The sequence below is a fragment of the Corapipo altera genome, unplaced genomic scaffold (assembly GCF_003945725.1).
Source record: "Corapipo altera isolate COAL_440 unplaced genomic scaffold, ASM394572v1 2b, whole genome shotgun sequence".
Taxonomy (NCBI): Eukaryota; Metazoa; Chordata; class Aves; order Passeriformes; family Pipridae; genus Corapipo; species Corapipo altera.
In genome coordinates this window covers 15,349,816-15,887,132 of record NW_020884874.1, presented here as the reverse complement: position 1 = coordinate 15,887,132, position 537,317 = coordinate 15,349,816, and the positions used below count along the sequence as shown (strand labels likewise).

Sequence of the window (537,317 nt, the reverse complement as noted above, 5' to 3'; positions counted from 1 at the left end):
CGGCCCGGCCCCGCCCGCTCTGACGCAGCTGCTCGGCTGCGCCCCTCGTGGAGCCGTGAGCGGGGCGTGTGTGCGCGCACGACACCGCCCGGCACCCGCACCGGCACCCGCACCGGCACCGCGAGGTGCTGACCCGCGCCCCACGCCGTTCTCTCCGCCGTGTCCCGGTACGTGGGGCCGCGCCACATCCCCTTTTCTTTTGCAGGAGCAGCATTTACCATCGCTCCCCCGAAATCGTCCTCTGCTCGAAGGCGCGGGGTGGGGGGAAGGGGTTTCAAAGCGCCTTTATGCTCTTAGGGTAGTGTCCTCAGAGCAAATTGTGAGGGTCCGATTAAAAATCATCCCCGAAGAAAAATCGTAGTGAGCATCAGGGGTGCTCACTAAAACCAAGGTGACATTCACAGAAATAATTAAAACTGTGTATCCACGTAGGTCCCGACTGGTATCTGGTCGTTCAGGTACTCACAATTAAGGAGATTAGAGGAATGTATGCATGTATTGGTCTAAAAGTTGGCCAGTATGTCAGTGCCTCTTCTTGATGATAGTATATTACAGGCCTTGACATCATCAGTTACATTATCCTGTAGAGCAGATGTCATGGAACTGTCCCTGCAGCAACTGAGTAACTTAACAGGGATTGTGCAGTTTCCATCCCGAACTTTGTCTAGAGTGTTAATCAGAAGTTAATCAGTTGCTCTGCTTGGGTTGGGCTAACCAGGGTGAGAGGAGGACGAGGAGGTCTGCAAGTGGAGAGATGACAGCTGGGGACATCAGGGCTGTCTGTGTGTCGTTCCCTCAACCCCAGTGAGCTCATGAGCTCAGACTCATTCAGGGAGCAGCTCCATGCATTTTCCTGGCTCCGTGTTTGAGCTCAGCAGCCCAGCTTCTCAGCTGCAGTGACTCAGAGTGTGGGGTGTTGAAGACACTGTATGGCGCCAGCCCAGCTTTGGTGGCCCTGTGTGGCACTGAAGTGTGTGTGCAGTCTGGGAAGGAGCTGAGCCTCCAGGAAAGCCAGAGAGAGAACCTGACCTGTCCTTCTGAAGGCTCTCAATGGAGGCATCCCAGACTCTGTGTGGCAACTGCCAATATGTGCTGGCTTGGGAGCTCTTCGTCTTGAAAATGCTGTATTTCTTCCAGACCCAATCAGACCTGAAAATCAGTGGAAGTGAATTTGTGCAATGCCAGGCTGTAGCTACCCTCCAGAAAAATAACATAGAGGAATTATTTCTTTTAAACAATATGTTTAACTTTTCTTATATGACCCTCTAGAGTTTATGATCCCAAAGTGTAAAACTTTGGGATCCCAAAGTGTAAAACAGAAGTGTAAAACTTCTGATGAATGAATAAACATCAGAATTTCCTACAACCCTACCATGCAAGAATGTGGAGCTTAAAGAAAAAACTAGAAAAACAGCATCCTTGCAAAAGCAAGAATGTTGCTCAGCTGTTAGTTCAGAAATGTGTGTGCTAAAGCACAGCAGGGGAGAAATGGTCCTGGGGAATTCATGAAGGCGATGGTAATTGTACTTGGCTGAGAGGAAGCATTAAACTAACAGGAGTTATAGAATTGCCTGTGCCCTACCAGCCTATGGACTAAGGATAGATAGTTCAGTGGCCTGTGCCCAGCCTTGTGTTCTGCTGGTCCCAGCTGTGAAGAGTGATCAGATATGCCAGCCCAGTGCCCCCAGTGCCCCCCATTCTGCCTTGCTTCTGGCTGGGATGGTGGGACCAGCCCTGGCTGGTGAGGTCTTGCCACCCCCAAGGGGACCCTGCCACTTTTTGACAATTGTATGCTCTGCAACAAGTCTTTGCCATATGCTATATATATTCTCTCAGGCATATTGAAAAAGTATGAAATTATGTAGTAGTAGACAGAAAAAAATATAGGGCTGAGGTCAACCCACTAGTATGTACTGATGGCCTTTCCCACTGTGCCTTTACACAGATTCATATTTGAATGACCTTAAGGGAGAATTTTCTCAAAAAGGCTACCCTAGCCCCCCAGAAGTCCCCAACAATCTGACAAAATAGGATTCTGTGTTGCATGGCACTTGCTTATTCCCCAAGAGAGCGGTAAGTGAGGGATGCTGGTTCTGTTGCTCAGTGCACTGCTGGTAGGTGCCTGGGTGCATGAAGCAGGAGGCCGTACAGGGATGAACCTGTGGTTCCCAAGGAGGTTGCTCAGTTGCTGACTGACAGCCTGCATGATGTGTCTTAGTCTGGCTGTTGCCCAGGTTTTGAGAAACCATGAGTCAGGTTTGCATCCAGATTGACTGTGTTGCTAAAACTTTCCTGTTTTAAAATGTGATTTTAGAACCACACATTTTACACTCTCCGTAGAGCATGTCTTAGACCTTAAATAAAGCCTTATGGAAGATATTAAAAAGATAGCAGCATTACTGGATTTGCGTAAAATAACAGATTAAAATAAATTATCCTACAGAGATAAACCTCGTTATCGCCAAACTATTTGGTTTACAAGAACTTCACTGTGTTTGAGCACAGTTGTGTAGAACTGAGTTTAGTTGCTTGAAAAATTGCTTTTCTGTCTGTGATGTACCACCAAGTCAAACTCCACAAAGATTCACACATTTGAATTCTGCAAATGAAGTATGAAGAAGCAGCTGGCAGGGCACTAACTATCTGTGAGAGATCCCCAGTTTTGGAAAGCTCTATCCACTGTCGTCCACCAGAACCTGAATTTGCTTACCTCCAGGAATGCAGCAAAGTCCATATTTTTTTTCTTCTTTGTTAAAACTATTGGAGAGTTTGTTTGAATAGGTATGTTTATGGGTGGTCCTTTTACTCATGTCTGATTTTTTCACAGCTGAGATCCAGGGCAGGCACTTGTATTTTCAAGCAATCAATATAATTGACTGCCACAGTTCTGGTAATACCTGAATTTAGGGTTGATTTTTTTCTTCTTTTTAATTATTCACACTGAACAAAGAAGTTGTGGTGACTATTGCATTAATGAATTAAATTTATCCAAATTTGTAAAATTTTCCTAAGTATTTTCTGAGAATTTCCATCCTTCCTTGTTTACCCTCAGTTCCTTCTTTCCTCCCTTCCTTTCTTTCCTTTAATCAAAGAGCACAAGCTTACATAAAACTTTAGGAAAAGAAAGTACTAGGCTATGCAACATACAGCCAAACTACAGAATTCATTATTACACACAATTGCTGAAGCAGTTCTATAATGAATTTAAAACCTGATTAGATACTTTCAGCAATACCCAGAGCTACAGCAGACTGTGCTGTCTGTATCATATATATATATATATCCATCTGTGTCGTGTATATACACATATATAAAAGGAAGACTCAATTTCCCAAGGCTGTAGTACTTGAGATTTCATGAAAATTACTTTTACTAAAAATAATTAATATTATTAGGATGAGTAATTAACATTCATTCTTCTGGGTTTATGCTGATGGCCTCTGAGGAAATTTGAAGACCTATTTTCCTATGTATAGCAGTAAGTAATTGGCAGCATGGTACTGGGTCATTGGGTGTAGAACTTATTCTTGGGGGGGGATTCTTTTTTACCTTGCTATTAAGTGTTTTTTCAACATATTTAAAATTTTCATTTTATGTCTGGCCAACCATTGCAAATATATTTTAAGTATTTTATAGAATGTCCTTAAACAAATGTTTATATTTATTTTAAAAATGAAATAAAAACTGATATTCTCATGTTTGCCCCTCAACACCTGTCGTACTCTGTACACTCCACATTTAATATATTGTCTTACATTCTCCAGAATATGTCTCATGTATACTACTTACTCTCTAGACATGGTCCTGCTTTCAAAAGTTGTAAATTGGTTTTACTGGCTTGACAGTTTTCACCAAAAAGTGCCTGTAACCTTCTGTGACAAAAGCTTGTGGTAATGGTACAGAAGTCATGGCAACAGTTTTCTTTGGCTGCTCAGCAGGAACAGAAGTCTTAGATCTTCTGCTTCATCTGCAGTTCTGAATTTATGTGGGATGCATGGATACAACTTATTTGGTGGTTGTATAACTCACCTAGAAAAATCCTTCTAGCATCTGAATTGTGGTCTACCAAAGACGGTAACCTTGGTGGTACTTGGTTTTAATAGTTATGGAGTATGATTCTGCAGCTGGAAGGAAGATACAGTTATCTCCTTGGGCTTCTGTCCATCCTGTGAGGTGAAAGAATTACGTATGTTCTGCAGAGAGTGTAGGTTAGAAAAGGCATGCGCTACAATAATTTCTTATGAACATCCAAATTAAATCAGGAAGAATGACCGTGTGCCTAGTTTAATTGTTGCAGTATTTATTTTGAAAAGAAGCCTGTGCCATTATTTTTATCTAGCACTATGGAAACAACCTTCAAAACATAATTGTGTATCTTACACACTGCCTAAACAGATCAAATCTTTTGCACCATTTATGCGCTTACTGTCAGCATCTGGGCTAAGGAGAGAAAATGCTTTTCTAGAATTTTTGGATCTTTCCAAACAAATCTTATCAATGTCTCAAGTTATAGTTTGAAGCACACCGATAACCTTCATGCATCCTTCTTAATTACTTCTCTTGTTTTGGAATGATATATCCTACATACTTCTTCAAAATCCTCCTTTACACCTACAATACTGACTTTTTTCTTGTTTCTCTGCCTACGTTGCTAATTTTTTAGTATCTTTTTTTTCCTATTACATCTTTTCTTACTAAAAGTGCCATAAAACTCTGTGTTTAGCCTACAGGTTTGTAGACACTCATGACCATTTTTGTATTCCCAATCTTGCTGAATCCAGTTTCTCACTGAGCACTAGACCGACCAGCAATTTAAGCTAGTGGAAATTACTTCCTCCTCCAAGTCTTTTATTCTTCCTAGGCTTTCTTACCATATTATTGTCCCTCATGTCACGTGGGTTCATAACCCAGGAATCACTTTCGTCTTCAGCAAATGTAAAGAACCACTTGAGTGAAGAAGGAAATTTAAGCATAAAACTTTTCATAGAGCAGCAGTATGTATTTTTAAGTTCTTGAAGTTAAAACTGAGAGACTGAGCTGAGAATCTCATGACTATGGATTGCTTCCCCAGGTGAGCTTAGTCACTCTAAGTTCCAGAACTCTACCCGAATCAAGCTACACTCCATGTATCCCACAATCACTGATTTTCTTCTTAACAACAGACAACCCCCAAATAATTTATCAGCATTAATCTGGAATTAAATCCCTCAATGCACAGCCTGGGTGTGATGCAGTCATTTTGGGGAAGCTGAAGTTATTTACTACAACAGCAGCAGTACAGGCAAGAGACTGTTCCAAACTACATCAGCATTTTTAGACTCTCAATAAGGAAGAATCCTGCATTACTGCATTATTTTTATTAATATTCCTTTGAATTTATTTTTATGATATTAGTTGGCCACAGAATTACCTGACAACAACACAGTGAGAATAAATTCTGCTGAAGGGCAAATATATTTTATAGCTATTATTGCTTTAATTAACTATGCACAATGACACACAAACAGAATGTTTTGTAAGATAAAGATTTAGCAGCTATGTTTTAAAAAATATTGTGAGTCATTCTCTGATGTGCAAATTGCTATCTTTTTCTTCTTAGCTTCAGGCCTGAAAAGCAGTTGAACATTTGTTAAAACAATTGTCTACCCTTATCACTGGATTATCAAATTATGCTTTTATAATTTTGTAGTAGAGGGGTTTTTTACAATGTTAATAATTTAAAAAGATTTCAGAAAATAACCAAATTAAGTAATTAACTTGATCAGACAGTGGGAATACATAGAGATATTCAAATTAGCTATTTTTTTTATTATGATGCTTTACTTCTTACAGCCAAATTTGAGAATGTTTTTGAAGACTTCCTTAAGTTTGTCTCCATAATTCAACAAAACCAGTTGTTATCAGCAGAGACTCCCATTGCATGTTTTGTGACTCTGTGGAGACTTATCACTTCTGCAGGGAGCTGGTGTAACAAGTGGAGCTGCTTTCACCAGCTGAGCAAGCATGGGCAGTATGGTATTGAGGCAAGGGCACTGGAGTGGAGACCTGGGAATCCTCTTGCTAATCTCAACTCTGTGACTGACCAGTTGTGCGACCTTGGATGAGATACTCCTATATCTGTTTCCTCTTTTACTATTTGCCCACCTCAATTATTTAGACTGTAAGTCGTGTGTGACAAGAAGTGCTTGCAGCTGTGGCACTGTGTGGCCCAGTGAATCTCTCGGTCTTGGCTGATACTTGAAGTCCTGCCATATCACTGACAAAACACAGTCATTTCCACATACAGAGTGCCATGTGAAATTAACTCATTAATAGCACATTTTATAGTTAAAAGTAAGATTACATATGTTCAGATACTTCTCCCTATTTTTACTTCGTTTGACTGGGGAACACCACATTCACAAGAATTTTTCTGCTGGGCTCTAGTCATTACTGAATAGCCCTGTATGTGCTATCAGGGTTTTACTTTCATGAGCTAACACCAGGAACTTAACCCACCTTCAACCTCATGCTCTCTGTGTAAGAAGGCAGGAATCTAAGCATTTTCCCTTGCTCAGATCATGTGTCTGGATTTCCAGTGGGATTTTACCTAGTCTACCAAAACAAATATTTAGTAGGACATGCATGACAATTATACCAAGGAAAGAAAAGCCAGAATAAAACCTAATTCACTAGCAAGAGTGAAATGCTGTAATTCTCTTCCACAATATTTTTTTATTAGTGCCACAAGAAATAATGTTTACTTACACCCAGTAAGTCCTTCTACAGAGTAAGATGATGCCGGTTTCTTACCATCACAGGTCAAAATACAGGTTCATTTTGTGGCTTTGACCCTAATTTGCAAGCCCCTGTGTTTACCAGCCTGTAAATCTAGCTTCACTGTAGAGGTGCCATGCTCAGAAAAATCTTCTCAGTTGGATGGAAAAAACCAGAAGCCGAATTATGATTCTGCAAAATTAAAGTAGTGATATATTGATTATTCTATGCATTGAATTGATTATTCTATAGATAGCTTGACTGCAGTGGGGATTGAGAAGCATCAAAAATGGAAACAGGCAAGACAGCAAATTGCCTTAACAAAACTTAATGCTCTACTTGCTGCTATACACATCCAATATGTGACATAACATGGTGTCAGGTGCCACGACTTTTCTGGAGGGCTGCTAAGATACAGCAATTAACAGACATTCAGTTATGATTTCCTGAATGATTTCCTTGAAAGGTAATTTCAATGTTTTTGCTATGGACTGATTGCGTGGAGCATTCTTTGCTCCCCCATACTTAAGCTAAAGGCTGATTCTTAAAGGCTTGATTGCATACGTTGAAATAATGTTTTTGGGAAATGGCATGTATTTTGCCTTAGGAATTCCTGTATACAGCTGAAAACAGCCATCCTCTTGTACATATACCATCTACATGACATCAGGTGCCTTTTTGCATGTAGTACTCAGCAACCTTGACAAACTGTTCCTAAAAGTCTTCTGTCTAACATGTCTTGTTTTAAAATAGGCCCAAATAATACTGTTAAAAAGTGTAGGCCAGCTAGAGCAATCTACAGACTGCAAAATAAAGCTGTTTTGAAACAGAAGTTCAGCTAGGAAACTTGATAAATATGGGTAAAAAATTGTTTGCACTCTCCCTCCAAAAGTTGTTTTTTAGTAACTGTTTTAGAAGCAACATTAGTACATCTTGCCCTAACAATGAGTTTAGCTGCTTGGTTTGCAGATTAAGTCCTGGATGGAAATGTTAAAATAATCCCTAGAGTAATGAAAGGGCATCAGTAAACTTCTTATCCTAGGGAAGCATAACTGGGGGAAAAAATGTAACATTTGAAGATATTGTCTGGACAGAAAACAAAATTCTTGTGCTGTTAGAGTGGAATCTGAGACTGCTGGCAAGCCAAAGCTGCAGTGAAAGCCCTGCAGTTTGCCTTGTGGTTGTGGTATGCTTATCAGCAACATAAAAAAAAAAAATCTCCGAAATGCCAAGCTCTTACAGGAGCCTTCCCAAGAAATGACTCACATGGCTGTCTGCTGAGAAACCAACTGTTGTGATGGGTTCTTACTACATGAATTTGATGCAGCTGCAAAGCAGCAAGATAAAAAGCATTGGTTTAACTTTTAACCTCAGATAAATTTGAATTAAATTAATGGAAAAAATTCTCACCATCATGTTCTTTAATGCCAGTCAAAGTTTCATAACTTCATAACTTTTAACATAAACAGTGGCAGATTTTTTAAAGAAATAGTAAATATAAATGCAATAATGTTCTTTATATTAAGTAGGTCAAGAGGTATCTGGCTACTTGTGATTGCTTGACTTACTGTGACCTCATCTGCTACTTGGAGTGATTTGATCTACTTATAAGAGAGATTTAAAAAATAAAGAGAGCAATTGTGTAATTGCAATCAGTTTTGTCTTTAAGTTTTTGCCACCTATAAATTTTTTTGTTTGTGAAAAAGTCTAATGCTAGAAGACTACTGCAATTCATGTGTAAAACAGCTGTAGGCTTGCTTTGTGCTGAGGAAGTGCGTTTATTGAGTACTTCTTATTTTCCAGTGAAAACATGTATCTGTGGTTCCTTTGAGACACAACTATAAGGTAAATGGAAATTTTTGTTAAGCTAATAATTGATCTGAACACAGCACTAACAGCATGATTTTAAATCAGTGAAATTAAATTGATGCAATTCAATTTAGTGAAGGCCAGTCTTTTTCCTATTTAGAAACTGGTATAACCTGGGCCAATGCCAATGAAAAAATATCCAAAACAAGATGTGTTTATTTAAATTAATCAGTTAGCAGTGTATGTTAACACAATGTGCCTCTAGATAGTATCTTCCCAGCTTCCTTAGTCATGTCAACAGGACAAGAAATTGGTCTAAAATATCTAAAATTGTCTAAGCATGCTTATATTTAAAAATCGGTAAAATGTTTATCTTAGTGCTGCATGATATTATTGCTTAAAACACATTACATTGCAACAGAAGTAGTTGAAAAACTGGTAGTTGAATTCGAGAAGTAACCATCAATAAGGAAGGATCATGAGATGGGGCTGCTTCTGATAGAGTGCAGTGGGGATTCATGTGAGTCTTGGCATTGCTCAAAATTTCAGGAGCAGGGTGTAAATGTATAGTGACTAAAAGCAATAAGGACAGGGCAGTTTTACAAAGGAGTTTAACTTGAGTATGTGAGTCTTGTTTCAATAGTATGTCTTAATATAATAAAAAATAAGCTAGTATGCTTCAACACACACGTCTGGTATGTAACAGATTTTGTAGTGTCTAAAGTCTTCAAGAACAGATGCTTTTCTAGAAATTATCTTTCCATCAAAGGTGCTTTAAGTGCACTCTGTATACATTGAATAAGTAGAAAATGAGACTAAAATCTATTAGAAAAGTCCCTTCTGGTGTTGGTTTTTATGAATCCATTTGTAAACAACAAAACTTCTGCGTATTGACCAGAGCTGATAAAAACAGTTGTTTGCTGTCATCTCAATGCTTAGGCTTAGTGCTGCTATGAAAATCTGGGCTTTTTCTGTGTCACTGTGTTAAGCATGAATTAGGGTCCCAGCTCTGCTGGAGCACTGGAACTCAACAGAATTCTTAATGGGAAGAATCACAGCAATTCCTGCAAAAAGACCATTAAGGAAGCTTTTTCTGGGTTAACAGCTTTGCTTGCAGTGGAATTTTTTTTTCCCTGGGAGTAACACTAGTGTATTTCCTAGTGTGGATATAGATATGTTGGATGTTTTTTTCACATGAGCAGTCTTTTTCCTATTTAGAAAGCTTAAGCTTTTGAACTGGTAAAACTGCGTCCATATGAATGGGGTTACAGCACTTAAAGGATTCCAGCACACCTGTTGCCTTGCTTTCGTTTAGGCAAGGTCTGCCCTTCTCAGGCTGCTGAAAATGGATGTCTTGAACTTTCAGTTCAAAAACTGAAAAGATTCCCTAGGCACACAGTCATACCATTTTTACTCTACTTGGTTGTATGGTATAATGTGAAATGATACTAAAGCTAGAGTAACTAGTCTAATCTGAGTTATTATTCATAATTTAATATGTGAAGTAGAGAAAACACAGCTAAGAATATACAAATAAACTTGTCATGATTTAAAATGTCTGTTTTACCATGTCTCTTTCTTTGGGGTGAAGATATGCAAAGAAACATTTGAAAGCTTGGTTAGAAAAATTTTTGCTTTCACATTTGTGGATGTTAACAAAATTTCAGGTTGTGAGTTTGTTCTAGAAACATTTAAAAATCTTTATTCCTGCATTAAGTACCAATGAGAAATTGAAAGTTAAGAATGGTAAAGCTTAATTTTTTTCCACATATTTTTATTATTAATATATAAAGTATGTGTGACAGAAAAGGATTACAGATAAATAGCACCACTTCCTCTGTAATCTTTATCCTTTTCCTGACTAAGTGCTATCTGCTAATACAAATCCCCAAGATCCTGACCTCTCTTTTTTGCTTTCCTTCCCTGCAGGCATGGTGGAGGAAATGATTCCTGTCACGTAGCCAAAGGGGGCATATTTACATAGCTCCACATGATGTGACAAGGAAATCCTGTTACAGAGAATTCAGGAGAGAAACAAGTGGTTTGCCTGTTCTGCCTCTTTTTTTGTTTTTTTGGAAGTCCTGCCTCCACTCCTCTACGGGTCTGCTTCCTAAATAGCCACTTCTGTGACTTTGTCAGTACAGATCTCTTTGTTTCTCAGTTTTCTTTCTCTGTTTTTGAACATGCATGTTTCCAGGATGTAATGCTGCTTCTTGATATCTTGCTATATATCAAATGATTGTGCTGTTACCCGCTATGGATTTTTGCTTTCAGGTTTTGCTTGTTGTACTTGTATTTTTATTGTTCCTCCACTGATCATCTTTAAGCTCTGCACCAAAGTAAGGAACCACTGTAAGTGCTTTAATTCTGGTCTCTGCTGGGCTAGGGGGAAGAAACCTTAACTACAGACAGGAGGGCACTGCAGTTCTAAATCCTAAAGCATTCAAATAGCTTTAGCTCTGTCCTAGAGGAAACCAAACATTAAGGGGTTTTGTTTTAATATGCATTTGGTACATGTGGAGTTCAATACCTAACATTTTCTAGATTATACTATAAACAATATATGAAAACTCAGTATGAGAGCTTTCCTTCTACTAGGCTGAATTTAACAAGACTGAATTCCCTTCCCTTTGAGATCTGTAATCAAAATAATCAGTGAAATGCATCAGTTGACTAGAAAAAAAAAATTAATTAATTGCAAAGAAGCAGTTCTATTAAATGCATGTGCATGTGATACTAAAAGGTAAAGCAGTTGTTAAGAGAGCACAGCAGATGAGTGTCATTCTGCCATTTCAAACCAGGAACATGCTCCTTCAAGGGCTAACTGTGCCTTCAGCTGGCAGTCAAGTCGTGTGTGTGTGGAGCTGGATATAATCAGAGACCACAAGATTAAGATTAAAAGCACTTTTCCATTGTAGCATTAGTTTTGATCCACAGCGCTGTACATTAAAAGCTTTAAGCTTCAGGAACATTTGAGTCTAGATCCTGCTTCATGCCTTGGAACCATTGGTACTTTTATACAACAGACCATAGACTATTTTAAAAAATACCTGATTTCAGAGAAGAGTTTATCTAGAAAGAAAGATTTTTTGTTTTATTCCATAATTCTGCATTCATCTTTTGGCCTGTATCTCCCATTTGAACAGTCTTACAGAAGGACATAGAGGGGAGTTAGCAGGCCTTCAGTGATTAAATAAAATTTACCAAGAGCAAATGATGGTGCTATGTTCTGCCTTTTGCCAGCCTCAGGATATGGAGAGTCAGATCCAAGTTCCTAGTCTGGTATCTCCATCATGGCAGTAATTTAGGAACACAAAGAACTAATGATCAAAACCTTTTCATATCAGTCGAAGAGATTGTGCAATCATTGCTTAATTTTTTAGTGATTTTCTTCTTTTCAGTAATACTGGAATTTGTCCAATGCCAAAAACATGTTTAACATGCTTAGAGATATTTGAACTGAAAACCTGACATCTTGTGTTTAAGGTAAGAACTATAAGATAAGCCTACCTAATTATGGAAAAAGGGCTAGCTACTCTGGAAGAGTTTAGGAATATAGTTAGGTCATGTAGGAAGAAAATTAGAGAGACGAAGGCACAACTTGAACTTAATCTCGCCACTTCTGTGAAGGTTAACAAAATGTCCTTCTACAGATACATCAGTAGCAAAAGGAGGGGCAAGGAAAACCTCCATTCTTTATTGGATATGGGCGGGAATATAGTTATCAAAGATGAGGAAAAGGCTGAGGTATTTAACACCTTCTTTACCTCAGTTTTCAACAGTAAGACAGGTTGTCCTGAGGACAGCTGGCTTCTGGAGCTTGTAGAAAGAGAATCTGAATAGCCCTGTAATCCAGGAGGAAACAGTTAGTGACCTGCTGAGCCACTTGGATCCCCACAAGTCTGCGGGACCAGATGGGATCCACCCAAGGGTGATGAGGGAGCTGGCGGAAGAGCTTGCCAAGCCGCTCTCGATCATTTAGCAACAGTCCTGGCTCACTGGAGAGGTCCCAGATGATTGGAAGTTGGCAAATGTCAGGCCAATCCACAAAAAGGACCGGAAGGAGGATGCGGGACACTACAGGCCCGTCAGTGTGGCCTCAGTGCCTGGCAAGGTTATGGAGCAGATCATCCTAAGTGCAATCCCACAGCACCTACAGGATGGACAAGGGATCAGACCCAGCCAGGATGGGTTTAGGAAGGGCAGGTTCTGTCTGACCAACCTGATGTCCTTTTATGATCAGGTGACCCCCCTGGTGGATGAGGGGAGGGCTGTGGATGTGGTCTACCTGGACTTCAGCAAAGCCTTTGACACCATCTCCCACAGCATACTCCTGAAAAAGCTTGCAGACTATGGCTTGAACAGGAGTACTCTGTGCTGGGTTAGGAACTGCTTGGAGGGCCGGGCCCAGAGAGTGGTGGTGAGCAGTGCTGCATCCAGTTGGCAGCCAGTCACTAGTGGTGTGTCCCAGGGATCAGTGTTGGGCCCAGTTCTATTTAATATCTTTATTGATGATTTAGATGAGAGGATGGAGTCCACCATCAGCAAATTTGCGGATGACAATAAGTTGGGGGGGAGTGTTGATCAGCTAGAAAGCAGGAGGGCTCTGCAGAGGGTCCTGGACAGGCTGGAGAGTTGGGTTGATTCCAACAGGATGAGGTTGAACAAGGCCAAGTGACAGGTCCTGCACTTTGGCCACAACAATCCCCTGAAACACTACAGGCTGGGCACAGAGTGGGTGGAGAGCAGCCAGGCAGAAAGGGACCTGGGAGTTTGGATTGATAGGAAGCTGAACATGAGCCAGCAGTGTGCCCAGGTGGCCAAGAAGGCCAATGGCATCCTGGCCTGGATCAGGAACAGTGTGGCCAGCAGGACCAGGGAAGTGATTCTTACCCTGTACTCAGAGCTGGTGAGGCCACACCTCGAGTACTGTGTCCAGTTCTGGACCCCTCAGTTCAGGAAGGATATGGAGGTGCTGGAGCAGGCCCAGAGAAGAGAAACGAGGCTGGTGAAGGGATTTGAGCACAAGTCCTATGAGGAGAGGCTGAGGGAGCTGGGGTTGTTTAGCCTGGAGAAGAGGAGGCTCAGAGACCTCATCACTCTCTACAACTCCCTGAAAGGAGGTTGTAGCCAGGTGGGAGCTGGTCTCTTTTCCCAGGCACCTATCAGGTAAGACAAGAGAGCATGGTCTTAAGCTGTGCCAGGGGAGGTTTAGGTTAGATATTAGGAAGAAATTCTTTACAGAGAGGGTAATCAGGCATTGAAATGGGCTGCCCAGGGAAGTGGTGGATTCTCTGTCCCTGGAGGTTTTTAAGATGAGACTGGATGTGGCACTTAGTGCCATGGTCTGATAACCACTGTGGTAGTGGGTCAAGAGTTGGACTTGATGATCTTGGAGGTCTCTTCCAACCCAGCTGATTCTATGATTCTATGGTTCTATGATTCTATACTAGGATGATACTGTTGAGCAACAACCAAGACAGACTTCCACAGTATAGAAGCACACAACTCTTGTAATAGAAAACTGTAGAATATAATAAGTGTTTCATGAGAAAAAGCATTTTTTTCCCTTATAAATAATAAAACTATTATGCTTTTCAGATTAGGAAGAGCAAAAGTATAAAGATTTTTCACTCCAAAGTGCAGCTCTTTCCCTCTCTTTTCTTCAAAGTATAATGTAAAAAAAAGGTAGAAGTGGAGTACAAGGACAAAGGCAAGAAATATTAAATGTGTAAACATTCTTTAGCTTTTCCCCATGTTATCAGAAAAAAAACCTCCAAAACACTCAATAAACTAAAATTCCTGTTACAAATTTTTATTAACACATCTCTATATCTCTGAAAGTGAGGGAACCTTAGAAATGCAAAGACAATTAGAAAAGAGATGAGAAACAGCTAGAATTTTTAAGGGGAAAAAAATCCAGTATAATTATGGAATATCAAGTTGTCAAAGATTATAAGATCAGTGTTTTCCCCTCTTGCAGTTTACTTTCAACAAGTATGTAAAGTGGCATAGGTTTTCTTGTATAGATTTGCTCAATTAAGATATAAAAAATACAATTTCAGCATGTTTGACTGCTACCTTATGAGGCCATCAATTTTTAAGAGGGTTTTATGAAGTGTTGATCTGGGCAAACATAGTTATTAGATGATTTCTATCTAGTTTTAAGAAGAAAACTACAAATAAAGTAATAAAAATGAGCAATAATAAAAACCCTTCAGGATTTTGTGTGTGCAAGGTGAAGATTTAGGTTTGAATTTGACTGACAGGAGGAGAGAAAACTGTAGATTTTTAAAATTAATCATTGTCCCTTGTTCATCATAAAGTTTAATTTTCAAGTAGTTTAGCAATAAGAAAAACCCTTAAGGATTTTGTATGCAAGGTGAAGATTTAGATCTGGATTTGACTGACAGGAAGAGAGGGAACTGTAGATATCTATCATGAATCATTGTCCCTCAGAAGTTTTTCTCAGGACTTGTCTGTGCTTCCACATGACAAGTGCTCACTTAGCATTAGCCATTCCCATCAAAGCCCAAGGACCAGAGAACTGTGGTGTCCCTTTTTGATTTCCCAGGGGACCACAACTGGTATCACTCTTAAAACTATACCAAGCCCTGGACCAACCAGAGCTGACCAGAGCTGAACATGGCTGTTAACACCTCCCTTGGTTTTATGGGCAGGGCAAGCGTGGGATGTCTGGGACTCTGAGCGTGAGTTCTCTCCTCAAGAAGCCAGTCAGGAGACAAATGCTGTGCACTATTTCTGGCAAGAGACTGTTGTGGTTTAACCTCAGCTGGCAACTAAACTCTACATAGCCACTCACTCACTCCCTGTTCTTGTTATTCAGTTCCCAAAATAAATTTGTTCTTTTCTCCCACAGAGGCTGAGGTGAAGAAGATGTCCCCGATACTGCAGAGAGGAACTTCCCTGCAGGCTCTGTGCCCCAAGGCAGTGCAGAAGTCACACCAGCTGCTTTTGACAAAAGAGTTGCTGAGCAACTCTACAATAGCCTGAAACAGGTAATTTCACAGGGAAATAGAGCAAGCCTTAGGCTTAGCACTGTTCCCAGGTTTGGCCCCCTGAAGAAACCTTCTTCAGCTGCAGAGACAGTGTGATCCTCTGCTCCAACCCACACAACCAGACCCTGGGAAGTGTGGGTGAGATCTGCCCTGGCATCCAATCCCCTTCAACTGCCTCCAGCAGCATCACAGGGTCCCCTAGGAAAACCAGCAACTGTTATCCCTCCTTAAGGACCTCCTCAACCCAGCTTGTCTTCTATTCTGGTGCAGGAGGAGCTTTAGACCCTCAGCTACACAAAATGTTTAGAGGGATACCAAGGCAAGAGTTCTCCTCTCTGTTTCAGCAGTGTGTATAGAATCAAAATAGAAAAACTAAGTAAGTTTGCTGATGACACTAAATTGGGAGGACCTGTCAACTCTCTCGAGGGCAGGGAGGCCCTGCAGAGAGACCTGGACAAATTAGAGGACTGGGCAATCACCAACCATATGAACTTCAACAAGGGCAAGCGATGGATTCTTCACCTGGGACAGGAAAATCCTGTTTGTGTGTATAGACCGGGGAACAAGAAGCTGGAGAGCAGCATTATGGAAAGGGTCTTGGGAGTCCTGATCGACGGCAAGTTAAATGAGTCAGCAGTGCCCTGTTAGCCAGAAGGGACAACCGTGTCCTGGGGGGCATCAGGCAAAGCATCGCCAGCCGATCGAGGGAGGGAATTGTCCAGCTCTGCTCTGCACTGGTGTGGCCTCACCTTGAATATTGTGTGTAGTTTGCAACACAAAAAAGACATTAAGCTACTAGCATTCAAAGGAAGGCCACAAGCATGATGAAGGGTCTGGAGGGGAAACCTTTCAGGGGGCTGAGATCACTTGGTTTGTTCAGCCTGGAGAAGAGGAGACCTAGCAGAAACCCTATTACAGGCTTCAACAACCCCATGAGGGGAAGCAAAGGTACAGGCACTGATTTCTTCACTCTCGTGACCAGTGACGAGACCTGAGGCAATGGCTTGCAGCTGAGTCAGCAGAGGTTTAGGTTGGATATCAGGAAAAAGTTTTTCACCTAAAGGGTGGCTGAGCACTGGAACAGGCTCCCCAGGGAAGTGGTCACAGCACCAAACCTGTCTGAGTTCAAGAAGCATTTGGACAATGCTTTCAGGCAGATGATGTGATTCTTGGAGTGTCCTGTGCAGGGCCAGGAGTTGGATTTGATGATACCCATGGGTGCCTTCCTAGTCAGCATATTCTATGATTCTATGATTCTACTGAGCCACAACCTGCTCCTCTGCAACCTGTATATTCTCTCTATATCTTCTATATATCCTTGCTCTCCAGAAGAGGACTCCCTTCTCCCAGGAATGCCAGTGTAATGGTTGTGCTCAGAAGAAGAGGACTTTACTATGACTAGGATTCAAACCAAAGGCCAGTGGAGGAAGAGGAGGGTAGTAAGGATGAGGACAGAGAATTTCATAGTAGGTGGCACTTACCACTGCTTGCAGTAGTGTTGGGCAGTGTGGTATTTTCCATCCAGATAAAAAACGAGGATATTAGGCTTGTCCCTATGTAAGTATTCATGTATCTAGGCTATGAGCAGGGCTGGTGTCTGTTTACAGTGACCAACTGGCCTAGAATAAACTCCAATGACTTTCATTTTCTTTCGGACTGGGGGTGGGAAGGAAAGGAAAACAAGGAGCCTGGGAACAAAATTAGAGTCAGATACACACTTGTGGGATGCCAGCCAGTGAGGTACGATGTTATTGTCTGGAACTTTTCCAGCTCTGCTGAAACTGGCTGCCAGGGAGTTTTTGTCAGCTGACAATCAGTTTTTTACTGATTGTCACCAGTAACAGAGAAGAGCTCAGGATGGAGAATAAAAGGGAGATGCCGTACATGTGAGGCATGAAGGCGGAGGAAAGTCCAACCATTGCAACCCAGGCAGGTCTCTGCTGGGGTGGTGTGGGAAAGGCACCTTTTGACTCTGACCTTAGCCCATCCCTGGTGAGGAGAGTGTGTTGGCTTAGCCTGGTAAGCAGGACATCTCTGCAGAGCCGTTCTGCAGCTGCATGTAGGGATGAGCTCCGGCAGGGAACCGGAACTCTGCTGTCACTCAGAGCGTACGAAGAGGGTCAGCAGCTCAGCATGTGTGTGAGCAGTTTCAGTGCTGGCGTGTAGACCCAGGCTGGCCAGGCTGTGCTGCTTTGTGGATCCTTCAGCAGACTTGGGCTTCTGTGACTCCTTAAGCCTAGAGGGTGTACAGACCACTTCAGAAGGTGGAGGTCTAGGTGCCCCATGATGGTTTTTTCCTGCAATAATCAAGGTGGAATGCTCTTTCTCTGACTCTGGTTAGATGTAGTCAGAAGTTGCAGAAGTTATTCTTGAAAGCGCTGGGAGAGTTAGCCTAGGAAATCATAGACTTTGTCATCTCTCCTTACTCCCATGATTCCGTACCTGCTTGTAGACTCTTTGTTATCTTTTCCTTTGACCACCATATATATTCTCGTTTAACAGCAGACCAAATATCTAAAATACAATAACTATGTAGCTACCATAGAAGGGAAAAGATAAAAACCTTTTTTGGGAGTAGGAAACAGAATTGGAAGAAACAGTCATTCCTTGAAGTCAAGGAGACTTTACTAATGTAATTCAGATCCATTCAGAGATCTGTTCTGTTCAACATATTCATAGACAAACCTATTTCAGACAATGTCAAAGAAAGATTGACAGTGTTTTAGGTAGTAAGACTAATTGTGGGTTGCAGGAAGAATTCACAAGACTGAATGGGCTGGCAGCAAAAAGGCAGATGAAATTCAGCGTATGTGTGTTTAACTTCTCAACCACATGAGGTAGATGCTAAAAGGGGAGCTGGAAAAAGTTGATAGAGGATGTACTAAATGCATAGAAGCTATATCTAGTCCTGGAAGTCTCCAAACTGGAAATAATTGATGTCTGGAAGAGCATTAGAAGTATGCATTGCATATACTTGTCTGGTTCTTACTCTTCCCTGAGCAATCTTTTATGGATACTTTTGGCAGGAGCACAATGGGCTAGATGGACTCTTACAGAGCATGCGTTATACAAAATAAACTGTGAGCAGGAGTAGCACAGTGCTTACTGTTCCTTTCTTCCTGCCTTCTGACTATCCTCCTCTCCTTAATGCAAGAATTGTGTAAAAATGCTGGGGGTTAAACAGATCTTAAAAATTTTCAGCAGCTGCTACTTGGAGGAAGAAGGTGATTCCAAAAAGAAACTTTTAATTTCCCATGATGCTCTCTTAGCAACCATTGGGTGCAGACACAGGCAAGGGACAGGGTTACCATCACTGAAAGAAAAAAGATGACCAAGACAGAGAACGAATTGTTCCCTGTTGGTGGGATGATTCAAGGTTTTATTTTATACAAATGGAAACACTGATGTAATTGTGATAGTCTAAGGATATAGATGCAGCAATTTTTGAAGAAGAAATAATAGCTTTTGTTAGGCTGACTGACACATCAGCAAAAGCCATTGGGCAGTGCTGGTGCACAGGCACTGTGGCCGTGGGCACACAACCCTTCCCCTGGGCTTGGACAGATGCCTCTGTTTGGGACACACAGGCCTTTCTTTACGCTAAATCAGGAGCTTTTCTTTGAGATGGGAAGACGGCCTTCTGTGCTTGCTTGTTTTCTATAGCACTACCAGCTGGTCTAATAAAGGAGCTCATGCCTCACTTAATTTGCTGGTGTCTGTTAGGGTTCTCACAGATGAGGTGCCAGTAGATTGTGTGCAAGGGATTTCAGCACCATTTTTTGCTACTGCTAGACTATTTAAATTTTTCTGCAAACATCTTCTGTGCACAGTTTACATTGGGGCTTTATGACAGGGACTGAATTAAGATAAAGAGTAGAGAACCCAAGACGAGAAACTGCCAACAAAAAGTGTTGGTATATTCAGTCATAGATTATGAAGGCTTCCTTTCAGAGAGAGACCTGGCCAGCTTGGGCTCAGGGCAGCTAGCATGTAACTTTAGGAGCCTCCTGGGATGAGCAGTCTGCATTGCTGGCTGTCTTGGGAGGTGGGGAGATGGTATGAAAGGTGGTCAAGAGCCAAACCTTTCCTGTCTTCTGTTGTTTGAAGTTTGCTCTTTCAAGTGGTATAAGTGTAGCCAGCATGGTGCCACATTTGCAAAACCACTTTGCAAACTAAGGAATGCAGATAGGGAGGAATTAAGGGACTTATGTACCCTTATGTAGAAAGACAAGTCACAGCTTATGATAGCACCAAAGTCCTCAGTTATGTCCAAGACCAAATTCTGATAAAAGATTTGTATCCTTGACTGTATTGTGATCTGCTTGATTGTCTCAATCATGCTCTATGATCACTTTCCCTCATTGAAACTGCAGCAAAACAGAGCTGTACTCATATTCATTATGCTGTCAGAGGTGGCAGCTTTGGCTGCTGCTTTTCTGTTTCCTACTGAATGCTTTGATGTGGATCAGTAATATCTTGAGTGAGCTATTTAATAAGTCACCTACTGTGTAAGAACTGGTATAGTTCCTCCTCCCACTGTATTTTTTAATGAAAATAACCATGGCATCTGCTTTAGTCAAGCCTTCAGGGACACAGTTTTTCTTCTCTCATAATAGGGCTTGGGAAGAAAATAAGAGCCAAAATTTACATAGGTTACCTAAAAAATATGTAGGGAATTTTTCAACTCAAACAAGGTTTGATTTAGCCCTGACCAGGCTTTTCATTTCATCTAACATTGGTCACCTAAAAGGGAGGCATCTGGTCTGGTCCAGACCTTCTTTCAAGTAATAGAGAAAGTACCTTACACTGGGAAGGCAAGTCATACCCTCTCATCTAAGTTCATGTTTAAGGATGGGGTAGGAGGAACCCAATTTTCTTCACTTCTGTGGGTCTCTACAGCAGGTCCAGGGTTACCTTTCTATGCACAGAATTTTACTGATACTAAATATCCATTATTCATACAGTCTCACAATTATGCATTGTGAGTTGTAAGTGTGCAGAGACTGAAAACTATAATGGTCAGCTAAAAAGCAACCATGAGTCATGACTATTTTCTAAGAAATAAGGCAAAAAATTCACTCTGAGGTAGAAAAAAAAATCTAAAACACTTCCATGAATTAGTTATTGGCCAAATGCTTCAATCTAAATCACCAGTTTCTCATTACCATATAAGATAAAGGAATAAAACATTCAAAAAACCAATTCCATGGGGTCAATTTTCTATGGAAAAAGACATTTCTGTCCTTTCTGATTTAAAGGATAGAGTGTCTGTTTTTCCAAGCACACCAGAAATAATAGCAAAAGAGATACATAATATATGGTTTAACTCTGATAATGCATCAGAGACACCTGAAATGCGAAGCCACAGCTGCATTAGAATGTCTAAGTTGGGCAATGCAGAAGACACGGGCTCCCAAAGCTCAGCTTAAGAAAACAAACCATGTCTGAACTAGATGAAGTGCCCTACATGTGGGAAACAAAACATGAGCACATCAGTTTTGGACAATAGCTCAGATTATTTGTAAAGACAGGATAAGTACTCCTGGTAAATGTTGCTGGGAGATTTGTTTTATACTCGAGGAAACCTTTATAGTGGATTCCCATTTTTAAATCTACTGAAACCATCTTTTTGGTTCAGTATTTAGAATATCTTTCAGAAAGTTATCTCATGGTGTAATGTTTGAGCCACTGTAATCAGATAGGGGATGATTTTACAAAAATGATAACTTCTGGGGGATGCAATTATTACTGTTACACTATTTGCAAATAAATTTTTAAAAAGTGTGAAGAGAATTAACCTGTATTAGACCTTGTGCACACCATAAAGTGCCAAGAACAGACATAATAGGGCAGAAAATTTACTTTTCTTTTTTATCTCTAAACTCCATGCCTCTACTGAACAAATGTAAAATTATCCTGATTGCTCTCCAATTCCCATCTTTCAAGCTGACCTATCTCAGCAGTTCCAGGAGCCTGTTTTCCACGTGACTTTGCCTTCTGCATGCACTAACACTTATGCCACGCTGATCTCATAATCCTAGAAGGTGTTTATGTCACACAAAGAAGTAAAGAATCTCTGTAAGACATATTTCTGCAGCTGGAACATACAGGTAAGATTAAGAGCATTCACTGATGTTGAGCACTAGAGGACTACCTATAATACAAAACTATTTAGAAACGTTTTAAAAAATGGCTGACATTAAAGTTCAAGCTATTTTCTCATTATTCCTATCATCCTTTAACCATCGTCCTGTGTTCAGCTTTGCAAGGCTACTTTAGTGAAAACCAATCTGGTCCTACAGCCCCCTCTCCTGTGCATTTATCATCAGTACAAGAAATTCAGTAATTTGGTCAGCTCTATAACATCTGTTCCTTGCATACTTATGCAGGGACTTAAAAGTTTCCTACCAGGTTTGAACAGTTCATAGCTAGTAGTGAATTTATAGTCGTTGCACTTCAGTGTGTTAGGGGAGTACTATTAAAGAGAGCAGCTAAAAAGGAGACAGAAGCAGCTACATTTATTAAAAAACTTATGAAGATACAGATCAGCACCTGCTGGGTCATTCAGAAACACCTGAGCAGGCTAAGTATTTAATTTTCAAAGGAGTTTATGAGAACCTGTTTAAGCTTATTTGTCTGTTTACCAAACACCAGCCTTCACCCTGGGGCTTTTAAACACCTTTAAAAGTCTGCAGAATCTCTAGGCTCGGGTGGTAGCATTAAACTACTTGAGAGTAGGATTTCATTTCTCAGTATCACTCCAAGGTCAATCAGAACTTGCCTAGTAGAACTAGAGATTAAACCAGGGATTTAATCACGAAGCTATAATTTCTTAAGTAAAAGCTGAAGCTAATTTTATAATTGCATTTACTGTACTGATGGCTCTCCCTCTAAAGCTACCTCTGCCAGGCAGTCTGCCCTCTCTGTCACATATGGTCACTGTGGCTTCCTTCACCCAGGTAGCGCAATAGGCAGCATAACCATGGCAAACTCCTGGCCAACCAATAAACAGTGGAGCCTTTTGTTCCCTGGCTGAAGCTTCTTTTATGTGCAAAATTAATCCCAGTTTAACCATCATGGCTAGGCTTCGCAAACAAAGATTTGGGAAAGGCTCTATCCACATTTGTTACAAGCACACTGGTGGCTAATAAGGCCAATACGAGACAGCCATGTCCGATTGCAAAAGGCACAACAGAAAGACTCCTTAGGTGGTATATTCTGCAAGGCACGATTCTTTCTGCGTTGTCTTTTCTCCTGCGTGCGTTCTCAAAGGCATCAGCAGCGTTATAGATGGTGTGTCTCCAGACCTCCCGATTTGAGGCCAGAGTAGACCAGTTATGTTGATCAATATGGCCAAGGCTGAGATGTTGTTTCAGGGAGTCCTTGAATCTTCTCTTCGGGGCTCTTCTCTTGCGGCAGCCAGTGGCAAGTTCACCATAAAGCAAGATCTTAGGGAGGTGGTGGTCCTTCATCCTGGAGACGTGCCCTGCCCAACGCAGCTGTGATCTCAGCAACATGACCTCAATACTTGTGACTGCTGCTTGTCCCAGAACAGATGTGTTGGTCACATAATCTGACCAGTGTATGTTTAGGATTGTACGGAGACAGCGTTGATGGAAACCATGACGTGTTCTAAGAGTTGCAGGTGGTGGCAGTAGATGACCCATGATTAGGAACCATATAAAAAAGTAGACAGCACTATGGCTCTGTAAACACTGATCTTTGTACTTTTCTTCAAGTGTTTATTACGCCATACTCTTTTATGGAGTTTTCCAAAAGCACTATATGCCTTTGCTAACCTGTTGTCTCTCTCTCCGTCAATCTTACCATCCAAGGAGATGAGGCTGCCTAGGTAATTAAACTGCTGGACTGATTTGAGCTCTGTTTGGCCAATAGTGACATAGGGATGATGGAAGAATTCCTGAGGTGCAGGTTGATAGAGAACTTCTGTCTTCTTTAAGCTGACTTCCAGCCCAAAGAGCTCAGCAGTGTCTACAAAGCAGGATGTTAAACGCTGCAGAGCTGCTTCTGTGTGGGCAACAAGGGCGGCGTCATCAGCATAAAGCAGCTCCCGGACAAGATGGTTTAAGGTCTTAGTGTGGGCCTTCAGTAGCCTTAGGTTGAATAGGCTTCCATCAGTACGGTATCAAATGTAGATACTGTCCTGATCATTGAGGTCTGCCATGGCCCTTATCCCATTGTTTTTATGAGATGTGTGTGTGTGTCATATACATACATATACAAGAGAGCTGGTTCCATGTGCCTTCTCAGATCTGGAACTGTCTCAGCTTGCAAACAACTGTTAGATGTAACACTATATGCTGCTACTTTAGCACTACCTTAACTCTTATCTTGGTAGCATCAGCATTGCTTAGCACTGTTCAGTACAACTCAGCCCAAAATAAGACTCCAGCCAGACTGATAGACTTCTAACCTATTGTCATATGAACTCCTCATAACAAAGTTAAACCCAGGATTCCCACAGAAAATCTTGTTGATAGAAGGATCAAAAAAAGAGAGTGAGAGATGAAGTACCATTGGATGAGATGATGTATGGTTGGGAGAAGAAGGCATCAGAGGTTAGCATTTGCTGTTTCTGCAAGCCTGGCCCTAATTGTTTAGTGACAGCTAATGAGAAGAGAAAAGTACTGGGCACAGTGAGTGCCCAACAGTGCAACTGGACTGAAATGATCTGGTCATGACCACATAAATTCTGTGATATAAAGTGATACAGAATCCATTTCCCAACTTTAAAGCTGATGCAACTGGTGTAAGGTTCAGGTCCCTTTACCGTGAGACCACCCTGTCTCTTCCTATATCCACAACTTCATTCACTACACACTGTTCTGCAGAAGATACCATTACCCTTCACAACACTGTCCCTTATACTGAACTCTGAGGAAACAAAAGAGAATAAAAAATATGGAAAATAGAGGTGAAATAATGTCTTATTTTTTCTTACTTATCACAAAACCCTGGCATAAGGGCTGCAGAGAAACTGCAGAGACAATATAATACAGTTGTCATAGCCAAAAATGTAAAAAAGGTTTTCCATTCTGAGGACATGGCATATCAAATCTGGTAAGCAGAGAAAAGCCACAAGAAGATATAACTGCTGCAGGTGGAATGTTCAAATTATTTGGTTAAAAACAGTCTTTGCTGTGCTTGTGGGTTTATGATGGTCTTATAATTTGACCAACTTTGGAGGAATTTTTCACACAAATTATCAAAGATAGCACATTAAGATCTGTCTTCACTTGAACCCTTAGCATCATTATACTGTCTCAATAGTTATAAAGACATTTTTAATATCAATAAATATATTTTCACCTGAGAGGGTTTTTTATGTATAAAAAATGTTTTCACTGGGTGAAAAAAAAGAGAAATTTTCTTAATACTTCAATCAGCTGAAATAAGCTCTCTCTGATCAGAAGATTTGGGTACATCTAGCTACAACAATACTATCAACTCTGCTTACCTGGCTTCATAAGCCAACAAACTGTATCAACAGAGCTTCACCCATATATCCCCTGTTGGTAAGGAGAGTGCATTTTGTATCTACTTGTCAAGGAGACTGGCATGTCTTAAGTGCCCATCTTCTGCAGAATATCATAATTTGTTATGTATATCTATTCTAGTCTAAACCAAGATTATGTCTTAGACATCATGTTATACATTTTGCAATTCAAATAATCTTGCCTTTCTAAATTACCCTTGTGCAAAACACTGTCTATAGAACACAGTTGTTGAAAAAGAAGCCAATTTTGGAGAATAGTCACTGGGATGGGAAAAAAAGGCAACAGAAGCATTTATCTTCACCATTAGTGGTGGAAGCACTATTGCAGATTAAGAATTTCAACATTTGTCCTTAAGGAATTGGGGTTCTGACTGTACCACAGATTAAAATAGAAAGGCTCTGCTGCACACCTAAATATGGCTTTTCCTTGCAATATACAGTTTAAACTGTCATGGTTTAAACTGCGGCTGGCAACTAAACACTACACTGACTCTTGACAGCTGAGGCTTTGGTTGGAGTGTGTGAGGAAGACCTACCCCACTTGGCTTGGTCAGACATTTTTTGTGTCAGTGTGTCCATGGCCAAGACGAGGACCCACTTGGAGGAAACAAGGTTCTATTTGTATTCTTGAAGTTGTTAGTGCCTCCACATCTACCCACCTCATTATCTCCAGGGTATGGGTATATGATGCAGGTGCATTTCATACAAACTTTTGCTATATGGACCGCATACACTGGATTCCATCTGTCTCTTTCAATGCCTGGTTGTTATCCACTTTGCTATAGTTTGCCTCCAACTTAACTAATTCCCTCAGACACTGGATACCTCCCTCAATATTGGTCCATTGACTTTGGGAATCTACAAGATGGATACCTGTCCTTCACAGTTTACAGGCGTTGCCACCAAAGATTCTTGCCTTTTTTTTTGAATCCCCTTGTCAATGGCCTTATCCTTAGCAAGAGATCCCAGCTACTGGACTTTCTTACTCTCAAATTCCTGACTTATGGCCTCAGAGTAACAGCGTCAGAGTAACCAGCTGAGAATTAACTCACTTGGTTGATGGATAAAATCTTTTCGTGTATCTCGCAGCTCACTTAGGGATAGGGACTGGGTGTTTTTTGACTCAACCTGATTGAAGTTGTGTCAGGGGAGGTTTAGGTTGGATGTTAGAAAAAGGTTCTTCACCCTGAGGGTGGTTGAGCACTGGAACAGGCTCCCCAGGGAAGTGGTCACAGCACCAAGCCTGACAGAGTTCAAGAAGCATTGGATGATACTCTCAGGCAAATGGTGTGACTCTTGGGGATGGTCTTGTGCAGGGCCAGGAGTTGGACTCAATAGTCCTTGTGGGTCCCTTCCAACTTGGCATGTTCTTTGATTCTGTGATTTATGATTTCAATCTATTCCTCCTTCTCTTCTTCTGTGTGCACTGGTGCAGAACAGGCTACCTCTTCTGATTCTTTCTCCTACTCCCTCTTGGAAAAGCTTCTTCATCCCTTAATAAATGAGATGACTTCTACTTCCATTGTTTCTTTTCAGTTATAGGGGTGACTGATATAGTACCTGGTTTAGTCAAAATGCTTGTTTGTTTGTTTTCTCTTTCTTCTCCCTAGGAGTGTTGCATAATATCAAGCAGTGTTTGGCAGATCCTGGCCAGGGCTCAGCACAGTGTGGTAAGTTGAGCATTTATGGAATTAGACATCGTTTGTTTTTCAAAATTCTATCACTTCATCAGCATCCTATAGTGGTTTGGGAGTGAAATTCCAGACCATTGGAGGGGAAAAGTTCTCTATATACCTGCCCATATTCTCCCACATGCTTTGCAACCCATGATCATACTCTCATGGAACCTGAATCATGGTAAATTGCTCATTAATCTTAGACAAAACCAAAGCAATATTCCCAAGAAAGACCAATAGAAGTATTTTAACTACCCAAGGATGTTCAAGACGCTAACAATTTATTGTAATGAGGGACAAAACATCACAGAAGAAGGTAAAGAAGGTGCCACTTTATATTTCTTCCCCAAAGGCTTCTCAGAGGAAGAAGTATAATTGTTAATTGTCTCCATGAGATGGTGTCCAATGTACAGTAATGGCTTCAGTACAGGCCTCATATACCAGATTAAACTCAAGGTCAGTGTTTTAATAAAAAATATCCCAGGGAAAACATACTAATCACTACAGAGCACAGCAAACTGAAATAGCCAAGACCAATCTTTAACATGCAGCAAAAAAAAGCATGGCACAGATCTGATAAACTAATATTGAGAACATATGAATCAATATCATGAACTGCAACTGTTAATAGATATAAATCCTTCCTAATACACTCTGATCAATCTGCTATTATCTCGAACTCTTTGAGCCCTATGATGGGCACCAAAAAGGACAACTGGCAACTAAATACCACAAAGCCTTTCACTCACTCCCCTCCCCAGACTCTAGTAGATTAAGGTGAAGAGAGAAAATTCATGAGTTAAAAGGAGTCTAGTAATGGCATAATAATAATAATAATAACAATGAAAAACAAAATAACAGAGAAAAATAAAATCCAAGAAAGGCAAGTGTTGCAAACAAAAACAATTTCTTACCACCAACCATCCAGTGTCCAGCCAGTCCCCAAGAAGTGACCTCCCCAGCCAACATTCCCCAAGAACATGATGCCATATGGTCTGGTGTATCCATGTGGTCGGTTGGGGTCCGCTCTCCTGGTTGTATCTCCTCCCAGTCTCCCATACTCTCTCAGCCTTCTCACTGGTAGAGTGGGGTGAGAAGCAGAAGAGGCCTTGACTATGTGTAAGTATGGCTCAGCAATAACTAGAACATCCTGTGTTATTAACACTGTTCCAACACAAATCTAAACCATAGTCCCATAGTAGATACCATGAGGAAAATTAACTCCAGCCAGAACCAACACAACTCCTCTAAGTCTACCCATGATGTCATGATTTCCCTTCTTGTTTTCTGTAGCTGGAGTAGAGAAGTGCCATTCCGCTGAGGCTGCAGCATCACATGTGGCTGCAAAGAAGAGAATGTTGTGGTTTGAACGAAAGCGGTCTTGACCTGTGTCAAGCCTGAGTGTAGGACACCCTAGCGGTTACTTCAGTGTTAACATGTGTGGATCTATATGAAAGCTGCAAAGAGATATGTCAGTTTAAGGAAGGACCGAGGTAGAGGTCATAAAAAAGTTGTGATTTACTGCCTGTTGTTGGTAACTGGTTTTTCACTGCTGCTGCTGACCCATGAATTGCCCCAAACGCTGATGAAGACAAATCAAATGAAAAAGCTCATTTGATCCTAATAGCCAGTGCTGACAACCAGGAGTAAGCTGCTGTGGCTGGAAGCTCTTGCTGCAATGGGTTATCCGATAGTTCTGCTGCCCACAGCTGCAGCAAAGGTGTCCCCAAACTCAGTTTTGCTGGGTAGTTGTCCAGACTGTCAGCCAAGCCTCCCAGACAGGTGATCGTCCTGCTGCTTCCTCCCAAACCTCAGTCATCTTCTATACCATGCACCCTGAGAATTCCAACTGCAGCTTGAAAATGTTCTGGTTAGTATTTGGAATCAAAAATGTTTTGGAGAATGTGATTTAAATCAACAGTTTTAAAGCAAAAACCAGACATGAACTCCTGAGTTTTCCAGAATGGAGTTTTTTATTTTCCATCTCATCCATCAACATCTGGCCCAAGTTGTAGAGCGGAGGCATACCAGTGATAACAACCTAAATACTTCCCATTGAAGTTACTTTGGTTCTGATAAAATAAATAGGTCTTCACAAGAATCAGAAGACAAAGAGAGCACTGCTGGAGCTGAATAGTTGGGATAACCCTATGTTTTCCCTTCTTGGCTCCAGAGGCTGCTCACTGACTTCATACTGTGTAACATACAGTCATGAATAACAAGAATAGAGAGGGCTCAGAGGAGAGACAGGAACTCAGGGATTCCTCCGTAAACATCAATCCCTACTATATTTCTTCTTATTTTCCTTCCCCTCCTTCCCCAATGTTTTCTTCTTCTTTCCTGTGCTGTAACTGAAGACAAAATAGATAGGAGAAAAATTTCAGTTTTACCAAAGGCACGGGATTCTGGGCAGCTGGAGTTGTTCAGTTATTGCTTTTAAATATCACTGGTTGGGAGAAAAGCCGTTGTAAACCCAAAAGCTGTAGTATAATTTAAATGTTTCTGAACAATTTAACTAGTAATTCATGTATATAAAGAAATCGATATTTCTGTACATTACATAATGGATATAATGACATCCATTAGAAATCATCATATACAAAAAAGTGCATAGCAGTGAAATGTAGCATAAGGAACATCTTAAAGACTATTTTATTTGCCAAATAAGTACTGCAGGGTTTTTGTGGAGGGTAAAATGTTGGGACATCCTCCTAATATTTATGAGATTTGAGGGGGAGGGGGTAGATCAAATATGTATTTTTATCCTTCTAAGTTTTTATTTTCTCCTAAATCATTACTCTCTTCTTCTTAGTGCTCCTTATGATAGTCTACGTGACTCTACATATTATTTTATCTTATTTACGAATGCATTAAGTACCTTTCTAAGTTCAGTGCATTCTCTTCCCTCCAAGCTACTGAAACCCTTTTATTACTTTGTTCTTCTGAATCACTTACAATATTTTACCCTACTCTGATCATCATACAAAAGTAGCTATTATATGGAAACAGAGATATGAGGAATCATTTTCTCTTATTTTTCTGGAATGAAAGCCTCATTTACCAGACTAATTCTGCTTTGGAAAATGCTTATTTTGACCCTGGTCTGGAGATATATAATGTAGTGTGTAGCACATCACTATATCTCAGAGACAGAGTTCTCTTATGCATGGTCCCAGTGGAATGTCTAGCTCAATGGGACTCTCATACCTGCTGAGAGTCTCTAATGTGATTCAAAGGCAGAAGCAGAGTAAAAAGCTCAGAAAAGAAGTATCAGTTGTATTTTATCACTGCACACAATCAGATTGTGCAGGAATAAGTTAGCCATGAATAGATTACGGTTTTCAATTAATAGGAAGGGTCTAGCTATGTGAGAGAAAAGGTTCAGTTAAAGCATGTTTTGGCACCAACACAATCTGACCAGTTTTTTTTTTTTTATCACTTGGGTTATTGAAGGGCAAGGAGAGCTCATCTGCTGCTCTATTCCTGCTCTGAGGATGCTTAGTATCGGTATTGCAGAGTTTTAGCTGACTCTGTGCCCTTGCCTTGTTTCCTCTGCCTCCATGCTGGTTCTCTACATGGGTCTAGGTACTGCAGTGGGGAGGTTAAGCTGTTCTTCTGATCTTTCTTGGTCTCTCAGACTGCATTTCCAGTTCATTGTCTATCACTCTTTTTCTCTCACAGGAGACTTACACTGCTGTCTGAGATCATGCCCTGCACTGCCGCCTCTTGTCCCCCTGTGGTTACCTGAGAGGTCTAACTTATTTGTCATGCCTACGACACTCTGGAAGCAATAGTTTTGCTTCAGAAAGAAAATTTACTGCACAAAATCACAGACCTTAAAGCAACAGAGCCATGCACATTCACTCCTAGTTTACAACTTTGACTCACGAAAGTCTTGAGTCCCTGATGCTGCCTTATATAATGGCAAAACCACCTCTTTGGTCTGGAATTTATAATTTAAAATCCAAACCGGTTCTTCGATCTCTTCACTTAGACAAAACCTCCATTTACTAGCTGTCTATAGCCATCTGATGTCAATAATTACCTCCAGCAACAGTAAACTGGTGCTGCAACATGATGGAGACAGAACAGAAAAGCTGTGAATTCAATAGTTCCTAACATTGTTTTACAAATGTACACCAGAAATCCCACAGCCTTTATGTTTATCTTTCCAAAACTTTTTTTTTTCTTTCTTGTTAATAGGTAAATAAAACCTTTCAGATGGGAAACTTCAGCAATTTCGTGAAGGTATTCATTGTTTCTGATCAAAGCCAGGGCAGCAATCACATTGAGGTGTCAAGGAAAAAATTAGAGAGAGGTGTTGAACACGTGGTATTGTACTGAGTGGCTGGATGGTATTTGGACACATGACCTCAGGTTCAGCTCCCGATGAACGCATCTGAATTCCATGTCTACACATGAGCTTGGTGTCTAGACTTCCACTATTATCAGAGGCATTTAGGGTGTCATTGAACAGAACAAACACAGGTGTCTCATTTGGGGAAAAAAGTCAACCAAAAAACTCCATGGATGGTGTTGTCTAGTGCCTTGATTCAATTGTCTGAGCACAGGAATCTAACGTCACTTGAGATGTCCTCAGTGGTTTGGCAAATATGATACACCAGCTGCAGAAGCCAATGTCCTTCTGGAAGAACAACTGGAGGCTAGTGGGACACTTCTGGACGTATTAATTGACTCTGTGCACGAATATTTCAGCAAAAGTACTGAACCCTTGAATTCCACTGATAGCTAGCTCACATGCAGAGGTTTAAATAGGTTTCTTATTTTCTGGAACTGATTCATACCTGTAATATTGCTTTCCTGGCTATAGGAACACTTAGTGAGAATTGAAGTTCAGCTAAATGACTGCAGGTTTTTCCAGCATGGAGTGGGAAAAGCCTCCTACCGTCTTAAAGGAGTCCTGCAGAAGTACTGATCCCTCCATTCCCTATTGACTCCTATTGAGCATAAGGGAGAACTGCTATTAGGAATCGAGTGGATAATGAGCTATACAAAGGCATACGGTGAACACAAGGACAACTCCCGCCTCTTGCAGCTCCCGGGAGATCTTCAGAGTTTGGAAAGAGGAACAGGCACAAAGCCCAGTCTCAGCAGAAGTACCATGGAGGCTCTGCAGCTGGTTCCCCCCTCTTGTGCTGTCTGGCTGAAGGTCGTTGCATGCGTACATTTTGCAACAAATGCCTTCAGCTTGTACTCTCTCATCAGTAGATGGCAGTAGGCAGTTAGCAAGAACTACGTCTGTTTATGGCATTTTTGATCAGTAAGTAGACTGTTTCTGTATTCGGTACTATGTATTTGATGTGTCTTAAGATCACATTTTCACAGATTCTACCACTCCTTCAAAATTTTCTTAGCCATAAGGATGAATGATGTAACAAGAAGCTGGTAGATCTGTCAAAGAGCCTCAGTAATGGTAGGCATTAAGATTCTTTAATTAAGATTTTAAATATGGTCTGCAATGTCAGTTTTCTCTGTCAAAACTCTGACACAATCTTGATTTACCTGAATTTTGTTTATGACCATAATTTCAGATCAGGCTCCTTAGAACTATTCTGAGCTGAAAAGAGCACATTAGGCTATTGACAGGCTACACTTTGGACTCTAACAGTGTATATTGGAAAATACCTTATGAAGAATGAGATGTGAAAAGGAAAAGCTGATAATGGGGGAATCCCATGAATTACTGATTCCATGAATAATGTGAATCCATCTCATGTGATCAGGAGAGTGAGCAGACATGGTTTTTGAGAAGAGACAGGTATTACAATACCACCTGTAACTCTACAGCTTTTTTCCTCAGGTCAAAGAAGTTAATCCGTCTACAGCATGTCTCATTCCCTTTGCAACTGTGTGATTGTTAGAGAAAAGCAAGGAGAGAACTGATAAGGTACTTTTAGCTCTTGTAAAAAACATTTATGGACCAGGATTAAGATTTTTTGATGGGATCAAGATAAAGTATATAAAAACCCCCAAAGAAGCTAGAATAAGACAAGTTGGAGCAGATCCTTCTATTTGTGTCCAATACTCAAGGTACAGAGTGCTGTTTACACTGCTTTGCCTGGGCCTGTTAACAGATCCAGCTGGTGTCTCAGCAGAGTGCATATGCAGTACTCTGTTAACAATTCAAAGCTATTTTATCCACACGAGCCTGTTTTAGATATAAAAAAATATTAAGGAAAATTTGATTTCACTTTTCCCCCAAAAGTAGATTAACAGATAATACTAGGAGTGGCTGCTGGTGTCATGTTTTTTTGATGAGACTGTCCCATATGTTTTGCTCTCTAGAGCAGTCTGATTTGAGTGTTGGAGTCTGACTGCATGCCAGATCACAGACACAATATGCAAAAGAATGTAGAATCAAATAAGGAAGAGCTCAACGGAAGATATAAGTTTCACATTTCTTTATTTTGGCTAATATTTCAGTAAGGCAAGGCATTTTGGTCTGCCTAAATGCATGCAGTGTTGGGCTAAGAGATAACTCTTCCTTGTCCCAACTGCTGCTACCTAGAGTATGTAATAGGGACCATTCTTGCCTTATGTTTTGACACTGATGATGCTCTGGTGTTATCATGAATGAGGGACATCAGAAAGGCATCTGGGAGTGTTTGGTGGGTCTCGTTCCTCTCTTATTCTTATATAAAAGAGCTATGAGCAATAAGCAGCGTTAGTTTGGAAGAAATATACTTTGCCACAGTCATTAACTTCTTTTAAAAATAGAATCGTGACATTCATGAGTGAAGGAAAAGCTGTAGATGCTCTGTGTTTGGATTGCACTCCTGCTTTTAATTACGTGTAGCAAAAAATTGTAATCTCACAATTAATTCAAATGGAGTTGGAAAGGGAAATTTGTCATGCAGATTGAGAACTGACTGCAATGCCATAAGCAAAGGGTGATAGTAAATATAGATGTACTCCATTCGAACTCAAAGGCTTGTGGTGATTCTAGGGACTGATAAAATTTAATAACTGAATGAATAATCTAAAGTGGGGAGCAAAAGTTATAATCATCTCTTGGCTGAAACTTGGGACTGGAACAGGATCTCTAGGGTTAAAATATGAGGTTACTACACAGTCTGAACTGTAGATGGGGGCTGGAAAAGAACTTATGTGCTCTGCAAGTGAGAGTACCAGGGGAGTTTTTATCTTCCATGCAGCAATGGACTACATAGATAGTATACATACTATTGAGATTCATAGGTACTGGGAATAAATGGAAACACCCAGGACGGTGAAGGAAAAAATGCAAACAGTAATAACGACCTGACCCCAAATCTCAGAAAAATAAAGGAGAGGATCGTGGGTAACATGTGTTTGTTTACTTCTTTTTCTTCTTTGTAATATCCTTTGGTTGGATCAGGCTAGGAGAACAAGAAAATACAATTCAGAGTAAGACACTGAGGAAGTGGGTGGGTACAATTGAAAAAGCATCTTCACTGGGACAAAGGACTGTGGTAAGCACTACAGTTGAAAGAGAACCATGGGTGATGCAAAACTGATGATTTGAGGATCTCACAAGCTCAGGTTCTGTATATGGAAGTGCAGTTGTAAAACAAATAATTTCACAAAATAGCTGATTTTTCAATACACTAATTGTTAAAAAATGTTTGAAATGGGCATTTTATGATGTGACTGATTTTAGTGTTACAGTCACGTTGTTTGTCGTACTTCTATGGGCATCTTGTCACGCTGTGAAGAGTCAAATCATTACTGGGAAACATTTTACTGAAATAAATAAGCAAACTAAAACTTTGGAAATATAAAAAACCCTTTTGTAATATAATTTTTTTACCAGTCTTGATCACAATGTCTCCAGCTGTATCTGTCAGACACCACATAGTGTCTAGTGTCACAGGGGCCCAAGAAGTTGCTCTCTGAACACTGATGAAACCTGGTTTTAGTGTCTGTCTTCACTGCAGATGCCAATTTGAAGGGTGATATTAGCCACACCCTCCATTTCTTTTTAAGCCTAGCCAGGTGTCTATCTAGAAATGCCTCCCACCTTGCATAGAACTGTGATCTCTTCCTCCCTTGTCAGTTTATTTCAAAAAAATTCAGAAATTTTCACTTAAACACAGACTGCAGAATTGTGTAAACCTTTTTTTTTTCCTGAGGTAAGCAGGCTACAGATGGTCATAAACTGCAAAAATAAACTGTGTATATGTGTCAGGTCATTCTGCAGGCAGATAGGAGTTGAGGGAGACAATTTAGCAGAAGTACTGGCAGATCACAACTACATAGCCTTTGTTCGGTTTGTAGCGTAAACAGAGTCTGCTTATGAATGCCTGCAAAATGTGCTGAAAATTCAGAACTCATGCAGAGTCAAGAAGTATGACAGAGGTCTCTTTGGTCAGAGACCTGACTGATTGGTGTTACTTAACCTGAGCTGCAACACAACATAGCGGCTCTTTCCAGCTGATGTATGCCTAAACCCTTTAAACATGGTGTTCTCCAAAGGCTCTATAAACTGTAGAATAATATTGTATAAAATAGCAGGGGAGCCATTGCTTGGAAATGTTTGACAGGACAGAGTATTAGGAGATAATAGTTTCAAAGTATCTGAATGATGCATTTGTAAGTAGGCTCTTGGACTACTCCTGAAAGAACAAACTCTTCTTCCAGTTATTTTGCAACTTACAAATGCATATGCCAAAGCAAATGCGGCATTGCACTGTAAACCCAGCAGCCTAAGTTTGAACATGCCACTGAACTCATGCCCAAAATATCTTCTCTTTAGCCAAGAGAAAAGGGGAGACTGGGTGATTAAAGATGTGGTGAGGTAACACTGCACCTGAGGGAGACTGTAGCTGTTCCTTGCCAGTGCTGAGCTCCAGGTTGCTGCCACCAGTTCAGAGGTTATGGGAACTGCCTCTCCAAAGGCTGGTGGTATGGTGGCACCGAGCCAGCATGTCCCACATTCACCTGTGCTTGCCATGTAAATGGATGATTCAGAAGAGCCCAAGAAAGCCCTCTTCTCCTTCCACAATATCCCAGGTGGTTAAATAAATCTGATATCAAACTGATGAACAAGTCTTGAAACAGTGGCCTGCCTCCTAAATAGATTTACAAATAAGCACCGTTTCCTTTGCAAATCAAACTCCTTGACACTAAGCAAAGTAATTGTAGTGGGCCTTCTGGGAATTAAATGTATTTACTGCTGATGTTTTTAAAATAGTTGTTTACAGGGTGTCAGATAGTAAGACTGTGTATGATTTATAGCAAATGGCAACATGCCAGATTTTAAACTCTACTTGCTTGGTGGCTTGCCTGCTAGTTTGGTTGGATAGAAGGAGAATATTTAGCTTTCTGCTGTAAATATACTTTATGATTAGCACTCTTAAAACAGAAAATGGGAAATACAGCATAGCAACTTCTGTTAACATTTATATAAACTGCATTAATCAAATGCCTTCTGTATTGTATTCTCCTTGCTTTTATGTTACAAGTTGACCATTCTTTTCATCGTAGAAAACACTTTCTGTTACAACATTTACATTTTTTTTTAATGGTTATGGTTTGAATTCCACTTTGATGACCTTGATAGACATCTGGGACATTTTGAAATATGTACAACCAGTTACTTCATTATTTATTGAACTGTAACTGCCTAGAAATGAATGGAAGATTCTGCTGTACTTGCCATCGTACAGTTGACGTAGAACTTGATTAAACCTGCTAATGTGATGCATAATATATCTGGACAACTGCATTGAATTTTTTTTGTGTCCTTATAGAAACTGCTTATCCACAGAATGGCAGCTATTTTGAGCAGTTTAAACAGGAAAGGTAAAACTAATTTTTTGTAGGCCATTTTATCTTACCTATTGGAATGAAAGATGTCTTCTGCATGGGGCAAACATGACATATACTCTTTGTAGAACTACATAGTTACTTCCAAGAATAAAGTCTATCCTCATACCAGATCAGTGATGGTAGAGGTGGTCTAGGAAGGTATGGGAGAAGTTATTTGTCCCTGCTTCCTGATCAGTCACATCATCAAGGGACCAGGAAAGCAAGGGTGGAGAAGCTGATATAGGTATCCTAAGCCTTCCTACAGACAAAATCTTCTTTACTTATTACTTATTATACCAGGAGCTAGAAGAGGGACACTGCATCTCTGTCCTGTTCTGTTTCTTCATCTTGCCAACCTTTCAAAAGATTTGCATACTTGAATGGATTTTAGACATCACCAAGGTGAGAGAGGAATTGTACTCTTGATAGATGGGTCATCTACAATACTTTTGTTAATTAACTCTCTTTCTCCTGCAACATGCATACACATGCACAAACAGACAAACACACATTCACTCAATTTTTGCAGATATTTCCAAAATATTGTTGTGTACATGTTATTCTTAGTTTGCATCCTGCATTGAACTTCTTTATTCAGCCTTCTGAGATGAAAATACCTCCAGGAAATCAGAAATAGATTTAACTAAATTTTGCTTTTAAATTTCTACTACAAATCAAAGATGAGGTTTGTGCTTGTACAAGGATAATTTTTGACCTCGAGACAGACTTTTAGACCTCCAAAGCACACACCATTGTAACAAAATTAGAGTACATGGGCTATGCTTGAACTCAGAATAATGACAACATTTATCCAAATGCATTCAGAGGAATGTTTGGTATGTCATTCTATTTAAGTTACAATTAGTAGAAATTAATTTTTCTGCTTTTTTTCTTCCTAGTGAAAAAAAAGCATAAAGACAGCTTCAAAACTGGTACATAAACCACTAAGGGGAACACATCATTGACTAGTTTTTCTACTATTGTACTTATAAATCTTAGAGTAATGAAAATTATTTCTTTTTCATTAATTTAATTTATTTCCATGTTTTTTCTCTCCTTTCATCTCTCATCCCAATTATTATTTTCCTTTCATAATGGTCTTGTTAAGTACTTACAATCCAGCTGTAATCTGTTGCCACAGCATTTGCGCAGCTGAAAAGAAAACACTACTGAATTGTCGGGATGTTTTCAACTTCATTCAGGTTGACAACCTGGAAATCAGCTGTACAGACTGTATTAATGCCGCTACAGGGAAATCTGAGCTATTTTCCTACCATTAAATCATCTTAACAGCAAGCAGCATACTCCAGAGTCAAGCTGCTCAACTCACACTTTTATGTTTCCTAAATAAGTCGCTTTGAGAGAATTTGGAATTTGTTTCATATGTCTCTCTGGAATAAAAAAGCTGCTCCTTAATCACTGTTTGAACTGGTGGTAAAGTGTCAGTATAGCTGCAATAAGTTTACTGAGGATAACTGGTTTTGAGATTAAGTTTGAGCTGCTCTTCCGCTGAATTTAAGAACTGAAATTTGTAAGAGACCAAGAGTTTGACTTGTTGAAAGAAAACTGACTTCACCTAATGCTGGTTAAACTATATCTTCATTTCACTTAATTGTGGTCTTTTGGAAATCCCATGTGCACACAGGCAGGTCTTTTTTATTTTTTCATAATTCCATCAATTTAAAGCACATTGCCTCGTTATGGGAATATTTTGAAAGAGTACGGACACTAAAATTGGCACAAATGAAAGGCAATACAGTCAAGGAGAATTCTTTTCCTTAAAAATTGAAGAAGAATCTAATTAGTGATTCACAACTAGACCTTCAGGATTTAGACAAAAGTATTTTAGGATTTGGTAGAAGAAAATAAATGCCTTGATTCTAAGTTTGAACATGTCCATACAAAGCTTAAAGGTTAGCATGGAAGAAAGCAAAAAGGTGCTGCTGAGAGAAAAATCTAATCAGAGTTCAAGACAAAAGCAGAATTGAATCATGGGAAAGAGACCAATTGTTTCTCAGATACAGGCAAGGTGATGTTTTCTATAGGAAATAGAAAGGAAATAATCTGAAGGTGATGCAAAGGGACTTCATGGAGCAATTTTAGAGACAGAGACAAAGAGAGATACAAGTGGTTCTTGGGCATTGGATGAATTTAAATGGGAAAATATGTGTAGAAGGAACAAAGTGACATCTGCAGTAGTCAGATGATACATCTCTAAGAGAAAAATGAGAGCAGTTTTAGACAGGGCAGCACACAATGAGTGTGAACAAAGACAGGAAAAGAGCCAGGAGCTCCTGAGTCAAAAGAATCATTCATGATATATATGTGATGGAGAGCTGTGTAGCCAGAAACAGATGTATAAATGGGAAAAAAAAAATATTGAGGCAACATAAAGATATGCAAAGCAGTTGAAGGAAAGCATGTGGCCAGCACAATAACAGGAAGCATATAGCGTCTGCTAGAGCACGTTATTCAAAGGAAAGTGCCCCAAGCAGGGCTACTTGCAAAACAGTTGATGTTTTAAGACCAAATAAATTTGCTGGTGGCTACAGGCCTCACATTTTTTTGATCAAAAGTCCCAGATAAGAGACATATAAATGCGTATGTATGTAAACTTCCGACACATTGTGTATGTGTTGTGCCATGGCTGTGTGTGCACTGGTTGCCCATATTTGCAGTGCATGTGCAGATTAGTCAGACATCATGTGCCCAGCAGTTTTAGTGCACAACTTTGGTTGTGTTGGATTTGCTCTAAGGAAGAGATTAAGCTATGCTGTGTGTGGACAGTGACCATTTTTCTATGATTCCAGGACATCTGCTAGCCCAAACTCATCCTTTTCTGGAAGGTGGAAATAGAGGAGGAAAGCTGTGCCTGTGTTGTTGGATAAGGATATTGATGAAGTGTCTAAGAGCAAAGACTTCTGCACAGCGTAGGCAGAGAAAAATACTGTCCAGGCCCTTGCAGAGCAGGGGTGGAAAGTTTAGCAACAGTGCAGCCACTTTCACTTTTGCTACAGTGCAGTGTGAGAAAATGTACTTATGCCACATGGTTTTGTTACCTGAACTGCGCTGCCAGAATAGGTAGAACAGCTCAGAATGTCAAACTGAAGCCACAGCGTTCATACATTTTACATCAGCAAGGCTGATAATGTCATGAAGACATACTGGGGAAATGCAGGTTTAGATGTAAGCATTTGGACAAATCTTGATGCCTGTGTGATAGCTACGACAACAGAGCAAGTCCTAACAATATTTGTCTTAGCTTCAGGAAGCATGATAACAATTTTATAATCTATGAGAATGCTTGTGAACTTGTCTTCCAGCAGAAAAGATCAAGGAAGCTTTTCTTGGTGTGTTTAAAGAATACGTGATGCACCCCAGAATCCAAGGATTCAGGTACTTCTAAATGTAGTATGACAGGGGACAGTAGCAGCATATGATTGAGCATAACTGAAAAAGGGGGAAACCTCAGCAGTTGAGATTACCAACACTAGTGGAAGATAAGTGAGTATGGGCCTTCTGTAGCTGGAACCAAAACCAGGTATCAAAACTAAGGAGACTGTCTCTGCTGAGCCTGAGCTACCTTGCAACAACTAGTCTTCTCCCTTTTTCTGCTGGATTACGTGACCACACAGGACTTTATCCGTGGGGCAAATGTCTCACTTGTCTTTTCTTCCTCTCTACAGCGCAGCTACAGTCTACCTGGCCTAGAGGATGTCTCTTTCAGGTCCTCTTCAGCAATTACAGTCTGCTTTAGGCCACCGTATCAGATTGGACAATCTGGCAGAAGAAGGAATTGAAGTACCCTCACTTGTCTGTCTAGAAGACAACTCTTCCAGGGTATAACTTCTCCTATGTTCACATAGTATCTGCACAAGTCCAGAAAGAGTACAGTGAAATATTAGATGGAATAGGAATTCTTGCTGTTGACAATCTAGTATATAGGGACACTCAAGAAACACCTAATGGCACTACTCATAAGATGGAGTGCCATCTAAAACTGAATCACAGCAAAATAAAAGTAGGTGCTCTGTGAGTTACTTCAGTCAGACATTAGAAAAAAATACCCTTGGACCTGTTCAAACAAAGTGAAAACAATAAAGCATTTTTAAATCTCCAACTTCTTGGTGGAAAAATGAGAATACATAATAAATGAGATGGTTGACCTATTAATAGATTAATACAGATCATCGTTATCAAGCCCAAATAAAAAGCACATCTTATTGGGAAAATCTGATGGAAACTTTGAGAACATAGGGACTGTAAAATTTTTAAACCACAAAAAATGGCAACAACAAAGTCGCTGTATGTGTTCCAGGGTATGTTCCTAGACATTCAGGTCACAACACTGAAAAGGTAGATAAGCTGTAAATAGTGGACAAAGAAGTATTTTGCAGGAGACACTTTGGGAGTATAAGAATTGAAAGTGTAGAGCTATCACAGGAAAATTATACTCAAACAGGAAAGAATTTACCACTGTCACTGGATGTCAGTACATACTGTGCAGTATAGCTGAAATAGATAACAAACCTTAGGGGATATTCTTGACAAATCTTAAGCTTCTGCACCATCTCGAATTCACACATGATCATAAACCTACAAAGGCATGACTTCAAAGTGAAATACAAGCCCAGAAGAGAAATTCCTGTAGCAACGTGAGCTGGTGTCTGCAAAAAAAGGCAGAGAAATTCTGAAGTAGAGAGCATTAATATGATAAATTTTTTAAAAGAATTGGTCAGGATGACTTGCCCAAAACCAAGTTCTCCTATGCTATCAGGACCTCAAAAGTCTGAAAATACAAAGTTAACCTGGAAAATTAATGGAAAGAAAGCAGTGACACTGAAGAAAAGTCCTTCAAGGCATTTGCAAAGATTTATGGATCTGACAATGATATTATGGAAGTCTGAAGATCAAACATACTTCACCAGTGCCAAATGTGTGTGAAAGACAGGACATGGTTAGGACATGCTGATGATTTGTATCTTTTTTTTTTTCGTATGGCAATAAAATGTGTATACATCTGAAACATTTGAATACATTTATCTGCATTAGTCAATTAATAGATAACTCCCATTGTGGAAACTGCTAGAGACAGAAGTAGAGGCTCTTATACTAACAGATAATGTACTTTAGAGAGCCCAGGAGCAATGGATAACTGATCTAGAGGATATCCTTAACCTGATGCTAGATTACTATTACAAAAATATGTTTGAGGTAGCTCCAACAGACAGTGCACTGATGATCTCTGGACTGGGTGACACAAAAGTGATGTTTACAAGCTAAAGCAGCAATAATGACCTTACTTCACACAATGAACCACAGGGCATATTTTAAAAACTTCAAAGCAGTAGCTTTTCATTTACGTGTGGGCACACACAGACGAACCAACCACCAAGGGTAGAGCCAACCACCAGCACTGCTCACTGTCCCTGGAGCTGGCTGAAGCACACACAGCTGAACAAGCACATTCTGATTCTGTTCAAGGTGATCAAGAGTGCTACCTATTTGTTTGTTAAGCTGCTAAAACACACCTCTGGAGTCAAACATTTCATCTCTAAAGGCAGGAAGAAAGCGCAGAGCTGTAACCCCTGTGACAAGACTATGTTTTTCTTTCCAAAACCTGTCTCCATGGTGAAATAAAACAGATGAATGAACAGAGGGAAAAAAAGTAGAAATACCATTCATTATAAAAGTGCTAGTATACAAAATTCCCTCCTAAAGAGGATTATAAGGGCCAGTGCCATTCCAGTAAGAAAACTGAACACCATGGCCTGGGTGTTTGCGAGTCAAAAGAGGGGTTCCTCTCTGGGTGAAATCACAGATACTTAGGAGCTGTTTGTATCAGTATGACTATGGCAGGTGGTGACCACACAAGCCCTGTGATATTTGTCAGGGGCTTCCCATCAAGCCATCTACCTCTGGGAGAAAACAAGCAACACAGCTCACAGCCAACACACTCCTTGGCTGACCTAATGGCAGTGTATAAGAATGCGCAGAACAGACCTTGATACAGATGTGGGAGAAAATCCAAACTTAAAAGTCAGGGGACTTTTACAGCATCTGCTGAGGTCCCTCCCCTCCATGGCTTAACCATATTAATTCCTAGCATCCTAACCCTGATCCAGACTTTGTGGTTTCCTTGAGCTTCATCTTCCCTATGAAAACATGTATGCAGAGCTTTTGCTTAGAGACTCCGAAGGTGCATTTACTTATGAGACATTTACTCTACACAGCAAGCTTCCTAAATGCAATGTCCCATGCCTGGGCTTGTGTTCCCTGTGGAAGGAGTGAACTTTGCTGTCACATGAAGTCAAATGAAATTTGTGTCTGAGTAAACAATGAGAGAATTAACTCATGGTTTGATCTTGTAAAAACTGACCACAGTTTCTCTTTGTAGGAAATATACTCTCCCATGTCTCCACCTGATCTAAAACTCCTTCACTCTTTAGGGATCTTCCTCTATCATGCACACTTCTCCTTTCTAGTACTTTCCTTCCTTGTTTAGCTGTTGATGAACTTCTGATACTCTTCATAAGAAAGAAATAGAACAGCACCAACCACCTCCTCAGGGCATCTAGGAGAAATCAACCCACACAGGAGCTCAAGATCTAGCAACATGCTGTCATAAGGTCTTCCAAATCTCACAGGCAGCATTTAGGTACTGTCTATCCCATACTGGCTTAGATCTTGAATTGTTTCCCATCACCATTTGAACTTTCAAGGCATGTACTGAGCTGCATTCTGATTTAAGTCTTCTAGAAGAAGTGATTCTAGCACAGCGTTTTTCAATTTTTTATACTAAAACTTATGTAACAGAGAATTATATAGATGCTGAATTTGTAAGAAGGACCATGCTTGTCTTATACGAAAAGTTCTGTTTACTGGCTGACAAGGATACCTGCTGCTTCCCAGCAAGAAGACACATTTGCCTGAATCACAGAATGGCTGAGGTAGGAAGGCATCTCTGGAGACAGCCTACTCCAACCCATGACTGAGCAGGGATATTGAGCAGGTTGCCCAGGGCTGTTTCTCATTTGCTGTCTGGAATCCCTTTACATATCAGAGGTTGACATTGTGACAAACAGCATGTCATTGACAAGAAACTTCAGAGCCAGTATCATGATTTTAAATTAGGTACCAAAATTGCAAGTGATGGAATGAAAGAGTGATGCATTTCCAGTCCAAGGGATTCTTTGAGAGTAAGAAGATACAGCAGCAGATTTTTAACATCAGCTTATGATCTTATTTGGAAAGACAACACCCAAGAGAGGTGATCTGTCTAAGGAATTAGGCCCTAATTCTGATGAGTGTGAAACTGTCATGTTAGCTTTGCCACCTGAGCAAATCAGACAACACTGCACAAGACCGAGTCAGCACATGAAGCAATTTTTAGGTGTGCTGCCATTTAATTTCTTTCTACTCACTCTCAAAGCCAATAAATAATTCCCTGACTTTTTTTGCTATCTTTTCTAGAGTAAATATCTCCTCTTTAACTTTGAAGTTTTCTTCCATTTCAGAAGCTATTTTAGGCTGGCCTGATAAATATTAAACATTTTCCTTTCAGGTTGTAAAAGATCCCTGGAAGATACCGGTTGTATCTAGGGCACTTTTTTACTAAACAATAAGAACTGGTTACAAGGGCTACCAAGCTGATGGGTAGAAATATCAACCACACACAGGAAGCAAGCAGCAGGGCAAGGCAAAGACGGCCTGGAAGCTGAGCATTGTACTGACTCTGACACCTAATTACTGACTGATAGCATGACTCACTGGTGTGACTCAGACCTGTAACTCCATGTGGATGTGTAAAGACAGCAAATTCCTCAGTGACTGAGTGCCCCAGACTCCCAGGTTCTGCAGTAAGACTCCAACTCCCCACCTAATATGTGCTGCTGGAATTCATCCACAACAAGGTGAGGGCTGGCATCTGCAGATTTCATGTTTGTGGCAGAGTGACAGAATATAGTTGTATTACAGTAATATAAGACGTTATGTTTCTGTAACACTACTGTTTCAAGAGAAACGTTGTATGATACCTCTAAATAGTGTTTCTTGGTCATTGTCAATGTGTACCAAGCCTGAGTTGCTAATAACAGAAGATTTATAAGTCTTTATTAGTTTGAAACCCTGTTACACTTATTTCAGGCTAATCTGATCCTGGATCACTCGTCCCAGAAACCACTACATAGGAAGGATGGTGACACTGTCAGCTGTCACAGCCAAGGGAAACTGGAAGACCTTTTTTCTAAACCTGTCGTTGCGTGGTTTGGTAATTTGTTCCTATGCAACACTCTTGATTTCCATTCTATTTGGAGCAGTTAAGACCAAAGCTTGATACTAGTCTGGATGGAAGTTAAGGTGAAGTTCCAATGTTCAAGGTGAGAAACACAGAGAAAAGACTATGAGTTCTTAGCCCAGACAGCTATTAAATGACCTGGTACCTGATAGTAGATGACACCTGCTACTTGAAAAAATAAAATACTGTATATGCAGTAAAAAAATGTTGAAGGATTCTGAAGTAACTTATTTAAATTTTGATTCTACAAAAGTTGTCAAACCTTTTTTGTGTAAAAAAAAAAATACTTTTGTTGTAAAACCAGTTTATTAAATTCACTATCTTCCATTTTAACTGCCTATACCATACTATGTCTGCTGTACATACTACCACATACCTAGAAACCCTTCTTCTGACACCAGAATGCACATACCATGCACATGACATGCCCCTAGCCAAACCTGCACATAATCCAGACTTCCAAACAGATTTTTCCCTCTTTAACAAAAAGTGTCAGCAGCAAACCACACATGTACCGGTAGCATTTCTGCAGATAGCTGTGCACAAAAGCCAAAGCCTGACGGTTACCATGGGATTATCTCATTAAGCTTTTACTGAATATACTGCATTCTTCAACGTCTGTTAATCTTTGCTACTCTTCCCACTCTCCTCTAATTCTCTTGCTGTCTGTGTGAGAATGTGAATTGTATCAAATTCAAGCAAGGGTAAGGGAGCTGCTGTGCTCTGTCACCCAGGAGTATGGTTCCACAGTCATGTTTGGCTTGAAAAATCCCATCTCTCAAGCTCTCTCTAAATAGGCATTGCTATATGTGTATTTTGGAAAAAAGAAATCAGCTACTGCACCTGTTGTTATCTATGAATAATAATAAAAAGCTTTGAAGAAGGGTACTTAACCTCCCTTCCTGATGAGCATTGGACCAGGTTCTTGTTTTCCCTAAGCACCCTTTGTGTTCCTTTAGCCAGCGCAGGAGCCTTCAGATGAGTGTGTTTTACACTCACTCCTCTTATTACTTCAGTCCCATGAAGGCCTATTCACACTTCAAGAGAGGTATGAGGAGGTCCTGGGTAATGAAGACAGTTATTATTTCATGAGAAGCAGTCCCTTCTGGTTTACACACACATCCTGTGTGCACAAGCTTGAAGGAATGGTCTCTGGGGAAGACTTGGCTCTGTGGAAACATTAACTGTACCTTGGGTCTCAACAGAAAAATTTCTGTCCTTTTGGTTTCAAAAAAGAGCATGGCATATCCCACTATACCCAAAACCACAGGAAGGCTGGTGCCACATTTTAATGCACGCCCTGTTTTACTTAAGGGGATTTTTCCTCTTTAGCTCCTCAGATAAAGGAGCCTGAATGACAGATTTTTCCCCACTCTTGTCCAAATTTGCAGTATGCTCCAGATATGTCAAGAAGATCATCAGCTATTGCACTGCTCACCTGTTATGGATGTGCCTGTTTGGAGACAGCTGCTATCCTGGATCAGGCCACCTGCAGTGGCCCCAGGTGTTCCATGGGCTGCAGCACAAAGCTGCGGCTGTTGCAACCTGCAGTAGGTTTTTAGAGAGCTGGGAAGGGAATTAGGGTGATTTGCTGCTGGCACATTGATGTTAATGTGTTTACTCACTTTCTTCAGGATCTTATGAGAATTGCCAGTGAATTCAGATAACTGACAGGATCTTAGTTATAATTAGTAGCAGCTTCCATTCTGACACACTGGAAGGGCTAACAACATTTTTCTTAAGGCAGAGTTGTTATGCTCTCCTCCAGAGAGGTACTTAAAAAAAATACATTTTCTAGCAAAAAGCCTCTCTTACTTGTTTAGGACAGATGGGAGAGGAAGGGATTCTGAAGTGATGGAGTTTGAAGGTAAAAAATTATTGTACAAACTGTCACATAGCGTGGGCTGTTGCAGATCAGCTATTTTTGTTATTACTGACATGCATCCATATCAGGAACTCAAACAGTATCAGAGTAGATCTGGATGAAGTTTCTATTTCTCTCTTCATACAAGCTGTGAAAAATCGCAGAGAAATTAGCAGAGTGTAATACATGTGGAGAGCTGAATCTCAAGGGGTGAATCAAATGACTGAATTTATTTAGCCTGATGAGCGAAGTGTATCTTTTCACGGGGTCTGATGACAGGGCACTGATTTTCAAAAGTCGTTTTGTTCCATTTCAGAGGAATTTGAAAATGAAAATAAACATTAGTGGAGCTTTCAAAAAGGCCTAAGAAGCTAAATACCCAAGAAGAGATTAAGATCTGCTGACTTCAGTGAAACTGGGGGTCTGATTTGAGGTTAACACTCCTCACAGACACTACAGAAATAAGGTGCCCAAAGGAATGGCTCGGGCTGCTGAGTCCAGTCTTGACAACTGAAAATAGGCCCATAAAATCTGAAAAGGCCCAGTCTGAGGGGCCCTTCACCATCCATACTTCCCCAGAAAGTCCTCATTATACATGTCAGCAGGCCCGTCTAGAAATCTGTTGTTGTACATGCCTACAGGTCCTTTTAGGAATCTGCCTGGTTTTTCTCTCAAGATTCTGTTATGGGCAATACAAATGAAAAGTAAAGAGCAGAAAAGGAATAATTCAGGGGCAAAATTGAATGATGAACTTCCGTTTTATAAGCTTGGGACCCCTAAGAGTGCAAGAGACAGAAAAGATGGTAGGACAGGGAGATGATTGGGAGCAGTGACCTGTCAACCCAGTTAAACATAATTTATCAACCTGAGATAAACAGAGCTTCTGGCCATCATTTGTATGACTTCCAGGACTGAGAAGCTTTTTTTTTTTTTCAGTGTAAGTGGTCTATAAGTATGAGCTTTTAAGATTAATCCTGATGGTTAACACAACAGTACTCTGGTGTTGTAGAACACTTTAATGTCAATTTTTCCTGCTATTTCCTTTGGTTTTTCTAAATGTAATATGTACTTCTCAATGTAAAATGTTCCCCACTGATATGAGGAATTACAAAATAATAAATAAAGCAAGTAATTACATCAATAAGTACTAATAAAAGTAATGACACTAAATAATTATGCATATGACTCAAGGTGTCTTCACATCCAGAAAGGAGGCTTGAATATGTTCAAACAATGACTTATCCTTTTTCACCTAAAGTTTATTTTTTGGAAGTGTACCTGAGCTATAGCTTTCCTAATGCAAATGTTTTGGAGTGTTGTCCCTGCTTGCCAAAACTGTCTCTTCTAATTGAACTTACTCTTTAGTAAGTGCAAAGTGAAGCAAGGCAGGGCTTTGCCACCTCAAATATAAAAAAATGTAGCCAGACAGGAGTCTGACTGCTTCTCCTACAAGAAGGGCATGATCTGAGTCAAAATAGAGACTTGGGAAGTGATTTCTACAGATCCAGACTTTCTTTTCTTTCTGGTGCCAGAAGGATGTGACCTCACTGTGGGTACTGCTGGTGATGGATCCAGAGCAAGGTGTGGGGTTGTTGGTGGCTCTGGCAGGCACAGGGAGCAGGGATGTAGATGTTGCTGCCCTTCCTGGCTCCCCCTGCTTTAAGGACTTCTCTGCTCCATTTGTGCCTAGACCTGTCCCTGCTCAGGTGGCACAGCACCACTGACACACTGGATGCTTTGTCACTAGGGATGAAGAGACCCTATTTAATTTTAACTGGCACTCACCAGTGGTTCAGTTTAATAACTCCACACACCCATGAGAACTGAGACTGTCATGGGGCAGCAATCTCAAGTGTTCAGGTGTGAGAAGTACAAGCTCAAGGAGACAGTACTGAAGGAGCAATGCTAGTTTGTCATGTATTTCCTTTCACAGGGAAGAATATGAGGTTGTGTATGCTGCCAGAGTGGGAATCTCACTTGGACAGAGTTTTATTGGAACTAAATTTCAGGCTGTGAATTAATGAATAAGAAGTATTTTTGCAGAAGAGAAACTCCAGACTGAGTAATGCCTTTGGCAAAAGTATTGGATTTCCAGATGCTCTGGATACTATTAACCCGTCTTTTGAGGTTGTGCTTTATCTTTCTGTTTATGTGCAAAAATTTCCCTGGTGCTAAATTAGTTTGCTCAATGGAAATCTTATCAAGTCTGAAGAGCTCTGTGAAATTGTGTAAGAAGTTAGAAGGATGTGAAATGCTTACACTGAGAACTCTGGGTTACAACTGATATTTAACATTTATATATAAAGGGAAAAGAGGTCATGTAGCAGATTCCTACTATCACATTGGCCAAATAGCTATGCAAATGTCTTTTGATTTCTCCTTAATATTCATGTTTTGCAGAAAAACTCCTAGGATGCCAATCCCCTGGAGTGATATTCATTCACATGAAATGAAATACATAGAAGAGTGGGAATGATCGAAAGATTTTAGTGGCACACGTTTGGCAATGAGCAAGTCATGTGGGTCAACATAAATGAGTACAGATAAAATTTTATATCACCAGACTGTGCATTTCACAAATACTGAGCATGATAGGATAAAAAAAAAATCTCAATTTTTTGTCGAGTATTTAAAAATTATTGAGGATAATGGTTGTGATTTTTTGTTTTTCAAGTAAAGAAAATATTCAAGCATTTTAATTGCAAAATATGAGATCTTGAAATCTTATTGAAACAAACAGCAAAATTCCCACTGACTTTAACTGGAGCTGGGACTTCATCCAGATAGCCAACTACATGGGACTCAAAGAAGGGAAAAATAATAACCAATACATTTTAGAAACAGATGTTTTTTCCAAGAGGGTTTTTTTTCTATCTTAATACATAAAAGTCTTATTTTCACTCCAAAGATTAACTCTGAGACTCCCTCAGCCCAACAAACAAGATTTTTGCATCCTCTTGAGATGCTCAAAATATTTCCAGTGGTAAGAATCTGTAGCTTGAATAATAAGCAAATAACAGAATCAGAGAATGGTTGAAGGCTGGAAAGTGCATGTGGTGATCATTTAGTTCAACAACTACTTATTCCAGGTTGCCCAGGACCATGTCCAGTTGAGATTTGACTGTCTCCAAGGATGGAGAACCCATGACCTCTCTGGGCAACCTATGTCAGTGCTTGGTGGCTTTGACAGTAAGAACGTCTTTCCTGATATTCAGAGGGGACCTCTTGTGTTTCAGTGTGTGCCCATTGTCTCTGGTCCTGTCACTGGGTATCACTAAGAAGTATCTGTCTCCATCTGTCTGTTATAATCCAGACCAAGGGACTGAACTAAAAATGTTGTACCTAAGACAATAGCCCATATTATTTTAGGGTGTGTAATTTTTGTATTTCACAGAAAGAAGGGCATAGTGATTGTTGATAGAAAAATAAAGCTAATAACAAGAATTCTAGCAACTATTTTCAAGATTGGAAAAATATCTGAAGAAAACAAAACCAATAAACAGAAAAAAATGGATAGAGGTAAATAATGCTGGCTGTATCTTATATGGCTCTCTGAAATCATTGCCTGTGTGTTACCACCACCCAAAATGTGAACATGTACTGCCTTTCTTGATGCCAGATGATCTTTGCAGACACAAGAAGCAGCACAGCATCGTCATTCATGCAGTCCAGGGCCTGTTACTCCTTTCAGTCAGCCCAGGGTATGGGGTATACAGCTCAGCCCCTCATTCATGCTGACACAATTTTCTCTCACATTTTACCCTGGGTTCTGTCAGCCTCCCACTACTACCTTTGCATCACAAACTTGTTGTATGCAATCAGAATTGTACCATGATTTCATTCTGCTAACATCTTCATTAGTCTTTAAATGTTGTACTTTCATATTTTTGTATCCATCCCTCTGATGCCCTCCAGTTTAATAGGTAGGGTGGTGTTTTCTAAATTCACTGGGGAAGGCTGTCACATGATGCAGGCTGCCATGACTCTTGTCACTAGGACTGTGAACTTTATCTTTTACTTTTCATGACAAGTTGTTCCCACTCGCCTAAAAGTGAAGTAAGATTTTGGCCAGTGCTGAAGATGCCTGAAAATGACACCCACATTGCATATATGTATGCAATAACACATGATAATTTTTTTAATTTTTATTTAGAGGTTCAGTATTCCTGATAGTTTAAAACAAAAATATTTGTTCAAATGAGACTCAGCTCTATCAAATAATGGTTTCCTCTTGGTTTCAGTTCTTCAGCCTTCACAGACCTTTGTTGTGCTCAGTATCTGCTATTTTGTAATCCAATTTGATCTAATTTGACCATTTCTATGTATCGTCTTTGAAGTACATACTATGACAATATTAAAACAGAAAATCATAGAATCGTAGAATGGTTTGGGTTGGAAGAGACCTTAAAGATCTTCTAGTTCCAACCTCCCTGCCATGGGCAGGGACACCTTCCACTAGACTAGGGTGCTCAAAGCCCCATCCAACCTGAGCGTTAACACTTCCAAGAATGGGGCATCCATCACTTCTCTAGGCAACCTGTTCCAATCTCTCAGCACCCTCAAAGGAAATAATTTATTCTTAATATCTAATCTAAACCTGCCCTCTTTCAGTTTAAAGCCATTCCCTCTTGTCCTATCACTACATGCCCTTGTAAAAAAGTTATCTAAACTTATGGAAAAGATAGTGAAACTGCTGATCCTCTTGCACTGTTTTCCTGGATTTGAAATACAAAATGTAAGGACAAACCAAACATGGAACAGATATTCTATTTAGTATTAACAGCACCCAAAATATTTTTCATAGTAAGTTTGTGTCTAAAGTTTAAGCAGGTACTTGCATGTTATGCTAGACAAGACCTTACATCCTTGTCATGTTGAGCAGACATTGAAAGCAATGATTAAATGGAAAACATGTCTTTATACTAATTATAGATGGCTAGTATTTCTCAGGACCTGAGGGAAATAAACAGAAGTTCTCAGCTACTTGAAGTTTGGAGTGTACTGCTTTAAATCAGTAAATATGGACAATTTACATGCCTAACGTGCCATATCGGCATGAAAACATTTGTCAGAAATTGATGAATGAAACAAGAAGAAGGAAGAAAAATGATAGTACACAAACCCTCCAGAGAGCAAAATAAACAATGTAAGCATTTGGTAAATAAATCCCTGCAGAACTCTTAGAAATGACTCACTGATTAATTGAATCAATCCATCAACCTTTTGTGATTGCATCAATATACAGTCCCTTTGATGTTGTTCTTCTTCCAAAGCTACTGTTTTAAATGCTTTTAAGATGTAGGATATAATATAATACATAACTATGTGGAGCTACCATAAATTAATTGGATAATCTAGCGAGATATAATTGGCTGATTCTTTTACTCAAGTCTCATATGTACATGCTTAAACTAATCATATCACCTCATAACCATACTCCAAGTTCTCGTTTCCCTGCTCTTATTTTTCTGAAATTTTCTGGCACCCACTTTTTTTATTAATTAAAATTTAACAAATTTAACAGCAGAGTGAGACACTGAGATCATATATTTTCTTTTTTTTTTTTAAATTAAAATGTTGTCATTTGTTTACTTTATTTAACACATAAACTCTTTGCAGAAAGGACTGTCTTATTTACTGTGTTCATAGATTGCACCATGCTTGTACATCCAGTAAGTATCAGAAATTATAATTTTTGTATACTGAATGCCCATCTAAAAAATAAATACTTGAGACTTTGCATCTCTTGAGAGGAGGGATAGGAAAAACTATGTAAAAGAGGGGGAAACTGTAGGTGGCTTTGTATCCCCACCATAAAATATACTCACATAACAGATATGTTTGTGTGTAGATATGTGTGACAGAGTGAACTGAGCCAATGTTTACACAAAAGCACATAGATGCATGGATACTGAGAATCCCATGTAAATGAATTCAATTGCACATACGTACACGCTCTCCTAGGAACAAACATTCACCTGCGTGCACAGAAACCAACCATCCAAATGTTTGCAAGAAGGAAAAAACAACCCTGAGAGAAATTCAAAGAGATTGAAATGTGAATCTAATCCAGTCAACATGTTCACAAACACATTTTCTAAGAATTTTCTTCCGGTTCACCTGTGCCTTTTGTAGCTCTGGATATTTATGACTGTCTACGTGCTCAATGAACTATAGCTTCGGCAAATGTAATTGAACATGTGAAAATGATTCCTACTGGGACTCGCCGTACCTCATAGCTTCCGTAATGCTGCCGCCCTTTACCCTTCTGTTAAGTGTCTCCCTGCATCTGGGACCTTTGTGCTTCCTCATCTTGTCATTTTGCAGATATCCACAGTGATACTGTCCTCCATGACTATCATCATCATTATGTAAACAGTTGGAAACAATAGATGTTCCAAATAGAAGCATGTAATTTTGGGAGAATATTTGGGACTGTGTTCAGGAGGATGGGGAGAGTGATAATGGGACAAGAAGGTGGTGACAGGGAGAAATAAATTAAATACGTATGAAATAGCATTCTGTGTGGCAGAACTGGAGACTCTTGAAGAGCACATGCTGAATATGAACATGCTGCTTCATGTTTAGCTCCCCATAGCCTATTTCTCAGCAGGACAATGGCAAAGCTAGGAAAGTGATTAGGTATCAGGTGGCAGCAAAGACCCTTTTCCACTGGTGGATGCAAATATATGGCTTTTGTACAGAAGAATTAATTTTGAATCAGAGACAACCACAAACATTAGTTTTTTTAATTCTTAGGTTTCACAGTGATCCTACCTATCCAAAATAATAATCCCAAGGCATTTGGAAGTCCCAAGAGCTAAGTCTTATACTCAACAGAGAGCAGAAAAGACGGTGCTTTTATTGGACGCAAGACAAAAAATCTCTGAAGTGATCTTGGCAGAATTTGGAAGACCCTTGTGAAAGACATTATCTGTCTCAGTTGATTTCTGAGAGATAAAGGAAAAGTTCATTTTAAAAGACCCTTCTTTTGCACATATGGAGAGAGATGTGCAACAAATGTATATATGATGCTACTTAGAATTTCACATTTGGTACAATATCTTTCTTCTCAGCTATGCAAAGGTCACAACTCTAACTATCTGCAATTGCCTCTTTTGGTGAAGATCTGAACAGAGCAACTTGTCAGAACATGAGATCAAACAGAGCTAATTTTTCCAATCCATGTCTGGGAATGAAGCATATTAGTGACTACAGGAAAAAAGCTCTTTTACTAATTCATTCTGTGCTGCACCACTTCTATACATGAATGAGTAACTGCAGTCTAAAGGGCACTTGCTTTTATGCATGGTAATTACATTTAATATTGCACATAGTTTGGAGCAGACCAATTAGCATAACAACTGCCTACATCTTTCTCCAAGGAGAAGTGGACAGAGCACTGTTTGCAGTACTGCTATGCATTGGTCCTTCAATAAAACCTGGTTTACCTTTAGTGTCTGTCACCAGTCCACAAGTGCTGGGAAGCCAGATTCAGATTAGCTAGAAAAAAAAGTCCATCAATTTCACCTCAGCTACTCATCAGTAGACAGTCAGCAAGCAATACATACCCATAGACTATTCATGGGGCTTTCCATCTTTGTGGAAAAATCCTCATCTTCTGAGCATTTGCATTTAAAAATAGAACAGAGGACTGGCAATGAAAATATTACAGGCTGGAAGGGTCCATGGTGTATGGAGTTTTGCTCTGGCTACTATCAATGTTCTTAAACAGAAGGTAAGCGTGCAAGTGATCAAAACCTTCAGACACTGAGTTAATAGCCATTCCTATTTGGAGACATCCAGGAATCAATACATACTGTGCTAGACTTTGCCAAAATTCTGTGCAACAGTACAGTATTGCAAACTTAAATTAAGCAAATGGAGCACAAATCTTTTCTCCCTACTTGATTGAAAAGTATCACTTGCACTATAATGAAGGCCTAAAAAAATCCTAATGACATTAATTAATACACTCTCTTTCTAAGGACTTGTCTTAAGATAGTATGACCGACTATCTCAAAATGTATACTGTTCTGCTCCACCTTTATTAAATTACCTCAGGCATATATGTGTGAACTCTATAAACATTTCACAATATTTCTTCATTTCAGTGTAGGGGCAATAAATGGCATATAAAAGAATATTAATGCAGTGGAAATATCCATGTTACATAGCTCCTTCTTAAAAAGGATTATTTTTGTAATACTTAACACTGTTGGCCACTGTATACGTATCATAGGCTTAAAATTCCTGATGAGTGCACAAAACCAGCCCTGCTTCCTAAGTGAAGAGTCTGTTGCAGTCAACCTTGTAAAGGAAACCTTTTAGTGTCAGTGATAATGAAAATACCTGCTACATACGACAGTGTTAAAATGGTGTCATGACCTGGCAATTTCTATTCAGTGCTGTCACATCCATGCACTGCAGAGATCAGGATTGTCATCATGTAAATGTAATAGGATTATTTATCCTGCATTGTTGCTCAGCTGGTAACAGTAATTCTAAGTTTCCCGTAAGTTGTGAATAGCAGCAGGGGGCCATGAATAGCTTGGAAACCTATATTTTTTCCATTTATTTTTTTTAAAATGCAAATTACACTAGTAAGTCAAAAAAATCACTTTTGTTAAAAATACATTCAGAATTAACAAATGCCAAAAAGAAAAGAAAAGAAAAAAAACCACATTTGGATTGTATCTCTTGCCTTCTGAATATTTTAGTTTATAACAAAAGCCCAGCCTAGAAAAATAACATTCTTTACTGGATTTTGAGGAGGATACAGCTGTACAAATCAAAAGTGCCATCCAGATATTCTCACATTACTGTGCTCTAAACTGCTTCCAGAAGAGATCTGTCCACTAATCATTTAGTTGAGTAGTCAACAGTCCTAATTTTTTAAATGGTGGTGCTCTAACTGCAATTTAAGCAGGGTTATGAATACCAACTTCATATAGGTAAGTATGCGTATATATATATGTATACTGTGTGTAAGCGAGTGTGTGTATCTACTCTATATGTAATATATGAATACACATTTATATTGCAATCTGTAGTAGTTTAGATGTGCTTCCTATTTCCTAAGCATTTTACAAACATTAACAATTCAGACCTCACAAAAAGCCTGTGAGGCACATATTATTCCCGTATTATAGATGGGAAGACTAAGACACAGAGAAACTAAGGCCAAAATTTTCTAAATTAAAATCAGGCCTATAAACTACATGTAGACACTTCATTAAATTGTCTGACTTCTAAAATTGCTAACTAGCAGTAGCTGCTGTTCCATGGGAAATCACTGAGAGGTATGAAAAATTATCGTCTGAAAATTGGATTGCTGCTTAGGTGCCTAAACTGGTTTCTTTTCATGTTAAAAAGCGATTTTTATAGAAATATCATCTTGATTAACTGGTATACAGGGAAAGATAAAAGAACCTGTTATGACATTTTCATTCCATTTAAACCTCTATGTTATGTTTAATTCTATACATCTGCTATATTTAATACTACATAAAAGTAGAAACTTTTGAAATTTTTCAAGTTATGGGAAATTTCATCCTGGCACTTGGAAGTTGCATGGGGTTTCCAGGGGGTGAAAAGCAGCTCTATCCAGAATGAATTCAGAATTTCAGGTCCCCAAGTATGAAAATTTAAATTTGAGATCCAAATCAGCAGTGAATGCTTTATGGGATCAGGCCTAGGGTATGTGCCTGTTTCATGCAGGAAATTCCCAGCAGTATCTGAGACAGGAGCCCTTGGTCCACTGCATCAGAATCTTCCTGGGTGATGCAGCCCCCAACAATAATTATTCCTGCGTATTTTATATACATAGACATACACACACATTCACACACTTACATATATATATATATCTATCTATATAAATCTCACTGAATCAATGTAAGCATAGCTTCTGAACATGTCCCATATCTTGCTTTCACTGTCCCTCTGTCACTGTCCAGAGTTGCTGCTTGTGACACTGTACATCCATGCAGACACAGCAAAGGGCACTGGTTTGTACAGGAATGAGTGAGTGGTGTGAGCACACAGGCCTTTGGAGCAAGGCCTTGGCCAGCAAGGAAAAGGGAGTTGCTCAGGTGTACCTCAAGCTTTTCCAAGTGTTGGCCTTTCCTCTTGCCCTCAAAACCTACGTGGTCACCTCAGGTGTGGTAGGTGCGTGCGTTTGTCTATGCAAGGTCTGAGCAAAGAAACAATGACAATCCAAGTTTCTGAAAAACCTGAGCAAAGTATTGGGTTTTCCTAGTGAAAGCCACCTATGTTCTTGAAAATACAGATCAGCTGTAGAATAAAACATATGTTCCTAGGAGTTCAGAGTATTTCATATACACATTGACCTACTAGCAAAATTCCCAAAGGCATCTTGTTGCCAACTACGTAACAGCACAGGTTTTTTTTTTTCAGCCACAATAATACAGGAAGATAAAATACACATTCTAACACAGAACAGATCCCCCAAATATACCCCAAAAAGGTCTTCAATATTTCTTCAACTCAACTAGTGCCTCCTTGCCCTCTCCAACTGAAATCAAAAAATAAAATATGTGAATCCCTTATGGTGCAATTAGGAAAAAAAAAGCTCACTTACAGAGAATTTTTTGTTGAAATTAGATATAAAAGACTGAACGTAGCTAGTACATATTCAGTTGGCCTTTGTTGATAGAAATCTGCAGATGTCTCTGTAGTTAGTAAAAGACGTTTAGAGATAGCTATAAAAGCACCTATAGTGCGATAAACAAAACCAGTGGGATTAAAGAACTATTTCTGCTGCGTATTTCCAGTAGGTTCAATTATTAGTTTATGTTACCCCTTTCCTCACCCTGACCCCCCAAAGGTCTTATTTCTTTCTTTCTTTTTCTTTTTAATCATTATAAACTGTTTCTTGACCACTGTGGAGTCTCAAAAGTAAAGCACTTATCAGACAGCTGGCAGTTTTCTACTTGGTCGCTCTGGAGCCATAGAGCAACAGAGCCTTATTCCCTGACACCAAAACAAAGCAAAACCAAACAGAAGAAAACCACTGACTTAGAAATTGTTCAGAATTAACAGCAGCATGTTAACTTCAGAAAGCTTGCACGTAGTTTCTCTAATGTGCAATGCAGTTGGGTTAAGGCAAGTATGAACTGTACAGCCTTCAGGGCAAACAACACGCTGTCTATTGACTTCTGCTGCAAGGTCATCCTGGTATTTCAGTGTCGTGTTGACTAAGGAGACTCGATGCAGCCAGAAGTGTGAAGGAGTCTCCAGAAGCACCGAGTTCATGTCTTAATCCAGATGGGTCACACTGGCGGTGGCCGGGATAGGGAAGAGATAAAAGATGTCACCAATGCCTCTGCTCTGTCCCTCTGGTGCTGGGAGGCAGGAGGTCCAAGGTGGGGGTCTGGGGCATCTCCTTTAGTACCTGTTAGAAAGAGGGGCTGAAAGTCTCTTGTTTTCAGTCTCACTGTTCAATCAGCTTTTATATTTTTCTTTTAGCAGAAAAATTGGATTTTTTTCTCTTTGAAGAATCAGGAGGCCATTCTGAAACAGTTTCTTTGACAGTGGTCTTCCAGCCCACCTTGGGTAGTCCCCATGTTTACTTTGACCTAGAAGAAAGACAGAAAAAGAACAATACTTATAATCCACCATATACCTATCTGATCCCTGCCCTGCTGCTCTGGCGCCCCTTTGCAAGCAAGTGTAAGCAACAAACCAGTAACAGTTCAGCTACACATAGGATGAAGTGGACCGAAAGACAAAGTATTTGCTCAGGGAGCTGCTTGGCTCTCTCTGGAACACTGTCAGAGAAGTCAGCACAGGTTTTCTAAACAATCCTAGATAGGAGTTATATTTAATTATAATCTTAACTATATATCTACGGGTCAACTGGAAGATGACCTGACATATAATCCATCAGATATGTAGCTGTCTCTGTAAAAACAAGAAGTGACACAGTATGAGGACAGAAGGGCTGAACTGCAGGAGCGGGGGAAAGCCACCCTTGGCTCGCTCGCAAAGCAGGGTGCATGTGAAAGTGCCACAGCCCTGTACACCTTACAGTGTTGTCCCAAACCCATGTTTTGTGACTAAAGCTTTCAGTCTAAAATGGACAAGATGTTGTTTGTTCATAATCAAAGCTTAGCTGGTAGTTTATTTAAATGAAATGTTGTCCATGAAGTCTGAATCCCACAAACATGAGGACATCATTACCCAGTGGATTTCTGCTGCATGAACTTGCTGAGTGTCATGGTGGTTATATGTGAGCTGCCGGTCTTAGTGTCTTTTTTGTGTTTCATTTCTGCTTTAAGTGAATGGTAAAGTAGGTAGCACCTTCAGTATGTGCAATTATCTAGACAAATATCTATATGTGTGTGTGTGTGTGCGTGCGTGTGCATGTGAGTATATATATTGCAAATATTCTTAGACTTCACAATGGGAGGAAAGCAAGCTTTACTTTTGGGCTACACTACTTTTGAGCAATTTCTTCAGTGCATTAGGCATCAGCATCAGACACGCATGCTTTTATTTTTGGTTCACTTCTTCTTTTCTTCAGCAAATAAGTTTACTGTGAAGAACATAAAGATCTCTCTCCCCTCCCTCCTTCCTACTGTTTTTAGAACAGTGATCATGCAGTGCAGTCTTGATCCACAACTACAACGGTGTTTATTCATGTGCAGCAGAATCAGTGTCAGGGAGTGTTTAGTCACCTTCCTCGATCACCTCCCAAGAGCAGAATTTTCTCTTGTCAATTGATTTCCGCCATCTTATTGTGTTCTTCTCCCATGGTCTGGAAATGAACACTGGCATCTCCAGCACAGAATGCCAGGAAGCTGCTTTTGAGTACATCAGCTGTGGCCACACTGCAAGGAGGTACATGAGCATCGGTTCTGTCCCATTCTGTTCAAAAAGCGTATTCGTTTTGAAGGGACTGTCTAGGCTTCTTGGCTTGTACAGCATAGAGCACGCTGTTGGCACTTAAATAATAAAAAAACCCGATTTATAACAGGTAGATAAATGTCACGATAAGAATTCTCCCCCAAAACATCAATGTTTTATTTAAAACATAATTTTAAATTGAATATATTTTTCTCTTTAAAAAGTAAACTTATTTAAAATAAATATGAAATTGGAAGAGATGATAAGGAGAATTGTGATTGCAACTAAAAGCCTAAAATATAGAGAAAACACCCCAAAGTGAGCCCAAATCCAATATTTCTAGAGTACTCAAGGAAATAGTAGCCAGAGATAGTCACCTCAATTCACTATCTACAGAAAATGTTTCTTTTTCATAAATCAAGATTTTTTTCCTGTAAGTATCCTTTCATTCAAAGTAGTTTCACATAACTGATGAAATTCCACACAAATATACTGTGTGCATTTAAACTGAATTGGAATGTTCCTATAAATAGAGCTTGATTGATATCACAAATAAAAAGTAATAAATCTTTGGACAAAAAAGTCCTGACACAATAGAAATGTAAACATAAGAAGCCTGAATAAATCAATATAATTATTTGCACATGTGAGTTTGTGTAGGTTCAATAAAACCTCCAAATTAACAAAATGAAGTGCTAACTTCAGCACACAGGATGAAACTGGTTACAAAACTGTGTGTCTTAAGAGTTAGCAATTACTAAACCCAGCATTCCTTCAGGATAATAATTAAATCGTTCATGTATAAGACAGTTAAAATTGATTTGGATGCAAAACTGTCTAACTTGAATAGAAATAAAAGTTCGTGTTGATGGAATTCTGTCAGTGCAATCCTCTAAATCAATTCACATCAGCCAGCAGTACATGGATGATGACTGAGACCTACCACGCAATTCTGTATGTCTTTAAGATTTGTACTAGTTCTGTATATGAATTGATCTGGTAAATATATAAGGGCTTCTCTGTGCTGTATTACTGAACTACATTTTGAAATTTGTATGTTGACAGAATCTGTACATCATTAGAAGCTGATATTGTTTGGTGAGTTCTTCAAAGCTGAGGCCATATCTTCTTCCCTTTTGCAGCATGCCTAGCACACGTATTGGTACTACCACAGCACAGAAAACAAAAGAATTGATATTGTGGCTTTGGATATAGTTAGTAATCAGATGATTTAAAGGCAAGTGTCTCCTATTTCTCTCATAAATCCAGAGCTCCACATGAGTTGCACCCAGTGTGAGCCTGAATACTAAAGGATGCAGAGGTGGCAACAATCTCTCTTCGTAATATCTTGATCTTTTGCAGGAATTAGATGGGATGATGCTTAATATATCTTCTGCTGCTACAAGAAGATCAAACCTTGACTTGATTAGTTTGATGTTTGAATTTGTCCACACCTGATGGTCTGCCTATATTTACAGAGCAACTGCGGTGTAAATACATATGCATGCGTTCCTGGTGTGCCTCAGCTGTAGAAAACAGAGAGGTATTACTAAATGCTGTAAAAGCCTCTTAAGGACAGATTGTAGCAATCTGTCAAATACTATACAGTCAGAGGGAAACGTCAAATGTCATTGAGTGCGGCTGGGACATGGTAATACTTTTGTGGGTTGATTGGGCAAAATGTCAGCTCACATTCTGATTTCTGTCTCTCTGTGAAGATGGTAAAATCACCTATACTCCAGTGAGAATGCAGCAATAAGATAGAACATAGTTTGCATGGATTAATCATATATCTCTTCATTTCAGCTACAAGCTTAAAAATGTTGCCTTCTTTTTTTCCACAGGTCTAGCTTTCTTTCCAGTCAGTATGAAAATACACAGAAAATGCAATCTGTTCTTCTGGAAGAAACACTGAGAACATAAAGAGAATGGGATAATATCTCAGCTAGAGGGCTCCATATGTTGATGACAAGGTATGGTGTACTGAGAAAGAAATAGGATTAGAATTGTTCTAAGTACCTATGTGCTTCATATAATACTAGGAAGGAAATAACATTTTCTAAATGCGCAGCACTGTGCCAAAAGTGCAGGTGAAAAATGTTTACTTGAGCACAGACAGATGGGAAGCTGAAGTTAAGACAGCATTGGTGATATGCACTATTGTAATTTGAGATTATTAAAAAGTTGCTTGTAAAGATCCTGAAGGGCCCAATCCTGAACACTACTGCAGACTGATTGTACCATGATAAAGGAGTAAATGCCACTTCCATGCAAAAATATACTAATCAATTAACAGACTTGCTTCCACTACTCATAAAAAATGAAATTGCATTCAAGGGTGAATGGAAGTGTATGTTGCAACACCTATTGTTTGCTTGAATTTAGTTATTTTCCTCAAAAGAGATGTTCAGAAGAGAAACAAAAGAAAAAAAGTAAATGTTGCCCTTTTGTGAACTCTTCAGTGCTATGCTTTTAGTGTGTGGTTATTGATGGCAAATAAAAAATATTCCAAAAAGCTGCAGCAGTGAGGCAAGATTTATCTGGGCAGTCAGGACTGTTCTGAATTGCAGTTGGCATCAGTACAAGAAATATTTAGAGATGATTATTCCTGGAGTAGTCTGTAGTTGGGTATTAGCTCTAGTGTGAATATACCCCAGTTGTCTGTATGAGCGGAGATTTGATTACTCATTTAATTCCCAAATATATCAGGTTGCACTCTGGGATGGAGTTGTCACTCACTGGTTAGGTAAAATACTGTCTTCTATTCAAATTGATTCTAAAACTCCTATGTTGTTACATTTGTTTTGGGTTTTTTTAAATGTGGAAACTGGAAAGGAGGTACAGAAGTGCTTCGGTGAACAGATGCTCTGGTAAGACAAATGTTAAATGCATCCACTAAATTAGCAAGTTGCTGAACTTTTGATAAATCTTAATAAAACCCCACTTTTTTTTCCAACCAAGGTTTGTCATATCTGACTAGTTCTTTTTTTTACACTGAATTCTCATTGCTTCTGAGTGGAACCTGCTTGAATGAAAAAAGGGAAAAATCAGGTGAGAGCTGGGTGTTATTTGAATAACTGTGACACATGGTATCCTGCCCCAAGAAATCACTAAAATTCAACAGAAGAGCAATGTTGGTGCTTAAGTGTAGCTTGAATTCAGTTCATCAAAAAAGGCTTCTGCGCATTCTGAATTTTTAAGTCATGCCATCTTTCAGCTTAATGATCCTTTAACATCAGCCTGCCACTCTGCCGAATATCTTAGAAGTTAAGTACTTACATATACATGGGCTGTAGTTGTAAATGAGATGTCTTCTGTGGACCTTGATAGCCGTAAGAGTCAAATCCACCTATGAAGTCAACTGAAAGGGGGAAAATTGCTTGCATTAGCAACATCTTTTCAGAAGTGATAGGCCCTATCATTCAAGAATCACTCAGCACAAACATTATTTTTTATGAGTCCTCTAATAATCTCTTAAAATTAGATAAGCTAATTGTGAAGATGCAGAAAAAGCCTAAAAGAAGAAAGGCAAAGTCCCCTGTTTTTCCTTTTTAAACCCACAGAAAGACAATATAGGATTTATAACAGCCATCAGAAATAGCCACACATTTTTCAAGCAGACCACCTCACTGTAATACAAAAGAACATGCTATTCAGACACCACAAATACTGAAACCCATGATTTATTGGCATGAATACATTGCTTCTGACTGTGATTACTACTGTGTCTGGGTTCCTGTCATACCATTGATGTAGAGGAGAGAACACATTGATCAAACTCAGTCTGAGAGAGAGAAGTTTCTCTGATTCCTTGCTTTGACATTTGGATTGAAATGCATGAACAGAGAGTTGGAACAATTTATCTGAGCTTCAGAGATGAAACTTCTTAGATGCAAGGAAACCTATTTCTCTCAAGGCACTGAAGGTCTGAAAGAAGGTTGTAGAGTGGGAGTTATTTATAAATTCAAACCATTGCAAGTTCCTGATGGTCTTTGCATGCTTGTTTTAAACAATTTCCAGGGAAATTCAAGCTCACCTAAGCTTGAGACCCCTGTTTCTCTGCTATAATACTTTCTTTGCACAGGTAAAATGGTGCCCTTTTCTTCCTTTCTGTCCCAGGAGACCCAGCTATTGGCTTTTAGGGGTTCTTCGTGGGCAGTTCTCAATCCTGAAAAATTATCTCTTATGTCAGAGATGTGAATTTGACTTTACTTTGATAGAAAAGGGCCAAAGCTATGGAAATGCATTTTTCACATGTCTTGGACACTGCTACTGACAGACTGGATCTGTGTACACTAAAAGCAGAAAAAAAAGAAAAGGTTCTTTGATGGAGGACAGCTTCTTGTGGATCTAAAATGCAGTAACAACCACAAAAAAATCCAAAAATTACTACCCTTGGTTTGAGAACCTCCACAGTGTTGGAATACTTAAAACTTGCATTTATAAGGTTATTTTATACTAAGGTACCCCTCAATGTGTCTCACACTTAGCCAAACTTATCAAAGCATTCATATCCATCCTAGACATGGTACAAAAATATCAAATTCTTGTACACCTCTGTCCTCCATTTACTTTGCAAGCAAAGAGCTATCAAAACACTAGACTGGATGGGTACAGTACATTGCAACCACACACTTGTTCAGCCTGTCATCAAGTAATTCTTCAGTGGCAAGAACAGTCCCTGCAGAAATAATTCATCTGACTCTGTTCACTGTGGCAGCATTATGCATACTCGTATCCCAGAATGACATGTTACTAAATTAATTCCTGGTATCGCTAATGAAGGAGGTTCTATAGTCTCTCTGTGTTGCTTTTTCCTGTACCTAACTTCTAATATCTAATTTAAATGTAATTTCCTGAAAATTAACTACTTTTCTGCATTTTGGCCTTTTCTCCCTATAGATATGAAGAAGAATGAACTTTTCTTTTTCTTTTTTTTTCTCTTACAACTGCTTTTAAGCATTTTCAAAAGGTATTTCATGCTATCTCTTGTTTCCAGGTTTAAGCAAACCTAGTTCTTTCAAACATTTCTCACAGCTCATGTTTTCCAAGCCTTTAAATTTCAAAGCCTGAAGATCCTTCCTCAGTCTACTTAGGCTTTTCTTACAGTAGAGTGCACAAATCAGGACTAGCTGGGCAACTGCCTGTAGTTTCTATACACTACCTGGAATAACTCAGTTTTGGTTTGTTTAGTTTGTTTAGTTTGTTTCCTTTTTACCTTGTGCTTTTTTCTGCTGTGGTGTTGTTTGGTTTGGTTTTTTTCCCTAATTTCTTTTTTCAACAGCAACGTACAAACACTTAACAATCAGATCTTTATTTTTATGTTTTGATACGAACTGTAGGTCTAGCCAAGTAGTCCATGTTTTATTTGAAGATGATTCATTCTTCCCCACAGGAGTTCTTTTGCACTTATCTGTACTGAATTTCATCTTCTTGATTTCAAGCCATTTCTCAAGATCATTTTGACTTCTAATCCTATCTTCACTAGAACTCCAGTCTGTTTTAATCTGAAATTTTACAAATGTTCTCGCCTCTATCCTCCTTGTTGTTAACAAAAATAATGAAGAGAATTATTTCCTTACCTGAAGTCCCAGTGGGATCCAATCTGAAATGTCATCCCATCTGGTTTATAACTACATTTCAAATAGAGTTTTAAACAATTCTACATACAACCTATGATGGTTGCATCTGAGCAGTACTTCCCTGTCCTTCTTACAAATCTTCTATAGCATCAAAATCTTGCTAAAATCAAGATAAATGTCATTTGTTGCTTTCTGCTTATTCACTGTCTACAACCATCAGAATATCTATATCAAAATGTGATCATGTCTTTGGAAGTATACTAAGTTTATAGGCACAGAATGAAGAAAATTGTTAAGTGAAATGCTAGGCTGGGAGGAAAAAAACCCTCTATTCAAATACAAAGATTGTAGAAAAAAAATTGGACATATCTTTGCTGCATATGGTTTGTTGCTTGCTCGTCCCATTTTCTTTTTTTTTGGTCGCTCTTGATCCATGTGATCACAAGTCAGAAAATACCTGTGTTGGATTGAGTGTCTCACTGTTGTCAGCCCATGTCACTTTACAGAGGTTGCTTATATACATTAGTCCAGCTTTCTATTTCTTCTGTACTTTCCTAGACCCTTCAAGCAACTGGTAAACCATTATTAGTAGGCTGCAGGTATAGACACTCTGTTTTGCAGTTGTGGAGCAAAAGGTCTTGAGGGTGACTTTAGGGTTGTTTCCAGAAAGCTAAACCAATGTGTTAAGAAACAGATTTCTTTGAGCAAAATGAGTTTGTGTGGGCACAAGAGAAAAATGCATGCCAAATATCTCTTCATGCATTATGGTTTTGCCCTGTTGCAGAGTAATTGTTGCACGGAGTGTTAACAAGCCAGATTGTCAAGCGACAAAGAAGGTAAGCTCGTAGAGACATTTCTGTGTTCAACTCACTGTGAAAGTTCCCGTGTGTGTAACCAAATGATAGTGGGGCAGAGAGTACTACTGTGACCTCATTGTAGGTATACAATGGCTTTTTACAGACAACAACAAACTTTGCAAGGTAGGTAAAGGGAAGTAACAGAAAGTGAACTCCAACACAAAAGGATTTCATTAATTTCTTTGTAGCAAGCTTTCTTCATGGTGGCAAATCCTGTGGTGTCCAGAGTGTGCTAAAAGCTCCCTGTGGACTCTAAACTAGTTTCTTAAAGCATGCAGAAGGTTGCCCTTTCTGCAGGCATTTTATCCTGGCTGTGCCTGAAAGGTCACTAAAAGTGTCATAGAACTCATACATCCCTGGCAGCAGTAACATTAGATGAATAAAATAAGGCTCATTAGCTGAATCAGTACAGAGACTTCTATCCTTAACCTCATGCGTCAAACACATTTTTGACTAGTCTATTTTATATTCATCTTAAATGTCACTGTTATCACAAGTGGCTTTTAGGTCATGTTTTTCTTTAGTAAAAGCACATGTGAATATGCAAGCAAACAGGACCCTATTCCTTTTGTGGTGGGTTGACCCTAGATGAACATCAGTTGCCCACCAAAGCTTCTCTATCACTCTCCCCCTCTAGTGGACAAGGGAAGAGAAAATACAACAAAAGGCTCATGGGTCAAAATAAGGACAGGGAAAGATCACTCCAGCAGTTATCATCACAGGAAAAACAGACTCAAATTATTAACAAAGAAAAGCAGGATAACGAGAAATAGCACCAAATAACAAAATACCTTCCCTCACCTCTCCCTGATTCCCAGGCTTAACTTCACTCCTGATTCTCTGCCTCCTCCAACTGAGCAATACAAGGGAATGAGGAACAGGGGTTAGGGTCAGTTCATCGCATGTCATCTCTGCTGCTCTTTCCTCCTCACACTCTTTCACTACTCCAGGATAGGGTTCTTCCCATGGGAGACAGTCCTTCACCAACCTCTCTAATGTGAGCCCTTTACACAGGCTGCAGTTCTTCATGAACTGCCCCAATGGGTCCCTTCCATGCAGTGCAACCCTTCAGGAACAGGCTGCTCCAGTGTGGGTCCCCTGTGATCTCACAAGTCCTGCCAGCAAACCTGCTCTAACATGGGCTCCTCTCTCCACAGGTCCACAGGTCCTGCCGGGAACCTGCTCCAGTGTGGGCTTCCCAAGAGGTCACAGTCTCATTCAGGGTACACCTGCCTACTCTGGCTTGGGTTTCTCTATGGTCTGCAGGGGGAGAGCCTGTCTCACCATGTTCTTCACCATAGTCTGCAGGGGAATCTCTGTTCTGGTGCTTGGAGCAACTCTTCCTCCTCCTTCTTCACTGACCATTGGGTCTGCAGAGTCGCTCCTCTCTTATCCTCACTCCTCTCTCATAGCTGCAGTTGCACAGTAACTTTCCCCCTTCTTAAATCTGCTACCCCAGAGATGCTACCACTGTTGCTGATGGGCTCAGCCTTGGCCATCAGTGGGTCAACTAGGAGCCGTCTGGCATCAGCTTTGTCAGACGCAGGAGAAGTTTTAGCAGATCTTCACAGAAGCCACCCCTGCAGCCCATCCAAAACCTGGCCATGCAAAACCAATACACCTTTGAAATATTGGGTGCTGAGATGTTTATTTTCCTATCTGGACTTATAGGATAATAGCAGTACTATTTATCTGTAAAATGTATTATAAAAAATTCAGAGTATTTTCTTCTTTTGCTGATGCTAAGTAGCTTGTCAGACACATGACTGTTGTTAAAAGTGTAACACAGACAGAACATATGACTCAAAATAGGGACATATTTTCTATTAATATGCACCCACGGGGATGTGAAGTTTCAGCCTCAGCTCGTGGTCACCGTCCTCACTGTTTCTGGTGTATATATCAGGACAGGATGAGAGGCATAAATGGGTTTCTCATTTTTCATTTCTGGAAGTCTACGGTATATAGAGGGACCATTAAAATGGGATGCACAGAAAAGACCCCATTAGCATGAATGTGATATAGAAGAAGGTTTTTTTTAGAAAGTTTACAGTGAGAAAAATTAGAGCTGTTGAAATTAACAGATGGACAAAGAGGAAGAATTGAGTGTGGAATAAAAGCAATATCTTTCTGTAGAAAGCAAAAGGAAAGATACTTAAAAGAAACCAGATGACTAGACACTATTCTACTTACAGAAATTTTTCTCCCTAAGATATAAATACAGAAGCACAAAGATTCAGGTCCTCAGCTAATATATATGTTGATAACTTCAGTGACTTCTGTGAAGCAATGGTAATTTACATTAGTCTAGGATCTCACCCAAAGGATCCTTTCGGGCATACATGTATAGAAATGTGACTGACTATGACTTTCCTTGCATTTTAGTAGGCATGCATAAAGCAGCGCAGACTAGATATGAAAAAATGTAGAGTTTAGGAATGGGGAGGGGGATGAATGGCTTTATCTGCAAATAAAAGGAAAAGGAAAGGTTGGGAAACAACCAACTTGGCCCACCTGTGACCTGCAGTATGGATGATTTCTTGACTGCTTTAAAATCCTCTTCTAGCTTTGTTCCTTTGCTGTGGTTGTTTGTTTTGCTGATTATCTCATCCCTACCCTTGGTGCATGAGGGCCTACCTCTCACCATGGTGAATCTACTGTCAGCACTCAAAGTCTGCCTTCACTACCACATCAGTTTCCTGCCCGTGGCTCCTCCTTTAAAAGTGAAAATGTCTTTGATAGCAATTCTGTATTAAGGGTGACTTCGCTCACTGATTCCTCTCTTTTGCTTCACTTTGTCCATCTCCTCGATGAAGTAGTTTGTCTCCTCTGGCTCTATTAGTTCTAGCCCAGAGACCCCCACCATTTCCTCATCCACATCCCTCGTCCCATCTCCAATCATTTCTCTGCGCATCAACTCTTCCATTTTTTGTACTAACAAACTGATAAAGTAGTACTCTTTTCTTCAGGTTGCCAGCCTTTTTCACTTCTTTTACTATTAATTTCTCCTTCTCTCTTACTACAGTTACAAGAATTTTGTTCTGTAAAACAGACTTTTTCTCGTGATCCTTTTTTTTTTTACATTTCTTCCCTAATACAAACACATGTAAATTCCTTAAAAAAAAAAAAAAAATCAACTCCACCCTTATCCATGCTTGTCCTAGTTTTTCTTCCACACTCCACCCCAGATGATTTCAAGCAGTTTTTGGAGCTACTTTTCTCCACTTCTCTTAAAGTTTTACTCCCATCTTGTATTCTGTCCTTTGCACACAGCTGGAACTTCAGTCAGATCACCTCTTTCTGTTCAAATTTAGGTAAACACAGTCCTCTCTCTGGTCATCCAGACAACTTTCATGCATTTCTTTTTCCTGAACTGTTTGCCCTGCTGGCCTCCTCTGCCTCCTCGGCAGGTGCTCACCTTCCTCCTCTCATCATTCTTCTCCTTTCTTGCTGCTTCTCCCTCTAGCATGCTGCTGGAGTCCAATGAGCAGTAATCTCTGCCTTTTATTTTTCTCCACCTCCTGTAAACTGGGTAATTGCACTCACAAACACAAATTCTGCTGTCGTTGGCTCTCGGAGGTGTCACGGATTACCTGGCTTGTGCTCATTCTGCTCCTCCTATACAAACTTAAATCTCAGCTTGTGTCTGTGATATTTACCCATGGATAATTAACCTTCAGTTCCAGTTCTGCATGGCTAACGTCAGAACTCTCAGCTGCTCCTCCCTAACCTTCTCTGCTGCCCCTCATAGTGAACTTATGTCCTCAAGTCTGCCTATCACTAGAGGATATAAGTTTGATGTCAACTTTGGTGTGGGCTGTGCATGATTTAATTTTTGGAGATTATTTTTGCATATTGAAGAAGAAGATTCTTCTAACTGTTGACACAGCTACAACATTTAACCAGGGTTCCCAGTGTCAAACACCACAATTGTTCCCATTTTATTTTTCAACTCACCAAATATGGAGTTAAGCTGCAGGGATCACCTCTTTGCCTATGTTACTCTTCTCTGCATCCTTCTACTGATTTAACCTTCTATATTACATCAAGTATAAACTAAATATTTTTACATTTAAAGCATTTTGTAGATACTCAACATCAATCTCTCCTCCTTCCAGGTCTAAAAGCTAAATTCTGCCCCCATGCCACCAGCTTGACCTCCATACTTGTAGAATTTTCAAACAGTGTCTCTCCTTGTTAGAGTGTCTTCATAAACAATTCTCTCATTATTTTTCCTAAAACTGTTCTTTGCTCTGTTGGGAATAATTAGGTTGCCAACACCCTTATACTGTCTACTTCAGTGAGTAATATTTGCTCCTAGTTTCTTTGTGCCCAATTTCTGCCTGCGCCCTTCAGTTGCCCGTTGTCTAATACACAGATTGCAAGTTCCAAGAAACAGGACTGGCATTCATACGTGTACAATGCTTGACATTATGGTAGTCCTTAAATATATTCATGAATCTAAAGCACTAAAGTAATATAAAAAAAAAAAATTACAATTACCTATGCTAGAGATGATACCATTTAAAAAGAACTAATGACCAGGGAAGTGTATGTGCATGTTCACATGGATGCTTTTTACACATGCATGTCATGAATGGATGTATTTCCCACGTGGTATAGCAGAGAGAGAATATGTAGTGTACATGCACTACATCTGACATGTGAGGTCTTAAAGACTTGGCTCCCTGCACTCAGGCTTCGGAAGTGCTGCGATTAAGCTTCAACACCACAGCAAGGCACTCCACTGCAGGTGTAGCTGGGAGGAAGGAGAGATGTCAAACAAATTACAGCTAATAACACCACTGGAGGCACTGTTAGTGCAGAAGTCAGTATGTGAGGCAAGACAGAGCTGTGTACAAATACTAAAAACTAGTAGCTAAAAACTGGCCACATTGAGTGGAAAAAAAAAAATGGAGGGAAGTAAATTAGGTTTGGTTTTAATAAGTTTGGAAATGACATACAGGGACAAAATATAAAAGAACATATGGGGACACCCTTGTTCTTGCAGTTTTGCCAGTATCCTGCTACCCACCTCTCTGTTTGGTGAAGACATTTCCAAACGATTTAGTGCTGCTGCCTTTTTATGCTGTGAGCATGGCCTGGTGGCTGTTCCACAATATAGCACACAGGAGGAGGTTTGCTTGAATGCAGTCTCCATAAAGTTTGTTTACAATGATAATCAAACATTATTGGTCTTTGTGCTGAGTACACAGTGATTTAGGCTCTCAGAAGAGCATAAAGCCAAACATTGGGGCAGCATGGGGAAGGAGGCATATGCCAGAACATGGAGTTGTGCCCTTCCTGCTGTCACAGGAGGATTCAGAAACAGTGTAAGGACTTGGACACAAGGTCCAGTTCTTGCAGTGCAATGGAACAGCATTTTTGCCAAACAGCCAATAATGTAGGGCCTGTAAGTGCTCTTAGCTAATCAATTTGCAAGGTGAATAATAAACCCTCAGATTTTTAAACTGTCACATCATGGCATTTCTGAGTTTTACAATGGCCATAGAAGCAGCAAAGGGAAACCCCTACACAAATTTTGACGCAGTTTCTCAGCTCAGATTCTGCCCCACTGCCCCTATTTTCATGATGTTTACTTATGTAATAATCAAAATTATTCTGTAATTTTTTGCTTCACAAGGGCTTTTCCTCCAGCTTCTTCTCCTCTTATTGTGTTTCTTGTTGGATAAGACCCTGCATCATCTTATTCTGTCTCTGTTTCTGCTGATCCCCTCGGCTAATTCTTTGATCGGTCCTTCTGAGACAAGACATGAGACTGGGGAGGTATGCAGGTTTGTGAAACCTAATGAGCATGACCTGGTGTTACTGTCCTTATAGAGGTACCGACAGGGATCTCTGCTTGTTACTCCCAATAATTAGGACCAAGCAGGGATGCAGATACTGCATTCAAGGTGAGCCCAGCTCATGGTTGTACTCAGCAGAAAATAGTAAGATGAATGGTGCTGAGGTTCCAGAAATTAGACGAGTCAAAAATTAGAACGAGTCAAGTTCTCAGGTGGAGAAGGGGTCTGGTCGGAGGCATGATGTGCTCTGGAGCAATGACTTGGCAAGGCAGGGCTGCCCAGCAGCAGGAACCATGTTGAGGAGGTTGGAACCAAGGCTGCTCATGGCTTAGCAGAAATAAGATGAGATGAAAGTAGCCAGGAGTACCCAAGCAAGGGCTGGGAGGCATCACTGAGTCTGCAGTAGCTGAAGGCAGAAACAGGACCAGGGACAAGGCAAGCAGGAATAAGAACCAGAGGCCAGGAGGAAATGGCTGGAGCATAGCTGCAGCAATGAGAAATACAGGATTGAAATGGTCAGCACTGCATTTTATAGCTGAGAAATACAGCAAGCCACCTGTCAAGCCTGTACACCTGGAAACAGGGTTGCTGCTTGACCCCTGCAAGGCTTTGCAAGGCTTGTCCAAACTTGCAGTAGGGCTTGTCTGATGCTCAGTAAAGAGCTTTTAAAAGACCTCCACTCAGCTAAAAGAACAATATTACTCTGAGCAATATATTATTTTTCTAAATTGGACAGACCTGGACATTGCTGACAATAGCCATTTGCTTACAAATTTTCATGCTTGAGTGCTGAGTAAAAAAATATAGCCTTGCAATATAGCTTTTGAGTGATAATCATTCTGAAAATTAAAGAAAATGCGGGGTAGACTGAATTATTATAGAAGTTATCAGATGAGTCATTAGGAAAAATTGTTCTTAGCCAGATCACTGCTAAAGGCAAGCAATAAAGAGAAGAAAAAGGAAAAAAGGAGGAAAAAGAAAATGCCTTGGGCAGTGGCCTCCAAGTGTGACTGCCACACTCATAAATTAGAAAAAGAGTCATTAGTAGGTGCAACAAAGTGGAGAATTAAGGCCCAAATCTATGAAAGTTAGCAATCCAATACTAATGAAGACCTATCTAGATATTTGAAAGGAAAAGTAATAAGGAAAACTTTAACAGGAGCCATGCTGATAAAAATAATTCAGTACGAAGCTACATTCATGGCATGTAGGAAACTGCGAGGAGCTCGTGTTGACTGCCTCAGAGGGAAGAACACTAAGGCTGTGGGCAGGTATCCTTCTCAGGGCCACTGGAAATGCTAATGAGTCTGATCCACCCACAGCAGCTCATCACCACTCCCCTCTCAGACTCTGTTATTTGTCAGTCTGGAGTGAGCCCGGATGGCCAGGACCTGCCGTGCTCCATCCGCTAATTTGGGCTGAAACCCTAAGAACGCAGCCAGCTGCCCTCGGAGGGTGGGACACCAGGGTGGGGAAGGGGGCTTGCACCTCCACATGGCCACCTGCAGGTTGCTCCTCTGCCTGATTTCTGCGAGATCCAAGCTGCTCGCCCCTCCGGAGCTCTGACGGAGAGCAGCAGGAGACGCTCCCTGTTGAGGGGCCTGCCTTCAAAGCCTTCCCTCCACTTTCACTGCAAAGTAGCAGGAAATGACTGATGTCGAAATGGAGTCTGCCACCAGAATCAAAACAAAACACGCCTGAAACCATTTCCCATGCAATTTTCAACTTCTGAAGAGTTTTAGATTTTGCTATTTTTTCCTGATTTTGAATATGAACTTTATTTATTTTTCAATGTCAAAATATTTCCATGGCCAGGAAGATTCCCTGTTCTGCTACAGCAACAACCTGAACATCTCTTCAAATGATCTGTAGCTTCTATTTGTCAGAACCATGACTAGATATTACCTCATTTCTGCTACCAGCTTGACACAGCTGTGTGTGACATTGTTTCATGGTCTGAATGCCTTTGTGTTCCTCTCTTGAAGCTAATAATTCATGATAAGTAATATTTTCAAACTGGTTTGGTATTACATGTATCTTTCTTCAAAAAAAAAAAAGAGATGTTAATTGTTCATTCCCTTTTGACATGTGCAGATCTTTTCCAACATTTCTGAAATGTCATTCTTGAAAAGATCAAAATTTTGTAGTGAATAATTTAAAAAAATTTGTGTAAGGTAGGTATATCTCCCTGGCTGTTTCAATGCATTGATCTTATTAAGCAGTATCCCATTGTGATCGGTTGATGGAATGGAAATGTTACTTCCTTCAAGTTTACATTATATTATTTAGATAATTTTTAAACTTGAAGCTGTCAATCCCCACAGGAGGCAGTGATGGATACAAGGGGAGTGGCAGGGAAGACAAGTGAGGGAGAAGGGAAATTATCATAGATGAAGTCAGCAACACCACCATTTTCCCTTATATGATTTTATTTATATATTTGTCTCATACTACAGTCCTGTCTCCTAGGGATTCTTTGAACATCAACTTCATTAGTTACGAAGGCAGCAATCCATAACCAATTTTCTTTTCATGTCAAACTTGTTCATGTATAAACCCAGCCCTTTTGTCAGAAACATTTGCAATTAATCCCACAAACAAAGAAAATGCAAATTATACAGTCTACCCTAAGCAACCCTTCTGACTCAAGGCCCTGACCACCATCTATTACACACTAAAATGAATTGAAATTCCCACTTTGAGTCTAACCTAATTTTCTAGTGATAATAAGCATGGATTCCCAGAAGCATTCTATGCATCTAGATAGTAACATCCTAATTTCCTTTCCTGGTAAATGTTTTAAATAAGATTTTAGCACCAAAGGAAATTAACCTTTAAATTAATTGTAATTATAAAATGCCATCACTGATTTTGTCTTCAGACTAATTACTTGCTATTATTTAAACAAACTGCACCTCCTTGGAGCTTTTAAGTTTGTTTCACTCTGCAGTGCAGTGACAAATGATCACAGACCAGGCTCTGTAATGTCTGCCAAGCCCCGTGACACCTTGGACTGCTCAGGTCCATTTGCATCTCAAAAGCAGATGGTTTCACTTGTCATGTCTTCCCACCATAGGCTTTCTCCCCTGCACTTCAGCCTTGCACTCTGCAGTTCAGACATTTTCAACCTGTGCCTTGGTTAGCATGCCTTGGTGGGATGGGGAGCGTCTGTGCTCTGTGCTGAGGAGAATGAGATGCTCAACACCAGCCTTCTGCTCTGTGAGAGGCCCCCTCCAAGACTGGATATGACTGGAAATAATAACACAGGAACAATCTATTGATATCTGCAATAGATTATGTTGTACAGGCACCTCAGGGAATATTCTAAATGTTGCTGCTCTCCAAGGCAGCCCTCTTTAGCATGACAAGCATGAGGTAGTACCATGGGATTTCAAATACTTCTCTCTCTCCATGCTCCTATCAGCATCCTGACAGCCAAAGGCATCCCATTTTAATCCCTTTGGTTTACTTAGTTCAGGTAGCAGTCACCACACTAAATGAAACAAGTCATCGGAAAAGGCTTCTAATTTAGCCACAGGCTGTAAATTGGAGAGTTCAGCTGAACGAAAACAAGCTGTAGCTTCAACTTTTGTAGTGTGTTGATTGCATTCATTAATGGCCTATTCAACAATTTGGAGAACAACTTTGTTTTAAAGAGTGGCTTGTATTTGTTCCTACTATTATTTGCTGCTTTTCTGCCTCTGCGGGCTGCTTAGGTTGTCTCTAGCACTAACCAAACAAGTCAGACCAGTGATTCACCTTTTTGTGAGAGAGATGTCTACCCCAGATAGGGCAAATTATTCTTTGGAGTTTCATCCATGCCTCCATTGACTGTGGTGGAAATTCTGATTCTTATTTTAAGCTGCAGGCCTAATTACATGTGGCTATAGGAATATGAGATGGATGTCACCTGTAGCAGTATGGAAAAGCTGAAGATAGAATGACTGGTGTTTTACAGAGAAAGATTCAGGACACATTGCACAAATGGTAGGTGCAAAGCTAACTAAATATATAGCTGAGGTGTTGGATTGCCTTGTGAGGTTATTTTCTATAAAACCTTTTTTGATTCAACATAGGTGGACACTTTCAGGAAGAAAAGACTGCTATGGGAAACTAAACACAGCAAGATCTCTTCTGGCTAAGGAAGTTCATGAACTGCAAATTATTGTCAGGATTTTCTGGGAACCACAAACTTTCCATGTTTACCTATGCCTATATAGAAAATATATAGGGAAATAAGCATCAGATGTTCTTCATTACTGGATATCAAATATGTGGCTGGATAGACCTGGTACCTCCTGTCTTGAGTTGTGTTACACAAGTGTAACATAATGCTGCACTTGTAGGGCTGCAGCTCACACTACCACTAGTGTCAACTCTCAAATGGGTGGGGAAGAGACCTATCAGGCTGTCCAGGACAACTTCCAGAGATACATTCAAGTTCAGCCTTGACTGCAGAAAGATGCTTGCAGTCATCTTCAGCCATCTCTCCCAGCCCTAGTTTCAGCTTCTTTCCTATCTTTCTCCTGTAGTTGTATTGTCAGGATTTACAGCTGTATTCACCAGAAAATGTGATGGGAAAGAAAGAAGCAGAATTAATAATCAAATGTTTGCTACCAGTTTCTCTTTGTCTTTGTTTTAGAGATTTTTAAGCTGGGATGGAAGCTGAGGTATTAGTTCTCTGTAATGTTTCACTAAGCAGATTCTGAAAAGCATTTGGCACAGAAATAAAGTGATACCTGAGCATATTCTGCACTTCAATGGTGCCTTTCATCCCAGAAGCTCAAAGTTATGAAGCAACACGCCTATGAGTTTGTCCCTGTCATTATTTCCCATTTTAAATATGGGAAATGGAAGTATAGAGAGGTTAAATAGCCTGCTCAAAGGGGAAAGACTGACTGTAACAGAGATAAAAAGAAAATGTTTTTCTGCTTATACCCTATGTTTGACAAAATTTCACATCTCTCACACCTAATGTATTTAATATTGTCTTTTTAAAAAAGTCTCTGTCATCACCTTCACACTTCCCAGGTCAGGCCTAGGATCCCAGAGTGAATTATTGTTTGGCATCGAGTTTGTTGGCACATAACTGCACATAATACTGTATTGCTCACCATTAGATATTTCCTATTGGGGTATTACAGTCATCCTGAACATTTTCAGGAATTCAGGTGGGATCTTGAATTCAAGTTTTTACGAGGGAGGGAGGGAGGAGGAGTGAAATAATTTCACGGGTTATCTAGACCTTTACTTCTCTGCTAGACATCCCAAAAAGCTGGACTCAAGGGACTATGTAGCAAAAGTCTGCTTAATCCAGTTGCGATTTCTTTTGCTTTGCAATTTAACAGGCAACAATGCCAGAAGAAAAGAAGATAATGTATGTGCAAGTTGGATCCCTGCTAGCATGAGATAGTGCAAAGGTTGTACCTCCTGGTACTTGGGGAACAGTCAGAAGGGCCATATTTGTTCTCTGATTGCCTTGCCATTGTGTTATAGTCGGTAAATGCTATTTCTGCTACCTCTCTGGGTTGGCAAGGGAGCCTTCTGAATTAGGATTTCACTATAGAACACAGACTGAATTGGTGATATTCTCTTGGTTGGGGTACCTTTCCATTCAAAGCTGTCCCTCTAGTAGACAATCCAGTCCCCTTTCCCTCAACAGAACCTGCAAGGCAAGTGCAGAATTCCCACTTTAGTAACCTAGGTTTCTTTCTTAATTTCTTACAGACAAAAAGCCCTGGGAGAATGCTGTTTTATTGCTTACATTGCAGTGTTTTCCACCAAATGTCTGTATAGTTAATAAAGTTTTCAAAAATACCTTGGATTTTCTTTTAGTAAGGCAGTAGCAGCTTATAGCAGGGAGCTAAATTGCTAGTGAGGAAATGCACATTAAAGGAACATTTTGATGTTATTAAAAATAATGTGCAGCCTTTGAAAAATGCAGGTCTAATATGATTTTGGAAGACAAATGAGGAGCTCCAATAAGTTTACAGCCATTGAGTGCCTCCAAGTAATCATTGTTCCTGACATTTTTATGTTTCATTTTTAATTGCTGCAGCCAATAATGCTAATGAGGTAAGACTGGCCACAGCTTAGGCATACCAGTAACAATGGTGAAGGGGAAAATATGGAATTGGCAGCAGTCCTACTGGGCACCTGTCTTCCCTCATCTTTCCCAGATAAAGACCTGAGGTACTCCAAGCCTCAGAGTTCCTCCTCCCTACACAGCCACAGGGAAAATGATGCAGAAGGGACCTTTGGGAGTGACAAACCTTCTCTGAGAGAAGTAGCCATGGAAAATCCATGGCTTGTCTTCCCCTTGGAGATGAGTGCTGCTGTTCGACTCCGGTGGACCCAATGTTATACCACTTCCGGGACTGTACCAGGAGGGAAAGCAGTTTCATCTTTAGTCCTTGGTGCAGAATTAACCCAAAGCAGATAGTTCTTCTGAAAGATAGCACAGACTTGAGCTTTGATTTAGGGGACCTGAGGCTGGATTTATTTGGTGTGTGAGTAATTAAAACCTCTAGACTTGCTGTTTCAGCCCTAGTTCTGACCCTGGTTTGATCACTGTATTGTTCCATCCCTAATCCTTTGGTGAGGTTAGAGCAGGCTAATCTTAGTGAAATGTTTGCTTAGTTCTACCCTCGCTCATTTGTTCTCTCAATAAAATCTTCATAAAGAATGGAGAAATAATAATTCTTTCAGCTTGTTCCAATTACTTTGAGAGCAAAGCTAATTCAGTTGAACCAGCTTAAGAGCAACTTGACTCTGTTTCCAAGTTGAGGCTCTGTGCCAACAGAAGATGAGACACCTTCTATAGTCCAGAGCAGTGTCGATATCTTCCTCTGGTTAAAATCTGGAACGTGTCCATGTTTGACTCTTGCATGGCTTTTTCTCTAGTCTTATGCCTTGCTGCTTACACCTGCCAAGTTCAGTGTTTCTGTGTCTTTTGCTCCTCTTTTGGACTGCTGTTGTTCCCATGACCCATCACCAAAGCAGAAGAAATGGAATTGAGTGTATGGGCATTTACTCTGTCCATCGTGAGAAGCAAAAGGATTTTTCTATTGTCTCTGTCTCATCAGAAAGCACTTGTGGCTAAGCGACACTTCAGTATGATCCAATATGGTTATCCTTGAGGTTCTCTGTGGTTGGCAATGAGGCATCACATTTTTACACACATGAGTGGTCCTGAAAAACAGAGATGTAGTTTTCTCCTGTGATGTCTGTGAATATAGAGGTGGGTAAGAAGATGGCAGTGTCCCTCTGTTGTCCTTCACAAACCGCTTCAGTGCTGGGAAAGCATGGAATGGTGTGGCAGAGTTGCTTTCTGTTGACTGGTTGTTACCAGAGGATCTTTCGCAGCTGACACAGGACAGAGAGGGAACATCAGCTGCCAAACTGAATGGAAGCACAAGCCCAACCTAACCCCTTACCAGGTATGGATGCTAGGCAGGGGCTGATGGGTAACTGCTTTTTTCTCCTATGCTGGATATTCAGCACGTTTGGAGGAGGGAGTACGCTGTGGGCAAGGGGGCACCTTCATCCCTCTTGCTCCATAGCAACAGGCTATGAGGAACTGGAAAAGTGGAAGAAGAGACTATGGAAAGAGAAACACAGCTAGGGGATTTGAAGTAATCTCAGATCAAAGACTTGCCTATGCAGGAAGCTCAAGAAATGGCTCTGGGACATATTCCACTTATCCTGAAAGCTTTTCTCCTTAGCACTCCCTTGGTCTGCATGAGATGACCCCATTTGCGAATGTATGGAGAAAGTCACGCTTAGGCATCTTCCTCTGGAGTAAAAATACTGAATGACATGACATCCATAAGGGATAAAATCTTCTAAGAAGAGCATGATAGATGGATGTGTTGCCAAAAGGGATGGAAAGGAAGGGATAGAAAAGGAGAGAAAACGTATCTAAGGAAATAAAAGAATTTTAAATTAAACCTGAGTGGAGAGTGTTTGTATGGACTGCAGGCCCTGGTTGTCACAGCGAACACTTGTCTGAGCAGAGAGAGAACTAGAATAGTTTTTAGTCTCTGCTACATGATGCCTCTCAGTAGAAACTAAGGCTTTAATTTTATGATACCTTGAGGGGCCAAATCCAATCTAAGCATTATTATAGTGTTGGCACAACTCAGTCACGGAAGTTCCCTTTTTCTCTTTTTTTGCCAGCTAAGCTTCCAAGCCTTACCAGGGGGAAAGCTGCAGCGCCTGAGCTTGTGCTGGCTTCATTGCGCTGGCTGGGGGTTCACCCCGGTACCTCAGAGACATGCTCACAGGTGGGTAAGACGGCTCTTTGACTGGACAAGGAGACCTAGCTGAGGTTTACTAACAGAGTAATAAAAGCCTCAAAATAGTCAAGGTGATGGCAAAAAAAGGTTCAAAGAAGCATGACAATCTGTGGCTCTGGAACAACAGGGAGCTCCTGCCACAGTGAGAAGAAAACAATACCATATTGGCTGCAGCACTTTACTGCCAGGAATGCTGCTTTACCGACCATGGGAGAAACCTCTCAAGTGTGCTCTGACTTCTGCACTCGTTTGGTGAGCCAAGACTCAAGCCCCTTCCTTGATTTTTACTTATATCATGCCCTAAAGCATCACAGAAGAGTGGAAAAAAGATTTAAGCCCTTAGAAGAGAGGACAGGATAGTATTAAATGGGATTTCAATTTGGGTGGCAAGGAATAACTCTCCTCCAGCCCTGTGGATAGAGAATGCATTTAATGGGAAAGCAAGAGAAAACACATATGACTGAGTCCTTCCCTAAACAGACAAGTCTATTTGTGACAAACCCCTGCTCCACATATCTGTCCCAAATCGTTTTTACTCTTTATACATTCCTCTCCTCCACAGAAACACAAAAACAACTGAAATGAGCATAGTCAGAACGACCTCCAAAGTGTGGTGGTTTGATTTCAGCACTAAATCTCCCCTTGATGATTCACAGTGACACTGTATTGCCAATAGATTATAGGGTTGCAGCTATTTTCCACGCAGGAGAACACACAAAGGAAACCCCGCCAGCCCTTGCAGTGCTCTCAATCAAATAAAACCCCTTTAGCTTCCTGTTGCAGAGCTCTCTCTAGGATTCATGTATATTTTATCAAAGTTACACGCAGTTCTGATACTTGTTTCTAAAGTGCTTTAGTATGAATCCCAAGATGTACTGAAACGCTGCAGTGGCCCATTTAAAAAAAATCAAGGTTAGGGTAGAGAGAAAAAATGAAATGCCTTGACTCTATAGCATGCAATAAGAGCAAATTCTGCTCAACAGGCTTCTACTGATATAAATAAGCAGAAGAAACACAAACATATATCTCTATGAAATCATTTCACTCCTCTTAATTGTACCCTGAGAGCAGTAGGAACGAAGAGGAACTCCACTGTTTCACCTCTCATAAGTGAAGGTTCTGCAGTAATCTAAAGCTATTTTTTTGCCAGAAGTGTTTTTACGGGCCAACGCACATGTCAACACAGGAGACCTATAACCTCAGCAGTAAGCAATTACTCTGAAGATAGTTAATAACAATCTGAAGTAAGGAAAAAACCCCAAACTTATATTCACCGAATGGCATTGTTTTGTTCTTTTTTTTTCTTTTTCTTTTTTTTTTTTTTATGTCTTAAGCTAAACTGGGAGATAAAGAATTGCAATGATCTTTTCAGAAGGAAGGAGTATGTTTATTAAATTTTTAAGCAGCATTTCATGACTCCTTAGTCCTTCAGACATTTCCAAATTTTAGACCAAGAAAGATGGACAGAAACCATGTTCTGGCTACGGTGTAATAAGGCATTTAGGTTGAAGTCAGCAGAAGCCAGAATAGTGGAGGGGTGATTTAAATATAAAAAAAAAGTATTCATTTTGTATGCAATAAAGCTTTAGTACTTACAGCTGTCCTCTTCTTCAGTAATACACTTCACAACATAACAGGCATAGATGAAGCCTGCCAGCTGAAACAGAATGTAATAGCATTAGATGTCAGACAAATACGACAGAAAAACAAGAGACTTTAGAAAAGCAACAACAGAAACAGAAACAAAATTCAACAGACTGTCTTTGATGAGGTATAAACATAATTCTCTACAACAGTTTAGTAATTTTAATTGGAAATAATCAGGAGAATTTTGCATCTTCCTTGAATATCACATCCTTCAATAAAACTTCCAAAAACTGACCAAAATTTTTCCAATAACTAAGAAAATTCTTTTTAATTATTGAAAACTAGAAAAGCAAATGAGTGGTTGGATCAATGGGCTTTTAGCCACTGATAATGTAAAGATTTCTGTCAAAATCAGATTTGTTATCCAACAAAACCTGGCCCTCTAGTAGAACTTTTTTTAAAGTCAGAACCTTGCCAGCTAAACAAAGGACAAATTCAGTGCACTTGTAAACCAGCTTTATAGTGATATTTTATCACTTGAAATTATGGCTGTGGATTAATGGGACTTGTTCCTATATCTGCAATAGTCCCCAAGCCTCAAGACATATCTTCCGCTTTGGATAGGTCTGGATGTGTTTACATCAGCATCTCACACGGCAACTGCAAAATTTGTATCTTGTTCCTCTCAATCCTCTCTGAAGAGCATACCCAGAATTGAATTGTAAGCAGAAGCAATTGGATTTAAAGAAAATGAAAATCTCAAGCAGTTATTGAAGTGTCACCTGAAAAAAATAATACAAAAAGGAATAAATGGCCAAAATCATACATCCAACAGGCCAGGTATCATATGAGTCCTCTGCTAGTCCCTCGATCAAGTTCTATCATTACCAAGAAGTCACACCAGAAGTAACAGAACAAATACTGGAACAGCAACCCGAGCCATGTGTTCCATGCTTTACACAACTTCCTTAACATCTAGGTCTGGAGAGTTTTCTCTACTAAATAATAATAAATCATTTTTCACCCTTTAGCTCATTGCTGAAATTTTGCACAGTAAGACGTCAAAAGAATTCAAGTTGCTTGGTCTCTTTGTAGTGAAAAGTGAGCCATGCTGTCAAAATCTATTATTCTGCACAGGTCATCTCACAGAGATATTTTCATGAGCTGCAAGCCCATCTGTACACTTTGGGAATTAGTTCTTTATACAGATAATAAAAATGCTTAGATGCTCCAGCCAGGACAGAACTCTCTTTGTCAGTTTTCTATGTAGAAAGCTCCCCATACCCACAAATGCTAGCTTCTAACACACGTATGGGTGAGAGATGGCTAAAGGTTAAAAAAAAGGTCAGCCTCAAGGCTTTTCTGAAGAGATCAAGACTTGATTTGGAGATCACATTGAAGCCAGCACAGATATTGTCTGCTAACTGCTTAAGTTCCATTTGGGAGCCCAGAAGCTGCATTACAACAGAACTAAACCATTAATTTTGTCATTTATTATAAATCTGCCTTATAGTGCTGCTGGGAAGATTTTACACCTGGGAAGGATGAAATATTCACTACTGGACACAAAGAACTCACTGTACCAAGAACAGTGGCATTCAGCTAATATCAGCATTTCATGTCTGTTTCTTGGCTTCAAGACAGAGGGCTAATTTTCTCCACTGACTTATGCCCTGTATAACCCCACTGACTTCAATGACATTACATGAGGTTTAATTCAGCAACAAAGTAGGCCCAGAAAGGTTGTTCATAAATGATTCCATTCTTGGACGTGAACCCCGGCTTAATAGTTTCTCTGTTCTCTTTCTACAGACCATCAGATCCCAGATAGTTGAACAGTTGCATCTCTAGTAGGCTGCTATGGTAATCCTTTTCTTACAATACAGTTCAATACTTTACTATCTTTTAAACCACCACAAATTCACTTATTGTTAACTGAACTTCTCTTACAAAGCACAGCAAACAAACTCTATGACAAATGATGTTTACAGCTGATCTTCTAATTGTATTCAGTTACAGCCCTTAAATCTCTAGGGAACTCCTTGGATATACAAGCAAATCCTACAGCATTTCATCAGATGAGCTTTTTGATTAAACGTGTGCCTTACAACTCAGGTTGTTCTGATCTAAATACAAATGGAAGCTTTTTTCCCACGAGATAATCAGAGTCCATAAAATAAACCTCCCCTCCTTCCACATTTATCTAACCCTTTGCTTGGTACACATAATAATTTTGTTTTAATTTAGATCTCACATTAGGTTTTTCTTTTTTCTCTTTTTTTGTAATCAAGCAACTTCTCAGTTCTGATCCTGTGACAGTCATTCAGGATTTATCTTCTAATTGCATCAGCAGCAGTGGGCACAAATTCTGAGCTGAGGATAAGAACCAAAAGTGGCAGCTTTTACTTTGATGATGCTCAATGACCTGAGCCCATGGTGACTGCAGAGACCTCTGGGATAGAGATCAGGAACATGCTTTCTCCCCTGTGGACTAGGACTTCCCATAGGAAGGGTACCACTCATCTACAGACGTAGCAGACATTTCTTGGGGATCAGACACCTAAATTGTTAATGAATTCCTGCAAGGATGAAGGGCTCTCACAAAATTTACCACCTTTGTTATAGTGCAAGATGCACATCTTTGACCTTTTGTCTCTAAGAAAAGCACACTGCAATGTACCTATGTACAGCAGAAAAAAAAGTCCAAACAAAACTCTTCATTGAACATACTCCTCACCCTGGAGAAGAAGATGAGGGAAAGAACCAAATCAAATGCAAATGATAGAGCTCAGTCACATCACTTGATATATTCCTGGGAAACCTTCAAACAGCAGTGCTCAGTGCAGTATAAGAATTACACAGAGTCTTCCCGATTCAGTATTTCCAAAATATTTTTATTTTACATGAGAAAGAAGGAAATGAGTCTTCAGAGATAAAGAAGAGAAGAAGATGGACTGTTTCAGAAAATCACTTTAGAACTAGGAAATTTAACTTGCAAACTCTTGTTGCTTTGCATCCCTCCCTATTTATTTTTTTAATTAACCAAACTTTGTTTTTTATAAACCATGCAGTGATAAAAAGAAATAGGTGCAATGAACAGAAGATCAGTTCTGGATCCCAGACCCATCAAGATTATGTGTCTACATCTGTCCCATTCATATTTTAATGATGTATTATGGGCCTCTAGAGGAGAAGGAACCATTAACAACAACTCTGCTCATTTATACATGTAGTGATTAGTGAATGCATGTTTTCATGAGCCTAATTTTCTGCAGCTTGAAAAAATTTGCTCTCAACAACTGTCCCTGATATGTCCATATGAGAGTATAAATGAGTACTGCCCTTTGCCTGCACCGGCTCCCTGGGTGTACTTTGAGGCCACCCTGTTGACCCTAATTTTGCATACAATGATCTTAAACATTTGGGGTTTTTTTATTTGTTGTTTGGTTTTTTTCCCAATCTATAAATATTTTGATAAAAATATTAGGCAAAAGCCTAAAATAAAGAAGCAATAAAACCACACTACTGAAGCTTTGGTAATAAGATTAATTACAGAATAAAGTTAATGCATTTTGTTGCCTTATTATAGCCGTATAAGGCCAATAAAAAAGTAGACAGAATATTCCCCACCCAAGTCAGCAGTGTCCTGTTATGCTGTTAAAGACTTTTAGCAATCCTGAGTTTCTGTGAGTGTATTTCCAGACTTGCTGAAAATATCAAGTACTGTAATGGAACTTAATCAGAATTAGTATTGATCAAAATAGTGTCTTTTTTCTCACTTCTTTTATGGTGATGACTGTTTTTATACACTGCAAATAGCACTAGATTTGGGAAAAAAGCAATTATATAAAACAGCATAATTCCTGGTCAAGGCCCTCACATTTCCCTCCTCTAAAGCAATGTCTGTGTAGATAACTATTACAAGTTAACTTTACTGAGCTGGAAACCTGAAACAAAAGTGTGACAGGAAGGAGGAAACACAAACTAAAAGTGGGTAAGATCTGAGTGGGATAAGGTGATGAGGAGAAAACTTCAGATGAAGATTAATGAGTTAAGGTTTATGGAAATGGTACATAGTCTTGGCTTCATTGAATGAATATGTTTTATTCTATAACCTTACTTGGTCAGGAGAAATGGACCATAGACTTTCCTATGGGAAAATGTTACAGTATCTTCTGAAACAGCTGAGGCTTGTGTATTTACTTTTCATTATTAAGCTTTTTGTTTTAAGACCTAAGCAAAATATGGGTTAGTTCAAGCAATAATAATGCAGAAATACATGGAGATTAATTCTGGCCCTGGGAATGTTATATTGCAAAGGTTGGTGTTACATGTCTACCCATGTGCAAATTAATAATTTTTCTTGCAGTGGGATGCACACATAAAGCCTTTGTAATGCTCTGCATTTAAGGAACAGTGTTTCTTTAAAATGGATTTTTGAAGTCTGGAGATATACATATAGATATCTCCACATTATGAGCAACTCAAGAAACGGAGAATTACTATCTAGAAAGCTTCCAGTGTATTGATTCTCAGAAGAATAATACTCATTATTTAGCAGGAAAGGTGAGGCTGAGACCTTTCTATCAATATCTGTAAATTTAAGTTGGTGTCATGGGGGTTCTAAAGCTGCCCCCTACAAAAACCCTTTCAAGCATGATTTCACTGCCTGCAGTAGTGCCACATAAGTGAGTGAATATCATTGGTGGAGTTTAATATAAAACTTAAGCTACATTCCATGGAAACTACTCTGTTGAGGTACGCTTTTATTTGTGCTTACATTTAACGTTATGAGAACCCTGTCATTTCTGCAAGTTTAACTATCTTTCATCATAAAAGGAGCGTTGGAAAACTACTGGTATAAGGCCAGGTTCCTGATGGGGAATAGACTATGTGGCCTTGCTGTCCTTATTCTACAAAATTAAATATCTATATGCTGGCTAGAAGGAATTTTTCATTAGTGTGGTCAAGTAGCTTTATTTTGTGCAATAAAATAATTAATAAAAAAAGACAATGTTAAATTGACATGTCCACAACAGTATTTAGGGAGTAACTGTGAAATTTAAAAGCAAAGTCAACAAAAATGGAAATGTCTTAGGCTGTGTAGTTGTCAAATCATTTTTCTTTCCTTTCTTAAGTTGAAAAGTGCTCGAATGGTTTGGTGTTTCTTTTTAGCAGACACAAGAAAAACATGAATCATCAATACGGATGAGTCTGGACAAATTGGAAAAGAGGACTGTGATAAAAATTGCATTTATTTCACCGAGTGCCTCATAATCTTTTTTATTATCATCTGTCTAGAAGGTGCTTAGTATAAAATGCTTATTTCTCAGTGGACTGTTCAATTTCCTGGAGGTTTCCTTTTTGTATAAGCATTTGAAGATCACCATGAAGACCTGCTAGAATACTTTTGTTTGAAATCCTTCTAGGCTATTGAGTGCAGTTCTATCTTGTTCAGGACAGCTGTTCCCTTAGCATCTTCCCTGGCAAGCCTTTTCAACTGATGAAGAGACTACAGAGGCGCTGAAAATCACAGCACTGACTTGTCAGAAAAGAGTTGTGCAAACCTTTAACAACAGTAGAAAGCAAGAGATACTTACCTGTTTTGTAGCTGTATTACACTCAGCTTGACCCAAATTTCCAGAAAGTTTAAACTTTAGTGAGAGTTTTCTGCAATTTTGACCTAAAACTTTCTATGAATCTTCCCTCTTCCTAGGTATTTCAATGTGATTTATGCTTTTGATAACCACATGATATTTGGCACTTTTCCATGATTTTGTCTCAAGAGCTAAAGAGTAGGATGTCCCTTTTCCTGCCTCAGACATGAAAGATAACTTAAAAAGCCCCTAAAGGGGGCTACCAACTTACACAAGATGGAACTAGGGATTACTTATTGCTGACCTCTGTGTTAACTGCACTGCAGAGTATCTTGTAGATTCAGGCTTGGCACTGAACTTCACATTCCTGCTCCGACAGGCAAAATGCCCCAACCAGGACTCTACTGGATTCCCTCAGGAAACTGAGGTAAGCATGTCTCGTTGGGCAGAGGGGAGGCCACACTAGGCTGACTTCTGCAGATCCCCAGGTCACAGTTCAGAGCAAGGATAGGACTGGGAAGAAGGAGCAAATTCTCCACCAGCTGCATTCAGCAGATACTGGGTGCAGCTTAAATGCACATTGCTCAGTGCAGGCTGAATGCATTACTGCTGCCAAAAAAACATGTCAAAAAATGGAGAACTTTTAATTTTCTCTTTCTTCTTTTGTGGAATTGTCACTAATTTAATATTTTCTCACTTGATTAGGGTTAAGGAAGATGTTTGCTTACATATTTTTTGTTAATTCCATCCAATCCAAGTGTATGGGAAATCCTGAAGATGGAAAAGTCTATTGGTCTGTTTCCTCTCATGGTGTATCCCTGTAACCTAACTTGTCACTGTTAGAACAGAGTTCTGATGCATGGGCATCAACAGTGTATGGTGGCTGCTGTTCACATCAAAAGGATTTAGCCATTATAGCTGTGTAGATTGGGAAAAATAATTCCATTTATTTTTAACAAGGCAAACTGCCTCTTTCCATTTGGCAACACCAAAAAAACAAAACAAAGAATGAAGATAAAACAAACAAAAAAACTACAATGAAAGAGTTTAAAATACTCATCACCCCGTTTTTTCTGTTAATAGTAGGAACAGATTATTAAAATGTAAGTACACATGTGTCTGTATGTGGGCTTTGCTCTCAAGGGTTTATAGCACAGAAACTTCTATGAAAAAAAACTTTGGAACTTTTACTCCTCTTGTCTTCTGTGAAAGCTTTGGAATGGTTTAATCATCTAGCTTTGGTATCTTACTGCCTTTGGCAGCAGTAGCTTTTCTTATCATTATGTGTAACTGTGTGTCACCTTTTCCAGACAGCCACAGGATTAGGATAAGAAAAATTGGTTCTTTATGCTGCAGATCTAACAAAGCCACAGAATCCTTACAGCCCACCAAATGAATGCCTAGCATTTTAAACTGAACTGTGTTAGAAGAAACAGTTGATTATCAATGCTATGCACTCTTTTGAGGGTAGCAGGAAAAAAAAAGTGTATTTGAAATTTGTGCAGATTGTATAGGGGGAAATATTTTGATGGTACAAGAGAGCTCTGAATTCCTGATAAACAAACACATATGAGTACTTCTGTTCAGTGAAAATTCATCCCTCCATGTTGAAGCACCCATATGGCAAATAAACCTCGATGTTTTGAGTGTGAACACTGGGCCCTCTGATCTGGGAAACAGAAGCATTTAGAGGAGAGTAAGTAGAGGATGAGATGTTGTTGTGTCTGCCAGTTTCTCAGGACTGTGGCAAATCAGAAAAACTGTACAAAGTAAAAATTCAGAAAGGAAGCACAGGCAATTTGTTCTTCTCCATCATTATATGTTTGATTAAATTAGATCATTGCTGTCACATAAACAAGAGCCAGAAAATTTCATCAGAGGTAAGAGATTTTCCGGTAACAACTGACTCTTTCCCTGTGATGCTATTTGTTTTCCCTGTCATGAATTGCTGTTTATTTGAAGGCTCTGATGATGGTCACAGGGTCAGGAAACTTCATGGAACATGACAGCTTTGGCAGTGCACTGACTTCATGGTCATGGTCATGTTGTAACAACCTAATAATGTTCTGATCAAAATGTTCCTACAACAGCTGGTGATGGTGGTGCTGACAAGGCAGATGCATGTATGGTATGCAAAGTGCACAGCACAGCTGATGCAGCCCTTCAGCACCCTGAAGAGTCAAGCTCATTACTTTAACATGTAAAAAGAAAAACAAATAAGATATTAGTAGGAACAGCTCTAGATAGTAGGATCTAGATGAATAGGGCTTGAACTTATAAAACCTGAATTTTGATTGATTATCAAAATACAATAATAGTAATTCAGAAGCCCAGTGGGGATTGCAGATTCTTAACAGCAGAAGAACTGACAGATCTCTTTGGTAGTGCCATTAGCAGCAGAGCTACCAGGAATGTGTCTAAGTCAGGTGGAGGGTTTGCCTGTAGAATATGGGAAGGTGGGATACCTGACAGGACAGCCTCTGCCTCTGGCAATGCATGTAAGGAAGATGAGGAAGAATGAACTTATTTTAACCCAATAATTCCCTCAACCCTCACACTCTGGAGTAAGGAAATAGAGGTATCTCAGTGAAAATGCAAAGCAGCGTGCATAGGGTGCTCCACATCATTGCACCTCCCTAGGATCCATACGTCTAGCAAATGCATTGCTTAGCACAAACATTTTGCTCTAGGTGCACAATATAATAGCATCAAGTGTCAGGGGGGTTTCAAGGTCAATAAAACCTCTTCCTGTGGTATCTAATGTTTAAAGTAACTGAACTCAGCTAATGTTGCAATGCTATTTTTCCTCTCAGCATTAGCCTACTGCAGGCTTTTTCCACCTTTGTAATCTATAATAAAAGATATGTTTCAGGGCTACCTTTTCCGTTCAGCAAAATCAACTAAGCAGGCTTCAAAAAGCAAATGCCAAAGTGCTCTGTGGAAACCTTTCCTGCAAAAGGAGAACCACTGGAGAGTTTAAATGAATATCACACCATGCAGCCTAGGCTGGTATGAAGAGAGATTATGCTCCAGAGACTCCAAGCGGAAGGACAGTTTGAATTCCATGGCCAAAGGCACCTTTCCCCTTAAAGCCCTTCTCCTGAAGGGCAGGGGATCATTCCCTTTTTTATTCAGCATGAAAAATAGTGATCTCCTTGCTTTGAATGGAAATAGCTTGATGGCAGAGATCCCAGTCACTGCCTGGGGTGGTAGAATACATATGAATAAATTCTGCAATATATGTGACCAAAGAAAATAATTGAACCTTTTAGCTGAAGATTCCAGTAACATCATATCACATGAGGCATTTTGGGGGAATGACAAATTACAAAGAGAGAACATTCTCGGAAAGGCCATGTCCTCAGAGTCTGTGCCTCATTGCAGGGAGTTAAGTGGTTGAGTTATATATCTGACAGTTTATGAACCTTGTTAATATAATGCAGTACCTGGGAGTGTGCCAGCCACGGTGATCAAGGAAGTCTGAATTAGACCTCTGCCATCAACAGGCATCAGACGTCCATTTAAAAATAAATGTTTTGTCTGAACTGGGCATGTCTCTCCCTAAAGCAGGCATTAGCAGTTTGAAGCTCTGTGTAGCTCTCAGGAACACAGCACACATCTCTTCCCTCTGTCTCAGTAATAGCCTATTTAATATGTTGATGAAAAAGCTGCTTTGGTAGGAAGAACACAAGTGACTTTGACATGCTAGTCACCATGAAAAATGTGAGGTTTGTGTTTTCTTTAGCCCACATGTGGTGAAGGCTGCAGCTTTGTCACCTGTTCCAGGCTCAGGTCACTCGGGGTAACCCATCTAGTGGCAGATTGGGATGCCTTGGCCCCAGCAGGAAAGGTGAGGGAAAGCTTCTGCACTAGCAGTCTCCAGCCAGCTTCCGCACTGGCAATGGACTGTATGAAACGAGAGCAAAAGCCATAACCCTTTTCCTTCTGCTCTGACAACAACACATGCAGTAGCCACCATGCTGGTACAGCAGCTGTGTTCCTTCCTTGTCCCTGAAAATGGTCTGCCTTTCTTCTTGCCTCCAAAAACTCCCACTTCTGTGATGCAGAGCCACAGTGATCTCTAACATGAGTATCAAAACAGTGAAATCCAGCCAGGTTTTTTTTTTTTCCTTACAAAGTCTGTAACATTCAGATAATTGTGCCTGTTTCACCAGGACAATGTAAGGTTACAGTAATTATTATGACTTTTAGTTTGAGTTTTTGAATCAAAAGCATGAAAAGTGTTAAAACTGCATATTCTATTCTAAATACTTATTAATCCATTATATGAGATTACTCTGCAGAATACCAGCAATATATTAATGCTTTATTTTTAATATTGTTTATATTTAATTTATGTATTCCAACTGCTTATAGTGTCATTTCCTTTGCAATTCTCTGTCAAAAATACATATTTGGTAGATAGAAATTTAGTGTTATTAACTTGAATACATACACCAACTCTTTGAAAAATGAGACAATATTATATCCTACTGAGGGTCAGAGAAGAAATGATTCTTAGATGTTTGGTTCCCTGTACATCACCAGTTCATTGTCAGAATTGAGAAATATTTCATCTGGTTGTGTTGCCTTGGCAGAATAAAGGGTCGAAGGATAATTTAACTGGAGAGACATGAAAGAACACAACACTGTGCAATGAGGTCCAACTTGCACAGCCATCTCTGAAGACCTCTGAGCTGTGCAGCTGCATAGCAGCAATAAACATAGTATAAAGCTACGTTTAGTGAGGGTCTTTTTTCTCTGTTTTTTTTATATATACAGAGTAAGTGGAAAAAGATCTATTGATATCTTTAAAACTTAATGAAAGAGTTTTAAGGAAAGTGCGCATAGAGTTGAGTTAGACTTCTCAGGAGAAGGAATAAAAAACTTCTGTTGTCACAGGTCAGTTCTAATCATGTTTCCAATTCAAGAGCTTTAATCTGAAATATTTTCTATAATTTAGCCTATTTTCAAATATCCAGATACATGATGCTAGTCAGCAGCAAACAAAGTTGTACCTACTAGGAAGCATCAGGAGAATGTTCCAAAGGAAGATGAAAAACATTAATTGCAGTATAAGGCACAGGAGAACTACTTTGAGAAAACTAACACAGCACTTGAAGGAATGAAGTATGTAGTCAGAGGGGAAAGAAGAGTTAACACACAGATGGAAAAAGAGACCACGTGCTCAAGTGCACACAGGCATGCTGACTTGCCCTTCATTTTTCACTGTGCCCCAATGGTAGAGTGTATTATCTAATGCAAATAAGAGAAAACTGGGAATTACGAGATGTGTCCGTACTGTCTAGCAGCTGCCCATTTCAAGTCATGGAATCGTGGACACCTACTGACACACAAGAGACACTCAGGCTTGCCCCCATCTTTAGCTATGTAGTTTGCTAGTGCATGAAGACATGCGACTTCATCAAAACTCATGAGTTAGAAAGTTAGTTATTTAAAATGATTATGTGGTTATGAGGTTAATCGCTAGGGAATTACTACATTATTTAGATACTATATTTATTGTGAAACTGCCCTGCTTTACAGAGTAGACAAAACTAGATATCTTCATGTTTGCTCTCAGCATTCTCATCTTTCCATGTGACATTATTTGCGTTACACCTAGAGCATCACAGATCATGCCTTTTTGAACGATTTGTGAAGTTACCTAATAGAAAGTAAAAAACTTCAACCCAAACACTACCTTAATCATCTAAAATACAACATATTCAACAAATAAAATTATTAAACACCTTGGCATTACCAGGTAAATATGGAAATTACTCTCTGTTAGGAGAAATGACAGTTTACGATGTTATGTGGAAAACCCTTTCTTTGAGTTAGCGAATGGTCCTTACCAGCTACTTTGGACTTCTGCCTTCTACAGTGACAAGGTGCCAGAAATGATAATTGAAGCAAAAATATGTATGTACTGCTATGTTACAAATCACTGTGAAAAATGATTACTCCATGAGCCACATATTTGCAGAAAACTAGCAATCCATTTGACCAGATTCTGCTTTGTAACTCACCCAGAAATTTTAGCAAGTTATTCCACACCTATATTTGCACAAGATTGAAAAAAATGGGCAGAGTGGACAAATAACTTGCATAGAGTAAATCTGCCATAGAAACCCCATTTTTAAATTGACTGAGGGACTTAGGATCTCACTGAGGACCTTCAGGTGAAGTGTGTGAATGATTTTTAAAGTGGGATTTGAGAGCTTTTGACAAAATTTTATTCTTTATAAACATCATATTAGGCATGGTTTTTATCCTATTTGATAGCAGTAAATGAAAAGTGATAGTTGTATTTTGTCCACACAGACAAACTCAAGAAAATTTCAATGAAATCATAATATTTATTGATAAACCTAGCTAATCAGGTGAATAAACTCTGGAACCTTTCACTATGGAGGAAAACAATTGCTTTTCAATTATTCCATCCCTATTATCATTTATTAATTTGCTAAATGCTGTGCACATCACCAAGAGTGTTACTGAAATTCTGAAGATACACATTAATATATTGTTTGATCTAAGATTTAAAACAAACTACATTATATCTGTGAAGGTTCTTCTTGTTACAGATGAGCTACATTTCATAAACTCAGATTTATTTGATTTGTCACATTTAGTGCAGTAAAACACTAATACTATCTTTTGAATATTCAAGAAGATATTTGGGAAGTTCTTGGAAACTGAATAACAGTATTAGTGGGTAAGAAATCAAGAATCTGTAGGAACATAAGTTTGCAGCATGAACACAGAAATATACAGGTATAACACATTAGGTATGCAAGTCCAGTGGAAGGCTGGAGACATTGAGAATAAATTTAGAGTTATAAAAAATGAAGGAAAAACAGACTCTGACCCCCCCCCCCCTTCCCCAGTGTGTTATTCCAAAACAAAAAGAAACAGCAGCCAAAAATTCAGTGAACAGGAACTGGAATGGCAGCAGGCCTTATTAGAGATAAAAGATTTGCAAGGTTTGACATACGAATGTGCTACTCAAATAAAATAGATCCTTTGCTTGGATGTCTACAAACCAGAGTGTACACAGGTTCAATAAGAAGGTCTCTGTTTCCCAAAGAACTGAAGAATATCAGATACATTAATAATACTAAAGGAATGGGTTAAAACTGAGGTTGAAAATGCCAACAGATTTCATAAAAAAAATCATTAGGGCAGAAACTTCCCATTTCCAAAAGTGTTGCAAGTAGTATCTAAATTTGGTTAAGCAGCTCTAATCTGATGGTCTTGGTGCCTTTGCTTGAATGACTAGGGACCTGGTTGGGACAAGCAGAGCTTCTGGTTAGCATGTATTCCCAGATATTTTTTCTGTAGAAACCAAGGCATCAGGAAGGAGGAGATAAGTGTGCGCTTAGATCTGAGCTCAGTCTGGGCCTATGGCAGTGGATATCTTTCTTACAACCTTTGCAGTCTTTTGTTCACATTTTCAGAGGCCTGCTGTTCCTCTGCAAAGCAAACGGGGTTTGCAGAGGCAACTGGCTGCTTATGTGCCCAGAAAGTCTCTGTGCTCAAAAGTTTCTCATGAAAACTCTGCAAAATTGTCAGAGAAGGCTTAATTCCATAATAAGTTGTTAGACTTCATGCTTAATATGTGCCTAATTAGTAGGTGCTTGCCTCTGAATTTCACTGTGATCTTCAGCATGCAGCAACCTAGACTTGAAGGAAGACTTCATAGAAGTGGGCAGCAAACAGATGTGAAGCCATACTGGTATTCAGAGAGATGTTAATTGCATAATTCAAGAAGATATCTATTTTATCTGGAGGATGGCACATAGCACAAAAGCCTGCCTTGGGATTCTTTTGTTCCTCATTCATATTGTTTGGTCAAGCCATCTCACTAAACTTCAACACAAAATCTGGATAACGATCCATCTGATCTGAATCTGACATTCTCTGTTCTTTTGGAGACATCCTTCCAAATTCTTTTTAGCTTTCTTTTTAGGTCATTATATTTCTGTACCAAATATAAAGGTCCTGATAATGGCATATTTTTTTCACCTTTCTTATATTGATTTACTTGATCTTGAGCTCTTACTGAGCCCACTGAGTAATGCAGTTGTCTTCACTGTCCTTACTGCTGCCTCAGTCAAGCACAGACTTTCACTACTGATAACAATATTTTTTTCAGTCAATTTAGAGTCATCTTTTGCATTTTTCACATGCACCTTTTTGAGTTTTTTTCATTATTTATAGTTTCTTCACACTGATACTGGGTGTTTCATGGGGAGATTCTATATTCTAATATAATATCTTTTTTCTTCTGTATGTCAACTATTGTGTTTCCTGCTGTCAAGCAGCAAAAATTGTGGCCATATAGTTTCTATTAAATGTCTGCTGACTTCTTGTACTATTTCCATCAAGTCTGGTTTTCCCCTTGTCAACCCCTATAGCACACATGGAGAAATGTAAATGAGTATAGTTGCATACAAATATACAAGTAAAGATGGAAAGATGTCACAAGTATACTGTAATGTTGAATTAGCAGCAGCATTTGTAGATAACCTTAGCATAACATGTTGTTTGAATGTAACAACTGTGATATGCATACTAATTTTGAAATACTTTCCCATTAGACCATCTTTGCCATGAATTATTCACTTTTTCAAAATGAACAAAGTAATATCAAGGCAATCCCTGTACTTAGTGAGAGATTAATGGAATACGAATATAGTGATGGTTCGTCTAATAGCCAAATATTCTTACTAGTTGCTTCACTTTTTGTGACAGAGGGGAATGGTCATGATAGAAACGTCAGGCCTATTGTTTTGCCCTCAAGTTTTACTTGCTCAGCAGCTTCTGAAGCTTTCAGCTCACGAATCATCAGCGCACTTGGTGCAATTATAATTATCTTCCTTTTTTTCCCCATAAATGTGAGAAAAAATGCTAACTAGCTTTCCTGTGTATTCACTGGCAAGAGACAGGCACCTACAGAATGAACAAAACTTTGCACCTATTTCAGGCACTTAAATTATCTAAAATAGGTATGGATGAACTCTCTAGAAATGTCTGCTTTGTTTCATGTCTGGGAAAGAAACCCCAATGCTGTCTAGCTTCAGCTTTGAGATGACTGAAACCTGGTGATTTGAGTTAATCCTACTCTAAAAGAACAAAGTAGGAGGTTCAGAGCTTTTATATGCCTTAAACAATCTTAAAAACTGACTGAATTTAGAATACGTGGACTGGAGGACTGTATCAGGGGTTAATTATGCTGATACTTTTGGTCTGTGTTTGGCCCAGCCACCTGTAAAAGTTTTGTTCTTTCCCTGCCAAGTTATGAGAAAACAAGCACTGATAAAACGGGAACTTCGTCCTTGAAGAGAGTTCTTGTATAAACTATATTTAATTGCTGTTTTATGATTGGCTGATCATCCTCCAAGGTCGCTTGAAGGAGAAATTGAAAACTATGGGTATGAAGTAAACCCCTGGACTCTTTTGGAAAAGACCCCTTTGGGTGCAGTGCACAGGAGCGGGGAAAGCCATGCATGCACAGAAGAAATGCTACTTGCATAACGGGGGATTAGGACTAAGGGCCTCTGGCTGGGTGGTGCTGACCACCTGCCTCAACCTGCCTAGGTTGAGGTCACTCAGTTAATTGTATAAAACCAGATAGCTCTTTCTTGGAGAGAAGTAAGCTTTGCCTCAACGACAAAGTTGCCTTTTGGTAGGGACACCTGCCAATTTGTGAGTCTACTCTCTCTGGGAACGCAGCTCCTGTTATGGGTAATTATAGGCATTCTAGGATGGCAAGATAACTTTATATGCAACAGCTGGGTGAGTGGGAAGTCGTACTGAGGCCTTATTTCTCTCCTCCCTCCTCTCTTTTGGGTTTGTTCATTTTGTTGACCACCTCCTGGTAATAAATATTAGTTTGGTTGAGCTTTTAATGGTGTCATGGTTTCAGCTTTGGTATGCTCTGAACCCTCCCTAATATAAGGACTGGCTCTCCTTCAGAGAAATCTTGACATCTTGGTAGTGCAAGTACAAGCAAACAAAGTGTTTGAATGCAGAGAAGCAGGAAAGCCTGTCTCACGGATGGGGTGTCTGTGGAGTACCGACTCTGGACCTGTGGTTCATAGTGCATAATTAGTGCAATGTGGATTTCCAGTTTAACACAGCTGTCAAGAAATAAATTTAATGCCTTTAACTTGTCATAGAGTTGCAGTGTACGATGCAGGTTGAGCTCTGGGACCAGGAGCCCAAGGCAAGAGACCACAGAGTGGCTCCTGGTTGGTCAGTCAGGGGAGTTTCCTTATCATAAAGGCTAAACAGATTGTGTGCTCTGTGGTTATTTAAATGGAAACTCTGTCTAAACGAGAATGCTATATTTTTTCTATACTTAGCATTGGTACTATTCACGGTTGTTTTCAAAATATTCTTTTGTGTCCACCCTCCAGGACAGATTTTGAAAAAATGGAGAAGGTTCAGAGAAGAGCTGTGAGAGTGATTAGAGGACAAGGGAGAGGAGATTTAAGTAGATGAGCTAAGTAAAGGAGGTTAAATTTCATTATAAATCACAAAACCAGCCAGTAAAATATTCCTAAGGACAGGATGTACTTTTTCAAATCACTGTATTGTAAGCATCTGGACTGAAAGCTAGAAATTGAGACAAGTTAAAGGTAAATTTTATTAAGTATGGTAGTAACCTTTCTATTGTGGGACATTTTAAGATCAATATTAAATGTATTTTTACTTCAGACAGGAAATAATTCAGGGAATCTCTATACCCTGTGTTATGCAGGAGGTCAAATTAGGTAATTGAAGAGCTTTTTTTTGTCCTTGTGGTTTTCTACTATAATATGGTATATGCAATATTGGTATGTAATAATTTTAGTGTAGAAAAGTATTTATGAAAGAAATTAATTCTGAAAATGGGGAAAAATGAGCAGTTTGCTTTAATGGAAGAATAACATTGTTATTATTGTACTGATAGTTAAATATTTGCAATTAGTATCTAGCTTGCTCAGGTACAGCGGAGTACAACTACCCTCAACTGTATTATGATTTCTTTTACTATTTTCTTCTTGAGTAAATTAACTTCAATTTGCAGATTCAATAATAAGTAGTACAGTGCACATTACACCATTATTACTACACCTAATTCATTAGACATAATTTACATTGCTATTTATATAAGTAAATCTAAAGAATCCCAGGAAAGGGGTAACCAGCTTATTCCAGAGCTCAGCTTAATCTGTAATATGGAAAGATGGGGAAAAAAGGCACAACTCAGAAGCTTCAACCCTTGTGTCAGGAATTGCTTGTGATTTTTCAGAAAGGAAGAAAGTACTATCTTAAAACATACCTCCAAAACAAAAGGCAGAGACTTAGAGAAGACAAAGAGCACTTGGGAATAGGGCAAAGAGAAAACAATGAGGGAACATGTCACCTTGACTCTCTCTTTCACTTCTTCCTTTTTTTTTTTAATTTTTCATTTTTTATGGAGCATATTATTTTTGACTTGCCTATTCTACAGAGAGCTGTGGATTAATATGAAATGTGCAGAGGGACGAAATTTCAAAATAGACATAGTACTGCTGGCAGGAGGTTGCCTGAGGCAAACACAGCTCCCCTCTGCTGATCACCATATAACCACAGTGCCAGATATTTCCTCTTATGAAATGATCAGATGCAGAGACTTCAAGGCTACAAGTACACTGGGGTAGCATACTGCTGGTGGAGCCCTCCCTCGTCAGCAAGTAGCCTTCATGAAACATATTAAAAGAAGTGAACTGTAGAGTCAGCAATGACAGGAAGCCGCACAGTGGCATAAATCAAGTACTCTATGGAATAAGGCCACACTAATGATGCAGAGACATGGTAAAACTGGAAATATTTTGTCTTCATAAAGCAGAGTACATTCTTGAGACCTGGACAATTAATGATACAGGGGAAGATACTCTGGATGTGGCTCTTGTGAAATAGGAAAAGGCCAAGGGCCAGTCTCTGGCTTCAAGGCCAAATTGCATAGACTGGCTTTTACTATGCTGATTTGGTGCAGCTCCAGCTAAAGCACAGGGGCCCTGCACAGGCTGCACAGCACTTAACTGAGATGCCTGTAAGTCCATTGTGGTATAGACTTACAGCTCTGAGGCAATGTCATCTTCTCTGTTTTTTGGTTTGTTTTGGTTTTTTTCCCATTCAAAGTGTCTGAAACGATGAGGGCTGTGTCACAGCCCAGCAAGGAGCATTAATGTCTTCTAGGCTTTACATCCAGCTTTAATTTAGTAACTATTTAAGTAAATATTAAAGCACAGGGTCAAGGAAAGCTTAGTGTAGACACTAGCATAAAAACCAACTTTTCCTTCTGTGTCTGTTTTATGTTTCTGTCTTTACTATAACAAAACCATTCTGTGAGAACAGTTTTCTATGAGAAAAATGTAAAGAGATGTGACATAAGCATTTTATGGCAGTGAACGTGTATACTATCAGAAATCAAAACACACAAAATAATACTGCAGCTTCTTGAGCCATTTTTTGAGATTAAGATTAAATACAGTAAAACCTGCACAGCAGAAGCTTTTCTACATGTATCACCACTTGTCCAGCTCTTCACCAGAATTGATGAATCTGAACTGTCTTTCCCACATACACCTTAAAGCCAACAAAAATAAGTAATTCCAACGAATTTTTCTTTTTCCCCTCCACATAAGACAAGGAATATACAAGATTATAGCAAAGTGGCAGGTAACTTATTAACTCTGTTTTCAAGTGGAGAATGGGAGATAATGGTGAGATGGTTTATTGAGAGGTCACTGTATACTTATACTCTGAGCAGATTTTGAGGAACACAGGCTCCAATCCTGACTCACAGGCTGAATTTCTGTGCAATTTCAGGTGCAGATAAAATTTCTCTACAAGCAAAATTCGAAGTCCCTAGTACCTGGCTCCTGGCCTATATTTAATTAACCAGACTTGAAGGAAAGGAAAGTTTTCTTATGGAAAACTTGGAATATTTTAGAAATTTAGCAGTTGAACACATTATTTGACCAAGTTTTCCACCACACACACATACAGGAATTTGCAACAGCTCTTTCTCGTTCACATTTGAGCTTCATGTGCTCCCTATCATGTGCTTTTAGCAGTTAACATCCAGTTCTGCTGATAGCATCATATGGCTGAGGCCTCTGTCATTACACCAGATTTGCTCTCTGTACTCACTGTATGCTGTAATATTTCAGAAGGAATGAGAAACAAAAAAGCAAGCCACTTCTCTGACCTGTTAACCACTTCCTTTTACAGTCCCTATCCTTTCCACATTCTGATATTATTTCCTGATAAATCTTTTATCCCACAGGCATCTCTTCCTCATTTCTGCTTTTACTTTTAAAGGCTTTATATTAGGTCTATGCACTAAAAGGAAAGCATTTTAAAAACACTTGACTTATTTTTATAACACCTACACAGCAATCTGCTGTAACACCTAAATTTTTCTTTCACCTTGTTTCAAAGCATCACAAGTTTTTTTCTTGGCAGTAGTGCATATTTTGGTTTCTTCTGTATTTTGTACAAAGCTGTTCTTTGATAAGGTTCAGCTGGGGAAATTAATTTCTCTCAGGACCCAGTCAGGGTTTTACATCAATTAGGCTAATTGACAGAAGGTTTAACACATTTCTTAATTATGACTGCAAATATGTTCTCAGAAGAAACCCCAAAGCACAGGAGTTAAAATAAAGAATAATAATAAAAAAGACATCAACCTTTTCTGTAGTAAAATAATTTTGGAAACATTTTAGGGGTAAAACATCAGGAAGGAAGTTTCCTAATTGATGGCTATCTCACCATGGCTAAAAGTGCTTTCAGCCAGAAAATTTATACCACACCAAAATGATCACCCTATGCCTGACTGTGAAAATGTAAATAATCATGTAAATAATCACAGAGAAAGAGAGAGTACAGATGTACATAAAGGACATACGTGAAGACAAAAAATGCATAACTAGCCACCAAACCATGAAAAACCTCCAAAATGAAACAAAAATTCTTGAAAAATCCACTAAATTTTTTTCTGATTTTGTAACAAGACATCCGAAATAATTTGTGCTTGTTCACATTAGCTGTCTTGAACTTTTTTTAACTTAACTTTTTTTAACTCATTAAGCTGAACCTCTCAACTCAGGCATTCAGTTTAAGATATAGTTTACACTATAATTTGATATTGTGTGTTAAACTAATCTTTATCTTCTGTTTCAGATTCAAGTCTTTTATATTAATAAAAATGATAGGGTGCTTTTGAAACGTAAAGAACTGGCAGTTTCTTGATCTTTCAATTTCCATGTTTGTCATTCTGCCTCTGTTTCTCTGTGCTCTTGTGTGCTGTTACCTCTCTGGAAAGGTAACAGAAAAAGGCAATTCAATACTCTTCAGAATAACTCACAGTCATAAAATATTTTCAGAAGAGGAACTGCTGAGTGAGGTATTTAACCTTAGTCTTTGCTGCTGTTTCTGAACATCTGGCTACCCTACTTGAAAATATGCTAGCAGTGTTGGGGCTTTTTGAATGCTGTGATGCACAAACTCCAAACAAGCAGTTTAGTGCATGAGAGCCCTTAGGGAAGAAGTACTTAAAAGAGTACAGAGGAGTTATATACATAACTCCCTTGGACATATTTTCTGTGTAGTACATTCAAAACCAACACTCTATTACTTAACATTGCTTCACTGGAGTTGGAGTCATTGTCAAACTGCAGCAGTGCTTTAAAATAAATGGGCCATGCTGCAGTTTTTGCGTGTATGTGTGAATACCAAGGAAGAAGGTCATGACGTCTTTAAGTGCATACAGTACATCCTGAATCCAATTGCTAAAATCCATTTCCTTTTCTAGCCATACTAAAGCACCATCATCTCTTCTCTTTGGGATGCGACATGTGTCCGATGTCTGTACTCTTGAAAGCCTCCCTCAAAGGTGTCAAAGTAAGCACAACTTTCCTTTCAAGCCCCTAATTTTAAATACTGGGAAAGATGAAATTTTTCCCTTCATAAAATAACCCCAACACAGTAATAACTAATTTGTGCCAGAATATAACAATACAGTTATTGTCATAAATCTTCTAGATCTCAGGTGGGAGTAGACTAGCCATGAGGAGGGAAAGGACAGAAAGATATCACGGAGCCTTACTCCCTGTTTCCTGGTAGTGTTTTGGAGGTTATCAGAACTGGAGTTGGTGGTTGTGGCATACACCAAGAGACTGGGATCCTAGGCTTTTCATGACAGGCACTAGTTCATGTAGGATTTGCTGTAAATTCACTCAGTAGATTTGCAATTGTAGGGAGCTTCAGCCCCATTCTTAATATATGGGAGGGCTACTCACTCCCTGTGATAATGGGCAGACTGCTCTGTGTAGAACCTGTTGAGTGACAACATATTCCTTTGAAAGATGAGAACTTCTTTTCCCGTCTTTAGTTCCAGTCTAGATGCTTGTCTCATTTTCCCAACAATTCTAAATGTTTCCACTCCTTACTCCACATTGTCTTCAGCAGAAAGGCAATATATCTTTCTAGACCAGGTGTGTCAACTAGTGTGGTTTGACAACGAAAATATAGAGAGGTGTTAGTAGCAAATCTGTCCCATTTATGAAGGCCAATGATTTTCTTTATGATTTCTATAATGCAATTTAACAATGTGGGTCGAAGGGAAGTGTTGCAAAGTAGATTATGTTCCATTCAGTAGCCTTTCAGTGCTACTTCTCTCTCTTCAACTCAAGTTGCTGTTCAAAAAATGAGTACAGCAATGGTGTACAATCTGTCTTGCAGGTGACCTCTCTCCAAATCCTTCCCATGAATCCCCTCAGTTGTCTTGATCTCCCTTGGTCTGCTATCCCAGACCTCAGTCCCTTATTAATGGTGAATTAATGGGAGACAGCAGCCAAGCAGAGAAAGTCTCAGATTGATTATGCTCCATGTATCTTCACCTATTCACCGCCTAAATCCCAGTACTAACTGTCCTGAAGTTAACATGGTATGTCCGAAAATGGTGTGGAAGGGAAAGCTGACATCATTAGCCTGGAGAAAGCCCACAGTGAAGCAATAATAGGAACTCAGGAGCAGTCTAAGAAGGATGGAAACCACTGTATTAAACCCTATTCTGTCCTCTCTGATGGGGTGGTGTAAGATTTTTCCTCTGATAATCACATAAATTTCCTTCTCTTTCACATGGGTGTATATGTGCAGAATTACTTCCAGGATCACACCTCTCAGGTTTTTAATCCATTTTTAAAGAACACTGGGGATCATATGAAAGAAGGGAGGGAAGCACATCTGCTGACTCTTCCAACCTCGAGGCAGAGTCAGCTCTACCTATATTGTTCCTGACAGTTGTTTTGCTGGAGTGAAAAATGTCTTAGAAACCTCCCCTGGCACCAATTCTTTGATTAGCCTAGTTGATCCACACCAGTAACTCCCTACTTCTATGTTCAGCACAGAACTGAGCTGCTTCTGTACTTTCCTCACTGTAATTTTAACTTAAGATTTGCTGCCTTAGTAAAACTAGACAATGAGAAGTTTATTCCCATTTTCCTTCCAAGTGTTGAATTCTAAACCAAGAATTTTCTAAGCAGGTGGGAGAGGGAAGAGTCCTAGGTTCTGGCCCTTGATCTGAAAGCAACTGCTATGTCTAGTGCACTGTTTGGTTCTGGGTCTGGATCTGGGCTAACAATTTATGGTTCCAGCATGACTGTCATCAAGCCCATTGCAGCCTTCTTGCCTCTAGCTTTAGTAAGAATAGTGAAGTCAGAAACAAACAAATCACCATTTTCTCTTTGCAGGGTCAGTCTTCAGTCCTTATATTTGATCCTCAGCTGTGTGGCTCCTAAATTCCTGGGATGGGTACTGTGGGGTCAGTAGATCATCAGAGCCACATTTCACAGCCAGGCATCACCTGCTTCAAAATCAGAGCAACTGCAAAATCAGAGTCCAGGGGTCACAGACTAAATACAATTATCTAATGATCAATGACAAGCAAGACTGATATTTCTGAGCCAACCCAAAATATTAGATGTTAAAGGAAGTCTATTGGTGAAAGTTTGGGCAAATGTAGGCTTCAAGGGACTCACAGGGTGAGATGTCTTTGCACATCAGCAGAGCAAAGGTATCAAGTAGTTAATCATGCTGTCCAACAGTGGACATCTGACTGATGCTCTGAATACCTCTGAGCCTTCTCTACACTGTCCGTAAAGGATTTTACATTTCGTTTGACATAGTCTGAATCTCACTAATAAAAAGTGAATAGCCCTACTCTGCCACAGCTCTCTTTTAGATTATTAATCTCCTTGTAGACCTAAGTGCCAAAGCTGGTCCTATGGACACAGCAGTAACAGTGAAAGAAGCAATAACAGAAATTCATGTTTCTTTTTGTTGTCATTTGCTTGTTCACTGCGGAAGACGTATTTGTACTTCAAAATTGTTCCACAAAATGAATTGCATAATAAGTCATTGAGTCACTGATTGTTGTACTTTATTAGACTTGCTGATGCCAACTACACATCTACTCTATTAGGCAAAAAGAAAAGTGATTGTTTTAGAGGTTTTTTATAGACTTATTGAAATGCTTCATCTCTAATGTATACTGTCCCGTCCCCCAAGACAGCAAAGTATGTACAGCATTACCTTTACAGCAGTGCACTGTTCAGGATTTGAGCCTGGTACAGACAGAATATCAGTATTTGAATTTGTTTACTGATAAACAATATTCTGTAATATGTGGCTTGAGAAGATGCAGTTCTTCCTTTTATTTTGCTTTCCACCAGTGCTCAAGAACTGGTGTCAATTAAATCGTAGAGGAGTGAGTCTGTAGTCATCTTGATGCACTTCAGCAGTTGTAATTTGGTTAAGGCTCAAATGTTCTGGTTCTCAACATTTCTTGAATGCTTTGAAAATCTAGTTTGATTGTGAGAGATGATTTTCTTTACTGGGAAGTATACATAAAAGACTTCTTTTAGCCTGAAATGGTACTGGACCCAACTGAACTTTTCTATCTTTTGGATGCTTAATAGAAAATATTTCAACTTTGTGCTTTTAAACAGATCACATTTAAACAGAGACTGTTCTAGCATTAAAGGCACAGTACAAGACTGACTGTTGTCTGAATGCTTTTCCATCCCCATGGCTCTGTTCCTGTGTCACTTGTGCAAATATAGGAGAGTTCAGTGATGCTTCAGCTTTATACTGGGTTTATTATTCTGTTAACTGATTTCAGGCACTTTAGTGCTAAAATAATCTTATGATCTCCCATCAACAGATGGTATAGTTGTTCCAGTAGTACTAGAAAAAATGTTTGCTTTGTTGGGATAAGTGGTAATGCTCCAACAACATTTTCATTCTCATGCTTTATTTGCTGAAAAATACAGATTCTAACTGACTGAAACTACTGGACAATTCATGTGAGATCTATTGAATTTGTTTCAGCTTATTATTTTCTAAGGAAGTTTAATGTTATTTTTTAAAGACAGTATTTTGATTTCAACAATAAGGAGAATTATGAATGAAGCAAAATATTTTCCTTTCTTTCCTCTTGGCTTTGAAGGGAATCTGAAAAATCAAATGTTTATGCAATTCTGAATGAATGTTGTTACAGCAACATTGTTCTTCCTTAATTTATTTTCATATCAGAGGGGTATTTAAATCCTACTATTTTTGCAAAAAAAAAAAAAGTTTTTATCTGATTTCCACTTGTATATTTTTTCTTATTTTTTTTGCAAATAATCTTCTATTGTTTTTCATTACATCTGTAATTAGATAGTGGCTATGCATTTTTACTCTTTTCAGCTATACCTGATAAAAACATAAAAATGAAAATGTTAAACAGCTGAGGATGAACATACAAAGTAAGTTCAGAGGAAAGAAACTGAAAGTGAATAGAAAAATGTAGCAGATATTGATATCATCCTACAGTATTGTCTAAGATGATGAATTACATTTAAAGAGTGCTTAAGTACCATTGTGAACACAAAATTTTATGAAGGCAATCTGTGTCTTTCTGTCCTTGATATTTGGCACGTCTTCTGTTTTTCTCCACTATAAACCATCTATGGTTTAAGTGCTGATATGATTATATGATTTCTTTCGTTGATCAACAGCTGTTCACAATTTCTTAATGCAGATTTTCTCTCTGAACTTTTATTAAGAGTGGGTCTAGAGTGCCTTAGACCTTTTTGTTTAGAATGATAAAAATAGTAATTTATCAACATGATTCATATTCATTTATCTTTGAGACTGCACTATTCTAACACACTAAAAAAAGAGGAGTGAAATCTGACAGTGATTTTTCTGAGTGTTGTATTTGCAGGCTGTAATTGAAAAATTGTGGTAGACACCACAACTGAAAACCTATTAGAAAAAGTGACAGAAGGAATATTTTTAACTATGATAATCATACCATACTTAAAAGCACAAGAACTAGGATAAAACCAGTGATAGCAGTCAAACTTGCATGCAATTATTTTTCAGTTTCAGGTAAATTGCCTTATAAGTTAATGAAAATCAAATGCAAATTGCAAATAATAGAGGGACAATAAAGAGTATCTCACAAAGCTGTCCGATTTCTATGCTAAGCAATTTATTCATGTCAGAAAATACTTTCTTGGAAGAAAACAAATGAAAAATCTAAACTGTGATGTCATTAGGCCAGATGTTTGACCAGATAAATATTCTTCGTGCTTTTCAGTCATCACAAGAGATGACTCTATGCACACTCAAGATAAAACTCGAGTAGAAAAATCCTCCTACCTTTATGCTACTTACTCTGCTTCCTTTCTTCTGTTTTTTTTGACTTATGATAGAGGACAGCTAACTTGGGAATAAGTGCAATTGATGCACATCCTGATTCTACTTGATAGTCTAGAAACAGAAAAATACAGCTGTTCCAGGAGAATAGGATAGCTTGTTCAAAGATCAAAAGAACTACTTCCTCAACCTGAGTCCAGCTACAGAAGCAAAGAGAAACCCAAGCTATGGTGTATATGTGCTTTTAAAAATATTTTTTTACACCGGAAAATAAGATTTCAGTTTTACACTTAGTAAACTAAGAGCAAATGATTGAAAAAAAATATTTTTTGAAGATGAGGAGGAATTACAAGACCTCCAACTGAAGGATTTTAAAGAGTACTCAGATGATTTATTAGCTCATTGAGTTTGAGGATGAGAAATTCTTTGATATAGATAGAATTTTATTTCTTTTTTTACATAGTGGGTGAAATAAGAGCAACAATCTGTGCTTTATTATTAACTGGAAAGTAGATATAACTGTGTTTGTCTTTAATGTCACTGAAAGGTAGCATATTTACAGAACTCATTAGCCACCATTTGTTTTCCTGAAATAAGGGCAGGCATTTGCAACAGGGAAATATTACTTATCTGTGGTCCAAAAGACAGTCCTACTAAAATAGTGTAATTTTTCAAGACATAATTTCCCATGGTTAGAAAAGCATTTTTAATTCAGGAAGATAAAACACACAAATAGCAATTTCTCAAGGCTGCTTCTGCCAATGGCAGTAGTTTATCAGCACATCAGGAAAAGTCTCTGTAGCTTCTTCAAGGATTTAAATGTCCAGGTCCTGTGATTGGATATGCAGATACTAACAACCTCCACCAGACACTAGAAAATATGTCTCCATGCTTGGGCTGGACTAAGTTACCAAAAAATGAACGACTTTGACTTGAAACAAATGAATAGTAGATTACCACAAATTGCATAAGCTGATAATAAAATTTGTTTCCTCCCACCAGATATGTGCCTGGTATCCTTTGGACTCATATGGATTTCATTATGATTTTTCAGACTCTTTTTCTTTTCCTTCCTAATTTACAGAAAAGCATCAACTCACAAGGATGGCACTTGTTTTATGGTCTTGCAAGTGTCTTTCAGACTAGATGCAATCCAGGAAGAACCTCCTGTACTGCTGGATGTGACAAGCTGTAATTTTCCAGTCAACCCTATGGAGAATTAGCAAACAGTTGCAATACAAAAGAAAGGCAGAGAAAATCAGACCAGAATTTTTTTTCAAAAGCTGAATAAAACCTGAAAAACAATACCAGTACACAGTTTACTACTATGTCTCATTAAATTGGAAACACAGAAATATGACATATTAAAATACCTGTGGTAAAGTGAAAATTGGCATCACACCATTGTGAATTCAGATTTTAAAAGAACAAATCAAATTGGCTTATTTGGAACTTGTAATTTTATGTGTATCTCATCAGTGCATAAAAGAACTGTGAACACTGAGAATGCAAGTAGATACAACACAATTGGAAAATTGCATTCAGGGTTTATTATAGCACTCCCAGTATCCCCTCATGCACTTCCATTCTTGTAATTCAAATTATTTACCTATCATTTAAGACTCTCTATAATTCGTACTGTCATGTGTTGTAGCCTATTATGTTGCTATTATACCATAAGGATTTGATCAGTGCATGAGCTGCTTTAACTCAATTAAGTATACTTGACAAACTGTGTGATACTGTAAGTTTCACAGAATTATTTTTAACTGTGACAAGATGACACATCATTGTCTCTTGAGTGCTAACCTAGACTGGATGATACCAGCTGATAGCAGAAGCTATCTTGGATGACATGTGTACATAGCAGTAATTGAGAATGCATCATGATATTAAGCTCCAACAATTGCTTTACTGCTGTTGTAAATGTAATTTCCAACTTACAATAAAAAAATTTTCACAGCAGGGCTCCTACTCACATTTCTATGGACATTGAGACTCATTTTTCTAGCAGCCTGAGTATTCTGAAATATATGCAGTGTTGAAAGAGTCTGAGTTCCTTCTCAGTAGGTCTTACCCTACCAGTTTTAGATACGAGCTGAGATTTGTCTTACAATCCTGATAAGTGAATATTTACATTGCACTTAGGTGTTACCTATACAACTCAATGAACATAAATATGTGTTTGGGGTTTTCTTTTTGGAGATCAGTATGTAAGTATATTGTAACTCAAGAGTTCTGGCTCTTCAGGGTACAGGACCAGTTTTCTGGCTCTTTACCACACACTCATGCTTGCAGTCATGCTTATGGGCTTTGAGTGTGCAGGTGTTTACTTATTCAAAAAGCAAACCAGGTGGCATATTTTCTAACTAGGACTTGTAAATGGTATGTCCAAAAGAGCTTCTAGTCTCTTAGTATGGGGAGTCTTGTAAACAACAATACTCATTGAGGTGAATGCAAAAATCTTTATCATAACCTAAAAATATGCACCCGTTAACTCCTGGGTAGTAGCAGTGAGGGCAGCCAGAGCACAGTAGTAAGAGGAAGCTTGTAATGCAGATGATTTTAGTGTAAGCAAATCTAAGGGGAGATATGTGAAAACCTACATTTCTGATAACTCTCCATGGTATTTCAGTTACTGTGTTTTGATAAAGTTTACATTTTCAGATGTCTTTCCCAGTACCAGGCCTATATTTGTTATTGGGAGAGATGAATGGAAGGTTAAACATCTTTGCTTAATTTTAAAGAATGTCTAATTTTCTTCATGTATATTATCACATAAATACCATATTTTAATCTTGGGGTCTTTTTCCCTTCCTTCTTGCCTTTTCTACCTTTTCATTCTTCGGAAGAAAAAAGGATAAAAAAGAGATTTTTTTCCCTCCCAGCAGGCTGTGAAAAAGGCTGTAAAAAGTGGTTACCTCTGAAAAAAAAGTATATTGGGAATAAGTATAACATCTTTCAGTATTTCCAATTTATTTAATTATAAAACCTGTCTTTTCAACAGCAGGATAGCCTAGCAAAAGAGAGGCAGCATTTCAGTTACCATTCTTTCAGACTGTCATACAGTATAAGTCAAATTGACATCACAGCCTTAGCCCCAGAAGAACACTGAAAGGATAAGTGTAACACCAGAGAAAGGAGTATGTACTGAAATTTTTTGCATAACAATTTTAACTCCAGTGTTAATCAGACTTTCCTCCAATAATAGGATAAACTAGACTATTATTGTCATTGTAATTATACTACTAATAATGGTTGTATTTTGATAAGACTGTTAAATCTTTAATTGGTCTCAATAAACTCTTAGCTGCATATATCAAGCATGGAATTTGACAACTGCGTAATTTAAAATACACTATAACTGGGCTAAAAAAATTGGTTGTCTCACAGGTAGATAAATTCAGACAGAGCAGTATTTCTAGATTATAAACTAGGCTGCTCAGAGTATTTCCTGTGTATTTCTGGATGGTTTCTGTTGTGTGAGGTCGATGTACTTTTTCTCTAAAGTTCCTAATTTTCTTCTTACAGCTCCCTTAACACTGGACTGATAATAATTTTCTTATTATAAAGGAGAATAAAAAGAGATTCAGCTACATTAACTTAAACCTCATCAGTTGTTTTTTGTTCACCCCACTGAAAAGTCTTGTGAGGTTCAATACAAATAAGAAACATTTTGATGATGAAGGGAGAATCTTTGTCATCTTTGTCATCTTTCAGATCTTCAATGGATGCTGCAAGATAACAGGAGTCAACTCCTGCAACCACCTCAAAAGTGCCACAGAGAGGAATGAAAGACAGATTTTAAGGACATTGGGTGCAATATTCATTTTTTTCATATCTGATGCATGTATTGGGACTGCTGGAGCAGGGAAGAGTTGCTGTCAAACCCTACCAACCCAGCTATCCCTGTGCTCAGTTGCTGCTGCAGCCCTGAGAGTCGTTGATAGCTACATTAGTGGCCAGGATCTTCAGCATACTCTCAGGTGCGGCTGGGAACAGGCTGTCTCTAGACCACCTGGGAGTAACTTATCTACCTGGGATGACTGTACTCTCAACTGCATTTGATCAGTAATTTTTCTTCTCTGTCCGATGAACACTTTTTTTCCTAAGAAGAAATTCTGACACCAGAACAAGTTTGAAATATGCCTTTACAGGATTTACTGATATCAGTTCAAATTTGATGTTGATATCTGCTCCAACCACAGTCAAAGACACCAGCTAATTCCAAGAGGAATTGCAGAAGTAATGAATGGCCGGCAGTGACACTGATGAAAGTTTGGTTAGAGCTAGTTGTTATAAAGTCTGCTTTGTTTGGACCCATTTGCTAATCTCTCAGTGATGGTGTGAGCAAATGAATATAGGAACAACCTGACATATGCCACATGTCATTCTACCTAATAAAAATAAATACAGCTCTAATCTTTAATGTAGTAGTGTAATCTTCTTAGCTATGGGTCTTCCTCCACTTCCATCATAACCCATGTAAAGCTATGTGTGTCATTAGTCAGATGGCTGAAAAACCCATTTCCAACCCCACTGTAACACTTGTCTGTCTAAATTCCTGCCTTGACATGGCACAAAGTGAGTTTATCTAAACTAAAACAAAAGAGATGAAGTCTGTATAGCCGACTCTGATGGTGTGAGCCCATGGCTCAGTAAGCAGTATCAGCACAATGTGAAAGTCTGCCACAAAGAGGCTTATGCTATTTCAAAGTTACAAATGAAAAGAAATTGAGGTCAGATGCTGCAGTGAAGCAAATCAAGCCCCGTAACGTTTGTATTAATTGCCAAAAGCAGATAGTGCCTGGGAAGCAGAATATAGGGTGGAAATGCAAAAAATCTTCAAACTTAATTTTAGAAATGAGTCCAGGTTTGGGGAAGTTAGAATCTAGTAGGACTTACTTTTAAAATTATAAGTCTATCATGGAAAAAAATCAATCTGAGAAGTATATTTTAGATCTTTGTTAATTTTTCTTTGGCTTTTAGCCAAATATTAGTTGAAGCTCTAAATACTATTTCACTTACTTTTATATTCACATGGAAAGAAATGGTCTTTTTTAGAACAACAAATGCTCTCAGACTCTTCACTATATCTAATATACTCATTGTATATTCTATTTAGGATAAAAATACACATAAACATTTCAATTAAGAGTACAGTGATTTGGAACTATTCTAGGCTTTTATCAATCAAAAGAAATTTTGAAATGTGGTATATAGCATCACTGTGCAATGATGCTATAATAATTTTCTTTTCTGCTGAAGAAGTAGGAACAGAATTCCTGAGTTCACAACAATGCTGAGGTAGACAATGAACATAAACGCATAGACGGAGCAGTGAACCTCGACCAGCAATTGTTTATCAATACAATTCCAGTTGATACACCCCAGTATCAAATGTATATCAGAGACGTGAAAGAAGTTTGTGCTCTGAGAGGAAATCTTACAACTCTGAAGCTGATGAAAAGTTGAATGTTTTCTCACATAAATGGGGTGAATATTTGACTGCACATGTGTTAGGCAGCTGTTGTTGTTTTGTTAAATTGGCAATAGGAGGAAAGCGAAGAGGAATTGGCATGAAAAGATGTGGGTGATGCTAACAGCAAAGGAATAGAAGAAAGAAAGAGAAGCAAGAGCAGTGGAAAGAACTGTTGCTCATTTCACTGCCAGGCTTTGGCCTTTCATTTTCCCGTTTCTCTTTCCGGGTATCTAGGGCTCACTGCCTGTTGTCTCCAGTGAAACCATGCTGCCTACAGATCATTAGCTGGATGGCTTTAATGGCTACCCAGAAAAGCCACTAAGAAAGCAGTTCAGAGAGTTAATAGTAATTATATCAATGAAGTCATAACCTGTCATTTGTAATACATTCTGGTGCTATTAAAATTTATACATTTTATGTTCTAAAAATAATGTTTCTTTTTTTGAGTGGAAGGGCAAACAATTATGTTGCTAGCACTGCATCATTTGCTCAACATTTTTCCCCACAAGCCAACAAAGTAAGGAAAAAGCAGAGGTATAATATTAAAATGTAGGTATATGTCTGCCACACAAGCAAAGGTTTTTAAGAGAGATGTAGAATATATTGACAAAATCAGTTTTCTGCTGCTATAGCTTGTCATTTTCACAACCAGGTTTCAGATTTATTTTTTTTTTTTTAGTATAATGTCATGAGCATCTAAGTTTTTGTGGGCAAAGTTGTAGCCCTTGGGGTAGGAAAATAAAATGATACTAAGTATATTCTAATGGCATTCCATGAATTTTCAAGTCCTTATTTTCCAAGAAAATCCACATATTCTTTTCTCCTATTCCATGCACACACACATCCTCAGAAAGGTTTCATCTATACACATCATTTGCTTGCCATAGTTTTCAAATAACTTCTGACACAAATCCAGGAAAATCTGATAGAAGCTACAACTCAAACATATCAGGGTTTAAAACAAAGCAACTTTCTGATATAGTGACCCATTGTGATGTCAGTCCCACCTAATTTACTTGAGTTACTTCTTGGTAGCTTAAGAATAGCTTTGTTAGCCCAAGAGAGAGAGATGGAGGGGGAAGGGGGAGGTAGGGGGGGGAAGATTTTCTGGGTGACAGCACGCATAAACAGAGACACTTACTTGTCAAATGCTAGACCAGGTATGATGTCCCTGGTGAGTCCACAGCACACTAGGAAGAAGAAGCAGTTGCACTGATGTTTTCACAGAGCTACTGTTGGGATTTTCCTTTCCTGCCCCTTTCTGTGAAGGCATTTGACATCTGGTTCTAGTACTGTTCAATTAAACATCTCTTTTCCACCACAGATAAAATTTTTCATTTATTTGTCTTTTCTCATCCTTAACTAGAATTATACTTTATTCATCCTTCCACATAGTCTTATATTATTAATTTTATCAGAGATTGGAAAAATATAGTCTGGTATTTGTGAGGAGAAAAAGTTTAATCAGCACAGAACCTGGTTGAGAATGAGAGTTTCCCATTTGAAATGGGCTGGTTGGTTACCGACATAGTTTTTTGCATGCATTGAAAATGCATTTAAAACTATGCCATTTGATTAACTTGTGAAGTCTGAGAGTAGCTAAGAGATTCAATTATGGATTCAATTTATGCTACTAAATTGGTGTAATTTTTAAAAGTGATGAATGAAGTGCATTAAAAGAAAGGGATGATGCAGGTCTAAAAAGGAATTGGCAAGGCTTTTATTAATTAAAACTCAATGAACAAACGCATATCTTTTTTTGTGTGAATGGGTGTGCAGCTACAAATACAATGTGCCTCAAAAATCCAACTTGACATAATGTTTACATTACACTAGGGTTAATTTCCTACGGATCTGAAATCCATTGAAATAGAGGTTAATGATGACAGGAGGTATTAGAAACATATTCCAAATATTGCAACAAGCAATAACTGTACTAACCACGTTAGGGTGTAGTGTCTTTTCCTGGAAGAAAGAAAGTGGCTTAGAAACATATTGAACATCCATACAAGATACAGTGTCTAACAAGATATAATGTTGTCTGACCCTATTAATGACTCCTCTTGGTTGTGTCAGGAATAGCTCTGCAAGGTGCAATGATAAAGTTGCTTTCTAAGAATCCCCTAGCTGTAAATGAGAGGATGGGGCATGGAGTTGCAAGCACTGTACCCACAGATCACCACTCAGGGGCATCCATGACATCAGTAGTGATTCAATGGGGGCACAGCAGACCCTGCCACAACCCAGAAGCAGGAAGACAGGAGGATACTTAAAGTGCAGAGTCACTAATGGGCTCTGCAACAACTTTCACTTCTTGGGTTCAGGCCATGTTTAGATTCTTGCCTCCTTTGTTGGTGAGGTTTTAGTTATATTTCTCTTTTTTCAAGGATGGGAAGAACCTGCTCCAAGACAATTGTTTGAAATGACCACCAGTTCCAATGTAGACTTTCACACACCCCTTGTATATAGGACTTCAGTCTTTTTTCACGGATCCTTTCCTGCACTGAGAAAGAGACCAAACACATTGTCTTGCACACAAACCATGGTCCAAATCTATATCTGCATTTTCGGTAGATTTCTGTTTTAAGTAGAATGAGTATCTAAGAGCTGAGCAGCCTTCTGGAGTATCCATCTTTCTATCTTTTTCCAAAAACTACAAGGTTAACACCTTTGTGCAGCACACTAGATCAAGACCTGCATGTCAGCCCTTTTCATCCAACCTTTGTTATTTTTTTTTTCTGCAGAAGCCTATTCTCATCATTTGCTAAAAAGCTGGCACACTTTCCTGCACCTGAGGATGAGGAGTACCTGCTTGCACGGCTGCAAAGCACAGAGCTAACTACTCAGGGACAGCCCTTTTCTGGCAGATGCGATGTGCATCTTCTGCAAACACTCAATTATATTTTCAAGATGAGAGATTAGAATTTCAAAGGTTGTCACAAGTAGACCTCTAACTGTTTAAATTTCAAGTATTTTCAGAAAAAAATTTCCTTTTAGTTTTTAGTAAGAAACAAGAAAAAGTGGAATGTTTCAAGTTCCTTGTGGGTGAAAACTAAATGTTGGCTCAGGATGAGGAGGTATGATGTGATCTGTGTGGTGGGTCTTTTACATGGAAATTGAGGGAGGGGCACAAATTGACAAAGCAACACAAATGGTTCTTGTCAAAAGCAAGTAGAGACAGCTTCTGTTGCACAGGTCAAACATTACCCTAACCAAATAATTTACAATTCATAGTAAAACCTTTGACTAATAAGAACGTCACATAACAAACAGGACAGTTGGTAGCCTATGAAAGGAGGCTGCCTCTTGTCAAAAGACTCCTCGATTCACCCAGTTTAAAAGCAGGATCTTTCCCCATAGTCATTCAGGCATCCCTGCTTCCTGCTTCAGCGACTCCATCTCTTGGAAATAGCCTGTCAGGTTCCATCTGGTTTTTTAAGCAGCTGCCAGCCCCTTGAGAGAGGGTCTGCCATTCCCATCTCCTGTCTGATGCTGGAAAACCAAAGGGGAATAGCCTCTGCAATCTGCCAGAAATTGGTTTTTTGAAAGCAGAGACTCTGTTTCGGGGAGTTGCAATCTACCATACTTATAGGAAAATTATTTTTCTAAGTACAGCACTTTCTTTTGTTGACTGCTTATGTCCTCCATGTCTGCCTGTGCTCCTTCTCCTCACAGTGTAGCTTGTGGGACCTTAAACAGAAACAACTCATTAACAAGCAAAATCCAATACACAATATTTTTTATTGCAGCAGGTATTTTGAAAGGAAGGAAACAATGGCAAAGTAACTTCAGGAAATTCTTGCCACTGCAATGATAGTAAAACTTTGCATGAGCACTAAGCAGGCTATGGCTGGTATAATTAACAGCTCTTACATTTGTCAGTACTTCAAAAATGATTAAAAAGTGTCCTAGTTGATATGACAAGTTCAATAATCATCGGAAGCTTTTCTTCAAATTGATTTATCAGTCTTGATGTGCCTCCACTATTGCTTTACAAAGGACAATAATATTACATTGAGTATTATAAACGTAAATAAACTGACATCTTGTACCCCAATGGACTTAGTGTCTAAATAATAAAAGACAAACATGTACAGCAAAGACAGCATGGAGCAAAAGCTGAGAAGAAGTATTTACTATGAGAACAAGACAACAGGGAGTTTCAAACAGGATTTTGGAACAGAGAGTAGTTGCTAATTGGAGAGGAATTGCTAGAAAACAAGTAGAAATTGTATGACTAGGAAAAGGGTTAAGATAGGCATAGTCAGAATCCTTTACCTAAATTCAAATTTTTCCAAAGCTTTAAGGAAAAATATTAGGCTTTAGGGTGATTCAGCAAACATGGAAAAAGGTGCAAGAAAACCAGCACCATCTGGTAGGAAGAACAAGGAAGACAAGAGAAAGGCTATAGAAATGGAGTTTTAGAACTGCAAAAGTGGACTCTTGTGAAATGACAGTAAGAGGATGTACACTATAATTATCTTGACCTTTCCCAGTGAGCAGAGGAAAAAAGAGAAGTGGCCTAGTGTGCTGTTTGGAAAAGTTTCAGAGGTGAGAAGAAGGGGACTTACAAGTGATTAAAGGGCACATGATAGGTGGATTTTCTTGTGGCTTTTGGTTGTTTTGCTTATTTTTGTTTTGTTGTTCTTTCTCCCGGAAAATGAAACAATTCAATTCTTTCTTAAAGGATAGCCCATCCTAAAGCAAAAATTATTTCTCATGTCTCATAATTTAGACCAGAGTACAATATTAACCCAATAAATTCATAAGGGAACTGAGTTAATTTACGGCTTATGCTGAAACATTGTTCATTGACAGTGTCAGAGATAGGGGTTTGAAGGTGATTGACCACTGAGTTATTCTGATGCCTATGTAACGTCTATATAATAATGTCTTTGCTGATTTTCTAGAACTTATTATTCAGACAGCAGGGGCTGGGTCTGAAGCTGAATACGGACAAATGAGTCACACAAGTCATAAATCCTGACAATTTCTTTATGTTATATTAATATTCCACAACACATCAGCTAAAGAACTCTTCTATATAGATTGCAGTGAGTTCTGCTTCATTCGTTTCCTAAACACACACACACATATATGTGCACATATATTGTATAGGTGCATATCCTTGCTTCCTTCTTTCCTTCTACATTGGATCTTCTCTGCACTCTCTCTACAACAGGGGATCATTTTTGTAGGGATATTGCATACTAGGTCATAAGTAGGAATAGATGTCAGCTTCAGGAATCTTAGCTGACCTCAAAACACTTCCAAGTAGGGCTAAAAGTGCTCCCATGTCCTCCTTCGGTCTAAGCAGTAGAGATGCAAGTGAAACTTGCTATTAAATTTTAGAGCAAAAGTACTGAGGTACTGTTCTAAAACTACCTCAGCTTCTACCAGATATTCCTAAAGCTTAACATCTATCTGTACTTTAAATCTTGAGCACTCTTGCCCTATTGAAAATCTCCAGTGTCTCCATGGAAACTTGATAGGTCTCAGAGATGGAGGGATGATACTATTGCTGACAATAGTGTACACTGAAGTTGTCTGGGCAAAAGAGGTATTTCTTTGCCTATTATGAATGTCAATGCCTTTTGAAAGTCTCTGTTATATAAAACGATGTAAAATTTTGTCAGAAAGTATATTCCCAAGATAGGCAATGCCACTAAAAAAGCAAAACAAACTCTGAAACATTGGGATAATTTGTACTTAGTTATTCAAAGATATCAGCAAGCAGACACTATTTGTATGGAAAAGCAATTATTACAGGAAAAATGTGAGTCTGTAAATGCAGCACATATTGCTTTCCTATGCTTTTTATGTAATTGGTATCATTATGCTACCTAATGACACCAATTATTTAAAAATTAAGGACACAATAATGCATACTTCATAGTTATTATATTCAGACAGAATTTCTATCTGCAGCACTTCAGGGCTAGACATCCTTTAATAAATTCTACATGTGCCTTCAGTATTTTCTCTAGGGTTGTATTTTTTAATGCTTACTCTTTTAGTGGGGAATCTCAGGCATAAAAAATTAAAAAGGTCAATTTTATGATGAAACACATGAGCCTGGATATTCTAAGTGGCACCCTAGACTGCAGAAGCTAATTGCTTTTTGACAGAAGAACTCTCTTAAGTGCTCACACTGGAAACAGGTTTATGTGAAAAGCAGGATGCATCTCTACTCTGCTTCCAAGCCTGCTGGGATTTGTCGAGATGAGTGACGCTGTGAAAAATAGAAATCACCTGGAGCCTGTTAATATTATAATCAAGTGAAAGCACAATTACTGCTGTCTTAATCCATCTGTCTGTATGCATCCGCTCCACTTCCAATCACCTGCTTTAGTCACAGGTGTATTATTATCGAGATGTCATTGAAAAAATCCAACCTATGCATGTTCCAAATTGCTGTATGATCTTCCAAGGTAGTCTTTCTGTCTCTGTAGCTTTAGTGCAGTCATTTGTCAAGAAGGAGAGCAAACAAAGGCCCCATATTGCACGAAGTAAAGCCAAAGTGCCTTTTCTGTGTGGAGTCTGGCTGAACGATGCCCAAATTTACGTTGACAGGTTGCAATTTTGACAAGTGCCATTTATGTTAAATGGAGGTAAAAAAAAAAATCAAACAAATGTACTATATTCTGATAACTGATGTAAAACTCGGTACTTTTCAATATGTCATGTATGTTGATGGCTAAGGTAGCTTTAATAAACAAATATAAATTTATAGTATGCAATGACAGTTCTGCAAAGCAATCTGGCAGTATGATATGCTTAGTTTTTGATTTCACCCTGAATGATATTTGATAGTCTAAATGATTGAATTGAGTGACAAGAATTATACGTGATAAAATCGAATTACATCAACAACAGCATCTACAATCAAGCAATAACAACTGCAACAAACAACACCAGTAGCAACTTTAATTTAGAATAAGAAAATGCTAAATGAACTAATGGTATGCTTTCAAATTTTTGCAGGAAATCCAAAAGGAGGAATGTTAAATAGTTTAACAATTTAGACATTCACCATTTCCAGCTGATAGGTCTTTTTCACATGAAACTTAAGTCTCTCAGACATTCTTTGAACAAAAGTTGAATAAGAATTTCACTATTTGAGTCTTTGCATAGAAAAATACTGGATTCTAGCATTCATATTAAAAAAATCTTCATATGTAATCACAGAGATTCTTAGGACCCATTTTGAAAATTATCAGAAGAGTGGATTTTTGAAGGTAATTGTACATGGTGGAAAACAATTGTAGGTATTTGTACACCTCCCTAAGATATTAAAAAAAATAAAATAAAAAAAGAACTAGCTTTCCAGAAATGATGCTACATTCACCTCTGTGTTCATGTGCATAAATCAGGAGTTAATCTGTAATCTCACAGCAGTTTAGCACTGCTTGTACTTCTCCAGCTGGCAGTCTGTTTGGGACAGAAAAAACTTAACAGCCATTTCAGAAGAATGATACTTTTTAATTTCAGTGAAGCTTTATTTAAACACCTGAATTTAGAGGAAGAGTTATAAACTTCCTGAATGATCTATGCAGCTGCATATGCTGACTCCAAAATGCCACTGAACTCCTCTATGAGGCAGTTAATGGCCTAAATGCTTTTCATACCCTCTTCAAAATTCCCTCTGAGACTTGTTCAAAGCTTCATGCGCTGAGTCGAGCTCTCTAAGGAACTATGGATCAAATGGAGCCTGTTGCTCTTAAGAGTGTTAGAGCTGAGGAAGGCACCTTTGCAAAGTTCAGTCCAAAGTTCAGAGCTGTTCTCAGATCAAACTGCCCAGACCAAACACTGCTCAAGTGCAGGGTGCTTGCTCAGTCTGCTGATGGTAACTGTCATCTGTGGCTGTCCCTTGTCTGGAAATAGGTGGGATTAATTTTGTTATTCTGCAAGTTCATGAATTCTTGTTAGTATCTGAGTTGAGATGGATCACACCATACAAAGCAATTCCCAGTAGGTGCAGAAAAGAGTGATACCTTTGTATGACTTTGGAAACAAATCTGTTGGGGTCTTTAAGGGTTTTGGTTTGGTTTTGGTTTGGTTTGTTTTTTTTTTCTTTTGTTTTTGTTTCTTTTTTCTTTTTTTTTGTTTATTTTTTTGTTTACAGATAATTACACAACAATGAAACAAAACTCATTTCTTTTTCTTGTTCACCTTCTGCTAGACTGTTTTAATTAAAATGAATCAGAAATTTTAAGGAAGCCCAACAGCTACACAAAAGGAGCATTTCAGGATAGAGAATACAATGTACTGTGGTGGGACTTTGTTCATCCCCATATTTAAAAATCATAGGATTAAATAACTACTACTTATGGTAATTTTTAGGCTCATCATAGTGAGCCTCTCATGGCAGTACTATTTCCAAGATCAAAAAGAGATTGGAAATGCAGCACATATTGCTTACCTACCTTTTACATATAGTTTAATGCCACTAACTTCTTTCAGTCAGAGCTTCACAACCCATAAAGGTGTAAACATGCAGACGACATTTGGAAAAGATCTTAGAAAATGACAATTTGTTTAGTTCATGTAACTCACATTTCTGTAAAATTTGCTGAATCGTTATATTCTGATCATTGCAGCAAGAAGTAATAATCATGGCAAGAAAGAGATAACAGCCTGGGGAAAAATCCTTTTCTTACAATACACAGTGATTCCAGAACCATCCTTACAAAATGCAAAGCCGTTGAAACCTAAAATGTAGGTTCAGACAGAGTACAAAATAATGATTTATCAAGTTAATTCTTTTGAAGATGAGATCAATTCAAGCAGTTTGTAACAGAAAATGTTTGCAGGAGTCCACTGCAATCTTTGAAATGTATCTGGGTCATGTATTTTGTACCATTGCTATCCAGCCACAGCAAAATTTCTGCAGGCATCTCTAATGGAGAATCAGGAGGCTGCCATCTGAAAATGAGGCAAGCACCACCAACTGATACTAATGCCAAGCAACTATTTAGCAGTGCCAGCTCTTGGTAGACTCACAGAAAAACTACCTCCCTCCGCTTCTCCCTTTTGTACCTAAATTTTCAGGAAACTAAATCACTTCCTAAAAGCAGGGATGGAGAAAGCAGTCTATTACTCTCTGGCAGACCAGAAGGTATTGTCCATATTGACATTCTGTTTTGTGTAGGTAGGCTGCAGAAGCAATAAATCCTATTAACCTGTTCAAAGTCAAATGAAGACATTTAGAAAACAGAACTGCTATTACATGCAGTGTTGAAAGAAGAGCATATCAAAGAAAGGTTAAATGGATGCATCAACTATTAGATTATGCACAGTTACAACTGGAAAATCCCTCCAAACCTTTCTGTCACCCATTCTTGCCCTTCAGGATATTAATTATATCCCTCTCAGGCTAACTAGCTGACCATTCAAATATTATCTTCTGTTCTGTCAATGATAATTTTCAAGATAAAAAATCAATTTCAAGCTAACAGAACTACAATGGAAATGCTTATGTTTTACTACAGTTTTGCTAATGCATGCTTCCTCTGTCCAAAACATATGGCATTTTGTGTGTACAGACCATTCTGGAGATTTAATGCAATTATGTCATGATGTACTTATTGCTATGGATTCGGCAGCCTTTCTGCATCTCTACCTGTTTTGTTGAAGGGCAGCTGCTAGCTTCAAGCTGTTGCCTGCTTCCAGTGGCAGAAGTTGAATGAATAAGTGCTTTCCAGGGAAGACATGTTTTGAAGCACACATACTGACAATAAACCAGTTCACTAGGGAGGTATAACATTGACTGGATAAAAGTTGAATAATCATTCTATGATAATTTACTGAAACTGGGTGCAATTTGCTTTAAAATAGAAATTCCCTCTGCTGCCGATGTTGGACTTGGAGGCCTTTTACTGACAGAAGCGTGGCATTTGCTTTTATGAAGTAGCTGGTCTTTGGGGATTCATTAAACCTCATTATTTTTTCTTATGCATATGTGACTGAATACTTACTCACTGAATGAGAGGAATGGGAAGAATAGGGTTGTCTGAAGCAAGGCTCGACAGTCCTTCTCTTCCACCAACTCTCCCTTCTTGTCGTGACTGAATTCACTAGAATTGAATTACTAAGGAAAGCCTTGATAATCTCTTTTTAAAATGGTGAGTGCTTCAGATGAGACTGCCTAGCATTGCCTTGATTTCTGTGTCTGGTTTTCATTGTAAATCAGATGTGTGCAGTCAGTCCAGCTCCTCCTAGCTTCAGTGGAAGTGAGGAGGAGGACCTGAGAATCTAGTCCCTTTTCAGTAGCCACTTCCCAACAGAGCACTTACAGAAAATAAACTGCAGTTTATCTAAATGGAAGGCAGGGAACCGCATCCTAGTCCTAGATTTATTTTTTCTAATCTTTAGAAGAAGAGTATGTGGAAGTAGACGTGGTTAACTAATTAGGTGCAAAACAATAGGAGCAAAAATGTCAGAGATTCCTCTGCTGTGTTCTTGCTACAACCTCCTTGCTGGAAATGGCAGCTATTAATATTTTATTGACTTGAACCTCTGAGGCAGATTCCAGATGTCACTACTTGATCATTGTGAACATATAAGGAAAAATAAATTCTGTCGTGGCAATGTTGAATTTCCATCCATGGCAACAATCATTACCAGCAGACAAATGCTCCTGTAGCTTTGTAGATGCCTTTTTTCCTCAGGTTGTGAGTATGCACACATGACCAATATGTTTGCAGAAAACATGGACAGACGGAAATAAAATAAAGTAGAGGAAAAGTCACAACATTTCATTATGGAATTGTATACTTTAAGAAATAGCTATTTCCTTTATTGTGTTCAGACCAGAATGGAGGTTAAGTTGACAGAGCTTAAGAGACTGCTGCCTTCTGGGAAAAAATATCTGCTCTAATGGTTTTGAAAGTATGAATCACTTTATGCCAGTCAGTTCCAAGCAGTTGGGTGCTGAAAAACTGATGTCTTAATAGTGCTGCAGTTTAGGTAAATGGGGTTTCCCATCTTGAAAGCCCCCCAAACACATCAGAGGTGCATGTATGTGCTCTCTCCCTGTCCAACCAGTGCTGAAGATAATACCTGTTAGAGAAGTGGTGAGAATTGTCTGTCTACTGAGAATACGTGCAAAGAACAGATTACCTCTGATTTCAAGGGAAAGTAACTTTCTTCAGTTGGATGGAACAATGACTTTCTCACTAGTGAATATTAGCTGTCACTTAAACTCTCAGCTTCAGGTGGAAAATTCAGAAATTTATGATAAAAAGTTATCTCAGAATCCACATTCCTTAAAATTGCAACACTGCAGAAGTCAGAGAGCCAAGAATCCTTAGGACATGTCTACAGAGCATCTTTATTGCACACATTGTTTTGCATGCTATGTAAGCACTAAAAAATTAAGATTTTTCCTAGAAAAGATGAATTTTCCTCCCACAGTACTAGGTTACAGTTCATGTTTCTTTCCTGAACTCCAAGCTGTAGGTTCACAGCTGGACTCAAAAACTAGCTGGAGATCTAGTTAGTGTTCGTGTTCTTAAATCTCTAGGGAACCCAGATTCTAACTGTGCAATAGCCATGACATTGGGGATGCACAGTAGTGTATATAGACATAGTAGCAACTAAAATAACCCATAGACTGTCTTCTGGCCTAGAGGCCAAATGGTAAGGCACAGCTTGTGTTCACACAAATAAGCTCTTTTTATCTGTCATAACAAAATGAGCAGATCCATACTGGCTACCACAGATGCTCCCTGGTTGGTGCTGCCCCAACAGTGTCTGGGACAGTGCTAGCTGATCTGGGCTTAATGTATGACAGAGACTGTAGCAAAAGTTAAACATTATCGATAATCATGTCGCAGTTTTTAGGAGGTGTCCCATCCAAGTGTAAATGTACCATAAAAGTCTAGAGCACAAGCCGGCTAAGAAATCTGTCAGGAAACCAAGTACTATATTAAACATCACTTGCCTACACTTTAAATGAAGTTTATGACACCATTATGCTAAGACAAAACATTTTAGGCTGATGTTCCTTCACAAAATTCCCAGTCAGCTCTACTTCTGAGATTGCATGAGAAACTTCAGTTATCAAAAATATTACAAGCAGTTTTCTGACCCCATTATCTTGACATGCCTCAGACACTTATTCCAAGGGTCCTAGGGTACACAGTTGCCACAGAAAGTGAGGTATCTTTTTTTTTCTGGAAGGCAAAAAGTTTGTTATACTGTCTATGCTAGAAAATGGGGGGGAAAATGCAGAATTCATAACTCAATATTATTGTTTTCATTTTACATACTCTGAAGTGTGTTTATTTTACACACAAATCTAAATGCTTCCAAGATTTTTATTTTCCTTAGGCATAATTATTTTTTTTAGTGGAGTAGTTAGCTCTACCAAAAGCACTCAACTTGTATTACAGAATTTCAGGAATCTATCATTGACCAGTACCCTCAATGTAGGTTCAGTTACAGTTCCTGACATTGTTTGTCTTTCGCGAATTTAACAGACCATGGTATTGAGACGATTTTCAGAACCATGGTATTGTGACCAGAATAGTTATGACTACAGTGGTAAACCAGGTCATTCTATGGTTTCATAGATAAACCTATACTTTTATGTGCTTGATTTATCTTTTGCACAGAAAACTGTGCTAACAGCACACAAAAATGAAACATGAAATATACTACATAAAATATACAATGCAAGTTTCAACACAAATTTGAAAACCAGTAATATCCTGGCTTTTTCTGCACTTTTTTTTTGAAAATATGTTTATCTTAATATCGAATTGAGGAAGTTGGCTGTATGTTTTATCATTCCCTATCTTATATTCAGGAAAAAATTACTCTAACTCATGAACTGAGTCCCCTCATTTCGGAACTGGAGGTTCTTTTTGGGATATAATACAAAAAGGCAAAATAATAGCTGTCACTTTTGTATATGGCAGAACAAGGCAGACTGTAATAGCAGCAAGAATACTGTGCATGGTGACACTGAAGTATATCTGTGTCTAGATGGGCTTTTTTAAATTTCCAAGGACCAACACTCATGTTTATTGTGCCTTCAGAATTGGATCAGGAATGGGGTTGGTGAACCTGGCACTTGACCAATGAGTTTTCAGTATGAAGATGTATTGCTTTTTATCTATTCTGCTACATGTTGTAGCAGAATACTTATGATTACAGAAGTTTGTGATATTTATTGTTATTGCTATTCTTAGTATCATTCTTACATCTAAAGCAAGAGTAATTTGCTTTCCCTACCATGCAAATTCATTTATACAGAAAGCAAATCAAATGGACTAAGCTCTTTATCCAGAATCTCTTCAAAACATAAGAAACCTGTAGAGGTTCACCAAGACTAGGTAAATAGACCCCAGTCCAAGCCATCTAACCTGTGTATAGCTAGAATGTGTTCACATGCAGCTCTTCACATGCATGCCATGATAGTATCATAAATACAGGACTATACCAGTACCAGAAGAGAGGAATAATATAAATGCCAGCTGTGGAAGGAAGCAAGTCAGCAAGCCAGCACCACCAGTCAGCACAGCACCACTGGCATTACATAGCCCCAGGACAACCATGAGGCACTGAACCTGGGAAACTGTAATCTTATTGCTTTATCATAATACTATCTACCCTACAGGGTCAACCAGAAACAGAGTCCCCTGTGTGAAGGAATACATATGAGATGGTCAAAACGAATTCTCAGGAAACTTCCCTCAGGCCTCAAAGTAATGAATCTAATGTTCATCTCTTTGTTATCAAAATTCCAACCTCCCTCCAAAAAGTCACGTTCACTATTTGTCTTTGCTAGTGCAAGAAGGTCTGTGAGAGAGGCTTTTTCCCATCTCAGCTCATGCTGGTGCTGTTTTCTTTCATCGTATCAGGGAAATAACCCTTTCAGAGACAATTCCATGTGCATTGTCAGGTAAGACTGTTTAAACCCAAATTCTCTCTTCTGAATTAAAGCAAACTTTTTTTCAGACAATTATCATATACCTTAGCTTTATAGAAACACAGCTCATTAAGGAGGGAAGCTTTTAGGGAAATAAATGAGTACAATTCTACTGACAAAGCTCCCTGCTTTATAAAAAATGTTTATGCTTTGATGTGTGCAATTCAGTTTTTTACAAGAAGTAGTGAAGAAATGCAGGTAAAATTTGATAGAAGCAATTACAGATGAGATGTATAAGCACAAAAAAATCTCATAGCAATCCTTCAAAACACTAACGACATATGCTCTAGCATTATTGTCAAACAGAGAAACAGCAATATACTGTGCTCTGAGCCAATGTCAAAGATGTCTGAACCTGATGTTGCCTCTGCTAACACGGTATGACAGCGCTATTAAATTAACACTTTACAATGATTCATACCCTCTTCCCATTGTGCTGATTTTGCCCAATCCCACAGTGAAAAACTAGTCTTTTTAAAGTACCGATCTATATCATTAAGAATCAAGTTTCTTTCAGTCTGTGTGTTGCCCTAGAAAAGAACTTTGCCTTAATTAAATAATGTTATTTTTCTCCACTACTTCAAAGAGTCAAAACTTGATTAAAGCTCGTCTCCTTTCTCGCATATAAATATCCTCACCACTCTACAAGCACAGGAAGAGGTAGCTGATGTGCAAGGTATGTGTATGACATGCATGTGTGTAGAAGGGGTAGAGGCTGCTGTCAGAAGGGAGATGGGGAAACAAAATTAGCATGGGTAGATCTAAGTGAGGGCAAGATGTGCTTCCTGCACAACTGAAGACCTTTACGATGGCTAGAGGAGACCAGAAAATTAAGAACTCATAATAAGTTTACTGCTGTATTTGAGGGTCAGATGTTTTGCAAGAGCTTTGCTGAACTAGCAGCAAATATATCTGTTCTTTATCTTATTTTTTTTCCCCCAGCATAGTACGTTGTATGTATTTTGAGCACAGGAATGGAATATGCTGGTTTATTAGCAGAACCTGAAGGGTAATCAATAGGTGACTCTTCCTGAAAGATCAGTATTAACCACCTGAACTCAATGAAGACCTTTACTACAGTACAAGTTCTTAGATTGTTCCTTTGCAGCTGTGACAAAAGGACTTGACAATTCAGTTTTAGCATTTCAACTTGGACAAGCCAGGGCCAACTTGTGTTTTGTTTGCTTCCACTCATGGATGCTTTGGGACTCACAGAAACACTATTTTGCTGCTTGCCTCATTCCTAATGACATCATTAGTTAGGTAGCTTTATTTTTCATGCGTTCCTGTGACTCCCCCATCTTCCCTGCCTTTGCTCTTTTGCCTTTTCTCCTATCATGCAGTCTGTCCTGCTGATATACCTGTTGCACGATTCTTTTAGTCTTGCTCTATCATTTGCTGGTGTCTGTAGAGGAACTTCTAGCCTTTCTCTCTGCTCAGGTCTTATCAATATCTTCCCAAATAAAAATAAAAAAAATTAAAACCACAAAAAAAAAAGTACTTTCCCTTTTCAGAAGGCTTGTTTCCCTTTTCTGCCCTAAATGCAGAAGCTTTACAAGCCTTCTCTTTCTTTAACCTTTGCTGAACTGCTGATGACTTTCTGATTTCTCACTCTTTGAGTCTCAGCTTCAGAGGATCATCCTACCTCTCCTCCCATGCAATATCCTCTCCTTGCTCCTGACAATGCCTCAGTACAGACTGAGCCCACCTGGAAAGGTACTACTGAGATGATTTTCCACATCTTGCTTTATCCCTCCATTTCTACTTAGTTTCTTCCAGTGAAATTCAACTACTTCATTCTCTTCAAGGCTCTCTGTGGCTTGTCCCACCTGGCTTGTCCCCTCCTGTCAGTATGAGAGTGCACTGTTGTTGAGCTACCATCTTCTTTTCAGTTACTTCATAAATTTCAAACTTTTACACACTTTCATCTTTTGCTGCCTTTAAGGAGAATTTTCCACCATATAATACAAAGTTTACTCATTCCAAATTATAGCCCCTTTTTTTTTACTTTTCTATCATGCCTAAAAAAAACCTGAAAATGGTCAAACAGAATCACAGAATATGCCGAGTTGGAAGGGACCCACAAGAATCATCTCCAAGAGTCATACCATGTACCTGGTAGTATTGTCCAAATGCTTCTTGAACCCTGTCAGGCTTGGTGCTGTGACCACTTCCCTGGGGAGCCTGTTTTGGTGCCCAATCATCCTCTGGGTGAAGAACCTTTTTCTAATATCCAGCCTAAACATCCCTGACACAACTTCAGGCCATTCCCTTGGGTCCTGTCACTGCACCACAGAGAAGAGATCAGTGTCTGCCCTCACTCTTCCCTTCACAAGGAAGTTGTAAACTGCATGCAATGAGGTGTCCCCTCAGTCTCCTCTTCTCCAGGCTGAACAGACCAAGTGACCTCAGCCACTCTCTCATATGGCTTCCCCTCAAGGCCCTTCACCATCTTCGTTGCCCTCCTTTGAATGCTGTCTAATAGCTGAGTGTCTTGTATTGCAGAGAACAAAATTGCACACAGTAACAGGAGGTGCAATGAAATTGCAAACTAGTATTGTCCCTCCATCTTCCTATTTTTAACTCCTTTTTTGTCCATATGGGCTGGCTGGCTTGTTTTGTACTTCAAAGATTGGTTCTTTTCGACAGGTGCTGCCGGTTTGGTTTTTGTTTTTGTTTTTGGTTTTTTTTTTTTTTTTTTTTTTTTTTTTTTTTTTTTTTTTTTTTTTTAATCATACTTCTTCAGCAGCATTGAGAACCTTTAAGTGGTAGACTCTCAGAAGCATATTTGAGTATGGAGGTCTAAAGCACATATAGACAGTCCAGTAAATAAATTCTTATGAGAGTACACTCTTACTCACTATTCCTATCTCTTCACCAGGGCATGAGACTATTTAATGTCACCTGTGCTATGCTAACATTAAGGATTTTAAGAGTACCCTATTCTAACTACTATTAATCCTTGAGAGAAGCAGGGAACATTAATGTTATTCTGCTGTTCTAAGTGCTTAAATACATACACAGACCACCTTTCCATAATATTTGATTACCTACAATGTTTAATGGAATTATCCTGGTAACATCTTTCTGAAATATTTAAGAAACATTGTTTGTATTGTACAGACAATAATTAGCATGAATTAAGCACCCTGCCAAAGGTCATATGGTAAGTCTGCAGCAGAGCAGATTTTGATGCTGGTATCCTAACTTCATAGATGTATTATTGCATCTTAGTAACGCAGTTATGCTCCATGATGTTTAAATCAATTTGACAGCATCAGAGCTTGAAAAGTATTATGCATGATGCAGACTTTGCAGAGTCCCAAACATTATGCATTTACCGTAAATACTATGGATGGATAATTACATATTACAAATTTTAAAGCATGAAATAATAATTTTAATGACTGCATGAAGCATATACTCAAGTTTAAATACAGGAAGTAACAAAAAGGAATCAGGACTAATATACAGCACATAAAAGTCAGCGAACAGGATCACTATGAAAATGGTCAATATTTTTGTGTAACAGTTTACTTATGGTTTAATTTATTTGGTATGTAAATTACCATCAATAATGCAGATAAGTACATAAGAAATGCTTTTCCTGCACTTATTTTACTGGAATAATATTACACAGTTCATCTTTTCGAGGTCTATATAACTAAAGCCCAAATTGTCTAGGGTGAGGCCTTCACATTAGTCTTATTCCCATAACTCGGGCACTTAACTCTACTAAAATCAATAGATTTGTGAATGTGTAAGTGAGAAGTAAAAGACAAGCATACTAAATACTCTTAATCCTTTGTTGGCAAATAGATATAATTCTGTCACACTTATCTCCAAGGCTGATCTTTTATTTGCATATTTTCAGAGTTTTGATCTACAAATGGATTTTAATTTGTTGACTTTTGCAAGAACAGACTTGTGGGAGTGAGGGCAGGTCATGCATAATCAAAGAATAAAACCCAGGCAGAAGGAAAATATAGAGAATCTGAGCTCCATTTCTGTGTGAAATGCAATTGCAATTATTATAATTTCCTTGTACCACACAAAGGCCTTACTGTACTTGGTGTCATCGACATTTAGGGTTTTTTCGAGATATTCAAGAGATCTCTATCTATGCAAATGGTGTAGAGTCTTATGAACTGAACATGAAAAATTTAGGCATACTTTCCTCTCTGAAGCACTTGGGAAGAGGCACAAAGAGATGAAATGATTTTCCAAAAGACATTGTGGTAGACCTGGAAGCAGAACCCACTGATCTGAACCACAGCTCAGGGTCTGAACTGAAAAGATTTCCTCCTTCTGTTATAAAACAGGAGTTCAATAAAAAGTGCAAATGAAAAAAAATTGTACATGGGCTCTGTAGCTATAATTAGACATTGATGGGGGGGGGGCTTGTGAAACTATGAGATTATGACTCTTTTTCAGCTGTATGACTGAAAGGCTGGGATGCAAATACTTTTTATACACAGAGGCAATGACCATCTTAAGCCCTGACATTACACACCAAGGTTAGCAGGTGTGTATAACCTGCACTGTGTCCCTCCCAAGTGCTACCCTCTTCATGGTGAAGTGACAGCTGTACCTCCTATTGTTTAGGAATGGGTGGGAACTACCATTCAGCCTGTAAATACTATACAGAATGAAACTCAAAAAGTTACAAATCAAATCCCCATTAGTATCACTGACCTCATTCTTTACCTGGAAGAATTCTCTCCAGAGATCAGTAATTTAAGTATATCTATCCTTGATAACCCAGTAGGCCTGAAAATGAAATAGCTTCTCTAATGTAAGCAACAAGAATCAATAACCATTAAGCACATAAGTATGTTTTATTGTCTGAAGCATATGAGTATACAAGTCAAGCCATCACTAGACCAGTTCATTTTGGTAATTTGTAGGCACCATGGACAGGCAGAGTTGTGGTCCTTGTAGACCATATGGAATAGGCCAGGTGCACAAGATGTCGTAGCTCTGTAAATGAGACTTCCCTGGGAGAGAACAGCTAAGTGGAGAGTTTTGCCTGGTATTGTGAGCATAGGCTACATTAAGGGTTAGTTTTGTTCAATAAAACCATGGAATTAGCTGTGGCCAAAACGATGCCTTTTTTCTGCATGTATCAGCAAAGCATTAAATAACTGTTGCTGTCAAAGTGTGATGAAGCTAAGATCTCATCTTTGCAGATTCAGCTATGATTCACCAAGAATTGGAGAGGGCAGGAAATGAAGGAATTGTTCCGTAGAAATACAGAATCTCAGAATTTTTAGTGTTGGAAGGAACCTCTGGAGATCATCTAGTCCAACCCTCCTCCCAAGGAAGGGTCATCTAGAGCAGGTTACCCAGGATTGTGTCCAAGTGGGTTTTGAATTTCTCCAGAGAGGAAGAATCCATAATCTCCCAGTGCTCTACCAGCCTCAGTGTAAAGAAGTCCTTCTTCATGTTGAGGTGGAACTTATTCTGTTTTAGTTTATGGCCATTACTCCTCCTTTGGTGACTGGGCACCACTGAAAAGAGTCTGGCACTACCCTCTTGAGATATTTATGTGTGTTACTGAGATCCTCTCTCAGTTTTCTCTTCTCTAGACTAAACAGGCCCAGCTCCTTCAGTCTCTCCTCATAAGAGAGAAATTCCAGAGCACTAATCATCTTTGTGGCCCTCTGCTGGACCCTCTTCTGTACCACCTTGTCTTTCTTGAACTGTGGAGACCAGAACTGAATACAGTACTCCAGATGTAGCCTCATTAGGCCCAAGGAGAGGGGGAGGATCACCTCCCTGACCTGCTGACCACACTCTTCCCAATGCACCCCAGGATACCACTGGCCCTTCTGGATCTCTCCAGATGCTTTCCCAGAGCCCAGGGTTTCACAGAAAGCAGAGAAAATCCCGCCTTTAGCGGTTGTATTCAGTTCCATATATCTGTGTGCTGCAGGACACGCCCACAAAATATGTTTGTTTATTTTCCAGCACTGCAAGCCTGCAAAGTTGTACTTAAGAATGAAAGAGATTCCCCTTCCTTGCATTCACTCAGAATTCCTTTCTCTTTTTAAATTACTGGAAGATGGTAATACCCAGAGATAAAGTGATAGCAATGTGGCCTAGCCTGAAAAGAACCAAGTGAGAGGTATGGATATGAAGAACAGATTAAAAATTGACTTAACATGGTGTGTTGCACTGAGATTTTGGTGCTGATTCACTTCAGAGAGGCAACTACCACAATAACTGAGTAAAGAAGCAGTAGAAACATTTCAAAATAGATTTCCATAAATATGAAAAAAAAAAAATCTGACATAACTGAACAAGATGTAATGTGCTGACGTGGGAATGGCTACAAGACAGATATAAATGTGCATTATGTGGTCATTTTTTTACATATGTGATGCAAGAATTGATATATTGTTAGGCTCTACAGAGACTATAGTCTTCCACAAGCATCACCCAATGCAATAAGTGCTCTGTGTCATGGGACAAAGGAGTGATTGTGGCTGCTTTGCTGTCCTTATTATCACTGTGGGTTATTCTAGCCCTGCTTTGCATACACATAAATGCTAAATACTCAAACTGGCATAATTCTTTATTTATCAGAGCATTTTCTTCCACACATTATTTTGGAAATAATTTTTTCCTATTTTGAAGTTTTTCTAAACCATGAGCATTCTGCTGGTTGATGTATAGAGACCACCATTCTGTTACTTCAGTGTGAGCTAAACTAGCAATTTTTTCCAGTTATTTTTTTAACCTGAACAAAATACACTCCTCAGGTGAAGCTGGCAAAATATCTGTGCATCATCACATCTATCTCTCTACTATTCTAAGGCTGGTACTACAAAATGAATGCCACTACTATGCACACTGGGGACTCCCCTGACTTTTGTGATTATGTAACCTTCTGGTTGTCTTAATTGCTATTTTGTTTAAGCAGTAGGAGAAATGAAAAGTCTCCAAAATGTCACCCTTAAAAATCTAAAGTCTATGTTTACTTACTCAAAATTGGCAGCAGCATTTTTATGATGCACAGTCTCTTGCTGTTTGCTTCTGGGACACATTTCTCTGAGGTGAGAAGTTTTCTTGGAGACTATGAGGTTTTTGCACCTCATCAGGAGAGTATCTGTCTGGAATCCTTGAAATATTTCACAGCCCACCTTAAGACTTACTTTTTAGAAAGTACAAACCATGAAGGCTTTATAGTTTTTATCTTAGTTGTCATATTCTTTCCACTGTCCACTGCAATTATCACATCTACATGAAGCCTAACCTTCTGTAGTTGCATTACTTGTGAGCTTGCAGCCAAGCAGTACAAAATAAACTCAGTATAATGTTACCAAAGGCTGATATAAGTGGTCCTCAATGAAGCAGGATAACTTTGTAACTGTTTGTCTGTAGGTAGTAGAAAGCATCCTTAAAAACATGCTGCAGTGCCACCAGTCCATGAAAAAGCCAAGGTCAGCATTAGCATGATCATTGTCATGAACATACAGAAATACAAATAGAAACCAAGTATCCAATTCATAGGTTGAAAATTAGGTTTACAAGTAAAGTACGATTTTAAGGGTCCACAAAAAAAAATTGAAGGGAAAGATTAATTTTTTTCTACTAACTGGAGATAGGTCAGATCTAATGCTTGGGTTTGTTAAAGCTAATTTGCTGGAAAACAAGCAGTATCTGCTCTTCTTCCTTTTTGCTATATGTCACTGAGTAGTACCAGGTAATTCCTCTGTTTCTCATAACATTTCATATGATAGTGAATTTAGACTAGCATTTCTATTAGAAAAAGAACACCATGACCACAACTGGGAATGCAAAAGTGATGAAAACAGTAGTCAAGTACCAGATTTGGAAAACTGACCCACACAAGCAGCTCTTTACTTATGGTAATCATGTAAGTGATTAACACGATTAGATTAACACAAATGGAAATATAACGCAGATGTAGTTGGCTACAGCTAGCAAAATACCAATGGTTTGTTATTTTGAACCATTACGCTGACTTGAAAAGAATGAGTCTAGAAACGCATCTCTATTTAAACACAGAAACACTGAAAACCTTGTTGCATCAGGAACAGAATTGACCTTGAACTATATATTCCTTAAGTTTCTTGTTCATCATTCATTAAATTAAAAAAAAAAAGGCAGAAAAATTGTCCTAGTTATCTCCTTTTGATGACTTGAATGTAGGAAGACTCTACAGAGGAATCTGGACAGTCTGGATCGATGGGCTGAGGACAGTGGCATGAGGTTCAATAAGGCCAAGTGCTGGGTCCTGCACTTGGGTCACAACAACCCCAGACAGTGCTACAAGCAGAGTGGCTGGAGAGTAGCCAGGCAGAAAGGGACCTGGGGGTCCTGGTCAACAGCTGGCTGAACATAAGCCAGCAGTGTGTCCAAGTGGTCAAGAAGGCCAATGGCATCCTGGCTTGTGTCAGGGCAGAATCAAGCTTGCACCAGGGAAGGTTTAGATTGGATTTTAAAAAAAATGTCTTTGCCGAAAGGGTTGTCAAGCATTGGAACAGGCTGCCCAGGTTAATGGTTCAGTGACCTTTCCTGGAGGTATTTAAAAGATGTGTAGATATGGCACTAAGTATAGGGTTTACTGTTGAGCTTGGCAGTGCTGGGTTGAGGGTTGGACTTGATGATCTTAAAGGTCTTTTCAAATCAAAATGATTCCATGAAGCTATAATTCCATGAATTAAACTTCAGTGATAACAAATACTGGGGAATAGACAGATGGAAAAGCTGCTCACTTTTTTTGGATAACTGTGGACCACAGTATATATCGTTCCCTGAAAACAAGTGGCTTTCATCCCTTTGAAATTTTCTGCAGTGTAACAGTGGATTCTTATACTCCTAAGAAAGTTTTAAGATTTCTGGGTTTGATTTTCATTCATATGCAACATTTTTTTTGGAAAACTTTTCCCATTGTACTCCAATGTCTATGGATTAATATGGTTAAAGAGAAATTGATGAGATTTGAGTCCTGCAAACTGATCAGTGAATCTGTTTTTACTGTTGGATTTTCTTTTATATTCAATTTGGCTTTCACAACAATAGCTGTAACTTCTTGTTATGTCACAAGTTATATACAACAGTGTCATTTGAATGTAACCTGCTATCAGCAGCTTGTGGGACACTCAGTGGTCAAAACTGAGGCCAGGAAAGCAGAGTGTATCATGTCAGCAGTTCTTAGAAGAATAATAAATATGTATGTTGGAGGTTTTTACATGCAGGTATCTCAAACTAGATGAAAGAGAACAGAATTTCATAACTAAATTAAGACTTAGAGCAAGGGTTTGTGAATGAACGACACAATCCTCTGCTATTCTGGTAATGACAAGAAGAAATCCAGAAAAGATGGTGGAAGTGAAGTTATCTATAAACACTTACTGCAAGGAAGATCTGAAGAGAACTGTGAGCCACCTCTATGTACTGATATTCAAGAAAACACCCCGAGACAGTGATATAACGATGATCCTCTGGTGCCCAGTCTGGTGCTGGGGTTACTGAGGTCACGGTGCAGCCTGGCCCGTTCTCCATCCACCAAGAACGATGCATTGAGATATTAAAGGTCAGAATGAGGTCTGTTTCCTGTAAAAGAATAAGTGAAGAATTAATGCATGGGGATGGTACTCCAATCTCAAATGCCTCAGCAAGAGATTTCACAGCATGCATAAAGAAGCAAAGAGCAGTGATAAAACTGCACTGTCACATGAAAGTTAGTGGAGCTTGCCTGCTGCAAGCAGAAGTAGCTGTACCTTGGCAGGTAGAAATTCTCTGGAGCAGAAAAATAATCCTGCAAGCCAGGATCTCTTCCTAGACATTATGGTAGGCTATACTATAGCAGTAATTTCTGTTACATCACCCATTTTCTGGTAGATAACATAAGGATTGATGGATATGCACACCTACATAGCAACCCTCCTCTGCTCGGTTCCTAGAAATATGGCCTATGTTTTGTTGGTCTGATGTATACAAGAATCCTAAGGTACCAAAATTTAATAGACTTTGATATGCATGGAACATCTGCAAGGAGTTTTTGTCTAATGGACCTGTGGTAGCTCTACTGAAATATTGGAGAAGATGTGAAAAAGGATTCTGTACATTTTCTTACAGGTAAAACCTCTTTGTAATGCTTCTCTCAGATTTCTAATTTCCTAGGAGCATGTAAAGAAATAGTGAGAGTTGCCTTGTCAAAAGATTGCTTGACTTGTTAAAAAGCAGGGGCGGAGGCATGCAACCTTTAACTCCCATACAGCTAGCGTGATGGAGTAACTAGTCAGCCATGCTTTCCATTAAGATTGCATTTATAAATAGTTCATAAAGGATTAATAAATTATTAATATACATCATAAACAATACTACTAATATTACTTTCATAAATTATACGTGGTGGCACATTACTTGAGGGTGTTACACATAGTTATAACAAAACTAGGGACTCTGTGGATTCTGTAATAGCCTACAGTGTTTACCAACACTTTATGAATAATTTATAACTGTAACCTCATTGTAAAGTGTGACTATCTAGTCTGTGTGCACATGTGCTCAGTCATGCAAAAAAAAATTGCTTTTAAGTAATGTCTTTGCAGAGCCAAACTCTCCCCACACCTAACCTACATTTTTTTTCAGCCTATTGATATCATTAATAATTAAGATTCTCATAAAGATTTTAAAATGTAACTATTTAATTAAGTTTACTGTGCCAAAAGGAATAGAATGCATTTCTGTAGCAGATACACTATATCCACATTTCCCTCTCTTCAAAATAGTCCCACTTATTTTCCATTTTTACACTAACTCATAAAAAGGCAACTCCACCCAGAGAGGTTTTGGAAAATGTCGCATGTCACTTGATCTGTGACTACCCTAGACACTGAAATGGAGCTGAATGTTTTTTTCTCTAAGTTGCAGTTCTTCACCAAAAGTACAGAAATTTTGTACATTAAAAAAAAAATTGATTACTGCCCTGCATAAGCATGTACAGCTAGCAGATGGCAGAAAGGACCTTAAATATGCTCGTGATGAATAATTACCCTCCATTCTCACAACAGTCCAATCCAACAAATAATAAACTCTATGAGAAAATGTAAAACGCTCGTATGAATTTAGTCAGGCAATTAACTTCAAGCATTTGAAGGTAATCAAAGCAACAGTGAATGTATAAACTACACAAATTTTTCCCAAACGTATATATTTATGTATGGCTGTAAGTCTTCATCCCCAACAAACCTCTCCTTTCTCTGGAACCCTAGCTACCAAAGCTGTAGACACTGGAAATGTCTTCCATGTGTTTCTTGGAAATCGATACTTTTACCTTACACCCAAGCCCGAAAATTATTTTTTTTTTCTGGAGTCAGGGCCCCTCAAGTAGAACACTAGTCTTCTTACCTGGAGTAAGAAGTTAAATAATGGGTATCTTCGGAGTAACTTTTCTTAAAGTACCATATTTATTCCTAAATAACTAAAATTGGAATCCATCGTGTTATTGTCAAAAGAACTTTCAGCCATTCCAGTTACCATGGAAAATTCTTAACCTCTAGTCTCTTATCAGAGATGTAGCACAAATGAATAGAACTCATTATCTGTCTCTATTTTATCACTTGCAATACCTTCAGAAGAATCATGATAGACTAAAAATATTTTATGAAGTGCAGAGAAGGGATGAAAAATGTATTCCTTGAAAAAGAATGGGATAAACTGGCTTGCAGGAACTGAGTGTTATGCATCTGCCAGATGAAGAGGTAATGGATCAGGAGGAGCTAAACATAAAAATTCAAAACTGGGCTCTGTGGGTAGAAGATCATTGCTCTAGAGGCAATTATTTTTGCTTACAAAGGGTACAGTAATCCAAAACTTTACAAGTCAAAAGCACATGTAAATTTCCAAGTTACACAGGGAAATATAATCACATATTCAAATAATTACATTTGCAAATAAAACTTCACAAAATCTAGCTTTCTTCCATCCCTGAATTTATCCCCAGGTGATTTTCTGAAATAATTTGTAATATTTACAAAATTCCTTTACTCTCAAATCATCTTTTGACAGTTAAGTCGAATGTTGTGATCAGGACTAAATAATGTTGTTTAGTTCAAAAATAGTCTTTGAATGTTTATTAGTGGAAAAAATTACAGATATTTATCAGATCTATATTCTATTTCTTACTCTGAATAATCATAAAATGCTGTGTAGTTTCCCTTGGTCATAAAATAGACTTAATATCCGGCACAGAAACACTATATTCCTTAACTCTTTATAATAATAATAAAATAAATCCTACTGAATGCCCCAACTTCAAATCTTAAAGAATTTTGAATAATGCAGTTGAGAAGGCTTTCAAGGAACAGTTATCACACATTGAACCAGTTAACAAAAAAAGGTCAACATCAGAAAGCAAAACAATAAGCAGATATGAAATCTAGTTCCGGTAAGATTAGACATCATCCATGGCTCAGGTCCAACTTGGATGGATTAAGAATGATAATGAAATAAGATTTTGACAAGTCAAAGTTAGACAGTTAGTGTAAGTTAGATTCTGTAAATTCCTATCCCCCAAATATGTGGGACGAGAATAAATAGAGAAGGAGCCTATTAACTACAAAATCAGCTGCTGCACAGTTAAATCTTCTCAGGCATAAATTGTTATGCACTTTGAACTTGTCTATAACCTTCAAGCCATGTTTCCCTACATGTAACCATATTAGCAGAGCAGTTCCTGTTACTCAGTATTGAAGGTCACCTGGCTTACGAAAATGTTTCTCTTAGTGAGAAAACTCTTAAAGACTTGAATCCCCTTGTAGAACTGTGGAAGCCAACAAAGGGATGATGTATCTATTATTAACATCTCTTATACTGACAGCATTTAGAGCTATTTTTGGACAAACTCTGCTTGCTATTTACTTTGTTCCCTGTTTGAATACAGTTTTAGTGGACATAGACAAAGTCTACACCAGAGTCTGCAGATTTACTATACTCTCCAGTGTATTTGTCGTCTGTTTTCTTTCCAACATCTGTGGCTCAAACTTTGTTCAGAGTAATGCAGAAAAATGGTCTGATAAGCCTTGAAGCTATGAAGACTAACAAGAATTGTTGATACACATTGGGTAAACCAATATGTTGCTGTTCACAATCTGTATGTCAAGGAAGATTTCATTATCCTAAATTCAACAAACAGCTGCTTCCTTCGTGGGCACAGAAATACATCTGTATGGGCTTTATTGCCAATCACTGTTCTTCTTTTGTAAATTCTGCTGGTATTTGTAAAGCTTGTTAATGAAAATTGGTGCATTAAAGTAGATTTTGCTATTTATCAAAGAGGAAAAAGACAGAGAAAAATATTTAATAGGACATCTTTGCTGACATTCTGAAGATGTGCTGTTATTTGTAGTGGTCAGTACTGCCTGATAAGGCAAAGCCTGGACTTTGGAGGTCTTGGAGACACACATCTCAGAGATTAGGATCTGAGACATCTTCAAATTAAGTCTGTAATTTTATTTCAGTTGAGTTTGTAAAAAAATGTTGAACTCTGATGGTTTTGTGCCTGTGTTTAACACAGTAGATAACAACTTTTGCTGGGGTTAACTGCACAGTTCATAAAATTTTCTGGCTGAGGACAACTGAGGACAGAGCATGGCAGCAAAAAGCTTTGTAAGAGATTCTAGAAAAAGAATACAAGCTTCTCTGTAATAAGAAGCATCAGGAGTACAGCAGTGCTTAAAAGGAAAATACCTCTGTGTGCATTGTATTAGCATTAGTACATATTAGTAAGTATACTATGTCTATGCAGTAATTACACTATATTACTGTTTCAATGAGTTTTGCTGGTTGCACCTTAGAGAAGCTAATTCCAGACAGTGCTGTGAGAAAAAAGAGTTAGCAGTGGTTCAGAGTGATTCTCCTTAAAAGTCCAGGAGATCTCACAGACTCAGGAAGTTAAATTGTACTGACTTCAATGGTTGTGGCTTGCTGTGTCATGGGAAATATTTCTTCCATTTTTCTAATTGGAATTGCTAAAATCTCTGCAAACCTGCCAAGCTTTTATACAACTTTTGTCAAATACAACCATGTAACCACTTGTTTCATTTATCAAACTCAAACTACCAAGAACAGGCTGTTTGGAGACTGAATGATCACATAAGGTTTCAGTGATAAAAGATCTGAGTCTGAAAGCATTTGTAGTTCTGGATGCCGCAGATGCACAGAGGCCTCTACAGGCATTTTTTTCTTCTGTTATCTCACTTATTCCACTAAAACTATCTCCCACCAGGCAGTACCATTTTCTCATACAAGCAGACCTGTTCCTGTCTAAAGAAAAAATCTGTCCTCATTGAAGAGCCAAAACAGAGCTTATCAGCTGTGGGTTTTTTTCCTTTTTTCTTTTCTGTTGCAATTGAACTGATTTTTTAACCTCCCCAATTTTTGTATGTGTGTAATGCTTTCTCTTTCATTTGAATTTTTTTCAGTAACCTAGAATCACATACTTTAATTTCCTCTTGTAAAACAATTTTGTACCTATATAATTTAAAATTGGATACAGAATTTAATTTACATATACCATTAATCAGATAAGATTTAACCAAGTCTGAATCTACCCAACAGATTTACTTCTGAAGTTTGTCAATGAAAATGAGCAAAATTTGTCTCACTGATAGCCTTTTTCAGTATTCTGTTAAAAAAACTCCAAATGTATCTTAGGTGATTTCCAATTTACTAATGCACTTCCAAACAATTCAGTGAATTATAGACACCAGCATGAAGGAGATGATTCAGAAGTCCTGATTTTCTACTCTAAAAAGAAACTAGAGTGTTATGTTAATAAAATACTATAAAATAATTAGAATGAAATTATTAGAGCTGCAATTAATGTTATCTATTTATATCTCCATATTTTTCTAGTAATTATATATGTACACTGACAAACCTAACAATTTTAATCTTCTCTGTTTCTACTCATTAAAAAAGGATACCTGCTAAGCTTCAGAATATTATTTTAAGCAGTTCAGTGGCACCAACATTTTTTATTAACATCTTTCTTAAAATTTTTTTATCTATTAATTTCTTCAACTAAAATATAAAAAGAAAGTAGAAACTTTCAGTTTGTATTGCAAGGTTAACATGATTGTCACCACCCCATGAATATTACTCTCCTGTGAATGTTTGTCATATTTAAACTGAATATTTTTAGACTAAGAATGTTCTGGGCTAAGATCCACTGATTTTTTTCCTTGTGCCGAACAAGAGAATTAAGCCCTTCCTAGTAGCCTAATATCACTTATCATGGGGACTGAGAAGTTCAAGTCACATAGAAATTTTAATTTAGCTATGGTACATATTTAGTGAAGATCCTGAGAACTAGATATTTTGCAGTTTCTTGGAAAATTACTTTCTGGAGGATATAAGCCTGTGCAGTGAAAAAATACACTGAAACAGACAGCTGAGCAGAGGCATTCACATTGCAGAGTAGTAGCTAACTGTGGAATCCTGTTTATTTCTCACTGTGCAGTAATCAAGGATATCATTCTGGAATTGAGAAAATTTGTTTAAGGAAATTGAGTTAAATGTAATACCTTGCTTTGAAAAATTGCCATTCTCTGACAAAGACAGCTTGTCTCCAAGCCATGTTAATGTGGATGTACAGCAGAGAGTTTTCCAGTCTCAGGTGTTCTACATTGCACTAGTCTTAGGGTTACCAGATCTCACAAACCAACAACACCTAGCTTTTTTCACTGCAAGAGAGAAATCTATTCTAAATTTTGGATTAAACCTGAAAGTACAAAAATGCAATTTAAATATTTACTGTTGTAACTAGAAGATGATAATCCTACAGATATCTTAGAGAGTAAAGTTTCTGCTTTGAGGTGGAACTGATTTAGGGCATGGATCCAGAGCTGGAAACAGGGTGGTGACACATGGTTTCTATTACCACACCAAAACTGTGTTCCATGAAAAAAAATCTAGAAAAGTATTTTATGATCAAATTAAATTCAGTGTGGTTATGAATCTGTTTCTGAAGTGAAGGGAATATTCTGACTGGCTTCCAAACCCTGATTATTCATTTTGAGCTGAAAATGCTTGATTAAAGTGGTTTCACAATATACCAGTACCAGATTTTTATGACTGAGGCATAATGCTTTTAAAGATGTTTTAGTTCATTATTCTCTTGGGACTGTTTTTTCCCTTTCTTACCTTTAAACAGTAAAAGAGATGTGTCTCTCATCTTGGCTTACCCAGGCAAATACACAGATCAATAGTGCTTTGAATTTTCAGACACAAATATACATAACTTCTTAATTCTAAATAAAACCCTTCTAAGCGCAAGGACATCTTATATTTGGATAGTATCCAAAAGACTATGCAGAGCTTTTAGTCAGCTGGGAACATCATTGTGTAGGCTGCAACAGAAAGGTCTAGGTCTTGATTAAAATCACAGCTTGAAATTATTATCCTTAAAATTCTTCCCTTTTCTAGAATAAATGGTTTATCAAGTTACCAAATCACCTCAAGAATGCCTTGCTTGACCAACTCTGTCCAAGGAAAACTTTTAGCATGGTCCAGCATTTATTAAGGAAGGATGCAGAATTGTATGGTGTAGAACTTGAACATCAGAAAGTTTATAGAATATGTGCAGAAAGAAATTCCAGTTGATGCAGTTTGTTCAGTGTCCCTTGGTGTTGGTTATTTCTTAGTGCTAGGTGCTGTAAAACGAAATGCACGTGTACAATGATAAACTTATGTTTTCTGTTTTCTATGGTTTTTTGTGTTTATTTTGGTTTTTTTTTAGATCAAAATAATTACCTGCCACCTTCAGCCTATGAAGAAAATAGTAAGAAGACTTGAAAAGAGTTCTCAGACACAAAAATGGTAATGTCATCCCAGAAGCAGTGTTAGGAAACAGGAGATCATTGTAACGCAAAAGGGCTTCCTGAAATACCAGGCTGAGGAGAAATACATGTTGTGTACATTGTGCTCTATAGTCTAAACATTTCTAACCAGTAGTGATTTTATATGCATTAAGATCTCAGAATAATTAAAATGAAGTCTGGATAAGTTTGAAAATTACAAAAAGAAAAATGTGGAGTCATCTTATTCAGTTTGATTCAAATCTATCCCAAGGTGAATATTTTCAACAGGATTTACTTCTGTGGGTGGGTTGCAATAAGATAATGCATCAGTTTATAATGCTAATTCTCACAATCCACTTGCATTCTCAGTACGAAATAAAATATCCAGATTTAAATGTTTTGAATTCCTCTGAAATCAATAGGTCAATGGGTCCTCTGAAAGGACCCAGTTGAAATAGATAAATATTCCTGAGGGACTCCGAAAAGCTTGTTTTTGGACCTAGATAAGACGTTGAGCAGCACACCAGATACAGACTGATTATCAGAAGGAGAGGAGAACTGTGGGCCCTCTCCATGTAGACCTTGAGCCCTGTTTAAGAAATTGTGGGGAATAACGGTACTGCATCAACTACTTCAGACTCTTTCACTATAACTTATTCCACTATTGACCGGGCTGATATACATCATTATCTACAGCTTCAGATCTGAAGCGGTACAACATTTATGTACCTTGAAAATTTGGGCCAATGAAAGAAAAGTCAGATCAGTGAAGACACACAGATACATGCTCAGCACGATGTGCACAAAGCCTGCATGTAGCAGGGTCTACTGCAACACTGCTGAATATTTATGATTGCTGACCATTGGTTTGATGCATTTCACATCTAGATGTGACTTTTACCAAATTTAAGGAATTACACATCTGCAACCCATCAGGTGACACACCACAACCTGTGTCACAGTTTTCGATGCTCATGTGTGGCAAGACCTACTTCTGCCTGACCTATACTTACCCTACAGACTTTAAAAACCACCTTCAGTTCCTGCCTGAAAGATTCTATTTAATTTTTTAAATTAAAAAGACATCTGTCACAGGAACATGTTATATGACTCTGATAAACTTTAGTTCATAAAGTGTTCATTCATGTCCTTGCAGGTGATGATGGTTATTATTAGAATACCAAAGGCTATATCAGATTTGATAAATCAACCTCTTTTCACTTTACATGAAGTAATTAATTTAGCAGTAGGTGAAATTGCTCTCTCTTTTTCTGGTGTGATACCACATCACTCAGCATGGGCCACAGATTAGTTTTATTAAAACTAATTTGATTAACCACTACTGTCATCTAAGTATGGAAATAATAAGATCTGGTTTATCTTGAAAATTGGGTAAATTATGGGATACTTTGTGTGTTGGCAGCTTCCTGTATTTGAGAATTATTTTAATTACTTTTAAGAAACAAAGTACACAGTTTCTCCTGTTCCAGAGCCATAATTCTTTTTTTTCTTTTATATTGTGCCTCAGAAAGAATTTTGAATAATGAGACTACTACTCAGGAAATCCATTTTTAGCTAGTTTTAGTATTCAAAATGAAAAAAACCAAGAATATGAAACACACTGTAAAAAATGTATCTTGAAATTTTCATGGGAAAATGTTACAGTTTTTCCAAACTTGATTTAATAGGGTGCTTAGGTTGCATTTGAAATCTGGGAAAATGTTAGCAGTCCTACTACGCAGAGTAGGTGATATGGGTTAAATCCATGAACCAGAAATGAAAAATAAGTTATTCACAAACTTCTATTCTGACAAGTCTCATGGGAACTGACTAAAAAGAAACTTCATCATCTACATTAATAAACAAACTATAATCTCAAACAAGTTGACATTAGCAAACTTTTCAAGTGGGTGTCCTTTCCTCTTTTAAGCTGTTGCTACGATGTGACAATGCCCACCACTGTAGTAAACTGCAGCTTCCTAAGAACAATTCAAAGCCATTTAAAAAGATTCAGTGCATAACTTTGGGTAAATGCAAATGTATTACATGTATTAAATGTATTACAAAAGAAACTGTAGCCATCAAAACTAGTTAAGGTACTAATCCACAAATTAATAGCCTGTCCCTGTTTTTACATGTTTTCTCTGTGGGATGTAGTGCAGCTAAAGCATAATAGGACTATCTGCATATATAAGAATATGTGTATTCTTACATATAATGCAAGAACAATTAATTTAAGATGCTGAAATCAACTAAATAAAAAGATCTATTATTTTGCTAATCTTATACTTAGCACCAGTTTGTACAACATATATACCGGCATGTATAATATACATAAGTTATAGAAAAAATATGCAGATTCAGTGTGTGGAGTCAAAATTTTGATCTGATGGTTCTCTTAGGTGGTAACAAGTAATTTTCCAGGTATCACACTATTTCTTCGTTCCAGTTTTTGTTTCCCATGATGTAATACTCTTTTCCCTTACATACAAATATTTTCATCTGGTACTTTGTGGAAGATATAGTGGCTAACAGATAAACTATGTTATTTAATGATGAAAAAAATGCTACTTGTTATTGTATTTTCCAGGGCAGTCCTGTAGAAACTTTATTCTATTTTTAAGATAAATTAAAATTTATATAAAGAGAAATAATACAGACTTTATTAGAATTTAATCAGACTGTTTTTTACTTTGGGTATTAAATAAATTTATAAGAGATATTTTATAAAAGACAACATAGAAAATCCTGTTAGTTGAAGAGTAGGATCTGGAAGGTATTCTTAAAAATTAATTCCTAGATCACCTGTATTTTAATGACAGTCCATTGACAGCTCAGGTCAGCTATCAGCTCCACTGTTGTTGAAGACTTATGTTTGGATGCTTTGCTTCATCTCACTCAGACAGTGGTCTCTGGCTCTGTGCTCAGACAGGACCTCGGTAGTCTTTTCAATGAGAATGGAGCTCTCCCTGTGGCTGAGCACTGACTGGCAGGGAAGCAGCTCTGCAGGAAGGGACCTGGGGGTCCTGGTGGGTAACAACCTTCTGGTCTGTGTTAGAGGAAGTGTCACTGGCAGGCCAAGGAACGTGATCCTTTGTTTCTGCTCAGTGCTGGTGAGAGCACACCTGGAGGGCTGTGTCCAGTTCTGGGATTCCCAGTGGGAAAGAAACACACACAGGGTGCAACCAGTCCAGCAAAGGCTTTTAAGCTAATTACAGACTAGAGTGCAGGAGGTTCGAAGTGGAGGAAGTGGGGCCAGTTCAGCATTAATAACAAAAGGCTTTATAGGATGCTACTACTGCCCATAACTACCTAGAGGGAGGGCCTAGGGAAGGTAGAGCCAGGTACCCTTCAGAGGTGCACAGCAGAAGGACAGGAGACAACAAACATGAGTTGGGACATAGAAAACTATGATTATTTTTTAATATTTTTTTAGACCATGCAAACAGCCAAAGACTAGAAGAGTTGCCCAGAGATGAGGTAAAAATTTTATCCTTGGAGACATCAAATCTTGATCAAAAAAGCACCTGAACAATGTCATTTAATTGGCCCTCCTTTGAGAAAAGAGTTGTACAAGTTGACCTTTCAACCTAAATAATGTGATTCAAAGTGTCTTTTCCTGAAGACTTAAAAGGGTTGTTGCAGTTCTTCAAGAAACAAATAAAATCCCAGCCAACTAACCAGCTAACCAACCAACTGAACAAAAACCCCTAACTCCCAATTGCAGAATGGGTTTTCTTCTTGAAGCATGAATATCTGTGGGGTATCCCTCAAAATCCTACTGTAACATACTGGCAGAACGTGGCAGTAGTGAAAGCATGGTATCTGGGAATAAAAAAAAGAAAGCGCTCAAAAATCTAGGAAGTTTATTTCAAAATATTTTCTGTCTTTTGCATTCATTCTTTTTGAATCATCACTATACTTAGGTATTCATATTTTATTTGTAAGCATTTCCTACTGGTTAGCTAAAATTTACTTCAGAAAATCTCTTCAGTATCCAGTCCTGTATCCAAAGACCCTCCAATTTCCAGCCAGGATTAAGAAACACTAGGAGCAATGATCTTTAATGAGCATAGCTTGAAAGGAGTACCTAGAACAGAGCTCTATCTCTGTAGACCAAATCAATGATTGAAAACTTTATTTAAGAAACTGACGGGGAGTAGATTTACCATTCTACTGCAGTGTCTGTGTCAGTTTCTTAAATTGAGTTTTCAGGAGCTGATTTAGCTTGGGGAAATGGAGAAATCTGGTTGAAGTGTCTCTTGGGGCTGCTTATACTAAATTTTTTGTTTGTGTTTAGTGCTAATGCAGAACTAGACGAACTCCACTGTCAAGATGTTAGAAGATCGATGCTTTTATTACTTTGAATTGGAAAACTGGTATACACAACAGGGGGAAGAATGATACAAAAACCTCTTTGGTTTCCTGGTGCTTAAGAATATTGCAAAATGCTGTGAATTCAAAGAAGTGGAGTTCATTTTTTTGGTTAAGGAATACACATAGTATATCTGATTGATTAAATTTAGACTGGGGAAAATATTTTAAAGGAAATGCATATCTGCCCAATGGAAAAATATATAAACTTCAATAAATAATCAATTTTTTCAGTATCTATAGAATCACTTCACTATGAAATGCCAGCAATATATCACATGTGCTGTGTCTTTTTCTTTGGAGTAAAACTCTCATAAAATACTTATAAGAGTTTACACAAAGACACATAATTTTGGATCAACATCACTGATTTTTTTTTTTATTTCCTGAACAAAAGTATTGGAAGAATTAACACTTCCCTGAATTCGCAATCCCATAGTAGTTTTCTACAATGTGCATTAGTGCAATTTTGATTTCACTGGGAGTTGAATTTGCCCAGAGAAGGCAGCAGCAAAGGCCTATATGCTTCCAACCTAAAACAAATGCTTTAATTTAATCTGAAAGATGGATTTATAAAGCATTATTACATTTAAGGCATACATCTCTTAAAAAAAAAAAGGATCTATTATCAAAAATGTATGGTAGAGTTAAGACTGAAAACAAATATTGCATGGTTAAGTCCTCAAAGGTTAGGAAATGACAAGCTCCTTGGTTCTGCCCTAGTGCAGAACTACAGCACTACAATACAGTATTAATTACACACTTTTTTATCACCTGGGTTGAGTGCACAGCATCCTGAAAAACTTCCTCATTAAGCTGCCCCCATGTATTTTTCAGTCTTTTAACCTGTAGAGACTTACAGCTTAATCCAAGATAATTTAAGAATCTCTTTTTTTTTTTTTGACAAAAAATTGACTACTGACACTAGTTCCATTAAATTAATGGGACTCTCACAGCATGTGAGATGAGACGTTACACTGAGACAAGACATTCAGATAAACACTTTACAAGACATTAATATATCTTATATATATATGAACCTATTAATATATCTTTCCTTCTTGATGGTGATATTGGTATTTTTTTCATTCTGGGTATATCAGTTTTCCTTCTGATTTTGGCAAATATACTGTGATTCCCTAGCACACTGCAGAGAATGTCATAAGTTTAATGTTGTTGAAACCATTTTTGTTCTGACCTACCCATAAGATATTCTGCAAAAAGGAAAACCATATCCAGAGAGAAATTTCAGTAGTTCATGGTCATATTGGAAAGAAATATGAAGTGATGTTATGCTGTAGTTTGTTCTGGGTCCAATACTAATATATTTTAATTAATTACATGGGTGACTGAAAAGTGAAAAGGTTAGTTAATATATAATATTGAGAGATTGCAAGTACATTTGAGGAAAGGAGTAGCATTCAAAATCATCTTGATAAGCCTGACATTTGTCCATGAAAGTGCTATTAAGCAAGGATGAGTTGGAAAGCACAACATTTGTGTCAAAATAACTAAAACACAAACACAGTAAGGGCATACAAACACTGCACAAACCTGGACATTGCTCTCTTACAAGAAATTGGAAACTTATCACAGTTCACAAATTCTCTCTATTATTGGCAAGGCTTCAACTCAAAAGACTACAAGAAAACTTGCGGACTGACTGGAGAGGAGCCAGAGGGGAGCAGTTAGAATGAGCAGATGTCTGAAAACAAGACCTGTGAAGAAAGATAGAAGGAATTGGGGTTTCCTAGCTCAGAAGACTGAGAGCATAACTGGCTGCTGAAAAGAATTGAGGAACCTGTTTCCCTGCTTATAATGGAGATACATCCATCATTAGCCCAGGAACTAGACTACATTGCAAAGACATTGCAAAGAAGATACAAATTAGATCTCGGGTGAAAAAACTTTTGAAGCCAAGGGAGAGGAAAACACTGGAAAGAGCTGACTAGAGACTCTGTATGATCTATTGTTGCTGGCATTTAAGAACAAAATAGACAAAGTTCTATCAGCTTTCTTTTTTCATGTATTTAGGCTGGAGATGTGGACTAATTGACCTACTGAGTTCTTCAGCAATATGAATTTATGATTCTAATAACTGAAAACATGGTTCTGGGAATACATAATATTTATAAATATGCAACACCTATCACCAGTCATTCCGTTGAGATTTGATACATTTAATATAATAATTGGAAGTACCTAACACGTAAAGCATAAACATAACTAAATTTAAATATAAGGCTTTTCCCTGGAGTTTTCTAAGATATGAGCAGTTTCAATGCAAGAAAAGGGAACTTTGTTTATAGAAGGAATTTTAAGTGAATGGCTCTCTATAAAAGTTTTCTTCTTTCTTAGGTTCACAAATTTTGATAGGATAATTCCTACAGTATTGTACAGTCCGTGCTGTGGAACTCTAGAAACAGTGTATGGCATGTAAGGGCTGGAATGCACTTCCCAAGCTTTGGCTGTCTACTTCTGTGCTAGTTGCCTATATAGTCATTGGAGCTGAAAGGCCTTTTTGAGGGTATGAGTCATCTCGTTGGGTGTGGAAGTCTTCTTCAGTATGAGAGGAATCACACCTTGGAGTCCTTTGGCTTTAGAGCAGCTCTAGATGCTAATCCAAAGGTACATATCTGCATTCAATTCAACTCCATATACTTAAGAAATAAAATCAGAAGCATAGATACCCTGTAATACATAGAAATCAGATTGAAAAAATAATTATATATATGTGTAAAACCTGTCAGCCAACTGCATGTTTTCTGTAGATAGATGTGCTAGGAAGGCACTTCAAATAGAAATACCTGGTATTAGAGCAAATATTTGATAAGTTGGAAATTCCCTCATGCATAAAAAATTGTTTTAGTTAAATATATAATGTGGTATTTCCTTTGGAAAAATACTGAAGTTCTACTGGAAAATTGATTATTCACTTTGACACACATGCATGATTCCAAAACTTCTGGAGCATTTTGGAAACTTGGCATTAACCAGCTGTGAACTCATGCAGCATTAGAAATTTGAGGACTAAGAGACAAGGTTCCTGGGGGTCTGCGATGCTGGAAAACTGATTTCCGAGTTAATCAACTAAGTAGTTGATTCGTGGGTGCCTCCGACCTCCAGGAACTGTGGCAATGCTGTAGTCTGTTTCCAGCCTTCTGCCATCATTTTACCATGGATGTACTGCTCTGGATTAAAACTCCAAAACTTCCCCATTGGAACACCAGGTTCTCTGATAAACCTCTCCAAAACTGGAAAGAAGACAAGAGAGATAATGTACACATAGTAATATCAAAACTTTCTGCAGAATTCATGTTTGGCACCATAGAGTTGATTTAAATAGCAAAAAAAAATTAAAATTGCAGGCACTTTTACCTAATTCTGTAAAGAGGAATTGGTTTTCAAACTGAAACTACAGACTCAGTAGAAAGAGATAACATGGAAATTTAATACACCTGTTCTTTTGTTGTTGTTTGGGGGGGGGTGGTTTGTTTGTTTGTTGGTTTTGTTTGTGGGTTTTGTTTGCTTCTTGTTTTGTTGGGGTTTTTTTTGACAGCATTAACTTGAACAGAAATGGTAAATTGCCACAAAGAAAGAGAACTCATGTTCAGTTATCAAAAGTTTCAGATGCAGAAAAAAAAATGTGTACGATATTAATAGTAGCAGAAAAATAATACTATAAACAAGTATTTAAGCATTCAGAGAGATGAAAAAGACAAATTGCATTTGGGAAACAGTGAGACTTTGAAAAATAAAGTACATTAAGGTTGTTAAGATGTTTTTATTAAATGGACAGAATAGGGATAAAAAAGGTTCCAGATTTTCTTTTCCCCACCTATACCTGAAGCCAGTGGAACTTCCTGAAACAGTTTCTCTTAATGTTCACTCTAATCTTAAACTGATTTACTAGAATACAGCAACACAAATGAAAAATTTTGAAATCAGAAATAGCCTGTAGTAGCATGAAGCATATTTGGGTTCATGTACTATTCAGAAGATTAAAATATAACTTGATTTTGAATCTTTAAATTTAAATCTGCTTACAAACAAAATGGTCCTTGATATTTTCTGGATTTTGTGAAGGTGAGCTCACCTGTAATTAATTTAGTCTGTGGTTAGTGAGACAGGTAACCACGTGCATAAGTTCAGCTTTCTTTCTATGAACCTATTTTCCTTGTTTCAAATTTCGGGTGATGGTTTTCATATATGTTAAGTCCTGATATCATACTTACTATTATTCCACTTCTTACTTTCCATCATACCTGTTGTCACCTTTATTCTGAATAATTCCAGTCTCTGCTTAAGGTCCTTTGCTACTAGTTGTAACTAGAAGCCAATATTCATGTAACATACCTGTGGTTGTAATAAACCCAGTGGTTCTTGATTGCTGCACAGAGTTCATATGTTTTTAAAATATTGGCTATTTCTAGGTTCAAGTAGATATTAATCATTGGACTAACATACAATATGTTCCTCTGATAACAAGCAGATTAAAGTTCATGATTCCTGTTCTATGTGCAAGGGTCCTGTTCTGTTCAGTGGTGAAACCCTTTAAATCAGTTATTAGTGGCAGTGTTTGCTCAGTAGTTGTGAACACTTCACTGGATCTCTGGATACAATTCTGTGAAATGGAGTGTCTAGTATTACCACTGAATGATGAATTGAACAATCATACTTTATATTTTCTAGTAAAATTCAGTCCTTACTTTCTTAGAGGTATATTACTCCTCTGATTAATACAGAGCAATGCATATTCATTTGTCTTAAATAAAAACTGAACAATATTTTCTTTTATCACGAGCATATCTGAAACATATTCATTCATTGTATGAAGATTTTATAAAAAATGCACAGAAAAAGATGAACAGTCAGGAATCTGTAAAAAGTGTTACTGTATTATTGTTGGCAAACGATAGTCGAAGTTATCTTTAATTATCTGATGTTGGAGTTAGAAATCTATTTTGAATTAATCTATCAAGATAATGAACTGGTTTCCTTGGTTTAGTATGCATGAAGAGTACAAAGCTTATTGAAAATACTTATTAGCAAACTCCCCGATGTTAATGTGTCGCTCAAATCATCACAAGTGGATCACTAAAAATAAAACTATAATTTTATGGGAAATCTCTTTATAATAGGGTTTCAGATTTCGTTAATTCACTTTAGTAACATTTTAGTATACGAATACACATTGGCTGGCAAACTACAGGTCCAGTACAATAACTCTGCAATCTGACACATCACAAAATCACAGAATATTCTAAGTTGGGAGGGACTCACAAGGATCACCGAGTCCAGCTCTTAAGTTAATGGCCTGTAAGGGGATCAAACCCACAATCTTGGTATTATTAGCACCACGATCTAACCAACTGAGCTGTCACAACTCAAAGAAGAGAAAGGTTACAGATTATACTGATGTGTATGTTGTATATGCAATGTATACATTGAAAACAAAGAGTAGAAGGACCAATCACCTTATAAAAATACTAAAGACAAAACCAAAATAACATTAGTATACAAAGTATATAAAGTTTGCTTTGACACGTCTGATAAATTCAGAGCAGAATCTTTACCATTCAACCCTCCTTTCAACACCGTTAGCACCATACTGCATAAGCAATATTTTAGATATTGTAAATTCCTCTGTAATCAGGAAACTGTATATTAAAAAATAAGCAAATTCTAATTCTATTTTAACTGATCCAGACCCCAAACGTTCTTAGTTAGCCATACTGCAATTTGTCTAATGAATATTTAGTTTAATAATCTCTACTGGAATCCCATCTATCTTCTAGTCATTATGATAATTATGTTACAAACTGACGTGTGAGTTATTCCAGCATGGACTTTGTGTAAAAGCTCATAATAACTGAACCACCCGAAGTGGAAAATTTTTCCTTGCGACATTGAAATTCAGTGTGAATTTGCAGCTCAGATGTATATGCTTTGGTTAGCTTTAATATAGTTAATGATTAACAATATTAATAAAGAAGATGCACAAAATAATTCAGTCACTTTCTTAGAGGATCTGGATGGGCTTTGGGCAGTAAGATCCACATTGCATTGACTATATGGCTACCAGGATTGAACCTAAAAAAAAAAAATAAAGCTGTCATGTTTCTGACTATATAAAATGATATAAAATGCCGTCTCACATGTTCCTTGCAATTAAAAAGATATTTTAAGCCCATATTTTATTTTATATTTCCTTTGCTTCGGTATGTAGTATAATACTACCCTTTTCCTGGTAGAAAGGTTGGCTGAAACAACTTTACATATTTAATCCAATATGCTTGGCATGGAGGAAAAAAAAAGGCCTCATGTTTTGCCCTTTCTCTTTCATTGTTCTTCTTTTTTCAGAGCCATTCATTGATGCAGAAGTAGCAGATTTTGAATAGTATAAAATAGCTACATTACAAGACACTCAGAGAACAAAGAGGGGAAAAAAAAGAAACAGGTGAACATTAAGTTAACATGCTGGATCATAGATATACACAGGTGTGAGAGATGCCTTTGCAGAAAATAGTGAGATGTCAACATTATGTGAGAACCAGATTATAATGCTTATGTACAACAAGGTATGAATTGCAGTTGTGTAAGAAACCTAACTTTAGAGTTTCCAAGTATGCAGCACCTCAACTTCCAAGTATTTTTGCAATGGATACAGGTTGTGAATAATCTTAGGTGTTTACCATGTAAACCTCTGTAAACATTTGCTAGACTTTCTTTGTTGTTTACAACAACTACAGGGATAAAAGTGATGGTACAGATATTATTGCAGAAAAGTCCTTGCCCAGGCCAACCTTTTTTTTTTTTTTTTCCCATTTGTTTAAAAGTATGGATTCCAAACTTGCCTCCTCTGGTCCTTCAAGATCATAAAATGCATTGCTATTGTTGGTATTATTTTTAAACATTTTTTGATCCCTCTGGGAGATTGTTTCTAGTGCCCCTTTATGGGATTTAAACTAGAGTTTTCTGGCTTTGAGAAGCTCTGTACACTTATTTTTACCCTCTAGAAAATCCTCCAAGATTTTGAGGCAGTTTTTTCATTAACCACTAATAAATTTAACTTGAACATACACATGCTAAAAGGATTAGTTTGCAGTGTCTTGACCTAGCATACTTTGTCAGCTAAACCCCTAAACTTTATTTGTAAAGGCCATTAATGCCACATCAATATTCAGTTCAGAATTTCATTTAATAGTTCTTTCTTTGGGCACAATTCTATGAAACATGCAAAATCAATCTGAGATAATGTAACTCATAACAGTGGGAGAGAAGAATATTCCCTTATTATTGAGCAGTATCCAGAAAACCAGGAGGTAACTAGTAAATGAGACAAAATGAATTCTTTTATTTCTGCCCATCCTTTTGTATTTCACAAAGTGTGCACATTCTAGACAGGATGATACAGTGTAAGAGCTGGCATGGGTTACTATGGCTTCTTTATGCTCTCAGTCAGTACATTTGATCATTTTTTTTTCTTGATGTCATTGTGCTTCTTGAAGTTCTAATGCATTTTGTCCTTATGCTTTTCAGGGTTGCCTTTCAAGACGGAAGCTTAATAAAGAATTTTATTTTTACTTGCCTTAAAACTTTGAGGATTTTTTTTTTTCAGGGGAGCAGGAAGGGGGTGTTGTTTTTGAAGTTATGGTTTGTTGGATTTTGGTTTTTATTTTTTCCTGACAAATGAAAATTAAAAATATTTGTCTTCATGCACCTGAAAAACCTTAAAAAATATCTTAGAATTCAATCAATTTAATTCAACCAGTTATAACAAGTCTAATAAGAAAATAAACTGCAACTAAGGTAGGCATCAGAAACACCTTTTTCCTACTAGCTGAAGACCTCCTCACTTCGACAGTGTATTATAAGTTACCAACTTCTTGGGTGTGTCATCTAGTCAAAACCTATTCTGACACTATCAGACAGTTTAACAAAGACCAACTAATTACATTATTTAAACTTATCTGCCTCTTTTAAACAAAAAGATGTGAAGTACTTCACGACGATATAATAAACCTTGAAAGATGTTTGGATGATTGGCAGCTGAGACCCATGTGGTATAATCATGTCTGAAAAAGGACGGTTAAACAAAGCCAGTCAGTATCATGCAGCCTCTTTAAATTTGTAAAGGAAATAGGCAAGTCTAGAGTGCTCTGGTCACTTACCAGTCAACTACCAGCTTCTATCATCCAATGGTGGCAGTCAATTTCCTGGAGGGTTGGCTTGGTCACCGAGAGCATATTCAGCACATTCATATACAGATCATTACACGTATGTTTTTTGTGGCTTCCTTCAGTCTATTCCTAATCCCAGTTCTTGCCTTTTCCCTATGCTACCTCAATCACGACTACACGCCTTCCCCTAGATATATCTTGAAACACAGCTCTTCATAGGTCTGGTGTCCTGTTCTGTAACCTGGATGCCAGACTAGTATTTATACTTTTAGGCCTGCTCTGCACTTTTGCTTATCACCCTTGGGCAGTGCATTGAATTCCCTCCATTGGCTGGAGCTGTCTCTGCCTAGTCACTTCACTGGTGTGCTTACTGGTCCTCACTACCAAGCTGGGACCATCTGATGTCTGCACATATGACTAGACACTGTAAAAAAGTGAAGGAACTCACCCATACATATTTTCTACTAGAGTAACTAGTGAACTCCTCAAAATTGACAATTCATGTGATAGTTATTCAGCTATGATTTCCTATTAAATTATGCGTTTTTCTGATTAAAAAGTACTAATATTTCCTGTTTGTTTCCTGGGATTTATAGGTAATTTCACATTTGTGGTAACATCTAAATATTCTTTCAATCTTCCCTGAGATTCTATGGGATGTTTAATTAAATGATCAAGTGAACTTTTATTAGAGCATCTCAGAGAGTCTTTAGAGTATTTACATAAAAAATGAGACTTTTGTCAGCGGGTCACACTGGTGTTTTTGGGAAATTGCCCCATTTTTTTACAGACCTTCATCTGGTTATTCCTATGATAGATAACTAAGATAAATTTAAATGTTCTGCTTTAAGAAACGGCATCAGGTTTTGTTTTGTACAACATATTTATCTCATGTTGGGGATCAATCACATTTGGTAATAATTCACCAAATAATTTCCTTTTCAATATTTTTAAAGCTACCCTATCTGAAAATATGGTTTCTAGATGTCCTGTTGTATTGCTTCCACTCTCCATTGTATTCACAGGAAGAAACATTTTTTCTGTTGTTTGTTTGTACTTATTTAATGATGATGCAACAATATGAAAAAACTTCTAAAAGAGAAACCAGATTGTGAATTGAATGCCTCCTCCATTTTCCTAATTTTTGGTGAGAAGTCAGAAGACTGGTGACTGTAAAAAGCAAGCAACTTGAATTTCCTGTGGCCTGATTCTATATGCAAACTATGTAGTATTTTCATCTCTTTATTGACATTGCAGCTCTCTGATGTGTCTAGCATTTGAGACAGCAGAGAAATATTGGTATTTTCACATTTTACAGAATCACAAAATCACAGAATATGCTGAGCTGGGAGGGACCCCCAATGATCATCGAGTCCAACCCTTAGCCCTGCATAGGACCATTCCCAAGAGTTACACCATGTGCCTGAGAGTATCATCCAACAATTCTTGAACTCTGTCAGTCTTGGTACTGTGACCACTTCCCTGGGGAGTCTGTTCCAGTGCCCAACAACCCTCTCAATGAAGAAAAATGCATGTGATTCTGCAACTTCACCTATGTTAGGTAGTGTTGTTTTGTCTGAATAAATTAAGATGTACTTATGTTCACAGTCTCCTCTCTCTGTTGAATGATATTCTTTTCACAGTTTTCTTTGTGGGGAAGTGAGAATTGTGCAGGATTTCCATGGCATACAAAAGTCAATGTCCATTTTGATGGGCATTTAAATCCTTTTAAATACCTGTATCTAAGAAACTTTCACTGATTAAGTTTGTGACAAAGCATGAATCTGAATGAGCCTCCCAGATCCCAACCTGCTGATTTAAATATTTGATGAGTTTTACTCTCAAACTGGACTTCCTGGGAACAATCTCAGATTCTATAAATATATATGTTATCCTTTATTACTACCTTTAGATTTAAATAGGTCATCAAACCTATGCAGAAAATTGCACTCCTTGTTTATTGAAAAAGAATTAGTCTTTTCATTTTAAGGGAATAATAACTGAGATAATTCTAGATTTGCAGGTCATATCTTTTTGACTTTTTTTCCTTCTGTCAATACAACCATTGGAATGACATGGCCTTTGACAATCTACCTGCTTACTTATAAAATGTAAAAGCACATATTTCTAAAATAAAATCATATTATGCCCAGAGATGCCAGATACAATTACTAGTGACTTCTACTGAGATCTGAACACATGTAGCGAAAGGAAATATTTGATTTTAAGAAACACAGATTAAGGATATATTACAGAGCTGGTACTACCTGTATATTGTAACCTAGCTATGACTGACACTGATGAAATGGCCGGAGGCTTGTATTTCATTGATACTTTCAAGAAGGAGCTTCTGCTAGATAGTGTAGAAGTTAAATAAAAAAACTCATTTATAAATATAAGGAAAAATAATTTTCAAAGTCTTAGATCTGATAATTTAATAGACACAAATGTATTTAGAAGTCATTCAGGTGCATTTTAATGAATAGAAGCTTACATAAGTCTTCACTGTTGCTTATTTCTTCTATATTCACATGGGTTCTGCATTGTCCTAGTTTTGCTCTCACCATCACAGTTGACAGATCCTGTTTAGTTCCTAATTATTGTTTGTAATTCTATTTAGACAGTTTAATTATTTTGTTAATTGATTTAATAGCATTTTACTCCTTATATTTTCAAAGCACTTTGGAATTAATGAATAGCATGAGGTATACAGTGGCAGTAGTAAAATCATGAAACATGGAGAAATTGAGACAGGAAAGTGACTTGATTTTGCCAAATTAGGACTGGAATGTTATTTTTTCAAACTTTGTTTTTGAGCCATGCAATGGGTTGATCTTGGCTGGACACCAAGTGCCCACAAAGCTGCTCTATCTCTCCCCTTCCCAGACAGAAAAGGGGAGAGAGAACAAGATGAAAAATGACTTGTGTGTTGGGATAAGGAAGTTTACTAAAGCAACAAAAAGGAAAGCTTGTGTGCACAAACCGAAGCAAAAAATAACAAGGTTTATTGTCTGCTTCCCATCAGCAGTGATGTTCATCATGTCCCGGGAATCAGGGCTTCAGTGAGGCGTAATGGTTTCTCAGCATGGAAACCAAGCATACCCTCTTCCTACTCCTTTCCTTAGCTTTTATATCTGAGCTGATGTCATATGGTATAGAATATCCCTTTGGTCAGTTTGGGTCAGCTGGCCTACCTGTGTCCCCTCCCAGGATCTTGACCTTGACTAGGGAAGGAATGTTACAGTGCTGATGCTGTGCTCAGCAGTAGCCAAAACGCTGGTGTGTTATCAACACCCTTCTAGCTCCAAATGCAAAGCACAGCACTGTGAGGGCTGCTATAGGTAAATGAACTCAATCTCAGCCAGACCCAATACATACCACTACACCAAATTTTCTCATTCCCTTACTTTGCTTGATGAAGATGCAAGATTGGAATTTACTTTAGTTAACAGTAGTCTAGAAGTTCTTTTCAGAAGTCAAAGATAAGAAAATTTATCTATTTCATATATTAACAATATCTGCAAATGAAAAAGGAGCAGACCCAAAATGCATTTTAAGCAATTAGAAGCCTTTTTTTCACGAGTCTGATTGGATTGGGAGTTAAAGCCTTAATGCAATTTCGATCACCTTTTATGGTGCTGTAAGTGAAGTGCTTTTAGAAAAATACATTCTGCACAGGATGTTCTGACTTATTTTTAAATCCTTACCTCTGGGGATGTCAATGAATACATAACTATTTAATATTGAACATTTCGAGATTATTGTCACTAATGAGTAGATAGTCATAAAAGTAACTAAATTGTTCTTTCTGCTAATGACAGAGGAATTAACTTTGTTCCAAAGGGGAATATACTGTTTGAATTTATTCCACTATTTTTTAACAAAATATTTTTCAACAAAATATTTTTCTAGAGAAGAGCACTTCTGGAGAAAACCCCACAAAAACTCACACACAGCCTAATGTAGTATTTTTTACATGTTTTTGAGTTATCTCATTCAGAACCATGTTAGACAATAAAATTACATTTTAAGCTGTCAAATTATTTGAAAAATATGTTATCATTGCAAGTAAACATAATTTTTGTTACCTCATCCGTAAAATTTGCAGAAGGATGTTTCTTCAGTAGAACTTCATACGTAGTTCAGAAAAGGAAAAGTTTGTTAGATCAAGACTATGATTGGAAGTTGGCAAATGTCACGCCCATCCACAAAAAGCACCAGAAGGAGGACCTGGGAAACTATAGGCCCATCAGCCTGACCTCAGAGCCTGGCAAGGTTATGGAGCAGATCATCCTAAGGGCAATCACAACAGCTACAGGATGGACAAGGGATCAGACCCAGCCAGCACAGGTTTAGGAAGGGCAGGTCCTGCCTGACCAACCTGATCTCCTTTTATGATCAGGTGACCCGCCTGGTGGATGAGGGGAAGGCTGTGGATGTGGTCTACCTGGACTGCAGCAAAGCCTTTGACACCGTCTCCCACAGCATACTCCTGAGATAGCCGGCAGCCCAAGGCTTGGACAGGGGGTTAAGAACTAGCTGAAGAGCCAGGCCCAGAGAGTGGTGGTGAACGGTGCTGCATTTACTTGGCAGCCAGTCACTAGTGGTGTCCCCCAGGGATCAGTGTTGGGCCCAGTTCTGTTTAATATCTTTATTGATGATTTAGATGAGGGGATTGAGTCCACCATCAGCAAATTTGCAGATGACACTAGTTGGGGGTGAGTGTTGATCAGCTAGAAAGCAGCAGGGCTCTGCAGAGGGTCCTGGACAGGCTGGAGAGTTGGGTTGATTCCAACGGGAGGAGGTTGAACAAGGTCAAGTGCCGGGTCCTGCACTTTGGCCACAACAACCCCCTGAAGCGCTACAGGCTGGGCACAGAGTGGCTGGAGAGCAGCCAGGCAGAGAGGGACCTGGGAGGCTGCATTGACAGCAAGCTGAACATGAGCCAGCAGTGTGCCCAGGTGGCCAAGAAGGCCAGTGACATCCTAGCCTGTATCAGGAACAGTGTGGCCAGCAGGACCTGTGAAGCGATTCTTCTCCTGTACTCAGCGCTGGTGAGACCACACCTGGAGTACTGGGTCCAGTTCTGGGCCCCTCAGTTCAGGAAGGATATGGAGGTGCTGGAGCAGGTCCAGAGAAGAGCCAAGTGGGGGTTGGTCTCTTCTCCCAGGCAACCAGCAGTAGGACAAGAGGGCACAATCTTAAGCTGTGTGAGGGGAAGTTTAGGTTGGATATTAGGAAAAAATTTTTTGCAGATAGAGTAATTAGACACTGGAATGGGCTGCCCAGGGAGGTGGTGGATTCACCCTCCCTGGAGGTTTTTAAAATGAGACTGGATGTGGCACTTAGTGCCATGGTCTAGTAACCACGGTGGTGTTGGATCAAGGGTTGGACTTGATGATCTCAGAGGTCCCTTCCAACCCAGCTGATTCTATGATTCTATACTCCGTGTTGCTTATAAAATAACAGATACCTCAATTTATTGTATTATCAATCTGTGGCTGCAAATGTCAGGTTTCAGTCCACAGGGTTCTAGCCCCCAAATTCATCTTCCTCCAAGTAAACCACAACGCTGAATACTGCAAAGGGATAATTACTCAGCACTTATAAAAACTTCCTCCTCTGGTGATAGCATCACCACCATGAGCAATTCCTACTCCTTGTTCCTGGTGAGCAGTTTTGCTCCTCTGATAGAACTGAATACCAAATGAATTGTGTTTCTTCCTGGTTCTAACTAAGTGTATGAAAACGCTCTCTATGTAGGAAATGAGAATAATAATCAATGTTTTACCATTCCAGATCAAATAGCTATATTTACAAGGCTAATTTTAACAACCCTTTCAAGGTGTGAACTATTGAAGTAGCCTCCATGTAGCACAGAGTTTACTCAAATACACACCACCACAGCAGCCAAAAAATTATTTAGATAACACCAGTGGAAACTTCACACGAAGGGTTAAAAAGGACTTCTGGTTTTCTTCTCCTTTTTTTTTTTTTTTTTTAAATTGCCTTCTATTTTTAGATCATTCCTTACAAAGACATGGATTTTTTCTTGATAGAAATGCACCTCACAGTTCTTATTTAGGCATGCATAGATATCACAAGGCATCTGTTGCTAAGTCTTCATCTACTAAAAAATCTTCTGTATTTTTTTCAGCATTTTATGAATTTTGGTAACAAATACAAAGGACAAAAAAAATTAAATGAAACATAGCTTCTGACAACTTTCCTAGTTTTTCCAAGTTACAGAAGTATATTCATGAAATCTAAGACAAAAGCCCCAAGTTCATAAATCTGCATGTTTTAGTCTTGATATTTTACAGCATGGGTTCTACAATGGGCCAGAAATCTGGTCTTAGTCTGGTATATCTATCTGGTTTTTCTTTTGTTATAAAACCCCAGATTTATGGTTGAACTTTACCTTTTCTAAGATTTACAGAAAGTGTTGAGTACTTGTGTTGCCTGATCCAGGAAGCTGTTTCGACCCAGTCACAGTTTTCTTACTTTCATGCTACTAGTATGCGTGCTAGCATGCTGGTCCCAACTCAGTCCGTAACATCACAGTGGAGTCCAAACTTCTGCTGCATGTCAGCGAGGTGTGTCATCAGTTGTATATCACAAGTAAAGCATATATCTCACTGTTGCAAACTTTAGAAAAAGATGATAGTTTAGGGTATTTTTTAATATTTCTTTCCATTCTAATTTTCCTTACTGCCTACCAAAGAACATCTGGTATCCCTGGCTGTCCTGGTTCTGGCCAGGATAGGGTTAATTTTTGCAGTAGGTAGGAGGGGACATGGTTAGGATTCACAGGTTATTCTACAATTTGGCTACTTTATATGGTGGTGGAGGGAGTGGTTGGGTATTTTCAATCTGGTATTTTTGGGAGTTTCCGTGGTGAGCCATCACGTGTGAATTGTTCACCTTTTTCTTGTACACTCTGTCATTAGTATTGTTGCTGTTACAGTTCATAGTATTATTTCATTTCTGTTTCCAGTAAATTGTTCTCATCTCAACCCGTGATCTTTACCTTTTGTGCCTCCAGTTATCCTCTCCATCCCACTGAAGGCGGAGGGGGAGGAGAAGGGGGAGGAGGGAATGATCAAGCAGCGCATGGTTTGGAGTAGTTCAGCGAGAACACTAAATTGGGGAATACCATTCTTAAACCACAACACCTGCCTAAATAATAGAAATATTATTAGATATGGACTTATGCTCTTTGCCTCTATATCAAAAGAACTATAAAATCCATTATCTCTAGATCTCCAACTGTTTTGAGGACTGACTAAAGTTCTTTAAGAGCCAGATTTTAAAAGCTGTTTACAAGGGCTGTATGCAGCCAGGATGTAGATGAGAACAAAGGCTTTGCAGTTGATGGAAAGATGCATGAGATCAGGTGGAGCTAATGTAAAAATACCACTCTGTAGGCACTCCCAAGTGTCAACATATATTACAAAACAAGGTGCGTACATGCATTTGGAAGGTTCACAAAAAGACCGACATTTTAAAGACTTATAATTGCATTTTGGTCAATTAGGAGATTTTGATCTGTTGGAGCCAGAAGCCTTGTGCTGGAGTCACTCTGCTAATGAGAAATTCTCCCTTTCTCAGACCAAATCTAAGATAATAAAAAGGCAGATCATCTTTGTGAGACATGGGTTTAGCACTAGCATCAGGCAGAGATCAGATGCAGGTGCTCCAACTACTGTGATAATTTGGGGAATGTTGATGTGCTACTCCTAAGATTCGTGTTGTTTTTTCTGTAAGGTGACAGCATTAGCAAATTACTGACACAAAAGTGCACTTGTATGACAAACCTGCTGGAATGGGACGTTCTGCACAAACTTCACAGGCAGAACTAGCATGTGAGGTGCAATAAAATGCTTCATGGCGTATTTGCAGCTGGTCAGATGTAGCAATTATGTGACCCAGCGTTCCCTTAGTTAAAATTTTTTAGTTTCATTTTTCTCATGCTCATTTTTTTTCTCAATATGGTTGTACACATTCAGATAATAAAGTGTGTCTTTCCAGTTTATTTTACAAGAGGTACAAGATCTCAAACTCTCCTTCTGAACTGAGGGTTGTCTCTACACAATTTCCACCAGGTAAAACCAACCTTATTCTCATCCCTATGAGGTTGAACAGCATTTCAGCATAAGCTCACTGAGTACAAAGAAAAATTATTATGCTCATTAGTATATTTTTGGGATTATTCTTTAGAGAACCGAAATTTATTGTCCTTCTGTCATACCACTCCTTTAAAAAAATCACAGCAGTTACTGGTTTACATTATTAACATTTTTAACTGAATTTGTTAATTTATAATTTTCTTCTAACTATATAACTCATTCAACACCAATACTTTTTTAAGGAACAAAACTCTGCTATTATATCAAGCTTAATTATGGGAATAAAAGCAAAAACGATTGCAGTAATGAAATAATAAAACCCCCACATATCATCCTTTTGTGAAAAAGGAAGTTGCACTACTGCATAGCTTAAGAAGCATCTCTCCTTACTTATGAGAGATTTTCAGAGATTTAATAGTAGATATAGAATAAGGATGAAGTTAAGGTTGTGAATACTTCAGAAAATTTTCAAAAACCTATCAGTTGTTGCTTTCTACTAGGGAGAAAGCATGCACAATTGAGTTGAGGGGAAAAAAACTGTCCCCCAAGATTTGCAACTTGAAAATTTGTCACACAATATTGATTACTTCCAAGGAAATGCCTAGAGTTTAATCTTATCTTGCTTTTCAGATAATGTATTTGGAAAATAATTATTTTTAAATCTACTTCACAGGTTTTTCTGAGTTTGCCAAAACCTAACAAGGAATCCAAAAGGTCTGTGGGGGTTTTTTTAAATCTCAAAAAAGAATAGTATTCTCCAGATCTCAGATACCAGGAATCTATATGAAGTACATCAGTGTATGAATAAGATACAGTAATACAGAACCTTTGCCAAAATATGTGGCAGTTATTCATGGCCTCAGAACTGCCTAAAGACATGATGTCCCACAAAATTATAAGCTCCTGTTTTACTAACAATTTCAGCTTGTTAGTGTAAATTCAAAATTAATTAGGTCAATCCTTTAGCATACAATCTGCCAGTAAATTAATCTGAATGCAATGTTAACATTTCTTCATTATATGATAAAACCCCTTGAAATAATTAAATTATTATCCTAAAAATTTCCAGTATTAAAATTTCTTCTATGTTTTTACAAGGTCTTCCACAGTGAGGTGTTTTTCCATTCATGGGACTCCTTTTTTCTATCCAAAACCAAAACCAAAATGCACCATTTTATCACTTGATCTCGGAGTAATCAAGAAGTGACTCTATTAGGATGTTTTTAATGACACTAAAATTAATGGACTGGACACTGTCTTCTTGGCAATTAATTATAACATTTGCTCCATATTTCATTTGTATCTGTTCTCTGAGTATAATACAGTGATATTCTTTACCCCAGCTGACTTTGCCCCTTGAAGAAATTAAAAGAATGAACCACATAAATTTCAATGGCACTGTGTGCTCAGTTTAGTGAATAATACAGAATTTTCAGAAAGGTCTTAATAATCTCCTACACAGAATTGGTTTGAAACGCAGTAGGAATATATTCTAGACATGTGGTTTGGTATTGTTCTTTTATCGTTTTGGAAATGCTTGATACTGTAGAGTCTGTAATATGCAGAGATCTGCAAAGCCTAGATATCCATAAAGGCAATTCTCTGATGGAAAGGTTTTACTGAAAACCACTCTAATTTCTTAGAAAAGTAAAGGATTAGAGAATGCTGCAAAGGGAATTCAAAGAATTCACCATTATATGCAAATTCAGACATTCACTGTAAATGCAAATCTAAAAAGCACCATAAAACCAGCAAATCACCAGGCCCAGAGACTTGGTGAGACTGTCCTGGTATTTTGACAGCTTTTTCTTCTCTCTGTATCATGTTCTATAACATTAGGAAATCTGTCTGTGTCTTGCATTTCAGCACAAAAAGATGTTTTCATTTTCTAAAATCAGGAGCTTTGCTTTTATATGTTTCTGTGAAGTCCTCCATTTATAGGCTGATGCTTTCATCCAGCTTCATGAAGTTTTTAAGAATCATGATGTGTTTAAACCAAAAGAAAGCAAAGCCACTTGCCACTGATACCAGCCATGGAACTGAAACGTAACTGTGGGTGCTTTTATGACCACTTTGTTTTACATTGCTCTGTGCTCCATAACTGCTGTCACAAACTCAGTCTCCCTGCTGTAACTAAACAATTCTATTTCATTCAATATAGCAGCTTTATACTGATCTCATCATTGTAATCTCTGGCTGTTCTCCAGTAGTGACTGAAACAGCATGACGCATATCTGTGACAAAGCGGTTTGTTTCCTATTGTTTGGAGGGGGAAAGGGTGGGAGCAAAGTAAGTTTTTGATCTCTATTTGTGTATATAAATCACTTTAATGGTATACTATATGACATGTTGTGTATTTACTGGTCTTAGGATACCTGACTGAAGTTGTAAAACTGCTTTGACCTTGGCATTTACAATACGCTATATTGCTTTTTCCAAGGGAGAATATTTCTGCTTTGACACATTTTGAAATAGTCTGCAATCTTTTTCCTAGATTCCACTCTGAGCAATGATGACAACCCTGCTCCATTGATTAATCACAGTAGCTCTGCTAAAACTAGCCGTTAAGAATGTTTTGGACAAGCAGGATAAAACAGAAGGCTTTGCCCAGTTTTACAGTAGATCCAGAAACCTGCCTCCCTGCTCTGACTCATTGTCAGCAGTTCTGAAATTACAGGTAGATATTTTTTAAAGCACACTTGAATTTATACATGGTTATTGCTGATATTCTGCTTGTTTCCTTGAGAACAGTGGTTTTGCTAAAACTTGGGGAGTTTTTCAAGGCTTTAGACCAGTACATTTGCTACATTTGCTACATTTGTAGCAAATGTAGCAAATGTGGATAGCGCCTTCCCAAATCTTCGTTCGCGAAGCCTAGCCATGATGAAGAGCAGTACAGAACACATTCAGTATGTTACTGAGTTTTTGAGAAGAGTTTATTATACTTTAGAAAAATGTTATTAATATTGCCTCTGCCCACATACAGTATGCTTTTCAAAGAAGTTTAGAGACATTGTGGGAAATTACAGCGAGATTATGTGAACTTGTTTCAATAAGCAAAGACCCAGGACCCTTTTGCCTCTCAGAATATGTTTATTGCAATTTAGTAGAGAGGGAAACTTCAGAAATAGAGATGTCTATCAGATTCCACATCTCAGTCACAAGTCACTTCCTATCCTCTTCAACTATCTGTGCAAAGGTGGCCACAAATTCAGATGATATTCAGAAAACACAGTGTAGGTTGATTTCATGTCTCCTTTTTTTAGATAATGGGAATAATCACTTGCCATATTGGTAAGGTAGAAAAACTATTGAGAGAGGTTTTTTTTGAGTATTCAGTTGATATGAGGAATAGAGTGCCTCATTCTATCTTGGATGTGAAGTTGGCTACAAATTCGAAATAACTAAAATCAAGTATGTCTTTCCATGTACTGCTATACTTTGTCAAGTCCTCAAAATCAGGATCTTGAGGGATGTAAATTGTGAAGGTGAGCTCTTTGCCCTTCTTTCCCAGGGTCATAACTGTTCTTAAGTTGTGAACAAAATGGTTGTATAATTTTAGCTCAGTTTGCATGTTCGCTGTGCTCTCTCATTTTAGTTATCATGGTGTCCTGAGACAAAGTGTACAGCAATGCAGTTCTAGGCTTAAGTGTTTGGGGCTTTTGAAGGTGAGTTAGGCATCAGCCATGTTACTCAGAGAGGCTGAATCAAGATGCAAATGATCTTTGGCTTAGGCTTTTTGTTTCTCCTTTGGTTTTCCTAGAATCTTCTCCTGAGACGACAGGATCTAGCAGTGAAGAACGTTTTGGTCTCTTTTGTCCTATGACTTTGCAAGCCTTCACAAAACTATACCAATTTCTTTATGTTGCCAAGGTTGTTAGTATAACTACATAGTCTGTGGGAGGAAAAAACCCCCAAATATTCTATACCTAATTTTTGGTGTTGTTGATTTTGTTTGTTTGTTTGTTTGGGTTTTGTTGTTGTTGTTGTTGTTTTTCGGGTTTTTTTTTGGTCAGAGTAAAAAAAACATAGGGTCAGGGGCACTGGAGAAGGCCGCAGGGCAACAAAGAACCACCAGAAGTGAATAATGCCTATTGTCCTTATCTATCTGTGAAAAGAACCTTCAACAGCTTGGTACTCCCTGCTCCTAAAGGAGTACAGTGGGTGATCTGTCCAACATCCCAACCTGGAATCAACCCCACCTGTGGTCATATATGGATGGTACCAACTTCTTATGACAGTCAAATGTATAATAAGACTCTTTGCTAATATTTACTTAGGATAAATTTTATGGCTCACTTCTACGGTTAGAACTAAGTATTACTAGTATCATATAATCAACTGGGTTGGAAAAGACCTCCAAGATCATCAAGTCCAACCCTTGATCCAACACTGCCGTGGTTACTAGACCATGGCACTAAGTGCCACATCCAGTCTCATTTTAAAAACCTCCAGGGAGGGTGAATCCACCACCTCCCTGGGCAGCCCATTCCAATGTCTTATTACTCTATCTGCAAAAATTTTCTTCCTAATATCCAACCTAAACTTCCCCTGGCAGAGCTTAAGACCATACCCTCTTGTCTTACTGATAGCTACCTGGGAGAAGAGACCAACCCCCGCTGGGCTACAACCTCCTTTCAGGTAGTTGTAGAGAGTGATGAGGTCTCTTCTGAACCTTCTCTTCTCCAGGCTAAACAAGCCCAGCTCCCTCAACCTCTCCTCACAGGACTTGTGCTCAAGTCCCTTCACCAGCCTTTTTGCTCTTCTCTGGACCTGCTCCAGCACCTCAATATCCTTCCTGAACTGAGGGGCCCAGAACTGGACCCAGTACTCCAGGTGTGGTCTCACCAGTGCTTAGTACAGGGGAAGAATCACTTCCCTGGTCCTGCTGGCCACCATGTTCCTGATCCAGACCAGGATGCCATTGGCCTTCTTGGCCACCTGGGCACACTGCTTCCTAGCCATTTGATCTCCAAAAAGCACAGCATTCTCAGTTAAGATTTAACAGCTTTATTTCTTGAAAGGATCTTGAAAGGGTTCACTTTTTCTTACAATTCACTGTCAAAGTAGAGAGAAAATTTTCCTTAGGATGCTGAAGTGACAGTCTTGGATCATCCAGAAGAGAGTTTGTGTAATTTCTCAGGGGTTCTTGGTGATATATAAAAGCAATGTTTGCTGTCCACCTACAACATAGTAGTTGACAGAAGCTCCTATAAAATTGTGAAGAGAGTTTTGAAGGTATAGATCTATAGTTTATTATTTCTGGAAAAACTAGATTATTATGCAAATGGGAATTCTGTCTCACAACCTATTCTTGCCCCAGGCCAGATGGGAAGGATCTGCTGATCTTAATCCTCTCTGCTTCTGGGACATGTACTCTGTTCCTGGGAGGGCTCCAGTGGGCTCAGTGCAACTGCACACCGTGAGACCAGAGCAGGAGTAAGGTGCCTGGATCATACACAGGGGATCCATGACAAATCCTCACAGCACCAACTGCACAGGTGCACTAGGAAATTTTAAGACTGCTAATTTGGCCAAATCTGACTGTCAAATGGAGAAGAGATGTGTATCTCCAACACCAGTCTTCACTATTCTTTCCAAGATGCTGTTCTAAAGTATGAATGATGCAGAATGCATCAAAAACCTGAGAATTTGTTTTTAAAAATCTACCACCTACTCTCATTCTTTGAAGTATTTGAACCTCTGCTGAAATTTAACATCTATCTCCCTAAAAGAAAAAGAAAAAGAAAAGCCTGAAGCTGAGAGAAAGTATGGAAGATTTCAGCATGAAAAGTTGACAAGGCAAATTCATAAGCTACTGAAAACTAGAATTTCTTAGTGGAATGTACTAGGCAGCTTCAAATATAAATTTCTAACAATGTCCAGTACCAGAGAAAGTCACTTTCATTTACTTCTAGTAACTCATTAATGATACAGATTTTTTGTGAGAATTTCCTGCTGAGGTGGCAGTACAGAAAGACAACACTTTAATTACACAACCTGTGCTACAACTACAAAATACAATTTTTAATCAAATGTTGACAGTTTTGTAACAAAATACCACAGCACCATTGTTCTTGACAGGTGGTAACCAATGGGCAAAAATATTATTAGTTTCACACAGTTCCCTGTTTAACTATTTTTTACAGAAGTTGCTTTGACCTCGGCGCAGAAACATCAGTTAACTTAGCTTCTGATAGGAAATGTTAATTGGAGCATCTTTCAGAATTTGTCTGTTAGTAAGTTTGTAAAAAGGCTTCTATTATTTTTTATTTTCTGAAACTTTTGTTTAGGACGAAGGCTAGGAAGCTTGCTGTTAGATGTTTTGCAATGGAAAAGGAATGACTGCTTGACAGGTTTAAAAAGTCGAGTTTGACAGCGTAGTTAAAGCTGTTTGATAGTAATACTTAAATGTTCTGCTTTATTGGATGACAGGTTGAAGAACAGAAAGACTATAAAAATAAAACTATTTTAATATATACTCTTCTTTTTTTCCTACTTAATAATCCAAGGTCAAACATGCACCTTAATCACAAACACTCTGAACTTTTCTGCTGCATTGGCGAAAACAGAACAAATTTAGTGTTCTTTTCAATGCATTTGTCAGTCTACATACTGTAAGTGCACTACATATCTGTGTTAGCAAAGGCAAAGCTTTTCCTTGATTATCTAGGGAAATTGCCTTTGGACAAAAGCCATGCTTTTGAATGGAAATTTCAGACTTTGTAAAATAACGGAGCTCTGAATTTCAGTAATATCTCAAAGCTTTCTCTCACATTTCTGTTCATTAAAACATTTGGGGGCAATATAAAGTGATCTCAAATTCTACTTTTTTGTTTGATATTTCTACATATTCAATAAAATCGTAAAGCAGTTTTCCACCCTGTTTTGTCAATGTCTGATTCTTTATGCAAGTTTGGGATTTTTTATCATATGTTAATGGAGAGCTCAGTCTTAATCAGCCTGACAAATGGATCACAGTGCACAAATTTCTTTCAAAAAGGTTGTGTTGTTTAGGATGATGTGTGAACATTAAACTCTGTTTATTGACAATTGCATGCTATTCCTCAGGAAAGTTTTCATTCTTTAAAGCTCTTGCTGTAGACCTTCCATATCAATCAATAAATATGGCAGGTCTCTTAAATTGCAGCTGTAGAGTTCAAAAGAAGAGGTTTCTTTTCCGTATATTTTAGTGTCTTTCATATTGATATTAATTTTGGTATGATTATTATAACTATATATCTCAAATCTATTTTTTTGTTTGTTCTTCATTACCAATCACTAATTCACACTGAGGGGAAAAATTTACTATGAGGTTATATTTAGAAAAATAAATTTTCACCTCCACTTTTTCTCAGCTATATAGCCATGTTTTTACCAGTGATAATATTTCTGTCTTAGTGCTTATTCCTGTATATTGATTGCAACGCATAATTTACATATTTTTATTGTAAATAAAATGGTCATTTATTTGGTGATAAAGTTATCTTTAAAATTAACAGAGAAAAAAGGTTTTTTGAACTTGTAAAATAATTTAAACAACACAGTCTTTCAAATCCATTTCCTATGTTGCTTCTGAGGTTTGTTATAAAAATCTCTGAGATTTCTTTTTTTTTCTCCTTTAATTTTCCCAGCCACTTGGCATGAGGGGAGAAATATTCCCCTTAGCAGCTCCCATTATTCTTCATTTATGCTGCAACTAAAGTCCCAGCCCAGGAAGTAGCTGAACACATCCTTTTCTCCTATTGGGCTCAAAATATCCCCATGTCCTATCTTCAATGTAGGTCAAATTTTGTATGCATTTATATACTGAAAGATATATAACTTTTAGAATACATTTTATTACATAACTGCATGATTTTTTTGATACAATAAAATAATTAAAGCAAAATCTCTATGTAAGGAATAACTTTGTCTATACAGAAATAAAAACCAAAAACCAGTGTTAAGGATTTATTTTAGTGGTCTATGTACAGTGTCTGAAACTCCACCAGATTCAACTGAGTTCAACATAGTTTCAGAATAAACCCATTGAATTCCAGATATAAATATGGACTGCATCAATAAGTCTTCCCTTCAACTGGATTTATAATTAGCTTGTTAGTCCTCCTACAGCTTAAGAGAAATGACCTTTTCAGAGTCAAGGTATCCTTTCTCATGATAGTATCAGAGTTATGACAGTAAAAAATTATATTGCTTTGTTTATTGGACTTGCAGTCATTTACAGCTTCGCCTCTTAACTTGATAAGATTATTTTTAAAGTCGAATTACTAGAATTAGAGAGCATTTTTCTTCAAATATTATCACCCATGAGAGAAAGCACAGTGCATATCACATCTGCTATCCTAGGCAGACATTCACCCAGCTAGGTTTTTGTTTGTGAATGCATAAGTGTTTCACCTAAAGACCAAAAGGAACTATATCACTGGAGAAAAGAGGATTAGCTGCATCAGAAAAACAATACTAATTTGTTAGTGGTTTTGCTAACATATCAAACTTTTTAAGGAACTCTCTGGCAACTTTCTCCAACATCTTTAACTGCTGCAGATGGTCAGTGGTGACTCCCACAGAAACACAGAAGATCAAAACCTTAAATGAGGACCTGGCCTTTCTTAAACCTGAATTTTATTATTAAAAACTATCATGTTATAAAAATGTGTTCTGTTCAGAGGCTCAGATAAGTAAAGTACTTTGGACTCCACCTAATCTCAGCCTGACCTGTGCAAAATGACAAAAGTTAGGCATAAGCCTAAATCTCCCACAGAACTACTGTCAGAAGAATTATATTCTCCATTTTTTTTGACTTTTTTTTTCCCCAAACAGTGTGATATCAATGTTTCTGAAATTGCAGACAAAACCAAAAGCAATGACTAGGAGGATGAGGAGATACAGGCTGCAAAGGGACTCAACATTTTTCCTTGTACTTAGAGAATTTGTTGTTGGGGTATTCTCAAAGGGCTTACACATATCAGAAGACAATCCAGCTGAGATTCTGGCCTTTTAAATTTTTTTCTTTTTTTCTGATAAACTTAAGTGGTCAAACCCTGTTCAATACACTTGAAAAGAATCAGAGTTTTTAAAAATCCTCATTATAGGTTGTATCCAAAATACAGAAAAAGAAGATACAATTACTGTGCCTTGGTAAGAAAAAAAAAAAGAAGGCCAAAAGCCATTCAGAAAATTACTTACATAATGGAAAAGTATTTAATAAGAATTCTATCTACTGGTGCAAAAAAAATATTTCTCTTAGCTTCATAAGACCTGTTTAAATGGTGAACAACTCTTTTGTCAAGAAAGGAAATATTTTTCCTGTGGTTACACAAACAGAATAAACCAGAAAAAGAACATTATTTTATATAAATGATCAATCTCTTCATGGCCGTTGAGGTTCATTTTGTAACAGATTTCTGCAGGGCTACACCACTGAGTCTATGATGCATGTAATCGAATCAGAGAGCTTCAATACAATTCCAGACTGGGAGCATCTCTGTTTATTTCCAAGCTTACTTTTTCTAATATTGGGTCTAGATTTAATGGCCCTGGTAACTTTCAAAAGACCAGCAATCTGACCTTTTAAAATAGCTTTTACCTGTAGGTGGTAGCTAATATAGGTGGTATTTTACTTAAGGAAACTGAGGGAAACAACAAAGCTATATTATATATAAGAAGATTAACATATAAGCAGATTTCAGTATTCTTGCTGTAATATTTTCCCACAACTTCAAGTACAGGACAGTTTACACTCTTAAAGAAAACACCCTGAATTGCATTAAATTACCTTGAGCTATAATAAAAAAGCTCTTTCTGGATACCTCAGCAATGCTCTGTAGCTCCACAAATGAATATATAAAGACATAATAGGTTTCTTTAAGCAGAGAGTTCAGCTCCACTCCACTGCTTGTTCATATCCTTTCGCACATAGACACTTCAGTACTCACAGAAATTTTGCAGTGCATGTAGATGCTCACAACCACAAAAGACAAATTCCTCTATAAAGGGAAACCTTACCTTATTTTCTTCTATCTGCTGGCCAAAATCCCAACAGAAATTAATACTTTCTGGAAATTAACAATGCTTCTCTTTGTTCTAAAATAAACTCTTTTTAACCTTAACCTTGGAGTGATAGCACTGCAAATATTGAAACACAAGTGAATTGTGCAATCTATATGATAACGTAAAAAATAAAAGACACTTGTTCTGACCTGCCCGAATGCAAGGCAGAGTTCTAAGTATGTGGAAAAGAAATCACACAAACAGATTCTTGGAGAAGAACAGACAGAAAAATTTAGTGATCAATAGCGAGAACATCAGCCTGTATTGCTAATAATAGACTGTGTAGTCCTTCATCTGCAATTTTCACCCTCGACATTTCTCACCATTTGAATGATTTATAAAAGTTGCAAAACATCAGTAACAATTAAAAAAACCACAAAAAATTTCACAACGAAAAATGTCCACTTTTATACTCAGCTATTTTCCATTCTACACCTGCTTAAAAACAAATCTAAGTTTTCAAAACAAATTACAGAATTGATTGTACAATTTGCTTTTGCCTCTGGAAAGCAAGTGAGGAGAAGGAGTGTATAAAAATAGATTGAAAATCTTTGGGAATTTATTTTCAGATCCATATCTAAGCCAAATAATTTTCCTAGGGATAATTTGAGAGAACTCTGTTTGAAATTTAAAATTACCCATGAACCTTGGAAATTTACATCAGTTCATTTTTTTACTTGCACTTCCATCACAAATAATACAAATGTAATTTAGTCTTATTAGCACACTGCAATTAAGGGCAGAGCTCAACTTTTGCTACAGATCTTGCCAGATGATGTAGTCCATACAGCAGGACAGAGAGTAAGATAAAGGCTTACTTAATTTTTCTGATAATTGTCCAACAGGGTATGAGACACATGTGAGGAAAAATTCCAGAGCAATGAAGTAAGGCAGAGCTGGTGTCAAAGGCTGATGATAGATAAAAACACTACCTAGCATGTATATGTGTATATATTTGCATTGATATGGGGAGATAATCTACAAAACTGAGCAAAGAAATCACTACTTTTTATCTCCATTTTAAGACCATGTTCAAAAGAAATAAAATTTATGGACTTAAAATCTTTGTCTGGGCTCCCTAACACAGTCTGCCCAAGGATTTTCCCCCAAACTGGGAGAACAGGAGCAACTGGTAGGAAAAGTTTTGACTGTTAAGGGCCTGATTTATAACTCTTTTAAGGATGATCACTGATAATCCAATTTAAAGACTGTAAAAACATCCAGCTAACAAAACCCTGAACTTTTCTTGCTTGTCTTCAGCAGTAAAATACCAATCCCCTAGAAAGATCATGACTGTGAATAAGATGGATAAGATAGGATAGGATAGGATAGGATATAGGATAGGATAGGATAGGATAGACTGCTTCAGATAGAAGGGACATACTGTGATGATCTAGTCCTACTGCCTAACCAGTTTAGGGCTGACCAAAACTTACAGCATAATGTTAAAGGCATTGTCCAAATGTCTTAAACACTGACAGGCTTGGAGCATCAACCATCTCTCTAGGAAGCCTATTCAAGTGCTTAACCAACCCCTTGGTAAAGAAATGCTTCAGTAATGTCCAAGTTTAAATCTACCCTTGCACAGCTTTGAACTACTTTTGAAATACTCTTGCACCTACTTCAGTGAAAGGTTAGGCATCTGTCATCTTAAGGCACTCTATGACTAAAGATAACTTCATACTAGATAGGGATAATTCTACGTGCGGAGGTTAAGATTCATCTCACCTATCCGTGGCTAACTAATTAAACTTAGTCTAGTTTCTAGACGAAGATAGCTATTTAGACTCCTTTGTAAGGACTAAGAAGTGACTGCCACCTCCAGTGGATGAATCATCCCACCTACCCAAATGAGTCCTACCAAGATGAGTATCTGAAGCTGATTAGCTTTGCCTTAGACAATACACCACCAGACAGCTGCAGCTGGAGACTCCTACTCCAAGTAATGCCAGACTTTCTCAGCATTAGTTTGCAATAGATGAGATTACATGAATTTTAGGAAATATTTACCCATTTTGGAAAGCCCAAAGACAGATGTTACAAGGAAACAGGAGGTTTCTCTCCTTGCCACCCGTAGAAGCAGGCACATTTTGACATTCCCATGCCACAAGTGATCAGGCTCAGTTTGGGGATCCTACTGCCAATGTTGTGGCTGGCTCTTTTCTCTCTGCTGCCACATCTTCATCCTTCCGGAATGATCAGAAACCAGAAACAGTGAAAAGTTCTTTTAGGAGCAGCTTTTCCAGACTGTGAATAAAAGATGGTTGGGAAATGTTGCAATACCAGCCATCAAACAATCAAGAGAATTTCCTCAGTACATGCTGCTTAGTCACGAATTTCAATATATGCCTCGCCTTACTCTTCAGGTTGATAATGCCTTATTGTGTTGTTTAAACACAATTCAAGTATATTAAATTATTAGACCTTATTTGTCCCTAATAAAGTTTCATTTTATTGGTAGGAAACAGATGTTTTCACTTTATAGTTTTAAATATATTTAATTCGCTATGGACTAAAACTCACACAGTATTTATTATTCTTACACATTTCACAGTTACATTAAATCATATGTCTTTCCTTTTAAGTTTCTGAGTCTGCCCTGCTAATTCAGACAAAAAGAAAAGATTTTTCTTTAAATCTTACAAACACCTGGAATAAAGGGACGTGCTGAACCAGGTTACTTAACTATAGGTGTACAAGCAACATTGAAAGAGAACAGTGGCATTTTCTGAGAGCAAGTCTTTTGATTCCTAGAATTTGAAGCTTCCTTCAGATATTTCCTTCCTTCCCACAGCTTTCAGGCCTGTCATTCTATGGAAGAGACTGCTGTACAGGTTATTCTCTGTGAAAATGGGCTTTGTACGCTCTGGGTCAGAGCTTCTGTAGTCAGAAGGTATGCCCAGAAGCTTTTACTAAAAGAGCAAAAGGTACAACAGAAAAGAAGGTACTATACCAAATGAAAAATTGTATTGACTTTTTTCTTTCTTTTTTCACTTTTGCATTCTCTGAATGTTTATTATCTATCAGATTATAGACTGCGTTGGTGAGGGATTGTGTACTCCTCCTTGATATTTATTTATCTGTCTCTGACTAAGACTATCCTTATAAAATGCATAATGTTTTTGTGTTCAGTAACACCTACCACATCCCTGAATAAACAACACCTGTTTTGTGTGCAGATAGGTATACAGATGCCTGATGACAGAGAAATAAACCAGCTTTTTCCCCCAAAGTTGAGAGCTAGACAACTCCATCTTTCCCTTTCTTTGACAGCAGCAGACCTTGATGACTAAATACATCTTTCTATAATAACCAAGAAATGAACCATGCCGCAGGTTTCTTCAAGGAGATGAGTCATCACATTTTACATAAGGATTTGTCTTGGAGGTTAGCATGACCTCAGTTGAAGCTGAATTGATAGTATTGACCTTTCCTTCATTTTCTGAGTACTACAGACATTAACACTAATTTTGATAAGGTTCAGCCCGATGTGAGAGATTTAAAGCCCAAAATATCTGAACTAAAAAATTCTAATTCAATATCATAAGTCAAAGTTGTGAGCTGGATGAACAATTTCAGACAAGGCTTAGGCTACAGTAAAATCTGAACTGGTAGCAGTTTCTATATTTTGCTCTGTCAGGTATATGAAAGGAGGGGAAAAACAAGCTCCCAACCACAGCTATTAAGCTGAGAAAATAAAAGAACTTTAAAGAATACCATCCTGAAATCCGTGTCGAAAAACGGATGTGGAAAGCTTTTTCTTTTCATTTTATTACTAATCTCTTTGAAAATAAAAAGGCTATGAAAGGTATTCTGACTTATTTGTATGGTTAAAACTGACCCCCAAAGGCTTATCAAAAGCTGCACTGTGCCTCAGTCTTCCTAGCATAGGCCACAAGAAGAAGAAAACAAAATCAGAAAATCAAATATTGGATTAATTCTCTCTTTTGTTTAAACTCTGTTAAAAAAGATCCTTGGACCTTTTGATCCCATAAAAGCAAATATGAAAATGTAGACGTGTAACCTTATTATTACATAACTGGAATTATCTCACGAATTAAGTAACATATTTTGCATTGATAAAAATTTAGAAGATTAATTTGTAACTTCCTCTATGTTGGAGAGCTTTGGATGGTATTAACTGCTATAATAATGACTCTTCTTTTTTCAGCATGAGAACTGTTCAACTACTGCTAGTGGTTGAATTTCTCCTGACTGCTAGGGGAATTGGACCAGATCTATCAGCAAAAGAAAATTCTACAACAGAGAAGCCACAGCAATTAAGAACTCTTGGTTTGACAACAGGAAACTGCTAAGATATCAGAATATTCTTTAATAGTACATTAGGCTTGTATTAATCTATTTAAGGAAGAACATTTCTAAAAGACATCTTCTTACTGATCTCTTCAATATGCTGTCATTGGCTGGTTTTCCCTCAGAAAATTCCTGCATATTGAATGTGGGTAGAGCACCATAAACTCTAATAAATTCTTCCTCAGATGAACTGAATTGCATGCAGAAATCTAAGTCGGTCTGAGAGGAATAAAAGTACTACTACATGGTACTTCAGGGCTGTTCAAATTACTCTTCTGCTTTCTTGAAATCAGAAGTCTGCTATGTCCTTTTGATAGTCTGGAAGGAGTCAGTGGAAAAAAACCCAAAGCTTCTCAACATACTCTCCCTTTTAAATATGAGGATTTAAAAAAAATAAACAAATACTCTCTATGTGTGTGCAATAGCTAAGATTCATGTTGGTTACTATTGTAGGAGTTCATTCCAGTGCCTGGTGCAGCTCTGTGATCCTGGGATTCAGATAGCACGGGCGTGGTGGTGGAGATTTCCATTGCTCAGCACTAGGAAATCAGGCTGAAGAATACACTACTATAAACAGCAGAGGGATTTCCTAGGACAAACTTCTGAATCTTTGGACCACTTGATGTCAGATGCATAAAAGCTCTGTAAGAGCAGATGAGATGGATGAAGGCCAGAGCTTACCCACACAGCAGGTAAATACAACCAGAGTTGTCTTGTAAGGCACGCTGTATTACATCAGTTTTCCCCAGGTGTGGTAAAGCATTTACAGGATTGGTTCTGCAGTTGCTGAATCTGGCCACAAACTTGGCTTTGGAGCTGTTTAGCAGCAGAGTAGTTCAGTTCTCCATTTCTCAAGTCCATTGCATGCCAAAGTAAATGAGGCTTCTAATTCTACTTTTTTTTTTGCCAAAAGATACATGAGGTAACTGACAATTGCTATGATGTGCTTTGGCCTTTCATCAAGGAATGATTTTCATTTATTGGTCTGATTTTATAGTTCCCAACTTGTCATTTAAGTGAAATATCCATTCATACTATCACACTGCTAACAGAAGCATTCAGAGTCAGCACCATGTCTTGCTGTATTAGCACAATAAATCCAGTTCAGTGGGTCATTTCTGGGTTTGGGAATCTGAGTCTGAATTGATCTGCGTTGGTATTACTCAGTCTAATGCTTCATCTCCACTGAGATAACAAGAACAGGTCAGAGTCTTTCAAACCGAGCATTTACATTCTGCTCCCAGATTATTTTCTTTTTCTTCAGGAATAAGTCATTACACAGTAGCTTTGGTGTGGCTTGCCTTGCTTTCTGCTTTCTACTTGGTTTCTTTCTAATTGTGCCCTCAATGGCACAAATCCATGGTCAAGATTAAAAAAAAACACATAAAAATGCTCCTTTATTTCTACGACTTTTAGAAGTGATTCATCAGCTATGAGCACCATTATACCAACATACCTGGCACAACTAATTTTGGCAGAGAAACCTGTGCTTACAGGAATGTATCTGAATGTGAAACAAACAAATAAATAAGCAAAATGAACATACTGGTGTAAGAGCACTCTAGAGCAGGCTTTGGACATGTTAAAACACGTTAGGAGGAATTCTAATGACAGATGCACCAAAGCCAGTGAGAATTGCTAATTAGAACTTTTCAAAGGAGACAAAAGAATAGGCAAAATATTACATAAAAATCATAAACCAAATGTAAATTTAAAAATAAAATATGTGGAAAAAAAGGCCAAAAGAGTCGATCTTTTCTTTTGCTACATTATGTTAACTACGACTTGCAATTGTTGTAAATGTCATTTGCAGGCTTCCAGCTGTTCTGGAATGGGTTTGTTTTTAAAGCACTGACTGAATAGAATAATTGTTTTGTAATGTTGAACTGTATGGTGTGTTGGTTTCCTTTTTCTTTTTAATGTACTTAACTGAATAATCAAATAATGTTCATGCCTCAGATACCTACAACGTGATAAGAAATACTTTAAAATTTCATATTCACTTTAGTGATTTGTCTAAGCTGTATGTTTCCGTTACGCAGGATATATACTCCTGTGCCTCTGATCAAGTTAAACCACTCATGATTCAAGACTCATGTGGGGTTTAGCTATACTTCTAGTAAAAGAAAAAAATCACTCTTTATGTTTTTGTACAGTGTTGTTATCTACATCACAATCTCCAACTTCTGCAATAGACTTTTTTAATTAGTATAGCTCTTTCAAGCTGTAATTTTGGGTTTATGACCCTTTCTGTTGATGTCATCCATAAATTCCCCTTCTCCCTTTTATTGTTGTGTAAGCTGTGTGGCCTAAGGCTCTGCTTCTCATGTTATTTTATTCTCTGAAATAAATCTAATGTCTTCAGAGAAGTTACTTGTGATTTAAACCCACAGTAGAGGAAAGCCAAAGCTTCAGGTTACAGCAATACAATCAAACACAATTGAATTGCAGTGACTTAACAAGCTGCCTCCTCTCAGCTGAGCAGCTACAAGGGTCCAGGAGCATGTTTTTAGTCCAATTAATTATGAGAGAGTATAACTTAGCTTAAATGAATGAAGGTGAAGACAACAGAAGACATCAGAATAAATAACTTTTCTAGGTTATTTAGTGCTTGACCATAAGCTGTAGCTTTGGTCTGTAACCAAAAATGGTGAATTGCACTCTGGGAGCCAGACATTTACAGAATCTCTTGCTCTCACCCTGGTGCCATGCTACATTGCCACATTATAGACTCCCATTTTACAGCCAGTGAAGGAAAGGATTAACTTTTAAACTGTGATTTATATGACCTGTATTATTAGATGATTACGTTCAGATGAGATGAATTGTATCCTAGAACACATTAACTCTGTTAAATAGAATTCTGGTAACTGTCAAAGGAGAGAAAGCTGACTGATTTAAACAAAGAGTTATGCATTGTCACCTGTTGAATCCCACCTTAGTGTCATTTAAGCAGGTTTTATTTACTCAATGCAGTAAATGGGATTGAAGTAAGAAGTAGGTTTGCTTTGATCTCTTTTCTGGATGCTTAGGGTGGGATTTGTCAGACTTAGTTTTATACATCTGAAATGTAATAACGGACTAGCAAAGACAAGCTGAGTAAGATGTCTGGAATCCCTTTACAAACAAAGGAAACAGCCCCTTCTAGAAGTAAATAAATATTGTTCCATATTGACTTAAAATGGTAATCTGGATAATTGGGTCAGATGGTGACACTAGGGAAGATGAATGTCCCAGTATGCAGTAACTGAGAAGCAACACAGAATCACAAAATCTGCCAAGTTGGAAAGGACCACAAAGATGATCGAGTCCAACTCAGCCCTGTACGGGACCATTCTCAAGAGTCACACCATGTGCCTGAGAGTATCATCCCAACAATTCTTGAACTCTGTCAGGCTTGGTGTTGTGACCACTTCCCTGAGGAGCCTGTTCCAGTACCCAACCACCTCCAGGGTGAAGAACCTTTTTCTAATACCCAACCTAAACCTCCCCTGACACAACTTCAAGCCGTTCCCTCGAGTCCTGTCACTGATCACCACAGGGAAGAGATCACTGCCTGCTTCTCCTCTTCCCCTCATGAGGAAGTTGTAGACTGAACAAGGTGTCCCCTCAGTCTCCTCTTCTCCAGGCTGAACAGACCAAGTGAACTCTGCTGCTCCACTTTTGCTTTATTGGTCCTGTCCTATCTTTGCCTCTTTTTCTCTCATGCAGATTTTTCTCTCTCCACAGGTAGAATGGAAGACCATAACTTTTTCTCATTTAATGTAAAAATGAGAAAGTACGTGCAGTTAGAAAAGTTTTTCAGGTCAGGAAAATTATAGTTGTAGTGATCCAACATGGCATTGGGATGGCAATGAAAGATAGTGGGATGTTTGTGTGCATCCTCCCCCTACTCCCCCACAACCCCTTCTCCCTTTAGAACTTTTTGATGGGTGATGTGGTTTGTTCTAACATAAGAACACCAGGTGGATACTTCAAGAGGAACTGTCTGGATGCTCACATAGTGAATACATTCCAGAGATGGGGGAGCTGACATGTTTGTGATTGACTTTGGTGGGCACTGACCTTCAAGAAGGTAGAAAACACTATAAAGACTGGGCCCATTAAAGCTCAAATCAACAGCAGGGACCAAAACTGGATTATACTATAATCCGCTGTAGTAGATAATAGAGTTGATATTTAGATACTGCATTGGAAATATTTAGATACTGTAGTAACAATAAACCCAATCATAATCATCCACACAATCACTGAGACCTACTTGTGCCTGCCTGGGAACCTTCTCTTGACTATTCTGCTATAGGCCTATAACATCGACCTGGAATGTCCTGCTAAATCCAGTGAGCCACTTGCCCTGCTTAACAAATCTCCCTTCTACATCCATCTAGAACTTATAGGGGAAGTTGGATATTAGGAAGAAATTTTTTACAGAGAGAGTAATCAGACATTGGAATGGGCTGCCCAAGGAGATGGTGGATTCGCCATCCCTGGAGGTTTTTACAATGAGACTGGATGTGGCACTTAGTGCCATGGTCTAGTAACCACGGTGGTGTTGGATCAAGGGTTGGACCTGACAACCTTGGAGGTCTTTTCCAACCCAGTTGATTCTGTGATTCTAAGTAACAGCAAACTGGTAATAGACAAGGTCAACCAAATAACTGACTTTGCAAAGGAAAAAAGACATTGCAAGCAGCAAAAGTCCAAAATCAGTAGAAAAAAACAGTGCACAATCCTGCATCTTTTGCACAAGTAGTTTGCAAAGACTTTTACATTTAAAAAGCATTTTCTTTTAAATTAATGACAACTTTTTAAATTTAAGCTTTATAGACTCATTATATCAGTAAACAAGAACTGTGTGTTATGAAGAGGGAATTTGAATTGTAACTTCACTTTGTAGTTTTCTCCATCACAAATAGTTTTAGACACAGCAGTAAAACATACTAATTTAATCTTTTCTCCATCTCACTTCTCTGTATTTAGCAATCCAGAAAATTGCTTTTCTAGAGTAAGTAGCACAGCATAAAAATCTGAATTTCCATTCCCGGGTTTCATTGTGTGCTCAACTTCATGATGATATACAGACTATAGAAAAAAACCCTTAGCTAAAATACAATATGCAGTTCTGTTTACCTGCTAGAGAAGAAATTATATTCTAGGGTTTTGTCCTGTCTAATTTATTAGTTGAAAACATTTGAATAGACTCTAAGGAAAAACATGGGAAGCTCAGAGTGACAAAAACTATAATTGAAAATAAAACAATTTTTTTAAGTATTTGTTTTGTTTTAAACAGAGAGATAAAGTCATGTTATATTTGTGTGCATTTGCATTTTATATGTGTATTTGCATTTTATATATGCTTGTAAAGCACATAAGAAAAATGCAGCCTTCATGTTGATAGAGATTGATAGGATATTACTAGAACACTCGGGACATGAACAGTAGTAAAGTATTACCAGCAAACAACAGTCTAGTAGAAGTAGTTTTGAATTAAATAGCATGCAAATCTCTGAAGGAGACTATGAATATAGAAGGTAATCATTAAAGATGTGAAACTCTTTAGTGGAGAGGCTCATAGGAGAAGTTTCCTCATATATCTTCTAACTTTCTGCTTTTAAATGTTTATCTGTGGTAAATAAAGCTTTCTTTCTCCTTCATAAAATGTCACTGTTGCATTGTTGTCTTATTGGTAATAGTTAAGTATAAAAACACAGTGAAAGAGACCATAAACACTTGTGAAGAACTATGGCTCCCGCAGCATACCTGTGCATGCATGATTCCTTTTAGAAACATCATTTAGAGGTTTAAATTCTATATTTTCAATGACTTCTGCGTTTTAGGATACTTCTTTGAGATAATAGCCAATTCGTGCCTTGACTCAGGGACTTCACAGTTGCACATATCAACCTACTGCACTTTCAGGTAGTTCAGCTCAGACATGCATTTCTTTCTGCCTTGGTGTATATCACACTGGGTCATAGGCTTGAATTGCAATTGCTAGGGTTAGGCTAAGTCGAGGAGGTTTTTTGGGACTGCTGTGATTAAATGTGTTTCTTAAACAATTCTTTAGATGTGTGGGAATGCCTATTCCAGCAGATGTTATGGTGCTTTTCCACTCCAGGAACAGAGAAGAGATTATGTTAATACTATTTTTCTCTGCAGAAAGCTAGCAACTCTCTACCGGCCTACATTCGCAAAATTTTACTGTTCTCACTGTTCCTGTCACCATGTTAACAGGTGTAGGCAAAAATCCCCAAATAACTATTCCCTTTCTCTTCCTACATACTGGCTAGACAAAGAGAAAATTCTGCTTAGGGAAGACATAAGAAATTAATAACCTGCACAAAATATCTTACTTGATACACAGTCTACATTTGGATTTTCTTGGCTAGACTTTTCTTATCTTAAAGTAGTAGAGGAAAATAAATCTTATGAGTTCTGAATAATTGCAACTGTTTCGGTTCATTTATTCCAGTGTACAAGTCTTTCTTGTTGTGGTCAACTTCCAGTTATGTTGGCAGAAGCCAGCCATCTTGTCCAAGAGGTAAAGTGTTTCAAAGTGTGTAACGAAATCTGAAAAGTTATGGTGCACTTTCTGTGGTGCTGTGCTCCATAACCTTTCTGCTGAGTGATATGCAGTGGTGGATCTGCCAATTTATTCTTCTCAGCTTTCCTGCCTACTCACATAAATAATACATGTGAGGAGAGGAAGAAGGCTCCAGTCTCTCAAGAACTACACAGGAAAAGGTGTGCTTGTCTCAAAAAAGGATTTGGTAGTGCAGTGTTTGAAAAGTAATTACAGGCTTCTCAAAAGAAAAAATAAATAATAAAAAGGACCCTGACATTACTTTTGAAAAAGGACTCTGTGACTTAGAAAAACTCCTAAAGAGATAAAGCTAGAGGAAGGAGAAGCCAGGAATTCTGATTATTTTGCTGCTTTAATCCTGACAGCAGCTTTCCCATTTCATCCAAACTTTACTCTTCTATCTTCAGTAAAAGTACAAACGTAGAATATTTGAACACATTTCTCCTGGGTTAAGCTTTTCTCATAAAGGAGAAAAATGATGGTAAATGGAAACAAATATGTCCAAGAAATAATAAAGTTTAAACTCAAATCTTAATTTTCACAAAAAGAAGTATTCTAGATTGAAGTAGCAAGTAACAACACTAAACAGAGACAAAGATTACAGGTTGAGATATCTTACTGTAAGATGGACTCCCTCCCTTGTAGGTTTTGATTACTTATTTAAAACACACATACCCAAACACACAGACACAAAACTAGTACATTTAGACTGACTCTAAAAACTTCAAGGATAGTATATGTCAAGCCCATAAATCCAATTCACGTTTGGAAAATAGCTGACAGTGTTTAGAACTAAAATCACAATTCAAAACCTCACAGATCTCACAGAGGTTTAAAATTCAGATTTTTGCCCTGATCATGGAATGTGTTTGAAAGCCTTGAACAGACATTTATTATTTTACTGAGGAAAGACAATCTGCCTTGTAAAGATCAGAATTATCTAAAATTTATGATTTTTATGTACGTTAATTTCTAGTTGTAGCTCATCCCAGGTCTTCCCCCCCCCCTCCCCAAGAGTTTCCCTCCATTTTTTGGGGGGGGGGTTCCTGAATCCTACCACTCTTTTCGCTTTCAGATCTCATGTGCTTTTTATCTCCTATATAAAAAAAAGACACTCTGCTAGTGAATCTAACTGCTCATCAACCCTATTTCATGTCTTCTCTCTTAGTTTAAGTTGAAATCTTTTCCCAGAAATTGTCCAAAAGGTAGTTTTGAATTTCTTCTTGCCTACATTTACTGAACAGAGAAGAGATGAAAGAGGAAGTCATATAATCCTAGACACATAAAATAATACTACAAAGGCTTTGAGTTGTAACCATATGCTCTAGTCAGAGCTATGCCAAAGTATGTCCACCACTGATGCAATGCTTCATTTTTACCAGAATCTGCAGCAGAATTCCTCAAAATTTCTGTTAGGGAATGTAATCGTGATATTATTCACTGCATTGCATAAGGCACTACTCAAAGCAGTTTGTCCATCCCATTAACAACTTCACATTCAACAAGCACCTTCCAGCAACTGCACACTAAATATGCTCAATTTTTTTTCTCATGGTGCAAATGTTTCAAAATTGAGTCTCTTTGTAGAGATATATTTTAGACTGCTTAGGTTGGATATTAAAGTCTATGTTTGTTTTCTTGGGTAGATGTTACCCTTAGAGGTAACAGAAATGGGTCATTTGGAGTTTACCAATTTACTGAATTTGAATATATTAGCCCCTGAGTTTAAGGGGTACTTCATTAGAATATTCTCACTTTTCTCTAAAGTATTCAATTTAAAGAAAGGCTGGGAAATCCCTCAGATCCCAAGGTGTCAAACTGTACATACAAAGAATTTGTTACACAAAAAGTAAACCAGAGTTCAAAACCAAACAGGATGTTATTCTACAAATATTATTTAAACAAGTAAATCAAACCAGTAGACTGTATTAAGACTGCAATGAAGTAAAATTTTAGCCTTCTACCATGCAATTATATCAATATTCTATACAGTTAGTAATGTTGGCCCTCCCCCAAAATTTACATCTGACTAAGCAGCACTCAGTTGGAGGTTAAACAACTGAGCCTTCACCTTAAACTCCTCTTTTCCTTTTTGAAAAACAAGCTCCCTTCTTACAACATCCATGCTTGCACTCCACAAAATCCCTTAATAGCAACCAGCTGTTGAGTGGAGTTGGCCCTAAATTGTGCTGCTTGAACAGCGAGACCAAGCTCGGAATGAAGCTATGGACATAAATTGACCATGACAGCTAACTTGGCAGGTGAGAGCCTGGAGTTCCTATCCTGGGTTGCATACGAAATGTTAACATAGCTTTAGTAATCTTGAGAAGAGAAAGGCAAGGTTTTTAAATTTTGCAAGGGATATTTATTACTAGATGTTTCACATCTACATAAAACACATAGCTGCTAATTGTTTTCAGAAGCATAGATTTTAGTTGACTGTGATGGTTTCACTCTAGGCCTTCCTGGAGACCAGCTTGTAACCAGGAAGGAACTAGGAAGGTGATCACGGAAGTATTCCATGCTATTCCTTTACGTAACTGGGGGTATAAATAAAGCCAGCAGGAGGGACCTTGCTCTCTTCCTTTCCGGTGAGGTTTGAGAACGGTGGGTCCCTGTCTCGGTCTGGCTTATCTGGAGCTGAGGCCTACAGCGACTGCTGTTATCTGCCACGCGTGAGGAGAGAGTGCTGGGCTGTGTCTAGCCATCCTGCTTGTTCAGAGGGAAGTGGTGAGATTTTTGCTAATTTACCTTTAGTTGTCTGGTTGCTTAGATTGTGTAGACTTGTTTGGTCTTAGTCCCTTTTTGTCCTTTTCCCTTCTCCCTTCCTGTCTCCCTTTTGGGGAGCTATTTAGGATTTCTATTGTGGTGTATAGCATTCTCATTGTATATATCTGTCTCATATAAAATATATATATATATATATATTTTTGCTATAGCTTTGGCTGCTTGGGTCGTTTTTTTCCCTTCGCTCTCTGGGAAAGTGGGTCCTTGTTGTCGGGTTTCGGGGACTTGGCGAGGGGCCAGTTCGAAACTTGTACATTGACAAACATCTAATCACTGGCATGTCTGAATACTCCGAAGAAGTCTCCTAACTGTACCCTATGAGATGTTATTTTGTAAAGACATCCTTCTCCCGGAGTTGTAGGTACCCATGCTTCACCCAAAATACAGCAAAAGGAAGTAAAGAAATTCAAGCTCTTTCAAATCTGGACCTTGTAATGCACTAAATGATTGATAACAACCCAAGCAATGCTTTATCTATGGTCTGATATGCGGTTCTTACAGACAGGCTCAGAAAAGCAAAATAAGAGATTACAGAGGTTACTATGTCAACAGATATATTTTAATACTACTCTAGGTAGCTCTTATAAGATCAAGTATTTTTTGTTAAAGAACAGGATTCAATTTTAGTGCACTGAGAAATATATTTTTCTTTAAGGTGTGGTAATGCTGAGTATTATTATTGAAGAACCAAAATTGAATTTCAGTCCTGACTTTATATAACTTTTATTGACATTGGTTTCCTTTATTGCTTTGGCAGTATCCTTTCATATAATGTTGTCATTTTGAGCTTCACCCATAAGCAGTAGCATTACTGTCATCTAGCTGAATTCCTTAACAACTGTGCAAGTTCATAAGCAAACCCCAAACATACCTTAGATGGAGATTCCCTACTGTGATGACTATGTAGTTATGTTTTGAGCAAATTCATCAAAAGAGAGAATTTATTTTTTATTTAAATACTGAAGACATTAGGAAAATTATAAAGTCTTTTCAATCCTAGATAAAAGTCATATTAAGATGGAATGTTAGCACAGAAAAATCAAAATGTTTTGACTCAAGATTTTTTAGGTGGTCCTAGACTCTCAGCCCCAACATGGAACAAGCCAGATGTTGATGAACTACACCATGGACATGCACCTTGTTTTATGAGGGGTTTATGAGGCATGTCTTCAGGGCCAACTCCACAGGTGGTCTGGCACATGGGGCACCTTGGTCTCCCTATGGCTGGCAAGAGGTCTTCCTGTGCAAGGCGACACATCCATTGTCTGAGATGACTGAGGTTGGAAGGGACATCTGCTGCAAGGGGAGACAGTGGGAAGTCTGTAATAGCATGATCCGCTTTCACTGAAGGGACACACTCTGTCACCTTTCTCCTTTTCAAATTTCAGTGTTTCTGGATGAAAGATTTCATTTTTCTAAAAGCTAGGACAGGTTTTGCTCCTGTCCTCCTCTTCTTGTATGATTCCTAGGGACATGTATGTTTTTGCTCTTCATTTGAAGATAAGAATTTTTTTAAACTTATAAATCTTTTGTGAAATAAAATCACTATACCTTGCTCCTAAATATTTTACCTCAGCTGTAGTGGTTTATTTTATTCTAATACATAGTAATAATTCCTTTGAATATTTACATGAGAGAGTAGTTTATAGATATCTACAAAACTGTTATTCTTTAGGTAACTGTGTTGTGTTTTTTTTCTTTAATTTTAATTTTTTCAGGACTTTTTAGATCATTGGCTACCGAGAGATTCTCCTTCTCTCTCATCTTTGTAACTCATTTGATTGCTCTCAGCTGTAAGTAGACAGAGGAAAAAAAAAAATCTTAATTTTACTCTACTTGGAGGCCAAGGAGGTGGTGTTTCTTTGAGGGTAAGAAGTGCCCCAGTCACTTACTATCTCTGGAAAGCAGGTGCTGCTGAGCTGCTGCAAAGTTGCAGTCTGGATCCTACCAAAAATTCCTGTTAGCATCCACTCTTTGGACATGGAATTTTTAATTTTTTTTTTTTTTTTTTAATATAAGAATATGGACAACTCTACAAAGTGTTATGCACTTCATAAATATTTCAGAAGTTAACTATTTGGAGGTTATGGTAAACATGCAGGGATTTAAATGTTTTATTAATATAGATGTTAGCTTGCTTATTGCCATAGTGTTGTTTGTGTTGGAATTCAAGTATTTCTCTGTAGGGATCTTTCAAGAAGGAGGATGAGGATAGTTCAATAAAGTCACCTGACAGTGAATGCTCACAATTCATGCACAAGACAGGACACAACCACTGTTGAGACCAGAAGAGTACTTTGAAAAGAAGTCTCTAGAGTTGTTAAGACACACCCCTGACAAATTTTCTAGGAGTTTTTTAGGTGAAGAAGGTAGAAATCAGTCGCTGGAATTTTGGACACAAAATTCCTTTGGACCTTTGGAGGCACCTGTACTCAGGTGGCAGTACTGCAAGTGATACATCTCTGTCTTTCTAAAAAATTAAATATATATTTCCCTGTAAAAGTTTGCTGCACTGGCTGATTCAGGCGGCTGTGATAACTGTTTCTGGGGCTCTTAGCAGCAGAAGAGGAGAAACTCAGGAAATTGTTAAGACCAAACCAGTTACTGTAGCACATTGTACATATTAGGGAACAAGAGGCTGGAAAGAGGCCCTGTGGAAAGAGATCTTGGCTTGGGTGGATGGCAAGTGTAATATGAAACAGTAGTGTGCCTTGGCAACAAAAAGGGCCAGCCATTCCCTGTGGTGTGTCAGGCACAGCATCACCAGCTGATGGTCAAGGGAGATGATCGTCCCACTCTGCTCTGCACTGATGCGGCCTCACCTCAAGAGCTGTGTGCAGTTGTGGGTACAACAAAGCTATTACAGTGTGTCCAGGGGAGAGTTAGAAGATGGTGAAAGGACTTGAGGGTAAGATTTACAAGGAAAGACTGAGATCATTTGGTTTGTTCAGCTTGGAGAAGACTGAGCAGTGCCCTCTTTGCTTTTTCAAGCAGGATAGTGGAGGGGGAGGCGCTGATCTCCCTCTCTGGTGACCAATGACTAGGACACAAGGAAATGAATGCAATGAAGCTGCATCAGGAGTTCAGATTGGACATTAGGAAAAAGGTTCTTCACTGAGAGGGTGGTTGGTCACTGGAACAGGCTCTGCTGGGAAGTGGTCATGATATCAAACTGACAGAGTTCGAGGAGTGTCTGGACAATACTTGCAGACATATGGTTTAGTTTTAGGAAGCCCTGTGAAAGGAAGAGAGTTGGGCTCAATGATTCTTATTCATCCCTTACAAGTTATGATATTCTATAATTCTATGATTTTAGGTGAGTATCAGCAGGCTCCAGTCAGGGAACTCAGAGAAAGGAGGAAAGAGAGAAAGGGAGGTACACTTGTGCATCCCCCTGTGAAACTGCAGCCAAGGTGAAAAGACAAATTTCAACCTGGGCATTTGGCATGGATCTTGCTGAAAGTGTGTCAAACCTGAATGTGAGGTAATTAAAGATCCTATGCAATATTAGCTTACTTTGCTGAGGGAATAAAGTTACAAAATTTCACTGTGATAAAACTAGGGACTTAGCTTTATCAATAAATACCTAACTTTCCTTTAACTATGGTGTACCTGAGGTCACTGAAAATCAAATGTATTCTCTGCAAAGCCAGCAACATTATTTCTTTGTATGATAATGTGTACAGAAATTGATTTGCCTTAAGAGTGGCAGACTGATCAGCCATCTAACCTCAGAACAGATCTTTGAGTTTTTTCATTATTATTTAATACTTTAATATTTTAAAAAGATACATCATCTTGTCTGAAATGTCCTAAAAATGTTTTCAGTGGCTGTATTTACTCAGATAATCTATAGAACAACTTTTACTTCCCCTTGCAGTATGGTTGGCAGTATTATGTATGTAATTCCTCCAAGAGTACCACATAAAGTTGTTTCAAATAAAAATAAAACATAGTTTAAAAAGTAATTTTAATTATTTATCAATATAATTAAGCTGTATTAATGATCTTTATTATCCGTATTAAAAATTCACAAGATTTTAATCCCTTTCATCTTTATTAGATATGTCATAACTTGTTACATATTTTCATGAACTATTGATGAATATGAAATGCTTAAAAGCACTTTTCCCCTTTTAGTTATAATGACTATATGGGGAGTATATTAATATTTGAACAAGCAGTTATATTTGCTAGTTAGTATAATTTCTAGTACTTTTTCTTGGTATGCAGTACAAAGGCAACATTCTTAATACATAAAGCCTGCAACTACTGACAGATGAAAAAAAATCTTTTCTGTACTATGCAGCATAATTACCTATGCCTCCTTATCTCATGAAAGTAATAGTATTTTGACAACACAAATTGAACAGAAGGCATTGAACACATTGGTAAATATTATGATGAAACAGGTAGAAGCTTCAGTGTCAGAGACAAGTTCATGGGGAAGTTGACTTTTTGTATGAAAAAACTTAGTGATCTTCTCTCCTAAGTTACAGTATTTGCTCCTTTAACTTTTGGAGAGGTAATTACTTACTTGCAATAGAAAGATGACAGCATAAAAATAAAGTAGGATACATCCATACTTAAGAAAGACTAGTGGGAGAAGTCTGGAACACAGGCCAACCTGGGTAAAGTTTTTATTTTAGCTGGTATTATTTTATGGGATTTTTTTTACTTCTTTATCTCTTCTTATTTTATAACCTGTATTTTGAGAAAGTGTTTTTAGGTCATCTTCTAATACATTTGACATCGAGCGTACCAAGAACTTAAATAATTTATGCTCCCTTATGCTGATCAGGGCATAGAACTAGGAGGACTTACCTTCCTAAATTGTTTAACTACTTTGAGAAAACCTATCCTTTAACTGCCTAAATGAGAAGTGTGAATGTAGACTATTCTTAAGTGTTAACATTTCGACCTAGACACTTCAAAAAAAAAAAAAAGAAAATGTTTAGAAAGTGGAAGTAATTACAGCTCATTAGTACTAAGGCAATTTTGGTTTTAAGTTACAAGGACATTATAAAACTAAGAGAAAAGAATACAATAAAACTAGAACTGGAGCACTCAGACAACAATATTCTTTGCCTAGCTCAAATTTATTTTCACATCAGTTAACTGGTTTAGAGGTAGATCCTGAATTATTTCTTTGCCTCTAGATGTGTCACAAAATTCAGAAGCGATATCCTTACATTTGTTTCATTAAAATCTGCATTCATAATTTCTTCATTAAACACAGTAATGAAAAGCAGCAATGGAAAAGGTTTTGAAGTTATTTTTATAAAAACTTATACTTATTGGAATTTAAATAAATAATTTTAACAATGAATTAAGTCTCTTTGACCTGAAATATTCCATACTGGTGTAGGGAAAGGTAGGCAAAAATAAGGCATGAATAAATTGGAAAATTTTATCAGTGAGAAATTGGGAGTGTATTCTAAAGTTGTTTGGTATTGACCTTATACCTTAAAGCAGTTCTATAACTTGATTTAAAGACCATCATGCTTTGCTCAGTTAGTACTCTTCCAATATGGTTTAAAGCAGTCAGGAATAGCTGCTGGTTTTAACTCTAGAATTACTTAAATAATAAAAGAACAGTTTGAGCTATTTGTTTTGCTCTTAGAAAAATATCTCAGGGAAAAATTAATTAATGCCAAAAAAAACCCCCCAAAAAACAAAAAAAGGAACAAGAAAAAAATAGTTACTAGACAAAAGTTATGTTAGAAAGTGGACAGTAACATCATTCAGAAACTCAGGGAGGACAGACAGAAATGGAATCTATTCCTCCAGAGTAGCAATAGCTGTCTTAGTTTTTCCTCTTTCTTTCAGGTTCCTGCCTTACTATTCCAAATTCGGAGAATAGTCTCTTTCATTGCTTAGATGTGATTTCTCTGCTGATCCATTCCACTGTGCAATAAACAATGCAGAGATCTTGAGGAAAAATAGCAAATCATAATATAATTAAAGTTGGTGTTGTAAGCCATAGGCAAAAGGCTGCGCAGAAAACATTACTATTCAGATATTTTTGAAGAATAAGTAGAAATTCTTTAGAGGAAGGGTGCTGAGGCACTGACACAGGTTGCTCAGAGAAGCCGTGGATTCACCATCCCTGGCGGTATTCAGGATCAGCTGGATGGGGCTTTTAGCAACCTGAAAGGTGTCTCTGTATATGGCAGAGGGCTGGAACTAGATAACCTTTAAGGTCCCTTCCAAACTAAGCCATTCTATGATTCTATGATTATATGACTTATTTTGCCAATTGAAAGATTTCTCAGGCCAGAGAAAACCAATAACTAAATACACTCTTTAGTCCACTATTCCAAAACACAGTAAGTATTGTTCAAAGTAAAACTCATTCTTGGGAAAAATATGACAGATTATAACGTGCTCTTTGTGTTCACAAAGAAAAGATGCTGCTGCAAGTATTTTATTCAAAAAATGAAATAGAGTGGGTACAGCTCCCAGAAGACAGCATTTGGGAGAAGAAAATACTTAAAGCATCAAAATCAAAAGTACATCAAAAGGCAAACGGCAAGCTATTTGTCACGGCAGCCCATCAGTAACCTAATTGCATGACAGAGTCATCCAGAGGAAACCTGAAAGATGCTTACAGAAGTGCCTAATGAAAGTCTTTAGGGAGATGGATGCCACTTTTGGAAAAACAGACTTTATGGCTGGAAATTGGACTTGCTGTGATTGTTGTCCAGAGATAAGAGGCCTGAAAATGTGGTTGGGTGTTGAACGAACAGAATCCAATTTCTTCAGTAGCGGCAGCAATTTAATAATATGTTGACTGGGAGGACATGATGGTAATAAAAAGCCTCCCAGAGTCTTTTGGAGAAAGAATCATAAAAGGAATTTACTGAGTCATTTAATTTTTGAGAGTACCATCTAGAACTTTTTGCCTATTTTTATGAATACAACGAAAACAGTGCATGCAGTCTGTAAAGGGCTTTAGAACACTCTAACTTAAAGGCATAAATGCATTATTACCATGGAATTATATTTGTTCTATAAAATTATCTTGCCTTACACATTTGGTTATCTTCAAAATTGTTTTGGTTTTGTTTACATTACACATACAATTATTTTAAATGCTTTTCAATTAAATACAGTCAGTTACTTCATGGTCTCATCTTTATCATAAACATTTTTCCCAACATTTGAATTCTCAGAATTCTTGGCTGGATGATGAATCCGTGTTTGGAAGTTCTTAGTCATCATGGCTGGGTTTCGTGAACGAAGATTTAGGAAGGCTCTATCCACATTTGTTACAAGCACGCTGGTGGCTAATGAGGCCAACACAAGATAGACATATCTGATTGCAAAAGGCACAGCAGAAAGACTCCTTTGGTGGTATATTCTGCAGGACACGATTCTTTCTGCGTTGTCTTCTCTCCTTGAGAGTGATCCTGTGTGTGTTCTCAAAGGAAGCAGCAGCATTATAGATGGTGTGTCTCCAGGTCTCCCGTTTGGAGGCCAGAGTAGACCAGTTATGGTGATCAATATGGCCAAGGCTGAGATGTTGTTTCAGGGAGTCCTTGTATCTTTTCTTCGGGGCTCCTCTCATGCGGCAGCCGGTGGCAAGTTCACCATAAAGCAAGATCTTAGGGAGGCAGTGGTCCTTCATCCTGGAGATGTGCCCTGCCCAACGCAGCTGTGTTCTCAGCAACATGGCCTCAATACTTGTGACTGCTGCTTGTTTTAGAACAGATGTATTAGTCACATAATCTGACCAGTGGATGTTTAGGATTGTACAGAGACAGCATTGATGGAAGCGTTCTAGGAGACACAGTTGGTGGCAGTAGATGACCCATGATTCAGATTCGTATAAGAGAGGAAGTTCTTAGTATAGTTTTTTTAAACACAGTGAATACCGTAAGAAATTATATGTGAAGATGTGTCCCTGACTGTTCATTAGAGCACTGGAAAGGCATGGGAAGTCAATGTTAGAAAATTTCATTTGCACTGTAGTTTACTAATTACACCTTACAAAAAAAAAAAACAACTCACAAGGCATTGGATAGGCAGGGGTTTTTCTTCCTCTTTTTTATAGCACAGGAATTAAGGAAAACGTTATGATGAGGTAGATTCACTGGAATGAGTTAATGCAAAATCTGACTCCTTATGCAGCCTTCAAAGGCCTGAAAAAAACAGTTATATGTGGCTGTAAACTGAAATGAGAAAGGAGGATACCATGGGATCACTGACTATATTTGTACAGAAGAAGGCTAGTCTGCAAGCTGCACACATGTTAACCATCAACCCCCAAAGTGTACGTGACAAGATGTAGACAGTCGCTGCTAACTCCTAGAGGCTGTCTCTCATTGCATCACAATTTGTTTTTGCCTTTTGTGTAGGATCTCCCACTACAACTCTTTCAACTCTTTTGCATGGAGGGTAAAAGTATTGTCCTGAATCTGTGATCAGAAAAAGAGATGTGGATTCTTTCTACTCTTGTAAGAGGAACTTAAGCCTGTCACCAAGAATTTATCTGAAATCTAGTTCACCCAACTCATATGCAGCAGTATAAATTGTTTAAATTGGTTTCCACAGAGCCCACCGCATCCTGCTACAGTGTACTTTCTGACAGCAGGTTTAATTTGCTTGGAAATTGAAAGTACAATCCACGTCCTTTATGCGATCCAAAACATTGTGTATATTTAATGAGATAACATTTTATACTCTTACTGTGTAAACTGCACCCTTAAGGTTGACTGAAATATGATTTAAATGTAAATCTGTCCCCCTCAATTTTTATCTTTTAAAATAGCATTGACAGCTATTCAGCCCAGTACATTCCCTAGTAGAGAGGAGATAATTACATATAATTTTTGTGTGAAATTTCATAAGAAGTACCTCATTTTCTGAGCAGATACAGCAGCATATAAGAAACAACAGAAATTATTCCCTTTGTTCCAACAAAAGATAAAATCCTGATGTGAAATTTGATACAAAGACTTGAACAGTATTGGTTTTCATGTATCCTGATGTAAATTTTGAGTGCAAAACAATTGAAAAAAAAAACCAATCAATCCCAAAGTAATTTTGAGTGCACAAAGTGAGGCTTTGGCATGTGTTTGCTTAGCACTGGGTACAGTTTATGCTGAACTGTTGTTATTCAGAAAGTGGTCTTCATAGGAGCTTGGGTACCAGGTTTGTTTTCTTCCTGTGAAGCTTTTGTCTGATATTTAACCTTTCCAAAAGTCTCCCTTGGAGATTTGGGGAGACAAGCAATTACATTAAGGGAAACGAAATTTCCCCCAAATGTTACTTAGGATATCAGTAACAGTCTATACTTGGGACCTTAAGGTAGATTTGAATTCAGTGAGTGACTTTTGTTTACAGGCTGCCTGAGGAAGTGAATTTCATCCATTCTGAAACCAATAAATCAGCCCTGTCATGATTGAACCCCTGGAAATCTAACACCTGGAATTCAGAATCCTCTTTTTTTCCTGCTATGGTTCTACAGATTGGTCTTACTGGAGACAACACAAAATTTCTTCAGAAGTAGTGAACAATCTCCACAGTGTGAAACAAAACAGACATCTTACAGGTAGTCTTGAAAGCCCTTTGCTGCTTCAGATATGAATATTTGTGGTTTTGGCATTTCTCTTCCATTTAGATACTTCATATTATTTTAAAAAATTCCTTAGAAATAAATGACCATCCAAAAATAATCCTAATGGAAAAAATGTGAATCTTAACAGTAGTTTCAGTACTTCTGATCTTGTCAGCTTCTCTGAAAATTTTATTTTTGTAAAGTAAGCGACCAGAAGATATGTCTAGCTATAAAATAGTTTCTAATTAGTTTTGGGTGTGGAGGAGCATAAAATATCAATTACAGACTTCACTAATGATTGCACACTGTATATAAGTATGAGGAATACAGAAACAGATGCATTGATTATTTTGGAACAAGTTGAACTATTTAAGAGAAGAGACATGTATCAAAACACAGCAGTGGCATGGTCTTGTGATAAAATAAACAGAAATAGATAATGCTCTTCAAAGACTATTTTTAAAATGTCTTTCCTGTCAGTTGTAGGAGACAAACATAAAGAATATCATCTTTTTTCTCCTTCTGCTTGTGCCTTTTCAGCTCAATTCTTTCAATCTTGTAAAAGATGCTCAGTGTGCCTATAAGCCTTTCCAGAATATTTTGTCCTGAATATTGTGCCTCTAGGCTTCTTTTACCTACCTTTAGCAGCAATCAGCCAGGATTTCTGGGTGTCAGTATGTTTCTACTCTGTCTCAGTTTGATACAATCTGGAAGGGAAGAGACCTTGGACAGAAGTCTTCTCCACTGGATTCTATATCCCTGGTTTCTCCAAAACAGAGAGAGAGAGACCAAATATGCCTGGATGTAAGTGAAAAAATAACTCTTTACCAAGAAGAAATGCTAATAACAATTCTGGTAAAACTGGGTTAAACCAACTGACAAGGAGAAATTTCCCAAGCCCTGCCCACCAGACCAAATTAAGATGGCAGCCGGTCTCCCCCGCTTGGAAAAAACACACATGGACACAGGACAGAGACAAGATGGCTGCCCTTCCATGTGATTCACCTACCCCATGCCTGGAAAACCTGGTAAGAATTGTTGGAGAGTCAGTGCTGGTAGTAAATGGTAGTTAACTGGGATTTGATACTGGCAGATGTTTGTGTAGTGATGGAATGAGGCTGCGGTGCCAGTACAGGCAGTCGGAGCAGGGCTGCGGACTCCCTAGGTGACTGGAAGGACCTGCAAGACACCCATTGGATCCAGTGACAAGATTTGGTTGTTGCAATTTCAATGTTCGTTGGTCAAAGTGGTGATCACAGTCCAGATCCATCGACACGGTGGTGGAAGTCCCAGGTGGTGAGAGAAACCCCAAACTCAGAGTTATATACGCTCAGGTTCAGGTGGGAATGCCTCCAGGACCTTCCCTGGGATGGGTAGTTTTACAGTGGATGATGCAATACTGTGACTCATGGGATACCATTGAGCTGCAGCATCAATGTGGGTCATTCAGCCAAATGAGGCTGTGGGAGAGGAGTACATCCTTCCAGTACAGCTATGATACTATGACACATTATTCTTTTTTTTTCTGGAAGTACAAACAGTGTCTAAATTACAAGAGTAGTGACAAGGTTGATGAAGACCCAAGGGCTCCTTCCAATTTTGAGTTCAGATTCACAACTTCCAAATTACAAACCACTTTGTTTTTTGGTAGGATATTTGGACAAAATAATGAATGTTCCTTTCCCCATTCCACCTCTCCCACCCAAGTTTTTGAAAACGCATCCCTCCTCCAGGTTTAATTGGGTAGGATTCTGACCTAATCTAAAGAAAAATTTTCAGAGAAACTTAATCAAATATTAGCATTTGATCCTACCCTCTCATAACAGTTTGGCCAGAGCTCTAGTACTGTGACTACTCATCAGCAATTATCAAAACCCACAGGGCTATTTAAGTTGTTGGGTGTTTTAAGAAATGTATCTTGTAATTTATTTTTAATACCTCTTTAATACACAAACTTGTTCCTGTTTGATAAAAATGACTTAACTCTTCTCAAAAAGATTTTTAAATTTCCAAGTGTTACAGATGATTTGGACAGAAAACAAATGAGACCTCATGGGCCAGATTTTCCTTGTCTTTCTGAAAAATAACCAAACATCTTATTTTTCACTCTATTAAAAAATCCCTTAAAATATCTCACTGCATTATTTCTTAATGTATATGACAATTACATACAGAACAACATCTTCATTTTCCTACTGAAAGCAAGGATTACAGTACTACATTATATGATATCCAGATGTGTTTTGAATGTAAAAACATATTTTCCTGTTAAAAAGGCTGGGATTTATGGAGATAACTATCAATACAATTAATAGAATTACCTGCATAAATCCCTTTATTTAGACAGGACTCCACAATTTATAAAGATTTAATATAATTTTTTGACTCTGTATCTTATTTGTTATTTAAAGACCTTTTTAAAAAAAGTCTTTACTCATCTAGGAGAATTTAGTACATTTTGTTTGCCACATAAATCTTATCTATCTATTTACATAACTTTTGTAGCCTCCTCTCCTATTAATGCTATACCATCACAGGAACCATATTTGAGCAAAAAGTGGTATTAACAAGCTTGCTGTTGAGTGACTGCTAACACAGTAAATCTCACTCCAGTGAGAAAGCCCACATTTCATCTTGGGTACTGCTCAGGCCCCACTGCACGGCCAAAGTTCCTGGACGTCTGATTTTTTATCATAGCTGGAAACCATAAAAGGATTTTACCATAGCAGCTTAAAAAGGTACTACATAGATCAGGTCCTTTTGGTGTCATTGAAAGAGAGATGCACTGCTTTCTTCTGTCTGAGGTCATTGACTCACATCCTGCGGAAGCAAAAGGCAGGCAAGTAGGAGGTAGGCAGAGGGGAGGAGGGCATCCTGAGTCCTGTAATCTGGTTTTTTTGCACCTGCTCCTGCTACTTCTTTTAATCCAAGCAACAACTACAACAACAATTAAGGCTGCTGTCAATGCAACAGTAAGACACTAGGCACCTATCATCAGTAGAATGGATTTTCATCCCAGAATCATAGAATACCAAGTCAGAAGGGGACATCAGGGATCATCTGGTCCAACCTTTCTTGGTAGAAGCAAGGTCTAGGCAAGATGGCCCCACATCCTGTAGAGTTGAATTTTAAGAACGTCCAATGCTGGAGAATCTACCACTTCCCTGGGAAATTATTCCAATGGCTGATGGTTCTCATTGTGAAAAATTTTCCTCTTGTATCCAATCAGAATCTCCTCAGGGTAACTTGCACTCGTTACCTGCCATCTTTACCATCAAACACCTTGTAAAAGAGGAGTCTCCATCTTTATTTTAGCCACCTTTAAGTACGGGAACGTGGTGATCCTGAGCCTTCTGTTCTCAAGACTGAACAAACCCAGCTCTCAGCCTTTCCAAAGAACTTTCCCAGTCCTTTGATCATCTTTTTGGTCCTTCTCTGCACCCTCTCCAGGCTGTCCACATCTTTTTTGCATAGTGGAGACCAAAACTGAACACAGTATTCCAGCTGTAGCCTGACAAGTGATGAGTAGAATGGCATAGTGATTTTATTTCTGCTGGTGATGCCCTTGTATCAACAACCCAGCATCTTGTTGGCTCTCTTTGTTACAGAAGCACACTGTTCTCTCATATTGAGCTTTTAGTGCACAAGGATGCCCACTTGCCTTTCCACAGAGATATTCCCCAGCTAGGTAGGTCCCGGGCTGTGCTACACTCATGGGTTATGTTTTCCTGGTTGCAAGACATTGTTGAACTTCTTAAGGTTCTTCTTAACCCACTCTTCCAACCTGTCTAGGTTTTCTTGCAGGATGGCTCTCCCTTCAAAAGTCTTCAATTTCCCACTCAGTTTGGTGTCATTGGCAAACTTTGTCAGAGTACACTTGATTTTTTAAGTTAGCAAACAATGTTGAGCCCAATTTCAATCCCTGGGGATCCCCACTAGTGCCAGGTTGCCAGTTTGAAACTGAGTTATTTACCAACAACCTCTGGTGAGCTGGTCAGCCTGTTTCCCATCCACCACACAGACCACTTGCCTAGAACACAACACACCCATTTCTCCAAGAGGTATCTGCTGAAAACTGTATTGGAAGCCTGGGGGAAATACAGGCAGACAATGTCCACTGCTTGCACTCCATCAACCCAGTACATTACTTTGCTATAGAAGGTGATCAGGTTTGTCAAGCCTGATTTGCCCTTGGCAAACCACACTCCTACTTAAATGACAGCTATTTCAAATTGCTGATTGTATCACTGTGTTTTTCCCTGTAGATAGACCAATACAGGTGACAGGGGGATTAAATAAATTACCTGTCTTGTGGACAGTAGGTGTAAAAACCATATACCTTTTTTTTCCCCTGGGAAATCTATAAATCCAGAAAGTACTGCAGTTTTTATTAATTCAAAAATTTAAAATACAAAAATCTGCCAAGTGCCAGTATGAGCCACAAATGAAATATTTCCACCTTTTTATATTAAACACAAACTTGGTCTAACAGCAGCGAGTCATTCCCTTCTTTTTATTTTTATTTTATCTATTCCTCTTGCTTTGTTCTTTCCTATAGTCAGGTCTCTTCACACAACGTCTCAGCAATATAAGAGGTTTTTCATGGGTCTTGAATCAAGCCCAGAGACGCGAGTGTAGGAATTTTCATGTGGACAGTCTGCAAATGGTGTTTTACCTTGACTATTTTCCCAAATAAAAAATTTTATGATAGTGCCTAAAGCCTAGGCTTTGGTTTTGACGTATATCATGCAATGTCATGTCCACTGGACAGGGTTTTAATAGCTGGACAGGACATGACTGAATAAAACTCCAAGAAAACCTACTCAGTTTCCAGAGTGTACTAATGTAATTGTGCTTCTTGCTTTGGGAGATTTGGGGAGATTTAATAAAGTCACCTCTTTCTCTGCACTATTATCAAAACACAGCTGTTCCCATATTTGATCTTCTTTTGGCACCCCCCTGAAAAGTATAAAATTGACACAAGATACCACTCCCATCATTCAATACTCAACTTCACAGAAAATGGCTTCTCAGCCTTAGTGAACAAAACATCTGCCTGATATGGTCAAATTCTGTCATTGGCATAGGTACTCACAAAGGAAAGCATAGCATCTGCTCCCACTCCACTGCACAACACTCAAACCTATAAAGAGCTGTAAAATGCAGAGCTGGGAGTAAACACAGCATCAGAAGGTAAGGAACACGTAATTAATTAACATCTCTTTTATGTCTCTGACAGTACCTGGTACAACAATGATGTGATTTTTATTTGGTTTTAGTATTGTAGGGTTTTCCCATTTTGTATTTTCTTTTACTGGAGCCATGGCTCTGGTGATTTTAAACTATCTACATATACTTGCAGAAAGCAAAAAAAACCATGTTCTATACAACCTAATCTTGTTCAGACTCTGGTCCTACTAGAAAAGAAAAAGTTGCTTCCTCATTACTGTTGACCTCCTACTTTTCCCTAGAGACCAGGGAAAACCCCTCCACACAGCTGCTATTTTGCTTTTGTCCACACACCTGTAACCAGAAGGGACATGAAGCGGCTGGGATGAGAAAAACTTTTATTTCTGCCCTCTCTTCCTCATGTCTTTGTGCACCAGGCTGCTCTGCAGGAGGAGTCATGCTGCTTTGAGAAGGGCCAAAGCTCAGCTCTTCCTTTCTCAGAGGCTGTGGTAATACAGGAAGAGTATCCAAACTGACAGGGCAGTACTACACCCTGCGATAAGATAGTCTGTAGGGCTCCTGGGGCAATGCCAAGAGAGGGGCAGCTGGTTGAAGGACCTGGATGTCAGCAGAGGACTGGCCCAGGACATGCCCTGCTCAGTGGAGAAGAGAGGGAGCTCAACCTGTTGTGACTTAGGGACTGACATCAGTGTGGGTCTTTGGTGACCTGGGCCCAGTGCAATTTTGTGTAAATACAACATGAAGCCAACACAGATGTTGCTGACAACAAACAAGGAAACTGCGTAGGAGAGGCTGAAGTTTCAAAACAAGACTGCCCTAACCCAAGCCTGAAAATTTGCTGTAGCCACAAGATGTGGTTAAGGTAATTTGTGTCCTGTATCAATCACATCCAAGTGATGTGACCACACTGAGACACTGGAATATGTTGCCCAGAGAAGCTGTGGATGCCCCATCCCTTGAAGTGTTCAAGGCCAGGCTGGATGGGGCTTTGAGCAACTTGGTCTAGTGAAAGGTTTCCCCATCCATGGCAGGGGATTTGGAACAAAACGATCTTTAGAGTTCCTTCCAAACTAAACCATTGCATGATTCTGTGATTCTATGATCTATTATGAGTGGGAATGGCCTGACCAGAACAGGTAAAGGAGTGCATGCTTTATGCCACCAGCCCAGCCCCCTCCACACTGCTCCACCAGGAATGCAGCAACATTCTGCTGTTCATCAGAAAGGACAGGGCATCCAGCCCACTCCTTTCCTAGACTTATTCCCTTTGAAAGAGCTGGAAAAGAAGCATTTTCCTTCACTTGCTTAAGGACCAATTAAAATAGTTATAGAATGACAATATCTTATTTAGTACACATAAAGCTTGAGTATATTAGTCTACATATCATAGTAAATCATTACCTTTCCTTCTATCTTAGACTGTAAAATCTATATTATAGTTGTAAAAAGGTACTACAAACTATACAGAGAAAAAAGAAGAGAGTATTTGTCCTAAGGAATTTAAAAGGAAGTGCAATCAAAATAAAGGAATATTTCATCTTTTTTTGTTTGTTTGTTTTTTACTGAATGCAAAAATCCCTGATACACAATTTCTGCCCAAGATTTTTATTTGTTTTTTAGATTAAGCTGTCAAAACTTGTGGAATCATAAAAACCCCAAACCTGTACTTCTGTAACTATTCACATATAACTTTTTATCCTGGTTGAAATTCACATTGTAAAGTCACAGACACTGCACACACACTCAAGCATGCAGAAAAGATTTTTAATTTTTTGAATTTTCCTTTCTTTGTTTCTATCATATACACTGTGATGAATTTATTTCTATTCTATGCATTTAAAATTTCTACCCTTTTGTATTACTTCTGAAAAAGAATGCATCTGAGTCATTCTGGAAATTAAAAAAAAAAAAAGAGGGGGAAGAAAACACAGGAGTGGCAGCTGTATTGCTCTGTGAGTCAGACTGAGGCATTGGACTGGCATTTGTTTGCTGCTCCTCCTTCACCCTACAGAGGTCCAACAGTGGGAGCCAAACACATGGTGCAATGCTGCTAATTAGTGAAACTCCCACAGTCACATTTAGCAGTCAGAGAAGGTTAGGAGAGGTGTGTGGCATCCCTGAGAGCGCAGTAAGAGGCATTTTAGCATGACCGATCTCAGAGTAGCTACTCTGAGCAGGGCTTGGAGTAAGGATGTACCTGACGTCCACAGACTGGAGTGGCACAGAGAAAATAACGTTTTCCTGACATTTCTCAAAGGTCATATGGTGCTTTTTTAGCTGAAAACAACATTAAAGAAAGAAGTAATGATCAAAAAGAGAAAAGGGGCTGGGAGAAGCCTGCTTTGCACAGTTTGTCCTTATCCCTTACAGAAAAGTGCCATATCAACTGTCTATCGGGCTACTTTATAAATACAAGAAGTAGGACTGATCTGGCTGCTAGTTCTAATCACAGTAAAATACAGAAAACATAACAAATGACATGGGTGTAGTGCTTGTTTATAGACTGAGTTCTGCTACTATAAATAAATATTGCAGAACTGTAACCCATGATTTCGATTGGCAAGATCTACTTTTCAGTGAAATTTAAAGATATTTGCACAGTATTCCCAAGGCAGCCATCTCATCAGACAAAGGTGACTTGGTTTAACTCTTCTGGTACTGTATTTTGTTTATAAAACTAAATTTATCCAATACACTTTTGGATGCGTCTTTATTTAGTGTCTTGTACAGCATTCGACACGTTTGCTCTTGGCATACAGAATCTCACTGTTGGTGGTGTCTGTAGTACTAAGTCATTAGAAAAGAGTATTCACATTGTTTTAAATTTTCTCAGAGTATTTTCTCCTTTACTGCAGTACAAGGAGGCAAGAAGAATTAGGAAAGAATACATCATATTACCTGGATTTTTGTTCCAGACATGCACTGGGGGCACTCGCACCAAGATCCGAAAGATCCGTGCAGATTTCCAAGATTTGGTAAAAGTATATTAATAATTGGGGAAAAAACCCAAAATCAGTTTTCTTTTTTATACTTGTCAGTTCCTAAACAGAAGATAGAACTTTCATATCTCGCAGCAACACAACAAAGATAAAGTGTGTTTGTTAGGATGCAGTGTTCCAGAGAGAAGGCTGCAGGTAGATAGCAAGAATCAGTTCCTGAACTCTCCTTCTCTGCAGGGAGTATCAGGAAATGTATGAATAAGCACAGGAAGAGAAGATACATTAATTTAGTGCTGATGTAGAGTACCTGAAAATCTTATTTCTAAAAGAAGCAAAATTTTCCAGAAGGCAGATGATATTTTCTGGAAGGTCCATTTTGTGGGTTTTTGGGGTTTTTTTAAAGATAAGAGTATTAGTCAGGGTGAGATGGGAATGTAGCAATTTGAGACATCTAGTCATTAGCATGTGCCATTTATATTGCCAAACCCTAAAATTCAGATTTTCATGAAAATGGCTTCAGATTCACCTGTTTCTCACTTTTTGATCTGTGTACAAACATGATGTTTAGATACCTAAGCTGAACACCTCAAAACCCTATTTAAGAACAGGATGTCATATACTTTTCTGCAGTGGGACATCATACACTTTTCTGCAGTACAGAACAACATTTCTCAAAGCATTCCTACGTTTTCCTATTATGGTGCTTTGGTCGTTGCTTACGTTTTTTACAACACGGAAAAGAAGATGATTTCTTTCTTTAGTCCCTTATGGATGTTTTTTACCACCACACACAGACTTGTTTTATGGAAACTATCAGAGATAAGAGGAAGGAGAAAATATTTAGCAAAAGTTGCTTTAAACATCTGATGCAAGGCCAGGGACTGGATCAGTACAGGGAATTAATTATTTCCCCGGTCTCTGGAATTTGTACTTTGATAAAAAACAGAAGAGGAAATTTGTAGTTTGGAGAGTAGATGCTACCCATGTTATTCTGTAGATTAGAAACATGGAACATTTTTCTGAGTCCTACACTCACTTTAATTCAAAAAAAATCATATAGTAAACAAACCTAAAAGAAATTTCAATGTGGCATTGATTTTACTGAAAGGGCCAAACATTCAATTATTTTCAAGCAAAATATTGTGTAACAAGGTCTTACCTTTTAAATGCAAAAATGTAGACTAATTTAGTGTTAAATTTCTGAAGCTAAAGATTTAAAAATCAATCAATCAATCCCTAAGGTGATTATTACATCAGCCATATTGCATATTTTGCAACACACATCAGTGCCACAGATGAATACATTAGGATTTAAGGTAATAAGGGGAGAAAAATAGCAAATCCTGCATTTACGCAATGAAAACAGTCTAAAGAAAGAGGAAATCTTTTGTGGTGTATATATACTGTGGTGTTTTTTTGAACATGGTGTCATGAGCAGTCTTTGTCACTTATCCACTGCAGCAGTTTGCTCTTGCTCTGTATGAATGCTGTCATCAGGCCCCCTGATAGTGTAGCTGCCCTGAATCAACCTTGGATGATCACTGGGACCGTGCAGTGGTGTGGTTTACTTATGCCTCAAGTTCATCTTTGTTACTTCAAAGGTTATCTGCAAACGTCTATTGAAGACATTAAGGAATTTAGTACTTCATAAAATTTCTCCAGGCACTGGTTCATGACAATTCTTTAAATAGAGGAAAAAAAACTAAAACAGGTGTGCCACTGAACCTGCCTATCAGGTCACGGGGTTCTCAGAGAAAATAAATGCATCCTTATTCGGAAATAAGAAGAAAATTTTTCCCATGTTACCCAAAAGTAATTAACATAACATCAGCAACAACCCATAAAGTGGGAGAACATATATTAAAGGCATATTGAGGAATATTTGTTGCTGGATGCAGAATAATTCCTCTTTTCTCCACAGTTTTCCTACTAGAGATTCAAGAACTGGAGGTATACACACATCTGGCTAGACATGAGCAAGCTGAAAAGGGGAACTAAAAGTCTAATGTACCTTTCAAAGCGAAAGGTTTGTCTTATTCACTCAAGAAGGTCAAGAACATGCTGGCTCTTACTAAACTCTTCTACTCCCAGATGTGGAAGGAGTGGGAGGACAGGAGGTAGAAAACATATCCAGATCACATTTAGAGATCATGCTCTGCAGCTGGTGGGACTTGTAATATCAGGGGTCAGCTGCACCCACTGTGAGGGAATATAAATAAAAGGGTCTCCTCTCAGCACATTGCAGCATTTGTGGTCCATCTACTCCACTTACTGAAAGGACTGGTCAATGCTGGACATGCTGTCAGCGCTGTACTCCTGTGCTTAACACAGGATGAAAGGCTCGAGCCATGCAGGCTGACAACAGGACAGACACTGCGCTTCCCTGTACCTCAGTTTTGACCTCAACTCCTTTCTGTACCACTGATGCACCATTTTACTTTCAAAGCTGAATTATCATAAGCTTTGGAATCAGTTAACCTATTATTTTTAACCCTTTTTCTCCTAAGCCTTGCGGTCATTTATTGATTAGTTCTCTGCCCTGGTATTTCCCTGTAAGGCAGTTGATATGCTTCAACTCATCTTGTCATACAATGAGAATCTGACACAGACCTGGGCAGCAATGATTTGTATTGATCTGACTTCCAAACTTTTACAGAGTAGATATTGAATTTTTAGACAGTTTTGCATTAAGAATAGCCTCATGAAAATAACAGCATAAGGATTACTTTGTCCTTAAAGCTTTCTTCCTAACATCTCTCTCCTTTGTACCACAGCAGCAGTCCCCATAATTCCTCCACTTTCTATAAACCCGTCCTCATCCCTCTGCCTCTATCCACTTACTTTCAGTTCTTCCAACTGTTTGCATATGATTGTCTGTGAGCTGGCATTTACCAAGTACCAAATAAGACAAACTCACATACACAGGCAGTCAGATGCTTTTGATTATTGTTATTTACAAGGGAGACAGGAACCGTGCATATCACAGTTTGGAAATCTATTTCTGTGTACTGAATTTTGTGTATTTCTCCATCACAATTCCTTTCTATTTTGTTTAAGGATGAGCAGCTATATTTTCAGACCTTTTCATTCCTTAATCAACACAAAGTGCAAGGTCTGCTTGGGAGTGGCAAGTTTCCCCATAGGGATTCTATGGCTACCTCCAAGTATTTTTATTGTTCTAGACGCAAAGACTTGTATCTCTGCAGTCGCGTGCTTTGTGACAATTTTTCTCTGCACCAATTACTTTTCCTCTGTGAGATTTATACTTCTTTTTTCCTTTTTAACACACAAATTCTTCACAAAAGATTGTTAGGTCTTCCAGAGGAAACAAAGCAAAGTAATACAAAGCAAATCAACAAACTATAGAGCAATTGCAACACAGAAGCTGGCTTTCAACATGGAGTTCAGCTGTCACTTCTTTATTTCAAAATGCACATGATGCATAAACCGCAATAGGAAGCAGTATGTTTGCTATACCTGAACACAAAGATCAGTTGGAGAAAGAAGAAAACAGATTTTTTTTTCTTAATAAGAAAACTAATAGTTGTGTTGAAAGAGAAGAGAAAGAAGTGACTTGCTTGTACACATAGGGGCGCATAGCTTTTATGTTGGGTTTTGGTAATGTAAGATAGATTCTTAATTTAAAAGAGAAGACTTAGACAAAGAGCACTCCAAAAGAAACTAATTTATCATGATCTCTAATCAATAAATGAAATTCATAGGATTAGAAAAGGTGTCTTTGTGTTTGCAAATTACCAATATGCCATGACATGTATACATTTTTTTTCTACGCATCATGTGAAATAATGGTTACTTGCAAACAGGATAGTTCCTAATTTATTTTTCTAATAATCTAGTCACTGAGTAGCTGTAATACTTATTGATTGTGATTCTTCCCGATCAATAACAGAGTGTCAAAACAATCCTTTAGTTGTTCCATAAAATGAAACTAAAAATTATAAAGAAGTATTGGCTGTATGGAAACAGCACCAAAGGCTTCTTAATTATGCGTTCATTACGTAATGTTACCAACAAAGACTGGGTTGTAGTCCAACCAATTCTAGTCATCCAAAGGACAGATTTCAGTCTATCATCTAATCCAGTCTATCATTCTTATCCAGATGGCCTACAGAGGGTAAGATGCAATGAATAGCCTTCTGAAGATCACAGAATCAGAGAATTATCAAGGTTGGAAGAGACCTTCTGAAGATTATCTAGTCCAATCATCAACCCAGTACCACCATACTCACCTCTAAACCATATCCCCAAGTGCCACATCCAGAAGCTGTTTGAGCAGTACCTAAAATTTTCATTTTCTTAAGACTCAGAATAATTGCATACTTTTATACTCTGTGGTTTTATGAGCAACAGCAAATAAAGCAAACTCAAATGTTTTCTATCACCTCTACAGGTGTTACTGCAAGCTAACAAAAGAAATACCAAAAAAATCCACAAAATAAACACAAGCCTGGCTCACTAAATAGTCTTTTGACATCCCTTTTCACAGAGTTTGCTCCTTGAGCAAAAGTCTCTATAATAAAGATAAGCTCACATTGTAAGTGCTACTTTATGGCCAGGTACATTGAACTGTGCTAAAGGCAATATTTGTAGTTAACCTTACTGTGCAGATTTCTTACTCTTTTTGAGATAGCTAGAAAGACTATGTTTCTGATGTTTTTATCAGAGTAATACTTCTGTCCAAACTTCTGTCCAAGTTTTTAAAGCTAATAGATTGGAATTTTTTAAATTAATTTTCTTCACATATTGCTGATTTTACTTTGCTTACAGAGAGCTTTTGCTTTACCCATTAAACTGTCTTTATCCCAGGAATTTTCTCACTTCTAACCTTTTGATCATCTTCCCCGTTCCCCTGGGGAGGGGGGGTGAGAAAGCGTCTGTGTGGAGCTGAGCTGTCCACCAGGGTCAACCCACAACATACTTGTTTTATGGTCAGCTAAATAGAGGTATAATGCCTCAAATTCATTCTAGCTTTGGCTATGACTTAAAATGCAAAGTTATACACATGAAGTGAAGCCTGTTCTCTACTTTCTGGCTTTAGAATACAAGAATGTGCGTGAAGATAGAATCACAATAATTTGCATTGTCATTTACACAAACCAAGGGTATTCTTATTACTGGTCTCACTGAAATTGTCCAGTAAACAAGTGTAAGCCATAGGCATGTTCAGTCTTTATGATAACTGCAGATAGGCAAAAATGAAGTAACCCCCACTGTTGTGGCTGGGGTAGTCCGACTTGGAAAGACACACATTTTCTTTCTGCAGAGCACTCATGGCTTTTCTGTGGCATGTTACAGTAACTGACATGTGAAGAGGGTCTTGTTTAAGTGATAGTATATAAAGATTCAGTAAAATACTTAATCACTATCCTCCTTCTATATTTTAAGATTTGAAAGTTTCTGTTAACTGTTCTTGACACATTTTTCTTCTACAAATTCATAAAAATGCTAAGGCCAAAATATCAAAGGGGAATTCTAAAGCCTACTACCAAATCTGTGCTGTCCACATTTTCAGAGATGATCACATATTTTTACTTACTTGTGAGCACAAACAGTTTAGGCATCTCATAATCCAGTTTTGACTTATGAATGCACAGCATGCTTTCAGAAATATGCTCGCATGTGTAATTAAAAGATATGGGGTAATGCTTGCAGCTCCTGCCAAAGCATTCATCAGAGAGCACCCCGGAGAAGGAGATGAAAGCAACCAGAGCAGGAGCCAAACAAATTGGTATATGGGGAAGCAACAGCAGGAGCCCAGAGCAGATAAAAGGTTAATGCTCCCACTGGTGGGAGCAAGATGGGGACTGTATCTCAGGCAGGGCTTAGACCAGGTCCTGAGATTTGCATGAAACAAACTGGTAAGTGTGAGTTACCAAGATACAGTTCTACCTGGGGACTTGTGGCGATTTCCTAAGCCATGTTTGCTTTTCTCTCATGGTTTATGATATCATTGGAAACCCTCATAAGCAAGATACCCACTATTTAATCTCTATCTTGGGTATATAACAAACAAATACTTGTTTACAGCAAGGATGACTTAAATCTAGTCACATTTGAACTCAAGGACCTCCAGAGATGAAAAGCAAAACAATAATCTACAGCTTTCCAAGCCCACCAGAATACTTTGTCACAGAGATGGAGGGTGGGGGGGAGTGCATTTCAGTTTGTATGTCTGTGAAAGGAAAGGAAGGTGCTCAGGTGTGGGGTTAGGTTAGGCATGTGGGAAGCAATGAAAATCCATTTTGAAAGACTTGCTATCACACAAATCCTTAAGTCTGTGTGAAATGTTTGGCTAAATTCCATGCAACACTGAAATTTGAGGGGAAAGTCTTTAGCCATTAACTGTGATATAATTAAGTTTGAAAGCTTAATGAGAGAGGGAAAACAGCATTTGGGGGGCAAGTAATTTGCATAGCCCACTTCTTCTACAGGTGTCTAATTGGTAGTGATACAGGTTTCATTAGAATATGTAGCAGGTTGTGGAACCATCTAAAATTCCACTGAAGATAAATGCATTTTGTTATCAGCAAATGTAACTACTTGCACTGGGAACCAACACCAGAATATCCTGTATGACAATGAAACTGCATTCATCCTTTCGTGCAGCTCTGAAAAAACCACAACACACAAAGAATTTTGAACATCTTGTATGTTGGAGAGAAACTAGTTTAAAAGACACAATTATGGAAATCTAAAGTTGAGGTGGGTAAATCTACAAGTTTTATTAGTGCTATATTTACTGTAGTCCTTGCAGGAGCAAAGAAGGCAACAGAACCACAGTCTGAAGTCAATGGACTTCTCTACTTTCAAGACACAGTATAAGAAGGTAAAGAAGGTTTGTACTAAATCCTGTGTGCAGGAAATCAATTCCTAGATATGCTGTTATCTTGCAAGTGTGCAATATTTTTGCATGGAAAATATTAAGTATTGTTGCCTGAGGAGAAAATGGTCCTGGGCTGGGAGTGGGTAAGAATTACAAGCTACAAACCAAAAGGATAAACTTTTTTTAGAACACCTCACTCGTTTTTAAAATTGAGTGTGATTGTAAATACATATAGAATACATATGAAAACAAATATCATACTTAGGTCTTAAACCCACAAACATAAGTGAAACTAGACCAAAGCAATCAGCTAAACAAAGCCAAAGTGAAAGGTGGGAAAAACAGGAAGCACACAGTTGCAGAGTTAAAGTATCCTACACAGAGTTAACTTTATCGACCTCTCACATTTAAATTATGTTATGTTCCCTAGCCTTTGAAGTGTTTTTGTCTTATGCTTGAAATTGTGAGCCCTTTTGCATAGGACTTTCTGTCATATGTTCATAGAGCACTTGGCAAAGAAAGACTTGGTCGATGACTGATGCTCTTAGGCAAAATGCTTACACAAAGAGGGTTAATTAATAAGAAAGCATCTGGCTTGCTTATTATTTGTAAGAGGTAGAATTCTTGTGTATTTTGGAGAGAACAGAAGAGGAACTTATTCTGTTCGATATTTTTGTTCTTCTAACAGTAATAAACCTGAAAAGTGTTATCACAGGTGCAAAAAAACCTCTCAGTTCTCTGCATGCTATGTGTGAACACAGGGAGGCATTTCCATTAATCAGAAGATGATTTCTTATAAGAATCATAACAGTTTACTTGCACTTCCAATAATAGAATATATTGGGGTGGGGTTTTTTGTTGTCTTGGTTTGGGCATTTTTTTTCCTTCAGGAAATGCACAGAAATTTATAATGGAGAGACAGGCAGGCACCTCACTGACTGGTTCAAAGGATGCCTTAGCACAGAGATAGAAAACCTGATAGATTTATTGTGTTCACATTTGCTTTCAATAACCAGGGCTGATCATGTCTTTCCTGAGCTTCCTGGCTGCCAAGCAATGGAAAACCACCAAAGCTAAATGTGCCATCCACTTTGAGTTCCCAGCAGTCTGAAGATTACATGAGTTTCTTAGTTGACTACAACGAACTTTTCTGTAGGCTTTAATACTTTATAATAATCACCTGCTGGCTGCGACCTGCCACAGATCCTACATTACATTATCTGTCCTTGAAAAACTGTTATTTTCAATTACAGCTAGTGTTTCACATAAACTGTGTGTTCCAAAATCCCATATTATGTGTATTAATTAGACAATAAATAAAGATTTAAAGCTCTGTACTTAACTATGTATTACAGAAATTTCTTTAGAGTAGTTTTCTAAGAAAAAAAAAAAGGCTTCCAGCATCCTACTACCTGTCTTGTTCTTTTCTCTCTTTCTCTATAACTTCTTCTTTCCTTCTCCCATGTAACTTGTAAACCTGCTGGCAGGTTTTTATCAAATATAGCAGACACATTTAGATATTAAAATCATACAAATTTCATAAAGAAATAAAACGGGAAAGAAGAGAAACAGCCTATTACTACGTCCACAAAGGGAAAGGTTAAAATGTGCCTACAGCTTTTTCTGCAGGTTGGCTTGGTGGTCCACTGGGCAACACAGGCACCTGGACTAGGCAAGCAGCACAATCATAGCTTGAAACTCAGCACAACCAGCTTTTCTTGCCCAAACTGGTAGGTAGCAAATGTGAATGGGTGTTAAGCATTGTGTAACTGCTTTTGGTTTGTTTTTTTGTTGTTGTTGGCTTTTTGGTTGGTTGGTTGTTGCTGGCAGATGAGGTATTATTACAGCTGAAAAGTGAGGGTAGGAATGATTTGGTGAAGAGCTGAAGGTTTATTCCTGGAGGTCACAAAAGGAAAAAAAATGAGAGTACTGTGGAAAAATAAGTCTTTTGGGCAAACGGCAGACACAGCAATGACTGTAAAGGATGCAAAATCGCAGTAAGACAAATCTTATGAGTCACTCTGCCTGTGTAACAACTAGTTTTGCATTTGCTTATTTATATTCCATCCTTTTCAGCTTCTGCACTTCACACATTGTTATTCTAGGTCTAAGATCATGTTCTAAACAGTCAAACTAACCCATCCCCCTTTTAACTATCAGTATAAAACAAAACTTTTCCAGCTTCATGGAGGGCTGAATGCATAAACATATTTTGCTTGTCCAAGCACTGCAATAGAACATTAAAAAGTGAATATTTAATGCATTTACTGACTATGGAGAACAACTTTTCTTGATGAATACGGTCATTCTGCAAACTATCCCTGAGCAGGCTGTTTATTAAATCTCTGTATTTGCTTATTTGTAGTAGTTTATATGCACAGATTTTAACGTCCTGTAGAATTTATTCATAACTGGTCACTATGATTATTTTGTATGTACTCTATGCACTTTGATTAATCATCAGAATCAATGGTATTACTTCTGCTCCAAGAATGGATGACCTATGCATTATAAACAGGAAAAAAGCCTTGTTGTTTAATCAATTATACATGAATATCCATTGTTTTTGATCACGCTTGCGATAAAGCCAAAAAAGAGGCTTTAATAAAGGGCTATGATGCCTTCCACTAGCTATGAATACTCTATAAATCTATTCTTTCTAGTATTCATGATTCATTCCCTTTCTTGGACTATTTGCATGAATAAGGTCTTCCTTGTACAAATGTGTGTGAATAAAAACACTGTGAGTGTGACTGAAATAAATCAGCAGATATAATCACAGAACACAGGCAAATATCTTGTTACTTTGTGTACCTCCAATTCAAATACTGAGAGAAGTCTGCTGGCTATTTTAGACAAACTCAAGTTCCTAAGATTAGGAAGACAGAACTGCTTTATAGTCCTTGAAGACAGAAAGAATCAGAATTTTTCACAGCTTAAGTTACACAGGAAGCCAGGTCTGCATTGTTCATTAGACTGTGAATATCTTGTAGTACACATTGCATTTGAAAAATGTATAGCATGTATGATACTAATTTTCATAGAAGAACAGATTTCTCTGCCTATTGTATGCATAAAGCAAGAGACAAACAAGAACTTGAGGGATATTTTTTCCCCCCGTTTTACCTATATTAAATTCCAAGAAATAACACTGGGTACAACGGAGTATACACAATGGAGTCACTACGAAAAAAATATTAGTTATACTTGTCATGAAATATATGTTATATGAGACTAAAGAGCAATACTACTTGGAAACAGAGCAATAAATTAGAATTAAAATGCTTTAAAATGCATAATTATGATGCATTAAGCTGAAAAAAATGGGATAGAAATATCCATGCTCTTCAAAATGTCAAGTTGAACACCTTGCTGAGAGCCAGACTGCTTAATGTATGGGAGGCTTTCAGTTCTGAAATTCTAATGCAAAGAGGACAGCATGACAGGATGTTATAACTTTATAAAGAGGACATGAAAACTGTAACATTTCATTAACATTAAATCATTTACTAACATATTTGAAGAATTACATTTTTGAAGTCTGATACTTTTTTCCAAGTGAACACAGGCTAAAGTGTCACATTCCTGAAACCACTGCTGTGCTCAATGTCTTAGTTAAGTATGTAAGTCAAGGGTCTCTGTGTTTGAGAATATCAAAGCAAGTCTGTTACTTTTTTTGCTAATAAAATAAATAAATCTTGTGAAGTATTTTAAAATTTAGTACCTTTTGTTCTTTTTCTTCCTGCTCCTGAAGTCATTGTAAAATTTAGCAAAAGCTCCTTTTTATTATCCAAATTCTTGCCAGAAATTTAAGGTTTTTTGGTCAATATAATTATCCAAAAAAAGACAGTTTTATTCACTGTGGGCTATGGGTAATTCTCCTTGCTGACTCCACTGTTGAAAGGCTTAATTGTGGCACTATTATTTGTGATGAGTGATTCCTCACTTCATGAAAATAATCCCCAAAGACAGTAGAAGCAATTAGAATCAGACTCCACAACCAACCACGGTAAAACACACTCAAACTTTGTGATCTCTGCTTCTAAATATAGTGCTGATTGAAGGGCTATGGAGGCCAAGATAAGTCTGTATAATTCTGTTTGCTTTCTCTATATCTTTTTTTTTTTCCCTAAGGATAACTTGATAAAAGTAATCAGTTTAATACAATGACCTTGCTTCCAAGACCTAGGTTACTGGAGATGATTTTGTTTGCATATGTAAATGTGATTATTTCCTGTCTGAATGCGTATAGCTGCAGACCAGACCACAATATGTAGACAGAACAATGATTCGGGGGTTTAGGCAAGATATCAAAACAGCTGTATATCCTAATTTGTCACACACATCCATAGAAAAGTCTCCCTATAAATGTACATGCAATCAAGATTTCTCCTGTGGAATTGGTTACTATTCTATTAACTAGCCAACAGAATATAAAGGGAAATAGGGCATGCTAAATGCCACTAGGATTTCAGAAGTTGCAGAATTTTCAGCTCCTTGGAGAAAAAGCGTAATTTTACCAAAAATTTAATTTTTAAATTTTGAGGGGAGTGTTAATGGGATATTTCACTTTCTGCTTAACAGGAAAGAGAATTTCAGGCTCTTCCACCAAGTACAAAGATACTGTCCAGTGACGTTCTGTACAGAATTCAAAATAGCATACAATCATGGTTTAACTCCTGCAAGTGATGAGGGCTCCTCCAGTTCTTTAGGGAAGGTTAATTACTTCTATTTCATAAATAAGCCCTTTGAATTTATCTACCTAAAATTTTCAGTCATAGTTTTCACTGCGACTTTGGTTTCTCTCAGATTAAAAAATTATCTGCTAAGATTTTTCTGGTCATTATACTGGAGTAAACACATGGAATAAATTGAGTTTCCTGTGCACTTTTTTCTTGGATAATAATCTTTTTTTCTTGGATGCATGACTTTGGATTTTGTATTGTTTGCATTTTTCAGATGAGCCTATTTCACCAAGAAATACAGATTAATCCATAAAGCTGACTTGACCCTGGGAATTTTATTTGGTTGCTTATAATTAAGTTTCAGTCCTAATCAGATCCCAACCATGTCCAAATCAGACATGGAACTCACAGGGCTTTAATCCCACAAATGACCCTTTATGGCTTTTAAATAAAACAGACATTTTTGTCATACCACCATTTGCAGAAAAACTGTCAGGAGTATCATTTTCATTTTCTATTTGTTCTCCTTACAACTGTAAAAAAATAGAAATAGTTGCTTTATTAATCTCAGGGACAAGCTAACACAATTACATTTTTGTGAAATCATGTCTAAATCCCAAAGTCAAAATTTATACAACCTTTCAGCATCTAAAATAGGAAGTATTGTCCAAAACCACAGTGAAGAAAGCTTGAACAAATATTTGCCTTTTGCTGCCTCTGGAATACATAAAATTTGCTACAAACAAATCCACGGGCATCACTGGGCACTAACACTGTCCAGACCCCATTGCCAGAACAGCACAATGGAGTTAAAAATGAAAAGCTAATCTTAAGCATCTTGAGCTAATTCTTGTCAGGAACCTACCTTGGGGGATGAAGTGTTTCCAGGGGCTTGCAGAAGTGATCAGGACAGACCGTTTTGTTTATACTCTGCCTCATGGAGGAAAGAGAGGCAAGGTGACATGAATGCTGGCTGCTGTTGAACCGGAGCAGGACAGTGGCTTGCCCATGGTCTGGGCAGAAAGGCAGTCTCCTGCCAACTACTCGCACAGAGAAGTGAGTTTCCCAAAGCATGAGATATATGTAAATGCACCTGTCTGACAGACAGGCACACATCATGAGGTGGTTTGCTAGCTTCCACTGCTCGTGTTTTCTAGGTTTTCTGAACGAGTTGACAGACTCAGTGTGCTGAAATATGCCAACAATCTTATGCAGTAACAAGGTCTTGTGTTCATGCATATAGATTTTTTTTCTGTTTTCTAAATTAATGATTTCAAATCAGTAATTTCAGATGTTATTGTCAGTTCAAAAATAATTATATGACTGGAATAAATATTGTGTATTAACCTTTAATTTATTCCTGGGAAAAGAGCTTTGTCTGTTTTATTTATCTAAGATATATCAAAACAATCCAACTCTGACTGCTACTTCCTTCAGTCTTACCAGATAGAATGTGTCTAAAGAGAAACAAATGGGCGACTTTGCTTTCACCTTGACAAGGACCAATTTTCCTCTTCTCTTGGAAATGTTTTCTCTTCCCAGAGTTAGAATTAAAGCACAACCTTTCCAAGCATAAAGACTTAAGAATAATATATGTGTATTCTACGTGCACTTACATGCATATTCTGGTCTTTATTTGGTATGTGGCACTGCACAGTGTTTTAAATGATGATGTGAATTACATGGCTCATAAGATTATGACAAAAATTGTCTGAGGGGGCTTTGGCTCTAAAGGTGTCTTATATTTTTTTTCTAACTAGCAGTTGACAAGCTTGTTAACTTAAAAGGAGATGCTGCATCTCACTGAATCCAGCTGTATAAATATTTTAACATCGTAGCTGTTTTCCCTAGTGCTGCAGCACATGGTAGTTTCAACGCCTAAGCACATCAGTATAATTCTTGTTTCAGCTAGGAGGTGAGGTAAGTGAAAGAGAACAAACATGTCTAGTGGTGAAGGGAAGGCAGGTGAGAGTCAGATAAGAAAGCAAAGGATTATTTAACAAGTGACCAGCTTGGTGCTTCAGCTAATTTTGTATTCCATTTTTAAGTCCCCCTGGGGTGCTTTTTGGGATTTAATGCTAAGGTGCATTAGTGGAACATAATCTTATTTTTAGTGATTGCAAGTATGCTTCATTCAGAATCATTTATACAATCAATGGTAATTCTCATTGAAAAGTATTTAGTCCAGACAGAGAATCTTACTTTCAAAGTAAGAAACTGCTACTAGATACTCTTACTTTTCAACAAGGTGTTAAATTCATCCTTCAAGTACAATTCTGAATGTGCTTTAGAAAGAAAAAGAGAAAATTCAGGAAGATATTATCAACTTCTGTGTAAACTCTGGTAAGGAGGCATGCTGCTCCAGCTTGCAGCATAAGAAAAATGCTTACTTTGAGACTAAATATTTTTTTAGTCAAATGTAAAGGGCTTACTATATAACATACAGGGCTGCTATACAACTACACAGAAATAACTTTGTGTGATAAATGTGAAGCTTTATAGAGGCAAATCCTTGCATCCATCTACTCAGTTTCCTATTCACTTGTTCCATGAATGGCAACTGTAACCACCTCATGCCACAATCTTTCCCTCTTCTGGAAAAGTCAGAGGTTTCCACTGACTGAACAGAAACTCCACACCCCTACAAGAGGTCCCTTTGGCTGTGTTTGTTGCCTAAACAAATGAATGGGTTTATGAAATGAAACCTCTCTGATTTTCACTTCACTAGTCGTACCAGCCTTGCAAAACTATAAAACTATCAAAACTATAAAATCTATAAAAACTATAAAATCTGTACTTTTTCACAGTTTTCAAATTATTCTGTTGTGTTAATGTCTAGTACAACTGAAAAGCCACTGTTTTAACATACAAACTATAGAGTACATTGAGAACACTTACCCCATGTGTTTGATATTATTATACTTTATGAATAAGAACTTGGTCTGGTCAGTTACAGAACAGTTCTTAAATATTAACAAAACACACGTTTTTCCTAGTTTAACGCAGGGAAAGCAAAGCTTTCTGGTGCACTATTGCAATACAGGTCCTTTAATACCATATGACTTGTGATAAATTATTGACTACATTTTTCTAAATAATGTATCTTCATCAGTTCAAAAAAATCAGTAAAGCATGATAGGGCCATCTGCTACTAGCTTGAATTTGAAACGTGTGGTCCTGTACATCTAAAAAAGAGAGCACTGCTAGCATTGAACTAAATATTTCTGGAGTAATGAATATAGTCCTATTGCAAAATAAGATGAGTTTCAAGAAATTGAATTCACACACAGGAGCAGGGCAGACCACATCTAAACCTTCAGCTTACTGGATAATGAACTGGATAGCCTTGCCTCCAACCCTGACGCTGGACATGTTCTGCTGTTCACCTGGATGGACCCTGGACATGACCCATTACCTCTTCTTGTCTAAGGCTGTCAACAAGAACTTTCACTGCTGCCATGTGGGCTTTGTTTTGAGCTGTGGGACTGTGCCCCGGGCCCTGAGGGCACTGCTTGTTTTGTGGTCAGCTGGTTTGCCTCAGCTTATCCTCCCATACCAGATCAACCCTGCTTTTGCTACCCCCTCATCCAGCCTGTACCAGATGACAGTTTGGACAGGCACTGCCTGCCTATGGGAAAGCAAGGCATTGACAGAAATCCTGAATGTTTTCTATTCTCATTTTGTGAAAGCATGCAACTTTGTCTTGATGTCTTTTGCTTGCATTGAACAAGAATGTGAAGACTAAAGTGTCATAAAATAAAATCTGTTTACAAGTTGCCTACCATTACAGCTGTTTACAACACATAGTCTCTTTTCCAGGTACCTTCTTCAATCCTTTTTCCCCTCCTGTGCTTCTCTTCACTCCTGAATATGAATTCTGCTCTGAAATTTCTGAACTAACTTACTGGTACCAGATATAAAACTATACAGAATAATTAGTAAAATTACCTGCATTCTTAAAGTTTTCTCCTTTAAAAACCAAGGTTGTTCTTAGTTATGATGGCCAAAATAATATCCTTTTTCTTTTGTTCTTGCCAAAGAGGAAAGACTGCTCCCAGTCTAGGACAGCTCTCCCTATTATAATACTTTAGTGTGTGGTGGTGTAACATAACCAGAAGCCGTTGAAGCTTACCCTGTTGCCTTTCACTTGTTTTATCTTAAGTGTGGCTGAACCAAAGAGTATTCCTCAGTTTCAGAACCTCAGTTCCTTTGTTATTAAAGGATTTGGGCTTAACTTGATATTATCTCAACAGCTTGTTTGTAGTGCTTGTGGTTCCTCTGATAGACATTGCATAATACTGTTTGGCATGAGAAAATGTTTTGCCCTTTTGGTCATTCCTGACAGCCTTTGTTGAGCTTTTCCCATATTCCTTCTTCTGTGTTTATGAGGTGCTCTCCTCCCTGTTGGAGCACCCTAACTACTCAGCTAACCTTGTTTGTTCACATACAGAAAACACTTCATCCTGGATGGACTGACAGGTGTGAACAGGATCACTGGACTCACAATGATACCTTCTACACATTTTGAAAAACTTTTCATGTGCAGTGCAGAACCTCACTTTATGTAAATATCTCAGTTTCCCAGAAGTTGTGCAAGTTTCAGCATGGCCAGTGTTGCCTTTTCTTCACTGATTTGCCATTTTCCTCATGAGTTGCATCAAAACCAATAAAGTATTAAATATTGTAGTCCCTTGTGCTATGCTGCAGGACCTATTTCACATTTTTCTTACTCTTCCCTAGCACTATGCCTTTGTTTTCCATTTGCAAGCTGTGCATGCCCCTTGTAACTCTTCTCTCTCAGTTCGACAATATTTTGGTGCTGCACTGAAATTAAATAAATGGATTTCTTTGTCCAGCTCCCTAGCACTTGGTACCACTGATGTTTGCAAACATCTACAAACCTTGTCTTTCTCCAGAATTTCTTAACAAATTACTGTATGTTGCTACTGGCCTCCTAATGTTTTCTTTTTCTAAAATGTTAGCACTTGGTCATGCTCCTTCAATATGATACTTTGTCTTTTCAGTGTGATAGGGGTTAAAACGCATCTGCCTCCACAAATCAGCTGGAATAAAATTTTTACTGATCTAATGGCATAGTTGCAAAATGCAGCAGTCAAATGGATGTCACCTCTTGTAACAAATGCGATGTTTTGGAAGAACGTAATAATAAATATTCTATGGACATATAACAGATCCTAGGGTATGTAATGGAATAGTAAAAAACTACTGCCTCAGTGTGCTAGAAGGCTTATATGTGTTTCTGTGCATATACATGCATTACAGCACATGGATGTTACCTATATCTATAACTTCAGTAGAGATTAACAAAATACATATTGCTTTGGTAGGATGGGGACATTAAATTAGAACAAAAAATCATAAACTAAAGAGAATTAGTTCCTACAGGTGCAATAGGCAGCGTTAGGAAAGGAATGTGTGATTGTAAGCTGCTTATTACTCTGTGATCTATTTCTTCTGTTCTTTTACTCTGAACAAACTGTACTATGGTCTAAAAGCCTGGCCATCCCTGGGCAATTTTGACATTGCCTGAGAAGGAGCTCAGATGTTGATGTTGGTCTCATATAGCCCTGGTGGGACAATCAGAACACAAGAAGCCTTGAAGGGATGGTTAGTATTATTTCTTACCCTCTTCCCCCCACCGATAGCAAGTTAATATTTTCCTTCCAGTCATGCTGATCTTAACAATATCTTACTGGACATTGCATGACTAAACACTTAGTGTTTCTGTCCTGCTGATTGAGCTCTTGAAACTTAGCTTCTGTTCTCCAACAGGGATTGTCATTTTTTAACTTTTACCGTGGCTAGCTTGGTCACTCTTGGGAGTCACTTTAGTGTAGTTATATTAGTTTCTTTGAAATAATGCCTCCTAGAAATAGGTGTTACAAATCTCACAACTGATCTTCACTCTGGTACTTTTCAAAAACTTTGTATTCTTTCAAAGTGACTGGTGCAGTGTATCCTAAGAAGAGAATACTAAGGAGCAATGTTGGAAAGATGGAACGGCTGTAATGAGTCACACCAAAAAATGCATCCTGCCTTGTATCCTGTCTCTGTCAATGACCAGAAGCAGGTGCCTTGGAGGCAGATAAGAAGGTGCAAACATATTGCCTTTAACTCCTAAATTACTCTTACAGCAGGATGTATTATATGTTTTAATAATCCTTATAGAATTTATTCTCCGTGATAACAATTTCTTTTCATTAAATGTAATCAAAATTGGGAGAAAATATCTAGGGCTACTAAGGTTCTCGAAAAACTAAGAAATAGCTTTGATAAACACCTTAGAAATTTTCCAGGTACAGCCTTGTGGCAGCAGTAGGGATAAATAACTTGCTGAGACGCATTGGTTCCAAAGTAAACCCCAAATTTTTTTAAAATGTTATCACTCTAGTCTTTATTGATGAAATCTCTTTCACTCAACCTTTTAGTTTCGCTAACACTGAACTAACAAAAGTTTCTATAAAAAGAGATAAATAATCTTTGACTTTGTTTGCTTCTGGAAAGAAATTTTGTTTTTCTCTAGTCCCTACAGAGGGAGTCTGCAGTGATTTACTTTTAGACTGGGCACCTGATACCAGCTGCAGATCAATTTCCCCTAAAAGACAGGTTGTTTCCAATCTATTCTCTCCTGTGTGACAGCACTCAAATAGTTGCCAGCCATTTGGTATTTAGAAAGTTATGTCTAGCCACACTGTCTCACTGACTTCCTAATCTGTTCTTTAAAAGGAGTAGTAATGAATTTTATCTTCATATTCTCATTGTTTTACCCTTATCCCTCATACTGGTTACAAATACAGATTTAATTTTTGTTACCATCACTTTCCTGTTTATTCAAGGTTGTTTTATTCTCCTTGAAATAAGGATATAGGTAGTCTGAGTCTTTCCTTGGTGCCTGTTGCTTTGTTCCAATATGTTGCTTTCTTTCCTTATTAATCACTCTCTCTTCCTTGCTGTGAGAGCTACTTTTCTTCACGCAATGTGCACTGTGTAATTACATTAGAGGACCTTTGCTATATGTCTGAATTTTTTCATTATTTATACGAGCTATCTACAAAAGTGATAGAATTAGAGGAAGAACTCTAGCCCTATGCACACAGGCTCGTGTCCTGCCTCTTCTTACAAGCTTCCTTCTTGCAATTGGTGTTTCTTCACCCAAATTTCAAGCATACTGCTCATGTCCAACATTAAAAGATGCTTACACTTCTGACACTGGTATAGATGTTGGGAATAATTGAGGAATCTTGCATCTGTTTTTGAAATACATTTATCGAAGCTCATAAAACTAGACTGATGTCAAGATGGGACTGATTAAGCCACTGTAGCTGGATTGCTACTTGCACTAGAATATGAAATCCTAAGAAGGGTGACAGTGCTTCTTAGGTACAAACAATTCTATAGGGGCAAGGGAGTCTTTCTGCTTCAGTGACTCCTCTACTTGTCATCATTAAAAGAACTCCTGTCTGATCCTCGATTTTTATTGCTACAGGTAAATCAATTTGTTATTGCATTTGATAAAACAGACAGTTAAATTTAAAAAAAAAAAAAGCAGCAGATATTCTCTGCTCATATAATTTCTAAATCAGCCAACAGGAGACATCTATAATGCTATACCATACTCAAAAAGCTCAAAACCTTTCAGTGGCTTTATTGTTTCTATTTTGAGACAATTGAGATTTGAATAAGAAAAATAAATATCAATTGTTACTTTGCAGCAAGGGTTCACTGCTACCAAATGTTTCAGAATTTTCTTAGTCTCCATGTGATACAGCTTCTATCTTGCTGAGAAACTGAATTATCATTTTTAGCCTTTAGGCAGGTAAGGAGTTCCCTTCAAGCTAACTTGAGAAATCACACAAGAAAAATCTTTAAAGAGCAAGTGCTGTTAGATCAGTTCTACCAGTATTTCCAGTGACCTTATACGCTTAGCACAGCCGAGTATTTTTTAACCCCCATCTCTACCTTTTCCCCTTTCAGTTATTGAATTCCAGAAAGAAGTGCAAGACATTAATATCTCAGCTGAAACAACAAAGACTGAATATTATTGAGCTTTCTTATTAAAAGTGGCATTTTCATTAAAATTCCTTTCTTTGTCTTGAAAAATCGTGATACTGTATTATCTGTTCTGATACAGGAGAGTCGCAGCATGTGCCTAGGAGATAATACAGTTTAGGAAAACAATTATATGTGATGCCTAGCCCAAAGGCAATGTATACATTCATTTCCTTGTTTTCAGGCTATATTTTTAACAACAAGTTATGCACCTGAAGCATCAGTGCCTTGTCTTCACAGTGACACAATAAAGAGAAAAGTTGTTTTGCATAATTCTATCTACAAGGATGGGTAAGTCTGTCAAGAATGACAGGAGTTAGATATTTCTGTTAAATTTAATAGACTGTCATGTGAAAGAAACACTTCAGTAATAAGAACATAGAATAATCAAAGTGAAGTGAATGACAAACTGCAAATTTGGCTTATGGTTTGATTTAGAATTTCAGATACCAACTCCCTACAAATTTCTCTCTCATCTGAAAACTGTGTTCTCTGTGCAGACACAAGCTGTTTTACTTGAACCATAGATGTCCACTTTTAGCTTACCTTCTTCTCTGGGATGTCTGTATACTTCAGAAAAAAAAAAGTCAACAAAATTAGTTTAATTTTCTTGTTCATCCCTGTCCATATTTCTCCATTTCATAAGAAAGCACCAATCTGTCCCTGGCCCCTCAACTCAGTGGGTGGTTCATGAAGAATCCCTAACTGGGGAAATGCTGCCCAGTGTGAGAGCTGGGGAGATGTTTCCACTGTTTTAGCTCTGACAGTTCTGTTTGAACTGTGCAGTTGTAAATGACATTTTTATCCACTTTATTTTCTTCATAGACCATGACTGAGATGCTTAATGCTGAGGCATGGACATCTGTATTGCCAGGGCTTCTCTCCATCCTGTTATCCCACAACCAAACCTGTGATGTTCATCGCAGTTGTGCAATAGTGTACAATGGACCAGAGCAGCAGATGCAGTGGCTGCTCAAGAAATAGTCTAATAATGTCCTTCCAGATTTGACATAACACTCAGGATTTAAGCTACCATGTATGAGGCCAGTTTGCATTGTGGATGAGGCTTGCTTGCAGTTACCTGTAGTTAACTACACAGATATTTAGCTTCTGGTCCTTCCAATATTCAGACATGTACTTAATTTTGACCTGTTATTTGTGTGAGCTGCCCTGCTGAAATCAATGAGATTACTGTTGTACTGTAAGACAGTGATGCTGGCAGAGCCAGCACCTAAGATAAGCCCTGTTCAACAAACCACTCAAGCCTGTGTCTGCCTTCCCTCATTCAACAAGTCCCATTAATGGAACTCAAGTGTGTGGCTAAGTACTTTCTTAAGCGTGAGCAATGATAACTCATATAACTGGGGTCAATGAACAGAAACTGTGTTAGCAGCCACGTAATGAATGACATTTTCTCCATGTCAAGCATAGATGAAGTGTTTGAAAGCAAGGAATGGTATTAGGCATTCCTATTATATATGCAAAGTGTGAAATTGATACCTTTAAGTAATAGCACTCTTGAAAAGAAATTTTTTTTTTTTTTTTTTTTCAGTGAAACCATTCTACCTCTTATTTGGTCAGAGAAATAATAAGAAAAATGTGCATTTTATACATGGATATCCATTTTTATGGAAAAATAAATTGAAAAATACTTCTCCAATCAGTGGCCAAACAATAACATCCAGAAAACGTGTAAGTATGGTTGAAATAGTACAAAAGTAATTTCTTTGATTTTCATCACCAAAAATGGAATTAACAATCAAACCTTAGTTATTATTATACTTACTAATATGATTCAAAAGATATTTTTTTCATATTGAAAGGTTGATTAAAACTTCCAAAAAGATACTTTAGAATCTATTTTTCAAATCAAAAAGTGAAAAAAATTATCTAAAAATATTTCTACAAAATGATGGTTTTCCCTTTCTTGATGAAAACCATTTGCTAATTTTGACCCAGCTTTTAATATGTCTGTACTATGAAATGCAGTTTTCAAGAAATTTATACGAATTAATGAAAAATACCAAATTAGTTGGCTACACTAAATTTCATTTATGAATTTCAGTTATGAAAACAATTTTAACATAAACTTATCTCAAACAGAAACTTTTTGTTTCAAATTTGCTAGAAATCAAAGTCTGGATCATCAGGAATGGAAAGTAGGGAAGGCCCTTTCTCTTTAAATCCCATTCAGTGACCTGCCGTAGGTTATGGTTTGCATAATGTATAAAAAAACAGGAGAGAAAAAAATGACAAGTCCACTTCTCAGTTGCAACATTACTCTTTGCGTTAAAAATGCAAATATCCCAGCAGGACTGCAATGAGTTCTTCTCATTCTACCAATACACTTTTTTCATACAAACTAGAAGTGATTTCTGAGTATTAGATCACAGCACTATATCAAGGCTTTAGGGCAGCTAATGTGTTTGAAAGACATTCAGCCTTTGTTTAAGTAGTTCAGGTAAAATTTATTCTTCAAAATTTTTTATTTCCTGGTTTAAATATTTTAAATTCCTAAGCATTTGGGTTTTTGGTTTTGGGGTTTTTTTTTCCACTATGAGAGTCAAACTTGGTTCTCCAAGAAGAAAGTTCTCCAAGAAGAAAGAAAGGGTAATTTAGCCATATAAGAAAATTAATCTAAAACACAGTCACACACACAAAGACACATCCTCTTCTTTCTCTCCTATCTTATAAGTATACAGCTCACTCTTTATGAATGTTACTGTTAGGGAGATATTGATACATCTTTCTCAAAAAAGCTGTATGAGTGTTTTGGGGTTTATTTTCTCCTATTCAGATACCACCATCTGTATTTTGACTCGTCTACCTTCTTTCCAAAACACTTTCAGCATTTTACCCAATTTATCACTTTCATCTTCTCCAAAACATTTCCTTTTTTCTCTTTCTGAAACATTTTGTCTTTTCAAACGCTACACTTCCAAATCAGTGACATTATAAGAAACACCTTCATTTGGCGGTCAACCTTTAAATAATCGGAGAATCAGTGAATCATTTAGGTTGGAAAAGACCTCTAAGATCAAGTCTAAAAATTAACACAGTACTGCCAAGTCCACTACTAAACCTTGTCCCTAACTGCAACCTCTACATTTCAAATACCTGCAGGGATGGTGACTCAACCACTTCCCTGTTCCAATGCTTGACCACTCTTTCCATAAAGAAATTTTTCCTAATATCTTATTTAAACCTCCCCAGCACAACATAAGGCCATTTCCTCTTGTCCCATCACTTGTTACTTGTGAGAAGAGACCAACCCCCATCTCACTACAACCTCCTTTAGGTAGTTGTAGGGAGTGATAAAGTCTCCCCAAAGCCTCCTTTTCTCCAGGACAAACAATCCCAGCTCCCTCAGCTGCTCTTCCTAATACCTGTGGTCCAGACCTTCACCAGCTCTGTTGCCCTTCTCTGACATGCTCCAGCACTTCAACATCTTTCTTGTAGCGAGGAACGCCAAACCACAAGACCCATGGTGTGGTCTCACCAGTGCCAAGTACAGAGGGATAATTGCAGTCCCTATCCTGTTGTCCAGCTATTTCTGACACAAGCCAGGATGCCATTAGCCTCCTTGGCCACCTGGGCATACTCCTGGCTCATGTTCAACCAACTGTTGCTGCTGTCAACCAACATCACCAAGACCTTTATGATCAGGTAGCTTTCCAGCCACTCTTCCCCAAGCCTGTAGTGCTTCATGGGCTTGTTGTAACACAAATGCAGCAACTGTCACTTGACCTTGTTGAACCTCATACAATTGACCTTGGCCTATTGATTAAACAGGCCCAGGTCCCTCAGTAGAACCTTCCTGCTCTCCAGCAGATCAACACCTGTCCAACTTGGTGTCTTTCGCAAACTGATTCAGGCTCTACTTGATCCCCTGGTCCATATCATCAGTAAATATATTAAATAGGATTGACTCCAATAGTGAGCCCTTGGGAACACCAGTGGTTACCAACTGCCAACTGAATGTAACTTTATTCACCAACACTCTCTTGGCCCAGCTGTCCAGCCATTTCCTTACCGAGCAAACAGTGCACTCAATCAAGCCACGAGTAGCCAGTTTCTCCATGAGAATGCTGTGGGAAATGGTGTCAAAGTCTTTGCTAAAGTCCAGCTAGACAATATCCACAGCCTTTCCCTCATTCACTGGAAAGGTAACCTTGTCATAGAGTGAGATCAGGTCAGTCGAACAGGACCTGTCTTTCACAAACCCATGCTGGTTGTGCCTGATCCCTTGTTTGTCCTGCATATGCCATAAAATGGCACTTTGGATGATCTGTTACACAAACTTTCCTGGCACTGAGGTCAGGATGACAGACCTGTATTTCCTTAGATCCTTCTTCCAATCCTTCTGTAGATGTAGACCCTGTAGATGGGCATCACAATTGCTAAGTTCCAATCAACTGGAACCTCCTGGGTTAGCCAGGACTGCTGGTAAATGATTGCACGTGGTTCGGTGAGCACTTCTGCTAGATCCCTCAGTACCCTTGGATGAATCCTATCCATCCCCATAGACTTATGTCTAAGTGGTGTAGCAGGTCACTGACCATTTCCCCTTGGATTATGGGAGCTTCATTCTGCTCCCCATCCCTGTCTTCCTGCTCAGAGGGCTGGGTACACTTATGCTGACGTTCAACTCTCCTACAGTGAAGTTCATTCTTAAAATATAGATGTCCTTGCATACCATCTTTCAGCCTTTCCCCCCTTTCCCGTGTATAGCTTTAAATTTTTACTTTGCCTCTTGCAGAGGGACTCATGTTTCTGTTAAGAGGGAAATCTTGCCCTTCTGTTTCCACGATGAGTGATGTAGAAGGATGTAGAAGGAAGGGGATGGAGTAATACAAGAGCTGTAAAGCTAACAGAAGTGATTTAAGTATAGCAATATGACCTCAGTCCCTCAGCTGTGAGGCAGTGTCTGTGTCTGTGCATAAGAAGTGAAAAATCCGTCCTTCAAGCACATGGAGAAATGAGTTATTGCTCTTCTGAAAGACAGTAATGAATAACAGCAGCCAAACAGAGGGAGAATTATTCATGGGCTGCAATATTTCCTTGTAAATTGATAATTTATAAAATTTACTATCTTACTGAAATCCTCTACAACTGAAAATCCTAAATTTACACAATAAGCATATTTATTCAAAAACCAAAAATAAATTCATGTTGTAAATGAAAAGCTTGCCATTCTACAGATAACATGCAGTGTTTACTGCGAAGGGAGGGCAGCTTTTTGAGTCTATTCTGAGACACTGACATTCTCTTGCTGAGTTATTTGCCCTTTCAAAATCTACTCCCTCATAAAGGCTCAATTTATAAAGGTTCACACTGATCTGAATAATCATAATGTGAATGATTTGAACAAGAATACTCTGCTGATGCTGATAAAGCTCTTTGGGAAATTCAGCATGGCCAAATTCTGATTCAAAGAAACAAATACAGTGCAAGATTAAGATGCCTAACTCCATGTCCCGTGTCAGGTGTCTCCTTGTGTGATAAGTATCTACATTCCCATTATATGAGCCTAGAAGGCTCTGCTGCAGTCAATTGGGCCTAAGGAATGATTCAAATTATCAAGTATCTGCTTTTGGATGAAAAGACTTGCTCCAACCATAATGTGCTCCACAGCACAGTTGCATAACAGGGCACACAAGACCCCTCTGTATAAAAGGTGCCTAAATTCTGCTACCATAATATTAAATTAAAGGTCTCGTGGAGGGGATCTTAGGGTTTCTCTGATCCAGCCTGGCTTGTGCTGCCTAATGTGAAACTGCTGCTGCAGAGGTGTCAGAGCTGCCTGGCCCACAAGGGGTAACCAGACACCTCAGGGCATTTCTAAAGCTACATGATTTAATGTCACTTACTCAAGATCCAAGAATCCTTTTAGACTTCAATTTGAAATCGCTTAATTTTCCAGGTTGTTCATATCACAAGGGTGAGACTAATTTACTGGTTTATTTTGGGATGAGACTGCAGGTCACCTCACTTCTGACCTCCGTTCATGGTGCAGAGAGGTCCGAAAATCCTTTTGGGAAAGATAAACCAGATACACTCTAGGAACCTTCCAGTGATTTCCCACTGCTGCAGGCATTAAATCCACAAGGTCTGACTGTGAACCCTCCATAGTGTACAAGTCAGGTCCTCAGCACCAACAGCTTCGCTCTGAAAATCTCCTACTGCACTTGTGAGTAGTGGAGTGCTAGTACCAAATTAGCATGGAGCTCATTTTACTACCCCTGGATTTACAGATTCTGTCCTAGGAAACCTGGAGAGAGAGTTCTGCAATGGGGTATTATAGTAGTGAGAACAGCTAACTGTATGGATCACAGTGTGGATTTTTAGATCAGATGTCATGCCTGATTAAACATCTGGCATTACTGTAGTTGTTATATAGTGATAGCTCTAATGAACAACTTGACTACAAGTAGGGTGTTGGAAAGTTTGAATTTTAAGCATGTTGGTCCTAAATGAAATTTGGACTTATTGGACTAACTCCTAGAACTGCAACCTAAAAATCTCACACAGTGAACAAGATAGATAGTCTATATGTAAAAAAAAGGCTGTATATAAAAAAACCCCACCTTATGACAATCTTATATTCACTCCTATGTTAAGTATTTCTTCCTCTTTGATATCCAACTCCTTCTGTTAGGTCTTGAATGTAAAAATGAGAGGGAGTCAAACCTTAAATTTGCATTTCCGTGAAAAGCATCAGGTGTCATATTATTTGCTATTTATGCTAGAGATACATTCCTTCTATGTTTCTGAAGTTGTATCACTACAGGAAATAATATGAATCCTCACTACCTTAGGAAATACACTAATAAGATGAACATCAGAAGAAAAGAGATCAAGGTTTGGATATGTTCTCTAAAAGATGCTATTCAACATTTTAGCCAGTGGTTTTGAAACACAAAATACACAAGCAGAACAGAATTAGTATATTTTTCTTATAAAATGAATGTACCAATTGCAAGACTGCAGATTTGTGCTCCTTTCTCAATACAGTCCCTCTTTTGAGTTTTTCACTGCAGAATCTCTCCTTCAAAATGGTGGAGAGATTTTTACTCTTAGTTTGTTGACTAAGGCATCTCTCTAGGAGTTGGGAGACTTTTTGGTTTCACGTGCTGCTACAGGAAGGAAAGAAGTGAATCCAGATGACCTACTTTCTACACTCTAGACTGCCAAAAGTAAAGTATTCCAACTATATTAGGTTAGAGATTAGCCTCTTTAGACAATACAGGCATACAAATCATGGATTTTAGGTGGGAAACAGGATCCTCAAACAACAGCAGTTCTGAAGACATGCAGAGTCACTCAGTGATGTGTCTGATGATACTTTTGTGGTCAGATAAAGCTGAATAATAATTATGTTGTTTATAGCCATAATTAGTAGTTCTGTTGCTCAATACATGTTTTAGATCATCACAACCTTCAGAGACCTAAGCCTCGGTTCTTTATCGCTGCCTAGTTTTTTTTCTGCCTCCCAGATCTGTTAGCAAATCTGCAAATGAAAGCCTTCCAGACACCATTTTTAACGTTGATTTTGTTCAATTGAAGGCAATTTTATTAATATAAAAGGAAATTTTAGCTTTTTGATCAAGTTGAAACTTTTGCCTTCTAGTTGTTTTTTATGTCATACAGCACATATTAATCTCTGCAAAGCTCTGGATGGAGGAAGTGAATAAAAATTACTATTGAGTACAGGAGTATTAAATTATAGGAGATGTTAAAATGTTGCTGAAAGCTCTAGAGAAGAAACATTAATTAACATTGTGACCATATTTCAATAAAGACAATGAGATATGTGTCTCTTTTGCAGGATCATCAGACTCATCAATTTTTGATCATAACCGTAAAAAATTTCAGTCAGTGGCACATTTGATCTTGTGGAATCCAAAGAAACCTATTTTCTGGGCTTTTTGAGTTCAAAACAAATTCGTTCGGTCTCATGAAGGATCACTGTTTCTTAGTTACGATCTCTCAAACAATCCTTTGATGTTTTTACTTCTTTCAAACTCATTGATGCAGAATTGAATAAATTCACAGATTATTTTTATTATAATCAGTGAACAATAATCACATTTACAATATTGATTATTGGTTTTAGATTTAGAACTGTTACATTCCATAAAATCTGAATAATACCATAGAATGCATTATATGCAGACAGGTGGAGTGATATAAACTGTTTATTTTTCAGAGAACCTTTCGGATTTTACCCAGTTTAATCTCCCAATATTTCACAAGTCTTCCCCTCTCACTTTTTCATTTTCTTCTCTTATAGTCAGGACAGCTACTTTCATTTTCTTAATCAAATCTCCTTTCTGCAATTGCTGTCATAATAATGAAAATGCTGTTCACACTACAGGTTAAAAACTGTTTAAATCTTATATTTGGGATGTCTAATGACTGGGATACTTCTTCCCTACCATTGTTTTAGATTAATCTTGTTCGCAATATAAATATTTTTTTCTATAAGGAACTATTCTTGACTAAAGCATATGTTTAATGACAGCACATACACACAGACAAACACACACACAAACCAAACTAGAAAGAAGCAAGTGATTTGAGTTCTACAGAGGAATTTCCAGAGTCTCTAGGATATTTCTGTTTGATAAGTAAAGTGAGTACTTCCAACTGACGTTTAAAGAAATAATTTTCCCTCTGAGATGATATGTAAAACTAAAAAATTATACTCACAAGCTAACTTAGAACCCATATTCAGTTTTCTGAATATCTATGATTTCAGATGCTGACTGTGAGGAATCTGCAAATCAGTTGAAGTCCATAAGATCTGTTTTCATTTTCTCTTTGACTTGTTATTTTAAACTTATTATTATTTTGACAGCAAGAAATAGATATAAATTGTTCTACTGAAGAGCATCAGACATCAGGTTTTGATGTTTTTTCTATGATCTCAACAATGCTAAAGTGTCCTACGGAGTGTAAGTGATAGTTGTCACACTTCCTTTGCCAAAAGCAAATCTACTCTCAGTGATCATAAAACTGTGAGGGTAAAAATGTCAGCAAAGCCTCCTAATATTATTTTAAAGTGGGGGATTATTTTCATATATACTTATGATCTCCTAGAAAAAAATACTGAAAAGAGAGGAAGAAGGAAATAGCAGGCAAGGTAATTATGCTACCATGGTTACTCCGAGAAGAGAAAGCTTACAGCAAATTTTAATACAATTGAAAAAGGATAAAAACAACAGCATTCAACCAAGACACAAAATATTTCTACAGAATCTTTTTAGAAAAATAGTACCGAGTCAGATTTTCACCTTGCCTGTGTCTGCCTAAATTTCCAGGTAACAGGTATGAATCAGAGTAAAGTTGTGGTCTGGTGGGAAATGTCCCTAGAGTATAAAAAGAGGCATATCAGTGCCTTCACTGCCTTCATATAGGTTCATCCTTAAATAGAAACTCTTTCTAAACCCCGTGTTAGGGGTAGAATGTGGGTAGAATCTAAGAGACGCCATCACCTAGGTAAGGTTCCTGCCCCTGGAGTTGTCTGAATGATCCTTGGTATTACAGTGTTTCAGAGGGGGAAAGCACAAGAACCTTTTTGAAGCTATCTATTTTTCAGCTGTAGGGGAAAGGCTGGAGAGGTGAAGTGACAGCACCCAAAACCACACAAAGGCAGTCTAGTCTTCAGGCAAAGGGATTCAGAACTAAGTCTCTCCTTAAAGGACAAAACCAAAGAATAACTCTCTCCCTCTCCAACTTTCTGCTTACATGATGTTAGATTTGCAGAATTACTTTGATAGAAACAGACTCAGGCAACACAGTTAAGGTCCCTTGGTTCTTTCACTGATACAGTTTGAACACTCGTACGTTTCTGGTAATAGGTAATGAAATAATCCCATCAAGTCTCAGGGAAGTATCCACTTTGGAGTTTGATTAAGGTACATTAATACATTCTAACACATAAGAATACATTAAAATTTTTCTGTGAAGAGACAGGTGCACCTGTCCACTCATTGTAAACAAAAATAAAGGTATTTTAGGGTAAGTAGCTTCTAAAGTAACTCAGTTGTTCGCTCATGCATCGTTTCCACAGAAGAGATGCATTATCCTTTGTTAAACTTAAGTAAGTTTCCTAGCAACCCAGTCATTATCTCTGTGGGGGATAAAAAGACACCAGAATTATAAAGAAGTTGAGTCTTTGACATCACTGTGTTTTTTGACCACCACAATTAATTACCAAACATGCTGGCATCAGTTCCAAAGTCCTCTTCTTCAATAAGATAAGTATCAGTAAAATATTTTGTTTAATGTTAATCCATTTCATATTCTGCTACATGATAAAATCAGGTTCTGTGTATCTAGTATACTGAGCAAAGTCCTGAGCATCCTAAACAAAAATCTTCAAATTAACCTTGTGGTTTTGCATGTCCAATGTCAAGGATAGCAAACATCATGAAGGTGACTTCTTAAGATTTATTTCAGGAGGTAATTAATGGCCTAAATAGAAAACCTTTTTAGAAAAAAAAACCCTCTTCCTCTTTTTTCCTATGGGTTATTTGTTTTGCTTAGCTTGCTTGTTGGTTTTTAAAGTAATTTGTCCAATTCTGTAGTGTTAGGTAACAGCCAACAATGTCAACTTACTCAGGACTAGCTGCTATCTCCACGACTGGAGCAGTAAAGAATATAATTTGCAACTGAAATATTAAGAAAATTAAGTTATGTTGTCCTGTGTGTATGGTTAAGCTTTTAACAGATGAAACAGATCTCAGAAAAAAAAAAGCAAGAAAAAATGGACAAGTGGAAAAAGATTCCTCATTATTATTTCAAAACCTGTGTTGAAATATCTTTATCTTTGTATGGCAAGGGATTCTTATATGACAGTTTTCAAGTCTATGGAATGTAAAAAAGAATGATGACATTAACATTTAGAGATACTTTTCTTTTATATTGGATTATTTGTGATTCAGCAGGCATGTTCTTGAACAAATCTAGATCTCCTCTCCATACAAAATTCCACTAATAGTTAAAAATGTCAGGATTTTGCAGTAGTTGCTTTTCCTGCACATTAGAGACTGGGACGAACCAAGCTGAAAGAAGATGTCACTGCAGTTTACAGGAAAAAACTTATATTCATTTATTGGCAGTCCAACACTCTTGGGGAAAAAAAAAAGAACAAAAAAAAAAAAGGAAACAAAAGAGAGGTATTTCTTTCAGCTATGTATAAGGGACAGCACGAAAAAGATGCAACTAATTTGAAACATCCTCTCTTCAGAAGCTATACTACTCCAGAAAGAAAAGAAAAAAAATCCCTCATATCCCCAAAGAACAGTCATTGTATTTGTAATCTCCTTATATTTGTAACCTCCTCTGATATTTGTAACCTTAGGTTACTGGAAGCTGTATTTCCTTTTCCAGGAGTAGCTCAGAAACTGGACAAGACTGTCATTTGAGAGGAAGCTATGACAGCAATTCCTATATTATTCATTAGTTTCCATGCAGAAAGAAGCAGCTATGCACATTTGCTGACTCTTGACCTTTTTGAAAGGTAAATCTAAAACAATACCAGTTTGTATTTGAGTATTTGGCCACTTTGAAGGATTGTTGCTTTCTTTTTTAGGTTGCCTCTGTAACCTACAAGGATATAGTGAGGATAATTCACCAATAAGGCTGTCTGTTCTAGAGATGTTTATTTTCACCACAATGATTTCTATAATACGCAGGCAACATGATGACAAAACAAAAACTGCAGACACCTCCTATAACCTCATGAAGGATATGGACTAATGTTATGGTAATCTATAGCTCCATTGCATGTGGTTGTTTAAAAGAATTTAAAAGGAAGAAAAAAGAACCAAGCACACATAGCACTGGTCTGTAGCTTGACACAAATTGAGAATACATTTTTTAACTAAATGGGCTCATTAAATTTTAGGGGTCTGCTATTTCTTGTCTAATTTTTAATCTAAATATAATACTATGGTTTCTGTGACTCCTGCAGTGCCTTCTTTTTGATGTACAATCCATTAGTCATACTTATCTATGAACACAGATATTATATGGTGCAACCTCTACACCTACTGCTGTATTCTAGAAAGAAAGTATTAATATATTACTTTGTTCTGTAATTAACACTAGTACATAAACACATGCAAGTCCAAAATAGCTTTTAGGATTCAGGATTGGATGATAAAAAAAACCCCTGCTCCTCAAGCTTGTTTCATGGATAGTGTAAGGATAATAACAATTCCTCTAGTTCTTGCAAGAAGCATGATGTAAAGAAGAAAAATATGAAAGCTAATGGAGAGTCTTTTCTTCAAGACACAAAATTAGCAGTCATAAAGAAAGTTAATAGTCTTTACATACTAAGAATCAAAAGACATTCTGATATCAGCTTTCCCTGAAGAAATTAAAGATCTAGAAATTAAAGCTACACCAAATGTATTGATTCTTATCTGACTCACAGATCTTGACTGGGTCTTTTCCAGATCAGATTGACAGGATCCATGCCAAAATTTGAATGGGTATATGTTAGCAGGCCAATTGTGAAAAGAGAATTTCCTTGTTAATAGTGCAGGACCAAACTTAAAGTGCAAACTGAGATGTCTATAAAAAGGAATTATAGAAAAAAAAATATACGTCCTTTAAAAATTAGCCTCATTACTCTGACCCCTTCATAGTTAAACAAACTAAATGTTAAGTCCTGCATCTGCGGAAGAATAACTCCAGGCATCAGTATATATACCAGAGGATGGCTATCTGGAACCGATCTTTTAAGAAAAGATGGTGAGCTTCAAGCTTATATATGAGCCAGCAGTACATCCTTATGGCAGACAGCTAACAGTATTAGGAAGTAACAGTATTAGGCTGCATTAGGAAGAACATTGCCAGGTTGAGGGAAGTGATCCATCCCCTCTGCTTAGCACTGCTGAGGCCACTCCTGGAGTGTGGAGTCCAGTTTTCAGTTTCTCTGTACAAGGCAAATGTGGACATATTGGACAGATTCCAGAGAAGGGCCACAAAGGTGATCAAGAGTGAGCTCTTGTATCAGGAGAGGCTGAGAAAGCTGTGACTGTTCAACCTAGCATAGAGAAGGCTCAGGAAGATCTTAGCAATGTATATAAACACCTGAAGGGTATCTTTTTCAACCTCAGCCACCCTGTGATTCTTCAATTCTCTTCCATATCCTTTTATGGAGATCCCACCTTGTACCATTTCCTTACCTCCTGAGAAGTTCATCTTATGAAGGAGCTGAAACAGAACTACATTTTTTGTACGTTACCAATCCAGCAGGCTGTTCTAATAGGGAAATAAAGTTATAAAATGCCAGAGTAGGGGAAACACAGTCACTAATCCTTTAATAACACACTGGATCTTCTAAAAAGAGGAGAGAAACTTCTCAGGATTCAAAGTTCTCCTCTCCTGTTTGTCTCACTCTTATTCTTGTGACATAGTTAGTGGTTGGCTTTCTCTCCCTAATCTTAGTGCTGTGAATGTTTCTAAGTCTTCCAGCTTTGCAGGTAGATGGATATTTGGGACTTACAATGAATGGCAGCATTTTTCCATATGATTGGCAGCTGTCAGTCAGATTATTTTTTTTAGGAGCTGAACTGACAAACTTAAAAAAAAATTACAGATCAAAGTGAGTACAATTTTATGTGCAAGCCAGAAAATAAGATGTTGCTGGGAATGAATGAAACTTTTTAGTTCTCTTGATTCCTTTTACACAGTCTCAGGACATCCAGGTCATATGACCAGAATGACCACTATCAGATTAGTCTCAAGGTTTTGGAAGTTTCCCTCCCTGCTCTGCTCAGGGAAACATATAGTCCAACTTCAAAAGGACTGCCAGGGTTGTTATGCCACAGAATCACTCTCAGCGCCTTTCTGCAGTTCATGTAAAAGAATTTTCTACAAAGCACAATAGCTTAACTAGTTAAAAATAGGAATAATGCACCTCAAAAACTTCGTTAGCTCTATACATGTGTTACTGGGTCTTCCTCTAGGAGATAACAGACATAGTGTCAAATATCTATAAATAAAGGAGAGGACAGAACCAGGGACTGAGCACTGTAACTAGTCTGCTAGTCGAAGCATTTATTTCTTCTCAATTTCGTGATTAAAACTAAAGGATTTAAGATTATTACTTTTGTCATAATTTGTTAACATCTGTGTCTACACTGATTTTGCTCACTAACACTTATCACCTGACACAAAACGTGTCATGAAGTGTTAAATACTGGCTGCAGAACACTTTGTGATACACATACAAAAGCAACTCTTATTGCTATTACTGATTCAAAGATAGTTTTTTTAACTCATCCTGATGGTGCACTTGATCCAGTCAAGTGGTAACACTGCTTTAAGCACCTCTGGGAGATTGTTTCTTATTGCACACAGTTTTACTGTAAGAAAAATATAGCTGTACAGGAAAATGTGCCTAAATCCTTCCTTTGCTTCCATTCAGTTACTCCTGGTTAATTCTCTTTGAACCACCCTACCTGATTCCTCTCTCATTTACCTCCTTAAAACACTTACAGATATTTAGCATGCCATTCATGAATCATTATTTAGACAGGCACTCCATATTTAGTTCTTTTCCTTTCCTCATAAATCAGTCCCTTCCAGACTCTCAATCATTTCTATTGTTCTTTCATAACTGCTGATAGTACTCATAAATGAAATACCTGTAATGGCACTAAGCAAGAAAAAGGGAACAAGAGACCAAAGCTGGAGTTAATAAAATAAAAATAAAGCATAACTTAACTTGGGCATCCTCTTTATTTTGGTAATCGAATAGACATAAATAATAGCACAACAAGGTAAATGAATTACCAGAAGCTAAAATGAGGCCCAGGCATACTTATTTTCCTTCATATTTTTCCCTTGTAGAGAGGGAAGTAAAAAACAGCTTGTGTGAACATCTATTTCTGGGCTTTTTCAAGTCAATAATCTAATGTTCTGTGCTCATGAGTGGTTTCTGGCAATCAAACTTGAAACATCTCAAAGCAGGACTCATGTTAAGCCTGACATGTAAGAACAGCATCTGTTGGACAGGACAATATTCTGAGCCCCTTTAACATGACTGCTGGAAGATGGTATCATGGGATAGTTTACGGTATTTAAGATACTGTAATGGAATATAGAGAAACAGTTATTTTAATTAAGACCAGATAAAAGCTTAGCAGGGAAAGATGCTTTTGACCATCTGATATTTACAACACTGCATACTAACAGTTTTAGTTCAAAAGGGCACCTACTTTTCCCCTGTGAGGCTAATGAATGCTGGGATCCTGGATTTTTAGGTTTAAAAGGTGAGAAGCAAGCTTTAGGTAGATTTTTAATTTGAATTTCTGAATGATTAGAAGAGGCAGAAGACTTCATGGAAGTTCAAATAAACTGCCTTTGGCCAGTGAGCTGCTCTCTGTATGATGTGTGTAAAAGTACACACATGATAAATTTCTAAATGTATAGAAAAGAGGATGTATGAAGATGAAGCCAGTAGCATCTATTTTTAGAATGTATTACTGTGTATTTGAAAAATAAAGAAAATTGCACAAGTAAAATTTATAAAAGTAACTACTATCTACAGGAAACTCAGAAAAAAAAATTGAAAACAATAATTCTCATTGTGTATTCAGCTATGGAATCCTAGTGCTCAATAGCTTTATAGCCTTTCCTATGGATCCTTTATCAAGCTTATCTTAAAATCTATTTTAATTGCTTATAACTGGACTGCTTTAGGGTTTTTTTGCTGTTAAACAAAGCATAACCTGTCATAAGCATAATGGCTGTCACATTAAGATTAATATTAAATTAAAAAAATTATTAAATGTGTTAAAATGCTCTGTTTTGGCACTGCAGGTATGTAAAAACATAGAATACTTAGAGTTCTAACTGTGATACTGATAATAAAAAAAAAACCCAGATGTAAATAGACCAAGAAGAAACAATTGGCATTCCTGTCTATATTAGCTAGAGCCTATATATCAAACCAGATCACTGCTTCTCAGCAGAGGAAGATTTAAACACATGTAATTTTTTCAAGCAGGAGGACATCATATGAAGAAAAGAAAGATTAAAACACTGTAGAAAAAATATTTTTATAATAGCAAAATACCTACTCATTTATATTTGGAAGATATAGGAGAATGTTAGGGGTCATAGATTTAGGCTACCAATTGATAGAGAGGTTGTTTATTTCACAAAGAACTCAGTTTCTCCTATATGCACACACTCTCCTCTCTACCTCAATGATTTAGACAAAAGGAAAGAAAACGTCTAGAAGTCTTTCAGACCAAAATGTGCTTTTTATTTTGCTGAAAAATAAGCCCAAAATAAGGTATCATGATGCAAAAAAAGTCATAAACCAGCCCACAGCACCAGAAATTTTTCAAACTTTTAGCTGTCGTCTGACCTAACAGAATACTCTTCTAGTCTGAAGACATTACACTTGTCTAATGTAACATTTATGACTTCAGTGCTTTAAGTTAAAATAGTAAAAGAAATGAGTCCATAATCTAGAGGAAGTATTAAAAGCTGAACGTTTAATCGTTACTTCTGATGGAGTAACTCCATTCATCAATCATTCTCTTTCAAAGTCCATGAATAAAGAAGGAATACCTATACATTGTAAGATCTGATAAAGATAGTCCAGATTGCTTAAAATAAATGATAGTCTTGGCACCCAGAAAATCTCTTTAAAACCTTTTAAATTTAAAGGAAGCAAACAAAACATATGTTAGTTTTGTGGGAGGTCTCAGAACCATGAGGCCAATAGAAAAGATTTTCCTCACACAGCTGTAGAAATAACAAATACCATATAAAAAGCAAAAAGAGTATTATCTTCTGTAAGATATGCAAAGCAAGGCTTTTCTTATCCCAGCCCTGGCAATGACTCAACTGGAGCATTTCAAACAGTTGTTCTCAGCACAAGTTCCCCAAAAAGTTCTGGGCTGGCAGAGATGTTCATAACAGAGCAGAGATGAAGAGCTGCAGTAATGAAAATATGAGGAAATGGCTCAAAATTTTCAGCAACATAAAAGCAAATCTAAGTGAGGGCACGGTAACAATTGCTGCTAAGCAATTAGTCTATTACATCTATATGAAGATAGGACAAAACTAGCAGACTTAAGTAGAAAATTTTTTTTGGTATAATAAAAGCTCTTTTAATTGTAAAGCTAAGTACACAGTCATCATATGGAAATTAAACTTACTTACTACATATTTCCTACCCCACAGTTGCATTTTAAAAGCCTCTTGACAGCCCTGTTTTGAAGGCCAAAATAGTGCATGTCAATTGTCTTGGCAATCATTTGGTGGCAGAGGACAAAAATATTTCAGGGACCTGGGTAACGAATGCAGGAATACAGACTTGAGACAGAGATTCTGTCCCTGTCTGAATTCTTTTAGGTCTAATAACATAGATGTAGGCTACATACCAGGATGAGAACCAGTGAGATATCTGAATAAATTATATATAAATGAAATTCAGTACTAACTGCTGCAAAGTAAAGCACATACAGAAAAAAAGGGTCTCTAATTATATCAATTCACTGACGGATCCTGAATTAGATATTACCAGTCAGAAAAGAGATTTTGGAATGATTGCAGACCTAAAATCATCAACAACAATAGAATGACTAGCAGAAAATTTGAATTATTTTCTAATAAGTAGGAAATCAAACAAAAGAGGACAAAATAGAAAACATAATTATGTCACTGTACAAATACATAATCAATGGAAAACTCAATTACTGTGTACACACTTCAGGCCACTTATTTCAGACATTTATTTCACAGTACACATAAAGTGACAAGGATGGCTGGTAGCACAGAATAGCTTTCTACAGTTTAGAACATTTTTAATACACTAATTCAGAAAGGCAGGAAGAGATATTAGGAAAATAACACCCTCCTCTTGCCCTCTTTCCTACATATTTTTCTTTATTCAACTGAACAATTTGAACTCTTGTATTCAGTTCTTACAAGCTGTCCCAAAAGCTTCTGTTTACACCAATATTTGGTTCTTTGATGTAAATTCTAGGACTATAGCCTGTATTTTGTATGAAAATTCACCCATGCCTTCTAAAAAAGCTTCAATATCTCCCTGTTTCTAGTGGAAATTCCTTAGCCGACATAACCCAGGGCAGCATCTGTCTTTTTTATGATGCCACTGCATTCTTCTTAATAGTCATTCCATGGTCAAATAATGAAAGTTACTGAATCAAGGAAGGAGAAGATACTTTATGACTTTGAAAATCAATCAATTTTCATTCAGGTACATGCTAAAGAGTCTAAGTCACCCACCAATTAAAAACAAGCAAACAAACAAAACCCACTGAAAATAAAGTTTTCATAAACAAATACGAAATGTGAACAATTGGGAAAAGATTAGGACAAGCACGGTGAAGAGGTTTAGAATATGCTTTCTCTTCTCTTTCCTTTATTCTTTCCATGACTAATGATTCCATCCACTGTATTTGTGTTTTCACACAAAATATCACTAACATTCTGATTCCTAGGGCCTACATTCTAATTTTAATTAAAATCAATTATGTCTAGTGGTGTACGTTTTACTTCAGAGGAATAATTGCACATTTTTGCTGTTTTAAATGAGAACAGAATTTAGCTCACTAAATTTTTTACACACTTCACTGGCTGGGTACTGAGAATGTCTTACTGGATTGGTTGGATTTTTTCCTCATAAGAAACAGACATGATTATTTTTATTCGGCAGTTAAGCACCTGGTCACTAAATATTTAAAATTCTGAAATGAAATGTCTCTCAATAAGCTGTGGAGCAATAATATGCCAATACTTACTTATACTCACTTGGCATATAACAAGGTATGAACATTGTGTGTGCATTGTAATGAAGTCATGCAAATGACCTCCGAAGCTGGAAAACACTGCCAAAAGTTTGAATTGTATCCAAAATAAGAATGTCTGTTTTCCCTTCAATGTCCTGAATGCAGAATGCATTAGTATCTCAGCACTGCACAGCTGTGTTTTTCTATCAAAGGAGGATAATGCCTGCTTTCAGATTTGGAGAAAAAAAAAATCCTTCCTAATTGAGTTGGGTACCTTTATCTGCATTCAAGTTGCTGCTTATTTATTTTTAAATAACTGAATTCTGGCAACATTTTGTCCTGAATAAAACACACAGTTAAAAAAGAGTTAGACATTCCATGTCAGCCTTCTGCAACAAAAACACAGTACCTACATAGGATGGATCTTGACCTTTTTTCTTTTTTCTTATCACTAATCAGCCAAAATTTCTTTATGATCTTACCTATGGCTTCTAGACCTTTTTCTCCCTATTGTTTGATACAGGGTTACAGGGTAATCTTAACATATAGCCACAGTCCTCCCTTTAGCTGCCCTGGTCCTATATCCAGCTCCATGCTTCTTCAAGTGTAGGTTTCTGTTTCAGAAGAAGAGACTCATCTTGCTGCAAAGTTGCCCATCACTTTCTCTTCCATACCTTTATCGTGTAAACAGTATGCTTTAGCTCCAGAAGATCTGGATTGTTCAGCAAGACAATATCAAGGAGAAGGTTGCTCAAGTGAAGGCTTCAAGATAAATCTAAGTTGAGAAGAAATGGTGCCCTGAACCACTCTATGGCTCCAGACATGAAATGTTTGTGATATTTTTGTGAAGCATCTCTTCTTCCTTTACCCTTTTCTGGTGTCACAGTGAGGACATCTACCTCACTGCATTTGGCACATGTGAGAGTGTTGTTGAGCAGCCTAGAATAAATGTATCTGCTTTTTGCTGGGGAAGAGTTCGGTGAAGTCAGATGTAAAAAAAATCACTGATGAAAGTGATCTTCAATACAATTTCCCTATAAATATGATGCATGTATGGTATCTACATCAGTAGAACATGTTCTTTTCCTGCAGCAGAGCTATACTACTACAAACCCCTCTCATCCAGAAAGAGGTCTCAGGCTGCTGTAACAGAAATATTTCCAAGGTACTGTGTTATTCTGAAGTCAAAAGCAATTTTTTTTCTCAGTCATACTCCACTATAACACAGGAGAACCTGTACTTATATAGTTAAAGATAATAATGGTGTCCCATTTGGAAGAGGTCCATAAGTATGTGCTAAAGTCTCTCTTTACTCAGAAGTTTGATAGTAGTGAGGCACACGTTTGAAGATTATTAACAGTTTCTCTTAAGTGTTTTTCTTAAAAATTTTATTGGTCTGTTTTCTGGTTTGTGTATGAAAGAAATCACACTTTAGTAGTATACTAGAAGGTAGATCATTAGATAATATAATAAATCATTTCCAGTTCCACAATTTTCATTACAGTGAAGAATCTATCACCTGAACCAAGATATTTTTTCATTTTATTCTTACCTCTCTCTGTAAGAGAACTTGCTTTTCAGAGGGCTGGTTTATTTATATTTCTTACACAATTTTGTTTAGTGTTTACACTTACTATTGTATTGGAACCAAATCAAATTTTTATTTCATACCTTTGCTTTTTATCTGATATATTTCAGCAAAGTACATATGCACTCTGATTACTATGTGTCAAATATGACTTCTTTTACGCTTTTCTATGAAGACATGGAAACTGTATTTAACAATCTTTTATCAGTTTTGTACAGCAAGAATAAAGTTTTGTTCACACAAGAGATTTGTGGTTTATTAACTTAAGCTTTTTCATAAAGTGAATTAGTTAAACTCCATTGTGTATGTATAACTCAGTTTAAAAGCAGTTTGTTTCAGTTTAGCTTACACAGATTTCAATTTATGCTAAATTGAAAAATGCCTCATTTAAACTGCAATAAAAGTATCTGCACAACTTCATTTACCAGTTTAGTTAAATTAGTTAGATTTATTACATTTGGTTGAACCAAGATAACAGTATCACAGATCCAAGGCTGAAATTTTAAACTATCATGTAGCCTGTCACCTGGAAAATTTATCAATTTTAGCAGCAGATAGCCAGTATTGGTAATTATCTTGCAACTTTGGGCAACAACTAATAAAACCCAAGTCTGAAAATGGTTACTGTGCAAAGCAATCGAGCTATGCATGTCAGACTTAACAGCATATCACGAAGATGTACCAAACAACTCACGCCAAGTTAAAATACTGGATTGGAACAATCCTCAAATACAACAAGGTATTTTAAATAAAAACTGAGCCTTATGCAGATCCTCTTCATGACAAGGAATTGATTAGGATGAAACATCTTTGTTTTCTGAGTAATTTTTCATTGGTCTTATTCAGCTCATATTGAAAGGGGAAACATTATATGACTCTTCCAAGGATTTTCTTAAGTCATGGTTTTGTATAACTCTAGCCCAGGTAAAAAGAACTCACTACTGATGTGACCTATTCTTGCTTAAACTGCATTGCAAGTTGCTTAAACAGGTTGCAAACTTGCTGCAAGTATGAGTGAGGATTCAGCTGAGAAAAACAGCAAAGCAAGGCAGCTGATTACAAACAGAAGAAAGGAGGAGCCCATGACATTAGCCTCAGCTTTGGGCTCACCGGAATCTGCCAGTACAGTAGCTTTCTCTCATGACAGGAATAGTTTCTTGATGACAAAAATGAATTCACACACAGACTCAGATGCCAGAATCAAAGTGCATCAAATTTTAGCCTTAACAGGCAGAATAAATAAACATTCACAGAAGTTATAATTATTCAGACCCTATGAGTGGGTACATGGTCAATTACCACTGTTCTTTACACTATTTTTCCCAAGCAGTCTTTTGAAATGACATACCTGTATATCAGTCTTTTGAAATATATACCCGTAGCTACCACCTTTTCAACTATTGCAGCCTGGTCATTCAGATGTCATTCGAAACAAATTTGTGATTGAACTCAATGCATTTTTTTTGTTTTATTTATATCTTCAGTTTGAAAACAGACTTTGTTTTTCGTAAAATGAAACTTTTCATCCCAAAGAAATGACAGAAACCACAAGTTCTCTACTTAATATTTCACTTATACATAACCCCTAATGAATAGAGTCATTATGAGAATTAACCCTTTCATAAATAATTTCTTTGCCCACTTAAGTTATAAACTACAGTCTAAGCATTATTTTACTTTGTTTTCCCATTATATACAGTTGAGTAACTATAGAAAGTTTGAACATATGCAGTCATTTGCATATATCTGCATACATTCATAACACAGAAGGTGAAACTCTAAGAATGCAATTTATGAAACTGAGATTATCTTCAAGGGCTGTTCTAGCTTTGAAGGTAACTCAATGAGCTGTGAGGGAAACCAGGTACTACATAAATGTATATACTTGTTTTCTTCTTAAAAAGAAGAAACACTGCCTTGCAAGCAGATTGCAATTAATACACTACCTTCTCAGCTTGCAAGGTCTAAAGTAAGCACAGCGTTCTTTTTTGTTCTTCATCTAGTTTGTGATCCTATTTTCAGAAGGAGGGAATCTGCTATTTTGAAATACCATTTACAAGCATTTTCATATCAAAATAGATATCTTCACATGAAAGTCAGAGGAATCTTTTTTTTGAAATGCATTCTTTTTAAGTTTTTCAAAGAATTCTTTTCAAAAAGGCAAGCACCTCATCAGCTCTCACACCCACAAATCTTCAAATGCTGTTTTTGAAGAGTTGCATTTAAAAGTATGTTCAGTCATATATCAAGCATGAGAAGTTGGAAAAAAAGTCTTTGAATCTGAACTACAGCTCATCATAATCTGGTTAAAATTATCTTCAACACCACCTGTCATTATTAATGCAGGAAGAGGCAGAAAAATACCTTCAGCCCAGCTACATTATTGCAAATAAGGTCCATCTGCTTTTCACTGTTCTGTCATACAGTAATAGCAGGTATATTTATGATGGATTTAGGATTTTGCCTGTAGTGGATGAATGTGTATCTACCTTTATTAAAAATGCTCTCTTTGAAGGTGTTCTATCATCTTAGCAGACTGTATACCTAATTTTTAATGCAAAATTCTCAGTCTCTGATATATTTTATTGCTAGGTAAACTATTTTTTCAATTAATTATATTTTTTTTATATATATATTCATATATATATATATGTACATATATATATAGCTCAAAAATACTCTATGTAGCATTTTGTGTTAGATGATACACCTGTGCAGAATCTGATTTAAGGTAAAATGGTTAATAAGAGCCATTTTACAATAGTAATAGTAAAATATTTATTATCTGCATCCTTGAAGGAACACGTTAAAAACTTGAAATCTACACGGCAATAATTTCTAAGAAAGAAAGCAGGGATATTTGAGAAAAAACAAATGAAAAGGAAAAGCTTAAGATACAAAATGCTTGCTGTTATCATGAGTAGTGTACAAAGCACAGCAAGATGATTCAGAGTAAACAACGGTTGTGTCTACATTAGCCATTAGCTAGTGGTGCATCAGCCCAGGGCCTGTGGTGTGACTTATTGTTGGCTTACTGTTTGTTGTCCATAAACTATAGTGACTCTGTGTTCCCCCCAAAGAGTGTGATGATCAGAACAACACTCATCATTAAAATTTAATTTGTGTATTTCTCATTCGTCTGGTCTAGAAAGAGGACTAGGTGCAGCCTTACTATGCATAATGCACACAGTCTTACCTACATGATCTTCAAATATGTGAAGCTGAAAGAAGAACTTGAAAAAGTGCAGAAAATGGGATAAGGTTGATCAAACAAGTGGAATGGTTTCCATAAGAAAAGAAGCTATAACTGTGGCAGGGACAAGTTGATAGCCTGTGACTCCACAGTGTGGAGAAGATAGGGCTATAAAGTTGTATGCAATGACAGATATGATGAAAGAGTAAGTAGGAAATTAATTTTTTTCCTTATTTCTTCTACTAAGAAGATGCTAAATGAAGTTGAGAACTAAAAAAAAAATAAAAATGGAAGTACTTTCTTTGTACTTCACACATTTCAGTTGTGGAATTCATTATTATCAGGTTCTTTGAATGCCAGAATTTTAAATAGACTAGCAAAGTTACCACAGAAATTTATGGAAAAAAGGTTTGTTACAGGCTACTGAACAAAACAAACTGGTAGCAAATTTTTGTTCAGACTGTTCTTAAAGGTGTGATTAACTGAATCTGTAAGGATACACAAGTCTGCTTGTTCTGCTGAACCAACCATTGCCTAACCACAGACACAGACAAAATGTACATTTGCTGAGATTTTTGTTCATTTTTATATCTTATATGAGGTAAATAAAAGCAAAGAAGATTAATATCATCTCCAAATATATTATAGGCGATAAGAAGCTCAAATCTGGGAGACACATTATGTTCTCAATTCTATTCCACTTGATCTAATGCAAGGTGTTGCACACACTGGTATAAATGGTTGGGGTAGGCTTACTAATAAGTAGCATTTCTCTCTAAAGCTGTTAGCAACTGCTTCAGATCATATAAAATATTTATGTTTCTGTGAAAGAAACTTCCATTTTTCCCCACAATTTGTGTTGTGACTGACTCACTGTTCCTTCTTCTTGCTTAGCATGCACCAAGAATCTTCTTTCTATACTTATACAGCAACACAGACTCTAATTAATTTTAACTTTAATTATTAAAATGCACTTTTATAAAACTCCCATTCCACGATCCGGGATCCTTAAAGGATTTAAACATTAAGTGAATTACAACAGGCATTTTTCTCTATAATGGGGAACACTTTATTGTGTGATTCCTTGCAGCAAGTCCTGTATCCTGGACGGATCAAAGAATTGAAAAAGAAATTGTTGAGGATCTAAGCGGCAAGGGACATTGCCATGAAATGAGATCGTAGTGTGGGCTGGGATGGGGAGGAGGCACCACCACAGGCATAAAGTAGCTAACTTAACATGGCTCACGTCTTATGTCACAGCCTAAAACAAGTCACACTTATCCATGAAGGATCAATTCCAGAAACAGGATCCAAGCACTATGAATAGCATGTGACTTCTAACCTCACTGCCCATGGGACAGGTAACTAAACATAGGACACATGGATATGGGGAGCCTGAAAAGCTGTATTACAGGAAAATAGATGTTAAAAAATCAGGGTTAAGTAAAAAAAACCTTGAATTTCACCTAAGGTTAACTGGTTTTTGATGGAAAATACACAGCACCACAGCAATATATGCCTGACATTCTAGAGTTTGTGAAGGTGAGCAATTTAGTTTATGTTATCTGTTGCTACCACGTGAATAACTCATTATGGTAATGAATTTCTCAAACTGGTGAAGCAAGGTCAGCTCATGTGGAAGGAATGAACAGGATTCAAGTTCCTGAACAGGCTTTTTTTTTTCTTTTGGCTATTTTCCATCTTTAAGATCTTGCAAAAACCTGCGAAATTTTGTGACTAAGGAGACTGCTTTGAAGGGATATTCTTTCAACGGTATTTTGTTTTTAACTGACAATTTGCATATAATTACATTCAGGTGCAGCACATATAAACTACAAATATGCAACAGCCAGTTTGGTTTGGCTTTATGCCTGATATATCAATTTGCATTAGTAGGATTGACATTTTTCTGCTATACTTGAAAAGCTTTGTGTAAGGATGGATATGGTTAACTGTAATGATGTAAACAATTTTAAGCAGTAAAAGAAAAAAATTATCAACAACCTACAAAATGCTAGAGACCTTTCTTAATCATAATTTATTAAATTCAAAATAATTATATTTAATTAAATAAACTTATATCAAAGAATGCTGAGTTACTCACAATTTTATTCCATGAAGAGTGCTTACTGAAATCACATGGTACTGTTAACTGATGCCTTTTTTAATAAGAATTCCTTCCATCCAAAGCCCTGAACAATTATTGCCATTTATAATTTCACATTGCAAACCCAAAACACAGTTCATATTCTAATAATTTAACAAATATATCCTGAAATTTTCAGGTTTCCTCTCCCAGAAGAGTACTGGGAGAGGATAAAGCATATAGAAAAAGCTGAGTTTTCTACTGCTACAAGGAGGTTATCTTGTAAAATCACTAGGGATTTCTGCCCAATTTTTGAAAACTTTTCAATAGAAGCAAAACAGCATCACAGCAGATTATTTTGGTTTCATTGATTTTGTCAGGCTGAAGATACTTTGTTGAATGCTACTACTACAAGTCATATTTCAAAGTAGTTTCACAGAAATTAGAGGGGTTTTTTTCTTCACATTCATGTTTTTTGAGGGATAAGGAACAAAATCTATATTTTGTTTTATAACTGACTAAGAGACAGAAAGGATTCTGAATTAATTCAACTTCATGAATTTGAAATAGTATCAACTTAATTTAAGAACTGTTGGAAAAAAATAATTATTTTACACTTAAAGTGCAGTGAATGCTCTTTATCTGATTTCTGCTACTATGCATAAATGAGAGATGGAGAAGAGGTTTGCTCTGGTGTGTTCCTGAGAGTACAGCCAAGTTATTCTTTGTGGAATGTTGTAAACTGCAGGCCTTATTTCATGTTAAGGGAGTAGAAAGATTTATTATAGTGTTTTGTTAAATCTCACTTAAACCTGTGTCAGACTCCTGACAGGCCTCCAATATAGGATAATTCTTTTAGTCTGTTGAGCATTTTCTACATACCTCATGTTTACAGGTCCTGGCCTGTCATGAATAATGTATTTAACGTATGTTATTACCATAAGATTTTTTATGTCAAGAAGACTGTCTTCATTGCAATGAAGGCAGACTAGGTAAAACTTAACTTTTGAAATAACTTCCCTGAACTATCTACTCAAAATAGAAAAGTTCCTACTCAGGTTGCTGCTACCAACAAGCACCAAGTGACTAAATATGTAGGAGGTATGACAGAAATGTGGGAGACCCAGCTTAATACTCAGTTCTGAATCAGGAAAAAAGCTTCATGTAAATGCCTCCTCCCTGGTAGTCATCAGGAGTATCCCAGGGGTGATGTCTCTGACTTTGATCAGTTAATCTTTTCACAAGCTGTGAAATGCTAAAAAGATGAAGGTTTAATAAAAACTACTGTTTTCTCACAAAAAAAACCCCAAACAAACAAATAAATAATCAACCAAATAAAAAACCTAAATAAACCAACCAAATACTCCCCCCCACCTCAAATTTAAAATCTTGAACAAATTTAGAAATCTTTTTTTGTCATGGAAAAGGACTCTTCTCTCTCTCAATTAGAATGACATACCAATATCAATTTGGATCAGGAGAGATTGCAGTGTGTTGCAATCTGTGGTGCCTGCATAGTATAGCTTCATCTTCAAATGAGGCTTAAAGCGATGCCCCGGTTTATGAAAATTGGATGAACTCAAGATATAAGCTATACCAATAAGGTAGAACTATAGCTGGAAAGTTTGGTCTTGTAGATTTTACCTAATCTGATTTCTAACATGTTCTTTAAGCCAAAGTATGTAATGTAAGAAACACACAAAATATATCTTTCTTCCCATGAGCCCCCTAATATAACCTAGTTGAAGCAAAAAAAGAAGAAATCAGTTCATTACTTCAGAGTCCTAATGAGTTACAAATGACAAACAACTGTTTATTGTGCTCATCTCCACCATGGCTTCAGTGAAGGTTTCAATTCACCTGAATAGTAACAGTCTTAAATCAATGCAGGGAAGATAGTGGAATCAATGCTGCTGTCTGTGGATTCATATGAGCAGTCCACTAGCAGTTTTTCTTCTCTGGCAGGTTTCAGTCACTCCGTTTTCTCACATTTCTGGCTCAGCAGTTCAGAATGAAACTGGGCTGATGTTGCTGTAGGAATTGTTCAAGGTTTTCTCTATAATTTTTTTTTACTTATACTCTGAAGGCTTCATATTTATAAGCATCGATGGCTATTTTTCTCCCCGCTTTTCTGAAGCCATAGGATTAATACAATTTTGCTTTTGGGGCTTCAAGGCAAGCATATTAAAGTGACTGCTACACAGTAAATACAACATCAATTTACAATGGATTTTCAGGTGTTTACAATTTAAACTAGAAGAAAGGTGCCTCTCAGAAAAGTGAAAATTCTATACTGCAATTCAAATTCGTACTGTTTCCCTTTAATATGTCATTTTTCAATATCATATCAAAGACCTGAAGGCCACTTTTTATTTACCATAGCAACAACATACATACGTGTCTCAATCATTCCTCATTCTTTTAGGATTACACTGCAGATCTCAATCAAATGGCAAAACCAAAATATCTACTTGTCAGAAATCAGCATTTGGCCTAGCTATGGAAATGAAGCATAATATATTTCATTAGGATGCTATAATGATTGCTACTATTAACAGGTTTTGTTGTCCTGTCATATTTTTTGTTACTGGTTAAGTAATTATTGTACATTTCAATCAAATGAGCTACCCAAAATGAAGCACTGAAGTGACAGATCTCTCATTGAGGAGTAAACACGATATTGGAAAAGATGCATTTTGTTCTGGCACTATGTAAGTTATCTCCAGTTAAAACCTTCCATATATATTTTTCACTAAACACTTCAAGTTATGTGTACAGAAATTAATATGCATTTAGCATGTGTTTTTAGAAGGAAAATAAGATTAAGTTATACAGATGTATCCTATACCTATTCAGGTGACAAACAGCAGAGATATGTGATAAATTCCATCTGCCTTTGAGCTTATGTATTGATTTCTTTTATAGCACCCATCACACTAAGTGTGAATTATACATGCAGCTCTGAGCACTCCACTCTGCCCACTACTCCATTTCTTCCAGGATTACTTGTAACATATCACACCTCTACACAGTGTGAAATGTTTGCCACTTTCATTTCTAAAACCTGTCTTCTAAGGATGTGTTCCTTTCTTCACTGAAAAGTTACAGTTGTTCAAGAGGCAACACAGGCTACATAGAAAGTGAGAACAGGGAGGAGTTTTAGCTCTGACACCTTGCAACACTGTATGTAGAAACAGAAGCTACACAAATTCCTGTAAGGAGAATGAATTTGCTTCCAGTTGGCAACCATCAGTTCAGTTTGAGGGGCCTAAATACCATCATTTTGTTTTTCCTCAAATAGCTGTGTCTGCAGGGACATTTGAAGTGCCTAACGACTAGATAGCACGTGCTATCCAGTAATTCCTAGTAAATAAATGCTAGCTTCAATTACTTTTATGGAAACTGTACCTACATTACAACATAACTTTTCAAATTGCTGTCATTCATGAAAAAGAGATTATTATTAATATTAATATTAAAACATACTACAGCATTTAAAGTACCATGGCCTGCAGAACTCGTGTTCCTTCACTGCCTGTGATGCTGATGAATGAAAGAATTGATGTCTAAGTAGGCAGGGGATCATTGCATCTACCTCCTGTCAACATCTTTCCTAAATGGCAAGGACACTTTGCTTTTAGAGTTCCTGGCTGGAAAGAAGAGGTATTTGGCAGAAATACAGTTGTTATAAAAAGGAAGTAGTTCAGACAGGGCAGGGAAGCATAAAATAAGATGCTCTCTCCATCTTTTACTGGGAAGAAGTTTAATTCCCCATTAATACACTAGCTATTTGCAATGGCAATTTGGGATCTCACAGTGGCATCTGTGACCTAATGTCAGTACATAAACCTTGTGTACTCTGAAGTTCTTCTAACAGTCTGTCATTAGGTACAAACAGACAGTTTGTACCTAAGTTAAGTTGTGCCAATATGAATGAGATGAAGACTGTGCTACTACAAAGCCTTTTAAATTAAAAAAAAGCCTTGAACAGCATTTTGGTGACTAAATTTACAGAATTAATATTTTTAAACTTAAGAGATTGTGGCCACAAAAAATTTTTAAAAAAGTGAATGAATAAAGAAGCAAACATTTCTTTGTCTGATAGAGAAAAAGCAATATTAGTTTGGAGGCAGATTATAAAACGCTTTTCTTAATTTGGGGAACATTAATTTTCACAGAAACCATTTTTTTAATATTACTTTAGCATTATTTAATAGGTAGAGTGGATCTTCTGAATGGGTTTCCACTGCCAAAACTCAACAATTAATGTAGAAAGTTTATTCCTTCAGGATAAAATGCCATTGAAGAACTGCCTACATTGTTTATCATTTAGAGTATTTTTGTCCATTTCTTCCCTCTTTCCTCAAGAAGTTGTCCTGGAAAAAAGGTTAAGCGAAATTTGGTTCAGCTAATTGGAATTTTACCTGAAATCTGACGCGGTTGAAAATCAGTTTGTTTACTTAGTTAATCTTGATGATTTTACTCAAATCAAGACTGCAAATCAATGTTTATATACAATAACTTGTATGTCAGAAATCACATTGAGGTGTTTCATAATTGTGGTTTTAAAGTTGTCATCATAGTTATATAGGAAAACACTGCTGAGTTAATTACTTCTTTGTTAATTTCTGTGAAGAATATTCCCCTCTGTAACCTGTTACAATAATTTCAGGCTAATTCATATTACTATGATAGCTTAGTTGGCAACTGAGGATAGCAGACATTTATTGGCAAAGTTAAACTATACAAAAGGGGAAATATAAGCCTAAAAAGAGAAAAATACATTTTGTTAAATATAATATTTCAAGAGCAACAAATACAGACATTACTAGTTGTTGGCTTAGAGTAAGCTTTTGTTCACTTGGAAAATATAATTTACACAAAGTAAAAATCACTGTTAAGTTACAAGAAATATCAAAACACTAAAATTAATAGAATTAATTTTTCTATAAGGAAAATGAAGGAGAAATATTTCTGTCTAGATATGTATTTAAAAATATTATCTGAACTGAATAGTACTGAAGGCTGAATGAGCTTATTTATCCATCTGAAATAGCCCAGGCAAACAGACACTCATGTTGTTTCACTCTGAAATTGAACACTAGATTTGAATCAGATAGATACCTATTGCATAGTTTGCTTTTGAAGCACAGACTGTTGTCTAGGAGACCTAAACAACATTCATTTTTCCCTTCAGCACACAAGAAAGTAGTCAGAGCCAGTATGCTTGACATGTTGAAAGATCACAGATAGGTCCCTTGTGACTCTTTTAGGGAAGATGCTGTATAAATGTATTGTATTGTTACTGCACTGAAGAGACTGTTTAAATTCTCCATTGCTCATAGGTTAAAACCAGCACATTTCAAGACACCAATCTTACATCTCAAGTGAAAGAGTAAAATATTGATTCTTCATTATACAATTTTTTTCAGATACTGCATTATTTTGCATTCCTGTTCTTTGAGGTAGATTATTCCTTTCCATTCCATAAGTTTACAAACAATACGTTCTGGCATATAATATTTTATCCTTTTCAAAATGTGTGGCTACAGTCACCACATTGGCATCTATTTTTACAGTTCTTAAGGACTAAGTTTCTGCTACTGAACAAATGTCCTTACAGAGGCTGAAAGACGTGATGCTGGTGTAATGGAAATGGATTGTTGGTGAGAACAGTATCTGTAAGAGAATACTGCATTTCACCCCAAAAAGAAATGAAAGCTTCTCAATACATCCTTTAAGAACAAAAAGTCCCACAAACACTTCAACTCTTTCCTGGTCATCGATTGCTTTTGAAATAAAAAAAAAATCCCACCATACAATTTGAACAAAAAAAACTTATGCTGAGATTTAATATTGCTCCCTCATTCACTATGAGGGAAAGGTGGCAGATTTTATTGCTCCTCATACCATATTATTACTATTCATAGGTATCTTAAACACCCAAATTCAGTAAGCAAGTCCTGTATATCATGAAGTCACTTCATGTCAATTTTTCCAGAAGAGAGTAATTACCATATTTCAAGTAATACAAACGTAATTGTCTACCTCTAGTGTCATATTCTCAGGAATATGGTTGACGTTTAGATTAGTCCAACCTGAGCAAATCGTCAGCTAGGTTAGGAGTTTACTTTTCTTTTAATTCTGAATAGAACAACATTTGGCAGGATTTTGAAACACAAAAGTTACATGCACAAAAAGAATAAAACCTAGATTTGTTCATTTTCCCACATTTTCCCACAAAGCAACTTCTCAAATGACAGACAGATGTGTGTTGGAGATTTTTCTTTGCCTGTGAACATTTTGCATTTGGCAGTACTCAGTATAGAGATTGTTGCAAAAAAAAAAAGCTGATATGGAAGGATGTCACCTGAAACAATCAAATATACTTAAGAGATTTAAGATGGTTATGCATAAGCTGCAGTTTTGTGACACTTATAGCAGTTGTAGAATAGGATTTCAAAGATTCCAGAAGAGAGGAAAAAGCTTGAATGGGGTAACAGCTTTTCAAAAGATACAGTCCAAGTCGGGGACAGGTCAACTTGCAAAATTCAAGGTAGCTTTAGCTTTTATTTATTTTCTCTAAAGATACAAAGATTTGCCATTACAGTATTCAGCAACATTCACCAATATAATATTAGTCATAAATGAAGTAATGTCTTCTAGACCATTATTACAGTATTCTCATTTACATATGCAATTAATTTTGGCACAGTGTTAAACATTATTTGCCACATGTATGGATAACTAGACTTTCTACTGCACTGTTAGTTTTCATGTGATTATAACTCTACCTGAATCTATGCTAAGAAAAATGGAGAGGCAGGGAATGCTTTTGAATCTCTGCATTATATCCTCCTTTTCTTGCCTTAAATCAGCCTCTGTAGCATTCTAAAATACACAAAAATTTTGAAAACATCCATATGAGAGAAAAAAATTAGCCAAGAGAGACCACTCATTCCTGGACTGATGAAAGCACACTTGATACAAAAAGTGCTTCAAACACTTGCAATTGGAAAAATAATTTCTGTTAGGACAATATATACATGAACTGTATCCATAAATGCATTCCTTGAAAATATTTCCAAATTTTCAACCAAACACAGTGTTTCTAAAAGTCATACTTTCAGTTCTTCACTGTGAAGATGAAACACTCCTCCACGAATTTTAGAAAATAGATTATGTTGAAATTTTCCATTGAGATAAAAATGATACTACAATAACAAGGTGTACTCAGTAGCTCTAACAACATATCACCAGAACTTCAGAAACCTGTTCTTCAAATTTTTTGTCCAAAATATTATATGATTTTTCCAAACAGCAAAATGGTAAAAAGAACAGAGCTATGTCTCCCAACATCTTTAGGCTGCATATGTATTAATGAAAAGAATTTGCATAAAGGATGATACATCCTGTAATTTGTATGGAAAACTCTAAACATAAGTGTTTTACTTTGACAGGATCTTATTTCAATGAATATACATATGTACAGGGAACATGGAAAATCCAAATAAAACTACTACACAGGAAAATTGAGGGCACACTGAGGGGTATCATGATTTTAAATGTTTTTTTCACTTTCAGTTTTGCTGACATGTATTTTAGAGGCCTTCTGTATTACATCACAGCTGGGCTGCATCTATTTTTCATGCATCACTATGAACTCCTACACTGTGCTCCTAAGCGGTAGATTTCCAAACCTTAAGCAATTTGAAACATAGACACCTGAAGATCTCAAACAACACAAGGCCATTTAAGTAGCACAGTGATTTTCCTAAAAGTAGATTAAATTAAAAAAAACACTTTTCTTTAAATAACTTTACTTTTTTTCAAAAGACTGAAAATTAGCAAATTGCCAAATAAATAGCATAAATATTTTTATTTTGTCTAACAATCTGGCCTACAAAAATAACTTTTAATGTCTTTGAACAATTATGTCTTCATCCAAGTATGCATTCCCCATTCCCTTCTTATTTCTGTTAACAAACCTCTAATGTTTTCTCCAAAGCATTTTGCATCACAAACCCCATGTTCTATCTGTACTAATGTTTCTTGCAGTTGATTTCACCACCCAGATGAATATTTTCTGATAGAATGCTTTATCCTAAACATGCATCAGAACATTCAGCATTTGAAGTGTTGGACTCAGTGACACAAAATACATTTCTATTTAGCTTTTGAAATGAATACACCCTTAATATTTGTGTGAAAGTCCCAGAACTCTATGTGTGCAGAATATGATTGGGATTGAGAGATGAGTCTATCATAGATCCATATATTTGTGCTGTCAATTGTTTTTTTTTTGTTTACTCCAAATTCAAAAGGTACTTTCAGTTAACTAAAATTCAGCTTCAGGTTTCAGCTTTTAGAAGTCTGCAGCAGTACATAATAAGACTCTGGTTTTTCTCTTCTGTTATGGATAGCATTACTTAATGATTCAGATCCCTTTTTCTGTGACCTACTTTTAAGAGAAATTCCAGTCTCTGAAGCTCAGGGCATGTTTTTGAGTTTGTGATTTGAAACTAAATTTAAAGAACAGGAACTCAGTACTGGTGGCTTTAAATGAGTCAAGTACAAGCAGATGCTATCACAGTTTCTTTAAATTTGCTTTCTACTAATGTTTATAATTTCTGAGCTACAGAACAATGACACACTAAGAATATTTATAACCTGTTTAAATTTCAGATAAAATGATTCACAGGTTATTTTTTTCTTTCCAATTTCTTTCTAAAAGGCATTGCCTTCGTTATGAAAGTGGTGCTTCTTAGTTACCCACAATGCATTAAGCATTGTCTAAAGTCTGATTCAGAGTACCAGATGAGCTTAGGCCTTTGTGGAGACCCATCTTCTCCACAGCAGTCCTAAGAGGTGATGGAGGAGGAAGAGTCTTCTCATTGACCAAGCAAGGAAAGGAATTTACCTGATGGAAAGCAATGAAGATGAGACCCAGACTCTTTCTCTTTTCAAATGAAAGAAGAAGAGGCAATGGACATGAATCAAAGTGCATGAAATACTATCTGAACATAAGAAACACTTTTTTATCCTGAGGAGGGTGGTCAAAAGCTGATGCGTTCCCCAGAGAGGCTTAAGAATCTCCACTACTGGATACTCAAAAGTCAGATATAGTCCTGGGCATCCTGCTACAGCTGATTGTGTCTGAATGGGGAGGGCAAGTGTGGTGTGTGGGATGTCTGGACTACATGATTTCCAGAGTCCCTTTCCAACCTGACCTATTCTGTGATTCTGTGATTCTATGAGTTGAAGTCATCCAATTCTCAAAAACAAGATGATCCAGATTCTGATTTTGAGGGCACTGAAGTAAATATTGGAAATCCGATGTCTTTCCCTGAAGTCAAATCAAAAGAGGGCAATAAGTTTCTCAGAGCAAGATTCACAGCCTCATATAAGCTTGGGCATTCATGGAGGTCTTCATTTCCAACTAAGAAAACAAAATTAATTTCTCTCTTAAAGAATGGAGCAAAATTAATTTTTCCATTGCACTGAGAAGAAAGTCATGCGGAGCAAGAAAATAAAAAAGGACAAGCTTTGTTTGAGCTTTTTTTTGATTCTTATGTGGGAAAAAAATAACTTTGGGGCTCCTCTGAGTAAACAAACCCATTTTATACCACTGTTGAAATAGGTTGATAATATTGGGATGAAAATTCATAACATTTCACTCAATCACCTGCTATGTGAGTCAGAGAACAGTATGCTGAGCAACTAGGCCACCTACGTTGATAGGTTAAATCTCACTAATAGGAAAAAGCCTAAACCCTCAAGATTAAGCACAGTTCAATAACATGCACTTCATTGTGGTTTTTTTCTTTTCTTATATAAGGGAAAGAGCAAGATACAGATCATTAAAAAAATAAGTAAAATCTGACATTACACTGAAGATTTAATACTGATTTTTTTCTACTACCAATGTAATCAGACAAATAAAATTCCAACTGCTACACACCAAGCATGTTAAACAAGCACAGTTTATCTTCCCAAAAAGCACTGCATTAATTGCCTTGTCAATTATTAGTAGTCAAGTTTTATCCTTTAATGAGGAAAGTGTCATGAATTTAATAAGTGAAATGTCTAGAATAATAATCATAAAGAAAATGAATGAATTACAATAAGGGATATGTACAATTTTTTTGAAGTATGATCATTCAAGACAGAAAAGCAAAGCTAAAGAAAGAAAAACTAGTAAAGGTATTAAAGCATAGTAAACCCACTATGAAAATACAAACACAAAAGCGAAAGACATATCACAAAGAAACTGCATAGGTTTAGTATAAAAACCCAAATCATCTGCTGCAAAGACAGCTGTTAAAAATCAGTGGAAAGTGCGCAGAACTAACTCAGTGGAAGTAGGAGTACCTTACTCATTTCTTTACAGTGTAGGATAATAAAGTCTAACCAGAATATAAAGGGATCATTAAAAGCTCAGAGTTAGGTGGAGGAATTTCACAAAATACCATAACACAGCCAGAAATATGCAAAGGCAATTAAAAAAATACTAAGATTTTTAAACTATGATAAAAAATGTTCCATTGGTAGACTTAGGGAAGCTTGCTTTAGACACAAATAAAAATATTTTTATTTTTAGTTGTTTTGAAATATAGCTGATGTTTTGTACTGTAAATTATTAATACAAAATTTAAAAATTGAAACAGTAAGAAAAATGTTCAATTGAAAAAAAAAGAAAGCTTTTTAGTGTTCTTATTCTATTTCCAGTAAAAAAAATCTTATTAATAATGTAGTATTTTTGAAAGCACTGAAAATCTGTGCCCTTCACAGCTCTGGTAATATATAATATGTATAGCAAGATTTCTAAGAAAAAATAGGTAAAACTGCTAAAGAACCCATGATCCCATTGAAAAAAGACCAAAAGAGCTTTTTTTTAAACAGTTAAGAGCTACAAGCAAGAACAGTTATGAGTGTTTCAGGTAAGATCTTCAACAGACTTGATAGTATATATTATTATGGCCAAGCATGTGCAAAGGCACCACAGTACTGTTGAAATCAAATTGGTTAAGGTAACCTAAAAATGATTCTCAAAAAGAGTAGTTTGATTAGGGTTAAAGACATAATAAATATCAACAAGTCAGTAAAGAATTAAAAGATTTGGTGACTGTCATTTTGTGGAAAAAGGGAGACACTCTTTATTTTTAAATGCATATTTTAGACAAAGCAAAATAGTGGAATTAATGTGCCTCAACGATTTCTGAATACATCTGTATGTTTAGGCAGATGAAGAAGTCTCGCATGTCAGTGATTTTTCCAGCTTGTTGGAACCAGATTGTTGCAAATTCTATATGACAATCAAATCATTAGTTCTTGTTGCCAACAGAAGTGAGAGATTTCCATTTACAGAAGAAATCTGACATGAATTTGGTCTCTTGTCAGATTTTTCTCAACATCTTGCAGAGAAGGGGAACTGGATGCAAATTCACCAAATGAAATGTTAGCCATTGGTAAACATCAATTTGAAGAAATCAAGGTATTTCATACAAAACAGCCTGTTTCTACTGAGACTTCTGAAGATAAGGAGGGAGACAAAGCTCCTCAGATCCCTGTGGGCATCTGACACTTTTGGTCCCCATGTCCTGAATTATAGGGCCATACTTTCACTCTCAAGTCTAAACGATCTTGAATTCTATGGCATATAACAGGTTGTCCTTGAAGGATAAAGAGTATTACTATCTCTAAAGAGAATATGGCTGCCAAATCATTTTCTAGTGTGGCTGGAGGTTTAGGGTTGACTTTCCCAGGACAGAGGGAAAATCTGAAATATTCCCCATTGGCAGGTGACTGCCACATCTCCCTGTAGCCCCAGTACTACTGCGCAAAATGAAGAGTCAATGTTCTTGTGGACTGGCTCTGTCCCTGACCCAGTGAGAACTGCCCAGGGTGGCCTATGCTTTACATCAGCAGATGACATTTGTAATGATTTGCCTTCCATCCACTTCATAATTGATATTACAGTAGTAACCCTCCTCGCTCCTCCCCCCTTAGTGGTGTCTGAGTCATGATCTGAAAAACCTTCTGACAGGAATTGCATAGGACTGCCAGATATTTAATCTCTTTTCCCCATGCAGTCTATCAATGTGCATTGAGTCAGCCCAAATGTTTGACTGAGCTCAAGTTCTTGTGGACAAGAAAGCAGAAGACATGGTGGAGTCATGCAATGGGGAGGATGAACCAATTCCAGCAGCTACCTGGAATGCATCAACAGAGTTGATGAACAGCAGAAATGTAGCCAGGAGTTAGTCCTGAGGCAGACATGGGGTATGACTGAAGAGTAACACTTGCTAGGACCTTAGCGCCATGGTCTAGTAACCAAGGCAGTGTTGAATTAAGGGTTGGACTTGATGATCTCAGAGGTCTTTTCCAAGTTGATTCTATGATTCTGTGATTCTATTACCTATGTTGAAGTGCTTGGATTTACACAGCAGGGAACTGAGGCTGAAGAGGAGAATGCCTGGGTAATTTGGGTATACCGAATAGATAGGAGGACAAGGGCTATAAAAGTCAGAGACTGGTAGATGAGCATGGGGAGAGGAGTGCTGGGGGGTATTTTGGGCTTCAGAAAACAGAGAGGTTAAGGACCAAGATTTTTACATATAGGAGTGGTTGGCTGCCCTTGCAACCAGTGTGGAGCAGTGGAGACAGGGTGTTGTGGGCTACAAGTCTGGAGACAGGTGGGGATGGCGGCAATACTGTTACATCTGCATCTGTTGTATCTGAATCTCTGAAACTAGATAAAAGAAATACACGGTTCAAATTGCCCCTTGCCTCCTGGTGATCATCATCATCTTTTATTTTATCTCCAGAAATATGTTAGCCTAAACAGTAAATGTAGCTGAGGGATATGGACTCCACTTTGGGCCCAGACTCTTATTCATTAGGCTTTGCAGTGTGTATGGCATTGCAATGTTCAGTTAATTACTCCTCACAGACAGATATTTCATAATGCTTTGCACCCTTCTAGTTTTTGGCAGAACTGTGTCTCAGGAGTGGTGCACATGTATAAATAGATTTCTTATAATATAAATTCAATAAATGTAGTCCTGTGTAATTTATCTGGTGATAGTAAAAAGAACAAAAGCTATCCTTTCTCTGGAATTTTCTCTGCCATAAGCATGACAGAACCCTTACAAAAATCATCTACGTCAAGATGTGTCTTTGCCTTTAATGTTTATCGGTTGCTAATTCTGACACAATTTAATTTTTTTATTATGGATTAAAAAAAGAAATTTCTCAGGCTCATTCTCAGTTAACAGAATAGGCTATGTTAGATAGTTAACATTCAAGGCTTCTGCTGGTACCAGTGATAGTATGCTTTTAGGACTTCCTCAATTAACTTTATTCACAGTTCAGTCTGTGAATCACTGTTGATTCTATTCTAATTCTTGAACAGAACCAGAAAATCCAGAATATTAAGGCTCAAATAAATAAAGCAACATCATGCCTACTGTGGTTCTCATCTAGTTGGACCATGAATTGGTTCCGTTTTTCTTTTTTATATACTACCTATTATGATTTTATTTCAAGAAATGGAGAAGTTGACATGTTACACTTGAATTTCTGTAGAGAAACAGCACTCTATTACTGGAAAACAGAGAATATAATAAAGAAATCTGAGGAGCAATTCAACTACTAGAAAGTAAATTATTTGATCTCTGAGCAAGATATACACTTTCTCACCCTGTAAAGAACTAGCTTTCATGTTAATCTCTGTGAGAAAAGTGGAGTGATGCAATTTGGTGAACAGACAGTTTCACCTGTCATTATCTGTACTACTGTATATAGTTTGAAAATGGCTCAGCAGCTGCATTCTTACAAGACCATTTTTATGGCAGAATTTAAATAATTAATCCATTAATAACTTCTAGTAAGTTCTTATCTTTTTTTAACAGACTCTCTACCCATAACAGCTCCTAAAATTTTACTATAAAATAAAATGGAGATAGTCATATAATCATGAACATATTCACCAGTAATACTGTAGATGAGGGATTCACAAGATCCTTTCTTCTTTCTGTGGAAGAATGTGTAATATTTGTACAAAAGGACTGCTGCAAGTACTTCAAATCCTTTGGTTCTCCATAGACTTTGGTTAAAACTCCACATATTTGAGGGTTTTTTTTGTCCTTGGGAGTGTAAATCAGAGGAAAATAAGACTCTCATACAACAGGATGTTAAAAAAAATACAAGAACCAGTGCCAGAAATCATGGGAAGGCACTCAGGCAGCTATACATTTATTCTAACTGTTCTGGTTTTCTTCTGTTAGTCTTGCCAGCTTTCATATTGGTTCTATGATACAAATATCTTTCAAATGTGAATTACGGACTGAAACTGAAAATTCATTTGGTCTTGCATTGCAGAACTTTGTTTGAAACCAGAATCTAAAATAGGATACAGTTCATTTAGGAAATATGACAACCTAAAGGTGTAACAGTTGCCATCAGAGCTTTCTGAAGAATGTTTCAGAACAATTTTCAAATTCAAATATTTATTCAGAACATACAAGAACTATCAGACAGATTCGTCTGATAATCAGTATTAGGCAAGATGGGAAAATACTTTTCTAGCACTTTCAGTCAAGATGGATACCTCTTTAGGGAAGTGGAAAACAGGATAAAATTAGACAAGATCTTGACTCAAATGAGAAATTTTGTGCCACATCAAATTCTGTAGGACTTCAGAAATCTATGATTTGTAGTTCATGCTTCATAGCTGAGGCTATGAGAAAGAAAAATCAATTTCAAATTGGAATGAAATTCAAAGAGAAATCACTCCTGAACAATAACTGCAACTCAAGTGAGAGTTAAAGATTCTTCCAGAACCGTCTGCTAGTTGAGAAACCTGACATGTATGGTTTGCTCTTTCCATTTCCCGTTCCATTTCTCCCTTTCCACTTCCCCTTCCATTTCACCTGTTACACTTCCTCTTCTTTCCTCCTGCTTTTTCCAGTGCTGAAAATGCTTCTTTCCTCATCCCCTTCTCCATTTTCTTGCCTTACCTTTCTGACATAATATATAAACAAAGAGACATAAGATGTTCTACACTGTGAAAAATCATCTGATATTCTGAAAAAATATCAGTTCTTCCAGTTCACGCTCAGTTTTTCAGTCACTAGGGAGAGCAGGGAACTGTTGCACTGAGATAACGATCATGGAGCTCTGGTATCCTAGCTTGCTATCCCTTTTTATGGTCAGTTATGTGAACACAAAGAAGACAGAGACTGAAGTGATGCATTCCTGTGAGTTCCTGCTGCTGCATAGAGAATTTTGATGCTCTGCCATAAGACCACAATCTCCTGTGTTCAGCTAAATGAAGAAACAAAAGGAGTGGGAAAATATATGGTGATATTTATGTTAGAATTTCTCAAGACTAGATTAATGTGCATTTCACTATGTTCTCTCAAAGTTTAACACCACAGATGACTGATATGAAACATGAGGATTCTATGACTGTAATTGTCCTGTACTTTCTTTATTCTGTCTACACAGAACCTGATCCATTTATGACACTCTTCAGTTTTCAGTCCTCTGCATCTCCAGCTCCAGGAGAGAGAAATGTAAATGAGAAAATATTTCTTTGTATTTATTATTCCTAGATGAAATATGGTCCATGAAATGACAAACCTGTTAATCTGATCTGACTTTGAATTTTTTCTATTTTAGAAAGTGTATTTACTGAGATTCTCGAAGCTTAAGGGAAAAAGATTAAAGATAAGAGTTGGTATACAGCTTTCAATCATTAAAGCAAATAAAAGCAGAGCAGTATTTGAAAAAAGAAATGGTACTTATTAGCAATGATAGGAAAGGTTCGAGTACATGGGAAAACACACTAGGCAAAATAAAACAGCACTGGTTTAAAAACTCAGGTAATAAATCATCTTCTAACATTAGCAATATATGTGTTAGCTGTACTTTTACATAAATGTAGAAAGGTTTAATGTTATTCTAAATCTTCATAGTAAGAAAAAACCCACTAAATCAAATCTGACATCATTATTAGTTCTGGCATTAGATTAATCTTAACTTTAATGCCTGGATAACCCTGGTCTTCTTAGATTCTTCAATGAAAATAATAAATTACGTTTTCTGTGGAAACTCAGGAACACAGTCACTAATAGAGATAGACCAAGATTGTCCTGGTGGTTTTATTTATATATTTATTTATTATCTAAGAAAAGAACTGCAGATCTAGGAGAAAAGATTCGTTTGAATAGAAGGCCTAGAAGATTCTAAGGAAGTATATAAATGAAATTTCGTGGCATGGATTTTTGTTTGATTGGCATTTTGTTTTGGTTTTCCTTTTTTTTTAAATAAAAGATATATTTGATAATTATTTAATTTTTTTTTTAATGTGAAGTCTTCAACTCTTTATTCTCAGTGGGTGTATGATGGAGCTGTAACTGAATAGGTATTTTAAAAATATTTTACCTAAGCTATGGACATGGGCAAAGGCTTGGAAACTATCTCATTTCTGAGATTATTGTGTGTTGGAGATATAGTTCTGATGTCTGATACAGTTATAGTGGTGTTTGATTCACAACACAGACTTGCACATAGAATTAGGAATATGAGACATAGTGTGAGTGAGAACATCACAGCCTTGTTTCTAACTGCTATATTAGATTCTCTTTTGTGAGTCTATCTCTCTGTCTTAAAAAGCAGTCTGGTAATAACACTTGCAAGTTTTAGGAACCACAATATAAAAAAGACATTAAGCTATTAGAGAGCATCCAAAGGAGGGTCAAAGGATGGTGAAGGGTCTGGAGAGGAAACCGTATGAGGAGTGGCTGAGGTCACTTGGTCTGTTCAGCCTAGAGAAGAGGAGACTGAGGGGAGACCTCATTGCAGTCTGAAACTTCCTTGTGAGGGGAAGAGGAGAGGCAAGCAATCTCTTCACTCTTGTGACCAGTGACAGGACTTGAGGAAATGGCATGAAACTGAGTCAGAGGAGATTTAGGTTGGATATCAGGAAAAAGTTTTTCACCCAGAGGATGGTTTAGCACTGGAACAGGCTCTCCAGGGTGACAGCACCAAGCCTACCAGAGTTCAAGAAGCATTTGGACAATGGTGTCAGGCACATGGTGTGATTCTCGGGGATGGTCCTGTGCAGAGCAAAGAGTTGGATTCGATCATCCTTGTGGGTCCTTTCCAACTCAGGATATTCTACAATTCTGTGATTCTATAATCCCACTGATGTAGCAAAACAGTCCAACCTAAGAGAATGTTTAATGCTGACACCTAGGGACCAAATCCATTAGTGATAATTAAGATTGGAAAAAGCTAAATGTTTTAGCATCTGACATAAATGGTAGCAGAGGATGGTTGCGAACCATCGAGGGAAAGAGATAAGAGCCATGATACTTGTGGTAACAGAAAGAGTTTTCCAGACAAAACATAGACTGTACCATTGTAGAGAGAGTAAGGCTATAGTAATGTAAGTTAAGTACTAAGAGTACAGTTAAGTTTTTTTGATAATGCTGTATTGATATGTAGTAGAGATATTTTGATTATATTCTGATTTATAGAGATTGCATGTTGATTAGAGTTTTTCAGTTGTTGTGATATGTTGACATTTCGCAGGAGCGAGGGGTGGAGTGTTGTAGTGGTTTGAACCTTGTTTTCCCCCAGAGGCTGAAAAGTGGTAACCCCCAGGGGTGGAAACCCCTGGAAGTTTTGAAGTTCTGCCCAATGAACGCTCCTACAGAAATGTAAACATATCACAAGCACCGGAAGAGAAGGGGTTGTAGTTTGGTTGTTAGAAGAAGTAGCCATGATGTAACAGCCACGAGGAAAGGGGACCGGAGCCCCTCGGGGCCTCTGCCCCCCCCCAGCCCCAGTTGGGGGCTACAGAGACAGAGCAGAAGCGGCGGCAGTGTCCAGAGACTCTGGATAAGAGCCAGGACAGATAAGAACTGAACCGGAGGAAGCAGCAGAAGAGAGAGCCCGCAGCAGAACTTCAGAGTTCTGGGGGTAGGAACTGTACCAAACCCCCCAAACTCCTTGAGACCTCCTGGAAGGAGGAAGATGATGGACTCTTGCTTGAAAGAGCCTTGGAGTGCTACAGCACTTGCAGAGAGGAGTTGAGAAGCTCAGAGCATCCTGGGAAGCTGGACCGGGACGGAGAAGGAATGCGGGGGGGTTGACCTTGGCCCCCCTCGCTGCTGCTGCTAAGCTAGCAGCCTTGAGACAGAGCACAGAGCTCTGCAAAGGGGAATTTGAATCCCCTGAGGAAAGGGACTGCCACGAAGACCCCTGAGCTTCGTGGTATGACGTGGTGAGGCGAGCTTGTCCCTGCTACGCAGTCCACGGAAGAGAAAAGACCCTCGTTTTGGAGACGACGGGCCAAGGGGGTTGGAGACCCCCTTGTGTGTATTGAACAGAGATCCAGCTACAACAATCCAGTTACTGCTGCATGCATGAGATGAGGAGAACCTGCTGCCTTAAAAGAAGCTGCTGCCCTGAGAGACTGGAAAGGATCTGTCCTTCTTTCCCTCCTGGACTTTTATTTGGAGGGGAGAAGAGATCTGATCCATTGTAAATACTATATGTCATGGTAGAGATAGTTGTGATCGTGTGTATAATGTGTTATAGTATTTATTTGTACAGTCATTGTAATATATTCCCTTTCCCCCATTCTGAGTCTGGTTGTGTTTTGTCTGGAAAAACCCATCTCACATAAGTTGAGATGTGGGAGGGGGGATGGAGCTAGGGAATTGGATTTTGGGGCTATCTCAAACCAAGACAGTATCAGTGGAACAAATCTGGATGTCTGTTAGGAAATCCAGCTGTGCAACCATCCTCAAAAAAAATGCAGGTAGCATCCATAGGAGCTTTTTGAACAGACACCAACAACTGTTAAGAAAATTCTGTGCAACAGAAACACGGGATAACATAGAAGTAATTTATGTTGATCTATTTTAATATGAACACATACAGAGTAAGTTCTTCAGCTTTGACCTGAATCTTTTTCTGCCTGGAACATAGATGTTTCTAAAAATTTGTAATTGTGGCAGATGAAGGTCCTCTTTCCTCTGGGTATGCACAGGTGGCTCTGAGGCTGTGTTTGTATTGCAATTTTATGAGACACATAGTGACAAATGTATTGTATATGAAATCCCAGCAGATTGAGGATTCTTTTGTTTCATTCTGCAAGGCTATAAATAAGCCACGTGGCACAGAACAGACGGCTGAATGAAACAAATGCACACTCACAAAATAAATCAGAGAAACCTCAGCAGTTTACAAATGGACATTTTCAACTGGATCCAAATAGAGAGGCAGAGAGCTTTTTTTATACAAATGAAAGAACAGCTTTACTACTTTCTATAGGCACTTATGGGAAGAAGTTTCTATCAAATATTCATGGTAGTCTCTTGTCTACACAAGTCTGGTTGACAGAGTAATAGTGTAGACTCACATGGCACCAAAACTCAGCCATTTTCCCTTTCCCCATCCAGTAAATCTGTGGCTGTCACTGATAGGAGTTGATGGGAAATGATAGCCTTATTGAGCTGCCTCATGAACTGTAACTCATTTGTTCTGAAGACCCAGACTGACAGCCTCTGCATTTCTCCCTTCCAGCGAAATTGAGTATAAATCACTTTATCATTTTTCCCCATGACAGTTTATCAGAATTCTGGAGTTTTATATGAAGTCATAGAGGCTGGTGGTAGAAATAAGACTTCCAATCGATCTTGTTGTTGGAGAGCACTGCATCCTGAAAGGTTTAACATTCCCACAAAAAATTGCAATTTGACTTCCACTGAGCAGACACACGTGGACACACACACTTGACATGTGGCTGAGAGGGAAAGCTAATCAGGCTCACTTTTACTGGGCAAATCATCTGAGCTCATGATTCACGTGAAGTTAGAATTTACAATCACTTTCAGTTCTTGGTAAGGCATTTTCTCATTTTGACTTGTAAGTCTCCTAATATATTCCCCAACCAAAATAATAATAAAATCCTTTTATACAAAGTACTACTTCACTGGAGAAGAAACCCTCTACTGTCCTTTGCTTCCATTCTTAATAAGGTGCAAAATAGAAAAATAGGATGTGTATACTAAAGGTAAATGTAGACTGCTGCTATAATCTAGAAACTATTTTATGAATTTGTTATTTAGAAAAATTAAAGACAATCACCATCTATCAGAATTATATATTGTCAAAGATATTAGTCATTACAAGAAAGCCAGCTAAGTTAATGATTTTTCTTCTTTCAAAATCCCCTATGAGTTGATATGCACTACGTAAATATCATTCATTAATTCCAGCACTGAAGAACTTGTTGTCCTTAAGCAAATAACCATCTCTATTAAAAAGGTAAGAAATATCAAGCTAGGTCCACAAACTCTCTACATGAAGCAACAAAGAACAGAGACACTTAGAAATATATATAAATGTGTAAAATAAAATGACTTACAGTCTGACTTAGGTCATTATAAACTCAAGGACATTTAGGGATTTCATGACCACTGTCTAGGAATACAAATCATAATTGAAGTCAGATTTTTTTTGTTTGATTACACTGAACTAAAGCATGTTTCCTTGCATTCCTGGAAGTAGAGCACAGACAAAGACCTAAGCTGAAATGGTTGAGTTTTGGTTTCTTTTTTTGCTTTAGGATGAATGAAATCTTCCAACTGATTATTTCTAGCTTTGGAAGTTATTACATCAAATTTTATTTTCTTGATCCCTGTAGGTAGGTAGTCAAGAATGTAAACCCTTCTATACAAATGACAGGACAGGAGGTAATAATTTCTGCAGGTGGATGATACAATGAAACTGTCTGATCTACCACGTTCCCTGTTCACTACATTTATTTTGTCAAAGTGCAGCTCTACGGAGGTGGACCGCACAGATCTTCCTTCTTACCAGCCACACTGACTGTGGCAAAATTCACAGTAGAAAACACATTATATCAAAGAATATACTAAAGCCACCACAGTAGAGGACATGGTTCAAAACTGAAACCATTTACTCATTAATGTTTAGGTCATGGTGTAACGCATGCCTAGATGCCTAAACTTAGCTTAAAAGTGGTTCAACGAGAGCAAAAAATTCCTGCAGTGCCAGCCTGTTCCCCTTAGAAGGCATGTTAATACTCTCTAAGTTGCAAGGAAAAAGGTGTTAGAATTTGATGGACTTGTCAGTGTCAGTTTAATGGTTGGATTCAATGATTTTCCAACCTGAATGACTCTATGATTCTATGATACTTGTAACAGAGCAGATCATGAGCATGTATCTTAATTATTTTAGATGGTTGAATATTGACATCAACTGCCTGTTTTCTACTCCCTTAGCACTGACTACTGTCATTCTTAACACTGACTTGTGCAGCTGTAACCTCCCCCACCTTTCTTTATTAAACTCTGCTAAATGTTATTTCATCTGCTTTTGTATGAGGTTGCATCTATCATTAGGCAACAGACACTTTCTTACTCCATTACTTCTACTGATGATGTGGAATTTTGCATAGCTGATGGATCAGTAAGCTAGAAAAATGTGCACAAAGTATTCAGAAAAACATGTGAGATGAATTTGAATTAAATGTAAAGTAAAAATAAAATATGGAGATCCCTGGGAGATCAAGATTAGGGCCATAAATAGAACATAATAAAATACGTCAAAAGTTTCTTATTGAATCCAATGCTAAAGGCATTGAGAAGGCAATTTACATCCATGACATGAACCTAAACCAAGAGCGGCTTAAATCTGAATGCAACCAGATCCTTAATGGTGGTATTTGTAGGAGAAGAAGAAGAGTGTATATACAAAGGTATATAAAAGTGTTTAGGGGTTTTTTTTGGTTCATTTACATTGTAAAAATTAAAACACAGGGATCACTTGTGGTGAAATGCTTTATTTTCCTATCTTGCTATTGAAATCCAGATTGTGAAAATAAACCTGCTGGTATCTTTCCTCTTAGGTAAATCAATGTATAAAGTTCCTAGCCTCATGCAGACTGCAGAGAAACAATTTCAGAAAGGCAGCTGAACAAATATGTGTAAGAAATAATATTGTAGGGCATAAAAAAGAACATACAAACTAAAATGGATTTTCTTTTCTGTTCAAAAATGCAGGCTCTCTACAACAAATATTGTGCATATGCAAATTTAGTGCATCTACATAGTTGTCTATTTTTGAAAATATTGTAAGGCTCTTATGAAAAATTATTATAGTTTTGAAGTCTGTTTTTGCCTTTAACTTCTTCAAATATGCTGACATTGTACATTACCCTTAGGTTAAAAAATGTCAAGTGAGTAAATGTTCAGAGAACACACTGCCCTGCAACTGTCATAAGGTTATTGCTGTTTTCATGTGGAGAGTTTTAAAGGCTGTTGAGATGAAAAGGAATTATAGCCAAGTCACTTAAGTGTCATGAATTTTCCACTATGCTTCAGGCATGCTTTTGGGAGTTTATGTATGTCTTGCTAATAGCTTGACCTTCATGGTATATTAAGATGAAATTTTATGCAATGAATATGCTGATAAATTTGAGCTAAACAGCATACTTGGAAACAACCATGTTTAAATATGCTAATTGCAGCAGTTTTGTAAAGCAAAATGTTACTATAATTGCAGAGAGGATTGAGATGATGACTATCACACAATGGTATGCAAGCAAGTCTGTCTTAGCATTTTATGGGAGTGTTTTCTTCCTTTGGGTAACCTATATTTCTTTCTGTATTTATTTATAGATTGGAGAACACACAAGAGAAAAAAAAAAGTGGCTTTCTTCAGACATTTTACTGCTCCCACCCTAAAGTGAGTCAGAAAGATAACATTTCTTAGCGTATTAATCAGACTGATTTTTCTTTCCTCTACATTCCAGATAGAAATATGTATATTATAAGCAAAGTTTCATTGCTGCTGAAATGATGGTGCTGAAGCACAAAAAACTACTGGAAAAAGGAGGCAGGTAAATGGTATCAAGGCAGACGCATCCTTGTTGCTGTAGACGAATTGCAGGTGTTCCATGGGGGTCATGGGTTGTGATCAGTGAAAAGGTTTGTAAAATTTCCAAGACAAAGCACTGCAATTCAACTATTTGAGAAAGGCATCCTTATATGGAGGCAGACAAGAATCACAGAAAGACTTCTGTGAAAGAAATAATAAATCTTCTAAAACAAGGAAAATCAGGAGAGATTTTTGGAAAGATTAACAGACTGAAAAGCAACAACTCTCCGAAAAATATCTGGAGTTCAAAAAAATAGAGTAGGCAGATGGCACAAATCCTTGACTTTATGTATATAATTTGGATAGTAACATGGATAATTACTATGGGACCAGATGGGATCCACCCAAGGGTGATAAGGGAGCTGGCGGAAGAGCTTGCCAAGCCGCTCTCCATCGTCTATCAACAGTCCTGGCTCACTCGGGAGGTCCCAGATGATTGGAAGTTGGCGAATGTCATGCTGATCCACAAAAAGCCCGGAAGGAGGAGTTGGGAAACTACAGGCCTGTCAGCCTGGCCTCAGTGCCTGGCAAGGTTATGGAGCAGATCATCCTCAGTGCAATCACACAGCACCTGCAGGATGGACAAGGGATCAGACCCAGTCAGCACGGGTTTAGGAGGGGCAGGTCCTGTCTGACCAACCTGATCTCCTTTTATGACCAGGTGACCCGCCTGGTGGATGAGGGGAAGGCTGTGGATGTGGTCTACTCGGACTTCAGCAAAGCCTTTGACACCGTCTCCCACAGCATACTCCTGAAAAAACTGGCAGCCCAAGGCTTGGACAGGGGCACTCTGTGCTGGGTTAGGAACTGGCTGGAGGGCCGGGCCCAGAGAGTGGTGGTGAACGGTGCTGCATCCAGTTGGCGGCCAGTCACTAGTGGTGTGCCCCAGGGATCAGTGTTGGGCCCAGTTCTGTTTAATATCTTTACTGATGATTGAGATGAGGGGATTGAGTCCACCATCAGCAAATTTGTAGATGATACTAGTTGGGGGGGAATGTTGATCAACTGGAAAGAAGGAGGGCTCTGCAGAGGGTCCTGGACAGGCTGGAGAGTTGGGTTGATTCCAATGGGATGAGGTTGAACAAGGCCAAGTGACAGGTCCTGCACTTTGGCCACAACAACCCCCTGAAGTGCTACAGGTTGGGCACAGAGTGGCTGGAGAGCAGCCAGGTAGAGAGGAACCTGGGAGGCTGCACTGTCAGGAAGCTGAACATGAGCCAGCAGTGTGCCCAGGTGGCCAAGAAGACCAATGGCATCCTGGCCTGTATCAGAAACAGTGTGGCCAACAGGACCAGGGAATTGATTCTTCCCCTCTACTCAGAGCTGGTGAGGCCACACCTGCAGTACTGTGTCCAGTTCTGGGTCCTTCACTTCAGGAAAGATATTGAGGTGCTGGAGCAGGTCCAGAGAAGAGCAGAAAGGCTGGTGAAGGGACTCGAACACAAGTCCTGTGAGGAGAGGCTGAGGGAGCTGGGCTTGTTTAGCCTGGAGAAGAGAAGGCTCAGGAGAGACCTCATCACTACAACTACCTGAAAGGAGGTTGTAGCCCAGTGGGGGTTGGTCTCTTCTCCCAGGCAGCTATCAGTAAGATAAGAGGGCATGGTCTTAAGCTCTCTCAGGGGAGGTTTAGGTTGGATATTAGGAAGAAATTCTTTACAGAAAGGCTAATCAGGCATTGGAATGGGATGCCCAGGGAAGTGGTGGATTCCTCGTCCCTGGGAGTTTTTAAGATGAGACTGGATGTGGCACTTAGTGCCATGGTCTAGTAACCACGGTATTAGTGGATCGAGGGTTGGACTTGATGATCTCGGAGGTCCTTTCCAACCTGGCTGATTCTACGATTCTATGATTCTATGATTTCACTTGTTCCATATTTTATTTCTTCACTTTTGTTAATTCCTTTTTTTTTTGTTGCATTTTATCTTTGTTACAGAATCTGTCTTTGCAGGACACCAAATGAGAAGCATGTTTAAACAACTGTTTCCACCATTCCCTAACAAAATGTTCTCTTATGATACACCACTTGCAAAATGGAAGACATCTTTTTTGCCTCTATTTCTTTATTTAATAGTATAGTGATTAGAATATTTAAAATGAATGTGAAATCGCCTCGGCCTGTTTTAGACACTCCCATCACTCAGATAAATACAACCTCTTATCTGCTATAATGTGTTTTGAAACACAAGTGTCTCAGCCTTGCCTACTGAAATTTCAGGTAGAACTAGTAGCAGTATTTCCTTGGAAGTTCATAGCTGGAAACTATTCCAGTTGAAAACTATTCCAGTCTGTAAAATTATAAGGTATTCACTGAGTCAGAAAGTGGGAATAACTGCTATGACCCTGTGATTAAGTTTCCTATATTATCATAAGGTGTCTCTATTCTCTCTCCTCTGCCTTTTCAGTGGAACCACTCCTGTGGGCTCCAGTGTTATTTAAGTTTACTCAGAGGGGAGATTTGGGTTGAGTTTTCTTTCTGATAGTGAGACCTGTATCACTGTCTCTGATACTACAGACTCTTTGAGGTCTGTAACATTTGATTTCACTATATATATATATATATATATATATATTCTTTTTTCCAGATACTCTGAAAGGTCTGGAAACTCCCCTGCAAGAAAAGTTAGTTTTGTTTCTTCTTGATGTGTTGTTTGGGTGTTGGTTTTTTTTTTTTAATTTTGTAGGATTGTGCAGTTTGTTTTTGCTTGGTTAGTTTGACTTTTTTTTCCTGTAATTAATGGCCAACAAAAAAATGAATTACAGAGTTCTCATACATCCTCTTTTGACACATTTTTGCTTTGTATATGTATTTTTTTGATATTAGGACTGTCATGTATCCATAACTGAGATATATTGTCTGTGCAGTGCAAATATTGTTCAATATCTAGTTCTGGATTCAGGTTCACTTAACCTAATTATATCCATCAAATATTAAGTTTTCTTGGAAGTAGATCCAAAAAAAAATAGTTCATTTGCCTGTGAATGCTGGTAATGATGGGATTGCCTTATTGTCTGTGTTTCTTCAGTTGTGATCTTGTCAGATCTCATAAGGTAAGCAGATTCTGGCCTGCATAATAATTTGTTGGGAACTTTCCAAAGAAAATCCCAGGTGCCAAGGAAAGTAGCACTGATGATCTAATATTTGGCAGTCTTCTCTCTGTTCAGTAGCAGACCACTGTCTCAGTGTAACATTGAGGAACCATTTGGTAACTCAGTGTGCCAGCTTCCAGGGGAGACACAATCAGTGGAGACAAGACTTGCAGAAATTTCTGGGGTACTTCTTGAAATTTGAGAAGATAATACAGTACTTTTGCATATAAACCAAAGATGTTGCTTGTGCAGTAAACTGCTAAACTGGCTGGGAGGATTTGGCACGTGCTATTGCAAAGTCTATTTTAGAGCACTGAATGAACAACATGAACACACAAACTTACATGAAGTGTTCGGGGACAATTCATGACAGCTATTCTAGACCATTGTTGGCATTAATTCCTGGTTACTACTTTTGGCATTCTTCCTAGAAAGATAGACGAGTTTTTAGATGCAGTGTAATTGGATTATTAGGCACCCTTAAAATAAGTAATTTAGATAAAAGGAACAGTTCCCATCAGATCAAGGAATAGCCAGGGAGTTGAAATGCCTGATTTGTCTTCCTGTTCTGTTAATTTTGTGCCTGTGGCAAAACATTTGGAAGGAAAACTGGACTGCCTTATCAGGATGCAGTTTGCACAACTATTTCTAATCTATTCATGAGATGTTTCAGCGGGTACCTTAGCATGCATTAGTTTTTCACCTATAATGGGCTTTTTAAATAATAATTATTGTATTACTTTCAAATAAAAGTTCATCAGGGAAGGGGAAAAAAAAGTGTCCTTATTATGGTTAAGCTTTTTTTTTTTTAATCAAAGGGCTGACTTCTGTAAGAAAATTTTATATTTATAAAGGCAGCTTCAAGAGAACACTGCTATTACTCTATGCAGAGACTTGCAAATAATAAATTTGTAGAATCACAGAATCAATTAGATTGGAAAAGACCTCCAGGACCATTGAGTCCAACCTTTGACTGAACACCACCATGCCATCTAAACTACAGCACTAAGAGCCATTTCCAGTCATTTCTTGAACACTTCTGGGGATGATGACTCCACCACCTCCCTTGGTCAGCCCATTCCAACGTCAAGTGTGTAACATGTAAATGCATATTATATGCATATTCAGTGCAAAATGTGTAACAAATAAGTTATGTTGCAAACAGAAATAACATGCTACTGTTTTAGACCAGCATTCTGTGCACTTAATGTGACATTGGTTGTGATGTAAAAGCTGTGTATGATCATCTAATCACATTCTGTTTAATATTACCTTCACAAAAGGACAATAAATTAGGATTTCCCTTTCCAAATGCCTGAATACGTGTCTTTAAAATTGAATAACATGAATTCAAATATGGTAGGATTGGCTGCAGGTTTTTTTTCTGAAGATATACAGAAATCTATATGGAACCGAAAATTTTGAATATAACTGTTGATTATAGTATATCCCGCATTTCACATTCAGTAGACCATTTATTTGCTAGCACCACAGTAAGTATAACTCTTAAGGACAGTTTGAAATGGAAGAGTATGAGTGTTTTCTGTGTATTCATAGTAGAAAAAGATATCTGTATGAAAAGGTGACACAAAGTTAGATAAAGGTAAGTATTTAAGACATGAATTATAATTAGCCTCATGAGTCCATCACTTCTCTGGATTTCATTTTCTTAAGAGAAAATTAAAATCATGTATTATAGAAATAATTCTTCAGGGAGGAAGCAAATTAAACATTATTTTAGCCTTTCCATACTTTTGGATTCTTATGCTGAGTATACTCTAAGCAATGCAACTAACAGCTACCCCATGAATTTCTCTAATCACCTTGACCTAAGGATGAGGAAAGTGAGAAGTAAATGTGCAGTGAAGTATCATTTTTTGGCAGTATTACTGCTGTTATGTTTGAAAAATATTGTTGTACTTCCTCAAAATACATGTAGATCTGTATTTATATTAAGAAAGAACAAAGTGAAAGACATGCCATCATTGTAGAAAGAGTTGCTGAGGTTTGTGATTGTTCCTCAAGAAGCTCATTTCAATTCTTCAATTTTCTTGTTTGTTAAAAATAGCAATATTCTTGTCTCTCTCAGATAAAGAAATCTAAATTAAATGGGTTTGTCATCTTACTAAAATAAAACAAACAAACAAACAAACAAAACCAGAGAAAAATCACTTGATTTGGTACCAAAACTATTTGGACCTGTAACATTGTCAAGTCACTAAGTTGCACATATATCATGGAATTTCACATTTGAGAAATTGCATCTCAAAAGCTGAGAAATGGGAAGTCACTCTGTAGAAGACAAGTCCTGCTCTGATATGACTGTTCTTTCCCTTTGCCCTTGATTTCCACTGAACATAAAAGCTTAAAGGGAGATGAAGTCCTTACCTCTATTCTACACAAAACTCAGTAAAAGCAACAAGCCTCCACCGCTGTAAATTGTCTTCAGAAACTGGATAGCAGATGCGTTCAGGAATTAAGATCACTCACTCAAAATGAGCATTCATAGTGTTTCTCCTGTTTTCCTTGTACTTCCCCCTTTCACCTCCCAAAAGTGAAAATATGACACAAAAATATCAAAAATAGCAAAATATGATGAAGCCCATTATAACAACTTGAAACACAAAAAAATGTGGAAAGGAATAGAAGGAAAAAAATCCTTAAATTTGTATCAGTGAAAAATCTGCCTGTTCATCTACCATTTTTCCCAACTATTTGCAATCTGTCTTTTTATTTTGTTTATTTCATCGGTGTTTTTACTCTCTTCTACCCTCAAAACTGTCTGATATGTTTTCCTGTCCTTAAATATGGAGCCAAGAGACCCGATTAGCCTCCACCTTTCCTCTGAAGTGGTTAAGCAGATATTACTGAAATTAGAGTAAGAAAAAGCCATGTTATCTTAATTAAGTGTTTCAATTCCTTCACACCTGTTTTGTCATAATGCTGTCAAGTCTCTGAAATGCCTTCTAAACTCTGAATTTCTAAAAAAAAGAAAATAGGGAGGAAAAGCACTCCTAATTTTTATCAATATAAAAGCAAACATGGTACAAGTCTTTTTGCTCTTCAAAAGGTCTAACTATGAAAACTAGATTAATTATTTTAAAATGTATGTGTACAGTACCTTATGGAAATTAGTCCACTTATATGCTAATTCTTTTTAATCTTTTGTGGGCAATTTTTATAGCATTAATTTTGTTAATGCAGCTTTTTATCAGTTTTTCCAACTGCCACTAATAAAAATAAAAGAGACTTTAGAAAATCTAGTCTGCTTATGAGAAACTAGTCTTACATACAGGAATGTAAAACACCCAAGAGTCTTCTGTGTCTTTTCTGCATTGACACATAATACTTAATTCATGGTGAATTTTCTGTTGCACTGGGGGAAGTTGGCTTGGGAGAGGCTGATCACTTGTTGCGGCCAGGTGGGGCATTGGTCAGTGGGTGAAAATGCATTGTGCTTCACTTGTCTTTTTTGGTGTTTATTCCTCTTTCCCTCTTTCATTATTGTTATCATTAGTAGTAATAATAGTAGTAATTGTAGTAGTACATTTTTGTTTGGATTATTAAACTGTTCTTAACCAATGAGTTTTAGTTTTTTTCTGATTCTCCTCCTCATTCTGCTGCAGAGAGAAAGTGGCTGCATGGCACTTGGCTGCCTGCTGGGGTTAAACCATGACAGTACTACCTGACCTCCCACCATTTCATATATTTGACATGCCATTTTGTGGTATGGAATATCCCTTTGGCTAGTTTGGGTCAGCTGCCCTGGCTGTGCTCCCACACAGCCTCTAGTGCACCTGTTCACTGGCAGAGCATGGAAAACTGAATAGTCCTCAATTTAGAGTAGCCACTACACAGCAACAACCAAAACAACAGTGTATTATCAACATTATTCTCATACTAAATCCAAATCACAGCACTTTACCAGCTACTGAGGAGAAAATTAACACTATCTCACCCAAAACCAGGAAAATAACCCCTGAAGTCTGCAGCATAATCAAATGACAAAATAGTAAAAGAAAGCCTAGTAAGACTAATGTAAAAAATAAAAGCTTCCCAAAATTCATACATTATCTCATCACAATATGAACAAATGGTTCTTTGATGCTGTTTGCAGACAAATCTTTATCACCTTCATTAGATCATAATGGAAAGATAACATGTTAATAGGATTGATATAAAAGCAGACTGTTATGGCATGCAGTAATAATATTTAGTCAGAGAGTTTCCATGGAGAAAAAAGAGAGGTACAGTTTCAGCACTATGCCAAGTGCTGTGATGTTTCCCAGAATGAGATCTTATTTGGTTTTCCAGGTCAAATAGTTGTCTTCAAAACACAAAGCTGTCCATTGAAATGCAAAGTACACTTACACAAAGTCAGACATCACACTGATGCCTACCACTAAGGATTCATAACAGCCTCTGGCCACAGGTGAGCACTACCAAGTACAGACTAATTCTAGATGGAAGTAGGCAAACATAAATAGAGTAACTGCAAGTAGATCTCAACTAATGGTGTCAGTTAATTAGAACTCCCCTGAAGACTGACCAGTACAAAAAGTTGGCATTCAAAGACTTTTAGGCATTTTATAATTTAGAAATTGAATTTCTCCACCACATGTGTTTTATAATGAATAGGCTAAAGAAATATTGTTTATCAGATTCAGGAAACTGAACTGGATTCTTCAATCACAAATGTTAATAGCTTTGAGGAAGAGTCATCATACTTCAAATTTATCAACCTTAACTCATTTTCAAGTTACTTTGGCCCAGATCAGAGATAATATATATGCTGTTCACAGATACTAATATGATACACAGATAATATATATGCTGTTTACAGATCACAGATAAATCAATGATGTTCAAGACCAGACAATTATATTTATATCAAAAAATATGACAGGTAAGAAGAAAAATTACTAAATTAATTTTTGAGGAGACCACTTACAAAGAAAACACCTTAAACCTATTTTGAGGAATTTGCAAACCAATTGCAATAACATTTTTGAAAGCACAACATCTAAACGTTTCCCAGGTCATGGAATCAAAACCAAAAAATAGGTGTGAGTTTTTTATATTTTTTTTCACTTCTTGATTTTAGCAAACTTACAGAAACATCCAATGAAAGTAAGCTGTTCAATTCCTAATAGCAATAGGCATTAGAAATTTCCTAAGACAAAATCTCCTTAGGAGAATTCTGGGTCAGAGACATTTCATAGATTCCCTGCAGTGTATTGTGAATTACATAAAACATATAAGTTTTTTCATTTTATTTCATATAATTCCAATAAAAAGTTTTAATTGGCAGTATTTTTGTCTGCAAAAATAACTTGATTAGACTTTGTACATGTACATATGCGTGAACATATGTTAGCAGTTGCTCAAGGTGACTTCTCTTATGAATTCTCAATTGTAACATAGTATGCAGATCATATTTTACTTTCTCCCAAGTTTATTTATGCTTATTATACATTTTAATACACTTTTCATAAATATGGATAATCAAATAGATTTTGTTTACACTTTTTTTTTTCCACATAGAAACCATGGATATTACACTGTATTTTAAATCCCTGTAAAGTTTTGCTGATGTTCAATGGATTACAGTGCAACCTCAAAATAAAAGAACTTCTGATATAATATTTTACGCTGTTACATTTTGAAAACACTCTGTCCTCCAATTATTTTCTAAGATCAAGATGGCAACAAAATGTGTATCTGATTAGCTGGTAAAATAACACTACAAATCATAGCTACTTCCTTTATATATGCCAACCTCATTTATTGTACAAGAAAAGACTGAGTTTGTAAGGCAGAGAAATTAGAGCCTTGTTTCTTAAAATTGCACCATTGAAAGGGCATGAGCAGGCATGAAAATATTAGATTTTTTTTTCTAAGTTTTTTTTTTTCCTGATTGTACCACTTTTCTGTTCTTTCGTTCTTTGGCATGACTTCACAGGGAATCTCTTGATCTATTAATTTGAAAAAAAGTTGGAAACAGTCCAAATACATTCTAAATACTTAAAGACATCAAAAAGGTTTTTGGTAGAGCCATACAACTCTTGTAACTAATCTGCCCAAGTAAAAGCCAAATACAGTGTTAATGCCACTTCAGAATAAAGATGGCTGCTCAGCTGCTGTAGAAATCATAGTGGCATCATGGCATTCAACAGAACATTGCCTGTTGACACTGCTTTACCCTGGTTGAGGATCTGGCCCAGACTTATAACTACATAAAAATCATAAGATTGAGAATTTATGATCCATACTTATTGAGATCCATAATTGATAAATATGCTACTTTCTAAATACATTAAAGTCTTTCTGATCCATCATCATTGAAAGCAATACATGCTGTCTAGTGATCTTGATCTGTCTTCTTGGTTTCTCTGGGGCATGTATTCTGTGATGTCCTGCCATAACAGACAGGACAGGGATAACAATACTGAACTATGACACAGGCTTTAAAAGCATACCACTGAAAGAGATTATCTTATACCCAGAACAACTTAATGAAGCAGAGAACAGTTTAAGCAAGCTGTAACCTTTCAAGTAGCATCATCATTATGTGCTCTGTCATGTGAAAAGTTAGTGATATTCAGCCTCTGCATATATATTGTAGGTAGTCTGCCCTGTCTGGGACAGTCTGTTCCATGGCCTGCAAATCTGAGTCCTTTTGAAGGACATACTACACAAAACTGTACTTTCCATTCTGCATGGAGATCTAAGGCTATATTTATAAAAGATAATGTAAAGGAAAAAGATCTGAAATTGTCTATTGTAGTATATTTTGTAAAGGGTAGGTAAGATGACCCAAATAATTATAGTCTGGTTAGCTGAACTTCCCATTCTCAGTAAAGTCAGAGAAAAGCTGATGCAAGAGAAAAGCACTAAAGAATGAAGGATAGTAGCATAATTAGTGCCAATCAGTACAGTTTTATGGAAAACAGATCTCATCAGAACTTCTGATGAGGTGACAAGTTCAGTTCACAGAGGAAAGTGTGTTGACAAATTATGACTTCTGTAAGGGCAGTTGTCTGCACAACATCAAGATTAAAAATTAGCACCATGAAAAATTCCCTGTAGCACATAATAATCATTTGAAAAACTTGTTCACTTGCTAATCTCAGAAAACAGCTGTTAATTGGAAACCATTGTGCAAAGAGAAATTTCTAGTGGTCTAGTGCAAAGTTCTAGATCTATACAATATTCATTTATGCAGAAGAAATTGCACATTCATGTCAGCAAAAATTTGCAGTTGATAAAAAATGGTGGAATGATGAATACTAATAAAGAGCAGATATTGCTACACATACACTTGCATTACAAAATGGACTTTTCAAAATAATACATTTTAATATCTTACAACAAAGATCAAGGAACGCAGATCACAGATTTTCTGATGAATGCCTGAATTTTGTAATTACAGAATCATAAATCAGAATGGCTTGGGTTGGATGATCTTTAAAGATCATCTGGTTCTAACCTTCACCTCATGGGCAGGGACATCTTTAACTAGACCAGGTTGCTCAAAGCCCCATCCAACCTGGCCTTGAACACTTTCAAGGATGAGGCATCCACAACTTCTCTGGGTAACCTGTTCCAGTGCCTCATCACCCTCACAGAAAAGAATTTCTTCCTAATATTGAATCTAAATCTACTCTCTTTCAGTTGGAAACCATTTCCCCTTGTCCTGACACTACATGCTCTTGTGAATTGTGTCTCTCCATCTTTAATATAGGCTCCCTTCAGGTACTGAAAGGCTGCAATTAGGTCACCCTGAAGCCTTCTCTTTTCTAGGCAGAACAGATCCAGTTCTCTCAGCCTTTCCTCATAGGACAGGCGCTCTATCCCTCTAATCAGCTTGGTGGCCCTCTTCTGGACTTGGACTTGTTCCAACAGGCCAATATCCCTTCTATGCCGGGGATCCCAGAGCTGGATGCAGGTGGTGTACTGCAGGTAGAGTTGCATCAGAGTGGACTAGAGGGGCAGAATCACCTCCCTTGCCCTGCTGGCCACGCTGCTTTTGATACAGCCCAGAATACAAGCCCAGCTTTCTGGGCTGCAAGTACACATTGACAGCCTCTCGTCCACCAGCACACCCAAGTCCTCAGCGGGGCTGCTCTCAATCTGTTCGTTTCCCAGTCTGTATTGATACTGGGCGTTGCCCAACTCAGGCATAGCACCTTGCACTTGGTCTTGTTAAACTGCATGAGATTCCCATGAGCCCTTTTCTTGAACTTGTCCAAATCCCTCTGGATGGCATCCCGTCCTTCAGGTTTGTCAGTCATACCGCTCCGCTTGGCAAATTTCCTGAGGGTGCACTCAATCCTTTCATTTATGTCATTAACAAAGATATTGAATAGCACTGGCCCCAATATGGACCCCTGAGGGACACTCACCACTTGTTACTCATGTCCCTTGGGAGTCTGAGCCATTGGTCACTACCCTCTGGATGCAAACATCTGACCACTTTCTTATCCATCTAACAGTCCACCCACTGAATCCATCATTGTCCAGTTCAGAGAGAAGGCAAATCATTCTCAGGCAGGATTTTGAGACCTATAGTGATTAAAGAACTAGAATTACCGCAGAAAAATTATGAAAAAGAAAATAGATGTAATCCCTGAACATATATGTAGGATGTGTATGTTTGAACTGGATTATTTATTTACCTTATTCTTTACATTGCTGAGACCATTACTGGAAAATGGATGTCACATCTCACTTTTGAAGGGAAATTGAAAAACCTAATAGAGGTCCATGAAGAGCTCTAAAAGTATTTTGGATCTGGGAAGTCTGAATTACAGTGAGAGATTTAAGAATTCCAATCTATATAACTCATCTTAGTAGTTCAACAACAGTAATTTTATAGTTTAAACTTGGTAAAGATGATACAGTACAAGTGGTGCAAGAAGGAAGACAATATAAATATGAACAGAAAATCTGTGATGAAGTTGTAAGATGCTGAGTTTAGCAGGTAAAGGTATAACAAGATGCACAGGATGAAATTAGAAGCTAAACAAACTCATATGAGATAGGAGCATTGTTTTAACTCTAGAGATACCTATGCAGTAGATCAGCTTATTTAGAACAACTGATTTTCCATCACTTTAAAACTTTACAGACTAGATTGAGTTTATTTCTGTATAATAAGGGAAACTCCACCAGAATTTGAAAAATTACTCAGTGAGATTCAAAGGACTTTGTTATTAAAAGATCAAACTAGATGATCACAATGGGCTTTCCCAGTCTTAAAATGGATTACTTACACCTCCCCTCACAAGTATGTAATTTTAAACAGAAGACTACATAGCAAGTATAAAATCAAAATTGCCCAAACATTTCAAGAAATACCTTCGACCTTTTTAGTATTCCTCCACAAAATATGGGTCTATTCTCTTCCTCAGTAGGAGTTATCACTTTAATGACTTTTTCTGACAGATAGTGTATTTGATGATGCTAAGTTGGACTGAATGAAATAATTTTCCCATGAAAAAGTATCAGAAATCCATGAATACATTTTTTTACTAAGACAAGTCACATTATTTTTAGGTTTTTATTTATTTTTGGGATTACTTAAATATGCTATCTTTCCAGTAACAATAAAAATCTACTTCTTTATCACTTAAAATAATTTTATAGCTCTTATTGTGCAGCATCCAAGCTCTCTTGTAATACTTCCAACTTTTTTACTTAGCTTCCTTCCCTTACACATTCTAAAATTTTCACAAGGCGGTGGTTGCTTACAGTATTGTTATGCCTATTAAATTATAATTACTGAGAATATTCTCAATTTAAATTTATACCTGTAACCTTTGAAAAGTATAAGAAAAAAAAAGTGTTATTTAATGACCATACTAATAATCATAACTTTTGTCCTCATAAGCAAAAACTTTACCTCATATTCTGGCAAAAACTTCATTGCTTTCTATGATCCTTAAAGTAAAAAACAATGGTAGAATATTTCAACAAAAAAGATTCACAACAGATATATACGTGTCTAGTACAACCACATCTTCAGATGTGATCCTAGAATTACAAAAGACTAAATACATGGCTGTGATTTTAATTTTTCTAAATGGTTTCTAGATGAAAGAATAAAGGAACACAAAATTGAGTGTACAGTCTGTAGGCAAACAGTGCCTTCTTTTATCCCACCATTACACAGGGAAAGATTTGTTGAGGTAATTTATGTCCTTTACGGCTCCCAACTGTCAGTAAATGTGTCACCAGACTGGTGACTAATATTGTTCAAAGAGACTTAAAAGCATAATTCACCAAATAATGCCAGTGATTAGACATGGAAAAGACTTAAAATCCCATTTACCTGTTCATATATTTGTACCAACATGGCAATGAGGCAATAAAAATGGAAAATATACCAATTTTGGTGATAAAACAGGAATACTCTAAAATATCAGAAAAATGTTGAAGAAAACTATTATTCATATTTTTGCTTTTCTCCACAGAATCACTTTTACACCACTTTTTATTATTTTGGGCCTGCCACTTACATATTTCTTCTGCTGGTTTGTGAACTGCATAAAGGGCACCCCATGCAGAACCCCTCATTATTCTCACACAAACAAACAATTCACATCCAGAATCCAATATCCAGTATTTAAGTACTTAGAAATGCACCGTAAGCAAAGAGAATAAACAAGTAAACCTCTTTTTAGAGGACTTACTTAAGAAAACTTTGACTAATTCCACCTAACATTCCCCGGCTCTTGATGCTTGTGATTAAGTTATAACTTTGGCTATATCATCATATGTTGAAAAATTTTATTGCAATATTAAAAGCAGAAATCTGAAAGTAAACATTCACATATTTCATCTACATGGAAATGTATTCGATGGACTTTCCAATACTGCACATTTTTATTACCACAAGTATTATTTATGTCTTAAGTGCCAAAACCTTACATTCCATGAAGAGTTTTAACACCAATTTTGGTGTTAACCCTCAAATAGGTTCTCTGACAATATTTAGATATTTTTAGTGTTGCACCGTTAGTGTAGAAAAATTTAATTCTTCTATTTTGCGTGTGTCAAGAAGATTTCTAGTAGTCCAACAAATTACTAACAATTACCATTAAGATGCACACAGTTATTCCAGATACTGCAGCATTTAAATGTTATAGCCTAAATCAGCAGAGGAGGCATTGTTTTATCTTCTGCCATCATAAGTGCATTGTCTATCAGAAAGATGAAACAAAGCCATGAAATAACCTATTCTAAGCCAAGCACTGTACATGCAGTTTTGGATGGCTTTTAATATATGACAACTTAAAATAAATTATAATATTTTAGCATTAAATTCAAGGTCTAATTAGTCAGCACTGATACTTTTTTTACAATTAGCAAAAAATGACATATTCTTCAGAAAGATACAGTAGTGTGACTTATTGGGATTTTCCTCTTTTAGCTTAATATTTATTTTAAATGCATTGCCTATAATTTTAGCTGTGCAATTAATGTTAAGGTAGTGAAGACAGAAAATATTCTTACTTCAATGTTTTCTGAATTCTGCCTTCATTAGTTCTTCTTTTTTTTAACATTTCCATGAAATTATAAAATTAAATTGAGATTTCTCCTAAAACATCCTACAACATATCAGTCTGAGCACTAATGACTATAAGTCATTAGAGACAAAACCTGCAAGAAGAATTGGTGAAGGGAAGGTATCTCAATATTCAAGGGAAGGTACCTCAAGATTCCCAGCAATCATGTCACATCCAGACTGCATATTCTCTAGCACTCGGGCCTATCATTCCTTCATCTTCTTGACTACATCACATATCAGCAATGTATCTCCACTTCCCTAGTCGTCAATCCTATGTTGTTGAAGGCAGAACTGCATAAACTACATTTTAAAAGAAAGGGAAATAAAATACAATCATGTAAATCCTCTCTTACCTCAATGTTTTCAATATTGAGATCACGTGTGGCAAGAACGTGGATGAGGACTACAAAGACAAGCAATCTTCAAGTGGGAGCAAGCATGGTTCAAGCTGTTGGCATCAAGTCTCTAGACATTATCTTACAATGGTCCTTCAAAGTAAACATAACTGTGCTCAAAGCATGGTCTTTTTTAAAAGTGATGCATTCAGTCTCTATTAGGAAAATGGACTGAATTTCCAACTTGGGGAGATAAGCTGCCACAGATGGAGCACTCAGCTCTAGAATAAAGCTCACAATTTAAAATCATCCATGTGATACCTGGTTGTAGTAGAAATATCTATCATTATGGGTTAGTGGATTCTTTTTCTCCTAGTGTTCCATGGAGTCTTCTTATTTTGCGTTAGGACATAACTATGGATAGCACACGACAGTATAGGAAAAATGAAGTAAAATATAAAATGTGCATAAACTAAAATTTTCCGTAGGACTTTTAATTACATTCTGAGCTTAAACATCAAGAAGCCAAACAACAATTTCACTTTGATCTTTTAATGTGGTCCTTTAAATCTGATATCATTTGGATTCAATTTTAGTATAGGTTATTTGCCTTGTAATTCTATGTAGACTGAAGAAATTCCAAGCAACAGCATTTTTAAGCATAAATTTGAGATATCTGGAAGAAAGGAGTTAAACCAGCTTGTAATCATCAAATCAGTTTTGTGTTTTAAGCATGCAGTACTTAATACATTATTTTCACTAACCTAAGAAACAAATATGAATTATCTCAACAATACTTTTGAATGGGCATAAATTTGGGTAAGAAATGCAGAATGAAAATTAAGCATATCCTTTCACTGACAGGTTTTAGAGAAATTGTAATGTTTAAAGAAATTATAGGAATCCACTAAGAGTAGATATGTTTCACTTGCAATATTATACGCTTTGCATTTATTAGGATATACATTTATTAACATTTTATGGTGGCTGTAATGCTGATTGTTACAAATGTTTCATCTGGTTAAAACATAAAGTTGCTAAAAATTGCCTTCCTTTCCTGAGAAGATGCAATATATGTTACTAATGTTAAAATGTAACTGAAAAGAAGTTCGCAAATTAATGTGAACTACTGAAAGAAAAATCCTCACAACAATTAAATGAGTTCACAGCACAGTAGATGTAATAGAATAATAATATAATTTATTTTAAAAAAATAAAAATTTTAACTTCACGTGGTTGTTCCTGTAGTAGTTTTTCCTAAAGAAAAAGTATTATTACTGTCAATTCAACAAGGCTCTGAATTGTTTGATGTGCATGCGGAAATGATTACTCCTTTAGTGAAGTTTCCCTGTGCCAATCTCCTTGGAATGCAGCATTTATCACCTACCAAACAAGTGTAAAATATTTCAGTCCAGGAGGATTATCACCCCTGTCTTCCTCTTTACTGGAGCAGAATAGGAGGGGGAGGAAAGGTAGGCAGAGTGTTTCATCAGCTCCAAAAGCAAATAATTACAAGAAAATTCCTAAATAATTTGATCCAGTTGTCTTAATTCATCAGTTTTTTATGACAGATTTTTTTATTGTTGTTTTCAAGAAAGCAATATTTACAAGCAACAAATAAAAACACATCCTATTTCCCGAAAACCAAAAATCATAGAAACCACAGCCTAAGCTAAAACTATAGTCCTGATGTTGTAAGTGGAAAACACATACTGCAGGAAAATATTCTTTACACCAAGAAGTTGTGACATTCATTCATCATAAAACCATTCTAGCACACTCATTCCTTCTAAAACAATTTTATACATTATTTCTGTTACAAATGAACAGTAGCTAATACTGGAGGTCCTCATGGTTTTTGTCTGTAGTATGATATTCCTTGCCTGGTAATCTTTTCCTTTCCTAGTAAGCCTTAACATTGTTTATTCAGTGTTGAGTTGATGCTTTCAGAGAATTAGTCACATGATAGATCTTTTCCCTAAGTTGCAGCAGATAATCTAGAGGGTATGACTGTATATTTATCACTTACTTTGTAAAATACAAAAATTGTGAGATTGTTCTGTGATTCTATCCAGCCTCTTAACTTTGGCTAACCTGAAGCTCTTGGTATACTCAACTATTTTTGTCACCTCACTTTATTCACCACTTTTGCTTGACCAATGCTGAATATTCTGCTGGAGAAAAGGTTAGCACAAATCCTGCTAGGATACATTGGTCAGTTCTTCCATTTTGAAAATTATCTCTTTGTCAACTACCTTTTGTTTCCTATCTGGTTATCGATTGTCAAATATTATTTTAATTAAAAAAATAAAGAAAAAGAGAAATTAGCAGCATTTTACTGGGAGAACATTATAGCAAAAGCAGAAGTGTCTAATCTTGTTTTTGATTTTCCTTATCTTCTATATTACTCTCACCAGCTTCTTAAAGAAAGCTTGTAAACTCAATATGCCAAATAGACTCATCTAGTCTAATTATAATAATCAAATCAGTAAAAACAAAAATATCTTTGGACCAAACTGACTGTCAGTCATTAGGTGAACAGTTTCCTATAAAGTTCTATAAATAATTTAAACATACAAGTATCATAACCATAGTAATCATAAAAGTTAGCAGAAGAAAGGTTAACTGTATTGTTGATTAGTTTTCTTGTTAGTAGTAGGCTGAAATTTTGCTGAGAAAGGGAATGATGCATACATGAGAAACCTGTTTCTATGAACAAGGCTTCAAGTAATCCCAAAATATGAACAGGACTAGACTTGGTGAACCAGCGGAGTAGGGTATCTTCACTAATACTGTGAGACACTTGAGGAATACTGAACTTAACCTCACTGTGGGGCTGTCCTTTTCATGCAGGCAGCTGAAACCATCTTTGTTTTCCAGTAGCAAGAACTGAGAGCAAAATTTGAGGTGGAAGCTCTGATTTGCAGGAAATCTGAGTCAGAGCTGAAAAGTGGACTTAAATCTCCCAAGGTTCAGTAAAGTGATTTGAACTACAAAGTCATGTTCCTGTTCCACAGTTAAATAACTGGCTGTGGTGGGTTGACCTTGGAGGGGCGCCAGGTGCTCACCCAGCCACTGTATCAGTCCCCTTCCCAGCCATAAAGGTGAGAGAGAGTAAGATGGAAAACAACTTGTGGGTTGGGATAAGGCAGTTTATTAAGGCAAAAGCAAAGCAAAAGCTTGCACGTCCAAAAGCAAAGCAAAAAAATAACAAGGTTTATTCTCTACTTCCCATCATCAGTGATTTCCAGCCACTTCCCGGGAAGCAAGGCTTCAGTACATGTAGTGGTTTCTTAGCAGGCAGCCATTGGAAACGATGAATGCCCCCCTTCCTGCTCCGTTCCTTAGCTGATCTGAGATTATGTCATATGGTCCGGAATATCCCTTCTGTCAGTTTGGGTCAGCTGGCCTACTTGTGCCCCCTCCCAGGATCTTGCCCTCAACTGGGGAAGGAATGTTACAGTGCTGATGCTGTGCTCAGCAGTAGCCAAAACACCGGTGTGTTATCAATACCCTTCTAGATACCAATGCAAATCACAGCACTCTGAGGGCTGCTGTGGGTAAATAAACTCCAGCTCAGCCAGACCCAATACACTGACTTATTTGGTGAGCAGATAATATTTAATAGATTAATAAATGTTTACTTCTTCACGTATGTATTCAGATGCCCTGCTTGCACATCTTTTATATTCCAAGTTCATTGACATATGAAAGCAAAAAAACCAAAACAGAACTCATATTATTACTTTGTTTATTTGTGTTTTGTGATAATAAGTAGCAGCACACCTTTTTTACTAAATAAATTAACATTTTGGTGAGGATGGAAATTATCAATGCATGCTTTACATGGTGTCAGTTTAGACACCAAATACTTTCACAATACATGCTCCATAATATGATTTCCATATCAATGAAACTAAAATATTCTCTTCTATTATGAAATTGTTTTTGATGTTCAGAATTCTCAAGACATCATCATGTTTTTAGGGATAAGACCTGACACTTTGAGATGCCCTTGAAGAGTCTATGTCAGCTCCTAGCTTCATTGTAGTCAATGGAATAAAAAAACAAACCCTTTATTGACTTAAATAGGGACAGGATTTCACCTGAAGTTTCTGACTTAAGAAAAAAAAAAGAAAAAAGTAGAACTAGTTAAGAAAAAAAAATGTTGACGGAGCAACTACAGAAAGACAGACTTATTTTTTTACAGTTTTACTTTAGTGAGTTGTTTTTTGATCCTGAGGTTCTGTAACAAAATTGCTAATCCATCAACCCCTGTGTACCTATGTAAGTAAGTAAGATAAGAAGATGAGTTTTCAAGAAAAATATAAGTTTTCAAGAGCAAATAATTCTAAAATAACTTTCCTTCTTCTGTGATAAGTGAGTTAGGTGTGGTAGCTTTGGGTAGGCAGAACAGTAGAGAGGACATACTTTATTCTGGCTTCTGGCACTGGGCTATGTGATGTCCCTTATATACAAATAAACAAAGTGCATAATGGATGTAAAAGACCAGAATGAGCTGCACAGCTGGTTTAAAACCTATTCACAAAAAAGTATTCATCCGTGATTGGCTGTTAAACTGAGAAAGGATTGGAAGTGGAAGGTGGGTGTCCACTCCAGATTCAACTCAATTAGCATTTTTATGAAGGATTTGGGTAATAGAATTTAACACTGTTTACGTTGTGCAGCAAAAGGATAGTAAATACTGCAGAGGACAGGTCTGCAGTCCAAATAGTCTCAGCAAATTGAAGAGATGACCCAAGAACAACAAAGTGAATTAAATAAAGGAAGAGCAAAGTGCTTCCTGTAGGCAGAAGAAATCAGACAAATTGAGAGTAAGTAACATTTGGCAAGGTAGTAAAATATGGCAAAGAAAACTGCAGGAGACTGTAATAGTGACTCAGAAATTAATATCAACACAGAAAATCCTGTTCACTAGCACTGAATGGCAGTTTTATAGGTAAAATACTAAAGGGCCTATAGGTCAGCTGTACTTGGCTATGGTAAAGTCTCAAATGGAATAGCCTTTTTTTTTTTACTTCATACTTAAAAGGCTGTAGAGTATATGAGAAGAATCTAGAGAAGTGCAGTAAGAGACCTAGAAAATATGAGCAATAAGAAAATATGAAAGAAATGTATCTATTTTGCCTACAGAAGAGAAGAAAAATGAAGAATCAGCATGATGTCTTTTAACACGTAGACAGAATAGTAAGGAGAATTTTTGTCCTGGTGGTTCAGGAAAAGTCAAAGTTAGTCAGTAAAATCATTTTGGTTACCTACTAGGAAAAACTTCCTGAATGCAAAACCAGGTTACTTAGTGACAATACACAATTAATTTTATTAGTTTATAAAAAAATCACTTGGTTAACCAAGTATTAAAAACAGGTGAAATATCATTATCAATTTCTATATCCAAGAAATATTATAACTATTTTAAGCAGATATCTTCCATCTTTATATTTCTATAATTCTACTCTAGGGAATTTAGCATCGCCTAAGTAGAGAAGAAAAAGAGACAGGACACTCTGGACTCATGGGTGTTTTTTTCTAAATATATCAACAACATATGAATACGTAATTTGTTTATCTGTTTTTTTCTTTTTCATTCTATTGATAAAATAAATCATCCCAATGGTCTTTATACTTAACATAGTTCCATGTGACTTTCTTCATGTAAAATACAGGAGTTCCACATCTCTACAGTTTGATATTTAATTCTAAAAAAGTAAAATAAAATATTTATTTGCTCAAGGACTTACATATTCAGTAGTGTGCCTCTTTCTCCTTTTTACCTAATCTAACATGTACCACATAGCCCATCACAAAGGAAATACTACAGAAGAGAAACAGTCATTAATAAAAATTTAACCTTAAATTTTTTAGTAGGTTGAATATATATCCCTTCCTCAGTATTGGAAATCTTCATATCAGATCTTTTGTTTTGAATTTTTCATGCAGTCTTTATATCTTTCTTGTTATGAGTCTCTTCTAAAGTACCAATCAATACAGAGCCACAAATTCTTGACATTGCTCTTTGCTTTGAAGCATGCACTTTACTTCATTTGCCTTTTTGAGGAATGCAACTATTCCATATTCTGAACTGAAAGCTGTTTGTTGGTATGAATTTTTTTATTAGGTTTTCAAAACTGACTCCCATTGTTTCATAGACATGGTAGGCAGGTTTTTAATTTGTTTTGTGTGAACCATCACTGTCTTCCTCTGAAACAAAATTATAATCAATGAAGGAGGAGAATCAAATAAACTATGCAACTCCAACTGAAAACAAGAAGCAGTATGTTTATAAATCAAAACTCCACCATTACCATTCTTTTTCTTTTTCTTGAAGGCAAATCAATAAACACAGGATTTTCAAGAAAGGATAAGGATTTTTTTGTTAGAACTCAAACCCCATTTTCAGAAATTACTAACAGACTAAACACTCAAATTCTTATTTAAAGGTAATTTAAGTTTCATGGCACCACATTTTAAAATATATTAGGAGCCCAGCATTAAAGGAGGGCATCCCCTTAGTGTTTAACTATCATGAATTCAGTGGGTGATAAGCACTGAGGGTTAGATTGTGCTCATTTTACTACAGCTGTCTAGAAGTCAGGTATCTACTCTAAGCTATGGTGGCAGTCTAGGCAGAGAAGCAGGGGTCTCCAAAGAGTGTTTCAGCCCAGCACCACCTGCATCAGGCAAGTGTCCAGGAAAACATGGGAAGTGTAAAAAGGAGTGAGAGAGACTGAAGAATTACACATGGGAAAGGGGTATGTCGTATGGGCATGGGAGGATGGCAGCAAACCAGGGCATGTACTGCTGAGAAGGAGCAGAAGGTACATCTTTGTCCTCTGCACTCACAGTGGTTTGCTGGTTTTCTTCAGTCTGTGACTCTACCTATTAGCAATTTGCTACATATGCTTCTAATATTTTGCACTGACTCTGTATGAGACATGGCAGAGATGGTACTTGACACTTATCCTCTTTGACAGCATAATTTCTTTATGATAGGAAACAAAAGAGCACTGTCTTATACAGCACAGAATGATATCACTGTAAAATATATATTTTTTATAAATTCTTTTTAATGGTCACATTATTGTGCTTGTGAAAAATGGAAATATTGCCTAAAGCTAATAGAATGTGTACAGGAATCAAATAAATTTCCTATACAAGCTTTTCCAACAAACTTTAGTCTTCTGTGGTTTTTCATATAGAGGCAACTTTTTTCTGCAGAATCTATCATTAATGCTACATGCTGTGACACAGGCAAATGTCCTTTAATGACAAGTTAAAGAATGGATGCTACACTCATTTTCACTTTGAGACCTGAATGAGAATCAGTACTATTATCTCCTGGAGATGTTTTGCCAGAAATTTAACATCAAAATTAAGTCTCCATAGTCTTTTATAAGCTCCTGCTTTCACTATGCAGATAGAGACATTTTTTAAAGGAATCTCTATTACTTTAGATTTGTACTTTACACTATTTCTAAGTGTGAAAACCCAAGAGCCTGGCAATTATCATTATATTCTCATTCCTGTAGCAGGTTGTATATGCTAATGAAGAGAAAAAATATCTAATTACATAGTATCATAGCCTGTTGTTACCAAGCTCTCCTGCAGCCTCTTCTTCCAAACAGCTGTCTGAGCTTAAGACTTTTTCCTTTATTAAAAATTAAAACCACAGAATTCATGAAGGCAAACACAACAGCCAGAAGTTGTAGTTTTAGGAAACATCTCACACTTTGAACCCCATCGTTGTTTGTCAACCATGAGAAATGCACAATTAGAAGCTCCAAAGATTTCTTATTCTACACAAATTACACTATAATCTATATCCTTGTGCTGAGTTGAAACTAGTTTTGTCATTGAACTACTTTAAAGCATTTGCAAAGAACTGTTCATGACAGAATAAATAAAAGAATATAAGACATTTATGCACAAGAGTTAAGAACAACATATTATTTAATTAGAATACATGCCTACGAGGATAAAGAAATTTGACAGCATATATATGTCAAATATATATATATATATACATATATATATATGTATATATACATATACATATGTATATAATATAATATATATATATATATATATGTATGTATATATCTCTCTCTTTGTTTTTCAATAGAATTGAGTGGTTTGTTCCCTAGGCCTAAAGAGAAGCTTTTCCAACAGAGGAATCTCTTTCAGCATTGCCCATGGCAGTATTTCTTACATTGCCATTTGAACATCCAGGATTAAGTGCAATTGGGTAAATGATAATATTCACAGATAACCTTTGCACAACCCTTGGTAACAATTTTTTTATTATGTGAATACTTATGCAAGAAGTTATTATACTGTATATTATCCAGATTATATCATTAATATGTTTAACAATGTTTCATTACAATTTATATTAGGATGTGATATGCAATGTATGAAAGAACAAATACACCTACATAAACTCTGTATTGATATTCCAATGAGGAAAAAAAATATAAAAAAATGTCTTTAGGTGAAACTTTAAGATAAACAAATATGTCACATCTGGTTAACTTGTCCACCTAATGCAAATCAATCCCCATCATTAATGCTGCAGGACAAATATCTCATACTTGTATTTTAAGAACACCTGTGGGAAGACAATGAATCAAGTGGATTTGGTTACAATGGGCAGTGAAGAATAACAACAACTTTATATACTGTAAATGACGGCTAAAGAGAAATGCATAAATGAAAATGCACTCAAATACAGTGTTTCTCCATACTGCCAAATCAAAATAAAACTTGCCAGTTTAGCCAAATCCAGCTAGGATACATTTGGATGTGCTAATTGTCAGAGAAATGTGCCAGAGGTGAGCAAAGCCAAGATTAAAAAAAGTGTTCAGCTTGAATAAGAGGAGGGAGGAAAAGAGAGGAGTGACAAATATAAAATTGCCAAAAAAAGAGAGGAAGAGGGATATTGCTTTGTGCATCTGACTGGAAGTCATAGAAGAGCTCCTATACAGGCATAGCCCTTCACTTCTAATATATGGTCAAAAGCCTGACAAATCCAACACCTTTTTTTTTTCATCTAAGTGGTGAGGTATATCTCGATTATCCACAGAGGAGGAACTATCTTCTTCACATAGTTTTGAGCACTCTGGTCTTACTCTCTCTCTAAATTGCAAACAGCAGGTTTTCTATTAAAAAAACTCATTGGTAGTTTAAAGATACCGGTGAGATACTTAGATCCAGCACATTACTGATCACCTCATTATTGCTGAATTACTCAACTATCGTAGCGTGGAAGAAAAATAGCCAGAGTTACACTATGGCCTGCCAAAGAACAGGCTTTTAGCATAAAACTCACTTTAGTTCAATTCAGAATGTTACTCAATCAATCAAATCCTACCCTCAAAACACAGAATCCAGTTTCTACTCAAACAGGTATTTGTGGGAGTCTGATAAGTGGAATGTAACACCGCTACTATAGCACTCCTGAATAGATAGGATGCTCCTTAAAATTATTATCATTGAAATAGCAGCAGCAAGTTTTGAAAACAACACTAGAGTGAACTTACCCTCTGGGGATAAACTCATGAGGGTAATCATTGAGTTTAGTGGGTTATTAGAAAAGGAGAGCAAATATTTTTCATAGCTAGTCCTTCATTCTGAGCATATGGAATCAACAAAACAAAACCAGATGAGAATGTGCTGTCAGCTGCAGTGTGACATCACTGAAGCCAACGGGGTTTTGCCAGAGAATATTTTTTCTGTTTATTATGGACAATTAATAAAAATCCATCATCAAATCCTACACTGTTATGGTATATGGATTAGTTAATTCACTAATCCATATACAACAGATCATTGCATTTCAGTACCAGTTTTGGAAACATTCATTTTAGTGTAATGAGAAAGGAAGAAAAATTACGTGAAAAAAATACTAGCATTTAAAATAATTCTACAGTTTTGAAGTAACAGTTTTACAGGAAGAAAAAATTAATTTCTGTTGTATGTTGAATAGTTACATTGCAATATGTAACCTGTTTAAATGGTTAAGGAGATTTCTGTAAATTCTCTTGTGGTGCAGAAAGCATAGCATAGCTCTGTGACTAGGGAAGACATTTGCTTTGAAATATTTCTGACAGTTTAAACACATTACTGTCTCCTTAGCTTTTTATTAGTGCCTTCTGTAGGAGCTATTCACCTGCTTCAGTGTAAAGTTGTGTGTGTGTGTAAGAACATACTTTATGTGGCTGTTCGAAGTGGCTTAAGACACATCTGTATATTTTAGCCTAGAGATAGATTATGAATGTTCAAGTGCTTTAGTACTCTAGCAGAAACATGGGAGTGGGAGCCTCCAGCAGAAAGGCAACTGCTAATATGGAATGCTATAAGAGGATGAACCACTGTAAGAGATAATCAGTCACCACAGTCTTTTTCAATACACAGCCTGTGAGCTTGCTTCTACCATTGCAGTGATAAGAAAGGAATATGGGGGGGTCAATATTAAACAGGATCAAAAAAGGAGAGCACTTCACAGCTAACATTGCTTTCCCAGGTTCAATAAATGCTTATTCACATGTGAAAATATGCTGATAGCAACACAGAATTTTTATTTCCTACAGGATTAACACTGGCATAATTTTTAGTGCCATAAGGATCAGAATGGTTTCTTTCAGAAATTCCAAAGCTCCTCAGAAACTGTATGGGTTTAGTGTTGCCTTAAAATTTCTAGTAGACCCCAGGTTCACAAGACGGAGTTTATCTGACAGATTATTATTGAAGGTCAATTATTCATTGATATTTAGAGGAAAAGTAGATGTGGAGAAAGTATATTCTAGCCATTTCATCTACACTTAGAACAAAAAAATGTTAGGGACTATGTTAAAGTATTGCATCTGTACCCCAAAAGAATAAATAATAAAACACAAAGCTGACACCATGAGACAGTGAAATTTAAAAAGTGGAGCATATATTCCTATATTTTTATACTTTCACAAAAGATGAGTGGTTGCTTTGTCAGACTCCCCTGCTTTCAACTATGGTAAATAATCCTTCAGCTCTTGTTCCATAGCTGATTCATATACCCATAGGAAAGGTATTGCATATGAGAGGCATAGATAACTCCCTAGAAGAGCTGTCATAGCAAACATGCATTCTGTAGCTGTGATCTTCTGAGCATCTACTTGACTAGAAATAAATTTACCTTCTGATCTTTCATTTTAAGCAAATTCAACAGTTTTTCCCCCAGTGCCTTAAACAACTGGTGAAACACTAGCAATGGTGCACCATAGCATACAGAAGTGGTTTCCTTGCAGAGGTGGACCGTGAAAAGCTGTAAAAGTAGGGTTTTGTGTCACTTGATTATCAATACTCACAGAGATGAGAAACATGGGGAAAATATGACGAGAAAGTTGTGAAAATCCAGACTTGAAGAGTTTGAAAGATATAGCACTGGTTAGGATTCTTACAACATTCTACTATATTTTGGTTTCCGCTTATTCTCTTATTCTCACAAAATTATGTACTAAGACTATGTACCATATACAACAAGGTCTACTTATACTATGTGTGTCTAGGGCTCATAGTATAATGGCACCCTGATATTAAATTGGGGCCACTAGATGGTAGTGCAATATAATTAAAAAATATTTGAAAGTAATCTCATATGTATATATTTAGATATTTTTCTGCAATGGCTTGGCTGTAACATTCAAAAGATTTGCAGAAATATCCATGGCACTGCCTTTAGATATATAGCTTCCCTGTCACTACAAGTTTTAAGGAAAATGCTAAAATGTGTGCTTAGCAATCTTAACAGCATAACTAAGGTACTCAATATATATGTACAGATATGTAAATTGTCATATGAAATTATCATCTGATCAGTCACTACACTTACTCATTTTCATGTGTTCCTATATTCAGTGCAAAAATATTAGATTATGGGAAAAGTTTGCATACATAAATCAACATGCAGATGTATGTTTATTCATAAATTCAAAAAAAATAACCCCAGGATTTTAAAAGATAAAGTTGTTACAATTAGCAACATCTATACAATCATATTTCATATTTTTCTATACTTTGAATGATTTTCTAATACAATTTTCTTTGCCATTAAAGAGATGAAAAATTCCGCTTTTATCTAAATGTATTCCACCATATGCCATGTCTACAGTAAGAAACAGATTAAATTTTTTAATCAGTTATCTTCTAGCTGGTAAAGATATTGAGGTTTAAAAATGGTTGCAAAACTAAATTTTATGAAACCATTAGCAAGCTTAATAGTATCTACCCATGAAACTACCCTCTGAATAACCTAACACTGCTGGTTGCCAGCACTATTTTCAATTTTCATCTGTTAGATATATGATCAAGCATGTCAAATCCGCCCTAAGTAATGGAAGTGAAAAAATAAAGTCATTTACTTAAAACATTCTGATAGCTATTTATCTGAAAACCTTGGTCAGATTTACTGCTCAAAGGCATTTACCTACAAAGTTAACCAGATGCTTTGAGTTGAAAACTAATTTAATTTCTCTGTTATCTTAACAGGACATCTGGTAAAACAACATCCAAGGAAGGTAATATGTTCAAAATTAACCATCCCGCAGGTTGTTTTATTAAAGTATCTGTGACATTGACATTTAACTGTTAATGATGACCACCTTACACAAATAATTAGTAAATGTGGAATCAAAGCAGTATAACAATTATACTAATGGACACAAAGCAATGTAGCATGAATTTGTAACTGGGATAGTTCAATCTTGTTACCAAGTTCATTACTTTGTTAAAACTGAGTTATGCTGAAGATGAATTACCCATTCCTTTTCTTTCCTTCTTTCATCAGCTTCATCTGTGTATCAAACCCTCCCTTTAAAATCAGAGTATATTAGCTGCATAAAGTGTTCAGCACTCATAGCCAGCATGTTTTTTAAGCAACATGAGTGACAAGCTATGCAAATCATACCCTGAATTAATTTGCATTATTGTAGTTAATTTGCATTTGGATATAAACTGGATTTCAGAGCAACTAGGTATCAATCCAAGCAGTGGTATGTGAAAGTCAGACACACAGGTGGATGTTAGCTTGCAAATGTTGGGATATTCAAGTGGAAAAATACTAAATATTACAAGGTGCCTATTTCCGGTTGGTCCTGAGAACTTTGCTGAATAAGACAGTGCGGACAAGTGGGAATGCTAGGAAGAAACATATTTCCTCTTACCCCTTGCATTTATTTCCTCCAGCAATGCAGTACTGGTGTTAATTTGTTTACAGGAAGTGCTACAACCATTGCTGCCTCTTCCTCTTCCCATTAGAGTCAACTAATGGAAAAGGAAAAGAGAAAGACTGGGCTGCCCTACAGCCACTAAAAGTCAGCCATATCTGGCTAATCCTAGAATAGCATCTTGGATCAACAAAGGAAAGGAGGGCTCAGTGATGAAAAGTTGCTAATGCATGAGTGTTGTATGTGAGTGGATTTCTAAACTGCTCATTTCCTCCTTAAGATCTTTCGCATAAGATGCTCTCCCATAGTGCAGGTTGGTTAGCCTGGCTGGAGGCAGGAGAATGGACTAGCCATATCCTGAAATCCCTTCTGGCCTTACTTTACTATGAGCCATGACTATGAGTACGAAAACACTGACTTTAATCACAGTGCACTTTGGCAGTTGGAGAATCCTACTGACATGTTTTCTTACATTTCTTACATTCTCACATCTTTGTTCCTCTGATTTCATTATATGGAAAAAGACTAACTTGCAGTTCAGATACAGAGTGGACAATACTTGCAAACTCTCTCCCTAAATCTTCATTTCTTCAGTAGTTCCTCTGCCTTGAAGAGCTGTCTCTCTCCCTAAGGGTATTTCTCAGCAATGCCATTATAGAGCTTTCCTACTGCTATTTATCAGTTACTGGGAAGAATTCATCAAATTTTGTTTTCATACTCACCTCAGCAGGAAAGAGGAAGAGTTATACATTTGCAGCATTTTACTTGACTGCAAGGTTTAGATGAAACATTTTCAATGTTTTGTTAAATACAATATCAGGAAACTTAAACATTGGTATAAATTGAATTGTCTTTAAACTAAAAGATTCTAATTCTTTTTGAATGTGTTATTACTTTTTCCAAACATGGATAACCTTCATCCTTCCCCATTTTACCTAAGATACTATATAGTTTTATATATATGTAAAGACCCTTCATTTCTCTTCCACAGTAAAGCATGTAAAATTGTGAAAAGTGAACTGATTATTTATGACATGATATATAGCTTTTTTCTTGTGAGGTGCAACAAGCTGTCTGTGGTTGGAAATAGGAATTCAACTGCAGAAAGGGTAAATAGAAAGCTGAAGTCCTAAACTTCATTTAAAAGCCTAAAAGGGGTGTTAGAAAAGATGAAGCATGACTCTTCTCAGAGGTATACAGTGAAAGGACAAGAAGCAATGTCACAGATTTCAGCAATAGAAATTTCAGCTGCTTATCAGTAGAAATTTTTTCACAATGACAGTGGTTAAAGAAATAGAGAAGTTGTGAAATTTCTATTCTAGGAGCCTTTTAAAACTTGCCTGGCTAAAACTCTGAGGAACCTGATAGAACTTCTAAGTTGGTGCTGCTCTGAGCAGGAGACTGGATTAACTGACCTTGAGAGGTCTCTTCCAACATGAATAAGTCTGTGATTTTTTAAGTCTGTTATCTTATATTTCCAGTTATTTGGGGTGGGTAAGAGACAAAGTGGTCAGAAATATTTTATTTCCATTAAAACGTCTGGCAGGAAGCAACTTGATTACAAATTTTCCTTTAGCTTACATTTTAATAACTATGGTACATTCAGTTCTTTGTATCATATTTAACCATTTCAATTTTAAATAAGTTCATTTTTTAGTCTTCCTTATTATTTCATGTTCCCCTGTTGCAGTTCAGGGCAATATAGGAAAGGAAGTAACACAATCTGAATGCAAATAGAAAGGTTTTTTTTAGAACAATACTCATATCTGTAGAATGAGTACTAAAATCTTCAGGAACCACATTCCAACTACATATGGTGAGCCATGTTCACAATATCACGAGTGTGCTTAGAGCTCTTAGGTACCACGGTTCTCTACCTAACCTTTCATATTCTTATTCTACATGTTTTCAGATCCAAACTGAAGTACAGGTTTTACTTCTACATTTTTTTCTCACTGCTGCAGTACATGGAGTAAGATCCAGTATGGCAGTGTCACTCGACTCCCAGACCTTCGTCTCTAAAATAGGCCATGTGGTATAGGGATTAAAGAAAGGATAGTGAAAAAGAAAAAAAAATATAGTTGTGACTGTGTAATTAAAAGCTATATAAAAATTAATCTAAAGAGTGAGCTAAATCACATGAAGTCAAACAATCTTAATTCTGGCATATCTTGATACTGGAGTGTTTAATTTTTAAAAATGAAATTTTCATGTCAAAAGATATAAAAATACAACCTTATGATTTAATAGATTAAATGCAACATTTGTATATTATTAAGTATAAATACGGAAGATGTAAAGAATGCCACAAAACTAGAAAATAAACCAATTTGGACAGTTAAAATGAGTTTATAAAAAGTGCTTTCTTGGTCACAAACACATAATACTCTAGGGACTACAGCAAAGTAATTCCAGAGCTCAGACAGGCAGCAGTGAGAGGAGAGCTCTTGTATCTGATCACACAAATAGGGTTGCATGCAAAGAGAACCAAAGTACTGAATCAAGGCTGGAATCATGTGCATCAAGGGCTGCTTTGGACCCTGAATCCCAGTTAGTTCCCCTTGTTCAACATCCCAAGCCCAGCCTCTGCCTTGACTTCCAGAAACTGACAGTAGCAGTATCTCCACCCGTTATGCTTATGATAGCAGCAGTGTAAGCTCAGCCATGCATTCTTTTCAGCAAAAAAATTTGTACTCATTTCTAAACCAAAAATAGGAGTATGATCAGTCTTATTCTGCTTCTATTCTCCTTGTGGGATCATTAGGCATCATTAGGCATCATTAGGGGAAGTGTTCAAATGCCTCGAAGCAAGAATACTGTTTCTTAATCAGATGAGTATTTTTTTGTTGTTGTTCTGAGATAGCTGAATCTATCTCCTTATGTCCTTTCCTGGGTTTAAAAAAATCACAGAAATATTACATTTTTCTCAGAAATACTTTCTATTATGTTTTACTCTTTTGTTTCAGTAGTGTAATTTAGATGTGCCTTATTCAAGACAAGAGGTTATGCTTTTCATATGCTACATTTGCTTAGTCACAGTCCAAAATAAATATTACCAGTCCTGAAAGCAAAAAGTCCTACTTATACTGAGTATGGCACTCACCAGCAAGTAAAACAACACACAGAATAATTAAATGTTTTCAAAGAGTAATACTGAAAAGTAAGTTTGAGAAGTGGGCTTTCTAGGCATTCATTCACAGATCCACATAAAAATCAAGGTTAAGAACAAGTCATTGTACTTCCTCTTTGTTACAAACCTTTCTTATAAAGCCATAAATATTCCAGCTTGATGTGAAAGAATTTCAGCAAAGATAACTGTGCCTTGAGGATAGAAAATACTTAGTGTGATGCCATTTCTCACAAGCTATCTATGATTGCAATGGTGTATAATGCAAACGGATTTCCCTGTCTCACTGTTTTAAAAATTTCTGTCTTTGCAGACCTGTTTCAGTGTAATAAGGAGAAGCTGTAAAAATGTCATGATCTATGCCCCCACAACTAAAATTAAAAAAAGGATGAAGTTAGCAAGCCTTTTGTTATTATTATTAAAAGCAATGATTAATAATAACAGTGAAATATGTCCTCTCCATTGTATTAGCAGGTGATGATGGAAAAATTGTTGTACACACACATAGAATGAAAGCTGTCCACAAAACTTCAAAAAAAACAGTCTTGCTTTTATTTTATTCGGTAGTAAGCTATGAATTGTATATATAAAAATAAACTATACCCATCTGAACTATTATTAGGCCGTAATTTTAATCCATCAATTCTTAAAGCCATGCTGCACAGGATCCTCTCTTACAGTTTACAACCTCAGAGGCATCCCCCTAGTACTTGCCTAGAGGTTATTTTTTATTCTCTGTTTAGAACCAGTTCAGACCCAGAGCTTTTCTCAAGGTTCTACATGCCATTCCAAATAAACAAAATATGTAGGATTATCACTACAGATTTAAAGTTGCAGTTATTCCCAGATGAAAATATAAATAATAAAGAAGATTCAGTGCAAGATTTATGAGTATGACTGAGAGACGTAACACTTACAATGATCCATTTTGTAAGAAACCTACATCAGTAAAACAGCCAGAGACTCTGAAAAGGTTTATCCTCCTAGAACAGGAGGGTATGTTTCCATTAGACATATATTTCTAGTCCCTAGATCTTGCAGAATATTCGATCATGTAGAGGAGCTTTGACATACAGTTGAAAAGGAGTGGAGAGTGATGCCTCAAATGTGAATTAGACCTTTTTTAGAATAGATCTCTACCTATTTCTTGGATCCATTTTGTAGGAACTTTTCCTTTGCTTTCTCTTTTTAGCAATTCTGTTGGTCTGAAAGCCAGTTGAAGTGCAAGGAACATACTCTACTGGGTATTTCAAGGAAAATCATATCACTGGAACAAATAATACCTCTAAAGACCAAATAAAAAATTTAACTGCATTCAGGCATAGGCCTGAACTCTATGGTTGGTTGGGAAAACTCTAGATGACACATCCCTAGACTTCAGAAAAAAAATCAGTTCAAGGTTTAGGTACCTTTTGTAGCCCATTTTTATTCCAAATAGCACTTACTAGTGGTTTTAAGCTGGTTTTATACCCATTAAGACACAGTACTCAAACAGCTGCCTCTATTTTCTCCATTCTTTTTTATCCCCTTTCACTTCCCCAGACAAGATAAGCATCCCAACATTTACAACTGTAGGAATGCAGGTGGTTGAAACAAGTGGGTGGAAAAAGGGTGGATTGGATTGAGTATAATTGTACAACAGGTGCTGAGTTTGTTATATACATTAGTTCACTTAGCAATAAAGAAGGTATTTTAACAAAAAAAAAAAAAAAGATAGGCAAGTTCTTTTATTTATTATGTTTTTTACCAAGCTTTTAATGAGATTGAAGATATAAACCCCAGAAAGTGTAATGTTTTACCTGCAGAAAATTACTCTACACTCTTAGGAAATGAAATTCTGATCCTTTTTGAAGTCAGTATCTTTTGAAGAAACAGAATACATGGGGATGAAGTATCCTTGTCTCTCGTAGCTTTTGTACACTGGGGGTGATTTGAAACAAAATACAGGTAAGGAAGTATCTTTGCCCCATTTATTCTTCCTATAATTATGTTTAACTTTCTGTATCATAAGATATCAGTAACTCACAAAGGATCAGAGAATTACATCTTTAATTTACAATTGGGCTAAACTCCCTATTGAAAATCTAAGTCAAGAATGGAATGTGATCTGTTTGACTCATGAGATTCTCCTTGATGGTCAGCTCATAGCACTGTGAGCATAATTCAGCACAGGCAAAAATATTTAGAAGTGTATTACTCTAAAAAAATAATTTGTTGCCACTGCTAATCTTTTATCCCACAAATTGCCAGCTTTCTGGGAACACCTTAGAAAGTAGAAGTTTTGGGTGAAATGTTGGATTGAGCCATTACCAACTGCCACTTTACGTGTTATCACTTGCAGTGTCAATAAAACCCTGTAAATATGTAATTCTTGGGAAAATATATTTTTCCTATGGATTTTTACTGTGTATAAGTGTTCAAGCATAGCATTACTACCATAAGCACAAACTTAAAAATCACTGCTGTAGCCAAAAGGCAATCTGTTCTGGCATCTCCATTTACAACTTGATTTAATGAAAGACCCCTTCTTTTGTAATTGTTATGCTATGATATAAGAAGCCTGAATTGAATCCAGCTAAGTAACAGCAAGCTAAATGGTACAATAAATATTTGTTTACCCCTGAGATGGCAATGTTTTGTGTTCATGAGAGTATTAATTAATGTCTCTCACAGGGGTGAAATTTGCACTGCAAGATTACTGAGAGGGGCAAAAAGAAGTAATTTTCTTTTAAAACATATATACTATTATTTTTGTGGGCATCAGAATGCATATGCTCATTACTTTCTAGTTTAAAAATTTCTAACACTCCAGAATATTCCAAATTTCCATCATACTACTATACTCCTTCTGATAACACAAAAAGGATGAGTAAAACAGAGCACAGTCTGTTGTTGACTGGGGCATTGTTAACAAAGTGCTGATGGCTTGAATTATCCAATGGTAAATTACCTTTGAAAGGTCCCCAGCCTCCAAATAGAAGCAGATAACAAACACGTTCCACGTAACCCAAAGAACCAGCCAGCCAGCATACTGTAGGGAGGAAGAGAGAAACACTGCATTAACAATTCCACTATCAACTGAGTTAAACTTAGTTCATTAGACCACTAGTTCAGCCCAAGACAAAACCAGACTATAAATATGGTGCATATGGATAAAAATGTTATACGTAAAATAGAATCATGAATAAATTCTTCCCTTTCCCAGACACAGTTCAGAGTGACCTAGTGAGTACTTAATCAGACCAGAAAATCTATCTCAGAAAACAGTTGATAGATCTTACATTTGATTTGAGACTATTCTGTATCTCTTATTTTTGTTCTAATGGGGAATACTACAATATAGAGACACGTAACCTTAATTATGCATTAGAAGTGCAAAGCTGTTTATTCAAATGGTTATTCAAATATAACTTACTAAATAACAGTCTAATTGAATTAGGCACTGGATTCTGCAACACTTCAGGTTTAGCCTCAACAAACCAAACATATATATAACCTGACGAAAATAAATCTCTCTATATATAGGCTATTTTGCAGCATTTCTACAGAATATGGAGGGATTCGGTCCTGACAGCTGCCTCTATCAACATATTTTGTGACTTTCCAAAGCATAGTTCATAATTATTCAACACCCTCAAGGAACAGGCTGCATTTTAAACTGTTAATTTCTTGGGAATTGAGGGTGTTTGGCTGGTTTGTTTGTTTTGTTCTAGAGCATATAGGAGAAGGATGCATGCTTAAGCAATATATATTCATTGGTAGTTGCAAAACTTCTTATTCATGTATCTGATGAATAATAGAGTACATGTTTTCTATCCTTCTGTCCACTATTTTGCTTCTATTTTGTATTCATAAGACCTTATGTGCTAGGACTGGAATCTACATTCCCCTGCTATAATGCTAGAGAGTCTCGTATAATAAAGTTTGACCTGCTATTGCTACTCTTATCTAATGTTTGTACTTGAGAACTTCCCTTGACAAATTAGTCTGTCATCTAATAAACTTTAGGATCTACAAATATTTTTCTAATGGCTGTTGTAGCTATCCTCTAGTTGTTCACAATTCAATTCTGCACGTTTGCTAATTTCATTCCACATGGCATTGTGTTTGTGTGAAATACGAGTGATAGGACACTATTCCCTCTCTGTTATAGATGAGAGCTATTTTCTCCTTTTGTAACACCACCCCCTTTCTCTAAAGGATTTACAGACTTATTCTTCATGTCTTACATTTTTTTCTTCAAACTATACTGATTAAACCTTGATAAACTACATTTCCAAATCAGGAAACACTATTTTCTGCACACCTCGGTGTTCACATTCTGAATAAGCAGACAATATTTCGGACTTTATACTATCCATCCCCCACAAAAGAAATACACGACAAACTATTGTTTGTCATGAATGACAATCTCATTCTCTAAATTCAGTAACAACTGACATAGAATTCTTCTTGCATTTCTCTTGCAAGTGCTGTTTTGTATCACATTGTCTATCACTGAATATGCCATTTTCTCATTAATCTTCTAGATACTGTGAAAATAATACAATTCTGTCCTTTCTCAGGATCTAAAGTGAGATTATACCCAATATGACTAAAATTTAGATCTGTTCTAATTTCTTAATTTTATAGATAACAAAATAATTGCCAGCTAGCCTAGCTATTAAATAGACCATGTACAGATTTATAAAGAATTATGCTAAATATTGTTTTGGTTTAATGAGGGCTAACACAGCTTTAAAGGCTAGAATTGATTTATACAGAAGTAATTTCAGGTAATTTAAAGCATACAGATTACATATACTTTATAGGTCAGCTTTTTTTGGTCACAGATGACAGATTTATTTAGGTCAGGAGGGACCCTCTGGAAGTCACCTGGTCCAATCTCTGTTTAAAACACGACCGGCATGGATCAGATTTTGCAGGGATTTATCCAGGGATGGCCTCGATAATCCATGAGTGCGGGTTCCTAATAAAACTTTAGAAAATAGGAACTTAGTTCAGATGCACGGTGCTAATAACACCAAGGTTGTGGGTTTGATCCCCTTATGGGCCATTCACTTAAGAGCTGGACTTCATGATCTTTGTGGGTCCCTTCCAGCACAGAATACTCTGTGAAATCTGGGAAATGCATTCAATACTTTTTAACCCAACTCTGAGACATTAAGTATATTGAGCATGTCATTTTCCTGTAGCTCGCTCACAGTACAGCCGGCTTCACATGTAACATGGAGCTTTATAAATACAAGACAGGAAAACATTAATTTAGATTCAATAACCTTAATTTGGCATTTTTGCTGCATTTTCTGCAGCATTTTAACTTGCTGGTTTTTTTGCCAATTATATTAATACTGCAATGTTATATATTCTGATGGAGTTAATACAAGTAGTCCTTCTGACATGTGGATTTCTTATAGTGAAAATTCTAAATACTGCGTTTAGACTGGTTTCTCAAAAAAATGAGACTGAAAAAGTAGTATTTATGTGCAATGTCTGTTCCCTTGAAAGATCTTTTGTGCTTCAGAACAATTTTAAGCAAACTGGACAAAACCATAGAAGATCTGAGGATTTTTTTTACCAAATTTCATAAAAAGAGGACTACAAATGGGAATCGACACTCTATTAAATCCTTATACACAGAAAGACTTACAAGATCATCATCTACCAGTCAACATGAAGGGAAAAAATTAGGGAGAGAGACACTGGAAACTAGGTTTCATTAGATTGGCTGTTCATGGCACAACTTGTCACATTGCATGTAAGCGACAGCTGGTTAAAAAGCTCATCATGCACAGCACATTCAACAGAACACTTCAAGGTACATGGGACCTGCTTGTCCCAGCAGAGAACCTTATTACATGAAGAAGCAAAACTTTTCTTTTCCACTGTCTAGTCTATCACCAAAAAATGACAAGTTTATCTGCCATTTAGATACACTCTTTTAACGAGCATCTGTTCATACTGAACTACAGATAAGGTTAAAAATTTCTCGTAAAAGTATGCTTTAAACTGCTTCCTTTTGAACGTTATATTAAGTATTTGTTGCCTGAATGCTGTGGATATACACTAAATTTAGTTGTCTTGAAATACAAGGATGTTTCTGTTTCCCACTGTTTCTTATTTCTGATGCTTCAGATCTAGCACATCTCTTATCTCACATACAGTCATAAATGCCTCTTGTTGTCTATGTGCTTCAGCAAATTGTTGCAGAAATTCAGCTCTGAAGATCTGTGACAATGAACAAGTCCCTCTGGCACTCTCTTATATGTGTCTAATTAGAAACATTTTATAAGAGTTCTTCAAAGGGCTATAGATGTATTTTTTCTTATATGTGGGAGTTCAAGACAGCTGCATTATCTGACAAAAGCCACCACAATGCTTCAGCAGTCACATATCAACAAGACAAGGACTTTGATAAATACACATTGACCAAGCAGGAGATACTAACAGGAAGCATAACAATAACAATGCAGTTTATTATTTTTATGGAGCTTCACACTGGAAAGAGGTATAATTGGAAGGTTAAGACTGAATGTTTGAATACTTACTATCTGGAAAATTTTTAGCCAATCACTAAAAGTTCCTTTTATTTGTAAAACAAATTATATTGATACAGCTCTTACATGTTATAATATGCTTACAATTCTTGAAGTAAACATGAATTTATAACCCTCTGCAAATAGTTTGAAAAGAATTAGCTATCTTATGATCTATTGATACATGTTTGAAAATTTGCTATGAATCATCATAAGCGAATGGAAAACTGAAATATTGAAATACTGGTTCCAGAAATAAGAATCCATACATTCTTCTTAACACTTCTGTCAAAGCTGGCTAGGTAACATTATCTACATTTTACTAACAGGGAAACTGAAGGTCAAAGAAATTAAATCACTAGATTTAATTCCTCAGCTGAATAGAAAAATGATTACAAGGGCACAAGAATCAAAGTTTCAGGTAGCCCACTACTGCCTGTTGTATAAACCTGGTCACCAGAGCTCACATCTAATACTCTTGTAACTCTTTGCTTGAAGGAGAAATATGTCACATACCTTTCAAGTATAAATAGTGAGCAAATCTGAAAGCTTTGAGCATTTTAAATTCAAGCATTTTTTTAACACAGAACTTTACACGGCATTTCTCTTGCTCCCAAATTCTTTTCTGATATGTGAGTCAGTTACAAACACATTTGACCAAGGGATACAAGGGTTCCAAAGAGGAATCAAAAGCAAAATTCTCACCCAGTAGAGATACAGTTACTGAATGTGTGAGGACCAGATGTTTTAAACAGAACTACTGCTCTCAGCAACCTAACACAAAGAGTAACCATGCTCTGCTTTTAATGATCCAGATGAAAGTCTTCCCTGCCCAGCAGTTACCTACGGGCCTCAATGGAAGAGAGCTCAGGGCCAAAACCAGTAGTCTTGACAATAATATTCCTCGAAGCAGAGAGTTTTGTGCAACCAGTTCAACTTTAATAAATGTTTATTCACTTTCCTCGGTGTACTGGGAAGTTTTTGCAGAATGACATAATTATCTGGATTTTTTTCATTTGGTTGTCACAGCACAGAGGTTGCATTAGTTTTGCTTGTCTGGATTCTTCATATCATTAGGACTTAGATATTTCTTGCAGTCTTTTATTTCTTTTTATTTATTTTTAATTAATCATTTCTATAGTATCAGAACACTGTCCATCTTGTGAGCTTCTGTTTCTAAGCAAATATGAATTGATTTTGTAGCATCCATTTTGAGTTGTTGGAGTTTTCTGTCTCAGATTGCAATGACATTCTAATTTTCTGCTTGTCTTTACTAGTGAATTTTTTAACCCATTGGCATTTTGAATCCATGGCTCTTCAGTCTTTCATTAGTCACAAATTTATATATATTTTTTCTCCTTCCCTTTGTTCCCTCAGATAAAAAAATTCTGTCTGATAATTTACTTCCTTGTTACAGTTTAATAATTAGTGTCCTCTGCCAAGACTGACTGAAAGCTGCTGAACTGTCAAATGCATCAGAACTGGTCACTACCAAACAGAAGATTACTGTTGTGATAGTTTTTTACTCTTGAGCAATCACCGCTTTCAGATACAGAGCAAGTGTTGCTTAAAATTTCTTTCCAGAGGCTTCCATACACCCAATGACTGTGTATAAACTTTCAAACTCCTTGAGCTCAGTTATAAGTCCTGATTTTATATAGGAGTTTATTAACTCTATTTTCCCCTTAATTTCTATGAGAAGGATTCATAAGCATAAAAGACAAGAAGAAAGCTGAGGCACATCCAGCTCAGGTCGAAACTGGATGAAGTGGCAGCCCAGAGCCCAGTATACTGCTGTGATGTGCAATCACCAATCATTGTACTCATAGCCATGGAGTTATAGCTTGGGTGGGACTCACTGGGCTTCTTCTTTCTTTTGGTTTCTTCTGTTTTGCTTCCATTTTCTTGTGTGCCAGAATTATGCTGTGTACAGAAAGCACAAGCACAGATTTCCTTCTGAAGACATGGCATCAGCTCCTTTTGCATAAAAGAAGCTGAATTTCTACAGAGAACATTACTGTCAGAGAAATATCCATCTGCCCACAATTAGATGTCTGCAAGGCAGATGTCCTCCTCTGAGCAGCATCTAGATTCCCGTTACAGTCAATTGAGAGGAAAGGCACTTTCAGGGCTCAGTTCATCTCTCAGTGTTCTGACACAGATCACTCTATCATCGCTGTTTGGAACTTCTCAAAGGCTCAAAGGCAAAATTCCCAGTGTTAGAGAGCCTATTAAAAATATTTTACTGGAGACATAAAAAATAAGATAGTAACACTGCACTGTGTGGATATGCACTCCTTTTTCTCCACATTAAAAAAATAAAAAAGAAAAAGAAAAAGAAAAAAAAGAACTAAGCAATGTCAACATCACAAGGGTAAAATATCACCAATGGACTGCTGAAGAGACAACTACTGTCTCTTGTATCCTATACTTACTGATGGTCCATTAATGCTTGAGGTTGAAACATTAATTTCTTCATTTCCTGTTTCTTGGATTCACAGTTCTTTAGGTTTCAGTGGAAAAGACTGAGAGAAGTGCTTTTTGGTATTGCATCACTTTCATTTGTTTTTCAGTTTCTGTATCAGTGTCCAACTGTACCAGTGAAAATATTACCCTAAACACTAAATGACAAACCTCCCAGGAACAACTCAGGAGACATATACATCCATTCATACAACTTTCATAAGAAAGATACACTAAATTTTCTCAGTGCAGTCACTCTATTCCTACAAATAATAATTTCTTTCCATATGAAGCTATAAGGGTAAATGACCAAAATATAAAATTAAGCACACAGAAATACGTAATTTACACTGTAGTATTGTAGCATTGTTCAGTCAATCTACTATGTTACACTAGGGAGCTACAAACATTCTAGATCCCCAAACAAAAATATCCTGTAACTGAGGATTTACTTTAAAAAAAAGTTTTCTTTAAACAGACAATATTTCTGCCATTCTTACAAATGGAGAGCAGACAAATTTTCTTCTTGTTATCTCAAATTCTTTTCTTCTTGGCTTATTTTATCTCAAATTCTTTTCTTTGTGACTTGTTTTAGTTAGGGTTTTTCTAGTTTTATTTTTTTTTGTTTCTGTTTTTTGTTTGTTTTGTTTTGTTTTTAATTTTTTTTTTTTTAGGTTTCTTCTGCATCCATATGTTACAGTTCTTGGCCTTTGTAAAAAAAGTGTATTTTATGTACTAAACAAAGTAAGGAAAGGCAGAAATTTTAACAGGATATATTTATTTTATCTTTTTGACATAGCAGTAGAGATTTAATTGGTTTGGCTACAATTGTCATTCAATTCCTGTATTTCTTTTGATCACATCTTTGTTGTGAAACATTTATCAGCAGGAAGCAGCTTCAAATATCTGAATACTCAATGTGTTGCAACACTGTACATATGGAAACAGCTGCAGACACATGCATATACATGCATATATTAACAGATGGACTGATATTTTTCCTCTTACGTTACTTTCATACTTTTTTAGTATTCTTTCTTTTGTTGGGGAAGAGATTATAAAGTCTCTCAAAACAGAAATTACTAATTAAATGGAAGTATCAGGAAAATGATATGCAGATAATTCTCACATAAGTATAGCTCAAAAGTCTTTATATTGGAATTCTTATAAGAGCTCTATATTTCAAGACATGACTTGAGCTGGTCAGGTAATAGTGAACCTTAAAATAGTGCTGTTTTGATCCGTCTGTAACCTTTCTGCTTCAATTCCAACATTAAGCTACCAGGGTCTACCTCAAGAAGTACTAGCACTAGAAATCAATGCTATTCAAGATCTAAAAACTTGAACTAATGGTTTGGAAATTACATTATTTTTTACCAGTTCTAATCAGCTGTTAAATTCATATTAAATCTGACATAGAAAAAAAAAAGAAAAATCAAAATTGTGTGATTTTGGAGGTCATTTGGTTCTTCAATTCGAGAGCTAGAAATATTTTGAAAGAACTTTTTCAAACCCTGCCTTCTAGAACACTCTTAAGATACTAAGCATTTCAAGCCCTGGTTTTTCTCAGAGTTAGTACACAGTGATCAGTGTAGAAATTACATTCACAGGAATTCAAGCTGTCTTCTATGGATATTTTTTCTAACAAATCTTACGGAAAACTGCAGGAATTATTGATGTAAAATTTCACTGAGAACATTTTACCAATTAATTAGCAATGAAAAAGAAACATGACAAAGATCACTCAATACTATAAGCTGCTTTCTCCAAGGATTCACTGAGAGTGAATATTACTATGGAATAATCACATTGCAAAAAAAAAAAAAACAACCACATATTTAAGGCAAAAATGATAGGTGGAAGAATGGTTTTGTAGACAGTCTCCCTCAATTGTTAAGAACGGTCTACCCAGAGAGGTGGTGGATTCACCATACCTGGAGATTTTTAAAAAGAGAATGGACGTGGCCCTTAGTGCCATGATATAGTAATTGGAGTTGGATCAGGGGTTGGACTTGATGATCTTGGAGGTCTTTTCCAACCCAATCTATTCTATGATTCTATGATTTGAAAACATGCTCGAGAAGATCATGTAATTGCTTTTCTGAAGAATATGTGAATAGCCCTTTACCAAGAAATAGTGTTGCTTGTTCCCTGCCATTGCCCAGTCCAGGGACCACTCTACCAAGAGGGTATGCTGATGGTACCAGTTCAACAAGCCACACTGACTGTCCGACCCCTCCCCAGTGCAGCAGGCTTCTCCATGTGGGTTCCATGCTGTGTTGACTCTGCCGTATGCTTGCATTTAACCCGGGGTAAACCAGGCTCACCAGCTGGGGACCACTTCTCTAGGTTCTTTTCAACCTCAGGCAGCCCTAGGAGGAACCTACGCCTTCTGCCAAGTGATCAGACCTCAGTGGGAACACTGGCACTCCCTCCCGCTTGAACTGGACAATGTGGAGCCAGGAAGGCAAGGTGTTTTTTGTCAGCTAAAATAAACATAAGACATATATCCTCACTGTAATCTAATGAGAAGAGGTTCTCACTGGAAAAGCTGTGGGAAGCTGTAATCTGCTTGAGACATCAGCAACTGGTGGAGCTAGACATGTATTGACTGTTTCCTTGGAGTCTCTGCCTTTTTTAGAAACATACAAAAAGAAAAATCTTTTATTATAATTCAGTCATTGAACAGTTTATTTTAATGGAGTTTTTAGCAGCTGTTCCCATTTAAATTCCCTTTTAAAATTATAAATAAGGACAATCAGAATTCTTTCAGTGTTCATTTTTAACAGAATGCAAAAAATAAAATCAATAGCTACTGTTGCTAGGAACAGAAGTCTACTGACATTTATCTAGCTTCTTATATTGATGCCTCAGTATCTGAGTGCCAACTACAACTATTTATAAAGGGAATCTATCTCCCTCAGTGAATATACCAAAATTCTTGCTAAAACTAAGCCATTTATAATAAGATCTTTTTGATAAATTGAGAGGTTTGTATTCAGCTTTCCAGGTATTGTTTTCTTCCCTCCATTTTCTTTGACTTAATGCCTTAGCAGTGAAAGTCATGAGGAGCCTGGCTGTTGAGTTCACAGGGCTTTGAGTGTGGTCCCTGGTGTTCATATTCCAAAAGCAATTTAATTTTAACTAAACACGTATTTGTAATGAGAAAAATGCTTTCTTGCCTCTCTCTGAACTGTTTTTTAAAGCTCAAATTTTAAGAAGTCTCTAAGATCACTCCAAAAGTTTAGGAAAAAATTGGGAGTTGACTAAGATACTAGCAGAGTTTGTCTTTCATATTTGCAGAATAGAGCACCCAGACCTTCAGCCACTGACTGGAAGCTCTGATTTGGGAGGTCAATAACTGTTTTGAAAGTGCCAGGTCACTTCCCATTCTCTGGAAATAAGAAACAAACAGAAATTGGATCTGCAGAGTGTTCTCCTTTAAAGGAACCTCAACTAACACAGCCATTTAGAGCAACCATACTATGGAGCCGGACTGAATTTTGTTTAGGAGGCTAAGGTAGCTGGAGTGGATGGAGTCAAATTCTAGAGGCATAAAATCTAGCCTCATGGAACTATGTGGTGAGTACAGGGTTAGATGCAACTTCCTTGTGTAGGGGGTGCATACCTGTGAGATTTTCATCGTGCCCACATGCACAGGCCTGACTCACTGAGTGAAGCCAATGAGCCACAGGGAGGGGAGAGAGGAAGACAAAGAACACCCTTCCACTTCCATTATTTCCTTCTAGTAAATCTGATAGGCAAGACTGCCTGATTTGGCAAGATCAGTATGTTTTAATACAATATGGTTTTTTTTCAGTCTTTTTCAATCCTGAAAGTGTTAAATTAGATAAAAAAGAAATCTGAAGCTATAACAAAAAAATAAATGTAGATACTTAAACATGACTTTCTAAAAGAACATAAAGTGTAAAATGGACTTAATTTTCTAATGTCTTCAGGGAGATTTAAGACTGTGTTTGTCTAAAAAACATTCATTTCATGCTGAAACCAGAGTGCATATATTCAAAGGGAGTAATATTTTAAAAATATTTTCTTCATGTATCATTCAATCAATATCTGATTTTTCTCAAATCACCATAACACATTACACTTTGCTCATTGGATGAATTACAGCCTTCTTCAGGAAGGTTTATACCTGAATTTGTGTGCAAGTTTTACTCCGTATTGTTCAGGAAACAAAGAAAAACCCTTCTCTTAGAGTGTCTTCGGGAAACTACCTTTTCCTTTGTTTTCAAAAGGCATCAAAAAACATTAGCTAGAAATATTCCATGCCTTACATTTTTCCAGTTCTGTAAAGAAACCAGAGATGTAATCAGACAATGTTGTGGCCCAGGTCTCTTAACATATATAGATTGGTCAAATTCTATTTCCCTAAATGTGATACAATCAAAGAATAGCTTAATGTTCCTTATTCATGCCTTTGAGGTTTTTTCTTTCATGACGTAACCTTCAAATCCTTCTTTTTTGGCAAAATTATGGTAATGACTGTATTTTATTTTCTTTCTCTGAAAGTACCTGTTGCTTCTCTCCTCTGCATATCTCAGATACACTAAGAAATGCTTTCATTCTCCTTTCTCTGAACTCCTGTTTGCATCTCAGTTTTGGGTGAGAACATGTTCCTGTTTTGGACTGGGAAAGGTTATTGTTACTATTTCCTTTACTATGAACCTTCTCATCCCAAGTATCTTCTAGGTCAAGCATTCTCAAAAAATTCCTTATAATTTTTAAACAAACCAGGAGAAATTTTCAAACACCACCCAGGACTAAGGCTGGCATCTCTGTAACTACAGATGCAAAAAACTCGGGACATTTAATCGTTAAGACATCACTGACTGGGAAGCCTGCCACCAACATCCACACTTGATGCACGTACATTGTCTTTTGGCTCTCTACAGCTATGCCCATCTGCTTCAGTGGCATGGTGCCTGCTTATCAGCTAAGTTGGACAGTTTCAGTATGCAGAGGTGCCAAAAAAAGGTTTTACATGGGTAGCCTGTATAACCACAAAAGTGCCATTTCTTTTGTAGGAAGAAATGCTAGAGTTGAGATACTAATAGACTATATCTTTGTGCATTTTTAGTTTTTTCACTCACTGAAGAAGCGTCCTGCCATAACCATTTTAACATCTCTTTTACAAAGAAAGATATGGTACTAAATGGAAAGAAGGCAGTATCTAAAGATAAGACTCTCATAAACAAAACCATCATGAGACAAAATGAGAGTATGGCAGGTTAGGAGCGTAGTTTAACTGTTGTGTACTATACACCGCTAATTCAAAGAAAAAAAAAAGGCAAAAAAACCAACCCCACCCCAGTTTACACATTTTGAAACAAGGAATGCTTTACAAATGCAGGAATTGGATCACATTGAGAGAAAAGCAAATTATTTATTATATGACACCATAAAGCTGAGATAGTCTAGATAACCCTAGTTTGTCCTAAAGAGATGTCACACCATTCCGACAGAAATTTAAACATTTGGTGGTTTTCTTTTAGGATCATTGTTCAGTGTTCATATTATTTCAAGCTAAGGCTAGACTTCATATTATTTTTAGAGCAATTCTAACTCAGTAAATTGAAATCTAAAGAGATTATTTAAGTTCAAATTAAACAAATCTTTAAAAAAAATTATTGAGAAATACAGGATGAGGGAATTAAACTGCCTTTAAGTGTTCAAGATGCATACAAACTTGTCATGTATCATTAATACAATCAAATACAGCATAGTTTCTGATGTAAGAACAGTAGGAGATAGAGCAAATAAAGTCAAGAAAATCAACGATGGGTCCAAAAGCTGCCATGAAACCTCAGATTACACAACTTCGCTTTCCTTTGAGAGGGATATTTTGTGATAGGATTTTCAGGGTTTTCTCCCAACCCAGCTTTTCCTCTGATTTCTTCATTCTTACAGACCTTTCTTGGCATTATGACCCTATGCACAGCTCAGATGGAAAAGCATACACACTCAGTGTTACACAGACCCTTTCCTGGTACTTTTCATAAAAAACAAAAATAGCAGGTTGTTGAAAGGATGATAGCTCAACAAACTATAAGGAGGTAAGAAAGGTCAACAGTGAGGGAATAAACAGCTGATACTTGAAATGAGGTGGGAATATATCCAGATGTCAAGATGGCATTTGATGACATTAATACTGAAAGGCACAGTAGCTTCCATATTGTGGCAGGAGAGCCATGTGACTTTCATTGGAACAACCTAACTTGCCATGTAAAATCTGAGCACCACTGAGCCAAGAAGCTTCGCCAGTGCCCACACCACTGCCATATCAGAGAGACTGTGATGACAGTTTTATGACAGGAGACAACAGCATGACAGACTGATAAATTTGCCTGGAAAATCATTGGGTTTTTAAGAAACCATACTGAATTATTCCAAATTCTGAAAGGTATAATGAAAATTGAACTGCTCTCCAGTTTCATTTCAGAGTGCCAGATCAAGCGCATACTCCTCCTGGTATGTGGAAATAAGTACTGAAACATCCAGTAGGAAAATACTGTCATTTTTTAATTGCTGCTGCCTTAAAATCAACAGGATAACTTTGTGACCATTGAAAAATTTTGTATCTATGCAAGCTAAAGTTATGTTTATATTTCATGCTTGAATTAAATTAGAATATGCTGCTGGCCTGATTGTTTGAATGCTTCAAAAATACATTCCTGTCCAAGCACAATAATGTATTCCATGCAAAGACAAAAGAAATAAAAATCAAATAAAAAGAACATGTTTCCAAGCATCCAAAGGCAATTTAAATACAGTACTGGAAAATTTAAAAAAGTGCGAATGAAAAGTTATCCATGTTAAGTTATACCAACACCCAATTTTTTTCATGCATCACAGAGGTTTCTGCTGTTCAATATTTCTTTTTACCTTCGTCACCCAGTCCAGACTTGTGCCTTATTTACTGAATATCCTCCAAATCGACTTGTTTGCTGGATTTTCTTAGGCTAGCTGACTTACTGCAGCTTCTGAGTACATCTTAAGCATGGATTACCTTCCTAAACCCCTGGCTGGGCAAAGTAATAGTTATTAGTCCCACGTTAAAGATGAAAAATTTCTACTGCAAATGAGTCTGAGGTGCTGAAGGTAATCACATTATTCACTACCAGTATGAGAAAATCATGTTGTGCACTAATAAGGAGATGCTCATTTTGATCACGCAATTAAAGACTGCAGCATAATTCAAAAACACAGGTGGCTAAATAAAGGTCACAGAGGCAGCCTCAATTCTGGAACTTTCTTAGTCTCAGATGCTCCATTTGCAGCTTTAATAGGCTCTTGTTCCAGTGCATGTAAAAGTGTGTGTAGGCATCTTCGCAACTTATTCTGTGAATAGTAGGTGCTACATAGTCAGGTAGCCACAGTTAATAAGGTGTGATGAGCAGTGTCCTCCACATGAGCTTATAATAGCAGAAGAATAATGCTCTTTTAGCTTCTAGATAAGTCTTCTATTAATACATATTTATATTGTTTAAAGGAAACGTTGAAAACAAAAAGAAATTGAAAAACGCTGTTACACAGAGGTGTTGATCTACACGTGAGCCATGAGAGCCTCTCAGCCTCTCAAAACAGAGCTGTGCCAATCAAGGCAACAAAATGACAAAAGGTAACAGCCCACCACCCATAACTATATGGGTAGAGGCTTCTGTGCTCTTCCTTCCTCTCTTTCCCCACAAAGAATGGTGGCTTCCTTCCTCTCCTCCACACCATGGTGCAAAGAAAGAATGGTGTCTTTTGTTCTCCATCCCACACAGGTGCCAGTTGCCTAAACCAAGACAGACAAGTAGAGTAAGGGCCCGCACAACCCTCAGGGTTCATCCTTCTGTTCAGCAGGAGCAGATCCTGCTCCTTCAGCACTGTGGCTCAGCTGTGGGGCGGATGGCTGCATGCTGGCTCTCTTGCCTAGAGTTTGTTGCCATCCCCTAATTTGAAATCCTTGCCCATTCAAACAAAAGTAGATGAGTTTGCAACGGGGACAAATGACAGCCTGAAATGATGCCCTGTGGCACCTCTTCCCTCTTTCTTTCTATGTCAAATGTCACATTGACTTTGCAAAAAATAATTATTAGAATGCATTAGTATAACGGCTGTCAAAAACAGACAAAAAATACCCTGTTGATTTTTTTGTTAGTTTTTAATTCCATTGATCTAGATGATCACAAAGGCTTTAATTGTACTGAATTGCTTTAATTGTAAAATAATAAATAGACTTAAGCAAAACTTTACTTAGAAAGGCTTAACTGTAGCCCACTCATAAAAGTGGTCCTGTAACAGAAAATGCTAGACAACTTTATATATAAACAGTGATTGCCAAACCTGACAATGATTATGTAAATCATTAAATAGACCCAGTAAGTCCTTTTTCCCCATCCTGCTTTAGAACTTCAGATGTTGAGTAAATGCACTGCTGGAACTTCAGTAATATTCAGCAGACATGTCCCCATTCTTTAATGATACTTCAAAAGAAATAGAGTTCTATAGAAAAACTCTGCTGTCCTTTTGTCTACAAAAAATTTCAATAGGTTACCCAAATCTTTCTGCTCTTTTTCTGCTCATTTCTCCTCATCTCTCCTCATGTTAGATATTCCTTTGCCCTCAATTCTACATTACATGTACCCCATAGCATTAGTAATACAGAGAACAAACAGGAGAATTTCCTAAGCGAATTGGATAAGAAAGATAGGAGTATTAATACTGCAAAGAGATATAAAGTCTCAAAACAGAAAGGAGCAAGTGAAAGGTTAAGTAAATAAGACAATGTTCAAATACATAAGCCACACAGAGTATGGTCACATCTTTAAGGCATAAAAAATGTAATTTCATTGCCAGAAGAAAAAGAGAATTCTAAAATGTAGACAGGATCTGTGACTCACATAAGAACTTGAGAACAAAAGCCAGGAAGATAAATATAAAACTCTAAAACTCCAAGGGGAAAAAAGAAAAAAAAAGAGAAAAAAATGTCAGAGTGCCATTAGCAGGTCAGTAGTGATCAGCAAGAAATTGGAACTGGAGAATTAAGAAAACTTCCATAGCAGTTGGATTCTATCCCAGAACACTAATGAAATGGGAAGAAAGATAAAAGAACAATTAGCTTATGTTTGCAATCTCAGCTACAGGACCACGCTTCCATAGAAAAGCAATGCAAGCAACTGCAAAGCAATTTGGCATTATAATGAAAAGATGGAAATCTAGAACACACATAGACTTGACATACACATCTAGCTATAAAACTAGAAAACTCTCCCCTACCAGATAGAATTAGTCCAAAAGAATCAGTAAATCTTGGCTGAGCAGTATAAATATGGATTTATCTCGAAACTTACGTAAATGCTCACTGTGTTAATTAGGTTTTGGGGCAGATTTAGACCTAGAAAGAGGGAAATCCTTAGAAATCTCTGTCCTTTCCCATTACTAAACACTAGCTTGTCCCACCCAACCTGAGACAACATTCACCTGGAGGTGAATGGATGGGGAGAAAAGGATAGTGCACCTGGTACTCTGCCCAACTCCAACACTTGCAATGTCTTTGGCTGAATTAATTCTGTGGCAACCTTGTCTACTCCCAGTTTAAGTGAGAACCTACTGTCTTGATGACATTCCCATGGCACTCATATTTGAACAAAATGCTGCAGAAAGCAGATGAAGCATCATAGGAGGCTGATGTGTGGCCTCACATTCCCAATTTAATTCAGAGTTGTTTTTTCAAGTGTGTTGAAACTTTTGCCTGTTGAACGTGTATTGGGAAACAATGAAGTGGATCTTTTTCTAGTTATCCCATGGGATGTACTTGCAGAATATTAAAACCAATAAATGGTAAGTCTTAGAAAAGGTCTCAAGTGAAGATCACAGATGCAATCCTCTAACTCTCACTGGAGAGAGTACTGGTCTGTACAATTGTTTTGATTCAGCAGGGATTTCCATCTTAATACCTTATTTTGTCGTGGAAACTGAAAGGTCACTGAATATATAAACCTGCAGAAATTAGGCCTTAAAAAGCCTCCAATGCAGCATTTTTATCAATGAAACAAAGATAAGGGAACATCTGCCTAACTACAGGAAAATCCTGAATCTTTATCTTAAGAAATATGTTAATCCTCTGAATTCTTGACTCTGGCATGAATTGCAGTGTTAAGAATTCTTCCTCAAAATGATATGTAGCCAGCATGTATAAATCACTGATATGACACATTGAGTGAGAATATCTGTTTAGTGCAGCAAGTCTGTAGCTCCTTTCCATATGCCTTTTGATACCCAACCTATTCTAAATTTTGTGGATTTGACATAGCAATAAAGAAATCCCAGGAATTCAATGGAAGGAGACAAAGTGCTGTCCAGCAAATTTTATATGATTGCTTTCCTCCCTTTACTTTCTACATGTTAGAAAGCAATTAAGAAATGGACCCTAAACTGGGTAGGTAAAATATAGTGTATCTGGGACACAGAAATATAATTAATAGAATGCTGTAAGATTTAGAATTACAGATAATATTCAAATTTTATATTAATTCTTAGGAATTAGAAAGAAGAAAAAAAGGTTGGGGTTCATTTAGTTTCACAGCTGGAAGACACCAAGACTATTAAACACATAGCTATATTTTGAAAGATATATCACAAGGATTGTGGCACTTCCACAGACAGACGTTTATCAAAGAACAGTTCTAGGAAAACCAGTCTTCATTTGGAAATAGCTATGGTATCCATTGTACTTAAAAATGGTAGTTAATCCAGAAGAAGACTGCTCAGGGAGAGGTAAAACTTCCCCAAACAATGTGGAGTAGACCTGCTCTAACTCTTTTAGTAACAGACACCTGACAGGAACCTACTATGTGATATAAATAACATTTTCTGATTCTTGAACAGAAGATGAGATATCTGTAGATGATCAGTTGTCCAAGTGCTTAAAATGCTCTTATTTAAGGTTAACCACCCTGTATCTGGAAAAGATCATTCCTATTACAGGACAAATGCTAAGGAAGGCAATTTATGGATGAACGGGAGTCTTATGCCTTTTTAATTTTGAGGATTTGAAACCAGTGCTTAAAAGTCTAAGGTAAAACGAAAAAAAATTTGTTGCAAATAGAAAAATAATGAATAACACAAAAGAACATGTTGGAGATTTTATTCCAGTGTAAAAAAAGCACATTTCTATTCTTGCTTTTTGCATATTATCCTCAAGTGGGAGAGCTGCACAACAAACTTAGAAGCCTCCAGATAAAAAGGAATTCTGTTTTACTCAAAGAGCCCCCACTATGATGACATTTTAAGCTGTGATCAGCATTTTCTAGCCAGAAGAACAAACTTCAAAATGTTAATAAATTCTAAATGTACATAGAGATCTGTAAGAATAAACGGAGAAAAACAGAGTTCTGTTTTTCTAATAATAACACAGAAGGACTTTAAATTCACTCGTCAAATAAGGGTTCATTTTTGTTCTTAATGGAAATGTCTGAGACCTGGAAGGGGAAAATACATGTAACTAAACTTAGATGACTGCTGTTAAATCATCAATATAAATGCTGCTTCATTATGATGTTATCCTTCTTTTCAGTTAATGTAATTAAAAAAAAAAAGAAAAAAATTATACAAAGCAGCTTCTATTCGAGTGTTATTTATAAAGACATTTTTGATTTAGATCAGACTCATTTTGAATGATGTGATGAAAACTGTGCAAATATAAAGGGCAAGTATTCTGAACATCACCTGAGCAGGCAGTAAAACCAAAACATCAGCCTAACACATTTTCTTTCCAAGGCTGACTTTACAACTGTAGTGGTTTGACCCCGCCTGAATGCCAGGTACCTACCAAGCTGCTCTATCACTTCTCTTTCCAGCTGGACAGTAAAGAGAGAATAAGATGGAAAACTGCTCACAGGTTGATATAAACCAGTTTACTACAGCAAAAAAAGTGAAAGTTTGCACATGCACAAGCAAAGGGGAAAATAACAAGGTTTATCCTCTACTTCCCATTAGCAAGCAACGTCTGGTCACTTTCCCGGAAGCAGGGCTTCAGCAATGCTTAATGGTTTCTCAGTAGGCAGTCACTGGAAACAATGAATATCCCCCTTCATGCTCCTTTCCTTAGCTTTTATATCTGAGCTGATGTCCTATGGTATGGAATACCCCTTTGGTCAGTTTGGGTCAGCTGGTCTACTTGTGTCCCCTCCCAGGATTTTGCCCTTGATTCGGGAAGGAATGTTACAGTGCTGATGCTGTGCTCAGCAGTAGCCAAATCACTGGTGTGTTATCAACACTCTTCTAGCTCCAAATGCAAAGCACGGCAATGGGGAAATGAACTCTGGCTCTGCTAGACCCAATACAGCAATCGAACTCCTGCCTTTAATTTTTTGATTCTGTTGTCAGACTTACTGTTGAAATATTTCTTAGCTTGTTTGTAGCTTTGTTTGTACTCCAAGAGTAGTTTTACACTTGTCAGTTGCTTCTGGCTTATTTAGAGATTTCTCGGTAGTATGAGATTTCCTGCCTTGTGGTGTTGTCCTAAGAAAGATCAAGCAAGCAGTCTTCAGTATTTCCCTGGCTTAGTAACTACTTATTATTTTTTTTCATTCCTATAAATGATATCTATTTTCTTCTGATAATTTACTTAAAAAAATAAATTTTTAAAAAATAAATAGTTTTATCTTTAAATTCCTGTTGCTTTGTGGCCAACTGTCTGAGATTTGATGCCTTTGTTGACTCATTTTCAAGTAAATGAATCAGAAAAAAATGTTGCCGTATTTTCCAACAGACTCCATAAATTAAAAGCAAAATAAAAAAGGATCAACCAAACAACAACTTCAGCATCATCTTATCATAATTCCTGGCAGAAGTTTTTCAAGTCTTTTCTAAAGCCACCAAAGATTATTGATCTAAAAGAATTTTTGAATAGCAGTGAAATGTTTGCAATTATTTAAACTGCAACATCTGTTCTAGAGGCTGCTCAGGTCCTGAGCTGTATATTTTGTTCCTAGAGTATACAACTGTAAGCAAAATCATTACTTCAGAAATTCATGGGAATCAGAGATGCAATAACTGCTCTATTCACCCTTGAAAGCAAAGCTGGGTAGCTGCAGCTTGTGAACTCCACTATATTGGGTTTTTTCCCCCACACTTTTATCCATTTTCCTTTCACTTCCAGCAATATTGTCACATATTGGCTGACTTTCCATGGACATTTTAACCAGCTCCAGAACCACCTCTCTCTGTATCTATGACAACTGTTTCTACCTTCATAACAGAACCATGACTTTTTCTTACCAGCCACACAAGCATTCACTTGTTTTGTTTAATTTCTTACCACTCAGTATTTTCCCTTTTGCAACTCAAACATCTTAATAATTAAACCTGACTCACAGTTCAATTGGTTTCAAGAGCTAATAATTAGAGACACAATGCTACAATTTATCATGGCTTCTCTGCAAAGTTCTCATTTCTTAATGACCTGTACTAGAGTTGCTGTGGAACTTGTATGTTTACATTCTCTCTGTGTGCATGCCATACGTTACCTCCTTCATGTTCATTTGTGTTTCCATTTTAGCAAGCTCCACACAATGTAAAATTTGACAGTACATTTGTTATGTGATAAGTAAAATATTAAAAGATATTAAGCTGGGGCTGAAAACATTTACCCAGCACACTCAGGAATTTCACACTGGATTCTAAATATAGGCTCAAACTTTTGAAGATTTCAGGAGGACAAATCAAAGATTTCTTAAACATTTCTGTGACAGGATCAATAAACTTAACTTCAGTTAACCACAATAAATGAAGACATTCTGGTGTCATCATCAGGTAATATCTATTGCATGGGCAGAGATCTACATTTGTTTGTTACCCAATGCTTTAATCTAGTATGATTAATTTAATCCTCATTTAAAAATACATGTAAATATAAATTATTAACTTCAAGCAAAGTCCATTGGAGTCAATGGAACTTAAACACTTCCTAAGCATGAGATAGCTGTCTGAACAAAATGTTAAATGTTATCCTATTAAAGAATGGAGTTTTGGTTTTACTGAATTTGGTGGCTGTCTAATAGACAGTATATATCAAAACTTTATTCCCTAATAAGTGTTTGTAATGATGTTATGAAATCTCCTCTATAAAAACAATAGAGTAAAAAGAAGAAAATCAAAAAAAGAAATAAAAAAACTTCCTAAAGAAGCACTTTATGCTGGAAGAAAGATGTTATGCTTATATCTATACATTTCTTTATAGAAATATGACCTAATTTTCCCAGTTTTAAAATATTATTAATGTAAAATATTTATAAAGCACTTGGAAACTACAGTATTGAGTGCTGTAAAAATACCTGTTTTGACTAGATTATATGTGGCAGACATGCCAAAGGTTGAAATATTTTGTCATGAAAAATTTACATACATTGCTATTGGAACTAATCTACTTTATCACCTGTTGGCCTAGGATGAGGTACCTGTCAGGTTACAAGCCAGATGCTACCACAGACGTCAATTACAGTATGTTCCTGTCTGTTCAGTGGATAAAAACATGAGAATTTTTAATGCTATCAAGTTGCCTATTTCCATGATAATTAAATTCATGGAACAAAAAACAACAAGTCCTGAACTAAATTCTGCATCTGCAATATCACTAGATCTTTGAAAGGGAGGAAGGTGTTGACAAAATAGATACTGATTATTTTCAGGCTCTAATACAAGTACTCTCACAGTTATGCTACTAATTTTGTGGTGGTGTTGTTATTTACCATGGAGAAAAAAAAGTATTCTATAAGTGCTTCTTTTAGCCCTTAACAAGAAATTCTTTGCTAGCACATTCAGTTAAGTTCCACTGAAAGCAATAGCTTCCCATGTGTTTACACAAGGGTTATAATCCAGAGAAGGATTTTAAATCCTTATGTCTGCTGGCCTGTGATAACTGTGTGATCTCTTTGTGACATCCTGTATCTGATACAGGCTAGACATTTAATAACTTGTATGGCATCTAATGTGTCATCTTATTAGAAAAGGAGACAAAGCTGAAAAGATGCTTATCTTCAAGCTCTTATTTTTAAGATAATAAACTCTTCCATAATAATTGTACCCTGGCAGCATTCAAACAGCAGACACTGGACAGAGTCACAGTGATTCCTCTCTGTTCCCCAGGGAAACAAGATAAAACTTCATAGGGACTCCCCTGCCTTAACAGTCACAGAAAGAAGCCAGAGAGGGAGCATTGGCCTCTGAGACCTTTCTGCAGTTACAACTAGACGTCCCTGTGCTGAGCCTCTGAATGTCAATGCTTTTCTCTTCTGTTCCAGCATTTCTTTTCAAGCATGCTGAGGGTGTGCATGGTGTGATGGTCCCATTCCCAGCCTCTCCAGAGAGTTTGACACTCATAGGACACCATAGCAAAAGTCCAGTCTCACCTAGTGCATGGTCTTTAGATCTTAATGGGGGATTCCTTTCAAAATGGCAGCCTGGTGTATGTCTGACATAAAACACAAATGTCTTCCCTTTCATCTTTACTCTTGTCTTTGTCTCTGTGATTGCTATGTTCTCTCACTTTTTAACTTTTCTCTCCAGGTTACCATCTTATCCCACCATTGCTGTATTTGTACACTGTTTAGCACAACAGAGCACCTTCTTGGTTAGCTCTTAGAATTCACTGTAAAAAAATTGACTAATAATGATATTAACAGCAGCAACCTTACAGACCATGCATTTTACTGGGTGATAATTCAAATCTCAGCATTCTGACAAGAAAGCTTGGTTAAACTAAAAGGTGTGAAATTAGTCTGCAATTTTCCATAGAATGTATAATTTATTACTTGCCTAAGTAGGTGAAAATGCCCATAAAAGCCTTTTCAAAATGTAAATGCATAGAAATAAAATTTTGGAAACTTGACCTTTTTACTTCACAATTAATCAAAAGTATTTATGTAAATACATTATTATTCAAAGTTTGACTTCCGACATCACACAAGAAAACTTCTTGATGCATTATCTACTAGATACCAAACTTAACAGCAATACTTTGATACTTTGTCTAGTTGTGGCAAAGAAAGTATGTATTTCTGTCCTTCGGGTTGTTTCAGAAATCACATAAAAGCACAGCTGCTTTACTTACATGAACAATCAATACAGTAAGCTTAGAATACTATACATGAATGCAGGATTTGCTTTCAACTTCAACTAATATTCAAATGCACATGATTATAATCATGGGGATTTTTTGTCTCTCGGTCTTCAAGTTTCATGCTTCTGAAGGTCATTTATGAGAATACTCCCAGGAAGGGAAGACATGGGGAGCAATGTAAATGCATTTGATATGTCATATATTTACAAAAGTGTTTTTGCGAGATTGACCAGATATATTTGTTTGGTAAGATATCTTCAAAATTTCTGCTGCAAGTGCACATTCTCCATAGATATGAAAAGTCATCATTCTGTTTATGAGGATTAAAAAGCTCAGTAGGCAAGAAAACTCTTTCACATTGTAGATTTGCATTTAAATTTGATTTAAATTAAAAAGAGAAGTTGTTTTTTTCTATCTTGTGCTAGGTCTATATTAAATTCCAGTGGAAATTCTCTTTTCAGTCAATCATATTGTCAATCAGAGTTTATAACCGCAGTTCCCCAAATGCAGTCATACTTATCGTTATACCTAAGTAGTCCTGTTAAGTTCAGTGTTTTACTGATATATATGAAAAGTTAAAACATGCACCTAGGTGTATGTTGGATTGATTTCTTAGTTGTTCAAATATCTTTGTTCACTTCAGTAAGCATTTCATGACTCCACACAACTGCCTATTCATAGAAAATCAAAGAACAGGTACCTCAATGACTTTAAAGAATGAGTGAAATGAAAATCTTCTAATTAGATGTAGTGTTAGCATCAAAATTAACCTTTTTTTACTTTTAAGATTCTTAGTACCTTGTCACAATACTTGTGATACTTGCTAAGGACCGTGCAAAGTAACGAAACAGTGATATTCCGTACTCATTTTTTTCTTCCAAAAGGGTCCTTAAACTTTTTGAGAAAAAGTTAGAAATTAATATTCAGTTATGCATGGCATTTTATGGGATGCAATTTTTATTAGAGTAAAATTGAGGTCATATATAATTTAATTACAACAAAATTCTCCGCATTTGGTAAAAGCAGAGGCAAATTTTTGGACGTGCTTATTCTAGAAGGATATATAGAATTATACAAATAGCAAAAGAAAACTTGCTATTGGAGAAGCATTTTAAAATAAGTAGCTCATCAAAATGCAACTATTTATTGCTTAAGATGTTGTTTATTCTCTGGATTAGTTAAAGGAAAGAAATAGAATTTCAATTACAGCTGTTATATGCTATGTATATTAAAAGCTTTCCATTTTCACTGGTGACAACCACAGTATGCACACAACTATTTACTTAAAACCTTTCATGAGGAATGGATTATAGCATTTCTCCTTCTGGAAGACATAAATATTTCATGTCTAGCTCAGGAAAACTTCAAATAGTTAAACTCTTAACAATATCATTCTCCATTCACTTACCATGCTCCTTCTCACAGAGATTTTACAGCAGGGAAGCCTTATAAGGGTGAGGAACAGTTTTCACTGTAGTAGAGCATATTCATTGTATGCCTTAACCTTCTGAATGTCTCCTTGTCATATAGTTTTCTTAGTTTTGGCTCATGTAATTAGAAGCATAACTGAAACCAGTGCATTCTAGCTTCAAAGGGAGATTTATTAAGACAGAGCTCAGCATGGCTCTATTATCATAGAAGTACGGATTGATTTAGGTTGGAAAAGACCTCCAAGATCATTGAGTCCAACCTTTAACTGATCACCATCTTGACAACTAGACCACGTGTCTTAGCTTAATGAGACAAAGTGTTTGCTATGGAGGGCAGGAACCCCACTGGGGTATAAAAGAAGATTCCTCCCTCAGGAGAAATTCACCCAGTTTTAAGGAAACATTTGTTCATTTGGCCCCAAGAAATTAAAACAGTGATACAATGATAGTATTGCATTACTACTTTATGTGTTGTCTGCTAAGAAAATAGTAATCCTTTTCTATGATAGGCTGATCAGTTAACTAGTTCTAATGGGCACTAGGCCTTTGAAGATTGACGTAAAAAAATAGTATCCTACTAAACTACTAATTTCCATATTTAAGTTCTCAAGAAACCTTTCTAAGTGTAAATGTTTCTTAATAAGTGAGTAGAAATGGTTCCAAGTATCAGGGAAATGAAACATCAAGCTACTCACAAACATATTAATGAATATTCCTGGCTGTCTTAACGCAGCTGTCATTGACATTCAGCACTCACTGCTCACCATGGAGCTTCAAATAGATTACATAAAAAAGATGGAGAGACAGATGATAGATTACTCATTGAGAGTCAATCCCTACAGGGAGAGGGTTTACACTTCTCTGATTTTTGTACTCCCTCATGATAAAGGTTACACTGTAAAGAAGTGGAAACTGTCCTCCCATTCAAGTAATGGCAGGATCTGACTGTGACCACTTTGATAGATTTAAATGAAATGGGAAGCATCAAATGTTATAGTTACCTAGTCTAAGACCTCAAAATGGAAAAAAATCCCCCACAGGATACTTAACACCATAGCTATGCCAAAACCACCCTTTCCCATTAGACAAAATGAGATTTGACATTTTAGGGGTTTTTTTAAGTTGTATTGGAGACAAAAGAATCCCCAACAAACTAAACTCAAATTACTTAAAAAGATAACTAAATAGAGGTCAAGAAAATAGCCTTTTAATGCAGCACCAGCCTAGGAAGTATAGGAGCAATTCAGAGCCTGTAGAGCCTTAAATCTTTTTCCCTCATATCTCAGCTGAATAGTCTACTTTCTACTTTCACCTACTAGCCTCCCCACATAGCTAGATTTGAATTATCTTGGTAGAAAGTAATTCATTCCCAAAACAAATATATTATTATGTACAATTTAAACTGTAATAAAATCAGACTTCTAGCAATAGCAACAAGACAAATGAAAAATTCTAGTGAGTGTGAGCTACTTTGTTTTTGTCATAAGTTAAACTCATGGTTCAATTAGCAGTCATCTTCATCTTGAAGCATTCCTATCTCTAGTTGGATTTCACAGAGAGACAGACTAATGTAAGCAAATCCTAATCATTAATGTAAACAAATGCCAGTTTCTGTGAAAATCTACCTTACTGGTAGCAAAAGCAAGTGGTCAAATTGATTGTGCTAAACCTGGATAGTTGCTAGATATCAAAGCTGCTAGGGGACATCTGAATTAAGTGTTTTGAGAGCAAAGAAACATACTGAAATATTTTGCCATTCAAATAATGAGAAAATACTTATGTACTATTAAGCAACTAATTCAAAAATAGTATCAGTCTAACACAGTGCTTTTTAATCCAAAAATACTGTCAGTACAACATACTGTTCTCTAATATATCCTTAACTCCCTTGGAGTCTGTGACAGGAGTACTTCAGATCTCTCATCACTAGGACAATATTTTGCAGCTCATCTCATCAGCACAGTTTTAATGACCTGAGGAATATATAAATGTGAAACTTACAGAGTCTAATGGTTTGTCTGGAATATATATGTATAAGACAATATTCAGATACTGGACTCAGTCAAGTTCAACATGTACCACCCTATCTAAACAGGACTCGAATTAGCAGGGAATATGTGAGCCTTAGGAAGTAGTAATTATGCCAAGGAGGCAGACAAATAAAAACAAAAATTAAAAAAAAACCCAAAACTTAAAAAAAAAAAAGGAATAAAAAAAGTGGCTATCCCATTTTGCTTGTAGAGATAGGACTGAAAACTTAAATTTCCCGAATGCAACAACAGAAGGTGCTGAAAGATGCTACCCTTTATTCTAGGAACTTATTTTGTGTGGTATATCTAGCATGAGAGTCCAACAGGGACATGAAGGTTCATATGAGGATTAAAAGAAATGTAGAAGAACTGAAGACAAAAAGTTCAGAGAGTTGAACTCTATAATTTGAATTGAAGGATAATTATAATTGAAGGATAATTTTTACAGATAGGTTAAACAGAGCATGGGTCCATAGGCAGCAGAACTGTGCAGACTCCATTTTTGAGAATGGGAACTGAGTAGATAATTTGCACCACAGCGAAGTCCAGGAGACCACAGATGGCAGTGCATCTAATTACTGCCCAGACACAGTATACATTAAGGAGCACGAGATCTAATACAGGCTCCTAAGTTATGAGAATGCTGAGAACATTCATTAATTTTTGTAACTCCTAAATGAAGGTTTTCTATAGAAAAACAAGGCCAAGAATAATACAGTGTGATTAAGTCCATATTCTATTTTGTTTACATTCAAGACAAGAAAATTTTAGTTTTGGGATCACTTTGGTGACACAAACTCTTCTAAAGACAACAAAAAAAATCCTCACAGATTTCAATGTGTTTCAATCCTCATGATTTTCAATGCCAGCACTTACTTGGCACCTCTGTTTCCCAGACGACAGGAAGGGATAAACCGGAGAGTCCCACTGCTTCTACCAGTGAAATGAACGCGAGTCTTAGGGGAAGGCAACATTGTATTTAAAATTTCGAGTCATTGTCATGCATGAACATACCCAACACTAATCCGACTTAATCAGAGCTTTTTAGTTTCTACAAACTCTCAGTGGTATGGTTTGTGCAAGAATCTTGCTATTATGCCCATCTTTTAAAGTCCATGGAGTGTAAATCACAGCACAGAAGGATCAAAATTTCATGATCATTTTGCTGGGTTTGATGTCATCTAACATACAGACTTTACCTTCCAGTTCTAAAAGGATGTCAGTGGCTGCGCTTCAGATATTACAGCCGTATTATTTAACTTTACATAATCTCTAGTTACATTATTTACTATTTTTCACATCAGGCTTACAAAACAAAAATTAAACATATATGTTTAACATTCATATATTGACAATTTTTCTTAACAAGTAGTGTAGTACTGCATTTTTATAAGTAAATTCTCGAGAGTGGAATTGTTTATTTACAGCTGTAAACAGTGTATGCTTTTCTAAGGTCAGTCCATCTAGGGTTTTTTAGTCAACATGTGGATTCCTTTTTTTTAAATCCTAAGACTTTCCTGTGACTTGCTGTAAGTTCAGAGTGGGCTGGATTTTATTTCCATTTTGGTTTTCTTTTTTACATTATACATTTTTGCACTTTTATTAGAGATTGCACCTACTTAATTATAATATTGATTACTGAATTTCTGTGGTAAATCTAATTCCTGTGCAGTATACTGAATAGACCTAAATATCTGGAAAAATACATGATGCTTTGTTTATTTGTGGTCTTATCTGCATCTGAGCTGAAATCCAAACTGTTGATCAGTGCCCATTTTCAGAAGTTTTTGTGGCCATAAGTAAAAACTGACCATTTTTAGAATCTGTTATGTTAGAATTCAAATAGCAAATGGTAATAAGTCAGTGTCATAAAGTCATGTCAAAGAGCCTTCTCACACAGAAACAGCAAAATATCTTAGAAACAGACATGTATCACAAAAGTGTGCTTATTCACATCGCATCTATACTTCTGTGAATTTAACAATGACATCTTTATGAGAAAAAAACCCACTGTCAGTCAACCTAAGACATGCAGGCAAAACCACTAATATTGGTAGTAATTAAAGTCATTACAAGGGTAAGTCTTTCAAGACTGAAATTGGATCTTAATTTTTTACAGAATCAAGTACATGAAGATGAAATACAAAATTTGCTTAACTTGCCCAATTAGAGGTGTAGAACCCAGAACCTTTGTATCATTTATATCACTAAACCCATTTCAAATGTATGAATATGTATTTCAGCAAGATAAAAGGCAGAACAGTTCTTGTTTCACAGAAAGTAGAAGTAGTGGGTAGGTAAACCCAAATTTATAAATAAAATCAGTGACACACTTGTCTCAACACTAAATTTCAAACAGAAATTTCCTCTTCAAGCAGATACGAAATTAAATATGCAGAGTGATAGTGCCACAGTCTATGAGTAACTTTTTGGCATTTAGTCATGATGGAAGAATTTTTAAGATTACTTTAGATCTTGACTAGAAAAGCCAAACTGATTAACAGCAAACTGCTAAACTAAATGATAGCAACTTAAAATTCATTATTTTCTTTTCAAATGCATCATCAATTCAAACTATTTAACAAAGAACACATGGCTGCAATAATTTTGTTTGTTTATGCATTAATTACAGAATGCTATCCTTTAACAAAAATTTTTGTCCAAGGACCAACATCTATAATCTTCCAAAACATGGTGATTTAATAAACTTGAAAACTTTTGTAACTATTTTTGATGAGTTCTTCATTTTTCTGGTTGGACAGTAAACCCATAAGCTAAATATTAACTTTTTTTTTGTGAGCCATAAAGTAAAGAAAAGCAAAACCACTCATTGGTCTCAGAGCAAAAGCAGCACAGAATCTTTAAGTGGCTTAATGGTTGACAAAAGCAGCATGAAAACCAAAACTGGTTATGTCTCATTCACCCAAAATTGATACTGAAATCAATTAAAACAGCTGCAGAGCTTAATATAATAAATAAGTAGGAATCTAACAAACACTATGAATGTAAATAGCTAAGAAATTACAGCTAGAAACCAAATTGAGCAGCAGCACCATTGGTAGCTCAAATTAGTATGGAGGGAATCATGGCATTCACTTGTAAAACTACAATGTTACTTTACTAGACTTGTTTAGAAGTAAAATTTATATTGATATGCAAAATTCTGTCCTTAGAGGCATTTATAATTCAAATCATACCTGCTGAGTTCACAGTACATAAAATGCTACTTCACTATGATCTAACCAACATGAATGTATGTAGCATTAACATTTATGCCTAATATACATAATAACCCATAGAACAAACAGCAATAAATAGTGCCCTTGACAGCTAAATTATAGAAATAGGGAGCAATGGAAATTTTGGAACATGTTTAGTAGTGCATTTTACAACTGTACTCATTGTTTATCTTGCCATTCAGTGTAATTCAGAAACTGTATCTTTACTGGTAATGGTACTCACAGCAACAGGCGAAGCTTGAAAAAAGTACAGTGCTCTGTTTCTTGTGGAGCTTCAGGAGTTGAAAAACATAATGAAAACATTAAAAATTTTAAAAGGTAAGTACAGATGGGAAGAGAAAAACATCTTTGAAGTTCTGAAATGGAGATTTGTGACAAGATTTACAAATTATTTTTATGTAGATTGTTGTTCAGAAGGAAAAAAAACAAACCACATTTGGAATATAACTAAAGAAAATCATCTCCATCTTCTCTCAAAATCGAAAATGGAGATTTGTAAATGAATAGAGTAGTATAGCTTTGTGTGATTCTCAATGCACCTTTCTTAAAGCATAACCTCAGGGTGACAATGAAGCTCACAAAAAAGAAAGACACATTTCCTAGAAAAAAAAAAAGTGTGGGAAAAAAATATAAGGATGGACTCCAGGTACTGTCAGGTCATCCTTTGTGAATTTATAAAACAACTATGACTAAAGTTTACTTCACTTGAATTATGAGACTGTGTGAACATAATCAGTTGGCCAAAACAAGAACTTGGTTTCAGTACAGCACTGATAAGTAATGCTGTGCAGATTTCATTTAATTTAAAGTGGACAACTTCATTTTAGCTACATGCCATACAATGCCGTTTTAAATATACATGTAGAGATTGGTGGCTGAATTAAGGTGAAGAGAATAGAGGGAGACATAGACAGAAGTACAGAAGGAGCTGGAAAAGAAAGAGGAGGAGGAGCAGAGCTGTTGCTACATGACAGTACTCCAGATCAAGCCCTGAACTTGTAGCCTGTTGCAAAGGAAAAGCAGCAGTGGAATGTGAGATTTGGACAGGTAGCCTGGACCAGAGGTAATGTTTTCTGTTCTTTTCTAATGTGTATTTCATTGTGCTATAAGCTGTTAATTAAAATAAATTCATCTATTATTGGAAGGAGCACAACTATGAGTCACAGTAGCCATTGAATTATCACTAAGAAAGCTTCAGGCATCAGCAAACTTTTCCCTTGCTGAAAGAATGTGCTGGTTTTGGCTGTTTTCTTCACAGTAGCTGGTATGGAGCTATGTTTTGGGTTGTAGCTGAAAACAGTGTTCATAATCTAAAGATGTTTTTATTGTTACTGAACAGTGCTTGCACCCTGTCAAGGCCTTTTCTGCTTCTCACAACAACCCACCAGTGAGGAGGCTGGGTGCGCACAAGAAGTTGGGAGAGGACACAGTCAGTACAGCTGATCCCAACTGATCACAGGAATATTCCATACCATATGACATCATGCTCAGTATATAAAGTGGTAGAAAGAGGGAGGAAGATGGGGATGTTCCGAATGATGTCATTTGTCTTCCCAAATAACTGTTAGGTGTGATGGAGCTCTGCTTTCCTGAGGATGGCTGAGTTCCTACCTGCCTTTAGGAAGCAGTGAATGAATTCCTCATTTTTCTTTGCTTGCACATGTAGATTTTATCTGTTGACTGTCTTTATCTCAACCCATGAATTTTCTCACCTCTACCCTTCTAGTTCTCTACCCCATCCCAGCAGGGGGGAGTGAGCATTTGGCTTTATAGGACTTAGCTGCCAGCTGGGACAGAGAGATACTTTCCAAAGACTGTTTTATCATTTTTTTTTTCTTACTGAAGTATTCCACACTGTAAGGTAGCTGTGATTCAAATCTTTATTCCTAGAGTTTATAGAGAATTTGAGGCATTTTTTTGTTTGCAGGATGCATTGGACAAAACACTGGCTTGTAATGAGAAAAATGGGTTCACATGCTGATCTGTCTCAGCCTTTCCTCTGATACTCAGAAAACGTCTCAGACTTTTAGTTTTTCAGTTCCCATGGTGTAGAGCAGTGGAGGGGGAATACTTTCCTATCTCAGTAGTGTGGCATGAGGACAGAGACATTAAAACTCTGAAGTGAACAGAAAGCTTTCTGAAAGCATGCTGTAACAAGTATACAAGATAAAAAGATAGATCTATGACCTCTTAGACAAGCATATGTCAGCAGTAATTGATATATGCCAACTAGAAAAAAATACTAAATAAACACTGGGAAAATCCACAGTAACATGTATAGGAGCAAGTATGGGAAATATAAGGAAATCTGATTACTCTAGATACAAAAAAACATTTAGCACTGAACTGCAAAGGTCATCTCAGAGCAGTGGAAACATTACCTTGCTTGATTTTTAATCATCTCTAGCTGGCCAAAGCTCCTGGGTGCTTGAGAGAATTTTAATGCTTTCCACCACAGTTTAGGTAGCGGTAGCAAACACCAAGGATTTTGTCTCTAATCTCTTCCTTTAAGTATCTGTCTAAAGACTTCATCAGCTAAGTCATTCATTCTCCATGATCTTTATAGTATTTCAACTAAAAAAGTGCCAATTAGACATTATTTTAACAGAAAGAGCTACTAGTTCTTATAAAAAGAAAAAAAAACCCAACTCCCCAAAAAACAAACCACAAAACCTACTGTGGAATAAAACCCACTTGTCATTATGGTGACAAACCAGAGGATTTATTCCAAAGAAAGGGAAAATGAGAAACTTCATGTTTTGGCTTCTTTCCAGACTGAGTTCTCTGGTTTGAATGAAAATAAAATATTTGTTATATATTAATAGCAATTGTACATGGAACTGTACTCCTCAGTGTACAGTCCCCAGAAAACCATCTTCCTTTTCTGTGGAATGGATGAGGGAGAGACATTTTGGATGACCACTTTTTAAATGGGAATACAATTCATTCAAAGAGGATAAAAGCACTGGGAAAGGATGAATATAGCTGAATTCTACACCAGTCAAACCTGCTATGAGACTAATAATTGAGGATTTAAATTAAAAATATCAGACAGTTTCATGCACTGAACAGGTTCCGCATAATATTTCCTGGAAATCAATACTGTACTTAATTATATCATGAAATTATAATCTTTCATCTTCTAATACTCAACAAATATATCACTTTAAAAACAGTATTAGCTAAGTATCTTCAAATGGACTTCTTATAATGGAAAACTTTAAAAAAAAAAATCTGAAAATTAATGAAAATCCGTTTCAGTCTGAAAGAAAACAAAACTCCAAGCAGAACACTTACTGAAGTAAATTCTATCCTGGAGTCTTGTCCAGGGTGTGTTTTGCCATATTTTCTGAAAACATATCAAATTAATTTTCAGAAATCAGTGGTTCTAAGAACATAATAGATCTCTTGTTCAAATAAGTGAGAAGAGTCTATTGTGTTTTCAAAATGTTTACTATTTAAGAAACCTCTTGGAGTCTGGCAGTTTCTCCTTAATTATCTAAATTAAACATCCAGAGGGCTAGTACACTTTTTCTCTTTAGAACTCTGTTTTCTGACAGTAGGGGACTTCTGAGAAAATAATGTCCTACACAAAACTTAGGAGAGTCAGAGGCTAAGGATCTCTTATCTGGGATTCCTTTTTATGTCTTGACTAGTTTTCTGATCAACAGGGTTTTGTTTTGTTTTTTTTCTATTGTGCTTTCTTAGAGCTGGTAGACTAACTGTCTGGGTACTCTTTAATCTTCAAAGAATATTTTACACTTTCCATAATTTCCTTTAGATTATTCTTTGTACCTCAATGCCTCACACCTAAATATGTCCCAGTGAAGAGAGCAGATGAAAGTAGTCAAACTTCACCCAGACAATCAGAAAAAAATTACTTTATTCTAAATAGTATTAGAATATTAAAATCAAGAGCCAAAAAGGGGCAGAAAATGCAGAGAAATTTACTGTAGAATGTCTTCTTTCATCTACTTCCATACAGTCAAGACAAATGCACTCTGTGTAATACTATACTGAAGTGATTCTCAGACATATTTGCCCAAGACTCAGCTGAATCTCCAGGGTTTAAGAACATGAAATCCACTGAGATCTTTTGCAAGTTGTCAAAATATTTCTAAAAGGAGATGTCAAAAGCCCAGTGTCATCAAAGCCTAGACTAATTTTCTGGACTGATTATCAGGTAAAAAAGAAGACCATCTGTTTTAAACTTTTATTTAATTTATAAACTAACTGATGATAAACACAAAGAAAGAATTGGGCTTTGACCGCTGGAATACTTAAACTTTTCCTTGATTAAGTTCTGTATGTGTGTAAGGCATTAGACTCAAAATTTGGACTACTCGAACTCCAAGAGCTATGACACTGACCATCAGGCTACTGAGTAACTTCTACTCCCTTCAAATTCCCAGCCCTACCCTAAAGCAGGCTAGATTCAGTTACTAAAGTAAACTGCGGAGTCTGTCCTTTTAAATAAAAATGAAACCATATTTAAATCCACAACATACTAAAATCTAATCTTTTATCACAACAGTAACAAAAGCACTCTATTAAACAGCATATCTCCCTGCGAAACAAAATCCCTTTCAACATATGTTGTTTAAAGTCCAAAGGGCAGTCTTCTGCTTACATCCCTACTGATTTTTCACAGCATCTGCCAGAAGTGAGAAAAACCCTCCAATAAAATAGCAGTTAGCAAAGTTTACAAAGGTCATTCTATGGAGGTAGCATCAGTAGTGAAAGGACAGACTATAAAAAGAATCACAAACTCTACTCTTCTGTGACATCCAAATTGTATCAGTAATGTTTTATAACAATTTGTAAGAGAAAAAGTTGTAATAAGATGCTCTTGCTCCAGGTATTTCTGAACATGGAGATATTTCAGAAAACCCTGATGAGATCTGAAAGAGAACTACTGTAAAGGTGACCAGAATAAAGGATACATTTTAAGAAGATGAGATTTGACAAACAGCAAGCATTCCTCAAACAAAATATTTAGTATAAATTCTGTAATGAAAAGAATGTTAAAAATATTGAATACTTACCATGGAAAGTGCTACAGAGAATTCATGTTGCTATTCATGGCATGAAAAGCACTTCAAGAAAATGCCTCTGTGCAGTAAATATTATACCATAAAATACTAGTGTTTCATCTAGCATCAATTTATCTGGCATAACAAAAATTAAACCATGAATGAAATTTGAGGTTCAGGGTGGAGGTGGATTCTCTAGCACTGTAATATTCTTAATTCATATTATGATTTGGAGTTTTAACAGAGTGTTCCAAACATGACTCGGCAAGGTTTACTACTGGTTGTTTAAGTTTTCTATTTTTAGTCTGTACTTTTTTTGTTTGTCCTCATACACTTGGTCATGCACTTTGAACTTCAAAGCTTTTTCTTACTTCTATACAATCCTATGCTGCATTATACTTTTAGCAATTTTATTTCTTAGTTTACTTCATCAGACACAACCTCTCACAGAGATGTTTATTTTAGTTAACCATGTCTACTAACTAGCTATATGAGTGTGTTGTTTCTCCTTTACTTTGTCTTCTTTTTGACTTTATGGGGATTCTAAACTATGAACAATATTCTAATCCCTCATCCCTGGAAGTGTTCAAAAAACATGTAGAGGTGGTGCTTCAGGAGATGGTTCAGTGTTAGGTAAATGGTTGGAATCAATTACATTAGAGGTCTTTTCCAACCTTAATGATTCTATCATTCTACAATTTTTGCCCAAGATGAGGATTAGTAAAAAAATTTTTTTTCTTGATATTTCCTGAGGCATCATGACCACTGATATTGTAGTCACTGTATGACTCGAATATAATTATGTTTTAACAAACTTACCTGATTTTCTTTCAAACTCTCTACATGACTAATTTTTAATCAACAGAACCGAGAATAAAATGAGTTAATACTGAGGAACTATTTTGTCTAAATTTGACCTGAACATTTGGATGAGTGTACCATTAGCAAATTTGCAGATGACATCAAGTTAGGGGGGCATGTTGATCTGCTGGAAGGCAGGAGGGCTCTGCAGAGGGACCTGGACAGGCTGGAGAGTTGGGCTGATTTCAATGGGATGAGGTTCAACAAGGCCAAGTGCCGGGTCCTGCACTATGGCCACAACAACCCCATGCAGCACTACAGGCTGGGGATAGAGTGGCTGGAGAGCAGCCAGGCAGAGAGGGACCTGGAAGTTTGGATTGACAGGAAGCTGAACAGGAGCCAGCAGTGTGCTCAGGTGGCCAAGAAGGCCAGTGGCATCCTGGCCTGGATCAGGAACAGTGTGGCCAACAGGACTAGGGAAGTGATTCTTCCCCTGTACTCAGAGCTGGTGAGGCCACACGTGGAGCACTGTGTCCAGTTCTGGGCCCTTCAGTTCAGGAAGGACATTGAGGTGCTGGAGCAGGTCCAGAGAAGAACAACAAGATTGGTGAAAGGACTCGAACACAAGTCCTGTAAGGAGAGGCTGAGGGATATGAGCTTGTTTAGCCTGGAGAAGAGAAGGCTCAGGGGATACCTCATCACTCTCTACAAGTACCTGAAAGGAGGTTGTAGCCAGGTGGGGGTTAGTCCCTTCTCCTAGGCAGCTATCAGTAAGACAGGAGGGCATGGTCTTAAGCGCTGTCAGGGGAGGTTTAGGTTGAATATTAGGAAGAAATTTTTTACAGAGAGAGTAATCAGGTATTGGAATGTGCTGCCAAAGGAGGTCATGGATTCTCCATCTCTGGAGGTTTTCAAGATGAGACTAGATGTGGCACTTAGTGCCATGGTCTAGTAACCACGGCAGTGTTGGATCAAGGGTTGCACTTGATGACCTCGGAGGTCTTTTCCAACCCAGTTGATCCTATGATTCTATGATTCTATGATTCTATTTAGACGTAGGTAGAACTTTCCATAATGGTCATAATGGTGTAACTTGAAACTGGAAGAGGACCTCTGTTTTTACTTTCCCAAGTGTAAGAACATCTTAATAAGCATACAATTCTCAAATAAAATAGCTATTTTGTCCTCCCTGTTTAAGGTACATACAGTGCTAAATCCCTGGAATTCTAATATCTGAGGAAATTACTATTCTGTCAACATTTTCTTTTATTGCTTGTCATTGAGATACCTCTCTTTTTTGTTCTGTTTTAACTTTTCCAGTGGGTAGATACCTATTTGGATTATCTCCAACTTTTAAGACATTGCTTAAGTTTTCACTGACACAGATTTTTCTACTAACATGGAAATATAACCTCTGTGATCACAGACTTCCTGGTTGATCTGGCTTGTAAGTACTAAAATATAAATCACATAGCATCTCAATATTTTCAACCTGAGTACAACAAATAAATACTGGAAATTTTTACACTGAGAACAGCACGGATAATGAAAAAATGTTTTCTACAAGTACCATTTCCAATTTAAATGGATTTACTTCAGTCTTGTTCAGCTTGCTTTCTGGTTCATATTCAGCAAATATGTTAGTAAATAGAGTGACAGAATATCCCCAAAACATAATCATTCTGTTGCTGGTGTTACTGGTATTTGCAGAAACTAAATTCTGATTTTTCAAACTCATTAATGCCAGAAATACAAGTTTAAGGGGCTGGTCTTCTTTGAAAGAAAAGTAGATATAATATCTACTTTTTACATAGCTAAATGTTTTGTCGCTTAATTTACAAAGGAAATTACCAGAAATCTATGTTGAGCATTAGAAATAATGTACTCATTAACTAGATTCATTGAAATACAGAACTGCATATATAGATATGAAGACACAAACAAGAGACATAGACAAGGTAGAGATGTTTAATTCATTCTTTGCCTCTGTCTTCAACATGGATGATGGACCAAGGCGGTCTCAGTGCCCTGAGCTGGTGGACTATGACTGCAAGAATGCTCAACTCCTGGTGGACCCAGAACTTGTGTGGGATCTGCTGCTCCAGCTGGATCCCTACAGATCTGTGGGGCCTGGTGGGATTCCTCTGAGAATCCTCAGGGATAGCTGATGTCATGGCAAAGACTATCTCAATGATTTTTGAGTGCTCTTAGGAACCCAGGGAGGTTCCAATTGACTGGAAGTTGACTAACATTGTTCCAATTTTCAAGAAGGACAAGAAGGAAACTACAAGCCTGTCAGTCTCTCTTCAGTTCCCAGTAAAATCATGCAGAAGATTATTCTGGGAGGTATTGAAAAAAACCTGGAGGACAAGGTAGTCATCCGTTACATCCAGCATGGCTTCATGAGAAGAAATTCCTGCTTGTGGAATCTGATTTCCTTCTATGACATGGTAACCCATCTAGACGATCTAGGAAAGCCAGTAGATGTAATCTTTTTGGACTTAGTAAAGCTTTTGATGCTGTCTCTCACAGTATCCTACTGGACAAAACGTTCAGCAGACAGCTAGATAAACACATCATGCAGTGGGTGAGCAACTTGCTCATGGGTCAGGCACAAAGAGTTACAATGAACGGGGTAAGATCAGGCTGCATCCAGTCACTAGCGAGGTTCCGCACAGCTCCATCCTTGGCCCAGTTCTCTTCAACATCTTCAGAAGTGACTTGGATGCAGTGCTCAAAGGAATACTAAGCAAGTGTGCTGCAGACATCAAATTGGGAGGAGCTGTCAACTCCTTCAAGGGCAGGAAGGCCCTGCAGGGAGACCTCAGCTAATGAAAGAGATGGGCCATCACCAACCAAAGTTCAACAAGGGCAAGTGCCAGATTCTGTACCTGGGATGGGGCAACCCTGGATATATGTACAAAATGGGGAAGGAGATGCTGGAGAGCAGTGCTGGAGAGCAGTGCTGGAGAGCAGCACTGTGGAAAGGGCCTTGGGGGTCTGTCGTGAATTGAGGTGGCTGGGTTTTTTGGTAGCAGGGGGGGCTACATAGGGTGGCTTCAGTTAGAAGCTGCTAGAAGTTTCCCCCCCAATTAAGCCAATGATATCTGGTTACAGGAAGGACTTCCTGCTGCTGGCTAAGGGAGAGCCAATAATCACGCCTCAGTGATAACATATTTAAGAATAAGTTGCGCAGAAGAATTTTTGAGCCAGGAGAGAGCTAACTGAAGCTCCTGGGTGGCCCTGCCACCTCCCCTGCCACGGGGGGTGAGGGAGTGGCACGGCAGCAGCCCAGCCCAGGCCTCTCGGCACCTAGCCTGGAGCAGGTAGTGGCAGCCCTTGCAAAGAGGCAGCTGGGGCCGGGGCATGCACCCCTGTGGAGAGTGGCCCCACAGCCCCCCAGGCCCACCCCACAAGCCGCTCGTGCTGCTCTTGGCAGTGCCGACCGAGCCAAGCGGCAGCCCCTGCGAAGGGGCGGCAGGGGCCAGGGCTGGGGTCAGGGCTAGGGCCAGGGCATGTGGCCCCACGGAGAGCGGCCCTGCAGACCCCGGGCCCGCTTTGCGAGCAGCTCATGCTGGAGCCTGTCCTGCCCAAGGAGTCAAACAGCGCTGACAGCACCAAAGCCCTTAAGGTGAACTGCAAGGGGTGGGGGTGGGAGTGTGCCCCACGGGCAAGGCCAGGGTGGCAGAGTGGCCCCTGTCGGCAGGCACTGCCCTCCCTTCCTCCCCGCCTGAGTCAAGCCGGGTCAGGGCCGGGGCGGCCCGACGCGGTGCAGTCAAGCCCATGCTGGAGCAGATGGATGCATGGAAGAAGGCCTTACCCCCATGGAAGGCCCAGGATGGAGCGGAGTCCTTCGAGAGACTTGTGGCCCGTGGAGAGGGAAATCCATGGGCAGGTTATTCCTGGGTAGGACTCATGGTCCTGTGGAGGATCCACACCAGTACAGATCATCCTACGAAGGACTGTATCCTAGGAAGGACCATCGGGGTGCAGAGACCCCCCTCCTGCACCTCAGGGAGAAGTGACACTCGGGACAGTAGATATGGAAGAACTACTGCCTGAGGGATGGACCCACGTTGGAAAGGTGCATCAAGGATTGTTACCCCACGGAGCAGGGGAAGGACTCAGAGCTGTGCGCCCCCCCTGTAACCCACAGTGAGAATTGTGGTGAAGCAGGCTGTCCCCCTGCAGCCCATGGAAGAGTGACCTACAGAACAGTAGATTTGGAAGACCTGTTGCCTGAGGGATGGATTTGTCCCCCTGCACTGCTGCAGGGTGAGGAGGGAGAACATGGAAGGAAGGAAGGAAGGGTGGGTGGAAAGTGTGTTTAAGACTGTTTTTTTCTCACTCTTTAGATCTTATCCTGTTAGTAATAAATTTTAGTATTAACCCCATGTTGAGTTTGTCTTGCCTGTGTGACCTCTCCCAGCTCAGAGTGACTCTTGTGGGTGCCTAGAATTCGGCAAGGTCAACCCATGACAGGTCTTGGTCAGTGGCAAGTTGAATATGAGCCATCAGTGTGCCCTGACAAACAGGAGGGCCAATCATGTCCTGGGGGCACAGGCAAAGCATCGCCAGACAGTCGAGGGAGGTGATTGTCCCACTCTGCTCTGCACTGGTGTGGCCTCACCTTGAATATTGTGTGCAGTTTTGGGCACCACAATATAAAAAAGGCATTAAACTATTAGAAAGCATCCAAAGGAGGGCCAGGAGGATGGTGAAGGGTCTGGAGAGGAAGCTGTATGAGGAGTGGCTGAGGTCACTTGGTCTGTTCAGTCTAGCCGAGACCTAGCAGAGATCTCATTGCAGTCTTCGACATCCTCATGAAGAGAAGCAGAGGGGCAGGTATCGATCTCTTCACTTCATGACCAATGACAGGACTCAGGGAAATGACTTGAAGCTGAGTCAGGGGAGGTTTAGGTTGGATATCAGGAAAAGTTTTTCACACAAAGGGTGGCTGACCACTGGAACAGGCTCCCCAGGGAAGCAGTCACAGCACCAAGCCTGTCTGAGTTCAAAAAGCATTTGGACACCACTCTTAGACACATGGTGTGATTCTTGGAGTGTCCTTTGCAGGGCCAGAAATTGGACTCAATGATCCTTGGGGGTCCCTTCCAACTCAGCATATTCTATGGTTCTATAATTCTATGAACTACTGAAAAAACATTCACATTCATTATTATCCATGAAAAACCACTGAAAGAAGGAACAAACTGAAGACTATCATTATGTGTGCTTGAGCAAACTTGAACAAACAAAACATTTTGCCAATGGTACATTTTGAAACAGAATCAGTATCCTGATTCAGAGTCTCCTGTGACAATCAACAGACAGTGCTGCTACTAAAATGTTCAAGGTCATTTACTTAATTGTACTTATAACATTATTGGGCCTTAGTTCAAAATGATTATGCAGAAAATTATTGCTTATATTCCCAAATTATTATTTGTTCTGAAAAGTTGTGTAAAGCACGGAAGTAGTGTGTGTGACTGTGTGCCTCCTTCTATAAACAAATGTCTACATTTTATTTGTAACACAGTAAATCATCTTATAAGTACAATTAAGCTGAAGCACTGAATGGTTTGTCTCAAAATGGATACAAAAGTGCTTCCTAAGAAAAGAGAGAGCAGGCTCAGGTAGGCCTCTAACTTCAAAAACTTTGTGTCTTGCAATCTGATGAGAACGTACCATTCAATTTAATTTCATCATCCTTTGTATTAAATGGGTTTACATATAAGTTTTTCTCCCAACAGCTATAGAGAAAGCAGAAGTAAAATATGAGGAAGGACTTCTTTACTGTGTGAGTGATTGGACACAGGAACAAATTGTCCTGAGAGGCGGTGGAGTCTCCCTCACTGGAGATATTCAAGAACTGTCTGGATGCAATCCTGTGTAATGTGCTCAAGGATGATCCTGCTTGAGCAGGGAGACTGGACCATATCCCACTGTGATCCCTTTCAACCTGACCCATTCTGTGGTTCTGTGAAAATATATTTTTTAACAATTTCTTTACTGAGCTTGAGTACACACACTTTCTTATTTTAAATAAAACAATTATCTGCAAAATAAATTGAATTAGGTTAATAAGGTGAATTAATCCAAGAACTCACTTATGTGTTAAGCATAAGCATCCTTTTCTTTCATTACAAATATCTGTTTACCTGAAAATTAGTTCTCTTAACAAGATTTAGCAAAACAGTCTTCTGAAATGTTTTCTCACCAAAAATGCTGGCCAAATAATTCTCTATTTGCAAACTGTCTTACTATCTTTAAAATTCAGAAAGGTAGCTCAGAGAGCATGGCTTGGCTTCACAATTTTCTATGGCATGATTACAGTTGTTTGAAAGTCCCTTGGTATGTACATAGGACAGATGAACTGCCGCACATTTTCACATCCTATTTTAAACATTTAAAAAAATGGAAGATAATAAATTACCAATTAAAATGGTCTTAAGCTATGCCAGAGGAGGTTTGGGTTAAATATTAGGAAGAAATTTTTTACAGAGAGAGTAATCAGACATTGGAATGGGCTGCCCAGGGAGGTAGTGGATCCACTGTCCCTGGAGGATTTAAGATGAGACTGGATGTGGCACTGTGTCATGGTCTAGTAACCATGGCAGTGGTGGATCAAGGGGTTGCACTTGATGATCTAGAAGGTCTTTTCCAACCCAGTTGATTCTGTGATTCTGTGACTACAATATACAACTGAAATACTCCAAAACAGATTTGGTAGAGTCAGGGCTACTTTTTATATAGGGCATTAAGTAGATCCCCCTAGGTGTGTTGAGAGATTGAAAATGTCTAGTCTTTAAAAAGAAATGGATTAACTCAGCTATACTGTCAAGTGCCTAATGGTTTGGCAGACTGATGATGCTCAGACATAAGGTAATTGCCTCCTTCTCTCCTTTTTTTTTTTTTTTTTTTTTTAAATGCATATCATGTACCAGTAATAATCTATCCTTTTCTCCCAGACTTAATGTTACCAGGTACAAGGCCGGAAGGGACCTTTAAAGGTCATTTAGTCCCCTGCCATGGGCAAAAATCTTTTCCGTTAGATTAGGTTCCTCAAAGCCCCATCCAACTTGGCCTTGAATACTTCCAAGGATGGGGCATCCCCAGCTACTCTGGTCGATCTATTCCAGTGTCTTACCGTTCTCATTGTAAACATTTTCTTCTTTATGTTCAATGTAAACCTACCCTTTTCAGCTTAAACCTACTGTTCCTTGTCCTGTCAGGACCTCTGTCTTTCTTATTAGTCCCCCTTATATACTGAAAGGTTGCCATAAGTTGTTCCCAGAGCCTTCTCCTCTACAGGCTGATCAACTCCAACTCTCTCAGACTGTCTTCATAGGAGAGATGTTCCATCCCATTGACCGTTTTCATGGCCCTCCTCCGAACCTGCTCTAACAGATCCATGTCTTTCTTGTACTGTGGGCAACAGAGCTGGACACAGTGATCCAGGTGGTGTCTCAGAAGAGTTTAGTATAGGGGGAGAATCACTCTCTTCTTTCTGCTGCTCACACTTCTTTTTATGCAGCCCAGGATATAATTGGCTTTTGGGGCTGTAAGCGCACATTGCTGGCATATGTTTAATTTTTGTTCACTGGTACCCACAAGTCCTCTGTAGGGTTGCTCTCAATCCATTCATCCCTCAGTCTGTACTGATATTGAGGATTGCTCTGACCAAGGTGCAGGAGCCTGCACTTGACCTTATTGAACTTCATGAGGTTCACGTGGGTTCAGTGGTGTCCAGGTCCCTCTAGACAACATCTGTTTCTTCCAGTAAATCAAGTGCATCAGTCAGCTTGGTGTCATCTGCAAACTTGTTGAGAGTGTATTCAGTCTTACTGTCTAGTAAAGTGGGTGGCTCAATGTTATATTGGAAATCAGATATTAAATACTATTGATCCCAGTACCACTTGTTACTGATTTCCAATATGACACTGAGCCACCCACTTCATTCTCTGGGTAAAGCTATCCAGCCACTTCCTTATCCATCTAACCCCCTCCTCCAATTTAGTAGGCAGAATGTTGTGGGGGACCACATCACAAGCCTTACAGAAGTCTAGATAGATTAGATCCATAGTTCTTCCCCTGTCTACTGATGCAGTCACTCCATTGTAGAAGGTCACTAGATTAGTCAGGTGACTAATAATCCATAGCAGAATATGGAACATGCACTGAGCATATCCACATAGCTGTAATCCCTCTATAGAAGAAATGGGGAGAAACTGAGCCTCCAGGTGGAGCCCTATCCAGGTGAAGTGCTTTGCTTCTTTCCAGAGCCCTTAAAAAGTTTCATTGGTATTACCTCTCAGGGACTTTAATACAAAAAACCACCACATTTACATCATAGTTGTTACCCTGGATAATCCTTGTTCCTACTGGAATCCTCATTCTCTGTTTCAGATTAGTGCTGTTAAGCAGTCCTTTTGTCACAATTGTTTTCACCAAAAAAGACTTAATTATTATCTTTTGAAAAGATATCTTTGAAAAGACTTATTCTCACCCTCAGAACAGATGTTTCACCTCCTGCATCAATTGCTCATTTATTGGTTTATGGCTTAAGTTTAGAATCAAAAATCAATGTGTTCTTTCTGAATCTATATTAAGATTAACCACTTTCATGATATTAGACTTTAATTTCCTGTCCTCTTTGTCCACCACAACTCCTGAACCCCATGTAATTTGAACTATATTCCAGTGCCTGAGAAGACACAGTCACTTTTTTCCCTCATCCACTTCTAAACTTCCCTGACATTCTTGAAAGTTCAAGGAGACACTTTCAGTTGTGGTGTTCCATCTGTCTGAAACTTATTTCCTCTTCTCCCTAAGCCATTGAATCATTTCTTTAAACCTCACCTTAAAATCTCCCTGTTCTCTTTAACCTTTAATTCACTTCCAGTGGAAAATATTTTTATGATATCCTTTATGAAGCATGTTCAGTAAAAAGGAATTTTTCTGTAGTCTTGTTGAAGCAAGCTAGACTTGAGGTACTAATGTGACTGGATTAAGGGTTCTGCAGAGTCACTCAAGATAGATTGACCCTTGCAGAATCTATTGAACTCTGAGTATTTATACACACTCTCCTGAAAACCTCATAGCTAGACCCTTGCAGGTTTATAGGTTGTTGTCTTTCTTGTTGCCTTTGAACTCATAACTTTATTCTTGATATCAGATGGCACCACTGATTTATTCTGGGCCCAACACAACTAAATAAAAGGGTGCAGTTCCCTTTTCTCCCCTTCTCTTCCCTGACCAAAGAGAACCGCAATAAAAATGAAAAAAAATTAAAGTACTCCTCTGTTTATCCAACTAAATAAAGGATAAAAATTTCATCAGTGTTTTCTTATCTAAGCAGTCTGTGATAAATGACAGATTCAAGTGTCTATTATAAACTCCGAGCAAGAAAAACAATTTGGTTCTATCCAATTCACCAAAAGGATGCAGAGAGGCAAACGCACAAAGCCAGATGGGTTACACAGTGAAGGTGAGTTCTGGGAAAGATTTATATGAAAATTAATAGAACAGTGTTGCACAAACCACATCACCCAGAAACTTACGCAAATGATCTCAATTTATAAGGTTGGTATTCCTCCTCATTCACAATGCACTTATCATAGTAGTAGGCCATTTAAATCTAACTTGTTTAGTTCAGCTATGCATTTTATATTCATGATCAGTTTTATGCCATGGAATAGTCTTGTGATGGAACATTTAACCCTTTTTCTTTAACTGATATTTGAATTTTGGATATTTATTTTCAAGCTTTTTGTACTCGTCAAAGTACCAGAAATGGAAGAAAACTCTAGTTCACATTCACATGACTCTAGTGTTGTAACTTTAAGGAAATGCAAAATATTTAAGGCTTGCAATATATTTTTCAATATTGATGGTAAATTTTTTGGAATACATTAAATTTTGTGCTTGCATAAAGACATTGCACATGTGGAAGCACATTTTCTGCATATAGGAGATTGCAGAGATAGAAACACAGACAAAAATATTAATGTACTTCTCTTAGCATCAAAGTAATGCAATATGGATGGTAGCAGAGAATACAAGTGAAATCTTTCTATATTCTGAGTAACCACTGGTATATGAGGGAACAGATAAGAAGAAACAGACTTTGCAGAAGTAGGTGCAGATTCAGTGGAGTTATTGGAGACAAGGGGCAATGGCTTTAAACTGAAAGAGAATAGGTTTAGATTAGATACTAGGAAAAATTCTTTACTGTAGTCTGGTGAGAACCTGAAACATGTTGCCCGAAGAAGTGGTGAATGCCTCATTCCTGGAAGTGTTTAAGATGAGGTTGGATGGGGCTTAGAGCAACTTGGTCTAGTGGCAGGCGTCCCTGCTGGGCTGGAACCAGACAATCTTTAAGCTCCCTTTCAACCCAAATCATTCTATTGTTCTAAGATTTCCTGATTTTCATCTGACATGAAAATATGGTTGTGTATGGGAAAATCTTTTCAACTCTTGTCTGTCTCTGAAATGTATACAACCTTTAAGTGAATTAATAGTTGATTTTGACAGTAATATTGTTATGCAAATCTATTTCTAACAGAAGGTGTTCTGAATGATGGCTTTAAGAGTTGCTGTTATTCTTTCTTTATAGAACTACAAATGGCAAACCCCCCACAAAGTCAGAGAATGAAATGAGGATTAAATTAATACTGCATTGTGCCCGAGTACAGCCATACTAAGTCTTTGTATGACAGGTAGCTGAATAAGGAAAGAAATGGATTAAAAATATTAATTAAGTTCCAAATTCTTACTTTTATACTGGAGACCTAAGTTCATTACTTCTTACCGTACCATCACATTCATTTTCAGGTTGGGCTATAACTTCTAGGAGGCATATAGATAACAGATAGGCACTCTAGCAACAATGGTTAATAAAAATAATGAGTAACTATAATAAATCATGGCTCTTTTGAGGAGGTCCAATGTATCTAGGAAAGTTATGGCTAGCATTTACTCTAGCTCTAAATTCCTCCAATAGTGAGGATGCTGTAATTTCTTAAACTGATTCTACTTCTCGAAAGTTTGTATTGTCATGCAGTTAAGGATCATACTGACTTTCAGCTTTTGTAGGTAGTTACCAGTTGTGTTGCACGTGTCCCAAAAGCATAATAAGTTAATATAAAATGTTACAGAAGAAAATTAATCCAAGATAAGATTTCTATTTGCTTTATGAGCAATACAATTTGGAGCGCTGTTTTATTTGTTTGTTTGTTTTATACATGCATATCAGAATAAGCAAATGAAATTCAGTACTTACTCCTGTTATGTAACGAGGTCTATACTGGATGGTTCCAAATAAGCCAAGTATGACTACAATAATATGTATAAAATTTGCCAGGATAGGTGCCCACTGATAACCAAGGAAGTCAAATATCTGCCTCTCGAGCACAGAAACCTATGATTAAAAATAAAAGCATAAATAGATTAGAACAAACCAGAAAACTATGAATATGAGTGTATTTCCCCTTCCCATACCCAAGATAATTATCCTGAGTTAAAAAATAGTTGTCAGTCATAAAATGAAATGAGTTTACAATGTTTTACCTTCTTGTTTTAATGAAAGCTGCGTTTCTCACTGTTTACGAAGTTATATTCAGTTAGCTAAAATATTCTCATGGACAATTCTACCAAGGTACTATACTGTTCACTAGGATGGTATGTTTGCAGGAGGAGAAACACAAATCACTTTGTTATATACAACAGCAAATGCTATAATGTTCTAGGGTATCGGTGCTGAAAATAAGTGACAGGCTTATGACATCTCAGCTACATTGTTTGCACTTACAACACCATCCTTTAGCCTAGTCCGGTCTCTTTACTTCCACCTTTCCTTGCATTTTGATTTTTTCCTCTTCCCTCTATCCCAGCTATTCTGTCAGTAACCAAATGAACACAACTTTTTGACCTGGATCTCCTGATAATGACTCTAGTTTACCTCCTTCCACGGTCACAAACATCAGCTGAAGTATAAGCTGTTCCCCAAGATTCTAGATAAATAATTTAAAAAATTACTTAAGGGACAACCTCGGGCTGATGACTACTGTTTTCAAGCAATACCATTACAAACAGTAGTAAATGAGTAGTAAATGAGAACTGTTCACCACTGTTCTTGCAACAATATAGTTATGGGAGAATTTTTCAATTTTCATGCCACAGTCCACTACCGCAGCAACACTTTCATCTCAAAATTAAATAAGAAAACTTTCTATTAAAAAGACAGCCTACATTTACACCAGCATTGCAAATGTAAAGACTGTTAATTATATAGTATGTACTGGCACATGTTGAACTTTAAAAGAAAGACTGTCAAAATAATTCTGGGGAAGTTTGTCAGCCATGTAATTTCAAATTTGAGTGTTCAGGTTTCATGTTAAACATTGAATTTCTTTCTACAACAAAGACTCCTTTCACACAATGCATCCCACTTATAACCAGTCTTGGTATTTCACCTACCATTTTATTTTACATATTTACTGACAGAAACAGATTCTGTTCCTACCTCATCCAAAATCTTTATGAACTGATTTTTGCTATCCTACCACTCTCTGCAGCAGAGGAACATCATAGAAGATTTCCCAGAATACTAAGACATGCCTAACGGTGACAATGTGGTGAAGAAATAAAAGGAAGATCAAGCTGTATTAGAAACCTCATGAAAACTCAAACTGCCAGTGCTTCTAAGTTTATCATTAAGAAATATTTCCTTGACTACAGATATATATATATAAAAAGGCCAACATGTGGCATAAAGCAGTATTATGTAGGTCAGTATGAAGTCTGTTAAGCATATTAGCAAAAGACCTGTTTCACCATAAGTGCTGTTAAACAGGTAACAAAGGGAAAATGCTCACTCTGAGCACAGAGCTCTTATTTTCATCAGCTAAACAAAGAGGAAATGAGAATAGCAAAGCAGTAGCAAAGAGTCTAGACTGTACAAGCTTCTAGTGTAATAACAGTAGAGATTCAGCAAGAAAAAACAATACATGGGAAGATGCAAATCATTAAAACAGCAGGAGATCATACAGTTAAGTATCCTAATTATAGAGGAAAATTACAGCATGCTAGTTAATTATATGAAAAGTAGAAAAACTCATATCCCTGCTACAACCTTTAGGTTAAAAGGAAACTGCAGTATCATGTATCAACATTTTGGTTTGGTTTGTTTTGCTTGGTGAAAGGTGAAAGATGCAGTTCCATCAAAACTTGCTTAAGGGATGTTGGATAAATGGATATTCTGTAAGAATCTTTTATTTCTACAAATCAATGTGCCTTTTTTTTTTTTTTTGGTGACTAGTAATTTCTTTAGTACTGATTAGATTTTCTCATTTCACTCCAAAGAATCAGCTGTGTGTGGGAATGCTGGATATGTGAAATGGCAGCATTCTGGTAGGCTGTCCACAGATGAAATGCTGTGGAAATGCAGTTGCTCTTCTGTAGAAGATCAGACTACTGCAGCAAGATACATCGTGGATTTTTCAAATAGAAAATATAGGACAGATCTTTATTCCCACTTCCCGAAGAGATGAAGGTGTGAAGAAAATAAAACCAACAAAAACAATGCACAAACAAACATAAAAATAATACAAACTTTCTACATGAGTTACTTAAAAAAAATTCATTTGGTCTGTGTTTCTAAAAAGCAGAAAAGTGAAACGTAGGAAAAAGTAGTGACAAAAGTTATTAAAAACAGTATTATGTAGCTTCCTCCTCTTCCATAGATGTCAGAATCATAAGGGATTTCCTTACATAGCAAGAGAAAATATAGACCTGATTTTGAAAGCTCTGCATTCCTTTACTTCAGAAACTTAAAATTTTTGATTAAAAAAAAACTTCAATTCTTTTTTCAAATCATACCCACCAGCTTCAAATGTTTAATGATGTTTCAATGATACTACAGAGAGAAAGGAAGGAAGTAACAAAGTAATACTAATTTTTAAAGTCAAAGAATAGATATAGAATTGTCTGTTTTCTTTCTTCTTCCTCAGGTTGTCCGTATTGGTATCTCTATCACTGACGTGGACAGTGGGATTTCCTACACTGTCACCAAGCTGTGTGGTGCGGTTGACACAATGGAGGGAAAGGATGTCATCCAGAGGGACCTTGACAGGTTTGAGAGGTGTGTCTCTGCAAACCTCAGAAAGTTCAACAAGGCCAAGTGCAAGGTGCTGCACCTGGACTGGGGCAGTCGCAAGCAGAAATACAGGCTGGGCAGAGAATGGATTGAGAGCAGCCCTGGGTAAATGGACTTGGGAATGTTTGGGGACAAGAAGCTCAACGTGACCTGGCAATGCGCACTTGCAGCCCAGAAAGCCAACTGTATCCTGGGCTGTATCAAAAGAAGCATGACCAGTTGGTAGGTCAAGGGAGGTGATTCCTCCCCTCTACTCTGCTCTTGTGAGATCCCAATTGGAATACTGCATCTGGCTCTGTGGTCCTCAGCACAAAAAAGATATTGAAGGCCACTAAGTTGATCAGAGGGCTGGAGCACCTCTCCTGTGAAGACAGGTTGTGAGAGTTGAGGCTGTTCTGCCTGGAGAAAAGAAGGCTTCAGGGATACCTTACAGCAGCCTTCCAGTACCTAAAGAGGGATTACAAGAAGCCTAGTGAGGGACTTTTTGAAAGGGCATATAATGACAGGACAAGGGGAAATGGTCTTAAGCTGAAGGCAGGTAGGTTGAGATTATACATTAGGAAGAAATTCTTTACTGTGAGGGTGGTGAGGCACTGGAACAGATTGCCCAGAGAGGTTGTGGACCATCCATCCCCACAGGTCTTCTAGGCTGGGTTGGATGAGGCTCTGAGCAACCTGGCCTAGTGCAAGGTGTTCCACCCTGATAGCGGTGTTGGAGCTAGATAATCTTTAAGGTCCCTTCCAACCCAAACTACTCTATGATTCCATGATTCTTTTGGAAACAAGAGTTTAAAATAAGAATGGGAAAGAGGAAAAATGGATGAAAAAGTATAGTACGACTAGAAAAGAAAAATTTGTTTTAATTCAGCTCCATTTTAATAATGCAGTGAACCCAAAATGTAATTATGGACAGTCAGTTCCTAATGTTAGAAAATAAACACACAAAACATTGTCTTCTTAGGCTCCCAAATAAATAAAATATCATAGATTATTATATGTATTCACTGATAAAATTATATAATTTATTTAAAGCGAATCATTTTACTAATGCATTATTTTTTCCCAAACTTCCGCTAAATGTTTTAAAAATAAATACAAAGTAAAGTCAACTCATATACTGTCAAGTTGGAATAGCTGAAACTATTTCCAAATTCTTGTCAGAGGCTGGTTGTTAATAGCTTAACAGTGTTACTGACTTTGAGGGATCTAAGAATTGAATTTCCAGTGGAAAATGAAAACCATTTGGAGATGATTCTTTAAGTATAGGATTGGACTAGAATTCCTGACAGGAACTACAATGGAGAAATCAGTCAAAAGATGATTTATAATATAAACTCCAAAATGGAAAATGATTAAGTGTCTTTGCTCAGAAAGGTCCTTGAGAAAAACTCAACCATAATACAGAATCTAAACTCTGCACTGATATAAATTACCGTGCATGCGGGTGTACACACACAAGTGAGTCTGTACAGCTCCAGCCAGCCATGGCCCTTGGGCAGTAAACATTGCACAGAGGCACTCAGCATGCTGGGGCTTGAGGCAGGGTCCTACTGAACTGATGGACTCACAGCTGAGTGATGGTAACAGGCTCTCAGTTCACTCTAAAGGAAGAAAAGAGTATTATCTTAAATTGCATTGTAGGAGAATTAAACAACTGTGGTTTATATCATTGACTGGTGCAGGCTAAGAATGAGATAAAGAAATTAAGCTCTAACATTAACTCATTAGGTCCCCTCAGCAAAACTGTGTTGTATCAGATGCCCACTGCATCTAACAATTTGCTTGTGTTTTTAAGTTAGTTTTTAAGTTTTTTAATGACTTCCAGCTCTTGGTTCTATGGCATAGAAAGTTAAAAAGTACCAAATAAACACAAGTATTTTTGGCCTTTGGCTTATGAAAGATTTCTAATGCTAAAGTCTGCCTGCATCACATACAATGTCTCCAGATAACCCTCCACCAGCACTTCCATCATTTTGAGGCAGAATGCATATATTTGGTCCATTCCTTAGAGAGGTTAATTTAATTTTTCATCAAAATTTCAGATAGTATCCTAAGATAGAGGGCCCAGTTACTCAACAAATTCTCCACAGTCACCCAGTAGAAAAACAGATTAACATTTTGAAAGTCAAATGTATACAAAATACACATACACATCTGCAGGTGTGCATGTGAGTCCAGTTGTTTACTGCTAGACAGCAGGAGAAAAAATACCTGATTTTTTTTTTTTGTAAGAAGAAAGGTAAAACTAAAATGAAGTTCTGTGAAGAGCTGTGGACACAATCGTGTTCTCAGCACATCTAATAAAAACTATCCCAAGCACGGGTAATTCAAGTTAAAATCCAGAAGGAATTAGTTTTCACTTGTCCATTGGTTCCTTAAAGGAATCACATATAAAATATGGAACCCCTGTCCTTAATCCGTTTGATGCTGCTGAGAGAAGGAATAGGCCTCCACCACACTTGATAAGAAGGTAATCATAGTTTTTAAAAATCCTGTGTAGGACGACATTACTGCATTGTATTGTGTGTGAGTGGATTTCTGCTGCGACCTACTAAGGACAACAGGGCTCTCCACAGGTACAGAGTGCATTCTAAGTCTCAGCTGCTGCCTTCCCTAACTAAACATAGCAATAACGAAAAAATGGTAAATACAAGTTTTCTACAGTAGGGGTTTTTTATGTAGTAGTGAGAAGCAGAGTTGTTATCTAAATAACGCTTCAATTATTATTACTCATTATATGAAAATTAGAAAGAGTCTAGCCAAACCAAAGTTGGTGAAGCTGACAGTTGGGTTAAATAAAAAATATTTACTGTGCATTAAACATATATGTAGGGTATTGCATTCATGATTTTTATACATTTAGATTTCATCATGAATACATGCAGATCTAATGACTCAGTAGCAAAATCCAACTACATCCCTGAAAGAATCACATGATGAGTGAGCAGGCAGCAAAAAAGAGGAAAATGATGGCAAAATGCTAGATCAACAAGTTCTAATCTTGCAAAATACTTTCCCACACAACTTATGTACACCAATATTCATGAAAAAGATAAATGATAGAAAAAAATGGGGGAAGTCTCTAATCTAAAAATAAATTATTTGGTATTTTTAATAATTCTTCCTAAAATTTTTTAGAATTACTTTACAGGAACCATATTGATAGAATAATGATAAAACATACCTAAATAAGAGTTGCATTTAAGACACATAAACTTTTGAAATCTGTAGCAAATAGTAGAAGTCACAATGATATTTTTACATAGCTACAAAGCACTGTAGAGATAATTGTGCCTCAGATGGCTATAGTTGTTACTGTACAAGACCAAACTCACTTTTGCTAATAACTTAAAACAACAACTAAATTCAGATTTTGTGAGGTATAAGTAGATTTTGATACTCTTGAAAACAGCAGAGCATTACAGTTCATTCGTCTTCAGAGCAAAGCTTTGTATACAATTACACACTTGACCCCAAAGACTTGCTTAAATGGGTTAGAGTCTTAAGTTCATGCTACAATTTAGATCACAAATCTTCTCATCATCTTACAGCAAATTTTATATATGTGTGTGTGTGTGTGTGTGTGTGTGTGCACATGTGTGTATGCTTTAAGACAACAGAGTTTCTTGTTTCTGGCTGCCCATCAGTAGCAAGACTTAGAGATAGGTCAGAACCACATCATTTTGCATGTCTGAAAGAAAATTTGAAAAATCAGTCTCATGTAAACTGTTCTATTTACTTCTTAAGACCATCAAGAAGTTAGTACCTCAGCTACAGGATGAACTTAAGCAAGAGGTGCTAAAAGCTTTAATCCCTGTAAAGTGTTTTATTTCCTGTTCATGAATGCACATAATAACAATTTGTGCACTATTTTAATAAGACATATTTTCACTCCACTGAAAACAGTAATATGTTCATAAAAGTGGTTCACTCTCAAACAGATAAATTTATAAACCTCAAGTTATGAGGTTCATTTTTACCTTAAACCCAAGATAATTTTATGACACAAAATACTCAGCTGCCAGGTTCCAGCTGGGGGGTGTAGCAAGCAGGCTAGCTGTGACTGTGGTCAAAGGAGGGATCATGGCCAAAGGAGAGTTAGTGACCACCAGTGGGAATAAATTTAAACACTGCCAACACACTCAACCCAGTATTCATCCCTTCAGCCACCGACAATGGGAAGATGTAGACTGATCTCTTAGCAGCTCCCTCCCACCCCTCTGCCCTACCCTTATTCCTCTCTCCTTCCCTCCCTGCCTCTCTCAATCCTTTACATCCTTCTTCTAGCAAGAACATTGAAGCACTGGCACCCACGCCTTTAAGGTGGCAAAATTCAAATTTACTGATACAAATGAGAAAGTTTGAACCAATTCTGAATGTAAAAATACTTTTGAATTAAGATTTAATAATAACTTATAATTGAATAATATGAATTTGCCTGCAGTAGAGCCTGAAGGCAAAATCTAACATTCAGAGAGTATTTAGAAAGATTAGCCTCATCAAATAGTTTCAAATTGTTTCTGTCTTTATGGAAATATTTAACAATAAAATAGGTCTTGATTTCATTCACAAAGATACAACTAGTTTCTACACAGTGATTCACATTACATTACATTACATTTGTAAAATCAACAAAGATGTGATAATGCAGTTATGGAACTGACACAAGGATGCATCTAGGTTATCTTCAGGTAGTGAAACTATCTTCTGTGTATGTTTCCTCAGCCTAAAATAGAATCTGGCTTAATACCTGAAAAAAATTACCTTATAACAACAGAAAAAAATTAGTCCCAACTCCTCAGCAGGAAAGGCACACCTGGAAGAAACCTCATTAGCCAAATAATTTTGAGTTGGTGTTGGCAGGGATCACTCATTATCTCATCAGGACTGAGCCTTGTAATAATAAGAACTGGGCATTTGGAATAAGAGAACTACATCAAGCGAAAATTAGCCAATTTAGAGTCACTATGGTGGTTTTTCTTGTATTCAGGCATATAAGAATATGCTGAATACAAAGCAAGAGAAAGAATGACAACTAATCCATGTGAGAACTGCAAGGCACAGATGGCTTTGTAGTCTCTGATTCCACAACTAAACCTGGATAAACAGGATGATGTCTTTATCTGACCTTACAGAAATCTCGCTCTTTAGATGCTTCTGCTTGAATAGTCATTATTCCTGTACAGAATATGTGAAACACCTGCTACATTTTCATGCCTTGGCACTACTTAAAAACTGATATTTAAACTATGCAGATCACTTCATGGAAGAAAGATAATTGACATCAGTTATACACAGAAAAGTTTCTAGCTGTTAAACTTTGCCTATTACCCATGTATAAAGCCACCCGTCCTTAGGGAACTCCAAATAGTGCTGAAGGAAGCAATGCATCTTCTCTGCAACATGGCTACCTTAGAGATCAGACTTGTCATCTGATCTCTACACCAGATGCCCAAGGACAAGCACAAGGTCTCAGATCTCATCTTCCAGATATCTGGTGTTCCCAATTCCCAGCTCCAGTGCCTTTAAATTCAATGGCAGCTGGGGAACACCGATCATTGCCTACAACCCAGTTCCACAAACATAAATTTCTATCCAAAGCGTCAAGTGGGTTTTTTTCTCTCTTTTTTTTTTGATAAAGAAAATGTGGTATTTTCATAGCCTAGTTCAAGACCGTTGGTTCAACTCAAGAACTGTTGATTAGAGCTAGCCGAATTGCAGCAATTTCAATGTTTCACCATTTGTATTCAATTTGCATTGGAACATGATTATAAGGAAAAAAGGCATCATATGAAGCACTCTGTGTTGTCACAGTCATTACAGGAAAACTCCAGGTCATTGGACAGTCAGGGTAGGGTTCCCCATTCCAAGCCCTGTGGACAGCTAGAGTGAGTCAGTCAGACACTGCCCCCATCAAACATTTCAAGGAAAATACAAAGGTTTTTTTCCTGATTTTATGAAACAATATGTTTAAATGAGTGGGACCTTAAGCTTTCTGTTTTGGAAAAATACCAAAACCTATCACCTGCTTCTGGAAAGCACAGCCTCTGTAATACAAGTAAGCAGTACAGTCTCATTCTCTTGCCTTTTCCAACACTAAAGCTATAATAAAATTAAGAAGCAGATTGACCATTCCTTTTCCCTAGCCCTGATGACAAATGTAATGAATAAAAAAAGCTAGTCTGCAATGACTAATATACACACGCCATGTGTTGAATTCTTTTTAGTATGCCAATTCATCTATGGATACAAATATTTCCTTCTCTTAAGTATATTGTTTCTGAAATACTATCTGTTTGCATTCAAGCTTTATCAACCTGCAAGGTAACAAATACAGAAAAAATGGACAACAATAACAAAGTTCCAATTTAAGAATCAGTGAATCACAAAGCTCTACTCCCAGTCTGTTATACTGAAAAGTTAAGATGTGAGGGACAAGGAAAAGGATAGACGCAAAGCTGTGACAAAAGACTAAACACACAAGATGAATGCTTACTATATTATATATAGCTAATAGGTGCCACTAGTGATGAGAATGGTGTCAAAATGTCCACTTCCATGCAACTAGATTGTACAGAAAAAATATAATTGGATCAAAAATAAAACTTCCAAACAAAAGAGAGGCACCAGAAAAGAAGCAGAGATACTAAAGCTGGATATAACTGGCCTGCTTATTTGCATAAATATTTACTACATTCAATAATGTTTCTCTGATTTACATAGAGATAATTTACATCAACTAATTTGAGGCTAAACTCTAACTTTTACTGGATGTTTATTTTGTGTGAAGGTTAGTGTCGTGTGCTGGATTAAACACATTTGTTTATCCATACTAGGCACTCAAGCATAGCAGCAGTTTCTTGGTAGATATTTTGAAGATGACAATATTGCTAAATACCTAAAATAAGACTTTTTTTAACTGTGCTTCTGTACTTCATATGGGAAAGTACTGATAAATAGTAGTATAATTCTCTGTATTGGAACAAGAATGACATCCATTGGTTACCACCAATTGGTACCTTAATTTTGTGAGGAAGGCTGGAGAAGGTTGCCTAACAAACCTGCATGGCTGACATGATGGTGTTCGTGGAAGTTTTTTGTTTCATAAGGGAGCCAGTCACATATAGTAAACCAAAATTTGATTCATTGTCAAAAATTATCATCTCCCCTTTCTACAGTTGCCTTCAAATCTTTGTTTTCCCCACCTTCAAATTTCCTTTTGTTAATTCTGTGCCCACAGCTATTCCCCTTGGAATGAGCAAAAGCTATAATCTAGAACTGCTGCAAGCTCTCCTCCAGCAGAGTCCTACCCCTGCCAATAGCCATCATCATTCAAGTGGCACTTGCTGGCAAGATAACACAGAGTTGCAGCAATGTCTTTCCACTTTTCCATACTTCATATCCCCAGCTGTTCCAAGGGGGTGATCACCTTGCTGGTTTCACGAGGTCCAGAAAACACAGCAATAATTATTGTGCTGGCAGTGCTGCAGGCAGCCAGCATCACTCAGGCAGGAACTGGAATGCAGCCCAACCAACATAGCAGAATCCACTAATCTGTTGCACTGAATATTTTGTTATAAGAAATAATCATGAGCCTTGTGATAGACTATGAAAGGCAAATTATATTGCCTGAACCAGAGTCTTCTACAGTTCTACAGTGCCTAGAAAAAAAAACAAACAACAAACCCACAAAAAAACCCAAAAAACCAAAAAAACCCCACAAAACAAAACAAAAAACAGAACCAAAAAAAGAAACAAAAAATCACCTGACAATTTTAGGCTACCTCCTTAAACCTAGCCTTTTAAATGCTCTGTCTTGTCAGTAAATATCCTCCTCGAATTTACAAAAACCCAATCCTCTATCCAATCATAACCTGTCAAAAAAAGAGCTGTTTATAATTGGTTTTGACCAATTTTGTGTGGATTACACTAGGAGAGGAAGGCTAACAGTGTTCAATTTAATTTCATATCTTACAGAAAATTGTAAAGAAAATCTAACTGTGGAGCCTTCTTCCTATAAACATATTAGTCAATGATTTAAATGATGCATGTCTATTGACTTTCTAATCCTTGTTAGATAGCAGATTTGAATACAGTTATTTGAGGGTAACTACAATGTCTTTTTCAAAGTGGACTCCTGTCATTAATGAAACAATTGGAAAAAATAATATTCATATAACAACAAATGCCTGAGCATTTCTTAGTGGTGTAGGTGACCTCTCCAGAGAGTATTTTTATCTCAAGAAAAAGATTATCTGATAATATTCTGTGCACTGCTGCTCTGCTAAAGCAACATCATACCTTTATGCAATGAATACCACACCTGCTGATTCCTGCTTTGTGCTGCATGGCACTGTTTTGACTGTGGTAATGGCTTACCCTGTGGTTTATTTCTAGGTTGATGACATACCGATTAGAGGTCCACTTACAATGAAGATATGGAAAACTGACCTCCCTGGCAAACAATGTAGTTAGGTGAAAAAGGAATGTAGCTTAGTGAGAACTGCCTTTTTCTAAGCAGAATCAGACTCTTTCACCCCTGCTGTTCTGTTACCTCAACCAAAGAAAGAAAGTATCAATGCCCATAACTGCTATTGACAAGTAATTCTACACTGGGGAGAAGAAGGAATAGATAAAGTTTGCGCACATCTCAGAAAATATGAAGAAAACCAAGAGTCATCTAATTTTCCTACAACATCTCTCACTACAAAGAAAATCATGCCAAAAAATAACACTTCAGGATAAAGACAGCCTTGTACTCTGGGAAACTAACCAAAGTGCCAGTAGATTTCCCAGATTTCTGCCGAGAGCTGACAAAGGTTGTCAGCATCGATAATATTTTTAAAGTGATGTTCATGTTCTCACTTTGTGAGAAGATCAGGTAGGAACCATTGATTCCTGCATAGCTGCCTTTCTCCAGGTGGAACTGTCTCCCCTGCTATGATGAACACCGCTAAACTGCAAGTCTCTTCCTTCATCCTCTGCCTAGCAGGTTTCACCTCACACATGGATAAAAAGCCCTTTGAACTAAGCAAACAGACCTTCCTCTTGTAATGACACTATCCTAGGAAAGAAGGCAATGGCCCATCCCAGTCATAACTTCTATTTAGAAAGCAGAGGTGAGGTCCAATCTACCTAATTTAAGACTCTAACTTTCATTTTCCTTTTTTGGTATTGAACCCACCAAATTTCTGGTATACTAAATGAAAATGTATGTCTCTGAAGGCCTCCAGAGGCAGTTCTGATCTAAGAGCAGGTACCCAGGTGAGACAAACCGAATCTGATCCATCCATCCATTTCATCTAGAGGAGCCATAATTATTACTAAATTAATTGATACATGCGATTTTCCAGGAATAGACTGCAACACTGTATCCTGTTCCAGGGACTGCTACAGATTCCTCTTGGGATTAAGACAAAATTTTTTAATTTCAGGGAGTAACAGGCAGTATTTAAATCCTGATCTCAAAATGAAGTCACTTGGAACTGTGGATTTCATACACTTTTTTCAATTATTAATTTCCTATCTTATTTAAATATTTCTGAATGTTTTCTTTCGTGTTGAATGCCAGTCAGCAGTTTCTTCTTGTCCTGTATTGAAGATTACAATTAGGTTAGACTGGGAAAAAAATCCGAGGGACATAATTAGTTGTGGGAGAATGGACACTGCTTTTGCTAAAAGATGTTAAGAATCAGTGACTGAACCTTCTCAATAGAAATTCTTTCTAAAGCTTCAGCTTGAAGAAAGTATGTTGTAAGAGGAGGTTGTGTGAGGAAGTGCTGAAGTTTGATGATTATCCAAATTTGCAAGGTAGACAATATCAAAATCACCAGCATATTGTTGCAAAGGATATTAGAGCACTGAGTGACTAGGTATCAAAACGGCAGATGAAATAAAGTCCTGATAAATACAAAATTATGTACCTTCTTGGGAAAAATTATTTAACATACACAGTGAATGGTTCTAAAGTAACTATTACCACTCAGGAAATTATAAAATTATTCCAGATAATTAGCATAAAATGTCAGCTTGATGATAAACAAAATCCAAATTCAGAAAACATTAGGAAACAGTGGGCAATTAAACAGAAAACTGCACTATTGAAGAGAGTACCACAGCTGCAGCAACACACACAGTAAAGTTGGAAAAGTACAAAGAAATATAACAGGGATTATGAAAACAGTGGAACATTTCTACTGAGTACAGACTAAACCAATTAGGACTCTTAAAGTCACTAAATAGAGAGCTGCACAGGGATATGAAACACTCTTTAAAATCAAGGATTACATAAAGTAAATAAGTAGGGAACAAGTTTTATTACTTTTTCGAGCTCTGGCCATAGAGACAGCTGGCTGCAATGAAGTGAGAAAAACAGAAAAGAAAAAAAAAAAAAGGAAATACATTTCCACAGAGTGAATCATGACACTGGGAAATATATTTCCACAGGCTTTTGTTTTAGACAGAAAAAATTCAGATAATTTCATGGAAAATTAGTCCATTGATAGCAGATAAAAATTATGGTCTTGCCACAGCCTTTAGTTTAAGAAGTCTCATAATCACTAATTGTTGAAAGCTGAGAGGGTAAATTGAAGGAATGGCCATGCTCTACAGGGTCCTGCACTGTTCACTAGATGACTGCACCTGACTGCTGCTTGAGGCCAGTTCCTGTGCTAAGGTGATCTTTTGTTCTCATCTAATATGGCTTTTTATCCGCCATTTGAAACAGCTTTCGGGTTTGTTTTTGGGGTTGAAGTTTTTTTTTCAATTTAGACTGCAATGACATGACTGCAAAATCTCAAATCTTATTAAAATTATGCCCACTGACAGCATACAAGAATACATATACTTATGCTTAAGTCACAGAATATTATGCCTTCAGACTTTTGAAGTGTTAAGATTTAAACTGGGTCTGGAACAAAACCAATATGATCTAAAATCATATTGCCTAAACTTATTTATAAAATGACTTTTAAACATGATTATTTTGGAGACATCCCCTATTTACTTTTCAGTAACTCTGTAGGACAGTAATCTCTTTCAGGTCCTGCAGAAAGCTGCTCTCTAATGCCTACTGTGAAAGACCAAGAATTAGGAGAATTCTAAAATGAAATCACTTCCTTTATTTAAAATTCCTTATCTATTTGTTTTCATTTTCATCTTATTACACACATCCATAACCTTGATGTTGAAAAGCACGATTCAAAACTTTTGAAAGCATACTTTAAAAGGCTCCACTTACATGTCAAGATACAGTGGGGCAAAGAGGATAGGGAAAGCTGAGGCACAAGTCAAGCATTTGTGGATAAAATGAGAAAGAGACAAACAAGAAATCTGAGCTGTGTTTGGATTTATTCATCCCTTGGGATGGGTAACATTTGTCTATCCTGGGATAGGTATTGCAGTGCTGATCCCACTCAGCTACTCCTCTTCAAGTGTTCAGATCCTCTGCAGTCATTAGCAAGCCTAAAATAGAATTAAATAAATTTGGAATTCTGTTACTATGCCTTTTGTCCAAAAACTGTTGTGAAAGGGAATGAAACACCACTATCTCAATTTTAAAAATAAGGACTTGAAGTACAAGTCAGATAGAGATCTATCAAAATTCACCCAGCTGAATACTCCATCTTGGAGAATAGCTGACCTGCTCAGTCCTGCTGAGAGCCCTAACCAGTGAATTACACCACCTGTGCTTGCACTGACTGAAGAGACCTGTTAGGTACCACTTTCCTTTTGTTATTAAGAACCTGACTAGAGCCATCTATCCATTTCTAATAAACATCTGTTACTTGCATTATTACCTAATAATCTATGCGATGAAAAAATGTAAGACTGTAAGGTACATTAATAATAAGTTGATGGTGTTCCTGATGCTTTAAAAGCATCCAGAATATGAACACTTCCTTGTTTTAATTAGCCCCTTAATGGGATGAACATTAGCTAGTATAGCCCCAAGAGGTGACATATCTGGTAACTCTTATAGGATACACCTCCAGTCAATACCATCACTGTAATAAGAACAAATCCATAAGTCTATTTTCAAATGAAAAAATACACTCAGATATGGCAGATTAGTGCCACATCATGCAAGCTTGAGCACAAGACAGAAAAAGTCTTTTGCAGGCTTAAAGGGTGATGTTTGAGGAGAAAATATATACCCTATGAAGCCTAGATAGGAAGAATAGAATGGCAGATGGAAAACTCCACTGCAGGCTTCATCAGCCACCTGCCAACAACTGAATGTTGGCCAGTAAAAAAGCTACACCTTATTAATTTATAAAAGAGAAGGTGAATTTGGCACAAGTGGAAAAATTCAGCAATTTTGGGTACTGATGAATAGCTGTCTCTAGACATAAGAAATTCATGTTCTGCTTTGAAAAGAGCAGACATAACTGAAATAATGAGTGGTGGACAAAGAACACAAGACTTTGCAGATAACCATCCTTGTAAGTCTTCCTGGATAAATAATCTAAAACTTGAAGCTTTCCATACCTGAACTAGCAATCTGTTTGCTGTGGGCCACAGAACATGAATGAACGTTAATTTATTTTTGTGCTAATGATGATGGCAAATAGGTTGGATAAGGGAGTTTCCTAGAACTTTGCACAGTTTTCTTGAGATGCAGGTAGCTATGAGTTTTAGTCTCCTTTACTTTGTAAAAATACATTATGTTACAAAATACATATCTTCTTAGAAGAACAAAAAAATTAAAATAAGAAAGATTACTCTTAAGAGACCTCCAAACTGCAATTACAGCACTTTCTTCTTGTGAATCCACAAAGGGAAGTGACTAGAGATAATAGAAAATACAAGCAGTATGCAGTCGATTGGTATCAGAATTCCATAGATAAACTGCATTACTGTAGCAATGATATGACAGTTTCATTGCCTTGGAAAGCAGCGGTGATACCACAAGTACTGATTGAAAACAACACAGATCTGGACACAGAAAGTAGCAAGGTAGGAAATCAACCTTGTTTTCCTACTATTTAAAGACAGCAAGCATCGATGTGAGCTAAACTAGGCTAATGGTATTTGCAAAAAAGGTTACTTATGTACATTTATAATATGGGCTTAAAAATCTGCACTTCTTGTATCTCTGTGGTTCATTAATGTAGGCAATGTGGAAAACAATTCTACTTGTACCTAAATATTATGATTACCATAGCAGGCAACCTAATAATACTGTCTTAGGGATAACATCATCAGATATCCAAACATAGTCAAAATAATGTGAAACAATGCACACATACTGTAGAAAAATATTATTACCTCTTTATCTCTCAAACATTTGAGATAGTGTTAAGACACAGAAAGATGTATGATGTGGTGGTGTGTGTTAATGTGATATTTTTCATTTTCAATGTGTTTCTTAACTTGTGCTGTTCCTTCATGTCACTGTGGTTCTCGCTCTGTCCTTCACTGGCAGCACTATGTAAAATCGTCCTTCCAGAGCTTGTTTTATGGGATATTGCCTAACACAGGTTTGTATGACTGTGCAACACCTGCTAGTGCAGCATTTCATTACTCAATCTGACTAAACTATTGTAATTCCATGCATGTATATAGCAGAAACTATCTCAAAAAAAATAGAAGTCATATTAAACTGGTACTGTTCACTTTCCTCACACTTTTCTCAGAAGGATTTTTATGAGAAACCTCCTCAGTTTTTCGTGATTACCTTTTTATTTCTTTAACTCAACCCTATACATTAAGAAATGTATCATTAGTGAACAAAATTAAAAGCCTCATAGTTATCAGAAGTATGAAGCCCAGACATAAAAAAAGCTCAGATGAAAGAAACTGTCTTTAACTCATACTGTTTTCATTTTAGTACTGTAAATTAACTCACATTTTACTTGTAAACCTATGCTGGGTATGTGTGCCCAGGCACCGAGGGAATTCCCTATGCCAGATGGCCAGTTCCAGCTGGCTCCAACATACCCATCGCAGGGCACAGCTGAGTACCCCAGACACGATGGTGGTGTCTTGGGGAAAGCATGTGTAAAGATGGGTAGAACACTGCTCATAAACAATGAATGACAGGAAAAAAGTGTAAGAAACATGCCCCATGAGTTTGAGGATGGAGGGGAGGAAGAGGAGGCGTTCCATGTACTTGGCCAGAGTTCCCTGCAGTCCCTCAAGAGGCCAGGCTGGAGCAGAAAAACAACATAAGGCAGGAGTAGGGTCTGTCAAGGACTGACCCTAAGCCCACATTCCTCATCCCCCTGTACTAGTCAGGGTGGAGGTAGAGAAACTGGGAATGAAGGAGTAATGTTGAGTCAGGAAAAAAAGTGTGTGTGTGGGGGGAAGTGTTTAATTTTTGTTTCCCACCATCCAAATCCAGTTTAATTGGGAATAAATTAAGATATTTTTCCCCAAATTGTGTCTGTTTTCTCCTTGACAATAACTGGTGAGTGATCTTCCTGTCTTTATCTTGGACCATGAGCTTTTTCATCTCATTTTTTGTCTCTCTTCTGTTGAGGAAGGGGAGTGAGAACAGCAGGGTAAGCACATGGTAGCTGACCAAGGTTAGCCCGTCACAAGCCTAAGACAAACCTTAACACATTACACCTAATTTACTGCTACAGAAGCTGTTTATTGGACAAAAAATATTGCTCTTAATGATTATGATTCTGATTAAAGATAACTTTCTTTGGAATTTATAATTATTGACAATTTCTGCAGAAGTTCATAAAAACTGCAGCTGGTGGATCAGCACCTCTGAGACTCTTAATTTTTAAAAAAATCTTTCTTCAGAAATGGATTATACCAGTTACATGTATACATAGCACAACAACTTGTATTAGTACAAGTAATTTCACTGATTAAAATTCCGTTGAAAAATAAGTTCTATGGCTTTTCAAAATTTGAGCTGTTTTACTAACCTACATGAAACCCACTTTTTTTTAAGCAGGAACTGTGGTGCTGCTGGAGCTGTAGTGAATCTATTGCACCCTGACTTACCTGACTTTTTCTATGAAGCCTTCAATTATTTTGGTTGAGCTTGCCTTGTCGTGCTGGCCTTTATAGAAAACAGAAGGCACAAAAGATAACTGATATTTCCCCATCTGGTTCCTTAATAAATGCCCTTTGCTACAAAGGACTGATGTGTGGACAAGAAAATAGGACTCACTTATCAAACGATACACTCAGTGCCACCAGAGATCCAAGCTGTGTTTTGATAAGGATTTCCTGGATGATGCGACAAATTTCTGCCTGAATCTCAGAGGCATCTTAAGCATTTGGCAAAAGCACTCCATCCAGATCATGAAAACAAATTGCTTTTAATTAGTCAAGTTCTAAGCCCATCTCTCCCCATCCCTGAAAAAAAAAAAAACAAAAAACGTCCAACTGAAATAAAATACCTCTGACTCTGACATTTAACAACATGATGCCATGTTATCTCCTAAAGGCCCCAAATGACAAGATTAAATAACAGAAGAAAAGCCAAAATTAAAATCAGACTCATATGTAAACATAAAACGACCTTCAATTTGCAATCAGAAAAATCTGTATGTGATTACTCTGTGCAGTGCTCACAAATTATTAGTTTGATTTTGAATATATTTTTAAATGCAGCTGTATGAAACCATAAAATGTTTTCAAATACAGATAGCTAACAGCATTTTTGTTCTGGTCAGATAAAGTTTTGTAACTTTAAATATAAAGAAAGAGGAATCTGGATGCACCCTTTATTTAAACTTCCGTACTGTGATGAATTTCAACTAACTAGATCTATCCAATGTAATTGGCCAAAAGTGCTGTTCATACCAATGTTGTCATCACAAAATACTCTGTCAAGGATCTTGCACTCCTTGTGTCTTGCATGGAGGACAGGCTCTGTTTGAATATCGTCCTGCATCTTGTATCTGATAAAAGGAAATCCAAACAATGGACCCTCAGGCATGCTGCAGTCATAGGTGCACCCACTACAAAAATAATTTTAAAAATATACACAATCAAGTTGAAAGAATCAATTCATCCTGCTTCACTCAGAATAACCCAATTGTTCAGCTGCCATGCATATGATCTCTTTTTTGCCATCATGTGTTATAAGCCACTGCCAGAGGCAGAACTTTGAATGAGATAAATCAAAGATCATTCCCACATGCCAAACCAAAATGTCAATAGGGTGAAGCACATTCCAGTTTAAATGCCTGCAGCACCTTCCATATGTCTTAGTAAGGAGAGGGGGTCCCTGACTGGATTAGTCCTGATAGCCTGGGAAGGAAGCAATAGATTTCCTAGAGAACTATCACTCTGGAGAGAGTAGCAGGGAGAGAAAAGGGTTATAGACTACAAAGCTCTTTGGCAAAAGGTCAAACTATAGATGAGTATTATTCTTCAAGGAGAAAAGACAAGAAGAGATTGAAAACATTACTGTCAAAAACAAAAGAAAAAAGCAAACTCACAAACTGATGAAAGAGCTGAGATAAAAAGAAATCTGTGGCATAACAATTAGATAATTTTGCGGTGCTTTTCTTGACAGACTGAAGTTTCTGGATTTGAAATAGGTCTTTTAGAAAAAGATTTTCTGAATGGGTTTTATAGGTTACTTCTCTGGATACAGATGACTCTAACAACCTGCAGAACTGCAAGAATGAGGCTAATTGTAATTCTCATACCATGGATATTATTGTCTCTGCTCTTCCAGCAAACGGAGCAAGAAAATTAGCTTTACATCTGAAAAGGGAACAGAAAAATACCTGTTGTCTTGCTCATCTTTTGAAGACAACAGATTTTGCAACTTTTTTTTCCCTTCACTGATGAAGAAAATACCTCATAGTGAAAAAACCAGTCTTAATAGTTTGGAATGACACACCATGAAAACAGTTTTCAATTCTGAATTCTTCCTGAGATCACAGGATTGTGTTTTTCCCTGGTATACACTTTGTATAAAACAAAAATGACCACTTTTTTTATAATCTCTGTTGAAATGAGGTCATTGTGTAATTGTACTTTGGTGTCGATAAGCCTTTGGTAAGCCTTCAGCCGAGCATTTCAGAAATAGCCTCTCGATCTCAATCTATAAAATCTTTTTATTTTTTTTACTGCATAGGTTTAAAAAAGGGTAACCAAAACATCCCTAATCCCCATTTCAGAGTTTTCTAAAGCAGGCCTAACTCACTGCTTTAGCAAGCAAGAAGATTAATTGAAACATCCTTGAGCCTGTTGCTGCATTGACACTTACAGCCCAGATTTCTTTGTGACACACTGCTACCTCCATGAAACCCAGGTGTTTCAATATGACTTCTCTGACCTGAAACAAAAGGATTGATACGTGGACATTAAATCTGACCAACTGTAGTGATGGGGAGGTCAGCTAAATTACTGTCCTTATACCACCACTGTCACAATAGCCTTGATCCTTGTCCCGTTCTTTATAACCTGATTGTCCAGCAAAAAGTCCAGGTAGTAATGACAACCCACAGTTTTCATATATACTCTGTATGTCCCATCTCCCAGGGCTCCCAGCAAAGACCTGAGGAAAACACAAAGTCTTTGTTTTCTCAGAACTCTGGTGGTTCTGAGTTATGTATGCACTGAAGTGCATATGAAGGTATACTGTGGCCATCAAGGAGATCAGAAAAAAACTGATAGCTATTAAACTCCCTTGCAGTCTTGCAGACTTGCCCGCAATGATACCAGTAATTCAGTGTCTTTCCTCTTCAGCTATCCATCGTACCTTTGCATACTTAGAGTATTATTTTAGGGAAAATAATGTATCAGGAAAAACAATGTAAGAAATTAAGAAATATGGGAAATGCATGTATGAAGTAAATGCGAGTTTTAGGTACCATTGACCACACTATATTTTATACATATAATCTAAACTAATAGAAATTCCATCAGACAACTGAAAATACCTTATGTTTTCTTCTGGTTTTGAGATTGTAACTGCTGTGCAAGGAAGGATGACAATGCTTTAAGAAGTACTAAAGTATGCCAGCAAGCTTTTTAAACCTGTCTTCTAGGGGCAAATACCTCTTGTTACGAACTCAGGAGGGACAAATGTGCAAAACTATAGCACCCCAATTTCCTTCCTCCTGCCCTTCCCACTCTGTATAAACCATCCCTGTCGCTATCTCTTTTCCCTCCATCAGCCTTAATTTCCACTGAGAAGTTGTCTTCTATTTAAATTTCTTTTTCCTGTATGTTTTCTTGTTAAGATGGTAATTTTCTCTAAGTGACTTTTCAAGGACTGCCTAGGTAGACAACTTCATGCTTCTGAAAGCCATACTTAGCAGATCAAGACAAGGTTTGCACCTCAGACAGAATTCTGCATGTACAATGTTAATCTATATCCCTTTAAAGATGTTCTGTCTTTAGAATGAGTTTGTACTAAGACATTGGGATTATTAAATTGCTTTTGGATTGCTTGTCTTGCACTTTCTCTCCTCTTACCCCCTTCATAACAAATTCAAAATACATTCCTAATTCTGTAAAAGTTTATTATTAAACTTCATTTTTACATCTATGCCAACATGAAACCTGAATCAGACCAAACCTTCTTGAGGAGAATGGTACCTTGTGCTCTTTGGCCAATACTTCATGATGGGTACTTTTCAAATAAAATATTCAGTCAAACATAACTACGACAGTAAAAAGCATACTGATTTTAAAAAGTCATACTGGATGGAATTTATTATAGAACAGATGGTTGGAATAATGCCAGTGCCCTTAGTGAAGAACGCTTACGCTTATAGACCATTCTGACATCCAGAGATCCCTGCTGCTTAAAAAAGTGTACAAGAATGTAACACACAAAACAATGTCTCTATTTGCCAAACAGCATGTGCTGCAAATGACTTTTTAAAACAAACTAGAGCAGAGCAGCCTTAACATCAAGCTGAGGATATTAACCAAAGTTTCTAGATTTTTGAAACTCTTTTCATAGTACAGCTTCACACAATTATAAATACTAGTTTTTCCCAAATTAAGAAGACCTTGCTCAGTATTCTAAGGATTTCAGAACAATAAAATTCTTTCACTGTGTTTATATGTGGTTGTTTGAAGATTGTAGTAGCCAATGAAGCTTTCTCAATTGTGGGATGGCCCTTGCACTGCTCTTTTACTTTGTCACTGTGTAGTGGGAGAAAGTAAAATACGTGGATTTAGATATGCTTGAGGAGTTCCCAGGAAAAAATGTTTATGATGCCACTTTGCTGCCTTGGCAGCAAAAGTTAGATTTTTTTACCTAAACTCAAATGTGGCCCCCAAACCAAGTTCCAACAAATTCTCTTAATGCTTACCCTATTTACTCATCTGTGCATGCTCAAAATTGCCTCTAAAGGCAGGGGAGATGACGTTTCTTACCAAAGACTCCATTATGATCCAGAATCAAGTAACTACATATTAATTCTGTTTAAATTCCATTAAAATGGAGCTTATCAGCTGTTAAACAGCCTAGTTAGTGATTAAGCACCTATCCAGAAAACAGTCAGCATTCTTTCTAAGATGCATACAGTCTTTGGTGTTCTCCAAAAGTGCATTACATAGAGTAAGGCTGTTTGGTGATATCCTGAATGTAAGAACTCTCAGTCTAGTCCGCAACCATAACACTTGCATTAGACAAGCTAAACTATCCATACCAACACTGCAGGCCTTCAGAGGCATTGCCCTGTTGCCACCTGCTTTTTAAGGAATTTAGGTAGTCATTCTGACAGCTAAAGATGCTAGTTAGCTTTTGAGTATAGTGGCACCTGAGACAAGACACCTAAAGTTTTGATGTATGGTGGAAGTTAATATCAGGCTTCGAAACGACTAGCTTAGGTTTTGCTCTAAGTCTAAAAGCATAACACACACACACACATACACAAAAAAATAAAAAAGCAAGGCTGAAGTATCTACACTTTCCTGAATAAAATTGCCCAGATAGCTGAATTTCTAATGTGATGTATACTGAGCATCCTAATAACTTTTGCAAAGTTGAGCAAATCCATGCACCTCTCTTTGACCAGTCCTTTTCAGATTTACAAACCACATGCCCAAATCCCATGAAGTGCCTGGTCATATGTGAGGGTTCAGGGCGTAAATACCCAAGAGTTCAACACAAGCTACAGCAGTTCAACCACTTCTAGTAAAAAACAGGGTAGGAAGGATAAAATAAATGGATTTGGAGGCAGCCCTCACCTCAAAATATAACAGTCCAAATACTATTAGACACCAATGTAGGAAATGGGACACCTGATGAAAAGAGACAGAAAAGTTAGAGAGAACATGCCTCTATTCCAGCCATGCAGGTGCTTTTATTACTAATATAGAGCAGGTAGCTAATCCTATGACTGCCATAAAAAGAATACAGTTTTAGGCCCTCACTGACAGACGGTGAGTTTTCAAACTATAACTTTGTGTGTATTTTTCCTTGTTCACACTTGCTTCATAAATCTTGTATTCTTGGTTCTTCAATGTAAGGAAGACATAGAAAAACATGAGAAAATATGAAGATAAAACAGGAAAAAAAGTTATTGAGTGAGTAGAACAAGAAAAATGAGCTAAAGGTAAAAAACCTGACTTTATAATCCAAAAAAAGAAAAATTATTTCAGTCTATAAATACATTAAAGCTAACAATATAAGAATACAGATATACGAACACAGGAAGGAGGAGTAATAGTCTGTGGATATGAAAGAAAAAAATTAAGCAGAACACAAAATAATGTATTCCCAATAATGAGAATACTGTGGAAAAGCAAATGGATTCCTCAAGGAAAACAAGTGTGAAAAAAAACTTGTACATGTTCAACAGCAAGTAGTGAAACTATTCACTAGTGAACTACTAGCAAAGTTATTAAATGGAATAAAAGTGGTCTTTGAGGACTGACCATAATTAATTATCTATTTCCGTGTAAAAGAACTAAGAATCATATGGTGCTAGGGTTGAGAATTTATGCGGTCATTCATTAAATAAATAAATAAATAAATAAATAAATAAATAAATAGGAATTACAGCACCTTAAGCACAGCCACACTGTATCTGATAAAAATGCATGTAGAAAAAATAAAAATATTATGAAGATATTTTAATAGGGAAGAGAGGAGTTTTAAATATTGAACAAGACATGAAATATAAAAAATAAATACATATCTCATAATAATTAAATTTACAACAAAAATTATGAATAATAACATTAAACAAGAAGGATCTAGTGAAATCAACAAATAGCACACAGTTATTATTGTTTTTCCCCATAACTTATATTATCACAATATTAAGATTCCGTGAATCTTAATTAAAAAATTGAAAGACATGAATATACATATATAGACAGACAGATAAACAGTTTACACAGACAGAAAGATACTGAAGTAAGCTCAATAAGAAATTTAATGTAGGTTTACAAATGCAGATAAATTATTTATAATTTATTGTTAGACTATGCATTAATAAAACAGAAAACTGAAGCCATGATACACACATGACTATTCTGAACCTCAGTTATGGATATGTTTTCTGATTGTCTTAATTTTGCAAGTCTAAACTTGGAACCAAACCACTGAGCAGCATGATTGCATTTTGATTTACAAATTGTTCCTATTCTATTCCATTTGAAAAAATGAATTTCAAAGGTAAAACAGAAAGACAGTATTTCAGACATACTCTATGAGAACAAGTTCCATGTTCTGTACGATTTATCTTTTAAGCCCTAAAACGATAATTACATTTAAATTACTCTCCAATTCTATTGCATTAACATAATTGTGTGTCAACTAACAAGATGTACTCATTAGATGGAGAATTTCTGGGCAATTTACACATGTAATAATGTTGTTGTTAAATTTATAGTACACCTAACAATACTTTGCCTAGCGACTTGGTCTTACTGAAAATAGTGCTACTAAATAATAGCAGCTCTACGGTTTTCTGTCGATCTCAACAAACTCCTCAGTGTTCTGTAAAGGACACAAAAATTAGCATTATGATATTGCACCTCTCTAAAGAAAAGCGTAGACTTAAAACACAAGTCTAGAGTAAGCATTGCCTTAAAACTGCAACACTCTCTTCAAGCTGGAAAGGCATATTGCCTTTGTAACAGGTGCAGTAAAAGCATTAGGTTTTGCTTTAATTTTGTGTCAGATTAGTAATTCAGAAAGACATCTGGAGAATTAAAGTACGCAATTTCAGTGGTTTTTTCTGGACATGGGAATCAAAATTTTTTTCTTCCCCCTACTGGTATTAACAATTTTCTCTTTCAAAACTGAGTCTTCAGAGTGAGAATTTAATCATCCTATTGATAATCGTTAACTTAGTTAATCTATTCAAGTATACATATATATAAAAAAATTAACAGTAAACCCCTGAGCCAATGAGTTAAAGGTTTTGTGTGAATTCAGGAAAATGGTCTGATCATAAGTAATATTACTAGGTTACAATTTACTTGCTTTTCAATCTCAGTGTACATGTGCTCCCAACAGCACAAATGCTTCTGAAAGCTGAAATGTACATATGGACTGCTTGGCTTCTGATAAAACACTATTAAGTCTAAAAGATTCAGTGAAAGTTGAATGGTCTGCTTGCAAGTTGTAACTTGCAAAACTCTATCTTTACCTAAGTCTAATTCCATAAGTCTACAGTCATGGTATATTTTGTTGTTTAAATACTGTTTTCTCTGTGATACTAAATGCACGTACTTCTGATGTGACAGTTGAGATTTTTCTGCTCTATTCCCAAAGCAACACTGATTACACTCAGAGAAGTCTTAGAAGATGCCTTGACTTTATTTGCAAGTAAAGTTTCCCACAGAAAATTGAATGTACTTATTTTTCACAGACAAGTTTGTCCATTTTTTGGTTTCATACTAAAAAAAAAAGAAAGAAAATAGTCCTGTAGTTCTATATTTTTCTCAATAGTTCCTGGATATATGCTACTAGTTTCCAGAAACTGCTAGTTTCTTTGAGTCAAATATTCAATCAGAATGAATATTCAACAGAATATTCAACCAGAAAATTAAATCTCCCATTAACAATCAAAGGGTTTGCACAGTTTACGGGCGAGCGGTTGTTCTAATTAAAAGAAAAAAGTGAAATAGAAAGTGACTTAAATCTGAAAATAGCAACTGAACATTTGCACTAACTACTTTGCTAATCTGTGCACTCAGAAGGGCAGCCGTGCTGTGTGCAGACCTAGAGATGCCACACCAGAGTGAAGAACGGCAGAAGGGCTGGCACTCCAAGAAGCAGGGAGGGGAAAAACTGCTTGTTAAGTCTCATACTTGCACTGTCAGTTTGTTCCCTACAGTATTTTAGTTCAGTAGCATGTTGAATCAGGTTTTAACGTCCCAAGAGTTGACATTACCATCACTTTTCCTAAAGAGCTATCTCAGAGCTGAAAGGAAGAGAGGAATTTTATTCTTTTTGATAGAGGATTCCAGCACTCTTACAGAAATGTTACCACTGTGCACCACATTAAAAACAACAATGAAAAGGAAAAATGAAATATCTTTCAGATACTTGTTTCATGTTTCCCTTTGGTTATGAAAGGAAAGTTAGATGGAGAAAGAATTTATGGCTCACTGATTTTAATATAGTGCTAGTCCATGTAATATATTTTGTGAAGTAAATATGCATTATTTTAAAAGCAGTTAGCTTCTTATTTTTCTGTTTCTGACAGAAAGCTTTAAACACAAACCTGTCATGGTTAGAAACCTATTAATATCCAGCTTAAAATAATTAACTGACAGTTTATATTCCATTAATTCCCTTGGTAAAACTAATTTCTAACTTGGTAATTTTCTCCCTTCCTGTATTTATATTTTTTGTGGATTTATAGGAAACAACCATGTATTCTCTCAGCTTTAGTTTTTTTCATTTCCTTGGTATCTTCTACTATGTTATGTCTTTCCCCTTCTTGATTCTTTTGGGCTGCTTTCATGCGTTGGTTACACTGCGAATTCATTTTTTCTTAGACTTAATAACCCAAATTTTATAAAGTTTTTCAGAGGAGGTCTTAATAATTCCTTACACAATGACATTAGCATTTTTTTCATTTTCAGAGCCAACCCCTCAAGTGAGTTTACTTTCTTCACGTCTGAATTATTTTGGTGATTCAGTCATCCAATATACTCAACTGATTTTCCCCTTCGCCTACTGAGTATTTCCTAGTTTATTGTACAAATTTTTAATGGTCCCTAAATATATTACTATCCACAGCACTAATGAATTTAATTCTATGTTCCTATTTTTATTATTTAAACCTTCTTTTTTTTTATTATTTTTTTTCTTTTTCCCATGGCAGTTTTTCTTTGAATTGTCAAAAACTTTTAAAGCATGTACCACAGACAAAACCAATGACATTCTCGTACATTTTAGACCAAGATCATTAAGGAAAATACTAAATGAGAACACTTACAAACCAGTGCTAAAAGTCTCCCACAATAACTCCCTTCTCTTTCAGTGTTTCTAATCTGTTTTAATATCACACATGATTTTCTCCTGTTTAGTAATTTCCTTGTAAGATATTAAAATTTTTGTAACAATCCTATATTTAATTTACTCTTTGGTACTGAATCAAATATTTAATCAAAGTCCAAATAGATGAGCTTTACTGCATGCCACTTGCCTAGAAAATTATTTATCAAGAAAAATTGCAGTTAAAAACATGCTGTATTTTGTCCCATTTCTAATTGCCTTCATACATTTAATTATAATTTCCATTGAAATTTGTTCTAAAATTTTACATGCTATAAAGGTCAGACGAACCCACTATCCCAAATCACTTATCTTCTCCCAAATTTAAGTGTAGGCTTTAGCATCACTCTCTGAGTATATGGTATCTGCTGGGAAAGGTTGACTAAGGATAGGTTAATTGAATAGATTTGCGGTTTCAAATATGGTTCTTTCAAAATTCTGGAATGAAAGCTATCCAATCACCCTCATATGGATTACATAGAATTTTTTAGCTTTTTTCCTTCTGTGAAGCAGTAAGTCACATTTCCATGTCCTCATTTTCATCCTTTTCTCCATATTAAACACCACTGCCTTTACTGAAAGCTTTGACAAAATTTTCATTTAGAATGTGGGGTAAAAAGAGGCATTTTTAACATCTGTCTATTCCTAGATTAAAGACCCTTTTTCTTCATTTTTTGTTCTCAATTTTGCATAGCTAAAGATCTTTTGTTTTGATTACTTTTTGTATGATGTAGCTTGGCTTGATATTTGGCCATTCTCACATTCCCAATGTGTGCTGAATTCTAATATTAACCAGAAAAAAAAAAGCTGGCTGCCTACATTCATTTTCTTAAACAAAAAAAAAAGGAGCTTTTTATTTATCTGTTGTGAACTTAAACTATTCCTTCTGAAATATTTTCTCTCAACTCGAGTGCCTTTTGCATTTATGATTAAGGAAATTCTAAATCCTCTTAATTTTTAAATTCTGGAACTGTTTAGTCCACTTAGTTTCACTAGACAGTGAAACTAATACATAATTATTCCCATTTCCTCTTCTAAAATTAACTACCTTGTATGTACTCTTTACATAACCCACCAAACTGATCCATTTCAGGAACATGCACATGCAGGGTTGTTTTTAAGCACTAGGTCTTATAAAATGACTGGCCACTGCAAGATATAAAGTACTCTTTTGTTGGTAGATTGATTATGTGGTGTAAAAATACATAAAACCTACTATAAATTACAGTAGTTACTTTTTAATTAGACAACTTTAAATATCTCAAAGGAAATTTATCCCTTTATTGCTAACAATATTGCACCAATATTATTATAACCTAACATTGGCAATCTGTAACAACTCTCAAATTAGACCTCTGAATCTTTTCCACTCTTGTGTCACATATCTTGACTTACAGATACTCAATTTTTAATGATCACGGGCCTTTTTTCTAATACCCTAGCATTTTGTAAACAATCCTGCTTTAGTATATTTATACATTTTGTCACTAACCAGTTCTTCCAGGTTTTGGATACCTTTTCTCTCCTAAATATGTTTTCATTTCCTGTTAGCTTTAGTAATCTGTGAATTTAGTCATTTAGTTCTTTGAAATCATTAATTAGGATGTTAAATTGGAGAGTACTCTGAAAAAACCTAAGTACTTATTTAACTTTAACCTTGCAGATTCTCACTCTATATTATCCAACATATTTTTTGCTTTTTCACATGCACACGCATGTAAAAATTATAAAAGTCTGCGTCATCTGAAATTTCAATCACAATACCATCCTTTTTTCCGGGCCTAGATGCAGGTGATCTTGCCCTGCTATCTCTGTGCGTAACACATTTGCAAGGATCTTTTTTTCTAATGAGTTGCTCAGGGGCATTCATTTTACTCCATTCCACTTGTTGCCTTTTCTGTCAGTGTTGACTCAAATATCAAGGCCATTTCTCTCTCATCAGCCACAAAGGCTGAATTCTGCCACTGATTAGATCCACTTACTATGATTAAAAAAATCTGTTTCTTTTCTCCCTGTTTTACTTTTCAGATTTTGGAAGATTTCCTTGTAAGCACATGCAGAACTACCTTATTGTTCTCCTTCATGTGTTTTCATAATTTTTTTTCTTTGTTCTGAAACTATCACAAAGTTAAAATGTTAACATGCTGCCTATCACACTCATCATCTTTGTTTTTTCTTTCGTCTCTGACACGGAAATTTCCTGACATGCGGTCAGACTTTAAAGGCATCAAATATAATTTGGTTTGGTATTCACACATAGAGACCTAAGCCATGATTGAGTTTTCTACAAAATACTAAAAATAATATATGAATAAACTAGAAAAACTAGACCAAAAATAAAAAATTAGAAACCCTAAGAGTTCCTTGCATCTTGATTTTATACTAGGCATCTGCACAGTATTTCTCCAAGGTACTACAGCAGAGCACACAGAAGTGCCTTTCCCAAACCAGTTTATTGCCATTATATTTTTTCAGTGATATAGCTAGTAGTTAATCGACCTAATTGTATTCCTATTCAAACCAATAAGAAGCATTGCTATACACTTTTCCAGAGAGCAGACACTGTGTACAATCTTTTGCTTTTATATAAATCTAAATCACAGAAAATTATCATATTGCTCAGCATGGTAATCTTAGACTGCAAATAACAGATACTGGAGGCACTGTGCACAGGAGAAGACCTTATTGGTGATCTGCAGGCTGACATTCTGCAGTATATGACAAGTCTCAGAATAACTGGCAGCAAAATGCAACTCCAGAACAGATGAGTTGAATTGGAATCCCTCACAAACGGATAAGCAGTGAAGTCTTCTGCAGATAATTTGCCAGAAAGAGAAACTAAGCCCTCACCATGTGAACCTTCTCACTGAGAATGTTTTGCACGGTATTTCTGTGAAAAGCATTTTTTCCTTTAGAGCATGCAAGTTTGAGGTGAAACAACGGACAAATTCTGTACCCTGTTGAAACCTGACAAATTTTAAGTTTCACAGAATTGATTGCTATGACCCAAGGTTTATAGGCCAAACTTCACTAGGAAATTGTTGGACAAACTGATTATACAGCTATCACATTAAATACACGGTATTTAAAAAGAGAAGTTTTGCACAGTCTGTTTAGCTAACTCAGTAATAGATAAGCAAGATAAATTTTAATGCAACCAGTGATTCAAAATTGGGTATCTTGAAAACAAACATACTTGTGCAACTCCTGGAAGAATAACTGGTAGGACTGGGTCCAGAAGATTGCTACTCACTCCCGAATAACCTGTCCAAATTATGTTTGGTTCAAATTCAGAGAAAATAATGATCTTAAACTAAAACTGACCATTTTCAGAGACAATAATAATTTTCTAGGAGTAATGAAACCAAGGTAAGATTTTCTGAGTCATTCTTTCTACTTATCTGCCTTTGGGTCTTTTCTGCCCCCTTCCATTATGGGGATGCTGCAGCTTAGTGAATGAGCTACTCTTAGAAGATCTGCTCCTTACTTGTTGTTGGGTGTAATGGTCTGAAGAGCATGATGTAATCATCCCTATGCACACAAGTGTACAAGGAAATTTAGCAATCTAACAATCATAATTTCTGAAATATCTTATTCTCTTGTAATATTTACCTCCCTGTTCAGCCAATATTGAGTTTCAATGTAAAATCAGTTGCAAATTCTGGGAAAAGAATAAAACAGGGCCTCTAGGTTTTTAACCTGTCAAAAAGAAGGACTTAAGAACCTCCTATATATGAACCTCCTATATATGAACCTGTTTTTCATAGCTGATATATGTAGATTTACTTCATCCAACTTTTTCTACATATAACTCTGAGTTTAGAAGAAATATAGAACTATATTCATCATTAGAGAGTAAAAATAATCTAAAACCAAAATGTGCAACCTTCTTGATTTTAAAACTTTTTTCTTCACATTTCCTCATTTCTTTATTTTTCTTTAGAGCATAAAAAGAAGAAATTTAAATAAATCACAGATCAGATCAGTTATTTTTCTGATTAAATCACCTGGTTCTTGAGTTACACCACTACATAGAAATACACTTTTATTCTATTGCTTAACTTATTTTTTTTTTTTGCTTCAAATTGTCCCTTCACATCATTTTAGCAAAGATTTTGATATTTAAACAGGCCTATTTTTTTCTTTCTCTATACACATGGGGATTATCACTGATTCAGGTCAGATTATATTTTGTATTCTTGCAGTCAGTAGAATTTTACAGCTGTCAAAATCATTCTAGAAAGGTAGAAAAGCTTGTACTTCTGCTTCAAACAAGAAAAGACTTTGTAAGACAAGAAAACTCCATAATACACAGAAGGAAATATGCTGCAGAGTCCAAGTGATGACTGAACATATGGTAGAGAGTTCTGGTGTAAACATCAGGATGTAGGAGGATTTTGACAGTTCAGAGAAAGAGAAAGGATGCCAGATCCTCTCTTCTACTCCTGCTGCAGCCACACACCATGGTGAGGAGCACCCAAGAAGTCATTTTACAATAAATGCTATTTCTCTCAACTATTCAGTATTCATGGGGGTTTTCTGAAAAACCCAAAGACTTTTCCCACAGTGCGTCCTTGCACCCCGTGACCTTAAGAAACCAGACTGGATGACTCTAGCAGTTAAATATGAACAAAATTATTGCCCTCTTTGAAATCAAAAGACATACCTGTAAGTTTCAGCCTCCAAGTAAATTCCCACACCCCACAAAAGCAGACTACCTGATGGCAATTGAGATTGTAAGCTTTTAGCTTATGTCTTGAACATTCTGAACCTCCAAAAACAAGAATATAAAAAAAAGATGAATCTTCGACAATATTAGAATAAAGCTTCCTGTAAGTGTATCTCTGTTAAAACTGAAAAAACATTGCGTATCCTTTTAGCCTGAAGAGATGTATTTAAAATTCCTCCCTCTCAGTCCCCAGACAATTGATGCTGCCAATTATAGGACTACTTTTTTAACATCAAGTGATGAAAGTACATCCTTACTAGCAAAGTAGAGTGAATCAGAGCTCACAGTAGCTACTAGAGAGCTGTCAGAACTATTAAGCTCCCAAATCTCTATCCTGGCCCACAGCCCTGCTATCGCAAAACCCAGAGTCAAAACATAATTTCACTCAAAGTCTTCTTTAATTAAGAGATGCCTAATCCATTTTTGCTGTATTCTCGAAGACATTATTTAAAACAATACTGTTTGGAACATTCAGGAACGTATTCACATTGGGTTTTTTTCTGTTTTCAAACAGGGGAAGATCACTTTAAATACTTCAAAATATTCCAAGTGACAGAGATGCACATAAATTTGAATAACCTCCTTTTTTGTTTAGCATATCTGTGGAAAGATTCTCTAAAGCTGATGCCTGCATGTTTTTCTCTTATATTCCTGTTCTACTCTTTATTAGCTACTATCTTTCAAGTCTCTTTGTTTTACATCTACTGTACAAATTTCCTTAGCATTGTTATCCTTTCCTTGCAAAGTGGATTTAGATTTGGCCACAGAAGCAAGTATGCTGACTACACATTAAATTCTATCCTGAATAGGTCTTAAATATAGGGGGTTTTAAATAGCACTTTCTTGCTTTTATTAATTAAGACCTTTGTGTCAGAGTGAATTTAATCCACATCTCAGAGACTCTCCAAAAAAGGACCGGCAGAATGGAATTCAGTACATCCAGAAAAGTGATTTGATTACAGCTCAGGTCTGTAAGTCATACAAAAAAAAAATATTTGAATAGAATATAAAATAGTGTTCCTTATTTTTAAAAGAATATACGCCATTCTTTATTTGAGGTTATTATACACAAAAAGTATACATCAGCAGGCATAAATCTCTCATGATCTCACTGAAGTCAAGGCATTTGGCCTCATCCTCTTTTTAGTTATTTATTTTTCGTGACACCTTTCACCTTTTTGAAGTGATGAGCTGAACTGCATGGATAATCTCTTTTTTAGTGCATCTATTAAAATGCAAACCCAACAAGCACGAGCTATAAAATGCTGCATAAAAGAACATGTGTCATTAGAAGTGAATAGGTCCATCTGCTGGAGTTCTGCACAGAGCATTTGTTGAGTTCAGCAGAGGGGAAGGAGCACATGGGTTGATCCGTTCTTGCCACATGAGCAAAGCGTGGGAAACATGTTGGATGAATGTAAGTGCTAATTCTGTTGCATGGAATGCATAACAACACTTTAAAACAAAGTAATTGTGTTCAAGAAAATGCATTTCACAGCATTTCTTTATCATCTAGGAATTATTTTTGATGAAATAATTTAAATAACTTGTCCACGCAGCTATAAGCAGTATGGAAAGGTCCCGGATCAGGAAGAAAGTATTGCCACTTTCTGACTAATGAGATTGACGTTAAATTGTATCTGCTTGAGGTTATTCATGCTGCTATTTGTCTAATGTTTATTAGAATAAATAGTCACTCAGATACTTAGCACTAAAAAGGAAAGATTTACTGCAAACCCTAACCAAGTTTTGTTCTTGACATTTAGTATCAGAAAACAGTTCTTTTAAGAAGTTTTTTTTTGAAAGATGGACATTAGCTCATTCCTCAAACTATTTGTGGTAACAACTTTCCCATTCTCAACTTACATCACTATTTGTTTCTAGCAACTTACATCACTATTTGTTTCTAGCAGCTTGGTCTGACCAACCTGATCTCTTTTTACGATCAGGTGACCCACCTGGTGGATGAGGGGAAGGCTGTGGATGTGGTCTATCTAGACTTCAGCAAGGCCTTTGACACTGTCTCCCATAATATACTCCTGGAAAAGCTGGTAGCCCATGGCTTGGACAAATGCATCCTCTCCTGGAGCTGGCTGGAGGGTCGGGCCCAGAGAGTGGTGGTGAATGGAGCTGCATCCAGCTGGCGGCCAGTCACTAGTGGTGTTCCCCAGGGGTCTGTGTTGGGTCCAGTCCTGTTTAACATCTTTATTGATGATTTAGATGAGGGGATTGAGTCCATCATCAGCAAATTTGCTGATGACACCAAATTGGGAGGGAGTGTTCACCTGCTGGAAGGCAGGAGGGTTCTGCAGAGGGATCTGGATAGACTGGAGAGATGGGCTGATTCCAATGGGATGAAGTTCAATAAAGCCAAGTGCCGGGTCCTGCATTTTGGCCACAACAACCCCATGCAGTGCTATGGGCTGGGCACTGAGTGGCTGGAAAGCAGCCAGGTAGAAAGGGACCTGGGGGTACTAATTGACAGGAAGCTCAACATGAGCCAAGTGTGCCCAGGTGGCCAAGAAGGCCAATGGGATCTTGTCCTGTATCAAAAATAGCGTGACCAGCAGGACCAGGGAAGTGATCCTTCCCCTGTACTCTGCATTGGTGAGGCCACACCTTGAGTATTGTGTTCAGTTCTGGGCCCCTCAGTTCAGAAAGGATATTGAGGGGCTGGAGCGGGTCCAGAGAAGAGCAACAAGGCTGGTGAAGGGACTGGAGCATAAGTCCTATGGGCAGAGGCTGAGGGAGCTGGGTTGTTTAGCCTGGAGAAGAGGAGGCTCAGAGGTGACCTCATCACCGTCTATAACTACCTGAAGGGAAGTTCTAGCCAGGTGGGGGTTGGTCTCTTCTCTCAAGCACTCAGCAATAGGACAAGGGGGCACGGGCTTAAGCTCCGCCAATGGAAATTTAAGTTGGGTATCAGGAGAAAATTCTTTACAGAAAGGCTAATCAGGCATTGGAATGGGCTGCCCAGAGAGGTGGTGGATTCACCATCCCTGGAGATTTTTAAACGCAGATTGGACGTGGCACTGAGTGCCATGATCTAGTAAATGGACTGGATTTGGACCAAGGGTTGGACTCGATGATCTCGGAGGTCTTTTCCAACCCAATCGATTCTATGATTCTATGATTCTATGATTAGCAAAAAAAAAAAAAAAAAAAAATTGGTTTGGCAACTGCATACATACTTTGAAGCATAAAGGCCATAAGCTGCCCTGACTAATCTTCAACAGTTCAGCTTCTTCCCCTGTCTCATCAACACCATGGCAGTATAATGACATGTTCTATTAGAGACTTATTCAATCTTGAAGTAAACAGGATCTTCCAGGACCTAATGGCTTTTGGATGATGTCCTAGAGCTCCTGTTCTCAGATACAGAGACCTTTAGGTGTTTTGGTAAAGAACCATCAGATCTATCCAGTGAATGAAGAACTGATAGAAAAGCCATAAATGAAGCATTGCTTGACCTACTGTAAATCATACCAGAAGTATGGGGTCACCTTTTAAGGACCCATGCCAGCCAGCAAGTAAGCCCCACACAGCCGTTCGCTTACTCTCCCACCAGTAAGATCAGGGAGAGAATCAGAAGGGTAAAGCTGGAAAATTAATTTACTGCTTCCCATGGGTGGGCAGGTTTTTAGCCATCTCCAGAACAGCAGGGCCCCATCACGTGTAATGGTTACTTGGGAAGACAAATGCCATCACTTCTAATGTCCCCTCCTCCCTCCTTCTTCCCCCCACTTTATATACTGATCATATGGATGGCATAAAGGATGAAATATCTCTTTGATCAGTTTGGGTCACCTGTTCTGGTTGCATCTCATCCCAGCCTCCCATGCACCCTCAACTTCCTTGCCAGCGTGGCAGTATAAAAAGCAGAAAAGACCTTGGCTCCATGTAAGCACTGATCAGCAACACCAAAAACATTTTATCAACCTCGTGTTCAGCACAAATCCAAAACATAGCCCCATATTAACTACTATCCATATTAACTACCACTATTCTACTCCAGCCAAAACCAGCACACATGCAAAAAAAAGCTGTGATCATTCAAGTTGCACTAGGATGTTACATGCTGCCTAGAGCTGAAATGGGTTAAACGGATACCAGCCTCAATGCCCTTCATCACAAACACAGTGCAGCATGGATCTAAGTCCAAAAGTTGTTCTTAAATTGGCAGCATGGCCTGGTTTAATGCAGCCTTAGTGTTAATGCTGTCTCATCTTGATAGAGATAGGTTAGAGAGCAACAACCTGTGTTGTTATGCTGTCAGATACAAAAGTATGCAAGTCCCTGGGAAGTGGCAAGGAATAGGGTCAAGAATTACCCTGCATCCAGATATATCTGCTAAAATCAGAGAAAACAAGACTGACTTTTTGACTTAATGCCTTTCAGTGACAATGATGCTATGACTTGTGATAGGGTGATAAAGAATTCCAGGGAAGTTTTGACCTTGCACACATTTGGTAATATAATGAATCCCTTCTGTCATGACTTTAACAAAATTTGTACAGATATATCACAAACTCAAAAAGACAAGTTAAAATCAAGTAGATAAAAATTCACCCTGTAAAATTTGTTATGCTTGTAACCTTTAAGATGTGTTAGGGAAAGAACCTTAAAGAGACAATAATTTGAACAAAATAAAAGGAAAAAAATAAGCTTCTGGTCCTTAATTTCTATCCAAAATGAGGATGTTTAGCAGAATACTACATCAAACACAGATGAAGACAAAAATCTTAAGAGCTTAATTCCGCATGAGTGTTTAGTGATTAGGAGGAAAGGTACATTAAGGCTTTTGTAATTCCAAGTATCAGGTCTTCAGTCAAATCCTGCTGTCTGTTGTCTGGCTAGTTAGGACAAAATTAGTATCCTTCAGCTATACGTTTCCAAGAAATAAACTCCCTGTAGCCTAGGGGAAGCACTGATCCATAAGCCAGAAGAATGTGTTCCTGTCCTACCTATCCTGGCAGCTGTTTATACTTCCACGAAGAAGTTTGTTGAGGATAAGATGGAGTTAAAAGGATGGTCACTATTGTCTCATATTAGTACTAGCTGGTTGTGTTGCATGAGAAAATTAATACCTGATCTGAACTGAGAATTTTGAGATTTTTCTCAGCTCTGCTGAATGTGACCTCAAATATCCACTGGTCTCATGCTAGGCCTCATACAGCAAATATGCAAAGTGTAAGGGTTTTCCTATCAGAAAATACTTGTTAACACTTCTTACCTAGCTAGATACACCATTATTATGAAACTAACAGTAGCCCTTACTTTTATTGATTGAAATTTGAAAATTCTAGCATTTAAATTAAGGACCTATATATTGCTTTCTTTGGATTATAAATAAAATAGTTCAGATTTATAGACTTTTTAAAAATTATTTTTGCAGCCTAGGTTACTTTTCAAGCTAAGGTAATATTCTAAATAAAATATTTTCCTGCTATCTTTCATGTTGTGGATTAAGGTACAGACTGACAGCAGAAACATCACCTGTTTGGGTGCCCCAACAGGGATTTAGACTCAAGGTGTTCGGCAATGAAAACAACTATTTCTAGAAGGAGGTGAGAAGTGGGATACAGAACATGGGTGAGGTAGAAATGATGTCAACTTCCATAGTAATTCCAGAATACGTTAGCTGCCATAAACATATGTTGGCTTGAAACTCCTACAAGACATCATTCTTTTTTAAAATTAGTCTGACAAAACAAACCATACCCTGAAAAGATTTGGCAAACTTTGATACCACTGGTATTAGACACATGATACATATTTAGAATCATCTATTCATCATCTATTCATAATTCTTAGGTTTTGATATTGATGTGGAACAACTTTGAGCCTTTATTAGAGAAAATAATTGAAGTTTATTTTACTTTCTTAAAAAGGACACCACTGATGTTTTACTTCCTTTCTGCTAGGAAGAACTACCAGGTGCCTGTTTTCAAAAAAACTGCCTACAGTTTGTCAATGCAAATTACAATTGAAAATTTATAATTGTATAAGATCTAATAGTTATGAAAGCCACTTCATACAGCATGTCAGAGTTAATGTCATGCAAGGGTTTCTATTATGGTTTCACATTTGTGTGTCTTCTATCTTTATGAAAACTACTCCTTCCTTGTTTAAGTGATCTAGTGTAAAGCACAAAGTACTTTGGAATTTTTGGGCATTCGGTAAGTCAATGGTAAAATCTCTTTGTTTATTAAGACATGGAATTTGAAAAAAACCCACATTATGTCATACAGTCACCTTTAGCAAAAATTATATCGTGTGGGTGTATATTAAGGTGTATTATACAGAGTGCATACTACAATTTAGACAGAATGAATAACATGGCTTAGAATATTTGTGATACTTTTTCTAAACTTTTGAATACATCATTTAATAAATCTCTATGTTCAGTTTAAGAAGAACTGAAATAGTACATAATTAGGAAGTGCAATTTGGTATCTCTAAAAATTCAGTAGTTTCTTCATTGCAATGAAAGTTCTTTGGCATGATAAGGTTTCCTGCTGTTGAGGCTTACTGGACAGGGTTTGTGATTTTTTTCATTCTGCAGTACAAAGGACTGATAAACTTGAAATAAAAAGCATGGAGATTTAATCCACTGAAAGTAACAGCATGAATGTTCTTAATCTGTTCATTCTATCTGGTAATTTTATGAGCAGCTCTTTGTACAGCAGTGCATCTTACAGGAGCTGTAAGCCATGGAGCTGTAAGCCATTTTTACACTTCATTTATGTAACACAGGAGACGTGACTTGTGGATATAACAATTCAGGGAATCTCTCTATATTCAACCAGAATTCTAATTGAGGGTATGAAGTTGCTGCATCATTAAATGTCCTAGAGTATACGATATCAAGGCAATGCCATGGGTCTCCTAGACCACAAATAATAAAATCTTGATAGCTCCCATTTGAATGGCATCATTTTAGGACAATAGACTGCTGAAGACTAGGGAAAACCTTAGTTATTAGGAAAAAATTCTTTACTGTGAGGCTGGTGAGGCACTGGGACAGGTTGCCCATGGAAGTTGTGGCCTAGTGTTGGAACTAGATGATCTTTAAGGTCCCTTCCAACCTAAACCATTCTGTGATTCTATGGTTCTAGGAACAACCTCTCACTCAAGTCGGGTAATGACTTGATTCGGTAAAGAGAACAAACATGGCTCATACTAAGGATGTGAGTAAGTCAGAAGTACTTGCACAGTACCAAATGAGCAGCAATTTAGTATGTATTTAAAAAAAAAAAAAAAGTTGTGAAATAGTTTGCTTGAATAAAGTCATAATTTTACTGCAGATTAGTGCACACTGTGCACTGATCTCAGCTTGACTAGCTGCCAACGTCAGTGATGTGCGTATCCTACTGCAACTTGAGAATCAAATGCACATTTATAATTTACTTAGTTGGTAAAAGTTCATTTCTATAAATAGTTTTGGTAGGTTATAGAGCAGAGACGCAAGTTAATACCTTTAAAAGAAAATTTCTGGTAGGTCAAAAAATTGAGATGTCCATGATATACCTCCCTGAAACACAGTGCCAGGTGTGCAGCATCACACAACCAGATTGCCAACTACAGTCAAATAGTAGACCAGCAAAATATTTATTATGTGCAGTCATTATGCCCTCGGCAAACTATAATTTGCTTACAATAGCTAAACCCTTCAGGCAAGGCGGACTAAAACGCACCATCATAAAAATGTAGAGATGTTTCAAGTTTTCTAAAGCAGCTTTCTAGAACAGAGCTAGTTTTCCAATTACTGCTTTTTATCATGTCAAAACTGCAAAGCCACAAAGACTAAAGTCTTAGACATTTGGCAGAGATATGGAATTCTTATAAGGCATGGAGTTACAGCTTTCAATCACAATAGATAAAAAGAAACAAAAAAACTTTTTCTCTCCTTTTTTTTTTAAATAGAAAGACAGAAAGATAGGATAAATTAATTTGCAAGGGATCTCTGAAAGTCCAAATTCTTGCTCATGACTGGGTTAGCTTCAAAGTTAGATGGGTTGCACAGAGAGCTCTTCAAGTGAATTTTGGAAATCGCCAAGGGTGGAGATTACACAACTCTGAACACTTTCTCTGCTGTCAAACCACTCTCAGTAAGACCCATTTTTCTCATAACTCATTATAAATTCCATTGGTGTAACCTGCAACTATTCTTCTTCCACAGTAAAAAAGAGTCTGTTCCTGTCTGTAATCTGCATTTGGGAATAGAAGAGTGGAGTTATCTTCGCTATTCCCATCTCTTCTCCTCTTTAGGCTAAACTAGCACAGCTTCAGCCTTTTTTGTTTGTCCTGTGCTGTAGTTCCCTAACAGTCTTAGTGATCCTCTTTTGGACTGTCTCAAGTTTGTCAATGTTTCTACAGTACTGAGAGTCCCAAATGGAAACCAGTATTCAAGATTTAGTTTCATCAGTCCTTTGTTGAAAAGAATAATCACATTTTGACCTGCAGGCTCCACTCTTGCTAATATAGACTAATATTAGAAGGGGCTACTAATATGGTGTTAGTTTTCATTACCACAAAGTCACACTGCTAAATCATGCACAATTTGATCCACCAGGACCCCTAGCTCCTTTTCTTCAATGCTGCTCCTATCCAATCAGTCTCCAGACAATGTTGCTTAATGGGTTATTCTATCTCAGAAGCAAGTATTTACATTTATTTTTGTTGAACTTCAGTGAGATTTCTCAATACATTCTTCTAATTTGTTGAGGTCCCCCTGCATGGTAGACCTTTCCTCCATCAGTTCAACTATTCTCAATCACTCCTGTTGTTGCTGATCAGGTTTCATGCCTTCTTCCTCTGTCCTCCAAGACCTACATTTCTAGCTCCTGACACAAGTCCTCTTCTTGTCAAGTTCATCTTCCTCCATCCTATATGACCTTTCCTTTCCCATACACCTTGTCCACAACTACAAAAAACAGTGTTGCCATAAAACCTTCCTTTTGTACTATCCACATGTCTCACCGCCATTTTTTCTGATCTTTACCTTATGGCAACATGTCATAGATTTTAAATGGGTATATCTCTGAAAACTGGGAAGAAGGGAGGGAGGGAGGGTAGTGGTTTGGTTCAAACATACAGGAGCACAGACAGTACACTGTGGAGACATGAGTAGCTTTCAAACAGAATATACTCTCACAGACTTTGAGAAAAAGTGATAATTGATTGACAGAACATTAATTAGATTATCATTCATTAAATTAATTATGGTAAAACCTTGTATAGAAGATTGTCCAATTGTATTTTATGTCAGGTGTAATACTGCCAGGACTAAGTCATATTCCAGCTAAGAGCAGAAGAAAAAAACCAAATACTCTGAGCACTATTTATAGAAAATATGATTTCCCCCTCTAGTTGTAGAAAGATATCTATTTTCAGTAGTTTATGAAGGTTCTGGTTGTTGCTGTTTCAAATTATATATTTGTATGAAACCAGACCCACTATTGAAATGTTAATGTAAAAGCTTTCTTCTAGAGAAAGGTTACATGACACAAAGAGGCTTTAAATGAAAGAGAAAAGAAGAGTGATTTGACTTTAAATTAGAATAATTTCATTTCAAATTAACTATGCAATCAGAGACAAAATAAGAACAGCATAAAAGTAGTCTAAGTTGGTTAAAAAAAAAAAAGAACAAAAACAAGAAATCCCCAACAAAACCTGAAACACCCCAAACTTGCAACTCCATCTATTATTGTAAAAAGGACAATGGAAATTATTTTTCTTCCTTTTAAGTTTCAAGTAAGAGACTACATTAATGCAAAATTAATTTTTCCTCATCAAAAATCAGAGATTCAAAAGTTAAATTTGAACATCTGAAGCCTTATCTCTTGTGCATATGAATATTTAATGTACCTTTTAATTATATAATGATATACTACCCTTTGACTTAGGTCTCTCTTTATTAAGGGAATTTTATTTTTAAACCAATTCAATATTTTGAGCTGCCCCAATATTATAATTCCCATATAAGAAAGTCTTTTCCCCAGAAATAATAACATAATAAAACAAAAACTCTAAGAGGAACTCCAAGAAGAGCTAATACTTAGTAGAGTGGTAGATGTACACCTGCAGGAGAAAGCCTGCTGACATTTTTTCTCACAAACATACTGATTTTCAAAGATATTTATTGACAAAATGTCATATATGAGATTGAGCTACACTTCAAAGATCATTTGTAAGAAGATCCCAAATGAAACTGTGTTGGAGAAAGTGCTAAATTTTGATGAGTAGAAATATGGGTAGAAGATATTCTTAGCTCTTCTTGCTTCATACTGATTGATTTGCACTAATTGTATCACTTTGTTTTCTTCCATTATGACTCTTTCATAAAATTTAGACGTATTTTATAGAAATTGATCTTTATGAATTTATATCATATATTCACTCTTGATAGAAAGAAAGATGCTTCAAAGCACATAAATTCTATAAAAAGACAGCTTGTCTTTTGGGTGATTCTTCAAATGGATAGGTTTCAACAAAAAAAACTATTTAATCTGTTCCTATATTCAAATTTTGATTGATATTACAAACTCCATTTCACTTGTGATATTCTAAGTTAATGGCGGTTTCTGAAACTGCCATCAATTATTGGTGTGGACATGACAAATAGTAATATGAAGTTCACCCATTCTTTTTTTTAACTCAGTGTATTCAAAACCTTTTTCCGCTAAATTTGCAAATATTCACATTGAGGGTTGTGTACATGCTGTCTAAACCGGTCTGTGAACTTTAGATACCAAAACAGGCTATTATTTCACAACCGAAGCAGAAAAGAGATCTTCCAAAGAATGTCAAAGAAAGGAATAGTATAAGAAGAGACTGTAATTTGTTTTTCCCTCAAGAATTAACAGTAAATGCCATCCTTGCCTTGGAATTATGAGCAAATTATAAAAATGTCTTTTCTTGAATAAGGCAATTACTATAATTGAAAGGTATATGGAGAATATATGTTTTGTTCAGCAAGCACTGAGAACCAAAGCATTTGAAAGAAGTAATTTTCTTTCAGTATCTGGGCCTTAATTCTTAGAAATCTGCACTTGGACAATCTCTGCACAAAGACACCACAGGTTCTAATCAGATCATACAGGAACCCCCTTGAGTTACAGTTTCCCACAAAATGGTCCTTTACTTTCAAAACAAAACATCCATAATTCTCAGAGGTCATGGAAACATAAAACAAAGCCAAAAGCTCAAATTTGTGGGACTCCTTTTCTCTCTTAGGGGCTAATTAGCTATTTTATTTTAATCCCAAAGTAGGAAGGTTGCTAATCCTTGACTTCAAAGGACCCTCAATTCTAAAATGTAATTAACGGAAACAACTCATTCTTCCAACTTGGAAAGAGTTGACTTAAAATTTCTGTTTCCCTTTTTTTCCCCTGCTTCCGAAAGAACTTTGGTTTGCAGGAATCTCTCCCTCCCATTTAGTTCCTCAAACAGTGCTTAGGGATATAGGGCTACCTTAGTTTTAGCTTTTAGTTTTTATCCTTTCTAGCTGTCTTGGATGTAGGTGTCAGGTACTGGTGCAAAACAACTGCCTAAAGTGGAAATACAGCAACATCATGGAAGGATATGGTACTGTCCATGGTGGAACAAGAGCACACAAGCAGATGTAGTCAGAATTGTCACTAGAGCATTATTAAAAGTGTCCTACACAAATATTTCATAGATACTCACAAGGAAGGATAAATATACTGTAACTTCATAGGTAGTATCATCATGACACAATTCTTTTAACAATAAGTTGAAAACAAAAACTTATTTAAATTTCATATTATTTTCCCCAAATATGTTTTAAGTGAATTTCAACACTACATAGAAGCACAACACTTTTTTGTATGGATTCTTTATTGGAGATTCCATTATACTTTGTGAAGTAAAAAGTAAATCAGCGTTAGATTTTCTAAATTACAACAAATTATAGCAAGTCGACTTTCTAGTTACCATGGTTACAGGTCCCAACAGACCATTCTTTAACAATTTTCTCCTCCACCCAAGATAGAAACAGTCCTTTAAAAATGTTATCTAGACTACAGCAAAAGTCGATTTATAGTATACTTATGCTGATGTGCACATTAACAGAGTTTTTGTTAATGAGATTGTCACTTGGGTACAAGAATGGGCATCCTTATACTGAGAATGAAAGCTACTGGAAATGATAGGTCTTAACTCTAAATAAGCCATGAACACTCTAAAAATAAACTCCACAGCATTTTAGCTTGACAAATATGAAAAATATTTCCTGTAACGATCTGACTAACCTATTAATAAAAATCCCATACAATGACTTTTTCTCACTTGGTAGTGTTCATTTCTGTCAGATGCCTCTGTTCTGTTTTGTACTCATCTATACTTCTTTGATAACGAGAAGAACTTTTCAGACACACGCATACACACCTTGGTATAAGGGGGGAAGGGAAAATATTACAAGTTTTATTTACATACATATATACATGTAGCAACTTAATTATTTCTTTTACAGTAAAATAATATACTACATTAGATTAAGTCGCTCCTTTCTTTCAAAAAGAGTCCAAGAAGAAAGGAGAAGTCCTTTTTTCACTTTCAAACTATAGTTCTTCTAAATTAATTTCTTGTGGTCCTGTTAAGTGTCTCTTATCTTGTCTTCATCCCCTGTTTTTACTTTGTGAAAATCCTGGCTCCCTCAAGCCTGAGCCTTTGGGGAGTTTCTTCGAAGGGGTAAAAGAATTTTAAGGGTTCTTAGTTTAGTTCTTACCCTAGAATTGATTCCAACTGATTCACGGGTGCTGCCGACCTTTTGCAGGGGGCCTCTCTGTTCTGAGCTGTTCTGATAGCTCAGGCTACTCCTCTGCAGAAGTTTGTTTCGTGACTGCCTCCACCTCAGAATTCATAGCTGAAGAGCTCGGCTTGCTCCGGCCACCCCTCGCTGGCTCAGTTCCAGCGCTGTGTCTGTCTGTTGGTCACAGGTTTCTGCCTGGCTGATTGAGCATTTTGCTGCCATTTTTCTCCCCCATCTCTGCGAAATGGAGTAAATTCAACCTGGAGGCCTTTCTTGATCCTTCAGGGTGGGCTCCACTGTATGGCTGGCTGCTCCTGGCCCAGCCGGTAGGAGCTGGGGGGGGCAGAGGTCCCCCAGCCCTGCTCCACATCAGGCACGCTCAGACCATGGCTGCTTCTGCCTCTAGCCACACAACCAAAAATTAACCTCTTCTCTTCTGTTTCTATGAATACGTAACTTCTGCACGAGCGTACAAGTTGTTAATTGGTCCAGTATGGAAAAAAATAGCTCCTGGGAAAAAACCTTTTTCAAACCACCACAGTCATACACTGAGGCGAAACAATCTTCAGATTTCTAGAAACAACGGTTTGGAATGACTGCAATAATAAATATTAATGCCTTGGTCAAAACTGATATTTGCTGGTCTTTTTCAGAAAAATTATGGAAGTGCACTGCTAAAATTATTGGCTGCAACTTTAACAATGTCAAAGAAACTGGACAGGTTTAAGCTACCAATGGCTTTGTCTGCCACATATGGAGTAATATATTTGATTCCCTAGTATGTTATCCTGGCAACTGTTTAAGGAAATAAAAATCAAACACTTGTGCAATATTTATCTAGAATGCATTAATATGGAGGAACGTACACAAAAAGTTGTTTCATATATACCAATAACTAAAAAAAAAAAGAGAAGCAAAATGTTTCCATGCATTAAATTATCCCCTAACTATTGTGTTTTCTGGTTTCCTTCATATCAAGAGTTTTTCTTTTTCCCCTCAGAGTCCTATGACTAAAACTTATATATTTTTATGTTTATAATGTCTTACAGCTACTACAAATTCCTGACATATTTCATTCAACAAATCCTTTCACTACTAATAGATTACACTAAACTAATCTTAACCTGCTAATATATTTATCTTGTTTCTAGTACAGGACATAATATAAAACATCGGTGAAGTTAGAAAAGCCGTAAAATATTCAGGTAAATATTAATTCAGCAATTCATCAAAGTATTAGATCATTTGTTCAGGACTAAAGAATTCCTTATCACTGACAAAGATGGAAGAGAGTGTGGACAGCACCTACTAGCTGCAAGCCCATTCAGGTAGATGCATTTCCAGGGGGAGAAGTCATCCTTCTCATTTAACAAACCAAATCCGCCTATGTCATAGGTTTATTTGTTCTAAAAATCCAAGCACAAATTTCTCTTTCCCTTGTCCCACTGTAAAAGAAGGTGTTGAACGAGGGAGGGGGAAGGGGTAATTGACTATACAAAAGAACTAGCTGGCAGACCTGCATGCTAGGCTGATAGCCTTCTCTAAGGCTGGTGTGTGTGGGGGGGTGTGGGGAGGGGAAGGAGTTTTTCTCCCCTCCTCACTTTGGAAAGAGGTACTTCACTTTTTGCTTTAACAGGGGCAAGGTGTGTGTTGGAAAGGTGCTGAGACTGTTTTGCTCTCAACCTGGTCATCTGGCTGTTCTCTGGTCTTGGCTTGCCTGTGATCTGCTCTGTTGCCAGCTGGACCTGCTCAGATTTCATTGGAGAGGTTTGGCCCATCCTGCAGAGGAACCTTTTGCGGAGGGGGTAATTTTTTTTCTTTTTCCCTCCTCTGATCCCGTGTCTTGGCAGCAGTTTGTGCTCGTGGAGGATGGAGGGGGAGTCCCAACCACAGCCAGCCACAGAAAGCGTGAGTTTTGTGGGAAAGAAACCGCCCTTCTTTCCTTCCTTCCCCTCCTCAGTGTGGAGGGAGGAATCTCCATTGTCAGCTTCTCCTGTGCACCAGGGCCTCACGTGGCAACCACGAGAGCCCAACAGCACTCCCTGCTAAGCAACACAGAGCGCTGCAGGCTCTGCACCTCCAGTGATCCAACAGAGAAGCATCAGACTCTTTCCTTTTTGAAGGGGACTTTAGGGTACAGGATTATTGTTAAGTTGTTTTTGTGTTCTTTTGCTGGTTTTGCCAATATACTTATATCCTTTAATAAAGGGTTGTTATTTTTTTCCCTTTTCCATACTTCCTTGATTGTAGCCTTTTAATTTCGGCTTTACAATTGCTAAGAGAAAGGAGGTTTTGTCTACTTCATAACTCATCCTCCTTAGCAAAACATTTCAGTGTCCTTAAACTGAGACAGCTTATCCAAATTGTTGTTTAAGTACTTTAAATTCATCTAGTCAACACTAATACAGCCCATTTTCTAACTCAGGGTGAATCTGTTTTCCATCCTCCCCCTTTGAGCTAGACTGTGGGTAGCCAGGCATGTAGAAGTCGAGAGCCAGAAGATCAGAAGTAGTATGAAGAAACATAATTCTAGTAAGGTGTTTGGCACCGAACTGTCTCCTGGATGCTGCTGCAGTACTATTTCTTTGTCTCAGGCAGTCCTAAGTGGAGAATTTTCCCGTTCATGGGACTGATGAGGAACCCAGTAGTGTCCACACTGTTTCCTGTTTGTACGGAGAGACTTGCAGCTCTCCACTGAGCTGTCAGACATGGCTTCTGTGCTTCTAACTCCCTGTGGCATACTGTGGAGAGAGAAGCACATGTGTCTTCAGAATAGGGATTAGGACATAAGATGATGAGTTCAATCTTTCTTGAAATGAATAGTGCCAAGAGCCCAGGTTGCCATTCCTCACATGTGGGGCTTCTGTCTGCCAGATAGTGAAGGAGGTCAGAAGTAGCAGTAGTAAGGTAGTAAGTGTGGGTACAGCCCACACCCCATTAGGTGCACATTCACAGTAGAAGGTTATGCAATACAAATGTGGTGTTAGACCCAGAAAGAAAAATGAGACTGTCTGGGAGAACTGTATTGGATTTGTCAGATTTTCAACTAAGGTTGTTCTAATAAAATAAAACAAAACAACTATCACAACTGATCATAAGTCACTAATTTTCTAGCAATTCCCTAACTTATTTTCACTGTTGCATATAAATATATGCATTTTAAGAGAAAGTAGAAGTAAAAGTCATTGCAAATGTTGGAAGCATTGAATAAGGTGTTGGAAGAATAGCAGAAAATTGATTATATAGAATAAAACTAATGAATCTTGGCAGCACTGTCTAGTTGATCCCTTTCTTTCGGTTTCACTTTTTCATTGTCCATTCAGTTTACGGGTATTAGTAAAAAGTCTTAAAAATATAGTAATTTTATAGTGCCCAAACTTTCAATGGGGAATGAAAAAGTGTCTTCAGTACCTAATAATCTTCTATGAGCTGCTTTCCTTTTGTTCCAGTGGCATCCAGCCTGCTTTTGAATTCATCTTTTGGTCTGAGCAGCAAAATCATTTGGTTCCTATTTGTACTGGAGATGACTGTTCTTTCATGACAAGGCTATTTTCAATGCTAGTTAATTAGTAAGCACATGGTTCCAGAGCTGTCCATCTCTCCCCTTATCACACAAACCTATAATTAGTATGCAGCATGTGCTGCAGACTTAATATCAGGACAAGTCTTGCAGTGGTAATCAAGTTCTTACACTTGATTTTTTTTTTTAATGGTAATAGTTTATTTCTGAAGTTCTACCTATCTATCCATTAAGTGATGAAGTGTCAGGGCACAGAGGGGACCAATCTTTTATGTTGTCTATGAATAATTTAACTCTTAATTCAGAAGGGGGGAAATCGTATCTTGTATTAAACAAAGATAATTATTCTCATGTGCATTAGTGCTTTCTTACTTCCTCTACTGTGCTGTTAGGTATGTGTTATAGAAACCTAGCAGCTTTTCAGTTTACACGGCAAAATTGGTGACTGACAAGTCTGCAACATCAGCCTATGCACAGAGTAGCCCTACAATACAGAAAGTGTGAAAACACTACAAAACTATAAAAAATGCAGAGGTCTGAGTGTCTATTCTGAAATGCTTCCAGGACACAAGTCACCACACTTGCTCTCACTTTTACATAAAATCTGTGCAAATTCTGTCATTGCATATGTTAATCAAAATATTGGGTTTTGGTCAATAAAAGTAAAAACATCCAAAAAAATACTTAAAAAAATGTTCAAATATTGTGCTACTCCTGCTGAGAAAGTGAGCTTCATAAATTTATTTATAAGATTAGTATGATGAAGATTGCAGAGTAAATAGTATATAATGGATTCTATACATATTTGTGAACGTAGTGAATACTGATTAGTTTTCTTTTATCCATTAGAAAATTATTAACACAGTTTATCAAGTAAGTTTAATAAGATATTTCATATATATATATATAAAGTTAGACTTCTAAGAAATAGTTTTCATTTTAAAATGTCTCAATACAGAAGGTTTATGCCAACTTCTTGTCTTTCCCTGTCATCCCTCAAATAAGTTTTGACACAGTGAATCAATTTTAGGTAGAGTTAACAAATAGGTAAAGACTCAAAGAGAATTTGACTTTCTAAAAGATGTTATAAATTTGGAAACTAAAAAAATGAGAGGTAGACAGATAACTGTGGACACAGCTACATCCTGAGATACAATTTCCTAAGAGGAAGGTAGGCAGAATGTAACAGCTACACACCCCATCTGAAGGCATCTGGGCCAGGCAATCTGGACATATCTAGTTGCAGACTAATGACTAAATGCTTTATCTGCCGGGGTGTCACAGACAGACCCAGGAAGGAACAGATGTTATTGCCATGGACGACAGATCTGAGAGATTAGAGGACAAAAGACTGTAGGAAACCAGACACACTCATTAGCTCTACAGCTGATAGAACAATTAGTACTATACTTACATATATTCACTAGCATGCTAAAGTTATACTGCCTTCCTAGGTGGTTGAGCAGAAATATTTTAATGGCTTGTCATATAGGTAATGTGGGTACATAGATAGATAATCTTCATTAACAAGACACCATTTTTTTGTTGTGTGGCTCCCACAGTTATCATTTGAAGACCACACGTGGCAACAGAAGGACTCACGGAAGCACAAGGAGCTACGCTGTCCCTTGCAAGACATACTAAATAACAATACCCAAACTTCTGTTACCTACAACTATACTGACTCCCTAGTGCAGATCTAAATTTCACTTCTCTTCAAGTCACAAACATGAAGACCTCCAGCACTTAAAATGGCAGAAAATACTGAGGGCTGGCTTCACTGGAGACTATCTGTCATGGATAACTCCTGACACATTGAGAGTCACAATAAAAAGAACTGCTGCACTCGCAAATCACTGTAACCAACAAAAAAGAGCTGATTTCCTTTAAGCATGTAATAAGGATATGCTTGCCATAGGGCACGCAGGCAGCCCCTTTCAATAAATTCTTGTTCCTAAGAGAGAAAGAATACTTGCATAATGATAGGTAAATTATATTTTTTATCTTGGAATTGAAGATATTTAGAATTGCTTTCTTGGTGACTTTAAGACCCATTATGTTCGCTTATGTTTGTATTTGAAAGGCTTTCCTAGGCACTAAGATTTTTTCTTACAGAGGACAGCAAAGTTAATAGCATTATTAGGTAGACAGAAATTCAAATGCTGTAACATCTAAATGATCAACAGCAATAGAATCAAAGTACATTTACTATAGACATACTTTACAGTATAAATCTGATATGAATTGATGAAAAATGTGTGTGTGTATTACTATTTTTTCCAGTATAGTATTTAACTATGTCCTGACATTGTAACAACTAATGTCCTTTCCTGTTCTTGGTGGGGCATTTTAATTATTCAAAGTAGTTGTACTATATTAGTATCATGAAAGATAATTTCCATCTTGTAGAAGAGGTTCCAGATCTTCCGACAGATACCTGAACAAGAATCAAAGCATTTTTTCCTCAAACCTTTCCATGGCATGTTTTTAGTTCCCCGCAGACTCTGAACTGAATTGACTGCTGGTGTTCAAGAATAAGTTTTGCTGTCTGTGATGAGAAAATTTCCCATGAGGTCTTAATTTGCTTTTTCATCATTTTTTACAAATTTCCCAAAAGTTTCCTAGCTTTGGGGAAGATTGGCCAGCTTTTGTAATTAGAATTGCATAAAAAAAAAAGACTGAGGCAAGCATTGCTTGGAATTTCTCAATCTTACATCAATTACTGTCCACTTAAGAGACAAGCAGCAGTTGCCAGTTTAATCGTTTTATGAGACTCCATTTATCATTCATGTTAAAATGGCCCTGGGTAGGTTCTTTTTATCCATTATAAATCAAAATAAATAATGAATAATGATAAGTAATTGCAACTAATGAATCAGACATGGCATTCCGTATTCCCAGTATATCAACTCTAGAAATGTGCACTGCTTAGAAGCAGCAGAACTATCTTAACAGACAGTAAAAAATAGCAAAGAGGGCGACACTGCTACTTCAAAGAGCTTTTGCAGCAATACTGTATTTGGCACAAGAGAATAACTTGGAGTTAATGTGTATGATTTGAAACCAAAGAGAACAGTGCTTGCTTTCTTGTTGCAGAGCTGTGAGGTGGACTTGTATCATGACTGAATAATTTTTTACATAGTTATTAGTAGCATGTGGGTTACACCATGAGAAATAGTACTCAGGTCTACACTGAATAAATTTTTTTCATGCTATTTAAAAAATCCCTTAGTTCAATAAAATTCTTAAATACATTTCATGCTTACAAAAGCAGTCCTTTAATAAATTTACACTTTTTCCTTTGACAGTTTTGGCCAATATATATCCCATATGGTGGTGAATAAAGTTTAAAAACTATGCAGCACTCTTATTGTTGGGGGTAGCAAAGGAATTCTCATGACAGATAGGAAGATAGAAATAAATAGTTGATATACAAGCACTTTGCATTGCTTTATACAACTTCTAGGTCAACCAAAATCCAGAATGTACACAAAGCTTAAATTAAAGGAGTACATGAACATTAGAGAAGTATTATATTTATCTTCTCTAATGTGTAGTATCCAGAGATATTTCATCCAATAGGAATCTAGACAATATATAAAGCAATTCTGCACACAATGTTAATTTTGAGCCATGGTCACACTGACAGCTCAAAACTTTATTTTATAATAAATTTTGAAAATAAAAACCACTTAACAAACAAATGAGGCAAAAACAAATGATAGAATTAAAAGAAAATGTCGAGAAAATATTTCATTTGATTTAATATGAATCTCACTTTTTTGTTAAATACTAGAGAAATAATGCTTAACGTCAGAAAAAAAATATTTTGAGACAAGAAGTGGGAATAACTTGTTCTAAAGATCTAGAGCAGTTTTTATGTTTTCACTTTTTCAAATCCTGTTAGTCACAACAACTTGCTAACTCAATACAAATTGTTTACCTCAATGAAAGAGAGCACAATGCCTCAGTGAAAAGTAGTATGCCAGAAAATTACTTCTCCTCTAAAGTATGTCAAAAATAGCTTTATGAAGGTATGATCTTGGAGGAACAGCTGAATGAAAAGGAAGTTGCTGTTATAGCCTTAATCATAATGCAGTACAAATATGAGGGGAAAATCTAAATACAGTAATTGGATGTTTTTAAGTAACACAGGAAAATAACCGATGTTGTATTTGAAAGAAAACAGAAATAAGAACAGTTATTTGAACAGTGATAAAAAGTTATTTGACTTGTGATTAAAAAATGGTATGCAGTTTTTTCCTACATTCCATGTATGATTTAGCAGAGACCCTTTTCAGAACAATGAAGAGCTTTCCAGAGAGGATCTAAAGTCTTGATCAAACAAAGCCAATTGCATCCTTCAAATATCTACTGGTTTTGCAATTATCATTTTCCCAGTGTACGGCATTAATCAGTGCTGTGTTAACCACTATGCAGTCCATTCAAGCATAAACTTTATTTGATTTGTCTTCATTCAATTTTCAAAGCATTATGTATAGTCATCATGGCTAGGCTTCATGAAAGAAGATTTGGGGAGGGTTCTATCCATGTTTGTTACAAGTGCACTGGTGGCTAAAAAGGCCAATACGAGATAGGCACATCCAGTTTCAAAAGGCACAGCAGAAAGACTCCTTAGGTGGTATATTCTGCAAGACATGATTCTTTCTGCGTTGTCTTTCCTCCTCAAGACTGATCCTGCATGCTTTCTCAAAGGCATCAGCAGCATCATAGATAGTGTGTCTCCAGAGCTCCCGATTGGAGGCCAGAGTAGACCAGTTATGTTGATCAATATGGCCAAGGCTGAGATGTTGTTTCAGGGAGTCCTTGTATCTTCTCTTCGGGGCTCCTCTCATGTGGCAGCCGGTGGTAAGTTCACCATAAAGCAAGATCTTCATCCTTGAGACATGCCCTTCCCAGCGCAGCTGTGTTCTCAGTGACATGGCCTCAATACTCGTGACTGTTGCTTGTTCTAGAACAGACGTATTAGTCACATAATCTGATCAGTGGATGTTTAGGATTGTATCGAGGCAGCGTTGATGGAAGCGTTCTAGGAGTCGCAGGTGGTGGCGGTAGATGACCCAAGATTTATATCCATATAAAAAAGTAGACAGCACTATGGTTCTGTAAACACTGATCTTTGTACTTTTCTTCAGGTGTTTATTTCACCAAACTCTTTCATGAAGCTTTCTGAAGGCACTCTATGCCTTTGCTAACCTGTTGTCTATCTCTCCATCAATCTTACCATCCAAGGAGATAAGGTTACCTAGGTAATTAAACTGCTGGACTGATTTGAGCACTGATTCACCAATAGTGATATGGGGATGATGGAAGACTTCCTGAGGTGCAGGTTGATAGAGAACTTCTGTCTTCTTTAAGCTGATTTTCAGCCCAAAGAGCTCAGTAGCATCTGCAAAGCAGGATGTTAAACACTGCAGAGCTGCTTTTGTGTGGGTGACAAGGGCAGCGTCATCAGCATAGAGTAGCTCCTGGACAAGATGGTTTAAGGTCTTAGTGTGGGCCTTCAGTCATCTTAGGTTGAAAAGGCTTCCATCAGTATGGTAATAAATGTAGATACCATCCTGATCATCGAGGTCTGCCATGGCCCTTTGGAGTATCATGCTGAAAAAGACTGTGAATAGGGTTGGTGCGAGAATGCAGCCTTGTTTCACACCATTAGTTATTTAGAAAGGGCTCAGAAAGTGCATTGCCATATCTACGTTGGCCGTGTTGATCCTCATGGAGTGAGATGATCATTTTAAGGAACTTGGGGGGACAACTTAAGTGTTCCAAAATCTTCCATAGACCTTTTCTGCTCACAGTATCGAAAGTCTTGGTGAGGTCAACAAAGATTACATAGAGACCTTTGTTCTGTTCCCTACACTTCTCTTGCAGTTGTCTGAAAACAAACACCATGTCTGTGGTACTCCTGTTTGCTCTGAAACCACATTGGCTTTCAGGTAGAATTCCTTCTGCTATAGCGGGTAGTCTGTTCAAGAGTATTCTTGCTAGGATTTTGCCAGCAATGGAGAGTAGAGTAATACCACGGTAATTTGAACAGTTTGATTTAATTCCTTTTTTCTTATATAAGGTGATGATGACTGCATCTTGAAGGTCTGATGGTAGTTCACCTAGTTCCCAACAGCGCCCCACAAATTCATGAAATTTAGCATGGAGTGCAAGGCCCCCATGTTTCCAGACTTCAGGTGGAATTCCATCAACCCCAGCTGTCTTGCCGATTTTCACCTGCTCAATGGCCTTAAGGGTTTCTCCTAAAGTGGGGGCAGTATCCAATTCATAGTTCACCAGTTGTTGTGTGATGGACTGAATGGTTGTGTCTTGGATTATACAGCTAGTACTGAAAAGGGTCTGAAAGTGTTCAGACCAATGATTAAGAATGGAGGTTTTATCTGTCAGAAGCGTTTGACCATCTGCGTTGAGTAGAGGACTTAGGGGTTGGTATGTAAACCCGTTTGCTGTTTTCAGGGCTTCATAGAATCCTCTGTGATCACCCATGTTTGTGCATAATTGAGTTTTTTCAGATAGACTGATCCACCACTTGTTCTGGATGTCACAGAGTTTCTGTTGGAGCTTGCTGCATGCAAGATGAAAGGCTGTTGTTCTTACATGACAGGATGGCAGTGCAAGGTGTGCTTGGTGGGTGGTTCTCTTCTTCCTCAACAATTCCTGTATCTCTTGATTGTTTTCATCAAACCAGTCCTTGTTCTTCTTGAGGGAGAACCCTAAGCTTTCTTCAGAGGACTGCAGGATGCTGTTTTTAATATGGTGCCAAAGTGTTACAGGAGAGGTATCTGTAGAATCTGTGGAATGGTTATGTGGAGCCTAGTTTGAAGATTAGCCTGGAATTTGAATCTCACTGTGGCTGATTGGAAATTGTTAACTTGAAGTCTCCTCCTTGGGATACTGCCCCTTTTAGGTTTGAATTTAAGATTGAGGTTAAGTTTACAGCGCACCAGTCAATGGTCTGTTTGGCATTCTGCGCTGGGCATCACGTGTGTGTGGTGGGCATCACAGACATCTCTCCGTCACACCAAGACATAATCGATGAGGTGCCAATGCTTAGATCTGGTGTGCATCCATGTTGTCTTCAGACTATTTTTCTGCTGAAAGATAGTATTAGTGATGGTGAGCTGTTGCTCCACACAGAATTCTAGAAGAAGTCAACCATTATTGTTGCAGTTTCCAACACCATGCTTGCCTAATATTCCTTTCCATGCTTCAAAATTCTTTCCTACTCTGGCGTTGAAATCACCAAGGATAATGATCTTATTATCTGCAGGCACCTTCTGGGTAAGGTAGCGTAGGTCAGTGTAAAATTTATCTTTTTCAGCAGGGTCAGCTTGGAGTGCTGGGGCACATATACTAAAGTGTTGCTTGTTGTGTAGTGGAAGGTGTAGGGAGATAATGCAGTCACAGTGACATGTTGGCAGATTTTCAAGTTTAGGAACAACAGAGTTTTTGATCATGAAGCTGACTCCTGAGAGATGCTTTACGGTTCTGGGTTTGCCTGACCAAAAGAGTATGTAACCGGCACCATGTTCTCTGAGGCTGCCTTCCTTGTGAAGGCAAACTTCACTGAGAGTAGCTATGTCAATGTTGAGACATGACAGCTCATGGGCTGTTAGGGCAGAGCAACGCTCAGGATGTCCACTATCCGCTGAATCAAGCATGGTTCTGATGTTCCAGCATGCTAGCGTTAATTTGGGTGCACCTTTGGAAGCAGATGTATATGCCTTTGTCTTTTGATCTTTGTGCGACTGCATTTGTAGAAGACGGCCTTCGAGCCTGCGCAATGGATTTTTTAGGTGAGATGCAGTATGCGTGGAACTGAACCCACCCTTTAATCCTAAGGTTAATCCGCCAGGGCCGAGCGAGCTTAGATGGCGGCAACGAGGTCCTCAGGACGTAGGTTTAATTAGAGTGACCTTCTCTTAGATGGATGGCCTTACAGGGCTATGCGAGCTCCATCTGCCCCGGTTTAGAGTTGTCCTTCTCCTCCGTGTGCTCCAAGGTTCCTCCTCTCATCTCCCACGAGGGCGCCGGCAAAGCTCCCTCTCTCACTCTCCTTTCCCTGCCTGGGGCCAGGCGCCTGGGGTTGGGTCCCTGCCGTGCTGTGTGCGTGCTACCGGGACCAGGGTTGGGCCACGCCGCATGCGCACTGCCAGGACCGGGGCCAGTATATTATATATACTATTCCTTTCCTATATATACTATTCCTTTCTTATATTTTGTTTCCATTTTTCACAGTTTCCATCCCCGAACAAATTATGATACTGGCATTGCTAATAGCTATAGTTTCAAATATACAAAGTCTTCAAAGTTGTCTCTACTGTCTAATAGGAGTTCACCATAAGCATCCACAAAGGCTCCTCTTCAAGCTTTTTTTTAAGTCCCTCCTTGAAACTCACTGCCAAGAGACAGTGATTAAGTTACCAGCGGACTGATAATGCCATCCCTTCATCTGAGCAGGTCCATCTTGTTGTTTCAACCCACTTGCCCACTTTTTGTAGCAACAAGAGGTTATAAGAGGTCTTATAACCTCTTTAAGCAAAGGCAATATTTTCACACCATGTCTATATACTACCTTTTGCAATGGGATTCTGTTGCATGAGTGCGAATGTAAGTTTGAGGAAATACTGACAGAACATTTATAAAAAAAACCCCATACATAAATAAAAAGTGATGCTGCCTTGAGTTAAGCTTCTGCTCTCTAATTAAAGCAAAATGTTCAACACTGCAGAGGGAACGAAAGCAAGTCTGCCTGTAAAATGTCACTTTTCTCTGGGGGCTTTGCATAAGGCTGTGATAAACCAGTGTGTAAACCTGAGTAGAAGAGAGGAATTTTTTTCAGGTAGGGTTTACAGAACTCACTGTCAGCAGACCCACAAAAACACAGAGGACTTAAATATTAGTGCATGAAAACTCTTCCCTTGCCTTGCTAACCAGGACCTGCAAGAGCCCTCTAGCACAGAACTGAATGTGTTCACTCCACTGCTCCTGTGGCAATCCTTAGTACATGAGGAGAAACAGTACCATGGTCATTCTGTATCTCACAAAGACATAGACTAACACTAAGTGTGCATGAGGATCTATCCTTCAAAATCGGAAGAGAAACAAAATATTTGTCAGTCCTGCTGTATCAAGAGAAGTGATTTAGAAAGGAATGTGTAAAAACCCTGTGTAACAGGTGGGCAAGACAGAGATGTTGCAAATGTCTTGTTCACAGGCTCTGCTCTCATAAGTCAGTATTAATAAGCACAAGTGATAGAATTAAAAGAATACACCCAAAATAATTCATTTATACTGGATAGAAAATTAGACAGAAGCACTGAGTCTTTATTTGTCCAAGAATGAAGAAATATTTCGAAATAAGAATGCAATCATTGAAGCATAACACATGAAAGGCATGCATGTGAAATGACATCTGTATTTATAGGACAGAAGCCAGAGTTTCCAACTCATGGATTACATATATGAATTATTTAATTATTATATTTACAAAAATTTATCTGAACACATTTTCTTTTTCAGCCTGTAACGGGAAACAGCAGAGGTGCCTTTGTAAATCAGACCTGAACTATTAAACTTCACATGCAATGCAAACTACAGGAGCAAGAGGATTTTAACCAGTTAAAAACTATTTTGACTGTGCAAGAGAACCTGAGGAAAGGTAGGACTAGGAATCTGGTTTAAGTAGGGAATATATTCAGGGATGACTGAGAATGCTGAATACTAGAACACATTCTCGTTTGTACGGAATAAGGTGGGCAGGGAATTCTACGTCCATAATGAAATAGTAATAGAGACATTTCCAGCTATGTACAGGGCAAACATACGTTTTAATTTTTGTAAACTCTATAGTTTTAAAGGGACAGGAGCTGAAGAATATTTGCAGAATCCACAAAAGCTAATGGAGACAGTAGATATTTCAAGGAGGGATTTTAAGACAGTCTCCTGTTTAGAAGCATTTACCTGTAAAATTTCTACCAAAGATTATGATGACCTCTGTAGAGCATTAAAAGGAGAAGGTTTCACTTTTTTTATTCCCCAATGACCTTTCTGATAATTTCCCTGAGATTTTCTTCAGGTCCATATTGAATAAGGCATTATTAAACAAAATTATAATGTGTCTAGACCAAGCTCTGCCTATCTTATTATACCTGATTGGACAGTGGTCTTTAGCTGATGCTGAGAGAACAGTATAAGAACAGCAGCAGTGGGCAGGGACCCTTCCTCTCATGTACACTCCCTGCTTCTGGAGACGACAGGTCAAGGTCTATGGATTTTGTGTATGCTGGTATTTTTTTTCTGTTAGTGATTCTAATTCTTTCACCATAATAACTTGCAAGTGCTTTTTGAAACCAAGAAAAGTCTGCTAGCAAAAAAAAAAAAAGGCGTGTCATAGTCTTCTCTGGATTATTACACAACTAAAATACATGAGACAAACAAGTTTTTGGTGAGCTATAAAAAGATTTTAAAAACAGTAATTTTCCATACCTAACAGATAAAACCAGTTTATCACAATCCAATGAATGCCTTAAATGACAGTGATATGAAGGTACTTAAATACATACATTCACTGTTTCAACTGGCAAAAGTTCACGATAAATAGCTCAGGTCAGTTTTGCATTTACCATCTATTTACCAGTTGAAAGGAAGGGGAATGCAAAAAGATGGCTTCTCCTTGCCAGTCGTTATCCATAAAAGATGGTATGGAGCAGTAATATCAGACACAGTGAAGATGCCTGCTTGGACTTCAAAATGAGCAGTTTGTGTTTGCCACCAAGTACAGCTATTAATTCTAACCTGATTTGCTGCTTTTACTTAGAAAAGTGAGTTGTATTTTTGCATAAGATTTTTAAGAAAAATTACTCTCAGGAACAGTAATAAATAATTATTTAATCATTGAAAAAATAAATTACTAACAGTTATTTTTCCTTTTTAGTACACCGGTCTATCAAAAAAATACTTTTGACTACTGGCCATCCAAGTATTTGCAATGACTGAGAGAAATTATTTCAGTAAAAAATCAAAGTTTTCAGTAGTTATTGATTCTTCATGAGTCTACATCATTATCATTGCTGACAACTTAGATATGTTTCTGACAGCTTAGGTATTCTTATTGAATTTACAAAGTTATTCAACAATCCTGCATTAATATACCAAAATATATGCACATACAGGAAAGTATAACTGCTTTGCCCCCTTTTTTCACTCATAGTTCTGGAAAGAAGAATCCAACAATTCAATAGTGTTAAATTATTTAAAACAATAATAATTCTTCAGGAGGTCATTATCAGTCTTAATAAAGTCCTTACTATATAGATAAATCTTTTCTATGGAGCATCTATGAACATAAATAAATCTTATTGCTGTAATGATAAAGCATCACCTAAGTAAAAAAAAAATCAAAAACTATTCAAGATAGAAACAGATCAGTCCTTCTTCCCTTTAAATGCTTAAATTGTCCCTTATAGTAAAATTGCTGAAGAGGAAGCAACATATTAAATATCAAATTGACCTGAGACAGATAACATTACTGGATTTTAGCCATCAAATATTTCCTTTTATCTTAATTGGCTATTAGACTCTATAAACATGAAATGCTCAGGAGAAAATAAAGGTTTTATCTTTGTTTTCCTCTTGCACATTTGGTCATAAAGAGTGTACAAAGACCAGGAAACCCTCACACACTGTACACCAGGTTCTTTGTAGAGTGTGAGATTTTGAGGGTTTATTCCTCTTCTGAAAACAAAGGATCAGAATACAAAGAACAGCAAGGCTAGCTAAAATAATGGCTTGTGCTACCCATGTGAGCTGCATATTTTCACTTCCAAGTCATTATCTTTTATAACAAACAGTTAGCGTAAGCAAAGAAGCTCAAACCAAATGATGGTTATAGTATCTAATCAGATGCCCAGATGGTTAGTAAACAATATAAAACTGTAATTAAATGGGACCTAACAATGAACATGTTAATTCCAGGTTTTTTGTAAAATAACTCTAGAAATTGAGACCACCTACAATTAATAACTACCTATGGAAAGTTAAATTCAGTGGAAATTTTTATCTCTAAACTGAATGAGCAACGTGTAAATCCCAGTTTACTCAGCATCTATGTCTTACAAATTTAATTATGAGGAGGGCTTGAACCACTGCTGTGTTCTTCAAGTTTTATGTTGCCGTCACTGCACAAAATTACACTGTTGGAAAACCAGAAACTATTAAACTTCTAGCATTTGAATTTCCCTAACAAACACTACTATGTTATGCATTTTAGAGCAGCTTTAGAGTTGCTGTAATACAGCATTGTAGTACAGGATCAGGTACAAGCTCAATCAGAGCATTGAAACTAATACACCAGCATACCCTGACAGACAGAAAAAAAGATGGAATAGAAATTGTTGACTTCTGCTAGATGAAGGTTTCCCAGAGGGAGTAAGAGATAGACATCTTGTTCCACCATTTTAAATCAACTAGAAGATGTAATTTTAATTTTAAAACTTCTTATTAAAAAAAAAAAGAAGACAGACTAATAGAACCACCCTTACTGTTTTAAATTTAATTGCTACAGGTTGGCTGATACTTTTAGATCAACTTAAGACCAGCAAAATGAAAGAAAAGCCCTTATTTCTTTCTGACAATTCTAAATTGCTCTATCATATTATCTGGCATTTTTAATTTAAGGCCATAAAGACTTTATTTCTTCTCTTTCATTTTTAAATAATAGTTTTGCATGTGAAAAAATGCATTATAACTGCAAATGTGCCTATTTGAATAATTACAGATACTGTACTCCATTGTTTAGTTACAACAGAAATAAATGCAGGCAGCATAAAAACAGGCACTAAACATCCCCCCTCCCCCTCTGCTAAGTTTTTACAACATATATATTCTCTGATATTTCTTAGTAGTTCAAAATCAAGCTGATAGAAAATCCAGCATATATCTTTTGGGGAAGTAAAGACTGGGTTCTCTATCATTTGTATTTTGGTTTTGAAACATACTTCCTTTTAAACCTCTAAGAGGGTATTTAATTCTGTCAAAATAATATTAACCTTTTCAAGACACATTTGAGTACTAGAAAAGAGTGTTAAGGAAGATTTGCCTGAAAGGAAATGGAGAAATTAAGTGCAGCATATTAGCAAAAACTGTAATGAAACTAAAGTCTGTTACTTTCATATTGTTGTTTTTATTAGATTTAATGTTTTTTGCATGCTAGTTAGTCCTGAGAGTGTATCATTCAATATAACCTCAATTCTCTAAGGTATTTACACATATACCAGGTCTCTCTGAAATCAACTACTCATGTGCCTGAAAACTAGGTTTGGTCTTAAACACTCGCTGAAGAATAGTCGCATTTAATTTTCATTAGAGTTGGTGGAAGGACTCACACTCAATTTTGAGAGACAATATTCTAGTTCTAAACTCCACACCACATTGTGAATTCTGCATGGGTGGTTATCTGTATCCAATTTTTATTGGTCTGCCATAATATTATGGCATCCCACTTTAGTTATTTCTCACACACTGGAGAGCTTGCATGGCAGTTTGATTTTGTCCCTAGACTGTTCTTTCCCTTCTCCACTGTCACACCACCTTCTGCCATGGTCCCACATCTGGTGATCTGATTATGCTAGTGAAAGGTGTCAACTGACTACAAACACTACAACATATTAAAGGTGTTGATCTAAAGTGTTTTAAAACTTAAATTTATTCCCTTGTCCACCTACATGAAATGCTAAAGAGAGTGTTATCTGCCTCTTTGGCCTTTGCAAAACTTCAGGAAAATCTGAGGCCTCCAGGTAAGTAATCAGGAAGAACCAGTATGTTGACAGAAGAGCTCAGGAAACCAGTAACAAGAGCTAAGGGTCTGGGTGCAGCAGAACTCCTGCCCATGCTCAGTGCATTTCAATAAATCTAGTTTCCATATTATCAATCATCTCTAAAGAAAAGCTCTGCATTATAGTTAAAACAAGTACTTTGGAAACTTTAAAACCATTTTGTTTTAAGTAAAAGGAAGTTACAGGGTCCGATGGCATCACCAATAATATGGCAAAATTCTCTGTAGCAGTGATAATTTCAGATTAAAAGTTGTGAAATAACTTCCATATTTCCTTTCAGAACTGCACGTTCTGTCAGAGAAAAAGAAGAGTGAGGTGTTTAATTTGCTTTATGTCATACCATAGCAGAAACGGTTATGTCTTTCACATATACTCAATACAAGAACTAGGGTGTATCAAATGAAACGTAGGAGATAGCAAGCCAGAGGAGATTCTCATGAAATATGCAGTTAAATTGTGGAACTACTTCTTCAGAAGTATATGGATGATAAATATTTAGATGAATACAAGGGGAGAGTGGCCGAGTTAAAGAAGAAAGAACTATCAGACCTAGTAAATAGAAACATACGATAACCCCTTAAACTTCAGGAAGGTAGGATATCATTCCAAATGTTACATATTATATCTAATACTGGAGCATGAACAAGGTTGAGACCTTATTTTCCTGAGTACAGAAGTAATACAAGAGGTTATTGCTGTAAAGGGCCACAGACCACAGCAGTTTATGCTCTTATGTAGAAGCCCACATGAGCAGTGGAAAATTAAATGTGCAAATTGTAACAAACTTGTAAATCTTTGATTTCACAGTCTAAAATGGCAAACACTGAAGAAACAAGGTGTCATAAAAACTATTAATTAAGTACACTTCAAATATTTCTGACTGCTCTTCAGTGTCTCATCAATAGATTGGCTAATTAATCATAAGTATCTTAAATGTTTCATGATGTTTTTGGATGTTTTTGAATGTTTTGGTTGTCCTGATGTTTCAGATGAATAATATTTTTATTTTCTCAGCTTAATTTTAAAGAAAAAGAAGTGCTAAAACAATCACCTTTTAAAAATGACCTTTTCATTTATAAAAAATTTGAGAGCCTTTTTTAGAGTTCAAAATTAATTTTGAGTTGAAGATTCATAAGTGGGAAGAATGATATAGGGGTGCATCAGGCAAAGCATCACCAGCCAGTCGAGGGAGGTGATTGTCCTGCTCTGCTCTGCACTGGTGTGGCCCCACCTTGAATATTGTGTGCAGTTTTGGGTACCACAATATAAGAAAGATATTAAACTACAGACAGCATCCAATGGAGGGCAGTTGTTGCCTTAGAGTTTTTGATTTTTTAGTTTTTATAGACTTTAGTGAATGTAGAATTTAAAGTATCTGCATTAGTCTTTTCAATGTAGATTTGCAGAAAGCACCTTAATGCCTACCCTAAGGAATGTAAACATGGGCACAACAACCTTCAGGCCGAGACTCTGCAGGGCCTCCAAGGGCTGCATGTGCTTTGATGAAGAGGAAGATGATGAAAGAGGGATCCCAAACTCCCCCAGACTCAAATCCTGAAGGGGTGTGCCGAGGGGCGGAATGGGGCAGAACTGGGGGGTGGACAAGCGGGGATTGGATGGACATCACTATAAAATTGTAGCACCTGGGTTGAATGGGCTTGCAGGTGGCTGTATTCCCAGAGCCTGGTGGCTCATTAAAGCTTTCTGCTTTCTTATCTTATCTCCTACCTAATTGGGCCTGGAGTTTTTTTTCCAGCAGCTGTGGTCACTTGGTCTGTTCAGCCTGGAGGAGACTGAGGGGAAACCTCATCACAGTCTACAACTTCCTCCTGAGGGGAAGAGAAGGGGCAGGCACTGATCTCTTCTCTGTGGTGACTGGTGACAGGACCCTGCTTGAAGTTGTGTCAGGGCAGGTTTAGGTTGGATATTAGAAAGAGGTTCTTCACCCAGAGGGTGGTTGGGTACTGGAACAGGCTCCCCAGGGAAGTGGACACAGCACCAAGCCTGACAGAGTCCAAGAAGCTTTTGGGTGATACTCTCAGACACACAGTGTGACTCTTGGGGATGGTCCTGTGCAGGTTTAAGAGCTGGAGTCAATGGTCCTTGTGGGTCCCTTCCAACTGGCATATTCTGCGATACTGTGAAGCCAGTCTTTTTACTTTATGTTGAGTTACATTTCCTTTGCCTGTTAAACCTTTTTCTTGTTTTCTGTATTGCTTCTAATATGTAGTGAGTGAACTAGAGCAGGATGCCATGTTTGATAGGAGGCATGGCAAGAATTTATGCGAATGCCTGTATGTGTCTTTAAGCTTAAGTTACAGTGTCTGTAAAGAGCCACGTCTAATGCCATCTAAAAAGGCTACATTGAAAATACTGCACAGTGTACTTTTATTAACAACTTGTAACACTGTTAATTCCAGTAGCCTGTCTCAGAGAGCATGACAAGATGCCTTGGGGAAAGTAATGAACAGCTATGGAATAATCTGCCTATTTGGGATGTTTCTTCTTAACTATTAAGCCTGAAAGGCATATTGCTTACAAAATCTTTATTTGATATAATACAAAGGCAAAAGTAGTATGCAAATGTCTAATTCATTTAAAAACTATATTAAAATAGTGGCCTCAATTCTATTCTGCCTGTGAAAATGAGATTCACACATAGTCTGTGCTTACAAAATTTGTATTTTAGAAAAGTACATTTTTGTTCTTTATTTTCTTCCAGATATCCATTCTTATACAATAACAAATTTAGGTGTGAGAGTGTTTTATCTTCCCTATGTGTACCTACATTTTATCTTTTTTTTTTAACTAATCCTTTATAAATTAAAATAATATGTTGAGTCTTTATATGGATTTTATTTTTACTCAGCCTCCCTTCATATACCAACCTAGTAGCCTTCTTCATATAAACAAACTTAGTGACCTTTTACGATGGAGTGACTACATCAGTGGACAAGTGAAAGCTACAAATGTCATTTATCTGGACTTCTGTAAAGCCTTTTACACGATCCCCTGCAAAATTCTCTCTAAATCGGAGAAAAATGGATTCAGTTGGTGGACTGTTAGATGGATAAGAAATTGGTTGGACGTTTGCATCCAGAAGGTAGTGGTCAATGGCTCAGAGTCTCGATGGACATCAGTAACAAGTGGTGTCCCTCAGGGGTCTGTACTGGGACCAGTGCTATTTAATATCTTCATTAATGACATAAACAAAGGGATTGAGTGCATCCTCAGCAAATTTGTAGATGACACCAGGTGGAATGGTGCAGTTGACACATGTGAAGGATGGGATTCTATCCAGAGCGACGTGGACAAACTCAAGAAATGGGCTCATGGGAACTTCATGCAGTTTAACAAGACCAGGTGCAAAGTGTTGGGACAACTCCTGATATCAGTACAGGCTGACAGATGAATAGACCAGGAGCAGCCCTGCTTACAAGGACTTCAGAATGCTGGTGTATGAGAGGCTGGACACGAGCTGGCAATGCATGTTTGCAGCTCAGAAAGCCAATCATATCCCAGGCTGCATCAAAAGCAGCATCGCCAGCAGGTTGAGGGAGGTGATTCTCCTCCTCTACTGTGCTCTGGTGAGACCCACCTGGAATTCTGCATCCCGTTCTAGGGTCCCCAGCAAAAGAAGGACATTGATGTGTTGGAGTGAGTCCAGAGGAGGGCCACTAAGATGATTAGAGGGATGGAGCACCTCTCCTACAAGAAACGACTGAGAGAATTGGAATTGTTCAGCCTGGAAAAGAGAAGGCTTCTGTGTGACCTAATTGCAGCCTTCCAGTACCTGAAGGGAGCCTATAAGAAAGATGAAGAGAGACTCTTTACAAGAACGTGTACTGACAGGACAAGAGTTTCAAACTGATAGTAGGTTTTATTAGGTATTAGGGAAAAATTCTTTACTGTGAGGGTGGTAAGGCACTGGAACAGGTTGCCTAGAGAAGTTGTGGATGCATCATCCCTGGAAGTGTTCAAGGCCATGTTGGATGGGGCTCTGAGCAACTTGGTCTAAGTGAAAGGTGTCCATGCCCACAGCAGGGGGGTTGGAAGTAGATAATCTTCAGAGTCCCTTCCAACCCAAGCCATTCTAAGATTCTATGAGTCCATCATATACCTACTCTATTTTCTGAATTATCTTTTTTGACCAGAATGGAATGTCTTATTCCAGCTGGGTGGTTATAATTGACTTATGTGTAACATAGCACTACTTTCTGTCTGTTTAAACATTCTAACACCCTGTTTGCTTTTCCAGTTCCTGCTGCAGTCATTGAACAATCTCTTGACATCATTAGGTCTTAACTGCTCAGTTAGAATCCAACACTGTATATGGTAAGCTCAAATTATGCCTCTGAATGAGCCCTAACTTTCACTTGCCAACTCTGAAGTATGTCACTGACTGAGCAAATCACTCATCTGACACTGACATGCCTCTCCACAGTCTTTTCCACCCACCATTGGTTTGCAATATTGAGTTCTAAAAATGGTCCTATCTTCTTCTAGTCAGCCACATCTGACAGAGCCAGGGAGGTATATTTGGAGTACTGAAACATTTGGCTAATTGTAGCTTACGTGCTGCAAAACGACTTCAGCAGACAGCTTTGTCAAAACATCTATGCCACAGAAGAAAGATGGCACTGTAGGTTCTATGGTCTATGTCCTTCTGTAGGAGAATACTGATTCACTGAAATTGTTTCATGAAGATTATTCAACTTCTGCCAATTTACAGGAAGACCCTTGTCTTTCAACTCTACCTTCCAGCTTCAGATATGAGCTTCCAGGCATTATAGGCCTTACTAGGCAGAAAAGAAGACAAGAGTCAAGATGCTAAGAGTTGTCACAAAAGCTCTAACTTATCTTATAGTGTAGCTAAAAATCCAAAGAGGAGTTTTGGGAAATGCAGAAGCCCTGGAGTGTGTGTTTTTGAACAAACCCAGGACTTCAAGCCTGGGTGGAGGCCACCATTTTCACATTCTCCCTGTCTTGTGAATCTGAAATGGGGAATTCTGTTCTCAAGCACCCATAATTTATATCCTTTTTTTTTCTTTCAGTCCATTCTTTTTACAGGAAAATAAAATATTTGTGATGAAAACAGGACTTTGTATATATTTTTATCTTATAATCTTGTCATAGAATTTGGTAGGACTGAGAAAACTGTGCTCAAGTACATCACAATGCAGAACTGTTAGTCCTGCAAAACTTGCTTATATACTCAGAAAGAGACTTCCTCTTCCTTGTTAGAAATTAATATCTATATCAAAAGAATACATTTATTAGATAAAAGGATGGTACAACATGAACAGATTAAAAAGTTTTTGATTGAACAATTTTCCATTGGAAAACAAATACAATTTTGAAAAAACTACACAGAAAGGCATGGTATCAATAATGAAACTTCTTACAGCAGTGAACACTTTCAGAACAAATTTCATTTCATGAATGGAACACTTATTTTTAATTTCAGATTAAGCTTCAGGTTTCAGAAGCATATTTATAGGTTACAGCAAAATGTCTTTTAAAGCTTGATTATGGTTTTTAATTTTGTATTACAATTTTAATTTGAATTTTCTACCTTTGAAGCTTGCAGATTTAGACTTCGCAAAATACTCTGCAAAATAGAAATTTCAGTTTGTTACAATTCTAGTCAGAGTAGATTTCTATGTTCTTCAGAACCTGTTTCAAGTGGAGATTGCAGTCACTGAAAGGAATCTTGTCAGTTTCTAAACATCAAAACATTGTACATCTACTATACATTTTTTTAAGACATACTGGTTGGGAGTTCTCTAACACTGGGAATAAAACTGTATGGAAATACCCATTGCTAACCTTTCTTTGACTTAGATGGAAAGCCTTCCTGCATTTCTGGCAAGCTGTGCAATAACTGGCAGTTATGACGACTTGGCAAAATATGGGATTGCAATGTTTTCAACACAAGGACAGGATGCGCCTTTCTCTGGCTAAGCCCCCCTCCAGCAGCAGTCATTTAAAAATTCTTTTTTTTAGCTCTGAATTACTCTTTGTAATGGGGTGCCCACACTTTCTTCTGCATCACCTGCACAAATTAAGCTCTTTCCATCTGTACTGCACTTAGAAAAGCAGAAGGCAGACTAGCACCCCCGAGACACGCACACAAACACAGAACAACTTTTGTTTCCTTTGTTTGACACTATTTCAAGCTGCAGACAAGCTGCTGTTCTGCTGCAAGCCAATCTATATTGAAATCCTGTGTGAACTTTTAGTGTGGCTTTTAAAATCATTCAGTATGTCATGTGAATCACTTTTTTTGCAGAATCCACAAATGAACATGGCAATAGTATTGAATGTACATTTACCTTGACATCTCACAGCTCATTTTTTTAACCTGTACATGCTGAAGGGGAGAATTATAATAATAACCTGCACCTAGAGACTTCAAATTGTCTAGGAAATGTAATCTGGCAGACACAATGTACCACTAGCTACAGGACAAAATCTTAACAGTCAAAACACTAAAAAAGCCAACCTATTTAATTAAGAAACTTAGTACAAACTATATTGAGTGCTAATCCCAAATAATTTATAACAGTATTAACACTTGTAGTGAAAAGACTGTTATAATCATGCTTGACTAGTAAAATTCAAGCCTGGATTAGGCCTCAAGGGTCTATTAAAACTAAAGCTTGAATAGGAAAAAATCTAGTTTGTTACAGAAACAGAATGTAATCACCCAATTAGAATTTGTGTAATAAACATTTGTGCAGAAATATACACAGATTTATGTGCACATGAGTTTTTATGAAACAAAATTCTAATCAAAGGACATTAAAATGGTTGCAAGGTTGAGTACTCAAATGTAAGGCCATTCCAGAAGCTGATTGTGCAACTTTTCCATAGACCCTTTTCTATAAAGAAGTATGATTATGTCTTTGACTGCATGATGTTTTTTTTCTGCATAATCTCCAACTTATTTGGAGCTCCCAATGGATAGTACACACTTGAATAAGTGATAATTCAATGTTCTGATTTCTCTTTGTTGTTCAACATGTGGCTCCACGCATTACTTACAGCATACTATTCACATCCTACTCTAAAGACATAATTATTAATTTCTTCTAAGAGTTATTAATGTTCTCAGTGCTACTTCTCTGGTGCTTCTTTCCACACTTCATATGATTTTCCAAAGTTCACTAACTTATTTTCACAACAGCCTTTACACTTTTGGCTACTACAATTGTAGCACAGAGAGATCAAGATCAAGGCATCCATTATTTTCTGAGTGTCAGAATGAGACACTTAAGACCTGATTTTCTGAGCATTCATACACTGAAGCCCATTTTCCACACCTGTGAATCTGTATTTTAGGTTAGGAATCTTAAAATGAAGAACACACAATCACACCTAGGAAAAGTCTGCTTTTAATCACCTGTCAAGCATAAGATAGGAACTTGATATCAGTGGCAGGTTTAGAATATAATTTCTCAGAGCAAGTGGCAACTCCTTCTATCCTGAAATGATCCCTATTCCTCTGTATTCCTTTGCCTACTCAGAGTATGCTTTCCAACTTCTACAATAAGTGATGTAAAAGTCAGTTTTAAAAAAAAAAAACACATTGCTTTCATTACTTAGTATTGATGAATTCCCAGAGTAGGCCCATCCTACTCTTTGTCTGAAGTGTGAACAAGAAAAAAATCTTACAAGTGTGTTAGAAGGGGAAGGTTCTGAAGTTGTAGAAGCATTCAGAGCATTGTCATTTCTAAATATTGAGCTATGCTTTCGTTAATTTAGTTTTCTCCTTAACTTATTTCTGCAACTTGTTTCTCAGTTGTCTAGTTTGATTTTAAAAACAGAATGCAAGAAAAAAGCCCAATCCCTGATATTTTACTCAAATTTGTGTTCCAGTACCAGTTATTTGGGAAGCTTTTAGATCTCCCTTTCTATTTAAGGCAGCAGAGTAAGTAGCAGTAGCAGGCAGGATCATCACCAACTGAAACATCAGTCCAGAATCTGCTGGAGGTTTTTAGAAACACTTACAGCTGGCAGAAAAATGACTGTTCAGTAACTGGAGGACATCCCAAGGCACTGACCATCTGGGGAACAGATTCTTCTGCCTGATCTTCACTGACCTGAACCTGTCCTCACGTCTGGAAAAGCTGACAGCGCATGGCTTGGACACTTGCACCCTTCACTGGGTTATGAACTCGCTGGATGGCCAGGCCCAGAGAGTGGTAGTCATGAGTGGTGCTGCATCCAGTTGGCATCTGCACACTAGTGGTGTGCCCCACAGATCAGTACTGGGCCCTGTCCTGTTCAGGATCTTTACTGATGATCTGGATGAGGGGATTGAGTGTACCCTTAGTAAATTTGCGGACAACACCAAGTTGGATGGGAGTGTTGATTTGCTGGAGGGTAGGGAGGCTCTGCAGAGGGATCTGGACAGGCTGGATCGATGGGCGGAGGCTAATGGTATGAGGTTCAACAAGGTAAAGTGCCAGGTCCTGCACTTTGGCCACAAACCCCATGAAGCACTAAGGGCTTGGGGCACAGTGGTTGGGAAGTAGACCAGCGAAAAAGGACATGAGGGTGCTGGCCGACACTGGCTGGACATGAGTCAGCAGTTTGCCCAGGTGGACAAAGAAGGCCAATGACATCCTGACTTGTATAAGAAATAGTGTCATCAGCAGGACTAGGGCAGTGATTCTTCCACTGTACTCGGTACTGGTTAGGCTACACCTCAAGTGCTGTGTCCAGTTCTGGGCCCCTCACTACAAGAAAGATACTGAGGAGCTGAAGTGTGTCCGGAGAGGACTAGCTGAGGGAGCTGGGGTTGTTTATCCTGGAGAAAAGGTAGATCAGGGGAGACCTTATTGCTTCTACAACTACCTGAAATGAGGCTGTAGCGAGGCTGGGGTCGGTCTCTTCTCCCAGGCAACCAGCAGTAGGATAAGAGGACATAGTCTCAAGCTGCACACGGGGAGATTTAGGTTGGACATTAGGAGGAATTTCTTCACAGAAAGGGTGATTAGACATTGGAATGAGCTGTCCAGGGAGGTAGCGGAATCACCACCCCTGGAGATATTTAAGGTAAGACTGGATGTGGCACTTAATGCCATGGTCTAGTTGATATGGTGGTGTTAGGTCATAGACTGGACTTGATGATCTCAGAAGTTTTTTCTAACATAATTGATTCTGTAATTCTATTTCTTTCTAACCTGCTTTTTGCCTAATCTGGACCTATATGAGCCTATCAACCAGCTTCAACTTTCTTTACTCCACCTACCTTAGCATGATCCTTCAGACTTTGAATTTTAGGAGGCTATACCCCATAACGTACTGAGAAGTATATTATATACAAGAGTGATTTGAAGCAGCTTATAAGAGGAAGCATACTGAATGCTCTGCAGACTGTATGTTTTCCTGCTGAGAAGTCTTTTACCACAGAGGTGGTCTTTTTGTATCTAAACTAACTCATTTAAGCTTGCTTAATTTTCTCTGACACATGTTGAATACTTACCTCTTTACCCATTAGTATTTTCTCTATTTTTCTTCCCTGATCCCAGATACCTTTCAGTCACTACCCTTATTAATTCATCATCCAAAACATTCAAAGCTATCCCATGCCAGAATGACCCTATCCTGACAGCTCTATGCTCCTCCTTTCCTCACTTGCTCCTGGTCTTGCTCATAGAAATGTCTTAGTCCCTTTCCTCATTTCCATTTTCACCCTTTATCCCAGCCTCCTCCATCCCCTCTACCCACCCTGCCATGCTCTCTCTCTCCATTCACTTGGTAGATACTGATTTTTATTCAATTAATTTCTGACGAGATTTTCTTTGAGGCAGGGTCTAATATGTAAAATTTAAATGTAAATAGGACATGTATGCAGAATAACTTGTCACCAGCTCTTCTAGTGCTAAATGACAGGCACTTAATGGCAAATACTTACTGGTCATAAATATAATACAGTAAAAACTGATTGTGTAAAAACAATTCAGAGTTGTACATTTGGATTTGAGCACACCTGGCAAGTATTACAACCCGGAATACAACTACATCTAAAATTTAGCGATATCATGCATCATATGGCCTTCATGCTGTTCAAGAATTTGTTACACTATTAAGGATTTTCTAGGGCGACTTGAATTATTTCTTATAAATAACAAAGATGCAGAAGTAATCCTGTTGTGAAAAGAATCCATGAATGGAAAGAAGCCATACAAATATTTAGGGAATAAAGCACATCATAATAAATGTCTCTCTACAGTACATTTATTAATTTATACTTCTAAGATCAAAATCTTATGCTTCAGTTCCACTGTATCACACATTAAATTGAAAAAATAGTAAAACTCTACTTTAGCCACAAGACACTATACTGGAAAACATATTTGTGCTGTTTGCATGGAGCATATCACTTAGTCATTGGAACAGAAACAGAACATGAATTTCTCATGACCTCTAAAAAAACATGCCAAAAACTGCAATTCCCCTAAAAGAGATTAAAACTGAGTTTATCATAAGTCTAAATTAATCCTGCTTAAAAGTGCATTATTCTTTCAGTGGTAAATTATATCTGGGATCCAAGTAAATTTTTTTACAAAATCTGAAGTGAGTTAAGGAGGTTTCTGAAACATTATTTGACTTTATTGCAGGCTAATAAGTAGGTATAGAATAGAAGTAAATAAAGTAAGTTTAAAAGGCAGGTTAACTGCATTTGTCTATACAAAATTTAATGCACAGAACAAATTATGTTAAAAACCATTAATTATTCAATAAGGAATACTAAATAGGATTGCCAGTTCTGGAATGTGTTAAACACTAGAGATCTGAACTTGTATTTGGTAATAATTAAAATAATTTCTTTCATGTGCCCAGGGAATTAGTTGAGTCATCATGCCTGCAGGTATTTAAAAGATATTTAGATGTGGCACTTTGGGACGTGGTTTAGTGGTGGAGTTGTCAGTCCTGGGTTAATAGTTGGACTGCATGATCTTAAAGGTCTTTTCCAACCAAAATGATTCTATGATCACCAAAGACAAAATATTAAGTTCACAAACTCGAATAATATGTATGAGGTACAGGTCATCAAAGTAGTTAGCTATTACACATCCACAAGGGAATGTCCTGGTGGAACAAAGTAAACCAAGAGGTTGACATATTCTGTCATTCTCTCTGAGAAATATGCACATTTGGCAATATTTCACAGTTATTTGCTAACATAAAGGGTCTGAGATTGCATGTGCTTTGCTTAGCTCTTCCTGATCTCTTTCTTGCTTTTGGGTTCCATCATCCTTCCCTGGGACCTTAACTTTGAAATCTCAGCCAGGCTCCCACTGCCATTCTCTGTGCTGCAGGCACAGTTGTAGTCTTAGTCTCCCTTGAATTCATTATTTCAAAGGCTGATAACCACAATCTGATATATCCTGTAATATCCTACTAATTTCCTGCTGCATGCTGTCTGGAAGTTTGCAGAGAAGACTAAGGGACATGAATCCCAGTGTTTCAGTTCCTGTGTCCCTAGCGCTCCTGGGTGTGGAGAGAGCTGCAGTTGTAGGGAGTGTACAGAGTTTGGTGGAGATGCTCTCAACATCTATAAAAATGCCAAAGAATCTAATATATGCAAGTTCAAATTTCTGAAAACTTGACTGCTTGTTCTTCTAGTCTTGGCCCGTAAACTGAATACCTGCTTCTCATTCTTCCTCCCTCCTTTCATGGCCTCTATCTTCACATAGTCCGTTGGCATCAATATCTTTCTCCCTGCCCCTTTTTTCCCTTAACTCCAAGCTTACTCCCATCACAGGACTCAGGAGTTACCCAGCATAGATCATAGCACGGGAAGTAATAAAAAACATAAAGGCGACAGGGTTCCTGATCTTTCCATTAGGGTCAGGCTGCCAGTTTGTCAGACTTTACATAGCGATAAAATTAATTATGTAGAAGTCTTAACAGTTCCCAGCTGTGTACTTTCTAAATCTTTCTTTGAAGTTTGTGTCCACAGCACTAGTTCACTATGATGAAGATATTTTGGAAAGAAACACATTTTAAATCTGTATTTCTGAACATACATTACATATACAAGGGTAGATATGCTTTATGCTCCTACTCATGCATTCATACATGTGAAGAATTATTTTCTTTTCTTACTCAGGCTTTGAACTCAGCTGTTCTTTTGTACTGACTCACTATTTAGCGGGAGGGAAGTCAGAATCACAAGGCTGAAAACGAATCCTAAACAAACCAGATTATTTATCATAAATTGATCAGACCCTTACTGATCACTTGTTTATTTTAGATCAAAAGTCTCCAATTGACTTTAAACATTGATCCTCCACATAACATCAGGATGAGCAAAAACAGCAGCTTCAAATGTTTTATTCTATTGTGAGATGTGGATCTCATTAATAAAATCCTGCAAAGCTTCTCCAGGCAGTCCTTCCTTGGCACTTCCAACAGCAAGGAGAGCAATAATTCCCAATCTACAGTTCTTAAAAGTAGGTAAATGTCATGAATAAATTACTGAGAACTTCTGCATGGAAAGAGACTGGACTGGTGCTAAAATGAAAACATAAAGATTTATTATAATTAAAATCCTCCTCACACAGTAACATTTCTTTACAATATTTAACATTTTGATACCAAGGAGCCCAAGGTTATAGTGCCGTAGCAAAAGATGACCTTTACTTGTCTCTGTGAACAATAAATAAGCAGGCAAAATGCAAAACAGCACTTTCTGTATTTATCTATATTAGGCAATTCATTAGTGTAGCTTTCTCTTATGCCTTCAAATGCACTTACTAAAGTTTCCAAAGTCAAACCAACTTCATTAGGTGGGAAATAAAAAGGCAAAATGATAATATTAAATAAATTGAAAAAAACCCCCCACCTCGCAAATGACTTCACACTCATTCTCACAGGTATTTAAAAGATGGCTTCAGATTGCCATCCCCCAGTTACTGTTCAGGATCTTAGTTTCTATTGCATGCTTCTGCAGACATCAATCCTAGGGAACTTCAGCAATGAAAAAGATGGAGCATGAAGGCTCTAGAATTTGTGAGGCTTTTCCTCACAGCTTTGTGACAAGCTACATCTTTCCTACGAAGCAAAAATTCTGCCTGGTGTAGTAACACTACATTCTGTTTTGTGTTTCTAAGACAATATTTTTTACAATTTTTCTCTCTTGCAACTTAATGTAGGCCTGCAAAAATCTCAAACCATCCGGAGACTGACATTTCCTAATTTCAGTCAGACATCACAATTCTAAACAAAGACAAAAGAAAGAAAAAAGTAGTGTGATAGGAGAGGATGAACTGAGTAAAGATGAGATTTTCACCACAACAGGAAAACCCAGCCTGACTCATTTGAGTTTCAGTACTGAACAGTTCCTGGAAAAGACTCTGTGTAAGCAGTTCAGGTGCTGTGACAGGCTGCCCTCACCTTCCATCTGCTGTCCACAAGCCTAAATGGGCAGGTAATGAAAGCCATGATCAGAGTTAATCAGTCAAATCAGAATAAAATCATGTATTGTTACCTTAGTTCAGACTTTTTTCGTCACCCTGAAGTCCTCTTGGGTGTCTCTAAGAAAGCCAAGAATCTGTCTAACGGTGCTGTGGAGAAGCAACTAGTAAGATGCAGAGGAGACAGCAGTTAGCTGCTTAATTCACAGTGAGTGCTGTGCAAAGCATACAACTATTCTCAGGAACTGGTCCAGGATCCCATTCATGCTAGATCCTCTGCAGCCTGCTGAAGCCAAGCTCCCTGTTGCTCCTCCCTTCCTCGCCCTTTGCCTCTTACAGTCCCAGATGCATGATTCCCAATTCCAGATAAGGGTGGACCACATCCCCCTCCTGCCCACAACAGCATGGCCAGCCACCAGGATAGCTGAGGCAATTGGGTATACTAAGGATTAAAGCCCATGAGAGCTGAAGAAAGCACAGACCCAAGGTCTTCCAACTGAGACAGAAATCTCCATTATCTTACCCAGTGTAACTGTGACTCGTATTCTTCTCTGTCAAACAATACTAGGAGTATTGATAAGTAAGGAAGTAAGTTTTGACTATGACTTGTCGGTAGTTCTGAGTTAATACTAAATTCTCTCTGGAACTTCAGTCTCATAACTTTAAATCTCAAGCATATTGGCTTGAATGGGAAATGGACCTTGTCCCAACACATGAAATATATTTACAGGTCTAAAATGAGGAACATGCAGTAATGTCCTGCCTCACTGTCAATAGCAGCAAAAATCCAGTGAAGATAGAATGTACTTGCATACTTGATATTTCTGTATTCCCTTTTTTCAGTATTATATTGTTGACAGAAATGTTTTATATGTGAACAAGTAGTCTTTGAGAAGTATTTTTGAAAAATGGTTAACAAGATTCTGTCTTAGGACTTCTTTCAGAATCTAAAGCAAACAAAGCCCAGCTCCAGACATGTTCGGGCAGCATAAAGACACATATCAAAGGAACACCACATGATACTTGCTGCTTAACCGAAATCCCAATATATAGGTCAGCAATGTTGGCACCACCCAGCACCTACACTGCAGTAAACCACGGTGCTAAAAAGTACTTTCTATTGATTGTTTCTTCTAAGAAAAGGATGTGACAGTAGTAAGACAAATTTAGGCAATAGAAAGTTGAAGGAAACAGTCAAACAAAAAAAAAAATCACTATGGAACACCAACAAAGTGAAAACATAAGGGGCATAATACATCACCAGTCTGGAAATAAACAAGGAGGTTTTCTGCCATTTTTTCAAGTTTTCAGGCAACCCCAATTAATTATCAAAAAAATAGTAATAAATCTTGTATGAAGCAGATATAGTAATACACAGAAATTATGTGCTATCCTCTGCTGACTTTATCAGTAAGAAACTTGGAGCCCTATTCTGCCTTTGCTTGCATGCTTGCTGGTCCTGCTGTATTCTCTGAGTGGTGAGCATATGTACACGAGAATATATGGTCTGTTGTGCTCATAAGAGAAGACAGGATGACAGAATTGCTGAACTGAGACCAAATATGGCCTATTAATCTGATTCTGCATCCAGTGTGAATAAAGCACTTGAATTGCTGAAGCTTCACCTAAACACATCAACCTCCAGTTTCCCTTACTCTACTCCCCAGCAAGGATGTGGATGTTGTTATATGTGGTAGTGTTGGAGGGTCCTACAGCATTAAAAAGCTAATTTTGTGTTAGAAAATTGTGCTGGATTTACAGTTCTGGAGGATAAAATGCTTTAAAATGGGTAAATAACTCGACGCTTATACAGTGCCTTTCGTCCTGAAGATTTGCTACAACATGCTTATCAAACTGTACACATTTGGAGGCACTGAAATACAGCCAATTTGGTGAGCAGCCCAGTGCGGAACAAAGTAAGATGAGAAGGAAGGTATTTAACTACGTACGCCAGGGAAAACTTACTCTTGAAACCTTTATTTGGAAATGTAGTGTCCATGTTGACCAGAAGGAACTGTGCCTTTCAAAGTTTCAATCCCAAGGCTGTCACAAAGATGACTACAAAATAGGTTTGCATTTTCCCTCTCTCATTTGGTTTCCTAACTCTAGGTCTAGAGAGTTAAGCCCACAGTTTATACTAGGACAGTGTGCAAACTGCAGAACTGCCTTTACATGCCTTGTTGCTGCCAATCTCGTCTCATTTGTTCACTAGGACAAAATACCTCTAATTCTAGATCAGTATTTCCAGTAGGCACAGGTCATTCCTGTTCTGTAGCCCACTCAATATGCAATTTCTCAACTGAGACTACAAGCAAAAAAAGGTAGGAAACAAGAGTGAGTTTTGTGACTCTGGGCCTGAACTAGCAAAATTTAAAGATCAAATATCCTAATATCATACAAAAGATTAACTTGACTTACTTTGAACCTGCTGTGATCCTTCCAAAGTTCCCAATTGTTTGCATTTGCACAAAAATGTGAACATACACACATGCACATATAAATACGCACATGCACACATATTTAACATGCTTACTTACATTTTCAGGAAAGCATGAACATGTAGACCAGACAAAGCAGATGTAAATCATGGACTTCCCAAAATACAATAAGAGCAAATGCATAACCAAAATAGGACCAGGCTGAAGCCTACCAAGATAAAGAACACAGAAACTAGGAGTGAAATTAGTTAGATGGTTCTTTAAAATGTGTAGGACCTAGGACTGAATGATTCCTGCTGCTGGGCAGCTTCCATGCTGGCTTTTTCATCATTATTTTGGACAACTGAATGAACTTCTTGGTGTTAAACTGATGCTCTCAAAATGGAAATTATAACTGCAGTTGTTTGCATTACATTTATCTAGATTTTTACTGGAAAACTGAACTATAGCATTGATAAATTTTAGAGAAGAAGAGTTTGGAGTTGATGTAGAGGGGCTCATAAGCCATTCTCGGCAACATTCACTTGCAGAAAGAAGTCTTCTAGTCCACATACGTTTGATTCACTTTTGCAATATCCCATCTTTTGTTTCATTCCCATTGAAATCTCTGTGACAGTTGTATGAAAGTTTCTCTATTTTTGCTGTATGGACTGCATGGAGGAAGCACAAATCAGGCCTCTGAGCAAGGGTACACACTTTTTTCCCTCAGTCTTCCTTCCATGACCGATAGATATTTAAGTGCAACCATGAGTGCCAATCTAAGCAGTATGATTTTTCTTTGCCAAATGTATGCAGACCAAAGATTTGGCATACTACACCCTAGTTATAACCTCTACTGAAAGGTATTTGTTGTGGAGGGAGGAGTTGCGTTCACAATCTTTCCCAACAGCTAAAAGCAAACCTTTGGCAGTTCTTTAACATCTCAGATAATGATGAGAGACATCATTTAGGGGTAAAGCCTCAGACTATCAAAGGTTATTAATGGTAATTTGATTAACCAGGGAGGCTTCAGAGACACTATTTTACCACCCTCCAATAAACCTCCCAGTCATTCATTAAAATTAATACACATTAAAAAATCCATTTAAATTACGAGGTTGTATTTGAGATATTAAGAATGAATCCAATCATATATTTTACAAGTAAAAGATATTAATGTGGCTTTCAGAGGCTCAAGTAAGATAGCAGCTACCTAATATTACCAAGAAAATTCTGGTTTTATCTGCAAACTTATTTATGTTTTACGAGCTTGCAGAATTTCAGAAGTGTCATTACTTGGCAGCTGACTATTTGACATTCACACAAAATATACCCAGTTTGAAAATTTTTTAACTACTTGAAAACAGTGAGGTTCAGCCGTACTCGTCTCCACAAATATGTTGTCCTAATGCGAAAGCACACACAAACAGGACATCAAGTCTACTCATCACTAACGTAGCTGTTGATGAAACCATCTGTGATCACAACACACTCTAGAAATCTTCTGACGCAGCCTAGTTACAAGTAAAAAATCCTCAAACTGAATTCTGCTTGGAAGCTTCAGCAGGTGCATCCTGCAGAGTGCACCACCATCAGCATTTTCAGACTCCCACAGTCAAGAGAGGATTTTCAAGGGAAAATCAGCATATCAGCTGCTGACCCCTGAAAAATTTAGTCATCAGTGTCACCACGGGCCATGCTTTTGATAAACTGAAAACCTTTTCAAGCTCTGTGACCCACAAATGGATATTGAAAGTTTAAAAATCTGGCCCTGAACTGTTTTGAATGTTAACGAAAAAATATTTTCCTTTGGCCAGAGCTGAGTCAAGAACAAAAAATATTTTCACAAATATTTATCTGAATCTCGAAGTACACGAAACTTCACTGTATCCTTTTGCTTCTCCCAAATACTTTAGAGTACCAGCATAACCAGGAAGGATGCTCATAATCTAGAATTTTTTTTTGTTTCAATCCACAGACTGTGTGATTGTATAGTTCAATCAAGCACTCCAGAAATCGTCAGTCAATTCAATACAAAAAATAAAGGGCACATGATTTCAGCTCTTAAAGTTATCTGGTCAACATACATATCATTTGATTAAGGCCTTGGATCTCAGGATTTGAGGACTGGATAGAATTTCAGCCTCAGTCATGTCACGGGCTGCCTCCAACGTCCAACATCCAACAGCATGTTGAGGACAGCACTCTTGCAGGCACACATAAACATTGACAACAACTTTGATATCTGCTTTCCCTCTAGGGCACACTAGTTGCTTTTTGTTCTTTGTTGTTTGTTTTTCTTTTTTAATTTTGGTCTTCAAACCTTTAAGTGTTGGAATTGATATCAGATATTGGAAAATACTTTGTGCCCAGTTTTGTATGGGGCAGATGTTTTATGGACCATCATGATCTGTGTAGCTGCTTGATACCTATCTGCTGATGTAGAGTACTGAATTTAAAGACCTACTTAGCAGTCTCCTACGACCTTCTGTTCCTACCAATTTTCATATTAATTTTATTACAGTTGTTCAAATGTATTCTTAAATGTGAACATTTCTTCCAAGAACATAGCCTATGAAATACTATTCTGTTCTAGTGGTATTAGTTTGATTGGTATATTTAAAAGGAGGAGGAAGGTTTTTTACATCAATTTGAAATAACTGCGCTTGTTAAAGTTTGTATCAAAAAAACTTTACTTAGAAATTGAACACTGTCTTTAGGAGTAGATTTTGTGGATAACGTTGATAAATTTTAAAAGTGCATTTTGAAAGTAAATGTCCTGAGTTGAAAAGCTGAATTTTTTCCTTCATTAAATCTAAGTATCCACTATTTTAATTAATTAGTTTGAATTAAAAATGGAAGTGATCATAGATAAAATGTTCATACGTTCAAATTGCCATTCATAGATATCCTGGTCTAAATACTGTATATGCCAAAGAGAACCAACCCCTTATCTACATATCTCTGCAGACACAATCTGATTTAGTGTACTAAGGACAAATTTGTCTTTCATCTTGTGTTGACACTTCACTGAAAGGACTTTTATGATAAAATGTAAAACAAGTGGAATACAGCACATTACAGATAAACCATGTAAAACTGTATATTGGCCTGTCAGAAAAATAAGAAAACTTCCATTCTGTAAGCAATAATATTTTCTAAATATAATATATATATATAATTATATATAATATTTTCTAAAGTCAAAATTTAATCAGAGCTTAATATGTCTGGGAGGACTGTCAAAAAGACAAAGAAAGTGGTGGTGCAGGAGGAATGCAGGCTGCATAGGGTATATGTACATAAAGCACTTAGTGCACTGGAACCATCCTGTTCACCTGGTCAGTGACAGAAATTAATTGCATTATATCTGTATTAGAGTCATGTGGTATGAACTTCCCTGCATCTTAAAAAGCACTTGAAATTCTTTCTTCTGAGGTGGAACCAAGGTTGAGGTAATATGGCAGGGCAGAGTGCCTGCCACATGCTACGTAGGCACAAATTGCCTTCCTCAGGAGAAAAACACATTCCTCTCGAACATCTTCCAGTAGGGTACTCAATACATAAGCATGAATTTCTATTAGTAACAATATGTGCAGTGGGGACAGTCATCTGGGATGGCTGTACAAAAATCTACTTTGTGTCATTCCTGGATGCAGATTCATTTTATGTATCTAAAACTATCAAGTAGCATCATATTCATTGCTGGAAAACAGAAAAAGCATATATATCCACCTAGAACAGCATCAGAACATGTTGTCCTTCTTTCTTCATACTGCACTAATCATTATTAGAGACACAGTGTACAAACATTGGCATGATGGAATATAGGAGATGAAGGCCTGCATCAACTGTAAAGAGAGACATTACATAATTTATGGCAATCATTTCCTAAAGGCAAGCATTACTTTTGTTAACTATTATTTTGATCACTAACCATAACTGCTCTGAGATTTGGTGTTGTGATGAATCAGATCTCGCGACAACGGTTTAATTATCACTAATCTTTTTGAGTGACAGGTGATCAATTTCATTAAATCCTCTTATACTCTTCTTCATCCAGGTATCCTTGAATGATTGTCTTTCTCATCTCATCACAAATCCCAATTTACTGACTTGATTTCTAGTTAATACAATTTTCTGTTACACAATTCTCTTTATGAAACTAACCCATCCAGTAGACTTTTTCAATGGCCATACAACTCTAAACAATTCTCTGTAAAACCTAGTTTCAAGTGTCTTTTAAAAATATAAATTGAATTAAAAAAAAAAAAAGTATTGTAGTCTGCCTCCAAAAGATAGATTGTCATATTAAAGTTGAACACTCGTTGATAAACTTGCCAGGGCTTTCTTTACTCTCTTGGGTAATAAACAATCACATATACCAAATTTGCGATCTAAATAAAACATTCTCCCTCTCCATCAGATTCCTGCTCCTCTTTTTTTATCTGTATTGTTTTGGCTATTAACTGCAAATCTATACTATTTTCTTATTATATACATCCCTTTCATTAACTACAATCTTTCATTCATCATCTTATGAAGTAATGAATTTTTTATAACTCATGTACCTCAAACTACTGGAAAATCTACTCTTCATCTTGAAAGATTCTCTAAATCTTTCCACCACCTTTTTCATTTCTCTTTGTGTTGAATAAATGAGGTGGTATTGTGTATTCTCACTTTACTCTTTTACTGATGGCAACCCCTTTATTAATATTGCTTTCACGTAGATATCTTAAACTAATCTTTCTCTGGCTCTTGAGGGACTCATTTTAAACCCTAAGTACTTTTATTAATCTGTAAAGAAAGAAATCTTTTGAAGGAAATGTGGTTGGTTCTTTTTAGAAAAATGTTCTTTTTTTCCTTATAACTATGGATTTACCTTAGGATTTTAAACACATTGTTATTTTTGTTGTTAAAAATTCAGATAGCCAACAAAAGGCTGAGTGGAAGAACAAGTATTTAGATTACCAGAAAGAAAATTATTTAATTATTATGAATGAAGGACTCCATGACACAAAGACATACAGGTGATGTAGCAGAAAATGTTGACTGTGCAACTGGTTATAACTCTGTAGGATGCTGAGAGTTATAAACAACCAGGAAACCTTGTGTAGGCACTTTGAAGGGGTTAATCCTACCATCACATATATGGCTGATCATCACTGCCTTTCCAAAATCAGCTGAAGATGCAGGGCATTCAAATGCATCTTTTCTTCAGATCTCTCACTCTGCAGTCTAAATATGTGTGGATAATAGTAAATTTATTCATCTTTGTAAGAGATAATTATAATTAAAAAAAAACCCAACAACCCTTTCTGGAGAGCAGGTGTAACTGTTATTATTGGAAAAGAAGGTTTTAAAACATATTTAGTACTTGTTAACATAGGTAGATTCGGGTGCCTTACAGTCTGAACTTGCAGTGATACAGGAAAAAAACCCAACTGTTCAGTTAAGTATATGGATAAGATAGAGATTTTTTGGAGGTCATTAAAGATGTTTATGAAACAGACAGAAACAGCAATTCACACAAATAAACCAATGCTTAACCCTTAGAAAGATATTCTCTACTATATTTGACATCTCATAACACTTGCTTTTCATTTCCTATTCAGCTGTAAACTTTGATTAGAATTTCCCATGCTAATCCATCCAACTCTGGACACTACCATCCCTTCCAAAAAGAAAAGCCTTTCAAAACAAAACAAGCAACAGGATCAACATCAGCATAAATTCTCAGCATAAACTCTTTTCCTCCTATACTTGAAAAGCATATTTGTCTCAGGATATATTTCTTTACTAAGTGTCAAAGGTGGAAAATATATCAGGGACTGAATACACCAGCCATGCCCATGAGAAAGGCAGCCTGTAGACACTGGACTGTAACATAACATTTTATCTGTGATGTGACACTACCTGAAGATAACTATAGTCTGATTTCCTGGATTAGTAATTTCCTCCTTGAATAGAAAGCATGTGGTGGTTTTTAGCTGGGGTATATGCTGTCCTGCATGGAAGAGATATACCAAAACCAGAATTTATTATTAGCTTTAGTGTCCATGACTATTTAACATAATGAGAGTCTATTTGATGAAACTGGTCAAATACTGATGTTTGTGTGTAAAGTAAATATTAGTATTTTATAATATTAAAGAAAAGGACCCTGTGAAAGTAATGTCATCACTTATCTGCTGGAAAGCTGATCTGAAAGATCACACACTTCAGCATCCTTCTGACAGAGTAGCTACACTGATGTAACGAGACAGCTAGTGCTAGAAAAGGGAAAGATTACCATCAATACAATTTTTCATAACTTTCCTTAAGTCTCCCACAAGAATCAATATCTTGGGAGGAGGGGGAGAGTTGTTTTTTAGAACAATTTGCCATTTTCATTATTTTTTCCACTGCTTTTTATCTAAATTCAAGTTTAAGCATAGTAGTGCTTTTCAATACAGAGTAGCTGAGGTGTTTGTAAACTAGACAAAGATCAGCAAGAATAGAAAGTGCAATGCTCTTTGGCCAAGGAACTTCCCATGACATGATTATTTTGGTCTTTACTTTTAAGTCTGCAATATGTTGGGGTTTTTTTGCTAGCTGTCTAATGCTATACACCTTTGGAAAGTTTAATTCCTTCCAAAGTACATATACCATTTCTCAGTTTCAAGTGTCTCTGAATTGCTACAAGAAGACATAGTTTCAAAAGGTAACAGAAAGTCTTTGCTAACAGAACTATAGTCCTCTTTCCTTTGTGGTATTATTCAGCTCTGAATGGTTTGCTGTTGGAGAGAGTTAAAGAGAACTGTATGACCCTGTGCATGTCTGCAGGTTTGGACCAGGACACGCTGCTGCTATTAGAGCTCACTGTGTGGGAGGTGAATTTTTCTGTATGTAAGAAAAATGTATGGTTCTTTCCGGCTTTCCTTTCTGAAGCTTGCATTGCAGCTACATTTTCCCAGTTTTAACTCAATTACCATTCAGCAAATGCAACCTTACTAGCTTTGCAGCATGTGGGAGTCAGCATGTGTACCTTATCTTGTCTTTCTATCTCATACAAGGAGAATATTTTTAGGCTTCAGCACCTAATTAAAAAAGGTGAGGCTGACATCTTCTTCCACTCCTGTGCTGGTGACATGGAGCATTGCAAATGACTCTCTGCTGGGCAGAGGGAACGTGAGCTTTGTCTAGCTTTGTGCTTCAGTTACAGTCCCATGCTAGCAGGCAATTTATTCCAGTTGTCAAAGCCCTTGTTTTCCTACATCCAGTCCCTGGTTACAGAGACCATAAGCTCTGCTGATCTATGACAATGAGCAACATGAAAGAGAATCTTGCCTTCACTGGAAGGAAAGAAGAATTAATGGTTGGACCCTGGATGGATGGAAGAGGACTTTAAATACCACTTCCGGTGCCCGTGGAGTTTAAGAAATGTTTTGAACTCTAACACTGCTGCATAATTCCGGCATTCAGTCACCTTAGAATTTTGGGATTAATCAACATTGCTTTTGTTCCATAAATAAGAAGCACAGGTTTACTTTAATTTCCACTCCCAATTCCACAAGTTGAGATCTTTTGCTTGATAATTTCTATAAACTGTACTCTGTAGTTTGACTTACCTTTGTCCCTATATTTTTTTTATCATTTTGTTTTATCTCTCACTTTCTTAATATACTCAAAGATTTTTGCTAATGGAAATAATAGTTTAATAATAATAACTAATAATTATTTTGGAAATTATTTGAAATGGCTTAGATCTAAATTTAGGTAAAGAAAATTGTAGTACACTGACTTTAAAAATGGGATTAGATTTGTTAAAAGAAGTATAGCATGTTAAAAAATATATATTTTATTAGGACAATATGTTGTAATTTGAAAGTGTTTTCTACAGAACTGCTTTAAAGAAGTTGCTCTTTAGCACCATGTTGCTACACAACCTGAAGTATATAATTTGCTTGCTTTAGAAAAAGTGCCCTTGTTCTTCTAGGTCAAGGAGGTATAATACCAAAGTACTAAAAGAAGGCAACAGAAAGCTGTCTATTAGACAGCTGCATTTATCTTTGAAAAGCAAGAAAAAAATAATACCTTAAAAGAACCACAGAATCAAGTGGTAAGAAAATAAAAGCCTAAACAAAAGAAGAAAGATATTCCAACTGTTTTTTTGGTTTTTTTTTTTGTTACATTTACTCTTAAGATCCTTTAATATTACTGGGTATTGTATGCAAGGGTATTAAAAGAAAAAACACTGTAAGTATGTTTTAAAAGAGATGGAAGTAAACAGGATATAGAACAGGTGAGTTGGGGAGAGAAAAGAGAGCTTCTTTTCACAAATAAGAGAGGTAAGTCATTAACAACTGAAAGTTAAAAAGTAATGGAGTGATGTGACAGCAGTAGTAATACTTGGGGACCATAACTAAAAGAACAATTAAATTTCTGTGTTAACAATAAAAATACAGGTAAATGTGAAAGACACAGTATACAGGGAAGGATGGGATTTTTCAAACAGTTGCCTTACTGAGAGCTCAAATACAGGAGAGAAGCTTGAATCCTAAAAGCAGCTCCATTAATAAAAATAAACTGCCCTTGGATTCTATATGTCAGTATTTTACACTACAAGTCAGATTTGTCAGGAAAGAGAGAATATTGAAGACAAATGCCAAACTGATCTTAAATTCAGCTCTTCTAGAGAGACATCTGGACCTCTAGACTTCCTCTTTAGCCAAAAGAAAGTAACAGCAACCTCTATGGGAAAATCAAAAAACTGATGTCCGAAACATGGAATTGAATTTCCCTCTGGAATCTCCAGTGTTCGTGACAATAAGTTGCTGCCTAGAGGACCTGGTTAAGGTTAGACCAATGAATCCTATCTGGAAGGTTCTCACAGAAGACCCAAGGCAGTGACTGTTGTTCCATACAGGCCTATTCGCTGAATTACCTTGAAAGAACTTGACTCAAACATTAACAAAACAAAGCCAGGTACAAAAGTTAAAAAGTGTTGCTTAAAAAAGGATATAATGCAGAGAGCAGCAATACAGCAAGATATATAAATAAAGAAAGAAAATGTTTTATTGGCATCAGAAGTTCAGCGATCACTTCTTCTACTGCCAAATACTTTACACATAAAACCTTCCTGAAACTTGTATGGAAAATTATTCTCAAATTAACAAACAAGTCCTTTAGCTAAACTGAATAAGATGAAATTATTGCTTTCTTAAAATAGGATCCCACTATACTAGTTTTTCTGATGATTTTTTTTCCTGTTTATTATACTCGGCAGAAGTATTTAAGTTGCTACTAGGTAAATTGTGTTAAGCTAACACTAAAAGAAGATTCAGATTTTTCCAAAAACTAACTCATTAAATTCATTTTTGTACATGTCAATGGCTTCTGCTCAGCTTGTGCACTGAGTACTCTGAACTGGTAGTTGCAGAGATGGTGTTTGCTTGATCCTCACAGTGCTGGGTGCTGAGACAGAGACAGGAGGAGTCCTAGAAAACATCCTACAAGTGTCCTTACTTCCCAAGGCGGCAAAGGAGCACTTTGCTTCCCAGAGTAAAGGGATATTGGAAGAGTGCAGCTGCCACATCTAGGATTTCCCATGTATAGCAGCTCCTCAAGAACAGCCCAGACAGGAGCTGCTAAGCCAGCCGTTTGGTGGGTACCTACCTCCAGCCTATCTAATTTCCTCTTAGTAGTTGGTACCACCTCCAGCAGAAAGGTGCAAGAGATTGTTACGAAGTGCTACAGCACCAACTCAATACAAATAATAAATTTGGTCCTCCTCAGCAAACCATTTTGGATGGTGAGAATTCAGACATGGGCATCCCTGGTGCTAATTTCATTCACAAGATACAATGGGCATGAAATAAAGCAAAAAAACTGGCCTCCTTCCCCAAAGGAAAAAGAACCCAAACACTCAAAGCTCCTGTAGCTGCTTCACTTGGCAGTCATCATAGCAAAAAGGAACATAACTCTGCTTAGTTCACTGGAAGTAAAAAATAAAACCATGAATTTTTACAAACACTCCTTTTAAGTACTGAGAAGGAGAAAAATATTTACATTTTAAGTGAGGTGTACATGATTATCGCTAAGTAGTCAGAACACCCACAAGAACATAATTGCTTTATAAGCTTTTCCAGATCCTTTTTTCTAAAAATGTTTGGAGTTTTGTTGTTGGTTGGTTGGTTGGTTGTTTTTTTGTTTTGTTTGTTTGTTTGTTTTTGTGTTTTGTTTTGTTGGGTTTTTTTTTTTTACAAATTGACAGTTTAAATTGTTTCTAAATGGCAAATGGTTTTCTATACTACTTAAGAATGGGAGAACCATATATTTTGCTCCTTTTAATTTTATTTGTGACTACAATTTGAAAAATTCATCTGCTTTCAATTTATGGTCCCAGAGACTACCTCCCACTCAGTCTTGAATATTTGCATTTAAGGGCCTATTAAGGTAAGTAAAATCCATGTAACTCTTCTTTATGATACAACTTGAAGCATAATAGAGATCATGGTGAATGTGGTTTTTTAAAAAAGAAGTTTAGGACTTTTCAGGGAATACCTGTGTTCTTTCTATTTATGTGATTCTAGACTACTTTTCAATGTTCACCTTTTAATTAGACAAGTCATATTCACTTCCATGTGATGTATTTCTTTCCCATTCAGAAAACAAGAGATGTGTAAAATCAAAAGTTGTTTTATTCAGAGGTTTATCTTTCCCTGGAAGTGCCTGCTTCACTGCTATTTGGAGAACACTGATACGCATTATATTTCTATTGCAGTTCATCTGCTTATTTAAATAGTTATTTAAGGGAACTGTATTTCTATCACAATAATCAGATATAAGACATATTAAATGTCATGAATATGCAAAAGTTTTCAACCCCACTATAAATAGCAAGCCAGCAACCTGCCTTCATGAAGGAAGGGAGATCTTAAATATAGATTATTAAGAAGAATATATGCATGCATCATTAGTTATTTAGATTGACATCTACATCCATTAAACACAACCCATATAAATACTAACTTAAAAACCTAGTATAATCAAAAAAAAAGGAACCTGTTCTTAACCAGTGCAACAGGCCACAATATAAAAAGAAGAATATCTGCAAAACTGGGTTCCAATATCACATCCTAATCATGGTCTAGTATGACATATTCAACATAAAAGTAATTTTATATAGCCTTGTTAAATATAGTACTATGATCACTAGAGGGAAAAATTTCTTTACTGTTGAAAAATTTAATCCTTTATTTAAATGAGTTAATTCCTATGATTTTATTAACATCAATAAAACTACAAAACCACATTACACATCTTTCTCAGAGACTACTACAAATAAAACAAAACACAGGGGGCTTGAAGAGATACATGTTTTATTCCAATGACTTTCACCCTTAGCATCCATGTGCAGTCTTGTCACTATGGCAGTCTTAAGACTGATTTGCTTTACTTGTTTGCCTGTGACTTCTTTGTCCTCAGACTTTGTCATAAACAAGCAAAACAAATTCGGCACTGCCAGTTCTCTGAAATAGTCCAGTTATAAGAAAATTATTGCTTAGTTCCCCATTATATTTTTTATGTAAAACAATGGCCTAGAATTGGAAGCACCTCTGCCAGTGAGATACCATGACATGATGATTTTTCCTTGATTCTATTTAATATGAATTTGAGCAACATACTAGGCCAGGATCAGGGGAAAATTTAAATCTCAAATAATAGCAGCAACACATTTCCTGGTAATATATTTTTCATTATTTACTGTAATAAGCAACTGCACTCTGCAAAAATATCTGTTTTGCTTGTTATCTGCTAAAACATATCAGTCTTAAAAATCATTCAGAAAATTTACTGAAAGGTATTAAAACCTCAGAAATATGCCTCAGAAATATTTTAACTTTCTACTTGTTTGTTTTTTTTTCTTTGTAACCATCTTTAGTAAAGCCATGTAGAACAGATTCTGATATTAGTTCAAAGCTCCACCTTCGAAAACTTTTTCAATTGATTAGATGAAACCTCAGCAAGTTGTTCATCACATTCAGGGTCTGTGGTGCAACATACTGATGTTCATTAACTCTAAGCCTGCAGGTCCTGCATTATGTTTAGAGTATACCCATGTAATTTAGGTGTTCACCCTTTGTAGTTTCCATTAATATTAGTGAAAATAATACACTTTATATAAACCTCAAAGTAACAGTTAGTCCATAGCAACAATGAAGCAAATAGCATTTTAGGACATGGTGGTCTTGGAAAACATGTTGCACAACCTATTCAAAATTTCAATTAGCTGAAGGATGAACTGAGGATTCCACCAGAAGAAAAATTAAGAACCTGAATTTAAATTAATATTTGACTATGTCAAACATTGTAAATCTCTTTTAAAAGATGTAAATTTGAGAAAAATTGATGCCACATGCCTTTTTAACTTATTTGTTGTGGTAGATTCATTTCAGATTTTTCCCTCTCACAATCTACAGTGAATGAGTTTCGAGGTTGTTACTAAAGTGAATTCCAAAAGTGTAACTACAGCAAAACACTAAGAATTCCATTTCAATGAAAAGTGAATGTCAAGCAGGTTTTTTGTAGATAGTATGTTTACTGTAGAAGACTATAATAATCTTTAGCTCAATTAAAAGAATATTTTTTTATTATGATAGGAGGCAAAAAGAGATGCTGTTTTTAATTTCATTTTCTTGTTAGTGTCTTTCTTTAATATGTAGTAATTATATGGTGAACCTTGATCAGCTTTTGAGTAAAACTTCTGTTACTTAACAGGGAGAAAAACAAACTGTACAACTGATAATTTAAGCAGGTATAGGTAATTCAGCTACCTCAGAAAGGGTCAAACCTCAAATGCACTTCCATGCAAGTGACCATAAGCAATGGGCATGGCTTCAAGATTTGTCCCCACTTCATTCACACTGTTACTAATAAGACTGTGGCAGGTGATGATTACAAGGCAACATTTCTCTGACCATACCCCATCTTGAATGGGATTACGGCACTAAATATAGTGGCAGGGAAAAGATAAAAGTTGGAAGAATTGAGGGCAGTCAGAAAACTTGTGGAGAAAACTCTCTCATTGTTGCTCTTGGGTTGGGCATCTGGACAAGCACCCTAATGTATAATAATGTATAATAATGCAGAATATCTTCAAGAGGTCATAATTATTTTTGAGATCAGGTTGGCATTTGTATAAAAAAGAAGTCAAGTTTAGATATCAGGAAGGATGTGCAAAGAGACAACAGCAAGTGAGGCCTCATGAAATTAAAACCATGGTTTAAGCATCTTCTGAACAGCAAAAATGCCTTCTCTATTATGAGTTACAATAATATATTGAGATGTAGATAATCCTTGAGACGCCAAGCATCCAAAGCATGTGGACATCAAAATCCAGACTGTGATTTAGCTTCAACTTTCCTGGTTGAAAGTGTCAACAAAATCTCTGACACGTCAAACACCTAAGTCTTCCATTCATTGATTGATTTGTCCAGAATGAATAAGAACTAACCCTAAATGAACATCTATGTTCAAAATAAATTCTCTCTGTAAATGTTCTAGTGAACGGAATGCTAAATAACTACAATCTCATGCTTGATTATCTCCATCAAGAATACTCTTTATAGCACTGAACAACACTAACTAATTAATCCAGACCATACCCTTGATGGAACAGTTAAGCATTTCCCCATGGTACAGGAAAAAAAAAGAGAAAAAATAAAGACTCTTTATTTATTTATAATAACGGAAGTGTGGACAAAGTAGGTACAATTAACATCACCTATAAGTTAGTGATTCATATTCCTTTGTTATTTATTCTGATTTTGTACCTATTAAAGTACCTGGGAATCTCTCAGGTACTGATGGCTAAGATGCTGTCTAGAGAGGTCAGAATATTTAAGTTACAGTGAGGCAAAAAAAAAAAAGAGATCTTTCTTCTAGTCCTATTTCACTGCATGTTGATTTTTATTACTGTTCAAACAGACAAGGAGAAGGTACCAGCAAGACTATATGTAGAAACACATTCCAGAAATACTACTACAGGAACAGGAGCTCAAGAATGATTGCACAAGTGCAGTAGTTTTTTTTCTAATCGCTACTAGTCATTTTGATAAGGTAAACTATGAAATAAACTATTTTAAGACTGAAAAAGTCTTTTATACTTTGAACTTTCTCAGAACTTGAAATATGTATCTAGAAGTTAGAGAAATTAAATTTAAATAAAAACTATATACACCTAGGAGAAGATATATAGCTTATTTTTTAGTCTCTGAACCACACTCCTGAATGACAGAACAAACATATAGAGGAAAAAAGGGTTTGTGTGCCAGAAATCTTGTCTGACTCCCTCCTCCATCTGTATCAGTTGCTTTAATAAAATATAGATTCTTTACAGGCATTTTCCTACTTACATCATTAAACAATCACAGTTATACAGTTATTACTCACTCCATAAAAAAACATTAACACACACATAATAAACATTTTCCTTTTAAATGTTTGTCAGATGTTTAATTATTGTTTTCCTGGTTAACAATAACATTTCTTAGAAAGAAAATACTTTTTGACTTCTGAAGTTAAAATAGAAAATATCCCTCAAGAACAAATTTTTTTTAGGAAAGTTCTGGAGGAAGTATAATTCATACAGCTTGGTGTGAATTCTCTGATTCTAACTAGCTTCCTACATTTGAAAACTGTTTCTTCATTTCTTTTTGATTTTGGTTTTGACAAAATGACTGCTTTATATTTCGTAGCAGTTTCAGTATTTATGATTTATCATACTGCTAGATGCACATCCATAATTTATTAACAGTGCTATTTAAGTGTTATGAAGCTTCAGGAAATATCTAGATTGTCCACAAAGACATGGAATAAAACCACCACACATAATTACACATGGCTGCTCAAAGCAAAATACAGATAAATTCTGTCATCAGGCTATGTCCTGATATGTTAGCATTGGTACAGAGATAGGAGTGGGAGCTTTGACTGTGCAAGGAAAGGGGTACTGTGCAAACACTAAGGAAATACCCTTCTACTGCACCAGCAACTGGGAAATAAAATGATTGCATCTGTATCAATCATGCAGTGTCATAGAAATGAAATCATGGTAATGGGACTGTTATCACAGGATCAATGCTGCCTGTTTTGAAATGTCTTCTGATTCACCTTGTGGCCTCAGCATTTATGTGGCAGCAAAAAGCCATTATCTGTTCTATTTCAGTGACATTTACTTTTTCTCCTCATCTGTTCAGATGTCCATTCCTTGATGGCTCTAGTATATCATGCTTTTCATACTCTGCAAGTTATGTGCGCTACCATTTTTGGCCACTTTGATGCTTTGACTGAGAGAGGTTTTTTCTCTCTTTTCTCAAAACTTCATCAGAGATGAAATTCTGTTGGTGTAATTACATGACTGCATTTTCTTTATCCTATTGGAAGCTCCATGAAATCATATTAGATGCAGTGCTACCTCTGGATCAGGTACAAAAGTTTTCTCCTCATCAAAACGTTCCCCAAATAAACTATGAACCATAACTTAAATAAGTGACAACAGCAGTAGTCTAGCTGAAAATTAGTTGCTGAAAAGTACAAATGATCTCACTCAGAATTTCCAGTTGCTCACAGATTTCACTGCATCTCTGCTACATCACTAGGATCATAGGTTTGCGCTACAAAAAAACCCCAAAACCAAAGTACAACTATCACAGGCAGGGAGCAATTCTAGATGCAAATCAGGGAGTGTTCATGGATCACTTATGAAGGAGGCAGGACATCTGAGAAAAAATTGTGTAGGCCAGCTGAAAATTAGCTTTTTACTGTAATCTTCAAGGATAATGTAAAAATTAAGTATAAGTCTGGAAATCCATAGATTTTCTTTTTTTCCATGTTGAGACAGAAGGAGCATGGATTTTTCATTGAAGCTTGTCAAAGTACAGTGATGTACTAATCTCTGAAGCCCCAGAGAAGCCAAATATGAATCTATAGTTATTATTATAGTTATTACTCTTTAAGCACAGATCAATATTAAAGCATTAATATCTTCCAAAGAGTTAACCTGAAAGACAACACAACTCTCAAATATTTAAAATAGTAATATAACCGTACCAAAATTACTGTTTTACTAGTACAACTACCAGCAGTAATGCATATTTTAATTTATGCAATTATGGGTGATTTATAGTGAATGGAGATATTTTGTAGACGTTACAATTTTTTTTCTGACACTAGCAAATTGGTTCTATGGTTTTTATCATTAAATTCAAAAGGCTAAACCTTCGGAGAAAAAAAAAAAAGACATAGAAAAAGAGGCTTGCAATTTACTCGGTGGAAGTCTAAAACACCAGGTGCAGCAGAGAGACCAACAGCTTTCAGATTTTTAGTGCATTTTCATTGCAAAAAGAGGTTTTCAATCAGCTGAAGAACTTGCCCCCTCATTGAGAATGACAGCACCAGCATAGCTGCTGCTCCAGGGAAAGAACTGAGCAAGGCAGGCTGTCAGGGGCTGTTACAGCTGTTTCAACTGCCAGAGACACCTCAAAGGTAACCCTGTTACCAGAAATAAAAAGTCCTCTCAATGATACAATGTTTATAATTTCAAATTCAACTTACTAATTATATTAATCAAACAGTTGCTATACCAATAAAACATGAGTAAGACTCAGATGTGTAGCACAGAATATGCATGGTAGAATTAGAGTTATCAGCACAGAGACTTGGTTTGCCTGCAGTTCGTATACTGTGTAATAGAACCACTGCTAGTGTAAACCCAATATGATGTAAGAGAATGCCAAATCAGCACAACTGAGAGGATGGATTATGAAATAATACCATACCTCATCTGCAGTTTGTTCACATTAAGAGAAGCAGCACCATGTTTATTTTCTTTTTTGGGAAATACATAAATTTTCTTTTTCAGCTGTGGATGTCCCATCCCTGGAAGTGTTCAAGGCCAGATTGGTTGGACAGGGCTTTGAGCAATCTGGCCTAGTGCAGGGTCCCCCTGTGCACAGCAGGGGGTTTGGAACTAGATGATGCTTAAGGTCTAGAAGAAACAATCATGAAAACCTCACATACTTTGAAGAACGAATCAATTATAGGTTAACTTGTCAAACGATTACGATAAGATAATGACATGTTTGTAAAGCATCCAAAGGTAAACAAGTTCAATTGCAGATGGGAAAACTAAAATGACAAATCAGGTGGTATATGAAATGGTCATTAAATAGGAAATAAGGCCAAAACGACCGTTTCCAGAAACCCTGTACCGCATAGTACACTGTAATGATTGTGATGGTCTCTATGAACTTACTGGGCAATATATTTGAAGAATATATGTAAGACATAGAAAAAAGGAACAAGATCATGTTACCTCTGTAAAACATGCTGTTTTCAGAAAACAGGAGGCCAAGGAAGGTATCACTAGCTTTCAAATACCACCACCAAGAAGAGTAAATGCATGATAAAGATGGTCAGGTTTAAAGTCTATAGTTCCAGATAAGAAACAATAACATGTTTACTGAAGCTAGCTAAAATTTGTTGCACTATAAATTTGTTTCATTTCCAGTACACAATTTACAAGTGTTTGATTATCTACATATTGTTTAAAACAATGTAATGAGAAAGTGCAGACATCTTTTTACCTTGTTCCCATTTCTCTTTGCTAGACAGACAGTCCTAATGGGAGAGAGAAAATACCTCTTTTCTGGGGGAAACTGAGCATGTCTGGCTGGAAGAAACTTCTGGAGGCTCTTGAGAAGAAGGGAAGAACAGGCAGGCAACCTGCTGTGTTGGGGCAGTTGGGCCACTGCTCAAAGGAGTAAAAGCTTTCCTGCAGCAGTGAGCCAGCCCTGAAAACAGGCAGAAAGCAAGGGGGCCTGGATCAACGAAAATGAGCTGGAAGCAGAAAGGATCTGTAAGGCTTTGTTTTCAATAGGTCTTAATCGGCAGATAGCAAGTGAGTACATTGAATTACTTATGATCTAGCTACAAGTTTATTTTTCTTTTATGGAGGAATTTTGAAAACTTGAGAGCTTTTTGGTATCTTTTGGCTTGTTCTACATGAAGTTAAGCCAGACCCTTCCATTTCCAGGCTGTGGTCAACTCAGGGAATTCTTTGCAAAATCCAAAAGAATTCTTTATACTTAGGCAAAGTTGTCTTGAAATGAGATGTGATAAAGATGTCTAGAAACAACTTCATCTTTCTAAACATTCAGAATACTTAGACAACCATCTGACAGATTTAAAATTATTGATTCCCTTTCATTTTATACTTAACAAATATGGAAATTAATGTTTATTTTTCATAAAAGCATATGATACTGCTCAGTATCCACTTATTAAGAGTTCACACGTTTTTCCTTCACTGAAAGAGTTTACATAACCACAAAAAAATACATATGCAGTAAAAATTGGGCAGGAAAACTGTCTCTTATTAGGCCAATGGAGCTATGCTTTGCACCTGTACTTCTCAATTATCTCCCACCTTCAAGGAAGCATCTGAAGGTGAACATTTAATCTCTGGCCATGTCACAAAGTATCCACACATACTGCTTAGGAAAAGTGTTTTTCTGGATCTTAAATACTTGCTGGGTTTGCTGGTTTAAAAACTCGGACAAAAAATGTTGAGCAAAAGCATCACTGGTGGTACATTCTTCTTTATTCAATGGCACAATTGTGAATGACAAAGAAAACATACAAGTAACTTTATAGAACAAGACACAGCATGCACTACAGTAAAACAAAGAGTGGTTTGGCCTGTCTCATACCAGAACAATTAGTACAAAGCAAGTTTCCATTAAAAAATTGGATGTGAATGTAGGCTATCATGAGTTGTTTGCCTAGTCATCAGGATTTCTTTTTAAATTGAATAAACAAGCAGGTAGGGCTACACAGTTTTTTATTACTTTCTGTATCCTAATTTGAGCAACTTTGCAAATAATTGCAGAGTTTGCAAAGACAACCACTACAAGCCATCATGATATAAGGCAGAGTACTGTAAGAAATCAGAGGTAGGAGGAATGCTGTAACTCTATCACTTTCATTTCCTCTGTCAATCAGTTTACGAAATAGACAGAGCAATGACTTATTCACAGAAACCTCTTTGTTTACTTCATTATCTAAACACTGACTTGTCTCATGGTGTTTTTGTTTTGGGTTGCTTTTTTAGTTTTGGTTTGGTTTTTTGGGAGGGTAGGAGAGTGGTGGAAGTGATGGTGTTCCTTTTTCTTTTGTGTTTTCCAAACTAAGCCTTTCCAGCTCCCAAAAATGACCTTGTGTTGTTCATAAACTACTCATGAAGGTAATATGATCAAAGGACGAACAGAGATTCAAAAAATGCTCATGCATGGGTATGAATGTGCACAAGCTCACACAGACAGGAACGTTCACATTACTACGCACAGAGTGTAGCTTCGCCAACTGCTATTTCAAATAGTACAGCAGCCATTATGATAGTACATCTAATAGCACCCATGGGAACTACTGAATTTGATGTTTAATACAAAGCAGCTTGCTGAAAAATCTGATCTCTTCCTACATTTTTTTCCAAAAGGAAGAGAATAAAATTGAAGTCTTTAACAGCTGTTTCCTGTATATGGACAGACTGAATGCTTCTCATACTACTCTTACAAAAGAAGGAATGTGCACTAAAATATGTAGATATTCTTACATAACAGAGTGCAAATTCACAAGAGGTAATAACTGGATAGTAGATGCTTGAGGATATGGGTGCATTTAGAACAAATTAACCACATCTGTACAGGTTTTGTCTCCTACCTACCTGAAAAAATCAACTGCTCATTCATTCATTCATTCATTCCCAGGAGAGATGTTTTAACATTTCAAATCACTAAACAGCTTCATAGCATCTTTTGCATGCAGAAAAGTTTCCACATGTTAAACATTTTCTTCAAGAGTACACAAAATAAAACCCACATACTCTTTCTCCTGGGAACACAGCTAGATTTTTTCATATTAACAACAAAAAAACAAACAAAAAACCCACAACAAAACAAACAAACAATGCCTCCAAAACAAAAACAAAACCACAATTTTAATATTAACAGAAGGGAAAAAAATTCCTCAAACACAATTCAAGTGGTGTGATCTTATACCCTTGTAGAACCAGATTACACTGAATGAAACATAAACCCCAAAAGGGATCAGAATTTTCTAGTTTTTAATCAAGCTAGAAATAATTTTTTTAAGCTTTGCAGAAGCTCAAGGTCCGAGAATTTAAAGCAAGTTTTGTTTTTCTTTGTTACACAGTGATCAATCATTAAACATTGGAGAGTACCATGTATATTTTCATGTTTCATACTACTCAGATCAAGAACAACTAAGGTATGTGTCTTTTCAGTCATTAAGATACGAAATACAGCTCAAATTGTATTTAAAGAGCAGTAACCCTTACAATAAACAAAACTAAGCCCTAAAACCTTTGAAGTGGTGAAGAGCTTTTGATACATAAAAACCCAGAAAAAACGATCAAACAAAAAGCAAATCCAACACAAATAGAGAATTAAGCATATTTTGAAGTTCAACTATGACAGACTGATTATACTGGTACAAGGAAAAAGTTCATTGTGTTATTTCTAATGAGAACTTTTACCCTGGGAACCATAAGTAAACCAGTACTTCATCAGAGATGATCTTGGTCATCCTTAATTCTTAATGATCCTCAATGGTAAAATTTCTGAAGCTACATCCCTCTTTCAAGAGCTTTTGTTTATGGTGCATCCTTCCATGTTTACAGATAATTCATCAAAATCTAGCAAACGTGCAGGTTTTTTTCAGAGGAGTGGTTACTACTGGGTTTTTTTGTTTTATATCCAAATACAAGAATCCAAGGAAGCCTCAGTGTAACTCATTTCCTAAAAAATTACTCAATTTCTAGCAGCACACCTTGAGTCTCCCTCCATGTCCTCTGCAGACACCTACTGTATGAAGACTAAACACAGTCGCAGCATTCTGCTGCGCCAGTGTCTCCCCTTCATGTATGGTGCAATGTTGTTCTCACATTTCTACTTACTCTAACATATATTAAGAGATTTCCACCAGTTCCACATTCCTTTAGGAGATGACAGTTCAGGTGTGCATCCTTTTCTTTTGGTGTCTATAAATTCTGCTAATGACAGCATGAGCACATGTGCATCTTTCTTAATTTTCATCCATATTAAGCATAATGACAGTATTTATTCCAATTTTAAAATACTAATCTGCCCAGAACAGTTTAATCTCCTCATATGTTAACAATAATAATCATCCTAAATTTCAGGTATATTTTTCTAAAAGTGGATGGGTATAGAGGAAAATTGTTTTAAAAAATAAAAATAAAAATTGACCAAATCATTCTGATAAATTGTTTTTAGAAAAACATTTATAACAAATCAGTGTCATGCCATTTATCAGTATCGAATCATTCTTGAGTAAGATGCATGGTGATACAAAGAAGGAACTACAAAATATTAAATGTGTCAAAATACAAATACAATTCCGTGGTATGCTGTCCTGAAAAGCACTAAAATGCTGATAGCGAGGTGTCTCAAGATTTAAACATCAGAAGTTTGGTGGTTCTTTTTCCAAGAGTCAGAAGACCCCCACTTACCCTGCCATAATTTCGATTTTGCAAATTTCTTCTGTGAGCTACCTGCTGCAATTTCATTTCCCAGAAGCAGATGAAATACTTTTATGTCTCAGTTCTCTGTTCCCGTGCTATGTGATTTTTTCATATTACCACATATTTTAGCTGCCACAGCTCCCTGCTATGTTCTGGATCATTCTCTCTACTAATTCCCCCTGGTTTTGTGGTGCTTTTTTAATCTTTTTTTTTTTAATTATTATTATTATTTTTTTATCTTTCTCTGTGGAGGATGGTTCTATTTCCAGACAGATAAAAAGAAATCAGACAGAAGTAACACATGCTTGATACTTCCATTTCAATATCCCACTTTTCTTAAGCGAAACAAAACAATTTTTTTTTCCCACTTGAATACTGTATGAGTCTTATTTATCACTGGGAAGTGTAGTAATTTGAACATTCCTCCAGCTTCTAAGAGTTCTTTATGAATGGGTAAGACATTCATAAGGTGTCTAGCAATTACATTGCAGGCATAGGACTTCTGTTTTCTGTGTAAATCTATTTCACTTTTTGTGTGTCCAAGCCTCTGGACTCTCATTGACAGATGAGATATCACAACCAGTTCCGCAATATTAAGAATCATAGAATATCCTTGGTTGAAAGGGACCCACAAGGATCACCGAAATTGAGCTCCTGGCCCTGCATGTAACTTCTTTGGAAAGACTTGACTCAATTTATACCTTTTACTCAGTAACAGCTGATTGAATTTCTTAATGTCATGGGAAAGTCGACCATCTTCTCTGAAACACAGTCCTTCCTATTCCTGTCTCATGAGGAGCTTTTAGCAGTCTTGATTTTCTACAATTATCTATTATAATCTGTGATTTACAGTGAGACATTTTTAGAAAAGGTTGATTTTCTTTTTGGAAGCATTCAGATATCCTTTTGTGTAATAGGCTCAATGGCAGCCTTAATATCCATGAAGAAACCTTTTACTGCTAATGGTTGATAGAAATAGCTATTAGCCAAGATATTTTGGCACTTTTTGGTATGCCTAAGGAGGTTACACAGTATTGAAAGATCCATTACTCATTTCTCTGACATCTGTAATTTCTCCCATATCAAGAGGAGAATAATGAATAATGTATAGTATTGGACTTTCCTTTGCTCCCTGCAGTGGGTTGAACCAGGCTGGATTCCACGTGCCCACCAAAGCAACTCCATCACTCCCCTTTCTCAACCAGACATGGGTTCAGATGAGGACTGGGTAAAAGAGACTTGAGCTGGGGAAATTAAGTAAACACCTCCCCTGCAGTGGTGCAGGAGGATGGGCAATGGGGGTTGTGGTCAGTTCATCATGCATTGTCTTTGCTGCTCCTTCCTCCAGAGAGGACTCTTCACACTGTTTTCCTGCTCCAGTATGGGATCTCCCACAGGAGACACTCCTTCAGCAGCTTCTCCAATGTGAGTCCTTTGCATGGGCTGCAGCTATTCACAAACTGCTCCAGCGTGGGTCCCTTCCACAGGGTGCAGCCCTTCAGGAACAGCCTGCTCCAGTGTGGGTCCTCCACAGCGTCACAAGTCCTACCAGCAAAACTGCTCCAGTGTGGGCTTCTGTCTCCACAGTTCCATACATCCTGCCAGGAACCTCTCCCAGTGTGGGCTTCCCAGAGGGTTCCAGCCTCCTTTGGACACCCTCCTGCTCTGGTGTGGGGTCCTCCATGTAGATCTCTGCTCCCCTGTGGACCTCTACGGGATGCAGAGGGACAGCCTGACTTCTTCACTACAGGTCTGCACCTGGAACACTTACTCCCCTTCCTTTTTCACTGACCGAGGGGTCTGAAGGGTTGTTCCTCTCACATATTCTCAGCTCCCCTCTCCGACTGCTAGTGTTGTCACACAGTATCTTTAACCTGTTATCCCATAGGCACAACCACCACTGCTGCTGGGGTTGGCCTGGGAGGGTCCATCTTGGAGCCAGCTGGCATTGGCTCTATAAGACAGGGGAGAAGCTCCTAGTAGATTCTCACAGCCCCCTTGCTACCAAAGTCTGGCTGTGCAACCCAAATATACTATCAAAGTTGCAGACAAGTAATTGTTCTATTCACCAGCATGCTATAACATTCAACCTTGCATAAGTGAAAATGTGGGTTAGCAGGTTATCATGGCTGTAAAGGGTGAAGAACTGTGGAGGGCGTGTAGAGGTGATGTTTGTGATGTGTGACTTAAAGGCAGAAACTTCAGCCTTCCTAAATCAAGTTGTTAATACTTTTTAGCTGCAGTTCATGCTTTGACAAATATTCAGATATTCTTTGTTTACCTTCCTAAAGGCAACAGAAAGGGAGCACTGAAGTTAAACAACAGTAGGGAAAGACTGTAAAAGTTACTAATACCAAGTGAGCAGCTGGTTTTTTCTCTTGTTCACACTGCAGCAGGCTCTTTAGATGGCATATAAAATGATGCAATAGCAATGTGAATTTGAGGAACACAAAGCAGATTAGGAAGACCAGTCTTCCAGAGAGCCACTTTTAACTTCCTTGTCCTTAAGGTAGCTTTAAATATCTAACCATCTACCACCTTCCTTTCATGTGTAGTGTGTAACACAGAAATGGCCATGCTGTCATTGTTTCTAAATGTAAGATGATTTCAGTCCACCCTTTATGAAGAATATGTACTCTAATCAGAACGGTCAAAAAATCCTCAGGAAACTACCATTTCATCAGTCTTTTGAGACCTTGCCTATTTGTAATTTCCTTCTTATTCAAGAGCCAAGTACATACTACTCCTTATAAGTTAAATGTCAGATTTGTCCCTCTACCTAGCAATTTTCTTTGCAAGGCACTCAATATGACTTTTAGATTCTGAGGTATTGGCATTCCCCTTAAGAACAGTTCTTTCAGGGTCCTCTTTCCACATCACCGGACAGCCTTGTCTTTTTTCTCTGACTCTGAAAGGGTTTCATCAGCATCTCTGTAAAAAATCCAGTCTCTTCTTTCCAGATTTCTCCTCATATGTGTTTGGACAACTAACTTTAATATGTTAATTTCTGCCTTTATGGCCTAATTTCATCAACTGTGGCCATTAGTTCATTTACCTCATTCATAAAAGAAATTACAGCTTGATACACTTTTCCCCTTGAGAAAAACTCCCGCTGCTTCAGTTTCTGATATGACTTTAGCACACAGTGGTTTAAAAGGACACCACTTTCCTGTTTCCACTTTGTTCTCTATCTTCTGTTATTATTCTCCTTTCTACCTTGCAATGTGTTAACACCAAGTTTCTGAAACTGTTTTTCATCTATGAATTAATACTATAGTTTTGTAATTACAACAGCATTAAACAAAACGTAGTTGACAGAAAGAGAGGAACCATACACAAGGTGTGAATGTACTTGTGAAAAAAACTGCATTTACTGTTCCCATTCAGGACTCTTAACTAATAAATCCTGAGGTGGTTCTTTTGGCTGTTGTTCTGTTCTTGATTGCTTCCTGTAAAGTTCATTATCAGGAAAGGAGCCACAGATGAGACCTCAAGATATGCATCCCTTTTCACAGATGGAGCTTAGGTTTCTCTTCCAAGTTACTCCCAAGCTTCCATGAGCTCTTCTTCAATGTACCTTTTTCAAATTCCACATCTGATTTGATGAGCTTAACTGATAATGTTTGCTCTGTAATCCTGATGGGTAATGCCAATCTGTGCAGCAGTTTATTTATTTTTATAAATTAGTCCCAGTTTCCACAGTGATAAAGACATGCTTTTAGAGGGGCTAGGCTACCTCCTTTGTTTCAGAAGCTGCATCAAAGGCATGTTTAAATGTTTTCAGTCTATCATTTCTAGGTAGCTCTAACCTATTATGATGACTGCTCCTCCTGTCTAATACCATTTGCATTGGTAAAAACACACACAACTTGGTCTTTTAACCCCAGAAAGGTAAGCAATTCATAGTGTCCCAACTATATTCAAGTGTCTTGCTTGCATATTTAATCAAATCCAACTCTGTTTGCTGCAGTCTGTTCTTTAAACACCCAAACTCACTGGCTCTCATGGTTTAGCCTGAATGAAAGTCCTCCAGCTTACACATGAAATATGTCTGGTCTGGTAACTATTATAGCCTGGCTTGGACACAATATAGGAGCTGGTGGAGACGGCTAAGATCTCCAAAATCCATTCTTTCTCCTGAATAATTTCCAGTGATTTTAAAATCAGAGTCAAAATGAAATCACAACACTGCACAGAGCTTGCATTGTCTACACAGACTAACCTTCTTACAAGAGCACCACAAGCTGTCACCCTTTAACCTCTGGCAAAGGTCCTTAAAAAGATTAAGGAAAAAAATCCAAAAGGAACCTTGCACATAATGCTTCAAGGGCATGGGGTGAGTGGAGAGAAAGCGGCACTAAGCCTCATAAGTTAGGATGCTTGCCTCACATGGAAGTGGAAAGATATTTTATGAGCTCCTAGAGTCATCTAAATTCTACCATAAAGGATCTCCTGCTTCCTACATGTACAGGAGAAATTGCCTGTCAAATGTCCTCATATACAACATCTATATTCTTGCCCCTATGGGAAACAATGGCTCTGGGCTTCCACTAACTGACTTGCTTCAAGACAGGCAGAGGCTCCCAAAACGGCAGAGAGCTTGCGCATGGAGCTAGAGTCCACCCTTTGCCCCACTGAGAAGGCTCTGTGTGAAGCTGCAAGTCCCATCCTTTCATGAAACAGGAGCTGTTGCCTTCGCAGAGACAAGACAACACTAATCAGATAATCGATAACACAACAAACAGTGGCTCCTATCTCCTGCTGTGCACTGGTTCCTGTTAAGTTAAAGTTATCAGGAGCCAGGAGGCATTGGTCACACAGGAGTAGAGTAACTTCAACACCTGCCTGGAACACTCTTGCCTTTGTGCCAGGTGATGGCATCTGAGCCAGCCAGTCCCTCAGCCACAATATGTCACTGCTTATAGAATAGAAAAAGCAGTGGCATAGCATCTTCCCCAGTCTGGAAACCGGTTACATACCAGCCAGCACCAAAATAAAAGTATCATAGGCACCGCAGTCTCAGCAGTTTCTGGATCAAATGCTGAACTCCACTAAAATGGACTTCCAGATGAATGGCAGCTATGACAGAATTTGGATGAATATATTTGAAAGTGCCAAACCAGTCTTACAAACACAAAATTACACTTAAGAACAATATTTTGCCTTATACTGGACAAAGCCACTATCTGCTTTTAGCCTTATTGCTCTTTGGCGAGGAAACTAAAGGCACAGCAATGCAATCTGTGGTCTGAAGAAGACCGCAATACAGAGGAGGAAATGCATAAAGAGGTTAACTTTAGAAGATAATAGATACGGAATACAAATCTCCCTCCTCAGGAAAACTGCAATAACTATCCTAAGAACACATCCAGCCTTGAAACTCAGCAATACAGAATCTCTGGTATTTCATCAGCCAGGGAAACAGAAAATCTATTTTTTTTTAATTATTATTTTTAGAAAAAGACTAAGACTTCTGTTCCTACAGTCAAAATTTTACCACATTCCTTGCACCTTGCATTTCATATTGGTGGATTTAGGTTTTCATAAAAGTGACAGAAAATTTGGGGCTGTGTAAATGTGGCAAAACACAAAATGTGAAAATATGAAGCAATTAACTGATTATTGATGCGAAATGAAAATGCAGCAGAGTTAAATCTGAAGGAAGTGAGCACAGCATTGCCACCCTAGTGGCAATTCCTAATTACCCTAGTGGTAATTGCTCAATTACACTTGCTTATTACCAGTAAAGATGTGTTCCAAATCCTCCAGCTTCTCCTTAAGATGGCAGACATGCCAGTGCACAGCCTGATCTCAGTACTGAATGGGGATAAATGGGGATAACATTTTTTTTTCCTAACCAAGGCAGTGATGGGGCACACAGACAATTCCAACTCCACTAAAACATTAATGCCAACCCCAGTTAAAAATGCCATTTTTCCCATTAAAAGAGAAGGAAGTTTTCAGTGGAAAACAAGAACTGACAGAGTCTCACACTTTATTATACTTATAGGGATGTAATAGGAATAGGAACAAAGGATTTTCTGCTTTCTTTAAAGGTTTTCATTTGAAAATAAATACAAATCATTTGAAAGCTGAGAAGATAATGTCCCAGTGGGAAAACAAATACAGTAGCTAGGAATTCAGTAGCAATTCTTTCTAGACCTCACAGAAATTAAGGTATACAAGGTGCAATAGGGACCTTATAAGATCTCTAAGGTCAAACACATAAGAGAGAAGCTTCTCCTAAATTGGTTAAGGTACACCATATCACATTATAGGAAGACTAACTGATAGTGTCAAAAATAATTGTGTTTTTAATGCAACAACAGTCACAGCTAGTTCTCTATAGAAATAATTATCGTCATCTTTGAATGAGGATAGCAGTACAGAAGCCATTAAAAAGCACTACACAGATCGTATTTGCTATTGTATGCATATGTCACCATCAGGAGCATGTTGACTCCTCCTTACAACATACACACATTTTTCATTGATAGCCTCTCCATATCAGCTGAGATTTCTCCTGTAGCACTGACAATCTTTCACTTACATGTCCACAGTAAATCCAAATTGCAAATCAACACATTTATATTTATTTTTTCTAAAATCTCTATATACTTTTTATGATGCAAAAATAACTAAATTTATACCAATTTAAAGTGCAGACAGAATGGTGTGTCCAACTGAGCACTTGCATGAATGTATATTTTTTGTTGGCAATCTGAATGCTTGTGAAAATGTAGCATGGCTGCTTTTTGCACTATTATTACTCTGCCATCATACACAGATCTTATTGTTTCAGCATATTGCTTTGTTTATTTAATCTGTGTACTTCAAGCTTCTTAATTCAGGTATTTATAAAATTATTTCAAGGTTGCTTAGGTATTCCTATCAAGAAGCTATTTGTTTTCAAAGAGATGTATTTCTTTCTATAAAACCCTGAAAAACTAATTCCCCAGCAATGCACAACCTTACAAATTTTAATCCAAGACATCTACCACAGTAGATATACTGTACAATTTGTCCTTTGGCATATTTTAAACATAAAATTTCTAGGTTTATTTCCTTTCAGCATTGCACAAATTATAGCTCTGAAATCTGAAAAAAAAAAAAAAAGGAAACAAGAAAGAAAGCTTCCTTAGAAGTGACTCATGGACAGAAAATGTATAGATTTTTCAATTCAGAGCCAACATAAAAAAATTCCCCATGGTAATGCGATTGCAAATGCTAATTGCATTCCAGTAAATTGCTTTACATTCATCAAACAACAATCAATGGGAGACACTGCTATCTTCTTTTATTGTAGTGATGCTGTTCTCAGCTGTACAGATAAGGTAATGTCAGACAGTAATAATCTTCCCCCTTGCTATTTTCAGGGGCTTATAACTTCAGAATAAAAATTTATGCTGAAATTCAGCAACTCAGCCCAAGAGTCTTTCTTTTTAATTGAAAAATGTACTAGCATGTATCTTGGAGAGATAAAGAAAGAGGAAGACATATATTCCAATTCAAATACCTAAACTAAACTAATTCAAATCTATCATTAGAAAAGCATAAGTTATTACAGTCTCTAAATTTCAGAGGTACTGCTCATCCAAAGATCCTGTGAAAACACTAGCCTTTTATTCTAAATGTGCTTTTCTTTCTTTAACTTAAAGAGCAAGATGAAAAAGTAAGCAACTGTGATTTGGAGGTTATAGTTAGAGCTGCTGACCATGTCAGGTCATTAAGGCCTGTTACAATTTAGCAACCCTGTGTCTACATTTAGGGTGTTCATGCCTACAATTTTTAAAAAATTGTGTATATATATACACATACATGTATTGTACACTGACATGCATACATATATAAACATAAAAAAATAAAATTACAAACTCCATTTTAATTTCTGAACATCATCTCAACTTCAAGGGTCTCTGCCAATATTTCATTCCCCAAATTTCAAAACATTTTCTGCTACATTGTCTCCAAGATGGAAAAATGGACATGATTCACCAGAATGGTCGCACTTTCAAGAAAGAAAAATATTAACAGTGGGATAGCACAATCCACATAAAACTTGGCTAAGTGAATGAGTTTAAAACAATAGTTGCTCATCATAATTTTTTTAAAAAAGAGGAAAAAAGAAAGAGTTATTAGGAATGGAAAATGAGCACACAAATACTCCCAGCTGTTTCCTCACACTTTTACTAAAATAAGTCTTATTTTAGTAAGTATTCATAGCGACTGAGATATTCAGATAACATAATAGTACAAGGGAATGTCTTTTTACTGCTTGAAGTACGAGTTCTACACAGAGACCATTGTAAAGACAGGACATGTGAGGTATGAATAAGAAGACTGGAGAGTGAGTATCTGCAAACTGACAAAAATATTATGAATGCCTCAGAGTGGATAACATACAGGAAATATTTAATTTGCAGACTTTTTTTTTCTATTTCTTGGATCTCTACCTCCTACTACAACGAGAACTTCACCTTGCAAAATGTTGCTTTGGAGATGCAAGAGCACTGGACCATCTCTTCAGCTGTAGTGTCTCCTGAAGCTGAGCTAATGGCTGTATATCACTGTGCCTTGTTTTCATCTGCCTTTTTTGTCCCCATTCCTCCTTATATCCTTATACGTCAACAACTTTTGTTGTTTACTGAGACCTTTTTCTAATTATTTTTTAATAAAGTACTTGAACTCTATGTATCCATCTCCTCTCAAAATTTACCATGTTTTCTCAGGTAAATTTCTGCGGCTTTTCCTCTGGGACCTGCACAGCCCACTGAATAGGACAGCTCAGACAAGAGTGGGAAGAGAGATTTCTCCCTTCTGTTGGCAGCCAGTCATTCAGTCAGCTGAGCAATGTGGGAGCTAGTGCCAGATCAGTGACTCATGAAACCATTCCATGAGAAAGGGTATTACACTGAGCTTCTGTTCTTCAGAAACAACTCTAAAACTCAGAGATGCTCTACCAAATGTTATTTATGCTCAACAGACTAAACCACAGCAGCTCAAGGGATAGAACAGCAACAGTAGGTCAAGGAAGTCTACAGAAAGAATATAGGTTGGTACCACAAATTCAGAGATACTTCAGAAGACCAGGGAGTTGTGCTGCAGAGAGCAGCACTTACAGTCAGGCACTTACACAGTAATAGCAAAGAAAGGGTAGATGAATGAAAAATGCTAGAGGTAACAAGGAAACCCAAATCACAAGAGATTCTAAAATTACAAAATTCCATAGAATCACAGAATGGTATGGGTTGGAAGAAAACTATAAAGATCATCTGGTAATAATAGTGATCGGGAAAAACTGAAAAAAGTTAATGAGCTGAACTGGACCCAGTAAAGGCAATTATAAGTTCCAGAGGAAACAAGAGGGAAAGTCCACAAGATTTAGGACTGAGGCAGTGGAACAGAGAAGCTTCACATGCCCCTTAAATAGTTTTGAATTGTTAGATCAAATCAGTTTTAATGGGTAACATTAATTCTGGAAGAGATTTGTTGGGTTTAACTGCTCACGTAAGCAAAATAGTTAAAAGTCCTGATTGAGCAAAACCTTTAAAGAGTATGATTCAAATAACACCTTTAAGTGCAGTTTCTTTCTAATAATTTCTTTTAAAATTTGGATAGTTTTGAATGGTGAAAATTTACTATTTGCATTTACCTCTGGTCAGTTTGTGGAAACTGAATGTAGAATTGATAAGAAACTAGCACTAATGAGCAACACTTGTAAGACACTGTATTACAACAGAATTGTAAACAATTTTATTTCCCTATATATTCTTTTTTTTTCCACAATTTACAGTTCAGTGTTTTAAAACTGAAACTTCTGCTGTTCGTTGTCAATTAGCTTTCTGCTTTGAATTTTATGACTTTTAAAAATTTTATAATTTGCTTTCTATTACACTAGAAAATTAAGGATTTCTGTCATTGCACTTCTGTACAACTGATGTTTCCAGTAAAATTAGTTATAAAACACAATATGTGCACATTTGTCATCATATCAGATTTTGACAAATTAATTAAAACCACAGAGAGTCCTTTTCTTTATGACATAAAAGGCCATTCCAGCTTTGGTCCTGAACTTCCTGCCAGGAGCATCACTACATACTTATAAGACCAATTGTGCATTGATATAAATAAATTCCAGATCTAGATGAACTAGCTAAAATGAGAACTAGTATAGTAACTTTTAAAGCCCATTCAGTGCATTACTAATGTCCTGCACTTCCACTGTCTCTAATGGGGACTGTGGCTGATATTTTTTTCCATTAGGATTACCATTTTAAAGAAAGAAAATAGTAATAATTAGAGTACTGTTATCTAACAGCATTTATAAGATGACCAGCAACAGAAATTTAGTCAGTCTAGTACACCCCCTAATGCATATTTCTCTACAGAAATTCTAATCTTGTCAGCTGAGAATTAGGTGTTTTCTAAACGCACATTTGCTCCATAAACTCTCACTGACTCCCCCCATCATTTTACTCATTCATTTCCAAATGAGTCCTTTTGCACCTCAGCAACCATGTCATTAAAACAAACACACGATTTCCAAAATACAGGTTGAAAACTACTTCTTGTTCATACCCTCACAAAAAAATAGTCTGGAGCTCAAAATACTCAAACCAAACAAAAGGATTTGTATAATTTTAATATTGATTCAATATTTGAAATTACTAGATGCTGAGTATACTACACTTTTACTTCTGCAAAATATTTAAGAGTATTCTGCACTTACAGCATGAAAGTGCTTTCACTGAGGTCAACAGCATTTTAAAAATAACACTAGTTTCAAGCTGCAGTATTTAAACCTCATGTAAAACCCCTGTTGTCCACTGCAGGTCATTTATTTACTACTATAACACGACATGGACCCATCTAGAAAAGTGTGGCGCACTGTTTCAGTTGCTAAGCTCCCTTCTTGCAGATATCTAGGCTTAAAACTCCCACAGAATCCACTGCTCCATGTTCCAGAGCATTATTTACATATTTTACTTTTTCTGATGCTTTTTCTGTTATTAAAGTGCAACTGCAAAAGAGGTTCTTGTAATGAATATACCACATAAATTAATTTTGATAGTAGTGATTCAGTGAGAGTGGTACCAGTAAGTCTAAGTGTCGAGACAATCCTCATTTTACACTGCTTTCCCCAGAGGCTTCCACACGTTCTAGGCAGTACAAAAAGGACCAGTTTCAGAACCACATGGCACAAACCTATAGTATCCCTCAGTTATGCAAAAAGGAGAATTCCCTCCTTGTCGAGAGCCACATCTGAGTGCATGTGGACTGAAAAGGGAGATGTTCATGCATATTTGTCTTCTATCTAGAGGTCCTTCATGCAGCTCCGAACTCTGCAGGGAGAAATCTAACCAGCATACCTCATTTACTTCATCAGCAGACACAAATGAACCAGCTCAGCTATTTTTAAAATGTAGAGCTCTTAGGGGGTTAAAAGTTAAGCACTCGCTATCAACCAGCAGTTGGGTGGTATTGTCTGCAGTGAACACAGCTGAATTTGGAAGACTGCACCTGTCCCTGTATTAATTTCTAAGGCTCTTTAGACATGAAATGTTGCAAATCTGAGTAATTTAAAAGTTAGCTTTAACTGCTACTGCCCTGGCCATTCCTCACCATCACCCACAGGAAAGGCTGGGACAGAAAAGATTCATTTAAGATAAGGTTTGAAAAACTGAATAGCTGTTGACAGCCTGGCTTCAGGCATTTTGCTGTTGAATAGACTCCCCCAAAGAAAATACAATAGTTAAAACTTGTTTTGGTATAGATCTAGAAGTGGGAAGAAGGAACAAGAGTGTCACAGTGATTGCCAGTATGAGTAATGCCAGAGCTGTTATGCATTTTCATGTTTTAAGGTTGCAATCTGACCATACAGCATTGGCTCATGCAGGGATGTGGGGCTGGCAGACATCTCTATTCCACCAGCTGCTGCCAGAACCGGGACCCAGTCTAAGAAAGCTTCCAAAAGGGTACAGGTTCCTGGCGTGTTCTTGAAAGTGTCATACAAGTCTTGAATCTTTTGCACAAGCCCACATAACTATCTAGATATAAGCATACTGGACATTGCAAGGTTGATGAACATTTATGCTATATTTTCCCTAAAGTTCTTCAGGCTTTGTGTAAAGTATAGGTGGAAAACAGCTGTCCACTTCAATCCACCCATGCTTCTTACATATGTAAGCTATATACTCCTAATTTTTTTCTGTATATTACAGGACTGCAGTGGGTTGACCCTGGCTGTTTGCCCAGTGCACACCAAGGCTGCTCTATCACTGCCCTACTCAGTTGGACAGGGGAGAGAAAAATATAAAGAAAGGTTTGTGGGACAAGGTAAGAACAGGGAGAGATCCTCGGCAGTTATGGTCATAGACAAAACAAACTTGACTTGGGAAAATCAATTTATTACCAATAAAATCTGAGCAGGAAAATGAGAAATAAAAAGGAAATCAATAAAACACCTTCTCCCCACCTCTTCCTTCTTTCCAGGCTTAAGCTCACTGCTGATTCAATATCTCCTTCCTACCAGCAGTGGGAAGGCTCCATATCTTGGAGCCAGTTGGCATTGGTTCTGTCAAACGGAGGCAGCCTCTCGCAGAATCCAACCCTGTAGCCCTCCCACTACTAAAACCATGCTACACAAACCCAATACAAGGAAATTTGCCCACTTGTAATTTTGAAGTATTTTGTTCACTTGCCATTATATATTTCTGGTAGCAATTCGTACTCCTGTGCTCCTTGGATCACATCTTGACAAGAGCCTTGGTAGTACTCACATGTTCTCCCTTCACATGTTGTTTACACATTGCTTATCTCAGAGAATTACTCATCCAGTCTTCTATAATTTGATGGCATATAGTCTAAGAACATAGACTGAGATAATTTGTTTCCTCCACTCCACAGTTCCACTGAGCAATCCCTTTGGCAGTCTTATCGTACAAAATATTCCAATGTCTGTCTCCTGGCCACTAGTTCCCAGACTAACACTCCAAAAACAACAGTGAGGTGGTTCTCTGATCTACACAAAACACACCAACAGTCAAAACCCAGTCCCCTAGTAAGAAAAAAGCTTCAACATGAGAACTAGAAGGCCTATTGACTTTTTCAGCAGCAAAGCCACAAACTCTGCAGGGTCAGGGAAAGGCAGACCTCACCTCTCAGGTGGTCCCTGCAGAACAAGGCTGCTGTAGGAGATTGAAATAGTTGGCATTACTTCTGACTAAACAGGTCTTTTGTTTTCTGGCTAAGCTGAGTGGAGCTCTCCATACTCCACCTTTAATGAATAGTAAATTTAAAATGATTTATAAATCAATGTGCTTCCTCCCTCCTCCTCTCACACTGTAAATAATTGCAGCTTTCGATTTATCTGTGTGAGATGAATTAAAGGTAGAAAAAGTTTGATGCTAGAGGAAAATAAGCTAAGTGAATGATGATAAAAGTGAAAAGGGGAGAATATAACATCAGCTCTGTTGATTAGCATAAGAAAGGCAAGCCTCTGAAGAATAATTCTTCATGCAATGAAAGGATGTTATCTGGGGGGAGGTGGGTGCTGAGGTATAAAAACACAGAAGTGATGTGGTTGTGCTCTGTTCCTCCACCCCACAGACATGGCTCCTCAGCACCACTGATACCCCCTCCCTCTGACTGGCGCTGTCGGCTACCAGGCATGGTGGAGCCAGGGCCATAGAGGAGGAGCAGGGGCCCAACAAGGAAAGCAAGTGCTGCAAATGGGCTCAGAAACCCCATGTCCAGAAAGTGCCTAGTGCCTCATCTGTCACACTTGCTCAAGACACTGCTGGAACAAGGTGCCAGCATTTATTAATACAAATAACTTTTGGAGAAAGGAGCATGTAGGTTATGCTTCTCTCACTTCTGACCCACTAAATGTCCAACCCAATACAAAAATGAAGAAATATACACCCTATTGTATGTATTTGTGTATGCATAAATAAATGCCAAGAAACATATTTTCTGTGCTAAAATTCTAAGTTTTGCAAATATAATTACAATAACTAAGTCACGTAGAACCTCTATGAAACACCAAGAGCTTTTATCAATGAGATTGACCTATATATTGTTACTTCTGAAGTAAAATTTTACAATTAGCTTACCAATGTGTTATACCAAATAATTGTAACATAACAGCGCTTTCAGAGAAACAGTACTAAAATAATTGCAGAATGAGTAAAGTTCGAAAGGACCACAATCAGTCATCTGGTCCAAACTCCCAGCTCAAGCGGGTCATCCTAGAGCACATGGCACAGGATTGTATCCAGATGGTTCTTGAGTATCTCGAGTGAGGGAGACTCTACATTCTCTCTGGGAAATCCGTTCCAGTGCACAGTCACTCACACAGTAAAGAAGTTCTTTCTCATGTTCAGGTGAAACTTCCTGTGCATCAGTCTCTGCCCCTTGGCTCTTGTCCTATTGCTTGGCACCACCAAGAAGAGCCTGGTTCCATCTTCTTGGCATCCTCCCTTCAGATACTTGTAGACATTGACTAGGTCTCCTCTCAGTCATCTTTTCTCAAGGACTGAATAGGCCCAGCTCTCTCAGTCTTTCCTCATAAGAGAGATGCTCCAGTCTCTTAATCATCTTTGTTGCCCTCTGCTGGATCTGCTCCAGGAGCTCCATGTCTCTCTAGTACTAGAGAATCCAGAAATGGACACAGTACTCTAGATGCAGCTTTGTCAGGGCAGAGTAGAGGGGCAGGATCACCTGCCTCGACCTGCTGGTGTTGCTCTTCCTAATGCACTCCAGGATTCCATTGGCCTTCTTGGCCACATGGACACACTGATGGCTCACGGACAGCTTGCTGTTCACTAGGACCCCCAGGTGCTTATACAGAGCTATTTTCCAGCAGGTCAGCCCCCAGCTTGAACTGGTGCATGGGGTTACTCCTCCTGAGGGGCAGGGCTTTATTTGCTTTTATTGAATTTATTTGCCCTTTTTTATTTTTATTTGCTTTTTTATTTTTATTGAATTTATTTGCTTTTATTGAATTTCAAACAGTTCTTCTCTGCCCATCTCTCCAAACTGCCAAGGTCCTTCTAAAGGGTTGCACACCCCTCTGGGGGGTTGGTCACTATTCCCAGCTTTGGGAATGTAGGACATATCTGTGATTATATAATCAACACCTAATCGCCTTGATTCCTATCCAAGCTGTGTTATTGCAGAGAAATTAAAATACAAGCCTCCACTTGGTTATCTGTCCACAAAAGCATAATGCACGTGGGCCCTTACCCTTGATGAAGCAGTAGTTAACTAAAAATAGTCCCCAAAGCTGCAGAGAGCAACGCTGATAGCAAACAAAATGCAGAAAAAAAAGATAGGGGGGGAAAAAAAGTGCACATTTTTGGAGACAGACGTGGGACTTTTTTGGGTAAATGTACAAAATAATTAAACCAAAACAAACCCCACAATTTGAAACCTAATATGCCCCACTGTTTCTATCTGTGATTAAATTATACAAAGAGGACCTGGTCAGTTCATAAGATGTCAGTTGGAGATATATTAACAGATTAAAACGTAAAAGTCTGCTTCAATCAGGAGAAGCAGTAGTAGCAAGAGGGCCTTTAAATGCTGTGAAGCAGTTTTAAGTTGCTTGGATGTATGATCAAACTCATATATATAGGGACATGTGTGCATGTCCTACTGACAAACACACTGAAGTACCATAACAGGTCGCCTGCACATCTTATAGAGTCTCCATCATCAGAGGTTTTAAGATCTTGCAAGTAAGACGGATGAAGATTTGATGCTTTCCAGGGACAGAATCACTGATCATGAGTGTTACTTTACACATCTAAAAACCTTTTTCCATTTGTATGGTACACCTTTCCTTATTGCAGTGATGCAACAGATGACAAAGGAAACAATGCAGAATCAAGACCTAATACCAAGCATAAAAGGAAGTAGATATCCCAAGCAGTTTGCAGCTCCCTACTCACTGCATCTATCAATCAGCAGAAACAGTTAAAACTGACATAAAACTTTAGCTTAGATGGCAAGGGAAGCCCTAGCTTTATTTCTGGAGCAGCATATGTGTGAGGAGGTAGACTCTCAACTAACCTCTGTGCATAAAGTAAAGGTTGGGGGAAGGGAAAGAAGGAATGGGCATGAATTCAACAGCCATTCGTAAAACTATCATAAGCAAATGGAAAAGTTAATATGGAAATTACTTAATGTCACTTGGATAATACATGATCAAGTGAGAGGCTGCTGCTTCCGAGCAAGTGCATGAATGATTAAAACCCTAGAAGCACATTCAGACACAAGCTCTTTCATACAGTCAACATGAAGAAAAAGTACATGGAGAAAAATACTTTGTAAGACCTTTAATTCCCATCTCCAAACTCATAGCACTATTTTAAATGAAAATATAGTTTTTGATAATTTAAGTATCACATAATCAACAGAAAAGAAAGCATCACAAAAAATTACTATGACTTTATTATTTAGGTGTGACTAATGATTAACTGAAAAGGGTTTCCAGTAGACTAGCACTAAAGTCTGACACATCTCAGGCCATACCAAAAGCTTGTCCATGATTTTTTTAGGTAAGACTACATTCTTCACTTGTCAAATAAAAACAGTTTCTTCAGTATACTGTCAGCAGAGCCAGTCTCTTCACAACCAAAAAAGAAAAATGCCAGAGGATTTTCTTTTTTTCTTTAGTAGGGTTTGAAACTGATATAAAAAACCCCAATAAACAAACCACTTTTAAATGAGTAAAAACACACTACGCTGGAGAATTGGAAGGCAATAAACTTTAGCTCCTATTGCAATTACCACTGCAAACTATACACATAAAAACTGCCTATTCCATGAAAATAGTATCAAGATGCACCTTGGAACATTATTGCTAAATAGAACCTTAGTACGAACTTCGTTGAAAGGCTTTTTTTGGTTCAAATAGAATCTCTACAACTTTTACCATTACAGATTTAGTCTTTTCTGTTGTAATACAGAGACCCATAGTCTATAACTCTGTAATTCTCTAACAGAGTAAAGGCTATTAATCAAAATGCTGTTTTGATGGGCTGTGCAAATAAATAGCAGTACAGCTACGCTTAGTATGGCTATGGTGCATGAAAACCTGCTCCCAGAACAGGTTGAATGAAGTGTTATTCATTTACAGTTTCTAATCACACTCAGCATCTAGAATGAAAATCTGATGCTTGTTAATTGCTTTGAGTATCTTATGTCATTTTTCAAAACCCTGTAACACAAAACTGACATTATTGACACTGTTCACATCCATAGAATTCATTCTTTCAAAGTGAAATTGTTATTACCCCTTGCTTTGTACTGGAAAAATATACGTTATAAAAGGATACAGGGATGATTTTAAAATATGCTCAGTAACAAGTTTTCATCTTTTCTAAAAAGTAAAAAGGCAAACCCTATGGGTAAAATTTGTCCTCTTTCTCATGCATAAGACCTAACAGGTAAGAGAAGTTGTGTGATTCCTCTATGCAGGAAGGGAGGATTAGTCTCCCGGGGCTCCTGCTGACTAACATCTACAATGATTTGGGGGTAAACTCAGGTCTGGATCACCAGATCTCAACAGGGATGTTGAAAGTATAAATTCATCTATGTGTCTGAGGTCTCAGATGTAAATGTGAAAAAATATTTACCTTAAGAGGTGAACAGGAGAAGTTTGAGTCCTGGTGGGAATAGCTGGGGCATTCTCTTTTGTTAACCAAGTAGGCAAGCTTAACATCTCTTAAGGAAAAATTTGATTTCTAATTTCTTTCAAGAATAAAAATATTATGCATGTAAATCAAACACTATTTATTTTAACATCTGTGGACAACAGCTGCAGAAACTAGACCTGATCTCCCTCAGAGGAAGTTATGCATTTGTGTTTGCAGCTTTAAGTACAGAATTGTTTTACTTCTACTCTCCTTGCCAGAAATTATTACAGTGAGTATTGATCATACTCACTTCATTTTTTTTTTTTAGTGTACCTTGGATAAATATATTTGCCTTAAATTCATCTGAACAGGCCAAGTTTTATACGTCATAGTTCCATTAGTCAAGAACTTAACTCTCATCTTATTAAAATGATGTTTTGGCTTGTTTTTTTTCCCTAACACTTTCAGAAATACTGAAGTTTAGAATACCCTAATTCCTAGATTAACCGTTAATGTGTTTTAAAAATTTTAGAAGCACAGTGCAACATGTAGCACCTTCTGACCAATTAAGTAAGGTAGAAAACTGTTATTAGGGGTTGATTTTTATAGCACCTTACTTTCGTAATTCCTTGTAATCAATTTCTTTTGACAAACTGGTGAATCATCACCAGTAAGCTACAGCCTTGGCTACTCCAAAATACCCAAGGACACTGCAGAGCTGTTAACCAGTACTTCTCCTTGCCCCCTTGCCCCCCTTGCCTGTGCATTTATGACCTCTTCCATTCCGTTTGCCTGCTAAGCATCGTCATTTGTCCTGTGACTTTTTCTTAGAATGAGCTAACCATTCTGTATCAGCTTGGGTTGATTTGAAAATAACCTCTACTGCTTAAATGGTGATGAAATTACATCTACAAAACTTCTCCAACCACGTCATTTTAACATCTACTACAAAGTCAGCCACGGTTAACTTGTCCACATGACAAATTGTATCAGCAAAGCATGAATCTGAGGTTCTGTAGCACATCTATGCAAGGTTTTTTTGTGAACATTTGCATTTTATGATTTTCTATATGGTCTGAGAAGAGATTTACTACGTAAAACTGGAGGTACATCTATGCAGGTGCGTAACAACACTCAAATCTATTACTGACCTGACTTATTAAGTCATATACATAGTACCAGGGTAATAAGCTGAAAATATTTTCTGTTTTTCTTCACAAATACTCTCCACTTTGGATTTTGTTTCCAAGAAATATTTTATCAACCTACATGGAAACTCAAAACAGTAAAAATTACTACCAAGACATGGCACTTCATGGATTTTCTTCCATCTTGCAATGCCTGTCTTGTTGCCATCTTAGCTAATGCCTGAACTGGTTGCCATCTCCTATAAGTCATATTTTCTCCATATCTACATATTTTTACAAAATGCTGAAAACGTTTTTTCACTGAGCAAAATTTTTTATCTAATTGTTGTGTTCTTCACTGGATTTCCTGAGTTTGCTCCCAATATGCTGTGGGCCATGGCTGTCCAGTGTCTGCTGATATTCCCCACTTTGAGTAAAGTATTTCAATTACCATCATCTCAGAGGAGATCAGAATCAGATTCCAAGTTCATAGAACAATCTATTTTTTCAATGAAAGTATTTCTCCAACAGATTAAAATTTTCCATTTCCAAGAAACAAACTCGAAAAGAAAGAAACAAACACTGAAGATGGTTGTGCTTCTACATTTTCTTAATATACCATGATATTATCTGAAACAGATCTGAATATTATTGATAACAAAATTATGCTCTTTTTTGCATTTTTAATATTAAAAGACTCTCTCTTGACAATTTACAGTCTGTATATCACACTGGATTTCCACTGAATACCACATCTAATCTTCTAGTTTAGAAATATATTAACCATGCTGCAGTAGATAGATATGCTTAGGATCATTCATAACATATTTTTAAGGTATCCTCTAGAGCAACTAATTAAAAGGATCAAACTAAAATAAAAACAGCAAGTGCATCCATTTTTTAATATGTGATCTGTTTTTCCTAGAACTTCTTGCTATAGCATCTACTGAAATTTTTTACTTCATTCTGAAGACAAATGATCAAGATTTGGTCACATCTGCCTCCCAAAGTGTAGAACTCTCTCCCTAAAGAAAGAACTTTTTTGGGCTTAGTTCTTTAAACTTATCCCAATCTAGCAAACAACTTAAGAATTTTAATAAACTTAAGCACCCACCTCCAAGTGATTTCATACCTAAAATGTGAGGTGAGGGGGCAGCTAGGCATTTAAAGCTGCATACATAAGTGCCTTAGTGGACCATGGCCAGACAGCTTATCTTCTGCACAATTTGAAGGATCTGTGTTCTGCTTGGAGACCTGCTTTTCACATATTTACTTGGAGAAGTTTATCAACCATATTACTCAATTATGAAATACTTAAAGCACTTGGGGGAAAAAAAAATGAAACAAAAAATTGCACAGCATAATATTACAGTACCTGGAGACACCAAGCTATTCCAGTCTATCCTAGTAAGTCTTCCTTTAGAAAGCATGTGATGCATATTAAAAATCTTTGCAAAGCCTTTACCATAATAATCATGCAGAAACAAGCCTTGATTACTCAAACTAGTGCATTTCTCCCTTCAGAGAACCCCTACACAGACACTGTGTTTTTACATACCATCTCTAGGCAGCAGTGAAGCACTTCTGCCCTATTTAGTACTATTTTTTAAATTACCTTGAACTAAAAAAAAAAAAAAAAAAAAAAAAAAAAAACCAAAACACTAAATATTCTTTTCTTTGTGGCAACACATATCTAGTGCTATCAATTTTACATCTCAGCAGTAGATGAATGCAAGTTTAGTCAGACTCTTGAGCAGTGGATATAAAACATCACCAGTAAAATTTCATCAAGCGCCATAAACCCTTTAATATCTTGGCAACTAAAGCCAGCTCAGAGTAACTCATGAAAAAATTCTTGTCATTACTTGATGGCCTATGGTCTGAAGCAAACTATAAATAGTGAATCGAATTGTTAAACACTTCACTTTAAAGAGTTTGCTCATATGAAATAGCTTGATCCTGTAGAAATAGCTTTTAACCAAATTCTTCTCATTTCACCAAGTCATATTCTAAGCCTTTATAGAAGGTAGTCCACACTCCAGGAAAGTATATTCTGTATCTTTTGTGCGGCTTCAGAGTTATTTCAGCTGACAATTGTGTCTCAAAATCCTTTTCCTTTGAACAAGATTTTCAATAAAATTTACCTAATTCAGTTGTAGTCTTCTATATGGGTAAGAATCCCATTAACATTTACTTTCCAGCTTTCATTTTATGAGAAATCACACATTATATAAAATTTATACAAGCAAATTCAGTAAATTACATCCCCCCATTTGACACTGAAACACTTTAGGACACGAATAAGTGAACCTCCAAACCTATTGCTTGAAAAAACACCCTTCCACAGCAGCATTATTGAGCTTAATAGCCTTTTGTCCATCTATGGTAATCATGTACTGTGTGTTATTAGCAACCTCTACCCAGGGAAATATTACTAAAACAATAGCAATGAATGTTAAAATCCTCTGTGGGTGTTGATACATCACAACACACGTGAGATAGCGTAGTGAAGTGGTATGTGTACATGAACATTATCAAACAATTCCAGCCAAATCGAAATAAGTGTGATCCTACTGGAAAGGATTTTGTACAGATGACTTTTAAAGGAACTGTGCTGAAATTCAGACTGAATGAACTACACTGGGGTCCAAGACTGTGTAGCAGTTTTATATCCATAGTTGCTGCTCAGAGAAAAAGGCAGAGAAGACCAGCGCACAAGTAGCAAATGACAGAAGTTAAAACCACAATCATACAACCAGATGGGAGGAAAAAAGCCAAAAATGCAGTGAAGTGCAGGAGAACTTTTCATAAATCAGATGTTTAATGACATATTCATGACTAATAAATGTGCTGTGCTGTTGTAGTTTTGTTGTTTTGGGGGTTTTTTGTTTGTGTTTTTTTTTAATGTAGATCATTAGCTAAGCATTAAATTGAATGGAGTTGTGCCAATTTATACTAGCTGAGTGTGTGGCCACCCAATATCAAGACAGCAAAAACAGGACAGTACCAGATCAGACAATTCTTCCCTTAAGATGTACCTATTCCAACAGCTGAGGCCAGGACCTGTCAGACACATGATCTGTTAGTGAACCTGGGCCCATTTCTGAATTATCATTGTGCTGATGATGGCTTGTGGCGCAAAGAATAATCCTGATCAGTGTAGCCAATGCTGAACACATTAATTTTTAAGAAAGAATAATCTAGAAGTCTTCCAAGGTTATACATCTGCCTCTCTAATTCACACTTACTCAGAAAGTAAAGGCTTCTCTCTATGACATATTTGTGGGTGACCTCAGAGAAGCTTGCAAAAAAACACCAGTTAAGATGCTGACTGCATTTTAGATACTGTATATACAACTATAATTGGAAACACATTGATTCATCTGCATAAAATGTCATGGACCAATTGTTTGACTTTGGGCAGCTAGAAATTGATTTGATTTAGAGAGAAATACTTAGGAAGACATTTTCTTCTTGGCTTTATTTCTCTCTCGTCTTGTTTTCCCTTTGTCATATGAGTTCTGAAGCCTTTTAACCTTTTCTTTCACAACAGATTCCACTCCTTGTTAAAGAGCGAGCAAGTTCTTCCCCTGTGGAATTTTACTGTACTTCAGAATGGCTAATGGCAACGATACAGTGCTTAAGCTATTCATACAACATTATTCTAGTCAGCCAGCCAGGTTTCCAAGATCTAAAGTATGACTCCTTTCCTAGTTTTTCTAACACTAGGCATTTTCTCAGAAATAGTCTGAGAAAGATGACTGTACTGTTTTGAATCATCCTCATTGTTTAAGACTTTTAGGTGCTGAAAAATTGGCACCTTGGAGCTGATTTCCTCAGTTCTGTGTGTGTGCTTGTGTGTGTGCCTGTGTGGTAGCAGACAAATCAATGTTTCTGTCTAGTTGGCTTCTTAGGTTTTTTTGATATGCCATCTGTGTCCTGATAAACTGAACTCACATGTTTTACACACGGAAATAGCACATAAACCAGTTTAAGGAGATGAATAATATCCAGATTCAAGTGCTTCTTAATGATGCAAATGGAAATGCTGTAGACAAAAAAGCAAGGCCCCACAACAGGGCAATATTCTGAAAAAAACCCCAAACAAAACCAAACAAAAATAAACAACAACCAAACAAACAAAAACTCAACTCACCTCCCAAACCCCCAAACCAAATAAAAGAAAACCCACACACAACAAACACCCTCTCCCCCCAACAAACAAACAAATAAAACCCCACAACCTCTCACATTATCATATCAACATCCAAAATGACTATCCAGTTCAGTCATCCTGTGGTACAGCCATTCCCACATTCTTTGAAAATCCCTGTGCAAGAACAGTGGAAAACCACCTAAAAGGGAGAAATACAGCTAGGAGAGGGTAAATTATCATAATGTGGTAAGAAGCCACTGGAGCTTCAAGTACCAGCTCCATGTGTTCTCTGAGGGATCTCTACATTTAATGGAAATATAACGCATCCTGAAACGACTCATTACTACAGATTTTGGGTCAGACTAAAATGCATTATTTCTTTGCCATGAAAGGATTTTTTTATGGACTATAAATTATGAGCATAGCAGAGGATACAGACTTTAGATTGGATAGTATGATTTTACAGCACACTGTGTTGCTACGTTCTGGCACTTCAAAAGGATTGATTTTTTTTTTCAAGTCTCCTGTTTAGCTGGAGGGCATGCAGAAATATTTTGCTAGCAAAAGGGTTAATAGATTCAACCTTTTGAAAAATGTACTTCTTTACATGCATATAATATGATGGATAGTTAACTGCACGCACATTGGTAAACAGAGGTGAAAAACAAATTAATTGGAAGGTATAGAGTTTATTGTTTGTTCTCTGTTTGATAGATGGATCTCATTATTTTCATTGGACAGACAAAGCCATAACAGTTTCCAGAGAAAGGAGAAGTGGCAGCTCCAGGAAACTGCTTACAGATGGACACCCAGCAGGCTAAAAATATTACTTCTGTCCATCTCATCAATAAACTGCTTCTATGCAGAATGGCAATTATTCTTTTCCTGCTCACGTTGCCCTTTGTGAGACCTGAGGACTGTTATTGATAACAGGGTATGGAGTGCAAAATATATACAGTAACTCAAACTCATTTACTATGGTAAATCCATACTGGCTAGCAATGATGCCTTTTATGCCATTATTTAAAGTGGCAGTGTGCACTCATCAATGTCTAAGAGGATTAAGTTGATCCTGTGTTTTGCGACTAGCCTATTAGTGATTAAGGATACACAGTTATTATTTGCCTATTTTAGACATAGCACATTCTGAGCTGAAAGAAAAAGAAAACTCTGTGTTATGTCTTTAATAGATAAAAATTTGACAAGCAGCAGGATGCTTCTGATCTTTCTTTCACCCCGGTGCACACACAGGGACAGATCCTAACTGTAACAGTACACAACCTGGAGAAGACGGGTTTCACCAGATGAAGGCAAGGGGACTACAAATGTGCTTTGCTGGGGTGTCAGCAGTGCTTTCAGCCAGCCTTGATCATGAGGTGGAACAAGCTTCACGTAATGCAAGAAGCCAAGAGACTCTTGGAGCCAAAGCTGTCTCAGAAAGTGACCACAAATGTCTTCAGTATGAATTCCTGACATGCACAAATGGCTTATTTTACATTTACAGTCCTCTGCCCTTTCACCCAAATACACTTTTTGAATGCACAGCAAACTGAACTTATTCTATATGAAGTAGTATGATCAGAACTTCATATGAGAGAGGCTATTTAAGGTTTTCAATATTTAAATGTCAATTTCTATGTGGCAAATACATCTGTAAATGGAGAAATACTAAAGGTACATTGCTTAAATATACCACAGTCACACAAAGGGAAACAATTAAGTTCCCGAAATATTGTAAGAGCTGGAATGTGCCTGACAATAGGTGATTTCTGCCCATAAAGTAGGTTAGATGGAACTTGATCTTATTAATCCTGAAGGATCTTTTCCTTTTTCAACAAGTGAGCTATATGACACGAAATGTTCATTTGATGCATAACAAAACTATTACTTCATGGGATCCAAGAACTGCCCTTCTGAAATGAAGAAAGTTAAGGTAATTAGAAAAACTGGAAATGCAGAGCTTAAGGCAGATGTAGAGGGCTACACTCAGAAACCACTAAAGCCAGTGGAAATACTGCCATATACTCAAATACAGTCAAATATTAGCATGCTTTTTCAGAGAGAATACCCCTACAGGCACAAAGTTACACTTGTGTTGCTGGTGTTCGCTCCTACTAGTGATATCTACACCTTACAAAGATTCTTTCACCTGTGCAGTTTATAAAAATTTGCAAGTGAAATTAAATATTCTGTATCACATATTTTAAAAAAATCTGTGAAATTATCTGGTCCTATTTCTGATCACAGAAGCCCTGTTGCTTCATACAGAACACTCACTCAGGGGTCATACACCTTCACTAGATTAGTCATACTTAAGTTTTTTTATCAGTGAGAAGCCTATCTCAGCAGCTGTTTTTTATATGCACACAAACCTAACTTTCCTAAGAATTACTAACTTCACAAATACATACCCAGTACTACGGAATCATTAAACATGTATTAACAAAAATCCCCACCAAAACCCTAAAAGCATGAATGTTTTCCAGCTATTTACCAGAACTTGTTTGGAGCTCTGCAGGACCTGGAAAGTAAGGATGCTGGTTCACTCATTAAAACCCTATACTTGGTCTTCATTCAAAAGTATTTTTAATGCCCAGAGTGACATTCAATACACAATGAAGTTACATGTCTAATTTGTTTTGAAGAATCATAAGATACTAATTTCTAGTAAAAAGAATAAACCTATAATTTCTAGAGGACTTTACATTTGTTTGTTTGTTGTTTAACGTATAATAACTAGAAGATAAATTTTGAGTTTCTACTGTTACATCACTACATCCATCTTGTAGTAATTCACATTACCATGCTTCAGTGTTAGATTATTTTATCAAAATATTGTTTCATCAAGATTTCACAGTCTTGCTGTAGTGAGAGAAAAAAACAAGTAGATTCTTAAGAGTTGCACACTCCATAAATGAAACATCACAGTGCTTTGAACTGCATATTTTTTGTGTCCATGCACTTATGCTCTGCTAGGTTTTATGACACTAGTCGTCTCACAAGTAAAATCAGGTTACTAGTCTTAGCATTCTTACTGTTCTCCTCATACGGTTATCTCCTTTATGACCTAGATGAATTACTTTTGCTCCCTATCTTTCATGTGTTATCAAACATCTTTGCTTAATTTTATTCACAGTGCCAGCAGCTTCTATTATTAATTCAAACCTAAAAAAGCAAGTAATTTACCTATAACCAGAGAGTTTTCCCAGCAAGTTTATGAGCACTCATACAAATTAGAATTATTTTTTGACCATGCAATAAAGTTTCCTTAGAATTCACTAATCACTTTTAGAATTACACTGTAATGAAAATCTATTAGTCTTATAATGGTTTACATACAACAAAAGCAGCCTTTCTAATGCAACTAAGATATCAGGGCAGGAGGGAGAGGAAAAATAACATTTCAGCATTTCTAAATAAGATAGATAATGCATGAGTGGTCAAAATGTGTCTTAAAAATTTTTAAGTTATTTTTTTAAATTTATGAAATGATTCTTCAATTTATCTGTGTCCTGGTTTCAGCCAGGACAGGGTTAATTTTTGCAGTAGCCAGGAGAGGGCATGGCCAGGAGGTTATTCTATAACTGCTCACCTCATGGGGGAGGGGAGAAGGGGTTCCTTCCAGTCCAGTGAGCATGGCAGAGGGAGCCATTGGATATTGTGTCCTGGGGGTTCCATGTGAACTTTTCTTGTATTGTCTGTCATTATATGGTTGCTGTTACTGTTCATCTATTAATCCCATTGCTGTTTCCAGTAAATTATTCTTGTCTCAACCCATGATCTTTACCTTTTGTGCCTTCAATTGTTTTCTTCGTCCCACTGCAGGGGGAGGGAGAGGGGGAAGCAGGGGAGGGAGCCAGCAGTGTGTTGTTTGGAGAGTCTCAGTGGAAGTGCCATTCCTAAACCACAACAATGTTAGGAAGTACCTCTACTTGTAGGTCACCACCCATAAACAAAACAGGTATGAAGTCCAAAGCACAAATGAGCTGCTATATTTTAACAGATTAGTCCTTCTATTTATTAGCATTAATTCATCACTAGATGATGCTCATTTATTAATGTAAATAAGAAAAAAATTTAATCTTTAAAAAAAAAATTGATGTCTAAGAAGCAGTGGGTAAAGTGAAAAAAATATCCGAACTCAATTCAGTTTCAAATGAGCTTTTCTATTCTCATGCTGCCTTCACGTATTTCCAACAATTCTTCTGACATGACACAACAAAATCGTTAGGTGTAGCTGACTGTTGGCTTTAATCTCTTTTCCTAAAAATTGATGCTTTCTCAGTAAAGTATGTTAGGATGCATTTTTCTAAACATAAAAGTTTTGCCTTACTGTAGGACTCCATCTTTAGAAGAAAATTTTTAATAGACAAGGAACAGCCAGAAATTGTAGTTTAAGCTTGTGTACTAAAAATTATGTTACCAATAAAAGCTAGATGCTGCTTCCAAAATGTCATATTGATGAAAGATTGTACAGTTATTGAAATCCATTAAAGTCATCCTGTTGTCTTGAATGAGATTTGGCTAAGACTCAAACCTCCACAAAAAAAAAAAAAAAAACAAAAACAAACCACAAACCCAAAACTCAGAAAACCCATTCATTATTTATAAAAATAAAAGAATTAAATATCTGAGGAAGTAGCAAAAATATTATTCCATGTTTTCTGTATCTAGATACCTATAGAAAGGAGAGCACTCACTGGCTAAATATTGTCCTCTATTGCATTTGCATAGGCGAATACATAGGCACACACTGGATTTTCATAGCAATGCTAAAATGTTTTATGTACTATTTACATATTGGGTGGGGGGAAGTAGGCAAAAAGAGGAAGGATTTAGCATAGTATCCCTGATCTTGGTCTGTTATTTTAAAAACTGCATTCTATCAATTCTTATTTTTTAAAAGTGAGTTAAATGTAATTTAAAAAGAATCAGCTAAAACACTATAATCACTACAACCACGAAAGAACCATTTAGCCTCATTTTTAAGCCTCTGAATGAGACAAAAGTTACTAGGTTACCATCCCTGTTCTCTATCAGTAAAGAATTAAGTTCTTGTGCCTGAGGTTTCCCGCAGTTGTTCAGACAAGAACATGTATGATAAGAAAAAGCAGAAACTGATTAATTTCCTAAGTGTCCAAATTAACACAATCCAAAATATGAATTTTGTTGTCAATATTATTTAAACTTTCTGACAAGATTGCAATAAGCCATTAGCATTGTAGTATATTTCCCATGAGTCCATACCTCATCGCTACAAGCCACAAACATGAACGGAGTTCAGCTTTCTGTTGAACAAAGCAAACCCACAGGCCAGTGCCTTGCCATTTAATGTGTGTGTCCATGGAATCTGGCCCTAAGCTCTAAAAGAGTATTTTCATTTTGTATGGCATGGTAGAACAAGTGTGTTACTTTTTTACTCCACTCTGTCATTATTTAGTTAATTATGGATATAAGAAGCTTCCTGAAGGGGCATATATATAGGAAAAGGCAGATAAAGAGGCAAACCACATCCTACAGAGGTGTTCTCAGATATCCTGAGGCTGTCCCTCTAAGATATTAAAGAGGTTGTCTGTATGCACTAGAGCCAAATTGAAAGCCAACCTAAGCTTTTCTAAAGACAGAAGAATGTAAATATGCATGGCATGCCCTAGGGGAAAAAGAAAATAAACGAAAAATCAAAAGCAACAACAAAAACCCACCCTTTAACTATTTGCATTTAAAAGCAAATAAAACTGCTCAGCAGGATATATCCTCAGTTTCTAAAGGTTGCTGACCTCTCTCAGAACTTCCAAGGAAAATTAAAAAACCCAAACCAAAACAAAAGGAAATACATAAAACACCAGAAATTAAGTCACTTAAGTCAAAAGTAAAAATCCTTTTTCTTTCTGGAGGTCAAAAAGTTTTCTTAAAGGTTTTAACAAATACACTATAGTGTTTTCTATACAAGAAAGTGAGAAAAACCTAAAACTGGAAAAGAGCCAACAAATTAAGATACAGGTCACAGTTCAAAAATTTCCTGCTATTGGCTTAGACGTATACTGCAGCTAAGGAATTCTAGTAGATAAAGTAAAACTTCCAAAGTTTGACAGACAGAAGAAACATGTCACTGTCATAGGTGTCTGAATTGAAAATTACCAGAGCACAATTTTATCCACTTATATATCCTCTAACAAAGTAAAACAAATGATGGCAAAGATCCTGATCCCTTCAACCCTCCAAATTAGTTCCAGGAAGAGCAGCAGTCATTCAGTGAGTGCCAAGGACCAAACAGTACATGGATTGCAAACAGTACATAGACTGCAAACCGGGGTATCTACTGATGGCACAAAAATAGCTGCAAGAATAGCAGTATAACGTGTTATCAATATGATGTAATATGTAACCGGAAAGGATTATAAAATGAAGAAACAGCCTCCTCAACTACCCATATTAATGATAAATGGTCATTTTGCCATAATGCCACTTCCTTGCATAAAACTGAAATAAGTGAATATTGTCGCTTTGCTAATTAGTCATAAGAAAAAGATATTAAACATGCGAAGCTAGAATATTTTACTATGCTAGGCAGACAAAAATTAATTACTGAAGATGATATAAATATGTAATTATTGAGTTTAATCTATAAATATGGAAATTATAAGTCATAAAACTGGCAAAACTCCTATTTCTCTATTTTGCCTAAGCAGTATGAAACAGAAATAAAAGTATTTCCAGCAGTTTTACAAGCACAAAAAAATCTCTTGGGAGCCTTTTTTGCAGTAAGCACACACAGATCAAGGCACCAATGCTTCTTCTAATCCAAATATTTGCCAGGCACCATTGCTTTACCTTGAAATCTTCCAGCTGTTGATGACTAAGCTTTTGAGCTATGAACTAATAGCACCATTCCCTTTTTCAGTATTAGAAAAGTGATATTGTCCGTTCTTAAAAAGTTTGTTGGATTGTAAGCACTTTTAACTCTATTAAATGCTGGTACAGAAAGCATTTATTTTTGTTGTTATCTTTCTTCATCTGTGCAACTTCTTGGTCTTTGCCACCAAAAATAAATGTAATATTTAATCTCTGTGCTTCATGCAAAGCATTCTTGTGCTAATTACATGATTTTCAGGTAGACCTTGCAAGACCTACAATCATCAATTTGTACTTTACAGTGTCTTCTTTTTGTTTTGTAGCAAATGTCTAGATTGAAACAAATGTGAAAATTCTTCCAGAAGCATCATCCAGCAAGGTCTAATAATGCATATAAAATAATTTTTTTAATTACTATTTAAAGATTTTCTTTATTTAAGGATTGGGGTTTTTTCTATTACCAATTAACTCTTGAGTAGTTGCTTTCAGTTGACACAACAAAAACCTTTTTGCAAAGAGATAATTGATGGACAGTAAGCCACTTTACCTTTTTTTGACAGAAAATATCACTAGTTTTGGATGTACATCTCAACCAGTCAAAACCACCAAGAGGTTCAGAGAGACATGCTCAGAAACATTAGAAATTGACATGAGCACTAATACTTGATGGCATACAAGTGAAGTATATTAATGGTATTAAGTTACCTAAAGAGCTCTGAAGTTCCTGATCTTTAGTAGGTGTTTATCCACTTTTAAAAAAACCCACTAATTCTTATGAGATACTGACTTCTGCTCTCTCTAATGAGCTGCAGTGTTTAGTAACAGAGATTATGTATTAGAAAGAAAATATGAAGGACACTGAAGTCATACAAGTCATTAGTTGGAACAGAACAAAAGTATTTTGCCATTTAGTCCATTCAGGCAAGCTGAAGTATTAAATCATATTGTGAGGGTATAAAAATAACTCATTGTTGTTGTTATACAGTTACACTAGGTTACCCCCTGAGTAACACTAGGTGCTAAGGAATACCTCTGCAGAGCCCGGAAAACTTGAGGGAGTAGACAATCATGATGATTTCAGAAAAACATCAGAAGTTGGTGACTCCATTGTTCTCACATACATATATAGTCTAACTCCTTTTTAATCCACACATTTTGTTGCAGAGGTCATCAGAGTTATGGACTAGTATGAATGGTACGTGCTATATTTCAGTGATAGTACTACTTAGAAAAAGAATATTCAAATTTCATTTGATAATCTGATCTTCATTTACCATAACAGGTCTCATTAAAATTCACTAATAAATCTATTCGCATTTTTCTTTGAATTCCTATTGTGTGCAAGGATTTGGTAGCTTCCTCTAACTATATATGATATTAAAGCAGTTCTTCAGCTGTGAAAGCTCTAGTGCCCCCAGTTTAAGTGATCGCTAGAGAATAACAAATTGAAGCTTTTGACTAAATAACAAGAGGGAAAACAATCAACCTACAGGGAAATAATACTTTAATACATGGTAAGAAGAGAAAACAGATAATCACCTACAAGAAGAAACCGAGTAATTTCATCTGCAGTTTTGTAGCTTGATATTTTCAAACTATCCGTGAAATGTCAGCAGATCAGTGTTCTCACTTCAATACCATATTCTAGGGAAAGAATGAGACTGATAATTTGAATACACTTTGATAGTGCATCAAATTAATTTAGTCCTGAAGAGCAAAATGGTTGTTTCTGAACCATAACCGGATGGCACAGAGAATATGTGAAGAAAAAATGAAAGCTTTATTCCACTCCTTCAGAAGCCAATCTTTATAATGCTTTCATTAGCAGTTAAAAACCAATACTTTGAAACAGAGAAAAAATTGATTTTATGATCCTGAATACTATGGGGTATAGTTTTGCTTCCCCATTTTACTAAGAGGCAAACTAAGAGTTTGTTTTATTGGTGTTAGACTTGTAAAAGGTTTATTTGTAGAAGAGTCAAAGAAAAATATAAACAAAAGGAGTCGTAGGATTTTTTTTGTCTTCCAACCAATTTCAAAGGAAACTTGTTCCTACATTTCAGAAAGAAAAGTGATGAAGTGCACTTTTCTCTAGAAGAAGACAATTCTAGCAGTCTACACAAGAAAGTGAAATTTTTCTCTTGTGAATGTGGGTAAAACAAGTTTGCTTATAACACAAACAAACAAACAAAAAACCCAGACGAAGCTGTATGCAATAATGTACATAACACAATACATACCAAAGGAAATTTCTGTTATGCAAAATACTAGATTGCTACCTGGAATATGAATTTTACTCAAGACTCCTAACCCCCTCCCCCCCCAAGGAAATCCTTTAGGATCAGAGAAATTTGGACAGAGAAATGTTTTATTTTCCTATGCAAACACAAGCTATAAGTTTACCTACACTTTGAAGGAAATGTGCATTTCCATGAATTCAGCAGACTCTCACCAGAAGCAGGTATTTCCATTGTTGGATAGAGCAAACTGCTTCCTCCTGCTTGTTTCTCTCCAGTAAGTAAAAAGTTGGTCTAGACAACTAGGCAAGTGAAATAAGGCAAGATGTTCTGAATTGTTAAGGCAGCATTACGACCTAGGAATACAGAAGAATTATGCTGATGGCAAGTGCTACCACTTCAAGCACTGTAAAAGAAGGGAGCATGTAAAAGGGGTGAGAAAAGAGAAGCAGTGACTTGGGATAGACAAAACAGTAATGTATTATTTTCTCTATTGTACATTTGAATGGTAAAGATCAGCACTAAGAACTTTACCCATGTATTTTTATCTATCCACCCTGAGAATATCAGACTGGTACAACATTTTGTAAAAGAATAAGGAAGAGAAAAAATACTTTGATGATTTTTCTACCTGCAATGATGATAATTCAGGGAAACCTGACTTCAGATACCAAAAGGACATACCATGTAACTGTGACATGGTTTAATCTGAAATCCTGAAGACACCTAATACTTCAAAGCCTTATCTTTCATATTTCCCTGGTCAAAGATTATTGCATGCCTTTTGATTCCAGGTTTCCCATCAGTTGTTATTCTTGAAAATTGTCTCAGGAAATTTAGACTATTGCAAGACTTGAGATTATACCTGTCTTCTCAGTAAATGTTCAGTAGCATGATTGCTCTTATTTAGCATAAAACTTCAAGAGATCACTTGCTAAATAACAGATCCTTTAATATTTGGTGATTACTGATTTCTAGTCATTGATGGTCATATACTGTCTTACTCTCTATATGTCTAAGCACAGGTCAAATGAATGATCTTACAGTAAACCAGGTACCCTTAGTTCTACAATTCAGTGACTGAAAAACCTTTGCCTATTTTTGCTGACCAGTACTAGCATACACACGAAGAACCAGGAAACAAACAAATGAACAGTGACCAATTATTCTAGCAGAAAAATCTTGAAATAAAAATATTCTTGTTGTAACAGTTGCTTTACCCCTCTTCCAACAGGATGCTTTCCAGATGAGCAAATGCTCAGGAGAACAGACAAGCCTTATGGACTAGCAATCATTCTAATGAGCTTGTCACAGAGAATTTTGAGAGTTTCAGAGCCACAGACTCCACTTCGCAGCTTACTACAGCCTAAGTGCTAACTAAGACTGGAAAGTCCTCCTGTTGACCACAACCCTATCTCTCCAAAATCATAGACTTAATCTTACTTTAACTCCCAGTCAAACACAGCTTTTTCTCCTGACTATGATTTTCAACTTGCCTTTCCAGGTGGTTGTTTTATGATCCAGAACAAAGGGAAACTGCCTCAGCCATTGCAAGTATCCATTACTGGTCCTGAAGGGCATATGGCTGGCAAAGGAGCCAGACAAATATAATGCTAAGCAGAAATGGTGACACCTGAACCATTTGAAATTTTGGCTCAACGTACTTGGGAAACTACAATGAACTTCATAACACTATTAATTGCTAGCAAATTGTCAAGATATCAAGAAATCTTCATATATGGTTTTAATGAATGGTTAGAATAGGAAAAAAGGTGAGGGAAGAGAAGAATGATCAAAACCTATGGAGTTGCTCATGAATCAAAACAGAAACACATAGATCAAGATGCTAAATTAAAACCTAAATCGTTTAAGCCTGCCCAGAGTGGTTGTGGAGTCTCCTTCTGTGGAGATATTCAAAACTCGCCCAGCTGTGAACACTTGCAACCTGTTCTATGTGAACCTGCTTTAGCAGGAGCTTGGACTAGATGGTCTCCTGAGGTTCCTTCCAACTCCAACCATTCTGTGATTCTTCAAGTTGTCTGTATTGAATCAAAAACATGACTGTGTTTTCCATTTCAGCAACCATTTATAAATCTGGCTCAGCTATAAGCCACCAAAAATATGTAAAAAGGTTTCATCTTCCAAACTAGGTAGTTGATCAAGTTATTCCTGTTTCCCTGACAACCTGTCAGCATTCATGACCCAGTGAAATTCCCAACTGAGTTGTTGATCAGGCAGTTAATAATTTAGATGTTTCTTTCTTTTGTGGGCTTGTGTTTGTCATTAATGATAGAGCAGCAAACAGCTCTTCATCTAGTTCATAAATGGGACAACACCAATTGTTAAATTAGCCAAGTCCCTTCAGACGTCTTTGCCTGGAATCAGGCCTGTTTACTCCATAGTAAAAACAAAGGACAAGAGCTCTTGCCCTCATCAAGACTATGCCTTGAATATACCTGGAGTTATCATCATTACCTTCATCCTTTTTAAGTGCTGTTTTATTTCAAACTAGGATGTGAAAATACTTAGTATAGTAGTATCAGCTCATTGCCACTGTTATCAGCCTTTATCCAACATAGAAATGTCACTTCACTGACAAAAACTTTATTACATGCAGTGTAAGGCTTCACTTTTTTTGTGTAATCTCTCCATTGAGCAGAGCAGATGAAATAACATACAAGGCTAGACAGCACTCTTAAACAAAACCTTGAGCAGGGAAGGTACTGTGCATCCAACCCTTCAAGGAATCTTTTTCTTACTTATTTTCCTTGTACTCCTAAGATACACTGGGTTCTTTTCTTTTCCTTTTTAACCACGCTTGGCAAAGATGAGATATTTGCCACAGCGATGCTTATTCCTGCACATCCAAACCCAAATACCAGTGCAGCTGTATGTGGGAGTCAAGGCTATGAAATAGTTGAAATAATGATATCTTTGGCTCATGAAAAAAAAAATTACCCAATAGGACCAAATGTGTTTTGCCGCAATATGAATAAGTGGCAATTTCCTGGGTGCTCCGAGTTCTGCAGCTTCTTCATAATTGAGTCCTTCATTAGCATTTTTCAAGCATCTCTCTCTCTTTCATTGCTTCACTGAAAGAAAATTATGCTTCAGCCTTATTTTATTTCCAACACTATTGCAAGTCAATATTCATCCCCCCACCCCTCTCCCTTCAAGATTAGGATCTTCTAGTAGGAAAAAAAAAAGACATCCTCTAAAAGCCTGGTTTCTACAAAAAATACATTCACAATTTCAAGAAAATGAAATTTCAGAGTGGTTATATTCTGGTACTATCAGGAAATTAAAATAGTACAGCAGTACAAAGACCAGAAAATTAAATTCTCTAAGAATGGTTCAGTGCTATCTAACTCCTCAGGTTGAAGGGAGTTTAAAGAGAAGTAAGGCTTAAAGTCTATGTGTGTGTATATTTTAGGAAAAATTCTTTACCTCCCTCCAGTGCAGGACCACAGCATATTCAGAAAGAATTGCTGCCATTTAAAGTTTTTCTTACATGTTTACTAGAACCAATGGGGTCTTTTCTGACATTCTGTGCCTTAATTTCTTTTGCCACATCTCAAAACATTTCTTGTGATTTTTCAAAAGACCTAACCATATGCAAATACATTTTGGTAACTTTATACATTGCAATTAGAAAAGATATTGCAACTATGACCATAATATATATAAATATATAAATAACTGAATAATAAAAAAATCAAACAAGTGTGCATTTTGGACTGAGCTTTTACGTTTGGGGATTTTTTGTTTTTAACTGCAATAACACTTTCTTTAAGAGCAGTAACTCTGGGGAGCAATTAGGAGCATAAAAACCTGCATCCAGTGCTTTAAAGTGTCCTGCGTGTTCCCCAGTTGCTAGTTCTGAAGTGGTTCCCATAGATCACAAAGCCTACCTGCCCAGCCTCTGTTGGTGTCTTAGATGATATGTTGTGTATTCCTCTGAAGCTCCTGTTTAGGCACCTGGGTTGCTCCTTTTCAGTTTGGTTTGCCTGTACAAAATAAGACAGGCAGCAAGGTTTGCTGCTCCATAAAGCTAAAAAGAGGTTTCAAGAGTCACTGATCAGTCTAAGAAATGTGAAGAGGTGGTCCAAATTGGTTTCAGTAATTTGGCACATTAGAAAAGTAGGGGATTTGTTCAGGAAGGCATTATACTGTGCAAGTGATGAATGGGAATTAACCTGCGTCACTGAACCAGAATACACAGTCCAAGTAGAAATGAAGTGTTGAAGCACCTCAGGTGGTGTGGTACCATTAGGAGAGGAGTTAATGAGAAAAACCGTGATATGGAGAAACATCAGGAAAAATTAAAGTTGAAAAAATTATAAGAAATGAGGTCTGGCTATACTCTATCAGAAACTGACTTTGAGCCTAAGGAAATGCACTTTATCTCCTAGGCAGGTGGCTCGGTGTGAGCTCTAGAAGAAAAACTCTTAAGTGCAGATAGGTTATTTTAAGAGCATACGAAAAGGCAGAATAACCCCAGGAAGAGCTTTAAGTTTTTTGTATTGACAGTGAACTATGAGATGCAGTTTAATGAATTAGGATGGCACCATAAAAACCTACTTTTCTTTTAACATTCAATGTAGTAATAAAATTAGATGAATTAAAGTGGAAGTAGTACACCATATAGTAAAAATAGGACGAGGTAGAAAATATCCCTCCAAGAATTGCTAAGTTGTTTACTCCAAGGAATGTATGCTAATACCTGTTTAATGCTGAAGTAAAAAAAAAACAACGCACAAAAAAACCAACCAAGCAACCTCAGAAAGGCTTAAACAAGAAAATTCAGCTTTTTAAAAATATTTTTCTTTTTTAAAAAGAAAAAGATGTCTTTGACTGCTTTTATAGATCTTTTTCCAATTTTATTCACTGTGAGCCTGATCCAGCATACACTGAAGCCATGGGGAATTGCATAAGACCCTTGCAGTCTATGAAGAGTTGTCATGACAAGATGTTTCATCCTTAGTAACAAAATCCACATATTTCAATGCAGCATTCAAAGATAAATAAACACAAAATCTCTGATTCTAACTAGACTTTTGAATCAGTGGCAGTGCTGTTTCTGAATACTTTAAAAACATATTTTCATATCCAATTTTAAAAAATCAAGTTCATTATCTGCAACTGTCAGAAGAAAAAAAAATGATCCAAGAATGTTAAAGAAACAGCATATTACTCATAATTTTTAACTATTTGATGGTTATTACCATTGTAACTATTCACATCTGCCAATTACTTACAGAATCTCTGTTTGTCATGTTTTCTCCTCTAAGCAATAAAAGTTATGGCAGTTCGCTATTTTATTTTTTCTGCTATGATGTTCTGGTTGGATGCTGGCTTCCTTCTGACTTATCTTTCAGATCTCACAAGAGCACCATGGTCTTGCCACTACCACAAGCTCCCAGCTGCTGTCCCTGCTAGACTGGGTCTTATGCATTATAAAGAGTTGTTTAGTCTTAAAAACATTACAGAATCTAAATGGACACTTCAGTATCCAGTCTTAACACACTCAGTGAAGCTTTGTTTCACACAATCTTTCCATAACACTGTAAAAATTGACGAAAAAATAAGGCTGAATTACCCTACTGCTTATCCAGTTCTCCTGATATAGCTACATATATGCTTCAGTCTCACGTGTACTTTTACATCCAACCATTTACAAGATGTGTCTCAACTACTACCTTAAGTCAATTTTTAATCCCTGAAGAAACTGTTCATTCATTGTCACTCTATTTTCCCCAGAAAATCTGATACACTATTCAGAGATTACCCTGTTTTATAGCATATTGCCCAATTTTTCCCTTAAAAAAGATAAATTACTGTGATAAATTATATCTGCTGTTTCCTTCCTTATTTCCAGCTTCCTAATGGACTGGATTTCAAAATCTACTATCCATAAATAGCAGGACAGTTGCGCCAATCTCACTTTTTTGCCCCTAGGAACGTTTGCAGAGTAGAAATTATTAAGCAAACCAATGCTAAGAGAGCAAAAGCAAAGAAACTGAATGGGGGTTTTTGGACCCTAATCACTATTGCTTGTACAGATATGACTCAAAGACAAGTGAAGCACTACTGTACTTGCTCTTAAAACATACCCAGCCCCTATTGCATCATATCATAGAATCACAGAATCATAGAATCATAGAATCATAGAATAGATTGGGTTGGAAAAGACCTCCAAGATCATCAAGTCCAACCCCTGATCCAACTCCAATTACTATATCATGGCACTAAGGGCCACCTCCAATCTCTTCTTAAAAACCTCCAGGGATGGTGAATCCACCACCTCTCTGGGTAGGCCGTTCCAATGCCTGATAACCCTCTCTGTAAAGAATTTCTTCCTAACATCTAACCTAAACCTCCCCTGGCACAACTTGAGACCATGTCCCCTTGTCCTATTGTTGGTTGCCTGGGAGAAGAGACCAACCCCCACCTGGCTATAACCTCCCTTCAGGTAGTTGAAGAGAGTGATGAGGTCACCTCTAAGCCTTCCCTTCTCCAGACTAAACAACCCCAGCTCCCTCAGCCTCTCCTCATAGGACTTGTGCTTAAGTCCCTTCACCAGCCTCGCTGCTCTTCTCTGGAACCGCTCCAGCACCTCAATATCCTTCCTGAACTGAGGGGCCCAGAGCTGAACACAATATTCGAGGTGTGGCCTCACCAATGCAGAGTACAGGGGAAGGATCACTTCCCTGCTCCTGCTGGTACCTCTCTGGTACCTGCCATCTTAGCAGGGTAACTCATTTCTATGGCAGTCACATACCAGTGGTGCCTCTGAAAATGAGTGACCAATTAAAATATATCTAGTGTCATAAGAGTTTGTATTTCTAATACAGATGTTTCCATACTCTCTCAAAAGCAAAATAGTACCAAAAAAAAAAAAAAAGAAAATATTAGAAAATAAGACTTCATGTATGTCTGCTTCTTTCTTCTGTTCCTTTTAAACCTGATAATGAATGTCTTAACTTCTATCTGTTGAGTAGATTTTTGTTTGGTTAGTAGGTTGGTTTTTTTCTGGTGGTGTCTTTTTTTTTGGTTTTTTTTGGGGGGGAGTTTCTGTGGGGGACATGGTGGGTGTGGGGGTAGGGAGGCAGAGAAATTGCTGCTACATTTTCTGTCATTATGTTCTAACCTGGTGGCACTGTTTTCTTTAGTTCATGCATACCTGCTTCCATCAAACTTTGTTTAGTGTAAAAGGGAGAAGTTCAGAAAGGATGGTAACCCTAGGATACAATGAATTACTTCTCTAAGAATGTATAAAAAAGCCCAAAACCTTGCTGGACTCAGTCATATTATCACTTGTGTGCCTTACATAACCTCCAGGGATGGTTAACAGCTTGTTCTTGAAAACAGGCACAGAGATCCTTCATATTTACAGAAGAAATTTCTAAAACTGTTAAGTCCCTGAGATTAGCTCAGTTGGTTAGAGCATGGTGCTAGTAACATCATGGTTGTTGGTTTAATCCCTGAACGGGCCATTCACCTAAGAGTTGGACCCTTGTGGGTCCCTTCCAAATCAGAATATTTTGTGACATTTCTGTAATTTAAGTGAAACAGCATTTACTACAGTCATGGTCCGTGGCGAACACTGTAACCATGCTCCTGGTCCATCTTATTCAGTGCTAAATGCAGAAGCAGAATTGTTAAAAACAAAGCAAAACAAAAAAACCCCTCTAGTATTTAGTGCTATAATTTTATACTAGAAACACTTGTTTTTATGATATCTGAAAGCCATTTTAGAAGGCTTTTTTGTAAGGAAGACAACAAAAAATAAAACAAAACCTTTTTATTCTTACTCAAAAACAAAGCTAAAAGACCTACTTCAGACTGTTACTCTGTTTTCAGGTTTTTGCATTGAATGCTTTTAGTTAACATCATAAAGCAAACATTTTGCCTACACCATTTGAGTTTAACCCTAAACACTTTCAGAAAAAAGGAGGAAAGGATATTTACCTCATAAGAATCACATTAAGATAAAAATTAATTTTAAAGGGGTTAGCCAAAAAAGGGATTATAAAAAAGAAAAGACTAAACATAGCTTTAACACTAAATCACTTAATTGATTATCAAAATCTATTTAAAATGAAATCTTATTGTATTTGTAAAAATTAAAGAGGATTTGAAGTCTGATGGATTTAAAGTGTTGATGGAATTCAGTAGGAAACTCAAAGGTATCTCTATTTTGAGCTACAAAATACTAGCAACAGTTTTTGAAATGTGTGGTAAATTGCTATGTTAATCAAGGTACATCAAGCCTTGCATGGGAATTCCTTTTGGAAATAATAATTCAGTTTTATTTTCTGTCTAAATTTTGAGGACAATTATTTGAAGATAGAGCATCAGAACTTTTTGTTAAGAGATTAATTAAATCCATTCCTTTTTTTTTTAGGGAATAATTTAAAATAGTGTTAAATAATATGAATTAAAAAAAAAGCCGTTCAAGTCAAGGAACAGGGATGCAAGATGAATGAGGCTTAAAAATAAATGGTGCTGTCACAGTTAACAATTTTACTGCTTACTTGAGGCATGGCCAGTTAGGCTAGAATTACTTAGTAGCATAGTCTCTGCAACCCAGTGGTATTTTCATTTGCAACTCAGCTGCTGGAGGAAAATGCAAGTCTTTTAATGAACTATGAAATCAACCAGTAAAACACTTTAGCTTATGAGATAGGCTGACTAGTATCAAGGTGATATATCATACACACAGGGTGCTGTTCAGTCTACTACGGTACAGTGAACTCAGTCTGCAAAACTACAGTATCTGCCTGCAGATACTTACCAATAAAAGCTTTGCAAGGCAAATGAGAGTGTCTGAGGACAGCTTTAAGATATTTTATTGCTCTTAACTTCACAGAAAGCACAGCAAGGGTTTGAGAGAGGGAAGGGGTTTTCATTACTCCTCTTCATTGACTCCACACAAAATTCGGTTCCCAACATAAATCAGATCCTCTTTCTAACTACCAGTGATTTCTGGCTGAGACATATAAGGAACATCTGGCTGGGCTTTCTAGCAGAAGCATCCATATTTCTTAAAAATACAAAGAACATTCCTATTACTTAAAAATGCAACGAACAATCCTGAACACATCCTTAATACTTTGATCAGGTATTTCTGTTATAGTCTCAGATAATGCAATGATTATAATATACAAGTATTATAGGTTAAAAATACCCCAATTGTTTGGTTTTTTTTAATAACTACGGTCAGGTTAACTGTACATTAATATAACTGGCAATAAAATTACTCTCTGATACTAGACCACAAGGAAGAGCTAGTAAACAGATTGGATCACCTAGCTTCTTCCTCATACAGGAATTTTATCAGATAAAATACAAAGCAGTCAAAGGAAGTTAAATCTCTCAGTCTTTACAAACTCAAACTGTGTAAAAGATTCAGGGAAGACATACATTCCTAAGCTAGTCATAGTAATGGCAAGAATCCCAACAGGTTATGAGGCAAAGGCAGAGGAGAGATGATGAAAATTAACAACAAACAGTATAAAATTGACAAATTACAGAAATTGCTTTCTTAAAAGGAAACATCACTTCAGGCAACTTACATGTTTAAAGATAAGCATGCTCAGGAGTAGATAAGCATAGGAAAACTTAAAAGTTGATATCAACAGGTACTTCAGGAGGGCTTCAGCTTCATGCTGAAGCTTTTACACTATTCCTAAGCTAAAGAAAATAGGGTAAACAACATCCCAGCAAGCATGTTTGGGTCAACGACTGGAGAGAATGGAAAAACAAACAAACAAACAAACAAACAAAAAAAAACCAAAAAAACCCCAAAAACCAAATTAAAGCCCTTTTATCAAAGGCTATTGATGATGCCCTGACTACTGAACAGGTAACAAAACTGTCAAATCATGCAACATTACCCCCAGAAACAGCACAGTGTTACTACGTATTTTTCTCTGTTGACCAACAGCTTAACCTTTCTCTGTATCTCAGAGATTGTTTGTTTGAAAAGGCCAACAACAATGCTAGACTCAATCAACTGTTACTTCATTTGTACATGCAAAAAGGAAATGCATTCAGAGACAAGAAAATTACAGCAAATGCAAAATATTCTTCAGAAGTCACCCACTGAGAAGAGAAATACTACAAGTAGTCAGAGCATTGAATTTTGCACCATCCAGTATTTGAATAATATAGAAGGTGTTTAAGGTTCATGACTATGAGCCCCAGGATCCCAGTAAGAAGCCTTACTACTAGAACTGTTAATTCTTGATCCCACCTTGGACATCCTTTCAAATATCTTGTGCTACCAAAGAAAGGTCCCCAAATCAGGAATATTTTTTCCTAGGAGGAGAGAAGGCTTTCTAAAGCTAAGTAAACATTTTTACAGAGAAAATATGTGTCATCATGATTAGCTAGCTATTGCAATGTAGCTATATGGATTAAGTATTTGTTTTTAGTGAACACTAAGATTTCTTTGCAAACCACAAAACAGAAATTCTTTGATGCCCCATGTAATGAATAATTGCAACAACTGAAAAAAAAAACCCCAAACTTAAAGCATCAGTCCTCCCAAAGAATTGTTACTATTTTTGTTCAATGGAATAAGATTCTTGGGTCCTTGATTAAAAAACTTTGCACGTGACATGGAATTTCATTTGGCAGCTAACATCTATTTCAAGCATTAGAACAAAGGGATCAAAGAGATGAAGCGTACTTGTACTGTGAAATGTGGCCATAAAAGTGGTATCATTATGGTCTATGTTTGCTGTATCTCAATGACCAAATGTGTCTGATTAACATATAAAAGTTTTTTTGTCTAATTTCCAAAGTAAACTCAACAAGGGAGGCTGTTATGTAAATGTGCACTACACTCAGCAGTGACACAATGGCACTAGAACAGTCACACTGAAAAATGAGTATGTAAAAGAAAATGTTTATTGAGAAATTAATTTGGACTCAAGAATTGGATTTCGGGGCTCTCAAACTATGACACTAATCACAAGAAACATGCTCTCAAGTTAACATGACCTTCTGTACAGACTGGTAGAATATTTTGGTATAACAGTATGTTTTCATTTTCAGTGTTCTGTGATAAGAAAACTAATGACCATATTCTTGCTTTATCATGAGAAAGTTGATAGTGCCCCAGAACATTTCATCAACTACAATGACTGCAGTTGCCTTAAAAAAATCACAGCACTGGCATCTGTTATGAACGAGACAGGTAGAGAGACAAGCACCAGAACAGAGACTAATAAACACCCAGAAAGAACGGAGATCTGACATCTGGGAAAAAAACCCAATGCCCGGAAGCTTGAGAAACAGTAAGAAAATTGCTCAGAATGCAGGAAAAGGTGAAAGAACAGAGTTGATTATTGCTAGGTTTTGTTTGGTCTTAGTTTTGCAATGTTTTGTAATGTTTCACGTTAGTTTGTTTCTAACAAGTCTAATAATTGGAATCATATAGTGATGTGAGATTTTATGACCCAGAGAACTGCAAATTTTGCAGTTTGATTTGGACAAACAAAAAGGAACCTATGAACACCAAAGAATTTATAATAGTGCCAATAGCAATCCAATACAACAAAATTCCTTTCCAATTACAATGCTGGTTTTATTGCTATCACATCTTTCAGGCACTTGCTGCAAAAGTTACTATGAATCAAAAGAACAACAAAAAAATCTGTTGGATGTGGGTCAAGCTGTGTGACCAACTCAAAGATTTCTGCTGAAGTGGCAGCCATGAACATGATCATAGTTCCTTGATTAGGGACACAAAACAGGGACCCTAAGAACTCTTTCTGTCCTGCTAAATCCTGGTTGTGCCTAAATATTCTACCCAGTCTGAAGAGTGCCAAGTGACCTCATAACTTATAAGCACCACCACATGCAGCACTGGTTTTTGAAGGGCCTGATTCACTTTCTAGCAATGATATATACCCAACTCAAGAGAATATGATAAATGGCAGTCACTTGCCTTAAAAAATACAGGCCATCCAAAGGCTGGCAGGCTCAGTCCTAGAATATTTTAGTAAGTAGAGTTGTAAGTGAAAGCTGCCAAGACAAACTCTTAATGGAGCTGTTAGAAACTGGGAATAATTAAAAAAGCCAACAAACTCAAAAGCCAACAGAAATGCAGTACTGTGATTGAGAATTCCATCAAAAAGTACTAATATAACTGCAAAACTTAAGGTTTTTGTAGCAAATTAAATAGTTTATCTAGTTACTTATGATGGAAACTCAGAGCAGCATAGAAGCTATAAAAGGGATCATGTCAAGGGGCAAATAGCTCTCATGGCCTCAGTTACACAGTATATAGGGTCTTAGGACGAACAGCACTAGTTTCATTTTTACAGATTAAACACATGCCTGTCTTTACTTTATGCCTAAGTGACTGTATCAGCATTGCAGAAAGACCAGAAGATCCAGAGCATACCAGGCAATTTTTAGCGAGGAATACTCCAGCTCATCTACTACCTAAAAGTCCTCCACAGTAGCTGAAGGACCTAGGTTGGTCACCAGACATGCACAAACTGAACCTTTCTCTGTTTCATTGGCAAACTATCTGCAATACCAAACTGTATATTGTGTTCATTTTCTCCCTTAACTGTGCAAAGACAAATACCAGTATGTAAGCACTCATGCTGCTGTTGGGGAAACCCATCATACGGTGTAGAAAATAAACTGTGCAAAAGGGTATGCTGAAGACCTCGGCACTCCATGTAAAGGCAATAATTGCATTGTCTTTAATCCTAATGTCCCCTCTAAGAATAGCTTATGGTTAGATAGAGTCCAAAACTGGTGACAGCTTAGAGATCAACATGCTACTGATGCAAGCTGAAGACTCAGCTCTCCACTGGATTATTACTGCCATCTGTCTCCTGATGCAACATCAAATTACTTGGAGAATCAACAGGTCTGTGCTCTGATTTTGTTTAGCAGCTAAACACACACATATTTGGTGATCAGACTGTGTCAATCATATTTTAAAAAGCTAAAAATGACCACCAGAATTCAAAACTTCCCACGTGTGAAACGTGTATTAGAAGAACAGACTGTTCATTCAGTCACTAAAATATATATTTAAAAAGAGGTTGAAGAAATTTTCTTCTGCCTTAGGTGGTAATCAGGGGAGATCTAAAAAGAATTATGATTTAATACACAAAGAGTAACATGCTTATTGTTATACACCCGTTAGTTTGACACACTCCTGCTCTACCCAGGACAGGGCTACACTGTGCAATAGTCTACTCCATAGACACTAAAACAAGGACCCTGCTAACCCTTGGATCCAAGTCATCCTAGTCACCCTCCAAAAGACAAAGCTTTTTAATTCAGGCTGGGTAGCACATAGCACTGCCTATACTGCTGGCATCACAACAAATACCATATTGACTAGTGTGTTCAGATGAGTGCTCTGCTGACAAAAGCAAAATTGTAGGTCTTGCAGTCCCACGTCCCTTAGACTGACAGAAGAAACAGCACCTGACTTCTGGATCACATTCGGATTGCAGCATCTGAGCGTAAGGAAGGACAGAGTGAAGAAAAGGGCTCAGGAACTGCATACATTTTCAGTGGGACCAAACACATTTCTCTGGGAAAAAGAATGTGTTTCCTGAGAATAAAAAGTTTTTTAATCTACTTCTTAACCATTTGTAAGGGGAAAGAAAAAAAAAAAACCACAACACTACATGGATTTCTTTTATTCCACAGGTGTCAAGACTCCAAATAAAACTCCTGTCATTTTCTCTTTATCAGTAACATTAGAGTTCTCACTGGAGCTGAATATCTTTGGGACTTTTCTGGAAGCTCAAAATAAAATGGATGCATTTCAAAGCTAACTACATTCTATTTATAACCCATCCAAGTGCACCTTCTCATCTGCAGTGGGCTTGAAAAAATCATATTCAGTATAAAACTGCAGGGGCTGTCAACCCTTTCCAAGAGATCCTTACTGTTATTCCTCTGTTCCCTCACAACTCCTGTGCTTCCTGAAAAAACAAAACCCAAAGCAATGATAAAAGTTTCAACACTACATGTCCAAGTCATCACATCCAAATACACTTTATATTGTGGAATTGTCCACAGTTACTCACCTCTTCCTATTTGGAACAGGAACTTTTAGCAGAGATTCTTTATTGGTTGGAGTATGATGCTGCTTTGTGATGATAGTATGTGATTACATGTATGTCTATAGTTACTTTGAGAGCACCAAAGGCAAAAGAGAAATAGACTTTCTACCTAAAATCCTCTTAACAGAACCTGAATAAAATATATATAAAAGATATTTTTAAACCTCTCATGATGTTGAAAGTCATGATTCATTAATATTTTAACCTTCCATCCTGAAATATTTTATGTTCTCCTTTTCCTTTAGTACCTGATTAAACACTCCAGTCATTTCGGTGAAAATACAGGTATCTACACATGTTTAGGTGTTAATGATTCCACATTTTTAAAATAACTACACCATTTCCTAGAAAAGAAAGCTGTTATTGTAATAGATCAAAAGCAATTTTATACTTTGTCTTTCAGGCGAGTTTGATTTTTCCTTGTCTTACACATTCTACTAAATAAAAGCTTAAAAAACAAGGCAAGCACTCTCATCCCACTGTTTTTCAAAAAGACCAAACAGAAGACCAAAAGCAAAAAAAATCCCAGTATCATACAAAACCTTTAAGACATTCCCTTTCACTTTATCAGAATGGGATTTCATGTCTCTTGTCTTTATGAAAATAAGAATATTATTGAACCAAATGCTATACATAGAGAATATTCTCATTTGCGAAGAATTTTTTGATGTTCTTAAGATTAATTTTAATTTGGAAAAAGATTACTTGTAAGCAAAAACTTTTAATTGGGCAGTAGAGATATTTTTGCTTCTTATTGAATGTTCCATTTCATTAGTTTCCAAAGATCATTCATCTCGGTAGTTTTCTCACCTGTAGAATTCACAAGACAGTTTGTAGTCTAAACACAGGTCAAGATTCTCAGATATTTCAACACCAAATATTAGCATGACTATTACACTAGGTTTTGATCACTTTTAAAAATCTGACCTGACAGCATAACTGAAATCTTTGGCAACAAAGATCTCTTCCCTTTTCAAAGGGACCTGGACAAGCTGGAGAGATGGTCTGATTCCAGTGGGATGAGGTTCAACAAGGCCAAGTGACAGGTCCTGCACTTTGGCCACAACAACCCCGTGCACATACACATCTGCAAACTTGTCATGAAAGACTTTTATTTTCAACTCAAGACACACACAGATCTGCATACTTTTTGAAGTTCCCAGTTTGGTCTCCTTCCATTACCTGCAACATGTTAATAAGGTCTGAATAACCTTCTCATTCTACTCAGTGGTTTCTCTCCAAACAGAAATTATGTTCTTAAACAAAACACTATAATAGTTTTACAAAGTATTTTCAAGGAATCACAAATACTGGTCAGGATGTGAAGAATTCAGATGAGGTACACTAAAAATGCACGCATTTGTCCTTTCAGCTAATGGCTTGCTGGAGTTTAGACATACTGGTTGGCCCTCAAAAGCTGTTACAGCTACTTGTGTTCAGAGAACATTTATGTTCTCACCTCAATTCAGCCTTTTTTTGTGGGTCTGTCCTTAATGCCTTGTAGAAACTGTCTATTCTGCTATTTTCCCCTCATTTACACTTCTTGATTTCTCAGGGTATGTATTATTGAATTGCATGATATTTGGAGAGGACAACAAATGCCAGTATCAATTTTATTATTATTTTCTAGGAAGTCTTTGTTGTTTTTGGTTTAAGCATATTGAATTACACTTCATATCTTACCCACCAATGGATAAAAGGATAAAAAAAACAAACTAGTAAGCTGTTACCTTCTGAATAAATGTAAGAAAATGCAGATGTAGTAGTATTTTCCTAATGAATTCCACTAGCATCAGGAAGAGGTTGCTGTTTTGGTTTGCATGTTTTCAGACTTTAGGCCTACAAGTTTTTTCACACTCTTTAAAGAGGATTTCTGCATGATGCAGATTTTCGATCTGGTTAACGGTTAAGGACTCAGCTTAACAGTTAGCAATTTCTATGAACATTTTAGCCTCAAGTTACTTCAGCATTGGTTTTCCACTTCTTTGAAGTCTTACTTCATTTGCTATGTTTGAAAAAAAAAGATCGAAACGAGACATAGCATCTTCAACTCTCTCCTTTGGTTTATGTTAATAACTCCTGTGAGGTGACAAGGCCTGCACTAACTCCAATGGCTAGAAAATTTTTTTAACGTATTAAAATAAATGTTCAAACTCCATGTTTTATTTCTTGAGGGAACCAAACTCTGTATGGACTGCCCTGGAGATGTAGAATCAGATGATAGATAAAAATTAATTTATGAGAGAATTGAAAATAAAAATCTCATGTGAAGCCTCATTATTAAGTATCTGTATTTTTGATGATGTGGTTGTTAAACTTATTTAAATATAGAAGGTGTGAAAACACTAACATTATTTACATCTCACAAACTGAAATGCTTTCAAGTCTTAAAAGTGACTAAACTCTCTATCTCCAGCAGTAAAACACAAATAAGAAACCCATCTTACTATGTAGATTTTATTTTAAGATATGATGTAAGTATATAACTATAAGTTAAATCTATTTTTCCCTGCTAAGAAAAAGATTTATAACCATACTCTTAAGTATTTTTTTAATAACAGTTTGTGGAGACCACTCATGAAAACAGAGTTCTCTCTACTTCTCTATCTTCAGTGCATTGTACTCAGAATACACACTGTGAGCAAAGCTATAAAAATCAACAGAAACCTGTTCAGAGGAATATTTAAAATTATTTTAAACTTGCAATGCAGTCAGGTGCCATGCTATATAAATTGGCACAGAAATAACAGATGCTCTTGGTTTTACCTAAAGGGTCAAAAGAACATCCCACAGGGTTGACCATGTGCTATGTTGTGTTTCATGGTTTGCTTGAAATGCTTTAAATAACTATTTTCCTTCTCAGGAAAATCTTCATCTATCAATATATGCATTAATTCATATTCATTACAGCAAAGTGTTCTTTATGCATCTGCATGCTGTACACTGACTACTGGACACAATACGAGTAGGACCTACAACCCTCCAAATCAGGCTACTCAGTAGGTATTATAGTGACACAGTCTTCCTTTTTTTTACTCTACTGGGCTTCTTGCCCATTTATGTTCAAAGTTGCTGCTTTGCAGTGGCAATGTATGGCACTAATGCTAGCAAGGTAAGAAAGGTAGCTCCAGGGCATCATGAAGAAATAACTTGTTTTTAAAGGAAAGGTCTTTCTTACCCATTGCCTGCCAGATGCCCTGTCTGAAAATCCTCTAAGAGTTTTGATGCCCAAGCAGCAGCATAGGAAGTTGTCCATGTTAATGCAGTTACCAGTTATCTCCTTGTTTGGTTTTGGTGTGTTACCTGTTAAAGACTTTCCAGAGGAGATGGAAGATATTAATCACAAAAGGCCACCTTTTGCCTACTATATAAATTACAACAGTCAGATAGGCAATCTAGACAGATTCAACTCAATAAGATAAATTTACACTTTGTGATCATCCCCCTGAGAACCTCCAGCACAATCTTTCCTGATATTTGAATAACGACAGATTATCTTCTTCTAGGTTATATTTTATTTATAATCAGGATAGCAGTCATATGCATCATGTAAGGCTCACTTTCACTGGACATGATGCTTTCCTATGTTTCTTCAAAAGAAATAGCACAACTTTAATCTCCACAAGTGCAAACTCTACTAGCACTGTGCACGGTAGGATGAAATTATGAGCCTTGACAACTAAGTGCAGTTTGACATTCTCCATAAACCATTACTTGATTCTAAGCAGTCTCTCCACACTCATTTATGCCCTTCTTCCAAGGTTGTCTTTTGACAGAGCATTATTAGTTTCTAGAATCTTGTGCATATTTTTATGGCTAGGGTATCTATTCCAGGCAGGCTCTCAGTCTTTGTGTATCTTCACCTTTCTCTCGTCATGATTTGAGGTTCTGTTGCCAAGTGGAATTGATATTCTATGAACAGACATACATACCCTAGGATCACCATGATTCTGTTCATGTCTACCACTGAAATTAAAGAGGTCAACTCACGAGCAGAAGAAAGAATCTAGCAGAATGACATTTGTTCCGTATAAAAAACACACAGAAGTTATACATAGATATCTGTGAATCACATACTAACTTAAAGCTTCCAGTAAAGCAGTTTCATATAGAAACATAGAATCATTAGGGTTGGAAAAGACCCCCAAGATTGAGTACAACCTTTGACTGAACACCACCATGTCAATTAAACCATAGCACTAAGTGCCACATCCAGTAGTTTCTTTAACACTTCCAGGGATGGTGAATCCATCAGTTCCCCAGGCAGCCCATTCCAATGCTTGATAATCTTTTCAGTGAAGAAATTCTTCCTGTAGTCCAACCTAAATCTCCCATGGCACAGCTCGAGGCCACTTCTTCTTGTCCTGTCACTGGTTGCCTGGGAGAAGAGGCTGATCCCCATCAGGTAGTTGTAGAGAGTGATAAGGTCACCCCTGACCCTCCTTTCCTCCAGGCTAAACAACCCCAGCTCCCTCAGCTGCTCCTCAAGAGACTTACTCTCTAGACCATTCACTAGTTTCGTTGCCCTTCTCTGGACCAGGTCCAGCATCTCAATGTCCTTCCTTAATTGAGGATCCCAGAACTGGACACAGTACTTGAGGGGCAGCCTCACCAATGCTGAGTAAAGGGGGTCAATCACTTCCCTAGTCCTGCTGGCCACACTATTTTTGAAACAGGTCAGAATGCAACATACAACATTTCATGGAAACTACTACTTGAAGTTAGTAAATCAGGTTAGGGGTTCTGCTATACATTTTATGTTATTTGCAAATGCATGCTTTTCCATAAACTTGCCTATGACAGAGAAGTCCCTGTACTGGGAGTTTCAAAAACAAGTGGAAGCATTTTTCCAATGATCTGACTGCTTAAGAATACTTCAACACAGTAATTAAAATGCAGTTACAGGTCATGTAGACATGCCAACTCTTATGCAGCCAAGCAGATGCTGACAGTGATGCAAAGACAGCGATTGGGTGCCTTGGGCTGGCCATGAGGTTTAACCAAAGTCTTCAGTAAAAACTGTAATACCTACCTAATCCTGCTGCATCATTCCCACTATCCCAGCTATGCCTATGAAGAAGACTGAAACACAAATGTACTTTAGCAGAAGGCACACAGCATGTAGGAAGGAGAACATTATCAATGCTACATTGAGCCACGTATTTTAAACCAATGCCTTGAAAATTCCATTCAGCTGTATGTCCTTCCTGTGCACATACTTAAAACCACTTACAGATCTAGTCTTGACTGACAAATTACTAAGTAATCAAATAAAAGTTCTCATTGATTCTGAAGAACTGAGGAATATCAGTCTCCTGTCTATTCATAAGTTTAAAGCTTCTCCTTTTAACAGATGGGATTCATCTATCAGCTTAAAGGGAGGAGCAATAAAGCTTTCCTTTAACTAAGCTGAAAAAGTCTCTTTTATTCCTGAGGAAAAATATTCCTCAGATGATGACAGGAGTGGTAAAAAAGGGCATAAATGAAAATACATAAGCTACAAAAGAGATATTTCCTCTATGTAGGTTCTACTATGCTTCCCCCATTATTTCCTGAAGAAAATGTCTTTTTTCTGAAATGATGTGGAAATGCTTCCTTCTTTAGCACAAACAGAGGAAACAAACAAACCTCAGCTGCACTTTTTTCCTTGGTCTTCTACAAGACCATCAAGTTTTGGTTTCATCATTACCGATGGCAAGCGAATGAGCTATTAATTAACATGAGTGTATTCCTATTGGCTATATCCATATTAGTAAATGCAACATGCCACTCATTTCTGGACACAGAGGCTTATTGGCACAGAGGAACGTATCCAAAAAACTCCTGGCTTATGTGAATGGAGTGACCGCACGCAAACTGCACATTGCAAATATTCACCCAAGCATCTCATCTGAACTCTGCACACACACACACACACAAATACTTGAGTATGCTAACTGTTACAGGCAAAAGCAGCACTCACGGGTACTAATGATATACATATGAGATAATATGCATATATGAGATATATATGAGATAAATATGTGTCTAATGAGATACGTATTCTCACTCCAAAGACTGGGAAATTATTTTGAATAGAGACACAATCATATCATCGATCCTAAAAAAAACACAACCTGAATGGCTACAAACAAGTTTGGTACAGCTTAGAGGTTCGTACCAAGTTAGTGTTTTCTGTCCCTGGAGCATCAATGAGTCATACTAAGCCTCAAATTCACCAGCACTTCAGTCCACTACTGTGTTTTAGCAAGATGGTTCCAGCAGGCACAGAAGAACATATGCTAGAGAATGACATATGGATCTTCTGCGAGAAGTAAGAACTCCTGAGTACAGGGCAGGGAAAGTCACCAGCAATTCCACTCTTATTCATGAGTTATGGGTTTCCTGCTATGTATACACATTCAACCCTTTGTCAGCAAACATTTAATAAAGGTAAACAAATGAATTTACTTCAAAGTGCATGAGTTTGAGGGCTGTTTTTACAGATTCAATATTTTATATGTAATAACTACTACAAAAGCATCCAATTCTTTTTACTTTATGCTAATGCTTGGAAAATGCAGATCATTTTAAAGTGTCAACATGAACAAAATGCTTCTTAATAATACTCCATCAGCTTAAAAGTTCAAAACTGAAAATGCTGCCACACATATTACAAAATCTAAAAACATTATATCAGAAGAAAATAACCAAATTGTTATTAGAAGAAAGGATCTGATCACATATGTAATTGTAAAAGTACAACAACGTGCAGAGAGAAAATGGGCTAAAATCATCCTGAAATTGAGAAATACTTATTTGAAAAAAGCTCCTTAAGAGCATGTCTCACACATGCACAGACCACCATCTGTGCTGGTCAGAGAAAGTACACACAGTTGATTTTATAAGGACTGAAATAAAAAAAGACTTCAGACTCGCACAGTGAATGTCATAGTTGATAAAAGAGTAAGTAAGGGATAACAATAGTTAACAGTATATACAGCAGTGGCAATCACATCTAGTGCCAAAGAGCATTGAATGGAAGGCATTAGTCTGCAGCTGACTTTCCTGCATTATCACAACCTGAATTGGCATTCTCATAATTTTTCTAGAAATGAGGGTGTAACCATCTCACTGGAGACAGAAAGATTTAATTGTGCGTGGTAGAAGATACTTATGCTATCAAACATACCAAAACACAATACAAAGAAAAAGAATACTATGTAAAGGGAAATCAACAAATGTTTATCTCTTTTGTGACTAAGCTAAGGAAATTTGCTGATATAGAATTGCAATTTCATCATGTCTTTAAATTAAAAACCAGCTACTCAATAGTAACTGACATTATTCTACAGAAATCACGGAAGTAAAAATGTAAAGTGTCAGTTAAAAAAATTAAAGAAGTCTTCTAGCAACACGAGAATGAGACAATGCTTGTATCTCTTTCAATTTCAATTTTCTGTCTCTAATGTGTTGAGCATCCCTGAAATAGAGTAACCTTATTTGAAAGAGCAGCTTTACCCCCTGCAGCCAAAGAACTTTCTGGATGCCTGCAAGACCAGAAAGCTCTTTGCATTCGTACTATATCCCTTATCTTGCAGATTCCAATGTCAAACACAAAGTAGAACAAAGATGCTCTGCTAACAAAATCACTTGGGTTTGCCTCTTCGTTGTTTAAATACAACCACGATTAAGGATGTCAACAGTGTAACCCCTCAGGCATCCCCAGCCATTACAATGCCACTAGAGGGCAAGCGAAGCACCAAGATCTTCCCATGCTGATGTCCCCAGCAGCAGCCTTGGTATCACATTTGCACCAAGGCTGTTCTGGACGTGTTGGAGGGATAAGAACAATAAGACGGATGCAAACGTAGTTTAGTATATTTTGACGCTGCTTGTGTAGGAAATATTATTACGGCTTTTGTTTACAGAATTATTATTATTACTTTCTTACTGTAATAAAGTACAACTTATACAGCGCATACGATTACAGACATAAGAGGAAATCAAACAGGTAACTAAGCTTTGAATCCAGTGGATTGTAGTCCACTAGAATAAGCACCTCTGTATTATTGATAATAGCTGCACTGAAAATAGAGGACATGAGGATACAATTACATTTTAAATTATCACATTCCTAATCACTTATGTTACACAGGTACAAGACTGACACTTATGCTAACACTCACTCAAGTTCAGAGTTTTGATTTCTGGGACAAGTCTAATCTGACTTGTAGCACCTCAGGTGCCCTGAGGGATGTTCTTAGGCATCTTGTAAAATGCTGCTTTTGCTCCTATCTGTCTTGCCACAATACAAGGCTACAGAAATTTAGCAATGACATTTTGGCACCTCTCTTGCAAAGGTGAGAATCAGACTAAGTTTGAAATGCTGTTGACTAGCATGCCCTGATTTAATCACCATACTGGTATTAAATACAGTGCAAATAAAGGCAAAAGAAAAAGTTTTACTATTTCTAATCTTCAGTCCTGTCCTTCATTATGTGTTTAAACCAGGCCACTCTTGCATAAGATATCATGAAGAAGAGGTTTACAATTATTTCTTTTTTTCTTTACAATCAAAAGCATTTATACTGGAAAGCTTCAAGTTTTCGCTCTGCCAGTGTGATATAGAGTTTCACTTTACAAAAGTTAACCTATAGTTATCCTTGCTGGTACAGTTTTTCTTGTTTTCTTATTCAATATCAAAATCAATTAGGGAGAGAGAGATTTGGGTAGTGTTAGTGTAGGTAGTTTTCTCTCTCCTTTGGTGAAGATATCTGTCACATCACAAATAGGAATGAGCTCACAGATGCTAAAACACTGTTGGCTTTTTAACATAATCAGAGTTGCCACATGCTATAGCTGCCCTTGTGTTGAGATAGTAGCGCATTCAATGACTGTGTACTTCTTGGTCATCCAAAAAGGAGTTTTGTTGTCAGCTTCTTTATCAGTTTTGTCTTGAAAAAGTAGTACTGAGGTTCCTTTCTTATGAAGAAGTCTATTTTAACCTCTCTGTAATTAGTGGCTGCACATCTACTTCCCCATCCTTCTTGAGGAGGATGAAAAGATATGAAAAATAATTTGTATAGAGAATATACATCTTCATTAGAGCTGCAAACTGCTCAGATAAGAAAAGAATTTCAAAATGGAGGAGAATCATTTGGCTGTGTATCCAAACATATTTGAGAATACCTTCAAATGGCAGTAGACGACAGTTCACATCAGGAAAAGTGTACTGGCCTTTCTGTATGATATCATAGTCATTTAGGGAAAAGATGCTGTAGTCCTGGCCTGCTCAACTTACCTTGTTGAAACAGCCCTATCTCTGAAAAGTTTTCTTACTCTCCACTGCCTGCGCACAGGCAGATGTGCTGACTGATGCTTTTCTTTTTATTATTTATTTAAAAAGAGATGCTGAATGCAACTTCAGTGATTTTTAGATGCACACCTCACTTCAGCACAATAGCTCCCACAGGTAAAGACCATATAATTTTTATGTATCCTAATAAGCTCTTAGTGTTCATACATACATTCCTCCTACGCAGTTGCACTGACACTGTTCTAAACTTGGGCTTTTTCAGGTATCTGGACATTCATCTCATTTTCTGTACCACCAAACTGGAATCTATAAGCTGGGTTTCAAGAGCTGAGTTAAAAATAGCCAACTTTCACGGCCGTTGAAGAAAGGGCTTAGGTAGGGAAGCAGAATAAACCTTAAGATTAAAAAAAAAAGGAGAAGAAATACTTCAGTTTTCATTAAAGTGAATCAAAGTGGACAAAACATCACCAAGATAAATGTAAAGGGAAAAAAAAAGAAAGTACAACCTTTCACAGACAATGACAACAATCAACATAGCAAGTTTGCTATGAAATTTCTGAAAGTAATCATTTACCATGTTAGCCTTTATCAACCTTTCCTGGAGTCACAGAGCAGCATCTTGACCTCAGTCCAATAAAAAGGCTTATAGTAGTAACAATGAGCTAAATATATTTCCACTTCATTTTTCTGTCCTTTTTTTCTTCCCAGTATCTATATAGATAAAATAGACATAATATAACTATCCTCCCTTTCCACTCAAGCTGCGATAAAGGACTTTCTGCACAGTCTAGCATCACTGCAGGTCAACAGCACTGAGACAGTAACACTACTGTTTCTGTTAGGAGAGGGATTCCTATTGAACCTGACATATGTCCTGCTGCTCTGGTTAGAGAAGCTTGCAGGAAGACAGAATGCCAGCACTGGTGAAATGCCTACCAGGATACATTTCACCAAACATTTTCAGGATCAATGAATGGTGGTGGGGGTTTTCCGCCACTTCAGTTATTTCCATTTTGGGGATAAAAGTAGTTTGTGATCTCCTAATGGATGAACATTTCCTTTTTTTTTTTTGCATGCACATATAAAATAAAATTACAATCATAGAAAATCCCCAAATATGATAAAAATAAAGATATTATCTTGGATTAACCCACATGCAGCTTTCCATTATTTGGGAGACCCCATTATGAAATACCATTTAAAACATGTTGGTGGGGTTTGGGGGTTTTTCGTGTAAATTTTCACCATTTCCTTGATAGGACTAATGTCTCACAGTCACTAGTTAAGAACAAAAATAACTTGATGCTACTTTGAGCAATACTGTGGCTGGTCAGGATGCTCAGGAGTCAGGAAACCATGTGATAAATACCAGGTCTGAGAGAAACTACAATATCCTGTTCTAGAAAAGTCCTTCAGATTGCCTAAGAAATCACAGGTTGAAGCAACAACCACCCAAATCAGGGAAATTCAAACCCAGTGCATGACTTAGATCACACAAATCAAACAGACCATAGAGCAATAAGAGTAAGAAATCTGATCCATTTTCTGATGCTCACAAGGATGGAATTTCTCCAGATAACTGCTATTTTGTGAAAAGGAAAACTTGCTCAACAAGTCCTCAATCAACACTCCATTGAAACCTGTAAACTTGTTTGATGCAGGGTTGGATCATATAGTACAAAAGTGTGTCAAGAAGGTTTAATGTATTTGGAGAAACTGGTGGTTTGTACCAAATAATAACAGACCTGGAAGTATTTGCCCATACTTACAGTATTTTTTTTTTTTGCAGTGACTAATACTTGCTAGCCCTAATACAGCTTACACATCCACAAAAATGATGAATGTATCAGAGGGAAAAAGAAGAGCAAAGTCTATATTTACACTGTCTTTGGAATACTCCCTCTGAACAGGTGCCTATCTAACACCCTGGATCACTAAAAAAATACAAAACATCTAGGAGAGCCTGAACACCAGCAGAGAACTGTTGTCTACAGAAAGTTCCCAAATTGATTGAGTCTCAACCTTATTGAATCACAACCCTTTCATTTTCTTTTCAGTATATCTAAGAAATATGACTATATCACTTGAACCTTAGTGATGATGAAGGTGCTCATAGCATTCAAACCCAAGGTGGATCTAGCTGTGCTTCACTGATCCCTAAGCTATTTTCTGTGTTATAAATTTAACACTTGCATGACTCAAGGGTTTCCAGTAACACATATAAGTTGGTTGTATTTAAGCAGAATTTAATAGCAATGTCAATAAATCAAAATTGAAATTTCAGCAGAGCTGAATGCAGAAGCATCCGCATCTCCAGACATGTGTCTTAATTATTAGTAATGTTCATTGAAATCTTAATTCTCCCAGACTGAAGTAGAGTCAAGCTAACACAGGAAACAATAATGCTATCTGACATGCATGACCTTTCTGATTAAAGCAACTTGTCTTTCTTAGAGAAGACAGCCACTACAACTCATTAACAGCTTTGCACTCTATTCTTCAAAATACTGTATCAACCAATTCATATTCTTAATCTCTGGTGGCATTTGGAAATGTTTCAATTTCCTCTTGAAGTTAATGAGAGACAATGGATATTCAATTTTAGGTCAGCAATGATGGATGTTGCCACGTAAGTAACACACTCATTTCTTTCTACAGAACATTTTGGGCCTGTTCCACTCCCATTCCTCTGCCTCCTTCCACCCTTGAAAAACAAACTTATCAAAAGATCTGAGTAACACATAAAAAGGTCTTTCACCATTTTTTTTTTTTACACTGAACACAACTATTAACGTGATATATAGAAATGTATTGCATTTTAAAAAGAAACAATCATGTTACTGTCATAGGTGTTATCAGAAACTCCAGGACAGAATCAGAAACCCAGGAAAGAGATGATAAACAGTTCTTCTTTCACAAATTCAGCTTTCACATTTCAGTTGAAAAAACATATCATTGATCACAGACCAGGAATCCCAGACACAGTCCATTAACCACGCTTGTACAAGACTCATCTTGAAACTCTAACTTCTTTCATAACATGGATTTTTAAGTACATAAATAATACACGTTTTACCGATGAACTGCATTAAAAAAAAAAACACCAGTTTCCAGAATATCAGTGTGTATCTTCTAATAACACTATATTCATTCCAACAACTGATTAACCTTTCCACTACAACTCCCTTGATAACAAAGAAGCTAAAAGTTTAAGAACATTACCACAGGGATTGAATTCACATCAATTAAATTAACGGAATTTCTACAACCTTGTTGCCATCAGCTGAAAAAGTCAACTGTATCCTGGGCTGTATCAAAAGATGCATGGCAAGCAAGTCAAGAGAGTTGATTCTGCCCCCCTACTCTGTTCTGGTGAGACCCACCTGGGGTACTGCATGCAGGTCTGGGGTCCCCAGCACAAGAAGGACATGGACCTCTCGGAGTGAGTCCAGAAGAGGGCCATCAAGATGATTAGAGGGATGGAACAATTTCCTGTGAGAAAATGCTGGGAGTTGGGGCTGTTCAGCCTGGAAAAGAGAAGGCTTCGGGGTGACCTAAATACAGTACCTGAAGGGAACCTACAAGAAAGATGGAGAGAGACTATTTACAAGAGCATGTAGTGACAGCACAAGGGGGAAAGAATTCAAACTGAGAGTAGGTTTAGATTAGGTAAGAAATTCTTTACTGTGAGGGTGGTAAGGCACTGGAACAGTTTGCCCAGAGAAGTTGTGGATGTCCCATCCCTGGAAGTGTTCAAGGCCAGATTGGTAGGAGCTCCAATCAGCTTGGTCTGGTGAACGATGTCCCTCCCTATGGTAGGGGTGTTGGAACTGGTTGACCTCTAAGGTCCCTCAACCCAAGCCATTCTATGATTCAGAGATGCTGTGAAAGGCTGCAGTATTTTTCCAGGGAAAAATCTAACAAAAAGTTGCATTTGAAGCCTAAAAAAATTAAATGAAGTTTGTTTTCTAGCACATAAAGAGCTACATACACGCAAACTCATGTGAAAATTAGATATGTTGTCATTAGCTTCCCCTCTTGTAAAAAGTTTAGTTGCCTGATTACATACAAAATTAATATGGAACAGCTACATACTGAAAACACAGTGATCTATTTAACACTGATAAAATAAGAACTTCGGAAATGCTGTAAGCAAACAGCTATTGCTCAGTATTTGTGTGTGTTATTTGGGATATAAAACTGACAGCTTTTCCATTGCAAAGTCCTTGGTTAATATCCACAGTTATTTGAGCATATTTAGTGATAAACATCACATTAAAATGGTTATTTAAAATACACAAAAACTGCATGTGTATATTTTTGCAGTTTCCTCCTCATTTGCTCAAACTAAAACCAGTTTTCACCAGAACACTGAAATCTGCTTTTCCACAGTAGAGGCTATTACAGCTTTCTACCTCCCACCTCATTGGCTAGAGGAACACTCTAAGCACAGATCCAAAGAGTCACTGAAGAGGAAAGGCTTTTTCCCTCAGCTTTCATACACTTAAAAATGGTAGAACTGTTATTGTTGCTAAAAGTCCACGGTAAAACACCACCAGAAACACATTCAGGCAGGAAAGATGACTGGCAAAAGCCAGCACAAAGAGGAAAATGTTACAGACATTTATGAGCAACAAATCAGAAGTCTGGAATGGAATCCTAGTTCACACAAACTTAATTTCAACTAGTAAATGGGAAGGCTATTTAAATTGCCATAGCACTTTACTAAGCTTTCTCAAATACTTTTAGGAAGAATTATAAGTCATGCAATCACTTTGTTTCTTATAACTTCTAGGACGTAGAATGTATTGTACAGATCAACATTGGGCCTTGGCCCCAATCCAAAGCTTGCAAGAGTCAAGTAATGCAGTATCATTGCATTGAGGATTCAACACTACATGTTGAAACAGTACTTCAGTTTCTTTGTAAATGTTGATTCATTTCCTGCTACAGTAGCACACTTGTACCCAATATTCGGTGAAGGAGAAGTGACTTGATAATCAATTTAAATTAGTATTTCCAGCATACAAACACCTGCTTGAGGAACATGTGGCCATGATATCAAGAGGCCAGCAAAAACATAACAGCATGCTTCTCAGAATGAAATGGGCTCAAGAAATATAACAGTACATTCTGTAAAGGGAAACATTTATGGAAATTCAGCTCAAGTAAGTTGGGAAGTCAGCTCTTAAGAAAAGTTTTGTTGACCAAATAGAGTAAAACATCTATTAAATCCCCACAACATAAAATACCAAGCTGGGTGTGCCTTCACAGGACTGCTGTCTTACACTGCAAGTACTTCACCGGGCACAGTTTTTGAATTCCAACCAAGCTGGACCTTGAATGCCTGCCCTTGTAGTGCCCAAATTGAAAGTTATGCTCCTCAATATAAACTTTGGAGCAGCTGTCTTTTGCTCTGCATCAGTCAGGAATGTAGTTGACTTCAATCTCAAAAACACATCAACTTAACAAACCTATTTTGTCGGTTATTGTAGCTGACAATATTTAAGATGCTTACCCTAGGTTTTGGGTTTGTTTGGAGTTTTAGGGGTTTTTTTGAGGTCAGGGACAGAAACAGGGATTACTTGGGAGCAATTCATTTCATCCTAGAGTAGGCATCTAAAGTACATGAAGGCATCAAATTGCATTCCAATGAATTAATTTATATCCATTGCATAAATGTTCAATAAATCAGCTGTTGCAGACAAATCTTCACATCATAGATGGCTAGAATTAGTTGAGATTAATCCTCTGGGCACTGACTTGGGTGCTCCCTATAAGTGATCTAGAAATTTCACTGCCAGATCTGATTCAATTGATTATGTCATAATAAGTCAATTCACCGATAAAGTCTCCTTTGCATGTCTTCCAAGTTATAAGAAAGCTCACTAATTTCTGTGTAGGCAATCTCATCCCACTCTTGGGTGTGCTTTCCTTTTGCTGAGTGCAAATGACACTCCATGTTGACTTAAAGCAGAACAGCTTCTCCTCCTGGGGAGCCTCTCCACGTGACAGAAAGGGGGAGAAAAGATGATTGAATTTCCCAGCCTCTGACGCCTTGGGGCTAATATCTGCCTGGTATTTCAGTAATCATGCACTACATGATTGGGCTGAGAGAAAGAAAATATCGTGTTTTAGATATTCTTGTATTGTTAAACATTTTGTTTTCCCTTTGACATATCTATTTTCCCATGGACTTTGACTTTCTAGTATTACAGAAACCAGACCACTGAGGGCAGGATTAACACTTCCCTGCCGAGACCACTGCTATGTCCTACCTCCAGAAAAATATCAAGCGGGTAGTTACTGCTAGGGAGAGATCTAATATACTGTCAATTGAATTCTTACATTTTAAATTTATTTTTAATACATTACACCAGAAGAGCAATGCTTTTAGTAAAAATCAGTGGATTTGGCTGTGTAGGGGTTTTTTTGGTTTGGTTTGGGTTTTTTTCAGTGCCACATTATTGACATTTCAGAGTTTCCCTTCAAGGATCTCTAAATATATCTACATGTCTTGTCTTAAGAGGAAAGAATTAGACTCCTTTTACTATTAGTTTTTCTCCTTTTTTAGCTTCCTTCCTTCTCTGCTGCCCATGCCTCATGTCCCTCTGTCCGCCCCTCTACCTTTGCCAGCTGCAACTCTGAAATTTTTATGACTATTTGACTACAGTATCAAAGAAATCCTTCAGGAACAATCAGTCATGAGTTTCTTCTTTAAAGTCCTGTGGGTCAAGTGCCAATACCTCAGCCTCCAACAAAGGAAAAAGTCTTTGAAGAGGAAGAGGACTAGACGAGTTCTTAAGCCTTAATGTGTTTCTTAATTTTTCTCTTTTTTTTTTTTTCCTTTTCCTTCCCATGAATTAATTTCTTTTCTATTCCTAGTTCTGGAGATAAAAGGCTATCCTCTTGCATTAATCACTTTTTCAGGGTCACTGTGTAAAATCTGATCCAGATTCCACATTGCTAGTGCTTTTTGCTTAAAAAAAAAATTTAGGGAAAGTTGTACTAGAAAGGAACCCTATGTCTTGCAAGGTCACAATGATGCGCCTCAACATTTTTTGGTGGAAACAATTAAAAAACTATGTGTGTGTTTGCTAACTGAGTAAGAAAGGACAGCAAAGTTTCTTGTGTACAAATCTTGCAATTTTCACATTTCCTACCCAGCTTGAAGAACTAGGGAGGACGCTTAAAAGTGTTGACCCACATTTTGTGCTCTCACTCAGCACAGTATTTTTGTTCAGTCTCAGTCCTGTACTCTTTTCTCTTTACCAGCCTTGTTTGCAGAGGGTACAAAGCTGATAATCTAGAGACAGATCCAGACTGTGCTCTACAAACTAAGGGCTCCCTTTGTGTCATTTTGGCCTCCTGTGTGCTGTCCATCTGCTCAACTGCAAATTTTGCAAAAGCTCAGAATTCTCCTGTTGAGTCAAAGGGCTGGCAAACAGTCCTGCTGTTGATGAGAGACAATACCCTCTTTTTCTCAGCAACCAAGAGGCTTACAGGCAACAAATATGAGAAATTAAAGTGAATATCAGGGATGCTGAGGAAACTTCAAAGTTTTTTCCACACTTTTTTGAAACCAATTTATCTGATATTGTTGGTGCCCATGACTGGAAATAACTTCCCCCAAACTGTGACTAAAAATTCCTATACAGGTAGGCAACAGGCTGACCATAGTGTAATAGCAGAAAAAGACAAAGGATGATTTGTGTTTTTAACTACTAAGTAGGAGCCAGGGCAAAAATTTTCTAAAGGTTCTGCAAAGCATTTAAATTCATAAAAGATCAATATATGACATGGACGACCTTCATAGACTGAAAGTCATACAATAAGTTTGGCTGGATCAAGGCAAAGCACAACCAATTTTTTGTTGGCTTCTCTGCCACTGATTTGCTTTTGTCTCAGTGGTAGCACTCTCATCCAGGTCAAGGCTGACAGAACTGGAATATGGTCAGTTATGCTGGGTTTTATTCAAATAACTCACTAAAAAACCTATATACAGTAGATAATTTAACTATCAGCATTCAAATACATGATGTGATTTTGTTATTTCAGGGTGAAGATCATGTTTCCAGCAGCTGCAAGCTTTTGAACCACATTCCCCAAAAAACACTTTCAAGACTAGATGCCTCAAATGAGGGTCAAGATTCTGGCTGGTTTTGTGGTGCACTGGCACTATTCTACCTTCCTGTGGCACTCCAGACTTCCCTCAACCTCCTGACTACCCTCATGACCACCGAACACATTGGCACAGACAGTGTTCAGCTAATCTGAGCCTAATAACATAACATGTCAGACCTCTGGATCTTTCAATGCCTAATCTAGGTTCTTCCAGTGGCAATCTCTGTCCTGGCTATAAAGAGAATCAGAATTGGATTACAAGGGACCTCATTCAGGCACTCTTCTGCAAGAAACTCTCCAAGTAGAAACACAGATTTAATTGTTTGGTAAACATAAATGGTCCAATTAAATGCAAACACTACAGCTGAAAGTAAGTCTAATTCCCAAAACTTTAATCATACAAATGCTCCCATTTATCATGTTACCATTTATCATCTTGATTGCCTGTTCTTCTCACAACTCTCTCTGAAGAGGCAGGTAAGGTAGGAATTCTAGAAACAGTATGGAGCTTTAGATAACTTGGGAAACAGAGCAGTACTGAAACCTTCAGAATTTTCTGTTTTGTTTTGCATTTTCATTGATTTGAACGAAACAATCTACACTGGTCTAAATTTTTCATCCTGAGCGCTTATTTGCTTTAGGGTGTCTCTCACCGTCAGCAATTAACTAGAGGACGGAGCTGGAGCAAGATGATGCATAGTATTCCAGCTGATGCTGGAATTCGAGCATCGAACATCAAGCATTAGAGCCTGTAGTTTTGTCTCCTGCCGCCTGCCACCTCTCTAATGCTACATCCATCTGTTGACGGATGGCCTCTTTGATTCACCATGTTGTTATTAGAGAGACCCCCATTCTGCCAATTCCCCTGTCCTTCTCAAGGATTATGCTTTACCCTCCTCTTCCATCATACACACACAGTGTTTGTGAGAGGAGAAAGAATGTGTCTCAAATCACAAAGCTGAGATTTTTCACAAAGGGCTTAAGTATTTGTAATTATATCTACTAGATGCTGGCTCCCTAAATACATTTGAGTATCAGTTCTCTGGTATTTCTGGCACCTCCTATCAGTCCTGAAAAGCACAAGGGTTGCCTCTTTTCAGACAACAGAAAGTGCATCAGCCCAGCCTGCACCAAAGTGCTCACAACAGTCATTCAACTGATGCTATTTGGGAAACAAAGGGTAAAGAAAGTACTAAAAAACTCCACAAGAATGTTAGCTCTTTTCCTCTTTGTGTGCACAATCACTTTATCAGTATGAAAAAGTACAACAATTGGAGCAAAGAGCATGATGAAGCAATCAGATGGAGAACAGAAAGCCACAACACTCACAGCATTAGGGAAACCGCCCACACTGCTATCAAGCATAGTCCAGTATACAAGAGTAGATGATTGTACCTTCATTTGAATGGAGTCACAACTAAAATGAATGGTTCTCAGTTACAGCTAATCTTTCATTATTGTGAGATTATAAATACTAATGTATATGATTACAGGCTGAATAATACTCAAAAGTGCCTGTATCCTAAGGCTAATTAAAGACTACGCACACTCAAAGAAGTGTAGCTCTGTTAATCATCCTCATTTTCCAAGAACTTTATTCTTCCTGTCTCTTATAGTTCTTTAGCTACAGTATTAATTCGGAGAGCTAGGCAGCTCCCACTCTGGGAATTTAGCTATAAAAATACAGTTTTATCTTGGAATATGTATTGCTATAAAGCTTCCTGAAGCTTTGGTCTACAGAAGCACAAAAAGCCCCAAAGATTCTTCTTTTATATCGTAAACACTGTTGCAGATTTAAATGGCACTATAGTAATTTACTTGCCCAAAATAAAGCCTTTTAATCTTAAATGCTTCTTATGTGCAATACATCTTTTAAATTGAACACTGACTCCAGAGTCCTGCAAAATGTTCTACAGCTGTAACCAGAACATTTTCAAAAATATCACAATATACATAAAGCAAAGAAAAGAAGCAGTCATGTCCCAATTCAACAAGTTAACAGGAAACTGATTTTCATTAGTTGATTTCAGCTGAGCTATATTAGAGTGACTGATCTCCAAATAAGCCACCTTATATTGAAGACTTTTAGTATTTTAATTTTGTCTTCCAGCATCCAAAAATAAGTTCTCAAAGTGCAGCACTCTCCATTTTACCATAGATCATACCATAAATGTCTATTTTGTAGCCTGTTTGTATTTTGCAAAGCAAGACAGAATGAACAACATTCTTACGCAAGACCATCTTTGCAACCACACTTGATCCCATTTTCTTTGTTCTACAGCTATCCTTCAGTGGCTAACTGCTATTTTTTCTAACACTAGCTTGCATTTTAGAGAGCTCATCATGTTTCCTGTATCAATGAGTTAATTAAGGAAAAAAAAATTATCCACTTTTTTTGATTGAGAGCATTAACTCTGGGACTATGTGTACAGGATGAAAAATTTCGATTGATCTTTTCTGCTGTCAAAGAAAGAAATTCCATTCTTTTTAAAACTCTGATCAGAAGCATTTCTTTATTCTCCCAAACATGTCTAGTTTTGTCATAAAGCTGGAACTTTTTACTTTATCTAGTTTTCCATCTGAATATTTCTTTAGATCATCTTCTAGACCACCAGCAATGCAGCTATTAGGTCAATAGAATTCAATAATGCAAAGTGAAGTGCTTCCATTTCTCTGCTCTATGTAAAAACTATCATAGCTTCAATAAATCTCAACACAAGTGTTCACTTGCTATATCCTCAGGAAGGATACTTTTACTAGTTTGGACCCAAGGAAAAAAGATTTTCTCTGGCTTTGCAGGCTCTAAGTGTGATTAACTAGAGTTACCTGCTCCAGAACACTGGCCAAGGAATTTCACCCAGCGATTCCTCATTAAAAGAAGAATTTTTATTACACTAGCCTTTGGGCAATTTCTTAAAAATTAAAAGTCTTATCATCTTACATCAAATAACTGACATCATGGTCACATCCTTCCAAGATTAGAATTCCCTAACTGTAATTCTATATTGATCTCTTCTTGTTCCCACATGAAATCTTAGGTCCAACTATATATGTTTCCCCTATTCTCTGACACTTAAACATAATTCGTGGTTCACTCAAACCTGAAGATATAACCAACCAATAACCTAGAACAAAATTTCTTCTCATGCAACTAAAGTCCTGTGCCCTTCTTCAGTTCACTTGCAGAAAACAAACATCACAAAAAGGATATTCACACTGAAAGCAAGAAACTTGTTACAGTAGAATCATCTACAAAACATACCTTATTGTTAAGGCACAGTCAAACTAGTAGATATTAAAACAAGTGCTGGATTCTGCACCTAGGGTGGGGCAACCCTGGATGTACATACAAACTGGGAAACAAAAGGCCTGAGAGCAGAACCACGGAAAGGGACCTGGGCATCCTGGTCGATGGCAAGTTGAGTATGAGTCAGCAGTGCCCTGGCAGCCAGGAGGGCCAACTGTGTCCAGGGGGGCATCAGGCAAAGCATCACCAGCGAGTCAAGGGTTGTAATTGTCCTGCTCTACTCTGTGCTAGTGTGGCCTCACCTAGAGAGCTATGGGCAGGTTTGAGTGTAAAGCTATTGGAGATGTAAAGCTATTGGAGATCATCCAAAAGAGGGTTACAAACATGGTGAAGGGTCTAGAGGGGAAACCCCACAAGGAGCAGCTGAGATCACTTGATCTGTTCAGTCTGAAGAAGAGGAGAGTGATGGGAGATCTCATAGTTGTCTATAACTTTCTCATGAGGGGAAGTAGAGGGACAGGCAGTGATGTCTTCTCTCTGCTGTCCAGTGACAGGACCCAAGGAACAGCATGATGTTGTGTCAGGGTAGGTTGAAGTTGCCTATTAGGAAAAGATCCTTTACCCAGAGTGTGACTGTGAACTGGAACAGGCTCCCCAGGGAAGTGGTCACAGCACCAACCCTGACAGAGTACAAGAAGCATTTGGACAACGCTCTCAGGCACGTGGTGTGACTCTTGGGGTTGTCCTTAGACAAGCCAAGAGTTGGACTTTGATGATCCTTGTGCATACCTTCCACCTCAGGATATACCCTGATTCTCCATTTCTTAAGTATTTTTCTCTATGCAAAAATTGTTTGCGTCACCAAACAAATCTGGTGTATGCTTACCCAAAGACCAGTCTGACTTCTCACAATATGTAAATTCTGACTATAAATAGTCAAGCTGCTTGCAAAAACAAGTTGACAATTTAATTCATTGATGTAGTATAATTTTAAATACACAACAGACTATTTGCAAGCAAACCTTCCACTCAAAATTTGTCAGCTCTATATTAAAAATCACACAGAAACCTCTATGCAAAAGTGCTTAAGTATTTGAACGCACACAGACCATGCAATACAAACCTGCAAAAACACAGGTTTAATTCCATTAATCAGGGAAACTTCTTCTCTTGGCTTCAGGGGAGACAGTTTTTAAGTCTGTGTAAGCAAACAAGCCAACCTTATGCTACATATACATACAGAAAGAGAGACACATAAAAAGACTGTGTTTCAAGAGGAAAAGATCATCAATCTTGTACACTTGTATAAATTATTTGTAATTTGCTTTAGGAAATATTACTTAATTTATACTTCTTCTTGCCATATATTCATCTGTTTCGTACCACTATACTGAGGATCAAAGTTCTTGGCGTTGAAACTCTGAGAATCATTACATATCTATGTCTCCATGACTCCAGAGATCAGAGTACTAGTTCAACTTCAGAAGTAATACAAACAAAACAGCAACTTCCATGACAAGCTAAAACCTAAGTAGCCATTATTATTCAAGATCTTCACTAACATCCTGGTTTTCTTACCCCAGGACATTTATTTTAACCAATTTCCCTGTGGCAAACCAGCCCTACAAGGTTATAGGGGAGATGGCACTGAAGAATAACACCTACTGAAGTCCTTAATCCTCTATTTACCTTAAGATTCAACAGATTTCTCTTTGTTCCCATGCATCAACCTTCTACCACAAAAAAAGACACATAAAATAACCACATCCAGTGGTAAACCTCCTACATCCAGATAAAAAAAGCAATCTTACTCCAGCCATCTTCCCACACACTCTGAGTAACAGACCTGAAATGATAAGAGAGATCTGCAGAAGGGAGATAGAAGAATAACTCACAGTGGAATTTAATTTAATCCATCCACCCACACTAACCACTCACCCTTACCAGAGGTGAATAAGTACCTGCACTTTGGCCACTGAGACATCTTTATAAAGTTATGACATTATAACCATTGCAAAGCTAGCCTTACATACATGCAGAATCTCACTTTCTTGTTCCCCCCTAGAAAGTCACTAACCTGAGTTTGCTGAAGCTTTTAGCCATGTCCATCTGGAAGCACCACTAGCCTTTAGATTCTGTTTTCATTCAGCCTGGTAACCAGTTTAAGATCTGTGATGACGAAACTAAATCACTGAAGGACTGAAAGCGCTTGAATACCTCTTCACAATACTTTTTTTCCCCCTCCAATCTCAGAAGAATGAACTAGCTCTTCTATAATTTGTCAAGTGGTTTTACTCAAAACACCAGAGCTAACAGCTGTACAAAATAACCCAAGCAACAACCCTACACACAAATAGGTTACCTACCACACAACAAAACCAAAGTAACTCCTTTATAACCTCTGCTGGCACTGAACAAAGGTCAGTTAAAATCTTCACAACTGACTACAAATTACTTAGGCTAATATGGGGTGAAGACACACCAAAACTAATCATGGAAAATTAATCCTAAATTGAAGCAGGAGAAAAGCTTCCAATCACTTCCAAGCTTCACCTACTGTAATCAGATGCTTTTCCTGTCATGTAGACAGAGAGCCAAAAGTTTACAGTTTATATTTCTGGGCTTACTGACTCAAAGAACAATGTCTCTTAAAAAGGATTTGTGCTCCTGACCAATCCTACACTCGTTCTGGTTCTCCTGATCACTGTCATTCAGCCACATTTCCTTCTGAAGTGTATGGAAAGTCCCAGCACATGTAGAACAGGTGTTTACTCAACTGTACCATTTACCTGAGTTTTTTCCATCATTTTAGAAAACTTACAGTCTTCAATTTGCAAAGTGCAACATTCCAAGCTAGGTGGGGCCAAAGCGCTCAAAATATTCACCCCTCTGCTTATCATGAAAATTTGAGCTAAGCTGGTCTAGGAGACTCCCTATTCCTCTGTGAGGCCCAGTAAGGTCTTGTTAGTTCTGGTCCAGAAGAGTGTTGTTACTAGAATACCAAAAATTCTCGCAGTTTGTCCCATCTTTTGGGTGACCGTCCAAGTACGTATTCACATTTGTTTGCACAACGTGGGGTTTGTTACAGCAAAAACTGAACATGTTTTTGCACTAAACTGAAGTCCAGCTGAAATACCTGCCTACATAAAATTACTGGGGTTTTCTGGTTTCTCTCATCTGCAATATTTTCCATAGATGAAGTACTGCTTATGAACATGTAAGATATACTATGGAAATATCATACAAGTCCCACAGTGCTGATTAATAGTAATAATAATGCACAAGGCATTGTGCTTTTATTTTTCCACATTTATTCTATGGCCATTTTCTCCACAAGTTTGATTATTGCAAGCAAGTGTTCAATGAATCAGGAATAATAGAAATATACAGCACGAGAGCTTTATGTAAAGTTTTAAGACTTATTTCCTTTTGTTGCTGAAAATAGGACACTGAAGGCAAGTTAGTGCATTTATGGCACTATGTCATTCTTTGCTAGAATATCACATACGGATTTACATTTTCTGTTACTGAAAGTGATAGCTGCAATCAAAGACAACAGAACTGAAACTGGAGATGTGCATACATCTGGCTTTACATTTCTTAAGACATCAGATCCATGCCTTTAACTGAACTGCATTGCTTCAAAGATTTTCAACCAGGTTACCTTCACACAGCCTTTCCCCCCCCCCTTGTTTTTGAAATATTTCCTGCTCTTGACAGTTGATATATGCCTGTCTCTGTTCCAAATGATCTTGTCTTTAAATCCCTGTACTTATCCTACTAGGTATTTTATCCCACTTGTCTTGGATGGTCAGTTCCAAAATAACAGCTGCTGAAAATGATACAGAGCTGTGTCGTCCTTCCCTCCTAAGGAAAATCTTGGAACAAACTGGAGTTCCTGATTAGCTGTGTTAACACTTAGAAGAGTTTTCTGTCTCCAGTGACCTCTCTGACTTGTGTTACCTGGTATGCCTATAAGTTCTGAAATGCATCAGAATAAGATAGGAAAATGATGACATGAACCAGGAATGTGATGATTTATGGAGGTATAACTTTTCATTATTTTTTTTAATTGTCTGAATGTTTTTCCAGTGTGACACTTAGTCTGCATCGAGTAAATTACCTAAGAGTTTAAAATTAGTAATATGTTTTACTCTATTTATTACATGAGCTTTTATGCTGAATTCAATACAACGGTTTAATTTCTTAAAAATTCTACCTAGTGTACTGACATGTAAATTAGAGTTCCTTACACTTTGACAATGGCTGCTATAATCACCAGGTTGATTGTCTAAAACATTTTGTGTTAAAGAACACTCACAAAATAGCCATTTCTTTACAAAGATGCTTTATTAAGAAATGGGGTTTTTTTAAGGAGTTCAGATATCAGATGTATTGGATTTCATCTATAGGATCAAATCTTCCAACCTTACTGCTTTTTATCATTTTGGTGGGGTGAAGATATTGGAGACCATCTAAATCTGACCAGTTGAGTACCTCTCTCATAGCAATGAACTGCAAGCAGAAAGTTATCTCATACATGTAATATTTGCCTTGCCCATCAAGCAGAGTAGAAATAGCCAGTAGCTCCTTGTCCTGGTTCCAGACAGGATGCGGTTATTTTTTTGCAGTAGCTGGGAGGGGGTATGGCTAGGACATGAAATTATTCTATACCACCTCACCTCATTGTCAGGGGCAGGAGAAAGAGACACTCTTCCAGGTACAAGGGGTTCCTTGTGATTGAAAAAATGTGGCAGACAGAGCTGCCTGGTCTCGTCTATTATCAGGGTTGGGTTTTTTCCATGTGAATCCTTTCTTTTCTTATGCCTTCTGTCATTAGTGTTGTTGCTATTACTGTTTATTTTCTTACCTCATTGCTGTTTTCAGCAAATTGTTCTTATCTCAACCTGTGATCTTTGCCTTTTGTGCCTCCAATTCTCCTCTACATCCTGCCACAGCCAGGAGGGGGAGGCAAAAATGGAGGAGCAAGAGAGAGAAGTGTGTGGTTTGGAGGGGACCCTGAATTGGGAATTACCATTCCTAAACCAGAATACTCCTCCTAGTAAAGGTACAATACCCTCAGTGGTAGACACAATTCATTTGACTGCTCTAACTTCAGTTGATGGTGGTGCTTGTAAGGATGAGCACCATTACCTTCTCTGCAACATTGTGCAGACACTTGGTGCAGCTAGTCCACACATTGCCATTTTTATAGTTCCACTGTTATAAATGATAACTGGCAAAGCTGTTAACACAGATCTGTTTAGATCCAGAGAAACCAGATCCTACTTTGCTAGGAGGCTGAAGGCAGCATCGGTGAACCCAGCCCCAAAGCATCAATATCTCTGCATGAATGGCACTGGCCACTGAAGATAGCTTGGCAAGTTACCTCCACAGATCAACAGGCTTTAAGGAGACATTTAAATTTGTTATTAATGATGGGAAAGCTAGTATTACATACCCCAGTCATTATGAAATCAGAATCTATCTAGACACAGCTGTATATTTGCACAGGAGTACTTTAGAAGTATTCTTCATAGAGATGTTCTATACAGCCTATTTAAAAAGAAAAGCTGTAATGATTTTCTACAAAAATGTAGATGGTGCAGTGTCAGATTCGTCTTTATGTGATAGCTGGTATTTTGTGCACCTGTTTAGGCAGTACAATATATTAAGTTCAGAGGGTTTGAATTCTCCAGAAATGCATACATTAACCAATCAAAACTCCTTTTTCTTTGCAAGGTCTTCAGCAGCCACTGATTGATAAGCCATAAAAAGCTCATTCCTTGCCCAGAGCTTCCGATGAGTACTGAAGATTTAACTCTCCCAACTAGTGCGGCAGAGCATTAAGCAGAATTAGGATATTTAGTATTATATTTCATCTAAATATGGTTTCTTTGGGGTAAAACAAGCAGTTAATTTAGATATCGTTGGTTTTGCTTGCTCCTCTGTATGTGAAACAATAAATGATGCCTAGGGATGAGAAAACAATCACATTTTTCTCAAAGTCAATCAAAGTGTAAACACATTCAAAAGAATAACAAAAGTAACTAAGCTGGTAAGCACCACAGAAATGCCCAGAGCTGAGAGTAAAATAGACTTTAGTGACTAATAGAAAAACTGAATACAGCTTCTTGACAATTCTGCTCTTCATCCCATAGATGATGTGCCTCCATGAAGTACTTTCAGGTTTCAAAGTGTCAGTAAGTGAATATGCTGCAGTACCTGGCGAAGGTTGCAGTGTGATCTCTGTGCCCGGAACAGGAAAGGTAAAGCTACATTCAGGTCTTTCTCCATTGCAGAAACTGTGGGAATTTGGAGCTACCCTAAAAATAGACTACAAAATACTACTCTTACAGAACAAGTACATATTGCAGAAGACTCCTCTAATTAATAGTCCATACAACTTTAAATGAATCTGTCATGAGAGGGATGCCTCTCAAAGCGGTATAAAAAGGTGCCTCCATCCAACTTGATGGAACTGTACTACCCTGAGATTCTAGCCCAGATACCTTAATAACATTGCTTTATAAACTCTGAAAACCTTTTAGATAATCTTTAGATAAATTTCATAACAAAGAAATTAGAACTCTGATGAAAAATCTAGAAGGTTTAATTCTTATTACATAAAAAGACTGAAACATCTAAACACTGAGATTAGGATCTCTCTAGTGAGATGATGACTAGTGAAATTACGCAGATAAATGAGATCCAAAGGAATACATTTTTTAGCAAGAACTCAAGGCCTGGATAAGAAAACCGTGATGAATGACAAAAGTTCAGGAGTTCCAGGAAAGCCTGTACCAGTTCAGGAGATCCATGTAGGCATATCGACTATAAAGAAGCCATCTCTGACTTCTAACTCTTGGAGGTTGAGAATATTCTGGGGAAGTATCAGTACATGATCCTGCATTATTCTCAAGATATGTGCTGGGAAGGTGTTGCAAACAGCATGACAGGCTACTTGGAGTTTAGGTCTGTCCTTCTATGCACATTATGTTCTTATATAAATTACATAAAGAGAAGATATAATGAAAGCTTGTATCTCCTAAACCACACAGGTCATCCTGGTCTTTGCAAAAAAATGCCTTTTTTCTTCACTTTGCCAGGATCTTTCTATCAGAAGTAAGTAAGGAGAGAACTGCTAGCTATATGTCTAAATTGTATCTGTACTATGTTTTCAGATAATGTTGTTATCTAGTGTAGACACAGTTAAGAGTACTGCCATACAAAAAAAAAAGGCAAATTGATCTGAAGGTATTGTCAAATACTTAATATCATCTGAGAATATAACAAAATGTTGGAGGTCTTTCTCAATTACAACAGGGTAATGAAGGTAGGGAGAGCTCTCAAGCCCTCCTTTGTATAGGAAAAATCATGAAATAGTGTGAATAGAAATTCTTCCTTATTCATGAGGAAGTTCTTCCCCTGTTGCAGATCATAGAGAAGATTCACTTCCTGTAGAAACAGATTCTGGTAAAAGTGGATTCTAAGCAGAAGCTGAAACAGCTGGGGACAGGTATGAGGTAAGCTAAAATGTTCTCTGTCCTTGAAGTCTATGGTGTTGAGTACTTCAATACCAAGAATGAGAAAACATAGTTTGCAATGCAAAGAAAAGTGACTAAAATCCATAAGCATGCCAAAACGGTAATTCAAAAAACTCTTGTCAGGATTGTTACTAGATAAAATCAGTAAGAAACACAGTATTTTGTAATACCTTGAGCAGGAAGCAGGGTCTTCTGCCATCTCAAAGAAGAAATTTCTTTATTTTTTTTCCTACCCGATACATGGACTAGCTCTCAGAAAATCCTGTTTTGTTTTGCTGTAGTCAAATATATATTGAAAGAAAAAAATCAGCCAATAAATACTCCAAAGTGTGAAGGGCATTGTGCTTTTTCATGCAGAATTAATTCACATCATCCAAACAGAAGATCCTCCTTTGATGACTACACTGCTCCTGGGATCTCAGAACTCCAGAGTCAAGAAGACAGTGGCTCATTAACACACATTCCCATTGACTGTAAGATGGTAGCTGCAGCATCTAGAGCTGTTTGTAAAGGTGCTCTTGCTGCTAACTGTCCCTCAGCAATTAGGGATTTAAATTCTTTTCTATGCTCCTGTGGTGACCTCATCAACAAAATCTGTAAACATACTATAATTAAGAAAATCATAACATGCCAGAAAGACCTAATAATTTGACATTCTAAACTGCAAGCTTGCCAATGAATAACTTTTATGACCAAAGCAGATCTGACCATCTTGGCTCCCTCTCAGCAGGAGTTTGCATCAGTCTGTTCTGTCCCCACAAATAGCACACAGTATATGTATATTTTGTTTGCTGCCTTTGAATCTTCAATGACAATTCAAGGTCCTTGCTAAATATTTTTACAGGTTCCAATGAAGCTTCATAAATGAAAACTGTTTTCTCTACAGCACAGAAGTATGCAGCATGTCCAACAACCTACAGGTTTGATGCATATTCTTAAGCAGAATTTTGAGCAATTTGGTTCTCTTTTTCATAAATTTCTGGAAACTTCAAGAATTATCTTGGATGCAAATGTAGCAGAGAGATCAGCTTGTATTCTAAAACAATGTTTGAATCTTCCCTTTTCCTTGAGGATAGCCTAACAAATTCTTCAAAGCTATTTGTTTCAACTCTGTGGAATCCTGCAGCTAAGTGTTTGTAGAGGCCTCACTGATGTTCCGGAGGTCAATTTTAAATTTTATGAGGCAGGAATCAAGAAAAAGATTACTTAAAGTATATTGAGTCTTTTTTAGCTTTTGATATCCTTTTTCTAGAAGCACTTAGGCTGTAATACAATAAATCCTTAAACTAAACAAATTTAACACTGAATCTATCCTAACAGGAATACTTGACTTGGGGAAAATAGTCAATATTTAAAACTAGAAGACATGAATCTTACATTCCTTTTACTTAGGACACCTACTAGAGAGTGTTTTACAGAGAACAAAATACAAAAAAAACCCTGCCAACCCCTGTGTGTAACTGCAGGAAAGTTTCCATGAAGCATACCTGCTCATCTCTGATGTATCCTCACTACTTTAAAAGGACTGCTAGTTCTGCTGCTACTACTGAATCCAGGAAAAGAGGAAACAACAGGAAAAAATATAATATTTACCAGTGTTGTTTTACAGTTTATTATTTGTATTACCATATATTAGAAGTCCAAGTTACAGACCAAAAATCATTGTGAAAAAAATTGAAATTTGGGAGAAGCTTCAGGTTTCTCTTCCTGAAAAGGTCATAAGCTGCTCATCTGAAACACTTTGCCCATCCCGTATTGTACATTATTTACTAATCCTGAACTTTCATTAGATGGAGCAGAACTCCGAATCATATTTCTTTTAAAAGTTACAAGGCTGCCAGTCTGCAATGAGGACCTGGGAAACTACAGGCCCATCAGCCTCACCTCAGTGCCTGGCAAGGTTATGGAGCAGATCATCCTAAGTGCAATCACACAGCACCTACAGGATGGACAAGGGACCAGACCCAGCCAGCACAGGTTTAGGAAGGGCAGGTCCTGTCTGACCAACCTGATCCCCTCTTATGATCAGGTGACCCCCCTGGTGGATGAGGGAAAGGCTGTGGATGTGGTCTACCTGGACTTCAGCAAAGCCTTTGACACCATCTCCCACAGCATAATCCTGGAAAAGCTGGCAGCCCATGGCTTGGACAGGGGCACTCTGTGATGGGTTAGGAACTGGTTGGAGGGCTGGGCCCAGAGAGTGGTGGTGAACAGTGCTGCATCCAGTTGGTGTCTGGTCACTAGTGGTGTCCCCCAGGGATCAGTGTTGGGCCCAGTTCTGTTTAATATCTTTATTGATGATCTGGATGAGGGGATTGAGTCCATCATCAGCAAATTTGCAGATGACACCAAGTTGGGGGGGAGTGTTGATCTGCTGGAAGGCAGGAGGGTTCTGCAGAGGGACCTGGACAAGCTGGAGAGATGGTCTGATTCCAACAAGATGAGGTTCAACAAGGCCAAGTGACAGGTCCTGCACTTTGGCCACAACAACACCATGCAGCACTACAGGCTGGGGACAGAGTGGTTGGAAAGCAGCCAGGCAGAAAGGGACCTGGGAGGTTGCATTGACAGGAAGTTGAACATGAGCCAGCAGTGTGCCCAGGTGGTCAAGAGGGCTAATGGCATCCTGGCCTGGATCAGGAACAGTGTGGCCAGCAGGACCTGGGAAGTGATTCTTCCTCTCTACTCAGCACTGGTGAGGCCATACCTGGAGTACTGGGTCTCTCCAATAAAAAACAGGCTGATCAGTTTGTATGGTATAATTGTGCATTCTAAAATCATCACAATATGTGTGTTATCACAGATTGTTTTACATACATGCCAGAAGTCCTCTTATTGGTAAGATACCAGCAGAAATAATTTCCTGACAATAACAAATATAGCCACTGTCACAGTTATTCAGACCAATTCATCTAGTCCAACATGCTTTTTCTGGCAGTGACCAGCATCAGAAAAAAGGGCAAGCAACCATGAAATTGGCAACTTTGGAGCAATCTTTCAATAGGTAAAGATGCTTCTAAAATTTGAATTTAGAAGTGATGTGCCCTGAGGCTTAAGTGTTCATAGAAATTGTGCTAAACTTCTGACTCATATGGTATCTTATGGCAGCAAGTTCTAGTCTGCTTAAATGTATTACTGTACTATTATTGTATAAGCTGAATCTGAAAGGTATTTCCTTGTGCTTTTACTTTTGTTCCACTTTTTGTCCTGAAATGCAAAGGTAACAAGATGTTTTTGTAGCTGCAATTTAAGCAGCCCCTGCATCCATCCTCAAGGCAAACCCGAACCATATTTCTGCACTCCTAGAAGTGAAGAGAAGCACATAACATAAAAGCTTAAAAACAAACACTTTGCATATAGCTACATTCCTTTTCTACTCTATCACAATTATGGTTCAAGTTTATATGTATGTATACATGCATTCATATACATGTGAATATCTACTTCTAATAACCAGCCAATACCACAAACACATAAACACAGACATAAACATTTAAACCTCTCTATTGCTGAATATATTTTTAAACACGGAAAAGCAGTTTTATTAACCCTTGAAGAGAACAGTGAAGGAGAAAAAGGAAAAATAAAATTTAAATGTACATTGCCCAAACAGCCTAGCAAATTTACCCATGTATTAATTGTAACTAAAGAAATGTGTACCCTACTACTTCAAAAATATCAGCTCCGTTGTTCGGAAGATCCAGTAGAGGATCCAATGATTGCAGAGCAAAACAAATACAAAAGCTCCAAGACAATTGAAAAGTTGTATATACGGTGCAAGTGCCTAGAAGATAACTTTGAAAATCAAAACCTATCCAAGTAACAAAGGTAAACAACTAGAAACGCTGCAAAGGAATGATCCCTCTATATGATATATTACTGAATGTATCTTCTACAAATGTTGCTGTACTGGGTGAAGTTGTCTTAATGAATATGCATATCCAGTCACCCATGTTGAAAACACACTATAAATACAAGTCCCAAAGTCAGTGTACTGAGTTATAGGAAAACTAATATAAATTGTATACATACAACTTCTATCATGCTCATAAAACAGAACAATGTGCAATAAATACTGTCTCTTACATGAAAAAAAAAGTAGCTGGAACAGCTCCTGATACTTAATAACAATTTAGTAAAAGAACCATACTCAATTACTACATAAATTTGTAATTTTATCCCCAAGAGTTCAGCTGTTTTTACCAGATACTTTCAAACAACAAGAAATGTTTCTGAGAGCCAGATCAAACACTGGCTGAAATTCCAGTAAAGACTCCCATTGAGTGGCTTTTGAATGGAGCCCAGAAATTATTAGATCTGCTCGCTTTGAAGAGATTGCAAAACTTCATACTTGTGGTTAGTCCTATGAAGCACCAGTATTTAAGAAACCAGTCCTCCTTAATGACAAATCACACCTTCAAATTGCTTTCACAGTGGTGATACCCTGCAGCTATGCAAGACCCTGAGCTGTCCTTCAGCATTTTGCCACCAAAAATATTGCCAGTAAGTACTGTTCTGTTTCCACCTGCAGCATACTCTAAATGAAGGTAAATAAGGCATTCATGCAGGAAATTAACACATGGCATAAAATAATACTCAGCTTCAGGGTGAAAGCTAGCATCGTGTCACAGGGAAAATCAGAGTGTAACAGTGTGTGTGCACTCCCAGGCAGGGGCTTAGTAAGACAGCTCAAACCTCTTATTGATGTATTGACAGAACAAGGACACAAAACAAAACTAAGTTGTGTCACTTGTGCTATCAGCCTGAAAAAGCACAGATGACTTTTTGTAACTTTCCTTGATTTTTGTAATATTCTTGTGTTCTTAATGTGTATTTTGCTAATTGTTTGCAAAACTCACATTCAAGCTACTTAACAAAACTATCTTAATATATGCTTCACAATCTATGTATATTAATAAGCAATGTAATTCAATTCCTGCTTCTGGTACCATTCCGTGTGGGTTTTATTATTTGGGAGAGGGGGGAAGAACCAGTGTCAATCAAAAAGTCTATGGGAGTCATACAAGTGAGGCACAAGAAACTAGCTAAAGAGTTGAAGTAATGTAAAATACTGTGCCCAGCATCCTGAAGGTGTGGTGAAAGGGTCACAAGTGAACCTTTTCAGTTTCAGGCTCCACCAGACACCAAAATACCTCTAACCACTTTATATTTTGGTTAACCCTGAACATTTCCATGGTCCATTTGAGACAGAATAGCTGGGATCCTATCACCAGAGTGCTTGAGGTATTTCCTACTTCACTAGGTTTCCTACTTTGAGATTCAGTTCTGGTATATCATCAGCCCAGCTTCTTACATGGCAAAAAAGTGATTTCAAATGGTGCCTGTGCCAGTGACCTTACAGCCTGGTCACCCATGGGTACCCATAATACCCACACAATGCTATGGTAGCATTTAGTGCAAGAATAATTTATTAGGATTGTTTAAACTTTCAGCAATGTACATTTACAAACTAGTCCGCAGTTAGAGTACAGCACAGGAGTCATACAGAAGACAGCTGAGTTTGCGCAGAAACATTCACATAAAAACCTGAGAAACAACTTGAGAACTAATTCAGAGTTTAAATCAAAAAAAAAGCCTCTATGAACAGATTTTTGCCACATAGATAAGAAAAGATAGGCTATAAGACCAGTAACATCTCTAGATAAAGTTGTAAAGCAGTTGCTAGTTCACAAAGGTGAAAATTTCAGAAGTGCTTAGGAACAGAGGAAAAAGAGCTGCTGTGAACAGGACTAAATTTGCTATTCCTGCCACAAGAGGAGGAAGCAAAGACCAGAGTGAACAGAGGGTCATTTAGTAAAAGCTGAAAATGCAGAGTAGGTGTTTTGGATGATGCAACACTGTGAACCAAGCACTAGGCAAGAAAAGGGACAGGAAGAACCTTGTGTTTGCTGATACTGATATGCAAGGGCCAAAAGCAACAGAAAGCAGTAGAAAGAATACTTCTTCTCCACAGGTGGTTGAAACCGCAGAAAAGACGCTTAGCGGCTGGGGTGGAGGGAAGTGGGACACCGCGTTCTCCTGGCCAACTGAGCTCTCCAGTACACTGCATGAGAGACTTAGGAGAAAGAAAGTTTGGGGCCAGGCCAGAGCATCATTTCACTAAATGATTTCACGGAGCCAACACTCTCCATGGAACAGCTGCTCGTATGTGCTGTATCCTTATACTGTGAAGCAGAAAATACAAGTCTGCTGCCTGCTGTCTTCTAAGAAAAGCTCTCTGTAAGCTGTTGACATTGTATTTGTGCATTGCTCTATCAATTTGCTCAGGTTTTCAGAAGGATAAAAAGGGGCAAAGCAAAATAAAACAAAGTTCCTGAAAAGTAAATGCATGATGTGTGAGAGTTTAAAATGAAGAGAAACCTGGGTGAGGAGGAGGATGGAAAAGGGAAAGAGGTAAAAAGAAACCCTTTGTGGAATCTGATTCATCACTCTACTTTCCAGTTAAGATTATAACAATCTCCTTTATTTTAATATATTCAGTTGGGTCAGGAAATTACTTTATTTCAATCAGAATTGTCTCAGGATGAAATGACAACTGTTAATGGCAGTCTATAAAACTCAGACATTTTCTCCGACTCATTATATAATTCTAGGGGAAGGTAGAAGATCATCTATCTATCAGAAATCATTGCTGCCTCTAGGCCAGGCAAACACTCACCAGAAAGCAACACAGAAACATCCTCCAGGAGCACCAGCTTCTCTGGTTTGAGCAAGGAATCTCTCTGTGGGCCCAATCTGTCAATTCTCTGGTTTTCAGTTGACAAGTTATGGCCTTTGCACTCTGCTACCACACTCCTACAGCATTTGCCTTCAGGAAATACTCTAATAAATGAGTTTATTAGGAAGACTTTCACAGGAAGAGCAGAGGAAATTAAGTATTTTTCAAGGAAGAGAAAACCTTATGTTTCAGGGGATCTCTGACAATAAAGACTAGGAAGATAATTTGCCATCCAGGAAAGCTGACATTGTTTCTAGGAATACTGTCCAGTCCAGGACAGAGAAGTGGACTGGACTTGAAACAGATGTTTCTCTTCTCCCAGTAAAGCAATTCTGAAAAAAACAAACCCACGTAAGTTTTCCTAGAGGATACAAACAAGATGCTCACCTAACAAAATCACTTGTTGCTTTTAGTACCTTACCTTTCCCTTCCTCTCAGCACTTTTTTTTAAAACAACACTATGCATATTTCAAGGCTGCTAATTACAGAAAAAATGTTTGACTGCAGTAAATCTAAAAAAAAAAATAATTACATATAAATTATTTTGCAATTACCCTGTACTGAAGTAGAGCTTCTTAAAGCATAAAATTTTAGGTGAATACTGAATCTACCATTTGAATATATTTTAAGACAGGGAGTTATTTATTTGAGTCATTCGTCTTTGAAATTATCTTTAAAAGACAGTATGTAATGTTAAAGTCTGGTCATTACAATTTTTTTACAGTTAACAGTGTTGTGGTTGAAAATGCTGCAACATGCTACATAGGTTATGCAATTTTTGTTCTTACTTATGCCACTATTGGTTCTAAAAGCAACAGAGACTGCCCCTTAGAAAACAATTTTTGTAGATGTCTAAGAGACCACAAAGGGCAAATAAATAGTTTAAGCTGAAAATGAAATTGACATAAGAACATGTTGATTAAGTGTTTGTGCCTCACACCATTAGGTCACAGAAAGTTCTTTAGACAGGTTGTTAGAGGCAGCACTAAATCCAATATGAATATACATAGCTGGCAGAACCCTGTCTTTTGCTATCTGCAACTCCGTAAAGTCATTAGTGTTTATCAATATCAATTTTAATTCAAGATGATCCAAATGGTAACATTTCTCAGAAGTTTCAATATACTTTTATTTGTTTTACATTATTTTATTAACTAACCATTTTAGTGCTTCAGTTTGAGTAATTTATAAAATGTTACCTTACTTCAGTGCACTTTTCATCACACAAATGAGACAAGTTACATTTTAAATGCAACAACTATTCGGCTTTTTTTTTTCTTTTTTTCCCCCTTCTCTTGCTTTGTCTTACTCCTGAAGATGTGTGGGTTGTTGTTTTTTTTTTCCCTCTTTCATCTCAATATTTAAATGTAATAATAGAAGTAATTAATGTTTAGCTGTTTAACTTCCATTTTATGCAGAGTAGACATCTGATGATCAAATCCATCTAATGTCTGCAATTAGACCAACTTGTGCAGCTGCGCTTCTCTTGCTAGCTGGAATGCACTTCCCTTTTGCTCTGAACTGATTTGTGATGCACTTGATGTACAATGTTCCATGTACAGATTTGAAATAAATGTGGGATATTATTCTATCTTCAAGGCCAAAATAGAGAAAGGCTGTATTAAGCATTTAGGTGGGAGAGGGAGGGAGGGAGAGGAAAATAAAATGAAAAGGCAATGACTACAGATGTCCAGGCTGTATGTGGCACTGGAAAATCATTGTCAGCTTTGCTGTCACTGTCACACTAAACTTCCCAGATGTTCATAACTGGAAATGTCACAAAATGTCATGGCATAAGTTGCTGTATTTTGTTTTCTGTAGAAAGGGTGCACAATAATAAAACAGCCTCAGGAGTGTATGGCTAGCCAACAGCAGCTTGTAAAGGTCTCAGTAAAACAGCATGTGTGCACATTCTGGAAAAAGAAGCAAACATCAGCTTCTTTTCTTTTGTCTTTTTTTTTTTTTAAATTAATAATATAGTGCTTGGGCTGATAGAAATTTAACATTTAAATTAAACACGAAGAAAAGCCCCTTTTGTAATCTCTTCTAGATCTCAAAGCTGCCTTTGTCCAAGAACTAAAATGCTGATGTCAGATTAGTTATTGACAGAGCCAGTACAAATTTGTTCCACGTTCATTTATCTTCTGGAATTTGATGTAGTGCTCTACAATTAAAAACAAAACCCTTTGTGAAATAAGGTCTTCATTTGTGACATCGACATGGGAGAAAGCTTTGCATTTTAAAGCAAGGTCTTTCAAAGCACAGATTTTATCTTCTCCACAAGGTTTGTGGTTTTGAATGAAGTCCAAGCCAGGTTCTCTCTGTGAGAAAACCTCTCTCTTCTTCCTCTCTCTCAAATTACTTCCATTTGCTTTTCAAAAAGCAAAACCAACTATACAGGCATAAACTCAACATGACATCCTCCCCTTAACCATTAAGATTAAGCATTATAAAATGCTATCTGCAGTCTATACATCCAAATAAAATGGCTTTGGATAAAACGATTTTGGCTCCTTCACAAAAGAAAACAAGAAAGGGAATCAATCATCTGCTTTTCTCTGCTTATAGAACTCAATGCAGATCCAGAAGCTACAGTTAAAATCCTTCCCTTTCAATCTT

The 537,317-nt window shown here is 37.3% G+C and overlaps 2 protein-coding genes and 4 long non-coding RNA genes across 6 annotated transcripts in view; 3 read left to right on the top strand and 3 right to left on the bottom strand.

The window, feature by feature from the left end:
* The window catches only part of RNF217 (ring finger protein 217), a 58,551-nt gene extending 58,330 nt beyond the window's left edge, over nucleotides 1-221 (bottom strand). Inside the window, exon 1 of the mRNA XM_027632405.1 lies at nucleotides 25-221. Coding sequence (XP_027488206.1) covers nucleotides 25-221 — 197 coding nt within the window. The remainder of the gene's footprint in view (nucleotides 1-24) is intronic.
* Nucleotides 222-52,294: 52,073 nt separating this feature from the next.
* NKAIN2 (sodium/potassium transporting ATPase interacting 2) lies at nucleotides 52,295-354,124 on the bottom strand. The gene is made up of 6 exons (XM_027632229.1): nucleotides 353,987-354,124; nucleotides 307,992-308,072; nucleotides 135,896-136,096; nucleotides 81,757-81,817; nucleotides 62,897-62,978; nucleotides 52,295-58,347 (listed from the first exon to the last, which is right to left on the bottom strand). The coding sequence occupies exons 3-6, from the start codon at nucleotides 136,061-136,063 to the stop codon at nucleotides 58,338-58,340; spliced, it is 321 nt and encodes a 106-aa protein (XP_027488030.1). The 5' UTR covers nucleotides 136,064-136,096; nucleotides 307,992-308,072; nucleotides 353,987-354,124; the 3' UTR covers nucleotides 52,295-58,337.
* LOC113941085 lies at nucleotides 73,890-76,129 on the top strand. The gene is made up of 3 exons (XR_003525593.1): nucleotides 73,890-74,037; nucleotides 75,726-75,850; nucleotides 75,940-76,129. It is a non-coding gene; the product is annotated as an uncharacterized LOC113941085 (long non-coding RNA).
* Nucleotides 194,988-204,904, bottom strand: LOC113941092. Its single transcript, XR_003525599.1, has 3 exons — nucleotides 204,893-204,904; nucleotides 195,980-195,982; nucleotides 194,988-195,090 (listed from the first exon to the last, which is right to left on the bottom strand). It is a non-coding gene; the product is annotated as an uncharacterized LOC113941092 (long non-coding RNA).
* LOC113941072 lies at nucleotides 249,058-268,426 on the top strand. The gene is made up of 3 exons (XR_003525588.1): nucleotides 249,058-249,074; nucleotides 252,564-252,568; nucleotides 268,285-268,426. It is a non-coding gene; the product is annotated as an uncharacterized LOC113941072 (long non-coding RNA).
* LOC113941079 lies at nucleotides 263,143-266,502 on the top strand. The gene is made up of 3 exons (XR_003525591.1): nucleotides 263,143-263,199; nucleotides 266,231-266,298; nucleotides 266,405-266,502. It is a non-coding gene; the product is annotated as an uncharacterized LOC113941079 (long non-coding RNA).
* Nucleotides 354,125-537,317: the final 183,193 nt, after the last annotated feature.

Excerpts from the sequence above, each read along its gene's own strand:
- NKAIN2 (XM_027632229.1), bottom strand. The coding sequence starts at position 136,063 with ATGCATCGTTCTTGGTGGATGGAGAACGGGCCAGGCTGCACCGTGACC. Across the intron at positions 81,818-135,895 it reads CTCTTCAGATCTTCCTTGCA|CTGGCAGGCTTCATCTATGC; the intron begins GTAAGTGTTTAT and ends ATTCTGTTTCAG. Across the intron at positions 62,979-81,756 it reads TACTGAAGAAGAGGACAGCT|TTGACTTCATAGGTGGATTT; the intron begins GTAAGTACTAAA and ends TCCCCCTTTCAG.